General features: G+C 42.3%; 13 protein-coding genes, 4 long non-coding RNA genes and 3 pseudogenes across 51 annotated transcripts; 10 read left to right on the top strand and 10 right to left on the bottom strand.

The window, feature by feature from the left end:
• The first annotated feature begins 8,264 nt into the window (after positions 1-8,264).
• LAMP2 (lysosomal associated membrane protein 2) lies at positions 8,265-51,068 on the top strand. Of its 3 annotated transcripts, none has more exon segments than NM_001260808.1 (9): positions 8,265-8,498; positions 21,330-21,448; positions 22,534-22,747; positions 28,430-28,588; positions 29,550-29,734; positions 30,834-30,956; positions 34,585-34,648; positions 35,386-35,550; positions 38,037-38,527. In NM_001260808.1, coding segments are annotated over 9 exon segments (1,233 nt in total). In that variant the 5' UTR covers positions 8,265-8,434; the 3' UTR covers positions 38,177-38,527.
• On the bottom strand, positions 12,700-15,330 carry LOC144338814 (uncharacterized). The gene is made up of 2 exons (XR_013413206.1): positions 13,562-15,330; positions 12,700-13,227 (listed from the first exon to the last, which is right to left on the bottom strand). It is a non-coding gene; the product is annotated as an uncharacterized LOC144338814 (long non-coding RNA).
• Positions 51,069-58,514: 7,446 nt separating the features above from the next.
• Positions 58,515-64,145, bottom strand: LOC144338813 (uncharacterized). The gene is made up of 2 exons (XR_013413205.1): positions 64,091-64,145; positions 58,515-60,419 (listed from the first exon to the last, which is right to left on the bottom strand). It is a non-coding gene; the product is annotated as an uncharacterized LOC144338813 (long non-coding RNA).
• Positions 64,146-94,395: 30,250 nt separating this feature from the next.
• On the bottom strand, positions 94,396-115,711 carry ATP1B4 (ATPase Na+/K+ transporting family member beta 4). 6 transcript variants are annotated; one of them, XR_013413201.1, is made up of 9 exons: positions 115,289-115,711; positions 110,747-111,011; positions 106,680-106,808; positions 106,312-106,416; positions 102,070-102,266; positions 101,201-101,257; positions 98,872-98,967; positions 97,477-98,174; positions 94,396-96,146 (listed from the first exon to the last, which is right to left on the bottom strand). XR_013413201.1 is itself a non-coding variant. In XM_015128109.3 (8 exons), the coding sequence occupies exons 1-8, from the start codon at positions 115,349-115,351 to the stop codon at positions 98,013-98,015; spliced, it is 1,074 nt and encodes a 357-aa protein (XP_014983595.1). In that variant the 5' UTR covers positions 115,352-115,711; the 3' UTR covers positions 94,396-98,012. The 6 variants fall into 6 exon arrangements, 2 of the variants coding, with proteins under 2 accessions (XP_014983595.1, XP_077845656.1); XR_013413202.1 differs by having other exon boundaries at positions 94,396-96,139; XR_013413203.1 differs by having other exon boundaries at positions 110,759-111,011; positions 115,289-115,524.
• Positions 115,712-160,251: 44,540 nt separating this feature from the next.
• Positions 160,252-212,406, top strand: TMEM255A (transmembrane protein 255A). 6 transcript variants are annotated; one of them, XM_001085757.3, is made up of 10 exons: positions 160,347-160,556; positions 167,274-167,416; positions 176,967-177,029; positions 179,677-179,766; positions 183,827-183,895; positions 185,389-185,460; positions 185,871-185,959; positions 194,008-194,170; positions 202,622-202,765; positions 210,026-212,406. In XM_001085757.3, exons 1-10 carry the CDS (start codon positions 160,499-160,501, stop codon positions 210,182-210,184), a joined length of 1,050 nt encoding a protein of 349 aa, XP_001085757.1. In that variant the 5' UTR covers positions 160,347-160,498; the 3' UTR covers positions 210,185-212,406.
• Positions 197,492-200,978, bottom strand: LOC106995308 (prefoldin subunit 4-like). The gene is made up of 3 exons (XM_077989494.1): positions 200,973-200,978; positions 198,649-198,783; positions 197,492-197,872 (listed from the first exon to the last, which is right to left on the bottom strand). Exons 1-3 carry the CDS (start codon positions 200,976-200,978, stop codon positions 197,492-197,494), a joined length of 522 nt encoding a protein of 173 aa, XP_077845620.1.
• Positions 212,407-212,654: 248 nt separating the features above from the next.
• Positions 212,655-220,380, bottom strand: ZBTB33 (zinc finger and BTB domain containing 33). Of its 2 annotated transcripts, XM_028841668.2 has the most exons (3): positions 220,060-220,380; positions 218,265-218,366; positions 212,655-217,629 (listed from the first exon to the last, which is right to left on the bottom strand). In XM_028841668.2, the coding sequence occupies exon 3, from the start codon at positions 217,625-217,627 to the stop codon at positions 215,609-215,611; it is 2,019 nt and encodes a 672-aa protein (XP_028697501.1). In that variant the 5' UTR covers positions 217,628-217,629; positions 218,265-218,366; positions 220,060-220,380; the 3' UTR covers positions 212,655-215,608.
• Positions 220,381-225,782: 5,402 nt separating this feature from the next.
• On the top strand, positions 225,783-335,614 carry LOC114669783 (putative uncharacterized protein CXorf42). Of its 2 annotated transcripts, XR_013413195.1 has the most exons (4): positions 225,783-226,249; positions 308,674-308,721; positions 334,230-334,371; positions 334,558-335,614. XR_013413195.1 is itself a non-coding variant. In XM_028842451.2 (3 exons), the coding sequence occupies exons 1-3, from the start codon at positions 225,891-225,893 to the stop codon at positions 333,980-333,982; spliced, it is 429 nt and encodes a 142-aa protein (XP_028698284.2). In that variant the 5' UTR covers positions 225,783-225,890; the 3' UTR covers positions 333,983-334,120. The 2 variants fall into 2 exon arrangements, 1 of the variants encoding a protein (XP_028698284.2); XM_028842451.2 differs by lacking the exons at positions 334,230-334,371; positions 334,558-335,614 and adding an exon at positions 333,961-334,120.
• LOC114675073 (elongation factor 1-alpha 1-like) lies at positions 244,974-249,724 on the top strand (annotated as a pseudogene). Its single transcript, XR_013413191.1, has 4 exons — positions 244,974-245,415; positions 245,737-246,353; positions 246,827-247,168; positions 247,281-249,724. The product of XR_013413191.1 is annotated as an elongation factor 1-alpha 1-like (transcript).
• LOC695154 (swi5-dependent recombination DNA repair protein 1 homolog) lies at positions 254,870-256,038 on the top strand (annotated as a pseudogene).
• RHOXF2 (Rhox homeobox family member 2) lies at positions 287,994-447,284 on the bottom strand. 9 transcript variants are annotated; one of them, XM_077989523.1, is made up of 13 exons: positions 446,696-447,165; positions 354,371-354,503; positions 353,334-353,407; positions 332,506-332,793; positions 326,440-326,593; positions 317,682-317,916; positions 315,157-315,752; positions 314,297-314,459; positions 307,745-308,036; positions 302,423-302,733; positions 301,843-302,239; positions 300,870-300,915; positions 297,230-297,811 (listed from the first exon to the last, which is right to left on the bottom strand). In XM_077989523.1, exons 10-13 carry the CDS (start codon positions 302,499-302,501, stop codon positions 297,482-297,484), a joined length of 852 nt encoding a protein of 283 aa, XP_077845649.1. In that variant the 5' UTR covers positions 302,502-302,733; positions 307,745-308,036; positions 314,297-314,459; positions 315,157-315,752; positions 317,682-317,916; positions 326,440-326,593; positions 332,506-332,793; positions 353,334-353,407; positions 354,371-354,503; positions 446,696-447,165; the 3' UTR covers positions 297,230-297,481. The 9 variants fall into 9 exon arrangements, 7 of the variants coding, with proteins under 7 accessions (XP_077845647.1, XP_077845648.1, XP_077845649.1 ...); XM_077989525.1 differs by lacking the exons at positions 307,745-308,036; positions 446,696-447,165 and adding an exon at positions 446,507-446,585; XR_013413193.1 differs by lacking the exons at positions 297,230-297,811; positions 300,870-300,915; positions 301,843-302,239; positions 302,423-302,733 and adding exons at positions 314,757-314,846; positions 419,626-419,750 and having other exon boundaries at positions 307,167-308,036; positions 446,696-447,284.
• RHOXF1 (Rhox homeobox family member 1) lies at positions 335,594-345,577 on the top strand. Of its 3 annotated transcripts, XM_077989529.1 has the most exons (6): positions 335,594-335,798; positions 335,946-336,097; positions 337,879-337,977; positions 338,077-338,318; positions 341,237-341,282; positions 345,325-345,577. In XM_077989529.1, exons 3-6 carry the CDS (start codon positions 337,924-337,926, stop codon positions 345,439-345,441), a joined length of 459 nt encoding a protein of 152 aa, XP_077845655.1. In that variant the 5' UTR covers positions 335,594-335,798; positions 335,946-336,097; positions 337,879-337,923; the 3' UTR covers positions 345,442-345,577. The 3 variants fall into 3 exon arrangements, with proteins under 3 accessions (XP_077845655.1, XP_028698280.1, XP_077845654.1); XM_028842447.2 differs by lacking the exon at positions 335,594-335,798 and having other exon boundaries at positions 335,961-336,097; positions 337,879-338,318; XM_077989528.1 differs by lacking the exon at positions 335,594-335,798 and having other exon boundaries at positions 335,992-336,097; positions 337,885-338,318.
• Positions 446,688-465,072, top strand: NKAP (NFKB activating protein). Of its 2 annotated transcripts, none has more exons than XM_077987485.1 (9): positions 446,688-447,218; positions 451,485-451,565; positions 453,632-453,702; positions 453,891-454,028; positions 455,770-455,833; positions 458,006-458,115; positions 458,213-458,288; positions 460,053-460,202; positions 464,733-465,072. In XM_077987485.1, the coding sequence occupies exons 1-9, from the start codon at positions 446,833-446,835 to the stop codon at positions 464,905-464,907; spliced, it is 1,251 nt and encodes a 416-aa protein (XP_077843611.1). In that variant the 5' UTR covers positions 446,688-446,832; the 3' UTR covers positions 464,908-465,072.
• A 4,333-nt stretch (positions 465,073-469,405) lies between these two features.
• On the bottom strand, positions 469,406-497,146 carry AKAP14 (A-kinase anchoring protein 14). Of its 5 annotated transcripts, none has more exons than XM_077987483.1 (7): positions 497,006-497,146; positions 491,905-492,017; positions 486,269-486,447; positions 486,072-486,163; positions 475,279-475,458; positions 470,155-470,207; positions 469,407-469,614 (listed from the first exon to the last, which is right to left on the bottom strand). In XM_077987483.1, exons 3-7 carry the CDS (start codon positions 486,435-486,437, stop codon positions 469,515-469,517), a joined length of 594 nt encoding a protein of 197 aa, XP_077843609.1. In that variant the 5' UTR covers positions 486,438-486,447; positions 491,905-492,017; positions 497,006-497,146; the 3' UTR covers positions 469,407-469,514. The 5 variants fall into 5 exon arrangements, with proteins under 5 accessions (NP_001180654.1, XP_077843609.1, XP_077843610.1 ...); XM_077987484.1 differs by lacking the exon at positions 497,006-497,146 and adding an exon at positions 494,946-495,593; XM_015128098.3 differs by lacking the exon at positions 497,006-497,146 and adding an exon at positions 492,185-492,279.
• Positions 497,147-499,739: 2,593 nt separating this feature from the next.
• Positions 499,740-502,656, bottom strand: LOC144338812 (uncharacterized). The gene is made up of 2 exons (XR_013413200.1): positions 500,382-502,656; positions 499,740-499,861 (listed from the first exon to the last, which is right to left on the bottom strand). It is a non-coding gene; the product is annotated as an uncharacterized LOC144338812 (long non-coding RNA).
• Positions 502,657-506,020: 3,364 nt separating this feature from the next.
• NDUFA1 (NADH:ubiquinone oxidoreductase subunit A1) lies at positions 506,021-511,155 on the bottom strand. Its single transcript, NM_001257292.1, is given in 3 exon segments — positions 506,021-506,171; positions 509,612-509,701; positions 510,993-511,155. Coding segments are annotated over 3 exon segments (213 nt in total). The 5' UTR covers positions 511,095-511,155; the 3' UTR covers positions 506,021-506,150.
• Positions 509,699-511,163, top strand: LOC144338809 (uncharacterized). Its single transcript, XR_013413197.1, has 2 exons — positions 509,699-510,201; positions 510,666-511,163. It is a non-coding gene; the product is annotated as an uncharacterized LOC144338809 (long non-coding RNA).
• A 14-nt stretch (positions 511,164-511,177) lies between these two features.
• On the top strand, positions 511,178-512,534 carry RNF113A (ring finger protein 113A). Its single transcript, NM_001198701.1, is given in 1 exon segment — positions 511,178-512,534. A coding segment is annotated over 1 exon segment (1,035 nt). The 5' UTR covers positions 511,178-511,392; the 3' UTR covers positions 512,428-512,534.
• Positions 512,535-519,743: 7,209 nt separating this feature from the next.
• On the bottom strand, positions 519,744-522,528 carry LOC694405 (cyclin-I-like; annotated as a pseudogene). Its single transcript, XR_013413192.1, has 2 exons — positions 521,672-522,528; positions 519,744-521,548 (listed from the first exon to the last, which is right to left on the bottom strand). The product of XR_013413192.1 is annotated as a cyclin-I-like (transcript).
• Positions 522,529-538,434: 15,906 nt separating this feature from the next.
• UPF3B (UPF3B regulator of nonsense mediated mRNA decay) lies at positions 538,435-557,202 on the top strand. 4 transcript variants are annotated; one of them, XM_015128096.3, is made up of 11 exons: positions 538,438-538,670; positions 539,576-539,682; positions 539,853-539,959; positions 546,792-546,890; positions 548,795-548,905; positions 550,206-550,249; positions 550,726-550,908; positions 551,311-551,349; positions 553,451-553,611; positions 553,927-554,221; positions 556,203-557,202. In XM_015128096.3, exons 1-11 carry the CDS (start codon positions 538,515-538,517, stop codon positions 556,350-556,352), a joined length of 1,452 nt encoding a protein of 483 aa, XP_014983582.1. In that variant the 5' UTR covers positions 538,438-538,514; the 3' UTR covers positions 556,353-557,202.
• The last annotated feature ends 19,514 nt before the right edge of the window (positions 557,203-576,716 follow it).

The following is a 576,716-nucleotide window of genomic DNA, read 5'->3' as shown; positions in this document are numbered from 1 at the left end:
TCAACAGAAGTTGATGTGTGGCTAGTTTGGAGTATTGAGGAGCTGGATTAAAAGTAATGTCAAGATTTCTAAACTGGGTGACTGGGAGAATGGTGGGAACAAAAAAATTGGGAGGGACGCCTGGCTTGGAGAAAAAGAGAAATGCTGAGTTTGGTTTAGGATATATTAAATTGGAGGTGTCAGTGAGCAATCTGAGTCGATGTGTTCAATGGGCAGATAGGCTTTTCAGGGATTAGAAATAGCACTTGGTGCTAGAGACCTTTGCACAATAGCGTCATGGTTAGGAGCAGGGATGCTGGGGCTGGACTGCCAGAATTTGAAATCTGGCTTGGCTGCACCATTTACTAGACATGTGACCATGGGCAAGTTACTTAATTTTTCTTTTCTATTTTTGGAGACAGAGTCTCACTCTGTCGCCCAGGCTGGAGTGCAGTGGTACGATCTCGGCTCACTACAGCCTCCACCTCCTGGGTTCAAGTCATTCTCCTGCTTCAGCCTCCCAAGTAGCTGGAATTACAGGCATGCGCTACCCTGCCTGGCTAATTTTTGTACTTTTAGTGGGGATGGGGTTTCACCATGTCGGCCAGACTGGTCTTGAACTCCTGACCTCAGGTGATCCACCCGCCTCAGCCTCCCAAAGTGCTGGGATTACAGGTGTGAGCCACCGTACCTGGCCCCAACTAGTGTTTTAATTTCTAAGAAGCAACTTCCTGCAGTTGTCTATGTCCCTATTTCCTCCAAATTGGGGGGAGGGGGACAGATGTGTGTCTTAATTTGTATGTGGAGAGGGAGATCAGATGCAGGAAGGGGATGAAGTGACTTTCCTAATGTCACATAATAATCTGATGGCTGACTGGGCGCTGTCCCTGCCTATAATCCCAGCACTTGGGGAGGCTGAGACAGACGGATCAACTGAGCTCAGGAGTTCAAGACCAGCCTGGCCAACACAGGGAAACCCCATCTCTACTAAAAATACAGAAAAAATTAGCCAGGCATAGTGGTGCACACCTGTAATCCCAGCTACTCGATAGGCTGAGGCAGAAGAATCGCTTGAACCTGGGAGGCAGAGGTTGCAGTAAGCTGAGATCGCGTCGCTGCACTCCAGCCTGGGTGACAAGAGCAAAATTCCATCTCGAAAAATAAAAAATAAATAATAAATAATAATCTGATGGCTGAGTGAGTTCCAAAAATCTAGTTCAGCATCACAACTGCTGGCCAGATGAGCAATGCTTATCTTGTGGCACGTTTCCAATTTTCAAAACAGTGACATAAGTCTAAATGGTTTATTAAAATTCTCTATAAAATAAAGTGGTGTTGTTCTATGATGCAATCCCTATACTAACCACATGGTGATGCTGCAGACAGATGTACAGATTTGGTGTTTAAGAATATTTTTTATGTTTGTAAATTATGGTACAGTTACACAAAGATTATGCAGGCTTTTAAAAGAATGAGGTAAAGCTACAGATTTGTAAGAACAATCTTCAAAAGATACCACTAAGTGAGAAAAGTAAGTCACTGAACAATATAAAGAACACGCTCATATTTGTCTATTTTTTTTTTAAAGAATGTAAATATATATGCTGGTACATATATGATTTTTCTCCGCAGAATAAAAAAAAAAAAGACCAATTACAGTTGTTACCTTGGGCAATGGGACTGGGGTCCAAAAGAGGGGAGAGGGTGACTTTTTGGATAACTTTTTTTTTGGCGGGGGGGCAGTTCAACAATTCTTCTACCTCAGCCTCCCGAGTAGCTGGGATTACAGACAGGCACGCGCCATCATGCCTGGCTAATTTTTGTATTATTAGTAGAGACGGGGTTGCACCATGTTGGTCAGGCTGGTCTCGAACTCCTGACCTCAGGTGATCCGCCAGACTCAGCCTCCGAAAGTGCTGGGATTACAGGCATAAGCCACTGCGCCCGGCTCATAACATTTTAAATGATTTGATTTTTAATAATTTACATTAATTTAAAACTCATTATTACAAAAAAATCCATTCGTTGTACAACTTTACTGCAGAAGTTAATAAAAATCTCTTCTCCTTCATCTCTCTCTCTCTCTCTTTTTTTTTTTTTTTTGAGACAGAGTCTTGCTCTGTCTCCCAGACTGGAGTGCAATGGCACAATCTCGGATCACCTGCCTCAGCCTCCTGAGTAGCTGGGATTACAGGCACCTGCCACCATGCCCGGCTAATTTTTGTTTTTTGTTTGTTTGTTTGTTTTGTTTTGTTTTTTTAGTAGAGACAGAGTTTCGCCATGTTGGCCAGCCTGGTCTCGAACTCCTGACCTCAGGTGATCCACCCTCCTTGGCCTCCCAGAGTGCTGGGATTACAGGCGTGAGCCACCATGCCCAGCCCTCCTTCATCTCTTAATCCGACTCCCCAGAAGACAGAGAGCCCCTGCTGAGAGTTTGAGATCTCATCACTCAGAATGTGGTCTCCAGACCAGCAGCATCAGATCACTAGGGAAGTTGCTAGAAATGCAGATTCTTGTGTCCTACCCCAGACCTGTTGAACTTCACAGTGGGGCCCAGTAATCTGTGTTTTAATAAGCCCTCCAGTGGTTGTAATGCATAAATCATTTTGTTTTAGCAGATTGGATCAGATCTTTTGGCAGGGGAGGTTGAGAATACTACTGGCCGTGAGAACAAACAACTCAAAATGACACGTTTCCATTTCTCCAGAGAACTCTGGCTGAAGAGTTGGCAGCCCCTTGAGCCCGCTGTGACCTCACTGTGGGGTTGAGCGACGACTATACTGTCATCCAGACAGTGGATATTATAGGTATTATCCAGAAAAAAAGGGAAATGCCAGAAGGAGAAAGGAAAAAGAGAGAGGGTAGGAGAAACTTAAAAAAGGATGAGTAGGGAAAGGAAAAATGGGGCAGAGAAAAAGATAATGCAAATTAAAAAAGTAAAGATTCTATGGTGGCAAATAGATGACACCAATACCTCAGGGCCACTCATTTATTTATTTTTATTATTTATTATTATTATTATTATTTTGAGACAGGGTCTCACTTTGTCACCGAGGCTGGAGGGCAGTGGCGCGATCTTGGCTCACTGCAACCTTTGCCTCCCCTGTTCAAGCAATTCTTGAACCTCAGCCTCCTGAGTAGCTGGGTTTACGGGCATGTGCCACCACACCCAGCTAATTTTTGTATTTTTGGTAGAGATGGGGTTTCACCGTCTTGGCCAGGCTGGTCTTGAACTCCTGATCTCAAGTGATCCACCCCTTTCGGCCTCCCAAAGTGCTGGCATTACAGGCGTGAGCCACCGCGCCCAGCCCATTTATTTAATAACTGTTTATTATTCTTCCATTCTAAACCTCTGCACCTTTAAGTTCATTTCCTCGGCTTATCCCCACATTTCATTGTCTATCATTTACCAAATATGATAGGGTCACCATTTCTTACATAATTCAGTATGTTGACATATAGGGAAATGTTTGCCAGTGATTCCCTGCTCTTTGGCCAAAAAGTAATGCACTCTCAAAGGTGCTGAAAAGAATCTTAATCTCCCTATGATGGTAGGGGACAGTGTGGGGGGACTGCTGAGGAGTTTGTGCACTGGGGTGGTATGAGGTATATTCAGGAGAGCAAATAAAAGCACCCTAGGTACAAGCAGTATCAACAATCAAGTCAACCTATGTGAAGCTAGATCGGAGGGGATCTCACAGATTTCCTCAAACACTAACCCCAGTCTCACGTATACATCTGCATCTAGCACCGAAAGCCAAGGAAAAGCTCCTTCAATCTGGGGCAGGGTAATGGGAGACTGTATACAAAAAGGGATCTTTCTCACAGTGTTTTTTGGGGAAAACGTTAAACAATTCTGAGTATGGGAGTTCAGCGCAAACAAAGATTTGAGAATTTTTAGCCTATTTATTCTGACAAAATACCCAGCATGTATCTACAACTTTTTTTTTCAAACTTTTTTTATTATCACAGTTGAAATAATTTCTACATTGTAATTTAGAATGCATGCACACATGCATGTGCACACACACACACACATATACATACACACACACTTCTATAAGTAAACCAAAAGTGGTCAAACATCAACTTTCAAAACATTGTTGTGTCTCACGACGATGCCTGTCCCAGTCAAGGAGCCAACATTTGTATTTGCCTGAGGAAAAGGTTGTGATGGGGGCGAGGGTGGATTTCGCTTGTAAGGCTGCTTGTATTTCACTGTGTTTCTTTGTTTTTTTAATTTGATGACACCTTCAAGAGATAAATGGCGACAATTTGTTACAACAGATATTTGACAAATTGGGACAGTATTTTATTTTAATTGTTAGAGACAGGGTCTCACTCAATTGCACAGGCTGGAGTGCAGTGGTGCCATGATAGAGCACTGCAGCCTCAACCTCCTGGGCTCAAGCAATCCTCTCATCTCAGCCTCCCTGGTATCTGGGACTACAGGTGTGCACCACCATGGCTGGCTGTCCTTATATATAAATATAAATATAGTATATGTGTATATATGTATATGTATACATACATATATGTATGTATATATAAATATCTATATATGTATATATAAATATATGTACATATATAAAAATATATATACATATATACACATATAAATATATTTATATATAAATATATACACATAAATATATATTTATATATGTATATATAAATATATGTACATATATAAATATATATTATATATAAATATATGTACACATATAAATACATATTTATATATACATATATAAATATATGTACATATATAAATACATATTTATATATAAATATACGTACATATATAAATACATATTTATATATAAATATATGTACATATATAAATACATATTTATATATAAATATATGTACATATATAAATACATATTTATATATACATATTTACACATATAAATATATAATTTATATATTTATATAGTTATATGTGTATTTATATATATATACACACACGCACATATATATGTATTTTCAGAGACAGGGTCTTGCTCTGTCACCCAGGTTGGAGTGCAGTGGTGCAAACATGGCTCACTGCAGCCTCCACTTCCTGGACTTGAACAATCCTCTTGCCTCAGTCCCCAAGTAGCTGGGACTACAGGTGCACACCACCAAGCCCAGCTAGTTATTCATTTTTTGTAGAGAAGATGGGGTTTCACCATGTTGGCCAGGCTAGTCTCAAACTCCTGAGCTCAGGCAATCTGCCTGCCTTGGCTTCCCAAAGTGTTGGGATTACAGGTGTGAGCCACTGCGCCTGGCCAATTTTAAATAAATGAGCATTTACTCACATAGAACCCTTGAATTACAAAGCTGGTGCCACCTTAGAGATCATCTGAGGCCCACCAATATTGTTTTGGAGAGTTTTGAGAAAAACACCATGCCCAGGCCTGACTCCAGACAAACTGAACCAGAAGCTCAAGGGATGGGACCAAGGGGCATTTCCACTTTTAAAGCTCCACAGGTGATTCCAACATGCAGCCAGGATCAAGAAACAGCTCCAGTCTCACTATTTCATTTTACCAATAAAGATCTAGAAGTTCAGAAAGATGAAGTGACCTGCCTAAGGTCACACTGCCAGTAAGTGGTGTCTCACAACCAGCTCCTCTGACTGCCAACCCATTGTTCTTTCCACTATGTTCTTTTTTTGTTTCTTCTTATAGAAAGAACTTAGGGTTTTACTGAACATTAAAGTTATACAATTTACAATTGAGAGAGAAGAGCTAGGGTCCAGTAAGTATTGGTGGGGCATCTCCAGAGGGCTCAACGCAATTGTGGGTTCTCTGAAGACTACTATGCCCAGGACATAGCTCCTGCCAAGTCTCATTGATGGCAGTCGAATGACATTTTGCTAAAGGCAATGACTAACACTGTATGCAGTGTTCATTAGTCTTGTGTTCGGTCACTTGTTCACAAATTAGTTTCACCAATGATAGTGAACATTCACTGACAAATGTTCTCACTTTCAGGAATTAATTACATTAAAGCAAACAATAGTGGGACAGATCAGTGGTTCTTAATGTTTGAATTAGGGTGGTTTATTAACCTTAATATTGGTTAGGGCAGGGAGTCACAGGTCCCATTGGAGAACTAGTGAAAACTACAAACTTCCCCACAAAAATACACATACATAAATGTTGCATGTAATTTCTGAGGATTCACTGACACCCCTCCCATCCTGCCTAAACTCATACATAGACTCCAGATTAAAATCTCCTGGACTAGATGATTTTGAAGCTCTCTTTTAGTGTTTCTCAAAGTGTGGTCCATGGACCACAGAATCAGAATCACTTGGGGTGTTTGTTAAAGAAGAGATTCATAAGACTGCCACAGACCTACTGTTTCAGAATCTCTGGGGAATGAGGTACAGGAATCCGTATGTTAAAACAAACAAACAAACAAACAAAAAAACCAGATGGTTCTTTTGGAAACTAACACTTGAGAATCAGTGCTTTATTCCAACTCGACATTTTTAAATGCTTTCATCTGTTGAATATTTTAGGTTTTGTCTGTTCATCTATCAAGTATAGCAAACAGTATGCTTAGTATTAACTCATTACAGAATATTTGTGTGTATGTACATAGGAAAAACACCTGGAAGTGTAGATGTGGGTGTGTGTATATATATGTGTAAATATATATAATAGTGTTAATACTGGGAATACAGATCTCTATTTTTCCCCCTTTATTCTTCTGTTTTATTTCTCTCATTTTTTTTCTTCCTGTGTTTTAAAAAATATGCTTCTTGTTTCTGAGCTCAATTCCCCCATCTGAGAACAGGGTGCTGTAACTAGGTGAACTTCAAGATCATGTCTTGTTCCAATGGTCCGTGACTCCATACTATCCTCTAGGTTCCCTCCTCCATCTCACAGCATGAACTGCATAGGTAACAACAGTGTTTGGAGAATAAGCATGTATTATTTTTGTATGTATTACGTTTGAGATGCCTAGCAACCGTTTTTGTGCCCGCAAAATTTTTCTCTTCTTTGTCAAGGAGCCAAAACGGAAATAGTCTACTATCTACGGCCCTCAAAAGTTCCTCCTCTCTCCTTAGCCTTAGAAAATACCGTCCGCCATAGGCATGGGCAAAGACTTCATGACTAAAACACCAAGAGCAATTGCAACAAAAGTCAAAATTGACAAATGGGATCGAATTAAAAGAGCTTCTGCACATCAAAAGAAACTAGCATTAGAGTGAACAGGCAACCTGCAGAATGGGAGAAAATTTTTGCAATCTACCCATCTAACAAAGGTCTAATATCCAGAATCTACAAGGAACTTAAACAAATTTACAAGAAAAAACAACCCCATCAAAAAAGTGGGTAAAGGATATGAACAGACACTTCCCAAAAAAGACATTTATGTAGCCAACAACATGAAAAAAAGCTCATCATCACTGGTCATTAGAGAAATGCAAATCAAAACCACAATGAGATACCATTTCACGCCAGTCAGAATGGCGATTATTAAAAAGTCAGGAAACAATAGATGCTGGCGAGGCTGAGGAAAAATAGGAATGCTTTTACGCTGTTGGTGGGAATGTAAATTAGTTCAGCTGTTGTGGAAGACAGTGGGGCGATTCCTCAAAAATCTAGAACCAGAAATACCGTTTGACGTGTGCACACGTATGTTTATTGCAGCACTATTTACAACAGCAAAGACTTGGAACCAACCCAAATGCCCATCAGTGATAGACTGGATAAAGAAAACGTGGCACATATATACCATGGAATACTATGCTGCCATAAAAAAAAAATGAGATCGTGTCCTTTGCAGGGACATGGATGAAGCTGGAAGCCATCATCCTCAGCAAACTAACACAGGAACAGAAAACCAAACACTGCATGTTCTTACTCATAAGTGGGAGTTGAACAATGAGAACACATGGACACAGGGAGGGCAACAACACACACGGGGGCATGTCAGGGGGTGGGGGCCAAGGGGAGGGAGAGCATTAGGAGAAATACCTAATGCATGTGGGGCTTAAAACCTAGATGAAGGGTTGATAGGTGCAGCAAACCACCATGGCACATGTATACCTATGTAACAAAGCTGCACATTCTGCACATGTATCCCAGAACTTAAAGTAAAATTTAAAAAAAAAAAAAAGACAGAAAAAGAAAAAGAAAATGCCGTCCGCGCATATCTCTTAGGCGCATAGGAAGGGTTGTGAACCAAAAAGCCAGGGCGTGGTTGCCCCGCCCACCGGCCTCTACATCACCACCCCTCTCGCCGCTTTCAAGCGCGGAGATTGGCTGTAAGCAAGAAAGAGCCCCGCCCCTAGTCTTATGACTCGCGCTGAAGCGCCGATTCCTGGCTTTTGCAAGGCTGTGGTCGGTGGTCACCCGTGCTCCTGACGCAGGTCCAGCGAGCCTTTTCCCTGGTGTTGCAGCTGTTGTTGTACCACCGCCGTCGCTGCCGCCGTCGCCTGCTCTGCGGGGTCATGGTGTGCTTCCGCCTCTTCCCGGTTCCGGGCTCAGGGCTAGTTCTGGTCTGCCTCGTCCTGGGTGAGTTGTCGGGCCCTCCCGATTAGTCTGTCCGCCTGGGCCCGGGGCGCCAGTTCAAAGCTACAACCTGAAAGACTGGTCCGAGGGGGCGGGGGGTGAGAGGCTCAGCAACTGACACTGGGCGGCGGCGATTGGCCCGAGGAGGCGAGCGGTGACCTAGAGAAGGCCTGACAGGGATGGCGGGGAAGAAGGGCCCAGGAGAGTAAGAAGGGGCCGGTAACGGGGGGTGGACGCCGAGGGAGTAGGCTGGGAGGAGTGAAGCGTGGAGAGGGTCAGGGTGGAAAGAGTAACTTGGGGAAAACACTGAGGAGTGAGCGTAGGAGGGTGGTACATGCAGATTTTGGGCGCCAGAGACAATTAGGAGAGTCCTGGTTTGCTGAGATCAGGGAAGAGTTTTGAAGATGGTGGAAAAACTATGGGGTGAGATAGGAAATTAAGAGAGGAGACCATGCCTGCCTGGAGTAGCTTGGGGGAAGAGTGTGGGTGGGGGACAGATGGAACAGATAGGACAGTAGAGCCTGAGGGGCAGGGGCAGGGACAGGGTTGGGCATTTTGAAGGTTGGAATTTGAGGCTGTGAAGAAGGGGTGATTCAAGAGATTAGGAGTGATGCTGGGTTTGAGTTTGGTAGTCATAGTTTTAAGGGCGAAGGAGCCTAAGGTAGCTGGGGCAATTTCCAGGAAAGAAAACTTGGACCCAGCCTCTGGAGACTAAGGGGTTCGGTGGGAACTTTGATGGGGAGTGCACATCTGACTTGGAGGTATTAAGGATGTCGATTTTCTCCCAGTTTTGCTACTTCCTCCCAGCCAGACGCTGACAAAAAAATCCCCAGACGTTTCAGTTAGGAGGGCCTCCCAGATGAGAGGTTTTGATAGACTGAGTTTGGTAGACTACCTCTTTGCCTTCAGAGTCTCTTGTTTTCTTTCTTCCCCATCACACTAGCCTATTACCTCATTTTTTTGGGGGGTGCAGGGAGCAGGTAGACAACTTGCTAAGGATTGGGTTGTTACCAGGGCCTCATTAGAATGGCTGGATGGGGCCGGGCCCGGTGGCTCACGTCTGTAATCCCAGCACTTTAGGAGGCCGAGGCGGGTGGCCTCACCTGAGGTCAGGAATTCGAGACCGGCCTGGCCAACATGGTGAAACCCCGTCTCTACTAAAAATACAAAAATTAGCCAGGCGTCGTGGCACATGCCTGTACTCCCAGCTACTTGGGAGGCTGAGGCAGGAGAATCGCTTGAACCCAGGAGGCGGAGGTTGCAGTGAGCCGAGATCGTGCCATTACACTCCAGCCTGGGTGACAAGAGTGAAACTGTGTCTCTAAATAAATAAATAAATAAATAAATGGCTGGGTGAATGTTCGCTGATTGTGTTGTGCCCTAATAGGCAGTGGGTCCCTAACAGCTTTAATGCCTGAAGATGAACTTTGACTAGTGTCTCTTCCTGACTTGATTCACGCTGTGCTTGTTGCTACCCACCTGCTCTTGCTATTTGTGACTTAATAAAATAACATAAAGAACAGACCCAGATGGAAGTGGGGAAGAAATAGACTTATTAGGGGTCTGAGAAAGCAGTGAGAGGTATACATTTTGTAATTCACATTTCAGTAGAATAAAATCAACACCCTGGAATAGTCATTCTCCACCAGGGGACATTTGGCAACTTTTGGAGACATTTTTGGTTGTCACAACTGGGGGATTGCTTTTAGCATCTAGTGGGTAGAGGCCAAGGATGCTGCTAAACATCCTAACTAAGCACAGGGCAGCCCCTCACAACAAACAATTATCTTCCTGAAAATGTCATTGATAAACCCTGCTCAAAAACCATAGTATTGGAAGGGTTCTTGATTATCTAATTCAGTGACTCTCAAGGACCTTTTCATGGGTCTATGAAATCAAACCTTTGGAATAATGTTAAGAAGGTTTTTGTCCTTTTCGGCTGGGCACAGTGGCTCACGCCTGCAATCCCAGCATGCTGGGAGGCTGAGGCGGGTGGATCACCTGAGATCAGGAGTTCAAGACCAGTCTGACCAACGTGGTGAAACCCAGTCTCTACTAAAAATACAAAAATTAGCCGAGTGTCGTGGCACATGTCTGTAATCCCAGCTACCTGGGAGGTCAAGGCAGGAAAATCGCTTGAACCCGGGAGGTGGAGGTTGTGGTGAGCCAAAATTGCGCCACTGCACTCCAGCCTGGGCAACAAGAGTGAAACTCCATCTCAAAAAAAAAGAAAGTATTTGTTCTTTGTCCTTTTCGCTCATCCTCTCACCAGTGTACAGCGGAGTTTACCAGTGGCTACATAACATGTGATGACCTCACCACTCTGATGTTCTTATATTTTATTCATTTCTCAGTTTTAATTTCTAATACTCTAAATACCAATACATATGACTCACATAAACCTCTGTGAAGTCCTCAGTGGATAAGAAAGTAAAGGGGTCCTGACACCAAAACGTTTGGTAGTCCAACTGTTCATAGGGTGCAGGAAACTCTTCTGTAGCACTTCTGAAAGGTGGCCTTGAGGCAGGCTTTGCTTGAATACTTAATTCGAAGCCTTAACTGTCCCTTGGAGCACTTACTGAGGGTCAACTGACCCTAAGAAAGGATTGTTTACAATGGAAAGTACCTTATCAGTGACTAGAACACATCTGACCAAGGCATCTGTTAATCAGTAGTTCCCTGCCAGTTGAATCTGTGCACAAATACAACACTGCTATTGTTTGGGGAAAGTGAAAAAAATAATAGTTGTCCTACTTGTTGGCTTTCATGTCATTAAATTTTTTTTGTTTTTTAATGAAAGCTTTTTTGTTTTGTTTTTACAAAAGCAGTGCTTACTCATTGCAGAAAATAAACATGCAAAAAGAAGCACATAAAAGAACCCATCAGCTCATCTGCTAGTTTGCCATTTATTGATCGGGACTAACTAGATTCATCCTCTTGGAAAATTTCCAAGATTGATCCCCTCCACCTCCAAGTTCAGAGCAGGATTTGGAAAAGTAAATATTAATAATGTACCTAGATCGGATTTTTAAGAGGTTCCAGGATGAAATAGAAACCATTCTTCTATACAGCTGCATTTTCTGATGGCTACTGGTTCAGTGTGGAGCCCAAAGTCCTCCCATATGGCTTTTTCTCTCAAGAATTTAGCAGTTGCTTGGTGGGTTTTGCGCAAGTTACTTTTCTGTATCAAAATGGATACCAAGAATAGGTTTTTGAAAACTCAGTAAATATTTGTAAAGTACCTACTATGTAGCTAGATCAATAAATATTTGTGAAGTATCTACTATGTAGCTAGAACTGTGCCTGGGTACTGTACAGGGTGCCAATGAAGAAGGACCTGTCCTAAATTTATAGTCTTATTAGCATTAGTGCTCTAGCTGTGCCAGTTTGACTTTGTAACTTTATAACTCTATCCCAGCTTCACCCGTAACCTTTTAAAAACAGCAGCTTTAGAGTAAGTACAGAAAAGGATTCTTAGAGGCTATATATTGGTCTTTTTCATAGAGATTAAATTATGCTGGTGTTTATTTGGATGAATTGTAACTGGCCAGATAACTTTCCGAAGAGAAGCTATATGATTTAGAGGTGTTATAAAGTGGATAGTGAAAATCCTTTCTTTATATAATTGCCTAATTATGGTCCTTTTGTGACATCATAGATTTCAGGATTCTTCTGTGGTTATTGATTCTTATAACTAGCTTGACTTCTGTTTTTTGGTTTCTTTGTGTTGTTGTTGTTTTTTGGTTTTGGGTTCAGATTTTTCTTTTTTAGATTTGAGTCTTTTCTGGGTGGGAAAAACCTCACAGAAATATTCTTAGTGTCCGTCACTGGTAGGAGCCTCTCCCTTCCACACATGTTTACAGAATGCCTATTGTGTCCCAGCCACTATATTAGGTGAAAGTGACAGAGGAATGGATAAGACAGATGAGTTTCCTGCTCTCATGGAGCTTACATTTTAGTGGGAGAAGAAAGCTCAACAGATAAATAACATAATGTCAGATAGTGATAAACACTATGAAGAGGTTGGGTGTGGTGGCTCACACCTGTAATCCCAGCATTTTGGGAGGTGAAGGCAGGCAAATCACCTGAGGTTAGGAATTTGAGACAAGCCTAGCCAACATGGTGAAACCCCATCTCTACTAAAAATACAAAAATTAGCTGGGCATGTTGGCCGGCACCTGTAGTCCCAGCTACTCGGGAGGCTGAGGCAGGAGAATTGCTTGAATCCAGGAGACAGAAGTTGCAGTGAGCCGAGATCATGCCACTGCATTCCAGCCTGGGGAGCAAAAGCAAAACTCTGTCTCAAAACAAAACAAAACCCTATGAAGAAGATTACACAGGTAATGAGAAAGGAGAATGAGTAGATGATAGGAATGGGTGATGGTGGATGTTCCTTCTTTATATTATGTGGTCAGAGGGCCTTCCATTATTGGGTGACATTTGGGCAGAGACCTGGGTGTTGGCAGGAGGCCAGCCATTTGACCATCTGGGGAAATAGGAATAAACCTTATCATTTGCAAAATCTTAGGTTACTAGCCTATTTTCCACTCTCTTTTGTTTCCTCCTAGTTTTAATCAAGTCTCTCCTATGGTAGCAGTCTCTAAGAGCAGAGACTACTTTATGTACTGTTATCTCCCATTTCCTACTTAGCATAGGGTCTGGTACATGGTTAACCCTTAGTAAATTTTTGTTGAAGATATTCATTGGTGGGCACTAGGGATATGATGGTAAACTAGACTCATTTTTTTTTTTTTTTTTTTTTTTTTTTTTTTTTTTTTTGAGATGGAGTCTCGCTCTGTCACCCAGGCTGGAGTGCAGTGGCCGGATCTCAGCTCACTGCAAGCTCCGCCTCCCGGGTTCACGCCATTCTCCGGCCTCAGCCTCCCGAGTAGCTGGGACTACAGGCGCCCGCCACCTCGCCCGGCTAGTTTTTTTTGTATTTCTTAATAGAGACGGGGTTTCACCGTGTTAGCCAGGATGGTCTCGATCTCCTGACCTCGTGATCCGCCCGTCTCGGCCTCCCAAAGTGCTGGGATTACAGGCTTGAGCCACCGCGCCCGGCCAACTAGACTCATTTAATCTCCTTTTTCTTCCATGAATTTTAAATGATGTTTTGCAAGAAGTACTTTTGGGTTGAAAACTTCAAGATCAGTGCTAAGCAGTACAGATAATTATACAGTAATTTACTAAAGTATAATCCCATATAATAATGCTTACCTGTACTCCTTCAGATATACCTCCATAGTCTTGAAGGGGATGATATGGAGAATTAGGAAGTCCTTGGTGAGGAGAGTTAGGTTTTCACAAAGTTAGGTTTTCTCTGAGAGAAAACAAGCACTAAGATTTTTCTGTAGACTTAAAACATTTCATTTAACTGATAACTTTGATTTTGAGGTTCTACCAAATTATTCTAGTTATAGAGATATTGGAAAGGACAGGCTTGCATTGGTTTGTTAGTCATTGATTATCACATCTGATAGAGTTATAGATATTCAAATATGTCCCAAATACCAGATTAGTTTGTTAGTCATTGATTATCATATCTGATAGGGTTATAGATATTCAAATATATTGCAAATATCAGATTATCACATCTGATAGGGTTATAGATACTCAAATATGTCCCAAAAGGACAGCTTTGTTCCCCTATATCTTTGGGTAGATTTTGTCTATAACCAAGGATTATTTCGTAGCACTGGAGCTGATTTAAATGACCCTTGATGCAGGAAGGCTGCTCTTCTTTCTGTAGTGCAAAAGCATTCTGATCATAATTTTTTATTAAAGTGATCAGAGATCCCCTCAGACCCAAAAGTATACTTTGTAAGTACTTGTTGGTATCCTGCTATGCATTGTGAAAGAATTCTGGAGGTGTGCCAAACACTGCTCAACAATAAGCACTTTCCATTAGTTGAGTAGTATTGAATCTTGTTTCCTACCCACTCTCTGACCTTAAAAAATTAAGTCATTTTATAGCTTAAAAACATATTTTTATTAACTTCTAATGCTCTTTTTCATGTGTTCAACATTCTTACTTTAAAATCATATTACTTTTCTCTTTTAAGAAACTTACCAAAAAGCAAGGGTATAAGGTAACTGAATGCAATGAGTGTACCTATTATTAGGAATTATAAAGGAGAAGCGGTTAATCTGACTTAAACCTGTAGGAAAACCATCACTCTGAATAGAAAACAAAGACAAATAGGTACTGTATGCCTCTGTGTCCTGTATTTTAAGAAGACCTTTTGCTCAACATCATTCTAAATTCATGAGTTTGAGGATGAGTCCAGAATTTAATATGATGAAAGTAAACATAAAGCTAAAACTTGGGAAGGTTCCCTTTAGGTGCTGTGTTTACTAAAAAGGAGACTTGTGAATTGGTATCTAACTTGTTTGGCAAATTTCTTTTAGCTCTGAAGGGTTTATATGCTTTCAAAGAACCTATTGGAGAAATATGCACTATAATTCTAAACAAGGGTAACCTGCCCAAAGTCTCACAGCTAGGAAGTTGGACTGCCAGATTTGAATTCTAGCTCTTCAACTCCAGGAATGGGGACTCTTAATCACTTCATTTTATGATCAATCCATTATATCTTAGATCATTGTTCCATTTCTTTTTATTGGTCTTGTTTTATTGCTAGCATTATGTTCTTCCCCCACCCCTAATTTTGTGTGTTTATATTTTTTCAGCTACGTTTTGGGTGAGATAGACTTGCAAAAACCTAGCCACTTTTTGCAGTGTCATACGCTTGGGGAAGTAAGGTCTGTGTTCTCTGTGAGAGGTATTTTTTTGTTTGTTTTGTTTTTGTTTTTTGTTTTTTGACCAAGTCTTGTTCCATTCCCCCAGGCTGGAGTGCAGTGGAGTGATCTTGGCTCATGGCAGCCTCTGCCTCCTGGGCTCAAGCAATGCTCCCACGTCAGCCTCCCGAGTAGCTGAGACCACAGGCATGCACCATCACGCCCGGCTATTTTTGTGTATTTTTAGTACAGATGGGGTCTCACCATGTTGCCCAGGCTGGTCTTGAACTCTTGAGCTCAAGTGATCTGCCCCCCTCCCCTTGGCCTCCCAAAGTACTAGGATTACAGGTATGAGCCACTGCCCAACCAAGGTCTGGGTTCTAAAAGAATTTACAAATGACCTTTTTGGAAAACAGTATTGAGAGGATATTTGACTTTGAGAACGTTGATTTTGAGGCATACCTTTTTCGTTTGTTTAGAGTACAAACTCTCAGCTCTAAAATTATACACTCTAGAATATATTCATCCATGGTTTTTTAATGTCATAAAGCCTTTTAACAATTGGGTATTGTAAAATCAAACACAGCAATAAGGATGGAAATTGCTTGCTAGAGACTTTTTAACAAAGTGTAAATATTTCAACTGTAAACTTACTTTGTGGGAAAAGCTCTGTTCCTAGCTTGAAATCCATGCCAAAATTTATTGAGGTAAAACCCAACATGGGGCTTGAGGGAATATCAGAAGACTTATAGGTTCAAGACTTGGAAGAGCTAAAGGACTGGCCTCTCTGTAATTAGATTAAGCTACATTTTGGATCCCTATTGCAGTGTGTTTTCACCTTGATATAATCAATCAGTATTTATTGAAAATCTAATATGCATTCAACACTACTTGAAATGATAGGAGATAGAGGAAAAGTAATACACATGGTGTCACCTACCATGACACACATGATAGGTGGCATTCATATAAAAGACACACTGCTAGGGGTTGTGGCATAAATCAGATCATCTGGTCAAGGGAGCATACTGGAATTCAAATAAGTGACAGAAGTGTTATCTAAAGGGAATCTTGAATCTATCCATATATATCATTCATTCACAGACTTGGTACTTTTTTTATTAGTAACAAATTACTTGCTGTATATTATAATTTACCATGGCACACCAGTCTGTTATGAAGTGACAGTTGAAAACTGCTGTGTTGGAGCTTATAACAGTAGGAGGGACAGGATTTACTGCTATAAAATAACTGAATAATTCAGGATAATATAAAATATACTGAAATGGGATATGCATTATTACTGCTCCTTGAGGGCTTTTATAGTCAAGGAAAGCTTTGTGGAGAAAATGGCTACTGAAAAAACAGATAGCGCATCAGCCCAGGTTCTTAATTGTAAGGAAGAGAAATACAATCTGATTGATTTTAAGCAGAAAAGAATTTATTAAAAAGATACTGGGATGTAATTCATATCCTTTGGCGCCACAGTTTCATTCCTAGATATACAGCCAACACACACACATACATGTGTTTACCAATATATGCAAGAATGTTTGCAACAGTGTTTGTAATAGAATCAAACCAGAACTATCTAAATGTCCATTAAAGGTAGCATAGATAAGTAGTTTCTTTTTCTTTTTCTTTTTTTTCTTTTTTTGAGACAGAATTTCATTCTTATTGCCCAAGCTGGTGGAGTGCATTGGTGCAATCTTGGCTCACTGCAACCTCTGCCTCTCAGGTTCAAGTGATTCTCCTGTGTCAGCCTCCTGAGTAGCTGAGATTACAGGCATGCACCACCATGCCCAGCTAATTTTTACATTTTCAGTAGAGGCGGGATTTGGCCATGGTGGCCAGGCTGGTCTCAAACTCCTGACCTCAAGTGATCCGTGCTCCTCGGCCTCCCAAAGTGCTGGGATTACAGGCCGGAGCCACCACACCTGGCCTGTATTCACCTGATCATAGAAGGTTATACAGCAGTGAGCACAGACTGCAATTATGCACAGCATGGGTGAATCTCACAAAACCTAAAATTGAGTGAAAGAAACCAGACACAAAAGAGAGCATAGTGAATGATTTTATTTATATCAAGTTGAAAAATGGATAAAATTAATCTATAGTGTTAGAAATGAGGATAATGGTTACCCTTGTGAAGGGAATAGTAACTGGAAGGGGAAATAAGGAGGGCTTTGGAGGTGTAGTTGACCCTTGAACAACACAAGTTTGAACTGTGTGGATCTACTTATACATGGGTATAAGGCTCAAGCGATTCTCCTGCCTCAGCCTCCTGAGTAGCTGGGATTACAGGTGCCCACCACCAAGCCCAGCAAATTTTTAGTGGAGATGGGGTTTCACCATGTTGGCCAGGCTGGTCTCGAACTCCTGACCTCAAGTGATCCGCCCACCTTGGCCTCCCAAAGTGGTGGGATTACAGGTGTGAGCCACTGTGCCCAGCCCTCCTTATGATTTTCTTTTTTTATTTTATTTTTTTTTTTTTGAGACGGAGTCTCGCGCTGTGTCACCCAGGCTGGAGTGCAGTGGCGCGATCTCGGCTCACTGCAAGCTCCGCCTCCCAGGTTCACGCCATTCTCCTGCCTCAGCCTCCGAGTAGCTGGGACTACAGGCACCCGCCACCACGCCCGGCTAGTTTTTTTTTTTGTATTTTTAGTAGAGACGGGGTTTCACCATGTTAGCCAGGATGGTCTCGATCTCCTGACCTCGTGATCCACCCTCCTCGGCCTCCCAAAGTGCTGGGATTACAGGCTTGAGCCACCGCGCCCGGCCATGATTTTCTTAACATTTTCTTTTCTCTAGCTTTATTTTCAAAACACAGTATATAATACATATATAACATACAAAATATGTGTTAATTAACTGTTTATGTTGTTGGTAATGCTTCCAGTTAACAGTAGGATATTAGTAGTTAAGTTTTGGGGGAGTCAAAAATAATATGCAGATTTTCAACTGTGCAGTGGGTCAGCACCTGTTCTGGTAATGTTCTGTTTCTTGATACAAGTGGGTTTGGTTTGTGAAAATTATTTGAGCTGTAGACTTAATATTATGTGCACTTTTCCCTTACATCTGTTATACTGTGCCTGTTTCTGTACATATGTTACATATGAAATGTTTATTAAAGGGGTATATTGGGTAACTCAGAATTTCTGGTGCTCCTGGCTATATATACCAAATCCCAATTCAGGATTCAACAACCCAGATCATGCCACTGAACTGCAGTACCACTGCCAAGTGTGAAATTGCAGCTTGCTCTGCTGGCCTTGTTGCCTGGGAGCTTGATCCTGCTTCTGCTACTCCACACCTGCCTCCCAACCTGTTCCATTCCTGGCTCCATTTGCAGCCCTCCTTTCAACGTGTGGGGTGGATACCTTTGTTAGGCAGAGCCTAGCACAAGTGGTCCTCCTTACTGCAAGGGAGTCTGTGAAAGCAAGTATCCAGTGTTTTCAGCTTTTATAGTGGGTGGTGATTTCTGCCAGAAATTGTAACAAGGGGACAAGGGGTATTTCAGATTTGGGACAGCCAAAAAGAGAGGAAAATCCATCTTTGAGGTGAGCATTTAGGCCAGTAGAAGAAAATAGACTTCAGGTGTTAGGAACAATAGAAGCCCAGGGTAGAGGTTGAATAGAGTATGGCATTTGAGCCCGGTGGAAACAAGTTTAACTGGATTACAGGGTGTGCTCTGGGAAAATAGTTTGAGAGAAGTTGAAGCAATAGGATGGGACAAGATTAAAGATTACTTTGAAAGTCAGGCAGAGGAATTTAAATTTCATATGGGAATTTTGGAACCAGTAAAAGTTTTTGAACAAGAAAGTGTCGTAAAAGGAAATGGTGCTTAAGGATTGTTAATCTGGCAGCACTTCTAGGGGTATCTAGGCATTGTTTGTCATAATTTAGGTATGGGGTGATAGATTGGGAGTAGAAATAAAAGGCAAAGATTGGATTTAAGAGAAGATTTGAAGGAAAAAAAATCAACAAGACTTCTTGAAGAGAAAGAAGTAGAGGCTATTTCTGAAACTGAGCTTGAGTGACTGATCCCACTCTTCATTTAGAGCTAGCGAGGCTGAGGAGGGACCCAGTTTGGGGGAAGTAGAAGAATGAACTTTAGTTTGAGAATTGCTGAGTTTGAGGTGAGAGATATTGAGTAAAAGTGGTCCCTGTGTAGTTAGAGTTGGGGACCAAGAAGTGGAAAGAATTGTACTCCCAGGTATAAAGGCTGTGAAGGGAATGGAACAGAGTGTGCCAGAACCCTCGGGGTGTTTCTGAGCTCTTGTTTACAGGCCACCAGGTATACTATCTTGAATTTGATTTCAAGTGATACATTTGAACCACAACCTCTACCTTCTGTTTCATAAAACGTCAGTTCTCACACCCCAAGACACATTGATGCTATCCCTATTATACATGGTCTTCTTCCTGTTATTCTAATATCTTTGGAAAGAAAACGATTAATACATTTGAGGCTTTTCTTGGTTATTTTCAATACTTTTGAATGCTTTGAATACAAGGAGAATAATATACTAAAGCTAGAGACCTTAAACAAGACCAAGAAAGACTGAATATAAAAAGCAAACCTCCAGTTCATTAAAATTGTAAGTTGGAGCTCTTGGCTCCACGGCAGGGAGCCTTGGATCAGTAAGTGTGACAGCTCCCTTCCGTATTGTACTTAGAAAAGAATGATCATAAAACCTACTTAGGCCTCACAAGGTCTTTTTGAGCCTTAGCCAATGCATTTAGTCACTGTCAGTAACCACAAGCTTTAGTATAATATTCTGGCTTGCAAAGCAGCCAGGTCTCCAGAGCATGACGATAGGCTCTTGTATACGACTTGAATGCTGTTGCCGAGGCATACCTTCTTGATATTCATCTTAGCACTTTTCTCGAGTCTATAGCATGTCCGTACCTGTAGATGACAGTGGATTGCTCAGATATTATTAAAGAGTATGCAAGTATCTTAACAGGAAACAGCTTACTCTTTGGGTAATGTGTGATACAGTGAAGAAAATCCCTTAAATGGTTGCTCAATATTTATGCTGCTGGCATGTGTGCTGGAATATTTTTTCACCTCTGAATTCGTATTTTGAGTCCTTGGGCTCTTCAGTTTAATAGGTAATGTTTCTGTGTTTAAGTGTAGAAGATCAATCATGTTAGCTGAAAAGTCCCAAGGCTTTTCTGTCTCTGTAATATTTCTCTGCCTAAAGAGGTAGCAGGTTGAAAATTTAGGAAGTAACTCTGTGTCAAAAAATTCATCAGCCTTTCTAATCAATTAGATTTTAAAGTGAAACAAAGTGATAAACTTTGCATTTATAAGAATTCATGTTTTTCTTACGGATTTAACAGCCCTTTGCAACTCTGCTTCCTTGGTTACATGATACTCGGAAAGAATATCTGATCACATCAGAATAAAATCGTTTGAGAAGACATCCATGTGTCATAGGTTATGTAGCTTGCAGCAGGATTTAAAGCAACAAGATGATAGAATCTATCATTATTTTTGCAGACAATGTTTCACCAGCTGGTTTGAGAGGAGTTTTACACCCCTACCAGGCTTTCTCTTACCTCATTTACCTCAAAAATCACAAGTCCTAACAGGCAAACTGTAATAGCCTAAAACAAAACTAGTAAGGTATAAATGCATGTGGAAATGATTATTTGAAGGCAAAAGGCAAATAAATGTCACCAGTCTGAGCCATTACCTAAGCATCCTAGGTCTAGTAACCATTCTTTTGGTAAGGGATAATGCCAACTTTTTATCAATAGGATTCTGTTAAAAATACAAAGAAAAACAGTCAGCAGGATACTCTCTATATATATACACATACATATATATACATATGTATGCGTATACATATATATGTATGGGTATATATATAGTATCCTGCTGACTGCATGTATATATATGTGTGTATATATGTATGTGTATATATATAGTATCCTGCTGACTGCTGACATATATGTATGTGTATACAGAGATATACTTTTGTTTCATTTTAGAGCTGGTTGAACTTCAGTGGTGGATAGAGCTTGTTTTTAATTTATATGTATTTTTGTAGTACAATTTTAAAATCTTATTTTTTAAAATAAATCCAGGAGCTGTGCAGTCTTACGCATTGGAACTTAATTTGACAGATTCAGGAAAAGCCACTTGCCTTTATGCAAAATGGCAGATGAATTTCACAGTACGCTATGAAACTACAAATAAAACTTATGTAAGTATATATTTTAATTTTTCTTTGAGTTTTATAGTAGGAATTTAATTGACTTTTTTAATCCTTTAGATACATGTATACAAATGAAATTCCACATTGACTGACTTAATGCTTAAACTCTGGGAGTTTTTTTAAGCATATACACTCGGAAGTTATTCTGTTTAGTGTTAGAATGAATATTTCTTCTGATTCATTGGTTCTTGGGAGTTTTTGCAGGACTTGATTAAGGGCAAATGATCTGAAGATGACTATATGGTGTTCAGGTCTAACTATTTCTGTAAAGTGTTTAAAATGTACTAGCACCAAAGCTTGCCCTTTTAAAAAATAGCTTCCCTTCTGGGCGTGGTGTCTCATGCCTGTGATCCCAGCATTTTGGAAGGCCAAAGCAGGAGGATTGCTTGAGCCCAGCCTTGGCAACATAGTGAGACCTCATCTCTACCTAGAAAAAAATTTAAAAATTAGCCAGGCATGGTGGCATATACATGTAGCTCCAGCCACTTGCCAGGTCGAGGGGGGAAGATCGCTTGAGCCCAGGAAGTTGAGTCTGCAGTGAGCGATGGTTGTGCTACTGCACTCCAGCCTGGGCAACAGAGCGAGACTCTAGCTCAAAAAAAAAAAAAAATGCTTACTTAGGTTGGTACAAAAGTAATTGCCATTAAAGGAACAAACCACAATTACTTTTGCACCAACCTAAGTAAGCGATTCTTTTTGGCACAAACTGCAATTACTTTTGCACCAACCTAACACTAAAATCTCCCCCTTTTTGGTGTCTCCTCTTAATCCCTTTGCCTTCTTATTTTCTTTTTGTTAAGGTCATGACTAGTTACAACCTAATTTTTTTAAAAAATCAGTTTAAGAACAGCAGCTCAAGCCAGTTTTCCTTTTCTTTTTAGACATACATGAATTTATCCAGAGGAGTGGTATGTAGCTGAAGAATCAGGGACTGGTTTACACAGCAAACCAGGCAAAGGGCAACCTGGCCACGGAGAATGTATGATTTAGGCTGAAGTGGCATGCCCTGCATAAATGGTTGGTGCTACTTGCTCCCTGTTTGTTTCTCACCCCCAAATTTCTATTTCTTTTAGAAAACTGTAACCATTTCAGACCGTGGCACTGTGACATATAATGGAAGCATTTGTGGGGATGATCAGAATGGTCCCAAAATAGCAGTGCAGTTTGGACCTGGCTTTTCCTGGATTGCGAATTTTAGCAAGGCGGCATCTACTTATTCAATTGACAGCATCTCATTTTCCTACAACACTGGTGATAACACAACATTTCCTGATGCTGAAGATAAAGGTAACCTTAAGAATGGATGTGTGTTATGTTCTCTTGCTTTTTATTAATGATAATGTAAACAATTTAAAAATTGTTATGAATGTCTGTCTTCCTAACTAGCATGGAAACTTCATGTCTTTATACCCCTCCCACCGACCCCATGCGTAGCACATATGCCGCCATCCAACACACTGATGATATTTGCTGTCATTGCTTGAGTGACTTACTGTATACCAGGTATTACCCTAAGTGTGTCACCTGCAGCATCTCACTTAATTCTTAACAGCAACCTTGGCAAGTAGATGTTGTTTCATTTTTACAGGTAAAGGAAATGAGACTTGATAAGATTAAATGACTTCCAAACATCTCACAATCTAGTAAGTGGGTGAGCTGGTGCTTGAAGCAGTCTGTTGACCTGCAGAAGTTGTATACTTAACTCTTATTGATTTCATTCAGTAGTGGGCACGAAACAAAGGTTTGATGAATGAGAAAATGCTTTACTAATAGCTACTTTATTTTCAAGATGGGGAGTCTCACTATGTTGCCTAGGCTGGTTTCGAACTCCTGGGTTCAAACGATCCTCATGCCTCACAGCCTCCTGAATAGCTGGGACTACAGGCATGCACCACTGCACCTGGCTACTAATAGCTATTTTAAATGTGTACAAGTTAAGTAACTTGAGATGAGGAGAAATGCCTCTTGTTCAAATCTTTTTATCCTTTAGGTTGGATTTTGATTGAAAAGCAAATGATGATTAGTAAAAGGTATAGTAGTCCCTCATTACACTCAGGGGGTATCATTCTAAGACCTCCAGTAGATTCCTAAAACTGCAGTTAGTACGGAACCCTATACAGGAAATGCTATGTTTTTTTGATCTGATAACCAAGATGGCTACTAAGTGACTAAATGGATGGATAGTGTAGACAATGTTGATATACTGGATAAAGGCATGATTCATGTTCCTGGTTGGGCAGAGTGGGACAGCAAGAGATTTCATCATGCTACTCAGAACGGCGTACATTTTAAAACATGAATTGATTACTTTTGGAATTCTCCACTGAATATTTTCAGAGCTCAATTGACCATGGGTAACTGAAACCAGGGAAAGCAAAAACTGGATAAGGGGAGACTAAAGTCAACATTTGCTGTTATTTTAAGACAATTTCAGGTCAAAATGAACTTGGGAAGGCATCGGCAATTAGGCCATTCTAGTAATTCCCAGAACTGAAATGCATGTTAAAATATTTTGAAGATATAGAGTGTAGAGGTTTTATTTTATTTTTTTGAGCTGGAATCTCACTCTGTCACCCAGGCTGGAGTGCAGTGGTCTGATCTCAGCCCACTGCAACCTCTGCCTCAAGCAATTTTCCTGCCTCAGCCTCCTGAGTAACTGGGATTACAGGTGTGTGCCACCACACCCGGCTAATCTTTTTTAGTAGAAAGGGGGTTTTGCCATATTGGCCAGGATGGTCTCGAAATCCTGACCTCATGATCCACCCACCTCAGCCTCCCAAAGTGCTGGATTACAGGCGTGAGCCACTGTACCTGGTCGAGATTTTAATTTTGTTAGGGATGTAATTCTCTTCTTTCTCCCCCTGCCCGTTGAGACTGAGTTAATGTGGTATTTGTAGTAGCTTAGCTCTTCACACAGATAGTGTTTCATTTTGACCCCAGAAACACAGGTAGATGGGCTTTAGTTGCCTAGACCTGGGGATTAATAACTCATTTGGACTTATGGATATCAAAAGATCATATTTGAAAGAACCAAAGTAAATAAGCTCATGTAAAACTTGGGAGGTATTGCAGAATGAGACTTGGAGATCAAATCCTAGTGTTCTTTTCACTAATCTCTTAGTTTGAGAGTATAACTAAAGCAAATGGTTATTGCCTATCTTATTAGTTTATCTTTGTACCCTGTTTTACCTTTCAGAGCTAGTATAAGATTTGCCCCTCACTTTCAAGTAGCCTAAGAATGAGCTGGGGAGACAAAGCTAAATGCTATTCCTGAGTGACATGGAAAAATTGGAAAACATTGAGCTCAGTCTGATTTTGTTGTTGTTGTTGTTTGCGTTTTTGTTTGAGGGAGTAGAGGGTTCATAAATCTCTTCTGACAGTGTGAGGAAAACTTTAGACTCCCTCTGAAAAAAGAAAAAGTACACAGTAAACTTTGCATATGGAACATAGTCCCTGAACCCATATGTAGATCCCTGTGGTTAAGAGTGCCTGATTTAGGTCGAGCATGGTGGCTCATGCCTGTAATCCCACTACTTTGGGAGGCCGAGGCAGACTGTTCACTTGAGCCAGGGAGTTCAAGACCAGCCTGGGCAACATAGTAAGACTTCGTCTCTACAAAAAAAAAAAAAAAAAAAAAAAAAGACTGGCTGATTTAAAAGTGTTCCCACAAGTGGTCCTGATTAGGAGGAGTGATAAAGGAAGGCTTAGTGTGTGTTAGAGTAGTGAGAAAGCTTGGTAGAGAAGTAGGACCTGAGCTGAAACTCAGCTGATGGTAGAATTTGAATAAGTGGAGGATTTTGAGCAGGATGTTTCCAGCAGGGGGAAGCATAGCATATGCGGCAGTAATTGGAGAGCTGCCTGATTAAATCAGAGGCTGTGTGTAGCAGAAGGAAAATAAAGTTGGTTAAATGCAGTGGGCCTAAATTATAGGGACCTTGGAAGCCAAGGAAAGACATTTAGCTTCAGGGGGTAGGCACTGGGGAATCATTTTAGGTTTTTAAAGCAGGAAAATGATATAACAAAAGCAGAGACAGTAGCTTATAAAGAATATTCTGCAGGATTGGTTGAGAAGTGAGGAGACTGCAGGCAGATATTCCGGCTTAAGAAGCTGTTATAGTAATCAAGGGCTGATGTAATAAATGCCTGGACTATGGGGGCAGCAGTTGTTAGCAGTTATTAGGAGGAGGTGTTTAATCTGACATATTTGGATAGAAAAACTATGGACCCTGAAATGTTAACACTTCTCTCTTTCCCCCTTTATTTAAAACAAAGGGAGGATTACTTTTTAAATTACTACCTTCTGTGTAATAATATTTGAAACTATTGGGAATGCTAAATGGCTTCCTGAAATGGACTATTGATAATTGTTTTTGATATAGTTCAGTGTTTCAAGAATACTAATTTATGGCCGGGCGTGGTGGCTCACACCTATAATCCTAGCACTTTAGGAGGCTGAGGCTTATGGGTCATTTGAGGTCAGGAGATCGAGACCAGCCTGGCCAATATGGTGAAACCCTGTCTCTACTAAAAATACAAAAATTAGCCAGGTGGTAGTGGCGCGTGCCTGTCCCAGCTACTTGGGAAGCTAAGGCAGGAGAATTGCTCGAACCCAGGAGGCGGAGGTTGTGGTGAGCCAAGATTGTGCTACTGCACTCCAGCCTAGGCGACAGAGGGAGACCCTGTCCCCTACTCCTCCCCCCAAAAATACTAATTTAGGCCAGGTGCAGTGACTCATGCCTGTAATCCCAACACTTAGGAAGGCCAGGCAGATCGCTTGAGCTCAGGAGTGTGAGACCAGCCTGGGCAACATAGTGACACTCTGTCTCAAAAAATAACAATAAAAAACCACTAATTTATTTTTAGGCATCTGATAATTGAAGTAACATTGAAGTTGCTTTATTCTTTTTAAAAATTTTTTCATGATTAAAATATAGAAATGTACTTGCCAGGTGTGTTGCTGGCTCATGCCTGTAATCCCAGCACTTTGGGAGGCCGAGGCAGGCAGATCACCTGAGGTCAGAAGTTCGAGACCAACATGGCGAAACCACATCTCTACTAAAAATACGAAAATTAGCTGGGCGTGGTGGCGTGTGCCTGTAATTCCAGCTACTTGGGAGGTTGAGGCATCGGTTGAACCTAGGAGGTGGAGGTTGCAGTGAGCTCAGATCATGCCACTGCACTCCGGCCTGGGCAACAGAGCAAGACTCCATCTCAAAAAAAAAATTATATATATAAGTTACATATATAATAAGGGTTTCTTAAAAGGCCCTACATATATATACACAAATACTCTATATATATAAAGATTATATATGTATACAGAGAATAATATAGCAGACCCATATGTACCCATTATCCAGAATTCATAAATGCTGTTTTTTTAATGTCTGTGTCACTGTTTGATTAAAAAGATAAAACGTTGACGATACAGTTTATATTTCCTTTGTCTTCACTCCCCAGACCCATTTTCCTCCTTGCCTGCTAAGAGGCAAACACTTTCACGAATTTGGGGTATAACCTTCCTGTCTTTATGTTTGTTTTTCACTACATAAGTACATGTTCATAAACAATACATAATTTAAAAAAGCTATTCATAGTATAACTCCAATATGTCTGCAAGTTGTCTTTTCACTCATTTGTTTTTGAAGTCGGTCTATATACAGCCAGTTCACGTATCTATTCATTTTTGTTAATGGTGAGAAGCAATTCTGGGAAAAATGTTCTAGTTCATTGTTTTTTGTTTGTTTGTTTGTTGTTGTTTTTGTTTTTTTTTTAATTCCTATGGCCGTTAGGGGGTGCCAAGGCAGCATTATATGGCTGCTTGATACATGATGGAGAGGCACAGAAGGTGGCATATATTAAGGACCTTGGATACTTTTCCTTTCTTGCTACTTCTCCAAAAGAAGCCAAACCACTTAGGTGACCATCATCTTTTGAAGTTTCACTATATGCAGGCTAATAAAAACTATACGAAATGGCTGTAACTTACTGCTTTCATATTCTGAAGATTCCCTGAAATTGAATCATCTTTAAATTTAATCCAGGAAGAGGTTCTATAAGCTCATTGGAGTTAATATAACTTACTTGGGACTAGTAAAACGAAAATAAGGATTTACTATACAAATCCATGATTAATCCATCTCTCTTGCTTCCTTAGTTACAGTCACTAAGTCCTGTTGATTCTACCATAGATAAGTGTTTTCAGTTTGGCTTCTTTGCTCTCTTTCTGCTGCCCCACACCATCTTAGTTTAGGCAACCCTCCCTTACCCTTCACCTTAACCAGACCATCACCCTCTGGTTTCCCTCTTAAGTGGCTTCCCTGAAAAGTTTTCCCCCATGCCTATCCCCTACAAATTTGCTATCTTCCTTAAAATAAATTATGTATGTGTCATTTCCTGCTTTAAAAACGGAAGCTAGCCCTCCACTGCTAAAAAGAAAAGCCCAAACTGGCCTTAGGTCATAGAAGATGCTTCAAAGTATCATTACTTGCAACTTGTCTTTCCTTCTCAACCCCCATTTATTTTTCTTTTTTTTCTTTTTTCTTTTTTTTTTTTTTTTCTTTTTTGTCTTGAGACAGAGTTCTGCTCTTGTCATCCAGGCTGTAGTGCAATGGGCGATCTCGGCTCACTGCAACCTCCACCTCCTGGGTTCAAGTGATTCTCCTGCCTTAGCCTCCCAAGTAACTGGGATTACAGGTGCCTGCCACCACGCCCAGCTAATTATTGTCTTTTTAGTAGAGACAAGGTTTCACCATGCCCACCGTGCCCAGCCCCTAACCCCCATTTCTTCTTCCCCCTTACTCCTTATCCACAGTGAACTGGTCATGCCCTTGAGCATGCTATACCCTTTGTCACTTTAGGCCTGGGGTAGGGCAGGCAGAGAGAAGAAGAAAGCCTATACAAATATATTTACATTATCATTTTTCTCCTACCTTCTTGGAAATAGCCATTGTTAATCTTGTTTTATAGGAATTATTACTGTCGATGAACTTTTGGCCATCAAAATTCCATTGAATGACCTTTTTAGATGCAATAGTTTATCAACTTTGGAAAAGAATGATGTTGTCCAGAACTATTGGGATGTTCTTGTACAAGCTTTTGTCCAAAATGGCACAGTGAGCACAAATGGTGAGTACTTAAAGTATATATTTCTCTACTTGGATCCTAATTTAAGAGTAGAGTATACCAGGTAGCCTTCATTGAAGTCATTATCTGAAAGCATTTATGTATTAAGGTTTATTCATAGCTTCTACTAGGCTATAAAGTTTTTGTAAATAATAGCAATTCGTATTATTGTGGAACTTACAATTTAAAGTTTTTGATGTACAAGTTGTGGAATAGTCTTTAAAAAGACACTAGCTATACTGTTCTCAGCTGATAAAACCTAATCATTTTTTGAACAGCTCCTCGGATAGCTTGATTATCAGCTTTTTTTTTTTTTTTTTAGCAGTTCCAAGACCAAAGCTTAGAAATCAGATGCATGTTCTAATCTTGAATTTTTAAAGTTGATTTTGTAATTTTTATATAGCTTTATGGAAAGGTAATAATTTCTCATTCACCAGTGCTGGAAAACTACTGACACTTCCTAAGAAGAGGTTGAAATGCCTATGATTTACCATAGGGCTAATGCAAATAAATGGTTCATTTGTATTTAAGTCCTTTGATGATTTCTAAGCTTTTTTCTGGTAAACAGTATCCTTCCTTATGGTGGTTGTATGTGGGAATAAAGAACCAAAAAATTTAAGACTTAAATCTCTGAATTTCATATCAGGCAGGCAAAGTTCTTTGGGAATAAAAAGATTTAAGGGTCTGAAAAAGATGAGTATGTGGCCATGTGTGAGCTGATAAAGCATATGGATGTGTCCTGAGTTTGTCTGCTGTGTCATAACTCATATAGATAGTCTGTATATGAAGCAGCAGTTTAAGAACCTCTGCCTAATTTAGTTTCACATATACTAACAAGATATTCTCTTCCCCTAATATAACCCTTTTGGACTTCTATTATGAGAAATTTTTTTGGTTTTCCCTGGCCTTATGAATTAAGAAAATGTCCACTTTGGTTTCTTTTGTCCCTTTTTGCTTGTTTTAGAGTTCCTGTGTGATGAAGACAAAACTTCAACAGTGGCACCCACCATACACACCACTGTGCCATCTCCTACTACAACACCTACTCCAAAGGAAAAGCCAGAAGCTGGAACCTATTCCGTTAATAATGGCAATGAAACTTGTCTGCTGGCTACCATGGGGCTGCAGCTGAACATCACTCAGGATAAGGTATAGGTGTCTATTTTTATTAATACATCCTTTTTGTATTTCATTTCAAATATTCCATATCCTACCTTCAGCCCAAAGGTAGTAGAATGGTTCAGTTTTTTGTTTTGTTTTGTTTTGTTTTTTTGAGACAGAGTCTCGCCCTGTCGCCCAGGCTGGAGTGCAGTGGCATGATCTTGGCTCACTGCAACCTCCACCTCCAGGGTTTAAGCGATTCTCCTGTCTCAGCCTCCTGAGTAGCTGGGATTACAGGCGTGCAGTGCCACGCAAAACTAATTTTTTTGTATTTTTAGTAGAGATGGGGTTTTACCATGCTGGCCAGGCTGGTCTTGAACTCTTGACCTTAAGTGATCCACCCGCCTCGGCCTCCCAAAGTGCTGGAATTACAGGCATGAGCTACCACACCTGGCCTGATTAAGTTTTAAATGGAGATTTTATGTTGGCTTGTTGAACTTTGATTAGTTAGGATTTACTATAGCCATGAAGTGTTAATGTCACTTTCAGGTGTTGTGTTGGCCGGCAGAAAACCTAGCAGTTTAAAGTACTCTTTGGGGTTTAGATTCTATTTGCCATCAGTGGATCAGAGTACAAACAATTGGCCTTTATTTCGGTCAGTTTAAAATATAACTTCTTCACACTTTGATCTGAAATGCAGTGTAGGTTGGCGTACAGGAATGGCACAGCTATCCGTCTCTCCAGCTATTTGATGACTCGGATAGTGTAGATGTGCTCAAGTACATGATGGCACTTCTAGTTGCAATGTTCCACTGAGGCTATAGAGGGAGGGAGTGCCAAGGAACAAATCCGATTTCCAGGATCCTGTGACTTAAACAAGCGAGACAGATGGCTCTTGTGCTCCATAAAAATGTGTGTTTTCATTTGGCTCATTACTGTAGAAGCTTTCCTCTTGTTTTTTTAAGTCATCTGAGTCATAGCTTGAGGACCCACGCCAACTTTGTTTGAAAGTTAAGACACCATGAATTTAAGTATCCAGACAAAAGATTTTTTGTTCTACGCTGCAGTTGGTTTTGGTAGCATATAAGGCTTTGCTGGCCACTTTTATAGCTAACCTGTACCTTTTCCCTTTTTTCTTCTCTTGAAGGTTGCTTCAGTTATTAACATCAACCCCAATACAACTCACTCCACAGGCAGCTGCCGTTCTCACACTGCTCTACTTAGGCTGAATAGCAGCACCATTAAGTATCTTGACTTTGTCTTTGCTGTGGTGAGTAACAGATTTTTCTAAAGTTAGGTTCATTCTCTTAGAAACACATCTGAAAGTCTAAATAATTGCATGAGCAGAGGGGGATATTTAGCTTTATTTTCCAGTTCTACAGTACTCAATTATAAAGTGTAGTCCATTCATCCCTCAGAGTCTGTGCAATGATCTGTGGACTGGACTCTTGCATTAATGTTCACCAAGAGTGGCCATTTTGCCATTATACAGACTCTAGGGTAGGAGCAAGAATTAACCCACATCAAAAAAACACAATTGTCTAATCTATCCATATATAAGTAATTTCCATGATAATTTTTTCTCTGTTATTAGTTAGGTGATGCTCATGTTTTTCTATGATACTATTTTAAGCCATTTGGAGGCTATATTATTTGTAATAGTGTCAGTAATAAAAATAGGTAACATCTATTGAGTACTATGTACAAAGCTCTTTGTAAGTGTGTATATGAATTCATTAAATCAGGACAATTTATAATGGCAGCATTCAGGTTTTTGTTGTTGATCAAGAGCTGAAACCTAAACAGAAGGTTTTGGGTTAAACATACCTGTTCTACTTCTTGCTAGCATAAATTAATCATTGGGGACCTTTATTTCCACCTTCTCAGAAGCAATTATTATTCCCATAATTTCTTTGAGGGGATGTATGTGTGAACATGTTGTGGCAAATGAGACTGGTGGAATAGAAGATAGCTATAAGTGAGGGAAAATGTTGAACCACCAACTATTCTCAAACTAAAAATATTGTATAATTAGATAAAAACCAATTCTGCTTTTAAATCAGATTACTGTGTTTGGGGATGGGGAAATAATCTCAACATCTGATATATAGAAAGTAGGTATGTTGTTATTTCATATGTGAACTTGGTATTTTGAATCTAAAGCACATTTTTCTCTTTAGAATATATGCCGAGTAATTGAGGATTACATTAAATGCTTACATTTTGGAAAGGTTTACGAAAATCTTCCTTTTTCCAGCATTCAAATAATTCCTCTGTTAAGTACCATGTGACCGGTGAATTACTATTGAAAATGTCTAATTAAACTTGTCCTCTCCATTATGGTAAAAGCAAGCCTCAGGCACATTCTCTTTTAAAGTTACCTCATAGGGGCTGTGGTCAATAAGAACGAGGAAAGTAGTATTTTGGGTTTATTCCCTTTCAAGTGATTGAGTTTGATCTTTCTAGCTGTGGTAGACTCCTAAAAGGAACGTGATTTCTCTTGACTCTTATATGGCAATGTTTAGTATTTAAGAACTACAATATTTAAGTTACCCAGCAGGCTATTTTAAAATGTAATCCAAAATAGTGACATTTTAATCATGCTACAGGCACTCTGAAAAATCAGAGATACATGCAATGTCCCCAGAGTTCAGTGGGACCCATTATTGCCTTCAACCCTGTCATGATAGATGCTCCTTAGGAGAATTTATAGAACTTGAGTGCGTTATGTGCAGGCTGCTTTGGTGGGTTATGAGGAAGAAAGCCAGTATTCTTAAAGTGCCCACAGTTTAGTCGTAATGGGAGAAATCTACAAATAATTACCATTTTTGTGAAAGGCCTACATGCCATGACAAGGCTTTTGAACTCGATTCTGTGGGCAGTAGAGTACTGTGGAAGGTGTATATGAAATGGGATGAGTGCCAGACCAGAGAATAGTACAAAGTGCTGCAGGAGAATGGAGGAGGGAGAGGTTAATTCTGGATAGAGGAGAGTCAGGAAGGTTTAATGGCAGAGATGGCATTTGAGCTGGGCCTTTGAGGATGGGTCAGATTTGTATATAGGGAGATAAGGAGAGTAAGTGGGAAAGTACAGGTTATCCCTGGATAAAGGGCATAATCAAGACCAGCTGGGAGAATGAGGAGTGTTATATGTTTAGTGAAAGTATGGAAAAGTCGTTGGGACAAATTGTGGAGTCTTGAATGCCAAGCCAAGATGTAGCCTAAGTTGAGGAGGGATGTGATGAAGGTGTGAAGTCCTCCTGTATGCTTCCTCCTGAAATTTCTCTCAAGTCTGTCCCCTAGCTTTTAATCCCCATTGCCTTTGCTCTGGGTCCAGTCCACATTACCTCTTGCCTGGACCATTCAAACAGCTCCTGCCTGATTGCTCCTCTTCCTCACCTTCTCTAATGTTCTACATCAACGTAACCTTCCTAAAGTACATCTCTCCATCAATGTTTCTCTCTTTCTTCCCCTCCCCATCCCTCCCCTCCCCGGACTCTCGCTCTGTTGCCCAGGCTGGAATGCAGTGGCAAGATCTTGGCTCACTGCAACCTCCGCCTCCTGGATTCAAGTGATTGTCCTGCCTCAGCTTCCCGAATAGCTGGGACTACAGGCACCTGCCACCACGCCTGGCTGATTTTTTTGTATTTTTAATAGAGATGGGGTTTCACCATGTTAGCCAGGATGGTCTCAATCTCCTGACCTTGTGATCTGCCCACCTCACAGTGTTTCTCTTTTGCCAACAAAGTAACATCTAAAGTCCATGGCTGGGTAGTTCAAGCCCTCTTTTCTCCCATGCAATGCAGCCTGCATTTTCAGCCTTCACTCCCTCTTTATGAACCTTATGTTTCCTTCAGTTCCTTCAGGGTGCTTCCCTCACCCTGTCCTCTATGCACTTCTTGTGAGGTAAGAGAACATAGTAATAATAATTACATAGACTCTGCAGCCATACTTTTTGAATTTAAATCCCAACTCACTGACTACTAACCATGTAGGTTTGGCGGAAGTTACCTAACATGTCTGTGCTTCGATTATTCCCAAAATGGGGATGATAACAGCACCTATTGCATAGGAGTGTTGTAATTACTCAGGGAAGCATCATATGTAAAGTTTTAAGAACAGTGCTGGGCACTTAGTAAGTGCTCAAATGCTAGCATAAAAATTTGAGATTATGCTTATTTTCTAACTACTGTTATTTATGCTGTTGCTCTCTCGAATACCCCTTTTCCTGCTTGTTTCCTAAGAGAATCCTGCCCGGTTCAAAATGCCCCATCACTAAGCTGGCATTACTTTTTCTCCTCCCTTAGTTGGAAGTGATTTCTCTCCTATTTTCATGACTTCTTACTTTCTTTTTTGTAATATGGTTATTTATGTGTTTACCTTGCCTTCCCTGGCATATTGCTAACAGGGTGAAGACGGGATCGAAGTGTGGTTCATTTTGGTAGCTCCTGCCGTACTCACACTCTGAAATTATTAGAATGACTGGCTGATCAGATGAGTACTTCAGAAAGATAATAACAGTAAAAAGGAAAGATTAGGGCTGGAGGGGCTGAAAGGCAGGGAGCCCACTTAAGAGGCTGCTATGATCCAGGCTGGAGGTGGTGAGGTCTCAGCAAGTGACGGGAGGAATAAAATTGAGGCCATAAATCTTCAAGTGTCTGAAGACTACAAGTGTCACATGACTACACCTGTGCTCCAAAAGTTAGAAAGAATATACAGAGGAAAGGGGTTTCTGTCAGATTATGAGTTCTCTTTTACTTACTTACAGTTTGTTCTACAGCATGGTTTCTTCTTCTGTGTAATAGTGTTAGATTGCTTTTCTTCTGTGGATATTAGCTGTATCTGTTATCTGTAGACAGCTGTGATATGTTGATTAACTGGAAGCTCTTTTTCAAACAGAAAAATGAAAACCGATTTTATCTGAAGGAAGTGAACGTCAGCATGTATTTGGTTAATGGCTCCGGTAAGCGAAGCATTGGCCTGGGGAAAAAGACTGTGGGTTACCCTGAAGGATTAGAAATTACAGTGGTCTTATTACCAAATTGCGCCTTATTTAATGAAACAGAAGATGCTATGTAAAAAGTGTGCCTTGATCATACCTTAAAATCAGTAACTTAGAACTATGATGTTCTGTCTTTTTCTGTATCCCATCTTTTCAAAGTATGGTAGATAATAATTAAGGATGTAACTGATTTTTAGACTATAGAAACATCTATAGAAAGGTAAGGGAACCTAGTGATTGTAAGAATTGCTTTTTGTGGGTTGATCTTGTCCCCCAGGCTCCCATGCTTCACTGAAAAACCCTGAGGACTGTTCCTTTTTTTTTTTTTTTTTTTCTTTTTTTTGAGACAGGGTCTCACTCTGTGCCCAGGCTAGACTGCAGGGGCGTGACCACAGCTCAATCCCAGGTTCAAGCCAACCACCCACCTTAGCCTCCCAAGTAGCTGGGACTACAGCTGTGCACCATCATGCCCAGTTAATTTTTTTTCTTTTTTTTTTTTTTGGTTTTTTGTATTTTTTGTAGAGACAGGGTTTCGCCATGTTTCCCAGGCTGGTCTTGATCTCCTGGACTCACGTGATCTGCCACCTTGGCTTCCCAAAGTGCTGGAATTACAGGCGTGAGCCACTGTGCCTGGCCAACTTTCCCATTTTTGATGTTGATAGGATAAGAAGTTACTAACCTGTTTCTTTTCTTTGAAGTTTTCAGCATTGCAAATAACAATCTCAGCTACTGGGATGCCCCCCTGGGAAGTTCTTATATGTGCAACAAAGAGCAGACTGTTTCAGTGTCTGGAGCATTTCAGATAAATACCTTTGATCTAAGGGTTCAGCCTTTCAATGTGACACAAGGAAAGTATTCTACAGGTAAGAATCAAGCAAACTTCATTAATAATTTATGTTCTTATGTTGACTGATAGGTGGCTTTTCCTTTGAATCACAGACATTTAAACGTTGAAATAGAGGAATATGAATTCATCAGAGGTCTCATAGCCTTGAGCAAATTGTACGCCTCTATATTTGGCTCATCATTTTGCTCAACCGAGATGTTTTTGTGAACTTAAAATCATTGGCAAAAAAGTTCTTAAAGCTAAAAACTGATAGAAGCTTTAAGTGAGCTTTATTTGAGGTATGGGTTTTAGTTTGTAGAGAAGATGGCACTTGGGAGCGGCAGCTTTGAGCATGTTGCATCTGCTTCCTGAGGCCGTCTTCTCACTGGAAACATTTTCATACCTGAATGAAAGCAGTTTGGTCTGATTTTGTTAAGACAAAAGATAAAAGAGTGGTAGCAAAACCTCAAATATCATGAACTATGTTTTTACAAGCCAAAACGATCTGGAGAGTTTTCAAAGCATGTGCCAGTGTGAATGAGGCTTTTTGAAGATCACTCAGGGCTAATGGTAGTATTTATTAGATTTTTAATGAAACCCTTGTTTGATGGGTTCATTATAATGTGTTCATACGAATATGAAAGACATATTTGGCATTATAAGATTAAAATTTGCATGAAGAAAAAAAGCACGTAAAATTCCTTAATTGACTTGTCCTTTTAAGCCCATTACCTAAAATTGGGGGTTTGTGGATCACAACTCTGTTGAGCAGAGCTATTCCAGTCATCCACATACTTTTCAACCATTAATTCTATGGTTTGGAAGGAAATGTGGAAGCTGTGTTTAGAAGCGAATATACTGTGAGCCAGTCGACTGCTTTTGCAGTGGTGTTGAATACCTAGTCTGACTTGGTTAGGCCACAATAAATTGGGCTCTCCACCCTACCATTCTTGTGGTTAAAGACGTTAGTTACACTTTAAAAATATTTTCAAGTATTCATTTTCCCTTTTGCCTGTTTTGCTTATGCACTTCAATTATTTTGATCCTTTACTAGCTTTATTTTTGGACTTTTTATTTGGCTCCCCTTCATTACTCCCCTAATTTTAAGATCAGATTTGTGTTTACAGTTTAAAATCATTTGCAGTATTAGTATCATCACTTCAAGACGGTTTATCTAGTCAACTGTAATAGAGATGAGCTATGCTCTTTCTCTCACTTTGAAACTTTGGTTTTTATGTATGTAGAATTAAAAATATCACCCAAAGAGATATACAACATTTAATACTGATATTGAATGTATAATCTATTCGTGGAACTAGGTTCTTGGCTGTGGGTACCTATAAATACAACACATAGGTAATATTTGACTGTAAGGGAAAGAAATAGAATTGCAATAAGGCAGAAGAGTGTTGATTGGATTTTACTGGATCAGACCACTTTCTAGAAATAGAAAAAAATAGCCCCTTTAGGCTGCCAACCCTGACCAGATAAGAAATGCAGTAAGCACACTCAAATTAGTAAGAGGTCCCAGTTTCTTGACTTTGCAGCCACTAAAATTGTATGTTCTAAGTCATGATCTGCAAACTTTAAAGTTCCAAACAGTAAGTGTTTTAGGCTTTGGGGCCATATGGTCTCTGTCACAACTATTCAACTCTGCTATTGTAGTACGAAAACAGCAACACATAAACAGATGATGGGCTGGGTTCCAATAAAACCTTATTTATGGACACTGGAATTTGAATTTTATATGTTCTCATGAGTCACAAAATATTTTTTTCAACCATTTAAAAATGTAAAAGCCCTTTTTAGCTCTTGGACCAGATTTGGCCCATGGGCTACAGCTTGCTGACCCCTGACTCTAAAGGGACTCCAGAGCCAGCCTGGCTATTCTCATCACATGATACCTTCCTGATCCTGTTTCTACTTTCCCAAAAGACATTCATGCTACCACTGAGCGGCTAATCTGGCTATGTAAAAGTGGGCTAGATTAGCTCCCTTAATTTGTGATAAAGTAATACTCCTATTTTGGAAAGGACTTGGAATATAAACAAACATATACGTGTGTATATATGTATATGCAAACATATATATCATATATATAATGTGTGCATTATATATCATGTATATAATTGCATTATATATCATGTATATAATGTGTGCATTATATATATCATGTATATAATGTGTTCATTATATATCATGTGTAATGTGTGCATTATATATTATCATGATATATATATTATGATATGAGCTGTGTTTATAGATGTAAATGAATATGCATGTATTCATATATATGAATATCTACATATATACACGTAAACAAATGAAAGAACAAAGTCTTAGAATTTTAATTCTAGAACAGTTCTCCATTTTCTATAGCTTTATCATAAAAATATACCTGTCTTAGTTACTTGAAGTTGATCTTGTAAGAACATTTCTGACTTTTAAATCAACATCTTTTACTTTAGGACATTCTTTTGTGATTATACTCATTATTTGTTACACACTTTTTCTCACCTACAGCCCAAGAGTGTTCGCTGGATGATGACACCATTCTAATCCCAATTATAGTTGGTGCTGGTCTTTCAGGCTTGATTATCGTTATAGTGATTGCTTACGTAATTGGCAGAAGAAAAAGTTATGCTGGATATCAGACTCTGTAACACTAATCAATACGTGATCTCTGTTACAAAAGAAAAAAGCAAGTACAAGTTCCAACATGCAATACTGGTCAATTTAAGGTATATTTAGTTGCAGTCCGGCTCTTTAGAATGGGTGGTGTGGGGGATTTCAAACTTAAACAAAAAACTATCAACTACAAATTAGTTGCCTGACTTTGGTTTCTCCAACCAAGCAATTTAAAACTTATTTTTACAGCAAAAGATGTGCAAAATCACTGAATTATAGGTTCTGTTTTACTGTCTTGAATTAGTATTTCAGTGTTTTCATTTTAGACATTTAGACTAAAAATACACAGTTTAGAAAAAACAATTTTTGAAAAAGATTTTTTTTTTCCCTGCATGTAGTTGAGTTGGAACAACATGTTCTACAGTGGATTTGTACTTGCTCCTTTTGCTCTTTTTTTTGTGATTTTTGTTTGCAGGTTAACTTAGCTACTTTGGCATTGCTGCATATTTGACCTATGAGAGATATACTGGTAGATTTGAACAGGGGCTGGTATTATGATGTTCTTAGCAATAAATGCTTTTCTAATGCTTTTTGAATATATTTGTATTTATGTGGCTGCAATGACAAAAGATACAAAAGCTTTTTAAAATTTAGAGTAGGTATTAATCTTATTGTTTAATCCTTTTTTTAAAAAACTGGATATTTCAATCTTTTAAATTGCAAGATACAAGACTATTCCAACAGGGCATTTCAATCCATTTTTTAGGTGCTTTAGAGATAATTGCTTGCCAGTGCCAATTGAGGGCATTAGTACTTTGTGCTCATAAATTGGCCTCTGTATGCAATACTAAAATTAATGCAGATTTCTCTTTAGCCTTCCAATATTTCTTGTTGGTAGTGATGTATTTTATTATTTTCTTTTTCTTAAGAAATGCCAGTGTGTCCTAGAACCTAGATAACGAAGTGCACTTACACTTATAAAATAACTTGCATCTAGGCTGGGCGTGGCAGCTCATGCCTGTAATCCCAGCACTTTGGGAGGCCGAGGCGGGTGGATCACTTGAGGCTAGGAGTTTGAGACCAGCCTGGCCAACATGGTGAAACCTCGTCTCTGTTAAAAATACAAAAAATAGCTGGGCGTTGTGGCAGGTGCCTGTAATCCCAGCTACTCGGAAGGCTGAGGCAGGAGAATTGCTTGAACCCGGGAGGCAGAGGTTGAGGTGAGCTGAGATCGCACCATTGCGCTTCAGCCTGGGCAACAAAAGCAAAACTCCGTCTCAAAAAAAAAGGCGAAAAAACAAAAACAAACAAACAAAAAAAACCTTGCATCTAACCCAAAAGTCTTGGTCTTCTCTTAATCCATTAAAAAGTTGTTCTTTGTTTCCAGCTTGCATTGATTGCTACAACAGTACTAATTTGGCTTTCACATTTAAATGGTTCTGTGCTAATCAAAACTTTCATTGTTATTATTCGTTATGGTAGAATCATTATTAATTCATGTGCTTTGTGTTCAGTTTTGTGCTCTGAGAGATGCACCAATTGTCAAATTACCGTGCACCACCTAATGTTTATAGGAGAAAGCAAAATACATCAGCTTGATAATTAACACATCAAATATTTCTTGCTGCTTCTGGGAGAACTTCTTTGGTGTGTGTTGGAATGGCAGAGCAAATATTAAAATTGTTAATATGCAGCCATATATGGAAGGTTCTTTTGGTTTTTTGTTTTTTGTTTTTTTTTGGTGGGGAAATTATGTGCCTCCCATTCACTAGAAAATGAGAAAATGTTTGGGTTCCAAAGTATTGATATTGAATGGATCAATACACACACACAGACATATATATATATATATATATATATATATATATATATATATGCACACATATATAGGCAGTTGCATGCTAGCATGTGTATTTTTATAACAATATAACTGAGTTATATTGGAATTACAAATATTTTCTGTCACTTAAATTTGCCCTTTATTTAGCCTGAAAACCTCTGTGGCTCAAGATCAGATTCCTGACTAACCCCTGTCTTAGAGCTACAGCGAGCTGCATTACCAGCTTAAAACACTTCTTAAAGATTAAATATAGATGTGATTTTTCAAAATCATATTTTATTTAAACTGCGTTTTAGTGTAAAATTGTTAATCTCATAAGATGGATAATGCGTATAAGAATGTAGGCCTTAACTATTTCACATGAGTCAAAACAAAGCAGCTTTAAAAAAATAGTTGGAAGCACAAGTGTGTGGCACTGACTGAATGCTGTTAATATTTCTAAAAGTTTCTACATTCAGATTATATGCCTGATTCATAGTAAAATACCTCTAATAAACACTGTTTTATAGAAAACCTGACTTCAGTGAATATTTTTGTATTTTACACGGGCCAGTTTATACACTGCTATTTACACTATTATTTCCTATAGCTACGTGTTCTTTGTACCTTTTGTAGTTTTATTTGTATTACTGGATTCATACCTTGATGGTAACCCTCTATTTGGTTTTGGGTGTTTTTCATGTTTTAGCATTTGTGTAAAGAAACTGGTCCATGTAAATACTTTCCATGTTTTCTTCCTCAAATGTTTAAACCACTAGTTGATGTATGGTATCTTTAGATATTTGCCTGTCTGTTTACTCAAAGTTGCTTCTAAAACAATAAAGATTCTTTTATTTCTTAAGGCAATTTGCTCACATTTTTTCCCGTTGGTTAAAGTCAAGATTTTGTATGCTACATAATGGCAATTTCTTTCAAATGGAAAAACTTTGGAAATGTTTAGAAGTAGAACTAAATTATTTGCAAAATGTTCTGATGTTCTGTCTGTATATTACTATCTGGATGAATGGTCCCATACATAAGCCTCAACTGATGGTAGGCAGGCTACAGAATAAAATTCACTTGGGAAGCGTTTTATAAAATATAAAAATAGATTCCAGGCTCCATCCCTAGAGGATTTAACGTAGTAGGTCTAATGAGGAGAGAGAGAGAGAGAGTGTGTGTGTGTGTGTGCGTGCGTGTGCGTGTGTGTGTGTAAGCTCCCCTGCTGAACCTGATGCATAGTCAGTTAGGGAACCAGTGATCTAGAATAGTTATTTCATCATAAAAGCTTCAGAGTATCTCTCTGTACATTTTTCTCAATTCCTAAGTTGAGGTTGATATTTAATATCTCTACATAGTAGCTTTACATTGCAGCCATACATATTGAGCTATTGATCTGAACCAACGTAGGATTGTGTCCAGTCTCTCTCTTACTTAGATCACCCTAAAATACTTGAGCCTTCCAGTTTCCATATACGAATAGTTTCCTAGTCACCTTACTATATCACATAAGAAAACTTAGCAATATAGGTGGTAACTTTTCTCTGAATTACCCAGTTAAGCCATGTGAACGCCAGTTAGTCATCACGGCTGCAAACTCTGCAGTTAACTACCATTGTCTTTGGCCAAGTTGTTTAACTTCTAGTGTCTCAATTTCTTCATCCAGTGGGTGGGGACTTTAAAATCCTGCTACTCATTTCTTTGAATGATAATTTGAATTTCAGAGGAATGCATCTTAGTATTTCATACATCTTAGTATTTTAGAAGGAATCTGATAGGAAGCTACTTGTTACGTATCAAGAACATACTATAAGTTCCGTGTAAAATGTACCGCTTAAGTTTCCTGCAGTCTTTCAGTAGGAATTCTTATAAGACTCGGACATTTTTAAGATTATAGTATTTCATCTGTTTATTTAGATAGATAATGTTAACTTGTCTTGGGCTCATCTTCCACCCGTCTCCTTTTCTTTTACCCTGGTAGCTAACTTTCTGCGTTAATAATTACCATTTCTTGTCCTTGAAACTGGTATACATTTTCATGAATGATACTGAGTAGCTTCACGAATCTTTTCAGATGCATGTGATTTACTTAACACAGTTTGATTATAGATATAAAATGTACATAACAAATAAGATGTCACCTAAGAATGTGCTTCTTAATGTTGATTCTTCCAAAAAGAAGTTTTGATTCAATTGTTTTTTTGTTTGTTTTGTTTTGTTTTGTTTGAGATGGAGTCTCGCTCTATTGCCCTGGCTGGAGTGTGTGTAGTGGTGCGATCTTAGCTCACTGCAACCTCCGCCTCCCAGGTTCAAGCAATTCTTGTGCCTCAGCCTCCCAAATAGCTGGGATTACAGACAAGTGCCACCATACCTGGCTACCTTTTGTATTTTTTTTAGTAGAGATGGGGTTTTGCCATGTTGGCTAGGCTGGTCTCGAATTCCTGACCTCAAGTGATCCGCCTGCCTCGGCCTCCTGAAGTGCTGGGATTATAGGCGTGAGCCACTGTGCCTGGCCTCAATTGGTTTTTAAGAGAAATTGTATTAGTTTTTGTTGTATACCTCAGCTTTCCAGTTCTTGTGTTGAAAATTGTATTTGAAAAATGTCTGAACTGGTAGAAAATTGAAGATTAACAGCATTTTTAATCTACATGAAACTTCTTATTGAAATTTTAGTGGCCATGGAACTTTTTAAACTTTAAAAATCTGTATTGCTTCTGTGGCTATTAAATTCTTCTGCAAATACACTTTTCTTTTCCCCAGAAGCATTTTCAATATAGTGTTAAGTATACATTAGGCAAGTAGATCAGGTCAAAATGACTTATAGGATGAGATTTTCTTTTCTTCAGAATGTGATCCCATTAAAGTTACTGTTTTACCAAAATTTTTTCCATTAACTAAAGAATTTTTAAAGGTTGAATTCATACAATCAATAGTTATTATAAATTAATATTTCACATACTAATTGAGAGCATTTTAAGTAAGTGACAGTATCTAGAAAGATCTTTGTATTAGCGGAATTGCCTTTTTGAGCTACTCTGGGAATATTTGTCTTACATGAAAGCCTTATTGGCAGTATTTATGAAAGTCGTTTCAGTACTAGGTCAAATACCCAATTTGGGAAAGAGAACTATGAGTCTGTTGCCAGAATAAGAAATTAATCTACTAATGAATCTTTTAAAAACCAAGTTATATTAAACCCACGGCATAATACTTTATGGTACATGTCACCTAATAGTTTATGGGCTGGGTGGTAATTTGGGAAATTGTAGGGGAGGTGCTAACTGGGGACTCTTAACACCATCTATTCACAGGTCACATCTAGCAACCTCAGCTATCTGGATTCTTAACAGAACCAAGAAGCAAGTAAAAAAAATAATTGAACTGGCAGCCAAAGTCAATGTCAGAAAAGTTCATAAACTCCAGGGTTGCATTTTGTTCCTAGTTATTGCCCCAGAGGCTAGTAGGGGGTGGATGGAAAGCTTGGCACATTTCTTGAATGCAAGCACAATCAGAATTGCCATGCAGCCTATTTGTCCTATCTTTGATACAATTCTAATAAGCTTAGTTATCTGATTTATCAGTCCCTAATAGACTACAAGCTAGGCAGAGAACTAGGGCAACAAGACACAGGAAATGGGAAATAGAAGTAGCAGTTAACATCCTTCCTGCAAGTGTATCCATCTGTATCATTCCTTCCTCCTCTCCAGTCTCAGAGTAGGTTTTCTTTTCCTGGTTAAACTGAGGCAAACAGTTATGTCATCAAGGCCCATTTATATCTCTTTTCACATTACTGAGTGACCCCAGATTGTTATGTATTGAGTTCTTATGTCTTATGCTTTTAGAATCTCATTTCTCTTGCCTTGTAGGAGAACTTGTACCAAAGCATCTTCTGTCGATTGCTAGTGGCTCTTTCCCTCATCCTATTTAAGTTCTTCTAACCTGAAGCTATCCTTTCTTATCCCTATGTCCCCCTTCTAATTACCTCCCTTTTGTCCTGTCTTAATCATTCTAAACTTCTCAAAATGAGTATTGTATTCGTTACCCTGCCCAAGTTCTTGATGTCCTAACCAATCCCTTCCCATTCCCTCTTAAACCTGCAGCAATTCTACTCATATCTCCCACCCTTCATATTGCTAGAGGCAATGGACATGTTTCAAAGCTCTCTAATATTATTTGCTGTCTTTCCACCCTAATTGAAACTTTCCATCCTTGGCTTCTCTGGTGCCATTTTCTACCTGCCCTTTTACATCTTTTTCCTACCCCATTGTCTATTCCACAGGTATTGGTGTTCCCAAGGGTTTTTGTCTCTGGTCCTCTTTTTATTCTACTTCCCCTTACTGAGAAATGTTCTTGCCCCGTGTTTTAACTACCACTTAGGTTCATATAGCCACTTGGTTACGACATAGTCTTTTTTTTTTTTTTTTTTTTTTTTTTTTTTTGAGATGGGTTCTCGATATGTTGCCCAGGCTGGTCTTAAACTCCTGGGCTCAAACAATTCTCCCATCTCAGCTTCCCAAGTAGCTAGGACTGTAGGTGTAAGCCACCGTGCTCAGCTAAGGACACGGGTATCTTAAACTCACATATCCAAAACTGAGCATCTCTCTCTTCCACGTATCCTTTTCGCCCCCTGTTCCATATAACTACAAAAAACTGAAATGCATATATTCTTCCTCTTTTATAGACTAGCACCAGCATCTACATAATCAGTCAAGTGTGGAATTGGAAACCATTCTATTATCTCCTCCTCCTACATCCCCTACATCCATTTGGCCAATTTTGCCTTCTAATTTGATCTCCAGTCTGTACCTTCTGCTTTTCTTCTGCACTTCATTAATCCAGCTCAGGACAATATTATTGGTTACCTGGACTCTAGTGATAGACATGCCCCCTACCTTACTACCTCCATCTGCCATAACTTCTGAAATGAAATCCTGCTTAATATCCTGCTGCTGAAATTTTTTTTTTTCATCAGGATAAGGCCAAACTACCTAAGAGCATATAGGACCTTTGTGACCTGGGTCCCTGTACACTTTTTCTGCCTTCTGTCCAGCCAAAATACCTTTGATCCATTGTTCTAGCTATGCCAACCTGGCTTGCGTTTCCCTTGAAGTGCTGTGTCTTTTTACTCTCCATATTTTTGTCTGTGCTATTTCTTATACCTGGAATGCCCTTCCCCCATTACTTGCATCGTTAATTCCTATTCATCCTTAAAATCTCAGCTGAAGTGTCACCTTTTCAAAGTGTCTTATGTAATAAGGCTGAGCTTGAGTGTGCCTCTGAAATTTTTCCATGGCACTTTGTGTTGCCTGCTCCTACCACAACACATTTTGAAATTACAACCACTGATTTTTCTTGTCTGATTCTCACACTAGGACTGAGCATCTTGAGGCAAACAGTTATGTCATCAGGGCCCGCTTATATCTCTTTTCCCATTAGTAAATGACCCCAGATTGTAATGTATTGAGTTCTTATGTCTGCTTTGTATAGTTGTTCATTCAGTGAGTTAATATTTAACAATCTGCAATATTTGAAGCACTGTGCTTCTTCGACATCATAACAGTTTGCCTCTGAAAGCTCACGGCCTGATCATCAAGGCAAGGCTAATTATATTTGTTCATTATGTTCTGTTTAAGAAATCTGGGAAGTATGTGACCATGTTGTACATTTTTCATCCAAAATGAGTGCATTTTTACTTGGTACTTAAAAGTGTATTATTTGGTTATTTGGGAAATCAGTTTTGTGGAACATCTCATTTGCTGATAATGAATGCCAATGACTTGTTACCTTGGTATAAAAAAAAACAAAATATGTGTGTTAGGAAGTACTGTCATTTTACCCAAAATACACAGATTTGAAAGTTTGTCACTGTTTCTGTTCTCAATTGTCCTTTCTCCACATCTAGCTCAAGACTGCAGTGCAGATGACGACAACTTCCTTGTGCCCATAGCAGTGGGAGCAGCCTTGGCAGGAGTACTTATTCTAGTGTTGCTGGCTTATTTTATTGGTCTCAAGCGCCATCATGCTGGATATGAGCAATTTTAGAATCTGCAACCTGATTGATTATATAAAAATACATGCAAATAACAAGGTTTTCTTACCTCTCAGTTGTTGAAACACTTTACTTCTTAAAATTGATATGTTGAAACTTTAATTATTTTATCAATCCCAGCATTTTGATATTAGTCTTTATTAATAAAACCTGTTCTCTTTAATCAGCTTACAATCCAAAGTGTCATATTTACTGGTCCTGGAGACAAACTTGTTCAAAGGAACATCGATGTGCAATGTTTTAAAGTCTATCTTAAGAAGCCTTGGCCAAATTTTGATCCTAACTTTGAAGTATGCATTGAACTTATTAACATGGCCATTATAAGAATAAAATATATAGTTGTGTCTTAATGGAATTAATAAATATCATTTCACGACTGGTATTCTGTTTCAGTGTATAAGGACTATAGTGATTTAAACTCATCAATGTGCCTTTGTGTAAAGTTCATTAAATAAATGTTGATGTGGTATAAATGCCCATCAGATGTGCTTAAACTTGGTTTTCAGTTGAATAAAGTAGAGAATGTCCTCAGGACCATCAGCATTTTAAAGGTTATGTGACTTCTGCTGATTTCTCTGAGTTTAAGTTAAGCATGAAGTTAGTACCTCAGGCTTGTGATTTTTTCCCTAGGGATGATACAGACCCAAGAGGCTACAACAGAACTTAAACTGGCTTCATAATTAGAGTTTTTAAGAGAATTGTTTGTTTTTCAGCAATATAGACTGAAAAGATTCAAGCATATTTAACCACTTGCTTTTTTGTTTCTTGTTTTGTTCTTCTTTGGATGCCTGATTCGTATTGAAAGATAGAAATATTCTATGAACTAATTAGGACAGATTGTGTTGTGTTTCTCTACCTCATCTTGTTGATCTCTGGAGCATTAAAATCTATTTAGTGTTGTCATCAGAGTGGTACTTATGAAATGTAAGCTAACAGCAATCTCAGAAGGGAGGCAGTGAAGCAATAGCAACTAGGCTCTTGTTTCTTCAAGATGGCCCCTGTGGGACAGTGCATAGATAGGGTTGTAAAGAGAAGCTGTTGGCATTAAAATGAACTAGATAATCAGCCCTTGTTGAAGCATATTCCGTGGTATAAGAGTAGCACAGATATGAAACATAGATAAAGAAGGAAGATTAATAGACTAGAAGACTTTCGCGTTGAAGTATTATTAACCCATTGTATGTATATATGGGCATGATCAGAGTTTCTATAACTTCTATACAGTGTATCTTGTTACCCAGCTCTCAGTCTTTGAGAGCTTTCAGTAAAATATAGTAAGTTCTTTCAACATAGGCTAATGTGTGGTTACTGAAATGAGTGTTATGTACTCAGAACCGTAGCAACATTTTTATGAATGGCAAAAGTACAAGAGGAGGAAAAGTTAAAATTAGAAGAAAAGTACAAGTCATTGCTTAATCATAAATCACATCAGATAACACATTTTGTTAATTTCATTAGCTATTACTGGAAATGACCTTAACGATTATTTACAGAAAGGGGAGTGAAATTCATTGAGGTTCCATATCATGTGGGCAACAAAACTATTGTTAGCATTTTGATAAAAATTGACCCTAATGAAATCTAGTCACTCAACAGTAAAACAACAGCTGGTTTACACTTGAAATTATGAGATCAGAATTGGGCACTTTGGGCTTCCATACTATGTTTTGCTTAATTTTTTTTTATACTAATATGGACTTTTTCAATAGTAATATACCAAAACACTCCTATTTTAATCTCTGTTTGCTACTTCAAAACCTAATCCTTCTCAGATGGGACCATGAGCATAAGAGGAAAAGAGACGAGAAGGAACACTTGTTGACCTCCTGATGTGTATCAGGTGCTTTAGAAATAAAATTGTATTTAATCCTCAATTTCCTTATGGGTATTATCCCCCTCTTACAGATGAGGAAAGTGAGGCCCAGTTTGAATAACTTGCCCAAGGTCCTTTGGCTAGTACTGGAAGGAGTCAAGATTTAAACTCAGTTCTGTCTGAATCCAGAACTCAAAATCTACATTGCACATGTGGCTTTCCTGGTGGTTCGGTGGAATGGACTGCAATGAATTAAATACTGCTGTTATTCTTCCAGGCCACTGCTCAGCTAAAAGTAATTGTGTATAACCTAATAGCTACCTAATGCCTATGCAAAAAAAAAAGTATATACTGCATTCTTGATCCTAAGTCTTTTTTAACTTATATTTTATTACTTATACAGAATTCTTATTTATACTTTAGTTATAGGTATAACAAAGGAGAAAGAGAGTAGGGAAATACACAGGCAGTGGTTTTAAGTGAAGATGATGGCTCCTTAACCCAGTGTCATTAGATAATCAAACCTAAAGTCTTCCCATATTAGGCAAGCACAATTCTCTATTTTGGGCCCTTCCTATTCTTCCCTTACCTTCTGCTTTTTGTACTGAGGAATTTCGTGTGCTTTTAAATAAAGCGATAATGAGATATTGAGCAAATAAAATAGAGGTAATGCTATAAAAGACTAAGCTATGTACACTTTAAAAATGCTTGTTTCTCGCATGCTTTTTACTGCTTAATTGCATTCTTTACTAATTTCCTTGCTGTCTGTTCTTTTCTAACAGCTGAAGAATGTTCTGCTGACTCTGACCTCAACTTTCTTATTCCTGTTGCAGTGGGTGTGGCCTTGGGCTTCCTTATAATTGTTGTCTTTATCTCTTATATGATTGGAAGAAGGAAAAGTCGTACTGGTTATCAGTCTGTGTAATCAATTAAATCTAGTGGGGTTTTGTTTTGTTTTGTTTTGTTTTCAGTTAGAAGTTACGTTTCCATTGGCTAAAAGCCAGGACATGCTGTGCAATAGATTGTTTAAGATATGCAGACAAACTTAAGTGAGTTGCTAGCTAACTTGGGCATGAGTACACTTATTTAAGACAAAATATATTAGGACCAATTTTTTTGGTTTTTTTCTTCCTTTGTTAAAGTATAATTAAAAGAAAAATTGTGGCTTAGAATTTTTTAAGTAATGATTTTAAGCCCCTGGATCCAATTATGAAAGCATTTTTACTGATGTGTAATTTTATATGTTACAGTTACTTATATTTTACTACTTTGGTGTTATTTGCAAAATCAAAGGTGTTAAAGAATTTAACTTGCTTCAGGAAATAAATTCAAGAACATAATGGATTCATTTTCATTAGTGGCAGAAACGAAATTTGGTTCATGATAAGACTTCCTTTCCCCACCTCCTGATCAGCATTATTTAAATCTGTATTTTTTTGGTTAAGAAAGAAATGGCTTCATGATATCGTATTTAATAGCAAAAGTTTGGCTGTTTTCTTCATCATTGTTAATAGCTACTATATTTTAACAAGGAAATTTCTTTTTTTTTCTGGAGTTTGGAATATACTGATTATCTCAGACTTGACATTTATACTGAAGGATGAAGTAAGACCTTCAGCTTTTTTTAAAAGGTGTTGATTTGGAACACCTGTATGGGTTATGGTTTATTAAGGTTGTGGTTTAGAAAGTTTTTTCCCTCAGAGCCTTAACTTGTTAAGAAGGTTCATTTATCCTGCACTGAAAACAAAAACTCTATATACTTTGTTTGTGTGCCTCCTGCACTCTCCCATTCCCTACATGAATATGCTCTAGTTGATATTTTTAATATATTGATTTCTTTTTTCTCACAGCAACAAGTGCTTACTCTAGAGGTTAGTGGGCCCTGATATGTCATCAGTCAGATGCCTGCCTAGCCAAAGCTGGACCAAGATTATTCTGTACATTTGTTGATCTTGATGTAGACTTATATCCCTGTAGGGACCGCTAATGGCTCTGGCTTCTGGAGTAAGGTACTAGAGACCACTCATCCCCGTGTCTGCTTGATTGGTTCAGCTGTTCAATTGCCCTTTTTTTTGGAAGCACAGTGTTGAAGTTGTCTGGGGTTCAAATGGCTGCTTTGTACACCTGTCATTAGTGTAAGGCAGACGTTTATTTTATCAAGCTATTTTATCTCTATATTTAACTAAAAACAAAAGTTCCCAAAGATCTGCCTTCACTTCAGAAAATATTTTTTGGATTAAAAAAATTAAGCCTAAACCTTAAATAAAGTGAGTTGGTTATTCAATCCAAGGATTAAGTCCCAATCTACCTCTCAGCACAATGCAGAAGCTCACCACTGTATTGCTGCCATTAACTCATGCCAGAACCCTTTGCCAATAACTGGAATTACAAAATTTTGTTAAAGAAAATTTATCAAGATCTTTCTTTACTGCCTTCTCTATATGTACATCTCAAAAACATGTACATCTCAAAAACTGGAGTAGAAAGTTAGATTGCTCAATTGCAACTCCTCTAGAACTCTATAGCTCTGATCACACTCTCCTGTATTTGCTAAGTATGTAAAGAATGTTTTCTTTTAAAGTGTTCTCTTTTGAGAACAACTGCTCATTTGTTGTAAAAGCATTTGGTTAAATTGATGGCATCATAAAAAACAGTGACTTCATTTCAATACATATTTTTGAGATGATTGTCTAGAAGCCAGATTAATTAAATCCAGCTTGTGACCTTGCTAAGCATATAAATTGGAAATTCAGATACATTCAAACTTATGGGTTCATTTAAAAGTGTTCTACCTTTTGGGTATGAGACTAATATCACTAATTCCTCAATAGTTATCGTGGCTCTATCTTAATTAATTAGAAAATATGTGTGTTTAATTCTTTGAGAATTAAAATACAGAATATGAACAGAGGGTTAAAAACTGCTTCAACTCCAATAAGATAAAGGAAGCTGAAAATCTATGAGCTGAGTGTTTAATTAGCTTTGCCTACTGGGTTCATTTTTATGTCAATACAACAGTGGATCAGACAGTACGACTTTGAACTGGTGAATGTAAAGAATTGTTTTTCACCTAAGCTGCTTTGGAAGAACTGATGCTTGCTGCTAACTAAAGTTTTGGATGTATCAATTTAGAGAACCAATTACTACCTGCAAAATAAAGCATACTGTGGTACTTCTGTTTGATCTAGTATGTGTGATTTTAGATTGATGGATTAAAAATTAATAAAGATCATGCATTTCATGCCACTATGGATAACCTCATTTTTATTCTATATGCTCAGCCTTAAGAGCTTAGAGTTAATTGTATAACCTAAGTTCCTTAAATTCTAGTCTCTTGGATTGTCAACAGGAATCATAGGATCTCATGGATCTGCAACTTAACCAAGTCCTGTCATTAGGAAGGCACTAGTACAGAACCTTTAGTACAGACACCTCAAATAGGGGGACCTACATAGTCATGGAAATTGCAAGAAAACATCAAAAACAAAATACGGAAATCTAACAAATGTAAGAACATCTTAACAAATGTACTTTCAGCATATGTCTGTCTGCATTGATGAACTGTACTCATTGTTGAAGTTCATTTCATTCTGAGTGAGATATACCTCAGGGATGTGGCGGGGCAAGGGGAGGAGCTATCCATTTTCTGAATTTCCTTTAAATTCCTTACAATCCAATCTAATGCTCAATTTTTATATAATTGGATAAAACGACAACACATACATAAACATACTCATTTTTACATAAGAGGTATTTTTGGTGGGAGAAGGAATTAGACATTGGCTCCCTCCATAGTTCCAGAATAATAGGGTTTCATTTTCTGAAAGACGTTTAATAGCTTGTAATTAAGTCAAAGAAATGGCTTTCATAACTGCCACCTCACGAGGCCTCTGAAAGAAGCACTTTAAGTTGACTGATCATCAGGAAGAGTGGTTCCATATATGTTGCTGTGAGGGTTACAATGTATCTAGAAAGTCAGTTTGGAGGGTCATCTTTTTAGGTTCAATGCGTTTACTTTTTGAATGCCAGAACTGCCTTTAGAATTCTGATGAAATGTGTTTCCTTTGTTTTTGCTGTCTGCATGTATTCTGATAGCAGTGTAAGTTTGGGTCCCTTTAATTTCAAGAGGTATGCATAATGAATGTGAGAAATCTTGACATACAATGCATCTTTAGTAGGAAAAAGCCATAATTTTATTGAGCAGTTACAGTGCTGTGCACTTTAAACACGTTGTTTCATTTAATATACCAACTGTCTGAGGTTGGGGGTATCATTTCCAGTTTACAGATGAGATAACTGAGGCTCGAGTTGGTTGCTTAACCAAAGTCACACAGGATTAAGTGGCAAAATGGATATTTGAGCCCAGTTCTGTTTGCCCCCCAAAGAACATGCAGTTAACCACTATACATCCTGCCTTTTGCAGAAACAATAGATTTTTTAAAGCACATGCCTTACATTAAATGATTACAGAAATCTGACTTCTGTACTCTTCTATCTTGTATGTAGTTGCCTTATAAATATTCTTCAATATTCTTAAAATAACTTGAATTTTATCCAGCCCACTTGTGGGGCAGATGGATGTTGTGGCAGCATGCCTTTTGGAAGATCAAAACCAAGCCCAGTTTGCACTGTACCTCATCAGTAATATTAAGCCCTGAATGTCACTTTTTTTCAGGGTAGCCTCATCTAGTTATTCTGATCACATATCATTGTCATTCTGCCCTCAAACTCTTGTGCATCATGAATCATTTTGACTGTGCGTTAGTGTCTTTAAGAAACTAAATGGAACTGTCTCTCTCTTCTCACTTTCCTTAATAGCATTCATACCCCTTCCCCTCGTCCCTCAGCTTTAAGTGCAGTGTAGCCATGACACTCAACTGTCTTTGCCAGGTGGTTCTGAACCCTATTAATACACAGTTCCTATTCCCAAATCTAAGGCCTTTTGGGAAGGGTTTCAACAATTTTTATTTTATTTTATTATTTTTTTTTTTTTGAGACAGTCTCACTCTGTTGAACAGGCTGGAGTGCAGGGGCACGATCTCGGCTCACTGCAACCTCTGCCTCCTGGGTTCAAGCGACTGTCATACCTCAGCCCCCCGAGTAGCTCCCAAGTAGCTGGGATAGCCACCACGCCCAGCTAATTTTTGTATTTTTAGTAGAGACGGTTTCACCGTGTTGGCCAGGCTGGCCTCGAACTCCCGACCTCAGGTGATCCACCTGCCTTGGCCTCCCAAAGTGCTGGGATTACAGGCGTGAGCCACTATTTGCACAGCTGATTTCAAGAAACCTTTACCTGCAGTTTCCAGCCATAATCTGGGGCAGCCCCATGCCCCTCCCTCCTCATCTACTACTTTCCTGTATTCAGGTCAGCCATATTGACCCCCTTGCTACACCTGGCTAATTTTTGTTTATTTTTGTATCTTTAGTAGAGACAAGATTTCACCATGTTGGCCAGGCTGCTCTTGAACTCCTGACCTCAAGTGATCTGCCCGCCTCAGCCTCCCAAAGTGCTGGGATTATAGGCGTGAGCCACCATACCTGGCCAATGTTAGCTTTTTATTTATATCAATCTGGACTTCTTCCTAAAGATGACAGATGTCAGCTGTTTAGATGAGATCATAGAAAGAGGAAGTGGAGAGAGAAAATAAGGCTGAGGTAAAACCTTAAGGAACAGAAATCTACTTAGACTGGGTTAAAAAGAAAAAAAGAGGCCGGGCGCAGTGGCTCACTCCTGTAATCCCAGCACTTTGGGAGGCCGAGGCGGGCGGATCATGAGGTCAGGAGAGCGAGACCATCCTGGCTAACACAGTGAAACCCTGTCTCTATTAAAAATACAAAAAATTAGCCGGGCGTGGTGGCGGGCGCCTGTAGTCCCAGCTACTCGGGAGGCTGAGGCAGGAGAATGGCGTGAACCCGGGAGGCGGAGCTTACAGTGAGCTAGCGCCACTGCACTCCAGTCAGGGCGACAGAGCGAGATCCGCCTCAAAAAAAAAAAAGAAAAAAAAAAGAGAAAAAAAGAAAAGATCGAATTGTGAAGCTATGGGGTAAGTCTCACAGAATCCAATTGAAAGAAGTACATCTTGGACTCAAAGGAATACAGAATTAGATTTTAAAGCTTCAACTGAGAGAATACAGGGGTGATGACTACCAAGAAAGGTTAGGACAAAATGAATGAGTAATAACTTTCACTGCATTTGTTAAAATGTATTAGAAAGCTAGAATCAGATGTTAGGTGGGTATAAGAATAGACCAACAGTTCAAAGGACAAGACACAGTATACACACAAATATATACAGCAGTATGTATTTATGTGTATGTGTATATACATTATGTATGTATATACAGTATGCGTGTGTATGTGTGTGTGTGTGTGTGTGTATATATATATATTTGGTATTTGATAAGGATATTGTTTTCAGATGAGTGGGGAAAGAATGGAACGTTTACAAATGATGCTGAGGGCCAGGCATGGTGGCTCATGCCTGTAATCCCAGCACTTTGGGAGGCCAACGCAGGTGGATCACTTGAGGCCAGGAGTTTGAGACCACCCTGGGCAAAATAGCAAGACCCTGTCTCCACAAAAAATAAAAATTAGATGGATGTGGTGGCACATGCCTATATTCCCAGATACCCAGGAGGCTGAGGTGGCAGGATTGTTTGAGTCCAGGAGTTTGAGGTTGCAGTGAGCCATGATTATACCACCGCACTCTAGCCTGGGCAACAGAGGGAGACCCTGTCTCAAAAAAATAAACTAAAAGAAATATGATGCTGAGATACTAAGATACTAGGTTAGCTATTTGGGGGAAAATACACTTAGTCACCTACTCACAATACCAAAAAAATTCAAGGATAGAGTTAAGTTTTTTTAAAAAAAAAAAAAAACTATGAAAGGTATAGAATCAAATATAATGGCTGTTTATTTTATCTCAAAATAAAGACCTTCCTAAGAATAGAAGAAAAAGAAGAAATGGCAGTGGAAAAAAAGATTTCCGTATAAAAACATTTAATATATCTGACCACTAAAATGCTACCAGACACAAATTTACAGGTAAACTACAAACAAAGGAAAGTATTTGCAATCTTAAGTATAACAAAGAGTTAAGGTGATATTTTTACAATCAAATAAATACAAACAAGATAAGATGAATATTCCCTGAATAAGCTGGAATAAGGACATGAATAGCAAAGTCATGCTAGAATTGCTGATGGATAAGCAACTTGAAAAAAATGTTCCATCTCCCTAGTAAACAAAGAAATACAGGTCGAGTATCCCATATCTGAAATGCTTGGGACCAGAAGTGTTTTGGATTTTAGATTTTTTTTTTTTAGATTTTGGAATATTTACCTTATGTTTGCCAGTTGAACATCCCTAATCTGAAAATCTGAACTGCTCCGATGAGCATTTCCTTTGAGCGTCATGGTGGTACTCGAAAAGTTTTGGGTTTTGGAGCATTTCAGGTTCTGGATTTTTGGATTACAGATGTTCAGCCTGTATAAATTAAAACAATGTATCTTTCAAACTGGCTAAGATATTTTTAGTGATAATATTCACTCTTGGCCATGATACAGAAGACTGCACACTAACAATGTTGGGAGTGAAAATAAAAATTTGGAAACAATCTAAGTACCCAGTAAGATAGAACTAAGTAAGCATATTGTGAAATGTTGACATGGCAAAATGTTACAAAGCCATTTAATATCACAATATCAAAAGTTAAGAATATGAGACTGTGCTTGTGTCTTACTGTTAAGTGAGAAATGAACATCAGAAAGAAATATGTACCATTCTGTTTTGGTAAATAAATCTCTCTAGCTCTATCTCTCTTTCTCTCTACATATCTACATCTAACTACTGGTCTACTACCCAAAAAGTGTTTCTGCCTGTCCTTATACCTTACCACGTGATTGGTACAGAGTCCACTACAGGAGGCTCCAGATTGGAGCCATTACTTCTACAGTTGAGGCCACAACAGAATGTGTACTGTGTCCTGTCTTGGTATATATGTACGTATATCTGTAAATATGTGTGTGTATATAAAGTAAATACATCAAAGTATAAACAGCAGTCACCTTCAGGTTTTGGGATTATGGGTGGTGTGAATTGTTTTTCATAGTTCTTTTTTGATAAATGCAGTCTATTTTGATAATCAGAAGGGTCTCGGGAAAATGACTTCCCAAGAGAGTGGATTTAAATCTCCTTGATTCTTTCCTGTGTGTCTTGGTTTCTAGTGTTGGTGCTCGAAAAGAAGTTAGCGGAAGGAGAGGATTGGGGACATGGCTCCTAGGGGTGTTGGCCTGGTTCTTTCTTGCGTTCTGCATGTAAGTGAGAGCTGGTCCCATGAGAGGACAAAGCCTCCACTTCTACCAGATATCAGGGCACTCTCCTCATTTGAAACATGTTTTTATCAAGAAAAATTCCTTTATTTTACATTGTTCATCAGTCCAGTCACTTAGCCTTGATCACGCGCCGCTCTCCTGCCCCCACAGGAATACAGAAGCACACTTATCCATCAGTCTATTGTTCTCTCCTGTGACGCCTGACAGGTGCTTCCCTCTAGCCCTGCATGTTATCTGCAGAGGTTTCCATAGTAAGGGTCTGAGTTGGAGCCACTACTTGCAGCTGAATGAGAGTGGAAGTTTTGATGGCAAGAGCCTTGGTGGGAGTGGGGATGGGGGACATGCCAAACATCACATGCTGTCCGTCTCCTGCATCTCTGTCTCTGCAGGTTTTGCCAGGCCAACACTCCTAGGAGCCATGTCCCCAACCCTCTCCTGCCATTTCCTTTCCTAGCACCAATACTATCCATAGCAACGAAGCCTGACTCTTTTGGCACGTCAACCCACTTCCCTTTCTACCATACTGTCTCTATGACTCAAATTTCCTTCATTATCATCAATTCTATGGGTCAATGTATTGGCATACCCTATTAACTGCTATTAATTGGTAAGGGTAAAAAGTTAAGGCACTGTGTTATAGTAGAAAAAGCATGGAGTTTGGTGCCAGGCAAATTGGAGTTTGAACCCAGGCTTTACCAACTCCCAGCTGAATGACTTTGGGTAGGTGATTGAGTTGCTCCATCTGTAAAATAGGGTAGAATATCCTCCTTGAAGAACAGTTAAAGGGGGGGGGTAGCTATTATACCTATAACTTTACAGAGATGTGATGGTTACTAATAGGATAATGGCCATAAAGTCTCACATAGAAGGCACTCAATGGTATGAGTAGGCAATCAAGAGGCATCCCTTATACTCATTACCCCAGCATCACAAAGCAGAACCACGAGGGTAGGGGAAGGGAATCAACACTTTTTGCGGACTGAAGAAATTCAGAAACTTGTTCAAGGTTGCACACCTAGTGAATAGCAGAGCAGGTATTTGAACCCAGTTCTCTCTGGTGCCAAAGCTCAGGCTTTTCCCACAAACACCTCACTTACTGCTTTTACCTGCATGTCCAACTCCCAGAACAAAGGGAGAATTGACAGCCAACTTCAGTGATTCTGGCCAACCTTCACAGATTCAGGCAGGTTACTGTGAAAAAAGCCCTGATATGTGGGGTAATCACACTGAGCTATATAAAAAGCTATGCACAGAACTTCATACATTCCAGTAGACATCAGAGTACATTGTGACGCCCTAAACGAACCAACTATAATGAGAACTAGGGTTATTCGTTCACATTACACTGTGGATGAAAACAAAAGTTCTCAAACTTCAGTGTGCATCAGAAACACCTACTGGGCCCCACTTCCGGAACTTCTGGGATCAGGAAGTCTGAGTGGGGCCTGATCATTTGAATTTGTAGCAAGTTCCCAGGTGATCCTGATGCTTCTGGTCCAGAAACCACACATTGAGAACCACATTAAAATGTACTATAACACTTCCAAGTCCCATCTGTGTCCTATCTTCCAAAAATTCCAAGGAGCTATCAGCATACGAGTATCACAAAACCTTAGCTGCCAATCCAGAAACCCTAGCTTTGGGTTTGATGTCTCTGATGGACCCTTTCCCCTCCAGCACTCCAAAGTAAGTAACCAAGGCCTTACTGGTAATCGTGACTGTCAGGGAAATGAGAATGCTGGTGGGGCAGGGGCACTTTTGTTCTCTGTCCCCATTCCTGTGCCCATACCAAGCAGGTAGCCGGCCTCCCCTCCCCTTCACCTCAGGGAACATTTGTCTTGTGAGCAGACAGGCTACAGCCTGGCTGTTTTCCAGAATCCTAAACACCTTGATAGGATTATGCATAGGAGAGAGGGGACAGTGACTTGGCAGGCAGAAATACATGAGGGAAGTTTCTGCACATGGGACATCAGGGGACCTCGGGGAGACAGGATCTCAGGGAAATGGCTTAGTGGTATACAGGAGGCTGGATCCCAGGCATCAGAGCGCCAAGCCTAGGTAGAAGAAGCATCTTCCTCACCTGACCTCTCATGCCCCACCAGCCCTGGAGCAGCCTGCCCTAGAGCAGTCCCATCTTCAAGGGACCATGTGGACAGTGAGGGTAGCAGGGAAAATCACGATGTACTGAAGGTCCCACAGAGGTGCCCCTAATCCTTGGGTAACTTGTTGGAAGAGGAAGGGCCCTCCAGTAGTGAATGAGATTGAACGCAGTGGAGATGGAGGGAAGATACAGATTTAAGCTGCCACCTCTGAGCAAACTGCCCTGACATACACATGACACAGAAGACACAGCAGTGAAGTGCACACTCTTTATTACTAGTTAGGATCAGAAAACCCTTGACAAAGATTGATCTTGGTGAGCTGGGCGGGATCTCATGGGGTAACCAGCAGACACCTTTAGCTCAGATTGGAGGTAGATCTGATTAACCATTCCTGGCTCCCTTCCTGCCTTGTAGCAGCTGCCTTGGGGAGCAGACAGCCTGCAGTGAACACACCAAGAGGGAGAGAAGGGGCCCAGAGGCATTCTCAAGAGTACTCGCTCAGTCCAGTTCTATTTTTAACCCACATATTCCTCCCAAGAGAAGCACCATCCAGAGCTTGGTGCCCCTGAGGTCTGTACTTGGAATCCATTTTGTTCTTCATCCACTGTTGACTGGAAAGGGACTTGGGATGGGGGCAGCCCCAGGCTGAGGGCTAGAGTGTGTAGCCAGCACCCCCTGCCCTCAATCACTGTCTTTCTTCAAGATACCCCAGTGGTCTTTCAGTCAGGCTGGTGGGCAACCAAGAAAATGCCTGTCCCAGTGCGGTGGCTCATGCCTGTAATCCCAGCACTTTGGGAGGCCGAGGCGGGCGGATCATCAGGTCAGGAGCTCCAGACCGTCCTGGCTAACACGGTGAAACCCCGTATCTACTAAAAATACAAAAAAATTAGCCGGGCGTGGTGGAGGGCGCCTGTATTCCCGGCTACTCGGGAGGCTGAGGTAGGAGAATAGTGCGAACCCAGGAGGCAGAACTTGCAGAGAGCCGAGATCGCGCCACTGCACTCCAGCCTGGGTGACAGAGCGAGACTCTGTCTCGAAAACAAACAAAAAAAAAAAAAGAAAGAAAGAAAGAAAGAAGGAAAGAAAAAGAAAAGAAAGAAAGAAAAGAAAATGCCTGTCCCTCTCAAGGGAGGAAATCAGTAGGCAATCAGAAAAGCCCTGCCTGCACTTTCCTAATATTTGCCACTGCCCATTCATTTCCACTGGGACTAATGTGATGAGCAGTTCAGTCACTCAAGGCCTTTCATGAAAGTCTGTTTGACACTTCCCCAAGAATTACAAGAATAGATCTTGATGTTATTTCAATTGGGTTTATCCAAAGGGCACACTATGTGCAAGGGTACAGAGACATCCCTGATCTACACTGTATTTCAAATTAGGCTTTCTTGGCTGGGCGTGGTGGCTCATGCCTGTAATCCCAGCACTCTGGGAGGCCGAGGCTGGTGGATCACCTGAGGTCAGGAGCTCGAGACCAGCCTGGCCAACATGGTGAAACCCCGTCTCTACTAAAAATACTCTACTAAAAATACAAAAAATTAGCCAGGCGTTGTGGCAGGCGACTGTAATCCCAGCTACTCGGGAGGCTGTGGCAGGAGAATCGATTGAACCCAGGAGGCCGAGGTTACAGTGAGCTGAAATTGCGCCATTGCACTCCAGCCTGGGCAATAAGAGTGAAACTCCGTCTCAAAACAAACAAACAAACAAAAAACCAAAAACAAACAGAAAAAAACAAATTAGGCTCTCTTATCTAACCAAACTCACCCAATTGGATTATAATGTGTGCACCAGATGACAACATATAATTATAGTTTCTAACACACACTAGGCCATCAATGACTATTTGGTCAATGAATTAATGAATGAAATTAAACAAACTTGCTATAATCTCTAAAATATTATTAATGCTATTTTCCCAACCCCCTTTGAACTCAGCTATATCAATCCCTTTTCTCCAGCAGGATTAAGTTCTAACAAAATCTGTCTGTTCTCCATTGTTCCAAAATACATGCAGAACATCTCCTTCCTGATTCCTTTGCATTATTTTCAGCAGCAGCCAGTTGAGGTCTCACTGAGGTGAAGGATGCTGAGAGCCAGAAGGGTTATTTTGTGAGGTTTCACATGCTGAGAGCTGGATCATTTTCAGTTTCATGCAAGATTCCTGGAGTTTAGAGACACAAAAAACAGGCCCTCATCTATGAATGTTATAGGAATAAATCAAACAAATATGAACACTGCTATAGTTTATAATATGACAATAGCAATCTCAAGGAAAAAGCAATGTTCTAGAAGACTATGTGTCTTATGTTCTAAAAGCATGGCTATTCCCAGCCAAAAGCCTAGTGTTGAGGAGAGAGGAGGTTAAGGAAAATGCAGAAGGAGAAAAACAGAACGCTCCATAACATCAGCTTCAGGGTGTCAACTAATTAGTAGCAGTCACCTAGAGTCCACACCTGTAAACTTAAATGCAATTGGGCAAATTTTCCTTTTAAAGATGGACATATTCAATAGAATCTCATCTTTCTTGAAAACAATACTCGGCTGGGAGCAGTGGCTCACACCTGTAATCCCAGCACTTTGGGAGGTCAAGGTGGGCAGATCACTTGAGTCCAGGACTTCAAGACCAGACTGGGCAACATGGCAAAACCCTGTCTTTAATTGAAAAAAAAAAATGCAAAAACTAGCCAGGCATGGTGGTGTGCACCTGTGGTCCCAGCTACCCAGGGGGCTGAGATGGGAGGATTACCTGAGCCCAAGAGATTGAGTCTATAGTGGGCCATGATAACACCACTGCACTCCAGCCTGGGTGACAGAGTGAGACCCTGTCTCAATAAATAAGTACATAGTAATATGTGCTATCAAGATAATATAAGTTTATATGAGAGACAGGGATTCTACAGGGAGCTGAGATTGTCCCCTGTATAAAAGGTGTTTAGGGAAGGTCTCTTTGAGATGACATTTGAGCTGAGATCTAGAATTCCAATAACAAAAGTCTTGTGTAGAAAAAGCTTCAAATCTCCAAGGAATAGAAAAGATCTTGGCCTGGTGCGGCTGGGATTACAGGTGTAACTTTAGGAGGCCGAGGCAGGCAGATCTCTTGAGCTCAGGAATTCAGGGCCAGCCTGGACAACATGGAGAGAAGCCATCTCTACTAAAAAATACAAAAAAAAAATTTAGCTGGGCGTGGTGGTGCACACCTGCGGTCTCAGCTGCTTGGGAGCCTGGGGTGGGAGGAGGATGGCTTGAGCCCAGGGAGGCGGGGTTGCAGTGAGCTGAGAACATGCCACTGCACTCCAGCCTGAGTGACAGAGTGGGACGGTGTTTCAAAAAAAAGGAAAAAGAAGAAGAAGAAAGAAGGAAAGGGAGGAAGGGAGGAAGGGAGGAAGGAAGGAAGGAAGGAAGGAAGGAAGGAAGGAAGGAAGGAAGGAAGGAAGGAAGGAAGGATGGAGGGAAGGAAGGAAGGAAGGAAGGAAGGAAGGAAGGAAGGAAGGAGGGAAGGAAGGAAGGGAGGGAGGGAGGGAGGGAGGAGGGAGGGAAGGAAGGGGAAAAGAAAGAAGGAAGGAAGGAAGGAAGGAAAGAAGAAAGGAAGAAAGAAAGAAAGAAAGAGAAAGAAAGAAAGAAAGAGAAAGAAAGAAAAAGAAAGAGAAAGAAAGAAAGAAAGAAAGAAAGAAAGAAAGAAAGAAAGAAAGAAAGAAAGAAAGAAAGAAAGAAAGAGAAAGAAAGAAAGAAGGAAGGAAGGAAGGAAAGAAGGAAAGAAAGAAGAGAGAGAGAAAGAAAGATATTAGTGTGACCAGAGCATGATAAGTTTGGAAGAAAGTGGAATGAGATGATGTTGAGAACATACATAAACAAAGATATTATCTTGCATGGCCTCAGAAGCAATAGTAAGAAGATTGAATTTTATTCTAGGTGTGAGTAGGTGACATTGTAGTGTTTTTTTTGTTGTTGTTCTGTTTTTTTATTTTTATTTTTATTTTTTTAGTGATAGCGTCATCAGATCTTAAACGTTTTACTCTGAATGTGGTGTGGAATAGAGATTATATAGAGATTAAGAATATAAATAGGGATAATAGTGTGGAAGTTGTTGCAACTGACAAAGCAAGTAATGATCAAGATTTGGTTTAGTCTAAAGTGTTGTTATTGGAGACGAACACCAACTCCAGTAATATGTGGAATGGGGTTCATCTGGGGAGAGGCTGAGAATATATTTTGAAAGTAAACTTGACAGGCATTATAGATTGTTTGGCTAGGGGGGGTGTAAAGATTACGAGAAAGAAAGGAGATAAGGGTGACCTACAGTTTTTAAGTTTGAGCCAAGTGGCTGAATAGTGGTACCATTTCTGAGATGGAGAAGATTGGGAAAAGAAAGGAAAAAGCAAGAGTACTGTTTATATATATTTTTTAGTTTTAAATTTACTTTTATTTCTATTTTTATTTTTTTGAGACAGGGTCTCACTATGTTGCCCAGGCTGGTCTCAAACTCCTTGGCTTAAGCAGTCCTCCTACCTCGGTCTTCCAAAGTGCTGATATTATGGGCATAAGCCACCGTGCCCAGCCCAGAAGTACTGTTTCAGAGATTTGGTTTGTGATGTCTCTTAGCAACCAGGATAGAGATATCAAGTAGGTCTTCTGGGATTCAAAGGTCTGGAGCACAGGGAAGAAATTGTGTTGGAAATATAAATTTGGAAATCTATTGATGGTATTTAACAACCATGGACCTGAATGAGACCCCCTAGGGAGAAGAGAGTCATATAGAGATGAGTAGAAAACAGTGGACTGAGTCCTGGGGCACTCCAAATGTTAGAATCATAGTTACAGTCAGTCATTGAAAGTGCAAAGATGATTCCATGTTAATTTGGATTTAACCTTTAAATTCAGATAATTATGGTGATGTATGTTATTTCAGCCAATGAAAAATATGAAAAACTCCCCAGATAATTTTGTGTATCTATAATCACACCCAGTGAGAAAAATATATTATCAAAAAGAATGCTATTGGCCTATCTTATTTGTAAGTATAGTTGCAAAGAGATGGCACTGACATGTCTACGTTATTTTTGTTTAATATCCAAGAGCAATTCCTTGTGAGATTCTTGTATTATACATGAAGTAGTACAACTTTTGAAGGTATATTATGATAAGTTAAAGATGTACATTATAAGTTAAAGATGTATATTCCATACCATAGAAAAAGAGGGACAACTTCCAGGCTCATTTTGTGAAGCCAACACAATTTTAACAGTCAATCAGGAAAAATAGTGTATAAAATAATACTGTACAAATTATACTGACACATCTGCAAAAATTATACCTAAAATATCTGTAAAGTTACTGTATCAACATTCCTGTGGCAGATATTGTTGGTTAATAACCAACAACAAAGTCCACTCTTTTGCTAACACAGCCTACACATTGCTCAGTGAGTGGCAAGCCCTGGGTAGCACCTCATGATTGGTTTCAGGCAATGTTATTCTTTGTCAGTGACCGGTTTAGGGGTAGACATGTAACCCTGTGATGGTCAATAAGATATATCAGGAAATTTTCTGGGTGGGTTTCAGGGAAATATTTTTCTTTGCGATTAGATAGAGGACCAATAAAGTGAAATCCACTCACCATGAGTCCCAATCCTTTATGTTTGTGATGCAAGTATATAAGGGCATGTTGTTTGGAGCTGTAGGAGTTACCTTGAGACCATGAGGACAGACATGACAGACATATGTTGTGAGCATCATGCAGTCTTGACCTCTGAACCGTCACCCAAATTTGGTTCAGAGGTCAAGACTGATGGTACCACACATGCACTAAGAGAGTACAAAAATGTTTGTTACTTACCTAATGCAGCTTTCTGGAGAAAGCAGGTAAGCCTCCCAAGTTGATTCAAAAATTGCTTGAGAGAACAAAGAAAAGAGACTGGCTTAGAATTTTAATTATGGTTAGGGATGGGACTCGGGTAAAGGTTTCTGTGTGTGGGCAGGGGCTTGTATGGTTTGAAACACCTGCTGGCACTAAAGGAGGGAGCACTAAAGCTTTCTTATCAACTTGCCCAGATGTAAGGCATAAGGGGAGAGTGAAGGGTGAGGCCTAAAAGCTGTTAGCAGTCAAACATCAAAAAATGGAGTCAGGCTCTTCATTATAATTTACCCCTGATGTTTGAGTGATGACAAAAGTATAACATGCTTCATTTAATTGAATTTGAACTTGTTTAAATAAGCCGTTGTGGGACTCTATGAAGCCTGAAGCCTGTAACCTATAAGGAAGGTGAAATTTTCATTGAATGCCTTGTTTCAGAGCCCAGTGTTGTGTATTCTGAGAAGTGAAATAAGTGCCTTGGTAACTATCAGTAATGTCTGGAACTACAAAGAGGGTAAGGATTGTCCTGATGAAGTTTTGTATTGCTTCAGTATATGTACAGGTATGTGCTACCTGATTTATATTTCGGATATCTATGAGGCAGTAGATTACCACAGTTCTTTACCTCAAAGAGGGAATCCTTGGATAAGAAATTGTTATTACTGTCATTGGCTAGACCAAATAGCGAGACCATTGACAATGGCCTGAAAGTGTGTAAAATGGTGCAGATGGGGCTGATTTTTGGCCATAGAAAACAGCACTAAGATGCCTGACTGAAGTTTGCCAATTGTATTAGCCTTGAGTCTCATCTTTTATCAGGGATGTCCTGCTAAAGGGATGAAAAACAGTAGCTTCAGTTAATACCAATCACATGTAATGTTAACAATGTCATCTGTAAAGTATACAAACTCCCATTGCCATTGATTTAGTTGATCCTAGGGGGCGCCTCAGGTGGCTAAGAGGTCTTGTAGAAGGTTGACCTCCTCTACCACCATGACAGCTGGTAAGGAACTGAGTACAAGGGAGGCCACGCTCTCCTGAAGGTGGGATATGCCACCAGGTTTAGGTTTGGTTCCATCCAGGAATAAGGAGTACTTGGTGGCCATCGCAAGCTTCTGGGGTGCTACTTCCATGACTCAATACATAGTGGACATCTAGGTATGGAGGGCCATGGGCTCAAGGCATGCGGGCCCTCTATTTCTGGAAAAGTCCAGTATGCAGCTAGCAATTGCCCACAGCACAGGGCTGAGGAGGGCAGTTTTTTTGGCCCATAGGTAACATATGGACAGTATGGGTGGTCCAGAGACTCCAGGAGGCACAAAAGGAGGTTACTAACACCTATACCATGAAAAGAATCTGATGGAGGAGCATTAACAGGAGGGGCTGTTGTATTGCAATTTGGACAGAATCTAGAGCCTTTTGTTGGAGGCGTGTCCGTTCAAGGTGGGTTGATTTGCAAATAACCACATAGATGGGCTTAAGTAAAATTCGTAAGGGAAGAATATGTTGCCTTCTGAACTCAAAAAACCTAAAAGATGTTAGGCTTGTGGCTTATTTTAACACTGCAGGGACTGAGAGGGTCTATAGCTATTTCTTGACAGTGTCAGGTACAGAGTAGCCCTTGGTTTGCCAAATAATTTTCAGGAATTTACAGATCTGGTGGAGCCTTGTATTGTGTAAGTCAACGGCCTGTTCATTCTTTTGAACTCCTTTATGAGTAACTGTATGTTCTTAGTGTGTGAAATGAATATTATCAGAAGAGGATATCATGAATATAATGTCATATCTGTGCCCATGAAAAAAGTTGGGTGCAGATAAAATTGTATCTGCAAAGATTGTGTGTAATGGCAAGGCTGTTGAAGTACCCCATGGATATATTGTGTCCCTTAGGAGGTGAGCACAAACTGGAGTTGACAGGTTGTTAAAATAGGCATTGAACAGAATATATTAGCCATATCTATTATAGCAAAATATTTATCAGTTTCTGATTAGATGTAGTCAATAACTTAAATGATTTGGGGTATAGGCCCTTAATGGATGAGGCCACAGCATTGAAGTTGCACTAATCTACTGTGAGGCACCATTCATTTTTTCCAAGTTTAACAGCAGGCTATTGAAGCCCAGTAACTTAAGTAAAAAAAAAAAAAAGAAAGAAAGAAAAAAGAAAAAAAGAAAGAAGAACAAGCTAAATTGGATTGTGATTAGCAGGAGCAGTGGTATCAACCACTCCTTTTCTCAATAAGCCTTGCATAATGTGTTTCAATCCTTGAAGACCCTATTTTAGTTTACATTGGACCTTATTAAATACTTTAGTGGGGGTGGGGAGAGATGGAAAAGTCCATGTGGTCCCATTTTAAAGCCAATTTGTAAGTGCCAAAAACTTAGTTTTAATTTATTACCCACTGGATCAGAGCATCCATGTCCACTATGGGATATTTTAGGGCAATGGGTACAATAATCATGGGGAATTTAGGCAAGGCAATTGTTTTGATAGTTAAAGTGGGGCATAACTGTTTGTCCTCTACTTTTATGTTCAGTAACTCCCTGAACATTATAGGGGGTGTGTTGTTCAAATTTAGAAGGATCCCCAGGTATTAGTGTAATTTGAACCCAAGTATTGATTGAAGCCATGAAGGTTTGCCAATTGGTGCGTTTTAGCAGATACTGAAGTTAATTCATAAGCTATGTTGTAGAGGTGCAAAAGAAATTCAGTGCACATTTATCTTTCTGTTTCATAAATTCTTTAAGTAAATTTTGAACTTCTAGTTGGGTCAAATTGTAGACTTCTGTTTCAGTATTATGTTCCCTCCCTTGTATCCAGATTCCTTCCTTCCTTCCATCTTTCTGCCTGTCTTTCTGTCTTTTCTTTGTGTGTGTGTGTGTGTGTGTGTGTTTGTGTGTGTGTGTGTGTGTATGTGATTACTGAATACACTTTGGGGAGGTTCTCCCAGCAAAGACACTGGCAGCATTTTGCCCCTAACCTAAAGATCTGTGGAACATTGAAATTGAGAGAGATTATCTGAAATTGGAACTTATGTTTAAAAGGGAAGCAGAGCCTAAGTTTGGAAAATTTGCGGCCTGATGATGTGATAGAACAGAAAAACCCATTTTCTAGGGAGAAATTCAAGCTGACTGCAGAAATTTGCATGAGTAAAGAGGAGCCAAATGTTAACCACCAAGAAAATGAGAAAATGTCTCCAGGGCATGACAGAGATCTTTACAGCAGCCCCTCCTATCACAGCCCTGGAGGCCTAGGAGGGAAAAATTGTTTTGTGGGCCAGGTTCAGGCACCCCCTGGTCTGTGCAGCCTCAGGACATGGTGCCCTGCGTCCCAGTCACTTCAGCTCCAGTAGTGGCTAAAAGGGGCCAAGGTACTGCTTAGGCCGTTGCTTTGGAGGGTGCAAGTCCCTATCCTTGATGGCTTCCACTTCGTGTTGGGCCTACGGGTATACAGAAGTCAAGAATTGAGGTTTGGGAACCTCCACCTAGATTTCAGAGGACCTATGGAAATGCCTGGATGTACAAGCAGAAGTTGGCTGCAGGGGTGGATCCCTCATGGAGAACCTCTGTCAGGGCAACGTGGAAGGAAAATGTGGGGTTGGAGTCCCCACACAGAGTCCCCACTGGGGCACTACCTAGTGGAGCTGTGAGAAGAGGGCCACCATCCTCCAGACCCCAGAATGGTAGATCCACTGACAGCTTGCACAGTGTGCCTGGAGAAGCCACAGACACTCAACACCAGCCTGTGAAAGCAGCTGGGAGGGAGGCTGTACCCTGCAAAGCCATAGGGGCAGAGCTACCCAAGACCATGGGAACCCACCTCTTGCATCAGCATGCCCCGGATGTGAGACATGGAGTCAAAGGGATCATTTTGGAGCTTTAAGATTTAATGACTTCCCCACTGGATTTCGGACTTGCATGGGGCCTGTACCCTCTTTGTTTTGGCCAATGTCTCCAATTTGGAATGGGAGCATTTATCCAATGCCTGTACCTCCATTGTATCTCTGAAGTAACTAACTTGCTTTTGTTTTTATAGGCTCCTAGGTGGAAAGGACTTGCCTTGTCCCAGATGAGACTTTGGACTTGGACTTTGCAGTTAACGGTGAAATGAGTTAAGACTTTGGGGGACTGTTGGGAAGGCATGATTGGTTTTGAAATGTGAGGACATGAGATTTAGCAGGGGCCAGGGGTGGAATGATATGGTTAGGGTTTGTGTCCCACCCAAATCTCATCTTGAATTGTAATCCCCATAATCCCCATGTGTCGAGGGAGAGACTTGGAGGGAGGTGATTGGATCACAGGGGCAGTGTCCTTCATGCTGTTCTCATGATAGTGAGTGAGTTCTCATGAGAACTGATGGTTTTATAAGTATCTGACAGTTTCTCTGTCACACACTCGCTGTCTCTCACCTGCTGCCATGTAAGACATGCCTCTTCCCCTTCTGCCATCATTGCAAGTTTCCTGAGGCTTCCCTAGCCATGTGGAACTGTGAGTCAATTAAACCTCTTTTCTTTAAAAATTACCCAGTCTTGGGCAGTTCTTTATAGCAGTGTGAGAACAGAGTAATACAGTTGTGTAGACTCAATAATTAAAATCTTCAAATAGTAACTGCTCTTCAAATAGCGACAGCTCTTCCTCCACACAACCACCCAATGGACCTGTGTACTGCACCAGGTATAATCTTTCCCATGAGCACTCCATAGAATAGTGGCCAATGCTTGGTTGAAACCCATGATCAAACAGTCTTAGGATAAGACTCTTACCCCTAAGCCTAACATCAGTCACAGTTGATGCTGGAATCAAGACAGATGATTTATTCTAAGACACACAGACAGGTCTGGGCCAAGACACACAAGCCAGAGTAACTTTAAGGAGGGCCCCAGTCCCATGCTCCTGTTTCTAAATGTCAGTTGATTATTGAAACTTCTGACTTAGGTCAGTTACATCTATAAGAGAGATTCAGTAGAACTCAGCAAATTCAGCACAAAGCAGCATAACTCACAGTGCAAGCTAGCCAGCAGGCAGTAGCTTGGAGTGCATGTTTATCACCAGGCAGTGGAGTCAGTTAGCAAATCAAAGCAAGAGAAGAAGGATATCTGGTGGTGGTGGTCATTGTCTCAATCTCCTGCTAACAGTACCAATTATTGACAGAAACAGGATGGATTGCCACCAAAAATTTGGTTTTAATGTCAAGACTAATGATGTCATCAACACATCAAGGGATATAAAAGGTTTATTACTTACATAATGAGACTTTCTGGGTCTACCAGAGCAGTCATCACAGGATTATCTGTATGTGGCTTGATAATGCAAGGAAAGGAGACTGGACTGCGATTTCTATGGTGGTGAAGGAGGAGGCTGAAGTGAATATTCCTGTGCATGGGATGGGGCCTGCATAGCTTGAATCTATGACCAGTACAAAAGGAGAGAGACCCAAGGCTTTCTTATCACCTTGCCAAGATGTGAGGCACAAGAAGAAGAGGGGGAAATGAGCTTTAAAAGCTATCAGAATTTAAGCTTTGAAAAATGGAATCAGACTCTTGATTACAACATACTTCTGATGACAGTATGGAAAAGTGATAGAACGAGGGTCCTTAGGGTCCTTGATCATGTTATTCAACCTCTAAAATGACCTTTGAACCACCTACTTCAGACTTCTAGGGCTGCTTAATAATTCAATGTCTTTATGGTTGAGGATACTTTTAGCTAGACTGTCTGTTACTTGCAGTCAAAAGAACTCTGGATGATACAATGTTGAAGATATAATCAATTACTACCATGTTGAATATATTCAGGGAATACAAAGACAATATAATAAATTCATCAATGTAATTCATAACAAAAATAAATTAAAGGAGAATATCATAGGGTCATATTAATAACATACTTAAAAAGCTTTCATAAAATCCAGTAACTATCCTTAATAAAAACACAAAGTAAAGAGAAGCAGAAAGCACCTACCTAAAAACTCCTTACTAAAACTAACAACAAATATCAATCAATCTAAAGAGTGAAACAATAATAATGTTTTTTTTAATTTATTTATTTTCTCTCTTTTTTTATTATACTTTAAGTTCCAGGGTACATGTGCACAACGTGCAGGTTTGTTACATATGTATACATGTGCCATGTTGGTGTGCTGCACCCATTAACTCATCATTTACATTAGGTATATCTCCTAATGCTATCCCTCCCCGCTTCCCCCTCCCCACAATAGGCCCCTGTGTGATGCTCCCCTTCCTGTGACCAAGTGATCTCATTGTTCAATTCCAACCTATGAGTGAGAATGTGCGGTATTTGGTTTTCTGTTCTTGCAATAGTTTGCTGAGAATGATGGCTTCCAGCTGCATCCATGTCCCTACGAAGGACACGAACTCATCCTTTTTTATGGCTGCATAGTATTCCATGGTGTATATGTGCCACATTTTCTTAATCCAGTCTGTCACTGATGGACATTTGGGTTGATTCCAAGTCTTTGCTATTGTGAATGGTGCCGCAATAAGCATATTTGTGCATGTGTCTTTATAGCAGCATGATTTATAATCCTTTGTGTATATACCCAGTAATGGGATGGCTGGGTCAAATGATATTTCTAGTTCTAGATCCTTGAGGAATTGCCACACTGTCTTCCACAATGGTTGAACTAGTTTACAGTCCCACCAACAGTGTAAAAATGTTCCTATTTCTCCACATCCTCTCCAGCACCTGTTGTTTCCTGACTTTTTAATGATTGCCATTCTAACTGGTGTGGGATGGTATCTCATTGTGGTTTCAATTTGCATTTCTCTGATGGCGAGTGATGATGAGCATTTTTTCATGTGTCTTTTGTCTGTATAAATGTCTTCTTTTGAGAAATGTCTGTTCCTATCCTTTGCCCACTTTTTGATGGGGTTGTTTGTTTTTTTCTTGTAAATTTGTTTGAGTTCTTTGTAGGTTCTGGATATTAGCCCTTTGTCAGATAAGTAGATTGCAAAAATTTTCTCCCATTCTGTAGGTTGCTTGTTCGCTCTGATGGTAGTTTCTTTTGCTGTGCAGAAGCTCTTTAGTTTAATTAGATCCCATTTGTCAATTTTGGCTTTTGTTGCCATTGCTTTTGGTGTTTTAGACATGAAGTCCTTGCCCATGCCTATGTCCTGAATGGTACTACCTAGGTTTTCTTCTAGGGTTTTTATGGTATTAGGTCTAACATTTAAGTCTCTAATCCATCTTGAATTAATTTTCGTATAAGGAGTAAGGAAAGGATCCAGTTTCAGCTTTCTACTTATGGCTAGCCAATTTTCCCAGCACCATTTATTAAATAGGGAATCCTTTCCCCATTTCTTGTTTTTCTCAGGTTTGTCAAAGATCAGATGGCTGTAGATGTGTGGTATTATTTCTGAGGACTCTGTTCTGTTCCATTGGTCTATATCTCTGTTTTGGTACCAGTACCATGCTGTTTTGGTTACTGTAGCCTTGTAGTATAGTTTGAAGTCAGGTAGCGTGATGCCTCCAGCTTTGTTCTTTTGGCTTAGGATTGTCTTGGCAATGCGGGGTCTTTTTTGGTTCCATATGAACTTTAAAGTAGTTTTTTCCAATTCTGTGAAGAAAGTCATTGGTAGCTTAATGGGGATGGCATTGAATCTATAAATTACCTTGGGCAGTATGGCCATTTTCAAGATACTGATTCTTCCTTTCCATGAGCATGGTATGTTCTTCCATTTGTTTGTGTCCTCTTTTATTTCACTGAGCAGTGGTTTATAGTTCTCCTTGAAGAGTTCCTTCACATCCCTTGTAAGTTGGATTCCTAGGTATTTTATTATCTTTGAAGCAATTGTGAATGGGAGTTCATTCATGATTTGGCTGTTTGTCTGTTATTGGTGTATAAGAATGCTTGTGATTTTTGCACATTGATTTTGTATCCTGAGACTTTGCTGAAGTTGCTTATCAGCTTAAGGAGATTTTGGGCTGAGACAATAGGGTTTTCTAAATATACAATCATGTCATCTGCAAACAGGGACAATTTAACTTCTTCTCTTCTTAATTGAATTCCCTTTATTTCTTTCTCTTGCCTGATTGCCTTAGCCAGAACTTCCAACACTATGTTGAATAGGAGTGGTGAGAGAGGGCATCCCTGTCTTGTGCCAGTTTTCAAAGGGAATGCTTCCAGTTTTTGCCCATTCAGTATGATATTGGCTGTGGGTTTGTCATAAATAGCTCTTATGATTTTGAGATACGTTCCATCAATACTGAATTTATTGAGAGTTTTCAGCATGAAGGGCTGTTGAATTTTGTCAAAGGCCTTTTCTGCATCTATTGAGATAATCATGTGGTTTTTGTCTTTGGTTCTGTTTATATGCTGGATTATGTTTATTGATTTGCATATGTTGAACCAGCCTTGCATCCCAGGAATGAAGCCCACTTAATCATGGTGGATAAGCTTTTGGATGTGCTGCTGGATTCGGTTTGCCAGTATTTTATTGAGGATTTTTGCATCAATGTTCATCAAGGATATTGGTCTAAAATTCTCTTTTTTTGTTGTGTCTCTGCCAGGCTTTGGTATCAGGATGACGTTGGCCTCATAAAATGAGTTAGGGAGGATTCCCTCTTTTTCTATTGATTGGAATAGTTTCAGAAGGAATGGTACCAGCTCCTCCTTGTACCTCTGGTAGAATTCGGCTGTGAATCCGTCTGGTCCTGGACTTTTTTTGGTTGGTAGGCTACTAATTATTGCCTCAGTTTCAAAGCCTGCTATTGGTCTATTCAGGGTTTTTAAGATAATCAGAAATTACACAGGAATGCTATTACAATTATTTCACATATTCTGTGAGGTTCCAATAAATGCAATAAAGGAAGAGAATGATATCACATAATAACTACTGAAAAAGATATAACTTTTTCTGGTGTGAGTGTATGCCCAGAAAATGCAATAGATATTAATAAATACCAGTTAATACAGTTGTCAAGATTGCTGGACACAGGGTGTACATAAAAAAAATTATCCTAAAGTAGGAATAAGTGGGGATAAATAGAAATGGGGAAATATTTTATTCACCAAAATGGTTTAAATTATAAAATACATTATGTTGTAGGTTTGTAATGGGCAAACTTCTTTAGGTTCAGCTACATTTCTCAGAATTTTCTTTCCTTTAGGTTTGTAATTAGGGTTAGTCAAAAGAGAGATTATTGTGGGAGACTTGGAGGACAGAAGTGATGCAGTAGCCACTTTGGAGCTCGAATACGTTACCTCCTTTCTGCTAGCTCACCACACTGGCACAAGACATTAGCTGGGTTTGGAACTCCTCCACCTTCCTCTGGATTCTCCTTTAGCTTCTCCAATTCCTGGGCCAGGTGTGTGAGTTTGGCTTTGTGACAAAGTGTCTTGGCTTTTACAGGATACCCATACCGTTAAGGTCAGAGGAAACAAGAACTGATACGGGTTTTAGTCCATCCTTGAGGGTGCCAGCTTGTGCTTGTGGATTCCACCTTACAGTAGTTCTGCTACTCTGATTGAAGCCTGACTGACACACTTGGAAATAAAATTTCACAAAAAAGGAAGCGTATTTCCACTACTGGCCAAATTGGTATAATATAGACTGAATTTACTCTCCCACTAGAAATAAAAAACTTTGAAAGTGGACAAAAGATATGAAATGGCGGCTTTTCAGTCACTGAGCATTAAGTAATGAAGGACAGTGATCCCTGAAAAATGGGAAAGAAATGAGGTGAGACCCATGTTTACTCAGCATACTGTCTGGAGAGAGTTTGCAGGCCATGACACAGGGAAGAGGAACTCAGGTGGAGTCTGGAAAACTCCATGAGTTAAAGAGGAAGAGGGGAGAATCGGGGAGACCAGAGTGGCTAGGGATTGTTAGACAGAGTACCAGAGAGGGGAAATATAGATAGAGAGGACTCCAGAAACCTGCAGAGGGTTCTTTTGAGTAGTAATGGTCCCCTGAAGAACCGATGGACTCATGGCTCAAGGATGTCAAATTTAAAAAAAAAGAAGAACTGATGGACACATGTGAGGAAACTACCTAAGGCTAAGGAATTAACCACACAAAAGAACTGGCACACACAGAGCTGGAAATAGTGCCTGTTCTCTTTAGCCAGGCTAGTAAAACCTCATAATTCATGGAACATTGGGTAGAGTACTAAAAAGACTCTTGCATTAATAGTGGAGAATAGTTGGACTCAGAGTGAACAGTGCTCTTGATCTATCTAAAACACCATAAAAGCAAGACCCTAAAGGATCAAACTGTTCCTGTGTATCTAACTGTGTCTGAGAACAAAGCTCAAGAATATTTATAAGAATACAAACACAACAAATATCCCAAAGTTAAAATTCAACAACATTGAGCATTCAATTAAAAATTACCGAGCATGGAAAGAAACAGAAAAACATGACACACAATAAGGCAAAATATCCAACAATCCAAACTAACCCCAAAGTGACATAGACGTTGGAATTAGCAGAAAAGGACATTAAAACAGTTATATCTATATTCCATATGTTCAAAAAATTAAGTAAAGACAGATAATGTAAGAAGGCAAAAATAAAGTTTCTAGAGATGAGATAAACTATACTAGATGGGATTAACTGCAAATTGGACATTGCAGAAAAAAATAGTAAACTTGAAAATATCGCATTAGAAACTCTCCAAAATGGGATATCCAGAAGAAAAGACATCTAAAGCAATGAGCAAAACATCAGTTAACTGAGAGAAAATGATTTGTTTTCTCAAAAAACAAATATATATTCCCAAAAGGGGAGTACAGAAAATATTTGAAGAACGAATAGATAAAAATTTTTCCAAATTTTATGAAAACTATAAACTCACAGATCCAAGAAGCTCAATAAATCTCAAACACACAAAAAACTGAATACTGCACCAGGGCATATCATGATTAAATTACTCACCTGAGTGCCAGAGACGATCTTAAAGCAACCAGAATAAAAAGTATGTTACATAAAAGGGTGACAATAGATTTAATGTCAGATATAATGTGAGATGACAGAGGAGCAAATTTTTAAATTATTTAAAGAAAAATAATTTTTAACCTAGAATTTTATACCCAGTGAAAATATCAAGAAAGAAGGTGAAATAAAAACTTATTCAGACATATAAAAACTGAATGCATTATTAGCAAATCCATACTGCAAGAAATGTTAAAGAAATTCCTTCAGGCAGAAGAGAAATGATAGGTGGAAATACAGACTTACATAAAGGAACAAAGAGCACTGGAAATGTTTGAGACAAGAATATATATTATGTGTGTGTGTGTGTGTGTGTGTGTGTGTGTGTGTATACAAATATCTTCCTTTTAAATAAAGGTTTTCCTATTATTTAAATCTCTGAAATATAATTGAGTACTAAAACAATAATAACAATATAGCATAGGGTTGATAATATACGTAAACGTAAAATGCATGACAATAATAGCTCAAAGGCTAGGAGAGGAGAAATAGAAATTGACTACTATTGTAGTAAATTTCTAAATGGTTTAATATCACATTAAGGTAGACTGTGATAACTTAAAAATGTATACTATAAACTCTAAAGTGACCCTAAAACAACAAAACAGAGAGCTAATGCTAATAAACCAACAAAGGTTAAAAAATGTAAATCATAAACAACATATAATTAATCCAAAATAAGGTAAAAAAAGAAGGAAAGTGAAACAAAGAATAGATGAGACAAAGAGAAAACACATAGCAAGATGATAGATTTAAACTAACTAACCATATGAATAATCACATTTAATATCAATGGTTTTCCCCCAGTTAAGTAAGAGATTATCAGAGAGTAGATGTATGTATGTACGTATTTGTTTATTTTGAGGCAAGGTCTCACTCTATCACTCAGGCTAGAGTGCAATGGTGCGATCTCATATCACTACAACCTCTGTTTCTTGGGCTCAAGCAATCCTCCTATCCCAGCCTCCTAAGTAGCTGGAACTACAGGTGCATATCACCATGCCTGGCTAATTTTTTAATTCTTTATAGAGATGAGGGCTCACCATGTTGCCCAGGCTAGTCTGGAACTCCTGGGCTCAAGTGATCTTCCCTCCTCAGCCTCCCAAAGTGCTGGGATTACAGCTGTGACCCACCTCACCTGGCCCAGAGAGTAGATTTAAAAGCAAGACCTAACTATATGTTGCCTCAAAGAAACACAACTTAAACATAAAGACACAAATAATTTAAAAGTAGAAGGATGGATTTGGCAATGATTTCTTGGATATGAGACCAAAAGCATAGTCAATAAAAGAAAAAATAGATAAATTGGACTACATCAAAATTAAGAACTTCTGTGCACAAACATGATCAGCAGAGTGAAAAGACAAAATATTTTTTCTATTCAGAATAGAATAAAACAAGAGATTATATAGTACAAGGAAAATACTGTAAGTTAGAGATTGTCAGGATAAAAAAAAAAAAAAAAAAGCAAGACCCCTGGTTATTTCAAGAAATCGATGAAATTGATAAATACCTAGCCCAACCCATTAGGAAAAGAAGAGAAAAGACACAGATTACCAATATAAGGAATGAGAGAAAAGACATCACTACAGATTCGTCCTGGCATTATGAGGATTATAGGGGGGATATGATGAACAACTTCATGTCACTAAAAGTGACAGTATAGAGCAGGGATCCCCAACCTCCAGGCCACAGACTGATACCAGTCCATGGCCTGTTAGGAACCGGGCTGCACAGCAGGAGGTGAGTGGTGGGAAAGCAAGCATTACTGTCTGAGCTCCACCTCCTGTCAGGTCAGTGGTGACATTAGATTCTCACAGGAGCACGAACCCTATTGTGAACTGCGCATGTGAGGGATGTAGGTTGCGTGCTTCTTATGACAATATAATGCTTGATGATCTGCGGTGGAACAGTTCCATCCTAAAACCATGCCCCGACCTCATTCCATGGAAAAATTGTCTTTCACAAAACCAGTCCCTGGTGCCAAAAAAGTTAAGGACTGCTGACCTAGAGACATACTAAGATAAACTCTTTTCTCTAAATCTTTGTCTGCTATGACTTGAATGTATGTGTCTCCCCCAAATTCATATGTTGTTACCTAAGACCCAGTGTAATAGTAGTCAGAGGTGGGGCCTTTGGGAGTTGATTAAGTCATGAGGGGTCTACCCTTAAAACAGGGCTTGAGGGAACTAGCTAGGTGCTTTTGCCCTTCTGTCTTCTGCCATGTGAGGATGCAGCAAGCCCTTACCAAACACCGAATGCTGGCACCTTGATCTTGGACTTCCTATCCCTAGCTGTGAGAAATAAATTTCTATTGTTTATAAATTACCCAGTCTGTGGTCTTTTTAAATACCAGCACAAATAGACTAAGACAGGATCTGAACATCATGGTTTGTGTTGCAGTTTGGGTTCTCCAGAAATAGATCCTGAAATGGAGTTGAGGGTACAAAAAGAGGATGAAGAAGGACTGAGCGAATGGAGAAGCTGAAATATGATGTAGGCCAAACGAAACCTTGGCATGCCCAGCAAAGAGCTCTAGAATGAATATTGCTAATCAGAATGATCCCATGTCAAGCTCACTCAGTTACTAATCGTAGGCTGCCCCAGGAAGGGTGTAACTGGAGCAAAGAGATTCTGCAGCTGAGTCACACCCTAAAGAAGCTGACAGCTATATCCTGCCTGCTGACTGCTCTCTCCAGAGCTGAGCAGTAAGTTCTTCCTAAAGAGGGATCTGGGTACTGTGTCTCTGTTTCTGCAACAATATATCACTTTTGCCACTTGGATACATTTCTCTCTATAAAGCTGGGGAGCAGCTTCTATAGTACTGGAGCTGGCCTTTCCTCCTGAGGGAAAACTCAGAAGAGGGAGGTTAGTGTTACAAACTAAAACCAATACTGTAGTAGTTGGTCTCGGGTTCACAAATGATAATTACAATCTTCTTCTTTGACTATCCATTCTAACTTCTTCTCACCCTCAATGTACAGCCTCCATTGCCTCAGTGGCTTAGCTAGTGGTATGACCTTTCCTCCTTGAGGGGCCTGATTCTTCATCATCATGTCCTTCTCAGTTCAGAATTGCCATACCCGTTCATATACAGTATTTCCCCTGTCATAACTGGGAAAGGTAGGTAGTACCTAGAAATATTCAAGTGGATCATCTGGGTTCTACACATATTTCTGTAGGGAAATAGTTCAACCATGGCACTCTGGCAACGTTGAAGATATTCACGTGGGCAACATAGACAATGCTCAATCTGTCTGACCTAAGTCTTGACAGAATATTCTATGATACTTCCAGGAACATGGCAAGAAAATAGTCTTGTAAGGAGCTATTACAAGGTTATTTCTCATCAGCTTCTCTATGTTGTGGGAGGATGCCATGAATCAGGTTCTCATCTACCTCCCTGGTCTCATGAGGTGTGGCACTATCCACCTTTGTCTCCTTAATATAAAGCTGCAGTTTAGAATTGATTCTTCAATGACAGAGTGACCTACCAGTCATGTCATCTGTCACTTGACTCCTATGGTTCAGTGTTGTCCTGTGGGATTAAGGATGTGGGGAGCTGACATTGTGTTGATTTTGCTTATGCTGTCTATGTAAGTAATAAACTATGTGTGTTCACTTGGGCTTGTTACCTTACCAGCCAAATCTGGTAGCAAGAATAGCAGCTAACCAGCAGCTGCTTCTGTTCAGACACTGCTGGACAGTTCCTCCCTGTTCCCACTGTATACCAGTACCCCTACCTCCTCCTGAAAATCAGGTTTGACTGACCAAGTTAAGATGGTGACTTTTCTTGCCTGCTGGTCCAAATGCCTAGGTGGCAGCCACAAGTTGTAGTTCAATATGAATCTTGTCTTCTCCATTGGCTAGAGCAGTGGTTCTCAACTTGGGGCAATTTGGCTCCCCAGGGAACATTTGGCAGTGTTTGGAGATACTTTCATCACAGTTGGGGAAAATGTACTACTGGCTTCTAGTGGGTAGAAGCGAGGGATGCTGTGAAATATTTCATAATGCACAGGACAGCTCCCACTACAAAGAATTATCCAGCCCAAAATGACAATAGTGACAAAATTGAGATAGTTTGAGTTAGAGTGAGCTCTCTTCAGGGCCGGGACCTCTAACCCTAGAAAGTTCTGAATTGCAGGTATGGCAAAAGCAAAGTCCCTGAATGTGTCATTAGAAGTGACGGTAAGTGTGGGTACTCTTGCTTCCACTCCTTTGTTTCTGAACCCATGTATTATTATGTTTTTTAATATTATAGAGATGGGTAACTCACTACGTTGCCCAAGCTGGTCTTGAACTCCTGGCCTCAAGTAATCTTCTTGCCTTGGCTTCCTAAAGTGCCGGGATTATAGCCATGAGCCACTACACCCAGTCTGAACCCATGTATTCTTACTGAAGACATACACCATATAAAATTATTTGATTCAATGAATATACTGCATTCTGGAGAATAGGACCCTAACCTCACAGAATATTGATTTTGAGTTGGCGCTTCAGCTGTTCTTCAGCAGGCAATTCCACTACTCTGTCAAAATATCAGTTTTCTGGGTGGTATCATACAGTAGGGAACTAGTAGATCTCATCTTCACAGGTCCACTTCTGTATCTTTTTTGCTGAAAATGAATCCCCTGGCCTAATGTGATGTTATATGATATCACACAGCAATTGATGAAATACTCTAAGATTTCAGATATCAGTGTTGACTGGGACCCTGTGGTTAAGAAAGGTAAACCCATACCAGGAATATATATTCACTGCTGTGAAAACAAACTGCTGGTACATCCAGGATAGAAGTGATCTACTGTAGTCAAATTGTTACCAAATGGTCAGTTGGATACCTGAAGTGGTGGTGCCATACCAGAGGCTACATGGTGTCAGGTTGCAGATTAGAGGTGGCAGCAGTTAGACCAGTCTTGTTAAGTATGAGTTCATGCTGTTGGTCTCCTGTTTAGTCTCCACCTCCGCCACTAAGGCTACCCTGTCCATGTCCAATATGCCAGCATTGAAGTGGCTGGCTGATGTTAACTGACCAAGTCATTTTGTATACTTGGTTTTTCTGTACTTCTTCCATGGTAGACACTCTCCAGTGAGCATTAACATGTGACACAAAGACCTTCACACTTCGTAACCACTGCCATATGTTGATAGACATTCCAGACTCTGTCTGCAATCTTCTGTTTGTGCTCAGAAGCCAATACCTCAAAATAGGGGAGGTTGACATGGTGAACAAAAGAAGCCTCAAGGTGTCTCTGACCTCTCCCAATCATATCTCCCAAAGAAGTTGAAGTTCCTTTATCTAAGATCCAGACCCACCAAAAGGAACAATTGTTTTTTCTTCCCCTCCTTGGGTCGGGGAGGGGAAATGTAAGACCAAGAATGTAACCATTCCTGAATAGGCCCTTTCACAAGATAATGTACAAATTAGTCACTGTTCCCTGATCCATTCATTCTCCCTAGTAAGCCCCTCAACAAAATTCTACTTCTCCCCTGTCCCACAGTCTGTTTTGCCAGGATGGTATATAAGCTTCTGAACCACACTGGGGGTGGGTAACCACTCAATGATTTTTTTTTTTTCTGTGCACATGTTGCGTACGTGTTAAATAAATTCGTATGCCTTTTCTCCAACTAGTCTGACTTTTGTGAGTTTATGTTTTAGGTGACACTTCAGAGGGCCAAGACCCTTGGCCCCTACACTTCCAGTCTTTTTCTTTTCATTTAGATCCTTTCAGTGAAGTTGTGTACCACTGTCCACAAATCTGTACATTGTCTAACCTTTATACATGTATTTTATGTGCTTGATAAACTAGAGGAGAGATTGAACATTATAAGTAAAGACATGGAAGATATAAAACAAATCCAAATCAAACTTGTAGAAATGAAAGCTTCAATATCTGAGATGAAATATATACTGTATTAGATGAATGACAGAGTAGCAATTGCAGAGAAAATGTTGGTGAACTTGAAGACACAGCAATAGAAAATATTCAAAATGAAACACAGAAAAAGACTAAAAATAATTAGAGTATCAGTGAGTTGTGAGAGAATTTCAAGCGACCCAATAAATGTGTATTTGGAGCCCCTGAAGGAGAGGATGGTGTTGGAGTGGTGGCAGAAAAAAATGTCAAATAATGGCTGAGTTTTTTCCCCAAACTTAATGAAAACCATAAGCCTACAGATCCAAGGAGATCTATAAACTCCCAGCACAAGGAACATAAAAATTATGCCAAGTACATCATATCAAGTTGCTTAGAAATAGTGATAAAGAGAAACTCTTAGAAGCAGCAAGGAGGAAGAAAAGGCACAAGGGTAAGGCTGACATCAGATTTCTTGAAGGAATCAACTAGAAGACAGTGAAACAACATCTTTAAAGAAGTGAAGGAAAACACTCTCAATCTAGAATTCTATACTCCTCAAAATATTGTTCAAAAACAAAGACAAAGTAAACTTTACAGGCATATAAAAGCTGAAAGAAACCACCATCAGCAGTTCTGCACCACAAAAAAATGTTAAAGGACATTCTCCAGGCAGAATGAAAATGACACTAGTTGAAAACCTGGATCTACACAAAAGAATAAATAAAACTGGAAATGGTAACTATGTGATTAGATATATAAGATTTTTACCTTATAATTTAAATCTCTTTAAAAGATAATTGTTTAAACAAAAGTATTAACAATATGTTGTGGGGCTTATAACATATGCATACGTGAAATGTATGATAACATTAGCATAAAGTTACCGAGGAGAGAAATAGAAGTATTCTATTGTAAGGTTTGTATACAATACATGAAATAGTATAAATAACTTGAAGGTAGATTGTGATGTTAAAGACATAAACTATAAACCAGTGGTTGTCAATCGGGGTGATTTTGACTCCTCGGGAACATTCAGCAATGTCTGAAGACCTTTTTGGTTTCCAAAACTGAAGGGATTATGTGATATTGTGAAATATATATTTGGTCTTCATCCCAGTTTCTTAGCATACAACTCCTGAAATCCTTGGGATCTTCAAAATGGTGTGTCTTTTTGTATGTTTTGTTTTCGTTAAAATTTTTTTCTCACACCATTCTCCGTAACACTTGTATGCTAATGGGTAGGCTAATGGCTGGCAGCCCCTAGGATGGAAACACTAAGGTAGAATTAAAGGGTTGGGACTTTTAACCCCACTCCGAGCCTCTAGGGAGGGAACAGCACTGAAGGTTGATCACAAATTGCCAGTTATGTAATCAATCATGCCTACTTAATGAAGCTTCCCTAAAAACCCAAAAGGACTGGGTTCAGAGAGCTTCTGGATAGCTGAACACATAGAGGTCCCTGGAGGGTGCCACGCCTGGAGAGGAAGTGGAAGCTCTGTGCCCTTCCCACACTCCTTGCCTTACGTATCTCTTCATCTATATCCTTTAAAATATCTTTTGTAATAGACCAGTACACATAAGTTAAGTGTTTCCCTGAGTTCTGCGAACTCCTCAAGAAAATTAATAGAACCCAAGGAGGGGGTTGTGATAACTTTGATTTATAGCCAATTGGTCAGAATCACAGATAAAATAATCTGGGTCTTGCAATCAGCATTGTAAGTGGGGCTTAGTCCTGTAGGACTGATTCTTCAACCTGTGTGATCTGATGCTATCTCCAGGTAGATACTGTCAGAATTGAATTAATTAGAGGATGCCCAACTGGTGATGTCTGTTGAAGAACTGATTGCTTGCTTGTTGATGGGGAGAAATCCCCATATATCTGATAGCAGAAGCATGATGTGAGCGTACAGTAGAAATTGAGTTTGTTTCTTCTTTCTTTCTTTTCTTTCTATTTTTTAGAGAAAGTGTCTTGCTCTGTCACCCAGGCTGGAGTGCGGTGGTGTGATCATAACTCACTGTGACCTCAAATTCCTGGGCTCAAACAATCCTCCCTCCTCAGCCTCCCAAGTAGCTAGGACTGCAGACATGCGTCACCATGTCCAGCTAATTTTTAAATTTTCTGTAGAGACAGGATCTCACTATGTTGCTCAGGCTGGTCGAACTCCTGACCTCAAGTGAACCTCCCACCTTGGACTCCCAAAACGTTGTGATTACATGTGTGAGCCACCATGCCTGGCTGAGTTTGGCTTTTGTTTTACACAAGGTACTAGTGGTAGCTATTGGATAGAGGCCAGGGATCCTGTTAACTATTCTAAAATGTACAGGAAAGCCAAAATAAAAAATTATGAGGCCCCAAATGCCAATGAGGGTTGAGAAAACCTACTATAAATCCTAAAGCAACATTGAGATAGAACTTTTCTTACAGAAATTGACAAGCAGATCCAAAAATTCACATGGAAATTCAAGGGATGCAGAAAAGCCATCTGTTGAACAAGTGGTTGTTAAAATAATCTTAAAGACTATTTCCTGATTGCACAACTTACAGAAAAGTACAGTAATTAAGTGTGGTAACTCAAAATAGTTGTAGATCTAAATGTAAGAACTAAAGCTACAAAACACTTAGAAGAAAACATAAGAGTAAATCTATTGTGACCTTGTATTAGGAAATGGTTTCTTAGATATGACACCAAAAGCACAAGCAACAAAAGAAAAAAGATAAATTAGACTTAATCAAAATGTAAGACTTTTGTGCTTCAAAAGATACTGTCAAGAAATTGAAAAGACAACCCACAAAACGGTAGAAAAATTTTGCAAATCTTTTATTTGATAAGGGTCTGGTATCCAAAATATATAAATAATTCTAACAAATTAATAAAAAGACAAATAATCCAATTTTTAAATGAGCAGAGGATTTAAATAATTTCCCCAAAGAAGACATACAAATGGCCAATGTGCACATGAAAAACTGCTCAGTATCATTACTCATTAGGGAAATGGAAATCCAAATCACAATGAGATGTCACTCCACACCCAGTGGGATGGCTATAATAAAAAAATTGGACAATAACAACTGCTGGCAAGTATGTGGAGAAATTGGAACCCTCATATATTGCTAGTGGAAATGTAAAATGATGCAGGTACTTTGGAACACAGTTTGACAGCTCCTCAAAAAGTTAAAACATAAAGCTGCCATATGAGAAATTTCTCCTTCTTCCTTCCCACATTTTGTTCTGTCTTAGTCTATTTGTGCCGCTATAACATGATACCACAGGCTGGGTAATTTATTTAAAAAAATAGAAATTTAGAGGCCAGGCACAGTGGCTCATGCCTGTAATCCCATCACTTTGGGAGGCTGAGGCGGGCGGATCACCTGAGGTCAGGAGTTTGAGACCAGCCTGACCAACATGGAGAAATCCTATCTCTACTAAAAATATAAAATTAGCTGGGCGTGGCGGTGCATGCCTGAAATTCCAGCTACTCAGGAGGCTGAGGCAGAAGAATCTCTTGAACCTGGGAGACAGAGGTTGCGGTGAGCTGAGAGCCTGCCATTGCACTCCAGCCTGGGCAACAAGAGTGAAACTCTGTCTCAAAAATACATAGATAGATAGATAGATAGATAGATAGATAGATAGATAGATAGATAGAAAGAAAGAAATTTATTTCTCACAGTTCTGGAGGCTGAGAAATTCAAGATCAAGGCATCGGCATTTGGTCTGATGAGGATTTTCTTGCTGTGTCCTTACATGGCAGAAGACATGAGAACAAGCTAACCAAATGCTGTGAAGCATCTTTTATAAAGGCCTTAACCCCATTAACAAGGGTGCAGCCCTCATAGCTTAATCACCTCTTAAAGCCCACCTCCATATACATGTATAGTCATCCCCATTAGAAGTCTCTATTCCTCCTCCCTCCAACCTCGGGTAACCACTGGTCTATTTTGCATTTTACGAAAATTATAGCCATCATAGAGGGTGTGAAATGTATCTTTTTCCCCAACTTTACTGAAGTATTATTGACAAATAAAAATTGTATATATTTAGGGTATACAATGTGATGCTTTGATATACATATATACATTGTGAAATGATTAACACAATTAAGCTAATTAATATATCTATCACCTCACATAGTTACCTTTGTCTGTGTGTGCGTGGTGAGAACACTTGAGATCTACTCTCAGCAAATTTCAAGTGTAAAATATATTATAACTAACTATAGTCACCATGCTTTACATTTGGTCTCCAGTATTCACTCATCTTACAACTGAAGGTTGGTACCCTTTGACCAATATCTCTCCTTTCCCCCCATGCCCTAACCCCTGATAACCACCCTTCTATTCTCTGTTACTATGAGTTCAACTTTTGTTTTCAGATTCTGCATATAACTGAGGTCATGCAATATTTGACTTTCTGTGTCTGGTTTAGTTTGCTTAAGATAATGTCCTCAAGGTTCATCTGCATTGTTGTAAATGGCAGGATTTCCTTCTTTTTAAAGGATGAATATATGTGTGTGTGTGTGTGTGTGTGTGTGTGTGTGTATATATATACACACATTGTGTGCATTCATTCATTTGCTAATGGACACTTAGATTGTTTTTCTATCTTGGCTACTTTGAATAATGCTGCAGTGAATATGAAAACGCAGATATGTCTTTGAGACAGTGATTTTATTTCTTTTGGATATATACCCAGAAGTGGGTTGCTAGACCCTGTGGTAATTCTATTTTTAATTTTTTGAGGAACCTCTGTACTGATTTCCATAATGTTTGTACCAATTTACATTCCCTCCCAACAGTGTACAGCAGTCAAAGGGTTTCCTTTTCTCCACATCCTTACCAACATTTGTTATTTTTTTATAGAAAAAAAATTCTAAAATGCATATAAAACCACAACAGAATCCACATAGCTAAAACAATTTTGAGCAGTAAGAACAAAGCTGCAGGCATCATATATCCTGATTTCAAACTATAGTACCAAGCTATAGTAATCAAAATATGGTACTGTCATAAAAGCAGACACATAGACGGATGGAACAGAATGGAGAGCCCAGACATAAACCCACACATACATGATCATCTAATCTTCAACAAGGTGCCAAAAATATATAATGGGGAAACAATAGTCTCTCTAATAAATGGTGTTGGGAAAACTGGATATGCATATTCAAAAAAATAAAATTGGACTCTTATTTTACACCATTCACAAAAATCAGTTCAAAATGGATCAAAGACGTAAACATAAGACCTTATTGTGGTTTTAATTGGCATTTCTCTAAAGAGTAATGGTGTTGAGCATCTTTTCAAGTGTTTATTGACCATTTGCATATCTTCTCTGAAGAAATATCTATTTGGATTCTTTATACATCTTCAGTTGGGTTATTTGCCTTTTTATTGTTTAAGTGTAAGAGTTCTTTACATATCCTGGATACTAGAACCTTAACAGATAGATAATTTGCAAATATTTTCTCTTATTCTGTGGGTGGTATTCTCACTTTCTTGATAGTGTCCTTTAAAGCACAAAGACTTTAATTTTAATAAAGTCCAATTTATCTATATTTTTGTCACTTGTGCTTTTGGTGTTATGTTTAAGAAACCATCATTTAATCAAAGGTCATGAGGGTTTATGTTTTCTTCTAAGAGTTTTATCATTTATAAATTTTATTTTTATTTTTATAGGGACAAGGTCTCACTCTGTTTCCCAGGCTGGAGCGCAGTCCAGGAGTCTTTGAACTCCTGGGCTCAAATGATCCTCCCACCTTGGCCTCCCAAAGCACTGGGATTACAGGCATGAGCCAGTACACCTGGTGTCTACAGTAAAATTTAAAATTGTAAGTCTTTCAGTTTTGTTCTTCTTTTAAAAGATTGTTTTGGCTATTCTGTGTCCCTTCCATTTCCATATGAATTTTTGGATCACCTTGTCAATTTCTGGGAAAAAAAAAAAAAGGTAGTGGGAATTTTGAAAGAATTGAATTTGTAGATCAATTTGGTGAGCAGTGTCATTTTAACAATATTAACCTTCTAATCCATGAGCACAATGTCTTTTCCTTTATTTAGTTCTTTAATTTATTTCAATAATAGTATGCAGATTTCAGAGTATAAGTCTTAGACTTCTTTTGTTAATGTTGTCCTATTTTATTCTTTTCATACTATTTTATTTATTTATTTATTTCATAGAGACAGGATCTCACTGTTTTCCTATTTCTTTTTATGCTATTCTTTTATGCTATAGAGATGGGGTCTTGCTATGTTGCCCAGGCTGGTCTTGACCTCTTGGCCTCAAACAATCCTCCTGTCTTGGCCTCCCAAGGTGTTAGGATTACAGGCATGAGCCACTGTGCCTGGCCACAAACTAGATTTCTAATGAAGAATTTAATTACAGAATTTTCTTTGGCAAAGGCAAAGCACAGTAAGTCAGGGAGGTTTCTTTCTCTTTCTCTCTCTCTTCCTACCACTTCTTTCTTTTGAGCAAATGGGGAAAAATGCTAGGGTGGGATTTAAAAAACTGTTCTTTGAAGATCTTCATGTTAAAATTTTGAAAATATTTTAATCTAAAAGTTCAGGTATAACCATAAGTAGTTGTAGAATTTGATAGGACACTGTTTGACAAAATGTAGTGAACACCTATTCTATCTGCCACTTCATGGTCATTCACTCCTCTTTGGTCACATCGCCTCAATTTTCCTCAGGGGATTACCTTTCCCTAACAGTCAACTCAGGCAGTTTGAGTCATGTTGATATCCCTCTTAGCTCCAAGGGTGGGCATGTGACAGAAGCCTGGCCAATCAGAGGTGTTTCTTCCAGTGACCACAGAGATTGGTTCAGGGATTGGCACAGGATCAAATTCAAGCCAGTGGGAGACTCAGAATTTTTATTTTTTTGTAAAAATATTCTTCTATTGATACTATGTTACATATTTATGGGGTATATGTAAGTGTTACATGCTTAGAGTGTATTATTATCAAGTTGGAGCATCCATCCTCTTGAGTATTTGCATTTCTATGTGTTGGGAACATTTCATATCCTCTCTTCTAGCTACTGTGAAATATGCAATACACTATTGCTAACTGTAGTCACCCTACTCTGCTATCAAATATTAGAATATTTCTTCTATTTAACTGTACACTCATTAACCAACCTCTCTTCTTTCCTCCTCTCCCACTCACACACCCTTCCCAGCTTCTGGTATCTATCATTCTAATCTCTATCTCCATGAGATCAAGTATTTAACTCCCACATGACTGAGAAAATCCAATACTTGCCTTTTTGTGCCCGGCTTATTTCACTTAACATAATGGCCTCCAGTTCCATCCACGTTGCTGCAACACACGTTGTGTGTGTATATATACACACAAACATATTACATTTTCTTGATCCATTAATTCTTTGATAAACATTTAGGTTGATTCCATATCTTTGCTATTATGAATAGTACTGGGATATACATGGGGGTGCAGGTATTCCTTTGATATACTAATTTCTTTTCCTTTGGATGAATACCAAGTAATGGGATTGTTGGATCATATGGTAGTACTATTTTTATTTTTTTATTTTTTTAAAGAAATCCCTATACTGTTTCTATAGTAGTTGTATTAATTTACGTCCCACCAACTGTGTATAAGAGTTCCCTTTTCTCCACATCCTCATTGGCATCTGTTATTTTTTGTCTTTTTAGTAACAGCCATCCTAACTGGGATAAGATGATATCTCATTGTGGTTTTGATTTGCATTTCCCTGTTGATTAGTGATGTTGAGTACATGTGGGCCATTTGTATGTCTTCTTTTGAGAAATGTCTATTTATGTCCTGCACCCACTTTTTTTTTTTTTTTTTTTTTTTGAGGCGGAGTCTGGCTCTCTTGCCCAGGCTGGAGTGCAGTGGCCGGATCTCAGCTCACTGCAAGCTCCGCCTCCCGGGTTCACGCCATTTTCCTGCCTCAGCCTCCTGAGTAGCTGGGACTACAGGCGCCCGCCACTTCGCCCGGCTAGTTTTTTGTATTTTTTAGTAGAGACGGGGTTTCATTGTGTTAGCCAGGATGGTCTTGATCTCCTGACCTCGTGATCCGCCCGTCTCGGCCTCCCAAAGTGCTGGGATTACAGGCTTGAGCCACCGCGCCCGGCCCCTGCACCCACTTTTTAACGGGATTATTTTTTTCATTGTTTAGTTGTTTGAGTTCCTTGTATATTCTTGATATTAGTCCCTTGTCAGATGAATTGGTTGCAAATATATTTTCTCATTCAACAGGTAGTCTTTTCATTCTATTGATTGTTTCTTTTACTGTGCAGAAGCTTTTTATTTTATTTTATTTTTTCTTTTTCAGAGATTCCTGTTATGATTTTTTAAGTTTGATATAGTCCCATTTGTCTATTTTTGTTTTTGTTGTCAGATTTTGAGGTTTTAGTCGTAAAATCTTTTCCTAGACCAATGTCCTATGTTTTCTTCTAGTAGTTTTATATTTTGGGATCTTATGTTTAAGTCTTTAATCCATCCTGAGTTGATTTTTGTATATGGTGAGAGAGAGGGGTCCAGTTTCATTCATCTGCATATGTATATTCAATTTTTCCAGCACCATTTATTGAACAGATTGCCCTTTCCCCAATGTGTGGTCTTGGCATCTTTGTCAATAATCAGTTGGCTGTAAATATGTGGATTAATTTTTGGACTCTCTGTTCTGTTCCATTGGTCTATGTATCTGTTTTTATATGAATGCCATGCTATTCTGGTTTACTATATCCTTGCAATATATTTTGAAGTCAGGTAATGTGATGCCTCCAGGTTTCTTCTTTTTGCTCAGGATTGCTTTGGCTATTGAGGTTCTTTTTTGGTTCCATACAAATATTAGGATTTTTTTAAGTCTGTGAAAAAATGACGTTGATATTTGATAGGAACTACATTGAATCTGTAGGTTACTTTGGGCATATGGCCATTTTAATGATATTAATTCTTCCAATCCATGAGTATGGAATGTCTTTCCATTTGTTTATGTCCTCTTTAATTTCTTTCATTAGCATTTAGTAGTTTTCCTTGTAGAGGTTTTTCATCTCCTTGGTTACGATTATTCCTAGGTATTTTGTTCTTTTTTGTAGCTATTATAAGTGAGATTACCTTCTTGATCTTTCTCAGCTAATTCATTAGGTGTATAGAACTACTACTGATCTTTGTATGTTGATTTTGTATCCTGCAATTTTACTGAATTTATTTACCAGATCTAAGAGTTTTTCAGTAAACGTTCTAGGTTTTTCTAGATATAAAAATTTCAATATCATTTGCAAAGAGGAAAAATTTGACTTCCTCTTTTCCAATTTGGATTCTCGCTTTTTTTTAAACCATTTTGATTTGATTTTTGTATATGGTAAGAAACAGGGGTCCAGTTTCATTCTTCTGCATATGGCTATTCAACTTTCCCATCACTGTTTATTAAATAGAGTGCCCTTTCCCCAGTGTATGTTCTCATTAACTTTGTCAAAGATCAGTTGGCTATAAATATGTGGATTCATTTATGGGTTCTCTATTCTATTCCATTGATCTATGCATCTATTTTTATACCAGTACCATGCTGTTTTGGTTACTATAGCCTTGTAGTATAATTTGAAGTCAGGTAATGTGATGCTTCCAGCTTTGCTCTTTTTGCTTGCAATTGCTTCGGCTATTTGGAATCACCGAGCTTCTCTAAAATCAGTATTTTTAATTCCTTTTCTGGGATTTAATAAATTTCTTTTCAATTGGGATCTGTTCTGAAGAATTATTATGTTCCTTTGGAGGTGTCATATTTCCTTGCTTTTCCATGTTTCCTGTGTCATGGTGTTAATATTTATTTGTGCATCTGGTGTAGCAGTTGCTCCCTCCGATTTTTTAAATTTGTTCTTGTAGAGGAGGACTTTTTCATGATGATGTGTTTATGGTGTTGGTTGGATAGGGCACTTTGGCTCTGATTCTGAGTGCATGCAGTAGCATAGTCTCTGTATGATTTCTTTGTTTACTATTATTATTATTATTATTATCATTATTAGTGGAGACAGAGTCTCAACATGTTGCCCAGGATGGTCTTCAACCACTGGCCTCAAGCAATCCTCCCACCTTGCTCTCCCAAAGTGTTGGGATTACAGATGTGAGCCACCACACCGGGCCTCTGTGTGATTTCTTTGGCTGTAAGCAACATCTGGTATCTGTAATTTCCTGGATGGCTTAAGGTATGTTTATTAATGACATTTTGCTGGGGACTGAGATACCAGGTGGGCCAGTCTTTGGGCCCCAGTGGCAGCAGCTATGGGCTGTGTCTGTCCTTGGGCCCCAGGGCAGTATATACTGGCACTAACGTCAGTGGGTCCAGGGGTACTGATCTTTGGGCCTCCAAGTGGCTTGCTCAGATGCTGGTAGTGGCAGTGGTGGGCTGGGCAGGTGGGCAGGGCCCTTGGGCAGCCAATGTGGTGTGGGCAATGGCAGTAGCAGTGGCAAGAGAACCCTCTAGGTCCTGAGTGGAGCACACTGGCATTGGTGGTGGCTGCGATGGTCTGGGTGGGCCAGTCTCCAGGTCTGCAGGTGGCTTGTTCAGGTAGGTGCCAGCTGGGTGGTATCAGCAAGGCCGGTAGGCCCAATCTCAGCCACCAGGAGGAGTACTTAGGTGTTAAAGGTGGAACTGGGTTGGGCAGTTCCCAGACCCTTTGACTGTGTGCTCTGGCATGGAGTGTGGGGCAATGCCGGGGTGGGCAGTTCCCTCGACAGTGTGTGCAGACACTTGCCATAGTAGGCAAAGGTGAGGCAATCCCTAGGTCCCAGTGGAATGCTCAAGTGGGGTGTGGCAGCAGCCATGCTGCAGCCCTGCCACTGGGGACTGCAAGTTGCCTTCAGTGGCAGCAGCCTATTCCAGCAGGTGGGGAGTGCATGTTCTTGTATCCCAAGTTTGGTTGTGCCAGGCTGCATCGTGCTTGTGCCTCAGCCCTGTGGCAAACTGCAATTGGGTGGCACCTCAGCCAGGGTGCTGCTGGGCCCCAGGACAATGTGCAGTCAATTGTGGGCTGGGCTCTCAAAATGGCCCTTTGTTGTATGTAGCTGCTTAGGAATGGGAGGGAGTGTGGGGCCCAGCACAGACTCTCTCCCTGGAGCAGTGTCATTGTGCAGTTTCCAGGTAGCTCTCTAGGTTAGTTTCAGGGTCTGCAAGAATCTAGGGGCTCTCCCCTGGCTAGAATGGCAGGGATTCGTGGTGGGAATGTGGATCCCATAGGGGCCTCTCATTTACCCTTTCTCAGCACTGGGGAGTCTCTCCAGGCTCCCAGTTGATTCCAGCTGATTAGGCTGCTTTGCTTCCCTCTCCTTCTTTGCTTTAGGTGTTTCTTACCACGTTTCTGTTGAATTCCAGTGTTCTTCCTTGGATGGTCTATTCTAAGCATGATTATCTACTCGCTATTTTAGTTCTTATTAGTAGAGGAGGCAAATATGAAATGCCACTAGTCAGCCACTTGAAGCCTCGCTTAAGAATCTTTTATTTTTTATTTGAATTTTCAGGGAAGAGAAGCTTTCTTTTCAATTGGACATTAACCTTTGAGGATGTAGGCCTGGCAAGGCAGGCAGCCCTCTTGCCTATCTTGATTTAATAGAGAGCAGAATAGAGAGGTGGAGAGAGACTACTTCCTAATCACACCTTTGAGTTCCTGGACCTGGCTATGCCTGAACCCAAACTACAGCTGGACTTTTCAGTTTTTTGATTTGGTAAATTCCCCTTTATCCTTAAGTCAATTTGAATTTTTTTGTTCATTTGCTTGTTTTGTCACATGCAAGCAAAAGAGTTCTAAATAATATACCAAAGGACACCAGATTAGAAAGTATGAATGAGAAAATTTGAAAAGGGAATAAATACTAAAGAATAGAGAAAAAAAGTTCTATAATGGAAAAGCCTAATGCCTTTGACCCCACAGCCATGAAGCAAAGTATGTATGAAAATAAAATTGCCCCAGTCCCTAGGGTTGGTTCAGTAGATGATTCCAACACTATACCAGGCTCCAAGGAGTCTGCTCACAGAACCTCCACTCAGTAACTGTGCTAGATATCGCCAGTTTGCCCCTCCAGATGCACTCTCCACCTTTCTCCACCCTGCTTTCTTTTTTAGGAGTCTGACCTATATGGTCTGCATCAATCGTTTTTTGTTTGTTTGTTTGTTTTGTTGTCCCCCCCCCCTCCACCCCCAGCTTTTGGTTGGGTTTGGCCAATGAGAAAAATTAAGTTGCAGTATTTATTCTCCCTAAAAGATCACCTTGGGTTAGCTCAGTCCTTCAACAAAGTCACCACTCCTCTCAAGGCAGCCAATTGTACACAACTCATTCCTTCTGAGTTCTAGTAACCATTTCCTGCTCCTATACCTTAGGGTCAAGAGATGGTAAGAGTTCAGCTCTCACTAGGCTGGGTTACTGTGTTATTGGTGGTTCCCTATATCTATGCTTCCGTAAGTAATCCCTTTGTAAATAAATCTTCTTCCAATTATCCTTTTTTTTGTCAAGTGTGCTATCTATTTCTTGTTGAGTTATGGTCATATAGGGGTCTGCATGGAAGTACATTCTGCAGAGTAAGCTGTCAGACTGAAAGCCTACTATATTCTGCTTAAAACTTTTGGATCCCAGTATCAACCCTTCTTCCCTTCTAGATTGCAACTAAAGAACTTTGTGAAGTAGTGTTTCCATTTATTTTCCCTTGCCCTTTGCCTCCATACATCGTATCCACTCTCCTTCCTCCCAACATATGCATATAAATACCCAAATCTCCATTTTCTGCCTGTATAAAAGCACAGTGTAAATCACACTTCTGTATGATTTGGTTAAATTACTTTATTATGTATGACTATTTTAAGAGGGAGGCAGTAAAGAAAATGACTCTAATGAAGAATTAGAAATATGTTGGGATCAGGGATCTGTTGCCTAGCAGACTTTAGACTGAGGCAGCTTCCAAGGAAAGAAGGAAAGTTTCCTGCTACAGCCTAGCCCCTGAGTTGAATAAGGGATTGGAAACATTTATGTCTTTAACTGCAATTGCTATTAGAGATTTGCTCTGGGAGACAGTTTGTGGCTACATGTGCCTTAAAGCCATTTAGCCAGACTTTCATCAAACATTTTCAAAGTTTCTCTTTGAATTTTGATTCTGTCCCTCCCTCCCCCTGAAAGTTTCTCTTAGTGTTCCTCCTCTCCTACACAAACAAACATAACAGTTTATACCAGGACTCAACCTTGATTTAAAAAAAAAAAAAAGGCTGCTCTCACAAAGCAGTCTAATGAGAAACCAGAGCACAGAGACTACAAAAGAAAAAATGCCCAGAAATGAAACAACTTTTAGTTTTATCCTCCTATGACTAAACCCCAAGAGTCAAAAAGAGGGGAGAGAGAAGAAAAACAATATTTAACTAACAGGTTGTCAATTGTCAAGTTTTCCACCCACATGGCTGCCCAATATTCCTCTGGGAAAATCAGTGATATGGTCTAGAAAGAGAAAATCGTACATTTCTTTTTTATTTCAATTTATTGTTGTTGACAACTCCTCAAGACAATATAAATGTTTTTTTACATGTTGATCCCCAGAAAATAGGTGCCTAAGAAAGGTTACTTTAGGATAATGATTTCAGGGGCATAGAAGGTGAAAAATCATAACCAAAGTCCAGCATGGACAAAACCATGAAAACATTTGGAAATAGTATTTCTCATTGACAAGCAAGTAAAACCAAGTGCATTGCAACAGATGGCATACAAATCAAATCCTGATGCAGCACAGTATGGGGAACTATTTAAATTAATCTACTAGAAGTTTATTGAACAGTTAAAATATAACTTTAATGAATATATTATCATATCCAGTTCTGTATAGTAAAGCTATATTTTTCATGTCTTAGCTGACAACACAAACTATCTTAGTGCCCTTCAATATTGCTTTGCAATTGTGGACACAATGGATTCCATTGAAAGAGAAATATTGTTTGACAAATGATTCATAATTCCTTGTCTAATAGTCAATGCATTTAACAGGATCATGTATTATGTATAAAATATAGCACCAGTAGTTGAATTCCTGTGAAATGTTAACTATTTTAACTCAAAATTTACATATGTTTCAAAATGTTTGGGATATCATTCATTGATTTTTAAGAAGATGGTACTTTCTGGTAAGCAGCAGCTCAGAGTAGAAAGAGCACTGGACCTGGAGTCAGATGCAATGCAAGTTGTTTTTTCTAAACACTCTCTAATATCCTTTCCAGATCTAACGTTCTATTATCTTTTACTACTGAATCTTGAGAGTTTGATTGTTTGAGGTAATTTTCAAGTGGTTTAAAAGTTGTTGTCTTTTTCATTTTGTTCCTTTTATTTTTAAAGGTTAGTTTTGAAAATTGAATTTGTTAAGAAAATGGGTTGAGAGGAGGCAGTTTCATTGTATGTTTGTTTGTTTTTGTATTTCCCATTAACCTACTGTAGAAGATCCTATATCTTCTATTACTTATTAGTAGTGGTTGGCCTCCCTCTACTCTGTCAATAAGACTTTGAAGGTGTCTGGGAAGGAGATTCCAAAGAGGAACAGCAATTCTTTCCGCCACAATGCCAAGAGAAAAAACACTGTTAGGGACTAGATTGGTGTGGTATGTTTACATGACTGGCTTCAATTCCCAAGATTAAATAGCTTAAAATTTCTTAAGCAAGTTCCCTTAACCCAATGTTGCTTTCGTTCTCATGTTTCCTTCTCCCCAACCCTACATGTGTTTACATCTCCACACCAATGTCTGACCAATAGAAAATCACATCTAAAATGTTCAAAATTCATCTCCCCAAACCTGCTTCTCTCTTGTATTCCCAGTCTTGATCAACAATGTCACCATCTTACCGGTTCTAGCCAAGCTCAAACCTTTGGAGTCATTCTCCAAACTCCTCCTTCCTTATTCCCCATTCCACAGTCTTGTCCTTCTCCAATCACCCTTCACATAGTGGTTGCCAAGTGCTCTTTCTAAAATACAAGCTGGGTGCGGTGGCTCACGTCTATAATCCCAACACTTTGGGAGATTGAGGCAGGCAGATCACTTGAGGTCAGGAGTTCGAGACCAGCCTGGCCAACATGGTGAAACCCTGTCTCCACCAAAAATATAAAAATTAGCTGGGCATGGTGGTGTGTGCCTATAATCCCAGCTACTTAGGAGGCTGAGGCTGGAGAATCACTTGAACCCGGGAGGTGGAGGTTGCAGTGAGCCGAGATCGCACCACTGCACTCCAGCCTGGGCGACAACAGCGAAACTCCATCTCAAAAATAAATAAATAAATAAATAAAGTAAAATAAAATAAAATCCAAATGTGATCACAGAGCCTCCCTGATTAAAATGCTTTAATTACTCATTTTCACCTATTGGATAAAACTCAAAGTCCTCTTTCCGTCCCTGAATACCTCTCTAGCTCAATCTCTTGCCACTCCCTGCCATTCCTCTGAACCCTTTTCATTCCAGTTACATAAACTGCTCACAGTTACCCAGACACACCATGGTCTCTTCATGACTGTGGCTTTGCATGCGAAATTTCCTCTGCTACTTTCTCAGCTCAAGGTATTTTCCCTCATGTTCCCATAGCTTTCCACATACTAGTTTTTAACTCTCATTAAACTATATTTTATAACTTCTCCACTTGCTTGTCTTCACTACCAGACTGCCGGTTCCCTGTTTTGGGAGAAAGGAAACATCGTAGAGGAGATTCAGACTTTGGATGCTCCTATGTGGCATTTGAACTTGCTTCGGACCCTGATACACTATACTATTCCCTGATGCTTGCTTTTTTTTTTCCTTCTTCTTGTGCCAGCCCTCCCCCTGGTGGAGGTGTTAAGAAGCGGTGGAGTGATCAGGTGACCAAAGATAAGACAAAGTGACCTGGCTGATCCACATCCTGGATACGCATCTGCCTCATGTCATTTTTAAAGTAAATGCTAAACTTGCTAATGGGTCTCGGCTTTTGCCTGGCCTGGCAGGAACGTTCTGTCTTGTCATGTATTCATTGACAGACTCTGATTTCAATTTCCAGAGCTGTAGCAGAAGGTCAATGTAACCACCCCTGATGGTCTCAAAAAACACCATGTTATAGTCAAACAAATAGCCCAAGAAGAACTAGCTGGTGGGAATCTTCTTCCATGTTGTCTCCTCTGCCTGAAGCTGAGAAAAACCTGTTTGCAGGAATATTTGCCTTTAGACGATTACACCAGAGAGCAAGGAATCAAACACCAATCATATCCATATGCTAAGTGTTCTCCCCAGTTGCAGTGAGCCCCACCTCTTTAAAAAGTCACAGGGACAGTCTTCATCTCTATCCCAGGACAATATCCTGTTAGGACTGCTTTTTTCCCAGTTGAAAATAACCTAGTCTTTGAATAAGCATTTAGTTGTCTGTGGGAGGCAGAAGCTTCCTAAGCACCTCTGGATATAGAGGTCTTTAGGTATAATGGTCTAGGTTGTCTAGGTTGGTCTGAGTGGTGATTCCCAGGGAAAGACCTTGGCAGGCAGGTTTTATTTTCTTCAGAGACAGGTTCTCACTCTGTCACCCAGGCTGGAGTGCAATGCAGCTCACTGCAGCCTTGACCTCTTGGGCTCAAGTGATCCTCCTGCCTTAATCTCCCGAATAGGTGGGACTGCAGATGCATGCCACCATACCCGGCTTAGGCAGATTTTTAAAAAATATGTTAGATTATTAGCCTGGTTGGGAGGAATCTGACCTCTAAAACCAACAGAATTTTAGAAAACATGATGAATTTATAATCATAATAGAAATTCTCCTTGATGGCTATTGCACGGCTATTGTAAATTTTATCAGATACTGTGTTTATGCTACAGGGAGACTACCAGCAGCAAGAACAGGTTTTAGTTTTAAGTGGAGGGAAAGGAAATTAATAAACTCTGTTTGTCATCAGGAGAGACTACCTTTAAAAAAATCAAACAGCTTCCACAATGTCATTTTATACACATGTCATAGGCAAGGAAAGATGATCTGCTGTCTTAGATGTCCATCTGGCTGTGTCCTAACTGAAGAAAAAGAATTCAAGTGCTACCAGAGATACCATGAGATAAAACAGAAACAGAACTGGTAAGAATGGTCCCCTGAAGTTCTTAGGTTTCTATGTTCAAGGTAAAGATTACCCTGCCCACAAAACGATCATTGATGACATCATTTATGATGCCTTTGCCCTTCAGTTGGCACTGCACAGGCACTGCTTGGTTCTTCACCACGTCTGTAAAGTGCATTGCCACCAAGGGGGATGTGTAGTTAACCTGTAGGTAGAAGAACAATAAATTCTAAGTGTGGGGAGGTGGTAGGAGGGAAGTGATCAGATAATCACTGCAGGGTGATGCCCCTCACAAAGAGAACTGAGCAAATCCCATGATGCCAATTCTCAAATGGCCAAAGCAACTGACATACTCTCCTTGCGCTGGGAAAGTGTGGGAAAATCATACATTTCTCTGATAAGTCACTGTCAAATATCTGATTGTCCTCTGGGAAAAACCAATTCTGACTCAGCATGATATGATTTTTCTGGAGATCAGACCATGAATTAAACCAAAACTAGTGTCTATTGAGTCCCTTTGTTGGGGACTGACCCCAGCGCTTCAAATGGGAGAAACAGAAGCGTGATTATTAATGCAGGTTTAGGCACATTGGTAGTAATTTATCTTTCCTGACTCTGCCACTATCTAGCTGTATGGTCTTGGGCAAGTCACTTTTTCTCTTTGAACCCCAATTTTCCCATTTGTAAACTTAAAAGGTTAAACTAGGCCATATATGAGATTCTTTCGGATATGGAAAGGAGTGTGGTTGTGATAAGAATTGGTGGAGGGAGCTCCTGGTTATGGCCAGCAGCTATTTACCCCTCTACTATCTCCTGCTCCCTAATTTTCATAGATCCCAGCCAGCTCTTCCTTTGTCACTGAGCCCTTTCTGACAGCAATGACTAAAGGGGATACAGCTTACGTGAGTCAGTTTGCCGTAGTAAGGGTAGTAGCGGAGGTCAAAAGAAGCCGACTCTGGGTAGTAACTGATGGATCGGATGTCATTTTCATCACCTCTCTGTAAGCAAAAGCAGGTATATGTGGGGTGCTGGGTCACAGAGTGGGTTAGAGTCTGAGCTAAAGGGAGTTGTACCTCAGGTGAAATCACTGTGTGACCCATAACCAACTGTTCCAGGAAGACCATGAAAGCAGAATGGGGCAGAGCTCAGCCGTGACCTGTCCCTAGAAGAACATTTTTAGGGAGTGACTATGCCTTGTCTTTTCAGTTCAAAGAATGTTGAATAGAAGGCCTGAACTGAGGAGGCCAAAGGTGCTCAGTATGGCTCTCTGTTGGCTTCTGGGGGACCCAGACAGAAGCAGTCCAAAGGGCTTGCAGTATCTGATGCTGCTCTGGAAAGAGGCCCGACAACTCCAGCCTTTCTCCAAAGAATCACACTGAGCCTGGGACACAGTCTTGGACTTTGGAGCTGAGGGAGATATATGTTAGAACATATTTAGTAAATCCCACTCCATGATTTGCACACTGCAGGCTTGGTTCTATTGGAAGTCAGATCAAGTGCATAGGTACCTGATACACAGGCACACAGCCTACAGTTGGCTCACCTAGACTCATGTCTCTGACCATATTCTCTGTAGTGCTTAATTACAGTAGGTGGGGTCAGAGGGGTAAGCAACAAGAGCTTGGGTATGCAAATGATTAAAGTAAACAGGTCTACCCTTATCACATTATGTCAGGTAGGGGGTTGCCCATTCTGCGATACATTCGGCTTGCCCTAAACAGCAGAGGTCTGGGGGCTAGTAAGGACAAATAGTGCATCACTACTAGTAAATTACTCACTAAGGTCATGTGATTACTTCTGTCAATATACTTTAATTGTTCTTGGTACAAACTAATCTCTCCTTAATTTATTCTAGTCATTACCTTATCCTGCTTGATTTCCACAACTGGGTGTGGATTTGACCAGTATTGTTTATTATAGAATGTATAGAAATTCTTAATATATGTGTTTAAAAGGACATAAAATATGTAAGGAGGTAGCTAAAAATAATAATTAAAACATTAAAACAATTTTAGAAAGGACAGTTCTCAGCAAGGTTTGATGTAAGCTGAAAAACAAACAGCTTCCATTAGGGAACAATAAGTAGAACTCTGTCCAGTTAATACGCTAGCTTAAGACTAAGTTGGTCTTTATGATTTACTTGTAATACATTCTTCTAAAAAGCAACGAAATTTATTTTTCGTGAAGGTCTGGGGAATCAGTTCGCATAGTTTGTAGTCTCACCTCACACTGTGAATATTTACACATATACATGACAACAGAATGTGCTTCCTACCTTGTTCATTTGGCAAGGACTGCCTGACCTTTCAGAGCTCATCTTCACTTTTCATAGCACTTGTAATACTTGATTGTCTTGATTTCAGAGACAGAGCCGTACTCTTACCTCAACACTTCTAACACCTAGCAGAGGATCTGATATATAATAAGTGATCAATAAAAGCTTGCTGAATGTGGGATATTGGCTGAATAAATGCTGCCTTTTGCTGTTTTCTGATCTGCCACCATGAAGACTGAAGTTTTCAACTGTATTTCTCCTACTGAGAATGGGATTACCAGGTCTCACGTATTTGCAAGACAACTATCCAGGTCTGGGGGTGCAGCTGATGTCACAGAACAGGAGAAAGCTACTGCCTGTTTAAGAAGTAAACCCAAGATCTAAGGGCTTTTTCCTACAAGGGAGCTAATTGGTACAGATGAGATAGAAGTTAATGGTCCCTCGAAGGACAGTTAATTAGCGTATTAATCGAGTTCTGTTTATACTTCCCTTATAGTCATTTGTGATTGCAACACCCAGTACCACTGGTCATTGCTGCAAAATGTGAAATTCAGTTTTAAAATCTGGAAACTAATGACTCTAATGAAAGCTGTTTGTTTAGTTCAAAGAAACAAGTAATTAGAGCTAAGCAAAAGTGTACACAGAATCTCAATTAATGACTTGGCACACTGTTGTTCCCCGCTGTGGCCCCTAGCTGAGGTTCATTCTTTGGTTTTCACAAGTATTAACCATGACACACTGACTGACACACACACACATACACTATACACACAAACACACATGAGTTGAATGCTTTCTGGAAAGAGGAAAACCTGAAGGAACTAAAGAGAGGTGTAGTTATGAAAAGATTAACCTTTTCCTTAGCCTACCATCCATGTGTAAGTCCTTGAAAGGGATGGACTACCTTTTGCGTGAAACAGATGTGCTAACAATGCTTACTCAAAAGGCCTCTTTACCTGGACTTTGCAGGAAACCTTCACAGGATCTCCAAGCTCAGGACGAAAGCCTACAACCTATCAAAAGAAAACCAGTGTTTTTTTTTTTTTTTTTAACAAAACATATTTGACAGTAAAAATTGGGGCTTTTCTAACCCTCCTCCCAATCATCCTTCCTCAGGCATATACTTCATCTATTTCGCCTTCTCAGAAATGTTACAAAAAGCAAAAAATGCAAAACATCTTTAGAACTAAGCAGCTCAACTTACTCCGTGTTGTATTTATGCCTGATATTTACACACAAGGGGAAACTTCAGCAAGTCAACTCTAAAGATGTAAAGAACTTTCTAATTTCAAGAGGGGTGTGACTGATAAGGCTCTGCTACACCTAAGTCATGACAGGATGGAAGAAAAATGCATTTTTATGATGTAAGAACTGTCCCCCATGCCACCCTCATGTCAATCCCCTGTTTCAAACAGCTCAGTATTCGATTCCTTATTTAAAATACTTTTTAAAAAATTAAAGATGAGGTCTCACTATGTTGTCCAAGTTAAACTTGAACTCCTAAGCTCAAGCAATCCTCCTTCCTCAGCCTCCCAAGTAGCTTGGATTATAAACTCGAGCCACTGCACTTGACTAGGACCCCATTCTTGACAAAGGCCATCAAGCAGCAGGTTTGGGAGTGAAGGAGAAGAATGGCCACAGGAAGTGCTGGGGGGAGGGGAGAAGAAACTGATAGGCTTATCTGGTTATTTGTATTTCTGATGCTGTCAGTAAAAATGACCAAACCTGTGGTGTGTGAAGACAGAGCCCAAGACAAATGGAGTGGCCAGAGCCCTCCTATCTAGTTCATTCACTTATCACCACCAGATATCAAAAGCCAATATACCCGGTTCATCTTTAGAAGGATGCAGGGCTGTCCAGTAGAGTATCCAAAAGTTGGGTCCTCCAGACCAGAGCAGTTCTTTAGGAAGGAGCGTTTAAATTGGCAGGCCTTCTTGTCCTCATCCTCATTGCCATCTTGGATGAAGTACTGCCCCGGGGGACAGTCTACATTCATTTCCTCTTGAAGACTGTCATTATAACCTAAAGCATGTGTGAGTGGCAACGGGTTATGTTAGACAGGTGCTACAGGGGAAGGCCATGCATTCAGTAGTCCTCCCTCCCAAATTTCCTTTCTCCAGCTTGTTCGTATGCCTCTGAAAGCCCACTCAGTCTCCCTGTGACCTGGCATCAGGTACCCAACAGCCTTCATCGGCAGGCATCCCTCTAGGAAGTCTTCCTGACTAGTCACTTCAGCCCAGTTTGATTGCCTATTCCCTTGCTTTTCATTCCCATGGAACTTCTGGATATCCATCTCTGGGTCCTATGTTAGTCACTTTATAATTTTTCTCTATTTTCCACCATTTCTTTTCAGATATGATAAACTGTAAACTTGGAAGGCTGTCCCTTCTACTTCTGGGAGAGAAATAGGCACATAGTTGGTAGATTTTGGAAGAGGGAATGAAATATTCAGGGTATGGTGTATATATAAGGAAGCTAAGTTGCTGGGTTAAATTTCCTTAACTTCACTTAGGAAACAAGGTGAACCCATTGGGCGGTTACAAATTTGGGTGGTCTTTTGGGATTGCCCTTATGGCTACCTGCTCATGGTTCAGTAGCCCTCCCCCCCACCCCCTCAGCTGGCAATGGATCCAGAGGCCAGCCCAAGCAGCCACCTAGTTCTCTTGGGCTGGGGACCGACTCTGGTACTGTCTTTACTGGCGGGGCACTGCCCACCCAATGTACATGGATTTGATTGCAATAGAGAAATAGTCCTGGGGAGACTGATTTGGGTAATAATAAAACTCCAGTCTCCTGCACAGCAGGCTGAGCATGAATTACTCTTTCTCTATTGCAATACCCCTGTCTTGATAAATCAGCTCCGTCTAGGCAGTGGGCAAGGTGAACCCGCTGGGCAGTTACAATGTCTCCCTTTAAAGTCAGTGAGAGGTACCTGATTGTAAGAGAGTGAGAAGTATGAGTTGTGAGACAGAAGGAAAGTGGAAGAAGAGGAAGAGGAGGAGAAGGAGGTGGAGTAGGAAGGAGAGGCAGAGGAGGAGGCAGGGGAGGGAATAAGCCAGCTCTTCATCCTTTACAGAAGGAAGTTAGCACTGCAAAATAGAAGCATAAGTTAAAAGATAGAAACCAATGACAACCATGGGGTCTCTACGGGGATGGTGAGGGCATGAGATCTTGTCTACTGAGACCTGAGACATTCAGGGTTAATGTCCTTTACATTGGATGGAATGTAACATGTGTCAAAGGATACATACATCAGGGAGCAAGCTTAAAGAGGCTATTTGTGAGGTAACTCTTTTTTTTTTTTTTTTTTTTTTTTTTTTTTTTTTTTTTTTTTGAGACGGAGTCTCGCTCTGTCGCCCAGGCTGGAGTGCAGTGGCCGGATCTCAGCTCACTGCAAGCTCCGCCTCCTGGGTTCACGCCATTCTCCTGCCTCAGCCTCCCGAGTAGCTGGGACTACAGGGGCCCACGACCTCGCCCGGCTAGTTTTTTGTATTTTTTTTAGTAGAGACGGGGTTTCACCGTGTTAGCCAGGATGGTCTCGATCTCCTGACCTTGTGATCTGTCCGTCTTGGCCTCCCAAAGTGCTGGGATTACAGGCTTGAGCCACTGCGCCCGGCCATGAGGTAACTCTTTGGGCTGCCAAATTTCATACATAAAACTGGGCTTTAGAAATTACTGCATTATTTCCAGTTTGATTCTAAATGATGCAGCCCAGTTAGTCCTGTTAGACTCAGTCCCTATGTATTAATGTTCAAAGTAGCTCAGTATTTCAGAGGAGATTTTGCACCTATGATCTACCAGAGGTAAAACTCAAAATGTACTGCTGAATTCTCATCTAATAATATCAAACCCACAGGTTGTGACTTGGGTTTGATATTATTAATTGGCAACTGGGAATTTTAAATCTATCCAATTATGGCTATGCCTTTATTTTTTCTTTGACAAAGCTACATTTAATTCAAGGCTTTGTTTTAATTTTTTAGAACAAGAACTATGCTCAAATAACTTTCTAAATAGAGGCTGCAGTCATGTGCTCATTGTTTCTCTTGAGGTAGTTCCATTAAAAATAATGTGACATGGACATGACCCTTATTGCAAAATCCCAGTCCTCATGGGAGTGAAAGTGATACTCTGGGATGTCTATTTCAGAGATGTGCTTCTTTTTAGCAGGACACATTATCTACTCTTAGAAACTGAAAAACTAGTGCTTTTCCTAACATTTCCTGCTTCCATCATCATCAGGTCAGAATTGGTATTTCTCTGTCTACTAGCTTCTTGGAGGGATTTTCTCAGCAGGGAATCCGGCAATATATTTGCAATCACTTGCAAGCATTCTGAAACAAAAGAAGATACTGTGCTGGCCATGATGCCTAAAACATTTCTGTGGCTAAAAATAGAACTACATGGACTCAGATCCCATCTCCCCTCATTTCACAGGTAAGGAATCTGAAACTCAGACTTACCCAAAATAACACTGAGCCTTACTGATCTAAAGCTGAGTTTCTAACTCTTGGTCATATGACAGCAGTGTAGAATTATGAAAAGCAGCATTTCTCAAACTTTAAATTTCCTGCAAATCACCTGTGAATTTTTTAAAAATGCAGATTTTGATTCAGTAGCTCTAGAATGTGGTCTGAGATTTTGCCTTTCTAACAAACTCCCAGGAGATGCCCATGTTGTTGGTCCCGTTATAACACTTACAGCAGCGAAGGGTGTCAAGAACATGAAATGTGGATTCAAACACTGGTTCTGCTGCCAGAGTCTTTGATCAAGTTACTCCCCCTTTCTGAGTCTCAGTTTCCTCATTTATAAAATGAGGACGATCAACTTTATTATGCAGAGTTAAAGTTAAATGACCAAATTTATGTATTTAAATAACACTTCCTAGCACGTGACAAGAGATTGTTCTCCTAATTCAGTGCACATGTTGTAATAGTAGCTGCCCCTAGAATGGATCAACCCCACTTCAACCAGGCCAGGACAACCAAGCCAGAATGACTGGCGTTTTTTCTCCACAAAGATTAGGTGCAGAAATGCAAACCCCACTGGAGCTCCTCTTTGATAGCTGCATAAAGAACCTGTGTGCTCTGTTAACCTTAACCAAGCTGCTACCTCAGATATTACCTTGTGAAAAGGTCTCCCACAAAGCCATTCATTTGCCCCTGAAAATTTATCTGATGACACTATAGAGATAGGCACCTCGAAAATATTTGGGATCAGAATGTTGGAGCGACTGCCACCCAGAGATTCTTCCTCTAACTCCTTTCTGGAATGCTGTTAAATAAAGACACTTGGCTAGGCGCAGCGAATCATGCCTGTAATCCCAGCACTTTGGGAGGCCAAGGCAGGCGGATCATGAGGTCAGGAGATCGAGACCATCCTGGCTACCACGGTGAAACCCCGTCTCTGCTAAGAATAAAAAAAAATAGCAGGGCGTGATGGCACGCACATGTAGCCCCAGCTACTCAGGAGGCTGAGGCAGGATAATCGCTTGAACCTGGGAGGTGGAGGTTGCAGTGAGCAGAGATCGCACCACTGCACTCCAGCCTGGGTAACAGTGTGAGACTCCGTCTCAAATAAAATAAATAAAATAAAATAAAGACACTTGCCCTCTCCCTTCAAGTTAGCCCATCTCCAAGAAATGACTTCTTTTATCTTGAGAAAGTTTAGAAGACAGAAACCTTCCAGCTCTGGAGAACATTCTTCTTTTCCCACCACTATCTCCCCCCAGAATTATCTTCTATAAATGATCATTATTGAGCCATCTGGATATGTTCAGGACTTAACTGGGTGCTGTATCGTGTTCAAGAAAAGAAAAATGTTCTCTGCCTCAAAGAGCTTATCTTGCTGGAAAATTGACTTGTATGCTTTCAAGACAACATGCAGTCACACACTAGAGCAATTCTGATTGTAGCTACAGGTGCTAAGGGGGATGCAAAGTAAGGACAGACCATGACAAGTTGGGGTTAGTAAGACTGGGATTCCTGGGCCAGGTGAATTTTGAAATTTGGATTCCCACCCACCACCTTTCAAAAGAACTTTCCACTATTCAGAGGAACTTACTTACCCTGGAGAAAGCCATTTAGGCTAATCACATAATGCTGCCAAGTGTCGGGTTCAGAAACGTTGAAGTTGAAGTTAAGGCTATGGGCGAAGGGTCTGATCATAACGCCTGGCAATGAAAACAGGTCTTGGATATATTAACCCATTCTTGGGATAATTTTTTTTTAATTGATTCCCATGAAACCATTTCCCCCCAAGCAATCAAAATAAAAAGAACCATAATTTGCCAAGTACCATTTTACTTTTCCTCCTAATAATTGAATCTCTAAGTCATTACCAGGAAGAGCCAAAGTTAATTGAGGCTGAACATGCTGTGCAAGCATATTTCTGTCCAGCAAGTTCTGACAACACAGGGCATCTGGGCACACTCACCAGGAGGTTTTACCCGCTCCGTGAAGGTTGGTATATAGGGACTGATGGTCAGAAATAGTGTGTACATGCAGAGGGTGATCACAGCAGCCAAGGAGGCATAGAAGAAGAAGTAAACGAGTAAGATCAGGCCTGCAGAGCAATCATAGATGAGAGTGGTCAGTGCTTGCCAACAAGCCCTTCCTCCCTGCTTGGACTCATGAACCAGAACCAACCCAACCACAAAATGGCTCTTTAAAAAAATTCCCCAGATTCAGTATGTCCTTGCTTATTCAGATTTCACCAGTTTGGAGTCAGTGAGGATTGTGTCAGGGGTCTAATTGCAGTTTACCTTTACAACATCTCCGATGGAAGGGCTTGCTGAGCAAATGATGGCCATGAACAAGAATACAATGGAGTGGAGTTTAAAGTACTGCAGAGGGCAAATTGCTTGAGAGTCCTCTGGGCAACCGTTGATGTCCTAAGTACAAATCATTCTTTGCTATTCATTAAAGTGGATGCCCTGAAGAGTCCTAGCAGCTTGGTTCCAATAATTATAGGTATTTGCAAGTGATGAAAACAGCATTTCTTTCCACATAGTCTATAATTCAAACTTTTGATGAATTTCCACTGGACTTGCCTCCAGTCAAGGCAAAGTGAGGTTTTGCCCTGCTTATTTCAAATTTTATTCATCTTTATCAAAGATGAATAAAATGGCTCTGCTTTTCAAAAAGAACACTAACACAGGGTGGGGAAGGGAAAAGGAGGAAACGGTACCTAATCACTGACACTTGCCTGTGAACTTTGGCAAGTTATAGAACTTCCTTGCACCTCCAATTCCTTACAGGTAAGATGGGGATAAAAACAGCACTTACCTCAGATTCTTATCTATATCCCTAACAATATCTGAAATTCAGTCTTTCCTTACATCCTATCCTGACTGTACCACTTTCAAGCTGTTTAATCTTGGGCATGCTGTTCACCTCTCTGGGCCTCAATTTCCTCGTCTGTACAATAATGGTACTTACTTCTTAGCATTGAATAATGCATATAAATAGCATAACACAGAGCCTGGCGAATACTAAATGCACCATAAGTGGCAGTCATCATCGGTTATTATTAACATTATTATTAGTGCTGTAGGACCAGAAGCATAGTTGTGTGAATTTTCCCTCTTTGGGCTGTATTAGGACTAGGTTTGTCCCAGGATTAGGCAACAATGAGTGAGGTGAATGAGCTTGAGATTGCTGCTGAGAAACTGTTTTCAAGCCCTCCTTGGGGCTCTCTCAGGCAACAACGTTTGGCTCTGTTCACAGCAATGACATGATGTTGGACCTACAGATTTGAACTGAATTATGAACCAAAAACTGGAACAAACCACTTAACTTTGCTGTACCCCAAACTGAATCCAAATATTAATTTTTAAATTGAACCATGAACCAAATAAAATTAACCAAAAAAGGTATTGTGGAACGGAGAAAAAACCCATAGTAATCTGACTGGAAATGGAACTGACCCTTTTTATTTTATTAAGATGAACTAAAGCAAAACTGGAACATGAACACATTGATTCAGTTGGAGTCCCTGGAGAATAAACGACAGCACCTGTGTGCCTGTGATACTTGGCTGCTGTCCACTGGCTATCTAATGGGATTTGCCCTGTGTTTCTGCCTCCATTCCTTTACCCCATGCCCATCCTGGGAATGGATCAACAGCTAGAGCCATCCATGGAGATCAAAAGACTCAGTTTCATGGATGAAGGGAAAGCAATGGAACACAGGTACATTCCTTTGGAGATATCTTCCTTTTTTCCCAGGATGTGTGACCAGGAAGTTGTAGATAGGAGAATGACACTAGCAATAAGTCCCCTTAGCCTCACCCAGGAGTTGGTGCCCTAGAGTTTATGATAGGTAATCACAGACTGAGATAGTTAGCTCAGCCACCCCCAGGCGAAACCAAGCACAGTCCCCATCTGAACCCATTGATCCCTCTGACACTTTCTGCCCTGGATGTCCAAGTATTACTTGGGTCTTTCCTCCAGGTACTCTAGGGTTCTTTCCTCAATGCCCCCACCCAGGCTTGGACAGACCACTGAGTAACCATGCTCCCAACTCTTCATTTCTCCCACTAAAACACCCTATCAGGTCCTGAGGCCCTACACATCAGGGCCTTGTTCGTTGTTAGAGTTCATGAAATGGGGCAGTGTTCTGGCAAAAGAATGAACTCTGGTGTTCATCCAACCAGGGTTTGAAATCCCAGCACTGCCACTTAGTAACTATGTGACTATAGGCAAGTTACTTACCCTCTCTAAGCCTCAGTTTCTGCATCTGTAAAATGGGGATAATAATATTACTACCTTGTATGATTCTTGTTGGTATCCAGTAAAATAACATAGAGTTTCCGAGAATAGGGATGTGCAGGTACCAAAGAAAAGGCCCAGATTATATTCATAGGCCTGGTAAATATATTGGGCAGGTTGATGTCCAAGTTGGGACAGCATTAGTAAGTGCACAAGTAGGCACCTTGTTCTCAGGAAAGAAGACAGCAAGGCATGTGCTCTATGGCTGAAGCATTAACATTACCATTTGACCTTTGCCCAGGGTAGCCCAACAGAAGAATTCCTGGGCTCTACTTAGACCTGCTACTCAGAGGTCTGGCTATGGCCTATCACGCAGTGTCGCTATTACCATATCTTCTCTGGGCACTTGAACCTTCCTCCCTCATCCCCACTTATTGGCCTATGTATTGTCTTTCACAGAAGCAATTTGGATCAGCTCATCTGGTGAAGTTCTAATGGCTGGCTGTTTAGGCTCCCCCTCCCAGAATCACACTTGCATTTCACAAGGCTTGTTTTTCCAGTCCTCTTTAGGCAAGGGAGAAACAGCTGTGCACCCTTGGAGCCCCAGTGAGTGTCCAGTATTTGTCTGCAGCTTCCAGAATGTCGGAATGTTCCTTAAATGGTACATTTGTTCCAGTTGAGAGTTTGTGGGATGGTCAGGGGTGGGGCTGGGAATTGGGGAAGGGCGAAGGGAGATGAGAGTCCCACACCTGCTATTCCTAATTCCAGGAAACAGAGCTGACTGTTTCACCTTGACTGAGCTGAATTAGCAACATTAACTATGAGGGAAAGAATTCTTAGCCAAGGGGCCTTTAGAAGACATGGCCATCAACTTCAGCAACCTAGACCCTTGGCACTAGGGGACTGTTACTTCATCCTTGGCATCCTCTATTTTTTTTCTTCTGTGGATTGACTGAGTTCCAAACCAGCAGCTGCTCTTTTTCTGGGCTGTGCAGAGACTGTGGCAAGTGTGAATTTTACCACTGGCTAAATCTCCTGAGGAGAAGGCTCAGCATTAATAGTTTAAGAGGTGGGTAAGACTGTAGGAGGGCAGTGATGGGGAAGTTGTGGAGTAAAAATGATGGCAGCATATGATGCAAAGAGGAAATGCTAAGGAAGATAATTCTGCCATTGATAAAACATGTCTATCATAGCAGAGGAAGACACCCACAAGCTGGGGCCAGGGACACGCCTCCTGGCTCTCCTCTGACATTACCAGGTGATAAGGCCTCATAAAAACACTTGGTCAGGTTAGCAGGCATTTGAGTCTCATATCTTACAAGAAGTCTTCTGCATAGTTCTTTCAACTTTACAGTTTTAACATCTAATTGGAGTCTCACTCTGATCCTGTGAGAGAAGCAAGTCAGGGATTGTTTTCCTCATTTGGCAGGTGAGGAAACTGAGACTCAGAGAGGGAAAATGATGAGTCCAAGGTCACATGGATAGAAAGTGACAGGACTGGGACTTTAAAAAGTCATGTGCTTTTTCAATTCATTCTCACTGTCTCTCTGCATTGCAACTGATGTTGAGCCCAGTGAGTTTCAGTTACACAGTCAAGTTTGTTCAACCATGTGGAGTTTGTTCTGATGGAATCTGTCCACAGTCTAGGCATTTCCCTAGGCATTGATGCCTTTACATGAAGTGCAAAGAGAAGTTCACAGACAAGCCCATCCAGCGTATGGTAAAGGAGCCCTGGACACCACACCAAAAGCAAAGGACACCAGACTTTGGCACTGGAACTATTGGGACTTACTCCAACTCTGACCTGTTCGGGCCAGAAACATCCTTCTCTCTGGATCCCACAGGTATTCGTTCATGATCTGCAATTTCTGCCACCAGGCATTGCCTGTTGGCTGACCCTGACCCTCTTCCTCCTCCTTTTCCTCCTCTTCCTCCTCTTCTTTCTCCTCCTCTTCTTCCTCCTCCTCTGACTTGGGCACCACTGTCACCCGTGCCTCTTCTTCTGCTTCCTCCTCTTCATCTGCTAAGTAGTTCTGGTTCACTTCATCCGGATCATCCTGGAGCAGTGACAAAACATAACACCCTTTTTGAAAAAAAATGTACAATGGTGCATCCCACCAGCCAAAAATAAATTGAAATGACTCAATATTTGGAGATGCTTCAAATTCCCACTTCCCCATAAACATACATGTTGTTACAAGAGGTGGATTTTCTTTCTCTCTGTTCTTTTGGAGGAAATATCCTTTCTATGACCCATTTTGACTCAGTATTCTTTCCATAGAGGTGCAAGTTTTATTCTCAGCTTCAGGCATTTGGGCTCTTCTCCAAGGACTGTTCATATCACTACTGTGTTCTGGGCCTTGACCTCCCACTTAACCTTGGCCTATCAGAGCAGAGGTGAACTCACACAGGAAGAGGGTGGAATAGTCTTAGACATTGTGTCCGTGATGGCAAACTTTCAGTCCAAGTCAGCTTTATTCTAACACCCTGTACACATTCAGCTGCTCAACTTCACCATTTTAAGTTGTGTCTAAAAATAGCCCGGGATGGACATCAGGAGGAGAGGCCAACTACTGTACCCCTCCTCAAAACTTAGCCTTCCTTCCCAACAGAAACAATAGATGGGAAGTTATTAACTGCTTCTCTGATTATTGCCCTAGTTTGAATTTCTTCCTACCTTAAATTGGTTGGAAAGACCATCTGAGAGCTGGAACCCCAGGCTTCCTTAGTCCCCCCTCTATGCCTTAGGCAAAAAGCTGGGCACGTAATACATACTCAGCACATATTTGTTGATTGACTGATTGCAGCCATTACTTGAGATTTGAAACTGTAATCTTCTCTGAGTGATTCTAAGAAAATTAAACTGAAAAAGAGAGAGGGAGAGAGAGAAACCTAGACTTCACCAAAGTGGTGTTTCAAATACCTCCCAGCCACAGGCCGGAGAATTGTATCTTTGCTCTTTGGGGGTTTGCCAAGGCTTATTGCAGCAGCAGAAAATGAGGCTGCCCTCCCTTCTCTGCTGTCCAAGTCAGAAGAGTTGCGGGGCTGTGCACCTGTTGGGGTAGGATGTGTCAAACACTAGAGACCAGGGGCTCTGTGCTGCTCCCTCCCTGCCTGATTCCTCAAAGGCCATTTAGAGGGCACTCGGCTGAAAATGCTGCCTTTGCTGGGGGGAGGAGGGCTCAGCAAATTGGATTGCTCAGAATTAGTAAAAGTGATACAGAATGACAAGGCTCAGCTCTCAGCATTCGGTCTGCACAGCACTATCTAGCTCTTGATTATAAGCCCTCTTGAATTGCTCTCTAATTTGTTCCAATGTACAGCTCTATATAAAATATCACATCAGAACCGACAGGGACCTTCAAGATTTACTTATCCATCTGAGGCCCAGAGATGGGACAGGATCTAGCCAAAGCCATGCAGTAAATTCATGATAGAGTTGACAGTCTTGGAACCTGTGTCTCTTGATATCCTGGACAATGATATTTCTCCTCTATCACATTAAGCACAAGTGCCTAGAGGTAGCTTAGCAGATTAATGAAACACAATGCTTTAGGTTCTGTGTTCCTAAAGGATTTTAGGGCTCACGCCTATAATCCCAACATTTTGGGAGGCCAAGAAAGGAGGATCATTTGAACTCAGGAGTTTAAGGACAGCCTAGGCAACATAGCAAGACCCTGTCTCTACAAAATTTAAAAAATTAGCCAGACATGGTGGCATGCACCTGTAGTCCTAGCTACTCAGGAGGCTGAGGCAGGAGGATTGCTTGAGCCTGGGAGGTCAAGGCTGCAGTGAGCTGTGATCATGCCACTGTACTCCAGCCTGGGTGACAGAGTGAAACATTGTCTCAAAAAAACACACAGAAAAAGATTTTAGGTGCTTATTATAATCAAGGATGGCTGACTGACATAGGCTCACAGTGTAAGGCTTAGGAAAATAAACTTCATCCATCACTCAATGTTGAATGGATTAATGCATGTTCTTAATATCTTTCACTTGTGTGTGAACCTATGTACACATTTAAACTCCCAAACTACATTTTGAGCACCCAGAGGGAGAGTCCATATTTTCTAGCCTCTCGATGGCCCTCCATAGTGTAAAGCTGACCCAGTATGTCCTAACCAAATATCAGTGATACCTGCCTGACTTAAAATTCCTGATGCAGGACTCTGCAGGAATGCTTTCACAGAGATTGTCACCCTAACTGAGCTGTCATGCATATCACAGTGGGTAGCAATCACGGTCCCCAGAGAATCTACTGCACCCGAGAATCTCAGTGAATTTGAAGTATAACACTTCATTGAGGAGAAATATATATTCCCTTTACATTTCCTGAACAATTTTCTTTTCTTTCCTTGTTACGATGCCTGCCTTCAACCTTCTACAGAGGAGGCAGCTGGTCTAGGCCTCAGCCTGATCTTATTTGTAGATATGGGCTCTCATGATAATCCCATTACAGATGGCTTGTCATTAAAGCTTTACCCTCCTGAGAAGAATTAATCTTCTCACGGCTAATTTGCCCTTACAGCTCTCACACCCGAGAGGCTGTGAGAGGTTCCTGAGCTTTGCTTTAGGAACCTCAAATCTTTTCTCCTCTCCTCTGCTTCCAGGTAAAGGAGATGGTCACACTGTGCAAGAGAGACCTTCCCCAAAAGATCCTCATTAATTAAATGTAAAATGTATCTTTGTGAAACTATTTAATGAAATCCAATAGAAAATCCTTTGGTAATGAGAATGCTTATCCCTAAGATTCTGTTTTGTCACTTTCCTAAAGTGGCACTACCCTCATGTGATACTGTGTGTGAGTGTGCTGGGGTATGGTAGTGGGTGTGCGATGGGGTCATCAGGTTTCCCTAAAAAAGAAGAGTCTGAAGAACAGAGGGTGGCTCCATTTTGAGCAATCTAAATATATAAACATATAAACAAATATATAAATGAACAGTATGACCCAAAGGATAAATTTTAAATTTGTGCCCTGCATTGAGCAGTAATACACCATAAACATTTGAATGGCTGGTTAATTTTAAAAGAGAAATTAGCACAGGATTGCATTAATTTCTTTTTAAATTTGATCAAGTATTATAAGGATCAAGATCCCCTGATGCATTTAAAATCCAAGCCACTTGACAAATAACTGAAATTATACACAACATTTTAGCAAGATTACGTAGAAAAGAAGGCAAGTAAGAAATAGTTTTATACCCCTGCAGATTGTAACTGTTCTGAGAGCTGGAAGAAACTTTGGGGGAAATTAAATAATTCTTTGAATTGTGGCTAAAAAGCTAAGAGAAGCCCTCTGTAGGTTGATAGGAACTTAGAATAATGTATGTTTTCTTCTGCGGGCTGTTGACAGTTTTCACTTAACTCCCTGGTTACATAAGTGGCCATACCCAAAGAAAAATGGCTTAGACTTTGTTTCCTCCTGGGGCTCAGATCACAATCCTCTCTGGGGAACATTTCAAAATCCTCTCCCCAAAAAGTACTGCGTGTGGCATACATTAATGTCTTATAGCAAAATAAATGCAAAGAAACTTTTGGATCAAATAATTTGTAATACCCCCTGGAGATAAACGGTGAGACCAAAACAATGTATATGTGTCTGTATGTTGGGCAGTGTGGCGTGGCAATCAGGATGGAAATGGGTAGTGGCAGATCGGGGGTTTGGAAGATGCATACTGCAAATACAATGGAAAGAGCACAAGATTAGAAGTGAGGATATTGCATTTTCACTTTGGCTCCTCCACTAACTTGCAAGTCACTCCTGTGCTCTGAGCCACAGTAGCCTCCTTTACATAATGAGGGGTTCTGGAGATATATTGTCTAGGATTCCTCCCAGCTCCTATTGGGGATTCTATGATTTTAGCTATAGTTTGGAATTTCTACTTTAGAAAGAGAGCAGCTGGACTCTAAGAAGCTACCACCCAAGGGTACTGAGACAGCTGGGTAGGCAGTGCCTTTCATTTCCTCTTCCTCTTTCCTTCCCTCTTGGCTAAATTTCTTGCTATTAGAATTAAATTTTTATACTCCAAAAGGTCTGTGAAAATTCTATACTCCCAAGAAAAGATTTTATAAGCCCGTTATTCTCTGTTATCTTCTCCTTCCCTTATCTTTGTTTCACAGGAAGAGGGGTTTCCTCCTTTTATCCAACAATTTAGGGTACCCGGGGGTGCTGGGAGTCACTGCTCCTTTTTGAAACCCTGGGTTTCCCTAAACTTCGCTGTTTATGCCCATCCCAAAGAGAGGCAGCAGTAAACCAAGGTCTGCACAGCCCCCAACCCACCCCATTAGAAAAAGCGGTGGGGGGCAGCAAAATATTCTGCTCTCCGGCACTCACGAGTCTGTAGCGATAACTGTAAGGAAAGGATGGAGCCCTTCTGGACCGGAGTTGCCTTCTCATGACTGTTCAGTGGGCAAAGACGCAGCAGAGGCAGGCAATCGGGTGAGAGTTCTGGAGCTTCTGCTGGTACAGGAGACACTGGTTGCTGGGGACACTTGGCGCCTGGTAAAAGTGAACCCTCCTGGCATGAGCCCTTCCCCAAAATAATCTAACATGTCCCTCTCTCATTGGTTGGCCCCTTCCCTGAATCAAGGGAAAGCCCTTATGGAAAAGCAAGCTCATCATTACAAGGAGGGGGAGATATTCTGGGTCACGAGGATGAGCAAATCACCCCCCGCCCTGCCCCCCTTTATGTGTCTTTCCACCCCTTGTCTTTCTCCAGTGCTTGAGATATGATGGGCCCAATGGAAATCTTAAGTCATGTTCTTCTCAATTGAGAGTTGGATATCAGTGCATGCAGGGGGTGGGTGTGGGTGGGAGTTGGGGGTGAGGGGAGACGGCCAAGAATAACTTGCCTTTTTCATAAGGCTGATCTCATGCAAAAGGATCTAGGATGTCAGGAAAGATTCCCTTTGCTCTCTCCCCCTACCCCCGCACACACTCTAAGCCACCTACAATATTTCTTATTTGTGTCAATCCATGAGCTTCTTAAAATGTGGATTATTCTTTCTGATTTTAGAAGCCAGGCTCCTACTTCATTCTTCACTGCCCCAAAGAGGGTCTTAGACATAAGGAAGCCTTTTTCTAGCCCACATGTCAGAGTGGCCCCATCAGTCACTGCCCCTCATACACACACCCCTCCAAATCCTGGCCAAATTTCTGTAGTGGTTGAGATCTATATTTATCCCTTAGCATCAGGGCAGGGAACAAGCCAGAACTTTGCAGTGTCAGTTTCCCAGACATATATAACTCCTGAAACCAACATGGGATCCAAAGAAAGGAAAAATTAGAAGAAACAGTTAAGAATATTGTATAGCATTTTTGGTCTGTTTGGAGTCCACCCCACTGGAGCCTGGGTGGTTAAAAGGCCTGGATGGAGTTTGCGATCCTTCCTTCACAAATCAAGCCCCATTATACTCAAGTGGCTGAGAATGTTGCAGATACTGACATTCTGGGCACATTCATTACTGAGAAAAACAGCACAATAGCTTAGATAGATTTAGTCATAACTCCAATTCAAGGCTATTCTGATGAAAATGGTTTCAATTGCAGTTAATTTTAAGTAAGAATTCCTTTCACTGTAATGTTACTAATCAGAACTCTTCCTTAACAGTGTCTCTTCCCATATCCTTCTCTGAAGAGAAAAAGGCCACTTACAAAAAAGAGAAACTTATTCTTCTTTTTGAATTTTATTAAAAGCAAAATATATTCTAGGGGATAATCTGGTCTCTGGTCTCAGTAGATGTTGGTCTCTATCTTCTACACCTTCTCCAGGCCAGTCTTTTGTGTGATTCCTTATATTAAGTATGAGAATCCCCAGGCCCTCGGAAGCCTCAAAACCAAACAACGGCTAGGCTAACTGGTCTAAGGCTGAAAAGAGAGTACAGTCATTTTACAACATTTCAAAAACTGAGAGTAGGGGGACAAAAGGGAGTTAGGAGTGACATGACTTTAGGTAACAAAATACTCCATTCTCTAGAATCTTCCATTCCTAAGCATTCTGGGTAATTGGAGGTTTGATATATACTTAAGACATTTGCCATGTATTTCAGCTATAGCCCAGGCCGTGTTCTGGAATGCCAGCTGTTGGGTGGGGTAAAATAACCAAATCCCATAGGATGTGGAAGACAGAAATCTGTATGAGTTTACACTCAAAACACTAGTTAGAAGGGAAATGATTCCTGCCAAATTTGAAAAAAAAAAAAAAAAAAAAAAAAAAAAAGCAATATGCTTAACAGTCTAGCAGAATGGAGCCACAAGTGGCTAATGGGGATGCAAACGAAGCAGTGGCTACAAAGGGACAAGGGGAGAGAGAAAGGAGAGGCTTTGAATATAACAGCAGATTCAGGGGCACATTATTAAAGTCTAGAAAACCACATGCTCATTTCTTGGACACAGGTTTTAGCAATTGCTTCTATAAGCCCCTTGTCCTGAGTGCCTGCTGTGATGAAACCACAGAGTTGCTGACAATGGTAACTAACTGGGAACAGAAAAAATCTTATGGACTGGGTCCTCCTGTTCCCAAAGGGAGGAAGATATGGTAGCATCCTTCAGTTAATCTCTGCCTTTACCATGAGATGGACTAGTTTATGGCATCTGTTCTTGTGGGCCATTTCCACAATTGTGTAGGTTGTGGGTTGGCCACAATGTGTCCCAGAGCCGTCAAAGAGCAGTTGTGTACTTTCCATATCAAGGACTGGTTAGGTCTTCAGGGACTCTGGGAGGTCATGTGCAGTGGAGCTTAAGAGTTGTTTGCCATTGGAGTCACCCAAGTAATGTTGAATACTCTCTAGAACCCCAGTCCCTTCCAAGATTAGTGACCTGCGGACTCTGAGGTCACTGGGTAAGGAAGCTCCAGGCCAAGCTAGGGCCTTTGGTTGCCCATATATGCTGCTCAGCACAGAATGTCATTTTTGAAGTGCATGGAGGAGGGAGAATTCGCTTAGGGCTACAATAATCAGGGAAGGCTTCCCGGAAAAGGTGGGGTTTGGGCTGGACCTTGAAGGGCAGGACTTCAAGCTGAAACAGTTACTGCCTGACTTTGATGATGCCAGTCTGGTCCCCAGTGCCCAAAATTCCCCCTCCCGAATAGCTAGCCTCTGAGTAGTGGCCAGCAGGCATAGCCAGCAGGCTCACTGGCTAAGGCCAGAGGGTTTCCTTGACCTGAAAGGTCCAGATAATGGCCCCAGATCCCTACTTCACTGGGTTCCAAGAAGAACCCTTAGCGCATCACATTCCTGAGCAGAGTTTCCATCTGTCAAGTACAGTTGTACAGTGAGAGATGCTTTCATTTCAAAGGACTGAGGGCTATGGGTTTGCGACTGTATAAGCCTAGACCCCTAGGGGAAAAATGAAAGCTTGGGAAATTGTTAGGTCATTGTAGAGGTTCAAACCTATTTCTAGTGGCTAAAAGGCACTAATGAGTATAATGCAGGCAAGAGACATTGGTTCAAAGGAACAACTAATTGGAATTAAGAGAAGTGTGCAGAGGCCCCTAATGAATGGATATGCTAATTGGTCTTCTTTGCTAGCCCCTTGGGCTTTGGCTGTGACATAGACTAGCCTATTAGATGCCTGCTCTGTAATAGCTGCTGAAGGCTGGGGCCCTTTATTGCCATGGTAACATTGATATCTAGAGTCTAGCTGAGCCCTGGATCTCTTAATTTACTACTCAGGCGGCTACAATTCTTTGGGTTTTATTATTCTTCGTGCCCCGGGTGCCAGAGTGGCAGTGAATCATGCTTATTCATCCTCTGCACCGCCCACGGTGTCTTTGAATAAGTCAGGGTGTCTCTTACTGTGTGTGATGAGCAGATTATTAAGTTAGAGCCTATTTCTGCGTTAGCTAGACTGGTGCCTCTCAGAAACCCAATGTACCTCTCCAACCACTTACTTACCTGCTGCCTAAAATGGTTTTGGCAAGCAGAGTGATGGCACTGCAGTGGGCCAGCAGAGCCCCAGTATCCCAGAAGCCTTTGCTTGCTTGGTGGTCAGGGAGGAGCAGCACAGTATAGGTGGGGCGGCACCAATTGGGAGAATGAAGCTTGGAAACGCATGACATCAAAATGGAGCAGTTGGAGGGAGAGAAGAGTCATTGCAAAGAGTCCTGGCTGGGAACTGTGTTACTAAAAGTTTTAGTCCCTGCAGGGTAAGGGGGTCGGGACTGTGTGGAAAAAGACATCCCTTGTTCTGAGTGACTCCAAAAAAAGAAGTAGCCCCCAAAGTTTAGAAGGTGCAGGGGAGATGAATTTCACTTTATTTTATAAGACCTTTGTTACAAAAGCTGATCACTGAGACCAGTTGCCCAACTTACCACTGGAGCTGCCCACACTTTGGCATCTCATTATAGAGATGCTCTAAGCATCCACTGCCAGAGTGTGAAAAGTAGAACCCTGCTAGATGACCTCTTACGACTCTTTCAATCTTGCAGTCTTGTGTGTCTATATATGATGTCGTTTAATTTATCAGGACATATGCTGAACTTCAATGATGCTTTGTAAGTACATGTGCTTGACTCAACAGCACATATGCTAAAATTGGAATGATGTTCTATTAGTGTGTGTCTGTGTCTGTCTCCAGCCATAAATGAAATTTTGCAACAGGTGCAGAGATGTTTTCCTGACACCTCTGTCCCTAACAAATGGATAACCTGAAACTAAAGATAAATTGGACAATAAATCCCAAAGTTACAAATGGCTCCTAAAAGCAGGAGTCTTAGGGTTGTTGGATTTTGTGGTTTGTTCTGATATTTTTTTTCAGTTCACTGCAGCATTTGCAGCATTTCACTGGGCATTCTCAGGGGAGAATTGGCAGACTACAGAGAAAACTGAGCTACACAAATTTAAAGCACATTTACAAGGATTTTTTTTCTGTTTATTGGGAGTAGAGGGTGTAGGGTGGGGGTCACAGATCTTCTTGAACTAACTAGATTCAAAGAAGTAGAGATGTTTTGCTGTGACAAGCTAGACAGAGAGCTGTAAACCTAAGGACAATCAATCAAGTGTGCTAAGCACAGAAGGGGCTGTTACGCAACATTGGTTTTTCCTCCCAAACTCTGAAAACCTGCTTATTATCAAGCAGCAGCATTTCCCCACACAGAGGACAGTGATATTAATCCAATCTGAACCCACTCTGGGTTCAGCAAGCACCAGTCAGAAATCACAGTGGCTCTCAGCTGCCTCTTAAATCAAAGTGAGATTCATAAGCAAGAGCTTAAGGTCTCTCCATCAACAGCCTTGTTCTGTTGCTCACTTGCTGTAAGACTACAGGAATGACAATTGATTTCTCTGTTGCAGCATGTTCCCTCCTCGAAAGAAAATCAAGTTCCACGTCCCTGCTTCCTCACTCTGAGGAATGCCATGGGCTTGGAACTCTTCAAAAGGAAATAGTGAGAGGCTCTGAAGTTAGGTAGAATTATTGCTTATTAGAGAGTATCTAATAGTGTCTAAAAGCATGGGCTTTTAATTGGAACTGGGTTTGAATCCAGTTCCCACTCTTTCTTTTTTCTTTTCTTTTCTTTTCTTTTTTTTTTTTTTTTTTTTGAGTTGTAGTCTCACTCTGTTACCCAGGCCGGAGTGCAGTGGCGCAATCTTGGCTCACTGCAAGCTCTGCCTCCCGGGTTCACGTCGTTCTTCTGCCTCAGCGTCCCGAGTAGCTGGGACTACAGGAGTCCGCCACCACGCCCGGCTAATTTTTTTGTGTTTTTAGTAGAGGCAGAGTTTCACCATGTTAGCCAGGATGGTCTCCATCTCCTGACCTCGTGATCCGCCCGCCACGGGCCTCCCAAAGTGCTGGGATTACAGGTGTGAGCCACCGTGCCCAGCCCCAGTTCCCACTCTTAACAGCTGTGTGACATTGGGGAAGTTATTTCAACTCTCTGACCCTCAATTTTCTCATCCATAAAATCACTAGATTTTGTAAGGGTCAAGTGATTTAATTTATATAAAGTACTTGGCCTAGTTCACTCAATAAAGGTGATTGTTATTATTGTCAGTATTATTATCATGTGTCTTACATGGATGTTGTTAGTAAAGTGTCTCCCACACATGACTTCTCAGGGTTCTTCTTTGTCAAGACAGCAATTAAATCGATGGATTCTAAAACAATTTCTGGGGGAACAAGATATTCATGCAGTGTCAAAGTATTACTCCACAGATTATTTATTAATTTCAAAGAAAAAACACACTTTTACAATGAAGAATTCTAGCAGACATCACTTTAGCTTAGTGATCAAATTTAGCATCACTAATAGCAGGGCAATGGGCAATGACATATAGCCCTGCTGATGTGATGCAATGGGATGTCAACAACGTTGCTTCACAGTAGTATTCTTGCCAAAAATGTTTAATCTGAATGTAATCATGAGGAAACAATCAGACAAATCCAGGTTGTATACAAGACAACTGACCTGGACTCTTCAAAAATATCAGTATCATTGAGAAGAAAAAGCCAAAGGTACTGTTCCAGAATCTAGATTAAAGGAAACTAACAAGAAAAAAGCAATCAAATGAAATTCATTATTTTTAATTGAATCCTGTCAACACAAACTGCTAGGATGTTTTGGAGGCAATTAAAACTTGAGAAATTTTAATATGTGTTTGATATTGGATACTATTATTAAAATGTTAAATTTCTTGGATGTGATAATGACATTATGATTATGCAAGACAATTAAAGAATGCTCTTATTCTTAAAATATACATGCTGATGTATTTAGTTGTGAAGTAGCATGGTAGCAATTTAATTTCAAATGCTGTAGCTGAATACATACATATGGGTATTATATTTATGTTTGTGAGAGAGAGCATTGCACAAATGTAAAATATTAACAATTTCTAGGTGAAGGGTATGCTGGCTTTCATCACAATTTACTTTCAATTTTTAACATTTTTCCAAATAAAATAGTTGAGAGTAAAATGTAAATCCTTCCCTCCAGCCCCATTCCAGATGTGCCTTTTCATATCCCCAACAGGTCTCTGCAACCTGGTTCTTATACCTCCAATATCTCCCATCCTGTAGCAACAGAAGCCATTTGGAGTTAAGGAGACAAGAAATAATGGAAAGCTTCAGGAAGGCACTCACATTTGAGTTTGGCCTCCAGGGATGGGGCAGGATTTCATCAAGCAGAACTGAAAGAGAAAGGACTTTCCAGAAAGAGGCAATAACTTAAGTGAAGCTTGAAGAATATAGAGCAGAGGTTCTCAACCTTGTTGTGCATACAGTTATGTGAGGAGCTTGGTAACTGTGCAGATTTCCTGATCCCAGCTTCAACCTGCATGTTGTGCACATGTACCCTAGAACTTAAAGGATAATAAAAAAGAAAAAAAAATCCTCATTCTGCAGGTCTGAAATAGGGCCCCAGAAATTTGAAGGTTTAACAAGCACCAAGGAGAATCTGATGCAGAGGTTCAAGGATTTTGATTTGGGAAACACTGGCATGAACAGTTGCCTACTGCACACACACACACAGTAAACTGGCCCTATGTCTCTTTCTCTCTTTTTCAGCATATTATCTCAAAGGTGAGTTGTTACAAGGCTTACCTAAAACTTCAGAGGGAAGTCCTCTGTACTAGGCCTGTCAGTCATGATGTCTGCCATGTTCAATACTCTACTCATTGCCCCATGTTCAGGAAGGCAAACCCAGCTAGTTGTGGCATGACAGTAACCTTGACTATACTAGGAATGAGCTCCACAATGTGATAGGTAAGGTAGCCTGGCACAAAGAGCTCTTTGCCCAAAAGGATTGATAGTAACAAGCTAAGAGAATCAGGCTAACACCCTGTGAACCTGTTCCTATGGATTATGGAGAGGATTTTCCCATCAGTGGCAAGAGGAGACTAGAAAAAACTTACAGAGGCAACAAGGACATTATGCAAGAAGAAGAGAGCAAGATGCTGTTGATTAGAACTGCTTGGAATCTAGTGGTTTTCTAGGCCATATGTATCTTTGTAATCTTTCTTTTCTTGAGGTATACTAATGGACCTCTGTTATCTATGATAAAAGAATTAAATTTATGCGCCCTTTCTGAGGTTCCCAATTCTTAGAAAACTCCTAATGCTAATGCCCACACTACAAAAAAGTATCTCTAGGGTGTGTTGCTGTCCACCTGAGGAGCTGGCATTCCAGAAATAAGCCAATTGCTTCATTGTCTCTCCAAGCAGACACACAAATCAACAAAAGAAACCCTGAGCCCACTTTCTCAAGACCCTTCCTACTTTATAGATGCCTGCATCCCAAATGCCTCCCTTTCCTATCTCTGGTCTTCCTTGCTTGGTTCAGGCTGGTGGACACTTCAAATTGTGTAGTCCTTTTCTGAACCATTTTCTTTCCACCAGCTCTGACTCCAGCCCATGAAGAGCCCAGGTTAGTATATCTATGCCCAGAAGTGAAGAAGTTAAACAATCATCTTCTGTTTAGATAAGAGCAACAGCTGCAGGAAAGGTTCAAGGAGGGGATACTAGAAGGCTGTGAGGAGGTCCCCAATCCCCATCTTTTTGCAGTACGCCAGCCCCTAAGACACCCAAATAACTATCCTGCCTTTGTGGAGGGAAGTATGGTATGGCATGGCGTGGCATTAACTTTGCCCTGCTCTCTGTCCCCTGCTACCCTATCTTCTGGGCAGCATGACCAGAATCTATAAAAACAAAAGAATCCTTATCTTGATGTTCCTACTCCTCTACCTCCTTGAAACCAGGGCACTATCCTCTGAACTCATTAAGTACCCAGTATAGGGAAACAAATTCTAGCCCCAGAGCTGCTATAAATACACAGTGTGATGTTGGACTAGTTAATCACTTAATTTCTTGGTACTTCAGTTATTTCATAGGACTGTTGTGAGGATGATCACTGGTGAAAGTGCTGGACAAATCATCAGGCCTTCCCATAGAGCAGTCATCTGGGGACATGATAAATGGGAATGGCCTCACTCCTCTGTGGCCTCCTGTTTCTCCTCTACCCAACTCCATGCTGACAGCTGTTTCTCTAGCTTTAGTGAAAAGAGTGATTGATTGTCTAATATCACAACGCTGTTGAAGAGAAAATTAATTTGTAAATAATGAGAACAAAAGATCTATATGAGGATAAGGGATACTTAGGACTCCCAAGATTAGAAATTTCTACTGAAACTGCTTATACAATTAATTTTCAGGTTAGAAATATTTGGAAAATGCGATCTTGGGATCCCACCATTCTACACCCCATGAACTACCACCCAGATGACCCAACAAGGATATAGGAGGACTAGTGTTATCTTTTGATGAAGAGTTTGGCGAGCATCCCCCAAAGAGCTAAAACTAGCTGGCTATTTATGAAGTGTATAAGGTGTTCCAGTTGTGTCCTCTGGGAATTCCTGTCCATCAATATAAATCTGTCTCACAAGGTCCTGACCACTGCAAGAACCATAGCCCTGGGAAAATAGAATGACTAAAAAATGGGATGATAAATTAAGGACTTCTATTAATTTATGTAACAGAGGAGAGAAAATCAGATATTTTAAACCTCTTCTCTTTTCTGTGTAATGGGATACCTAAATCATCCAACTTGAAAAGTAAGGGCAGCTCCAGTGACACATAGGTACAGGGGAAACACAGGGAGGAATGATATCATATAATGTAGCAACTACCCCTGAGCACAGCGCAGGAAGCACCACCATCCTGAGAAAAGAGTGTAGGTTCTGGAGTCAAATAGAGATGGGTGCAATTTCCACTTCTGATACATTTCACCTGTATTAATTGTCAAGCCTTGTGAAGGTTCTGAGATTTTTATCTTGCACGCTAACCTACCACATTTCCATGGATGCTGACAGAAGACATGAGACTCCTGGGTCAGAGATAAGGGACTTTGTTTCTTACAGCAATAGTATTAGCCAGACTACAAGTATTTTCTTGTGTCACTATCTCTTTCTCCTTCATCTCATAAGAGCTACTTGAAAAGGGCCAGGTGACACCTGCACATGCTGTAGATTGCATTACTGGAAAGCAATACTGAACTTAATAAATCTATATATTTTATGATGGGCAGTAAGTGTTCCTGTCTTTTGCTCCAGAAGGAGATACGCTATCTTCCAAAGCTGTTCACTATACACATATCCTTGAAAAGGTAGTCTGGAAGTCTCTACTCACAAGAAGTACAGAAACATGAGACCCAAGGGAAATTGTCTCACAATAATGATTATAAGAAAGTTACCTAACCTCTTTGAGTCTCTATTTTTTTCATCTGTAAAATATGTATCATAATAGTACCTACCTCCGGCATCAGAAAGATTAAATGAGTTCATACCTGTCAAAGCACTAGACAGTTAGAAGATGCTCAACATTAAATGTTAGTTTCATTTCTCCCAGTCCCACTTTCTCACCACTATGACTAGAAGGCCCTACTATTCTATCCTTCCTTTTCTGTTCTTGTAGTCATCCTCTGGCTCCCAATGAAGACCACAGTTTATTTCCCATCACCTTTACTCATACATTTACTAGTTTCCATCTGCATCCTGTCAAGATGGTAGTCCCACTTAATTAATTAATTAATTCATTCATTTAGCAAATAGTTATTGAACACTTATGATGTGTCAGCTTCTGTGCAAGGTTCTAGGAATACAGTAGAGAATGAAAAATACACAGTCACCACCATCATGAAGTTTGCCCTTTAGTTAAGGAGACAAACATTTAAAAAAAAATCACATAGAATTATTGGTCATCAGGAAAGCATAACATATTCCTCATTTTACTCATTTGATCTCTGCTGCCCCACTGAGAATTAGACACTGTCCACATAGGGTTACATCTCTTACCGCTTTTCCTTAATGGAGTCAAACTTCACTCCTGGGCCCTAACTAGGTGAAAGGTCAATCAAAACTTGTGGACCAGCAAGGATGTCGAACACTGTCCAAGGAGTAGAGTCCTATTACTTTCCAAGACAGGCACCAACACTAGTGACAGAAAGGAGGGTCGGGGACATAAGGTTTCTGGAATCTGCTGAAGACTTGAAAGAACAGATCTCAGTTAACATTAGCAGAATCATTCTTTAGGAGAAAACACGGTTGCCAAAGGAGTGTTTGAAAGCAAATCTGTTGGCCTTCACTCCTAAAGAACCTATACATTGTCTTCATTCTTTCATAATTAATTAGTTACACAAGTCTTCTTTCTCTTCCTCAAAGGTTATTCTCTCCTCTAGCATATAAAGGATTATTATGCACTCCAAACTAGTACGATATTTCACTGGATTGCTACCACTCTTCCTCCTACGTGAATATTTTTTCACTCCGAAAGGATTATACGAACCTTGAAGACAAGGCCTGTACCTTACACTTCTCTTATAACTGACTTCCACTCCTTCCATTACTAGCATAGCCTGCATCTGTTCAGTGACACAAACAATCTGTTCTTAAAAAATAACTAGCTAAAAAAAGGAATGATGCTGTGGAATGGCATGGTGTTTACAAGCAGATTCATGGTGATTTTATTTATAAAAATTCCCAGACTTCTTTGGTCAGTCACCCTTATGGTATCAACAGAAACATTTTTTCTCAAGTAATTTGTAAGCCCAAACAGATTGGTTTCCTTAGTTTCACAGATAGAAAGTCAGGTGTTAATTTGAACCAATCACATGCTAGTACAGTACTGCTAGGAATAGAAGCAACGAAACATTATCCCTATCTCTCACTTTAATCATTAGCTTGTCCTCTTTCTTAGTCTAATCCCTTTGATCATGAGTCAGGAACCTTTCCAAGCATGCCAAAGCTTCTGCCACTGTCCCTCTATGAGGCAAGGGACAGAGGGTGATTAACTTCTGGGGAGGGAGTAGGAGAGAATGTTGTTACCTCTCAGTTATTCTAACTGGGGATCAAGAGGAGAAATAAACATTTTGGTGAGAGTGGGATTGGAAGGAACTTTCAATGTGGCAGCAAGGAGACCCTCACAAGTAGGGAAGAAGAAAAGGCTATAACAACTGCAAAAATTAGCCCAGGCTAATTTTTGAATTTGGCTGTTCACTTACCAGGACTCAATTTAGGGTACCTTGGGAAGTCAATAATTCTTAACCTGTTTCAGAGAAGAAGAGTGGTATAATGGGAAAAGCATAGAATTTGGACTTTGAAGTGCTCAATATACTTAAGTCTAAAGTTAACATATTGATGCACCCACTAAAAAATGAGCACTATAACAATAATTACTTCTTTCCAGACATTTTTCCCTTTTTAAAATTGTGAAATATACATACAACAATTTTAATAGAGGTTTTAGAGCAGATTTGACTCACAGCAAAAGTGAGAGAAAGATGCACAGATATACCATATACTATATAATCCCTACCCCCACGTATGCATTGCTTTCTTATTATCAATATTCCCAGCCAGAGTGTTACATTTGCTACAACTGATGAACCTAAATTGAGACATACATGTGGCCAACAAGCATATGATAAAAAGCTCAATATCACTGATCATTAGAGAAATGCAAATCAAAACCACAGTGAGATACCATCTCACACCAATCAGAATAGCTACTATTAAAAAGTCAAAAAATAACATACTGGCAAGGTTGTGGAGAAAATGAAACACTTACACACTGTTGTTGGGAGTGTAAATTAGTTCAACCATTGTGGAAAGCAGTGTTGAGTTCCTCAAAGAGCTAAAAACAGAACTACCATTCAACCCAGTAATCCCATTTCTGGGTATATACCCAGAGGAATATAAATCAGTCTACCATAAAGACACATGCATATGAATGTTCACTGCAACACTATTCACAATAGCAAAGACACTGAACCAACCTAAATGCCTGTCAATGTCAAACTACATAAAGGAAACGTGGTACATACACACCGTGGAATACTACGCAGCCAAAAAAAAAAAAAGAACAAGATCATGTGTTTGGCAGGAACATGGATGGCGCTGGAGGCCATTATCCTTAGCAAACTAATGCAGTCACAGAAAACCAAATACCACATGTTCTCACTTGTAAGAGAGAGCTAAATGATGAGAACACATGGACATATAGAAGGGAACAACAGACAATGGGGCCTGTCAGAGGGTGGAGAGTGGGAGGAGGGAGAGGAGCAGAAAAAGTGACTATTGAGTACTAGTCTTAGTATCTGGGTGACTAAACAATCTGTACAACAAACCCCTGTGACACGAGTTTACCTATATAACAAACCTGCACATGTACCCCTGCACCTAAAATAAAACTTAAAAAGAAAGAAACATTATCACCCAAATATCACCCATAGTTTACATTAGGGTTTACTCCTGGTTTTGCACATTCTAAGGGTTTTGACGAATGCATAATGACATTAATGATGTGTATTTACTATTGTAGTAGCATACAGAATAGTTTCACTGCCCTAAAAATCCTCTGCACTTTATTGATTCCTTCCTCCCTCCTAACCCCTAGCAACAACTGGCCTTTTTATGATCTCTATAGTTTTACTTTTTCCAGAATGTTATATAGCTGAAATCATACAGTATGTAGCCTTCCAAATTGGCTTCTCTCACTTAGTAATACATATTTAAAGTTCCTTCACGTCTTTTCATGGTTTGATAGTTTATTTTTAATACTGATTATATACAGATTTGATGCATAAAATATTACTGTACAGCCTAATGAAAACTTATAAAGATAACGTCACAGGATAACCACTGCCTAAGTCAAGAAGTAAGAGACTGAGAGCATTCAAGAAACAACATGTCTCATGTAGACTTCTAAAAAAAAACTAGTCTGGATTCTAAAATTTCAATAACATGAAAAGAAAAGTTAGGAGGTTTGTTTTAAGTTAAATAAATATAAAAGGACAAGCAACAAAATGTAGTGTGTGAATCTTGTTTGGTTGCTGACTTCCCACCCTACCCACCTAAAAAAATTATAAAAGATTCTTGGAGAAACTTGAACATGGACTATTCATTAAATAATACTATAGAACTATGCTAATTTACTCAAGAATGATAACGCATTGTGGTTATATAGGGAGATGTCTTTAATTTGGGAGGCGCATGCAGAAGTACATAGGGATGAAGTTTCCTAATGTCTGCAACATGTTTTGATATGGTTCAGGAAAAATATATGTATGGGAGTTCCATTTCTGGCATAAGAATGTGAGATCTGTGGACTCATTCTCCCATGAAATGAAAAATTATGAAAAAAATCCCCAAACCATTAAAAGTCTCTGGAAATGAGCATGAAGACATACAGTGAATGAAGGAATACCTAATCAAGAAAGTCTACTAAAATTCGGTAAGAACATTGAGAGTTTGGTACTTGAACCAAGACTCATCTTCTCCCTTCTTTCCCAGCTCTGTGAGGAGAAATTCAATTCCAGATTGGTACAGCCAAAGACACAAGGCTCCACCTTCCTCCAGCTCCCAGTTGGAAGATTATCTTCTCTGGAGGGGCAGGATGTGAGCGTTTTTCATCCTTCCCTCAACTACCTGTTGCTGAGGCTAAGATCCAGTGAATGTACTCAAGAGAGGTGGGTTTCCTTCTTCCAACCACCCTCCACTTGGTGAGATGGAAGCTCTACCTTGGGCATGGCACTGCTAAGAATACTGGGGCCCTGATCATCCTTGCCCTGGCTTGTAAGATAGTGGTTTCATACAGGTAGAGGCAAGCCTAGGAGACATGACGCTACTGCCCCCCTGCCCAAACCAATTCACGGAGCACTAAGTTCCTAGAGTGGGGGTGTCACTCAGAAAAAGTGTGCTGTTTTACCCACCCCCAGCTCCAGGGCCATGGCTCAGAAATTTTGTCTTGTGGGAGAAGCAGGCCATAAACAGAAAGCTCTGAAGGTCTTTCCAAATGAACTGACTTCATTTGCAACAGAGTGCAGAGAAGTTCCAGTTTAAAGGTGTTTTCTGAAACAGTGGAGAGTGTGGTGAAAGGCAGGAGAATGGGAGATTCATTCATTACAGGCTAAACTGTAAGCTGGCTAGTTTGCTGGAGAGAACCTGGAAAAGAGACAGCTAGAAGAAGACTTTCAAGACTTCTAGACAACTAGAAGAAGATTTCAGAACAAATCTCAAATACTTGCCTCAGGAACTGTCCTTTCAAGGGAGTCTGAATGTTTGTTTGTTTGTTTAATTTTTTTATTTCCATAGGTTTTTGGGGAGCAGGTGGTATTTGGTTACATGATAGTGGTGATTCGTGAGATTTTGGTGCACCCATCAGCTGATCAGTATACACTGAACACAATTTGTAGTCTTTTATCCTTCATCCCCTTCCCACACTTTCCCCCTGATTACAAGGGAGTCTGAATTTGATTGGATTAGTCTGTTGAGCAAGTTATGCTCCCAGAGCATTGTTGAAACAATAGGGCAATCAGTGGAAAATTCGTGGAGTTTAACAGCTAGGTTTGGTTAGGGAAAAAGAGACTAAGAGAGCCCTGTGAAAACCACTGTTATCACCGGGTAAGTGTGGGAATACCCAAGGCTGCATCACTAAGAAGCAGTATCACAGCCTTCACATTGTGATGGTAGATAGGAAATAGACTTCACTGAAATAATCCAGACAGCCATTAAACAACAAAACAAAGCAAAATGAAAACAAGCAAATACAAATAACAAGCCTTTAAGCGGGGATCAGTACCCAGAGTTGCTATAATATGTTATCTAAAATATTCTGTTTGCAACAAACATTATGAGACATGCAAAGAAACAGGAAAGCATAATCTATACATGGGGGGAGAAAAGCAGGCAACAGAAACTGTTTGTGACAGTGCTATGGACTAAATGTTTGTGTCCATCCAAAATTCATATGTTGAAGCCCTAACACCAATGTGATGGTATTTGAAAGTGGAGCTGTCTTAGTCCATTTTCTGTTGCTGTAACTGAATACTACAGACTGAGAAATTTAAAAAGAGTAAAAGTTTATTTAACTTATAGTCCTAAAGGCTGGGAAGTCCAATATTTAGTAGCTGCCATCTGATGAGGGCCCTCTTGCTGCATCATAACATGGTAAAAGATATCACATGGTGAGAGAGCAAGAGCAGCTCAAGTCTCTTCTTAAAAAGCCACCGTCCCATCATGGGGGCCCCACCCTTGTGACCTCTCTAATCCTAGTTATCTCCTAAAGGTCCCACAGCCAAATGACATCAACATATCAATTTGAGGATTAAGATTCCAACACATAAAATGTGGAGAACTTGCCGGGTATAGTGGCTCATGTCTGTAATCCCAGCAACTTGGGAGGCCAAGGCAGGAGGATTGTTTTGTCCCAGGAGTTTGAGACCAACCTGGGCAACATAGCAAGACCCCATCACTAAAAACATAAAAAAGAAAAAGAAAATAAAATTGGGGGGACACACTCAAAACATAGCAAGGTCTTTGGGAGGTAACTGGGTTTAGATGAGGGCATGAGGCTAGGGCTCCCATGATAGGATTAGTGTAGTTATAAGAAGAAAAGACTGAAGCTTGCACACATGCTCTCTCCCCCAGTGATGATACAGCAAGAAGGAAGCCATCTGCAAGCCAGGGAGAGGGCTCTGACCAGAACCCAACTATGCTTGCACCTTAATCTTTTACTTCCAGCTTCTATACATGTGAGGAAATACACTTCTGTTGTTTAGGCTACCCAGTCTATGGTATTTGTTATAGCAACTGAGCCAACTAAAGACAGACAGGGACCATGTGATAGATTTAACAAAGACTTCTAAATAGCCATTATGAACATATTAAAGAATGAAAAGAAATTATGATTAAAAAGAAAAAGCATGATGACAGTATCACATCAAATATAAAATATCAATAAAGGGATATAAATTATGAAAAAGAGCCAAATCTAACTTCTGGAGTTGAAAAGCAAAATAACTGAACTAAAAATGTCCCAAGAGAGACTCAGCGGTTGATTTGAACTGGCAAAAGAAAGAATTGGTCAACTTGAAGATAGACCAATAGAGTTTATCCAATCCAAAGAACATGAAAAACAGATCAATAAAAAATGAAGTGACCTTCAGGGAAATTTAGGGCACCATTAAGGACGCTGATATACATGCAATGAGAGTGCCAGAAGAGCATAAGAGAGAGAAAACAAAGCAGAAAAATTATTTGAAGAAATGATGGCTGAAAATTTCACAAATTTATTGTAAAACACTTACCTACACATCTAGGAAGCTCAATAATTTCTAAGCAGAATAAACAAAGATATATGAAACAGATACATCATAGTAAAACTGCTGAAAGTCAAAGACAAGGAGAAAATCTGGAAATTGGCAAGTGAAAAATGACTCATCACCTACAAGGGAACCTGAATGAGATAGCTGACTTCTCATTAGACACAATGGAGAATACTTTCATTTGTATATTGGCCATTTGGATTTTTCACTTTTGTAAAGTAACTGTTTATGGCTTTCACCCATTTTTAAATTTTGTATCATTTTCCAGCAATTCTGTATATGTTCCAGGTCCTAGAATTTTATTTAGGACATATTTATAGCTCTATCTATCTATCTATCTATCTATCTATCTATCTATTGGAAATCATGATTAAAGAAGAAAAGGCATGATGACAATAGACAGATATAGATGTTACTTTATAGCTCACTTTTTAATTCTCTTAATGGCATCTTTTGATGAACTGGACTATTTAATTTTAATGTGGTCCAAGTTATCAGTTCTTTCCTTTATGGTCAATGGTTTTGTGTACTGCTGAAAAGCTTTTTCACTAGACCATTGTTGTGAATATAATCATTTACATTTTAAAAGCATAATTTTACCTTTCAGATTTAGATTTATAATTACTGGTAACTGATTTGAGGGTATTAATTGAAGTAAGGTTCATATATACTCTTACTACCCAATTCTGCTTCTTTCTCATTTATCTTTTAGAGATGATTCTCACACACTACCAATAAACTTCTTGTATTTCTAACTCCATTTAGTACCTGTTTACTGGAGGTTTTAAAACGACACACCATACTCTATTTCTCTGCATTGCCACCTCTGTCACAAAACAAATCTCCATATATATGAATCTGTTTCAGGGCTCTCTTTTCTGTACTATTTGTCTGTTTGTCTACCTCTGCCAATATTATATTGTCTCATTTACTATAGTTTTATAATATGTCTGATATTTGGTAAAGTGAGTCCTCTCACTTTGTTCTGCTTCGTCAAAAGTGTCTACAATATCCCTAATCCATTCCAATGTTTTAAACATTCTGACATCTTCCACATTTTTATCTGTGTACCAGAATGCCCCCTCCCAAGCTTTAGATTTTTATACACAGCTAGTATCTCTACCTAGATATCTTACAGATATCTCAAATTCCAAAAGTTCAAAATTGAATTAGAGTGATGTGAAAAGCAATAGTGTAGTAAGGAAGAAAAATTTTTCCAAAGAAGTTATGAGAAAAGTGGCAAAAAATGGCCAGAATCAACTTTTTTTTTTTATGGAGTCTCACTCTGTTCCCCAGGCTGGAGTGCAGTGGCACAACAGTGGCTCACAGCAACCTCCGCCACCCAGGTTCAAGCCATTCTCTTCCTTCAGCCTCCTGAGTAGCTGGGATTATAGGCACCCGCCACCACACCCAGCTAATTTTTGTATTTTTTGTAGAGACAGGGTTTCACCATGTTGGCCAGGCTGGTCTCAAACTCCTGACCTCAGGTGATCTGCCCTCCTCAGCCTCCCAAAGTGCTGGGATTACAGGCGTGAGCCACTGCACCTGGCCCAGAATCAATTTTTTAGACTCTGGAAATTAACCAAAGTTTCGTAGGAAGCAGGAAATGTTTGTTGAAGAAAAACAACTAAATTATGCTAAAAACAAAAAGCTCTGCAATGTTTTAACTTGTTCTATGCCCATCCCCTTCTCTCCAGCTCTGCAGTAGCCTTTAAAACATATCACAGAATAATGTGGAAAATCAGGAGCCTGTAAGTCACTAGAGGAAGCAGAATGGAGTTAGAGCTCCTTCAAAGCCTTATACTCATATAATTGTCATTACTTGACCCATATGGTAGTTTCCTGGAAGACTCTACTCACAAAGCTTATCTTTATTTTACCTGACTCAGAGCTTGTTCAGTGTGAACAGCCTTTCATTGAAGGTATTTTTTTGAAAATGGTAAGTGGCAATTGTTTAACATCATGGTTGCCTGTTGAAGTGGATAACAGTTAGGGCAAACAATGTAGACTGACAGAAAACCTTAAAATAAAAAGTGGGGAAATTAAAGCTCCATGGGGGCTTTGACAAGCTCTGACAAATTCTCAAGAACATAGGAAGGAATACATATGCACATGACTTCCCATTCCCAGGGCCGTGAACATGTTCAGAAAAGACCTGAGGACATCCAAAGCTCTCATCCCTGACCGACTTTGAGGCCCTACATGAGGAGGAGATGAAAGCCAAGACAAAGTTGCAAATCAACTGGCCGAGTGCCAAATGCCTCCAAATAAACATAGAGCCCTCAATAAAGAGTGGAAGACTTAATGGTTTTAGGCACTTCAGGAGTATCTGTCTCATCATTAGCTGACCACCAAGCTAATGAAGCAGAGACATCAGTGATCACACATGACAAAAATATTAACTTTACAGATTACTTCAGTAAAATTATTAAACAGCAACAGTAATAAAAACAAATGGCAACAAAAACATGCCCTGGAATTAAGAGAGAATCTTATTTCCAGAATTGCCACATTGCATTATTTAAAATATTCAGTTTTCAAAAAAAATTGAGAAATACAAAGAAAAATAAGAAAGTATGGACCATAATGGCGTGTGTTAGGGGAAGGTGGCAGTAGGAAAAGGCAGTCAATAGGAATTATCTCTGAGAAAGCCCAGACGTCACAATTACTACACAAAAAACTTTATGTGAGATGCTTTAAATATGCTCAAATAAAGGAACCCAAATCTACAGAACTAAAGGAAAGTATAATAATGATGTCTCACCAAACAGGGATTATCAATGAAGAAATAGACATCATAAAAATAATGAAATGGAAAGTATGGAGTCAAAAAGTACAATAACACAAATGAAAAACTCACTAGAGGAACATGACAGCAGAATTGAGCAGATCGAAGAAAGAATTAGTGAATTTAAAGTTACGTTCATTGAGAGTATTGAATCTGAAGGGCAAAAAGAAAAAATAAAGAAAAAAGCATAGAGACTCATAGAGCTGTTGAACATGACCAAGCATACCAACATAGACATAACAGGAGACCCAGAAGGAGAGGAGAGAGAGAATAGGAGAAAAAGTATATTTGAAGAAATAATGACAGAAAGCTTTCTGAATTTCACTAAAAACACGAATCTACACATTCAAAAAACAAAAAGAACTCCAAGTAGTATAAACTTAAAAAGACCCACATCTAGCTGGGCATGGTGGCTCATGCCTGTAATCCCAGCACTTTGGGAGGCTGAGGCAGGCAGATCATGAGGTAAGGAGATCGAGACCATCCTGGCTAACACGGTAAAACACCATCTCTACTAAAAAATACAAAAAATTAGCCAGGCATGGTGGCGGGTGCCTGTAGTCCCAGCTACTCAAGAGGCTGAGGCAGGAGAAGGGCTTGAACCCAGGCGCCAGAGCTTGCAGTGAGCCGAGATCACACCACAAAGCTCCAGCCTGGGCAACAAAGCAAGACTTCGTCTCAAAAAAACAAAACAAAACAAAACAAAAAAATCCACAACTAGACACATTATAATCAAACTGTCAAATGACAATCTTGAAAACAGCAAGAGAGAAGTGACTCATTAGATAGAAGTGTTACTCAACAAGATTAACAGCTAATTTCTCATCAGAAACCATGGACACCAGAAGGCAGTAAGATGATATACTAAAAGTGCTGAAATAAAAGTATTTCAACTAAGAATTCTACAGCCAGCAAAACAACTCTTCAAAAATGAAAAAGAAATTAAGACATTCCCAGATAAACAAAAACTGTGAGTGTTGCTGGCAGACCTGCCTACAAGAAATACTAAAGTGGGGGTTTTCTGGCCACAATGAAAAAGTATGTGATAGCAACTCGAATCTACATGAAAAAGCAAATAAACCAGTAAATTTAACTACATAGTAAATATAAAAGACAATATAAGTGTATTTTTTTCTTTGTTACTCTTTGTTTTGATAATCACCTCTTTACCCCATTGGTGAAGGATGGATCTCCAACCTAGGGTTATGGAAATGGTTGAACACACATGACACTGAACAAATGAGATCAACAGCAGTTTTTTAGTCACGTATACTCACGACGTAGGGGAGGAAGACACATGCCATGCAAGACCACAAGGAGCTTGCGTTTGGGATCAGAGTGAACAAGCAGGGTCTATGAGAGGCCAACTTTGTAATATCAAGAAGATGAGGTGATCCTTGGTTCCCACTGAAGAATGTGATTGGCTCATTTGAATAATGGCATGGGCTGGCAGGAACTGAGGTCTGCTACTCAGCAATAAATAACAACTATGTCTGGTCCCCGTGATAAGGAGAGCTTTTTGCTTAGGGTAACTTATCAGTAGGAGCAGAATGGGTAAGGGAACTTGTAGTTAGGCTATTTGAGATCTTCCTGATTTTTCTAGATGTCAAGACAGCACTTACTATTAATTTTAAGATTTATATCACAACTGGCCCCTTGATGTCTTGACATCAGTTTAAACTTGTTGATCACTGCAACTTTGAGGGGAATAGAAGCAGAGCATTCCTAGGAAGCAAAGTAGGCACTTGATCAGGAGAAAGATGGGTACATGGTGAGGTGGTCATCAGAAAAACATTAACATTAGAGGTATCCCCATTTGTGGCCAATAAAGGCATTTGAGGGACCTGTGTGGTATTGGTACAGGGAAAGCATGTCCCCAGGGGGCATGAATTTAGACTAATCAATGTCTGCGGCAACAGTGACACCCAGTGGGGGGTCCATTTGTCACTTTACAACTTAAATAAGAGTTCTCTGAAGAACCCATTATGCTTCCAATTAAACCAGCTGCCTGGGACCTATAGGGGTGGTAGAAGTTCCATTGAATGCTTTCTTCAAGAGCTCAGCATTATGTATTCCAAGAAGTGAAATGAGGGCCTTTGCCAATATGAGAAATGTCTGGAACTCCAAAGGGGATAAAAAGTATCCTGGTAAGGCCATGTATTGTGGCCTTAGTATACATAGAGATGTGTGTGAACTTGATTTACAGATTGGGCATCTATGAGGCAAGAGATTCCCAGAGTTCTTTACCCTAAAGGAGGCAACTTTTAGGCAGTGGGCCAAGAGTTTGCAAAAATGTCCAGATGGAACTATTTTTTGGCCAGGGCATTCAATGTCAAGATGACTGCCTGAAGTGTGGCTAATTGTGCTGACTCTTGGGTCCCATTCTTTTCAGGGACATTCTGGTTAAGGGATGGAAAAGCAGGAACATTCTGCTGAATTCCATCATGTATGATGGCAAGATACCATCCATAAAGTGTATGAATTTCTATTGCCGATCACTCAGCTGATCCTAAGGAGGTTCTTCAGGTAGCCAAGGGCCTGGGAAAGGGTTGACTTCCTCCAGCATTATGGCATCCAGCAAGTGACTGAGACTATGGGAGGCCAGTCCCTCCTGTAAGATTTACTAGAGTGACCAGGTTTGGCTCCATTATGTAGCAAAGAGGCCTCAGTAGCTGTGCTGTGCTTGTGAGGTTCTGCTTCCATAACACAAGGCATAATGAGCAGCTGGGTATAGAAGATTACAGGTACAGGGGCTGCAAGAGCCTTGATTTTCAGAATAGTCCAGTATGTGGCCAGCAATTGCTGCCCTAATGGTATATAGTGCAGGTCTGAGAAGGACAGTGCAGTTTCTTGCACCAGAAGCCTATGGACAGCTTATGTTCGTCATAGGTGGTCCAGAGACCCCAGAAAACATGAGAGGAGGTTGCTAAAGCTTCTATGGTGAATGAGTCTCTGAGGACACTAACAGGAGTGCCTGTTGATTTGAATTTGGACAGATTCTAGAGCTTTTTGTTGGAGAAGGATCCATTCAAGGTGGGCTGATTTGCAAATAACAACATCAGTGAAATTAATTAAATTTGTAACTGAGGAATATGCTGCTTCCAGAACCCCAAAAGTACTAAAAGATGGACATATTAACACTGTGGGTGCTAAAAGGATCAATAGTTTTTTCTTAACAATGTCAGGGATAGAGTAGCCTTCAGTTTACCAAATAATGTTCCGGAATTTAATAGAGGTGGTGGGGCTTTGCTCTATGTGTGGAGCAATGCTCTACCCTCTTTTTGTGAGCTCCTTTGTATTTGTAAGTCCTTAATAAATGCGTCAAATGAATCTCCTTGGAGGAAGACGTCATCAATGTAATGTCATACCTGGTCATACGTGTGCCCCTAGAGAAAGGTTAGTGTGGTTGGGATCTTGCCTGCAAAGATTACATGCCAGGCAATGCCTGGCAAAAGTGTATTGTGTCCTTTAGGTGGTGAAGACAAATGCGATGGAGAGGCTATTGAAATAGGCACTGAACAGAATATATCCAAATCTAAAATAGGGCGATATTTACCAATTGCTGATTGGATGAGTCAGTAATTGCAATAATATTGAGTATTGGGTATGGGGGCCTCCTTGGATGAGACCATAGCACTGAGGTTGTAGCTACCCACTGTGAGGCCCCATTCATTCTTTTCAGGTTTAAGAACAGGACAAACTGAGATGCTAAATAGAGGAGCAGTGGGGATAATCACTCCTTCACTAATTAGGTCTTAATAAATTTTAACCCTTGAAGCCCTATTTTAAGTTACATTGGGCCATAGTAACTATTTTAACTGGGGTGATCCATGGCATCTCATTTAGTTTAGCCAGTTTTTAAGTGTGAAAGACTTAATTTAACTTTATTTATTGTGGGTCAGAGTAACCTCGCCCACCACAGGATATTTTAGGATAATGGGTACTATGACCATAAGGAATTTATAGACAAAATATTAATTCTGATGGTTAAGGTGAGGCATACTTATTTGTCCTCTCTTTCATATTTGGCAACTCCCTTAAGATTTTAGGGGGTACCTTATTTAAATATAATGGGTCCCCATGTATAACTGTAATTCGAGCCTCAGTATTGATTAAGTCCATGAAGGTCTGCCAATTGGTGCATTTCAGCAAATGATTTTTTGTTGTTCTTTTCTTTTTTCTTTTTTGTTCCTTTTTTCTTGTTCTTTCAGCAAATGTTGATGTTAATTCAGAACCTATTTTGTAGAGGCACAAAAGCCAATCAGCGCCTTTTTGTCTTTTTGCTGTGAAAACTATTTTGTCAATAATATCCAATTATGTCAAATTGTGGACCTCTGTTTCAAGTTAATTTTTTTCCTGCAAGCTTGAAATTTGAGCTCTTTATTGCAATAGAGGCATAAGCAGGAGAGTGGCATAGGAGAAGAGCACTATGCCCACAATTCTGCTACAGACCCACCCTTTCTCCCACACAGGCTTCCTTTTTGTCCACACTTTTTCCTCTGTAAAAATCCCCTCATAATAGGTAGGAGCAATGGTTCATGCCTGTAATCCCAGTGCTTTGGGAGGCTGAGAGGGGAGGATCTCTTGAGGCCAGGAGATCAAGACCAGCCTGGATAACATAAAATGACTCCCATCTCTCAAAAAAAAAAAAAAAAAAAAAAAAAAAAAGCCAGGTGTAGTGTAGTGTGCCTGTAGTCCTAGTCACTCAGGAAGCTGAGACAGGAGGGTTGCTTGAGCCTGAGAGTATAAGGTTACAGTGAGCTATGACTGCACCACTATACTCCAGCCTGGATGACAGTGGGAGACCTTGTCTCTAAAAGAAATAAACAAACAAACAAACCAAAATTCCTTTGTAATAATTTAGATTTATAGTCATATAAAGTTGCTGCTTTCAGTTTCTGTCTGCACAATCACCATGATGCAGCCCTTCTTGATGGTTATGGGAACAGGTTTGGGTTCCTGGGGCCCGACTCATAGGTGGTGGCCCCCTCTTCAAGAGAATGCCAGTTGGTCTCTCCGGGGTTGAGTTCCACATCCAGTAAGATAATTTTGTCTGTGGCCTGGATGGAATCTATCAAGTCCTGCTGTCACAAGATTAGCCCTTTGGTGTGCTGGTAAGCAACAGCACTAAACAAATCCCAGGTACATTGGCTAGGGGTTATGTATTGGGAGAGCAATCGAGTACAAAATGCTCCTTCCCATTTTTAAATAAACAGTGTGTGGTCATGGGCCACCATGGATGTGCACCTCAATACCTTTGGAGATCAGGAGAGCACATACAACAGCAGCAATGGAAGCAGTATCACAGGAGAGAAGCAACTCTTGCCTGAACAACAATGACTATTACGCAACCAAAATGCCATGCTTAATTCTCCGCAGGGTGGTGGTCTTCTTCTTTTCCACATACTCTACAAAGGCCATCTTGGGAGTATGCAATCACAAACAGTTTCATGGCTGTCCCAAGCAGCCAGTGATGGTAACTAGGCTATACACAGTGATCAGAGTTCCAGCTCTGCCTTTGGTTAGTGGGACTCAGGTGTCAGCTGATTAGGATGCAGTGTTGTCACCTTCACAGGCAGAAGTCTCAGAGACTATCTCCCCAACACAGGCCAAACCCAGTGGCACATCATGCCAAGGTATAGTCAATAAACAAAAGTTCTTGTCTTGAGGATTATAGCATTTAGAGTGGGAAGAGATGGTGACATCTGGCAAAGAAAACATAGTTCCATGTCAGCCAAAGCAAAGTCCACTAGCAATCAGCAATTCTGTTCCAGGCAGTATTTGCCATATCATTAAACCAGTTAACTAGTCATGAGCAGTTAATTAAAGCTGACCAGGTGTCCTTGGTTATTGTTGGTACATCCCGTTGATGACACCAATTGTTTTGATCACTTCCCCTCCACCCCATTGGTGAGGGAGGGATCCCACCGTAGGGTTATGGGTATAGCTGAAAACACAACACCCAACACTGGACAGATGAGATTGACAGCAGTTTATTAGTCACATATACTTACAGCCTGGGGGAGAAGGACACCACAAAACACACAGGGCCACAAGAGGTTTGCAATCTGGAACAGTGAACAGCCAGGAGCTGTGGGAGGCAGGCTCTATAGTAGCAAGAGGGTGGGTAGCCTTTGATTCCTGAGGGAGGATGTGATTGGTTCATTTAAACAATTCTATGGGCTGGCAGGGAACTAAAGGCCACTACTCTTAAAGAAAAAAATTATTAAATTACATGGGTTGAAGATGGTAAAGAAGATTTTATTCAGGAGCATCGTGATAGGTGTAGGGACCACTGCAATGTGATCTTGTGGTGTGAGAGAGAGATTGGGCTTAATTCCCAATACAACATAAGAAAATGAGAATTTATACCCAGGGCACAGGGTAGGGGTCAGTGGATGGCAAATTACTAAGAGGAAGCATCAGGGGTAAATGAGAATTTTTTTTTTTTTAATAGAGGTAAGGTCTTGCTATGTTGCCCAGGCTGGTCTCAAACTCCTGGGCTCAAGCGATCTTCCCACCTCAGCCTCCTAAAGTGCTGAGATTACAGGCATGAGCCACTACACCAGGCCAAAAGGAATTCTGATTAAACCAACCTAGCAGGATGCTTCTTGAAGGTAGGCCATGGTGATGAAACATCATCACCTGGGGGATGATGGAGGATGAAATGAAGAACCTGATTAGATATGGAAGGATCAGATATCAAGGGTGAGATGTTCTGGTTAAACTAACTTCATGGATTCTTGTTAAAATTGGACAATGCAGAGATGCACATGGAATTCTAAAAGTTAGGCCTAGCTGAGCAAGAGTTCAGAGGTGCCTGAGCCTGAGCAGAATTTGGTCAATGAGAAAATCTTTGTTAATATTCAGGGATAAGCATGAACTGTGCCTGGTCTGCATGATAAGGAGGGTTGCTTGGCTAGAAGACCTTATCTGTGGAAACAGAGTAGGAAGGAGAATTTGCAGTTAGGCCAATTTTACCATGTCAAGGCAGCACATAATATTAATTTTAGGCCTCATAACACATTCCTTTTTATCTTTTTTGATTTAAAAGACAACTGTGGCCAGGTGCAGTGGCTCATGCCTGTAATCTCAGTACTTTGGGAGGCCAAGGTGGGTGGATCACCTGAAGTCAGGAGTTCGAGACCAGCCTGGCCAACATGGTGAAACCCTGTCTCTACTAAAAATACAAAAATTATCTGGGTATGGTGGTGCATACCTGTAGTCCCAGCTACTAGGGAGACTGAGGCAGGAGGATCGCTTGAACCTTGGAGGCTGTAGTGAGCTGAGATCATGCCACTGCACTCCAGCCTGGGTGACAAAGCAAGACCCTGTCTCAAAGATAATAATAATAAATAAAAATAAAAACAAAGACAACTGCATAAAGAAATCATGACAAATATGTGTTGATACGCATACAATGTATAAAGACGGGTTTTGTACAACAATAACAACACATAGGAGTAGTGATGGAATGGAACTATTTTGGAACAACATTCTTGTACAATATTGAAATTAAGTTAGTATTCATTTCAACTAGTTTTTGTAACTTAATATGTTAATTGCAATCCCAAGGGAAGTGACCAAGAAAATGGCAAAAGAAACAACAAAGTAATTAAAATGGTAGGTTAGAAACTATCCATTTAATACAAAATAAGGCAGTAATGAAGGAACTGATAAACAAAAAAAAACCTGCCACATAGAGAACAAATTGAAAAATGCCAGACACAAATCCTACCTTTTGTCAGTTATATTAAATTTAAATAGATAAAGCACTACAACAAAAAAAAAAGCAGAGATTGAAAGAATGAATTAAAAATGATCCAATTATATGCTATGTATAAGGAACATGACTTAGATTCAAAGACACAATTAATTTGAAAATAAAAAGATGAAAAAAAGACATACCTTACAAACAGTAACTGATATGGTTTGACTGTGTCTCCACCCAAATCTCATCTTGAATTGTAGTTCCCATTATCCCCAAATGTTGTGGGAGGGAATTGGTGGGAGGGAACTGGTGGAAGGTAATTGAATCATGGGGGCAGTTACCCCCATGCTGTTCTTGTGATAGTGAGTTCTCACGAGATTTGATGGTTTTATAAGGGGCTTTTCCCCCTTTGCTCAGCACTTCTCTCTCCTGCCGCCCTGTGAAGAGTTGCCTTCCGTCATGATTGAAAGTTTCCTGAGGGCTCCCCAGGCATGTGGAACTGTGAGTAAATCAAACCTCTTTTCCTTGTAAATTACTCAGTCTTGGGTATTCTTTCATAGCAGTGTGAGAATGGACTAATGCAGTAACCAAAAGAGAGTTGGAGAAAATATACTAATACCAGACAAAATAGACTTTAAGACAAGAATTGTTACTAGAGACAAAGAAGAGCATTTTATAATGATAAAATTGTCAATAATTCAGGAAGATATAACAATTATGAACATATACACATCTAAAAACAGACTCCTGATATATATGAAGCAAAAACTGAAAGAACTGCAGGAAGAAATAGACAATTCAGCAATAATGATTAAAGACTTCTATACCTAATTTTATCTAGTGGATAGAACAATTAGACCAGGGGTATCCAATCTTTTGGCTTCCCTAGGCCACATTGGAAAAAGAAGAGTTGTCTTGGGCCACACATAAAATACACTAACACTAACAATAGCTGATGAGCTAAAAAAAATTGCCCAAAAAATCTCATAATGTTTTAAGAAAGTTTACAAATTTGTGTTGGGCTGCATTCAAAGACTTTCTGGGCTTCATGCAGCCCACAGACAGTAGATCAACAAGGCAATAGAAGACTTGACTAACAATATAAACCAATTAGACCTAACAGACATCTTTAGAACACTCCACCCCACAACAGCAAAATATACATTCTTCTCAAGTGCACATGGAATGTTTTTCAAGTTAGACCATGTGCTAAGCCATAAATTGAGTCTCAGTATATTTAAGAAGGTTGAAAGCATACAAAGTATGTTTTTTGAGCACTATGGAATAAAATTAGAAATCAATTACAGAAGGAAATTTGGGATATTCACAAACATGTGGAAATTAAACGACAAACTCCTAAAAAAAAAAAATCAGTCAAGGAAGACATCACAAGGAAAATTAGACAATATTTTGAGATGAATGAAAACAAAAAACACAACATACAAAACTTATGGGATGGAGCTAAAGCATTGCTTATGGGGAAATTTATAGCTATTAATGCCTACATTGAAAAAGAAGAATGATCTCAAATCAATTACCCAAGCTTCTACCTTAAGAAACTAGAAAAAAGAGCAAACTAAATCCAAAGCAAACAAAAAGAAGGAAATAAAATTATTACAAAGGAAAAGATGAAATAGAGGATAAAAATAATAGAGAAAATCAATAAAACTGAAGCTGATATTTTGGAAAGATCAACAAAATTCACAAAACTTTAGCTAGGCTGACCCAGAAATAAAGAGAAAACACTTGAATTAATATAATCAGGAATAGAAGAGGAGACGTTACTATCAACATCACAGAAATTTTAAAAAATATATGAGAATACTATGAACAATTGTATGCCAACAAATTAGATAACCTAGATGAAACAGACAAATTTCTAGAAAGACAAAAGTTGCCAAAACTGACTCAAAAAGAGATAGAAAGTCTGAATAAAACTATACAAATAAAGTGATTGAATCAGTAATCACGTATTCCCACCAAAAACAAAAAGTCCAAGATCAGATAGTTCCACTGGTGAATTCTACCAAGAATTTAAAGAATAAAAGAAGAGCTAATGCCAAGCCTTGTCAAATGCTTTCAAAAAATACAAGAGAAGGGAATACTTCCCAATTCATTCTGTGAGGCCAGTATTACTCTGATACCAAAACCAGAAAAGCCATCAAAACAAAACTACAGACCAATATCCATTCCTTTAAAATCTATTCACTAAAATCCTCAACAAAGTACTAGCAAACAAATCCAACAATGTATCAAAAGGATTATACCTCATCACCACGTGGAATTTATTACAGGAAATGCAAGGTTAATTCAGTATATAAAAATCAACCATTGCAATAACAGCATATTAATAGAAGAAAGGAAAAAATATCATGATTATCTCAACAGATGCAGAATAAGCATTTGATAAAACCCTTCATAATAAAAACACTCAACAAACTAAAAAGAGAAGGGTACCTCCTTAACTTGAGAAAGGGCATCTACAAAAAATCCACAGCTAGCATCATAGTTAATGGGGAAAGACTAAAAACGTTCTCCCCAATATCGGAACAAGACAAGGATGTCCACCCTCACTGCTTCTATTCAAGATTGTACTGGAGGTCCTAGCCAGTGTAACTAGGAAAGAAAAATAAGTAAAAGGCATCCAGATTGAAAAGGAAGAAGGAAAACTCTCTTTGCAAGTGACATAACCTTGTATGTAGAAAATCCTTTAGAAATCACAAAAAAACTATTAAAGCTAATAAATCAATTCAGCAAAGTCCCATGATAAAAGATAGACAAAAATCAACTGTATTCCTATATACTTGTAATGAACAGTCTGAAAAATGAAAAGTGAAAGTAATAAAATAATTGCATTTATAATAGCATTAAAAAAGAGTAGGCTGGGCACAGTGGCTCACGCCTGTAATCCCAACACTTTGGGAGATTGAGGCAGGCAGATCACCTGAGGTCAGGAGTTCGAGACCAGCCTGGCCAATATGGCAAAACCCTATCTCTACCAAAAAAATACAAAAATTAGCCAAGTGTGGTTGTGCACACCTGTAATCCCAACTACTCAGGAGGCTGAGACAGGAGAATCGTTTGAACTCAGGAGGTGGAGGTTGCAGTGAGCCAAGATAGTGCCATTGCACTCCGGCCTGGACAACAGAGTGAAACTTTGTCTCAAAAAAAAAAAAGTAAAGTATTTAGGAATAAATTTAACAAAAGAATTGCAATACTTATACACTTGTCGGTGTACCAGATAACATTATTGAAAGAAAATACAGACCTAACTAAATGGAACATTTTCCCATTTTCACGTATTGGAAAACTTAATATTGTTAAGGTGGCAATACTCTCTAAACTGATATACAAACTCAAGGCAATTTCTGTTAAAATCCTAGCTGCCTTTTTTTTTTTTTTTTTTTTTTTTTGCAGAAATGGACAAAAATTGAAATACAAGGAACCAGAATCTTTTTTTTTTTTTTCAACTGGTCTCACTCTGTCACCCGGGCTGGAGTGCAGTGGTGCGACCTCAGCTCACTGCAACCTCTGCCTCCCAGGCTCAGGCAATCCTCTCACCTCAGCCTCCTGAGTAGCTGGGACTACAGGCTCCTGACACCATGTCCGGCTAATTTTTTTTTTTTTTTTTTTTTGGTATTTTTGGTAGAGGCAGGGTTTCACCATGTTACCCAGGCTGGTCTCAAACTCCTGAGCTCAAGCAGTCTGCCTGCCTCGGCCTCTCAAAGTGCTGGAACTACAGGCGTGAGCCACCACGCCCAGTCAAAAGCAATCTTGAAAAAGAACAAAGGCAGAGGCCTCTGGCTTAACCAATTTCAAAGCTTACTACAAAATAACAGTAATCAAGAGTGCATGGTACCTGCATAAGGATAGACATATAGATCAATAGAATGCAATTGAGAATCCAAAAATAAAAGTCACATTTATGGTTAACTGATTTTTTTTTTTTTTAAGATGGAGTCTCACTCTGTCGCCCAGGCTGGAGTGCAGTGGCGCGATCTCGGCTCACTGCAAGCTCTGCCTCCCGGGTTCACGCCATTCTCCTGCCTCAGCCTCCAGAGTAGCTGGGACTACAGGCGCCCGCCACTACGCTGAGCTAATATTTTGTAATTTTAGTAGAGATAGGGTTTCGCTGTGTTAGCCAGGATGGTCTTGATCTCCTTACCTCGTGATCTGCCCACCTCGGCCTCCCAAAGTGCTGGAATTACAGGTGTGAGCCACCGCGCCCGGCCGGTTAACTGATTTTTGACAAGTATGCCAAGATCATTCAATTGAGAGAAAAAAGAGTGTTTTTCAACAAATGGTGCTGAAACAACTGAATATGCACATCAAAAGAATGAAGTTGGACCCCCTACTTCATACCACATACATACATTAACAAAAAATTGATCAAAGACCTAAGCGTAAGTTAAATCTAGAAAACTTTTAGAAGAAAACGAAAGCACAAATCTTTGTGGTTTTGGATTAAGCAATGGAGTTTTAGACATGACACCAAAAGCACTAGTGACAAAAGAAAAAAATAGATAATTGAACTTTATCAAATTATAAAACTTCCACTTTTTTTATTATTATACTTTAAGTTCTAGGGTACATGTGCACAACATGCAGGTTTGTTACATATGTATACACGTGCCATGTTGGTGTGCTGTACCCGTCTCCCTCTGTCGCCCAGGCTGGAGTGCAGTGGCGTGATCTCGGCTCACTGCAAGCTCTGCCTCCAGAGTAGCTGGGACTACAGGCGCCCACCACCACGCCCAGCTAATATTTTGTATTTTTAGTAGAGACGGGGTTTCACCGTGTTAGCCAGGATGGTCTCGATCTCCTGACCTCATGATCTGTCCGCCTCGGCTAAAACTTCCATACTTAAAAGGACACCACCAAGAAAGTAAAATCTGACAACCCACAGAATGGGAGAAAATTTTTGGAAATCATGTATCTGATGAGAGACTTGTATCTAGAATATATTTTTTAAAAGTTACAACTTAATAACAAAAGGACAAATAACCCAATTAAAAGATGGATAAAGGGTCTGAATATACAGTTCTCCAAAGATACACAAATGACCAATAAGCAAATGAAGGAATGCTCAATGTCATTAGTCACTAGGTGTATTAGTTAAGGTTCTCCAGAGAAACAGAACCAACAGGAGACGTGTGTGTGTGTGTGTGTGTGTGTGTGTGTGTGTGTGTGTGTGTGTGTGTGAATAATGCTGCTATGAACATTCATTTATAAGGTTTTGTGTGGACATATGTTTTCAATTCCCTTGGGCATATACCTAGGAGTGGAATATCTGTGAAATATCTTAACTCCGTAATTAACATCATGAGGAACTGCCAGTTTTACAGAGTGGCTCTAATCATTTTACATTCCACCCAGCAATGTATAAGGGGTCTAATTTCTGCACATCTTCTCCAGCATTTGTTATTATTTGTCTTTATAACATTCATCCTAGTGATGACCTTACACAGAGGCATGAAGGGGGTGCTGCTGTTTGTTGCATTTCCTAACTATACAATCATGAGTGTATCTCATGGTTTTGATTTGCATTTCCCTAGCATGGTTTTTATCTGTCAACTTGAATGGGCTAAGGGATGCCCAGATAGCTGGTAGAACTTTTGGGTGTGTCTGTGAAAGAGTGTTTCTGGAAGAGATTAGCATTTTAATCAGTAACCTGAGTAAAGAAGATCTCCCTCACCCACATAGGGTGATCATTCAATCTGCTGAGGGCCCACATAGAACAAATAGGTAGAGGAAGAGTGAATTCACTCTCTGTTTGATCAGGGACACTCATATTCTCCTGCACTCAACATCCGTGTTTCTGGTCTCTGGCCTTCAGATTCTTACTGAATTGTACCACTAGCTTTTCTGGTTCTCCACTGGGTCTCCAGCTTGCAGATGGCAAATCATGAAACTTCTTAGCCTCCATAATCATATGAGCCAATTCCTATTATAAATTAATCTCTGATTTATTACATATGTATATTACATATGTACATTACATATGTTTATAACATATTATATATATATGTACATGCATGAGAGAGAGTTTCTTATCAGATATATAGATAAATGGTTTTAAGATTTTTTCTCCCATCCTGTGGGTTGTCAGTTTTTACTTTCTTGACGGTGTCCTTAGCCCAGAGGTGGTACCACAGGCAAAGCCTAGGAATCTTGAAGCACTCTCAACTGCCCACAGAGCAGTAGACTACTCTATCCTTTCTTTGAATTTAGAAAGGGTTGTTATGGCCCTATCAGTTTGGTTTCTTTTGGTCCTGAAAGCTACTTTTTCCACTGTAAACTGTGACCTTAATAGTTCCAAGCACTGCCCCCATCCTGAGTCAGATCCCTGTGGTGATCCTAGGGTACACTCTGGAGGGATTTGGTGAAAGTTTTTCAAACTAGGGAAACAAATACCTGCAAGAAATTGTAACTAGCTCATCCAGATTTTCTCTACTACTGGGAAACATCTTATACCACAGATCCTGTAAGCAAAGTTCAGCATACTCAGCTTGGATGAAATGCACCCAATGTCATTTGAGTGGTAGGACACGGCAGTCACATAGGTCTCCACTATATTTCCTAGATGTTAGGGAGTATAATACTGACTACAGAATTTTTGCAAGGCAGTGTAATAACCTCTGTGCTTCTGATGGGAAAAATAGTTCAAAAATTGTTCATTAGAGCAGAAGACTCCAGTTATTTTGTGAGGAGAGGTCATTTTTCATTTCATTTAAGTCTTGAGAACACCCATGGAGATAGGGGAGAAATGTATGCATGCACTTGTGCATGTGTGAGTGTGTTGGGAGGAAGCTGTCAGCGAAGGCCTTGAAGCCAGGGTGGGAGTGATGGATCTGAAGGGACTCAGGGAATGGATAATGATAGGAGGGGGATAAAGGAGCTGACAAAGAAGATCCTGGGGGCAGGAGGGAGGCTGACAGTAAGGGTCCTTGAAGTGGGGAGGAACTGACAATCTGACAGTGATGACCTTACACAGAGCCATGGAGTGGGTGCTGCTGTTTGTTGTATTTCCTTACTAGTTGATCCAGTATCCTAGTGTGGGCCCCCTGGGCTGGACTAATAATGTACGTGTCCCACTACAATGCCAACATATCAAACAAGCCACCGTTAGAACAGGATCATTTTCCTCCAGGCAGCTGCTTGCTGCAATCATTCTGCTGATTAAATTTCATTCTGGAAAGTACTAAACAGACATTAATCAGGTGTCACAGCCACTCCATCCTATAGAGCCAAAGCCTCTCTGACCTTTAAAAATACACCAAACAGTTGCTAGAACACATCTCCCTAGGAAGGACAGGTCCTCAGGCCAGCCCACAGCAATCCATGCTGTCCTCATCCCCCTCCACCCAACCTTTCTCTCCCTGAAGAGAGCAAACTGTACCAGAGACCTTTCTGGTATTTTTACCTGGAGGACTCTGGTCAGCCTTCTGTCTTGGTGATACCATCAGCCCCCTACATATGTGGATTTGAAGGTCTGAAAGAGTTTTCCCGTCTCAAAATAGCTTCCCCACTGGCCTGCTCGCACTGCCTGACATTTTCACTGTAATAAGGACTTCTCTCAGTGAAAACATTGTAGTCTTCAGAAATCTCTTGTTTAATCAAAATAAAATAAAACTGGTTTACCTGGAAGAAAGAATTCATAAGTAATAATGGCATTTTACAATCTCAGAGCACTTTTTCTTGCTCTCAATGTACTTTCCAATATGTCATTTCATTTCATTTTATATCCACTATGTGAAGAAAATATCACTATAATCCCCATTTTACAGATGTCTAAATGGAGCCTCAAAGAGATTAATTGACTTGGTCAAAAACATAGGGCTAGAAAATGGTCTTCTGATGCCACGCCTTAAGTGCTTTCTGTCCTGCTAACACAAATGAATGCTGTCAATTGAGAGCTCTAAAAAGAGATGTGTTTTGATGGGGGGGCGGTGCAGGCAATGGCTAAGGAGGTCATGTCCAAGAAGGATGTCAAAGAAAAGGCCTGCAAACAGCCAGAGGACATGTTGGAGACAATGAACACCTGGGTGAGGGGAGGCAGACAGGATGGGAGAGGGGCTGAAAGCAGCCTGGTCTCCTGCACCAATTCAGATGTTAGTGTAAGTGGTCCCATCTTCCTTTCCCCCAAGCTGGTAGGTGGCAAATAAAGTGCCTTATCTCTAGTTGTGCTTTCCTGCCAGAAGTGGTGAAAAGATGCTGGATGTAATCAGAGGAGGGACAATCACATATTTGTGTTGGGCTGAGTTGGGCCACCCTTGGTGACATGTACCAGCTGCCTCTGACTGCCCACTCTCTTCAGGCGGTGCCCATTCAAGTCTAGGGCATAAGGACTAAGACAGAACATTATAACACTGTATCAATAATGTAAGACAGTGCCCTGTCCTTAAAGCATAATGTAATTTAAAATGCAGTGTGTAGTAGACTGCAACTTAATTGGAAGGGATGCCTCGGATCATTTGGGACACTACAGAACATTTCGCATAGCCATTAAAAACTGTTCTCCAGAGCCCAGGAAACTAATTGCAAATGGTTAGGTAATGCACAGCTGATAGAAAGAAAATTTTCCTTTAAATTGATTCCATGGTATATGTAAAGGGATGTTTATTGCAACATTGCTTGTAACTATGAAAAACTGGAACTAAACTAAATGTCCACCCATGGGGGTTCTTCAAGTAAGTTGAAACATTCGCACAATGGAATGTTAGGCAGCAGCTTAAAAAACATGAGACAAACCTATATATACTGACACAGAAGATGTATTTATGAAATAGTATTGGATTTCTTAAAAAGTAAGTTGCAGATTAATATTTATAGTTTGCTTCCATTTTTCTTCACTATGTGTGTAACTGTATGTGTGTATGCATATACTTATATATACATAGGAAAAGTGGAAAATCTTGGGAAAATATACATCAGAATAGAGGTTACCTCTGAAGAATGACACTGGGGAGGGAAAGAATTTCGCTTTTTATTTTATACAATTTTGTATTGTTTGAAATCTGTGTGCATATTTTACTTTTGTAATGTTGGGTGTTTGTTAAAGGATAATAGCCTTTATTGAACAGCCCCTTTCTCGTTATTGCAGGATTCCAGCCTCCTGAGCAGATTTGAGCAGTGGGCATGAATTTAGGTGCATTTCACCTTCAGTAGAACTTCTTACAGGTCCAATTGAACTGTATTTCTTATAAACAGTAACACACTAAAATATAGCCTTACCAAAGGAATCCTCTCTAATAAGCACAGTTGCTGATTTTTCTTCCTCTCTCTATTCTGTTTTACCTCCCAATTTCCTCCTCTCCTCCCATCTAGGCAGTTTCTTCTATCTTCCTAGACAGTTCAGTTACCCAGAAAGCTGTTCCTTCCAGGCAATCCACAGAGTAGACAGCCCCCTACCGGTGTAATTTTAGGGGCATCGACAAAGCCAGACCAGAAAAAGTACTTGCCCACCTGCCAGCACCAACAAGCCTTAATTATACAATGAAAAAGAAGTAAAAATTCCCTTGAGAGAGGTGACATGTTGCCTGAAACTAGCATTCAGGCAAGAAAGACTGACAGAAGAGCTGTGTGTGTGTGTGTGTGTGTGTGTGTGTGTGTGTGTGTGTGTGTGTGTATGATAGAGAGAGAGAGAGAGAGAGAGAGAGAGAGAGACTGACCAAAGTAGGTGGGTCCTGGGCAGCCCCAGGCTCACACTGCAGGACAGACACAGTGCAATTTATTAAACATTCACCTGTTTAATTCATTTGTAAAACAGAATTTGAAGTAGTTTGTGCTTTTCAATAATACATGCTCATTGAATGTATTTGAAAGATATAGAAAAGTATAAAAAAGAAACCAATCTCCTGTAATTTCACTACTCAGAGATAACTACAGTGAATATTTGAGTTTCCTTCTAGTCATTTTTCTCTGTATATATGTACAATTTTAAACAAAATGGGATCAAACTATACATGCAGTTCTTAGGCTACTTTTGCACTCATTATTTTATATATTTCTGTGTTCTTAAATATTTGAAATACAATTTAAATAGCTATATAACATATGGAATCATTTGGTTATGGTATCATCTAGCTAATCGTTCTCCTAATTTTTGTCATTTCAGGTTTTATTTTTCCATTTTCTTAACTTAAAAATAACATTGCCATGGACATTGTTGCACATAAATCTTAGTCGAGATTTCTCTTTCCTTAGGACAGATTCCCAGAAGTGGAATTACTGGGTCACAGAGTGTAAACATTTTTAAAGGCTCTGTGCAGCAGTTTGAACTGGTAGCAAATTTATTGATTCCTAAGAACTACTGAACACAGAAATCCTCTTCAGTGCAAGCCTGAACCAAGCAGCTGGACACATGCACCCCCGCTTGCAACAATGTCACATCTAATTAGGTGTTTAATGAATGTTTTTTGATGGGGATAAGGGAGAAGGATATACTGAGCTCTGTCATTAATTAAAGGAAGGAAACAGCTTAACTGAATCCTATTCTACTATCCCTACCAACTGTTTTCTCTGGCAGGTAAATCATAGCATCTCAACAGTGAGGTTCCCCAAATGATCCCCAACCCAGTTCCTGTGGGCTTAAGGCTACTCATCTCCTCTCCCTTTCCCTTGATTTAAAAGTAATACATATGGTGAATTTTTCTGTATGGGTGTTTTCCTTCAGTAAATAGTTTGCAGTATAAAATGTTAATTATGCTTCTTATAGACTGATCTCACTCTAACCTTAACATTTGTGGTTATTAACCTCGGTTACATTTATTTTGAAATTCAAAAAAAATTATCTAGCCTTCTTCAACATCACCATGTCCCTAGTGTATTCATTGATTCATGCATTATGGTTCTCTGCTGCTGTTTTATGCCTTCAAATTAGGAATATGTGAAATTCTGTGGAAAACAAAGACTAATCTTAAAAATAAACTACCTCCTTTCTGTAGTAGAAAATGGACTGTTTTCAGAGCTTTCCTATCAAAAATTCAGTAAAAGTATGTATACCTGAATCATTTTTGTTTTTGTTAATGCTTCCAAACAATGTACTTTGAAATCAGAATCATTTCTTTATATTCATTTTTATGTAATTGTCCTGATATTCTTCCTTACACAATAGTGATCAGAAAGGAGATGTAGTTTCCATTCCCTGCCCATGATAGCTAAGTGGGTATCATAATGTAAGTTGGAGGGAATTTTATTTTGCAAGAAGGAACTACTATTGGGTTTGATTGATTGAAGATGGACTTTGATGTGGTGTATTTGAAAGCTATTAAATGCAACTTACAAGGCTTAATAAAAATATTTATTATTTCATTATTTAGCAAGTTTACTTTTAAAATGCTTTTTAGAGTATTTAACTCTCAAAATAAACAAACAAAGGTAAAAGTATGCATGAAGAAAAAATGTGGAAAAATGCATTCAAACCTGTAAAGCGTTGTTACCTGTGGAGAGTAGAATTGTGGAGCAGGAGTACTTTGCTGCATCAAGCACCTCTGCAGTTTTGGGAACTTCTACTGTGTCGTGTCTTATTTAGTAGGTAGAGTGAAGCAACAGATAAAAATAAATAAAGTATTTAAATGCCAACTATGTACCAGACATAATTAAGTGATCATTATAGAAACTGTAAAGGTTAAATATAAGAAAGACTTTGAGTATTTGCACCAGACAATAATAATGAATATGACAATGAAAACACCTGAGCAATTGGAAGTTTCTAAGGTATAGTCAGGCATCGCTTAATGACAGGAACACCTTCTGAGAAATGCGTTGTTAGGTGATTTCGTCCTTGTGCAAACATCATAGAGTGTACTCACACAAATCTAGATAGTATATCCTACTGCACAGCTAGGCTATCAGGCAAAACCTAGATAGTATATCCTACTACGCAGTTAGGCTATCAGGCATAGCCTATCTCACCTAGACTACAAATGTGTACAGCATGTGACTGTAGTGAATACTGTTGTAATACAATGGTCAGTATTTGTGTATCTAAACATAGCTAAACATAGAAAAGGTACGGTACAAATGCAGTATAAAAGATAAAAAATGGTACACCTGTATAGGGCACCTACTGTGAATGGAGTTTGCAGAACTGGAAGTTCCTCTGGGTGAGTCGACTCATGGTAGCATTGTGTCCTATTATGAGGGAATGTGAAGGCCTAGGACATTACTGTACACTACTATATGCTTTATAAACACTGTACACTTAGGGGACACTACATTTATTTTAAAAGATTATTCCTTCTTCAATAAATTAACCGTAGCTTACTGTAACTTGTACATTATAAACTTTTTTAAACTTTTGACTCTTATAATAACACTTTTAAACACACACTGCACAGCTGTACAAAATATTTTATTTCTTTATATCTTTATTCCATACGCTTTTTTCTATTCTTTTTTCTTTACTTTTCAAAATTTTTTTCTTAAAAACAAAGACAAAACACACACACATTAGCCTATGCCTACACAGGGTCAGGATCATCAATATCATTGTCTTCTGCCTCCACATCTTGTTCCACTGGAAGGTCTTCAAGGGCAATAACACGCATGGAGCTGTCATCTCCTATGACAACAATGCTTTCTTCTGCAATACCTCCCAAAGGACCTGTGTGAGGCTGTTTACAGTTAACTTTTTAAAAATATTTAAGTAGAAGGAGTACACTCTATAATAATGATAAAGTGTATAGTATAGGAAATACATAAACCAGTAACTTATTCATTATCATTATCAACTATTATGGATTGTACCTAATTGTATATGCTACACTTTTATGTGATTGTCAGCACAGTGAGCTTATTTACGCCAGCATCACCACAAACTCATGAGTAACACATTGCACTATGATGTCACTAAGTGATAGTTTTTCAGCTCCATTATAATCTTTTTTTTTTTCTTTTCTTTTTTTTCTGGTTTTTTTTTTTTTTGGTTGTTTTTTGTTTTTTGTTTTTTGTTTTTTTTTTTGAGGCAGAGTCTCTCTCTGTCGCCTGGGCTGGAGTGCAGTGGCCGGATCTCAGCTCACTGCAAGCTCTGCCACCCAGGTTTACGCCATTCTCCTGCCTCAGCCTCCCGAGTAGCTGGGACTACAGGCGCCCGCCACCTCGCCCGGCTAGTTTTTTGTATTTTTTAGTAGAGACGGGGTTTCACCGTGTTAGCCAGGATGGTCTCCATCTCCTGACCTCGTGATCCGCGCATCTCGGCCTCCCAAAGTGCTGGGATTACAGGCTTGAGCCACCGCGCCCGGCCTTCAGCTCCATTATAATCTTATAGGAACACCTTCATATCTGCGTTCCATTGTTGACCAAAACATCGTTATGTGGCACATGACTGTACTTGTGGGCTGTGACAGTGTTGTGTACCCTGGTACTACCCTCGGCCTCTGCCTCCTAGATCTGTGGTTCCCACTAGATGCCTTGTGCCCAACTGAACTTCAGCTTCTTGACTGGCCCTTCCTGTAGCTGACTGCAATTAGGTGTGTCATCAGTGTTAAACATCTCCTTTTCAAGGTAAAATCAAGAGGTCGTGGGGACCCAGACACTTTCAGATGCTGATCGTGGGAATGTGCTTTGCTACAAATATTTGGGAGGGCAATTTGGTAATACATTTTTAAAGCCTTAAAAATATTCTGACTTGATTATAAAAATCAGAAGAGTGGTTACCTCTGGGAGAGTTATTGACTGGGGAGGGGGCTCAAGAGAGCCATCTGGGATGTTAGAAAGGTTCAATATCTTAATCTGTGTGGTGGTTTACAAGGGTGTGTGTGTGTGTGTGTGTGTGTGTGTGTGTGTGTGTGTGTGTTAAAATACATCAGTCTGTACATTTTATTACATGTGTGTTGATAAAAAAATGTTTAATTAAAAGTATGTGTTTGGAACTTTTGAACCACTAATTCCATGGTAGTGTTGTATCCTATGGTGAAAAAGATGCAAAGGTTTAGTTCATTGCATTGTTTACAATGTTAAAAAACTGACAATCTCGAAAATATTCAATAACAGTGAAATGGTAAATAAATTATGTTCCATTCATTTTAAATCATATCATCAAAGTTTTGTTTTTCTTTACGGATATTGGAGAACATTTATTATACAGCGTTTGGTAACTAACACAGGTTACAAAATAGAAATAAATCAATAACAAAGTAAAGACAAGTACCAATGCTTTTCTCTGGAGCTATGATTATTTTCCTGGTACCCAAAGAAAAAGACCAGCTGGCAACGAGAATCAGGCAACACCCTTAACTATGGTTTTCCTCAATGAAGATTCACCTGTTTGTGGTGCAGGCACTGAGTACTAGGCATTGACATAAGGTAGTCTGGTGGGCACACCCCAACCTCAGTTAGGGATGTTTGGACTCTTTGAGGCTGTCCATTATTCTGAAGTTTCTCTCTGCCGTTGATCAACCAAAGTCTGGAAAATGAGAGTTGGATGGTGATAACCAGAGCATAGAGACACTAGCTGGGATGTGTACATGTATGTGCACTTGTGAATACCTGTATGGCCACCATTTTAAATATGCATGTTTGCATGTATGTGTGTGTATACGTGTAGACATTTCTCTAGCCCACATTCCCAGATTTGGAATCAGAAAGGTATACTATGTAATTTAAATAGTCAAATTGGTCAGCAAAATAAGGAGATAATTGGATGCTATGGCTCTTCCCAGGGAGAATGTGTTAGACCCAGAGCACCATCTGGCATTTTTCTACTGGTCTGAAGGTTTCCGGGGAGGGTGCTCATCATTGGTTTGAAGAAGATGGAAAGCAGTAAGCTACAGCCCCACTGGCAAACATTTCCTGATGCTATAAAGCAGTTTGCAACCTAGGGCATCACTGTATGCTTGATTAAGCTTGCTATGAAAAGGATTTATTTTAAGGCATTTTAATAATTTCTTTTTTTACCAAAAGCTAACCAAGCAGTTTTACAGTAGCCTTTACTTGCATGAAAGACCTGTTTCTTCATCTAGGTGGCTTGCCTATCAGTAAGTTTTATTACAAACCTATTTATGTATAAACTCCACATGTGTTTTGACATGAAGAAAATCAGAATGGAGCCCAGGAAACATTGCCTCTTGCTTTTTAATCATCCAGTTCAGTCTAAGTTAAAATAAACTTTTTTTTGGAGGAAAAGAGGTGTATGTACTGGGCTTAGTTAAAATGTAGGGGGTTTTCCCCCTAGTTCCCATTCTAGTCCCTCCCCTTTTCCCGATCCTCTCTCCAAACACATACACCATCTCTGGGGAGACTACTCTCAGAGCTGCGAGCTGCTGCAGCTGCTGCTATTGTCACTGCTACTGGTCTCAAAGTCATTTTTAACTTGACTGAGTGTGTGCTGTGCTCCAAGTCCCATAAGGCACCCCAAGAGACGGCACAAAAGAAACATACCATATGTGGTTCTTTTAAATAGCCAGCTCCTCTAGTACTTTATAAAATAATGTTCAATTTCAAGCAGGATTCAGGAATACAAATTGAGAAAGCAAAGCTCATTCCCATTAAAAGTACCTCACTAGTTTGTGTCTTTGGGATTATAAAGGTCAAATTACATATGCCCTCTGCATCATTTGGTGGGTAGTGTGTTTCTCCCTGAATTGAAAAGGCCTCGATCTGTCCATCAAAACCAGCATGGTAACAAGTTTTTATTTGGCTTCTTTAGGGATCTCTCCCTGTGTGATTGCTATAGGGGAGCCAAGGATCTCTAAAGAAGGTATTAAATAGTCTTTAGAGCCTGTGTAAAAACCTCTTTTCTTTCAGGCTACTTTCACAGAAACAAAATATGTTAATTAGCAAGCACTCCTGAGAAATCAGTGCTGGTTGCAGGAGTCCTCCACATTAAGTATGAGATATTTAGAATGAGAGGAGAAAGAGATAAGTAAACAGGACTCAAAGACAATCATTGCAGAAGTACAAATACAGGATTTCTCTCTGCCTTTGTGGAGCTTATGGAGAGCCTGACACAAGGTAAGCAGGCTTAAGACACACACATCTACAATAGTAGGCATCTTGTCTCTATCTAGGACATATATCACAGATTTTTAAACCACATCTATAGTGTAGGGCTGCTAATAATACCTGACACAGCATTCAGTGTGGCCCCTGGGGTGCCCAAGTTCTTTACAAAGGGCTTCCTTTTTAACCTTCAAGAAACATATTTTCTTCCTTCAGAAGATGGGAAAGGGCAAGTGCCTTCAGTCCCATTTCCTGGATAAGAAAAACAAAGCTTTACAGTAGATTAGCAAGGCAGATCTGGAAAGAGCCAAGTACTCTTCTTCATCCGATTGACTCTTAGAATAGTTTTATACTTGATTTGATTTGGGTTTTTATGGGGGACATGGGGAGAGGATTGCAGCAACCATCAGGAGGAGATGGTTGGAAGGAGACCTGGCAAGCAGAGCCTGGGAGCTCCTCAATGGGACAGAATGGGCACCTCCAAACAGGTATATTCCCTTAGCTATGTTAGGCTTCCAGGGCTGTTTCCAGAGGGAGGTGGAGCCCACTGTTACCCGTTTGCTCACCCTCCACCTCCCCTGGCCACCAGACAAATGTCTTGGGGGCACTCCAAGGAGGCTTCATTCTGTTCTGCAGTTGTTTTGAGAACATTCGAACCACCTTCTGGTCCAACCACAAGGTGCTTCAAGCCCAATATCCTAATGGGGTCCAAAAGGATAGGTTCGAGAAGGACTTGGCTGTCTTCCAAGATCAGTGACTTTCCCACCTCATCCCCAGTTTCCCTTAGTAATCCACAGTGGATCTGTCAGCCATGACTTTACTTTCACTCTTTCCAAAGCTACTTGCATTTTCATCTTGTTGCATCTTTTGGAGCTAATGAATTCCTTAGGTTTTCCATTTGCTATAGAGAATAATAGTTCTTTTCAGCCACCATAGCAAGAACATTGACCTTCAGGTCCAACAGATCTAGGTTCTAGCTCTCACTTCTGCCACTTACTAGCTGAGTGGGCACAGGACATTTTCTTCCCTTCTCTGAGATTCAGTTTCCTTCTCTGCATAATAGGGTTATTGATAACTCTTCTTCCTCCCTTGCATGGAGGTTATGATGAGAAAATAAGATCCTTGATATAAAAGCACTTGAACAGTACAAACTGGGGTTCTGGTGCAGAGTCATGCTTTAGCTGAATTTTCTAGCTAAAGATTGGGGGCCGTTGGTTCTAGAATTCTCAGATCTGGTGAATAAGGCTGTGCTCCCTCTCTCCGTCTCTGCATAATTTTATACACTCTGGTCACATCCCTTCCCAGCCTTCATCGTTCTAGACTAAAGAGTCTGCATTTGTTTAATCTATCTTCATATGTCAGCCCCCTCCCCCCCCCCACACACACACCATCCCTTTGATTATAGAGTGGCCCTTCTCTGGATCATCTCCAGCTCCATTATGTCATTCTGGAAGCACTAAGACTAGACCTGCTCAAGTGTGTGTGTGTATGTGTGTGTGTGTGTGTGTGTGTGTGTGTGTGTTCCTCAGCTCTGAACCTCTGACTCTGACCCCCTCCCCAGTTACAAATCCTAGAACAGGATAATTACCCAAGACCTTGTCCAACTACAGAGAAGGTTGGTTGGCTTCAGACTGAAGCTTCCCCCTCTTTCTCTGCGCAGCCCTGGCCCCAAGGGGCTAAAACTGCTCCCTGTCTGGCTTGGGAAGCTGAGAGGTGGATAACTAGGATGGGGAGACTGAGGGGGAGGGGGGGGTCTTGCGCAAGCGCACGCGGCTGCACGGACCGCCAATGCTGCTGCCTCCCGGAGCACAGGGAGGCAGAAGAGGAGGGAGGGAGAAGAGGGGAAGGGAGGGGGAGGCGGCACTTGGGCTGCAGCTCGCAACCAGAGGCAGTCTCTCTCAGCTCTCGGAGGGACCGAGAGAGGCAACCGCGGAGTAGGATGCTCTGCGGGGCGCCCAGAGCCGGGGGCGCTTGAAGCAGCTTCGGGGACTGGGGCAACCGGGCAGTTTTCACCATGCATCAGTCCCTGACTCAGCAGCGGTCCAGCGACATGTCCCTGCCCGATTCCATGGGTAAGTCTAGCGGCCTTTCCTTCGGGCGGCGGCAGCAGGGGGTGAGTGCGCTGGCCTCTGGACTGTGAACGCCCCGGCTGCCCCAAAAGCCAGAGAGCGGGAAACGGGGCATGGGTGGGGTGGTCTTCGCGCCCCAGCGTCTGGGTGATGGACCAGAGTCCCAGGGGAGCGGCCTGGCTGCAGAGGGAGCGACGTGCGGAGATCGGAGCGCCAAGCTTGCGTCGGAGTATCTCTGCCCCGGAGTGCGGGTGTGTGCCTGTTTGTGTGCGTGTGTCTACAGACTCGCAGTCGGGTAGTAAATCCCAGCAATCTGAGGATCAAAACACTTCCCTGCAACCTGCGCCTTAGCTTTCCATTCGACACTCCCTCTTTGCAAAGTCCTGGTCACTTCTAAGAGCTCACAACTAACGACAATTAGAAGAAGCAGGGTCTTCGCCCCCTCCCAACTCTCTTGAAGCTGCCCTGAAATTTAGAGATGCAGTTGGGAAGGGGCCTGATTTGCACCTCGCTGATGCGGGGGGCGGGTGGGTTGCGCAACTCTGGGGGATGGGCGGGGGGGAGAAAAAAGGGGGGATGAGGGGAGGGGAATTCCTGAGGACTCACTCAAGACAGCCCAGCCCTGCCCTCTGCAGCGGCAGGATCAACATTCTTTGAATTTGATTGTTACTCTGCTCCAAATGCACGGAATGTGCATAAGTGTGAAAAGGGAGTAAGGTGCAGGAGTGAGAGCGCGAGAAACATCCAGCACGAGCCCGCGCATCTTCTGAAGTAGCGCTTTTCCTCTCAGGGCGGAATGGAGGGGGAGGGGCATCCTTCGACTCCTTTCCTTACAGAAACTGGGGGACAGCTACCTTCGGCACCAACTTGGCTGCCGCTTGAAGCTGCTTTTTGGTAGTTACAAACAAAAAACAAACCCAGTCCCCCTCAGCTGTTAGGCATCTTCCCAAGCCCTATGATTTCACTGGGCGGAGAAATTAATTTGGAGCCCTGGAGAGCGGGAGGGGATTGTAAAATCATGATCCCACCTAATCTTTTAAAATTCGCCTCGGATACACTTCAATCAAATCGAATTCTCTCTTTCCAACATACTTTACATTCTGCAAAATCCCTTTGTCCCGCAGTTCCTGCCACCAGTCTGCTCAGGTTTTCTCCGATGAATTTGCGGGAACATCTCGAGTGGAGGGGGCAGGGAAAAGATCGAACCCCCTATATAATCTCCCTACTGCCTGCAGAAGCCTCGGTGTCAACAAAACTCGTTCACCGGAGGGGCCCCAGAAAGTGTTATCTCCTGGATGGTGGTGGAAAGATCCGTATCCTCAGTGGTTTTGCATATTCAGTATAAGAATTTTCTTTTTCATTTTTAAGGGCGTAGTTATTTACAACGGGGTACAAATGAGGCCAAGGACTTGGTCCGAATCCAGAGCCCAGCAGTACCAGACTCCCCCTTACTCCCAGCTCGCGCGCGCGCACTCTCTCTCTCCAACACACACACCACACACACACACACACACAGAAGGAGAGGGAGAGAGAGAGAGAAAGAGCGAGCGAGCGAGCGAGCGAGAGAGAGACAGAGAGACAGAGACAGGTGGGAATGCACTCCTTACCTTGGCCAGCTGTGGCGCCAACAACACAGTCCTGGCTCCCCGACGCCAAGCTGTTGCGCTTCGCGAGGGAGGGCTGAGTGGAAGAGCGCTAGGGTTCCGCAGCGTCCATTCCCGCTGTGGACGACAACCACCTAACCACCTGCAAATCAAGCCACAACGCCCCGAGCCCGTCTGCCTTCGGGGAGTGGGCTGGTTGGTGGTCCAGGGCTTAAAGAGTTGCTACCTGGCGCACTGCTCTGTGGGTTGGGGAACAAGATGAAGAGCTTTCTTTCTTGGACTCCCAGGGGCCCTCAGCGATCTTGTGTTTCTCGAAAGGTCTGCGCAACAAACAGCTGAGTGGGCTTCGCCCAGCCCAGTCTCCACACTGCGGGAAAGGAATCATAAATCCCAGACCGAAGCGGAGCCGGCGCCACGCATTCCACTTTTTAAAGTCCGCAGACCGACGGCACTAGCAAATTCCTGAGTCGAGTGGTAACGCTGGGTTTCCACAGTTTGGACAGGGGAGTCATCCCGGAGTTCCCTGGCTCTGGTCCAGCACAACCCGGGCCTGAATCAGCGTCTAGGCTACTTAGGAGCTACTCCCACTTAGCGTCTGGCAACACCACCTTCCCTTGCGTGGGGGGAAGAGGACAGTGGGTGGGTGGGTTAGTGTTTCGGCCTCCAAGGGCAGCATTTCTGAGGGGATTCCTTTATTGTCAAGACACAACCGCAACCAAAACAATAAAATTTAAAACACACAGACACACTGCACCAAGCCTGCAATCTACGCTTGCTGGCTGCCTGGGAATAGAGCAGTTTGTCCAAGGCTCAGAGTGGAGCAGGCACTTGGCAATTAAGAAGACGGTAATTTGACTCCGGCGTCCCCCCATCCCCTCCCAGCAACCCCCTTCTCCCTTTTGGCAACACCGCCCCCAGGCGCAAAGGCACCTCTACTACAGTAGGGCATTCCTTCCTCCCAAATAACACATTTGTAATTCGTCGGCGGCCTTGGATGTTCTCCATTCAGAGAACTGTCTAAAGTGGGGAGAGATGGATTTCAGCGCCTTTAAGGAAATGTTCGGGAGGTTGGCAGGGTCTTGAGGCAGGGTCTTGAGGCAGGGTCTTGAGGTCTTGGGCAGCCACCTGTTTCTAGGGATACTCAAGGCGGGGATATCCGGGGACCCACCCTGTGTGGCAAAGCTGACTCAGGTAAGCAAATCCTAATCAGTTCAAAAGATCAACCCAGAGAACTAGCCAGGCATCAACAACACCGTGTACAGGACTGGATACTGGGTTCCCAACTTTACTGCTCCCAGTAAAGATTATACACCTTATCTAGTCTCTTGAGAGAGGATAATCAAGAAACGTGTGCAAGGTAAAACAAAGTAACAGATACAGCATCCTACCTTCTAGCAACCCACGTCTTGGTTCCCTCAGATACATAATCCTGGGACTGGCAGACATCATATGGGTTGTGGACCAGACCCACGGTTACAACTATAATGGTACCAGTTACAATTAATATACTTATTGAGTAAGGTACCTGGGAATTTAGGGACATGAATAAGTGATTAATTTTGATCAAGAACAACTTCTTGGAGGAGGGGAATTTTGAGCATGCTTCTAAGGGAGGCACCCAGATTCAAAGACCGCAATGCAGATGGGGGCTCTGATGGGGGGAAAACTCGATGAGAGAAAAGCTGGTTGTTTTTGGAAGGGTGGAGACAGCAAACAATTGGGTGCTTCTAGAGCTAAGCATCCTGGTCATCAGGAATCTGGGGTGGAGGTGGGGCACTGCAGAGAGGGAGGGCTGCAGTAGTTCTGCAGGGAGTCTGCTGAGGGGGGGCAAGTAAGGCCAATGACAAGATTTCAGACTCTCACTGCTGTTGGTTGCAGAGGTGGTTGTTGTTTAAGCAGAAATATACTGGGTGCCAAGGAGACAGGGTAGTGAGAGATATTGCAGTTTTCACACTAGTTAGCGAGAAAGTTTTTAATTTGAGGGAACCCTCAGGTGTACCCTACGTTAAAAAATCCATTCTATGAGAATAGCCCGTATTTATTCACACAATTTCTCCCACATCCTTCTTGATTACAAGGGAAACAATTCTGAGATGTTGCCTCTTGTTTATTCAACAAGTACGGACTGTTTATTAGGTATCAAACACTAGGTATAAATTGTAATAGGCATGATTTTCATATACCCACTGCTTTATTTAAGTACCTCATGGTGCCTGAGTTTTTTTATGTGTCACTTTACTGAACAAAATCAGAATAAGATGGTCCTGTGTTTACAGAAACATCTAAGGCAAGCCCCAAATTGTACCCAAATAAGAACAGAGCTGTACTTCTCCCTTCTAAAATAAAACAACCACCAGGAAAATGTCCTAAGCAGACACAATAAACTGCCTTTTAGGAGCCTGGGCCACACCTTCAGAAAATGGGTATGTCTTGCTCTAAGTAGATGTGAATTTTATTGAGTCAAATTGGCACTAAAGATAAATTGAGGGGTGATTCTTCATTTTCAAAACAAGTCATCCTGGGAGGGAGTTCCTTAAAACAGTCAATTTCCCAAGTGCAACTAGAAATAATTTCATGTTACACAATTATAGTCCTTATAATATAAAATAAGTGGGGACAGGGAAGGATGCTCGTGAGAGGACAGAGATTAGATATTTGACCTGGTGATGGGAAGAGTTTTCTTAGGAATTTTACCCAAAGCAAATCCTATCTGGAGGCAAGGCCCCTGTGGGGCTGTGGGATCTTTGCCTGGGTTGCTCAAGTGACTGAATTTTCAATTCAGTTTCTAAAGCAGGAAAAAAGATTTTCAAATGACACTATGTGGTTTGCTGAGTCACTTTTCTGACCTGGCCCTTCCTGCGCTTTTAAAAGTTAGAGTGATTATTTGCAAAGAAGACCCAAGAGCTGTGAATAAGATTAAAGGCCAGCTGGTGGGGAAGGAGCAGGCAAATGAAACAAACAAACAAAAATTAAAAAGACCATGCATGCACACACACTTCTCCAATTTAGTCTCTAAGGTTACATGTTTTCTGGGTAAGGTGTTGAGACACTTCCGTGTGACAAAGATATCCGTGGTGTATCCAAATGTTCCCTCACTCTCTTTTGCCAATCGGGGGCAGGGGAAGGCTAGAGATTGTGTGACTGACAAAAGGGAAGGGAAGATGTAAGAATGGGAGGCCGTGTTGGTAAGTTTATGTTAGAGCCCCTCTGTAGAACCAACTCACAGATTCACTGAGAAGTATCTACCATCAAATAAACTTAGGCACTCTGGTTTAGAGACTCATTTAGGGTCCTTCAAAATCAAAAGGAAGGATAACTACACTTCAGGTAAACAGAAGAAATAACTCCTGGCCTTCCCCAACCCCTCTACTATTCCTTTCCCAGTACCATGCAGTCCAGAGCTCCCAGCTTTGCTCATGTGTTTACCATTAGTCAGCTCCCGTTTGCATCCCTAATAGCTCTGTCATGAAAGGGCCCTGATGTTACAGGTGTCTCTAGTGGGACTTTATGTTTTTGCCCCTTGGAGGCTGGACTCAGGCCTCTTTAAAGAGGAGTCTCATTTGCCAACTCTTCTTACCTCTTCCCCAGGGTGAGACATGGTGCTTTAGCATTGTAGATACCTACAAACGTTCAAACCACTTCTACATTTCAATGAAAAATAGTCTTAGAATAGTCCCATATTAGAAATGACCCTGATGAGTCACATCCCTCATTTTCGAGGCTGACATCAGGGGAGACCGCCAGCCCCTCCCACCTCCCTTGGAGACTTCAGCAGGGACTGTACTGGGGAAGACAAGATGGATGGTGGGGTTAAGCCTGGGTGATACTCCCAATGCTTTTCTTCCATACAGGAGGGGATATCTGCAGGGGGCTGCAAGGCCAGCCACAGCCCCTCTGTCTCACCACCACCTTGCCTCCTGGGTCTCGCTTGGTTGACCTCCTCCCCCTTCCTCCATCCCCTCTCCCCCACTTCCCTGTGGAACAGTCTGCATGGCTTCTCTCAACAACTGCTTCCTGAGGCTGCAGTGAGGTCTCCCAGAATGACAGGGTCTTCATGGACAGACTCAAGTGATCTCTTTAGGGCCATAAATGACAGTCAAGCCACGTGGGTGGGCAACTCCATCAGGGCTCCTCACTGCTTCATCCTCCTCATGCTCCACACCTCCACTAGGGAGCTGGACCCTTCTCATTTGCTTTTTTTTTTTTTAGAACTCCTAGGTGGTAACTCTCCCCTGGTATGTCCTGTTGAAGGCCCTCTCCCTATGCCTGAGAAATCCCTGCAGAGTGTGGGACAGTGCTCGGTTCCTTTAAAAAAAATTAAATTAAAAAGTGAGCTTAGATACCATTTTTCTATCTGACTTAATAATCCTGTTTTCAAAAAAATATTGGTTTGCACTATCATGTCTGATAAGCCCTGAGTGGGAGAATGGCTTTCTCATCATTTGTATTTATGTCACCCTCACATAAGCCTAAATGTGTATAAGTTATAATCCTTCCCACCTACCTCCCCTGATACATGTCTTTGTGGACTAATGGCCTCCAAACACTCACTTTATTACACACATTTGTTATGTGACAAATCTTGCCAATATACCATTTTAAAGTTTATACATGAGGTGGCAAATGTCAGAAATAAATGAAAAAAAAAATCCCAGTAACTTGGCTTGGCTGTGATATTTACACTGAAAATGAAATTTCATATCTCTAGCTTATGAAAAAAATCTCTTTAGTTGGATATTGGCTTTAAAATGTTTTCATTTCATACCCCCCCACACACTTCCCATTTATCATATGCCTTCTAATTTGGTCTAAAAAACCACTCTACTAAGTAGTTATGACACATCTCTTATAGAGTGCCAGGAGCACTCACTGGTGAAATTTCTTCTGTTGTTTATTTTCAAACTGGAAATACATTTTTTATTATAGAAGTGGCACCTGGTGACTGCAAAAACTAATGCTCTATCCCTTCCCCACAACACTCCCCCACCATCACCACCAAAGATAACTTCAGTTACCAGTAGGAATAGGAAAGGAAAACCTTCTCAGTGTTTTTTTCTTTAAGTCAGTCCTTTCCCCAACTGAAATGAGCAATTTTAGTTTCTTTCTGTGCTTTCAGGAGCATTCAATCGGAGGAAACGAAACTCCATCTATGTCACCGTGACTTTGCTTATTGTGTCCGTGTTAATTCTCACAGTGGGCCTTGCTGCAACCACCAGGACTCAGAATGTGACTGTAGGAGGTTATTACCCAGGAGTTATTGTAAGTATAGAAGGCACAGGTAGGTCGCAGTAGCTTGCTGTCTACAGAAATTCTGGCTCTGCTCTGATAGTTTTCGATTCTGTTTGAGTGTCTAGTGTTTGCTCAGATTTCCTCCTTTATATGCCTATATATTTATGTAGAGAGGCAACTCTGGGCCCGCTAAGAAGAGCACTGGACTGAAAATCAGAAGAATCCAGCACCATCCCTATCTAACAGTGTGATCCTGAGCAAGTCATCTCACTCCTTAAGACCTCAGGTTTCCGGTTTAGGAGATGTTACTAACTAGCAGTGTTAACTTTAGGCTAAGGTCCTTTCTCTCCAGGCATCTGCATTCCCATATATAATAGAGGTCATCTGATCTTACCTGAAATCTGAGGATCCTGGCAGCTTGACACTCTGACCAACAGCACTGATCTCCAAAGTGATCTTGCACTCCTATCAGAAAAAGCTGTGGAAGATATATTCTTAAAATATATATATATTTATTCACTTATAAATTATATATATATATACATGTTCATAAAACTTATATAAAAATGAACATTCAAAAATTAGATAAAAAATAAGTATACAATAACTTTCAATATCTTCATGTGAACACAAACTAAAATGTCACCAGATAATATGCACTTAGTGTGAAATTTGTCATTAAAGACAGTGGCTTTAAATCCTTATTTCAAATGGCCCAGTAGATAATTGTGAATATTTTTGGCTGCCTTCTTATCCCATATGATTAGATTGTCATTGGAGTCATGTTTTTAAATGTCAATCTCACAATTTGGCTGACAAAAAAGCTGGGAGTTAGAAGTATCAAACTCTGTCATTTTCTTGTTGCTTACGTTTGCTTACATTATTAGGGTCATCTTCAACTTCTGGTGTCTCAAGAGGAATCTTTTCAAGCCTCGTATCCATTTTGTTGGGACTAGTTTCGTTAAAATTGAATAATACAATCCAGGCATACATAAAATGCCCCACCATCAACCCTTTGCTGCTTGGAACTTGCCCTCCTTCAGAAGGATAGGTCACCTGATCACCTGACATTCACACGGACAGAGGGTGCCAGTGACAGTCTGTTTATTAAATATTAGTAATGTTTGGTTTCTTTCTTATTATTTTAGATAAACAATAAATAGGAAACAGCCGTATTCCAGTGGATTGTTTTATCTACCCTAGGGTGCATGCAGTTCCCTTTGGAGACTGCTAAACTAGTTACATTAGAAAAACCAAAACTTCATTTGAGTCTACGTACACTGCTGTTGAACCCAAAAACCTAACTCTAGAGGTGAGATCATATTTTAAATATCAATTAAATGGCTCCTCAATTGCTAGAGAGCAGAAGGAAGTTTAGGACAGTTCAGTTAATAGGTATTTTAGTACAGCAAAGAGGTCAGATGTATTTTTTGTTGTTGTTTTGTTTCATTTCTCTTTGAAATGAAATGAGAGAGGGGAGGGGGAGAGAGAGAGATGGGGATTGGAGAAAGAAGCAAAGCGAGAGGAAGAGATTAAAGATGATGTCTTGGACAAGCCAGAGCTATGAGTGACCAAGCCTGGAGCCTGTTGCCTAGGTCACTAATTTCATTCCACAGTCAGCCTCCTCAATAGTTCTTGAGAAGCTGGGACCTAACGTGGGCTGTAGGCTATGCCTTCCTGGAGCTGAAGGCTGCTGGGGGAAGTGCCTCTACAGCTCCGGGGCAGGCAGGGCTCCTCCCAGCTGAGGGCAGGTGACCCACAGACACTGTTTGGTGCCCTCTGTTAAACATGTGATGTGAGAACTCACCCAGTCCATTTCCTGTGGTGAGGCAAGAAAACCAGTCGTCAGCAGAATTGAGTTTTATTTTTAAACACAAGTGAAGCCGGCGGGGGCGGGGGGTTGCGCGGGGAGGAACAGAGTGGGTAAGATAGCATTTCGGTGGCTTGGAAAAGCAATTTATAGGGTCTGCGTGACTTTGTGTATTTCAGGTAGCTGCATTAGTAAAATATTTCTGACTGATGAGAAAATGCTGAAGCCAAGATTCAGAGTCTCTGTGGGTGAGGGGAAGGTATTTTCCATGTTATTTAAGAGTACGAACTCCTATTCATGAACAGTGGCTGTGAACCTTCTCTGTGGAATATCTTACCGTGGGCAGCTAGGTTGGAATACGTGAACAAAGGAAAGAGGGTGACTGATTGCTGTTATTCAAGTACCTGATGTTCAGTTAGCACTGGAAGTTGAAGCAGTGGGGGCGTGTGTTTGCATGTGAGTGGTTCACTAAGAGCTGATATGGAAGTGTTAATAGGAAAGCCATCCCTAACGGATACTGTGCCCCCATGATTTAACCTTTAAAAATGTGCTCTCATAGTTCCTGGAGATTGTTTCTTTAAAATGCATTTTAATTACATGGAATAAAGGGGAAAAGATAGCAGATTGAATAGCAGAAAAATCTATGAGTTTATAGGTCAGATCACGTAGTAACAAATACAATTACGACTCATACCTCAGAAACAGTAAACGCCTGAGAATCCAGATTTGTCTGGGAATGGGGTACTTTCACTAATTGAATAGCTTGGTTATTAGGGAGTTACTATAGAAACTCTAAACTGGTGGTTTCCCCACTCTGACGTGAATAAGAATGACCTGGTGAACCTGTGAAAAATGCAGATCTCTACTCCCTAGCCCAAGAGATTCTGATTCAGTTGGTCTGCATGGGCCCCAGCAATCTGAATTTTCTTTTCATGAACTAACCTTTGATTGAGAAAGTAATACATGTTGAATCCACCAGAGGGGAAAGAATCCTGGGGGTGAGGGGGGGGAAGAGTCTAATTCAGGTGGGCTAGCAACCACCTGGAGAATTTACACATAGTAAAATATGCTTAGCAATAAAACCAGGATCATGATGCATCATCTGGAGATTCTGCACTGTCAAATTGGTCACTTTAAATATAAATTACTAATGTATAGAACTGTGGAACAGTTTCAGCTTATTGAAACTGCTGTTTTAGACTTTGAAACAGTCTGCTGTTTTAGACTTTGATTAAATGTGTTAACAATACATGAGAATTTAAATTTTCAAAACAGACAAATTAGGGAGAAGTTATTAGATTAAAAGAAGACTTACCATGCAAATCATTTAAATATTGTGATCTCAGATACTTAAAATATAATTCAATTTGCGTAATTCTAAGTCATGTGAAGCTTTTCGGGAGCATCTTTATTTTGCCAAATGAGATATCTTTGTACAGCGAGGTGCATTCTCATGGCATGTTAGCTATTCTACCTGAGCTAGAATGTGGTATCATCGTTCTAAGAGACATACGCACACATGCCTCTTTAAAGATGTGCTAGTCTGTACAGGCTGAACTGTAAAGTTTTAAAAAACTAAAACCAGGCTGGGCACGGTGGCACATGCTTGTAATCACAGCACTTAGGGAGGCTGAGGTGGGAGGATAGCTTGAAGCCAGGAGTTCAAGACCAGCCTGGGCAACATGGTGAGACACCATCTCTACAAAAAGTATATATATAAAATATTAGCCAAGTATGGTGGTGCACACCTCTGGTCCCAGCTACTGGAGAGGCTGAGGTGAGAGAATCTCTTGAGCCCAGGAGGTTAAGGCTGCAGTGAACCATGATCACCCACCCTACTGGGCTCCAGCCTGGGCAACAGAGCAAGACTCTGTCTCAAATAAATAAATAAATAAAATTTAAAAACTAAAAATGGCCAGGTGCGGTGGCTCACACCTGTAATCCCAGCATTTTGAGAGCCTGAAGCAGACGGATCGCTTGGGTCCAGGAGTTTGAGACCAGCCTAGACAATATGGCAAAACCCCGTCTCTACAAAAAAAAAAAAATTAGCCTGGCCCTGTGGTGTAAGCCTGTAGTCCCAGTTACGTGGGAGGCTAAGGTGGAAAGATCGCTTGAGCCTAGGAGATGGAAGTTGCAGTGAGCTGAGATCGCGCCACTTCACTCCAACCTGGGTGACAGAGTGAGGCCCTGTCTCAAAAAAAAAAAAAAAACCAGAAACAAAAACCGAACACCAACAAAAAAAAAGACAAACTGGATTAAGAATTTTACTGTCCTCAAATATTCAAGGCATTTTATTCCAGGAGGGTTCAGGTGAGCTTTCTACTCTGAAGGCCTAAAAACCCAAGAGTTCCATTTGTTACCTGAAGCTGAAAGAGACAGGGGAGGGTGGTTGCTCCTTCCCGATACACCTCCTCTTACCTTAGATGCAGGAAAAAGAGGCCTCTAAATGTGTTTCCCAAGCAACCCACAAGATGGAGTTGGCCCCCTGGGTAGTGAGACAAGCCTTTCATTCTTGCACCCTCTCCTCAGCTGCTGTATTGATACTATTAGGGCCCATACTAGCCTGAGTCTTTTTTAGGAAAGAGCAAGAATTTCTGCCCGCTTTCCCAGGGAGTGGGTAGGAGAATCAGTTAATTGAAAATAATTTCAGAGTTACTGTGGGATATTAGGAGATGGGGACAACAGGGATCATTCAAAACAATCAATATCCCAGAAACCTTCTTTAGGTCAGTGTGGCCTCAGATTCACATGTAAAGACTCCTCTGAAAAGTCCAAAGAAATTTTAATTAACATGAATGCTCAGGAAACATAAGGAGCTCTGGATAGTGGGATTTTGTAGTAAATTGTGTATTAGGCAGAAAGATTTTCAACAAGAGGTGAAAAAGTTTCTACCTCTTGTTTGAAAATGTTTCTAAAATCTAAGTTCATTCTAAAGTATAAGTCCCTAACTTACTAAGTACATTTTTAAATGACACCTGGGCTCATTTTAATGCCACCTGGGCTCATGAGGAGTGGCTCATGACTGTAATCCCATCACTTTGGGACTGTAATCCCATCACTTTGGGAGGCCAAGGCAGGAAAATCATTTGAGGCCAGGCATTCGAGACCAGTCTGGGCAACATAGTGAGACCCCCATCTCTACAAGAAATTTTAAATTTAGCCAGGTGTGGTGGTAAAATTAGCACACCTGTAGTCCCAGCTACTTAGGAGGCTGAGGCAAGGGGGTTCCTTGAGCCCAGGAGGTCGAGGCTGGCTGCAATGAGCTAGGATCACACCACTGCACTCCAGCCTGGGCAACATAGCAAAACTTTGTCTCTCAAAAAAAAAATTAAGAATTAGCTAGGCACAGTGGCTCAGGTCTGTAGTCCCAGCTACTCAGGAAGCTTAGGCAGGAGGATTGCCTGAGTCTAGGAGTTCGAGGCTAGAGTGAGCCTTGTTTGCACCACTGCACTCCAGACTGGGTGACAGAGTGAGATCCTGTCTCTAAATAAATAAATACATTTGAATCTTGATTTGCTGGGTAAGACTTTTATAATACCACAAGGTTCTCACCTTCATTGGCTCCCTGTTGCTTCCTTGGCATGTCATTCAGAGCTCTCCATAGATGCCCTCAGCCTAGTCTCTCATTACTTCTCTTTTGCCAAAATTGTCAATTCACAGTCCTCTGAACATGACTTGGGCTTTTCTGCCTTGGGGCCATCATAGCATTTTTTCCTTGCGCCTGAAATATCCTCCCTGCTCTCTCTCTCTCTCTCTCTCTCTCTCTCTCTCTCAGTGCTCTGTTCTATCCTGACTTAAGGACACAGCAGAAACATTTCTCAGATACTGGGCTCCACAGTGGTGTCTACCATCTTTGAACTCCCTACCATATATTCCTCCTATTCATGGTTGCTGGAAAATACTTATGTCCTGCTTTGTGGCGTCTGTTGGGGCTATATTCTCATTTAGCTTTGTTTATATAGGTCCTCAATCCCTTCTCTGAACCCTTGGGTCAGATGGGATTCAGAATTTAGACTTTTTATTTTAGAAAAAGTATACAGTACATATACCACATATTATCTAACAATCAAGTAGAGCCTTGAGAAGCATCCCATAATCAAGCACCTCGTGTTTCTATAATAAAAGATGGATTTTTACACTAAGTGAGATAAAGATGATAATATTTTTTAAAAAGATGATAATATAACCTCACATCAGTTCAAGACCAGGTTTTGCCACCAAGTTAGTTACATTCAAGAAAAAAAAAAAAAACACTTTTTGGTTTTAAGAGCTTTGTGGATTTCAATATTATGGAAAGGGGTTGTGGACTGGTTTACCTGATTATAGTATGAGCTCCTTTAGCCTGAGTGGTCTTGATCATACCTTTAGCTTGAGTGGTCTTGATCATACCCCATCCCACCTCCTGGCCTCCAAATCACAGATCTAATACAGTGCCAGCCAGAGTAGATGTCCAATTAATATTTACCTAATGACTAATATTTTTAGCCTTAGTCCTAGATGTCTGGGACAGTGAATGGGAATAGGCATAGGTGACAAGAGTCTAGCCTCAAAAAAGCCCTTGAATCTGTCTTTGATATCTAATCATCTGTCCTTTTTTTTTCCCCACAAGTGGAGGGCAGCCAAAACAAAGCAAACTAGTTATTTGTTCAGGTAATGGGGAATCAAGATGGAGGTCCAAAGGTCTGAACATTACCTGATTCCATGAAGCTCTTGAGGGGAGACCACAGAGCTTACCTTTCTGAGGTCTCAGGGGAGCAAGCAATTGTTTAGAAGCAGCTGTCCATTTTAAGGAAACTGTTGGTTTTCCCTTCTTTATTTTCAACCCCTCAGCTCTTCCACAAATAAGACTTCTCACCCCATCCTTGCAGAGAACTTCTTCTCTAGGGAGCAACAATTAGGTCCTTGTTAATTGGAGGTCACTATTCTACTAACACTGGCCACAAACACAGCAAGGCGTGGCTAAAAGAACGCAAGTTGTTATTCAGGGAACCCGAGGACTAGTCCCAGACCTACCATTAACTTGCCATAAGAGGGCATACATCCTTACAATTCTCTGTGCCTTCATTTTCCTGTCTATCAAATGGGAATGATATCAATTCCACCACACTCCGACATATTCATGTGACCAAACTAGGGGGCAAGTACTTCTTTAACTTAAAATGCTTATGAAATGGAAGATTGCTTTAGCAACACTGGTGAGTTCATTAACCTATCATCCAGGTAAGTGAATTCTTCCAGCCATGACTCAATACATATTAGTTCCCTGCCTGCTGAGCTCTAATCCATATTTTGAACCCATATAAAAATGTCTCCTTCTCTATGAAACCTTAGAACTACCATTTATTTAGCAGCCTACCTTATGCAAATCACACTACATACTTCATCTCATATAATCTTCAAAGCAACCCTGTATGGCAGGCTCTATTATGATTCCCATTTTATAGATGATGAAACCAAAGCACAGAGTGGTTAAGGAATTGGGCCAAGGGCAGAGCCAAGAATATATTATATTCCTGGCTGCACAAATTATTCCCTGCTCCTATAGCACTTTGTTTTTACCTGGTCTGTGGTCCTTAACCCAGTCTGTCTCTCCCTTACTAGACTGTGAGCTCTTGGAGGACAGTAGCCACGTCTTATTCATCTGACATAAAGCTAGTAGTTAACGTCAGAAAACTGAATGCATTGGAGTGGAATAGAATAGAATAGAGGGGAAGGGGAGAGAACTGGATGAAGTAACTGACTGGCCTGGGAGTTTCAGTTCTGGAGTGCCTTGTCTTTCCAGACAATTCCACAAGACTTCCACCCACCTCTTCTGGTCACTGCCATCAGAGAGTTATTTGCCATGAGAGAGTATGAGGAATAGTGGGGTTGGCGAGCGGGGGCGAGTGTTTTTGCTTCCTGTCTTAGGACAAAGACTGCTATCACGATTCAGGAGACATTCTGTGAATACCTTTGGAAGCTGATGAATTGTTAAGTAAAATGACTTATTTATCCTGTAAGAAGCTGCCTCCCAATTTCTCTCAACTCCACAAGTGGCCCAGAGTGCCAAAAGCACAGACTATTCATGGACTTTCTCCTAAAAAATAGAAGCCGTGGAACATATCAGAGGGGGAGACAAGATAGAACAAGGAAACTCTCTTAGCACAAAATAGAGCACATTATAAAAAATTACAGGATTTTCCAGCTCAAATTGGGTTAGAGTGGTTCAAAAGTTAAATGACTTTAAAAATAATAATAATAATAATCACTAGAACAAAGTAATATTTACTGAGTACTTACTGTGTACCAGGCGCTGTGCAAAGTTCTTTGAATGTATCATCCTGGTTAATTCTCACAAAAGCCCTATAAGGTAGTCACTACTGTGGTTCCTATTTTTACAATATAAGGAAATTGAGGTTTAGAGAGCTTAACCAGTTTGTTCAAGGTTACACAGACATAGAAGAGCTGGGGTTGGAAGCCAGGCTAGTGTGATAACTAAGTTTTAATCAGTATATTTTATGACAACATATTTTAATTATATCTGAAATAAGACCAGGTGGGAGACAGGCATAGCTTGACTGTTGAATGAGGATGTTCTCAGTAGTCTTGGTTATTACCCTCATGCACTGTAGTATCTATTTCTCAAGAGACATTGCTGTCTGAGTGGCCCTGCACAAGGAGTCCTGGAGATTTCTATTCATTTCTTCCGTTCATTCTCTCATTCTTGGGGTCTGAGACAACCACCCAGTCCCCCTACACTGCCCTACTAAGCTGCTGCCCAGCCCTTGGGTCTGTTAGATTCTCAAACCTAGGTGGAAGGCCTGGGGGTCTCAAATTGAAATAGATGTCCTGTGAGCCAAAGTAAGGCTGCAGATGGAAACCCAGACCATTAGTGAGGCTAAAGAGGAAAGTAACTACATCACTGAACTTGTGTTAAGATTTATTGGTCCATTCTCACCACTTTTTACTTCTTCCACTTTCATCCCCATCAACAACTATTGGTTAGTGATCATTTTCATCTAAGACTGGCAGACTCAGTCCTCTAATAGCAGAGCTGAGAGGGCAGTGAGATCTGTTATACCAAGCCATAATCCCAGCCACTTAGACAGGAAAATTGTTTTTCAGTGTTTTACACTGCCATTTATGTTCACCCTTTAATGAATGCTTTCTGTCCATAAATGAAGCAGGGATGGAAGAAGAGGTGAATAAGTGCTAACATAAATTGCAGTGGGTCAACCACAAATATAGGCTTTAAAAAAAAAAGATTTAAAAAAATTTTTTTAGTATGGGTTAAGGTGCTTCCTGATTTCTAAAGTACTTCCTGAGTTGGATTGGTATGCCAGAGGCATCAAAATTGCTTTTGCAAACCTTTATTTTGTGATCTATACATCAAAGTGGAAGGTCTTTTTCAAAAAAAGATAAAGATAAAAATATAACATGTGCTTTTCATCATTATATGTCTCTTACTGACTCACCAGTCACACGCTAGGTAATAGATATTGCAATTGAAATAGGCAGGCTCTGAAAAGCTATGGTTGACCTTTACTTTTAGTTTTTGGGCACATGAGTTTCTTCTTAGGTATAATTCATAGCTACAAGGGAAAACTGGCAAATGGTGGGAAAAATACTTTTATTGTACATGTTGTATTTGTGTAAGTAACCGCTGCATGTAGCTTTAGCATCGATACCCCAGTTTTTTCTATTATCCTGAATCATATCCAGGGACTGGAATGATTGTGTGGTCAGCCTGACTGTCATCCCACATACTATGTATGCCATATTGCTTTGCAGCTCGGCTTTGGATCATTCCTTGGAATCATCGGATCAAACCTTATTGAAAACAAAAGGCAGATGGTAAGTTTTCATCCCTTATAGAGTCAAATTCTTCCTCTAAAAAAGCACAACATTTATGTGGATAAGTAACACATTTCTTAAGTTTGCGTGATTTGGTCATAAAAGGAACTGCTACTTTGCCCTTTCTCCTAAACCTCTAGGGAATGTGTTTTACTGTGACCCTGTGATATGGGATTGGTTCTCATCTTGCTTGATGCTCCCTCACTGGCCTAGCTAGATTCCTTATGCCAAAGGGATAGAATATTCTGGATCTTGCCCTTTGCTTTCCTCCTTACTCCCAAAGGAGTGCTCCAGCCTATCCAGTCAGGCTATGATCCTCACCTAGAATGCTTTTGCTCCCATTTCTGTTACTACAGCCCTGAATTACTGGTGGCCCTCACATCTTTCTCTCTGATACATAATCTTTTGGGCAAGTTTTCACAGAGAGTTCCTGCCTTTTAGGAGATTACAATATAGCAGACTTTGATTGCATGAGCAAATGTACTTGTGGCACAAAAAAAAGGTAAAATAAAATTATAAAGCCATCCTAAAGTATCTCCATTACCCATATTTCAAAGCTAAGCATGTTGTAAGATTGAAAGGAAGGACAAGCATTAAACAGAAGGTGAAGCTTCTATGTCTTAACAGGGACCCACAAGGGCAAGCTTTTGTACTTTCCTGGTTCAGTCTGAAAAGGCTTCCTCAAGGGTAAGAGTAGAAGATACAGACTGAATTGAAAGCATATTGCAGTTTTATAGAGTTGTAAATCAAGATGCCTGGTGAGTGGTCAGATTGTGATTGGGCTCTCCCTGTACAGTCTCTGTGGCACTGAAACTTTGATAATGGGGTCTATTTCACAGCAAGTTTAATCAGATAACGTAATAGTTCCAGGGACAGAGAACTCTAACCATATGTTTTCCCCCAGCGATGTGGGAAATCACCCTTAAGGGAGTTCTAATAGTTTTCTTCTTCCATTTCACCTGGACTCCCTCCTTGCCAGTTGTGTTTGCACTTTAGGCTTAAATTATTCAAAATAATGGGGGAATTTTAATTGTAGAGCTGATCATAGCGTAGCTAATAATGCCAATTTCATGACATTGTTCATACATGATTTACCAATTCTCTGTAGCACTGTAAAGTGAGAATTATGAGGAGAGGTTTCTGAACAACTCCCAAAGGAGATAAGTATTTCCTCCTAGCCTGTTGAGGTGGGAGAACCCTAGGGTGGCCTTGATTTTTTTTTTTTCCGAGATGGAGTCTTGCTTTGTCACCAGGCTGGAGTGGAGTGGCACAATCTCAGCTCACTGCAACCTCCGCCTCCCGGATCCAAGCCACTCTTCTGCCTCAGCCTCCCGAGTACCTGGGATTACAGGTGCATGCCACCATGCCTGGCTAATTTTTTAAAATTTTTTATTAGAGATGAGGTTTTACCATGTTGGTCAGGCTGGTCTTGAGCTCTTGACCTCAAGTGATCCACCTGCCCCAGCCTCCCAAAGTACTGGGATTACAGGCATGATCCACTGTGCCCAGGGTGGCCTTGATTTTGATTTTCTCCTTCTCCATAGAGAGTAACTTAATGCCATGTGATCTCCCCTCTTTTCTTCCAAAAACCTCAGGGAAAAAAAGTGCTGATTCCATCTAGTTCTGAGGGTCAACACAGGCAGATGGTGGGCTCAGGTAGCATCTATCCCTGCTCCCTGGAAATGCCTTGAAATTCCTATTTTCCCCCACATTGGGTTGTAGTAGCATCTTTGTAATAGTAGACAAATTATTAGGAAAATTTCTGTTATCTAACACAATCAGAGAATAGGGCAGCCTGGTTCAAGTAAACATTTGTCTTACTTGAAAGTTTTTATATGTACCATACTGGCTGTGCATGGTGGCTCACACTTGTAATTCCAGCACTTTGGGAGGGTGAGGTAGGAGGATTGCCTGTTCCCAGGAGTTTGAGACCACTCTAGGCAACATAGGAGACCTGTCTCTAAAAAAAATTTAAAAATTTAAAAAATATGTACCATACAAAGTTGATCAGAGACTTCAATCCTTTGTAAAATGTCCTTGACATATAAGTCTTAAGTTGAATGTCCTGGTTCTTCAATGTTGCAGAAAGTCATGTAGAGTTTTGCAGGACCTCAGAATCATCATTGCCTTCATCAGTGCCCACTATAGCATCAAATAGCAGTGTGAGGGGGTAAAAAGAACACTGGACTAGGAGTTGGTGGGCACCAGGCTTTTCCACAGACTAGATGGAAACCCTGGGCACACCACTTCCCCTCACTGTGCCTCCATTTCTACATAAATAAAACAGAGGATTGAACTACCTAATGTCAAAAGTCCAACATTATTTCTGAGTCCAAGGATGGAAGGGCCATGCAGTCAAATTCCTTCATGGACAGCACGCTAGATACCAGCAAGCCTCCTCTTCATTTGGTGCTCAAAGAGTGAATTTCTTAGCTTTCCTTGAAAATGTAAAAATTGCTTCAGTTGCCCATTCTCTGCCTCCCCTGCCTACTTCCCTTCCACTCATCCTGCATGACCAAAAAGAGCATTCCCATGGGGTGGTAGGCTAGAGTTCTGTTTTGCTGGAAGTCTCTTGGGGATCACCTGGTCCCCAGAGGCAGCAAGAGTGGAAGGCTAACAGACGCTTTTGTTTTATTCCCCTCTACAGCTGGTGGCTTCTATCGTGTTTATCAGCTTTGGTGTGATTGCAGCTTTTTGTTGTGCCATAGTTGACGGGGTCTTTGCTGCCAGACACATTGTGAGTATTTTTTTGTCCTGAGTTAAAGTAAATATACAATACCACAAGGCTGCACTGAATGTGTGCTGGATATTCAGCCCTTTGCTAAGTGCCATGAGGGTTACATGAGAGGGAGAAGACACAATCCCTTTTCTCAAGGAGTTGGCAGTCAAGGTGAAGACACCAATGGACATGCAGACATCTAGAGAACGGGGTCTAAGCTGGGGGAACAAACTCCCAGTGCCATAGTGGCTTATCTTGGATTCCAGGGGTCAGAGAAGGCATTCAGTGGTGGTAAGGCTAGAGCTAGGCCTTTGACATGTGGGTAAGATTTGGGAAGGCAAAGGGTCAAGGGAATTGCTTAGAACTAGTTTTGGGGGTAACAGGGTAGAGAGAGAGCACCAAGAAGCCACATGACTTATGGTCAATGCTGTCACCCAAACAGTCTGTGCAATGGCATCTGAAGAAACAATTCCTGGGCAAGGGGAAAAATAAGGGATGCCAGAGAAAGGCCCTTTGCCTGATTTTCTTTCGGGACCAGGAATATAAATGTAGGCCCCTCTACCAGATCCATCCCTTCTGATTTTAGCTGAGATCAGCCATCTTTTTCATCATCTTTTTCTTCTTATAAAGTCAAATGACACACCAGTAACTTTAAACATCCATAATTCTACCACCCTAACTTGACAATTTTTATTGTTTTTCCATATTAGCTGCTAAGTATATACCTATTTTTGTAGCATAGTTGCAGTCAATCATAGTATGCATACTATTTTGTATTCAACAGAAGCCATCTTAATAACAATAATTCCTTGGTTTTGTGTAGTGCATTTAGCTTTTCGATGTGCCTTCACATCTATTACCTCATTTGAGACCCACAGTAATCCTGTGATATATATAGGGCAGGCATTATTATCCCCATTTGACAAACAGTATTCACTCTGAGGCAGTCTCCATGGCAACATAGGCCTAGTGGCTAAGAAGCCTGCAGTAGATTTTGATGGCAGCATGAACTAAAATGGCTTCCTTTTTTTCCCCTCTTCCTCTCACTCCTAATGTTTTTTAATAGTTTTATTGAGATATAATTCACATCACATACAATTCACCCATTTAATGTGTATGATTCAGTGATTTTTAATGTATTTAGTATATATCAGTTACTTATGTGCAACCATTACCACAGTCAATTTTAGATTTTCATCATCTTGAAAAGAAACCCCATACCATTTAGGTTTCACCTCCATAATCCCCCATTCTCCCCAGACCCAAGCAACCACTAATACACTTTCTTTGTGTAAGGTATCCCTATTCTAGACATTCTGTATTAATGGAATCATATAACATATATATTCTCTTGTGACTGGCTTCTTTCACTTAGTGTAATATTTTCAAGATTAATTCATGTTGTATCAAGTACTTCATTTTTACGGACTAATAGTATTCCATTGTGTGGGTGTACCACATTTTCTTTGTACATTCACTGGTTGGTGTACATTTGAGTTGTTTCCACTTTTTGGTTATTATGAATAATTCTACCGTAAACATTTATGTACAAATTTATGCATGGATATATGTTTTTGTTTTCATTTTCATTTTCTTTCTACCTAAGAGTATAATTGCTGGATCATATAGTAAGTATGTTTATTTGTTTGAGGAACTGCCAGAGTGTTTTCCAAAGTGTCTACACTATTTTACATTCCCACCAGCAGTGTTTGATGGGTTTGATTTTGCTACATACTCATCAACTCTCATTATTATCTGACTTTTTGATTCCAGCCATCCTAGTGGGTATGAAGCAGTATCTCATTACGGTTTTGATTTGCATTTTCCTGATATTCCAATGTTTTTGATCATTGGCTCCAGTCAAAGGCAATGGACAAAAATTCAAATTATATTTACTGGAAGTTTCCTCTAATGACCACTACTTGCTTCTGAGTCCAGGCCCTCTGTACCTCCTGCTGCTGGTGACCTGCAGTACAGCATTTGACTCAAGTATTTGGGGGTAAGACTGGATGAATATTTAAGAAAATCTTTCTGCTTATACTGTACCTGCCCTAAGACATTGGCTAGTCCTCGTTGACATCCAGAGAGTTTTGAGGAAGGAGGCTTTATTAATCTATGATGATATCTATTGGCCAACTTAAATGAAAGGCACATTTGGACCCTAGCACAGCTTGGATGGGTGAGAGCCAGCTGTACTATTGTTGAGGCCCTTTAACATCATCTTTCCCTGTTCCTTTGGCTTAGGTGAATCTGAACTTCCTCTCAAGACCTACTACCTTCTCACTCACCCCTCTCTATGTGCTTGTGTCATCTCTCTTTTGTCTCATATTTCTTTCCTTTCCCCTCTCCCTAGTATAGCCATTAACTAGCTTGGAAAATCACTTTACCTTCTTGTACTATAGTTTCCTTTTCTTCCAAATGGACATAGTAGTAACTTACCTTTCAGGGTTAGCATGAGGATGAAATTAAATAATGGGTATGGACATGCCCTAAGAGGGCCTGGCATGGAGCAGACACTCAATATAAAACAATTTCCTTTTCTACCCCTTCACGCCATAGTTGGTAGCCCTTCAGATTACAGAGGTTGCCAGACTCTGGCTTAGTGACCTTTTCTTGCCTTCCAGTTGTCTTGTTCTTGTTCCTCTTCTGGACCTCAATGAAGAGTATCAGCCAGAGGCAGCAAATGGGCAACTATCACACATCTGTCTTCATTTAGGGCATTTGGTGGCTGAATGCTTTTTGCAAAACCAGGAGGTGAGAAGGGCTGCAACCAGCACATTAAGCCTCCTCTTCAGCAGGATAATTATGATAATTATTCTGCCACCATCCAAACACCAAACATGGGCAATAAGCCATTCCAGGTGTGAGCATGAACACCCTCATTCCTTTCCAACCAGACTCCAGGCTAAGCTAACAAGGCAAGGTACTTTTAGAACATTGAGCAGGCAGGAGTTTCATGTAGAAGTAGCTAGCTGGTGAAAAGTCCTATATCCTTAATGGGGAGGCCGGCTAGAAGGCAGGAGGCATTTGAGTGCCAAGTACAAGAGATGCTAAATCACATGTGTGGGGAAAAGCAGCCACCGAGATGATCGGAAATGGTGAAAGAAGTAGGGGCAGAAGGGAAGGAGACAATATATAAATTCCCTCTGCCTGGGTACTTCTGCCAAACCCCAAGGTCAATTTGCATAAGTTGTTTGTCCTGTCCTAAGGTGCCTTTGGCAGAAGCCCCCTACCACTCAGGGGATGTTTAGCATCAGTCCAGAAAGTGAACAGCAGCTCCTGCCTGGAAGCTTCCAGGCAGCCCTAGCTTGTGTCTATTGGTTCTACCCCAACCCCCATGCATGATAGCTCTCTCTCATCAGGAAGCTGGCCAACCCAGCAGAGTAAATCGACTGTCCTTGAGCCCCATATTAGTTTTCTGAGGCTTGAATAGTGTTTTTGGAGTTCACCGACTTTATCTAATCTATGTAGTTGGGTGAAAATGGCTCATAGTTCAATTGAGTTAAAATCTACAGCAGCCTCAGGAGCTGCCCCTTCTCCTGAGGCTTGCTTCCCGAGCTCTTCCTTTTGAAAGTGATGTGGAAATGACAGCAAGAGGTACAAGTCAGCCAGCCTTAGTCCTGTCCGCAGGTGATAATGAAACCTCATTGTTGGAGTTCATCTCCCTTAGTTTGAAAGTGTCATTTCATAATAACCTGGAGTTTTGCATCTTGTCCCCTGGGGACTGTTTACAAGAAGACAAAGGCTAGAAGTAAAAGAAAACAGAGGAAATTTCAAGAAGCCCATTTCTCAATCAGTTTCATAATTTCTCATTAACCAAGTAGTCTAATAGAAAGTAATTTTTAAAGTATTTTTGTCTAATCTTCACTCAGTCTCCCTAGACAGGTAACTTTCAGAAATTAACCCAATCTCCTGCCTGCCTGCTTCTATGTGTGTGTGTGTGTGTGTGTGTGTGTGTGTGTGTGTGTGTGTGTATGTGTGTGTGTGTGTGTTTTCAAACCTTTTATTACCAAGTACAACACTTGCTGTTTTATTTTCCAAAGCCAAAACCCCTTTGGTTTGGTGTTTCCCTTTTCAGGATCTGAAACCACTCTATGCTAACCGGTGCCATTATGTTCCCAAGACATCCCAGAAGGAAGCTGAGGAGGTGAGCCAGAATGAGGCTGCATGTCTTTACCTCCTGGGAAAGTCCCCTGTTCTGCCTGAAATACCCTTTCTTTTACTCCTTTTCATGGGCCTAAGGTTTATTTCTAGGTATGTATAGCTGATTTGTTCAGTGGGTCAGAGCACATTGCTAATGAGGCCATGGTCATAGGTTGGAGCCTCATGAGGCCTAATCAGTTTTACTTTGTTCTGTGGCCACAGGCTAACCCTCTGACCCCAGCCGGAAGCCTCCCCGTATGTGGCTTTGATCCTCAGGGGGACAGATGAGCGTACAGAGGCCACGGGACATGCCCCTCCCCCATCTCTGTGGATGATGGTTCAGTTGCCTGAACTCAGTGCTCAGTTGGAATAAAAGTGGGAGCCTGAACTCAGTGCTCAGTTGGAATAAAAGTGGGAGCCCCACCAGGGCACTAGGCCTGAACTACGGAGGCAGAGCCTGAGTTCCACACATAGGATGGGTCTGGAAGCCAAATGAAGGTAACTGAGAAGCCAGATCCACCTCTATGCTCTGGGGAGGCTGGGACTGTCAGCCTGGCCCCTCTCATAACACGTCCAAGAGGCCAGCCTAATAATGCTTGAGCATGCACAGATGAGTCTCTCTTCTGCCCCAAACAGCTCTCCTTATGTTCCGTGTTGCCTCAGGCAGAGCTAGATGCAATGCGTAGTGAGGCAAAGTATGACTCCAGATCATTTTGGGAGAGTTTTCATTTCAGTATGCAATAATCCCTTCCCAACCCAGGGATTTCTCCATATGAAACTGTACCTAGGCTTCCAGGAATCTTGACAATTTTGTACTCTATTAACCTCACATTGAAAGTCAATCATTCCCAAATAGTTAGAAAAATGGTAAACTTTCAGTTGGGAAGAGAAAAGGAAGGCAAGTGGATGTAAAATGGCCACTGCATTGCACAGCTTCAGGGGAAGCCATTTTACATAAAATACAATGTGAATAGGTGCCCTTGGAGTAAGGCAAAGCAGTCCTGCTCCAAAGGCACTATGCCAAATACTTTGATTATGTCTCTGCCGTCCACTTGACTACTTTTTCTTTTAACAACCATAAATTTACTATTTCTCTCACTGTTCTCAAGTTAGATAGGAGGAATAGAAATGTATATCTGATAACAGCTTGTCTGAAAGGCAGTGAGCATTTGGATGAAGGACCCAACATAGAAAAAAATGCCTATTTGCTATGAATATTCTCTATAACAAAGCAAGACAAATTTACCAGCACTTCATTGTATCTGGATGGGGGAGAAAGCTGGAAAATTTCTTGCTAAGAAGAGATGGTAAATGGAATTCTTTTCCATTTTTAAAACCTTTTTACTAACTCAAAATGTGTAAAATGTCATTGCTGTCCTCTAGATTTTGTCGTGATAGCTTTATTGTGTTAATTTGGTGACTGTAAAAATATTAACAATGACTTCCATAGGTTCACTTGTAACCCTGGTCCCCCTAACCCTATTTTTCCTATATAAGGTCATAAGTTCCTCAACCAAAAATTCTCCTTCCACGAGGGTTATGAGGAACCTTACCCAGGCAGCTAGAGAGGTACTATTGTACTTCAGAGTGCATGCGCCAGCCCCTCTGTCTTCCTTCCCACCTTATCTGCTTTCCTCCTGTACCCTGATTTTCCCTGCCCTCATATCCTCATCTCCTCCAGTCCATTCGTTCTTCTGTCTGTCCTTCCATCTGTCCTTCCTCCTCTCTGTCTCCACCATTCAGGCATGGGGCACCGAGGGCTGTGGCTGAGGCTGGACATGAGCCCAGCTACACAGTGACTTGCCTCATGCACAAGTTCGGCCAGCTCACCGCCCAGCCCCATCCCTCCCACACATTGGTGTGTTCATTTCAAAGCCATCCTTACTGTCTCCATCAGTCACTAACTCGCATTTCCAATCCCAGAGGGTCCTGCCTCCTATCCAATGCCGGCTCATCTCCTCACTGTTATATACCCTCAGGTTAACTGCCCTCACCTCAGCCGTGAATTCTGCACACCTCGCATCCGGGGCAACACCTGCTTCTGCTGTGACCTCTACAACTGTGGCAAGTAAGTGTTGAGGCCCAGACACAGGAATAACAGTTTGACCACAATGGACACTAGAAGGGCTGAGAGTAAGGAAGGGTGCATTGTGGGAATTAGGGAAGTGGAAGACATTGATCTGTTAATAGATTTTGGCTAATAGACATTACTTGCCTTCTCTGTGCCAGGCATCATGCTAGGTACTTTCACATACTTTATCTCATTTAATTCTTACTTATGATGTATGCAGAGTAATCCTCATTTTATAGATGAGGAGAGTGAAGTTCAGAGGAAACAGACAACTAGCCCAAGGTTACACAGAACTTGAAAATAATATGTATAGGATTCAAACTCAGCTCTGTCTATACCCACGTTTAACAGTATTACTGAGTACCTTCTCAGTGTCTGGCTCTGTTCTAGACACTGAAGATTCAGCAGCCAACAAAACAGAAGTCCTTTCCCCTGTGGAGCTTATATTATAGTAGGGGAGACAGTCAAGAAATACATAAATACATAATATAATGCCAGGTGGTGATCAGAGCTCTGAAGAAAAATGAAGCAGGAGAGGTAGATAGTGATGAGGTGTGTCTGTGTGTGTGTGTGCATGTGCACCTGCATGCACACTCTGTGTTAGAGTAGCCAGGGAAAGCCTCTTTGAGCAGGTGACATTTGTGCAGACCTGAATGTAGTTGTGGGGGTGGGCAACCCAGGTAGATACCTGGAGAAAGAGAGTTTCAAGCAGAGGGAATAGCAAGTGCAAAGGTTCTGAGGCAGGAGCAGTTTTGGTGCTGGTTCTGCTGCAACCACTCTGGCTCTGTGCACTCCAAATTGCTAAAACATCCTTTATTCTTTCTTTCAAAACATATTTAGGTGCTAGGAATACAGAGATTGCCACTGAGGAGCTCCCAGACTAGTAAAGAGGATGGACATGTGAACAATCGATTGCAATATAATGTGATAAGTGCAGTGGGGATTAGTGGATGTGGTGAGGACTCTGGAGGCCCGATGAATGAAAGTCAGAATTTGCTGGGAGGGAGCAGTGTCAAAGAGTAGGTGATGTGGGAGCTGAAACTTACAGAATAAGTAGAGAATTAGGAGACAAACCAAAAGAAGATAGAGGTGGGAAGGATATTCCTGGTAGTTGTGAAGAGGTAGGAGGTGGAGGTAGTTACAGAAGGTGTGGTAGGAGGTGAGACAGAGGTGTAGCCAGAGATCAGATGATAGAGAACTCATTGACCATAAGAATGACTTCAGACTTGACCCGGTAGGCAATTGGGGGCCATCGAAGGGTACAGCATGGAAGACGGACTTGAGTGGTTGAGGAATGGAGGCAGCTAGGAGGCCACTGCAAGAGTGCAGGCCATAAAGAATGGAGCCTAGATCAAGTTGGAGACAATACAAAGCAGGGAATCATTTTAAGAGCAATCTGGAAGGTGGAATCAATAGGGATGTGTGCGTAGGTGATGTGCACAGTGAGTGAACACCTCTCCATGCAGGGTATGTTGACCAATGTCTGTCATGCACGTATTTCCTTCAGAATCTTAGTGAAGGCGAACTGAGGGTCATGGGAGGGAGAGAGTAAGGGGAGGAACCTGCAGAGTGGGGCTGGATGGAGCTAGATTCAGAGGCAGCAGGTGGATGCAGCCCCCTCCTCACTCACATTCCCTACTGTTGGTATTTTGGGGTCAGTTACTCTGGTTTAAGGATTAAGACTTGCCAGGCTAGAGGCAGGGAGGAGAAGGCAGAGACTATACACCAGCCCTTTACCTTCTTGGCTTGTGCCAGGCTTGTTTCATTGAAAGGTTTGGCAGTGGAGAAAGAGAAATTTACAGATTCAAATGAGGTTTAGGGATTGTCTGGGGAGTTCAATTATTTATGTTGTAATAATAACCATCACTTGTAAAAGACATCCCTCCTTAGCAGCAATGATTGAGAGCTGGCTATAACTGTACTTCCTCAGCCCATCCTTACAGACATGATCAAAGAAATGTAACACAGGTCCTAGGGGAATTGGGGTTATTTTACTATTTTTCCTCTTGCCTCCCCTCATCCTTCTTTCCCCGATCTGTCTTTCCCTTTGTTTTTGTCTCCTCCCTCTTCTCTCCCTCCCCCTGCCATCCTTCTCCGTTTTCCTTGGTGCTCTCCTCTCCTTTCCCATTTCATGGCCTCCTAGGGTGGTGCTGGGAGCTGGCCAGAACTGGGCCTGAGATCTCAAGGAGAGAGGAGGCCCACTGAGAGGGCTGAGAAGTGATTCCTTGCAGACACACCTTTCTCTCTGTGACAGTGTGTTTCTGAAAAAGGTTTGAATACACAAAATCCTACTTTAAATTCCATTTAGCTGAGCCCTCAGGTGAATTGTTTTTGAAAGTGGAGGCTTAAGTCCCTTCTATCTTCCTGTCATTCTGAACTTCATAAAAATCGACTTCCTTACTTTCTTAAAGCAAGTTATACCAGAATAGTCTTCAAGGAATTTTATGAGGATCTGTGCAAAACTATGCACTCCCTAAGGGCAGGGAGCATGACTTAATCTTATCTATACTTCCCTGGCCCCAGCACAGGGCTGGGCATGAATAAAGAGCTGATGAAAAGGGAGTGATGTTTGTTGAAAAAGGAACAAAAAGAAGAACTCCCTTTTCACTGGGGAAAATAAAATATTGGACTAGGCAACTGAGAGGGGTCATGGGAACAGTCCTGCTAAAGATCTTCAAGTCTAGAAATATCTTTCACCTACCTAGTGCCTGGAAGTCAGCCCCAGACATCTCTCAAAGCCCTTTCCCAAGTCTGTAGTGCTAAGATTCCAAGGGCAAAACCACTAGAAAAGGACTTCCTTAGCTTTTCCTGAGGAAACAGTCCCACCAGGCCATAAACCCGGGCTGAGACTGAAGAGGCGAGGGTCCACAATAGAGGAAAACGTTTTTTCTTGACCTGGGGCTTTTTCCACCCAGAGCCAAAGAGATCTAAACTCAAGGCCTAAATATAGCTAGCAATAAGCATTCTGAGGCTTGGAGACTTTAATTTTGCCAAATGTGTATTTGTTTTCCTCACACGAAGCCTATTTTTAATCAATTGCCAGCTCCTCCAGTCCATTTCCTGGAAAGGAGGCCAAGAAAAAAAAAAGTGGGAACAAAAACATCAGGCAGTCATTTGTACAGTACTACAGAAACAGAGTCTCTACTGTCCCCCCGAACCCACAGACCTTCTTTGACGTCAGGGGTGTTGAGGGTTTAATACCAAACATAGATTATTCTATTTAGCCTCATGCAGGAAGGTGGCTTTCTCTAGGACACAGCTCCTCAGCTGTGTCCTTTCAGAGTAAAGTACAGAGAAAGTTGCCTTTCAGAGTACTTCAGGCTTTCACCTACTCACTCATCTTTGGAAAGGTCAAATCAATATCACTGGTTTTCAGCACGTAACCTAAAGGAAATGAAGTGATTTGTGAACAGCATTAGCTGGTAACAAAATGAAGGAAGATAGCCTACTTCCATTCACTCCTTTCTTCGACAAACTTTTCTTGAGCTCCTACTATGTGCTAGGGGCTGTTCTAAAAGAATGGGCATCAATAAGACACAGCTTTGCCCTTAAGGAACTCAATTTGCCAGGGGGATGGCAGGGAGAGGGACTTAAATGTATATGCAGAATGCATACAGCAGGAGAGAGACACACAGAGGCTGGCCGTTGCCACTGCCTGTCCACCAAGAATTGGTGAGTGCTCCAGGCCCTTATGGAAGAGCAGAAGGATACCCTCCTGCCTTATCTAAGATCTTCTGCTGCCTACTTTGTTAAGTAGGAGACTGAAACACAGAGAACTTATCCGTTTCTCTAGGTCCACCCAGAATGTTGAGAGCAAGGGGGTAAAAGCCCACATTGGGTAATCAATCTCATGATCAATACAATAATTAGTCTTTGCACTCAGTTACTCATTCACCGAGTATTTATTGACGACCTTTAATGTTTCTACCACTGTGCTAGGCAGTGAGAGAGACCCAAAGGAATGTTAAGAGACGACCCTTGCCCTCAAAACGTTGCGATTTCAACAGAAACATCATGTCGACCTTGGCCTTGATTGTAACATTAGCACCAGCACAGTATTTAGCACTGATACGCTCCCAGTACGTATTAGATTAAATAAATAACTGAATTATTGATATACACAAAGTGCCAAACTAAGAGGAATAGACTATGGGAGTCTAAGGAAAAAGCTAATGAATGGGTAGTGGCATCTTTGAAGAAGGCACTATTGAAGCTTTGAGCAGTGAGAGAGATTAGGATAGGCAGAGAACAGAAAGCAATACCTTCAATGCAGGGGGAGAAATCTGAGCACAGGTTTGGAATTAGTACCCAGCATAACCAGTGTGGGGCTTCTGTGGACTCCAGCCTGGCTGGAGTGTGTACTCCATTTCGGGACTGGACTTTGGCAGACTGAGGAATTTGAACACTTCCCTGAAGGTACTGGGGAGCCACAGAAGGGTTTTGATTAAGCAAATGACATATTTTTAAAAGTGTTTTAGGAAGAGTAATCAGGCAGCAGTAGAGTCTGGCAGGACAGCCTTACAGTGATGGAGGCATGAGGATGGGAGCAGTGGGAATGTAAAAGGTGCAATTTCAGAGGAAGCTCTGCCCAGAGACTGAAGCAAATGGAATCCTGAATCTCAAGCAGAAAAAAACCACATTAATTTGCTAAACCCGAACCATATCTAAGAATTAGCTTTCTTTTCCTTCATGGTTCAGTGAAAAAAAAAATTAAATAGCTGCTGGAACCACTCAAACTGAAACCAAGTATATATTATCTAAAATTATTGAATATTTTAAGACAAACTACTATCCTATTCCCATATTGTGGTTTGTGCCTACAAAGTCTTAACACTGGCCAGGCACAGTGGCTCACGCCTGTAATCCCAGGACTTTGGGAGCCTGAAATGGGAGGATAGATTGAGCCTAGGAGTTCAAGACCAGCCTGGGCAACATGTCAAAACCGCAGCTCTACAAAAATTAGCTGGGCATGGCGGTGTGAGCCTGCAGTCCCAGTTACTTGGGAGGCTGAGGTTGGAAGATCACTTGAGTCAAGGAGTTTGAGGCTGCAGTGAGCCATGTCTATACCACTGCATTCCAGCCTGGGTGACAGAGCAAGACCCTGTCTCAAAAAAAAAAAAAAAAAAGGAGGAAAAAAAAGAAAAAACCCAACCAACCAACCAAACAAACAAACAAAAAACAAAATAAAGTGTTAATACCTTTAAGAACAGGGTTCAAAGGTTTGAATTGTGTTGCCAGAGGCTGGCTCTTAGAAGGAACAAAATGTAGCTACATATTTTAGTGGGGGATCTTATTATATGTCGGAGTACTGCTTTCATGCCTGCTGGCATTACATCCCCAGGCTCAGAGAAGTTAAGTAAGTAACCTAAGAGTAAGAAAGTAAGTTGCTAGAGTCAGCATCTGGTGACAGAGCATAGATGACAGAGCCAGGATTCAAACACAGTCTAACTTCAGAGTCAGCTATGGCATACTGCCTGCCTATATATACTACTAGTCCACCCTCGGTGTTTTAGGAGGCAGGCAAACATAATTTGGGGGATGTCAGAAGTTGACTCCCAAGCCACAAAGGTGCTCCTACAGTTCCACACTCACCCATACACAGAGGCCTTTGCTGTTCAGAGAATAGTCCTTGTACAGCCGTCCCTTTTGGGGGGCAGTAAGTAATCTGTGCATCCTCCCTACCCTATCCCCAGGGCCTAGTACAATGCCAGCTAATAGGAGACAATGTATGTTTATGCATGGGCTCTTGAGATACGCACCTGAAAATACTGAAATCCAATTCAAACTCTGATTAATTGAAACTCCCTTAAAATTCCACTATGGGCCGAGTGTGGTGGCTCACACCTGGAATCCCAGCACTTTGGGACACTGATGTGGGAGTATCACTTGATGCCAGGAGTACAAGACCAGCCTGGCCAACATATCAAGACCCTGTCTCTACAAAAAATATTTTTAAAAAAAATTCCACTACGGGAGCTTACTATTAAAAACAGTGGGTCTCAAACACTGATGAGCTTGTTAACACAAATTCCTGACCCCATCCCCAGAGATTCTACCAGATTCACTAGGACTGGGGCTGGGCCCAGGAATCTGCATGTTTAACTATCTCTCTTTCTCAAAGATACGTCCACAGATACACGTAGAGACACCCACAGGCACACACAAATAATGCACTGATACAAACAGGCAGACACACATAGACACAAACACAGATGATTCTGAGGCAGTCTGCCCTGTAACCACACTGACTTCACCTCTTTAGAGAAACACTGACTTTAAAGAATCTGAAGATAAATTCATCTGTAAAGTTTAAGTCTTTTCATATGTGAATAATCCCTCTCTGATTCATTTTGGAGATCAATCTTTGATTGTTTTTCTTTTTCCTTTTTTGCATTCTTATAGCAGGGGAGTCACATGTAATAACCATCCTAATGCCAGGGTGTTTCGTTGTGACTTTAAGAACCACAGTGTTTTGGATTCATAATGAACTCCAGTGGCCAAGTTGTAAACTAGTTTGTGACATCCAGGAGGACAGGAACTTTCATTTAATTAATTCCACAGGTATTTATGTAACACCAACTGTGTGTCAAGCACAGCAGTGAGCAAAATGAACTGTTCCTGCCCTCATGGAGCTCATGTTCAAGTTGGGGAGGCAGACAATAACATAGTAGACACATCAGTAAGATATTTTCACATAGGAAAGAATGCTACAGGGAAATTAGAAAAGGGTGATATATTGCTTAGCTTGGGCTGCTATAACAAGATACCATAGACCAGGTGGCTTAAACAACAGAAATGTACTTATTTCTCACAATTCTGGAGGCTGGAAGTCTAAGATCAGAGTGCCAACATGGTCGAGCTCTGGTGAGGGCTCTCTACCTGGCTTATAGCCACTTCTCCTCTGTGCTCACAGTGACATTTCCTTTCATATTCAAGTAGGGAGGGAGAGAAAGAAAGGCTGGTGGGGGGTGGGGTGCGGAGCGGGGAAGTCAGGGGAGAAGGCAGAAAAAGAGGAGGAGGAGGAGGAGAGAGAGCTTCCTTTTCTTATAAAGCCACCAATCCTATCTGATTAGGGCCCCACCCTTATGGCCTTATTTAACTTTAATTATCTTCTAAAAGTCATGTGTAAAAATACAGTCACATTGGGGGATAGGGCTTTAACATATGAATTTGGAGGGACAAAATTCATTCCATAGCAGATAATGTGATAGAGAGCAACAGGGCTGGGAAGGGGTGTCTTTGGACAGAGTGGTCAAGAAAGGCCTCCCCACAGAGGCAACTTTCAGGTTTTGTGCAGCAACTCAGCTTTAGTTCTTTACCAGGACATTGGTTTTTGTTTATTTGTTTGTTTGTTTGTTTCATTTTGAGAGGGCACACACTGAAGTCTTTGAAGCCTGAATTCAGGTCCCAGTTCTACCACTTATGACTTGGGCAAGTTCTTTAACTTCTCTGTGCTTCACTTTCTTCATCTGTAAAAATGGGCATGATGATAGTTCCTATTTGATAGAATACTGTAAGGATTTGCGGAACTTTCTGCAATGATGGAAATGTTCTGTAATCTGCTGTGTCCGGTATAGTAAACACTAACCACATGCGAGTACTGAGCACTTGAAATGTAGCTGGTGAGACTTACCAACTGAATTTTTCTTTTTACTTAATTTTACTTAATTTAAATTTAAATAGCCACGTGTGGCTAGTAGCAACCATATTAAACAGCACAAATTTAATGAATTCACATATGTGAAATGCTTAGCACTGTGTCTGGTACGTAGCAAGTATCGATAAGTGCTATCTAGGATTAGTGTTAGTGATGTTTACAAGTATTTTTCTGGCAGGTAGAAGGATTTTTTTCGGGGAGTGGGGATAAACAATCACACTTTGATTTATTACAGTGCATGGCTATGATGTCTCTTACTATAGCTCCCCACCTGCCCACCTGTCTTTTCACTGAGCTGTATGGTAGCCCAATCCCAGGGTTGGAGAGGGGGTTGGGGAGGACAGCCTGCTCCCTGGGGACTGACTGGAGCGTGCTCCTCCTTGTTCAGCCGGGTGGAGATCACTGGTGGGTACTACGAATACATCGATGTCAGCAGTTGCCAAGATATCATCCACCTCTACCACCTGCTCTGGTCTGCCACCATCCTCAACATTGTTGGCCTGTTCCTGGGCATCATCACTGCCGCTGTCCTTGGAGGCTTTAAGGACATGGTAAGGAAAGAATTGACTTTGCATTTCACAGTGGCCCCTGCTGGGGATAGGGGGAAGGCTAGGCAGTTGGGGGAAATGCAGACACATATTTTGAAGGGAGGAATCAGAAGCAATTGCTTCAAGGATGTAGCTGCCTTCAAATGTGTCAAGTTGAAGGAGCCAGGTAATGTTATCAGTCTGCAAATATTTCTTGTTATACACAAATTACCTTGTTCTGGAGGCACCTTCTGGGGATGGGGTGAGAGGAGGAAGGGGTGTTCTCAGTTCCCCCATTCGCACTGGTTATGTAAACATAGTAGCCCACACTTTTAGTAAAATTTTTTGGGAATAGTTTTCCCCTAACAAACTTTGGGAGAGATGGAAGGAAAGGTTATTCTAGCTATAGGTGGGATTAATGCTAGTCTCCCCCTCCCCAGGTATTTCATCCTGAAGTTTCTTCAGAAAGAGCATCTGGGCTCTTTTCTGTTTGCATTCGCAGAGCCAGCTCTAGGCTAGGCTGCTTGCCAGGTCTTGCCTTCAAGTTGAACCTCAACCTCAGCCTCCCCACTTTCCATTCTTCCCTTCCAAATCTTTTCTATTTGTGTGTGTGTGTCTGCAAAGGCACACCAGGACTCAGCATTCAGTAGGTACTCCATATAGTAGGCTTCTTTTTTTCCTTTCCCTTTAAGGCATTTCTAAGCATTTATTTGCTTATTTGATAAAACTAGATCTCTAATTATGGAGACAATAGCTTTGAGTTATGGTTATCAACCTGGCTTCATATAAGAATCACCTGCCCAGCATGGTGGGTCATGCTTGTAATCTCAGCCCTTTGGGAGGCCAAGACAGGAGGACTGACTAAGCCCAGGGTTTGAGACTATGCTGAGCAACAGCCCCTGTCTCTATTGAGAAAAATCAACTTTTTAAAATTAGCTGGGTGTAGTGGCACATACCTGTAGTCCCAGCTACTCGGGAGGCTGAGGTGGGAGGATCACTTGAGCCCAGGAGGTTGAGGTTGCAGTAAGCCATGACTGCACCACTGCACTCCAGCTTGGGTGACAGAGTGAGATCTTGTCTATAAAAAAAAAAAAAAAAAAAAATGCTTGGGCCCCTTCTCTGATTTAATTGGTCTAAACTGAAGCCCAGGCATCAGGTTTTTGTTTTTGTTTTTGTTTTTGTTTAAGCTCCCAGGTAATTCTGATCTGCAGCCATGATTGAATACCACTGCTTTAAATGAACGTCCCACATCTGTTTATGGAATTATTTTGTGCCTAAGAGGGACTTTCCTTTGACGCCAGAAATTAGCCCCTAGGCCCTTGGCTGTTTCTGTCAGATTTTGGGGTCCCTGAAGAACAGAAACCTGAAAGGCAGTTTGTAATTTGATCCTGGACTGTCAAAAGGATAAATGTCGGAAAATGAAAGGTGGGGTAGGACAAGGGAAAAGAAAAACACTCTATCGTTTTGGACCGCAAGTCTCCAGCAGTACTGGGCTGACTGGAAGTATTAAGTGTTCCTGCTAGTGACTCTAAGTCAAGAGAAATCCTTTCCTGCCCGTCTGCACTCTGTCTTTCTCTCTTCTTTCTCTCCCTCTCTCATCTGCGCATTTCTCATCCCAGCTTCCCTCCCCGGACTCTGGAATGCCCAAGCACTAACAAGTAGGGGAAGCATCAACAAAGGTGGAGCCCCAGGAGGGAAAAGGATTTCCTGTAAATTTGGCCTTGAGAAAGCTTTCAGGTTAGAGAGCTGCAAAAAAGCTGTTTCTGGGTTGGGGCTTCTTTGGAGAAAAGAAAGCCCTTTGTTCTTGGAGACTTTCCCCAGGGGGGCAGATGAAAGTACAGGTATTGTGTGGAATCTCAGCAGCTTTGGCTGGAAGAGAAGCTCCCAGGTTTGGCGAGTTGAAGAGATGGGACCTCAGGATGGGCATTAAGAGTTCTCTAAATTGTCCCTAGAGCTTTCAGCCTTGGATGGCAAAGCTACCTTGATGCACAAATGGAGTAGGTGGTAGCTACTTGGTAGGCTCTGTGGGGTGCCTGTAAGGATTCCTCCCTCTCCAATTTTACCCTACTGTGGGTGCTGAAACTGCCACCATGTTTTATTCCTTACTTTAAGATAAGCATTGTCCTTTTTCTCCTTGTCTGCTTTCAAAATGCATGTATTAAACAAAGGAATAGGCTTGTAGGCCACAGAGGTGTTAATACTTTGAGTTACTAATCTCTCCGCGTGAAGGATTTGATAAGACCCTTTCCATGGTGATGGAAAAAATTGGATTTTGAAGGCAAAGGGCATCTGAGGAAGACAGGGAGAGTGGCTAGATGGACACTTTCAAGAAATTTCTGGAAGTTGGAAAGAAGGGAGGAGTAGGAAGGTGATAAGCTAAGGAATACAACCCTGCCAAGCTTTTAGCCTTAGCTTTAGTCCCCTGTTTTCCCTCACTGTGCCCCTTTTAAAAAATTGAGGTGGAAGTCACAAACATAAAATTGATCACTTCAAAGTGTACAATTCAGTGGCATTTAGTACACTCACAATGTTGTGCAATCATCATTTCTGTCTAGTTCTAGAACTTTTTCATTACCTGAAACCTGTACCCATTAAAGAGTCACTTCTTGTTGCCCCTTCCCTGAGCCCCCAGCAACCCCTAATCTGCTTTCTGTCCCTATGGATTTACCTATCAGGTATTTTCTATAAATGGAATCATGCAATATTTGAACTTCTGGGTCTGGCTCCTTTCACTTATCATAATTTTTATTTTTAAGATTCATCTACCTTGTAGCATATATCAATGCTTCATTTCTTTTTATGGCTGAATAATATTCCATTGTATGGATAGACCATATTTTATTTAGTTTTTTATCCATCGATGTACATTTGGGTTGTTTTCACATTTTAGCTACCGGAAATAGTGCTGCCATGAACAATCATGTACAAGTACTTGTTTGATTGCCTGCTTTAATTCTTTTCCCACCTATGGGTGGAATTGCTGGGTCTTTTGGTAATTCTATGTTTAACTTTTTGAGGAGCTGCCAAACTGTTTTCCATGGCAGCTGTGTCATTTTACGTTCCTACCTGCAGTGTGTGAGGGTTCCAATTTCTCCACATCCTCACCAACATTTTCTTGAAAAAAATTATAAACATTCTAGTGGGCACAAAGTGGTATCTTGTTGTGGTTCTGATTTGCACCTCCCTGCTGACCAGTGATGTTGGGCATCTTTTTATATGTTTGTGTGCAATTTGTATGTATATCTTCTTTGGAGAAATATCTATTCAAGTTCTTTGCCCATTTTTTTCTATTTTCCAAACAATATTATAGTTTGTTAAACAAAATTTTAAAGTATTATAAAATGTTTAATTTTCATCAGCTTCAAGGTTTATGTTACCCCCAAATTTTGTATATAACTGAAGTTTCAAATCTGCTAACACTCTCTGAATTGGTACCACTGTGGATTCTAAGGCATCAGTTTCTTCTTGCCAATTTTTCTTTGCTTCTTCTAACATTTCTTGTGCTTCATCTTGAGAATGGCTAATGAAAACATCACCAATTTGATAAGGTATCATTAAGCAGTCATCATCTGCAAGCATGATGTCATTGCAAACATCTTCTAAATTGTGGAGTTGTTTCCTTTTTACTTCTGTTTCTTCCTTCGGCTCTGTTATCCTACTCATATTCCTTGCAAATTTGTTTACCTTTTGTTGATCTTCAAAAGTAGCATTGAAATTTTCTGCAGCCTATAAACAGCAGTACTAGTAGCACCTACCTGTGGACTTGTGAGGGCTGATGTGATAACCCAGGTAAAGTGCATGTATTAGTCCATTCTCACACTGCTATAAAGAACTGCCCGACCGGGTGCAGTGGCTCACACCTGTAATCCCAGCACTTTAGGAGCCTGAGGTGAGCGGATCACGAGGTCAGGAGTTTGAGACTATCCTGACCAACATGGTGAAGCGCTGTCTCTACTAAAAATACAAAAATTAGCCAGGTGTGGTGGTGCATGCCTGTAATCCCAGCTACTCGGGAGGCTGAGGCAGGAGAATCACTTGAACCTGGGAGGCGGAGGTTGCAGCGAGCCGAGATTGCACCATTGCTCTCCAGCCTGGGCAATAGAGTGAGACTCCGTCAAAAAAAAAAAAAAAAAAACTGCCCAAGACTGGGTAATTGATAAAGAAAAGAGGTTTAACTGACTCAGCTCTGCATGACTGAGGAGGCCTCAAGAAACTTACAACCATAGCAGAAGGGGAAGCAGGCACATCTTACATGGCAACAGGCAAGAGTGCATGTGAAGGAAGCAAAGGAGGAAGAGCCCCTTATAAAACCATCAGATCTCTTGAGAACTCACTCACTATCATGAGAACAGCATCATGGGGAACCACCCCTATGATCCAATCACCTCCCACCAGGTCTCTCCCTCAACACCTGGGGATTACAGGGATTACAATTCAAGAGGAGATTTGGGTGGGGACACAAATCTAAACCATATCAGTGCATCAAGTGCGTAAAAGCCAACCTCAGTCAATGGGACCTTCAGTTTCCCACACCCTAAGGACAAGGCCTGGGCTGCAGGGTCCTCATGCTCCCCAGAGGCACCATCAGTACTGAAAGAGGTGCCCAGAGCCCTCCATGGATTCCGACCTGGGGACCCCTGCCTCAACAAGCCAGATGCCTCAGCAAATGCTCAGGGCCCTGGGTGCAGACAGGGCTCCCCATGGAGCAGCTGTAAGGGCTGGGGGCCCCAGTCTTGGGCCCCACACTGAGCTTCAGAGCTGGGCACCCCCAGCATCCCACACCCTCCACTCCCCTGCTGTAGCTGGGACCTGGCCACTCACCAAGAATCCTGCCCATTTTTAAATGTTTTGTTGTTGTTGAGTTGAAAGAGTTCTTCATAAATAGCGGATACTAGACCATTATCAAATATGTGATTTGCAAGTATTTCCTCCCATTCTGTGAGTTGTCTTTTCACTTTCTTGATAATGGCCTTTGATGCACAAAAGTTTTTAATTTTGATGAAGTGTCATTTATCTATATTTTATTTTGTTGCTTATGCTTTTAGTGTTATATCTAAGAATCTATTGCCAAGCCCAAGGTCATGATTTCCACATTTTTGTCTAAGAATTTTATAGTTTTAGGTGTTACATTTAGGGCTTTGACACATTTTGATTTAACTTTTATATCTAGTATAAGGTAGGGGTCCAATTTCATTCTTTTTCATGTGGATATCCAGTTTTCCCAGCACATCTGTTGAAGAGACTGCTCTTTCCCTACTTTATGGTCCTAGCAACCTTGTCAAAAATCAATTAACTGCAGATATATAGATTTGTTTCTGCATTCTTAATTTCACTGTTATCTTTGATCTCCTGAGGAAAAAACGGGTTTGCTGATGGTCTGTCCTGATAGGGGCAATAATGGCCCCTAACCCTCTACAAAGTGCTTTTGCACAATTAATCTTCACTATTACTACCTCGTGAGGTAGGTCTCTGTTTAACAGGTGAGGAAACAGGCCAAGAGGGGTCAAGTGACTTGCCCAGAGCCGAGTAGCAGAACTGGGACTGGAGCCCAGATTTGTCAAATGCCAGAGACTTTGCTCTTTCTATTCCATCCCAGCTGCCCCTGACTAACATTTGGATAGCCCTTTCTGGTTCTATGAGTGTTTTAACAGATATTATCTCCTTTGTTTAGTTGATTTAATTTAAAAATTAAAAGCAAGTTGTTTTCACCTGTTGGGAGCTTCTTTCACAGTACGGAAGGAGAGCAAGAGAAGTACTGAGCATTATCAAATGTAAATCCTGGGAACTCTATCAAGGACCAGGGCAGAAAAAAAATGAAAGCAAAGATCCCAGGAGAGGATCTTTGATTCAAGAGATTAGAGAACACCAGTGGGGGCATAGATAAGGATACCAAGGAGGAATCATTGCCTAGATCACTCTATTAAAATAAGACCATGGTGTAAAAAGTTCAGGAACATCATTCAGGTGAGCCTAAGTACAATCCTTGGCCTACATCCAAGTGTGGTTGGTGACTTGTGATGTGCCTCTCCCTGAGTAGAGTCCCCCGGGTCTGCAGGGAGGCTCAGGGGTGCTAGCTGATGAAAGCCATTTCCAGAGAGTGAGGACAGGGGCTGTGAGCTGGCAGCCTTCAATGGAATCAGCTAGGAACCACCATTTCCAAAGCTGTGGGATCATGAAAGGAACCCTGACAAGAGGTGCTTGGTGAAAAAGATCTTAAATAAATGTTTGAAGAAGAGTTTGTTGACCAAAGATATGAGGATTTGAGACAAATTTTTAAAAAGTGAATATATCTTTCCATTTTCTCCTAATTGGTATCGCTGGTTTAGAGTAAACTGGAGAGGGAAAAAAAGTAGCATTCTTTCCAAAGTCCACAATCATTGTTTCAGAATAGACTCAGTTTTGTCCAGGCAAGATTGCTTTCACCATTTCCTGTGCTACCTAGTAACCTTTTGTGTTACTGGAGCTCAGAATGCTACTGATCAATAATGGCGGGGGGGGGGGGGGGGGGGGGGCGGGGGGGTTGTCTCACAATGTAAGTCCCAGAATTCTAACAGAAATACACACACACACACACACACAAACACACACTCCTATATGTGCACACAAATAGAAACAGGGCCCACATTTATTGTAAAATCAGATTTATTGATTTAAAATATAACCAGACCACTATTTTGGGCCATCTCTTTTGCCCCATCCCTGACCAAGTTTTCACTCCATTCCCCTCCCTCTTCTTCCTTCTCTTGTTGGCTTGTCCATTTTCTCTATATCCTCTACCCCCGACTCTCTTCTCTTCAGAGACTTTCCTATACCCATTTAATCTTACTCTCATGTTTTTTCCGTGTTGCCTTCTCTATAATAGTCAACTTCCTTTCAAATATTGTCTAGACCCTTGGCCTTGCTGAACACACAAAAACTTTTATATAGTTTACATTGCATGATTGTTTCTCCGCAGTTAGGCTTAATTCATTTAGATAGAAGAGCTGGTTTCATTTTGCAAGAGCTGGAGGGTGTGTTTTTAATGGATAGAATGCCAAGGGAACATGATTTCTGGTACTTCCCGAGGGATAGAATTCCTTTTCAGAATTCTGGTGGAGAGGTAAGGGCATTTCTGAGTGCTCTCCTCTATAAAGCAAGCCAGCCCTTGGAATGATCAAGATCTCAGCCCTCTCCCACACATTAAAGAGGCTAACAAACATTTATCTGGCTGTCTGTGAGCTGCATTATAATGACTGAGGTTTGTAGCTCTTCAAACCTCCTAGAGATGTAAACAGTAACCCACTCCAAGGAAGAGAGCAACAGAACTGTGTTGAAACTTGCTGGAAGGGAGTTTCCCCCTGCCAACACCCTAACATGGTTGCCTTTGTGACTGCCAAAGCCTGCCTACACATTTTCATCACTTGAGAGGAAGCTTCTGCTTCTCTGTTAATGTGCTGTAGATATGTTCCAGAAGGAAGACACACTGATTTTTCAGACATCTGTCAATTATACACATGAATGGAGGAGGTATCAATGACATGGAAGATGGAAAAAACATTTACCCCACACCTTGACCCATGTGGCACAAAGCAGTCCTACTTGGGAACTAATGAGTAGTGGTAACTTCCTTTAGCAGTGCTTTGGCTCTGATGAGAACAGGGCCTCCATTCTGGACAAGATTATTTTTAACCCATAAAGGGCTACACACACCACCATGTTGTGAAAAGGATATAAAATGTCTGCATCATTTTATTTGCCAAAAAAAAAAGGGGGGGATCAATATATTCTTCTTGGTCTTTCATGGCTTCTGTGCACTGCTAGAATTTTGCCTCTACTCTACAGGGCTGATGAGAAATATCTTCAGGAGAGCCCCTTAGCAAGGTTGGGATCTCTAAGAATCCTTACAACTTTTACAAACTCTTTGTGATTGAACACACTCTGTCACAGCAAGAACACTAGCTTGTTCAGCCTTGTCTATTTGATGTTTTGCATTTTGAGTCTTATTTTTTTCTTTTTAATTCTTGTTTTTTAAAATCACACAAATAATTTCAACTTTTCTATAGGTTTAAATGTTTCAAGTTAAAAAGTTTGGGGAAAATGACACAATACAAATTAGTTGTAAACACTTTGACATATATAGCAGAAAGTTAAGAATCCCTATATACCTCCTAATTCTACTACTCTCCCCAGAGATAAATCACAGTTAACAGTTTGCTATGCATCTTTCCAGGTTAATTTCTTTGCACTTACAAACGTACATACATGTATAATTTTGGGGGTCTTTTTTTAAAGCATAAATTGAAATCATGCTATATTAATATAACATAATGGCTTTTAAACCATAAAAATATATCCTGGACAACTTTCTCTAAATAGGTCTACATCATTGTTTATCAATAGCTGCATAGTATTCCATAGTATAGATGTACCAAGTTTATTTAACCTTTCTCCTAGTGACGACTGTTTATGTTGTTTCTAATTTGTGTTTTTCTACAGAACCCAACTCTCCCAGCACTGAACTGCTCTGTTGAAAATACCCATCCAACAGTTTCTTACTATGCTCATCCCCAAGTGACATCCTACAATACCTACTACCATAGCCCTCCTCACCTGCCACCATATTCTGCTTATGACTTTCAGGTATGTTTTGGGAGAAAAAGAACTCTCTATTACCCTTGCTCTCACTCATGCTCTCTTGTTCTCTCCCTAAATTCAATTACGGAACCTTTCCATTGTCTGCATATGTATGAGGTAGCCATGCATCTCCCTAATGGCCAGAAGCCTGTGGATGCTAGCTTAAGGACTATGTAGGCAGGCAATGATGGCAGAGATGGGCGGGTGGAAACTGTCCAAGAGAAGAAACAGAGAGATGGAAGAAAAGGGGAGAGAGGGAGGTAGAATCAAGGTATCCCAAATTGCCTTGAACCACACCAAGGAGAAGATAAGCTAGTTGGGAAATGGCAGCTCATTTGTACGCTACCATGGACTCCTGTGCAACAGTGGCTTTTTCCATTCGTCTGATATGGGGAGAGGCCTAATCCTGCTACTTAATACAAGGGCATTCTGAGCCACACAAGGGTTTGAATCAAACCTGTAATGAGGAAGATGTCCCACTCTTTTTCTCCAGGCTTCCTAACTAGGACTACACAGAGCAATACACAGAGTATTTTTATAACACCCCTCCCCTTTTGCCCTGTTATCACGTAGGTCAGAAACAGTGTTACCAAATTTGCACTTTCCCCTTTTCCTTTTGAACTGTGACTACTAGTTGAAAAACAGAACCAAAAAAAGGCACTTAGTTAAAAGGAATTCATTGTATGCAGAACACTGAACTAGACGCTTTGGGCAAACAAGTGAAATGGTCCTTTAGGTATGTACAATGATTATAAACCCTTGACCACAGAAGAGCAAGGTCACACTAAAATCTAGTTAATTCAAACTTTAGTGACCGAAGGAAATACCTTTTAAGGAAGTGAAACTCATAATAAATTTGCTTCTATTGATCAAGAGACCATGAATGTTCCATGGGGACATAAAATTATGACTATCTGGGGGTACTCCAATTAACCAGCCAGTTTGGCAATACTAAGCCGTTGGGCAACCTAATTGCAACTTCAGTTTGGCAAAATAATTGAAACTTAAAAATCTGATTAAGTTGAATAAAGTGTTGTTGTGTTTGGTTTAGATACCGTTCAGAGAGGTCTGTGGTTCTATAATGCGACAATAATACATATAGTGTGAACATGCACTTTTTCACTTGTATAAAATATAGTACTAGTTCAAAAAGGTATCCATTAACCCATTTATGCCAGAGGTTGCAGATTTTTTTTGTGTGATAAATCAGACTTTGGCGATGACCTTGAGCAGGAGGATATAAATAACTCCCACAAGCTTAGTGTTCCAGTAATGGGACACTAGGCATAAATGGGTTAAAGCTTAGAAATAAAATGATAAAATTCGTTCTAAAGCCTACTGTGTACACAGGTAGACAACCCAGGTAACTTGTTACCCAAATTGGTGGTATAGATTGGAAAACAAAAATATGTCCAAGAAGGGAATAATTTCAATAGTGACTGAGGCAACAAGGAATTCTTTAAAAGAATGCAGGGATGTTGAAGCTAAAACAAGGAGGGTCATCATTCTCTTGGGGTCCCTATAATAAAAAGTCATCCTGAAATAGAGGAGCCACACATGGGTCTAGCCCAAGAGGCCTCCTCTACTTTTATATCAAAGTAAATTACATTGATTTCAGGAATTTGCACTTTATAATGAACCCTTTAAGTAGGGACAATAATACATCTGGTGATGGTTACCACAAATTATAAGATAGGAAACCTCTCTTTTGGGTATGGAGCCATCATTCCTCATTCAAATCCTACCCCAGAAATGAAAGCAAGATTGAGAATGCCAGCAGTGACTTGGATTGTTGGTTTCAGTTCAATGAATGTTTACTCTGTGTTCCATGTGCCACATATTGAGCCAGGAGCTGTGGAAATAGAAATTAAATGAGACAGCCCCTGCATTAGTCTAGGGACTTGGGGGTTGGTGGTCAGGGGACAGCAGTGGGGACAAAAAGTAAAGAAAACATTACCCAGAATGCTATGGAAACCGTATACCTAACCCAAAGAAGGGATCCAGATTTAGCCACTTAGTCCAAACCTAGTAGCAGGGACTTCAGGGATTGTAGAAGCCTCTCCATTTTTTTTTTTTTTTTTTTTTTTTTTTTTTTTTTTTTTTTTTTGAGACAGAGTCTCGCCCTGTCGCCCAGGCTGGAGTGCAATGGCACAGTCTCGGCTCACTGCAACCTCCACCTCCTGGGGTCAAGCAATTCTCCTGCCTCAGCCTCCCGAGTAGCTGGGATTACAGGCATGCGCCACCACACCCGGCTATTTCACTTTTTTGTAGCTTTTGTAGAAACAGGGTTTCACCATGTTGGTCAAGCTGGTCTCGAACTCCTGACCTCGTGATTCACCCACTTCGGCCTCCCAAAGTGCTGGGATTACAGGCATGAGCCACCACGCCTGGCCCACCCTTACTTTTTAATAACAGCTACTATTCACTGAGTACTTACTATGTACTAAGCATTGTGCTAAGTGCTTTACCTATATCATCATTCAGTCATTTACCTCTTTGAGAGAAGTACTCTTGTAATTGCCATTTTTAAGATAAGATGACTGAATCATGGAGAGATTAAGTGACTTCACCAAAGTCACAGAGGTGGTAAGTGAAAGAGCAAGGATTTATATCTAGGACTGTCTGATTCCAGAGATTGGGTTGGGGGATTTTTGAAGTTGTGAATCTAATTGGAGCACAGATCTTTTCCCCAGTTAATTTTGGGATATTTATACTTTCTACTGGTTTAAATCGTGGGCTTCCTACTCATGGTCCTCAGAAAGGGTCTCTTTACTCTTTATTATTAAATTATTAAATTGATCCCCACTGAAAAAGGATGCCCTTCCTTCATGCATTCCTCAGGGGGGAATTCAGGGGCTGCTTGGGCACTTTTTATATGTCTCCCACTTCTTTCCCTAGGCTCAAGATGTCTTTAGTATTTCCTGTTTAAAGACCTTATAATTGTATAGCCTAGGTGTTGAGGGAGTAAGATTTTAAGTGATTTCTCTCTAGGATTTAAATGGTTTCATTTTAGTATTTTAGTTTAGCTTTATTTTGCTCACCAAGTTTCATTCCCTTATAGTTTCATAGGCGAAAATACCATTCTTTACACAAGAAAGTCAGCCAGGCGCAGTGGCTCATGCCTGTAATCCCAGCATTCTGGGAGGCCAAGGCGGGTGGATCACCTGAGGTCGGGAGTTCGAGATCAGCCTGACCGACATAGAGAAACCCCATCTCTACTAAAAATACAAAATTAGATAGGCATGGTGGCGCATGCCTGTAATCACAGCTACTCGGGAGGCTGAGGCAGGAGAATCACTTGAACCCAGGAGGTGGCGGTTGCGGTGAGCCGAGATCACGCCACTGCACTCCAGCCTGGGCAACAAGAGAGAAATTCCGTCTCAAAAAAAAAAAAAAAAAAAAAAGTCAAGAGGCCAAGAAACATCTGCTTATATTCCCAGATAAATAAAAAGCAGTCAGCAAATGCACTCCAGATCTGACAATAAAACCACCTGAAGCACAGACCCACCCCCAAAAGGCCAGAGCTCCCTCATGCGCTTCTCATTGTAAAATGACCTAAGTTACAGTCAGAAAATGGACCTTTCTAGACTTTCTTCTGAACGACTTCCCATTTTGGTTATTTCCAAGTAGGACTATTTCTGTGACTTTGGGTTTGGTGATTTCAACTTCCTTTTGACCCTGAGGCTAATAGAAGGATGAGGAAAAAAGACTTATAATGTTTTGTTTTAACCCCTCAAAGTCATACCCTTATTGGGTAGCTGTCCAGTGAGGCAGCTTGGGAAACACTTCTTGTGGTCAGACATGAGCAAGGATTTGGGTCTGATCAGCTGGCCCTGAGGAAGTTTTGAGTGCTGAGCTTAGAGAAACTGGATTCTTTCAAGCACTGGGCTCCAGGGTGTCCTTGATTCTCAGGAACTCCCCATACTCCAAAGCAGGAAGGATATAAGCTGAGACTATCTTTGCCTCCTTGCTCATCAACCAACACTCATTTCTCTTGTCCTTTACACTATTTACCCACCAGCCCTTCAGCTTTAGCCAAGTAGTCCAAAATCTGTAGGGTACAAAGCATCAGTTTTTACTTCTGCTGGGAAATTAAACCCAGCTATTTATAAACCCTTCAAGGTTCCCAGCAATATTTCCCAGTCTGGCATACTGGGCCAGTACCCCTACTTTAACCATGGAATGGTCCCTTTCCCATCCATTTGGTGACCTGCCAAGTTTAAGCTTAAAACAAAAGTCTCAACCTATGCAATTCAAAAGTGCCTCTGTTTTTCTTTATTAAATCACAAGGGTACACTAGGTTTCACCCTAGCCACTAAAAGTTACTCATTATAAATTGGGCCCATTTAATAAAAGGATTGCTTTGATCCTAGGAGTGTACAGTTTATGGCATAGGTTGCTGAGAGCCTTAGAAAGCTGTTGTTGCTGTCACTCAACTTTTTCTTCCCCCCACCACCCGCCCTACGCCCCACTGTCAAGTCTTTCCTTTCTTCCCCTCCTTTCCCTTGTTCCTGACTCACCCCTTTTTAAAAAATCTTTCTTTTATCCACTCTTCTCTCCATCTGTCCAAGCTTTGCTTCCGGGGGCAGAACAGAGAGGGAATGCACAGTACCAACAGATGCTGGATTTTACCCTTGGGATACAGCGTCTTTAGTAATTATCACCAGCCAGTTCCCGGGCTCTTTGTGAAGTCACTGTCCCACAAGGTTCCTGAAGAGAGAAGCATGCCCTGATGGAAATGCACATTGATCTTGAAGAGTGTGGGCCAGCCATCAGGCAGGCAGGAGGCAGGCTAAGGTGGAAGAGGAAAGCCATCTGTGTCCCTCAAAGGGTGGTGCTCCTCTTTGAGCACCATCAGCCTGTTGGTCACCCCAGCCTCTAAGAAGCAGCTCAGAAAGCTGGAGCTGACTAGGCCCAGCAGTAGGCTGTTTAGATGCTCTTTATGCTTGGTGGTGCACAAGGATTCAAAGCTCTGTTCTCCTGAGCTGTCCACAGCATTATTAAAGTCACACTCTCAGGCAGGAACCAGAATACACCAGGCCAACTCCCCAGTTGCGACAAAGCCAAATCTTTCCCAAGGTGCCTGCCTGTTGCTAGGAAACTATGCAGTGGTACTGTGGGCCTTTTCCCTCACTAAACCCCAACGGTGTGTGGACTGCAGCCAGTAAGCTCCCTAGCTCTGCCAGGAACCCTTCAATTTTATCCTTAAGACTCCCAGCATCCTCAAAGGGAAGTGAGAATCATGCCCCCCTCCCCCCCCATACTTCTCAAACACAAAACTGAGAAGTGAAAACCCAAGGGCCGTTGTACCACCCCCTTTTATTATCAAAGTGTACAACTGCCACCCACAGCAGCTGCTGCCCACAGAAGCCTTTTAATGCCTCTCAGGACAGAACTGCCTTTAGCTTCACTTCAGGAAACTTGCCTCTCCCTTCTGTGGCTGGGAACACCTAAAACTGGCCTGCTGCCTCTCATGTCATCTCTGTAGTGGGATTTAGAGAGGCAGTGAGTGCCACATGCCCAGGCACAGAGATTCTTTGCCCTGGTGGGTTTTTGTTCCCCTCTCTGGTTAAGAAGAGAGAGTTCTTAGTTGAGGAAAGCAATAGAACAGGAGGGAGGGAGAGGAGGAGGAAGGGAGAGTTTGAAGGGTACAAGATGGAAAATCAGGAAATCACTATACTGATGTTTTAACAAAGGGTGTCTTCTTGGAGGGAGGAGAAAAATTGAGTTTTTAGGAAAGAATCTAGATTGTCTTGAGTCCACTGCCTCAGGTTGTTTTGCCTTTAAGGGCTCTCCAGGTTCTATGACCCTGCCATTTCTTCACTCAGAGTGAAATAATGGATGGGATTTGGGAGGCAGGGGATGATGGCAGCTATCATCTCTTCTCAGTCTTAACATTATGTGGTAAGGAAGATATTTCTGTGCCTCAAGCAAGGCTTAGAAATCTGGACATAGGTTTGTTTGTTTATTTATTTGTTGTTTTCGAGATGGAGTCTCACTCTGTCACCCAAACTGGAGTGCAGTGGCATGATCTCCGCTCACTGGAACCTCTGCCTCCCAGGTTCAAGCGATTCTCGTGCCTCAGCCTCCTGAGTAGCTGGGATTGCAGGCACCCACCATCACACCCAGCTAATTTTTGTATTTTTAGTAGAGATGGGGTTTTGCCATGTTGGCCAGGCTGGTCTCGAACTCCTGACCTCAGATGATCCACCTACCTCGGTCTCCCAAAGTGCCGGGATTACAGGCCTAAGCCACCGCGCCCAGCCTAGGTTTTATTTTTTAAAAGCATGCCAAGTTCATCTACTATGCTCCTGAAATTGTATTCACTCATTCAAGATTTATCGAGCACCTATTACATGGCAAGTACTGTTCTGAGCTCTGGAGGATACAGCAACAAACACAACAGGCCAACTCTCCTTCAGCAGGGAACTCACTAGGGTCAAGGATATACATAGGCCAGGGAGAGAAAGGGGAAAATGACTCTTGCCAATTCACTGCATATTTTAAAAACTTCATTTCCATTCCTTTCCCAAAGACTAACAACCTTTCCCAAAGTAAGACAACACAAAGTAAAACTGAATACTCAGTGTCTCTGCAACCTGACACATTGTTCCTCATTCTCACCTCCATGCCTTTGTTACTCTTTGCTCTCCAGCCTACTGTGCACTTGGGGATGAGAGGGCAGCAGTTAAGGTGGAGTAGAAAATGTTGGACTTGGAGTCAGAAGACTCCAGGTCCAAACAAGCTATTTAACCTCTCTGACCTTAGTTTCCTGTCTATGAGAGGGGCTCCTGACTACTGTACTACCTCTCTGTGATATACTCTTTTAGCAAAGACTTTCCCAGGGATCAATGGCTTAACCTCATTAAATGTTCTCAAGGCCAAAAATTACCTTTTTGAAGACTAGTTGGGATGTTGTTGCCATAGCTTAAGGGAAAGATATTGGAGGCTTGAGTTATAAATGTAGAAAAGGTAGTGATGGATTTAAGAGACAACACAGAAGTAGAAGCAACAGGATTTGGTGATTGATTGGATGTGGACTGTGAGGGGTTGCAGAGGAGGATTCCAAGATATTTCTGCAGGTGGCTGTAGTCTGAGTGACTAAGAGAACCACGTGTTTCATGCTTATTAACTCTGTGAGGTTTAGCTCTCTGTTCTTCCAAATAGAAAAAAAGGCTCTGGCCCATATTCATTTTTAAATAGTAATGACTGTTCAGGGAATTGCAAACTCACTGCCTAAACTAACGTTTTCTTTTTATCACACAGCATTCCAGTGTCTTTCCATCCTCCCCTCCCTCTGGACTTTCTGATGAGCCCCAGTCTGCCTCTCCCTCACCCAGCTACATGTGGTCCTCAAGTGCACCGCCCCGTTACTCTCCACCCTACTATCCACCTTTTGAAAAGCCACCACCTTACAGTCCCTAAAGAGGAATGCCTGCTGGCTATTGAGATTATTGTGGCTTTTGTATTTCTGCTTCAGTGGAAGTGTGTAGGGTTCAAAATTTAAAGTGTGACTTTTATGCATAAAGTTTTACAATGGCCTGCCAGGCTAGGGAAAGATAGGGATGAAGCTTATTCATTATTAGTGCAGAGCAGGGGTGGCTAGGCTGAACCCAGCACAGAAGAAGGGCAGCTCACACTCTCTAAGCAAGGCTGGGGAGCCAGCCCAGCAAGAAGCTTGTCGTGTTTGGACCTGCATTACCCTATGCTCCACCTCTGTATTCAGCAGAAGTGTGGTTGCCGTCTCTTTCACTTTATGTAAAGAAGTGTTGTCCTCAGGCCCTTGGCAGATTGCCACCCCAGCACCTAGGTTGAAGCACCCGGCTTATAGGTCCTATCTTTCCCTACCACTAAAGTCAGTCCCTAAGGACAATTTCCCAGCTGATGGGGCTACACAGTAGTTCCAATACAGAGAGTTCTGGCTAAGATTTTGTTTGCTTGTGTCTGGATGTTGAAAAAGGCTGCCCATATCTCTTACTCCTTTCTTCTCTGTATTGTAAAAATGGCTGTTGTGATCACTCAGCTCAGCTTTTGTTATTGGTACCTCCTAAAGGGAAAAGTGCAATATTCTTGCATCTTGAGTAGTGGGGAATAGGATGTATTGTTCCGGAAACACTGAAATACACAGCAACATGTGAGATGCTTTAAGTAGATCACTTAGGAGACAGTGGTTCTACTACATGTTGCATTATTACAAAATACATTTGCTACAGGAGATATAAATCTTATGGTTGTAATTAAGAGTTTAAAAATGTTATAAATTAGGTTCTTGGGTCGTGATATGAATTGTTACTAATCTTTGTGACTATTTAATCTTCAAATATTGTGCTTAACCCCAGCAATCCGCACGTATCCTGCACCCCACCCCAAAAGACTGTATTTTAATACCACTGGTCTTACTGGTCCTTTTTTCTGTTGAGACCAGTCATGACAGCATTCAAGATTATGAAAGTGTTACAATGCCGCTTCAAGTCTGCAAAACCTCAAACATAGCCAACTTGACAAATACTTAAGTGTTATGGTAGATTTAAAATCCATCTGGCACACCGTGGTAGATTATTTGTACAGTTCTTTTAATTACACATAGCTTTAAACCATCAACCTGATAAGTTTAAAACACTTTTGCACCCATGCCTTCACTTCAGAATGAACACCTTCATTGTGATCTTATGTTAACCTGAGAATTGATTTAAAGGAAGATTGATAATCCTAAACTTTATAACATAAAAAATACAGGGGCTACAGGACGGTACCTAATTAGACAGTTCTCCAAACACAGAACACACACTAGAAAAATTTCCAGCCAATATTGCTACCTCCCAACTTAATGGATTAGAGGTAGCAGACAAATGCTGGTGCTCCCATCTACCTTGTAGACACCCAGCCATCAAGAATCAAGGCACAAGAAGTGCACTCTCTCATTATTAACAGTAAATGTTTGCAAGATATCCAGTTTAACTTTCAGCATCATGAATGTTGTCTTATCCAGATTTTGAATCTGAAAAACTACAATCCTTTTGTGTTATACAAAATTACTATGATTTTTTACAGTTCTGAGCATATTAAAATTCTACTGGATTTCAAAGAGACTAATATCCAATTGACTTACTAAACAAATACCAACTTGTAATACTCAATGAAGTTTTTTGCCATTTACACTTGACCATTTGCTTTAGTGAATGTCTATATTTAATTTTTTAAAGGCACCATTACACAGTATATCCTACATTTATCACATTTCTTAAAGTGTTAAGATTCTATGGCTCATTTCTATGTATTTTTCTTACTTTACAAAATAACCTGAAACAGTATAGATTTTGTAACACTTAATTTGAGCAGCTTTTATTACATTGAATTATATAAAGTGCATGTTACCTTGGAAAAATTATTTGCTGCTTTACTCTTTTGCAAAACATTTGCTGTAATGAAGGGATTTGTATTTCCAATATGTATCTTGACTGCATTTTGTAATATTTACTGCTTTATTCCTAATTCTGCTTTAAAGTATTGAACTGGGCATGAAACATTAAAATATTAATCCAGAACCTGTATAAACTGGATGTTGCTTAAAATCTGTATCACTGCCATGTTGAAAACTCAGACTGCTTTTGTGATGTTTCAAATGAATAAAACTATCCTCCGCCTTATCCACTTGTGTCAAGGTAGCTATAAAAGTACAGCAAATGCTCTAAAGCAACTGACAGCAGCTGACTCACTTTTGACTATTAGGGTTCAAGATAAAAGGGGACATGATTAACCAACATATAAAACCTAATGGGAAATTCTGCCATGCTGTCATCAGAAATACAGCTCCAGTCTCCTGCTGCAAAAATTGAAAAATGTAAAAACCCATATAATTTCTGAAAGACAATCTTGTAAAACACGCACTCAAACATCAGAATTAAATCATTTTATTTTTGCCACAAGAAGCTCTAAGAACTAATATCAGGCCATGGTTAATGAAAAGTAGAACTTAAAGTCATGACAGGGAAGATTGTACAAGTGTGAACATTACAGTACTGGGAGGAATGAACAAGGTTTCATATGGTTGACCAGCCAGAAAGCCAGTGCTGTTAAGTTAGCATTTAATTCTTTAGAATATGCATGCCTTGACAATACAAAATACCTTGAGCAATGTTTACCATTTTTTATCTTTTTGGTACAATGGGGAAAAATGTGGCATTATTTCTTCATAGTAGTTGTGTGTGGGGGATCGTTACCACCAAAATCATAATAATCATTTAAAGTATATTTTAAAGTTAGTCTTGCAAGATTGTTATGGCATTTTAAAACTTCTGTAGTTTAAGCATTTTCATTTTGTCGTATCTCTTAACAAATTACTATTTCAAGTAGTTCCTATCCAGAATATTTACAGGTAATTTAGCATAGGAGGAAATCTGAAGCTAACTTCAAAGACGAAAAGGAAGTTCAAGAGCCAGAGAGCTAAGTATAAGATAGAAAAACCACATGATAATTTTAAACAGCATCTTGCTACAGATTTCCAATCCAATAAATACCAGGAATGAAGGACTTTTGCCCCAAAGAAGTATTTCACATGAACTGCGAACTTTGGATATGGAAACTTATAGAAAAACTGAAGACCCTGAGACGCATGCAAGTAAGAGTCTTCTGGCAAAAATACAATTTAATTTTCCAGTTTCTCTCCTCCCAAAAAACTCCAGAAGATACCTTTAGTAGGCACAGTTTAAATGTCATATTCAGAATTTACAGAGCACAGCAGCAGCAAATAATTACATCCCTATTATTCAGAACACATAGTTTTCCATTATAGAATTAGTTCCTGGTTTGTCATAATAGGCTTGTAGAAACTGCCAAGTTTTATTATGACAAACTAATTGACCTAGCAGTTGAGTCTGAAAGATCTGGAAGCTCTGCCGGCACCCGTATCATTCACATTGGTAGAAGTAATTATGTCTAACTGGTGAAATAGCATTAATGAAACTCAAACAAATTTTCACTGAGAACATTTCAGACTGCACACTATAGTCAAAGAGTGATGTTATCAATATCTACACAAAAAAGAAACAGATATGGTGATTCCAGAGATCACAAAGTCTTAAGTTATAAGGTAATTTCAAATTTCCCAGGGGTTAGTTTACAAATGGTTTGAAGGTCTAGACTTACAGAACAGAAAACAGATAAATGCACATCACTCTACCCCTTGGCAAGCAAAGGATTTTTTTTCTTGTATTATTGCATGTACTGATGCCTGATACCCTCAGCTACCAACTTAAGAAACACTGAAACCACTACCTTCAAATCCAGCTTACCATCAGAAGAACGATGTATACATGAGAAATTATGATTAAAGCTTTAAGTTCAAAGTCAAGAAATAGGCTATTTTTTAAAATACATGGTAAGGAGAAAGAAAATATCTATGTTGGACTAAGAAATACTTAAGCAAGGTTACAAATGACTAATAACTATGCACAACAATCTTTTCCAGTATCAATTTTTTCCTTTGCAAAAAAACAAAAAATCATTTACAGACGTTCAACAATTCTGTTATAAATGCTAGGCTATATGTATGTTCCAACCTGCTTCCTTTTAGTACTAGCACAGTTTAGTACTAGCACTTCAGTAAGTGTTAACTTTATTTTCTAAGTGTTTAAATATGTGTCATTTTAAAAAGAAGAAAAGTGGTATTTATTGTTGTCAAGAAAAATGGGAACTGACAAGCCTATATAACATTCCTTATGTAGTTTCTGATTGCTATAATATTGCAGCAATTTGCGGATGGAATAAAACTTATTTTAGAAGGGGTAAAAACCTAACAAATCTTGCTGAAAGGAAAATACTAGATCACTGATTCAACTATTTCAAATAAAGACTTCCTATTGGAGATTCTACATAATATGAACATTTAAAAATATATGCCAGTAGCCTCCCACCCAAAATATGTAAAGTCTCACCCATGGAATCTATCATTTACAAGGATTTATACATAAAGATTCATTTGGTGGCTTTCAGATTCAAAATTTGAAAATTTTCATGGGAATATTTTTAACCATAAGAAGCAAAAAGGAAATCTTCATTCCATTCTCTACAACGTGGTAGCCAGAGAATTAAAAATACATGCAACAGAACTTTTCATGTCCTCCTATCCGCCATTACAGAGATTTTTTTTTTCGTTAGTTTTTTGCCCCCAGAGACCACATTGCAAAGGTATAAAGTGGTCTAGCCACCAAAGTCTTTTACAGACTATGGCAATGAAAGCAAGGATTAATTCTGATTAGCTAAATCTAATTTGTTCTTCAGATGAGAGACTTGTCTGCATGGCTATTTTCATGGAGAGAGGGTAGCAGGAGGTTGCTGTCCGCTTGGACTAGCAGATGACACAACCCAAGCAGAGACTTATTCTGACATTTTCCAGAACAACTCTAAAACTTTACTCTTTATGCCATATACAAGACAAAACACACATTTATTGTCTCAATGTTAAGAAAATTGAGAATTCAGCAGTAAAGTGCTAACATGGAAGGGGAAAGTTGTAAGACGTACTAGGGTATGCTAATAACTCCAGTTATTTTCAAAGAACATTCAGACTGCTTCAAATTCTATTCAGAAAACTATCTCTCCAAGCTTTTAATTTTTGCCTTTTAAATGAGCTGAAAACTAACTATATAAACAGATACTTGGGGAGGGGGTCTCACCTCTAGTCAAAACTTTCAGAAAAATTTGCTTCTAAAAATTATGAACAAAAATCCCACTACACTTCTTTCAGATAATGTGGCAGATCAAATTAACTTATTTGCACCTTGTTTTACAGATCTTCTGAAACCCCTGCCCCATCATCCAAAACACAACTTTCTAGTATTTCAAAGGAGTTTAGTAAGATTCTGGTATTATAAATTCAAACTCAGTACTGCCATCTGTTACATTTTGTTTAAAAATTGAATCATTTTCCTGCTGAATAAAAATATCTTCCCAGGTCATTGGCTTGTTCTGAGTAGATGTAGTGGTCCCTACTGGAGGTTCTTTTCCAGTGTCAACCTTATACCCAATACCATCACCCTTCATTGCAGGCATAGTGCTTGATCTATCGGAAAGATATGCATATTGTCTAATTTGTAAAGACCTGCATGGATGTAAACGATAAAGCTTTGAGTCCCCAGAAGGATCTTGACTATGAACTGACTTTATATGTGAAGACATAAACTGATAGTTGATGAAAGATTTGCCACAGGCCAAACACTGATACCTTCGCTCCCCTGTGTGATGAATTTCATGCTTTGTGCGATATTCTGCAAGAGGAAATACCTTCTCACAGTAACGGCATGGATACTTCTTCTCCCAAGAATGAATGTTAAAATGTCTCCGCAAGCTTGTCAGACAGACATATGACCTTTTGCATACAATACAGATATAATAGACCCTTCCATCTACTATTAACTCATAGTGATCATCATGTTTTACTTTCATACGTTTGTTTGCCATCTCGCTGCCAGACGTTTTTGGTATTTCATTCTCAAGTCTGGCCTCCCCTTCATCAGGGTCATCTTTGACAGGGATCACTATATCATAAGTATCTTCACCGATATTTGCATAAACCTTGCAACCAGTCGATAAGCCTTCAATTTCAGTAGCTGTATCTAAAGTAATGATCTTCTGACCCTCCATTAGATGTTTTGATCCTAAGCCTGGATCATTGGTATTTCTAGTAATTATATCTGAAATTTTTAAGGAATTGGAAAGTGGTTCTTGAAGAAGTGTAGGAATCTGCATCTTCTGTATTAATGATCCATCAAAACTGGTATTTTGGGAGGTATCAGCCTGTGGGACCAAAGATGTATTACTGACGGCCGAGTCAGGACTGGAGCTAATAGTGTCATCATCATCATCTATAATTTCCTCCTCCTCCTCTTCATTGGCCTTGTTTCCTGTTAAAATAGCACTGTTTGGTGTCTGCTGATTCTGCACAAGTAAATTGATTGAAGAAGGTATATGATTTGGAAGTGAAGAACTGACATTTGGTGGTGTAGAAAGTGGTGTCTGATTTAACAAAATAATATTAGGAGTCAGATGTGTTGGAGCTGAAGATACCAACAATTTTTCACTTCCTTGTGTTTGGCTCAGAGTTGCCTGATTCACAGGAGTAGGAAGTTTCTGAGTAGGTGTGATATTTGTTAAAGGGGGAGAGTTATTGCTAGCACTAGGTGCAACATCTGAAATAGCAACAGGGCCTGGGTTAGACTGGACCTGTGCCACTGTGTTATTACTTGGCAAAGTCTCCTTTGTGGGCAGAATCTCGGAGCAAAAAATGACATCATCATCATCATCATCAGAATCGGTAACAATGATCTTTTTCATTTCATAATCTTCGGCAGATAATGAAAAAGACTCTGTTATAATAGGCATTATAGTAGCCCCGTTATCTTGGGCTTCATCTTTTGACTTCTGTATTACAAGGTTCTTGTCACCAGAATCAGGAGGTAAAGGTTCAGTATTACCATCCTGAGCTGTACCTGAGATGCTTTTAACCTGTGACAATGGGACACCAAGCTCTGCTATAAATTTCACTCCTAATAACTGCCCTGATTTAATTAATTCATCAAGCAAATCTGATCTAACACGAACAATTTTAGAACTATAGATATAATTGAGAATTTCTGCAAAGATCTCTGCTCTTATAAAGCTCAGTTCAACAACTTGCCCAGCAACAGAGAAGAGCTGATGGAAGTAGGTACTAGAAGCTGAAAGAATATTCTTGTGGGCCCGGAATTTTCGGTCTTCCACAATAACGGTAACATCACAGAAGAGTCCATGGCCACGTTGCTCATTCAAGGAGTTCAGCAGACTGCCAGAGTACTGAATGTCTGTAGCAGAAATCAGTTTTCTACTCTCCATGCCTTTAAGAGAAAGAGAGGAGGGGATGGGAAAGGATTAGAGAGAAAAAACAAAAGTACTTATCATTTAGAATTTAAGCTGCAGCATCATTAGTTTATTCAAGTTTTAACCAAAGTTTGGCATAATTTTTTGGCTTTTACAGAAATTGTTCATACAGGTAGGCTTTTGGAACAAGTGTCAAATCTCATGGCTTGCTCCTGAGTTGAGTAAGCTTTACACTGTTATAGAGACTTGAACAGTAATCTCCATAGTCACCTTCTTTTGAATATTAGATACATGCATCTCCACTAAGTGATTTTTAAAGATTAGAATTAATTTTCTTAGTCCCAATTTCGGGTTTTCTCTCCAAGAAGAGGTAAGAGTTGATTTTTAACTGTCAAAATTAAGGAAAATCATCATGAACACACAGAAGTTACGTCTCTGTAAATGATTTAAATGTCAGAAAAGCTCAGTGCGTGCAATACTGTGTCTGAAATTCACACTCTTAACTAATCTTTAAGAATATATGCAGAATCTACACCCTGGAGCCAATGACATTTATAAACACTGACAATTATTACCTCCCAACGTCCCATTATTTTTCTGTTATTTAAATTGGGGTGCCTCATCTTGATAAACTATTAAACATCTTTCTTACCCTCTCCTCTTTCTTCATCCCCTTGTCCCTTCCCCTCATCTCTCCATCTTTACAATTTCCAGAGGTGGAATGTTAAACAGTGCCAAGTGAAGTCAACAGACACTATCATGAAAAAATATGACAAAGGAAAAGGAAAGTTTACCATTTCTAAATGCCCACTTCCAAGAAAACACGAAACATTTCATTTTTGTTGGTAAAGAATTATGTGCATTGGTATGAGAACTTTTTCACACCAAATGAGTTAGTGAAAATGAAAACATTAACTTACTGGAATAGATTACGCTAGAAAAAGGGGATGATGTTCAGAATGCATTGTTGTGTAGCACTAGCAAAACATCATTTTTTGCACTTTGCAGAAGATATTTCCAGTAACAAAGAGGCCAAAGTTTAAAAAAATCCATATATTAAATATACATATAATATCCATACATATGATTATATATGGATATATTTTAATACATGGATATTATATATTAACAATTAGTTGACAAGTAATTTTAGTGAAGAAATATTTTTATTAATATTCTCTCCCTTTGAAGTTACCAAAAAGGTATAGATGTCACAATGCTTAAGTTACATACACGTGGAGGGCAATTCTGTCTCAAATACCTTCTAAATTTTTCAAAATGATACCTTAAGAACAAACAGCAGGCAAAAAGTCTAAAAATCAAAGATTTAAAACATTATTAGAAGGTGTTGCATGTTAACAGTACCAAGGAATTTCAGGTTACCATAAAGGTATTCATCATCAGAAAGGGTGACCTTTGGACAGTTTGCCAAAAACCAGGGCTTCCGAAATACGGGCATTTCCACAGAAGTCGATTTTAAGTGGAAAGACAGGTTTTCTGAAAACGGCACGCAATTTTTGTCAGTTACACACGGGTTCTTCCAATATGGGAATGCGTCAAATGTACGTGTCCAGGTGACACTGGGACTCGGTTTCGTTTCGTTTATGTGTCCCCCTCCTCCCCGTCAGGGTGGGCCCAGGGACAGCACAAGTCGGTCTGAACCCACCCCGAAGATCTGCTATTCGACTGTGGAAAAGCCATTCCACATCACTGTGAAACCCTTGACCAAGGGCCGGTTTGGAGGAGCTGGTGACGGTGGAAAAGAGATAAAAGCCATCCGCGAGGGAGTGAAACAAACCGACACGCGGCTCCCTGCGGCAGCTGAACCTCATCTCCCTTCCTCCACCTCCCTCTTCCCCATATGGACCCTGCCAGCTGCAACCGAGGTTTTTAACCCCAATTCACGTGCAAAGCAAGCTTCTTGCAAATACAGATGGAGGTACAAACAGCAGAGTGAAGGCGGGAGGAATATGGGGTACCAGGGAAAGTAGAAGGTGGTGAAAGGCAGGGTGGGGTGTTGGGGGGGATGAAGCGAAGCAGGCGGCATTGTTGTGCCCCGGGAAGGGGACGGAAGGGGAGGATGGGCCCGGCAGAAAAGCTCTAAATCAAAGTAGGGGCTGGGGAAGTAAAAGAGGCACAAAAAAGCAGGGAGAGGGGCGAGGGAAAAGCCAAGTGGGTCTCTGTGATGGGCTCCCCACGCCCCGGGGCCTACCCAGGGCACCGGCAGCCCCTCGGCCCCTAACGGCGAAGGGGACCGCGCCGCCGCCCTCGCTGCTCGTCCCCTCCTTCACTCCCCGGCCCACACAAAGAAAGAGCCGGAGGAGCAGAGCCTCCGACTCTGCCGCTTCCTGGTTCAAGTGAGGCGAATGCAAACGCAGGCGCGGCCCAGGGACGGAGAAGGCAAGCGCGCTCCTTCGCCCCCTCCCGGATTGGGGCCGGGTCCTCACCTGCTTCGCGGCGCCGCCGCTTCTCCACCTCGGGACGCGCGGAAGGCTGGGAGTCCCCCAACAAGAAGAAGCCGCACTCCCCGGCGATTCTGCCCCTTCTTTAAACGTCGCTCCAGTCTGGGTCGACGTCGACGCGGCCGCCGCCTCCTGCCGCCAACGCTGCTACAGCTGCCCCACGCCGCCGACAGAGGGCACAGCGCGGGGGCGAAGCGCTCAAGTCAAAGGCGCCCTCCTCTTCCGAGCGCAGGCCGGGGTGGTCCGGAAGGGCCCGAGCTTGAGGCGGCTCCACCTCGGCGCCGTGCTCTGCCTTCGGCTCTTTCCGCAAGGGGGCGGAGGAAGACTGGGAAGCTCTTGTGTGTTCGGCTATTTCCGGAGGGCGAAAGGGTGGGAAAAAAGGAAAGGGAAAGATCTGTAAGGCAGTCGCAAGCAATTGGATGGAAGGGACGCGAGTCGTTTTCATCGAAATTCAATGTGAACTTCTAGGGCCTACAAACTTTTAGAGACTATACAGGTTTCATTTCTTTTGCAAATTTGAATCTGCTCTATTAGACTGTTTGCTACATGATAAACCATCTTGAAATAGAATACATACAATCAAATATGAATTAACAACTTCTTATGGTAATTCAAGTTCTGGGATAACAAGACAGCAACTACATTACATTAACTACTTTTAAGAAAGAAATTTAGTGTTTGGACAACTGTCTTCTTAATTGAATACTAAATGATGCAGTACTGTGTTAATTCCCTCATTTCACCTAGCATTTACTAACCCCTTGCTTGATCTGTAGCAAAAACCCTATGTTAGGCTCTCGAGAATACAAAAATGAATAACCCAAAGGTCTCTACCTCTTTAGGGAGCTCAGTAGGTAGGTACACAAACATGTACAAAAATATTTGTACAAGGTGTAGAAGCAGAGAAGAGAATAGCAAATCGAGTGCTGTCATTTGACCTGTATCTTGAAAGATTAATAATATTAACACTTGCATTTTTAATTTTTTATTATTACTATTTTAATTTTTTATTATTACTATTTCCATAGCATTTCATCTTCAGAGGGCTTTAGTGTCTGACACATAGTAAGTGTTCAGTGATTAATGACTGAAAAAATACATTGTGAGTTACATAATTTTTTAAAATCCTCTGCTAATACCCTTCCAACTGAGTACCATAATGAATGAAACAACAGGATGGGTGTTTGGAGAGCAAAATATTTCCCTTTTAGGCTGGTTATTGATCATATCTTCAACCAAGGAACCAAATAGTAACTTTTTTCTGCCATAATTAAGGCCATTCACTACCTTCCTTATCTTTTTAAAAAGATATTTATAGGATAATACTGCATTCATTTCCAAAAATCTTAAATTTGTACCTATTAATACCTTGCAGTAGAATTCCTGTGCTTCTTTCCTAAAAAAAAATTTTGCTGAAAATGTCCATCAGGATATTAGACTGAAAACAGATCTAACTATATCTAATTTTCTCTGACAGGAAATCAGACATGGATGTCATCATCTACCCATCCCTAATCTATTCTTCATCCTCCTCAATAAAGTAAAGCCACATGGTATAATAAAACATCAAAGTGGTATAATATAGCTGTATTTCACATGGAAATATGCAATTCCTTAAGCTCTTCTCCAAGATTTTTTATTGTGGGAAAGCAAACTATGTGGGAATTATTGCATTATTGATTTTTTATTAGGACTTAACATTATGAAAGTTTCATTATTTACTATAAAGATATTTCACGGCAAATAGAAGTATGCTGTTGTAAAGTAAACTAAGGCAGATTAGTATTTTTCCTGGCAACTGAGTACTTAATAACCATTTTTTCTGAGTTATCCTCCCCAAAACTTAGTAGTAAAAAAAAAAAAATCTTAGTAATTAGAACCAGGTATTTCTTGAAAGTTTAGGATCTATTTATCTTTCAGGGGCTTCATTGATGTAAACTAAAATAAGACGTATCTTTGAAATACAGATTACAGTGGCAATAGATGCCACTCTAGATGTCATGTTTGTTGGTCACCTGTCAGTAAATTGGAAGGCACAATACAATTTATTTTGCACCAGCATTTACATCACTGAGGCTGGCAACAGAATTACCTTGCCTTTGTCACTTTCCTGAACGTGTTTTAAAAGTTTGGAAGACCAACTGACATATGATGAAACCTGTTCATTCAAAGCACAGCAAACCTTCTCTTCCCTTCTTGCTGTATCTCTCACCCCCTAACCAAGCTAAAACTAAACAAGTTTAAAAGCTACCTATAATGAAAGGGGATCCAATGATCAGGAAAGGAATTTTATTTGTAGGAAAGCAGAACAGACCAAGAAGCCTGAGTGGCCTTAATAATCATCTTTGGGACAGGATCACCGGAAAGTTTAATTAATTTTCTGTTTCTCAACTAGTTATTTTACTTTTACTTTTGTTTTTAATCTGGAGGGCTTAACCCTACTTCAAACAACTCCGTAGTTTGAACCCTACTTCAAACAACAACAACTCATTTTGGGAGGCTTAGGTGGGAGGATCACCCGAGGTCAGAGAACAACCTATATCAAATGGATTTGGAGGTATCAATTGTTTCACATTCTAGAAAGGTTTCATTGGCTGAAAATGGAATGAGTTAGGTTTTATAGCCATATTGTCAGTGTTTGCTTGCCTTTTGAATTTGATTATGAATTCCATGAGGGTAGTAACTGTCCTGTCCTGTGTTAAAATGCCAACAATCTTGTGGGTGCTTAATATATATTAATTGATGACAAAAGATAAAGTGACACTCATTCAGTCTTAGAGCCCTTCCTATATGTTATGCTTATGGATACAGATTTGGTAAGGTCACTCCATGGGATCTGCAGAAACCCTAGTAAGGTAGAGTGGAAGAAACAAAATCTTAAGGAGAAGATGTGAGTGGATTGGAATTCTGATACTGCCACTTACTAGCTCTTTGATCTTGAGCCTGATTCTTCATCTGTAAAATAGGGATAATAATACCTTCCCACAGAGTCACTTTGAGGATTAAATGAATTAACTACGCATAGTGTCAAACTGCTCACAGTTTCCAGAATATGCCATGCAATTTACTGCCTTCAAGTCTGAGCCTGGAGCCCTGAGCTTGGAATAGTCATTTCCTTCATAGCCGCATCTCGCTTAACATGTTGTCTGGTTAATTCCTGGTAAGTGCCTGGTCTTCCATAAAAACCCATCTCAAGTATTAACTTATTTGTGAAGCATCCCTTGGCCCAACAAATTGTAGATGGAGATGGTTGCTTAATGCTGAATGAATGAGTGTCTGGAACCCAATAAGTGCCAAATATATGTTGCTTTTTCACCACTATCCCCTTTTCTGTTTCATCCCAACAACTCTCTCTTTAAGTGACCTGTCTAATACTGCCTATTGCCCTTTTTTCTTAAAACTTTCCAAAGTCAATTGGATAGGGATATATAACTCTCCTACTGGAAAAGGAGGAGTTGATAATTGCTAACAATAATACAATCTACCAAAAAAAGCAACAGACGGCTTATTCCAAACTTGAACAAAATTGAGGGAATATACTACCCATGAGTCATTTGTGAAAAATTACTTGGCAATATATGAAGTCAAATCAAATAAGAAATGAGTCCAGATAAAGAATTAAGAATGGAGATTTTGCAGTAAGCCAATTTATTTAAGTGGAAGACTAAGCCCAAACAACAGATTGATTATGACTATGTGACAATGAAACTTATAAACCCCAACACTGTAAACTTCATTCATTTTTTCAATACATATTAAATATATATCATTTGGTGCTTACTTTGTGCCAGGCAATGTTGTAGGCACTGTGGATATAATTATTATCAAGTTGAAATATTGGTCTTCATGGAACTTACATTATAATGGAAGAGACATACAATCAACATTTGTGTATATATAATCTAAATATATAATACAATATCAGAAAGTAGTAAGTGCTATGAAGAAAAATAGAGTAAAGGGATAGAGGATGATGAGGGTGTTATTGTAAATTGTGTGGTCAGGGACAGCTTCTCTGAAAAGATGATGTATGGGCAAAGAATGGAATGAACTAAGGTAAAGGGCCATATAAATATCTGGGGAAGAACATTTTAGGCAGTGGAATGTGTCAATGCCCTTCAACCACAGACTACCAGAAACATACCCATAGTTGACAAATTGGATTTATTACTCTTAGTCCAGGGAGGGACAACACACACTATAGGTAACTATGATGTGTTTTAGTAAGAAGTTGTTAGAACGAACCTATTATAGAATTTGGACAATTTGGGGGAAGGTCTAGGAAGCAGGAGTTCCATCTCAGATCCATCAGAAAGCAGGGGCAATTGTATGATTGCACATTTCAATAAATCTTATTTATAGGGAGGGCAGACTAGAGGGAGGATAAAGATGTACATTAACTGGCTAAGTAGCAGTGACCTATCTTGGCCAAGAGGGGGTGTTTGGTGTTTTCTGGGTGTCACAGTGAACTTGTTTTTGTCCGTGCTTGCACAAGCTTATGAAGTGGTCTTGTTTTGTCTCACTTGGTCAGGCTCCCAGTGATCTTGTCTTGGGTTGGCGTTTTGTGAGTTTATGTTCAACAAGAGAAGAACATGCCTAATTGTAAGTGCGAGGTCAGTTTGTGGATATCAGGAGCTGCTCCCACTTCCCTTTCTCAAACAGCAAGCAAAAAGCCTTAGAATATAAGGAACAAGGCTGGGGGCAGTGGCTCATGCATGTAATCCCAGCACTTTGGGAGGCTGAGGTGGGAGGATCACCTGAGGTCAGGAGTTCGAGACCAGCTGGGCCAACGTGATGAAACCCCATCTCTACTAAAAATACACAAATTAGCCGAGTTTGGTGGCGGGCACCTGTAATCCCAGCGACTTGGGAGGCTGAGGCAGGAGAATCACTTGAACCCAGGAGGTGGAGGTTGCAGTGAGCTGAGATCGCACCATTGCATTCCAGACTGGGTGACATAGTGAGACTCCGTCTCAAAACAAAACAAAACAAAACAAAACAAGCAAACAAAAAAGAATATAAGAAACAAATTTTAGAAGTAGTGGGAGAGGAAGGAAGAAGTACAACATTGGCTATCACCTCATCTTTAATAGAAAGTAGTCACTTTCTATTGTATTATTGTATGGAACATACTTATACTAAAACATTATTCTTTATTTGAAATTCAAAGATAAGTGGGCCTACTGTATGTTTCTTTTTGCTATTAATAAATCTGACAACACTGAAATAAACACACTTTAAGTTGTGTACGAAATACTTTGAATACTTTGTCCCTTTTCTTCCCATCTCAGATTTTTCTTTTAATTCAAATAGACTGAAAAAATATGTGAATCTGTTTGAGCCAGTCCTATTTATTATATATGTACATATATACACACATAACCAAATGTACATAATTTATACACACGACACAGAGTGCGCCCAATGTTATAGAGCATGTAATACGCACACTCACGGAAAGCACCTATACACGAACAGAATTGACTATGTTGTTGATATGACCATTCTGTGAAATGTCTCCAGTGGCCTGTCGTCCTGCCCTTCAGTTTTTTCAAGTAGGAGCCTAAGGAAGACGTGGTCTCCATGCGGATTTAGACCCTGGCGAGCCTCAACGCGGAACCAAAGAATGAGCGAAATCGGTTGCAGTGGAGGTTTATTTACACCAAGACACACACCTCTTCACTTTGGCCACACAGACCTGGGGAAATGTTTTGCCAACGTACTCGCGATAGTTCCCATGGTTTCCTTTGCTCCCAGCGGTTGCGCGGGCTTGGTTTTTGGAGCAAAGACAACGGATACTGCTGAGGCTCCTGAGAATGTGCCGTTTTCGAAGCTGCAGTAGCTCCAGTGTCCTGTTCTGTAGTGCCAAGAGGGAGGCCTCGGGCTCCGGGGAGGATGTGTTGCAGTTCGTCCAAGAGCCCCAAGGCCAGCAAAGCCTCCCATTCTCCGCTGGGGAGAAGCTCTCGCTGGAACGCTTGCTCTCTGACTGGGGAATGGAATGGGCTCAGTCAAGGCTCCCAAAACCAGCCCTGCTGCTCCCACTTGTGGTCCCATTCTCAAGAGCGGCTCTCTGCGCCGCGGGGCATGACTTTCGCTTCTGCCTCCTCGTGCGCCTATTGCGGCAACTACTCACGCTCCTGCGGGACGAGGACAGGGAGGTGAGCCCGTGGCAGAGGTGAGTGATATCATGGCCGCACCTTCGCTCTAAGAGGCCCGCTTGCCTTCAGCGAGTCCGCTTCATCTTTCAGCCCGCTTCTGACCATTTGCATTTCGCTCCTTCTACTTTCACTGCGCCCATTTTCATCCTTTTCCGCAATCTATCCACGGCAGCTCCTTTTTCGCCCTTCTCTTTTACATTCTTACTCATCCTTGGGCCTCTTTGTAGGGTGTCCCGGTCTCCCTCCACCCTCTTTCGCCTCTCATCTCGGGGCAGACACGGCTAAGGGTCACAGACCTACGTATAGCATTTGTTTTGTGTTATCATTCGTGAACATATTTTTATTCTCCACTAGACTGAGCTCGTGGAAAACCAGGACCCCTATTTTATTCATTACAGAATTTGCAATGCCTGGCACTTAGTAGGGGCTCAACCTACTGAATGTGTTGTGTGTTGAGTGAATTATCGGTTTGAGATCCTAACAGACTAAGTGGAAATTCCTTGTAGGGAGTTGGAAAGGGTTGAGCTTAAGGGTTTAAATTGGAAAGGAGAATACCTTCCTCTGAGACGAGATAATTGGATGAATGTAGGCAAAGTGATGTGCTAAACTGCAGATTTACCTTGAGGAATATCTTAAGTGGTCTCAATCTTGACCCTGAAGAATGAGAGGAGAGTGAGATGAGTTTTCCTCTAATGAGAGTGAATATTGGAGTGTGAAGTAGATGGTTTGAGAAGGAAAATAGTTATAATTATTGCTGTGTAAGTACTCATATCAAATGTTTATTGAGTGTTTCAGGTACTATACTGAGTGCCTTACATGCACTACAGTTAAAAAATGAGAAATTTAAAAACGTTGCAGGTATTGAGGGATAGATTGAAATTCCAGCAGTTGGGAGATGTCTTGATTAGTCTTTTTCTTCCACTAGTGGGATATAATAAAGCATAGTGATGAGAAGGACTGCTTCTGGATTGAGACTTTCTGAGTTTGTAAGCCTTACTTTGCCACTTAATACCTGTGTGACCTTGGTAACCTCTCCAAGCTTCATTTTTTTTTTTCAGCTGTAAAAGGGGGATACAAATAGTACTGACGTTTTTAGGGTTATTGTAATGATTTAGTGCCTTGAACATAATAAACATTTCACAGGTGTTGGCTATTAGGGTTTCATGCCTGGGAGCAGAAGCAGTAAAAACAGTCCTGAGTTAGGTTGGAGATACACATTTTTTGCCCATGTGGGAGAGGTGAGTGAAACTACTGCACTTTTCCTCTGAGGAACCCTCCTGCCTTTGGGATAGAAAGGTCCTCCCAGTTTGTGTCAATCAAAAAAACTTCTTATTTTAGAATCCTAACCAAAAGATGTAAGAACAACTTGGGTAAAATTTGCATTTGTGCACATAGAAGATAAATAATTTATCTTAAGGCACAGATAAAACCAGGTAGCAGCAGGGACTGTTACAATCATCTGCTCTTCACCAGGTTGATGAGGGAAGGATTCCCACCCTTTGTGTTATGGAGTAGCTGAACACAGGACAGATGAGATCAACAGCGGTTTATTAATCACATATATTCACAGCTGGAATGGGAGAGAACACAGTGTGCCACGAAGGGCCACACCGAGGTTGCTGTTGGTAAGACAGTGAATAATCAGGGGCTGTGGGAGGTAGACTTTGTAGTATCAAGAAATTGAGGTAATACCTGCTTCCCCTTGGAAGGATATAATTGGCTTGTTTGAATAATTCCACAGGCTGACAGTGTACTAAAATCTGCTACCCAGAGATAAGATGGAACTGCGTCTGGTCTCTTTGAGAAGCGGGGTCATTTGGCTAGGGGACCTTATTTGCAGGCGCAGAATGGAGAGGGGAATTCGCGGTTAGGCTATTGGGAGCCCTCCTGGTTTCCCCAATTGCCAAGGTAGTCCACAATATTGGGCCTTAATTTTGTGCCTCACACCACAAAGACTGTGTGTCTTTATAGTCTGACAGGCATCCTTGGTCCCTATACTCATATTCCAAGAACCGTTAGATGTATGTTTACTTTTAGATTGCCTGCTCTTGAAATGGGAAACCCTCTGAGTCTAACACTGTATACTTATAATAGCTTTTCCCTGAATAAAGAAGTAAAAACAATTTATTCAAGCAATGAAATCAAATATATTTCTTTTATAAGGATTTTTATAGATGAAAGCAGCTAAACTTTGGGGAAATTGAACCTCTCTTAGTTTTCTTTTTTTAGTTTATGAGTAACAGCAAAAATTAAAACAATAAATGACAAACGTTATAATACAAAAAAAAATTAATGTCCTCCAAAGAATAGATAGGTAAGGTACTTTTTTTTTAGAAGGAACTAAAGGGAGTCTAACATACCTAAGAATTAAAACATTTTGCTCATGGATTTTAGCATGCTAATTGTTTTCTTTAAATTTTATTCATGGAGTGCTAATTTCCTATTAATAGAAGAGTTCAGTGTTAAAACAGATAATACATTTATATTTTGATTTTTTTCCTCAACCCAGGAGCAGATTGCATTCCAGATAATAGTATTACACAGCGATTTTTAAAAAATGAAGATGCCAGTGTAGTTTGGTTTAGTTAATTTTTCTGTATCCAATACTATGTGAAATATTAATCCTTTTTTTTTTTTTTTTTTTTTTTGCTTATTTCTTTTCTCTTTGGTGTTGCTCATAAGTTTCTTCTTCCCTCTCATCTATTTCTGTGTTTAGGTTGAGTTGAGGCAATGTGCTTCACAGGTAAACCTGTAATTTGTGACAAGGTGATAAAGCATTATTATCTGAAGTGTATTCTTATAGATACCCTTGGGAAATGCTTAAAGGACTGGAACTCATAGAATTAGTGTCAGAAGGAACACTAAAAATAATTTTCTAGGCAATACCTAAATTATTGCAGATGTGATCTTCAAAGGGAAAGATTATACAATATAGAAGGTCCCTTTCTAAAGTATTATAGAACTTTATTTATTGATTTATTTGCTTTCTTTCTCTCTTTCTTTCTTTCTGATGTGGGGTCTCACTCTGTCACCCAGGCTAGAGTGCAGTGGCATGATCATGGCTCACTGCAGCCTTGACCTTCCCGGCTCAAGTGATCCTCCTGCCCCAGCCTCTCGAGTAACTGGGACTACAGGTGCACACCACCACACCTCGCTAATTTTTAAATTTTTTGTATAGAAGGGTCTCACTATGTTGCCCAGACTGGTCTTGAATTCCTGGGCTCAAGCTGTTCTTGTGCTTTGGCCTCCCAAAATGCTGAGATTATAAGTATGAGCCACCATGTCAAGCCTACTGTAAAACTTTAATAATACTTATTTTCAGAATTATCTGCAATAAAACAAATATATATAAATATAATATATAATAATATATAATATATACTTATATGTTATATAAATATAATATATATTATATATTATATATATGTTTATATATATACACACACACACGCACACACACACAATTTTTTACCATGACGTAGCCTCAGGTCCTGAGAACATGTGTCCCCCAAATCTCTTTAGATTGTAGCTTCTTAGGGTCTTCTTGCTCTGAGGAGACAGAACAGTTGCTGCTCTACCACTTCTTTTTCACATGCTTAGAATAAAATTATGATATCTTCCTCAGACTTCTTATATACAGTTTCTTTCATCTTTCCTTCTGATTCTGATTTCTCGATTTTTGCCCTGTGGTTTCTTCTGAAAATATAAATCCTCCATGCTGCTTTTAGTTTGAATAGTGCTTGCAATCTACAAAGCATTGTGCAAATGTAAGTTATTTTATTATTATGAAGGTGGCAGACCCTTGAACTGTGGTTTTTTCTTTTTTTTCTTTTTTTTTTTTTTTTTTTTTTTTTGGCAGTCTTGCTCTGTCACCCAGGCTGGAGTGCAATGGCATGATCATGGCTCACTGCAGCCTTGACATCCCAGGCTCAAGTGATCCTCCCACCTCAGCCTCCTGAGTAACTGGGACTACAGGCAAGCACCACCATACCTGGCTAATGTTTTAAATGTTTTGTATAGATAGGGTCTTGCTATTTTGCGTAGGCTGGTCTTGAACTCTGGGACTCAAGTGATCCTCCCACCTTGGCTTCCCAAAGTGCTGGGATTACAGACATGAACTGTATTCTTATGAAAGCAATCCAATGCTTGTTTTTAATGGTTCTTGGACAATTGTCATTGTTGCTGAAAAGTTTTAAGTTTATGTTTTTATACTCTATGGTCCATATTTCATCACTTTTCTAATTCTTATAACCATTTTCTTTAAATTCAGCTCTGCTGAACATATGCAAGTAGAGAATGAAGAGCCAAAGAAATGTACTACTTCAGTTTCTACATCAGAAGGTATTTTTAAGATACAGACCTTTCTTGAGAAGTTAAAAAATGTTTATAAATAGTTGAACATTAGACTTTACTTTTATTCAGATTGCCTATCATCTATTCCTTTTCAGTATTTCAAATGTAGTAAGATTGATAATCAGAAATACTTTTTTAGAAGTTACTTTTTTATTTGTATTTTTTATAGAAAAAAAGTAGTCTAGTCATTCAAGTGAAAGGTCCAAGAAAGGAAGAAAAAAAAATTTATCGAAAAGAAAACACAAGAAGTATTCTGAAGATAGTGACAGTGACTCTGATTCTGAAACAGACTCTAGTGGTAAGAAAGCCAACAGCGTCCTGCAAGCCTTGCTTCAAAACTAGTTTTATTTCTTAAAACTTATTTTAGAAGAAGGTTCCTGAAAACAATAATAATAATACTGAAGAGTTTTTGAACACTTGCTAACCTTGTGCTAGGCATCCCCATAAGTGCTTTATATTCATTTATTGCCATCTAATCCATAAATAACTGTAGGGTACTTCTTATAGATGAGGAAATGGCGACAGAGCAGGTTATAAGTACTATCCCCAAGGTCACACAGTTGGGATTCAAACCTAAGCAATTTGACTCCAGATTGGTTGTGCATAGTTGTACAAAGCACGTGGCACCAGACCACGTCAGGGGATTGGGCTGTACCAAAGTAAGCCTTACAGGGCTGCATCAGCCCAGTGGAAGGGCTTTTTGGTGTAAATCTCATGCCCAGTGGGCACTGCTGTACAGTTTCCAAAAAGGCACTCCCTTTAGACTGGCTGCCAATTTATGGAAGGCACCCCATCTGGGGTAGTGCATCACAAAAAGCCACCTTTTTTATGCCCTCTCCTGGCTAATAATTGACCAGAGGGTTCTTCTTCTTGGTTGGCATATTCCACAAAGGCTCTGCTTCCTCTGATATTGCCCCAGTTTCCTGGTCCCCAATGTCACTTTACTTCCTTGCTGCTGGAAAACCAAACTTTCTTAAAGCACACATCTAAGCATGTCAGTCTCATACTCAAAATCCTTCAATAGTTCTCCATAGCCCTCAGGGTAAAGTTCAGACCCTGACTGATCCTTCTCTAATCACATATACCCTGTCACTCTTTCTTGCACCATACTCTGTAGCCTGAAAACTAACTTCCTTCCTTCCTTCCTTCCTTCCTTCCTTCCTTCCTTCCTTCCTTCCTTCCTTCCTTCGGCCTCCCTCTGTCACCCAGGCTGAAGGGCAGTGGCTCGATCTCTGTTCACTGCAACCTCCACCTCTAGGGTTCAAGTGATTCTCCTGCCTCAGCCTTCCGAGTAGCTGTGACCACAGGCGGGCGCCACCATGCCCAGCTATTTTTAAAAAAAAAATTGTAGAGGTGGGGTCATGCTGTGTTGCCCAGGCTAGAACTGCTTTCTGTTTCCTCAGTATTCTATGTTCTTTCTATTGACTCTATTACTTGGTAGAGAGGCCCTCTGCCTACAATACCAGTCTCTTTTTCCAACAAGCTTGGCTTACTCATTGCAACAATGGGCATGCAGTACTTTTGTAATCAAATAACTACTCTAAGAGCCACCTTTCCTGGTCAACCATTCCTCAACCACCCTCCTCCAATCAGTCTGATTTTGAGACTCCTCTGTGTGTCCAGAGCAACCCAAGCTTCTGTCACTCTGGATTGTATCAATCTCTTTACCTATTTGTCTCCTCCATTAGACTGAGCTCCTAGAAAGCGTTCTCCTTCCCCACTCCAACACACACGTAGTTTTCTTTCCCTTTTTATCATGAAAATCTTCAAATGTTCAGAAAAGTAAAGGGAATAGTGTAATTAATACTATATACTTTAGTACTCAGGTTTAACATTTGTTAGCATTTTGATATGTTTGCTTCAAATATAGATTTTTCACTAAGGTATTCAAAGTAAATTACAAATGTCATCACACTTCAATACAAAATATTTCTATGCATCTCTTTAAAATGATATTTCTTAACCATAATACCATTAACTTATGAAAAAATTAACATTAATTTCTCATATCATCTAATACCTAATGTGACTTTAATAATGTATATATCCCCAGTGCCTAGCACAGTTCCTGACAATAGTAATAAATGTTTCAATGAATAAATTTCTGTGTAACAACAAATGAGAGACAGCAAAAGCATATATATTTACTCAAAAGTATTGAGGTTTTAAAGGTAACTTTTTCAAAATTATAATGTGTTTTAATTTGCAGATGAAGACACAAAAATGAGAGCGAAGACAGCTAAGAAAAAGGAAAAGAAACAGATGGCCAGATTTTTTTCTTTAATTTTTATTATGGAAAAGGTCAAATGTGTATAAACATACATAGAATGGTATAATGATCCCTCAGGCACCTAGTACCCAGCTTGAACAATTAACAACTTGTGAGAAATTGCCACTGCCCCCTAATTAATTTGAAACCAATCCCAGGTATAATGTCATTTATAAACAATTCAGCATGTTTCTCTAAAAGACAGTGTATTAGTCTGTTTTCACACTGCTATAAAGACATACTTGAGACTGGGTAATTTATAAAGAAAAGAGGTGTAATTGGTTCATAGTTCTGCATGGCATGGGAGGCCTCAGGAAATTTACAATCATGGTGGAAGCCAAAGGGGAAGCAAGGCACATCTGACATGGGAGCAGGAGAGAGAGTGAGATGGGGAAGCACCAGACACTTAACAGACAACCAAATCTCATGAAAACTCACTCAGTATCATGACAACAGCATGGGAGAAACCCATCCATTCAATTACCTCCCAACAGACCCCTCCACTTGTATTGACATGTGGGGATTACAATACAAGATGAGATTTGGGGGGGGACAGAGGCATATCATATCAGATGCACATTCTTTTTCTAAAAACATAACTACAATACCATTATCATGCCTAAAAAAATTAACAATAACTCCTCAACTCTCATCACACTCCATTTTTAAATTTTTGTTGTTTTCTAGCCTAGCAGTTTCACATGAGGAAGACAGCATAAAGAAAGCCAAGGTCTGACTGCTTCTTTTTGATGAGAATATGAATCAGGGAACTACCTCCTCCCTCTTGCTTCTCCTAGCAGTAAACAAAAGGTTCCCTTTTTGTGTTTTTATCATCAGGAACCAGGGTCCTTTCAAGGAGGTTGAATGAGACAAAATACATTTGAATGCATGATTGTCAGCTTCTGAGCTGGAGAATATGCAACAATATGCCTTCTGGGCTGGGGATGGAAGAGAAAAGGGAGAACGGCCTCATTCTGGCTTTGGTGGAGTCTCCTCTTGTGTTCCATTTGATGCAGAGGACCTTTGGGCCAGAATGGTTCCTATTTCCCTATGTCCTCCACAGAAAGGGAGGACAGTGAACAGAATTTGGAATATACTAGATAGATGTTTGGCTACCACCTTCCCATAGAGCCCTATGAGTAGCTTCTTAGGAAGATTCCTTTAGACTACAGGGTTGTGTCTGAGCTCTTCAGCACAAATGGAGACGGGCCCTGTCTTGAAACACTGTTCTTTTACTAGGGACTTTCCCCACCGCCATTTTGCATATGTATGTATGTGAGATGTACAGGGCCTATTGGTGATTGAGGTATGTCAGCTCATAAAATGGGGCTTCCTTGTAATTCTGTTTAAATGACTTTTCCTTTGAAATTCTTATCCATATTTTATTTGGCACACAAAACAGATATACAGTTGACCCTTGAACAATGCAGGTTAGAGCTGCATTTGTCCACTTACATGTGGATTTTTTTCAATAGAGTTGCCCCCGCGTCCCCCCCCCCCCGCCATATCCATAGGTTTCACACCCGCAACCAAATGCAGATCAAAAATACAGTATTCGTGGGATGCAAAACCTGCAGATAGGTAAGGCCAACTTTTTGTATACTTGGATTCTGCAGGGCCAAATGTGGGGCTTGAGTATGCATGGATTTTGGTATCTGCAGGGGTCCTGGGAACCAATGTTTACAAGGAATTCACAGCTTTGTTTTAATATAAAATGTGCCTTATAAAAAATGGTGCACTGACTTTTTTGTTTAGTCAATTCATTTAACAGACATTTGGTGAACTGCACTTGAGGATGTGCCATGCAGAATTTGAATCTGGCAGAAAAATATTTTGGAAAAATTTATAAAAAGCAGGCCTAAGAAAATGGAGACTACAAATGAATGCTGATGACAGGGGCCTATACCAGGCCAAACAAAGTCAGGGCAAAGCAAGGCATAGACAGAGGAGGCAAGGACAGCATGGGAAGCCTGGATATTCTAGGCTACAGTGGCACTACAAGAACCCAACTCCAATTGGGCTCCTGAACAAGGATGGCATTATAGGGCCCATCCAAGATTTCGATGACAGGGAGATCGATGGCAATCGGTGACATATATCTAAAATCTAAAGCCTTCTGCTATCTTCTCTACTTGACCTTCCTAATCTTAAACCAAACCTTCAAGGGGAGAAAGAGAATTGGTTCAGTATATTTAACAGTTCATATCTTAATAGAAAAATATAACATGCAAATCTATGTGCTATTGAAATTTTAAACCACAATGGGAGAGACTATTATGTAATTACTAAAATATCTTAGGAAAGTTAACACTGCAAGCCTTCCCTTCAGCTCACCCTTAGTGAGCATAGACTATTTGCCAAGCTCTGGACTAGGCCTCTGGCTTTGTTTTGTAAACCAAAAAGTATCTGAGACAGGTCTCAATCAATTTAGAAAATTTATCTTGCCAAGGTTAAGTATGCACCTGTGACACAGCCTCAGGAGGTCCTCACGACATATACCCAAGGTAGTCGGGGCACAGCTTGGTTTTATACCTTTTAGGGAGACATGAGACCAATCAATATATGTAAGATACACATTGGTTCAGTCCAAAAAGGCAGGACAACTCGAAGTGGGGAGGGGACTTCCAGGTCATAGGTAGAGACAAATGGTTGCATTCTTTTGAGTTTCTGATTATTCTTTCACTGAATACACAATTTACAGGAATATTCACTTATCCCTTAGTCTGGCTTAGTCAAACAATAGGGCAAAGGAAGCAATCAGATATCCTTTAGTCTCACGTGAGGAGAGGAATAACTTTGAGTTCTGTCTGTTCATAAGGAATTTCCTTGTGAGCAAATTGTGAGGGAGGTACATAGCTTTTAAAGAAATCTTTGTAGTTATCTTATTTAGGAATAGAACAGTAGGCAGGTTTTTCCTGTCCAGCTTGACTTTTCCCAGCTAGACTTTTCCCTTTGGCTTAGTGATTTTGGGGTCCCGAGATATATTTTGTTTTTATATTCCCCCCTGCCTTTTAAAAATCTTTCAGAGAAAGCATTTTAGAAGAAAATGAGTCCTCTGGTCTTAGGTTTGTCTGATCTCTCATGGCTAGGATGCTTTATTCCTAGATGAGTAGGTCCCATGTTATTGGAAAAGCTCATGTTTAGTAGGTTGTGAAGTCTCATGTCCTATGAAAAGAAAACAGGGGGAGGAAGGGAGAAAAGCAACAACAAACAAGCAAGAACAATCCTGGAAAATCTATATAGGCCATATTACTCTGAAGTCCATGCATCAGTAGGCAGGTATGAAAGTGGCTTGTGTATGTAAATAGGTTGCTGTTATTTTCTTCTGAAGTTGTCTAGCTTCAGTTTGCAGGGCTTGAAGAAAGCACAGCTTAATATTTAGTGATTTTAAATGAGGAAAAATGGGGAAGAAGGGAAAGGAAAGAAGGACAATTTGAAAACATCATTTTGGAGACTTGTAGCCAGGAAAAATTTTAGAATTCAGTCTAAACTATAGGAAATAGTAAAAATTGAAAAACACTAGGCAAGACTGGAATCTAACAGGTATACTATAGTTTATTTTGAAACTTTTTTTTTCTCTTTCCAGTCCTGTTTTCACTAAAGACAAATCAAAGGACAAATTCATTTGCAAAATAAGTTTTAGTCTTATGGCTGGAGTATTTGCATAAAGTCAGCAAGAATAATTATTTGTCATATAGTCTTCTCTTTTTTTAAAATTGACTTTGCTGGAACTTTATTCCACAAGGAATCTTAGATTCAACTTTAATGCCTTAAGCCCAACCTGTGCCTGCAAATACTTGTATTAATTGGGTGAATTCCTCACCTCGAGGTCCCAAGAAAACTTAGGTCTCCTGGGCCTGTCAGAAAGTGACATTCTTTACTTACCACACGTTAGGAGACTGTACAGGGACTGTGTAGATAAGGTACGAGGATAGCTTTTACAAGGGGCTTTTATTGGCCCTGTAAGTCAACTTCGATTTCTTAAAGGAATCTGTATCCGAAAGTATGTTATTCCTGTCAATACCTTGGTAAAATAACCAGTTTTTCCAGTTATGTCCTGTTACAAAAGAAAATAGATTCTTATTGCACTTATGCAAATAACTATATTGCTGTAAGTTAAGAATACGCACAACTAGTTTCCAAATTTTGGAGAGATCAGGTAGAGAGAAATATGCTCTAAATTTTGTTTATACAAGTATACTTAAGTGTTAAAAGCTGTAAATAGCTCTAAAGAAAAGTTTTCTTGGCTCTGAAAAACAAAGGATGAGCAACATTTTGAGCAAAAGTCATAATTATTTCAGTTTTCTATTAGTTCAGTCTATGCAAGTAACTAAAAAGTATCTGAGACAAGTCTCAATCAATTGAGAAAATTTATTTTGCCAAGTGTCAGGTCCAGGGGCAGGTTCCAGCCCATGCTGAGGTCGAAAGGAAGTGGGTGGATGGGTGGCAGATAGCTGAAAGAACACTCGGGTCAAGGGAGTGGGGGGCGTAGGCAGGTGAAAGATGGTTTTATTCAGCAGCTCTCTTACACTGTCTCTGTCTTCGCTAATTGCTGCAGCTACTCCCATACACAGCCGCAAGGCCAGCTCTCCCTTCAGGGTCAGCAGCTTAACTCTTTCCCTCTGGGTGCAAGCAAGCCAAACTGTGTCCTGGCTTCCCGCTGTCCATCTGCAAGACAGACAGCTCTGGCTCTCTCTCTTTCTCTGGGTGCACCTGTACAGCGTCAGCAAGGTAGTTGTACCTTTTGCAGACAATAGTGGCTCTGAGCTGAGTGATGAGCCTTCCCATGTTATGGCTACATGGCTGTGATTATATAACAAGTGGAGTTATGTGCCTAAACTTGTTGAGTCATGCAGGATGTTTACCTCAGCCTATGTCTGCCTGGCTTCAGTGCAGCCATGTTCCTTACACCAAGGTTAAGGATGCGCCTGTGACACAGCCTCAGTATGTCCTGACAACATGTGCTCAAGGTGGTTGGGATACAGCTTGGTTTTATATGTTTTAGGGAGACATGAGACATCGATTAATATATGTAAGATGTACATTGGTTCAGTCCAGAAAGGTGGGACAACTCGAAGCAGGGAGGGGGCATCCAGGTCATAGGTAAATAAGAGACAAATGGTTGCATTCTTTTGAGTTTCTGATTAGCCTTTCACTGAATGCACAATTTACAGGAATAGTCACTTATGCCTTAGTCTGGCTTAGTGAAACAATAGGGCAAAGGAAGCAATCAGATATGCATTTGTTGCACAGGAACAGAGGGATGACTTTGAGTTCTGTCTGTCCTTTGTCCATGATTTTCCTTATGGGCAAATTATGAGAGAGGTATGTAGCTTTTGAACAAATCTTTGTAACTATCTTATTTAGGAATAGAATGAGAGGCAAGTTTGTCTGATACAGTTTCCAGCTTGACTTTTCCCTTTGGCTTAGTGATTTGGGGGTTCCGAGATTTATTTTCCTTTCAAAGTTTCTACCCACTTTTAATACCCTTTCATTTTTTCCAAGTCTTGGATGCAAACCTAGCTAATGAATTGCACTGTGTCCTTTCCGTTAATGCTATGCTTGGTAACAGAATAAAGAAATATTAGTGTCCTGACAACTGACTATCAGCTGTCCAGCTGTTCTGCCCCTCCTTACTACAAATAGTGTCACTCTGGTCATGGGAGAAGCTAAGCATCATAAAAACTGAATCTTTTTAAAGTCATATTGAGAGAAATAGTCCTGTGATATTATAATATATTAGGTCTTTGTCCCTGGTTCCCATCACAAAGCTCCTAAAACCCTTGAAATTTCCTGACAAATAGGATTATCTTCTTATTTATAATGTGTCCCTTTGGATTACATCTGAGTTTATGCTAATGATATAACTCAGAGTGTGACTCCTAGGTAGCCCAGGATAGGGCCGGTCACCTGAAAAAACAGGTAATAGAGGATTAGAGGATTGGCAAGTTGGAACTTTCAGCCTCACCCACCAACATCCAGGAAAGACGGGAAAGCAGGGCTAAGGGATGAGTTCTATAAAATCTCTTTAATAATTTTTTTTTCTAGGCATAGTGGCTCATGCCTGTAATTCCAGCACTTTGGAAAGCTGAGGTAGAAGTATTGCTTGAGGGCAGGATTTCAAGTTCAGCCTGGGTAACATAGCAAGACCCCATCTCTACAAAAAAAAAATTTTTTTTTAATTATCGATGCATGATGATGCATACCTGTAGTCCTAGCTACTCGGGAGGCTGAGGTGGGAGGATCGCTTGACCCCAGGAGTTCACAGCTGCAGTGAACTATGATCAGGTCACTGCACTGAAGCCTGGGTCACAGAGTGATACCCTGTCTCTAAAAATAATAATAAAAACATAAAATGAAGTATTTTTCATTGACATGATTTTGTACACATTTATGGGGTGTAATGTGGTGTGTGTGTGTTTGGGAGATAGGGTCTCCACTCTGTTGCCCTCACTGGAGTACAGTACAGTCGCTTGATTATAACTCACAGCAGCCTTGGACTCCTGAGCTCAAGGGATTCTCCTGCCCCAGCCTTCTAAGTAGTTAGGACTACAGGTACACACCACCATGCCCAACTAATTTTTAAAAATGTTTTGTAGAGATAGGGTATCACTATGATGCCTAGGCTCGTCGCAAACTCCTGGCCTCAAGCGATCCTCCTGCCTTGATCTCACAAAGTGTCAGGACTACAGGTATGAGCCACTGCGCCCAGCCTAATGTAATTTTGTTTTGATACATGTATATATTGTGTAATGATCAAATGATCAGAGTAATTAGCATATCCATCACCTCAAACATGTATTATTTCTTTGTGATAGGAACATATAAATCCTCTCTTCTAACTATTTTGAGAACTACAACACCTTGTTGTTTACTATAGTCACCCTACTGTGCCATAGGACACCAGAACTATAAAAACTCTTGAACAATGAGATTTGATGAGCTTCCAGATTGCTGAACACACAGAGGTGCCTGGAAGGTTATACACCTGTATTTATGCCAGTATTATGCTGTTTTGGGTTACTATGGCTTTATAGCATATTTTGAAGTCAGGTAGTGTGATGCTTCCAGCTTTGTTCTTTTTTTCTCAGGATTGTTGTGGCTATTTGGGGTCTTTTGTGGTTTCATATGAATTTTAGGATTGTTTTTTCTATTTCCATCAAGAATGTTGTTGGCACTTTGGTAGGGATTGCAATCTGTAGATCACTTTGTATCATATTATATAGGTAGCAAGGCAAACAATAGAGTGAAGAGACCACTGTAGATCACTTTGGGTAGTATGGATATTTTAACAGTATTAATTCTTCCAATCCATGAGCATGAGATGTCTATTTTTTTTGGTATCCTCTTCAATTTATTTCATCAGTGTTTCATAGTTTTCTTTGTAAGAGATCTTTACTTCTGTGGTTAAATTTATTCCTAGGGTTTTTTGTGGGGTTTTTTGTAGCAATTATAAATGGGATCGCTTTTTTGATTTATTTTTCCAATTGTTTGCTGTTGGCATATACAAATGCTACTGAGTTTTGTATGTCGATTATGTATCTTGCAACTTTACTGAATTTGATTATCAGTTCTAATAATTTTTGGTAGAGTCTTTAGGATTTTCCAGATATAAGATCATGTCATCAATGAACAAGGATAATTTAAGTTCATCCTTTCCAAATTGGATGCCCTTTAAGTCTTTCTCTTGCCCAATTACTTTGGCTAGGACTTTCAGGACTATGTTTAATAAAAATAGTAAAATTGGTCATCCTTATCTTCTTTCAGTTCTTAGAGGAAAGACTGCCAATTTTTCCCCAGAAAGACTACCAATTTTTCCCCATTCAGCATGATGTTAGCTGTGGGTTTGTCATATATGGCCTTTATTGTTTTGAGATATGTTCCTTCTATACCCAGTTTGTTGAGTTTTTGTCATGAAAAGATACTGAATTTTACTGAATGCTTTTTTCAGCATCTGTTGAAATCATCATGGACAAAAATGTCCTTAGTTTTGTTAATGTGATATAACACATTTATTGATTTGTGTATGGTGAACCATTTTACATCCTTGCAGCAAATCCCACTTGATCATGGTGAATGATCTCTTTAATGTGATGTTGAACTTGGTTTGCTAGTATTTTATTGGGAATTTTTACATCTATGTTCATCAGGAATATTGGCCTGTAGTTTTGTTGTTGTTGTTGTTGTTGTTGTTGTTGTTGTTGTTGTTGTATCTTTGTCTGGTTTTCCTGTCAGGGTAATGCTGGCCACATATAATGAATTTGGAAGTATTCCCTACTGTTCAATTTTTTTGGAATAATTTGAATAGAATTTATATTTGTTCTTAAAATGTTTGGTAGAATTCATTGTGGAAGCCATCTGCTCCTGGGTTTTTCTTTGATCAGAGACTTTTTATTACTGCTTTGATCTCATTACTTGTTACTGGTCTGTTCAGGCTTTCTATTTCTTATAGGTCATATGTGTCCAAGAATTTAACCATCTTATAGGTTTTCCAGTTTGCTGGTATGTAGTTGGTCATAATGGTCTCTCGTGATCCTTTACATTTCTGTGGTATTTCTGTGGTATTAGTTTTAATGTCTCCTTTTCCTTTCTGATTTTATTTATTTGGGTCTTCTCTCTTTTTTCTTACTTGGTCTACCTAAAGATTTGTCAATTTTGCTTGTTTATCCCTTTGGAAAACTATTTGTTTCATTGATCTTTTGTATTTTTTTATAATCTCAATTTCATTTATTTCGGTGCTGATCTTTATTATTTTCTCCCTTCCTTCCTTCCTTCCTTCCTTCCTTCCTTCCTTCCTTCCTTCCTTCCTTCCTTCCTTCCTTCCTTCCTCTCTTTCTCTCTTTCTTTTTGAGACAGAATCTTGCTCTGCTCCCCAGGCTGGAGTGCAGTGGTGTGATCATGGCTCACTGCAGCCTCAACCTCCTGGGCTTAAACACTCCTCCTGCCTCAGCTGCCTAAGTAGCTGGGACTACAGGCACATGCCATCATTCCTGGCTAATTTTCAAACTTTTTTTGTAGACACAGTCTCACTTTGTTGCCCAGGTGGGTCTCAGACAATCATCCTGCCTCAGTCTCCCAAGGTGCTGTGATTAAAATGTGATTAAAACACCCAACCTTGTTACATTCTTTCTACTAATTTAGGGTTTGATTTGTTCTTGCTTTTCTAGTTCCTGGAGGTGCATCATTAGGTTATTTGAAGTCTTTCTACTTTTAAAAAAAAATTTATTTTTCATTCTTGTGGGTATATAGTAGGTACATATATTTATGGGTACATGAGATGTGTGGATACAGGCATGCAATGTATAATAATCACATCATGGAGAATGGGGTATCCATCCCCTCAAGTGATTATTCTTTGTATTACAAACAATCCAATTATACTCTTTTAGTTATTTTAAAATGTACAATTAAATTATTATTAACTATAGACATCCTGTTGTGCTATCAAATAGTAGGTGTCATTCATTCTAACTATTTTTTGGTACCCATTAATCATCCCTGACTCCCCTACCACCCTTCCCAGCCTCTGGTAATCAACCTTCTACTACGTCCATGAGTTCAACTGTTTTGATCTTTAGATCCCACAAATAAGAAAATACAATGTTTGTCTTTCTGTGCCTAGTGCCCCCCAAAGCACTAGGATTACAGGTGTGGGCCTCTATGCCCAGCCCAAATGACTTTATTATTGCACGTTCATATCCTTTTCTTTCAGATTGAATAACTCTCTAGCATTTTCTTGCAAGACAGGTCTGGTGATGATGAATTCATTCACCTTTTGTTTGTCTTAGAAAGTCTTTATCTCTCCTACATGTTTGAAGGATAGCTTTGTTGGGTGTATTATTCTCAGTTTTTGCCTTCAGCACTTTGAATATATCATCTCACTCTCTCCTGTCCTGTACCATTTCTGCTGACAGTCTGTTGCCAGACAAATCAAAGTCCTTTATATGTTATTTGCTTTTATTTCTCTTGCTGCTTTTAGGATCTTGTCTTTGTCCTTGACCTCTGAGAGCTTAATATATATTTTGGTGTAGTCCTATTTGGGTTTAATCTGCTTGGTAATCTTTGACTTTCCTGTATCTGGATATTTATATGTTTCTCTAGGTTTGGGAAGTTTTCTGTTATTTCTTTGAATAAGCTATCGACCCCCTTTTCTTTCTCAACTTCCTCTTGAGGGCCAATGACTCAGATTTGCTCTTTTGAAGTTATTTTCTAGTTCTTGTAGGTATTCTTCATTCCTTTCCCTTCTTTTTTCTTTTTTTCTTCTCTATGTATTTTCAAATAGACTATCTTTGAGCTCACTCTTTCTTCTGCTTGATCAGTTCTGCTGTTGATACCTCTGTGATGAGTTTTTCAGTTCAGCCAATGTATTTCTCAGTTCCAGGTATCTGTTTGATTTTTTCTCATCATTTCCATTTCTTCATTAAATTTCTCTGATACATTTCTAAATTGCGTTTCTGTATTAACTTGGAGATTGCGAGTATCTTCAAAACTGCTATTTTGAATTCTTTTTTTTTTTTTTTTTTTTTTTTTTTCTTTGAGATGGAGTCTCGCTCTGTCACCCAGGCTGGAGTGCAGTGGCCGGATCTCAGCTCACTGCAAGCTCCGCCTCCCGGGTTTACGCCATTCTCCTGCCTCAGCCTCCCAAGTAACTGGGACTACAGGCGCCCGCCACATCGCCCGGCTAGTTTTTTTGTATTTTTTTAGTAGAGACGGGGTTTCACCGTGTTAGCCAGGATGGTCTCGATCTCCTGACCTCGTGATCCACCCGTCTCGGCCTCCCAAAGTGCTGGGATTACAGGCTTGAGCCACCGCGCCCGGCCTATTTTGAATTCTTGATCTGACTCCTGTCACTTTGCTATCTGAGAGCTCACATGTTGCTCTCTCATTGGGGTTGATCACTGGTTCCTTGCTTTGTCCATTTGGAGAGGTCATCGTTCACTGTTTGCTGTTATTTCTTATGTATGTAGATCTATGTCTTCGCGTTAAAGAATTGGTTATTTTTTCAAGTCTTTCCTGTCTGAGTTGGTTTGTGTGTTTAGAGGTTCTGTGCGATTTGCCCGTTGATTCCCTTAGCCCTAGATTGCTGCCTTCTCTTGAGCACTAGATGGCGCCCTAAGCACAGCTTTTCTGTAGCTCTCCAAGTGCTGCCCATTGCAGGTAAGGGGAGATTCCAAAGGGGACTCCTCAGCTGTGTGGGGAAGCTGGCTATGGCTTCGTGCTCAGAGGTTCCCTGCAGGGTGCCTCCTACAGTGTGGTGCTGCTAAACCACCTCTCTAATTTGGTGTCCCCTTTTTCTATAGTGGAGAGCAGACCCCGAGTTTCTAGTGCTGGGCCATGTGGCCCCACCTCCAAGGTTTGTCTCCACCTGTCCTTAGGTGGAGGCACTTGTGATGCTTCCTGTGAGTTGAGACAGGAACAACTTTCTTGCATAGGAACCCAAGATGATGGGGAAGCTGGCTGTCCACTTTGATCTCACTTTTTCCAATGTAGAAACCATGAGTCTTGGAGGATTTTTCCATGTGGTGTCTAGTAGTTTGGGGGAGGGGCATTGTGGATAGAGAAGTCCATTTCTCTCACTTTCAGCTCATAGTTTTTCACTTCTCTGTGGCCTCAGGGATTGTCACAGCTTTGGCTTTGAGTTCTTGTGATAAATGTGGCACTGGATAGTTGTTTTTGGTTTTCAGTGGGCAGGGGGAGTGAATCCAGATTGCTTCTACTCTGTCTTTCGTGACATTACTCCCCAACTCTGAAGTTTTGAGAATAAGTGACTGAAGAATTGTAATGCCATTATCCAAGCTAGGGGACATGGAACATGTCATGGTAAATAAATAGGTCAGGTTGCGCTTGTTGAATTTGAGAGTCATCTGCAACTAAATGGACTATAAGAATCTTGACCTTGGCATTCAGGAGAGAGAGCTGAGATAAAAGCATAGATCTATAAATCATGAGTGTGAAGGGATGGTGGTTGAATCCCTTAGAGTGGAGGGGATCATAAAGGTAGAGAGGGTAGAGTGAGAATTCAAAAGTGCCAAGAACTGGACTTTGAGCAACCAACTCCTACACCTTGAGGAATGGGTAGAAGAGAAGTGAGCATACTAAGACAGGGAGCAGCAGTTGGAGAGATAGGAGAAAATTCCAAAAAGTGCTGGTCATAGAAACCAAGGGAAGAGAGACATTCAGAAAAGAGAAAGTAGCTTTTTTGCAATGGGTTTGCCACTAGAACATAGGTTGTCTTGAAAACCACCCCTAAAAACCAAAATGGGAAAGGAAAAGACTCATATCAATATTGTCATCATGGACATGTAGATTCAGGCAAGTCCACTACTACTGGCCATCTAATCTACAAATGCAGTGGCATCAACAAAAGAACCACTGAAAAATTCAGAAGAAGGTTGCTAAGATAGGAAAGGGCTCCTTCAAGTATGCCTGGGTCTTGGATAAACTGAAAGCTGAATGGTATCACCACTGATATTTCCCTGTGGAAATTTGAGACCAGTAAGTACTACATGATTATCATTGATGCCCCAGGATACAGAGTCTTCATCAAAAACACAATTACGGGCCGAGCACAGTGGCTCACGCCTGTAATCTGGGCACTTTGGGAGGCCGAGGTGGGCAGATCACTTGAGGTCAAGAGTTCGAGATCAGCCTGGCCAACATGGTGAAACCCCATCTTTACTGAAAATACAAAAATTAGCTGGGTGTGGTGGCATGCATCTGTAATCCCAGCTACTCGGGAGGTTGAGGCAGGAGAATCACTGGAACCCGGGAGGTGGAGATTGTAGTGAGCCAAGATCATACCACTGCACTCTGGACTGGGGAACAGAGCATGACCTTGCCTCAAAAACAAACAAAACAAAACAAAACAAAAAACGACTACAGGCACATCTCAAGCTGACTGTGCTCTCTTGATAATTGCTGCTGGTGTTGGTGAATTTGAAGTTGGTATCTCCAAGAATGGGCAGACCCATGAGCATGCCCTTCTGGCTTACATGCTGGCTGTGAAACAACTACTTGTTAGTGTTAACAAAATGGATTCCACTTAGTCACCCTACCACCAGACGAGATACAAGGAAATCAGCACTTACATTAAGAAAATTGGCTACAACCCTGACACAGTAGCATTTGTGCCAATTTCTGGTTGGCATGGTGACAGCATGCTGGAGCCAAGTGCTAATATGCCTTGGTTCTAGGAATGGAAAGTCACCTGTAAAGATAGCAATGCCAGTGGAACCATGCTGCTTGAAGCTCTGGACTTTATTCTACCATCAGGTCATCCAACTTACGAGCCCTTGTGTCTGTGTCTCCAGGATGTCTACAAGATTGTTGGTATTGGTACTGTACCTGTGGGCCGAGCAGAGACTGGTGTTCTCAAACCTGGCATGGTGGTCAACTTTGCTCCAGTCAATGTTAGAACTGAAGTAAAGTCTATTGAAATGCACCATGAAGCTTTGAGTGAATCTCTTCCTGGGGACAATGTGGGCCTCAATGTGAACAAGGTGTTTGCCCACTTAATAAAATCGGATATAAAGAACAAGAAGGCTAAGTTGTTATAAACGTCAGTTAGCATGCCTTACAGTTCTTGGTGGCTTAGATCACCACTTTATATTTCAAAGTATCTGAATAAAGACAGCTTCACAGTTGCTCCCAAGTCTTCATATCTGAAAGAATCCTTTTACAAATCTGAAATGGAACAATTTGATATTTATTACAGAATCATCGTGGTCTTGAAAGAAATCAGTGATTTACATTTGTAACCATATTTCCAAAGAGAATGTCTTTTGTATGAAATGGGGGAATGTAAGAGGTACATAGATTATTTACAACTGTCTCTGTCAAGCATTTGCCCTTTATTTGTGTCCATTGCTGGATTCAACACTCTATTGGCATATCCATACTTAATTTTTTTGTTGTTGCTGCTGTTGTTCTGATTAAAAACATGCATTACATTCTTTCTAAGAAAAAAAAAAAGAATGTGTCTGCCAAAGATGTTCATCATGGCAGTGTTGCTGGTGACAGCAAAAATGACCCACCAATGGAAGCATCTGAGTTCATTGCTCAGGTGATTATCCTGAACCATCTAGGCCAAATCAGTGCTGGCTATGCCCTGTACTAGATTGTCACACATCTCACATTCCTTGCAAGTGTTCTGAGCTGAAAGAAAAGATGACCATTCTGGTAAAAAGCTAGAATATGGCCCTAAATTCTTGAAATCTGATGATGCTGCCATGATTGTAGTTCCTAGCAAGACCATGTGTGTTAAGAGCTTCTCTGAATATTCTGACTATCTGACTATTCTTCTCTGGGTCATTTTGTGGGGAAATATACCTTTATACCAAGTATAGAGCCAAGTATGAACTTACACAACAGGTTATATAGGTTATATAACAAGTGGAGGTGTGCACCTGCATGCCAAACTCGCTGAGACAGACAGTTGCCATGGGTGCAGAGGACAAGAAGGTGGCTAGAGCTGGCAAGGTCACCAAGTCTGTCCAGAAAGCTCAGAAGTCTAAATGAATATTATCCCTAAAACATGCCACCCCCGTCTTTTTTGTTGTTGTTGTTGTTTGTTGTTTGTTTTTTTTTTTTTGGTTTGTTTGTTTGTTTTGAGACAGGTTCTCACTCTGTTGCCCTGGCTGGAGCACGGTGGCACGATCTCTGCTCACTACAACCTCTGCCTCCTGGGTTCAAGCAGTCCTCCTGCCTTAGACTCCCAAGTAGCTGGGACTACAGGCATGTGCCACCATGCCTGACTAGGTCTCATTATATTGCCCGGACTGGTCTCAAACTCCTGGGCTCAAGTGATCTACCCATCTCAGCCTTCCAAAATGTTGGGAGTACAGGCATGAGCTACGGTGCCTGGCCTGAGTCTTAATCAGTGATGGAAGGGTCTCAGAACTGTTTGTTTCAATTGGCCACTTAAATTTAGTCGTAAAAGATTGGTTAATGATAACAATGCATTGTAAAACCTTCGGAAGAAAGGAGAATGTTTTGTGAACTTTTTTTTTTTTTTTTTTTTTGGCATCTGGTAGTTTTAAGTTATTTAGTTTTTAAAATCAGCACTTTTTAGCGGAAACAACTTGACCAAATACCTGTCACAGAAATTTGAGACCCATTAAAACCAAATTTAATGAGGAAAAAAGAGAGAGTAGTCAACAGTGTTAAGAGTACAAAGAAATAAAGTAGACTAAGATCTGGATGTGATGTTTTATAAGTTTCTGACGAATTAAAATAGTGTTTTAAAAGCCAGAGTCATATTCAAAGAACTACAGAGAAAATGGGAGGAAGAAAAATGCTTTTGCAATAAACTTAGGGTGCCATTTAAAGAAGTTTGACATCAAAAAGAAAGCAAGGGTAATAGATGGGTTACTTAAGTGTCATGTACAAATCTCTTCCTTTTTTTTTCAAAATTGAATTTTTTTTTGTAATGTCTATAATCCTGTGTCTGATTTGCAAATTTGGATGTAAAATAAGAATCACTTGAGCACAGTTGCAGAGTTTGATCAGAGAAGCAGAGTGAAAAGCAATAAGGGATGATTACAGTAATTAGACCATATGCAATTGTGGAAGCAGGGTGTCAGGTCCTGGGGTCTGGGTCCAACACATGCTGAAGTCCAGAAGGAGTGGGTGGATGAGCAGAAAGAACATTCAGGGGGCTGTAGGCAGGTGAATATGGTTTTATTCAGCAGCAGCTTTTATTAACAGCTTTCTCACACTAGCTCTCTCACACTGGCCACCCTGTCTTGGCTGCTTGAGCCGCGGCTCCCACACACAGCTGTGCAGCCAGCTCTCCTTTGCCTTCAGGGTCAGCAGTTTAACTCTTTTTCTCTCTGGGGGCATGAGCAAGCCAAGCTGTGTCCTGACTCTCTCCCGTCCATCTGCAAGACTGACAGTTTTCGCTCTCTCTCTTTCTCTGAGCACCAGCGCACCCACCACCATGTTGAGCCAAGCTGAGCCCCAACAGCCCTGTACAGCATTAGCAGGGCAAATATACCTTTATACCAAGTATAGAGCCAAGTATGAACTTACACAAACAGGTTATGTAACAAGTGGAGGTGTGCGCCTGCATGCCAAACTTGCTGAGTCATGCAGGCCTGGATATCCACTTCGGCTTATTCCTTGACCAAAGCACATCCGTGTACCTTACACTCCACCCCTTAGGCTGAGGGAGACTTAGGTCTTGGGCACACAGGTTTGATACTCAGGTTTTGCACACAGGCCTGACATATAAACTTTGGGCATGCAGGCCTGATACATACACAGGCTTGACACATAAGCCTGACACACAAGCTTTGGGCATGCAGGCCCAATACATACATAAGCTTTTGGGCACTCAAGCCCATTATATACATAAGCTTTGATGAACTGCCCAGCTATTGGCGCAGATCACCATAGGTTGTCACATCCTTGGTGATTACCAGTCACACTGCCCTGAGTTTAGTTTATTAGCCGCCTTGCCCACACCTGGTTTCAAAACACATGGTGTTAGTACTAGGCTGGACTGCACCCAAGCTAGATCTAGCTGTGTGCCATGCCCTATCAGGAATGAGGGGATACCCTTCCTAATGGTGAAGTCTCAGGGATTAGGAGTGCCTCAGGCCCCATGGCCTTATCTTGCATTAGGACTACAGGTCCCAAGACCTCTTGCAACTTAGCTGCTAAGGTTTTTGTACTTAGCATACTTCACCATTTCAAGTAGGCACCCCACTTCGCTAAAGTGGATGTCTGTGCTGTCTCTGTCCAGGGGGTCATTACCCATGAATGCACCCATCCCACTATTAATAACTGCTTCTCTATTAGTAAGCACCAGAGCTCAGGTCCCGTCCACAGTTGGTACTAACAGCCCACTGGTGCTTCCAAGTGCTCCATGCACTGCTATAGGCCCTAGCCAAAATTATCTGTGGTTACATGCACATTCAGTGTAAATGAGCACCCTAGTTTACTACCCAGAAAGGCTGTCTCAGCCTCATCACCCCAATCCCAGGCAAGAGGGACACTGCCACTTTTAAACCTGCAAGAGAATCAGAGGTTAACAAAACATTATTAACAAAACCACAACATATGGTGGGGCCTATACAGTAGCGCTGCAGCAACACTGTGAAAGTCCATTGTCACTGTCCCATGAAGGCAAATTGTTACTTGCTCTCTGGAGCATTGTCAGTTGACAAGAATGCATTAGCCAAGTCCACCACACAATGGCACTGCCAAGTTCCGTTGTCAAGTAGTCTATTAAGTCTGTGATAGATGACACAGCTGCCAAGCCATGCAAAACATCCACCCAGAATGTCTTCAGGTATGGATGCGAGAGACATACATAGCGCATAAGCGGAAAGCCAAGCAGCTGATGCCAAGATGCAGAGATACAGGTTTCACTTTCACTTACCAGTCTTCATAGTTGTCAATAAATGCAGCTCTGCCCAGAAACTTATCCGGGTGTCAGGGACCAGTGGATTGCCAAGTCCAAATGTGGCTCCTGTTGTCCGGTGCCCTCCAAGCTGGGCATCTCGGCCAGTTCTCTTATCAAACAGAAAAGGCTTTACACTTCCACCAACTGTAGCAGGTACTCTTTGAAAACTGGAATGCTTGAGCGGGACTGGGTTGCGCAGCAAGGTCCTTCTCCCAAATGACTTGCACTAAGTCTGTGCACGACTACCGACATTATTTGCTTAACTCCCTCAACTCAGCAGGGGCACAGGCACCAAAGGAAGGGTGCTCCACCACAGCAGGGGGTCTCTGGGCCTACTCGTGTGGCCCAGTAGCTGCTCATGATCTATTTTGTGGTGGATCATTGGGCAAGCCTGCCATGGAGGTTCTTCCTCCTCCCTGCACTGAGTCCCACAAGAACTGGGCATGAACTTCCCACAGCACAATTACAAACACTCATCTGACTCTGCCAGCAAAGGCATGCTTCTTCTCAGTGCTGTGCACTTCCAGGTGCTTCAGTGCCTTCTCCATACTCACAGGAGACCCACCCACTGCCTCCCATGTTTCCACTGGAGCCCATCTTCACAGCACAGCCACCACCGGGTATCACAGCCCATGCTGCGGCCACAAAGCCAACCTGGGAGCCCTCAGGGACTGGGGCCCACTCACCTCATCCCATTCTCATCACCAGTTGTCAGGTCCCGGGATCCAGGTCCAGCCCATGCTGAAGTCCAGAGGGAGTTGGTGGATGAGCAGAAAGAACACTTGGGGGGCCGTAGGCAGGTGAATATGGTTTTATTCAGCAGCAGCTTTTATTAACAGCTTTCTCACACTAGCTCTCACACTGTTCGCCCTGTCTCAGCTGCGTGAGCCAGTGGCTCCCAAAGACAGTTGTGTATCTGGCTCTCCCTTGCCTTCAGGGTCAGCAGCTTAACTCTTTCTCTCTGGGCATGAGCAAGCCAAGCTGTGTGCTGGCTCCCTCCTGTCCATCTGCAAGACGGACAGCTTTGGCTCTCTCTCTGGGCACCAGCGTGCCCGCCATGGTAAGCCATGTTGAGCCGAGTGGAGTCCCAAGAGCCCCTGTAGAACGTTAGCAGGGCAGTTATACCTTTTACAGACAATAGTGGCTTAGAGTGAAGTATAAACTTACATAAACAGGTTATATAACAAGTGGAGGTATGCGCCTGCATGCCAAACTCACTGAGTCATGCAGGCCTGGATATTCACCTTGGCCTATTTCTTGACCAAAGAACATCCATGTACCTTACACAGGGGAAGAAATCTATGGAAGGCTATTGTCTCTGCACTTATGGCAGTCTGAAATCACTGTAGATATTCAGGGCCCACAGTTGGGAAGAAGAGGTGTATGTGGTGTGGGGGAAAGCAAGGACAAACTGGAACCTGCAAGGATTAACTTGAATATCTAGGACAAAGTAAATCCCGTGAAGACTTACTGGAACCTGCGTCTGTCTCTTATTGCCTCCAACCTAGAGAAAGAGCTGACATCCATAGTGATGGAAATGCACACATAACTGACCTAGGACTTGGAGAAGTTGAAGAAGGAGATCTTGTCAGAGTTGGAGTTGCTGCAGGTCCTGCTGCTGCCCCACACCAACAAGGTGTGCCAGTGGATCAGTGCCAGTGTACGCCAGTGGCAACAGTGCCTGGTCCTACCAAACTTCAGAATATAGTATCTGTTGCTTCACTCCCACTTCCCAAGCCCTGCCCAAATTTTCCTCCTGGTCCAGTCTCAGAACCATATTGGGAAGGCAATTCCAGGAAACTATGTTTCTAGCTTAGCTAAGTTGGCAAAGCCACTTCAACAACTGTGAGACAAATACAGACCAGTAGAATGTGACTGGTCACTATTAGAGAAAAGGATAACACACAGTAGAGAAAAAAGAATCCCAAACCAAAAAACGTATGGGTCATTCTGCGCATCAGTTATGGACAAGGACTTCTCAGTGTTTGGTGCTCACATTCAACAAAAGCTGTGTCCAAGAAGGACTCATTTAACCAGTATCATCTACCCCAACAATCCTGAGTGTCTATGTCCACAATGTTCAGCAGAGCAGAAGAGGAAGAAACAGTAAGCATGGAGTTACTGGCAGCATTTTGGAATGCTTCTGGTCACCATGAATTTTGGTCACTGACCTCTGACTTCTGAAATAAGCCATCCAACACTGAACCTTTCACCCAGCTTTTCAAAGAGGGTGAGTGTTCCCTTATTTTTAAAGCAACCATTGGTGAAATAAAGGTGACACATAAATTAGATTCACTGTATAGGCTTTGGTAAAAGTTGTGATTTGTTTCCAAAGCTTCAGATAGAAATGAATCCCAGTGTGACACATGGATATCTTTTCAGTTTAAAAGCAAAGTTTCAGAGGTGAAAACTTCGGCTTCTGTGCTCTCACCCACCCCTCTGAGGAATACGAAATAGCTGGGGGCCCATGGATAAAACAGAAAAGCGGTGGAGAATAGCTTGAAGGCACCAGGAGGCTAGACAGATGGCTGTAAAGATATTCTGCTTATTTTATGGGGTAAGCCGTGCTTTGAGCATTTTCTAAAGGGGAAAGAAAGGTGAGCAACTTTATTTATCACAAAACAGTTGATTTTTTACTTACTTTACTTACAAATGACTATGGTTTGAATATTTGTCCCCTCCAAAACTCATGTTGAAATTTAATCCCCAGTGTGGCAGTATCGAGAGGTGGAGTCTTGGGGCTTTTAAGAGGTGATGGGTCATAAGGGCTCTGCCCTCATGAATGGACTAATCCATCCATGGATTAATGGGTCAATAGATTTAATGAGTTATCATGGTAGTGGCTTCATAAGAAGAGGAAGAGAGACCCAAGCTAGGATACTCAGCCCCCTCACCTTGTGATGCTCTGTGCTGTCTAGGAAGTTAACAGAGAATCCCCACCAGCTAGAGGGTCCTCACCAGATGCAGTCACTTGACCTTGGGCTTTTCAGCCTCCATAACCATATGAAATAAATTCCTTTTCTTTATAAATTACACAGTTTTAGATATTCTATTATAAGCAACAGAAAACAGACTAAGACAAGAACGTTTGATGAAAAGCTATGCCTTTTAAATTTTGACTGGCATTAAGTTATATAGATAGAACATAGTAACCTAGCTCAACAGACCACACATAATTTAAATTTATTACTTTTCTTCTCCATAGATTAAGTTAGAAAAAAGGAAATATTAATTTAGCTACTGAAGTTTTGCATCTAAAACCTTCTCTGTGAAATTCTGGCTAGTCTCTTTTAAAGAGTAATAGAAAATCATGGGCTTTATTTTGAAGAGCCAGTTTTCTTCAGCATTGTGGTAATAATAATAACTAATATTATTTAGGATTTGCTACATGCTAGGTATTAACCAACTATTTTACATGTATTATTGAATCCTTTTAACACTTCTAGGCTATCAGTATGATTATTCCCACTTAAAGATGAAGAAGGCCGGGCGCGGTGGCTCAAGCCTGTAATCCCAGCACTTTGGGAGGCCGAGACGGGCGGATCACGAGGTCAGGAGATCGAGACCATCCTGGCTAACACGGTGAAACCCCGTCTCTACTAAAAATACAAGAAAATTAGCCGGGCGAGGTGGCGGGCGCCTGTAGTCCCAGCTACTCGGGAGGCTGAGGCAGGAGAATGGCGTGAACCCGGGAGGCGGAGCTTGCAGTGAGCCGAGATCGCGCCACTGCACTCCAGCCTGGGGCACAGAGCAAGACTCCGTCTCAAAAAAAAAAAAAAAAAAAAAAAGATGAAGAAACTGGAGCACAGAAAGGTTATGACTTGTGTAAAGACACACAGTAAGTTCCAGAGCCACAGTTCAAACCCAGTCTATATCACTGCATTCTTACAAAGTTCACACTGATCAGTAGGTAGAAATCACTTCAGCAAAAGATGTCTGAACAGGAATAGTTAGTGCAGCATCTTTTATAAGGGTTTAACATTTGAAAAAGCTTATCTGTCTACCTATCAATAAGGGACTGGTTAAACTGATGAAGTTAATCTATTCAGTGGACTAGTTTTGCATCTGTTAGGAGTTATATTACAGAGATGTACAGACAGTGTGATCCAGTTTTAGTAAACATATTTACCAGTATTCATATACATTAAAAAGTCTGGAAAATTATACAGCAAAAATACTAACAATGATCATTGTGAAGTGGTAGGATTCTAGGTAATTTAAAATTTGTCCCAATTTTTCCTACAATAATCATGTAATAAAGAATAGAATAAAATCTTTAAAACTCACACCACTGTTCTTTTACTGAGAAACACTGCTTCTCTTTTGAGTTGCAGACTGGAAATCAGCCCTGACTGCACTCAAGTGCTCTGTGACCTTGGACAAGTCACTTACCCTCTCTGGGTCTCCTGTTTCACATATATAACAAGAACGTGATTTAATTTTGCAGGTTCCTTTGTGTTCTAACATTCTTTGACTTAATGGAGCTGATTCTTAGCAAAGTTCTTTTTTAAAAAGAACAAATAGTGTGTGGAGATTTAAATGTTGATAAATGGTTTCTTCACACTTTATCTGTTTTCTTCAGCATGCGAAGTTATTATTTCCATTATTCCCTTCCCATGAGTCCTTTAAGAAGGGAAAGCTGGCTTTTTGCTCTCGCTGGGGATGGCGGAGGGAGGTACCCTGCTGAGGGGAAGGGGGATGCCTGAGACCTGGACTTCCTTGGGAGTCTGCTATGGAGTCGAAGGAAAACCAAGATTTCATTTTCAAGATGGAAAGTCCATCAGACTCAGCTGTGGTTTTACCTAGCACTCCTCAGACCTCTGCAAATCCATCATCTCCCTATACAAATAGTTCACGAAAACAACCTATGAGTGCAACACTTAGAGAAAGATTAAGGAAAGCAAGGTCTTCATTTAATTCCTGTTATAATGTGGTGAAACTTCTTAAAGTAGAGAATGAAGAAAACGATCAGACCTTTTCAGAGAAACCAGCATCTTCCACAGAGGAAAACTGTTTGGAATTTCAAGAAAGTTTTAAACACATAGACAGTGAATTTGAAGAAAATACAAATTTGAAAAATACTTTAAAGAATTTCAATGTCTGTGAATCTCAGTCACGTGACTCGGGGTCATGCAGTGCTCTCCAAAATGAGTTTGTGGATGAGAATCTTTCTACACAAAGATTAAACGATGAAAAAGGCAAATTGGTGAAGCAGGTTCAGGAGAAAGAAGACCTTCTTCAGAGGCTAAAACTATTCAAACTGTATGACAAAGAATGATCTATCTCCATTACAATTGTTAATAAAGAAGTGGAGAAGCGGGCCGGGCGCGGTGGCTCAAGCCTGTAATCCCAGCACTTTGGGAGGCCGAGATGGGCGGATCACGAGGTCAGGAGATCGAGACCATCCTGGCTAACACAGTGAAACCCCGTCTCTACTAAAAATACAAAAACTTAGCCGGGCGAAGTGGCAGGCGCCTGTAGTCCCAGCTACTCGGGAGGCTGAGGCAGGAGAATGGCGTAAACCCGGGAGGCGGAGCTTGCAGTGAGCTGAGATCCGGCCACTGCACTCCAGCCTGGGTGACAGAGCGAGACTCCGTCTCAAAAAAAAAAAAAAAAAAAGAAGTGGAGAAGCAGTAGCCAGCTGTTGCTTTGAGTTGCAGTCACCTGTGTCTGAAGAGAACAAGAAACTAAGGCTTACTCAATTTATAGAGTACTACGAGTTAGAAGATAAATTGCTACACTATAACAGAAGTGAAGAATAATTTATAGATGTTTAATTCCTGATTTTTGCTCCAGAATATCTTTGAGAATGATAACTTAATTAAAAGATACTTACTCATTTTAAAGGGAAGATAGAAACCATTAGGGCTCAGAGGAAGGTATCCCAGTGAACATCAATTAAGGGCACTCTAATATATAAATTATAAACTAAGTTCTAAAAGGAAAATTAGTATTTTGGATAGATTTGACAAAGAAAACTTGACATTTAAATCATGTTTAAAAAGTCATTTGGGCAGTTCTGGAAACTAGTTTTAATACAATCGTTTTATTGTGGCCAAAAGTTTTATTTTAAATGTTAAAAAAAAAAATTGTCCAATCTAGTGAATGTCTAAACCTAAAGTTTAAAAATTTCTGCCTCCTAAGTTTATGCACCTTGTTTACATCCATCTACCACATATTTCCATCTGATAATCTAGCAGGTAATTAAACCCATATGTCCAAAACTAAAAAAAAAAAAAAAAAAAAAAAAGGAACGTTAATGTTAACGCATTTCACCAGAAATGTGTCAAATCACTCTGGGAAAATAAGTGCCTTTTCCCAGAAAGACACTTTGTGACCAATACATTAACAGAGTGTGTTTGTTTGTTTGTTTTTGCCATATGTTGAAACAACACACGTCACAACCCAAGCAAAATAAGAAACAAAAGCAAACTATTCAAACACAATCCCCATTAGCTGTCCTTACTCCAGATTCTTGGCTTTGTTCCTAGGATCGCCTTTTACCTATATATCTGATTAATGATAATAATAATGATAACTACTAGCCTTTGTTTTACAGATATCCATAGGGCCATTTAAAATATTCGAGGCATAGTGAACGATGCTGAGCAGAGGAGGGCAACGAGAAAGAGTAGATTTTTTTTTAGAAAGTGGGTGGCTGGCTCGGTTGGCTCACTACCTGTCTAGGAATTAACCCAGGCATGGAGGCTGTACTTACAGGAGCGCGTGTCCTTGCATGGCCTTTGCCAAGAGGCTCTCAGGCGCCTTCTGTCGAGTTGGCCCTCACGCCGTCTCTGCCTGAGGGTTCTGGCTTTGCACCCAGCTCTCCTGACCAGCACCTTCCAAATTCACTTTTCACAAATGGCTGTTTCTCACCATTTGTGGGGTGATGTGATTCTAGGAGGTAATGTGAAGTCTGAGGGGTGATGTGGGGTAAAGTGGAGCTTGGAGAGGGGGACTGGCGTGGGGCATGTGTAGAGCCTGAGAGGTAATATACAGATTAGGGAATTGTGAAGGGGAGTCTGTGGGATAGGGGTGGAATGATGTGCAGTTTGCTGGGGTGAGGGGTGGGTGGGAATGTGCAGCCTGTGAGTTGCTGTGTCCCCAAGACCTACTCTCCACTATATGAGCATAGTCCCGGCACGACCCAAACCTTGGTGTCTCCTGCACCCCAGGAGACCTTAGCTCCAGTCAGGGGAATGGCAGAAAGCTTTCGTGCAGTTTCCTAGTCACGTTTTTAACTTGCCTCCTCTAATAAACTGAAAAAATCTGCCCTCAGCGAAGAAATGCTGTATTTTCTGTTATCCTTATCAACCGGAATAGTCTTTCAGCAATATATATTTATTATGAAATCAGAAGCTATTTTTCAACAAATGTGAATATTGAATATGTACTCCGCCCGCCAAAACACACCCCAGAGAAAGATCTCCCTAGAATCAATGGTCTGGAATCTTTTCACCTGTCTCACACTCCATGCCCTCTTCCATTTTTCACCCCCTAGCAGCCTCTTAGATTATGTATTCACCTTGGAACTATGATTCTGGGATCTTGCCCATTTATGTCTGCTTGCTAGCTGTGTGGCAGCAAGTAAATCACCAAACTACTCTGAACTAAAAACATCAACCTCATAGAGTCTATTCATTTATTCACTCACTCAACGCATGTTTACTGAGTCCCTACTCCTGTTGAACCCTCGGCTGGGTGCTGGTAATAACGTCAGTGAACAAGGCAGATGCTTCCCTTCCTCTAATGAAATTGGTCACCCAACTGGGGAGCCAGACAATATACCAATAAATACAAAACTGGTGGTATGTATGTCAATGTAAAGAACATGGTAAAACTAGAAAGAATACAAAGTCTTCTAATTTAGGATGTAGGTCATGGGAGGCCACTCCAAGGAAGGGACATGAAAGCTGAACCTGAAGGATAAATAAGAATGAGCCAGGTGAAAGATGATGGGCAGTGATTCCAAGCTGGGATATTTTCATATATTCCAAAAGAGGCCATGTGACTAGATGGTGAGGAGTGAGAAGAGAGGCTCCAGTAGTTTGAAGAGTTAAAGCAGGAGATAGATTAGGCAAAGCTTTGAAAGCCATGCTTAGAATTTTAAATCAAGTCCTAGGGTACAGTGGAAAGCCACTGTATTATTTTTTATCACTAACATGATCTGATGTAGGTTTGGGGAAGACTAATTTGGCTAATATGAAGATAACAGATGGGAGGGAATCAGGCATGAGTGCAGGAGCCTAGTAAGGAGCTATTGCAGGTGTTTAGGGAAAAGCTGATGATAGCAGTTTGGTTATGGGTGGCAACAGTGGAAGTGGTAAGTAACCAGATTCAGAGCATATTTTGAAGGAAGGGCACACAGGATATGCTGACATATTATATGTGGGGCTGAGAAAGAAGAAGGTATCAAGAATGGCGTCTTAGTCTGTTTGGGCTGCTACAACAAAATATCATAGACTGGCTGGCTTAAACAACACAGATTTATTTTCTTACAGCTCTAGAGGCTGGAAGTCTAAGGTCAGGATGCCAGTGTGCTCAGGTTCTGGTGAGAGTCGTCTTCCTTGCTTGCAGTTGGCTGCCTTCTCTCTGTGTACTCACTGGCCTTTCCTTTCACATTCCAGTGGAAAGAAAGAGTGGGGAGGGAGAGAAGGAAGGGGAGAGAGAGAGAAAATCTTCAGTTTTTTTTTTTGTTTTTTTTTTTTTTTTTGAGATGGAATCTTGCTGTCTCCCAGGCTGGAGTGCAGTGGCATGATCTCGGCTTACTAATGCAACCTCCGCCTCCCAGATTCAAGTGATTCTCCTACCTCAGCCTGCTGAGTAGCTGAGAAGATTACAGGGGTGTGCCAACATGCCCAGCTAATTTTTGTATTTTTAGTAGAGACAGGGTTTCACCATGTTGGTTGGCCAGGCTGGCCTCAAACTGCTGACCTCAGGTGATCCACCCGCCTCAGCCTCCAAAAGTGCTAGGATTACAGGCATGAGCCACCATGCCTGGTCAATCTTCCTCTTCTTATAAGGTTATAAGGCAACCAATTCTATTGGATTAGGACCCTACCCTGTGACCTCTTTTAACCTTAATTATCGCCTAAAAGCTGAATCTACAAATGCAGTCACATTGAGGATTACAACTTCAACATAGGAATTTGAGGCAGGGCACAATTAAGTCCATTGCAGATGGCAACTAGGTCTCTGGCTGTGAGAGTGAGGATTCAGGGAGGAGCAGTTTTAAGAAATTGCTCTGTATTAGTTTGTTCTTGCACTACTATAAAGAAATACCTGAAACTGGGTAATTTATAAAGAAAAGAGGTTTAATTGACTCAGCTACACAGGCTGTAGAGGAAGCATGACTTGGAGGTTTCAGGAAACTTACAATTATGGTAGAAGGGGAAGCAGGTACATCTTCACACAGCCAGAGCAGGAGGAAGACAGGAGAGGTGCTACACTTTTTTTTTTTTTTTTTTTTTTTTTTTTTGAGACGGAATCTCACTCTGTCGCCCAGGCTGGAGTGCAGTGGCACCATCTTGGCTCACTGCAACCTCCGCCTTCCAGATTCAAGCAATTCTCCTGCCTCAGCCTCCTGAGTAGCTGGGATTACAGGCACACACCACCATGCCCAGCTAATTTTTGTATTTGTAGTAGAGATAGGGTTTCACCATGTTGGTCAGGCTGTTCTCGAACTCCTGACCTCGTGATCTGCCTGCTTTGGCCTCCCAAAGTGCTGGGATTACAGGCGTAAGCCACCATGCCCAGCCAATGCTACACTTTTAAACAGCCAGATCTCATGATTACTCACTATCATTAGAACAAAACCAAAAGGGAAATCTGCCCCTATGATCTAATCACCTCCCACCAGGCCCCATCTCCAACACTAGGGACTACAATTTGATATGCGTTTGCAATATCAATTGCTGCATACCAAGTTCTCTCTGTTTTGGGCCTTTGTAATAGTCACAATGTCAGGTACTACTGGTGCTAAATGTGGTATTATGCACTGAGCTGCCTACAATCAATGGTAAGTCTCCAAGAAATCAAGGTCTTGTGCACAGGCCAGATGGGGTTATTGAATGGAGAAATAGCCTCATGAAACACTTTGGCTTCCTTAAGCTCAGCAATGATGGCAATTTTTTTTTTTGTCCCCTAGGCAGCTGATATTGTTTTTTGGGAAACAACAGTATTAGGTGTTGGTCATCAGGTGGTCCATGGTCTTCTATATTTCCCACTAAGATGGCCGTAACAATTGCAATTCCTGTCAGGGCTTGGGGGCAAAGGCAAGTGGGGGTACACATGGAAAACACATCAGTACCAATATTTCATTCAGTAGTGGGGCCATGACAATGGAGGTTAGTAGGAGCCCAAAATCGGAGAATATGATCTGTTTTCTCCTCATCTTGATGCAAGGGTTTGTGGGGATCACAGTCACCTGTGTACTGGTATCTAAAAGGGCTAAGAAGTGCAATTCCTCTCCACTTTTCAATTGAACTCTAACCTTGGCATAGGGCCTCTGGGTCCCCTGGGTACAGAAGGGTCTTGTTTATAACCCCTAATCTTTGGATCTTTGTTTGTAACCCCTAATCTTATTTATATTTGAAAGCTGAGTGTCAGAGCAAAAGTTGCTCAGGATCTCTGATTTGTCTCCAAATCCACCAGGAGAGGTGGAAGGCCATCACTGTGCAGACCCTAGCGGGACCACTTATCAAATTCCCATGGTCTGGTACTTGGCCTTGAGTTTCTTAGTGGGGAGCCCATCAATCTGCTTTCGTGGTTCCATTATTGAGTAATCAGACTCAGAGATCTCTTTGGGAAGGCCCTTGCCCAGATAGTCCAGAAGAGGGCACTCAAGTACTACTTTTATGCTCCTTTTTTGGAGGGGAGGGGTCAAATTTTGCTATTTTATCAGAAGCCACTTTTTCTGTGCCTGAGAATTTCTGTTAAGATCTGGATCACATAGCAGATTGATGGACTTGACCTCAGGAGGTGGCTTAATTGGGCTTGACAACAAGCAGGAGCAGCACAAACAAACCTATAAATCTAAGTCTGGTTAATCTTCTCATCTACTGTTCCCACTCCCTCATACTAGACCCAAGAAACCACCAGGAGGGCTGCAGGACCTCCATAGCCTCTGCGAAGGTGGTTGAGACACGTATTTCAGTAACTAGGTACTCATGATGTGTGGACCAAATCTGTCAGAGACCAAACAGTACCCAGCTGAGGAATGAGATGGTCGTTGGTATACATACAGTCTCATCTCCCCACCTTGCTCCTCCTCCTCAGAGAAAGTGGCCACTATCAAGGCACTATGGAGGAGGGGGTCTGTAGTGATGTACCCCTCAAGGAGCCACTTTCCTTTATGAAGTTTATTTAACAAGATTATCTTTTTCGTAATGGAAGCAAACTAGCCAAGTCTCTATGGTTTCTTCCTCTGAGCAAGTCTTCCTTCTGGCTTGGCTGCTGGGCACTGACCCTATCTAGTGAGATCACTGGACAAAGTGATTCTAAAGAGCTCTACATTATTTTTATTAGAAGCATGAGTCTCAGTAACATGCTGCATGGCATGTTGTCCATCAGCCCCAGGGAATTGCTTAGATCTAGGAATAGTTTTGGGGTACAAGTCAGTTTGCAGGGTCTCCAATGACTTCTGGACCCATCATCAGAGAACAGTGTCCAGGGAATTGTTTCTGTGGCTTCTTAGAGCCCCTCTGCTGGATCTCTAATTTGATCCCCTAGTTTATCTCAGCCGAGGTGATGGGGATAAACAGGAGGACCGATGGTTACCTTGGAACCAAAAGCTTTTATGAACCATTTTCTATCATCCTCCAAGTATACCCTGTGACTTACAATAGCAATTCCTGAGACCCATTGGCATGGCTGGTAAAGTGCTACGTGAGGTCTGCTAGCACTTCCCAGGACTCACTGGCAGAGTGCCCGGTCAGACCCTCTGACTCTAGCAAATGATCCATTAGCATCCTCCAGGAGTGCCCTGCAAGGTCTGCTTACACCCATCATTGGTGAATTGCCCCACGAAATTTTCAGGCTCTTTGCTCTTCAAAAATGGCATTATTCATAATCAACTACCCAGCTTGCCATTCCAATTTTTCAATAGCTCCGCTGAACTAGAGAGAGCTGAGCTGCTGGGTGTCAGAGTAGTCGATTAAGACAAGTCAAAATAAAAGTTACAGTCAGGCTTTAATCACTTCCTTTGATAGTATAAGGAAGGGACTGAACCAGAAAAAGTACCAACTCCTCCATTATTCCATTTTTCCACATGGAGTGGCTCCAACAGGGGTCTGATGGATTAGCACAGATGCAGGGCATCATCATCTCACTGTTAAGGGAGCCCTGAACAAAAGGCTTCTGCCATTTTATGAACCCAGGGGCAGGAGGAGGTGACGGGGAAGGGCTAGGAGTAGAAAAGTACTGAGTACTGAGTCAGCGTGGAGAAAAAAATATTTTTAGGCACCCCCCAACTCCCACCATGGCAAAAAGAGGTATTAGCCCAGGTGCTTGAGAAAGGCCTCTGCCAAAGGCTCCTGATAAGGTAGACTCCAAATGGAGGCATCTGGTCTAGGAATGCAGACATGTGTGAGAGCATGATCAATTAGGGATGTCTGAGTCCTTGACTGCAACTCCATTCACAGCCTGCAATGCACTGGCTGTGCATCAAGTCTGATGTGGGGAGGGCACATCCCCCCATGACCCCTGCCAGGTAAAGCTTTCGTAATTGCCTATAGCGAGGCCTGAAAGATCACCCATAGGTTTTTGGCCAAGAGTTGAATTCACTCTCTCCAGTGGTCCTAGCACTTCCTATGAGAGGTCTTGCTGTCATTGTCTCTAAAAGCATGAAACAAAGGAAGTCGGAGCTCTGCCCCTTTGGAATGCAGCTACTGTGGGGCTGGGTATTTCTAGTTTCCATTACAGAAATACTGAATCCACCCTTGCCCCCACCACACCCACACAGGGCACTCAGGAGAAGGGGAGGCAGGGCTGTGGTTTCTGGCCTGCTGTGGCACTAGAAGGTTCGTAGCAGTGAGTCTGATGGGCTTTCTGGGTGTCAGACCAGACAGAAGAACCAAAGCCAGTAACCATCATCAGTAGTATTCTAGCTCTGGAGCTTACGTGTTCACCAGTGACAGTGTCTGCCCAAATCTTCCTTCTGGCTCAGCTGCTGGGCATTGACCCTACCTAGTGAAAGCTTAGGACACACCTATCCCTGGAATACTGGTCAAATTCTCCCAGCTCAGAAGGGTGGTGGGCTCTTTTTGGTTCCTCTGCTTTTTCAATTCTATCTGTTATGGTTAGTGTCAGGCCTCTGAGCCCAAGCTAAGCCATCGTGTCCCCTGTGATCTGTACGTATATATATGTCCAGATGGCCTGAAGCAAATGAAGAATCACAAAAGAAGTGAAAATGGCCAGTTCCTGCCTTAACTGATGACATTCCACCATTGTGATTTGTTCCTGCCCCACCTTAACTGAGTGATTAACCTTGTGAAATTCTTTCTCCTGGCTCAAAACCTCCTCCACTGAGCACCTTGTGACTCCTGCCCCTGTCCATAAGAGAAAAACCCCCTTGGATTGTAATTTTCCACTACCTACCCAAATCCTATAAAACAGTCCCACCCCTGTCTCCCTTCGCTGACTCTCTTTTTGGACTCAGCCTGCCTGCACCCAGGTGGAATAAACAACAAAGCCTGTTTAATGGTCTCTTCACACGAACGCGTGTGACATTTGGTGCCAAAGACCCGAGTCAGAGGGACTCCTTCGGGAGACCACTCCCTTGTCCTCACCCTCACTCTGTGAAGAGATCCACCTCTGACCTCAGGTCCTCAGACCAACCAGCATAAGGAACATCTCACCAATTTCAAATTGGGTAAGCGGTCTTTTCACTTTCTTCTCCAGCCTCTCTCACTACCCTTCAATCTCCCTGTCCTTCCAATTCCAGTTCTTTTTCCTCTCTAGTAGAGACAAAGGAGACACATTTTATCCATGGACCCAAAACTCTGGCGCTGGTCACGGACTCGGGAAGATAGTCTTCCCTTGGTGTTTAATCACTGCAGGGGCACCTGCCTGATTATTCACCCACATTCCATTGGTGTCTGATCACTGCAGGGATGCCTGCCTTGGTCATTCACCCACATTCCCTTGGTGGCAAGTCAGTTGTGGGGACACCTGCTTTGGCTGCTTACTCACATTGCAGCCCAGGGCTGCCCCCCACCCCCTTCTCCGTATCTCTACCCTTCTCTTTAAAGTTGCCTCCTTCACTATGGGCAACCTTCCACCCTCCATTCCTCCTTCTTCTCCCTTAGCCTGCGTTCTCAAGAACTTAAAACCTCTTCAACTCTTGCCTTACCTAAAATCTAAGCGTCTTATTTTTTTCTGCAATACCGTTTGGCCCCAATACAAACTCAACCATGGTTCTAAATGGCCAGAAAACGGCACTTTTGATTTCTCCATCCTACACGATTTAGATAATTTTTGTCAAAAAATGGGTAAATGGTCTGAGGTGCCTTATGTCTAGGCATTTTTCATACTTCGTTCCCTCTCTAGTCTCTGTTCCCAATGTGACTTGTCCCAAATCCTCCTTCTTTCCCTACCTTCTGTCCCTTCAGTCCCAACCCCAAGCGTCGCTAAGTCTTGTGAATCTTCCTTTTCTATTGACCCATCTGACCTCTCACCTCCTCCCCAGACTGCTCCTCCTCAGGTCGCTCCCCGCCAGGCTGAATCCGGCTCCAACTCTTCTTCAGCCTCTGCTCCCCCACCCTATAACCCTTCTATTACCTCCCCTCCCCACACCTGATCGGGTTTACAGTTTCATTCTGTGACTGCCTCTCCCACCTGCCCAACAATTTCCTCTTAGAGAGGTGGCTGGAGCTGAAAGCATGGTCAGGTTACATGTGCCTTTTTCTCTCTCAGACCTTTCCCAAATCAGCCAGCATTTAGGCTCTTTCTCATCAGACCCCACTAAATATATACAGGAATTCCAATACCTAACTCTGTCCTACAATTTAACCTGGAGTGACTTAAATGTCATCCTAACTTCTACCCTCTCCCCAGATGAATGGGAAAGAATTTTCTCTAGCCCAATCTCATGCTGACAACCGCTGGCTCCATGAGCCAGACCTCCAGGAAGGCATTAGAGCAGTTCCCCGAGAGGATCCCCAATGGAACTATCAGGCAGATTCCCCAGGTATAGCTAGGTGAGATTACATGGTTTCCTGCCTAGTTGAAGGGCTTTAAAAGGCAGCTTACAAAGCTGTTAATTATGACAAGCTTAAAAAAACTACCTAAGGTAAAGATGAAAACCCAGCCCAGTTCATGGCCCGCTTAGCAGCAACCCTTAGATGCTTTACCACCCTAGACCCAGAGGGGCCAGAGGCCACCTTATTCTTAATATGCATTTTATCACCCAATCTGCTCCTGACATTAGGAAAAAACTCCAAAAGTTAGATTTCAGCCCTCAAACCCCACAACAGGACTTAATTAACCTCGCCTTCAAGGTGTACAATAATAGAGAAGAGGCAGCCAAGCGACAATGCATCTCTGAGTTACAGCTACTTGCCTCTGCTGTAAGACAGCCCACAACCACATCTCCAGCATACAAAAACTTCAGAACATCCAAGCCACAGCTCCCAGGGGCTCCTTCAAAACATCCCCATGGACCTTGCTTCAAATACCTAAAGCCTGGCCACTGGGCCTCAGAATGCCCGCAGCCCGGGATTCCTCCTAAGCCATGCCCTGTCTGTGCGGGTCCCCACTGGAGGTCCAACTCACATCGCCACCGCTCCTAAAGCCCCTGGAGCCCAAACCCAGCGTTCCTTGGCCGGCTCCTTCCCAGATCTCCTCAGCTTAGCAGTTGAAGACTGACGCTGCCCGATCGCCTCAGAAGCCCCCTGGACTATCACGGACGCTGAGCTTTGGGTAACTCTTACAGTGGAGGGTAAGTCTGTCCCCTGTTTAATCAACATGGGGACTACCCACACCACATTACCTTCTTTTCAAGGGCCTGTTTCCCTTGCCCCCATAACTGTTGTGGGTATTGACGGCCAAGCTTCAAAACCCCTTAAAACTCCCCCACTCTGGTGCCAACTTGGACAACATCCTTTTATGCACTCCTTTTTAGTTATCCCCACCTGCCCAGTTCCCTTATTAGGCTGAGACATTTTAACCAAAGTATCTGCTTCCCAGATTATTCCTGCACTACAGCCACATCTCATTGCCACCCTTCTTCCCAAACCAAAGCCTCCTTCACATCTTCCTCTCGTATCCCCCCACCTTAACCCACAAGTATGGGACACCTCCACTCCCTCCCTGGCAGCTGATCAAATGCCCATTACTATCCCATTAAAACCTAATAACCCTTGCCCCACTCAATGCCAGTATCCCATCCCACAACAGGCTTTAAGGGGATTAAAGCCTGTTATCACTTGCCTGTTACAGCATGAGCTTCTAAAACCTATAAACTCTCCTTACAATTCTCCCATTTTATCTGTTCAAAAACCGGACAAGTCTTACAGGTTAGTTCAGGACCTGCGCCTTATCAACCAAAATGTTTTGCCAATCCACCCTGTGGTGCCCAACCCATACACTCTTTTGTCCTCAATACCTTCCTCCACAACTCACTATTCCATTCTTGATCTTAAAGATGCTTTTTTCACTATTCCCCTACACCCCTCGTCCCAGCCTCTCTGTGCTTTTACCTGGACTGACCCTGACACCCATCAGTCCCAGCAACTTACCTGGGCTGTATTGCTGCAAGGCTTCAGGGACAGCCCTCATTACTTCAGCCAAGCTCTTTCTCATGATTTACTTTCTTTCCACCCCTCCACTTCTCACCTTATTCAATATATTGATGACTTTCTACTTTGTAGCACTTCCTTTGAATCTTCTCAACAAGACACCCTCCTACTCCTTCAACATTTATTCTCCAAGGGTTATCAGGTATCCCCCTCCAAAGCTCAAATTTCTTCTCCATCTGTTACCTACCTCAGTATAATTCTTCATAAAAACATACATGCTCTCCCTGCCAACCATGTCCGACTGATCTCTCAAACCCCAACCCCTTCTACAAAACAACAACTCCTTTCCTTCCTGGGCATGGTTGGATACTTTTGCCTTTGGATACCTGGTTTTGCCATCCTAACAAAACCATTATATAAACTCACAAAAGAAAACCTAGCTGACCCCATAGATCCTAAATCCTTTCCCCACTCCTCTTTCCAATCCTTGAAGACAGCTTTAGAGACTGTTCCCATGCTAGCTCTCCCTGATTCATCCCAACCCTTTTCATTACACACAGCCAAAGTGCAGGGCTGTGCAGTCAGAATTCTTACACAAGGACTGGGACCGCGCCCCCCTGTAGCCATTTTGTCCAAACAACTTGACCTTACTGTTTTAGGTTGGCCATCATGTCTCTGTGCAGTGGCTTGCTGCTGCCCTAATACTTTTAGAGGCCCTAAAAATCACAAACTATGCTCAACTCACTCTACAGTTCTCATAACTTGTAAAATCTATTTTCTTCCTCCCACCTGACACATACACTTTCTGCTCCCCAGCTCCTTCAGCTATACTCGCTCTTTGTTGAGTCTCCCACAATTACCATTGTTCCTGGACCAGACTTCCATCTGGCCTCCCACATTATTCCGGATACCACACCTGACCCCCATGACTGTATCTCTCTGATCCACCTGACATTCACTCCATTTCCCCATATTACTTTCTTTCCTGTTCCTCATCCTGATCACACTTGGTTTATTGATGGCAGTTCCACCAGGCCTAATCGCCCCTCACCAGCAAAGGCAGGCTATGCTATAGTATCTTCCACATCTATAATTGAGGCTACTGCTCTGCCCCCCTCCGCTACCTCTCAGCAAGCTGAACTCATTGCCTTAACTTGAGCCCTCACTCTTACAAAAGCACTACGCATCAATATTTATACTGATGCTAAATATGCCTTCCGTATCCTGCACCACCATGCTGTTATATGGGCAGAAAGAGGTTTCCTCACTACGCAAGGGTCCTCCATCATTAATGCCTCCTTAATAAAAACTCTTCTCAAGGCCACTTTACTTCCCAAGGAAGCTGGAGTCATTCACAGCAAGGGCCATCAAAAGGCATCAGATCCCATTGCTCAGGGCAACACTTATGCTGATGAGGTAGCTAAAGAAGCAGCTAGCATTCCAACTTCTGTCCCTCACAGCCAGTTTTTCTCCTTTTCATCGGTCACTCCTACCTACTCCCCTACTGAAACTTCCACCTATCAATCTCTTCCCACACAAGGCAAATGGTTCTTAGACCAGGGAAAATATCTCCTTCCAGCCTCACAGGCCCATTCTATTCTGTTGTCATTTCATAACCTCTTCCATGTAGGTTACAAGCCGCTAGCTCGCCTCTTAGAACCTCTCATTTCCTTTCCATCGTGGAAATCTATCCTCAAGGAAATCACTTCTCAGTATTCCATCTGCTATTCTACTACTCAGGGATTGTTCAGGCCTCCTCCCTTCCCTACACATCAAGCTTGGGGATTCGCCCCTGCCCAGGACTGGCAAATTGATTTTACTCACATGCCCTGAGTCAGGAAACTAAAATACCTCTTAGTCTGGGTAGACACTTTCACTGGATGGGTAGAGGCCTTTCCCACAGGGTCTGAAAAGGCCACCGTGGTTATTTCTTCCCTTCTGTAAAATGTAATTCCTCAGTTTGGCTTTCCCACCTCTATACAGTCCAATAACGGACCAGCCTTTACTAGTCAAATCACCCAAGCAGTTTCTCAGGCTCTTGGTATTCAGTGAAACCTTCATACCCCTTACCATCCTCAATCTTCAGGAAAGGTAGAACGGACTAATAGTCTTTTAAACACACCTCACAAAGCTCAGCCTCCAACTTAAAAAGGAGGACTCTGTCAAGGATAGAGCCCCAACACTCACCAACCAAGCAAGTAATTATGCTGAACCCCCTTGAGCACTCTCTAATTGGATGTCCTGGGTCCTCCCAATTCTTAGTCATTTAATACCTGTTTTTCTCCTTCTCTTAATTCAGACCTTGTGTCTTCCATTTAGTTTCTCAATTCATACAAAACCGCATCCAGGCCATCACCAATCGTTCTATATGACAAATACTCCTTTTAACAGCCCCACAATATCGCCCCTTACCACAAAATCTTCCTTCAGCTTAATCTCTCCCACTCTAGGTTCACACGCCACCCCTAATCCCGCTCAAAGCAGCCCTGAGAAACATTGCCCATTATCTCTCCACGCCACCCCGCCAAACATTTTCACTGCCCCAACACTTCAATATTATTTTATGTTATTTTTCTTATTAACATAAGAAGGCAGGAATGTCAGGCTTCTGAGCCCAGGCTAAGCCATCATATCCCCTGTGACCTGCATGTATATGTCCAGATGGCCTGAAGCAAGTGAAGAATCACAAAAGAAGTGAAAATGGCTTGTTCCTGCCTTAACTGATGACATTCCACCATTGTGATTTGTTCCTGCCCTGCCTTAACTGAGCCGTTAACCTTGTGAAATTCCTTCTCCTGGCTCAGAAGCTTCCCCACCGAACACCTTGTGACCCCCGCCCCTGCCCACAAGAGAACAACCACCTTTGACTGTAATTTTCCACTACCTACCCAAATCCTATAAAACAGCCCCACCCCTATCTCCCTTTGCTGACTCTCTTTCAGACTCAGCCCACCTACATCAGGTGAAATAAACAGCCTTGCTGCTCACACAAAGCCTGTTTGGTGGTCTCTTCACATGGACATGCATGAAATTTAGTCCCTTAATCATCATCATTGTGGAAGATAATGTTTATTAAACACCTACAGCATGGCAGGCCTTGTTCTGAGTGTTCTACTTGAATCTTTTCATTTCATCTTCTTTTCAGCCCTATGAACTAACTACCATGAAAATTCCATTGTACAGATGAGGCTCAGAAAGCTAAAACAACCTGCCTAAAGTCACAAATCCAGTAAGTGGCAGATCTGTGATTTGAAACCCTCTGTCTGCATTGAGAGTCTCTGTTCCTCCTATTAAGCCACACTGCCTCCTATACTTCTGAAACCGCCTTTGCAAAATTATGACTAAGACAGTGAAAGAGATTTAACTTAACCAACTCCATTTTGCTTCTAACCTCCAAACTGTCCTTGTTCATTCCTGGGCGTAGGCCCAACTAACCTTGGAAAAAACTTAGTTTATAGTTTAAACAAAGATGGTAATAGCCTTTCCCAAAGCAGACTTCCTTCTTGCCTGGGGACTAGATTGCCTTTGTAGGACTAACATTGGCCACAAGATTCGACATTATAGTTTAGGAGTCATGCAGCTGGAGGCTACACGATTCTAACCCTTCCTAAACTGCTCCTAAGATCAGTGCTTGAGATATTTTGCAAACCCTGCACTTGATGGATCAGCTGGCACCACCCAAATGGATAAACTGGCTCATCTGATCTTGTGGCCCCCACTTAGGAACTGACTCAGCGCAAGAAGACAGCTTCAACTTGCTATGATTTCATCTCTGACCAATCAGCACTCCTGGCTCACTGGCTTCCCCCCAACCACCAAGTTATCCTTAAAAACTCTGCTCCCTGAATGCTCAGGAAGACTGATTTAAGCAATAATAAAACTCCAGTCTCCTGCACAGTCGGCTCTACATGAATTACTCTTTCTCTATTGCAATTCCCCTGTCTTTATAAATCAGCTCTGCCTAGACAATGGGCAAGGTAAACCCCTTGGGCAGTTATACTTCTTCCTCCCACCCCAGTGCCCTTACCCCTCCATGCCATCTCAGCAGCATCATCTTTACATATGGGTCCTAGATTTGTGTAGTGTTTTCCAGGCAGCAAGCTTAGTATTTCTTCCTGGATAGAGAGGACATTTAATGAAGCACTTCCCTTTCTGTGTTGCAATTGAGACCAATTGTCTTAAGGTGGGAAACTACTCCATATACAACGTATAGTGGTTAAAGGCAGGGCTTCTGATACTTGGAGATGTCAGGGACTAATAAAGTTAATAAAATTGGGTCCTGACATAGGTTATTATCTTTTTTATTTCACTAATTAAGGACATTTAAAACAACACCATTTCTACTACTATTAAAATAATAGTAGACTGAACATGGTGGCTCACACCTGTAATCCCAGCACTTTGGGAGGCCAAGGCAGGAGGATTACTTGAGGTCAGGAGTTCAAGACCAGCCTGGACAACATAGGAAGAACCAGTATCTATAAATAATAAAAAAATTAGCTGGGTGTGGTGGTGTGTGCCTGTGGTCCCAGCTACTTGGGAGGCTAAGGCAGGAGGAGTACTTGAGCCCAGGAGGTTGAGGCTGCAGTGAGCTGTGATTGCACCACTGCACTCCAGCCTGGGTGACAGTGTTACCAGGGAGCCCTTGCTCCCAGAGCTCCCAAGATGGTGGTGGGCTGCTTCCAAAATGGCGGCAGGCCACTTCCAAGATGGTGGCAAGCCTCGTGTTCTCTGACCTGGGGTCCTTGGCCTCACAGATTCCAAAGAATGTAATCTTGGGCCATGCAGTGAGTGTTATAGCTCTATTAGAAGCCATGGGTTATGAAAGGGAACCATGGAATCCAGTGACTAGTGTTCAGCTCGATTAGGATGAACCCAGGCACTTAGCCATGCAGGAACAATGGCAAGCCTTTAGCCCAATCGGGAGTGGCAATGGGTGCCTTGCTAGATCAGGAGCACAGCAGACACCCTGCTGGATCCAGAGGGATGGAAGTCAGTGGTGGGTCTGCGATGGCGGCAAACAGCAGTGGTGGACTGCGAGCAAAAGCTCAGCTCCAGCAGTAACAAAACACAGACCAGAAGAGTGCAGTTGCAAGATTTAATAGAGTGAAATAGAGTGAAAACAGAGCTCCCATATAAGGGGAGGGGACCCAAAGGGTGTTGCCGTTGCTGGCTCGAATGCCTGGGTTTATATCCTGATCCTTGTCCCTCCCACTGTGCTCTCAGGCAACAGATGATTGGTTATTTCTTTACCTCCTGTTGTTGCCTAATTAGCATTTTAGTGAGCTCTCCTTACTATCTGATTGGCCATTTGTGAGCTAAGTTGCAAGTCCCGTGTTTAAAGGTGGAAGCGGTCACCTTCCCAGCTAGCTTAGGGATTCTTAGTCCACCTAGGAAATCCAGCTAGTCCTCTCTCTCAACAGAGTGAGGCTGAAACGGCCTTTGCAAAAATTATAACAGTGAGAAAATTACAGCAGTGAAAGAGATCTGATCATGCCAAAGTCCCATCTTGCCTTTGGCCTTCAAGCTGCCCCTAATTACTCCTGGGTTAGGCCAAGCTAACCTTGAGAGACATTTAGTTTATACTTTAAATGATAATAGCCCTTTCCCAAATTCAACTGCCATTTAAAGCTAATGAGAGACCAGCAGGCTAGGAGGATAAATTCTGCTAAGGTATACACATAAACGATTGCCAGCTATTGTTCTGGAGATCACAGGACTTCCCCAATTACTCCTCCAGATAACATTACTATTGTAGAACCTAAGACTGGCCTTTTGAGATATCTTTTCAGATTTTTTTTTGCCTGTCTGACACCAATGGCTTTACCTGGACCTGCCAGCCACTCCTGTGGCCCCACCCAGAAGATATTCAGTGGGCAGAAGGACCATTCCTGCACCCTTATGATTGCACCCCCAGCCAATCAGCAGCAAGCACCCACTGCTTAGCCACCCTGACCCCCTCCCTAAAACTGCCTGTGAAAAACCCTAGCCCCCAAATGCTCAAGAAGATTGATTTGAGTAACAATTCTATCTCCCACGTGGCGTGGCCAGCCTTGCATCAATTAAATTCTTTTCTTTACTACCATGCCATGATCTTTTTTTTTTTTTTTTTTTTTTTTTTTTTTTTTTTTGAGACGGAGTCTCGCTCTATCACCCAGGCTGGAGTGCAGTGGCGCGATCTCGGCTCACTGCAAACTCCACCTCCTGGATTCACGCCATTCTCCTGCCTCAGCCTCCTGAGTAGCTTGGACTACAGGTGCCCACCACCAAGCCCGGCTAATTTTTTGTATTTTTAGTAGAGACGGAGTTTCACCGTGTTAGCCAGGATGGTCTTGATCTCCTGACCTCGTGATCCGCCTGCCTCGGCCTCCCAAAGTGCTGGGATTACAGGCGTGAGCTACCATGCCATGATCTTTATTTGTGCATCAGGCAGGAAGAACCCATCAGGTGGTTACAATCCTGTCTCAAAATATTTAATAACGGAAATATCTAAACCTTGTAAACAGAGATTACAATGTGGCAGATTCTGTTCTCAGTCTTTCAGTGAAATATCTGATTCAATCCTCATAAAAATCCTGTTCAGTAAGCTTGTTATCCCCATTTTATAGGCAAGGAAATTGAAGAAAAAGAAACAATATGTAAATTGCTCCTGACTCTGCTGATAACCATTATAGTTAGTATACTATAATATACTGTCTCTCTCTTTCATAAAAGACATTAAGAGAAACCTTCAGGCCCATAGGGAGGCCCTGATCTCAGAATTTAGGAATAACCAAGTAAAACACAGACATCTCTGAGTTTGAGTCTTGGGCAAATGAGCATTGTGTCTGTTTCCTGAAATTTAATATGAAAACACTAATATCTGTTGTGAGGAGTAAATAACAACATATACTGAGCATTTACACAGTAACTGGCACATAATAAGAACCTCTGGGCCGGGCGCGATGGCTCAAGCCTATAATCCCAGCACTTTGGGAGGCCGAGACGGGCGGATCGCGAGATCAGAAGATCGAGACCATCCTGGCTAACACGGTGAAACCCTGTCTCTACTAAAAAAATACAAAAAACTAGCCGGGCAAGGTGGCGGGCGCCTGTAGTCCAGCTACTTGGGAGGCTGAGGCAGGAGAATGGCGTAAACCCGGGAGGTGGAGCTTGCAGTGAGCTGAGATCCGGCCACTGCACTCCAGCCTGGGCGACAGAGCAAGACTCCCTCTCAAAAACAAACAACAACAACAACAACAACTTACACATAAAGCACCACCCCTAGCTTCCATTAAGGAAACAAGAAGAGTAGGAGACCCAGTCTGAAAATACAAGTGCTTACCATGCAGGTAGGGAACATAAGAATTACACCCACAAAACAGTTATGTTTCAGTGAAAGGCCGTAAGTCATGACTGTTGCCTCTTAATTAGTGATTGATACTTCAGCTCTACAGGGGTTCTGGAAGGGGAGACAATTGGGCAGGTGAGGTTGAGAAACAGAAGGAAAAAGAAGATGGGTGAAAGGAGGCAGAAAATGTGAGAGGAAAACAGACATGAATGATTTGGCTAGATGAGGAAAGGAGAATAAGAACAGCACAAGCAAAGATAGTCAGAAATGAGCATGGTATATTCCAGAGATTCACTGCGAGTTTGTAGTCTCTAATATGGTTTGGCTGTGTCCCCATCCAAAATCTTATCTTGAATTGTAATCCCCATAATCCCCATGTGTCAAGGACAGGACCAGGTGGAGGTAATTGGATCATGGGGGTGGTTTCCCCCATTCTGTCCTCATGATCGTGAATGAGTCTCACAAGATCTGATGGTTTTATAAACACCTGGCATTTCCCCTGCTTGCACTCCCTCCCTCCTGCTGCCCTGTGAAGAAACTGCCTGCTTCTCCTTTGCCGTCTGCCATTATTGTAAGTTTCCTGAGGCCTCCCCGGTCATGCAGAACAGTGAGTCAATTAAATCTCTTTCCTTATAAATTACCTGGGCTTGGGCATTTCTTCATAGCAGTGTGCGAACAGACTGATACAGTGTCTAAGAGCCATCACTCCAGAGAGCAAACTTTATTGCCATGGCATTAGCTGAAAAACACTTAGGCTATTAGATTGAATGTGTGCTGATCCCTGAGACTTTCTCTAAATGGTTATATAAAGCAACGCATATGGAAACAGCTAAACAAAGAAAAAGATTCGGCAGAGGAAAAGTGGCTTTCTTGGTTATTTATCTTTTCCTGCAATAAGTATGCAATCACGATTAATTAAAGTTCCCTCCTAGTGTTATTCTATTTAACTGAGATATTGATGTACAATATTAGAATGCTACCAGTTGTGAGAGAGAACAAGCCAGTTTGTGCATGGTGCCTAAATATCAGGAGGGTGTTAAAAGAGTTATTCAAAGTATCATTTTTATTTTGCCGGTGGATTGAGTCTTTCCTATGGCTCATAGGGGAAAGAATGGTGAGAAGGAGCAGAGTGAGATGAATGAAATTTGATCTCTGTCATTAGCTGTGGTTGCTACTCTTGGACAGTAACTCAACGACCATGAAGACTTCCTCATTTCATCACATCCTGCATGTTGACTAGGATTACAGCTGGCACCTAGTCCCCTTCCTTTCAGTTCAGAATGAATGGACTAAACATTTACTTAGTGGAGAGTTATGCAAAACTTTGATACTATAGAATGTGTTCACCTAACGGGCTGAGCCAAGAAGAGGCTCCTAAATCTAAGTCTCTATGTTAAATAAATAGAAGAGCCAATTTAGCATCTTACAATATTTCTGTCGCACTCAATTTTGGAGTTGACCTTTTTGATGTGGTGGGTAGGCCTGTGGAATTTGTGAGAAATCCTTGGAAATTCCTTGTGCTTAAAATGAATAGAATCATATTTTGTGCTTGAGGTGCTGGGGTTGGGGACCTGGGCCAGGGAAAATGAGATTGTGAAACCTCTACTCAGTCTTGACTTTCCTGTCTTCCTTGTAAATAATTTCAATCCCATTGAAACCCCTTAAGGTGACCAGATGAGTTAAAGGGAGGATAGGGATCAGAGGGAAAGAGAAATTGCAGTCTTATTGCTTGGCCTCGTGATGAGGGCTATGGAAGGACATGTTAGGGACTGATTTATATAGGAACCCGAGTTCTATTTTTCCTTTATTTTTTTTTTTATGGTAAAGCCCAGCTGGCTAGAGCTACCTCCTTGTGCCCCACTGGCTACCTTCCAGAGGCAGTACCCAGCTGCTAGCCGCTGTTTATCATCAAGCTCCCCACACCTCAACAACAGCTCCAGGCTCAGCCATTGCCATGGATTTCCTTCCTCCTATGTTTCCAAGGACTCTTTCACCTTTTGATTTTAAAACATCCTTTGTTTAATTTTTTTGTCTCTCTTGTTCAAAGGGAATGGACAGAGACTCTTCCTTGTTCTCTGCCTTCCCTCCATTATTTTGCCTAAACCAAGATTCTTTGGCTTGAAATAAAAAATCATAATCCAACTCTGCAGTTCTCATAGAGGTCCTAGTTTTGTTTGTGGCCTGTGCTTTGGAGGGGTCCAAATGTATCAGTTATGACGCTCACACCTGAATGCTACCTCTGAAATCACCTTTGTCTCCCTGCTTGTGTAACACAACAGAATGTGCTTTTAGAAGGGGTCTTTTGTATTACTAGATTCTAAAATATTGACAGGACAATTTCCAACCTATTAGCCTGCTTTCTTAAAAAAGTTAATTCAACACCAAGCATCAAGCTAGTTATTGTTCATGTGTTGTGCTTCCAGCTTCAGGCACAGATTTGCAAGAAGATTGGGAGAAATGAGAGTTGTGAGGAGAGTACAAGTTATATCACTCCCTCAAGGGCCTGTAAGAATGGACACCAAGATACTGAATGCCTTTAGGGGAAGTTGTTTACTATTCCTAGAGGTAAAATGTCCCAGTGCCATGATTGGGGAAGGGACTTGAATCTTCAACCCTTTAAGTGAAATAGTTCTGGGCTAGATAATGTGTGCTGAAGAGCTGAACTTGGGCTGGTGTGTGTTTCTCTTAATTGAATGATCCCTGGCCCAGGGGAGGGCATGGCCATCCATAGGCTGGCCTCCTCTAAGCTGAGCTCTGTGTGTTCTCTTATGCAGACTACTCCATTGCTCTGGGCCTGCAGAAAGCCCTCTACAGTGCTGCATAAAGGACATAGTCAAAAGTAGGTCAGTGTAACAGAGCTCATTTTAGGGCTCATTTAGAAACTATTTTCATAAAATAGTTTTAGTATATTTGCAAAAGGGAGGAGAGCATCTGCTAAAAGTTTCTTGGAGAAATTCATGCTACAGAGTTTGGAAATAAATAAAAACATACTTTGTTTTTACTTAAAAGAAAATCTTCGGCTGGGTGCAGTAACACACATCTGTAATCCCAGCACTTTGGGAGGCAAAGGCAAGAGGATCACTTGAGCCCAGGAGTTTGAGACCAGCCTGGGCAACATGGTAAAATCCTACCTCTACAAAAAATACAGAAACTAGCTGAGTGTAGTGCTGCATGCCTGTAGTCTGAGCTACTCAGGAGGCTGAGGTGGAAGGATCACCTGAGCCCGTGAGGTCAAGGCTACAGTGAGCCAAGATTGTGCCACTGCACTCCAGCGTAAGAGATAGAGTGAGACCCTGTCTCAAAAAAAAAAAATTTGTCTGGTTCATTTTCCCTCCAGAACTCCATAGAGAACTATATAAATTCACATAAGGGGGAAAAAGCAACTCACCAGACCTCAAGATGGTTTCTCAAAATTCCCAGACCCTGGTATACACACATATTCTCCCACACCAGGATATTGAATGCCTTTGGAGGAGGTTGATTACTTTTCTTTAGAGGTAAAAAGGCTCAGGCTTAGGACAGAGCCTTGAGCCTGCAGGCCTTTGAAGAAAAGCATTCTGGGCAGGATGGAGTTGGTAAGTGCTGAGGAGCTGAATCTGATATACTGAATCTGAGCACTTCCTGTATCCAGGTGACTGGGGAGCTAAGGAAGGGCATGGCCACTTAGAGGCTGGCCTTCTCCAGGGTGCAGTCTTATATATTCTCTTTTGCAGACCATTCCCTTGCTGTGGGCCTGTGTTCCTTTATCTGTAAAGTAAAAAGAGTAGGCTGGATGTTCCCTAAATATTCTCCATTGCTTAGGCAGCACATCTTCCAGGAAGGACTCTCTAGCCAACACAGGTAGGACTGGGGACGAAGTGTGGGCTTGTCCCTTCAGATATCCCACCCTCAACAGACAGATAGTACCATAAGGGCAGAAAACATGCCTGGTTCATCTTTGAGACCCCATAGTCTAGCCAGGAGTTGGGAACAGAGCAGGTATCTCCAACAGTCTGTGTAATATATAAATGAGAAATAGTTCAGGTAAGTAATCTTGACAACCCCTCTAGCAAAGTTCTGCTGTTCTTTTCAAACCTCTCCATTCACCAAATCAAGTGGTGGCTAAGACATGGTCATCAGATAACACTGAGCTCAAATCCTGGTCCTTCCAGGATTTTTGGCAGGTCATCTGTAACAGATGTTGTCTGTGTCCTACTAGATCTCAGCCATATGTACTTGGCCCAATTTCCAACAGCTTGATGCTTCCTCTTGGGTCTGAAGTCCCTCTGCCTGAACAGGGAAGGCTGGGGAATAAATGCCCCCAGGAACTCTCAACCAATGATTATTGGGAGTTGATAGATAAATGCCCAAGCCTCCTTGCCCCTTAGACAGGATAATTATGAAGTGATTGTTCTACACTGTGAGGAGGTGATAAGTAGTCTGTACTAGTCTGTTCTCACACTGTAAAGAACCACCTAAGACTGGGTAATTTATGAAGAAAAAAAGGTTTAATTCACTCACAGTTCCACAGGCTTAACAGGAAGCATGACTGGGAGGCTTCAGGAAACTTACAATCATGGCAAAAGGTGAAGGGGAAACAAGGCATATCTTTTCATGGTGACAGGAAAGCAAGAGAGTGAGGGGGGAAAAGTGCCACACACTTTTAAACCATCAGATATCATGAGAACTCACTATCATGAGAACAGCAATGGGGAAATCCTCCTCCATGATATAATTACCCCCCACCAGGCTCCGCCTCCAATTCGACATCAGATTTGGATAGGGACACAAATCCAAACCATATCACAGTCCCTGACAGTCAGCACTGGCCTGGTACTCACAACTAGGTCTTGATGTTTTCCTGTTGAACATAAATGGTCTCACAGAGTACTACTGTCAGACAAAGTCACTGTGATCTTGATGAAGTGAGAAAAAACAATACCACTTCATAACCTTGTCTAGGCATAGAAAAAATATCACTGTGCAAATGAAAAAAGTACCAAACATGGAGTTCAACTTCCAGCATGACAGCTTGAGGAACTCTGCTGATGCACTCACAAGTGAAAGTGGTAAATATTATTTTTTAAAACCACCACTGAAAGCCCCTAGAAATGGTCCTAAGGGAAAACAGTAAATGAAGAAACATCTATCTAAGAGAACCTACAAAAATTCAGTAAGAAAAGCAAGTCTGTGGTATTTGAACCACTACAGCTTCTTCCTTTCCCCCTCCCAGATCAGTAAGGCAGAGATTCTACTTATTCTACTTCAGACTGCTGAGGCAAGAGCATAGGGCTCCCTCTCCCCTCTGGCTCCCAGCCAGAGGACTTTCTTCCCAGGAGGAGCAGCACTTCAGCATCATTCATACTGACACCAGCTACTTGTTTCTGAGGTTAAGTATCAGGTGAGTACAGCTGAGTGATGGTGGCTCATTTAATCTGCCTACTCTGTCCTCCAGTTATTTAATGGAGCCTCTATCTTAGATGCAACACACTGAGGAAACTGGGGCTCAAGATTTCCTTGCCTCGCTCATGAAGTGGTGGTTACATGCTGAAGAGGCAAGCCAAGAGCACTTTAGGCTGCTGCACCCCACTCTGCCAAGGCCTCAGCCCATAGAAAGGGGTTGCCACTCAAACAGAAGCTTGCCACTGTCCCCACCCTGTCTCTAGAGCTCTTGCTCAAAGATTTTGCCTTGGAGGAGAAACAGGCTACACAACAGGTAGCTCCTAATCTCTTTCCAAAGGAATCGACTTCATTTGCAACAGAGTGTAAAGTTCAAACCTAAGAGTGCTCTCAAGAAGAGTGGAGGTTGTCATACAAGGCAGTTGAGATTTGTGGATCTAATGAAGATAAAGCGTGGCCTGTAAGCTGGATAGCTTTCAGGAGAAAACCAGGAAATAAGATGGCTGGTAAGAGCACTCCTGGTATCAGAACAAATATCAGACATGGACCTCAAAAACCATTCCTTGAAAGAAACCACAATTTAATTGGATTCGTTTGTAGAACAATTTATGTCCTAGGGCATTGCTGAAAACAATTGAATGATCAGCAGGCAATTAGTACAGTTTAATAGTTGTGCATGGTAAGGAAAAGAGAGAGAGCCCTACTAACACCACTGCCATCCTAGAGTGACAGTGTACACACCCAAAGTCATATCTTCCTGAAGACCAACATCAGAGGTTTAAGACTATGAGGAGAAGGAATAAGCTTCATTACAATAATCCAGCCAATCACTAAAAAATATACCAGCAAATAACAAGTCCCAGAGGCCAGGGTTGGGGGCAGTTGCTACAACATATTATCAAAAATTTTCTGGCCAGGCATAATGCCTCACACCTGTAATCCCAGCACTTTCAGAGGCCAAGGTGGAAGGATCACTTGAGCCCAGGAGATCAAGACCAGCCTGGGCAATATAGAGAGACCCCTGTCTCTACAAAAATAATAAAAAACAATTAGCCAGGTGTGATGGTGCACACTGATAGTCTCAGCTACTCAGGAGGCTGAAGTGGAAGGATCACTTGAACCTGGGAGGTCAAGGCTGCAGTGAGTCATGACTGCACCACTGCACTCCAGCCTGGGTGACAGAGTGGGACCCTGTCTCAAAAAATATTTCAATTCCAGCAAAAAATGTATGAGGCATGTGATATGGTTTGGCTGTGTCTCCACCCAAAATCTCATCTTGAATTGTAATCCCCTTAATCCCCATAATCCCCATGTGTCAAGGGTGGGACCCGGTGGAGGTAACTGGATCATGGGGGCAGTTTCCCCCGTGCTGTCCTCATGATAGTGAGTGAGTCCCACATGATCTGATGGTTTTATAAGCGTCTAGCATTTCTCCTTCTTGCACTTCTCCTTCCTGCTGCCTTGTGAAGAGGGTGCCTTGCTTCCCCTTCACCTTCTGCCATGATTGTATGTTCCCTGAGGCCTCCCCAGCCATGCTGAACTGTGAGTCAATTAAACCTCTTTCCTTTATAAATTACCCACTCTCGGGTATTTCCTCACAACAATGTGAGAACAGACAAATACAGACCTGCAAAGAAACAGGAAAGTATACCCCATACACCAGAAATAAAGCAGACAACATCAACTGCCTGTGAGAGCAACCACATGATGGATTTAACAGAAAAAGACTTCAAAATACCCATTATAAATATGTTTGCAGGCCAGGCGTGGTGGCTCATACCTGTAATCCCAGCACTTTGGAAAGCTGAAGCAGGAGGATTGCCTGAGGCCAGGAGTTTGAGACCAGCCTGGTCAGCATAGCAAGACCTCCATCTCTACAGAGGAAAAAAAAAAATTGTTTTAAAAGAGAAAGAAAAAATATGTTTACTGAACTAAAAGAAAGCATGATTCAGAAAATAAAGGTATGATAACAATGTTGCATCCAGTAGAAAATATCATTAAAGATAGAAATTATTTTAAAAGAACCAAATGGAAATTCTGAATCTGAAAAGTACAATAACTGATGTGAAAAATTCACTAGCAGAGTTCAATAGCACATTTAAACGGGCAGAAGAATTAGCAGATTTGAAACAGGATCGATAGAGATTATGCAAGATGAAGACTAGAGAGAAGAAAGAATGAAGAAAAATAAATACAGCTTCAGACAAATGTAGGACATCATCAGCCACACAAACCTTAGTGGGATCTACCAGAAGAAAGGAAGAGATAGAGAGGAGCAGACAAAATAGTCCAAGAAATAATGGCAGAAAATTTCCCAAATTTATTTTAAAAACAATAACCTACACACTCAGGAAGCTCCGTGAATTATAAGAAGGATATATGTAAAGAATCCACCAACAGATTATATCATAGTAAAACCAGCTAAGATCAAGGAGAAAATCTTGAAAGTGGCAAGAGAAAAATGTCTCATCACTTACCAGGGAACCCCAGTAAGATTGGTAGTTGACTTCTCAGCAGAAACAATGAAGGCCAGGTGGCAGTAACATTAAATATTCAAACTGCTTAAAGAAAAAAACTCAACCAAGAATCCTACATCCAGCAAAGCTACCTTTCAGAAATGAAGTCAAAGACATTCCCAGTTAAATAAAAATGGGAGGATTTGTTGTTAGATCCACCTCACAAGAAATAATAAAGGAAGTTCTTCAGGTTGAAAGCAAGTGCTTCAGATGTTAATTCCAACCTATGAGAACAAGCAAAGGCCCACTTTATCCACTGCCTCTGCCCCATCCAGCCTCACAAGTGTCAGAATGTCGCAGCTGCAAGTCTGACATACCAGGGTACAAACCCCACTTTATCAATTACTGAATATTTTTGGGAAGTAACAGCCACTCTGGGTGTGACAGTTAATACTGAGTGTCAACTTGATTAGATGGAAGGATACAAAGTATTGATCCTAGGTGTGTCTCTAAGGGTGTTGCCAAAAGAAATTTACATTTGAGTCAGTGGGCTGCGAAAGGCGAATCCACCCTTAATCTGGTGGGCACAGTCTAATCAGCTGCCAGTGAATATAAAGCAGGCAGAAAAACGTGAAAAGGAGAGACTGGCCTAGCCTCCCAGCCTGCATCTTTCTCCCATGCTGGACACTTCCTGCCCTTGAACATCAGACTCCAAGTTCTTCAGTTTTGAGACTCAGACCGGCTCTCTTTGCTCCTCAAGCTTGCAGACAACCTATTGTAGGACCTTGTGATCGTGTAAGTTAATACTGAATTAACTCCATATATATATATATGTGGAGGATATATATAGAGAGGATATATATATATGGAGGATATATATATGGAGAAGATATATATATGGAGGAGATATATATATATGGACGAGATATATATACACACACACATATATACACACACACACACACATATATATATATATCCTATTAGTTCTGTCCCTCTAGGGAACACTGAGTCTCAAAGTTTCTACAGTGAGACCAAATGTTTAAAGATGTCTGATGTCCCCAAGACCAGGAGAACAAGGGAGTAAGGAAAGAGAGTGCTGGAACTTGATGACTTGAGGCGGGTCACTGTCTCTCTCTGGGCCTCAATTTCTGCTTTGAAAAATGAGAATGTTTGCCCTAAGAATACCAGATCCAAAGTGCTCAGGAGCATTTCTCAAGATTATTGGAAGTGTCAAAATTAGAATCAGATCAAGTTAGGAAACATTTTAAAGTTTACTGTTACATAGTAAGAGAAAGTACAGCTCATGATCCAGGAGACTTCAAACAAAGTGGTAGAAAGCTCACTTTATGGCAGTCATAGCACACTTTATAAAGCATAAAGGAGAATATTTTGATTTTTTTTTGTGGTTGGCTGTTTTACATTAACATTCTTTTTAAGGTAAACAGAGTTGTTTAAACTGATTTGCCTATAGCTGATTGGTTTAATTTCACTGAATCATGCTGACAAAGATGTAAAGGTTATGTTTGGTATTTATGATTAGAGATGGTGTTTGGGGAAATCGGGATGAATTAAATTTTGGTTGCATGGTTATGAGTGGTTGGCCTTCGGGTATACCTAAACTGTGGCTTCATTTTTATCTTTAACAGAAGATGACTGAGCTCTCATTATGTGTCAGGGCACTGTTTAAATTCTGAATCCTGCCCTCTTGTAGGAAGACAGAGATTAAACAAGAGAGCCAATAACCAAACAAAAAAGTAGAGGCACTGTGGGGTTGGGGATCTTAGCTCAGGTGCTTAGGGAGGGCATTTGAGCAGAATCATGAATGCAATAAAGGAGGCAGCCATGCAAAAACCTGTAGGAAGAGCATTCCAGGCAGAGAGAACAGCCAGTGCAAAGGCCCCAAGGTGGGAATGAGCTTGGTGTGTTCTGAAGACTCATGTGCTCAGCACCCAGGGGCGGAGCGGGAAGCAGGGGAAAATGTGGCTAGGAAAGGAGGCAGAGCAAGATGGCAGAATAGAAAGCTCCACTGATCGTCCTCCTGTGACTCTGTGCAAGGACACCAAGTTAACAACTACCTACACAGAAAAAAACACCTTCATCAAATCCAAAAATCAGGTGAGCACTTACAGTACCTGGTTTTAATTTCGTATCACTGAAAGAGGCACTGAAGAGATAGAAAAAACAATCCTGAATCACCAACGGTACCCCTCCCTGACCCTCGCAGCCAATGACGTGCTGTGGAGAGTGTCTCTGGACACTGGGGAAGGGAGAACACAGTTCTTTTGCTTCACAGTTCAATTGTGAAGCATTGATCTCAGCAATGTCCTGTTACAGCAGAAAGGAAAACCAGACCAAACTCAGTTGATGCCCACTCACAGAAGGAGCATTTAAACCAGCCCTAGCCAGAGGGGAATTACTGATCCCAGCAGTCTGAACTTGAGTACCTGCAAACCTCACCGTGAAGGGCCAAAGTGCTCTCAGTCTCTAACTAAACTTGAAAGGCAGCCTAGGTCATAAGGACTTCAACTCTTAGGTGAGTCCTAGGGCTGAACTAGGTCCAGACACAGTGGACTTGGCAGGGGTGGGGGTAGGGCAGGACACAACGTGCTGAGACACTAGCTGGGACAGCCAAGGGAGCACTGGCATCACTTTTCCCCTAACCCCAGGATGCACAGCATGTGGCTCTAAAAGAGACCCTTCCTTCTGCTTGAGGAGAGGAGAGGGAAGAGTTGAGAGGACTTTGTCTTGCATCTTGGATACCAACTCAGTCACAGCAAGATAGGGCTCCAGTCAGAGTCATCAGGCCCCTGTTACAGCCCTAGCTCCCAGATGACATTTCTAGACAAACCCTGGGCCAGAAGGGAACCCACTACCTTGAAGGAAAGGACCCCATCCTGCCAGAATTCATCACCTGCTAACTGAAGAGCCCTTGAACCCTGAATACCTAGCAGCAATAGACAGGCACCATGTTGAGGGCCATCATGAGCCTCTGAGACTTGCTGGCTTCAGGTACCAACACCGCCACAGGGGCTAGAGCACCAAGCAGGTTCTTAGGGTTCTAGATTCCAGGACTTGACAGCATTTCTGGACCTGTCCCAGGCCAGAGGGGAGCCCAATGCCCTGAAGGGTGAGTCCCAGGCCACACAGCTTTCACCACAAGCTAACTTAAGAGATCTTGGGCCTTAACGGAACATTGGTGGTAGTCTTTCAGTACTCCTTGTGGTCAGGGGTGGCAGTGGCTATGGAGTGAGGCGCCTCTGCTTTTGGAAAGGGGAGGGAAAAGCAGGAAGGACTAGGTCTTGTGGTTTGAGTGCCAGGTCAGCTGCAATACAATAGAACACCAGGTAGACTTATATTTCTTTGACTCTAGTCCCTGACTCCTGGATGATACTTCTAGACCCACCTGGGGCCTAGGGGAACTCACTGACCTGGAGGGAAGGACACAGGCCTGGCTGGCTTTGCCACCTGCTCATTGTAGTGCCCAGGGCCTTAAGCAAACAGGCAGTAGCCAGGGAGTGGTTACAGCAGGCCTTGGGTGACACCCAGTGCTGGGTGGCTTCAGGACTGACCCAGCACAGTCATATTGGTAGCGGCCACAGGGGTATTAATACCTATGTCACTCCACCCCCAGCTTTAGTTGGCTCAGAACAGAGAGAGTTTCCATATGTTTGGAAGAAAATAAGAGAACAAGAGGCTGGGTGCGGTGGCTCACACCTGTAATCCCAGCACTTTGGGAGGTCGAGGCAGGTGAATCACAAGGTCAGGAGATCGAGACCATCTGGCTAAACACAGTGAAACCCCATCACTACTAAAAATACAAAAAATTAGCTGGGTGTGGTGGCACGCACCTGTAGTCCCAGCTACTCGGGAAGCTGAGGCAGGAGAATCACTTGAACTTACAGTGGAACGTTCCAAATGACCAACAACACATTGAAATACATTGAAAAATGAGGGCTCTTGGTAAAATCCCTTTTGGCTAAGGACGGGTTTGGCACTATGGAATGTTAAGTGCTATTCTCTTTGGATTAATCTGTCTTACACTTTTTGCTGACGGCTACGGGTGACAGGATTAGGCATGTGCAGGACCATGGGAGATGGGAGCTTTTTCCTCCCCCAAAGGGGAATCTTGACAGCTGATAGAACTGCTGGAAAAGATCCCTTCACTACTGACAAGTGGTCACCTGAACTTTTCATTTTCAGTGTCACTGCAGTGAATGGGTGATTCCTTCTCTGGCCTCCTTGAGCTCTTCACCTTCCCCACCCTGCCACAGGCAATGCTTTTCTCTCTCTCCTTTCCCTTTCTTATCTTTTCTGTTACTTGGGGTGATAATCTTGCCCAGGGACCACGTGTTATGAATCTGATAACCACGGGGAGGGATAATGGAAGTATGATTTCAATCTCCCCTCCTCCCCTTTTACCTTTCTTTGCCTATTTCTGAGTACCTCTAGGCTACCAAATGTTTCAGTCTGAATGTAGAAAAAACAAAATAATGAGCAGGAATAGACAGACTGGAACAAAATGTACCAAATGGAAACTATTTCCCGACTGAATGTACACTGACATGTGGGACTTACAGTAAATAATTATACAAAGCACAATACAATGAGAATAATAGCAAAAAAAAAAAGAAAGAAAGAAAGGGAGAATCTCAATCGGAGAAGAAAAAAGAATCCACTTGGCCCAAGGGCATGCATAAATGCATAGTGAATTCATGGACTTTCCCTATTCCCACCAAGGCTTGTGACTTCAGGGGTACGAAGAAACCTCCTTCTCCTTGCAAAACCCTCACATCAAATGCAATTGTGTGGCTGAAGCTTGACACCCACAATTGTAAAGAGAGAAGTGGGGAATGAATAGCAGCAGAAAGCCTGACAGAAAGTTCATGCTCACCCAAGAAAATGGAATTTTCCGTCAGGCTGAAAACATAAGCATTGTGAAAGTGGCCATCAAATAATTTGCAGAGAAAACATTGTTGTAACCGTGACTCCTTATCGGCAGGCATTGCAATCACTTCACCGGATCACCATAATGTTCATAATCACTTTTTAAAAACTTTTTGGTATATTTTTTCTTTTCTTTTGTTCTGGTAAACCATATAAAAATTTGCCATTGTAGCCATTAAATCAGTGTATAATTTCATGGCATTATTTACATTTACTTTTTTTCTTTTTCTTTTTTTTTTTTTTTGAGACGGAGTTTCGCTCTGTCACCCAGGCTGGAGTGCAGTGGCCTGATCTCAGCTCACTGCAAGCTCCGCCTCTTGGGTTTATGCCATTCTCCTGCCTCAGCCTCCCAAGTAGCTGGGACTACAGGCGCCCGCCACCTCGCCTGGCTAGTGTTTTGTATTTTTTAGTAGAGACGGGGTTTCATCGTGTTAGCCAGGATGGTCTTGATCTCCTGACCTCGTGATCCGCCTGTCTCGGCATCCCAAAGTGCTGGGATTACAGGCTTGAGCCACCGCGCCCAGCCATTTACATTTTTAAAAGAAAATTACTTTAAAGAAGTCTTCCATAGCAAGAAAAAACTTAATGAATTTTTAGGAGTGGGCTGGCTTCCTTCCCGATACCATTTTGGTTTTGCTGTTTTCCACCCTGGCAGTGCCTTAAAACACACTATTCTCTCATTAGGGACTCACACCACCCCATCTTGCACACGTATCTGGTATCAATGGGGCAGAGAGGAGATGAGTATGGGATGTTGGGGGTAGGGGTGGAAAAGAATGTGTGGGTCAGTGTAAGCCTGCCATAGGCACATGGGAAACTTCTGTGACATGCACAACCCCCAGATGGTGACTCAAGATTACTGCATGAGAGGAGAGTCCGTGACATTCGGTTTGAACGGCATTTCTTAACAATTTTTATTCAGAACTTACTGACCCCATGTGACACACAAAACAAATGTACATACCCTCCACATATTTATAGAAACATTTTTTAAAGTGCCCTAAAAATGGGTCAATAATCTACTTTTCTTTAAAACATTTAATAGACATTTGATGAACTACTCTTGATGGGGTGCTACGCAAACTACGAATCTGGCTCAAACACACTCTGGCAAAAAGTGGCACAGAGGGTATCCCTTACACATTGGGGAATGTGAAAGAATGCCCGATAACAAAAGGGAACCGGCCAAATTGGGCCCGGCCAGGGGGAGGCATAGGTGGAAATAACACAGTTGGAAGGGGCAAGGACGGAGGAGGAAAGGGTGACATGGAGAAACACAGGGTGCTGGGATGGCTGTAGCCCCAGAAGTAACCATCTCTCATCCTGCTGATGGACAAGGGTGCCATTATGGCCTCAACTGCAGTTACCATGACAGGCTGGCCCACGACCATGAGGGGCGGCATGTTTCTCGCCATTAATGCCCTCTGATGTCTCCTCCACTTGGCTCTTCTATTCTCAAACCAAATCTTCAATCAGAGGAAAAAAGAAACAGGTTTAGTATATTGAGCATTTAATTTCATCACGGGAAAACACACAACAAGCAACTCTCTCTGCCCTTAACCTTTTCCGGTGCATCAAGGCAAGCTACTTCCTGACTACTAAAATATCTTAGAAAGGTGAACACCACACCTTTCCATAGTGAGCTCCAAGTATGTGCTACATATGCTCTGGCTTGGCTTATTTCTTTGTCTCTGTCCTTTCATCTGTAATATTACATTTTCCACTCTTGGGTGCAGGTGTAGCTGATGAGTGGAACTCGATCCCTCCTGGTATTGCTGTGTGTGGCATATCTGCTTGCAGATACCAGACCATCAGCTATCCAGCTGCCCACCAACTACTACTTACTAGGCCACTGTCACCCTGGTCGTGGGGGAAGCTGAGCTTGGAAAAAATGGGGAGGGTGCCTTTTAAAGTCATACCAAGAGGATGAGGCCCCCATTTTGAAAAGCCCATCCTCAGTGTAAAGTAAAAAATCAGTAAGAGTACACTGTATTTTAAAACAAGTTTTCTTTCCTTCAAGAACCTCTAATGGGTCATTCATTTTCCGAAACTCCTTGAGAATTAAAAAGATGGTATATTGCAAGGCAAGTCTCGTTACAGGGGGCTCAGGGAGTTTATGGATTGTCTTGCTGGGAAATGAGGGTATCTGAAGCCCTAGACACTGTCTTCACACTTCAGCTTGAAGTTTTGTGAAAGGAGGACACAAATGTTGTCCAAATTCACAAAAATTCTCAAAAAGCTTTGCCCAGTTGAGAGTTCGAGAGAAAGGAAGCATTGCTAATTCTGCATGCTCCAACTTATCCCTCCCTCCAACTCTTCCCAGGCTAAGGACAAGGTCAGCTCACTTGGTTCTCCCCAGTCCCAGGATGTGGGAAAGACTTGGTTGCCCAGCTCCATGGGACACCATCAGCCATCTAGCCTCACTACTCAAACAGAAGATCCCAATCTCATCAGCATCCCCAAAGCGGGAGTGTCCAAATAGGCATCTCTGAACATGTTCAGTAGTAATGTGGAAGAGGTATCAACAAACACTATTCCCTAAACACCTGCCTACTGTTAAAAGACCAAAAAATAAAACCTGTCCATTAAACAACACTATCCCCCAAGCTTCTAGTTAATGACATTTCCATTGTATTTTGATCCTTCTAGAAGTTCCCAAACTGCAAATTTTACGGGACAAAGGGACTCCTCTCCCTGTTTGATGCCCCATTTCTTTCTCCCATCTTACTGTTCGGAGACCTTCTCCCTCATGAATACATAGTCTAAATTTTAAGCCTACTGTAATAGTGCTTGTTTAGAGGCAATTGCAATGTGGCTGTGGTCAAAGGTTCATAAACATAAGTAATGCCAAAAGTGGGCTAAATGTGCTATGGGCCAACATTAGGTCCCCATTCTCAGTGTTGGTTTCATAAAACAGCCCTTATTATCGTTACAATACAGAGGGAGGAAACGTCTATTAAAATTTTTTGGAGATATTCATGCTGAAATGTTTGGCAATAAATGAGAACATCATGCCTTTTCCCTTGTTTGCTGAGTGAGAGTGGTCCTTTTGCCTTCAGAACTGCATTGAGTGAATGCTATGTAAACCCAGGGAAGGGAAAGGCAATTCACCCAAACGTCAATATTTCATCTCCCCCAAATTGGCATTGCCTGCCTTTGAAAATGGTGGGCAACAGGATGTCAACACTCAGTGCCCCATTTTGTCAGGCTGCTTTTCTACATGCCACCATTGACAGAATCGCAGCATAGTTCCCTCACTGCACTCACAAACATGAGCTCTGCAGAAAGGCTATTAGGGTCATCCCGCTTTTTCTTTCTTCTTTTCCATTTTTGCAAATACTCCTTTGGATCCATTGACCTACAAATTTATTATCACTGCCTGAGCAAATAAAAAGGTATTTCAAATTGCCACAGGTAAGAGTCTAGCCTGACCTGAGAGCCATCCCCCACTATCAACATATAACACAAAACACATCTCTTCCTATTAGTACAACAAACTGGAAAAAACAAAAAATCTCTTAAATGCTAGAAGTTGCTCAAGAAAATATTCACTGATGCATTTGGTAGTTTCAAAAGTTGAATGGGGGCAGTTTCCCCAAGCCATGAGTGTGACAATTCTTGCCTAACATTTCCATCGTTCGTTGAGGGCCATCATGAGCCTCTGAGACTTGCCTCTTCAGGTACCAACACTGCCACAGGGGCTAGAGCACCAAGAAGGTTCTTGAAGTTCCAGATTCCAGGCCTTGACAGCATTTCTGGACCTGTCCCAGGCCAGAAGGGAGCCCAGTGCCCTGAAGGGTGAGTCGCAGGCCACGCAGCATTTGCCACAAGCTAACTTAAGAGATCTTGGGCCTTAACGGAACATTGGTGGTAGTCTTTCAGTACTCCTTGTGGCCAGGGGTGGCAGTGGCTATGGAGTGAGGCGCCTCTGCCTTTGGAAAGGGGAGGGAAAAGCAGGAAGGACTAGGTCTTGTGGTTTGAGTGCCAGTTCAGCCGTAATACAATAGAACACCAGGTAGACTTACAAGGTTTTTGACTGTAGTCCCTGACTCCTGGATGATACTTCTAGACCCACCTGGGGCCTGGGGGAACTCACTGACCTGAAGGGGAGGACACAGGCCTGGCTGGCTTTGCCACCTGCTCATTGTAGCGCCCAGGGCCTTAAGCAAACAGGCAGTAGCCAGGGAGTGGTTACAACAGGCCTTGGGTGACACCCAGTGCTGGGTGGCTTCAGGTCTGACCCAGCACAGTCATTGTGGTGGCGGCCACAGGGGTATTAATACCTATGTCACTCCACCCCCAGCTTTAGTTGGCTCAGAACAGAGAGTTTCTGTATGTTTGGGAGAAAATAAGAGAACAAGAGGCTGGATGCGGTGGCTCACGCCTGTAATCCCAGCACTTTGGGAGGTCAAGGCAGGTGAATCATGAGGTCAGGAGATCGAGACCATTTGGCTAAACACAGTGAAACCCCATCACTACTAAAAATAAAAAAAAAAATTAGCTGGGTGTGGTGGCACGCACCTGTAGTCCCAGCTACTCGGGAAGCTGAGGCAGGAGAATCACTTGAACTTACGGTGGAACGTTCCAGATGAACAACACATTAAAATACATTGAAAAATGAGGGCTCTTGGTAAAATCCCTTTTGGCTAAGGACGGGTTTGGCACTATGGAATGTTAAGTGCTATTCTCTTTGGATTAATCTGTCTTACACTTTTTGCTGACAGCTGTGGGTGACAGGATTAGGCATGTGCGGGACCATGGGAGATGGGAGCTTTTTCCTCCCCCAAAGGGGAATCTTGACAGCTGATGGAACTGCTGGAAAAGATCCCTTCACTACTGACAAGTGGTCACCTGAACTTTTCATTTTCAGTGTCACTGCAGTGAATGGGTGAGTCTTTCTCTGGTCTCCTTGAGCTCTTCACCTTCCCCACCCTGCCACAGGCAATGCTTTTCTCTCTCTCCTTTCCCTTTATTATCTTTTCTGTTACTTGGGGTGACCATCTTGCCCAGGGACCACGTGTTGAAATTCCTAGTCAGAAGTTGGATTAAAGATGACAGGACCCATCTAAGGACAAATTTAAGCCATCCAGTTTAATACTGGGTGCTAAGCAGAGTAGCTAATGTCTAAGTTTTGTCACACATATTTTACTCTGGCCAAAACAGAAAAAGATAATTTTCCGGAAGCCGGGCGCGGTGGCTCAAGCCTGTAATCCCAGCACTTTGGGAGGCTGAGACGGGCGGATCACAAGGTCAGGAGATCGAGACCATCCTGGCTAACACGGTGAAACCCCGTCTCTACTAAAAAAAAAAAAATACAAAAAGCTAGCCGGGTGAGGTGGCGGGCGCCTGTAGTCCCAGCTACTCAGGAGGCTGAGGCAGGAGAATGGCGTGAACCCGGGAGGCGGAGCTTGCAGTGAGCTGAGATCCGGCCACTGCACTCCAGCCCGGGTGACAGAGCGAGACTCCGTCTCAAAAAAAAAAAAAAAAAAGATAATTTTCCTTTGTGTTGTGGCTTGGCCCCCAGGGCTGTGATGCAGCAAGCTGGGTCACTAGGGCCACTCAGGGAAAGGGAACACAGAAGCCTGGCATGCTGGCAAACAGGTAAGAATTTCTTACCAGTCAGACTTCTGGCCTCACTCTCTCTCTGTGCAAACCGGTTGAATGGATGGTAAAAATCACTAATTGTCTCCTGTAAAGTTTAAATTAATCGGAAAAAAGGACTTGTAAGGCTAGTCTTAAGCTGTAGCAAATTTGGTATGCTTTGTGTGTCTTTCCGTACTTTCTGTCATTAATGAGGGGCACCTTAAGATAGAACATAGGCTTAAGACACCCGTAAGCCCGCTGTTCAAGACAGCCAAGCAAACTGATCAGTTATAAGCTTTGCTGCAGGTCCCTGAAAAAAAAAAATGGATAAGGTTTCCCTCTTTTCTTCTATATCCTTGGGAACTTGACCTTGTAACCACATGGCCATGCTCTCTCTTCACAATGGCAGCCTGGGTTCAGGGTTCAATTCCTGGCTTGGAAAATGTGTCCTTTAACTTCTGTCTGTGTATTTATATGTATTATGTGTGTGATGTTTATATACAAAAGAGCTTTAACTAATTGGTTTAAAAACAAAAAAGCTTAAATAACATATTTTGTCAGAAAAGTAAAAAGTATAATGCCTTTTAGTTCATGTGCCTTAAGTAATCTTTGGGAAATAAAGACAGTTTTTAAAATTATTGGTAAAATGAAAATGTCAAATAAGGCAAACGTCGAGCTGTAACCAATCCAGCCATTCTCTATCTCACTCCCGATTTCTGTATGTAGTTTCCCTTTTTTGTCTATACATCTTCCACCACATGGCTGCACTGGAGTCTCTGTGAATCTGCTGTCATTCTGGGGGCTGCCCGATTTGCGAATCGTCCATTGCTCAATTAAACTCCTTTAAATTTAATTTGGCTGAAATTTTTCTTTTATCACATGAGAACAGTACTTATAATGAGAAATAAATAAGGTGGAATGATGGCATCCTACGATTGCTGGCTTTAGAGGTGCTTTCAATCATATTCTATTGCCTCAGGGTTTTGAATTTGCCTAAAGTTACCTTCTCAAGCATAGGTTGCAAAGTGTAAGCTGCATCCTCTATCTGGTCTGCAGATCTGTTTTGGATGACCAGTGTACTTTGAAATAAAACATATTTGAATTGATTGCTCAGATTTAAAGACTAGAAGGTTTCATGTAAACACTTATTTATGGACAATCTTTACAAACTGGAAAATCTGCCAGATCTGGACCCCAAAGTCCTGACCAGAAATATTAGGCTGAAGCAGAGTAGTGGCCATTCCCTTTGGGGAGACATATCCTTTCCCAGTTTATCAGTCCCCACTCTGCTTGTTTTCCTCATTTATGTTACCTTCCTGGCCCTGTTAGCATCCAGGTTTTCCACCCTTACTATTTAAAAAAAAAAAAATTATAGGAAATGTCAAAAATATATAAAAAGAAACATAAGATGAACACTCATATAGCCACCACCCACATTCAACAATTATGAATATCCAGTCTTGTTTCATCAATAGCCTTGCTGATTTCTCCAACATCCCTGCACCCAACCTGGGATTATTTGGAAGCACATCGAGACATCACAAAATTTCATCATTAACTATTTCAGGGCATGTTTAAATGATACACCCTTTTTATATAGACAGCCACATAAATCATTATCATAGCCAAAACATGGAAAAGCCTTTATAGATATCCACTCTGCTCACTTTACAAAATTCCACTCTGTATTATTCACTTCATTTGATTCCTTTTCTCTGTTAAGAAAGGACAAACAGGAATCGTTGATCTGGGAAAATGGGGTTGAGCACGCATATAAACATGAATGGTACTCTCTACACTCTAGAAAACAATGTGTGAAATGATTTTTTTCATAAGGCATTCATTCCTATTTTTTCTGATTTTTTGAACTATGCCTGATAAACTTTTACCACTAAACCTGCTCCAAATACATGAGTCAGACTATTACTCTCATGATTCTATAGGTGAGATGATAAAGTTGGGATATTTGTCTCTGCCCAAATCTCATGTTGAAATGTAATCCTTATTTTCCCCAGTGTTGGAGGTGAGACCTGTTGGGAGGTGTTTGGGTCCTGGGGGTGGAACCCTCATGGCTTGATGCTGTCCTTGCAATAGTGAGCGAGTTACCACAAGATCTGGTTGTTTAAAAGTGTGTGGCACTTCCCACACCCACTCTCTTGCTCCTGTTCTCATGACGTGAGATGCCTGCTCCCAGTCTGTCTTCCACCATGACTGTAAGCTTCCTGAGGTCCTCACCAGAAGCAGATGCCAGCACCACACTTCCTGTTAAGCCTGCAGAACTGTGAGGCAACTAAACCTCTTTTCTTTATAAATTACTCAGCCTCAGGCATTTCTTTATAGCAAAACAAGAATGACCTAACACATGAGACAGCAGAGATATAGTAGGTTAAGCAACTCATTCAAGGAAACAAAGACAGGGTAGAGCTGCAGCAAGAACCCAGACCACCTTATTTTTAATCAGGTCTCTTTCTGTTATACCACATAGGAAAGGTGGGACAACAGGTTATAATAATGTGATGATAGAAGATAATATAGAATAATAGTAGAAAACATTTCTGTGTGCTTACTCTGTGACTGGGCGTTGTGGAAGGCCACTTACATATGTTATTTATTACTCTCATCAATTCTGATATATTATCATCTTGTAAAGAATAATAATGAAACTATAGAGCTTAAGTAAAATGCCCAGGGGGAAACAGCTGGGAAGTGGCACATCTGGGATTGAAAGCCAGATTGCCCTAACTGTGGCATCCCAGTGCACCACTGCTGAATTAAACTTGACAAAGCATGGGCTCTGGAGCCAGACAAACTTGGTTTCACATCCTGTTCCTCTGATTAGCTTTGGACCATGGACAAGTTTCCTCTTCTTTAGAACCTCACTATTAGGATTCATTTGAGCATCAAACAAAATCATCCAAGGAAATTATTTTATTGCCTGTCACATAGTAAAGGCATATAAGATGTTAGCTGCTAATAAAAAGGGAATGAAAGTTTTAAGGGTACTGTCTCCAGTAATATTCCCCATCAAAAAAAAAAACTGTTAACTTGTTTTCTACCCAGCCCCTTGAACTAGTCCCAGTGTATGCTACCTAGACAATGTGTTGTTCAAGGTCAGTTTCTATTCATTTTATGTGATTTTAAGTGAAACGGCATCCTACCTATAATTCTATGAATTTGAATTTCATAAGGTACAAGAACTCTGCTTTGAAATTCAGAATCTAGGTTACCAGAGCCAGACAATGTCTTGACCTATAATTCTACGAGGTACTTATCAGATACATGAAAACAAATGCCAACTGAGTACAGGAGATCTCATTTTCTATATAAAGGAAACATATATGGCTAAAAATGTCTTTTGATGGTGTAAAAATGTTATGAATATGATAACCACGAGGAGGGATAATGGAAGTATGACTTCAATCTCCCCTCCTCCTCTTTTACCTTTCTTTGCCTATTTCTGAGTACCTCTAGGCTACCAAATATTTTAGACTGAATGTAGAAAAAATAATGAGCAGGAATAGACAGACTGGAACAAAATGTACCAAATGGAAACAATTTCCCGACTGAATGTACACTGACATGCGGGACTTACTGTAAATAATTATACAAAGCACAATACAATGAGAACAATAGCAAAAAAAAAAAAAAAAGAAAGAAAGAAAGAAAGGGAAAATCTCAATTGGAGAAGAAAAAAGAATCCACTTGGCCCAAGGGCATGCATAAATGCATAGTGAATTCATGGACTTTCCCTATTCCCACCAAGGCTTGTGACTTCAGGGGTACAAAGAAACCTCCTTCTCCTTGCAAAACCCTCACATCAAATGCAATTGTGTGGCTGAAGCTTGACACCCACAATTGTAAAGAGAGAAGTGGGGAATGAATAGCAGCAGACAGCTTGACAGAAAGTTCATGCTCACCCAAGAAAATGGAATTTTCCGTCAGGCTGAAAACCTAAGCATTGTGAAAGTGGCCATCAAATAATTTGCAGAGAAAACATTGTTGTAACCATGACTCCTTATCTGCGGGCATTGCAATCACTTCACAGGATCACCACAATGTTCATAATCACTTTTTTAAAACTTTTTGGTATATTTTTCCTTTTCTCTTGTTGTGGTAAACCATATAAAAATTTGCCATTGTAGCCGTTAAATCAGTGTATAATTTCATGGCATTATTTACATTTACATTTTTAAAAGAAAATTACTTTAAAGAAGTCTTCCATAGCAAGAAAAAACTTAATGAATTTTTAAGAGTGGGCTAGCTTCCTTCCCGATACCATTTTGGTTTTGCTGTTTTCCACCCTGGCAGTGCCTTGAAATACACTATTCTCTCATTAGGGACTCACACCACCCCATCTTGCACACGTATCTGGTATCAATGGGGCAGAGAGGAGATGAGTATGGGATGTTGGGGGTGGGGGTGGAAGAGAATGTGTGGGTCAGTGTAAGCCTGCCATGGGCACATGGGAAACTTCTGTGGCATGCACAACCCCCAGATGGTGACTCAAGATTACTGCATGAGAGGAGAGTCCGTGACATTCGGTTTGAACGGCATTTCTTAACAATTTTTATTCAGAACTTACTGACCCCATGTGACACACAAAACAAATGTACATACCCTCCACATATTTATAGAAACATTTTTAAAAGTGCCCTAAAAATGGGTCAATAATCTACTTTTCTTTAAAACATTTAATAGACATTTGATGAACTACTCTTGATGGGGTGCTACGCAAACTACGAATCTGGCTCAAACACACTCTGGCAAAAAGTAGCACAGAGGGTATCCCTTACACATTGGGGAATGTGAAAGAATGCCCGATAACAAAAGGGAACCGGCCAAATTGGGCCTCGTCAGAGGGAGGCATAGGTGGAAGAAACACAGTTGGAAGGGGCAAGGACGGAGGAGGAAAGGGTGACATGGAGAAACACAGGGTGCTGGGATGGCTGTAGCCCCAGAAGTAACCATCTCTCATCCTGCTGATGGACAAGGGTGCCATTATGGCCTCAACTGCAGTTACCATGACAGGCTGGCCCACGACCATGAGGGGCGGCATGTTTCTCGCCATTAATGCCCTCTGATGTCTCCTCCACTTGGCTCTTCTATTCTCAAACCAAATCTTCAATCAGAGGAAAAAAGAAACAGGTTTAGTATATTGAGCATTTAATTTCATCACGGGAAAACACACAACAAGCAACTCTCTCTGCCCTTAACCTTTTCCGGTGCATCAAGGCAAGCTACTTCCTGACTACTAAAATATCTTAGAAAGGTGAACACCACACCTTTCCATAGTGAGCTCCAAGTATGTGCTACATATGCTCTGGCTTGGCTTATTTCTTTGTCTCTGTCCTTTCATCTGTAATATTACATTTTCCACTCTTGGGTGCAGGTGTAGCTGATGAGTGGAACTCGATCCCTCCTGGTATTGCTGTGTGTGGCATATCTGCTTGCAGATACCAGACCATCAGCTATCCAGCTGCCCACCAACTACTACTTACTAGGCCACTGTCACCCTGGTCGTGGGGGAAGCTGAGCTTGGAAAAAATGGGGAGGGTGCCTTTTAAAGTCATACCAAGAGGATGAGGCCCCCATTTTGAAAAGCCCATCCTCAGTGTAAAGTAAAAAATCAGTAAGAGTACACTGTATTTTAAAACAAGTTTTCTTTCCTTCAAGAACCTCTAATGGGTCATTCATTTTCCGAAACTCCTTGAGAATTAAAAAGATGGTATATTGCAAGGCAAGTCTCATTACAGGGGGCTCAGGGAGTTTATGGATTGTCTTGCTGGGAAATGAGGGTATCTGAAGCCCTAGACACTGTCTTCACACTTCAGCTTGAAGTTTTGTGAAAGGAGGACACAAATGTTGTCCAAATTCACAAAAATTCTCAAAAAGCTTTGCCCAGTTGAGAGTTCGAGAGAAAGGAAGCATTGCTAATTCTGCATGCTCCAACTTATCCCTCCCTCCAACTCTTCCCAGGCTAAGGACAAGGTCAGCTCACTTGGTTCTCCCCAGTCCCAGGATGTGGGAAAGACTTGGTTGCCCAGCTCCATGGGACACCATCAGCCATCTAGCCTCACTACTCAAACAGAAGATCCCAATCTCATCAGCATCCCCAAAGCGGGAGTGTCCAAATAGGCATCTCTGAACATGTTCAGTAGTAATGTGGAAGAGGTATCAACAAACACTATTCCCTAAACACCTGCCTACTGTTAAAAGACCAAAAAATAAAACCTGTCCATTAAACAACACTATCCCCCAAGCTTCTAGTTAATGACATTTCCATTGTATTTTGATCCTTCTAGAAGTTCCCAAACTGCAAATTTTACGGGACAAAGGGACTCCTCTCCCTGTTTGATGCCCCATTTCTTTCTCCCATCTTACTGTTCGGAGACCTTCTCCCTCATGAATACATAGTCTAAATTTTAAGCCTACTGTAATAGTGCTTGTTTAGAGGCAATTGCAATGTGGCTGTGGTCAAAGGTTCATAAACATAAGTAATGCCAAAAGTGGGCTAAATGTGCTATGGGCCAACATTAGGTCCCCATTCTCAGTGTTGGTTTCATAAAACAGCCCTTATTATCGTTACAATACAGAGGGAGGAAACGTCTATTAAAATTTTTTGGAGATATTCATGCTGAAATGTTTGGCAATAAATGAGAACATCATGCCTTTTCCCTTGTTTGCTGAGTGAGAGTGGTCCTTTTGCCTTCAGAACTGCATTGAGTGAATGCTATGTAAACCCAGGGAAGGGAAAGGCAATTCACCCAAACGTCAATATTTCATCTCCCCCAAATTGGCATTGCCTGCCTTTGAAAATGGTGGGCAACAGGATGTCAACACTCAGTGCCCCATTTTGTCAGGCTGCTTTTCTACATGCCACCATTGACAGAATCGCAGCATAGTTCCCTCACTGCACTCACAAACATGAGCTCTGCAGAAAGGCTATTAGGGTCATCCCGCTTTTTCTTTCTTCTTTTCCATTTTTGCAAATACTCCTTTGGATCCATTGACCTACAAATTTATTATCACTGCCTGAGCAAATAAAAAGGTATTTCAAATTGCCACAGGTAAGAGTCTAGCCTGACCTGAGAGCCATCCCCCACTATCAACATATAACACAAAACACATCTCTTCCTATTAGTACAACAAACTGGAAAAAACAAAAAATCTCTTAAATGCTAGAAGTTGCTCAAGAAAATATTCACTGATGCATTTGGTAGTTTCAAAAGTTGAATGGGGGCAGTTTCCCCAAGCCATGAGTGTTACTGTATACAATTCTTGCCTAACACTTCTATCTTTCTTAGGTTGGTGGAAATTTATGCAAAATTGATCTTGAAATTTGTTTTGATTTGTAGATAAACTTGCAAAGGTTGCAAACCTTTTTGCTATCTGTACCATAATGCAAAACTAACTAGGTCAGCAATGTTTTCAGGCTGCCAAATCAAAGTATTCCAGAAAATTAAAATTTAGAGCTGCCACTCTCTACAAGGCTTTACCAAATACTTAAAAACAATAGTAGGAGGACCAGGCACTTGAACTTTATGCTATCACCTCCCCATCAGTCTCAGCTTCAGGAAACATACATTCTGGTTGTGAATTATTCCTTTACCCCAATGCCTAAACATTTATAAATTCTTAACCAAAGAGTTTATGCTTGGTTTCAAATATATTAAATAATTTAGTTTAATGGAGCTCTTTGGAGCATTAATTTGAATAATCCCCAGGTCAGAAAACCCCAGGATGCCTCCACATGGAAGTGCTACCTAAAGGATACCAGTGCTAGGAGTTTAATCTTATATATTATGCTATATTTAATTTACACTCATATATTTTATATATATATATATTTGTAATTTGGAATACATATATTTATATATTTATAATTTATTCAAGTGCATAATATATTTTATACACAAGGAATAAAGGAAACCGTTCAGTACTAATTTTTTTTCCCGTGGATAGTCATGTTCCCTCTGGTAACGGGAAATTTCCACAAGCTGAGCTTTCCTTGCTGCATTTTCCAGCCACAAAGATCCCAAAATTCAGACCTCATTGCCTATACATGAAAAAAAACACAAAAACACCAAGATGACAATGTCTGGGTCAAAGTTGTGTCGAAGCCCTGAAGCAGGTTTTAGAATGGCTCCCCTGCCCGACTGCTTTTTCGGTTTACTGACCTGCACTGCGAGTTCAGTCACATTCATGCTTCTTGCCAGCCTCCTCCTATGGGAAGAAACCACACGTGTTTAGCATTTGGAGTTGTGGGTGTCGTTTCATTCTTGTGTTTAATTTTTTATTCTACCAACTCCCCACACGCAGTAGGCTGTTCTGTAACATCCAGCTGAGCCTCACGTTAGGAACTTTTCTCTCAGGTCACAAATAAAGGAGATGCCAAAAAAAAAAAAAAAATCAAGGCGGTGGCTCACGCCTGTAATGCCAGCACTTTGAGAGGCCAAGGCAGGAGGATCACTTGAGCTCAGGAGTTCGAGACCAGCCTGGCCAATATGGTGAAACCCCATCTCTACTAAAAATACAAAAATTAGCCGGGAGTGGTGGCTGGCGCCTGTAGTCTCAGCTACTTTGGAGGCTGAGGCAGGAGAATCTCTTGAACCTGGGAGGCAGAGGTTGCAGTGAGCCGAGATCGCACCATTGCACTCCAGCCTGGGTGTCCCAGCGAGACTGTTTCTCAAACAAATAAAAAATAACCCCCCATAACAAAAAAAAATCGTCAATCAAGATAAATATGTTCTTACTATTTGAAACTTAGAACAATTAACACCAAAGGAAACCCAGCCGAACGACAGACTTCTCAGAATTTTAAATAAGGTCAAGATGCGACCCTGCACTTGCTGTACCAAACCTTTATTTCTGCCTCGGCTGCGATAGGAGTTACTTATCATAACCGACCTCAGCCCAAAGTTGCCCAACTTGGTTCATTTAAATTATACATGATGCCTAATAGGCACAGCCCCACTACAGAACCCACCAGGTGCCAGGGGTCTGCGGGGAGGGGACGGCAGCGACACCAGGCCCCAGGTGGGTTTTGGTTCAGGAGGGGAGAGGGCAGGAGAGGGCTGGGGGAAAGCCAAACGCCACCCTGGAGCAGCACATGCTCCCTGCAAACCGCGCGCCAACCAGCAATGGGCTTACCGCAGGAACTCGCTGGGGTACTTCTTGCGTTGGAAAATGCGCTCCAGCTCCTGCAGCTGCAAGGGGGTGAAGGCGTGGACGCTGGGCTCCTGCGCGTTGCCAGGCTCCAGCCCCCCGACAGCGCCCGGTGGGGGCGAATCCTGCTGTCTGGGTTCCTTCTCGCTCTGGTCGCTGTCCTCATCGTCGCCATCGCTGCCGCTGCTGCCCTCGCGGTTTTCTTTCCATAGGAGGCCAGGAGCTCCTGCGCCGCCGCCGCCATCTTTTTCTTCTCCACCTTGGGCTCCTGCCAACTTTGACTCTTCTCCTGCTGCTGCTGTGCCTTGCTCAGGCTCAGACTGTGCATCCTCTTCCTCCTCTTTGAACTCTTCAGTAGGCGACAGCACCGCAGCATTCATATCTGGAAAAGCAGAAACCCCAAGAGAAAGATCAAGGCCTTGGTCCTGAGGGTGTTGGAAGGAGGCGGTGAGGGGCTGCACTCAGAGCAGTGGTAGTGCGGGGACATCATCCAGTCGACTCGCCTCTCCCAGGGAACCTCGGTTTCCTGAGTTCGCAAAAGCATGAGTCCTATTCAGGTACTGACCCTGTAGTTCCTTCTCGTAGTCGACTCCAAGGCTGAGCAAGCTGGTGATATCCTGGCTAGACTGGTCCAGAGGCTCCATACCCTGAGTGGTATGGATGGAGCTGTGTGCTTCTGCAGATTCTAAGCTGGGGCCACCACGATCTCCTAGGCAGTGCTAGAACTGTGAGTCGCAGCCTGGAAGGTTCTTCTGGCGTCTAGACTCAGCAACAGTGTATCCACTTAGAGACCTCCTCTCTTGCCTTTCTGCTTCCCGCTCTTTGCTCTGGGTTGGGCCTGCTGAGGTGCGCATGCGTCAGGGGCTTGGCCTTGCCCTGGGTGGGGGAGAGCACGTGTTGGCGGCGGGGGTAGGGGGAGGGGATGGGGGAGGAGTAAGGAGGGGAGTAGGGTGCGGGGGAGGGGGGAGTAGGGCGTGGGCGGGGGAGTAGGGCGTGGGCGGGTGCTTGCATGCGTTGTGCTGTAGACTGGCATGCATTAGTGTGGAACTTGGGGAAGCTGCTGTGCGGAATTGTGCAAGCCCATTTTATGGCGATAAGAGATTTCACACTAGCTCCATGATTCCTAGGTCTCCAGGAACAGGAGCTTGGGCCTGGATTTGCAAAGCTTGTGGGCTGCGCAAATGCACTATGTAAAAATGGAGCACCCTCCTTGAGAAAGTTCACTATTAATTTTTAGTAATGAATCCACATCAAAGTGCAAGGGTAGAAACACACACAATGCTTAGAGCATCTGAGATTGCTTTTCTTTGTTTTTTGTTTTTGTTTTTGTTTTTAAGACAGTCTCGATCTGTCTCTGAAATGCAGTGGCACGATCTGGGCTCACTACAACCTCCATCTTCTGGGCGCCTAGATTCAGTAACAGTGTATCCACTTAGAGACCTCCTTTCTTGCCTTTCCTCTTCCCGCTATTTGCTGTGGGTTGGGCCTAATGAGGTGCGCATGCCTTAGGGGCTTGGCCTTGCCCTGGGTGCATAAGAGCACGTGTTGGGGTGGGGCAGTAGGGCGAGGGGAGGGAGTAAGGTAGGGGGGAGTAGGGCAGAGGGGAGGAGAAGCGGGGGAGGAGGGGGGAGGAGAAGCGGGGGAGGAGGGGGGAGGAGAAGCGGGGGAGGAGGGGGGAGGAGAAGCGGGGGAGGAGAAGCAGGGGAGGAGGGGGGAGGAGAAGAGGAGGAGAAGGGGGAAGGGGGAGGAGGGCGGGGGGCAGGGAGTAGGATGGAGTGGATGCTTGCATGTGTTGTGCAGGTACTCAGGAGTGCCTCAGCCTCCTGAGTACCTGGAACTACAGGCATGCACCAGCACACCTGGGTAATTATTGTATTTTTAGTAGAGACAGGGTTTCACCATGTTGGCCGGGCTGGTCTGGAACTTCTGGCCCCAAGTAATCCACCCACCTCGGCCTCCCAAAGTGCTGGGATTACAGGCGTGAGCCACCGTTCCCAGCTGCAGCCAAGATTTCTAAAATTGCAGGGCATCCTTCCTTTGCCTCTGGTTGTGACTGTGGATAGTGCAGCTTCTGCTATGTCTCCGGCTACAGACCCATTACAAATGCGCACTTAACCTTCTGCGCTGAACTGGTGCTGTGGACCTGCAGTGATTTCCGTTCTTTCCTGCTGCTGCATAGCCCTCTTTTCCTCTACTCCTGCCCTTTTCTACAGATACCTTTCTGAGCTCTTAAGAATAAATACATTTTATTTATTGTCAAATAAACACAGCCAGGACAGATTGAGTGCTCTAAGATTCTTCCTTTAATAAGTATTTTGTAGATACTGCAGGACTTGTTAATGTCCTGAATATAGAGAGTAGGTTTCAACTATAGGACCTATCCTCCATCATTTGGGTGACTCATTCTATTTTTGCTTGCACAACGACCCTTTTCATCAACCTCATTTTATATAAGAAATTTAACTGTTTTGTGGGCCCCTACATGTACTGTGGGTTCCAGTCACCTCAACGACTGATCATAATGGATGAGTGCACCCATTATACCTCATGTTCCCAGAGGATGGGTAAGAAAACAGCTAGAAAATATTTGACCAATTCACTTTCGAAGAGATGGGAAGGGATGACAATCTGACAGCCTCTTTCTGATTTTAACTAAGATGTCTCCTCCTCAGGCTGGCTCCTCCTGGAGCTAAACTGCTGGAATCTGAAATTTTGCTTTGCTTACCTGTTGGTAGCTGGCTAATCTCACTTGATCACTCTCCGTTTGTGTTAGTTTTCTAATCTGTAAAATGGGAATGACAATGATAACTATCTCATGGGGTTTTTGAATAGATGGAGATGATTAAACATGCTGCCTCATATTTCCTGCTTCTGCCAGTTTGTTTGTGTTTATTCACAAGGGTCCTTGAAAGAAGAAAGATGATGGTTATTCTCTGGCAGTGGGCAACAGGGGCAGGATGTTTTATTGTGAAAATAATGGTTCTATAAGTCTTTTTGTACCTATATTTACTTCACTCAGTAACCTTTGTTGGCTGCTGTGTTTACAGGGCCCTGTGCCAGGAAATATGAGGATTGCCACAATGTCTGATCAATGCCTGACCATTGTGCTGTAGGTTCTCAAAGTGTAGCGGGATTGATAAGGAATCAGAGAGATTGATGGGGTTCAGGAGGATATTTATTATTTAGGTGCACCAGCCCAGTCAGATTAACATCCAAACGACTGAGCCCTGAACAAAGAGTTAAGTTACTTTTTAAGCATATCGTGGGGCAGGGGGAAGCATATTACAGAAGTGAGAAACAGAGACAGTTATTCAATTAATTGAGACATGCATTACATCATTTCTTAATTTTCAAGGAAAAACAGGTTTTACAACTTGAGTTTATCTGTCTAGTGACCTTGCAGCTGCACAGCTCGGGAAACAGGGTCTTTACAATGCCTGGGAAAGGAGGAGAGATAAGGCTCACTGGCCACAGAAAAACAGGCAGTTAATTTTTAAAGGACTCCAGCTCTTTCTTTTTCTCAGGGGGAATTGGGTTTTCTTACATACAACCGAGTTTCTGCTTACACATCCTTTAATTTCTTTTAATTCCTGTTCCATTCCCCCCTTTGGTGCTTTTTATAACAAAGGTGTTAATAAAAAGCACCACTTTTGCCACCTCTTCACAGAGCTGAGCTTCTTCTACTGGCAGCGGCTGATATTTGATTAATGCCATCAACTGCATGGTAGTGTGTCGGGTTACTACTGCCTCTATAGTTGACTGAATACGCCTAATAAACAGAGGTAAAAGGCAAGGGAGGATGAGGCAGATGCCAAGAATAAGCAAGAACCTACCAATGAGGGTTTTGAATCTTCCAAAGGTTGAGAACCATTTTCCAAACAAGGAATCCGGGGACCACCCGGACCAAGTCTGAACTAGAACATGGGCCAGCTCGCACATTCTAGCTGTGATTTCCATAATAGCTTGGCCATTATCAACAATTTCTAGGCAACAGTTGGTTAAATTAAATTTTCTACCTACTCCTCCTTCTGAGGCTAAGAGGTAATCTAAAGCTAATCTATTTTGATATACAGCATTTCTTATTTGTGTTGCTTGTATTGCCAATAAACCTAGTGCCCTTGATGTTTCATTGGTTATAATTTCAAGGACTACCTACAACTTTATGATGCAGTTGAGCATACAGATTGGAGTGCAATATCCCCATGACCCGTCTTGCGCCCAGGTAGCTGGCTTATAATATTTAATGATTCTTTCAGGAGACAATTATCTTTTTAGTCTCCTATGTCCACATCTTTTTGACATTTGTGTCTATTTTTGTGATTATGCTTCTTCTAGTTCTTTTATTTTCATCATAAACTGGATATCCTAAGAGTTCCCTTTGCTTTAGAGGAATTAGAAAGGATGGCTTGATTGTTCCTAACATACATGCCCCTGTCCATTTAGCTGGCAGTTGCTGATATGCCCATGCTCCACAGATCCATTATAGGACAGAGGGTACCTTCCAAGCATTTGGAGCCTCTACCTGATACCAAGTGTGGCTTAGAGTAGAGAATCGAGAGAAAGGGTTTGGACCTGGTAAGTAGGAGTCATTCTGGGCGTTTCTCCATAGAGTTTTGTTTTTAGTCTCATCATAATGCTGTTGCCCTAGGCAGGTTGTTTCTCCTACTGCCTCTGTGAAAGCCTTTCCCCATCGGGTGATACAGTACTTTTTAATTATGGGGGTTTTTACCAACCAAACACTGACTGAGGCTGTTGGTTCACTGGCAGGGTTAGGTGAAGTGAAGTGATCTTTTGGCATTAATTCCTTTGCCTCCCATGGCCACTGGTCCCCCATATTAGTTCCTCCACATCCACAGCATGAGGAAATTCCTAAGCTGCCAGTTATGTTTTCAGCTAGTTGAGCAAATAAGTTTTTGGGTGATGGGGAAGCTCAGGCACTGGCTGTTCAAAATGCTTATAGAATGACTTATGGACCCAGAATTGCAGGATTGGACACTTTTGAGTCCTTCTAGTCTTTTTGACAATCAGTAGTGGAACTCCAAGGCCTGCTTCTTGTCTATCAACTCATAATAGTGCTGTCTGTCCTGTAGGCCAAAAAGGTAGCTCTGGCTTTAAGATAGTAAAATTTAAAGGATTGCATGTCCTTGTCTTACAATTTGGTTTGGTTGACATACTATTTAGCAGAGCAGTCCTTCCTGAATATAAGTGTTGGAGCTGTGTTAGCATAGACCACTGAATGTTACAGTCCGGGCATCCGATTTGTGGTTCTCCATACAGATGTTTAGGACTGTTGTTGTTAAGCCTCTCTTGTGTTAAACCATTGCAGACTGCTTTTTTTTTTTTTTTTTTTTTAAAGATTATGAACATATGTGGCATGGCAGGCATCAAAGTACAAGGAAATGTGCCTTTTATAGGAGGGAGGGGCTGCTTTTGTTCAAGCTATAAGCTCTCCTTCTTTTTCTCCCTCTGATTTAATATGTACCTCAAATCAGAATTCATAAAGTAAGAGTTTTGGGTAATAACATACATATAGCTGATTATTTCCTGGGTCACAGACTGAATAGGTGGTCTGGTTGTATGCGCAGGTTCCTAACTTGGTTCCTGTACATTCATAGTAGGTTTGGTACAGTAGAGTTTTAACTATGGTATTTCTTACCCAGGTAGGGTATACACAGTGTGGGCATCTTTCTAGAGATTTCTCCTTTTTCAGTATAGGCAAAAATGGTAAGAACATTAGCGTATGTAATAGAAACATGCTTATACTACACATGGGCATGGCAAACCTTCCTCTGGGCATAGACATTTGCAGCATTTGCAGTAATAACATAATAGAACAATCAGTATTGACAGAATTATAGCTAGGCTTATAAATTGTATCCACATTTACTTATCCGGAGATGGTCCTCTTAGCTTCAGCTGTGCATAGACTAGTCAGCTTCTGGGATGTGACTAGAGCAGAGCTTGCAGGATCCTCAAGCTTCAGCCATGTGTAGACTGACCAGCCTCCGGTGTGGTCAGAGCAGGGCAATTGTCCTTCTTACCGGTAGTTGGGTGTTACCATAGGACTGTTCGGGTGGGGCGATCTGGGTCTTGTTGGCTAGTCCACTGGTCGTCTTCGGGAGTCACTGCTGCCGCTGGTTTTAGCTGGCTATGGTGAATCCAAGGTTTGACACCTGCAACTTTAACAGCAGTGGGAGTAGACATGATCACAACATGGGGCCCATCCCGTAAGGGCCCCAGGGTTGTTGGATTCTACCTTTTTTTTTTTTTTTTTTTTTTTTTTTGAGACGGAGTCTCGCTCTGTCGCCTCTGCTGGAGTGCAGTGGCGCAATCTCAGCTCACTGCAAGCTCTGCCTCCCAGGTTCACGCCATTCTCCTACCTCAGCCTCCCAAGTAGCTGGGACTATAGGTACCCACCACCATGCCTGGCTAATTTTTTGTTTTCGTATTTTTAGTAGAGAAGGGGTTTCACCATGTTAGCCAGGATGGTCTCGATCTCCTGACCTCATGATCCACCCGCCTCGGCCTCCCAGAATGCTGGGATTACAGGCGTGAGCCACCACGTCCAGCCTGGATACCACCTTTTAACCCAGACAGAATCCCCCAGTTTATGTGGATGCACTGGGTCTGTTAGACTTACAGGTATCCTTTCCCTTGCCCAGCCTTGCACCTCCTGCATTATTACCCCTTACGCATGCATCTGTCTTCTAAGGGTTAGCTCTCCTAACTCCTTTAAATCCCCTCTAATTTGATTAATTATTGGGGGTGGCCTTCTGAAAAATATTTCATAGGGCTAATACCCAATTTGTTTTGTAGGTATACACCTGACCTGGAGGAGGACCATGGGCAAGACCTTATCCCATTGTAAGTGAGTTTCCTGGCAAAAGTTTTTTAGTAGCTGTTTGAGTGTCTGGTTCATCCGTTCCACCTTCCCTGAACTCTCTGGTTGGTAGGCTGTGTGCAGTTTTCATCTGATCTTTAAAAGCTGAGTGAGCTGTTGTGCTACTTCTGCCACAAATACAGGACCATTGTCTGATCCTAGGGTTAAAGGCAATTCAAACCTTGGTATGATGCCTTTTAGTAGCACCTTTGTCGCCTCTCGTGCCTTTTCAGTCCTGGTGGGCAAGGCCTCAACCCACCCCAAGAAGGTGCAAAGAAACACTAGCATATACCAGTAACCTCCTGCTCAAGGCAAATCGGTAAAGTCTAGAAGCAGGTTCTCAAAAGGCACAGCTCCCATTTCCTGAATTCCTGGGGGTCGAGTAGGTCCTTGTTTTGGCTTATTCCAGGCACAGGATAGACACTGTTCGCAAACAGCACGGGTGATGGCAGAGAGCCGTGGCACATAGAAGTGTTGAGCTATCAAAGTCTCTAGGGCCGTCTTTCCCATGTGTGTTCCTTGATGGATCTGCTTCACAAATCTTGGGGCTATTGTCTCTGGGACGGCTAACCTCCTGTCAGAGAACAGTCACCATCCACCTTTAATGTACTTCCCTGTTTCCAGAACAAACCAAGCTTTTTCACTTGAAGAGTTAATGGGGTACCTCCAGCAAAGGGGGCTCTATAAGGAGAGGCATTGTTAGAGTTCTTTCTTCAGGTAAAGCCTTGCTCATTGCTGCCCGCCGAGCCTCTCGGTCTGCCTTTCTGTTGCCCTGTGCCTCATAGCTTTTCCCAATTTGGTGTTCTTTGCAATGAATGACAGCCACCTTCTCTGAAGCCCATATGGCTTCTAATAATTGCAAAATTTCCTCTCTGTTTTTTATTTCTTTTCCTTCGGTAGTCAAAAGTCCTCTCTCTTTGTATATCGCTCCATGGGTATGCAGAGTTGCAAAAGCATATTTAGAGTCAGTCTATATGTTTACTTTCTTCCCCTTGGCCAATAACAGTGCTCTGGTTAATGCTATTAATTCAGCCTTCTGAGTGGAGGTCCAAGAAGGTAAGGCTTGAGCCTCGACCACCGAGTGTTGGGTCACTACTGCATACCCTGCATATTGCACCCCATGTGTTATGAAACTGCTGCCATCAGTGAAGTATTTAACATCTGGGCTCTCCAAGGGAGTATCTCTGAGGTCTTCCTGGCTCAAGAACACTTCATCCACAATCTTTATGCAACAGTGGGAAAAGTCCTGCCAGCAGTGATGCAACCCACCATCCTTCCAATCAGGCTCCTCCAGAGGCAGCAGGGTAGCTGGGTTCAAGGTATTTATATTCTCTAGTGTTATCTGGGGATTTTCACATAGAAGCCCTTGATACTTAAGCATTCTAGAGTTGGACAGCCAACCATGTCCTCTTTGCTCCATTAAGGTGACTACAGCGTGTGTCACCCGAACTATTAACTTCTGACCTAAGCCTAGCTCGTTGGCATCTTCTATAAGGATTGCAGTAGCTGCCAATGCCCTGAGGCAGCTGGGCCAACCTAAAGCCACCAAGTCCAGTCTTTTGGATAAGTATGCTACCAGCTGATGCCAAGAGCCCAACAACTGAGTTAAGACTCTGACTGCCATTCCGTTTCATTCATCCACATACAGAAAGAAGGGCTTTTTTACATCTGGCAACCCTAGTGCCAGGGCCTGGATGAGAGCTCCCTTTATATCCTTGAAGGCCTTTTCCTGTTCCTTTTCCCATAGGAGGAGCTCTCTTTCCTTTCCTTTTATAGCCTCATACAAGGGCCTTGCTATAAATCTGGAACCCAGATTTGGCAGAATCCCGCCATGCCTAGAAATTCCCTGACCTGCTGCCTTGTAACTGGGGTGGTCAGTGCACACACAGCCTCCTTGCGTGCACTTCCAAGCCTGTGCTGGCCTTGGGATATCATGAATCCTAGACATCCAACCTCCTGAAAACAGACTTTTGCCTTGTCGTTGGACACTTTATAACCAGCTTCACACAGCAGGTGAAGAAGCCTCTCTGTTCCGTGAAGTGATTCCTCCCTCATGGGGGCAGAAAATAGCAAATCATCAATGTGTTGTAATAGCCCACAGTTGTCACTAGGTGGCGCAAAAGCCTCAAGATGGGTAGCCAAAGCCTCCTTGAAGATAGTGGGAGAATTATTAACCCCCTGAGGCAGCCTTGTCCAGGTATACTGCGATTGCCCCCACTGGAAGGCAAATGTAGGCTGACTTTAGGGAGCAAGCCTCAAGCAAAAGAAAGCACCCTTTAAGTCCAGACACGTGAACCACGTGGCCTCAGCAGGAATCTGTCGCAACCTTGTGTATGGGTTGGGTACTATGGCATGCATAGTGACAGTGGCCTTGTTTACCGCCCGGAGTTTCTGCACTGGCCTTTATTCACCATTTGGTTTGCGCACAGGCAGCAGAGGAGTAGTCCAGGAGGACTTGCATTTCACTATAACCCCATGTTCATAGAGCCGATTGAGATGTTTTGTTATGCCTTCAATTGCTTCTCTGGGTAGTGGGTACTGACGGACTCGTACCAAGGCAGCATGAGGGTTAAGCTCTACTACCACTGGGGATCTGTTTGCAGCAAGTCCAGGGGTGTTGTCCTTAGCCTATACACCTGATACCTTGAAAAGCATTCCCCACATATTGTGTAGGTCCGGCTCTGGCAGCCGCCTGGTATACAGTGCATAGAGCCGCCATTCCTCAGTTCTTGGGACAAAGGCAATGCCATTGCCTTTGGCTTCCCTATCTCCAAGGTCATACTCCTTTTAGGTGTAAAGGAAATTTGTGCCTGCAGTTTCTGGAGTAAGTCTCTCCCCATCAAGGGCACTGGACAATTTGGCATATATGGAAACACATGCTGCACTTCTTGTCCCCCAATAACGCATCTCCTGGATTTCGAAAGGTCTCTTTTCTTTGGCCCCAGTAGCACCTACGATAGTAGCACAGTTCTTTGTGGGGGGCTAATTGGGTGAGTTACCACAGAGAAATCAGCAGCAGTATCGACCAAAAAAATCCACTAATTGGCCCCCTACTTCCATAGAGACCATAGGCTCCCCGGGGGCCTAAAATGATGGAGCCTGGTCTGTCTCAGTCCTCAAAATTCTCGGCCCCTGCTAGGCCGATCAGATCAGGATCTGCCTTTGAAGCACCACAACTAGCAACCGAATGCCGCACTCGGGTGTTAGGCCATTGACCGTCATCTCCATCCTCTTCCTTTTCAGGGCACTCATTTTCCAATGGCCCATTTGCCTGCACCTTGCACATTGGTTCCTGTCCAACTGGAACCGGCTTTCATCTCCCAGTCTTGTTTGCCCCCTTCCTCAGTCTCTGCCTCAGCCTCGCCCTCTAGCAAATCCAGGGTTACTTTCTGCTAGTGCAGCAGCTATAAATTGAGCTGTCTCTTTGTTTCTATTTCTGGTTTTTCTTTCTTCCTTTCTCTCCACCTTTTCTTCCTGGTTTATGTATATTTTGTTTGCTATTTCCAGGGGTTCACTAATATTTTTCCCTGCAAAGCCTTCCAGCCTCTGAAGTTTTTGTCTTATGTCTCCCTGAGCTTGCCTGACAAATGCCATATTTATCATATTTCAGTTTTTAGGAGCCTCTGGAATAATTGGAGTGTACAGCCTATAGGCCTCACAAAGCCTTTCATTAAATGCATTTGGGCTTTTGTCAGGCTTTTGGCATACTTCTGATATTTTGCTCATATTCATTGCCTTCCTTCCTCCCTCCTGCTTTTATCTCATTCAGGAGTGCCTTTCTACATAGCTGCAGCCCTTCCATGTCCCTTGCCTCATTTGGGTCCCAGTTAGGGTCCTCATCTGGTTATCGCTCCATGGTGAACTGGCACGGGTTAGGGGTGGTCTCTGGGGCTTCCCCTTGTAACCAGCTGAGAGCTGCCTGATTAACTCTCTTATGCTCCTCTGTATTAAATAATGTTAGCAAAAGTTTCTGACAGTCTGGCCAGGTTGGGTTATGTGTCATAATAATAGAATTCACCAAATCAGTGAGAGCCTGAGGTTTTTCTGTGTAGGAGGGGGTGTGCTGTTTCCAATGTAAGCAATCAGTAGTGGAGAAAGGCTGATAAACATAAAGCCTAGGGCCAGCTTGTATCTGCCTCTGGGCATCATAAACTTGTGTCCTGGTCTCTCGAAGTGGCATCTGCAAAGCCCGTGGTCGGCCTGAGCAGAGGCACCCAGCTGCCTCGCCCTGTCCATCTTCCTTGTTTTTTTCTAATGGGGGCTTCTGATCCTCTGTGGGGGGAGATTGAGCCTCACTTTACTCTGAGCCCAACTCTACAGACACTCCTGACTCTGCCTCCTGCCTTATTCTGGTCAAAGACGGGTAGACTGGCACATATGGGGGTAGACATTCCCTTTCCTCAGGTAGAGCCTGAAGAACTGGTTTCGGCTGAGGCTTCAGGGATTCCTTTTCCTGGGAGACGCTAGGGGCTTTCGGTTCCTCTGCTTCCTTTGGTTGGGCTGCACGAGCCACTAATGCCTTGCAATATCCCTCTAGGCAGGGCTGTAGCCACTTGAGGCGACTTTGTGCCACATGGAGCCAAGAGTCTATATAGGGAAACTGGTCTGGGTATCCTGGTTGTCCTCGAACTCCAGTGACCACCTTAAACACATGGCCAGTTAATTCCCTGTCTATTATACCTTCAGAGGTGCCACCCCACATTGAAAGCAGGCCAATCTATTTCACAGTATGTCCTTAGCTTTAGAGCATCCAGTTTCATCCCATAATCACCTCTAAATCCTTTTTTAAAACTCTATATCATGCACTCCAAAGGAGTTAGTTTCAATGCCTTCCCTCCCATTTCCACCCTTGCAGTGCACTTTCACTCTCACTTTCACCCTTGGGTCCACCAGACCGGGTCCTATTATGGGAGTTTCATACACTGCTTAGCCAGGAACGTGCATTCCCCTGTCACAGCCTGCTGTGGCTGTGAAGCTGGTCTTATCAGCTATATACAGTGTTGTAGGTCTGATTTCCCCCACACTCGCCTCGGAGCACACAGCCCATGCTAAGGGATCTGTGCCTCCCCACATCACTCCCCACATTGGCCTCTCCCGAGACTATCTCTTTCTCATACTTTCACACACCTCCCCTGCACCAGGACTCCTCATCGGATGAAACAAGCGCCTCTCGTGTCCCGGGTGAGCCTAGTTAGGCTCCCACATTCACACATATACACACACCACTCCTATCCCAGGACTCCTCATCGGACAAAACGACCCTCTCTCATGTCCCAGGTAGGTTCACATGCACCCACACACTCCCAGTTGGGGTGGCAAGCCACTCTTGCCACCCTGCCAGCAAGCTCTACCTTGCTACACTTGCCGCTGTATTGGCCCATTTTCTCCCTTTTCCCAGTTCCATTGTTAGTGGGGACATGAGGTTCATCCAAATTGGCAAGCCACTCTTGCTGCCCCCAGCCACTCTGGGTTAGATTAATGGTCGGTCCCTGAGAGGTAACCAAGCTCTCTTTCATCCTTATGGGACGGGCTTTCCTGTCTTGGGCCCTTGCTCCTTACCACAGTTCCTGAAGTGCTGGTATCGTCCTGCAGCCCCGTCCCCGAATCCGTTGCACTGCCAGGCAGGCCAGTGGGATGCAAGGAGAGCCAGTCTCTGTCCGGGTGAAGCTCCCCTGTGGCAAGTCTTAGATGACAGGTCTCCCCTGGTCCCAGGGCTCTAGTTCTGAAGGCAAAGGGAACAGTAAATCTGTCGTCTCCAATCCCAGGCGAGTCCCCAGAAATGTTACGGGATGTTTTAAGGAATCAGAGACCAATGGGGTTCAGGAAGATATTTATTATTTAAGTGCACTGGCCCAGTCGGATTAACAGCCAAAGGACTGAGCCCTGAACAAACAGTTAAGTTACCTTTTAAGCATTTTGTGGGGTGGGTGGAGATCTGTGAAGGGGGAAGCATATTACAGGAGTGAGAAACAAGGACAGTTATTTAATTAACTGAGACGTGCATTACAGCATTTCTTACTTTTCAAGGAAAACCATGTTTTACGACTTGAGTTTATCTGTCTAGTGAACCTGCAGCTGCACAGCTAGAGAAACAGGGTCTTCACAATGCCTGGGAAAGGAAGAGAGATAAGGCTCCCTAGCCACAGAGAAACAGGCAGTTAATTTTTAAAGGACTCCAGCTCTTTCTCTTTCTCAGGGGCAATTGGGTTGTCTTACATACAACTGAGTTTCTGCTTACACATTCTTTAATTTCCTTTAATTCCTATTCCAATACCATAGAAGCAATTAAGGGCAGGTCTAGAGTTAGTTAAGGTGGAGGTGGTGATAGAGAGAAGGACAGGGTTACATTGATAAGGCTGACAATTAGAAGGGGCAGTTCTTTTAATGAAATAGATGAGGGGTTTTAGATCTGCACAAACCTTTTTCATGGAAGTCCAACTTTGCTTCTGAGTAGTTTAAAGGACATAGTCCCATTTACTACAAGGTTGCCAGGCTATAGGAGCAGAAAATCAGCATCTTGGCTGCAGGTGATCACAACAATGAGTGCTAGGGGTAACTGTGTAAATTAGAGGGCTGGGGCATAAATAATTGTGTGAAAAGGTTAGCAGTCATTGATCTTTTACATTTCCACAAAGTATGATAGAGCAAGCATTAAAGGCAATGGTCTGAGGTGAGTCAGACTTAGTTACAAAGGAGCTAGTAACAGAACAAGGAAAGGAAAGGAAGCAATATAGAAGGTATATGAAAATTAAGCTTTCTTTAACTTTAACTTAGTAGGGCTTAATCCTAGTACAGTAACGCATGATTCTGACGAAGAAGATGTTTTCTTGACTTGAGTATGGTGGGTCCATCCTTTCTTGGCTGTGCGGACGGCAGTCTCAGTGGTTAACAGCAAAAAATAGGGTCCTTCCCAGGCTGGCGCGAGTTTTTTTCTTTCTGTCTTTTGATAAGGATGTGGTTTCCAGGCTTGTGCTGGTGTACTGGAAATTCTAGGGGTAGTGCCTGTGCTAAAAGACTTTTAGCACAGGGAAGGGAAAGTGGAAGATAAATTAAGTACATAATTTTTGCTGCATATCCTGGGGCTTGAGGCCCCATGGTGATGCCTCCCACTCCATTCCTGCTCAGCACCACTCATGCGATGCTGTGGCCCTGCCCCCTCTTAAGATCTTGGCCTTCTAGTGGCCTTCACCTCCCCTGCGCATTGTGGCCTTTGGGATGAGGGGCTTGTGACTTACCCAGCCGCCCTTGGGCCTTAAGAAAGCTAAACACCATTTTATATTTGACAATGTTTTTTGTATGATTTTGTACCATATAAGATAAAATTTACCTTTATATTAATGTGCTATTAATGTTAAACTTAATTTTAATAAAATCTTGTAGACATCCCATTTTAATGTCTGACTATAAGGTAAGATTTTTATAGCCTCTTTTTAACATGTTAAAATTTTTGTGAAAGAGCATGTTAGTGATTTAAGAAAAATCTATTGTGCTTTTATTTTAATGTCCAGTTCACAGAAAAACTGGATGATAAACCCTTTAGCTTTAGCGAAAATGTTTACACACAGAATTTCCTTCATAATTAACATGTTAAAACTTGCTTACAGCTTTAAAACAAAATTTTTTTAACCTTTTAATGTAGGTAAAAATCCATATTCTTATGCCTCCTTATAATCCTTTTATTAAGAGCATATTTTATTTTTCTTACATACTTTGTACATAAACTGTTGTTTTAATAGTTTTACATTCACTAGGCCTAATTACATTTAAATTATACAATATTTCTTGCATAAATTCCCTTTTATAACTTTTCTTATGACTTTCACAATTTCAACATGTCTTAACTTTCTGCCTTCCTTTTACACTATTTCTTTTCCTAGTTTCACCCTCTGTATCTTTGATTTCTGTCTCTTCCAGTTTCCCTCTTACTTATTCTTTCCCCCCATTTCTCTCTCTCTCATTTGCACTTTCTTTTTCTCTCTCTCTCCCCATCATCCCTTGTTTCCTTTTTCCCTCCTGAGTTCTCCTGGTCCTGCGGCAGGTGGAGCCGGGCAATGGCATGAGCCCCGCCCCCACACACGCACTGCTGTCTGTTTCATCTGTTTCATCTGGTTTTTTTTTCTTTTCCCAATTTCCCTTTTTACTTTTCTCCTTTGTTCCTACACTCAGTTTCTTGGCTAGGTGAGATTTGTGGGGCTGCAGTCCAGGCCCCAGGCCATCACTGGCCCAGAGGCTTGGCAGATGCCTGCTGCAAATTGCAAGAATTATGCCCTTTCACCTCCTCTGCTCTCCTTCCAGCTCCGTTCCCCACCCTCTTTTTCACATAGAGCTGGGCTGGGGAGAGGAACTTAACCCTTTGTGCACCTGTCTGGCTCCCTGCTTGCTGTTTTTGTTCTCTTTCTCTCTGACTTCCTTTCCTGGTTTCTTTTTACTCCCTGTTGGTCTTTCCTTTGCCTCTGCCAGCCACCTATGCTGCTGTTTTCCCCTCTCTCCTTCCCCTTCACCTAGGGGAGCAACCAGTGGGAATGGAGCTTAGCCTTTTTCTTTCCCCAAGAAGAGAGGAAAGGGGAGTTTTGAATATATATATATATTTACTACCAGAGATTTGTGTGAGGTTCAACCCCCACAATGGGGATTTCTCACCTCTTTTTGAGGTTCAACCCCCCAATGGAGATTTCTCACCTCTTTTTGAGGTTCAACCCCCCGCCATGGGGATTTCTTACCTCTTTTTAAGGTTTAACCCCCTCAATGGGGATTTCTCACCTCTTTTTAACCTCCAAGATATCCTGACTAAGGAATACTTTACCTCTCCCCATGGCTTTCTTTCCCTAGTCCTGACTAAGGAATGCTTTACCACCCCTGCGATTTCTCTCCTTGGTATGTCTTAACCAAGGAATACTTTACCACCCTGCCACTTTTTCCTTAGTCCCCACCACCAAGGAAATACTTTATCAGCTCTCCCAGTATTTTTTTTTTTTTCCTCAGTCTGTGCACAGAGTTTCCTGGTTCACGTGATATGTGAGGATGCTTTACTCCAGATTGCCAGCCAGTGTTTTTTTCCTGCGTTGCTGAGAGTCTGGGTTTATTCATCACACCAGGTGGGCCTTAATTCCATATCCCTGAGGCCACTGCAATAAGGCAGAGGAGTATGCTCCCTCATGAGAAAGGACTGGAGACCGCCCCTGGAAGAGAATGTATCTGTGTATGGATTTCCACCAAAATTGTTAGAAATGCTTGTTCCCCAGTGCCATAAAGAAATTTACTTGAATGTAAATATAATTTCCTCAGCAAGGGCATTTTTACTCTCTGCAGAAAGGGTACACTCACCAGCAGTTCTGCCACTAGAGTACACTGAACAAGGGAGACAGGGTCGTTTATAACCTGACATGTCCACCCTACTGACAGGTGACGACGTGCTAGCAGCCCTCACTCTCAGCGCCTCCTCGGCCTCGGCATCTGCTCTGGCCACACTTGAGGAGCCCTTCAGCCCACCACTGCACTGTGGGAGCCCCTCTCTGGGCCGGCTGAGGCTGGAGCTGGCTCCCTCTGCTTGCTGGGAGGCATGGAGGGAGAGGCACGGATGGGAACCAGGTTGCGCTCAGCGCTCGAAGGCCAGTGTGAGTTCTGGGTGGGCGCGGGCTCAGCCAGCCCTGCACTCAGAGTGGCCTGCCAGTGCCACCAGCCCCAGGCAGTGAGGGGCTTAGCACCCAGGCCAGCAGCTGCAGAGGGTGCTCCGGGTCCCCCAGCAGTGCTGGCCTGCCCACACCATGCTCAAATTCTCGCCAGGCCTCAGCTGCCTTCCCACGGGGCAGGGCTTGAGACCTGCAGCCCGCCATGCCTGAGTCTCCCCTATGGGTGCCTCACCTTGCTCTGCGGCGCCTGGTCCCATCAACCGCCCAAGGGCTCAGGAGTGCAGGCGTGCAGCATGGGACTAGTGGGCAGCTCCACCCGCGGCCCTGGCATGGGATCCATTAGGCGAAGCAAGCTGGGCTCCTGAGTCAGGTGAGGTCTTGGAGAATTTTTATGTCTAGCTGGAGGATTGTATAGGCACCAGTAAGCACTCTTTGTCTAGCTCAGGGTTTGTGGATGCACCAATCAGCACTCTGTATCTAGCTAATCTGGTGGGGACTTGGAGAACTTTTATGTCTAGCTCAAGGTTTGTAAATGCACCAATCAGCACCCTGTGTCTAGCTAATCTAGTGGGGACCTGGAGAACTTTTGTGTCTAGCTAAAGGATTGTAAATGCACCAATCAGCACTCTGTGTCTAGCTCACAGATTGTAAATGCACCAATCAGCTCTCTGTAAAATGGATCAATCAGCTCTCTGTAAAATGGACCAATCAGCAGGATGTGGGTGGGGCTAGATAAGGGAATAAAAGCAGGTTGCCCGAGTCAGCCAGGGGCAAGCCACTCAGGTCCCTTTCCACACTGTGGAAGCTTTGTTCTTTTGCTCTTTACAGTAAACCTTGCTGCTGCTCTCTCTTTGGGTCCACGCTGCCTTCATGAGCTGTAACACTCACTGCAAAAGTCTGCAGCTTCACTCATGAAGCCAGAGAGACCATGAACCCACCGGGAAGAATGAACAACTCCAGACACGCCACCTATAAGAGCTGTAACACTCACCACGATGGTCCACGGCTTCATTCTTGAAGTCAGCAAGACCAAGAACCCACCAATTGTGGACACACTACTGCTGTGTCCAGTTTCCATTGACTGGAATGGAACCTCACATTCTGTATTAGTCCCGACTGGCTAGCAACTTAGAATTTTTTATGAGAGGCAAAGGCAGAGGAGAACAAAGGAAGGAGGAAGTAATTTATGGAATGCCGAGAAAGGTAAAAACACCTTCAAATAAGGAAAGGGAACAGGCTATGGCCTAATGCTTGCTTGGACCAGTATAAGCATGCCAGGGCAAATATTTAGGCTAAATTGTGGGAGCTAAGAACATAAAGCACATTGATTTCTTTATTACGGCTCACAGATATTTAAGAATGTTTGCCCAGGTCTTTGAATAAATTTTGCTTCCAAGAATAAACAAAATAGAGAATAGGAAAGCAGTATAAACAATCAGCAGAACCAAAATGTGGTTCTCAGAAAGATCAACAAAGTTGACAAACTTTTAACCAGACTAAGAAAAAGAGAGAATATCAAAAACTAAAATAAGAAATGAAAGAGGGGATAATACTGGTATAAAAACAGACACATAGACCAATGGAACAGAATAGAGAGCCCAGAAATAAAGCTGCACACCTATGGCCATTTGATCTCCTACAAAAATGAACAATGGGGAAAGGACTCCCTATTCAATAAATGGTGCTGAGATAGCTAGCTAGCTATATGCAGAAGAATGAAACTGGACCCCTACCTTTTATCATATACAAAAATTAACTGAAGATGGGTTAAAGATTTAAATGTAAGACATCAAACTATAAGAACCCTAGAAAATCTAGGAAACACCATTCTGGACATCAGCCTTGAGAAAGAGTTTGTAAATCCTCAAAAGCAATTGCAACAAAAACAAAAATTTACAATTGGGACCCAAGTAAACTAAAGCGCTTTTGCATAGCAAAAGAAGCTATAAACAGAGTAAATAGACAACCCACAGAATGGGAGAAAATATTCACAAACTATGCATCCAACAAAGGCCTAGTATCCAGAATCTATAAGGAAATAATTCAAGAAATAAAAAACAAGTAACTCCATTAAAAAGTGGGCAAACAACACATGAACAGATATTTTTCAAAATAAGACATACAAGTGGCCAACAAACATTTGAAAAAATGTTCAATATCACTAATCATCACACTAATCATCAGAGAAATGCAAATCAAAACCACAATGAGATACCATCTCACACCCATCAGAATGGCTATTATTAATAAGTCAAAAAACAACAGATGCTGGTGATGCTGCAGAAAAAAAGGACACTTACACACTGTTGGTGGAAATGTGAATTAGTTCAGCCACTTTGGAGAGCAGTTTGGAGAATTCTCAAAGAACTTAAAACAGAACTGTCATTTGACCCAGCAATCCCATTACTGGCATATATCCAAAAGAAAATAAACTGTTCTACCAAAAAGACACATGCACTCATATATTCATCACAGCAATATTCACTATAGTGAAGGCGTAGACTCAACCTAGATGCCTATCAAGGGTGGACTGGATAAAGAAAATGTGGTACATATACACCATGGCATACTGTGCAGACATAAAAAAGAATGAAATCATGTCTTTTGCAGCAACACGGATGCAGCTGGAGGCCATTATCCTAAGTTAATTAACACAGGAACAGAAAACCAAATACTGCATGTACTCACTTACAGTGGTAGCTAAACATTGGGTACTCATGGACAAAAAGATGGCAATAATAGGCACTGGGGACTGATGGGGGAAGGTAGGGAATGGGGCAAGGGTTGAAAAACTAACTGTTGGGTACTATGTTCACTAGTATCCCATCCGAATGACAGGACCATTCATATCTCAAACCTCAACATCATGCAATATACTCATGTAACAAACCTGCACATGTATCCCCTGAATCAAAGATAAAAGTTGAAATTATTTTTTAGAAGAGGGGATGTTACCACTGATATGACAGAAATAAAAAGGATTATAAGGAAATACTATGAACATTGTATTTCAACAAATTAGATGCCCTAATGTATTGAAAAAAATTCCTACAAACATACAAGCTACCAAAACTGACTCAAGAATAAATAGAAAATCTGCATAGACTTATAACAAGTATGATATTTGACAATAGTGCCAAACCATTCAAAGTGAAACGGCTTCGTCTAGGGAAATACCTGTGGTTAGCTGTCTCACGCTGATGATTAACGACATGGACACACACGTGGAGTGGGTTAAGGAGCAAAAAGTTTAACAGACAAAAAGGAAGAGAGACAGAATAAGCTTCCTCATGCTGAGAAAGCAGGTCGCCCGAGAGAGGGTTTCCGGGTTTGGGGCAAAACGTGATCAATTTTGTACGGAGGCTTGAGGAGGCGGTGATTGATTTACATAGGGCCCAGGGGATTGGTTTGACCAGGTGTTCCATTTACATAGCCCATGAAAAGACTGGCCCTCCAACCCTAATATTTTATTATGCAATTGTGGCTTCTATCTGACTGTTGCCATGACACCTGCACATGTGACTTTACCCCGCTGGTGCCATGACACCCACACACGTGGTCACAAAGAAAAGGGAGCGAGAATCGCCATATTGAATGTGCCTGGCTTCCAGGTACAGCTGCTGGTATTCAATATGAAAGCTAGCTTGCATAGCTATGCTTGCAGCTTGACGTTTCAGGCCGCTTTCTGTTAGAAAAGAAATGGTTTGGGGGTCGCTTTTTATCAATGGAAAATTCCACCAAGAACTCTTTACCCTTTCTAATTGCCTAAAATAATTTTTAATAACTGCTGTATTTAAAGGATATGTGTACCGAAACTAAGCCAAAACACAACTTTAATAGGCCTAAGGTCTGTGTGTGTGCTTCTGGACAAAATAAATGGGGTACAGAACAAATAAAAAGGTGTTGATGGGGAGAGAACGGATCATGGTCTTTCACAGAGCATTCTGTGCTTCTGGACTCAGAAAAGCTGTCAGACACCTGGTTATGGCTTATTACAGCTACAGAAAACACATTAAAATCAGTAAAGGAAAAAGGTATCACTTGAAGAGAACAGATATTCACATTTCAAATTAAATACTTCAGGAAATCCAGTTTAAATAATTGAAAGCAAAACTCAAATGCCAAAAGTGGGTAAATATTTAGTCATATTTTCTTTTAAGTTTCTTTAGATTAATTGTTGTTATTATTGTTGCTGCTATTGAATATCCATTGCCTTCCTTTCCTTAACACTACAGGAACACAAATATGTCATCGTAGATATATTAGCGTAAGGCATTCCCTACTCTTCTAACCAATTCTGAACTCTTAACCGTGTGATTTCAAATAAAAAATTTTCCCAGGATATGCTCGGTAGTAAAGATACAAATAGGTTTGTAACAATGACATTTGGGGAAATTTATCAGGGCTTTACATGTATTTACAGAATAGAAACAGGCAGAGAATGCTTAAGGGCACCAATCCTATTTGTGAAGACTCTACCCTCGTGACCTAATAACCTACCAAAGGCTCCACCTTCTAATACAATCACATCAGGATTTCAACATATGAATTTGGGGGGGGACACAAACATTGAGTCCATAGCACTGTCATATACTAGTGTTCTGTAGCAGATTAGTAAATTTATGAACACACAATTTCTAGAGGAATATACTTCCTCATTGTATAATTTTTCATGTTTATTAACAGAACCAGATGTATTTAGCTTCACTATATCATATAAAAATAAAACACCAGGTCAGGCATGGTGGCTCAATCCTGTAATCCCAACACTTTGAGAGGCTAAGGTGGGCGGATCATGAGATCAGGAGATTGAGACCATCCTGGCTAACACAGTGAAACCCTATCTCTACTAAAAATACAAAAAAGTAGCCAGGCATGGTGGCACGCACCTGTAGTCCCAGCTACTCAGAAGGCTGAGGCAGGAGAATCACTTGAAACCGGGAGGTGGAGGTTGCAGTGAGCTGAGATCGCGCCACTGCACTCCAGCCTGGGCGACAGAGGGAGACTCCATCTAAAAAACCAAAATAAAATAAACCCCAAAAGCATATAAACTTAAAACTTAGGTTCAGTAATTAGTGTTTAAGTGGTTTATCTTACTTAGAAAAGATCTAGATTCTTATTTTAGGCAAACATAACATTAAACAAGGCTAGCCATCATTTGAAGTTATTTCCCTATTAACTATTTTTACAGCATGTCCATGTTTGGCATCACAAAAGCAAAAACCTAAAATGTTAAATGCATGAGTTCATTGTTTTACTACTGTGCTTGACACATGTGAGGTAATGGATATCAGACAATTCATTTTTACCTGCATCTTTACTTGTACATTTGTTCTTAGCTTGGATATTATTATTATTATTATTATTATTATTATTATTATTATTTCAGAGACAGTCTCACTCTGTCCCCGGGGCTGGATTGCAGTGGCTCCTTCTCAGGTTACATACATATTTGTTCCATACACATGTGTCAAGACAGCCTTCATAAATATTTATGACCCCTCCTGTATGTCTTAACCAAAAGATGTGGAAAATATAAACTAAAAAAAAAAAAAAAAAAAAAAAAAAAACTTCAATTTGTGTATTGAGTCCACCTGTCATCATATCCCCACAGGAACTCTGGATACAACTGACAGTGGGGACGGGGCATGATAAGTAATTAAGACTGAATGCTACATATTATCCCAGATAATTCAGAAAATGTCTTGTTAGCTCTGCAAAACATGAACCAACAAATCAAAACTATATCTGACCCCACATTATCGCTAGCTCAATAGTTAGCATCCTGGTTCAGGTCAGAACCGTCCTGGCGTCTAAAGCTCCTTATAACTTTGGCCCTGGTTGCAGGGATAGGCATATTTCTTTGCTGTGGATTTTACTGCTGTTGCACCTTCTGTATGGAAATGCAAGACAGGTTTTCCCAAGAGACTTTCCTGGCCTCGCACCATAATGCTCCAGCAAACGTTGTCTGTGAACCCCAGTATTTGTGAATATTTCCAACTCCAATGGATCAGTTCCATTCTGATACCCTATAACTCCTCCCACTTTCAGCAGTAAGTAGCCAGAATAAAAACAATGCCCAAATGCCATGAAAATGGAATAGAATTTGACAGTGGGGCGTCATAACCAAGTACCTCATTTTCTTTAAAAGAATTATTTTTAACCTTTTTTTCTTTTTCCCTCACCTCTTACTTTGCTCTTTAGGAATACAATTATAAACTTTACCTTCTTTCCAACAGGCACTCCCTGTGAAGCAGGAGAATAGGGGCTGGAGGCAGGAAACCTAAAGCTGTTTCACGCTGACTTCCTAGAACTAAATTGAAAGGAAAACCCTAACTTTCCACACCTAAGTAACAAAAGGACCAGAGGCTACTGCCTTTGCAAACCCCCACCCTTCCTTCATGGCAGATGGGAAATTGAAAGTACCTCTGATTGGTTGATTTTGGCAACCAATCAGAATTTTGTATAGGAGTATAACTTTATAACTTTAGTTCAGCTCAATCTGATTGATTGCCAGCCAGGTCTTCGTTTGCATAGAAGTACAACTTCGTGACTTCACTTTAGCCTCTGATTGGTTGCTTTCTGCAACCACCAGATGTTTGCATAGGAATGTGACCTTTGTAAGTTCACTTCAGCCTCTGATTGGTTGCTTTCCACAACCATTCAGACTGATTGCAGGCCACCACTTTATTTACGTGAGGTGAGCACCAAGTGGCCAATGGGAAACCTCTAGGGGGTATTTGGACCCAGGAAGATTCGGTATCTGGGCCCTTGAGCCACTGCTCAGGCCTGCTGCCCCCCTGTGGAGTGTACTTTCGATTTCAGTAAATCTCTGCTTTTGTTGCTTCACTCTTTCCTTGCTTTTCTTTGTGCATTTTGTCCAATTCTTTGTTCAAAACGCCAAGAACCTGGACACCTTCCACCAGTAACACCTAGACTGAAAGCTTATCTAAATATATGTTTGCTTAGAAGTGTCAGGGACCAAATCTCAAAACAAAACAGGCACTCTCTGGAATTCCCCACCAGGAGATTGTCTCAAGACAACAATTAATTCACAATCCAATTGCATCCATGATGGTGCAGACCAGACCATCACATGGCATCACTCAATATAAGTCATCCAAGTGAGTTACGTAGACCCCGCACCTCCTCGCCCCTCCTCCATGCCATTCACACCAACTTTCCCTTTTTAAGCCCTTGCTTTCTGCCCTGAAAGTTAAAGCAGTTCCCTTAAGGCAGGAGCCTGTTGTTTCCCTACTGCTAAGCTCTGGAATAAAAGTCACTTTCTTTTTACCACCCTCATCCTTGTTATTCAATTTTGCAAGCAATGAGCAGCTGAGCTTGCATTTGGTTACAGTAAGAGGAGGAAAGAGGAGAGAAACCAATGGGAAGAGAGAAGTCTTAGAGACACCAGTTTGGGGAGATCATAAGTTTCCCAAAAAGACCAGTGAAGTTCCAAATTATCCTCAGCAAAATCACGTCAACAAGAAGGAGCTGGACAGTGTAGGTGGAGCATATAGTCAGTAGGAATTCAAGAATGGTGTTTCAGTTGACTCAGAAGTTCCCATGGGAAAAACAGGATCAAATAGAACAGAGAGACCTCACAAAATAATAAGGAAAAAAATTTCCAGCTTGGGCAACATAGTGAGACCCTGTCTCTACAAAAAAAAAAAAAAAAAAAAAAAAAATTAAAATTAGCCAGGCATGGTGGCGTGTGCCTGTACTCCTAGCTACTCAGGGGTGCTGAGGTGGGAGGATTGCTTAAGCCTGGGAGGTTAAGGCTGCAGTGAGCCATGATCACACCACTGCACTCCAGCCTGGACAACAGAGGAAGACCCTGTCTCAAAAAAAAAAAAAAAATTTCCAGCCCAAAGAATCAATGAATAATTCCCACTCAAAATAGAAAGCCAGAAAGAAAAACTTACAGCCCAGGGAGCCAGAGTAATCCCCACTCAAGACAGAGATCCAGGAAGGAGACCGTCCAGCCTAGGAGACACCTTTCAAAAGAAGCCTAGTACTCTAACCTGCTTCAGAGAGTATACTCAGAATCTTAAGAATCAAATCAGTCCTTACCAGCTTTAACAGAAGTTTGCCTGGAACAATGGTTCAAAAGTCTGACTTAGCAGTGGATCCCAAATCCATCAGTCAGGAGTGAAGGAAAGGGCTTAAAAGGTGCACGTTTGAGGTCCGCAGTGATAGGTCCAGGAGTCCAGTGATGAATCTGATCCTATAAAAGTCACAGCATCATTACTGTTCAACTTTTTTTTTAAACGACACGTGTTAAAGATGGTGAGAAAGACTGTGTTCAAGGGGGAAATATCAAGATAAGTATAGGGACCACTGCAATGGCATCTTACAATGGGGGAGATAGATTTAGATCAGCTAAAATAGTGTAAGCAAGTGGGAATTTAGAGCCAAGGAACAAGGTGGGAGTCAATGGACGGAAATTTACTAAGAGGAAACATCAGGCATAATGGAAGATTTGGGCTAAACCGACCTAACAGAATTTTTACTGAAGGCAGCCCAGGGTGATCAAACATCACCTGGGACATGATGGAGGATGAGGAACCAGATAAGATATTGAGAGTGGTTGGATACGGGGAATGGCTAAATAGACTTAGCAGGACTTAGCAATTTCCTTGCTGAAACTGGACAGTGCAGAGACAAACTCAGAAATCCAAAAATCCAGGCCTAGTTGAAAAACAGCTCAAGGGAACCTGAGTAGAATTTGGTCAATAAGAGAATCTTTGTCAGCACTAGAATTCTGGGATGAAAAAAACAGAGGTCCTTCCTTCCAGGAGCTCAGTGTAGTGGGGAATAAAAACATGCTCTCTAATCCCAGCTGCTTGGGAGGCTGAGGTGAGAAGATCGCTTGAGGCCAGGAGTTCCAGACCAGCTTGGGCAAGGTAGCGAGACCTCATCACTAAAAAATATACATTTTTATTACATAATATATATACTATATATTAATATATTAACATATATAATATATAACATATATATTACATATATTTCTCTCTAATGATAACATAAGACAAGGAAATTCCAGTGAGTATGAGGTGTTTGGCCATGTGTGCTCCAGCAGGAGGCGAAAGGTAGAGGAAGGAGACCAGGGCACCTTGTGAAGGGACGTGATGAAGAGTAAGAATGTAAGGGGGTAGGTAGGATATATAAGGGATCCATCAGCTAGCTGGATTGAACGGGTGAAAACGCAAGGCAGGCAGAGAGGAAATGTGAATAGTCAGAAGATATCAGGGACTCTGCAGGCAGGTGAGCTCACTCACTTCTCCTCCCTCTCTTTGTTGAGAAGGCCAGGCCACAGCTTGTCACACCCATAGGGGTGTGGGTAGCTGTTATTGGCAGACCAGAAGGCAGAAACTAATGGGATGCCATGTGGGGCAGAGGGCCACCCTAGAAAGCAAGACCACTAGTGTGAGCAGTAGGACTGGTTTCAAGAGCCTTGGTAGAGGCCATCCAGCTGGTGGCTGAGGCCATTCCAGTCCCTGGGCCATGGGCAAGATTGAAAGTGAAAGCAGCAGTCCTGCAGGGAGTGGGCAGATTTGCTGGGCTCAGGGCTCTTCCACCAACTTTGACATTTCCTCCAGAGCCCAAGGCCTCCCAGATACCTCACTGCTGCTGTGGGATAAGGGGATAAATAAAAAAGCCAGTAGGGCAACTGGGTCCCTGCCTCCTTCCAGTTCCACATGACATTCAAGTCTAAGCTAAACAGGAGACCTTGTCCTTTCTCTGCCTCATTCCGAAATGACCCAAGGGAAGTCTTACCAAAACACCAAGGCTACAGTCAGTTCTGCTGCTCACTGCACAGAAAGCCAATCACTGAGACAGTCAGTACTGCCAAGGAAGAAGGCTATAATCAGATGCTGCAGCTGAGATGGAAGCTCAGTCTCAAATCCATCCCCCGGACCAACTAAAACTAGGGGTTTAATAGCAGGGAAGAAATTTAACAATGTGTAAGAAAACAGGAACTAGGGAGGGGCAAGGAAGCAATCAAGATGAAAGAGGGGTCTAGCATTTCACTGTCTGGATGTGATGATCTGGTGAGTTTCAGTTCTTTGATCCCTTTTTTTTTTTTTTTGAAAGGCCTGAAGATTGCTTCCTGAGGGAGGAACTCAGATAAAACAAATGTAAGGTTCAAACTTTAAGACCAGAAGGGTTCATTTCTATTTTTATCAAAAGAACAGTCCATGGCAGGGCTCCCCAACCCCTGGGCCACAGAGCAGTACTGGTCTGTGGCCTGTTAGTAAATGGGCTGAGCAGCAGCAGGTGAATAGCAGGCGAACAAACATTACTGCCTGAGCTCTGCCTCCTGTCGGATCAGTGGTGGCATTTTATTGTCATAGGAGTGCGAACCCTACTGTAAACCACACATGTGAGGGATCTAGGTTGCACGCTCCTTATGAGAATCTAACTAATGCCTGACGATCTGAGGTGGAACAGTTTCATCTCGAAACCATTGCCCCGCCCACCAAGTCCATGGAAAAATTGTCTTCCACGAAACCAGTCCCTGGTGCCAATAAGGCTGGGGACCACTGGTCTATAGAACTGTCGGGTCAGTTTCAGAAGGACCACCGGCCACAAGACATATTTCACTGAACAGCTGTTTCAACAATACAGTCAGTTCAGTCTGTGTTTCATGTGTGTTTATATCAGGTATTATATAGAGCACACTGTCATACATATCTGTATATAGATAATATATATATGAGTGTATATAATATATGCATCTGTATAATTATAGAGATGGCTCAAATCAAAGTACCTAATGTTTTCCTTAATCTCTCCTAAGTGGAAAGAAAAATATAAACGGGATGAATGGATGGGGAAAAAAGGACAAAGTATTCAAAGCATTTCCTACGAAAATGACAATATGTTTATATGAGAGTTGCAATAAAAATACGGAGCGCTGAGTCAAACCACTGATAAACAACAAATATTTTTGGATAACTGTGTCTCATGCAATATTTGGGACATGCTCTATACAAAAATATTTGTTGTTTATTTGAAACTCAAATACGAGTGTCCTGCAGTTTACCTGACAATGCAAGATTATTTCCTATACTTCAACATCAACAAGATTTGATTGCATTTAAATGTTTCTGTCCATTTGTTCTTCTATGTAATCCTTTTAAAGTAATTGGCATAAAAATTCAATCAATTCATAGAAGTCCAAAGCAAAAAAAAAAAAAAAAAAAAAAAAACAAATCTACTGACATCTCATGAGGAAGAAAGGATCAGGATTGACATTAATGAACCCTCTCACAGAGACCACTCCACACACAAAAACAAAGAAGGCTGGGTGAATGGATGCAGAGAGAATTTAATAAGACTGAAATGATGCCATACATGCTTTTAAAAAATAAAAGTATTAAATTTTAAATTTTACTTCAATATAAGAGAAGAAAAAGAACAACACGGAGATTGAAAGAACTGCTGAACTTCAGGAAGTTTTACTTGATCACAAATAGATACTAGTTTTATAAAATTCCCTTTTTCTTCTCAAGGGTGCCCTGCCCTTCCAGCCTGGTACCTTGCCCCTTGAGGCATAATATTTCTGAAAACTGTCCAAAGGACCTACATATTGTTAAGAAGAGCTGCAAAATGTACCAGAGAGAAAGATCAGGTGAGCTGGTGCCTGATTCATTACTGTGAGGTCTCCTCTCTCGGACACTTGTGAAGTCTTAGTCATCAGTGCTCTGAACCTTAAGATCAGAACCAAATAAAGAGAATAAAAGATAAAGTTAGAGGCCGGGCGCGGTGGCTCAAGCCTGTAATCCTAGCACTTTGGGAGGCCGAGACGGGCGGATCACGAGGTCAGGAGATCGAGACCATCCTGGCTAACACGGTGAAACCCCGTCTCTACTAAAAATACAAGAAAATTAGCCGGGCGAGGTGGCGGGCGCCTGTAGTCCCAGCTACTCGGGAGGCTGAGGCAGGAGAATGGCGGGAACCCAGGGGGGTGGAGTTTGCAGTGAGCCGAGATCGTGCTACTGCACTCCAGCCTGGGGCACAGAGCAAGACTCCGTCTCAAAAAAAAAAAAAAAAAAAAAGATAGAGAAACTTCAGGCAGGGATGGAAGGCAGAGAGCAAAGCATATATGGGCACGGGACTTATAATAAGGAACAGCAGGACAGCACAATGGCATTCTTGGATTGTCGGCTTTAGAAATGCTGTCAATTATATTCTACTGCTCCAGAGAATGAAAATTGCTTAAAATTGGCTTCTTAGGCAGAGTTTACAAACTAGCAGCTCCAGCCTGAGTCTGTTCTGCAGACCTGATTTAGATGGCCCCCATACTTTTCAATAAAACATATTTCAGTTAGTTACCAACATTTAAAGAACTGAAGGTTTCATATCAACATTTTAATTTGGGGCCAATCTTGAAAAACTGAAAAATCTGGCAGTCCTGGCCCAACATTGCCAGCCAGCAACACTAAGCTGGAGCTGAATACTGGCTGCCCCTTTGGAAGACACATGTTCTTTCCCAGTTTGCCACAGTCCCTACTCTGCTTGCTTCTTTCTTTTATGTTACCTGTCTGGCCTTGTCAACATTTGAATTTACAACTCTGATTATTACAATTTTTCTATTATGCAAACTGTCAGACATATATAAAAGCAGAGAGAATGGTAAAGATGAACCCTATTTGTACCCATTACCCAGTTTCAACAATTATTCATAGACAACCTTGTTTCATGAATACCCTAACCAATTCTCAAACACACTTGGATCTCCCCCTGGATTTTTGTGATGCACATCTAGACATCACATCATTTCACCAGTAAATATTTCAGTGTGTATCTCCAAAAGAACCAAATGTATGACTCCTAACCAGGCTTCTTCTGTTGTGTCACATATGCCATGAGTTATACTGTAGTGAGAGGATATATTACAGAGTAATAGTAATAAATATTTCTGAGGTCTTACTCTGTGACTAGGTATTGTGCTAGGTATTTACATATATTGTCATTTATTCCTCTCAATTCTATGGCATAGACAATGCTTTTATTCCCATCTTATAGATAATCTTCACATAGATGTCCTCTCTAACATATATACACATGTGTGTGTGTATATATATACACACACACATATATGCAAATACACTGCATATTGTTTATATTTATATACAATATAACATATTGTATATACTTCATACTGATACTATTCACATATATATTTAATTGTATTAATATATAAACTAGAAAAGTAGTCTGGTTCTATTTTCTTTGGTCTTTTTTGAAATCATGTCAACTCTGATAATGGGAAATTTCCATAAGCTGAGGTTTACTTATCCCATTTTCTATTCACAAAAACTCAAAGTATGAACTTATTTCCCAAACCTGGAAAAGGCAACAAAATCACACAAACTTCAGAATATCTGGGGCAATGGTATCTACGTCTTGAAGCAGGTTTTAGAATGGCTGCCCTGCCAAATAAGTTTTTTCAGGTATAGTGACCTGCACACTGGTTTCAGTCATGCTCATGCATCTTACAAGTTCCTTTCTGGAAGGAGAAAACCACAAATGTTCAGTATTTAGAGTTGTGGATGAAACAAAATTTATGTTGTTCATTTCAAGCTTGCTTTTAAATACTTATCCCCCAACACCTCTCCCCGAGTACACTATTTTGTAATATCCAGATTAAGGCTGTCTTTAGGAATGATTTTCCCCCATACTGAATGTAAGGGGGCACAAAAAAGTTCAGGATTCCAGAAAAATAACACTTTTTGCACTACTCTGAAAAATCAAAAATATTATGAGCAAATTATCAAATATTTAAATAAAAGCAGAATTTGCCCATCCACTTGCACGACCATGCCTTACTCTCCTCACCCTGATCATGGTTCTGGTTCCAATAAAATTCTACTTATACAAACCTAGTTATCAAGCCAAAGTTTCCCCACTTGATTCATTTAAATGTTGTTTGAAAATATTTACCTTGATGTCCAGGAGGCATTGCCTCCACCCTGAAGTCCAAGGGTAAACAGGCCCCAGCAGCCTTGAAACCCCTAGGTAGCCTTTGGCTCAGAAAGGTTTGGAAGGGGCCTGGGGAAAGAGAATAAGCCCTAAGCCCAGCCCCTGCTCCGTGAAAAGTGGGTGCCGCCTGAGCTTGCCACTTACCTAACACGTCCGGGTATGGAACGAGTTGGAAAATGTTCTTCAGCTCCTGTAGTTGCACCAATGTGAAAGTGATGAGCCAGAGGAGCTGCTGAATGTCCTCAGGCTTTCTGAGTTCGTGGCCACTGCCACTGTGGAGTTTCTCTTTGTCCTTGGGGCCAGGGCCTGCCGAACTACCGCGGCATTCTGCTGCTGCTGCTGGTGTGGCTGCTCCTTGTTTACATTTGGACGGTATTTTGCCCTTCTCGTTTTCGCCTGATACAGCCACTGAGATCACGGAAGGAATCCCATCTGGAAAGGCGGAAAGGCAAAGAGAAAGATCAGAACACTGGAGGCCTGGGTTTGCGGGCTGGAGGAGGTTAGGGGCCGCAAACGGAAAGCTGCACAAAGATAATCGGCTGTCGCAGGAAAAGGTAGTTTGCCCGAGTACACTGGAGCACCTGGCACCATCCAGGCACTAACCATTAAGTTCTTCCCGGTCCTCGATTCCCCGGGTGCGATATCGGTGCCATCTTGGCTTCTCCTGGGCTGAAGGTTCAGTCCCTGCTGTCGATGAAACGGCGCGCCTCCGCAGACTCTGAGCTGCGACCTGCGGTAATCCCCGGTAGGGACAAGAAGTGCAACGCCTCTTGAGAAAAGTCCAAGTACTCCAAAATTTTAGCAATGACTCCACCACCTCAGAGTGCAAGTGTAGACCGCAGCCCAGTGCTTAGTGCATCCAAGAATGTTAATGTTTACACTGCATGGGCTCTGGCCGCGACAGTGGCTCTGCTGTGCTCCACCTCGGGGCTTCTGGTTACAAGTACTCTACACAAGCTTAAGTGTTCCCTGTGTTGGGCTCCTGCTGTGGGCCTGGGCAAGTTTCCACCTTTTCCCTGCCTCCTCCTTCTTCCACATTTTCTCCCATTTTCTAGAAATAAAATCGTAATCTTGTGCTCAGAAATAAATAAAACTTTATTGTTAAATAAAAGAGGCAGGCCAGAATGAGGACTTTATGGTTCTCCCTTCAAGATGTGTTTTGCAGACGCTCCAGAAGATGTTAATATCCTGAGCATTGGAAATAGCTTCCAATAATAGGCCCTATGCTTGGTATCGTACTATGATATTGGTCTATCCTATTTTTCCCTTTGCAACTATCATTATCTTCAGCACCATTTTATGAAAGAAATTTTCATGGGCCGCTAAGGGTGTCTGTCATGGGGCTTAGGTACCTTACCTACTGTATCTAATGGATAAGTGCCCCTGCCTCATATTTCTGCAAGATGGCTAAGAAATCAGCTAAAAAAAAAAAAAAAAAAAAAGGTGATTAAACAATTCACTTTCAAAAAGATGTCAAGGGATGGCAATCTCACAGCCGCTCTCTGACTTCAACCAAAATGTTGCCTCCTCCATCTGACTTTTGTTGGAGTCTGCACCCCTCTCCTTCTCTTGCCTAATCAGTTCATGATCAATTTTCAGCCTTGGATCAAATGCTGCATGAGAGACATGTAAGAGTTTTAATCATGGGGTGCAGTAGACTAGCTGAGACATCTGTGACAGCTCGATGTTCTTCCACATCTCAGATTTCTACAGTGTACCCCAGTGTTTTCTCACCTTCAGTCACTCATAGGCACCTTAGGTGAGTGTTGTTGCCCTATGTGGGCACCAGAAAAGCTAGTGTTTACTTAAATGTTTTATTTTAAATATAATTTAGTTTTTAATTTTTGATTCACTCTTGAAAACCTTAGGTACCCAATGGAACCCTCGTCCTAAGCAAAAATAGCCACAAATCACGGCCTGATGTAACAGATTTATGTGAGCAGCGACCCTAGAACCAGACTGGATATCTGAATCATGGCTTCACTCACCACCTGCTAGCTGGCTAATCTGGTGAGCAGTTTATTCTCATTTTGCCTTGGTTTAATAATTTTTTAAATGGAGATAACAGTCATCCTTAAATCATAGAGGTGTTTTGAGGATTAATTGAGGTGCTTAATTATACAATTTCACAAATGACCAGACCATGTAGCCTCACATTTCCTACTTGACTCACTTTCATATTTTTTTATTCACAAGGGAAAGAGAGAGAGTGATTGTTATCCTCCGGGAGCATGTAATGAAGATAGAGCATCTTCTTGTGAAAACAATACATGTACCACGTTTCTATGTACGTATATGTGCTTCCGTCAGTAAGCCTATGTTGGCTGCTGCATGTATGAGCCCTGGGCCAGGAAATGTGCCAGAAGACTGTGTCTTTCACTCAGCAGATCGATTTTCTTTCTTGGCCTAATATATTTTATTCTTAGATACCAGATAATGTAATAAACATTACCATGTATTAAGTACCTACTCTGGACCCAACCCAAGAACAAGCCTTATGAAAGTGATATAAGCAGGGGCACGATGGTGTAATTCACATTTTCATCATCAGATCACTCTGGCTGCTGGGTGGAGAATGTTTATAGGAGAAAAAAGGTGAAAGCAGGGAGACAGGACATTAATGCATTATCCCAGGTTTAAGATGACAGTGATTATCTTAGGCATGTCAGAGAAAAAAATTAAAGGTTTGGGAATGGGTTTCTGAGGTGGGGTCAACAGGATTTGCTGATAAATTGACTATTTGGAGTTGAAGAAAAAGAATAAAACAGTCTATATGTAACCAAGTACCTCTTTTTTAAAGACTCAAATGAATTATTTTTTCCTTTTTCCTTTCCTCACACCTCCTACTTAGCTCTTTGGGAATGCCATTATAACCTTTACCTTCTCTCCACCAGACACTCCCTACACAGCAAGCTTATCTAACTACGTGTTTACTTAGAAGTTACAGAGACCGAACCTTAAAGCAAACCAGGAACCTCCAGAACTCTCTCCTACCAGGAGGCAAATTGAGATTGCCTCAATTTACAACCTAGCTCTGCCCATGACGGTGCCAGCCAGACCACCTGATAGATAAGACATCCGAAGCAAGTCACACAGACTCCGCACTCCATCGCCCTCTCCCCTGCATGTCGTTCATGCCAAGCCCCCCTTTCAAAGCTCCTGCCTTCTGCCCCAAAGGCTGTAGTGGCTTCCTTAAGGCAGCCTGTACTAATCCCCTCAGCTAGCTCTGGAATAAAGCCACTTTCTTTTACCAGATGTCATTCTTGTTCATTGGACTTTGCAAGTGGCGAGCAGTTAGAGCTGTGTTCAGTTACACGTATGCTTTGCCTCATTGAACTCTCATGAAAACCCAATGATCGAGACACTGTTGTTATCTCCATTTTATAGGTGAAGAAGCTAAGAACCAGATAGATTCATCCAGTGTCCCAGGACACACAGTGAGTCATGCTTCGGATCTGTGCTCCTAGCTGATGCCTCCCATTACTAGTAGTCCTTTCCTGCTCCCTACAATGTACATTTCTTCATTTCTTTTTCAATTTTCTTATTATCTATTTTTCTTCTTCTTCCTCTCTCTTTTTCACTAGGGATAGAATGCAAGGATCTCACTTAGCCCAGTGGATGGCAGTCAATTAATGGGGCGAGTGGCTTAGTCCTGCCATACTGGTTCCCTGCATGCTGCCAAGTGCAAGGGCTTTTCCATGCTCAGAATCACCATGAAGACCAGAGCTCTCTCTCGGTAGGCTACAGACTCAACGGGTCTGAATCTTTATATATGCTGCCAAAAAACCCTCAAATAACCAATATTTGTAAATAGATACAGAAAGTTTTTAAGAGAACATTTAAAAATAATAAAAATTTTAAAAAATATTTTTAAAAAACAAAATAAAGTATATACCATCACTTAACAGCACACACACAATCTCTAGAAAAATTAAGGATTCATGAGTTGTCCACCCTCAGAAAACGTCTCCATGCCCTTCCTCGTGACAGACTCTCTAGCATTTTCCTTTCTTTCATTTTCATTTTATTTCTTATTTTATTATTTATTTTAGAGAAAAGGGGCCTCTATCTGTTGCCCAGACTGGAGTGCTGCCACATGATTCTAGCTCACCGCAGCCTCAAACTCCTGGGCTCAAGTGATCCTCCCATCTCAGCCTCCTGAGTAGCTGGGACTAGTGCAGGAGCCACTGCACCAGGCTCTTCAGGGTTTTTCTTCGTGATTGGGCTTATTGGGGTGGGGTGGCCAAAACACAGGGGCAGTAGTAGGGAGGCTGTGTAGTTATGAGGCTCTGCGGAGCAGAAGTGGCTCCACATCCAGTAAGCTGCACATCCATAGATCCCAAATCTCCATCCCAAGAGTGGAGATTTTTGGCAGGTATGCCCTTACTAGGATTCTTCCTATACCATCCCCGATTTTTATGTATTTATTTATTTATTTATTGCTTGTCCTAATAGCACTCCATTTTGCCATGAGTACAGGTTTCTCTTGCACAGCCAAAGATATTCAGTCTCAGGCTAACAGATTCAGCCTCGTGTTTATTCTGTGTTGACTTTCTCAAAGGGTGCATGGGATTTCTTACAGAGCACATCTTACCACCCAGAATGCTCTGCATGCCTATCTCCCAGATCCCAATCCCAGCACTGAAGAGAGCATGGCAGCTCTGCTTTCAGTGCCTTTGCTGGAACTCTGAACAAGCAGCCCCCTAGCCAATCGTTTCAGCTTAATTACTAGCCTGTGCCCCATGTAGGCTGCCAAATATGGAGGGTCAGGCCATGAGATATTCTCCAAACTTGCTCAAGCAGTCCTATGGTCACTGTGAGATCTCACCTCCCCCTTAAGCACCCAAATCAGCTTTCCTCGGGGTAATAACTAGGCCCGAGTAGGGTGTAGTCAGCTAAGCTGCAAGCTGGGGCCCCATGTTGCATACATATATGCCTCCTGTTGGCCCTTCTCCACACTGCCCCTATGTTTTGGCTACCCCATTCCACCCTCAACCGCCACCCCCACCCACGACCCATACCACACTCCTCACCCCACCCACAACCCCTACCCCCACCACGCACCCCCCACTCACAGCCCCCACCCTCCACCCACACCCCCAGCACGTACCCCCACCCCCAACCCACAACCCCCACCCTCACTGTGCACCCCCCACCCTCCACCCATACCCCATCCCCACCTGCAACCCCCACCCTCATTGTGCACCCCCACCCAGCTTCCTACCCCCCAACCACACCCCACCCCCACTTGCAACCCCCACCCTCACCGTGCACACCCCCACCCCCCACTTGCACCCCCTCTCCCCCACCCACACCCCACCCCCACACTTACACCTCCCACTACCACCTGCAACCCCCCACTCCTCACCCCCACCCGCACCCCCACCTTCCCATCCCCCCACTCCTCTCCATTCCCTCTCTTGCTTGTGCGTATAAGCAAGTCCCCCTGATTGCAACTGTAACCAATACCAAGCATGAGAACAGGAACTAGCTCCACCCTCTGACCCCCCGCTCCAGCTGCAGACGCCACGGGGTTTGTGTAAGGGGCGCAGCACTCCAGCCATGGCACGTTCGCTCGTCCATGACACCAAGTTCTACTGCCTGAATGTATACCAGGTAAAAATAAGCTCCACACCTGAGCTGGGGGCAGCATCAAGGGTAGAAGGCCATGTTGGCCAAGGAGCTCCAGGCCTCATGGGTAATATGAACCCTGAGGGCGGCGTGAACCACGAGAATTACATGAACCGCTATGGCGGCATGATCCACGAGGGCGGCGGTGGAAACCAGGGGCCTAGGCAGCTGCAGCAGCCCCTGGAGGAGCCGGCCCAGGCGGCCATGGAGGATCCGCAGCCCGAGAACATGCAGCCACGAATTCGGCGCAAGAAGTTCACGCCGTTGCAGGTGCAGGAGCTGGAAAGTGTTTTCCAACGCACTCAATACCCTGATGTGCCCACAAGGTAAGTGTCCTGCTCCAGGAGCCGCGAGATCCAAGTTCGTTTCGAGGCATCTTTTTCTCTCCCTTGCCCCACCCAGTCATGAGGAAAAAGCCACTGGGGGTCCTTGCCTGCCTTTGTGCTGGTGTGGAGGGGAATGTTCACCTCCTGGGCATCAAGGTAAATATTTTATTGCAAGGTTTATGTGAATGAAACCTGGAAACTAGTTCGTGCCTCCCTTTTTTAAAGATGTGGTAAAATACACAGACGTGAAATTTACCGTCTAAACCACTTTTTAAGTATAGAGTTCAGTTGTGTTAAGTATGTTCACACTGTTGTGCAATAGAGCTCTAGAATTCTTCTCATGTTGCCAAGCTAAATCTCTATACCAGTTAAGCAACTCCCCTTTTCCGCCTTTCCCCAACCCCTGGCAACCACCATTCTACTGTTTTATTTTATGTCTCTATTATTTTGACTACTCTAGGTACCTCATGTAAGTAGAATCATACAGTATTTGCATTTTTGTCACTGACTTATTTCACTTAGCATAAGGTCTTCAAGGTTCATCCATATTGCAGCATATATTACAATTTCTTTCCTTTTTAAGGCTAAATAATATTCAATTTTATAGATATAGGTGCATACACACCAACAGTACATGGGGGTTCCAGTTTCTCCACATCCTCACCAACACTTGTTATTTTCTGGGGTTTTTTACATAGCCATCCTAATGGGTGTGAGGTGATACTTCATTATAGTTTCGATTTGCATTTCCCTAATGATTGGTGATGTTGTGCATCCTTTCATGTGCTTAGTGGCCATTTGTATACCTTCTTTGGAGAAATGTCTCTTTAAGTCCTTTACCCATTTTAAAATCTGAGTGGCTTTTTCTTTTTTTCTTTCTTTCTTTTCTTTTTTTTTTCTTTTTTTGGTTATTGGGTTATAGGAGCTCTTTATATATTCTGGATATTAACCCCTTATCAGATGTGATTTGCAAATATTTCGTTCCATTCTATGAGTTGTGTTTTTACTCGGTTCATTGTACCTTTTGATATACAGAAGTTTTAAATTTGATATAGTCCAGTTTATCTATTTTTTCTTTTATTACCCGTGATGATGGCCTGTTTTTGTTTTTGTTGTTGTTGTTGTTTTTGAGTGGGGGATCTGTCACCCAAGCTGAACTCCTGGCCTCAAGCAATCCTCCCACCTCAGCCTCCTAAGTTGCTGGGATTACAGGAGTGAGCCGCCATACCCAACTCTGGTCTGTTTTTATAAATAAAATTTTGTTGAAATTGGGGGGCCGGGCGCGGTGGCTCAAGCCTGTAATCCCAGCACTTTGGGAGGCCGAGACGGGCGGATCACGAGGTCAGGAGATCGAGACCATCCTGGATAACCCAGTGAAACCCCGTCTCTACTAAAAAATACAAAAAATTAGCCGGGCGAGGTGGCGGGCGCCTGTAGTCCCAGCTACTCGGGAGGCTGAGGCAGGAGAATGGCATGAACCCGGGAGGCGGAGCTTGCAGTGAGCTGAGATCCGGCCACTGTACTCCAGCCTGGGCAACAGAGCCAGACTCCGTCTCAAAAAAAAAAAAAAAGAAATTGGGGTAAGGAGAATGAGGTACTGTCATGCAACTACAGTGCTAGATCCTTCCTTTATTTAAAATTTTGATAATTTGTTCATCATAGTTTTTTTGTTGTTGTTGTTTGGTTGGTTGTTTTTTTCTGTTTTTTTTGTTTTGTTTTGTTTTGAGACAGAGTCTCTCTCTGTGGCCCAGGTTGGAGTGCAGCGGTGCCATTTCAGCTCTCTGCAGCCTTCGCTTCCTGGGTTCAAGCCATCCTCCTGTGTCAGCCTCCTGAGTAGCTGGGACTGCAGGCACAGGCCACCACACCTGGCTAATTTTTGTATTTTTTTGTGTAGAGATAGTTTCACCATGTTGCCCAGGCTGGTCTCAAACTTCTGGGCCCAAGCAGTCTGCCCACCTCGGCCTCCCAAACTGCTGGGATTACAGGCCTGAGCCACAGCGCCTGGCCCTCATCACAGATTTTTGCATTAATTGTTATTTGTTAAAATAGTGCATTAGGGCCAGGCACGGTGGCTCAGGCCTGTAATCCCAGCACTTTTGGGAGGCCGAGGTGGGAAGATTGCTTGAATCTAGGAGTTCAAGAACAGCCTGGGCAACATGGTGAAACCCCGTCTCTAAATAAAACTTTAAAAATTAGCCGGGTGGGTGTGGTGATGCGTGCCTGTACTCCCAGATACTTGGAAGACTGAGGCAGGAGGATCGTTCGAGCCCAGGACATGGAGGCTGTAGTGAACAGTGATCCTGCCACTGCACTCCAGCCTAGACGACAGTGAGACCCTGTCTCAAATAATAATAATAATAATAATGCATTAAAATTATTCATCTTGGCGGGGTGCCGTGGTTCATGCCCCAAATCCCAGGACTTTGGGAGGCTGAGATAGGCGGATCACCTGAGGTCACGAGTTCGAGACCAGCCTGGTCAACATGACAAAACCCCATCTCTACTAAAAATACAAAAATCAACTGGGCGTGGTGGTATGTGCCTGTAATCGCAGCTACTCGAGAGGCCCAGGCATGAGAATCGCTTGAACCCTGGAGGCGGAGGTTGCAGTGAGCTGAAATCACGCCACAGAACTCCAGCCTAGGAGACAGAGTTGAGACCTTGTCTCAATTTAAAAAAGAACAAAAAAAAAATTTCTCTTGATTACTGAGTTGTTAACATCACCTTAAATTTTGTGATGAGGGTGAACCATTTCTAAAGCAACCATGGACCTGGAAATTAGAGAAAAGTATGTGCTTGGGGGAGGTGTGAAGGGAGATTATAAATTGTAAAACAAGCATGAAGTATATAGTACATACTATATATTTCGTTCCATCCACAACCTTGAATACTAACCATGTGTGATTTTCTCTCCACAGAAGGGAACTTGCCGAAAACTTAGGTGTGACTGAAGACAAAGTGCGGGTCAGTACACTTGAAAAAGCAATTTGAGAGGGCAGCCATTCTAAAACCTGCTTCAGGGCATTCAAGGCTTTGTCCTGAACATTCTAAAGTTGTTGTTTTTATTATTGTCTTTTTTATGTTGGCAAATAAGTTTTGAAGTTTGGGTTCTTTGTCGGTAGAAAAGGGAGTAAGCTCCAGCTTATGGTTCTTTCCTCTTTCCTGTTCCCATTAGGGAACATAATTTGACTAAAGGAAAAACAAAACAAAAAACTGCTTCTCCTAATCTGTGTACAAAATTAAACAAATACATAAGAAACACATATATGTGTTTTATATATACATATATATAATACATGTATACATATATGTATGTATCCAATAAATAAAATTCAACTCCTTCTAACACTGGTATCTTTTAGGAGCAATTTCTGTGTAGAGTCATGGTGGGGCTCAGTCTTACCTTAGAAGTATTCAAGGCCGGGCGCGGTGGCTCAAGCCTGTAATCCCAGCACTTTGGGAGGCCGAGATGGGCGGATCACGAGGTCGGGAGATCGAGACCATCCTGGTTAACACGGTGAAACCCCGTCTCTACTAAAAAATACAAAAAACTAGCCGGGCGAGGTGGCGGGCGCCTGTAGTCCCAGCTACTCGGGAGGCTGAGGCAGGAGAATGGCGTGAACCCGGGAGGCGGAGCTTGCAGTGAGCTGAGATCCGGCCACTGCACTCCAGCCTGGGTGACAGAGCGAGACTCCGTCTCAAAAAAAAAAAAAAAAAAGAAGTATTCAAGTTAATGCAGGGAGGAGCAGGGTTATAAGAGGGTTCGAGTGTACTAAATTATTTAAAGCCAGGCATAAACACTTAGCTAAATGAGTGAATTTATAAATATTGGGATGAGGGACTAATTCACCCATAGAACACGTTACATGACTAAATAATGTATATTTAGTTAAGCTGAGACTGATGGGAAGATAGCTTAAATGTCCAAGCCCCTGGTCCTCCTTTTGTTTTTAAGTTATTGGTAAAGCAGTATAGACAGTGGCAGTGCTAAGTTTTAATTTTCTAAAATACTTTGATGTGTCAACCTGAAAATATTGCTAAAATAGTCACATTATTTTGGAATTGAAGAAGGTTTGTAAGGTTTCTATGCTTTGGAAAATTGTCTAAAGAATGAAACAAAATGAGTAATTGAGTAATATTGAACTCATTTCAATTGACCAAGAAGGGTGAAAAGGTTAGAGAAAAATATGGGCAAAATAGGCTTTGCACATACCATACAAATTCAACATTATCAAACTACTAAATGTGTAAGTGACTATTCTCTTGAGGAATTTCTATCCATCCAAGGATTTATATTTCTTTTTGGTGGTACTTTTTTGAAGGCGTGGGTTTTCTGGAATTTGTTTGGAGAGGTGGCCCTCATTTTAGAGTAGATTCACACCCATGTTAATTTCAAATACTTTTCATTCCTTTAAGCAGTGTTAACTAATTTGTAGGTCATAGGATTCAAATGATGACCACTTAAGACTAAAGAAAACCATACATAGTATCAAAGTGATCTTTTCAAAAAAAAGAAAAGAAAACAAAAATCAGGATGACCTTATAGCTTTTATGCAGAGTTCATGTGTGAGTGTAGTGAGGGAAATGCACTGCAGATCTGGTGGTGGGTTGTTCAAAAAAGCAGCCTAACAAAGCAGGTCACTGAGTGCTGACATCCTAATGGCAAAGGGTGGGCTCACAGTCACACCTGGTTAGGGTTGGAGAAGTTGAAAAGAGGTTGGGACCGCTGTTCTTGGGCTGGTAAGGCAAACTCAGAGGAAAAGAAAAACAAGGTTTTGGTGAGTTGTTTTTCCCCTCCCTGGGTTTACATAATGTTCTCTCCATAGTTCTCTGAAAAGAATATGAGCCACAAGATGCAAATAAGGGAAGAGACAGAATGTTCTCAAGTATCTCCAAACTATACAGCATAAATTTCCCCCAAGAAAGTAATACATAGTGTCCCCATAGCTTTTGCGGATATAATGCAACTGGTTTATGAAACCAGTATTGGGAATGTAGACCTAATATCAGAACATACCAGTTAACCCACTGTACACTTGGGTTATGTTTATAGATTTGACCAGTGGTGCACTTGAAACCTCCCAAAATGAGCTCTTTTAGACTTTTAGAGACTGGCCTCATGCAGCAGAAAGACTGCAAATCCTTAAATGGGAAAGTGAAAGAGACATGTCAGGCAGAAAAAGAAGGCCCTTTGTGCCACTTACAATTTGCAGTTTGAAGGCTGGGCACGGTGGCTCAAGCCTGTAATCCCAGCACTTTGGGAGGCCGAGACGGGCGGATCACGAGGTCAGGAGATCGAGACCATCCTGGCTAACACGGTAAAACCCCGTCTCTACTAAAAAAAATACAAAAAACTAGCCGGGCGAGGTGGCGGGTGCCTGTAGTCCCAGCTACTTGGGAGGCTGAGGCAGGAGAATGGCCTAAACCCAGGAGGCGGAGCTTGCAGCGAGCTGAGATCCGGCCACTGCACTCCAGCCTGGGCAACAGAGAGAGACTCCGTCTCAAAAAAAAAACAACAACAACAAAAACAACAACAACAAAAACAACTTGCAGTTTGAGAACTTTTGAAAGTAATAAATACAATATAAACTCCATTAACGAGGACGCTGAGAGGATAGTGACATGTAACTGACAGGTTCTCTTTGTCTGTTTGCTTTTTAATTGTTGGCAGATATTTAGGGAGGAGCCATATTTGTGACTCTTCCCCCACATTGATGTTAGCCATCTTCCTAAAATGCTGGTTCCACCTTTTTGCCTTAGGATTAGGGGTGGGATTCAGATCTCCTGGTTGAGTAGCAGGGCCTAGGGTGCCCTGCCACACTGGGCTACAGCACCTCCAGTCCAGGATCCTGGAGCTGTAGCTAAAACAGAGTGAGCTGACCTTGTCCTGAGCCCAGGAAGGTTTGGAGGGTGCAGCAGGTTGGAGAACGAAGATTTGGCATTGGTGACAATGGTATGCCTCTTTCCCCTAAACTGTTGGGCGGGTAAAGATTTTTGAGCGTTTCAGTTAATTTGGGTCGAGTTGGTTTCAACTTTCCTTAATGCTACAGGCTAAAATTATCAAGACAGTGTCCAGGCCTCTCTTGCCAGGGGACAAATGATCCCTTAGACATCCTGGAAGGAAACCTGTCTAAAATTCCAGTGTGCTCTTTCCTATTATTTACTACATACCAAGATGGATTTTTTAAACAGTCCCCTGAAAACGATTTGAAATTAGGCCCACTTTTTACCATGCCGAACTTCTCCCACGAACAAGGTGAAACTCCTAGTGAGGAGGGAGCAGGCGGCAGCTGGATAGCTGATGGTCACTTGTCAGATGCACACCTTTTGTTACCCTGTTGCCAGGCATTGAATTAACAGCAAGGACCTGGAACAACTCATAAGCCAGAACTGCATCCAATACCTGGAAGTAACCATTAAAGAGTATTAAAACTGGGGCTGGGCACAGTGGCTCACGCTTGTAATCCCAACACTTTGGGAGACCAAGGTGGGAAGATCGCTTGAGGCCAGGAGCTCAAGACCAGCCTGGGCAACATAGCGAGACCCTATCTCTACAGAAAAATTAAAACAGCTGGGCATAGTGTCATGTACCTCTAGTACCAGCTACTTGGGAGGATGAGGTGGGAGGATCTCTTGAGCCCAGGGGTTCAATGTCACAGTGAGCTATGATTGCACCACTGGACCACAGCCCAGGCAAAACAGCAAGACCTTGTCTAAATAAATAAATAAATAAATAAATAAATAAATAAATAATAAAATGGAGAAGAGAGATACAAAGTAATAAGCTTATTCCAGGACTTGGCACAAAGCTGGTGCTCACTAAGGGTGAGCTGAAGGGCCAGGGGCTGTGTTGCTAACTTTCCTAAGGTATTTTAGCAATGAGGAAATAGCTTCTCCTGATGCAGTCTAAAATCACAATAGCATATAAAGCTGCATACTGTGTTTTTCTATTATAACATTAACTGTTCAATATACTGAACCAATCCCCTTTTCCCTCTGATTGTAGGTTTGGTTTAAGAATAAAAGGGCCAGATGTAGGCGATATCAGAGGGAATTAATGCTCGCCAATGAACTACTTGCTGACCCAGACAACTGTGTCTACATCATCTTGGACGAGCCCTAGAATGCCATCCTTCTTCAGGAGCTAGTTTGGAGATGGGTTTTTCTGGTGCCACTGACACCTGGGCTGCCCATGCCGCTCAGGCTACCCTTATTCTCCTCTGAACTTATGTTATCAATAAAGAGGCAAATTCGCAATATATTTGTTTTTGTGTGCCAATTGTGGTTAGTATGGTATAGGTGCAAATTGTTTTTAAAAAGCCATTTAAGGCTGGGCACAGTGGCTCACTCCTGTAATCCTAACACTTTGGGAGGCTGAGGCGGGTGAATCACGAGGTCAGGAGTTCAAGACCAGCCTGGCCAAGATGGTGAAACCCCATCTCTATCAAAAATACAAAAAAAAAAAAAAGCTGGGGGTGGTGGCAGGCACCTGTAATCCTAGCTACACAGGAGGCTTGAACCTAGGAGGCAGAGGTTGCAGTGACCCAAGATCGCACCACTGCACTTCAGCCTGGGCAACAGAGCGAGATTCCACATCAAAAAAAAAGGCCATTTAAACAAAATGACAAGGAGATCTCCTTTCATGAAATGACATCCCTGAGTTGCCATCAACAATAGGCCCTGCACATCACAGAAGTTTATCAAGTGTCATTGTGAGTTTGCACTGACCCATACGTCCTTCTCCACTCCCCCTCCCTACCCCTGCCATTATGCCATCCTCCTTACCACCTTGCCCCTTTAGGGAACACAAATATGTGCAAGAAGGGGTGAAGCAGATTCCTGGTGAGACTACAGTGTATTCCCACATAAAGCTGAGTTCCATTTATGCTGACTAGTTCCGTCCAAATTCTGAACTCTAAAGAGAAACTTCCTAGGTGGCTACTCATAGGATTTATGGGAAGGTAGCAGCTGAATATTGATCTACTATGCCCCAAATTCTGTCCTCCCTTCTTGTGGGGGACACAGGGGAATAGGAGCCATTCTGCCCCAAAGATCCTGCTGCTTCAAAAGAAACACAAGCAAAAAATTCATTAAGCCCAAAAAGAGGCTCTTCTGCCTTTTCTCCCCTACCCCCAGCCTAGGAAGCATATTGTTACACCTTCCCTAGCTCAAAAGCAGATGAACAATCCTTCAAGTTTATTTTGTCATCATCAGCATCTTCAAGATAATCCCACTTCCTGCTGATTACAAGGTGAAAGGGGACCTTTTCATTTAGTGCTGCTCAAACAAGAGTAAGAAGATGGTGCCCTGAGCAATGTTCCAGAATAACCACTCAGTGGAACGAAGCAGTCAGACCTCTGCTTCGTTCATGCTATTGTAAATCAGAAATAAAATTCGAAGCCCCCCAACTATCTGAATGGATCTCTCCTCTCAGCCAAGGGCATTCCAAAGTTAACCTGAAAAACTTGTTCAGGTCATGATGGGACGTAGGGGTCAGACATGCCTTATTATTCCCTGCTCCCTTTTGGAATTCATGTACAGCTGACCAGTATTAACATTAGAACAGAACTGAAGACTAACAGATCTGTAGCAATAAGACACCAATTTCCAGCCTAACTCTAGTATAGCATCACATGACAGATAGCAGGCCCTGAAAGAAATCAAAAGTATTTTACCCTATGTGTTTCTTTGCTGTATTTTGAAATAGTCCTGCAAAGCTGTCTCTTGTGGGGGAAAATGTACATTCTCAAGAGAATCCCCTTTCTTGTGCAGGCCTTTTCCTTGATCCAGGAGAGAATCAACTCAAGTAAGAAACATTTACAATCTATTCTCTCTGAAGCCGGCTACCTGGGGGCGTCCTCTGCATAATGGGAACCTTGGTCTCCACAACCCCTTATCTTAATGCAGACATTCTCTTGTATTGATTCTTGGTCTTTAGACAATAACGTAACTCAACCAATTGTCAATCAGAAAATCTTTGAATCTACATATGACCTAGAAGCTCCCACTTTGAGTTAACCCACCTTTCTGGACAGAACCAATGTTGTACATCTTACATATATTGATTGATGTCTTGTGTCTCCTTAAAATGTATAAAACCAAGCTGTAGCCCGACCACCTGGGGTACACATTCTCAGGATCTCTTGAGAGTTTTCATGGGTCATCGGTCACTCATATGCGACTCAGAATAAATCTTTTCAAATATTTTAAAGAGCTTTACTCTTTTCATCAACATGATCTTCTTGTTTTTTTTTTTTTTTTTTTTTTTTTTTTTTGAGACGGAGTCTGGCTCTGTCACCCAGGCTGGAGTGCAGTGGCCGGATCTCAGCTCACTGCAAGCTCCGCCTCCCGGGTTCACGCCATTCTCCGGCCTCAGCCTCCCGAGTAGCTGGGACTACAGGCACCCGCCACTTCGCCCAGCTAGTTTTTTGTATTGTTTAGTAGAGACGGGGTTTCACCGTATTAGCCAGGATGGTCTCGACTCCTGACCTCATGATCCGCCCGTCTCGGCCTCCCAAAGTGCTGGGATTACAGGCTTGAGCCACCGCGCCCGGCCAACATGATCTTCTTTGTACAAAACTTCCAGGATAGAAAGAAAACAAAAGCAAAAATAAATTAGGAAGATGAAGAGGCCCAGCCCATTTTTTGAGACAGAGGCTTGCTCTTTCGCACAGGCTGGAGTGCAGTGGCACGGTCTCAGCTCACTGCAAGCTCTGCCTCCTGGGTTCATGCCATTCTCCTGCCTCAACCTCCCAAGTAGCTGGGACTACAGGCGCCCGCCACTACACCCAGCTAATTTTTTCTTATATTTTTAGTAGAGATGGGGTTTCAGACCTGTGTTAGCCAGGATGGTCTCGATCTCCTGACCTCGTGATCCACCCTCCTCGGCCTCCCAAAGTGCTGGGATTACAGGCGTGAGCCACCGTGCCCGGCCCCCATTTTCAAAGCATAAAGTTCTTCTCAGTTTAACCTTTGTTTTTGAGTAACCTTTAGCAATATGAGTCTCCTTCAACGGAGTTTTATGTTAAAAGTGATTGTGAACCCCACAGTCATATTATAAAGTGATTGCAATGACTACAGATAAGGTACCAGTTACCCCACAATTTCCTCTCATGGGTCTTAATCAAAGACCAGTTTAATAGTGCTCGTATGTTCCCAGTGTAAAGGAAGGCTCTGTTTCCTTGGAAAAGCATGCCATGGTGCCTGCTAATTTTAATTCCTTACTTCTTCCTTTTTTCCACCTATGATTGTCAAATGTCAGCAAAGTAGTATGCATAATATGTGGCTTCCACAGAGATAAGGTTGTTATTGCTACACAGAAGCCCCAGGCCCTGTTGGGAGTGTGGAAAATCCAAGAAGAATGTACCTCACCACTCTCACAGGATGATTTTCAAACCAGGTTTGTTACATGGGTGAACTTGTGTCATGGGGGTTTGTTGTACAGATTATTTCATCACCCAGGTATTAAGCCTAGTACCCATTAGTTATTTTTCATTATCCTCTCCCTCCTCCTACCCTTCAGTAGGCCCTGGTGAGTGTTATTCCCCTCCATGTGTCCATGTGTTCTCATCATTTAGCTCCCATTTATAAGTGAGAACATGCAGTATTTAGTTTTCTGTTCCTGCATTAGTTTGCTCAGGATAATGTTCCTTTATATGGCTGCATAGTATTCCATGGTGTATATGTACCACATTTTCTTTATCCAGACTATCATTGATGGGCATTTGGGTTGATTCCATGTCTTTGCTATTATGAATAGTGCTGCAATGAAATACATGTGCATGTATCTTTATGATAAAATGATTTATATTCCTCTGGGTATATACCCAGTAATGGAATTGCTGGGTCAAATGTTATTTCTGGTTCTAGGTCTTAGAGGAATCACCACATTGTCTTTCACAATGGTTAAACTAATTTACATTCCCACCAACAGTGGAAAAGCGTTCCTATTTCTCTGCAGCCTTGACAGCATCTGTTGTTTTTTTAAATAATTGTTCTTCTGACCGGCGTGAGATGGCATCTCAGTGTGGTTTTGATTTGTATTTGTCTAATGATCAGTGATGTTGAGCTTTTTAAAATATGTTTGTTGGCTGCATAAATGTCTTCTTTTGAGAAATGTCTGTTCATTTCATTTGCCCACTTTTTTATTATACTTTAAGTTCTGGGATACATGTGCAGAACGTGCAGGTTTGTTACATAGGAACACACGTGCCATGGTGGTGTAGTGCACCCATCAACCCATCATCTACATTAGGTATTTCTCCTAATGCTATCCCTCCCCTAGCCCTCCACCCCCAACAGGCCCTGGTGGGTGATGTTCCCCTCCCTGTGTCCGTGTGTTTTCAATGTTCAATTCCCATTTATAAGTGAGAACATGCAGTGTGTGGTTTTCTGTTCCTGTGTTAGTTTTCTGAGAATGATGGTTTCCAGCTTCATCCATGTCCCCGCAAAGGACATGAACTCATTTTTTATGGCTGCACAGTATTCCATAGTGTATATGTGCCACATTTTCTTTATCCAGTCTATCATTGATGGGTATTTGGGTTGATTCTAAGTCTTTGCTATTGTGAATAGTGCTGAAATAAACACTGTGCATGTGTCTTTATAGTAGAATGATTTATAATTCTTTGGGTATATACTCAGTATTGGGATTGCTAGGTCAAATGGTATTTCTGGTTCTAGATCCTTGAGGAATCGCCACACTGTCTTCCACAATGGTTGAACTAATATACACTCCCACGAACAGTGTAAAAACGTTCCTATTTCTCCACATCCTCTCCAGCACCTGTTGTTTCCTGACTTTTTAATGATTGCCATTCTAACTGGCATGAGATGGTATCTCATGGTGGCTTTGATTTGCATTTCTCTAATGGTCAGTGATGATGAGCTTTTTTTCATATGTTTGTTGGCTGCATAAATGTCTTTTGAGAAATGTCTGTTCATATCCTTCAACCACTTTTTGATGGGGTTGTTTTTTTCTTCTAAATTTATTTAAGTTCCTTGTAGATTCTGGATATTAGCCCTTTGTCAGATGGGTAGATTGCAAAAATTTTCTCCCATTCTGTAGGTTGCCTGTTCACTCCGATGATAGTTTCTTTTGCTGTGCAGAAGTTCTTTAGTTTAATTAGATCCCATTTGTCAATTGTGGCTTTCGTTGCCATTGCTTTTGGTGTTTTAGACATGAAGTCTTTGCCCATGCCTATGTCTTGAATGGTATTTCCTAGGTTTTCTTCTAGGGTTTTTATGGTTTTAGGTCTTACATTTAAGTCTTTAATCTATCTTGAGTTAATTTTTGTATAAAGTGTAAGGAAGCGGTTTCAGTTTTTTGCATATGGCTAGCCAGTTTTCCCAACAAAATACCTAGGAATACAACTAACAAGGGATGTGAAGGACCTCTTCAAGGAGAACCACAAACCACTGCTCAAGGAAATAAGGGGAGAAGACACAAACAAATGGAAAAAACATTCCATGCTCATGGATAGGAAGAATCAATATTGTGAAAATGGCCATACTGCCCAAAGTAAAGAGAAAAAGAGTGTAGTGTTCTAGAGGGAGATTAAAAACAGATGCCAAATCAAACATAAAATTATAAAAATCTATCATAGGATTGTATAAGGGGACCAATTTTACTGATATAGGTAGTCTTAAATTTAGTCTCTTACTATTTAACTGGATCTCTGAGGTCTAGGCAGAGCCCACACTGAATTCTGAATCTCCAAAAGAGAATTTTCTTGAGCCTAGAACATGTGATGCTTTGACAATGCACTTTTTTAATGAAGACATTTCTCTAAGTGTCTAAACTATACTCTTTCTTATTTTAAACACCCAAGAATAGCCACTGTTGTAATAACTACTTTAGTCAAAACAAAAGCAGGTAACAATACGAAAGCAAGCTATTTAAGATCTGAGAGGAACTTGTCTATTTATACTCTTAAGGTTCCATAAGGAAAAACAGAGGTTTCTCCCCAAAATGGAGTCTGATACCTTGTCTGTTTTCTTTAAGAAATCTCAGGCTGTTAAAAATCATTTTAGGTCCCTCATGCAGCAGAGGGGGCCAAAAGGAAGGAGAGACAGGAAGAAAAATGGAGAAAACAGAATTCAGTCAACTGAGAAAAACAAAACTTTTTCTCCAAAAATCAAACGAAGTTCTAGGAAAGAAAAAAGCATAAAGGCCTTTTAAGTGGACACACACACACACACATACACACACATACACACACCCCCAAAATCTTCAATATTAGCTTTTTAATTAAGCAGATTTATAGCCATTGAGCTCTTTAAAAAAAATCCTTTTAGGCCGGGTGTGGTCCCTTACACCTGTAATCCCAGCACTCTGGGAAGCCGAGGTGGGTGGGTCACTTGAGGTCAGGAGTTTGAGAACAGCCTGGCCAACATAGTGAAACCCTGTCTCTACTAAAAATACAAAAATTAGCCTGGTGTGGTGGCATATGCCTGTAATCCCAGCTATTCGGGAGGCTAAGGCAGGAGAATTGCATGAACCCAGCAGGCAGATTGCAGTGAGCTGAGAATGTGCCACTACTCCAGCCTGGGCAACAGAGCAAGACTCCGTCTCAAAAAAAAAAAAATCCTTTTAAATCTCATTGCCATATTTTAGCTGAGACAAATTGCTCATACTTCAACAGTAACATAAATATGAACCCTGAAAGGATTTGATTTAGGAACCAAACCCAGGGTGTTTTGGTGGGAAAAAAAGGGCAGAACCTTAGCTACCGAACTGCACCATGGGACAACAGCTGTTGCTCTTTCAGTTTGGCTTGGCTAGCCAAAAGTGGCCTCGTTATGTAAATAAAATCCCTCAGGTAGTTAAAATCTTTCCTTTTTTTCCCCTTTGCTGGTCATTTTTTCTTTTTCCTTCCCCCCTCCCCCAGCTGTGGGAATTTAGCCAATTCAGAGGCGTTGTTCCCCATAATTTGGAAATTTCCTTCAAATTTGATCAAGTCTGATAGAGTTTATCAAATCCAATGGAAAAAAGACCAAAAGAAGAACAAAAATAGAAACATACAAAAATAGTTAAGCAAAACAAACAAAAAAAATTGCACAATTTATACAATTACTGAGCACTCTAAAGGTAAGGAGAAATTAAGAGCAGCTGGTTGTTAATTTGAACTTCAGTCATTAAGGAGAATTTCCAAGATAAAATCCCAATTCAGTTACTTACCTAGGAATGAAGCCCAGTCTGAAGATGGCTCTCTACCATCCTAGAAGCAGGAAACAACTTCAACTCACCTTCCCTGTTGGAAGTGAGCTCACACTCCAGAAAGGAGTTGCCTGCTTTCCATCGTCATGAAGCAGGACAATTCACCTTCCTTGTTGGAAGTGTGTAAAACTCCAGAAAAGGAGTTGTACAACAAAATAAACCTCAGATCTCAGCCAAATTTGAGGAGATCATGGATTCTCTGAAGGGGGAGTTCCCAGGCCTTCACAACTTGTCCTATTGGTTTGAACAGTAAAGATAGCTCAAACTGGTATCAAGCACCAACAGGAGATTTGTCAAGGGTTAGGGGAACCTACGCTCAGAAGCCATTCCTGGTTACCAACTTGTGAACCAAAAGTATCTGAGACAGGTTCCAATCAATTTAGAAAGTTTATTTTACCAAGGTTAAGGATACACCCATGACACAGTCTCAGGAGGTCCTAATGACATGTGCTCAAGGTGGTTGGATGCAGCTTAGTTTTATACATTTTAGGGAGACATGAGACATTAATCAATATATGTAAGATGTACATTGGTTTTGTGCGGAAAGGCAGGGACAACTCAAAATGGGGAGGGGGCCTCCAGGTCATAGGTAGACAAGAGACAAATGGTTCGATTCTTTTGAGTCTTTGACCTTCCACTCAATACACAAATTATATGTGAGAGGGGGGTAGAGGAACAGTCTCTTATGCCTTAATCTGGCTCAGTGAATCTGCATTTTTACATAAACAATAGGGCAGAAGAAGCAATCAGGCACACATTTGTCTCACGTTGTTAGCAGTGGAAGACATCCCAGTTACCTGTGTTAACGGTGGTGAATCTGTACCAGTCCACAGCAACTTCAGTCCTTGCCTTTTCAGAAAAAAGAATTCGACTGAGGGGCATAAAGCAAAAAAAGAGACCCAGGTAAGTTTCAGAACAGAAGTGGAAGTTTATTTAAAACGCTTTAGAACAGAAAGGAAAGGAAAATTTGCTTGAAAGAGACCCAAGCAGGCACCTGAAGGTACAAGAGAGAAAAGAGAGCAAAAGAAGACAGCAGAAAGGCCCTTTAATCTTGATCCTCGGACTTTATAGGCTTGCCTTTTTCCCATGATTCTTCCCTTAGGGTGGGCTTTCCGCATGCCCAGTGCTTTCCTTACCCTTTGGAATTGAGCATGCTCAGTGTGTTTAGGGAGTTACACATGCTCCTCTGAGGCTTTCTTTCCCAGTGGAGTATGCCAGTGGAAGATCATACTTCACCATTTTTGTCTCTTAACATGCATGCCCAGGAAGTTGCTTCTCCCTGGGGCCTGCATTCAATTAACAATTTGATGTTAACAGGTGTGGACCATCAGGAAACCTCTCCCTGGTGCTGCTGAATTTTCATTTTTAGAGAGGCAATGAGGTAATTGCTAAACCATCACCTGACATTTCTAGTGGGTGGGAGAAAGCCCTCTCCTGCCCTGCTCATGCCTAACTACCTGTAACAAGGTGAGCAGAGGGATGACTTTGACTTCTGACCTTTGTCCAGCACCTGTGAATATAAGCTATCAATTTACATTGCCAGGGTGAAATTTAACAGAATTGTTTTAGGGTAAAGATCGTGAGGCCCACAAGGAATTTCCCAAATTGTGAGGGAGGCATGCAGCCTTTTTAAAATCTTTGTAGCTATGTTATTTAGGAATAAAAGGAGAGGCAGGTTTGCCTGATGCAGTTCCCAGCTTGTCTCTTCCCTTTGGCTTAGTGATTTTGGTAGTTGTGCAATTTATTTTGCCTTCACAAGCCCTTCACTGGATTTCCTGATTAGTAAGTTCAATTTTGTCTCATTTGATGTGGGCATGGACTGGGATTCTCATACCTTAAGTGGACACCCTGTGGAGTTGGTTGCTATGATGATATAATGCTCATCACATATCCCTCATCCTAAGAATGCTGCATGACATCACTTTTACTTTAGAATTCATTTATGGGGACAAGGAGGCTGTGGACACCTGGAGGAGAAAGAAAGTCCATTTATTTCATATGTAAAGCAAAATAAAAAACAAAAGGCGAAGGTTCCATATTTAAAATGTGCACTTTGCCCTTAAAGAAACAGCAAATGAGTAGCCCATTTGTCTTTTAATATCAGCACAACATTGTTGCACCCTAAATGCTCCATATAAAGAATATCAGTAAATTGGACCTAAATAATGGAAGGGCAGAGAACTATGTCTTACTTATCTTTATATCCACTGCTCCTTCCCTTTTCTTGCCTTTCATACGTGGATGTGAATTGACAGTTCAATTGCATTTAAAATCTGGCACAATGAGCCATTGGCTGTGCTGAGAGATCTGGGTTGTTGACCAAATTATGAGGCTTCCTGGTTCACAATCCCTGTCACATCCTGTTTCCCTAGGAACTTGGTGGTCAGCAGAGGATTCGAATTCTCCTTCCAAACCATGAGCTTGTATTTGTGGCTGTTCCTTCTCTCTTTTGCAGACACACGTGCATGTAGGCATGCGTGCACACACACAGGATCTTTAGCTAGAAAACACCTTTAACTACCAGGCCTGGAATGCAGCACCTGCAATGGTCACATCACTCCATTTCACCCTGTGGTTTTTTGGTCATCAGAATACCCCCCACCCCCACAAGCTGCAACCACATTTCTACCTGTTACAAGACACAACTGTCAAGTTGCTCCCAGTGAGATAAAACAAGAAACAATTGTCTATTTATGAGAGGATTTTCCAATTTAAAATTCCAATTGACTAATCCAGGAGTTTGGGAAATTTTCCATACATACAGTGGCCTAATATCAAACTCCTTCCTATAAAAACAGGAACAATACATCATCATAGAATAAAGCTTGTCAAGCCAGTTGTTAGTGGGACCTACAAAGCAACTCCTCAGTTGGGTGTCAAATTCGTACAAATCTGTATTAACTAAAAATAATACCTAAATAGTTTATTCAGGAGAAAAATTAATTTTAAAAGTACCTAATTCAGATTCTTTCAAAAACACATTAGTGATTAAAAGCTTTTTTTAGTCTCGAAATCTCTTAAAAAGTTGTTGATATAATTGGGAAGGGCCTTCATGCAGAATTGAATGAACACAGACTATAATACATTCCTACACAACCCCTGCTCCCTGTTGGCTCCCCGCCTGGAGTCCTGCATGGGTGCTGTAAGTGGCAGTCATGTGCCAGTCCATACTGCAGGGTCACAGATTGGGAAGAAGGGTAACGAATGGAAACTGGATGTCCCTGAAGCTATAACATAGGCCAAGTGCAGTAGCTCACACCTGTAATCCCAGCATTTTGGGAGGCCGAGGTGTGCAGATCACCTGAGATCAGGAGTTGGAGACCAGCCTGGCCAACATGGTGAAACCCTGTCTCCACTAAATATATGCCTGTAATCCCAGCTACTGGGAAGTCTGAGGCACGAGAATCACTAGAACCCGGGAGGCAGAGGTTGTAGTGAGCCGAGATCACACCACTACACTCCAGCCTGGGTGACAGAGTGAGACGCCATCTCAAAAAAAAAAAAAAAAAACAAAAACAAAAACAAAAAACAAGCTGTAACATAAAAACAACTTAATTATTGCAAAGAAGAGATCAGTATAGTGACATGTGACTCCGATCCCACTGCAGTGTCTACGGTGGGCATGTGTTACGGTTGTGCTCTTTCAGTTTAGCCATCCATAGGCAGCTTGTGTTTATCAACTCAATTAGACTCTCTGCCTTATCGCAAGGACAGAGGGCTTTCTGTTTCCCAGATTCTTGCCTTTATGTACCAGAAAAATCATCACATGTGGGCTTGGAGGATGGGTGCAAGGTTTTTTATTGAGTTGTGGTAGCTCTCAGTGAGGTGGATGGAGAGGCCAGAAGGGGGACGGAGTGGGAAGGTGGTTTTCCCCTGGAGTCAGGTCGCCCAGCAGCCAGGCTCTCCTCTGACCACCACAACCAAACTCAGTGTTGTTCAGCTGGTCGGCCTGCTGGCGTCTGCTGCTGTCTGCCAGTGTGCTCTTCCGCCAGTGTGTTCCTCTGGAGGGCCAGCCACTTCTGTCTGCCCATGGCCATTTGTGTGTCTGCCCGATATGGTCTCGGGGTTTTTATAGGCACAGGATGGGGGCGTGGCGGGCCAGGGTGGTCTTGGGAAATGCAACATTTGGGCATGAAAACAGAAATGCCTGTCCTCACTTCGGTCCACGGGCACAGGACCGGGGGTGGAGCCCTTGCTAGGGACTCCGCTTCTCCTCCCAGCACTTCCCTGCCTCCCTCCCCTATCACTGGTGTGCTCTGGCCTCCCCTCACTTCCCATTCAAGAAACACAGGCTGCTCTCCGGAAATGGCAAGAACATCATGCACCACCTGGAGGTGGGAGAGTTGGGAATAGGAGAGGTGGGGCTGTTCTCTCAGGACCTAAAGTCCCACCAATCAGGAGTCTGGCAAAAGAACCACAATTGCAAAATTGGCTTTTATGCGAAAGTATACATTCTGGTGCCACAAAAGTAGGGCAATTAAGATTTCCACTGAAAAGTTTCTTACTAGAAATTTCCCCAAATCACGTAACTTCTCTGACTCAGTTCAGCTCTTGGACCTAACTCAAGTGAATGATTACTTTCAGTATCCAATAGTGTGGTCCAGTTTTTCCATTTAACACTATTTCAGAAATGCTTTTCAACATTTTATCATTTTCTTCGTAGTTTTCATTTTAATGTCTGCATTCATATCTTGTAATTTGCTTAAGGTTGTTTGCTGGCACATAATGAGTGATCAACAGATATCAATTGAATGAATGCACATCTTTGTACATACGGCTACTTTTCTTTTAAACTTTCTTTTGCTTCCTTTTTTGTTTTTTGTTTGTTTGTTTGAGACAGAGTCACTCTGTCACCCAGGCTGGAGTGCAGTAGTGCAATCTAGGCTCACTGCACCCACTGCCTCCCTGGTTCAAGCAATTCTCCTGTCTCAGCCTCCCAAGTAGCTGGGATTACAGACGTGTGCCACCATGCCTGGCTAATTTTTTTGTATTTTTTAGTAGAGACGGGGTTTCACCATGTTGGCCAGGCTGGTCTCAAACTTCTGACCTCAAGTGATCTGCCTACCTCGGCCTCCCAAAATGCTGAGATTACAAGTGTGAGCTACCGTGCCTGGCCTTGTTTTGTTTTTGAGGCAGTGTTTCACTCTGTCACCCAGTCTGAAGTGCAGTGGCTCAATCATGGCTCACTGCAGCCTCGACCTCCTGGGCTCAAGTGATCCTCCCACCTCAGCCTGCTGCATAACTTGGGCTATAGGCATGTATCACCATGCCCAGCGAATTTTCAAATATTTTGTAGAGCCAGGGTTTTGCCATATTGCCCAGGCTGGTCTTGAACTCCTGGACTCAAACAGTCCTCTTGCCTCAGCTTCCCAAATTGTTTGGATTACAGGCGTGAGCTACCACACTCAGCCTAAGTTAGTACTTTTGGGCTAACATGCCAGGACTGAAATACTTAAGTAAAAGAGTTTGAATCTTTTCTTTTTTTCTTGCATATTGCCACGGGAAGCAGTATCCAGTTTTGGTTTAAAACATGGTTTTTAGGCCAGGTGTGGTGACACACACCTGTAGTCCTAGCTACTCAGGAGGCTGAGGCAGGAGGATCCCTTGAGCCCAGGAGTTTGAGGCTGTAGTAAGCTATAGTTGTGCCACTGTGCTCCAGCCTGGGCCACAGAGCAAGACCCTGCCTCTAAAAAATAATCAGCAAGGCACAGTGGCTTACACCTGTAATCCCAGAGATTTGGGAGGTGAGGTAGGAGGATCACTTCAGGCCAGGAATTTGAGAACATCCTGGGCAACATAGTGAGACATCATCTCTATTTAAAAAAAAAAAAATGCTTCCAAATGGTTTTATGTAAAATTTTAAAAAAGGAACATAGCATTTTTAGCTTCAACAAAGCTCTATTAGGCTGGTTCTGCCCATATGTTATAGTTTGGATATTTGTCCCCAGCAAATCTCATGTCAAAATTTAATCCCCAGTGTTGGAGGTGGGACTTGGTGGGAAATGTTTAGATCATGGGGTCGAGTCCCTCATGAATGGCATGGTGCTGACCTGGTATAATGAGTGAGTTCCCACTCTATTATTTCTCCTGAGATCTGCTTGTTTAAAAAGCCTGAAACCTCCTCCCCTATCTTTCCTTCCTTCCTGTCACCATGTGATTGACATACGCTTGCTCCCCTTCTACCATGAGTAGAAGCTTCCTGAAGCCCTCACCAGAAGCAGATGTCGGTGTCATGCTTCTTGTACAGCCTACAGAACCATGAGCCAAATAAACCTCTTTTCTTTATAAACTACCCAGCCTCAGATGTTCCTTTATAGCAACACAAAAATGGACTAAAACACCATACTAACTGTGTGATGGGGGACTACTTATCCCTCCCTTCTGAGTCACAGTCATCTGATCTACAAAATGGGGTAAACAGTGGTTCCTCTGCACAGAAATGTGGGCAGAAGAGGAAAGTGGGCACAATATTGGTTACTGTTATTATCATTGCCATTTGCAATACATTTATTTCCCCACAGCCACACGAATACAATTTCATTGTATTTTATCATTTTCAGCTTGTTTTTATTTATTAATTAGGTATGAAATGACACTGTTATATTTATACTAACTAGGCCAGGCTTGGTGGCTCATGCCTGTAATCCCAGCACTTTAGGACACTGAGGTGGGCAGATCACCTGAGGTCAGGGGTTTGAGACCAGCCTGGCCAACATGGTAAAACCCCATCTCTACTAAAAATACAAAAATTAGCTGGGCGTGGTGACAGGTGCCTGTAGTCCCAGCTCCTCTGGAGGCCGAGGCACAAGAATTGAACCCAGGAGACAGAGGTTGCGGCAAGCTGAGATTGCACCACTGCACTCCAGCCTGGGTGACAGAGTGAGATTCTGTCTCAAAAATATAATAAAATATAAATTTAATTTAATTTAAAAATATATTTTTATTTCCTTATGAGTTACTTGTGAGTTACTTCCTTGTTGCATAATGAAGTTAACACCTCTTTAAAGGCTCTTCTATGTGCTTTTCGTTCTGTGATTTGTTTTCTCTTCACTGAATGTTTGGACATTTGGTGGTATTCTTCCAAAGTTTAATAACTTTAAAAATACATTTAAAATAACTAATGCTTATGTTTTTCACGACAAACATTTCCCCATTCTGTTGTTTTCCTCTTCTTCTTAGTTTTGTGGTGCATATTTTTCTTTCTGATTTTTGTATTGCTTCGTAACTTTAAACGTTATCCTTCTTCCAAAGTTGACATTATGCTTTATCAAATAATTGCACTGATGATTTTTAAATTCTATACTTCTACTTGATTTGATGTTACCTAAATTTAACTCCTTAAATCAGCTGAGATATATTGTGCTGCCTTAGTAGGAGATAGGCAGAAAGGTGAGAACAGGAATAACATCTACCTTACACCATTGCTGAGACAAGTGAAAGATGCAATGCATGCATGTCTAACACTGCGCCTGGCAGGTAAAGAGCAGGGACTAAGTAAGTGACCAAAGCTGTTAATTTAATTCTTATTATCAGTATCTAAAGTTGGCTATCCGTAGAAGGAACACTGAGAGGTTTGTCACATACCAATTCTAGGAGTAATATAGAAGTGTAAAAATTTTATAAATTAATTGAAAATGACAACTCTAAATTCATATGTACAACTGCACATGAAATACATACAATCATAGACATAAACATACACAGTAATACATTTACTTCTTTTTGATACTGTGAGTGATGTCAAGGGAACAGACATTCATATTTCAAAGGTTAGTTTTATGAAATTAAATATTTCAAGAATATCAGTTAAAAAAAAAACAAAAGCATAACTCAGAAGCTAAAAATGGGTAAAACCTTTGGCCAGGTTTTCATTTAAGTTTCTTTAGATTTGTGAGTTTTGTTATTGCTTATTTTTAAATTTTATTAAGTTTAATTTTTTTATTTCCATAGGTATTTGGGGAACAGGTGGTATTTGATTACATGAGTAAGTTGTTTAGTGGTGATCTGTGGGATTTTAGGAGACCCATCACCCAAGCAGTATACGCTGAACCCAGTTTGTAGTCTTTTCTCCCCCACCCCACTCCCACCCTTTCCTCCGAGTCCCCAAAGTCCAATGTATCATTCTTATGCCTTTGCATCCTCATAGCTTAGCTCCCACTTATGAGTAAGAACATACAATGTTGGTTTTTTGTTCTTGTTTAAGCAGTGAGTTTCAAAAGTGTTTCACTTTATAAACATATACTCATAAATATGAATGTCTATTGCCTTCTTATTCCTCACACTACCACAGGAAAGCAAATATGTCATTGCAAATATATTAATGTAAGTTATGCTCTCCCCTTCTAACCAATGACATAATTCTTAATTCTGTGATTTGAAATAAAAAATTGTCTCAGCACACGCTCTCAAGAAAAGCCTTGCATAGGCTTTAGGGAAATTGATCAGGGCTTTACATATAATTACAGAATAGCAACTAAGCTAGGGAACCTTTTGTGGCCCCTTACAGCTGCACACTTTGAAAATTCAAGTGAATAAAATTAGAGTTGAAGTTACGAATAACAAGTAGTTGGTGGCATTTGGTTACAAGGTGGTATTTGGTTACATGAGTAAGTTGTTTAGTGGTGATTTGTGGGACTTTAGGGCACCCATCACCCAAGCAGTATACACTGAACTCTGTTTGTAGTCTTTTGTCCCCCACCCAGCTCCCACCCTTTCCTCCGAATCCCCAGAGTCCATTGTATCATTCTTATGTTCACTTTTTGCTACAAAAGTGAAGCATCACATTTAAAACAAGACACTTTATGCCCTTTGCCCTATCTAGCTTCAGAAATAAACTCACTTTTCTTGTACAAGGCCTTGCTCTTGTTAATTGGATTCTAAGTCCAGTTAACCTGCTTTTTGGTTACAAGAGGAGGTGGTTATAACCCAGGATGTTACCAAGCTGAGGTCCATCCTCCAACACTGAAGTCCATGGACCCTGAGTACTGTGCTGGCCAGTCCCATGTGGGCAGATCCTTGAGAGTCATGATGTCTTTTTTTTTTTTTTTTTTGAGACGGAGTCTCGCTCTGTCGCCCAGGCTGGAGTGCAGTGGCGTGATCTCGGCTCACTGCAAGCTCCGCCTCCCGGGTTTACGCCATTCTCCTGCCTCAGCCTCCCGAGTAGCTGGGACTACAGGCGCCCGCCACCTCACCCGGCTAGTTTTTTGTATTTTTTAGTAGAGACGGGGTTTCAGTGTGTTAGCCAGGATGGTCTCGATCTCCTGACCTCGTGATCCGCCCGTCTCGGCCTCCCAAAGTGCTGGGATTACAGGCTTGAGCCACCGCGCCCGGCCGAGAGTCATGATGTCTTAAGACCTCTCAGAACATTCCAGCCTCACTTGAACAGGTGTGTTTGCCACACAGTGGACTGCCTCATTGAATAGTGCCTTGTGCAGAACTAAAATACTGTGGCAAAGCTGTTCCTCTAATGGCTGAATATCTGATGGTGATATTGGTGGTGTTCTCTTTTCCAGTCAGGTCCAAGGTCATATCTACAGTGAACCACTCTTACAGGCTTAGCCTGAAAACTCTATGATTACCCTATAGACCTGATTAAGCCCACCCCAAACACCAAGGTCTATAAGGTAGAGAAAAGAGTGGGCTTCCTGGACCTGCACTGTTTTTTGGCCTCTAAAAACAAAATATATTAGCACTAGAAGGAAAATGTATATGCTAAACAAAATACTCCTTCATGTAACCATGTGGTAAGTGGTACAAAAGAAGATGCACATAATGTATCAATGAAACACTTAAATACATGGGAAATCATATTGTTTTCTTGTATAAGTAATACTGGATATTCTTATTGTTTTCCCTACCTTTTATCGACTGCCTTTGGGAATGTAATTCTTTGGGGTCATGGTAGAAATCACACACTTACTTTATCATATTATCTGAGCACTCTGTAGATCAAGTTTAATAACTGATCTCTCTGTGTTTTCTCAAAGTAAAGATAGTATCTGCCAACATACAAAACAACTGATAAAATGTCTTCAAACTAGAAAAGCAACAGGTACATGGGTTTCCACAGCTGAATATACAAGTAATATTGCCTGGCCATTTTCTCAGTATTTCCCTAAAAATAATTTGGCGTTTAACCTTGATTCAAGATTTGTAGACGTCCCAATAGCAGTCATTTGGCTTTTCCATGGAAAAGAGCCTTTGATGATAGGCAAACTATATTATAGCCAATGACATAAGACACAAGAATGCCAAAGCAACCCTTAACAATCAAAGGTTATGAAAACATAGCTTTGGGTTTATTCTACACAGAACTTTTCTTTTGCCCTTTGCCAAAAGTGCACTAAAATATGAAACTAATAACAAAGTTCTCAACCAGCTCAGTTCAGTTCAGTAATTCTCAGCAGGACAGCTGGCTATAGGCCACAAATATCTATTCCTGTATCCTTTAGAAAGAAAAGGAAGAACACGTTCCAAAAGAATATTCCAGTGTATGTATGGAACAGGAATTAAAGGAAATTAAAGAGTGTGTAAGCAGAAACTCAGTTGTATGTAAGAAAACCCAATTCCCTCTGAGAAAGAGAAAGAGCTGGAGTCCTTTAAAAATTAACTGCCTGTGGCCGGGCGCGGTGGCTCAAGCCTGTAATCCCAGTACTTTGGGAGGCCGAGACGGGCGGATCACGAGGTCAGGAGATCGAGACCATCCTGGCTAACACGGTGAAACCCTGTCTTTACTAAAAAAATATATATAAAAAAAAAAAAACTAGCCGGGCGAGGTGGCAGGCGCCTATAGTCCCAGCTACTCGGGAGGCTGAGGCAGGAGAATGGCGTGAACCCGGGAGGCGGAGCTTGCAGTGAGCTGAGATCCGGCCACTGCACTCCAGCCTGGGCGACAGAGCGAGACTCCGTCTCAAAAAAAAAAAAAAAAAATTAACTGCCTATTTTTCTGTGGCTAGTGAGCCTTATCAAGGCATTAGTGGCTCAGGCAGTCCAACCAAAGGAAGAAAGAAAAACCAGATATAGGAACAAAGAGAGCTCAATGTATAGCTGCTGCACTAGCAGAAAGTAACCCTGAATTTGCTAGAGGGTGTGGCTGAGGCAGAGGCTGAGGAAGGGGGCAAACAAGACCAGGAGAGGAAAGCCAGTCCCAGTTGGACAGGAACCAATGTGCAACTTACAGGCAAATGGGCCACTGGAAAGATGAGTGACCCGAAAAGGAAAAGGATGGAAATGATGGTCAATGGTCTAACACCCAAGTGCAGTATTCGGATGCTAGTCATGGCGCCTCAAGGGCAGATCCTGATGTGATCGGCTTAGCAGGGGCCGAGAATTTTGAGGACTGAGACAGAGCAGGCTCCATCTTTTTAGGCCCCGGGTAGCCTATGATCTCTATGAAAGTAGGGGGCCAGTTAATTGATTTTTTTGGTCGATACTGGTGCTGATTTCTCTGTGGTAACTCACCCAATTAGCCCCCCAACAAAGAACTGTGCTACTATTGTAGGGGTTGCTGGGGCCAAAGAAAAGAGACCTTTTCCAAATCCAGGAGATGTATTACTGGGGGACAAGAAGTGCAGCATGAGTTTCTATATATGCCAAATTATCCAGTGCCCTTATTCAGGACAGAGTTACTCCAGAAACTGCAGGCACAAATTTCCTTTACACCTAAAGGGAAGATGACACTGGAGTTTGGAAAGTCCAAGGCAATGGTATGGACCCAAACTGTCCCAAGGGCTGAGGAATGGCAGCTCTATGAACTGTGTGCCATAAAGCCAACAGAGCCAGACCTACAGAATATGTGGGGGATGCTTTTCAAGGTACCAGGTGTATGGCCCGAGGATAACCCCCATGGACTTGCTGCAAACAGACAGCCAGTGGTGGTAGAGGTTAACCCTCATGCTGCCCCGGTACAAGTCCATCAGTACCCGCTACCCAGGGAGGAAATTGATAGAATAACAAAAGCATCTAAATCGGCTTTATATGCATGGGATTATAGTAAAATGCAACTCCTCATGGAATACTCCTCTGCTACCCATTCACAAACCCAATGGGAAATACAGGACAGTGCAGGATCTCCGGGCAGTAAACAAAGCCACTGTCACTATCCATGCCATAGTATCCAACCCATACACAATGCTGGGAGAGATTCCTGCTGATGCTGCTTGGTTCACGTGTCTGGACTTAAAGGATGTCTTCTTTTGTTTGAGGCTTGCTCCCCAAAGTCAGCCTATATTTGCCTTCCAGTGGGGGCAATCGCAATATACCTGGACAAGGCTGCCATAAGGGTGTAAGAATTCTCCCACCATTTTTGAGGAGGCCTTGGCTGCAGATCTTGAGGCTTTGGTGCCACCTAGTGACAATTGTGGCTATTGCAACACGTTGATGATTTGCTATTTGCTGCCCCCAGGAGGGAGGAATGACTCTGAGGAACAGAGAGGCTTCTTCACCTGCTGTGTGAAGCTGGTTACAAAGTGTCCAAGGACAAGGCAAAAAGCTGTTTTCAGGAGGTTGGATATCTAGGATTCATGGTATACCAAGGCCAGTGCAGGCTTGGAAGTGCAAGCAAGGAGGCTGTATGTGCATTGCCCACCCCAGTTACAAGGCAGCAGGTCAGGGAATTTCTAGGCGTGGCGGGATTCTGCCAAATCTGGATTCCAAACTTCTCCCTTATAGCAAGGACCTTATATGAGGCTGCCAAAGGAAAGGAAAGAGAGCTCCTCCTATGAGAAAAGGAACAGGTCAAGGCTCAAGCCTTACCTTCTGAGACTTCCGCTCAGAAGGCTGAATTAATAGCATTAACCAGAGCACTGTTATTGGTCAAGGGGAAGAAAGTAAACAAAGGTACTGACTCTGAATATGCTTTTGCAACTCTGCACGCCCATGGGGCAATATACAAAGAGAGAGAATTTTGACTACCGAAGGAAAAGAAATAAAAAATAAAGAGGAAATTTTGCAATTATTAGAAGCCATATGGGCTCCAGAGAAGGTGGCTGTCATTCATTCCAAGGGACACCAAATCAGGAAAGGCTATGAGGTGCAGGGCAACAGAAAGCAGACCAAGAGGCTAGGCGGGCAGCAATGAACAAGGCTTTACCTGAAGAAAGAACTCTAGCAATGCCTCTCCTTATAGAGCCCCCTTTGCTAGAGGTACCCAATTACTCTTCAAGTGAAAAGGCTTGGTTTGGTCAGGAAACAAGGAAATATACTAAAGGTGCATGGTGACTGTTCTCTGACAGGAGGCTAGCTGTCCCAGGACAATAGCCCCAAAGTTTGTGAAGCAGATTCATCAAGGAACACACATTGGAAGGACTGCCCTGGAGAATTTGATAGGTCGACACTTCTGTGTGCCACGGCTCTCTGCCATCACCCATGCTGTTTGTGAACAATGTCTATCCTGTGCCCGGAATAAGCCAAAACAAGGACCTACTCGATCCCCAGGAGTTCAGGAAATGAGAGCTGTGCCTTGTGAGAACCTGCTTCTAGACTTTACCGAGTTGCCTTGAGCAGGAGGTTACTGGTATATGCTAGTGTTTCTTTGCACCTTCTCGGGGTGGGTTGAGGCCTTGCCCACCAGGACTGAAAAGGCACGAGAGGCGACAAAGATGCTACTAAAAGGCATCATACCAAGGTTTGAATTGCCTTTAACCCTAGGATCAGACAATGGTCCTGCATTGGTGGCAGAAGTAGTACAACAGCTGACTCAGTTTTTAAAGATCAAATGGAAACTGCACACAGCCTACCAACCAGAGAGTTCAGGGAAGGTGGAACGGATGAACCAGACACTTAAAGAGCTAATAAAAAAGTTTTGCCAGGAAACTCACTTACAATCAGATCTTGCCCATGGTCCTACTCCAAGTCAGGTGTACACCTACAAAACAAACTGGGTATTCGTGCAATAAAATATTGTTCAGAAGGCCAACCCCAATCATTAATCAAATTAGAGGGGATTTAAAGGAGTTAGGAGAGCTAACCCATATAAGACAGATGCAGGCTTTAGGAGGGGCAATGCAGAAGGTGCAAGGCTGGGTAAGGGAAAGGATACATTTAAGTCTAACAGACCCAGTGCATCCACAAAAGCCAGGGGACGCTGTCTAGGTTAAAAGGTGAAATCCAACAGCCCTGGGGCCCTTATAGGATGGGCCCCATATTGTGATCATGTCTACTCCCACTGCTGTTGAAGTTGCAGGTGTCACACCTTGGATTCATCATACCTGGCTGAAACCAGCGGCAGCAGTGACTCCCGAAGACAACCAATGGACTAGCCAATAAGACCCAGATCGCCCCACCTGAACAGTCCTATGGCAAAACCCAACTACCGGTAAGAAAGACAACTGCCCTGCTCTGACCACACCAGAGGCTGGTCAGTCTACACATGGCTGGAGCTTGAGGATCCTGCAAGCTCTGCTCTAGTCACATCCCGGAAGCTGACTAGTCTATGCACAGCTGAAGCTCAGAGGACCATCTCTGGATAAGTAAATGTGAATACAATTTATAAGCCTAGCTATAATTCTGTCAATACTGATTGTTCTGTTATGTTATTACTGCAAATGCTGCAAATATCTATGCCCAGAGGAAGGTTTGCCGTGCCCATGTGTTGTGTGAGCACGTTTCTATTACATATACTGATGTGGTTACCATTTCTGCCTATACTAAAAGGGGAGAAATCTCTAGAAGGATGCCCACACTGTGTACACACTACCTGGGTAAGGAATACCATAGTTAAAACTCTACTGTACCATACCTACTATGAATGTACAGGAACCAAGTTAGAAGCCTGCACAGACAAGCAGACCACCTACTCAGTCTGTGACCCAGGAAATAATCAGCTATATATATGTTATGACCCTAAGCTGTTACCCTATGAATTCTGGTTTGACATACATATTACATCAAAGGGAGAAAAAGAAGGGGAGCTTATAGCTCGAACCAAAGAAGCCCCTCCCTCCTATAAAGGGCCTATTTCCTTGTACTTTGCCATGCCACGTATGTTCATAATCTTTAAAAACCAGAAGCAGCCTGCAATGGTTTGACACAAGAGAGGCTTAGCAGCAGCAGTCCTAAACATCTGTACGGAGAACCACAAATTGGATGCCCAGACTGTAACATTCAGTTGTCTATGCTAACACAGCTTCAATACCTATATTCAGGAAGGACTGCTCTGCTAAGTAGTTTGTCAGCCAAACCAAATTGTAAGACAAGGACATGCAATCCTTTAAATTTTACTATCTTAAAGCCAGAGCTACCTTTTTGGTCTACAGGACAGACAGCACTATTATGAGTTGATAGATAAGAAGCAGGCCTTGGAGTTCCACTACTAATTGTCAAAAAGACTAGAAGGACTCAAATGCATCCAACCCCACAACCCCGGGTCCGTAAGTCATTCTATAAGCATTTTGCAGTACCTGATCTTCCCCAATCACCCAAAAACTTATTTGCTCAACTAGCTGAAAACATAGCTGGCAGCTTAAGAATTTCCTCATGCTATGTATGTGGAGGAACTAATATGGGGGACCAGTGGCCATGGGAGGCAAAGGAATTAATGCCACAAGATAACTTCACTTTGCTTAACCCTGCCAATGAACCAACAGCCTCAGCCAGTGTTTGGTTGTTAAAAACCTCCATAATTGGAAAGTACTGTATCACCCGATGGGGAAAGGCTTTCACAGAGGTAGTAGGAGAAACAACTTGCCTAGTGCAACAGTACTATGATGATACTAAAAACAAAACTCCATGGAGAAATGCCCAGAACGACTCCTACTTACCAGATCCAAACCCTTTCTCTCGATTCTCTACTCTAAGCCATTCTTGGCATCAGCTAGAGTCTCCAAATGCTTGGAAGGCACCCTTTGGCCTTTACTGGATCTGTGGAGCATGGGCCTATCAGAAACTGCTGGCTAAATGGACAGGGGCATGTGTGTTAGGAACAATCAAGCCATCCTTCTTTCTAATTCCTCTAAAGCAAGGGGAACTCTTAAGATATCCAGTTTATGATGAAAATAAAAGAAGAACTAGAAGAAGCATAATCACAGAAATAGACACAAATATCAAAAAGGATGTGAACATAGGAAACTGTAAAGATAATGAATGGCCTCCTGAAAGAATCATTACTTTGGGCTAGCTACCTGGGTGCAAGACAGGTCATGGGGTTGCCGCACTCCAATCTGTATGCTCAACCACATCATAAGATTGCAGGCAGTCTTTGAAATCATAACCAATGAAACATCAAAGTCACTAGATTTATTGGTAATACAAGCAACACAAATGAGAAATGCTATATATCAAAATAGATTGGCTTTAGATTACCTCTTAACCTCAGAAGGAGGAGTATGTGGAAAATTTAACCCACTGTTGCCTAGAAATCAATGATAATGGCTGAGCTGTCATGGAAATAACAGCTAGAATGTGCAAGTTTGCCCATGTTCCAGTTCAGAGATGGTCCAGGTGGTCCCTGGATTCCTTGTTTGCAGGATGGTTCTCAACCTTTGGAGGATTCACAACCCTCATTAGTGGGTTCTTGCTTATTCTTGGCATCTGCCTCATCCTCCCTTGCCTTTTACCTCTGTTTATTAGGAGTATTCAGTCAACTATAGAGGCAATAGTAACCTGACACACTACCGCACAGTTGATGGAATTAACCAAATATCAGCCGCTGCCAGTAGAAACAACTCAGTTCCCCGAAGAGGTGGCAAATAGTGGTGCTTTCTATTAACACCTTTTTTATAAAAAGCACCAAAAGGGGGAATGGAATAGGAATTAAAAGAAATTAAAGAGTGTGTAGGCAGAAACTCAGTTGTATGTAAGAAAACCCAATTCCCCCTGAGAAAGAGAAAGAGCTGGAGTCCTTTAAAAGTTAACTGCCTGTTTTTCTGTGGCTAGTGAGCCTTATCTCTCCTCCTTTCCCAGGCATTGTGAAGACCCAGTTTCCCTAGCTGTGCAGCTGCAAGGTCACTAGACAGATAAACTCAAGTTGTAAAACATGTTTTTCCTTGAAAAGTAAGAAATGATGTAATGCATGTCTCAACTGAATAACTGCCTTTGTTTCTCACTTCTGTAGTATACTTTCCCCTGCACAGATCTCCCCCCACCCACGAAATGCTTAAAAGGTAACTTAACTCTCTGTTCAGGGCTGAGTCCTTTGGATGTTAATCTGACGGGGCCGGTGCACCTAAATAATTAATAAATATCCTCCTGTACCCCATCGGTCTCTCTGATTCCTTAAAAATCCCGCAACATGTAATCCTCAGATACTAAATATTTGACAACAGGAATGTGAATGAGGTGTGAGCAAGTTGATGGAGGTTGGGAGAGGTTGCATAAGCACATCCAGACCTAAACCAATAAACTGAAAGCCATTCTTATCGGTTATCTGGAATCCACATCTACACACTTGGGAAAGAAAAACAAAAAACTTGTAATTGTTCCATGGTGGTTTTTCTCACAGTACCACAGTGAAAGTATAACCAAGCTGCTTAGCAGCGTAACAGCTTAGCAGCCTAGCATCAAACTGCATTTTTTTTTTTTGAGACAGAGTTTCACTCTGTCACCCAGGCTGGAGTGCAGTGGCACGATCTCAGCTCACTGCAACCTCCGCCTCCCAGGATCAAGCAATTCTCCTGCATCAGCCTCCCGAGTAACTGGGATTACAGGCACCCTCCACCATGCCTGACTAATATTGTATTTTTAGTAGAGACAGGGTTTCACCATGTTGGCCAGGCTGGTCCTGAACTCCTCACCTCAGGTGACCTACCAGCCTCAGCCTCCCAAAGTGCTGGGATTTACAGGCATGAGCCACGGTGCCTGGCCTCAAACTGCATTTGCAAACTTTTTTTTCTTCTTTCTCCTTTCCTCTTCTCCACCTCCCAGTCTCAAGTTGCAATTTTGTGTCAAACTGCATATGTGTTACCTTTCATCTTGAAATACAGCCTCAGAACATGTTGTGAACTTCCATTTCTTTTCTTTTCCCATAATATGCTCCCACGCCTTATGTACATTTATTCACCTAGATGCTTTTTAAGCACACACCATGCTCACTAACTGAGTTTGTCAAATATAAAAACTTTAAAACCCTTGATATCATAAAATAGGATCACAGGTCATTGTAAAATAAGTCTTTCATTTAGCCAAAGTGATAACTCAAAGATATCAAAAATGAAAAGCAAAAACCTTTATTCTTTAAGAGAGATTTAATTTATCAAACAATAAGCCCTAATAAAGACAGTATGAGGCCAATTAAATCTATCTCTCAAAATCTTATAAACAAATCTATTAAATTTTAACCATCTTGACCATGAGATATAATTTCTGTAAACTTTTTTTAACATTTTGGAATTTTTTATTTAACAGTGGGCTAATTATGTCATCCATGTAAAAATAAAATTAATTAATTAATCAAGAGTGGGTTAAAATCTTGTTAATCTAACACAAGGGCCCAAATGCTAGTCTTAAATCAGTGTGCCTTCAATATTTATGTTTAATTTATAGAGAAACTGAACTAATTTTATCTCAAAATTGGCCCTTATAATCTCATGTGCTGACCTCTTCTATCATAAACGGTCCCTGGGCCTAGAAGAGTTGATAATTTTAATTTTTGCCCTGTGTCTCACAAATGCAGTTTATTTTGGTTGTCATCGTCTACCAAGTCTGAAGATGAAGCTGCTGTCAGTGTTTAAGATTTAGCAGGATTAAGGCCAGGCATGGTGGCTTACACCTGTAATCCTACACTTTGAGAGGGTGAGGTGGGCAGATAGTTAAGGCCAGGAGTTTGAGACCATCCTGGCCAACATGTTGAAACCCCATCTCTATGAAAAATACAAAAAAAAAATAGCTGGGTGTGGTGGTGTGTGTGACTGTTATCCCAGCTACTTGGGAGGCTGAGGCATGAGTCTCTTGAAACCAAGAGGTGGAGGTTGCAGTGAGCCAAGGTCATGCCACTGCACTCCAGTCTGGGTGACAGATCAAGAGTCTATCTCAAAAAAAAAAAAAAAAAGGGATTTAGCAGGACTTGCTGTCCTTTTAAAACCCAGGAGTCAAAGTCCTGAAACTTAATGTCACAAGGTCTTTAAAAGCAATACAGAAAGTTACATAGATGCAATAGCCTCAATTTTTTAATTTTTCAAGCTCAGTTTTTCTAAGGAAATCAAAACTTAATAACAATGATATAAGTATTATTTCAATAAAATGTAGAATCTGTTTAGGCCAGTTACCAAAAGGCAAAAGAAAAGACCTTCTGCAGTGTGCTTTGTTTTTCCCTACGGGAAGTCAATTTAGATAACTTGAAAGTCAAAACTAATGAAAAGGGTACCTGAATTAGTTAGACATAGGAAGAGTGTTTCCTGGGTCATAAGTGAAAATGTTTGGATTCTTAGAACAATTTAAAGCCAAGAGCACAGAACATTATATTGGAAGAAAACATATCCTTTACACCATTAAGATAAAACATTTTTAGCATCAGGCCACAACAATACAACCTGAGGAAAAAAGTTACAGAAGCTGAAGAATTTGAAGAAGGATATTATCTCAGGCTTTCTCAAAGGGGAGAAAAAGCTGAAAACAGCAAAACACAATAAAAGTTGAAGTTTTTGGATAAAAAATTAAAATCTCTTATAATTTTACTAAGAGTAGGCTGGGCACGGTGGCTCAAGCCTGTAATCCCAGCACTTTGGGAGGCCGAGACGGGCGGATCACGAGGTCAGGAGATCGAGACCATCCTGGCTAACACGGTGAAACCCCGTCTCTACTAAAAAATACAAAAAACTAGCCGGGCGAGGTGGCGGGCGCCTGTAGTCCCAGCTACTTGGGAGACTGAGGCAGGAGAATGGCGTAAACCTGGGAGGCGGAGCTTGCAGTGAGCTGAGATCCGGCCACTGCACTCCAGCCTGGGTGACAGAGCGAGACTCCATCTCAAAAAAATAAATAAATAAAAATAAAAAAAAATTTTACTAAGAGTAAATCAATACCTTAAAACATTTTGTTGTTCTAACCAATTATTTACTGTATTAATGTTTTTTATATCAAAACTCAATCTCTAAAAAGATTATACATAATTTCCTTTTAATTATTGCCAACTTGATCACATAAAGTATTTTTCCTTCACAAATCCTCTTTTTTATAAACTTTATTATAGTTTTTCTCCTCATAAGTTCTCTTTTTACAAACCTTATTTTTTTTGCTTTGAGATGGAGTCTCGCCCTGTCACCCAGGCTGGAGTGCAGTGGTGCAATCTCAGCTCACTGCAACCTCCGCCCCCTGGGCTCAAGCAATTCTTCTGCCTCAGCCTCCTGAGTAGCTGGGATTACAGGTGTGCACCACCATGCCCAGCTAAGTTTTTTTGTGTTTTTAGTAGAGATGGGGTTTCATCATTTTGGCCTGGCTGGTCTCAAACTCCTAACCTCAGGTGATCCGCCCATCTCAGCCTCCCAAAGTGCTGGGATTACAGGCGTGAGCCACTGCACCCAGCCACAAACCTTATTATGACTTATACACATCATTTACATGTTTGGACTTCCTATTTTATCCTAGACTTTCATTTTTCTTAAATAACCAGTCATATTATTTTAGGACAAAAATTTACCATGCAAGATTCTTTCTCATATAAAATTATTTTCCTTTTAACCTTTCTTACCAAAAATACCTATTTATATTTATAACTTTATTTACATCACCCTTATTTACTGGTTCCTTTTACCTTGTTTCATAAATAGCCTTTAAATAATCTTTGAATTAGATACAAATTATTTTCCTTTAAATAAGAACACATTTTAGATAAATGTTTTCCTATAACTTTTTAAAAATTGGAAATGACCCAGACATTTAATGAGTATCTATTATTTAACTATATAACTTTAGATTATAAATTATATGACAAGGGGTTTTTTTGTTTTTGTTTGTGAGACAGAGTCTCACTCTGTCACCCAGGCTAAAGTGTAGCGGTGTGATCTTGGCTCATTGCAACCTCTGCCTCCTAAGCAATTCTTGTGCCTCAGCCTCCCAACTAGCTGGAACTACAGGCATGTACCACCATGTCCAGCTAATTTTTGTATTTTTAGTAGAGATGTGGTTTTGCCATGTTGGGCAGGGTGGTCTCAAACTCCTGGCCTCAACTGATCCACCTGCCTCAGTCACCCAAAGTGCTGGGATTATAGGCGTGAGCCACCATGCCTGGCCAACAATTTTATTTATAAGCATTTATTCCATTACATTTACCTAATTAATTAACTTTTAAAAATAGTTTGCCTAGGTTACTTATGCAAACTGTGATAGTTATCATTTAATGTTATTTCCCTAATAAACATTTTTATAGCCTGTGAATTTCAGATTTTCTATGTAAGAACCTTAAGGTTAGATAAATGGGAGTTTTCTTGACTAATAACTCAGGATTTAGCTGTTTTCATTAAATGAAAAATATGAAATGTTTTGTTTATCAAAAAATTACATAAATGAAGATAATTATCTTTTGGGCTGTATCCATAGCTTTATAACTCTCATGCCAAATTTTGACACATTCTAACATCTAGCAGAGATAAATATAAAACCACTTGACCAATAAATCTACACAATAATGTATGTTGACAATTCTGAAGCCATTTCCAATTCTATTTTACCAATAATTTTAAAACCAGCTTATTTCTTAAAGATTTACTTAAGTCACACAAACTTAAAAAAGCATTTGTCTGATACAGTATTTGACTTAAGTGCTTTTTCCCTTTAAGCCAATTAATTAGATCTCTTTTATTATATTTTTAGTAGTGAAACATTACATAAAAATGACACATAAATATACACATGTATTAGTCACACAAATCAAAGTAGACCTTTTAGATTCGTAAGACCTCTTTTTTCCTATCTTAGACTCCTGATTTCTTGATAACCTGTTTCATCAGCTTTTAACTGGATCTCAAGCAGTTGTCAGATAGATAGCCCTACATTTTCATATTACAGGAACAACTTTCAGATGAAAAATCAGATAGAGAAATTAACATCTAAAAGTACAAAGAGAGTCTGGTGTGCTAGATAGAGATTAAAATTGGATGCCAAATCAAACCTAAAATTATAGAAATCTATCATAGGATTGTATAAGAATGCCAATTTTATTTATATAGATAGTTCTCAATTTAGTCTCTAGCTTTTTTTTTTTTTTTTTAGATGGAATCTTGCTTTGTAGCCCAGGCTGGAGGGCAGTGGCACAATCTCATCTCACTGCAACCTCTGCCTCCCAGGTCCCAGTTCAAGCAATTCTCCTGCCTCAGCCTCCCAAGTGGCTGGGATTACAAGCCACCATGCCCAGCTAATTTTTGTATTTTTAGTAGAAATGGGGTTTTACCATGTTGGCCAAGTTGGTCTTGAACTCCTGACCTCGTGATCTGCCCACCTTGGCCTCCCAAAGTGCTGGGATGACAGGCATGAGCCACTGCGCCCGGCCTAGTCTCTAGCTTTTAACTGGACCTCAGCTCTGGGCAGAGCCCACGCTGAGTCCCGGATCTCCAAAAGATAGAATTATCATGATTCTACACCATGTGATGCTTTTGCAGTGCACTTTGTTACAAAGACTTTTCTCTAAGTGTCTAAAGTACACCTTTTCTTATCTTAAACACCCAAAGAGTAGCCTCTGTTGTAATAACTTAGTCCAAAAATCAGGTAACAGTACAAAAGCAAGCAGTTTAAGATCCAAGAGGAACTTGTCTGTTTAGACTCTTGGGGTTCCATAAGGAAAAACAGATGTTTCTCCTGAAAAAGGAGTCTAGTGCCTTCTCTGTTTGCTTTAAGGAATTACAGGCTGTTAGAAACTATTTTAGGTCCCTCATGCAGCAGATGGGAACAAAAGAGAGATAGGCAGAAGTAAATGGAGAAAACAGAATTCATTTGACTGAGAAGGGAAAAACCTTTTTCTCAAAAAAACAAGGCACTAGGAAAGAAAAAAAAAAAAAAAACAGGCCAGGCGCAGTGGCTCACGCCTGAAATCCCAGCATATTGGGAGGCCGAAGTGAGCGGATTACCTGAGGTTGTCCGGAGTTTGAGACCAGCCTGACCAACATGGAGAAATCCCATCTCTACTAAAAGTACAAAATTAACTGGGCGTGATGTTGCATGCCTGTAATCCCAGCTATTTGGGAGGCTGAGGCAGGAGAATTGCTTGAACCCTGGAGGCGGAGGTTGCAGTGAGCCAAGACCGCACCATTGCACTCCAGCCTGGGCAACAAGAGTGAAACTCCTTCTCAAACAAACAAAACAAAACAAAACACCATAAAGGCATTTTAAATACACACACAGACACACACACGCACGCAGACATACACGCACACATCGTGGATATTGGCTTTTAATTAAGCTGACTTTTACCCATTGAGCTCTTAAAAAATTCTTTTAAATCTCTCTACCCTATTTTAGCTGGAACAAACTGCTGATATTTCAAAAATAACACAAATATCAAACCAGAAAGAACTTGATTTAGGAACCAAACCCAGGCTGTTGTGGTGAAAAAAAAGGGCAAAACCTTAGCTACAGAACTGCAGCGTGGGGCACAGTTTGGCTTGGCTAGCAAAATGTGGCCTTATTACGTAAATAAAGCCCCTCAGGTACTCAAAATCTTTCTTTTTTCCTGTTGATGGCTGTTTATCCTTTTCTCTTTTTCCCCACAGCTGCAGGAATTTAGCCAATGCAGAGGCGTTGTTCTTCACAATTTGTAACTTTCCTTCACATTTGATATAGTTGGGTAGAGTTAGTCAAATCCAATGGGAAAAAGACCAAAACAACAAAAACAACAACAAACAAATAAATGAAAAAGTTTAGCCTGGAAAACAAACAAATGATCATACTATGTATACAATTCCTGAGCACTCTAATGGTAAGGAGAAATTAAGAGCAGCTGGTTGTTAATCTTCACTTTAGGTCATTAGGGAGAATTTTCAAGATAAAACCCCAATTCAGCTACTTACCTAGGAATGGAGTCCAGGCTCAACACTGCTCTCTACCAGTCTATAAGCAGGAAAAAAACTCCAACTTGCCTTCCCTGTTGGAAGTGAGCTGAAACTCCAGAAAGGAGTTGCCTGCCCTCCATCATCATCGAAACAGGAAAACTCGCCTACCTTTTTGAAAGTGAGTAAAACTCCAGAAAAGGAGTTGTACAGCAAAAAAAGCCTTAGATATCAACCAAAATTGTGCAGATCAGGCATTGTCTGGAGGGGAGAAGTTCCCAGGCCTCAGCAAATCCGCCTGTTGGTTTGAGCAATAAAGATATCTCAAGCTAGGCCGGGCGCGGTGGCTCAAGCCTGTAATCCCAGCACTTTGGGAGGCCGAGGCGGGTGGATCACGAGGTCAGGAGATCGAGACTATCCTGGCTAACATGGTGAAACCCCGTCTCTACTAAAAATACAAAAAACTAGCCGGGCGTGGTGGCGGGCGCCTGTAGTTCCAGCTACTTGGGAGGCTGAGGCGGGAGAATGGCGTGAACCCGGGAGGCGGAGCTTGCAGTGAGCCGAGATCACGCCACTGCACTCCAGCCTGGGAGACACAGCGAGACTCCGTCTCAAAAAAAAAAAAAAAAAAAAAAAGAAAAAAAAAAAAAAAGATATCTCAAGCTGTTACCAAGCAGTAATAGAAGATTTGTCAAAGGTCAGGGGCACCTCCACTCAGAATCCCTTTGTTGTTACCAATTTGTAAACTAAAAAGTATCTGAGCTAGGTCTCAATTAACTTGGAAATTTTATTTTACGAAAGTTAAGAACAAGCACCTGGAAGGCAGGTGTATGCCTTTTTCCAAAGATTTTGGTGGACTTCAATATTTAAAGGCAAAAGGGCAGATGTTGGGGGAAAAGGAAAAAAAAATAAAGGTGTGGATAGATAACAGACAAATGGTTGCATTCTTTTGAGTGTTTGATAAACATTTCACTGAATACACAATTTACATGTGAGAGAAGGGTAGAGGAATAGTCACTTATGCTTTTGTCAGCTCGGTAAATCTGTATTTTTACATTAGGAAAGCAATCAGATATGCATCTGTCTCAGATGAACAGAAGGATGACTTTGAGTTATGTTCTTTGTCTAGAACCTGTGAAGATAAGCTATCAACTTATATTGTCAGGGTAAAATTCAACAGAACCATTTTAAGGTAAACATCTTGGAGCTCAAAAGGAATGTCCCAGTGGACAAATTGTGAGGGATGTATGTAGCTTTTTTTTGTTTGTAACTATCTTATTTAAGAATAAAATGGGAGACAGGTTTGCCTGATGCAGTTCCCAGCTTGACTTTTCCCTTTGGCTTAATGATTTTGGAGTCCTGAGATTTATTTCCTTTTACAAGACATTACCATTCCAAAAGAATGAACATGGGAGGCATAAAGTGGTTTCTTGTCCCAAGTAATTTCAAAATTTAGCATGGCACGGCCAGGTGTGATGGCTCACACCTGTAATCCCAGCACTTTGCGAGGCTGAGGTGGGTGGATCACTTGAGGTCAGGGGTTACCTCAGGAAGCTGAGGCAGGAGAATTGCTTGAACCTGGCAGGTGGAGGTTGCAGTGAGCTGAGATTGTACCACGGCACTCCAGCCTGCGTGACAGAATGAGATTCCATCTCAATAAATAAATAAATAGCATGGCTACTTCCATTAGATTTCAAGGCCTAGGAATAATCCTCTTTAGCTCAATGCTCTGCCATCTGGTCTTGCAGTGCTCCACCAGCTTCTGTGCCACCCTCATAATTCATTCTTCCTTTTTCTTGAAGGCTAATGTGTATTTGCAGTCTAGTAGCCCTGTCAGCTCATATCCTGCCTATAGAATTCCAGAAGTCCAACAGTCTTCCTTCATTTCATCCCATATCTATCTCCTTTACTCCAAGATGCCAGTGTTTCTGTTGATATAACATTCTCAAAATCCTTATCAGTCTCATGTGTGTGTTATGGGAGTCCATGCCATTAGACAAGATCCTTCATGGATAAACCCATATTTATTCCTGCCTTCAGCTGATATGGTTGATTGGATCCATGAATCACATATATAATCTCTTTAGCAAGATTGTCCAGCCATACTATTGGCCTTCTCTTCAGAGCATGCTTTTGCAACAATAAATTTTCTAATTTTGTCATCCTTCAGAATCATGATAGGCTGAGAACCTCCAAAATCAAGTGTTGGTTACTTTTTGCCTAATAGTTCTTTCCTCAATTTATCTCTTTCACATTGAAATGGGAGAGTTCACCGACCCCCCTTGCAGGGCCTGCAACAGGGGTGTGGCTCGTCTGTTTGGCCACTGCACACTCAAACCCCTTATGGGAGGGGGAGCATGCATTTGAGCCAGGGCAAGCACTATCGGGCTCCGGCCCTACAGCGGTATCCAGGGGTGTCATGATGCCCCTTTTGCCCTGCCATCCAGGGACAGCTTAAGTGTTAAACAGCTCAGTGCCCTCTTGGTACTGGGTTCTTGTCCAGCGTCCAGGAAGAATCAGGTCACACAGACAAATTGAAGGATGGTAAATATGGGGTATTTTATTGCTGGCTCTCAGCAGGATGGATGGGGAGCTGGAAAGGGAATGGACTGGGAAGATGATCTTCCCCTGGAGTTCAGTCGTCCCTTGGCCGATCTCCTCTCCTACCGTCCCCAACTGAACTCCTCTTGACATTCAGAACCTCCTTCTCTTCTCTCCTTCTCTGCCACACCACTCTTCTGTTCCTCTTCTCTTCTGCTTGTCTGCTCATCTGCTTGTGGATCCTGGGGTTTGTAGTTTATACAGGTACAGGATAGGGGGGCGCGTGGCAGGCCAAAAGGCAACATTTGGGCATGAAAATAGGAACACTTGTTCCCATTTAGGGCCACGGGTTTCCAGACTTGAGGGTGAGGCCTTTGCTGGGAAACCACCCTCTTCTACCCAGTATTTCCATCTCCTGTCCATATCAATATTACATTTTACTATAAGCAGCAAGGAGAAACCAGGTTATGAAGATAAGCTATCAATTTGCATTGTCAGGGTAAAATTCAACAGAAACATTTTAGGGTAAAGATCTTGGGGTTCACAGAGAAAAACCTTAAGGACTTTGCCTGTACATTTCTGCCAAATATCCAAGTTCATCACTTTCAAGTTCTGCTTTCCATATGACTGAAGAACACAGTTCAGCCAAATTTTCTGTCACTGTGTAACAAGCATTGCCTTTCCTCCCATTTTCAGTAACATTTTCTTCATTTCTTTCTAAGACCTCTCTACAATCAATTTTAATATTCCTATTTCTAACAACAATCTCTTCCGGGCAATTTAGGTTTTTTCTATCATGCTTCTCAAAAATTTTTCTAGTCTCTACCCATGGCCTAATTCCAAAGCCAATTCCACATTTTAGGTCTTCAGTACAGCAACATCCCACTTCTAGTTTCAAAATCTGTATTAGTCAGGGTTCTTTCAGAAAAAAAAAAAAAAATCCAACAGGGTATATATGTATATGATTTGTTTCAAGGAATTGCCTTAGATGATTGTGGGGTCTAGCTAGGTAAGTCCAAAATCTGTAGGGAACTTGGGAAGCCTAGAAACTCTCAGGTGGACACTGAGGCTGTAGTCAGCAGGCAGAATTTCTTCTGCCTCTGGGAATATCAGTTTTGCTCTTAAGGCATTTCAGCTGATTGGATGAGGCCCACCAAGATTATCCAGGACAGTCTCCTTTACTTAAAGCAACTGATTATAGATGTTAACCACATCTATATAATACCCTCACAGCAGCATCTGGATTAGTGTTTGATTGAATAACCGGGTACCATCACTTAGCCAAGTTAACATATTAAACTAACCATATCTATTCAAATAATTAAATATAGTAATAAAACCAAATAAATGACATTTTTTTCCATGCAGTATTTCAAAATACTTAAGAGTAGGCAACATATTGGCCCAAGGCCAGTGGCTCTAAGGGTGGCTGGACCACATCAGTCAGAGCTACTGTAAAAAATAAAATAAAATAAAAAATTTTTAAAAACCCTTCTGGCTAACTGCATTTGCAAAAAATCAAGAGAAATCCAAGATACACAGCACCACTACAATCTTCTAGCTTCAAATAGTTGTAATATGATTCACTCCCAGCAGTAGAGTAAAAAGGTAAAGCTCAAGTTACAAGTTAATTGATGTTTTCCATAGTATATACCATGAAGAAAGGTGAAAAATTCAGACCCTAATGCTGATTCTGACCAACTCTCATTTTCACCGGTCATTTTGTAGTCCCTCACTATTCGGCTGTGAAATTCATCTAAGAACATAAACTTAGTGTGTAATTTCTCCTCTGCAGGCAAAGTGGAAAGATATCAGAACTACACATTAACAGATTTAGTAATAGACTTAGTAATGTTGTTAATAGTCTTCTATATCCCTGACTATCTGTAATGGAAATACAACTACTTGTTCTCTTTCTTCCTTTCCAGAGAAATGAGATCTGTGAAGCACAAAATAAAGACTAGAGGCTGTATTACATGAAGTTTGTCATGTAAAAAAGTCATTGCCTAATTAACATGGAGTGGTACAATAAAAGAGTATCACTCTCAGCGTGAAAGCCACCTCCCTCCTTCTGTAAATCTTGCCTTGTATGATGAGGACAACATAAATCACACAGTGCAGGTGTGTTTAAAGTCATCATCAGAACAAATATTAAATTGGATAAAATATCAATATCAAAAACAATGTTTTCTTACTAGACCCTGATGTCATCTGTGGAAGTGCTGTATACACATGGAATATCACTATCTTTACAGTAGTTATACATTTTTGGATCTTCATATTATCTGGTTACCTTTAGCATTGAACATGCAACTCTTTATTCCAAGTGACAACTATGGTCTTTTAATAAATAAATAATGGTAACTGTTTCCGCTCTGTTGACTTACAGATTGACAAAATGACCAGAAAGAATGAGAGTTGGTCAGAATAAGCATTAGGCTCCAAATTTACCAATCAGGGAGGCCAATACTTTCCCCAGGTGGGCTTTCTTATGTGCAATGAGCTGCAGTGTTTTAGATAAAGACTATCACAAGAAAAGGGGCACTGTAGGTTGGGTGCAGTGGCTCACACCTGTAATCCCAGCACTTTGGGAGGCTGAGGCAGATGGATCATCTGAGATCAGGAGTTCAAGACCAGCCTGACCAACATGGAGAAACCCCATCTCTACTAAAAATACAAAATTAGCCAGGCTTGGTGGTGCATGCCTGTAATCCCAGCTACTCGGTAGGCTGAGACAGGAGAATCGCTTGAACCTAGGAGGCGGAGGTTGTGGTGAGCCAAAATCGTGCCATTGCACTCCAGCCTGGGCAACAAGAGCAAAACTCCATCTCAAAAAAAAAAAAAAAAAAAGGAAAAGAAAAAGAAATGAATAGGGACAGTGTATTTTAATAAAGTTGAAATTAGAAGTCAAAAAATAAGTAAGTCCAGACATAGGTTAAACACTGGAGCTGGTTAATTCAGAGGCTCGGTCATGGGGTTAAGGGAGCATCCTTCTGTTCTGCTTTGCCACCATTCAGTCATCAGCAGGATGTACTCCATCCTGCCTCCCAGGCTTCAAAATATACAGGGGAATATCCAGAGGGAGCAGAGACACTACATTCCTAAGTGTCTCTCTTAGGATTGAGGGAAATTTGACAGGGCCCTCTTCTCTTCTCCCACTCTCTTACCTCCAGTGCTCCCCTTGCCCCCTCCCCTGACACCACACCATCCCATCCTATACCATAGGCAAGAACTGCATCATTCACCCACGGGTAAACCTGTCTCTGGCATCTAGCATAGGAACACCTTGCTTGTTTGAGTTTGATCATGACTTCCCTTGTGAGGACAGACATTGTAACTGACATTCTAGAGTCAATATAGTTGTCTTTTTAGCCCAGCAACTAGGCATTGAAAGGAACGCTGGACCACACAACAGCAGACCATTTATCATGTCAGGAAGTCATGATTTTGTCACTTTCTCCAAGCCACACACTGAGAGGATCATTAGCTTCTTTCTAAGGACAAGGGTCTTAGAATGATTCCAGGGCCCTCATTAAGCACATTCACCTCAGAGATAATTCTGAAAGACACAAAGAACATTACATATCCTTTACTCATTTTTTCGTTTTTGAGACAGAGTCTCACTCTGTCACCCAGGCTGGAGTGCAGGTTTCATGGGCTTGACCACACTACGATGGTGGGTGTGGCTGCCTGAGAGACACGTGCAATACTTGAGGCTCAAGGATCCTGGGGGAAGCCAGACATGATGGTATTCACCTGCAGTCCCAGCTACTGGGGAGGCTGAAGCGGGAGGCTCGCTTAGGCCAGGAGTTGGAGACCAGCCTGAGCCACACAGCAAAACCCTGTCTTTAAGAAAATAAAATAAAATAAAATGTCAATCACCAGGCGTGGTGGTGCATGCCTGTAGTCCCAGCTACTCTGAAGGCTGAGACGGGAGGATAGCTTGAGCCCAGGAGGTGGAGGTTGCAGTGTGTCATGATCAGGCCACTGCACTGCAGCCTGGACAACAGAGTGAGATCTTGTCTCTAAAAAAATAAAAATAAAGGATCCTGAGGAAGATGTTGAGGAGTGGTGGAGAGAGAAGTGAAGGTGCACTGATTGTCCCCAGTTGTAGTGTCAGAAGACTGCTCTGTGGCATACTTGTCTTAAGTCTAAGAATTTCAGTGTGTTCGGCTGGGAGCTATTGTTGTGAGCCATTTGGAATGCCGGCATGCAAGGACGGAGGTGAGGAAATCACTAGAAGTGAACAAAATCAGCCTTGGGTAGTGTTTGCAGTACTTTTAGAAATCCCAAGGCAATTAGGTTTAGGATAATCTTTACATGGAGTTCTTTGGTCTTTCAGTGCCTTGCTTTGACACTTTCGCCATATAACCCCAAATGTCTTTTTAGAGCAGACGTTTTAAGGCAATGCTCATAATGTGGCAATACTTAAGTGTACTTAGTGAAATAAAAACCAAGGGTCTTTATTGTTCATCGTAGAAGTCAAACTTGGTTGCTATTTGAGCTTTAGATGTTAAGTGTAAGGCTTTTGGGTTTACATACTTTGTTTAAACCTTCCATTTATTTTTTTTAAATTGTTAATGAAAATTTTCAAACATACGGAAAACTTTAAAGAATGAACAGTAATACCGGTATACTCACCAAGTAGGTTCAAACCTTGTTAACATTTTGCTATACTTTCTTTCTATATCTATGTGTGCATGTGCTTTTGCTTGTTTGCTTTTTGCTGAAACATTCACAGGTAAATTTCAGACTTTGTGACACTTCACCACCAATTCCATTATTCTCCAAAGAAAAAAAGCATGATTTCAATATAAAATAAAAAAAGTATACTTTTTGGTGAATAATTACAAATGCAAGCTGGTCAAATAATTTAGTAGTTTACTTAAAGTAATTTATTAAGTATCTAAATGAAATGATTCGCTACTGTAGTCTTTTCCTCTTGCCTCCTCCCCACCTCCCCACAGGATATTAGATCAGAGGAGACTACACACATTTGCAAGAATGTTCTTTGCATACACCTGGATGGTTGTTGCTACAATCTGCTGGGAATAATAACTCTCATCTCTCTGAGAGCCTGAAGCGAAGGCAGAGACCCTTGCCTGCTGTGTTTTTTGATATATCTTAATACTCTACAAATACTAAAGAGTTAGGAGTATATATAAGAGGGGCAGGTGTAACTGCATTTTGTGGAAGGCAGCCTTGACCATTACTAGGGACCAGCAAATGGCCCTTACCCGCATGGCAAGTCTCAGACTATCTGAAGACAGAATTGTGGAGCTGCAGATTAAGATTGAGCATGTACTTGTACATTTCACTCAGACCAATAAAACATAATTTAGAATTTAAATGTAGAGAGGTTCCTAATAACATTTTCTATATATAGTATAAAAATATACTATTTTTTTCTGCACATGTTGGGATTTCCATAGTAAATATGCTAAAGTTCTCCCATTTCAGCTTCTGGTCCAGCTTTGATAATTTCAGTTCCACTGACTGCATAATAAATAAAATTATCCAGGAAGTTCAAACTTTCTCGACTGAATTCCAGAGTGCAGTGTTAATATCCTTTTGTAGTTACAATTACAGCGTTATAATCTACAAGTTCTAAATTCCTAGACATTGAACACATCACCCAAGTTCAGACAGGGATTCAGCTTAAGCAAAATCATTATCATGTGATTGGAGAAATAACTTGTAAATTGGTTTTGCTATTGAACACAGTGTGAAATGGTGCCCTCCAGAGCTGGGCAGCCAGGTATTACTCCCCACTTCCTATTAAATAACTTTTTTTTCCCCCATTTGAAATTTCTTAAGCACTATCCCAACTTTTTTTCTCACTTGGAATTTCTTATCATCTCAACTTTGATTAAAAACACAATTTATATATGCATGAAATAAAAGCAGGAAGAAGCAAAAACATTAATAGGCAAATCTCTGCTCTTGATACTTTTACTCATTTTTCCATTTTTTAAAAAAAAACTTTAATGTATTTTTTTAATGGAGATGGGGTCTTCCTATGTTGCCCAGGCTGGTCTCAAACAGCTCCTGGACTCAAGCAGTCTTCCTGCCTCGACCTCCCAAAGTGCTGGGATTGTAGGTGTAAGCCACTGCACCCGGCCCAATTTTCCAAATTTTCAACAATGGGCATGTAATATATAATCAGGAAAAAGCAGGAAATTTTGTTTCAGTCCATTCTGAAAATTCCATCTTCTCCAGAAAGCAATGAATGATTTTTGTTTGTTTGTTTGAAACATTCTCACTCTGTCCCCTAGGCTGCAGTGCAGTGGCGCAATCTCGGCTCACTGCAACCTCTGCCTCCCGGGTTCAAGGGATTCTCCCGCCTCAGCTTCTCTAGTAACTGGGATTACAGGTGTGCAGCACCACACCTGGCTAATTTTTGTAGAGAATTCACTAAATTCACCAGGTATTTTACTCTAGAAAAGCACTCATCTAGGTATTATTGGCTATCTATAGTACTAAAATTTTATTTCAACATGAAAATGAACTTAATTAGATATTTAGTTAAATGTTTCCTAGCTTGGTGACTTCAACTCATTTTTCTGGTTTTCTTTAATTAACAAATGACCTAGATCCCCTTAGATAGCTGCACCACTAAGTTGTCATTCCAAAAAGTATATAAGAATATAGACATAGCCAGGTTTAGTGGCTCGCACCTGTAATCCAACACTTTGGGAGGCCGAGGTGGGCAGATTGCTTGAGCTCAAGAGTTTGAGACCAGCCTAGGTAACAAGGCAAAACCCTGTCTACACAAAAAATAAAAAATTAGCTGGGTATGGTGGTGCGTTCCTGTAGTCCCAGCTACTCGTGAGACTGAGGTGGGAGGATCACTTGAGCCCGGGAGGCAGAGGTTGCAGTGAGCTGAGGCTGGACCACTGCACTCCAGCCTGGGTGATAGAACTAGACTTTGTCTCAAAAATAAAAATAAAAATATAGATATAAGATGATCATGATTTTCAGCTCTTGGCTTTGATTGGTTATTCTAGTTATTAATTATCTATAGTCAACTAGCTATTTAGGTATCATTCTCTATAGATGATACTAATTTATTATTTCAACAAGAAGGAAGAATTTAGATTTGAGAAGAATGTCTTTTTCAGCTTTCTGACTTCCACCAGTGTTTCTGGTTCTCTCTAGATAATCTTCTGTAAATTACTTACTTAGCTGTAATTAGTTACCTCTAGGATTTATGAGCTATTTCAACATGTAACAAGTTATAGTGAGAGGATGTGTTTTCTAATTCATGACTGCAACTACTTATTCTAATTTATTAACCAAAGTTATTAACTTATCCTAATTAATTAAAGTTAATTAATTACCTAAGTACTGTTTATTCATCCAGCAGAAAAAAAGAATATAGAGTCCAGAAAAACCTTCATTTCAAATCCTAATTTCAACAACTTATTGTCTAAGTAACTAGACATCTCACCTAACTGCCTTCATTTATCTATACCACCAACTTGTTATTTCCACAAAAATTAAGACATTTGAGAATAGGTTTTTAGCCTTCTGCCTTTGACTATTTATTCTGCTTTTATCCTATTATCTCTACTTAAATCTTACCCAAACAAATCTAGTTATCTACATTACAAACTAACACCATATTCAAAAAATAGGAATTGGGAATGTAGAAGAGTGTTTTCCAGCTTCTAAGGTGCAAACTGTTTTTGTAGATGTCTGGTAAGCTAGTTATCTGGTTACCACGAATTAATTCTCCATGCTGCTAATCCAGGACTTAAATGAGAATTAAGAATTCCCAGTTGTAAGGATGGTGGTTTCAAACTTCTGGCTCCAACTAGTTCTCTGTAGTTAACTAGTAATCTTGTTACCAGTAGTGAGCCATAGTACTAACCATTTATTCCCATATGAGTCAAGAATTAGGGGTGTGACAGATGGTTCTTCACCTTCTGAATTCAAATACATTTCCTGGTTATCTCTAGCTATCCCTACTAAACTAGTTACCTACTTTGTGGTGGTTAATTTTATGTGTCAACTTGACTGGGTTAAATCTGGTTACCTTTAAATAAATAAATAGTCACCACTACTTATCAATAACACTAACACTATCACAAAAAATAAATGTCAGATTTGAGAACATTTGTATTCTTGTTTGTTAGTCTTAATTCTTGTTTGTATTGCTCATTATTATTTACTAATTTTTATTAATAATATTAATTTTTATAAATAATCTTTTTATTCTTTGTAAAATTCCTGCTGTCAACTGTTTATTCTGGTTATGTCTAATGACCTAGCTACCACTACATAACCATACTATTCACTCGTTATTCCACAAGTAAAAGGAATTTACATTTGAAAAAAATGTGTTTCCAGGGTCTGGGCTTCTACAAGCTTTTCTGCTTCTCTCTACTTATTTCTAATTTTCCAGCTCCCCAGGGACACCTAGTTATTTGTAATATTCACCCATCATTCCAACAAGAAATAAGGTAATTTCCTGAATTCTACTAATTATTCTAGATATCACAAGTGATCTGCAGTTTACTCATTCCCTAGGTACCACCAATTATTAATGGCATTAACACATCATGCCAACATGAAATAACATTTTAGAGTTAAGAAGAAAATATTTCATCTTCCTGGCTTACACTAGTTATTTTAGTTACCTCCAGATGTCTCTATATATCTAGTTTTTCAGGAGCCAATACTTAGCTATAGTTCTAAGACAAAATTCCAACAAGAAACAGGAAAGAACATAGACTGTATGACTTTGTTTTGCCCCTTCCAGGATTCCAAAACTTATTGTAATTATCTCCAGTTACTTCGAGTTAAGTTGTAGCAGGACAAGCCGCAGACAAAACCCCTCAGACACTGGGTTAAAGAAGGAAGAGGCTTTATTCGCCTAGGAGCATCGGCAGACTTGTGTCTCAAGAACTGAGCTCCCGAGCAGAAGAGTTCCTGGCCCTTTGAAGGGCTTACAACTCTAAGAGGTTCCACATGAAAGGGTCGTGATAGATTGAGGTCTATAGATAGCACATGTGGTTAGAGTGGGGGCGTTAATCTTTAACCTCAGGCCTCTCCTCATTACCCTGTTTGAGAACCTCACTCACTAGTGGGAGTTCTCACTCTCATCTTCACTACCCAGGTCTTCCTGAGAGACAGATCGATAATACACTTGTGCTGAGGTCTTTTGATGAACTAAGGTGGTAGTGAAGCCCCTTAGTCCTATTATAAGAGTTTTAAATCCTCCTAGAGCTGGAAACTATTTTCCAGACAGGGATCCAGGATCAAACCTATGCCAAACCTGCATGGGCACATGTGCCAGCTTTGTCATGTCTCTAACTATCCTCATGCTTTGGCCGTGCATGGACCAGTCAGCTTCTGAGTGTGACTGAAGCAGGGCTTGTCGTCTTCTTCAGAGTCACTTTGCAGGGGTTGTCCAGGCTTGGTCTCGCCTCCCAGGTTTCAGGTGCTGCAGAGTTTATGAGGCTGTGGTGGATCCAGGTTGGGATTCCCTCTACCTTTACGGCTGTGGGAGTGGTCAAGACGATGGTCTGGGGTCCTTTCCACCATGGCTGCAAGGGGGCTACGTTCCAATCCTTGATCTACACCCAATCACCTGGGGAGAAAGGGTGAACTGGGGAGAATAAGCTGATGGGGCACCTCTGATTTACCCAGACTGAAATTGTTCATGTAATTTTCCCTAAAGCCTGTAGCTGTCACTGTAATTCAATTTCACCTAGCTCTTGAGGCGTGCCTGGGAGTCCCCACAGTATGAGAGGGGGCCTATGATATAATATTTCATAAGGGGAATATCCTGTTCTTTTAGAAGGGGTACATGTAATCTTAAACAATACCACAGGGAGAGCTTATACCCACTTTAATCCTATTTCTTGACACATTTTCCCTAAACTATTTTTGATAGTCCAATTCATCTGCTCCACATTTCCAGAACTCTGTGGTCGGTAAGTGGTATGTAGTTTCCATGTGATCCCCAATACCTTTGCTGTCTTCTGTACCAAGTCAGCCACAAACGCTGCCCATTGTCCGAGCTGATTCATAAGGGCAGTCCAAACCTAGGGATGAGATCTCGGAGAAGCACATGGGTTACTTCACAAGCTTTCTCAGTTCATGTTGGATAGGCTTCCACCCACCCGGAGTATGTACACACTAGAACTAGCAAATACTTGTTACCTCCACATTTGGGCATCCTGGTGAAGTCGACTTGGAGATCTTTAAAGGGGGCTGCTCCATAAGCTTGTATGCTGGGTGGGACTGTTGGACCTTGCCTAGCATTGTGCTGCCGGCAGGTGACACAGTCTTACTGGCTGTGCCACTGTTTTGGCAAGGGCTGACAGATGCAAGATGCAGAAGTACCGGCCTAACAACTTTTCAAGTGACTCTTGGCCTAGGTGGGTGGTCTCATGCACAGCCAGTAAGACTGTGGCTCCTAGCAGTTGTGGCACAGCTATCCTTCCATCCAATAGCCAGATCCATCCCTCTTCCATCACCTGCTCTCCCTCCACCTGAAGAAAGTCCTTCTCTTCTTTAGAATAAGTAGGTACAACATCGGGTGCCTGAGGGAGCAGAGGGGCTGTGACTGATGCCCTGTAGGGGGTGGATCCTGCTTTTTGAGCCTCTGAGTCAACTCAGGAGTTCCCCAAGGCAATCAAGGTGGAAGCTCACTGGTGTCCTCTGCAATACATGACTGCCACCTTTTGGGGCTTCCATACTTCCTCTAATAATTGCAAGATCTCTTGCTGATACTTTATGTCTTTTTCCCCAGAGTTCAACAGGCCTTTTTCTTTATATAACGCCCCATGCACTTGGAGGGTTAAGAAGGCATATCGAGAGTCAGTGTAAATGTTTACAGTCTTACCTTCACTTAGCTCTAAGGCCTAAATTAAAGTAATGAGTTTGGCCTTCTGGGCTGAAGTATTCTGGGGCAATGATTTGGCTTCAGTGACAGCGTCCAGGGTTACCACTGCATATCCCGCACACCTCTCTCCTTGTGGGTTGACGAAGCTGCTCCTGTCCACGTATAGTTCCCAGTCTACTGAAGTCCAGGGATGGTCTCAGAGGTCGGGCCTGCTAGAATAAACTGAGTCCAACACCTCTACACAGTTATGCTCAACTGGGCTCTCTGATACCGGGAGTAAGGTGGTGAGGTTCAAGGTGTTGCAAACTTCAATGGTTATGCAGGGATTTTCACAGAGCAAGTTTTGGTACCTAGTTAGTCTAGCATTCATTAGCCAATGATGTCCTTTGGTATTCATTAAAGTCACCACAGCATGGGAGGCCTTTATGTTCAGGTTTTGCCCAAGAGTTAACTTATCTGCTTCTTGTGCTAGCAGGGCAGTTGCTGCCAAGGCCCTCAAACATGGGGGCCAACCTGTAGAAACTCATCTAGTTGTTTAGAGAGGTAGGCCACCAGTCTTGGCCAGGGCCCCATGGTCTGGGTCAAAACTCTAACCACCATCTTTTCTCTCTCTGACACATACAGTGTAAATGGCTTTGTCAGGTCAGACAGCCCCAAGACTGGGGGTGACATGAGTTTCTCTTTTAACTCATGAAAAGCTCGTTGCTGTTGGGACCCCCATTCTAAAGATTCCTTGTCACCTCCCCTTTGTGACTCTGTACAAGGGCTTGGCCAGTACTGTAAAATTTGGAATCCATAACCTGCAGAACCCCACAGCTCCTAAGAATTCTCTCACCTGCTTTCTGGTCTTAGGCTCCAGTAGGTTGCAAATGACCTGCTTTCTTTCTGATCCCAGGCTGCGCGCCCCCTGTCAGATAGTAAATCCCAGGTAAGGTACCTGCTGCCTGCAGATCTGAGCTTTCTTCTTGGACATCTTATACCCACAGTCCTCCAGGTGCTGGAGCAGGATATCAGTTCCTTTGGTGCACCCAACTGCCATGGGGTGTCCCAGCAGGAGGTCGTCAACATACTGGAGCAACATGCAGCCTAGGTCTCCGGTGGGAAACTTCTGGAGGTCTCGAGCCAGCACCTCCCTAAAGATGGCGGGGGAGTTGTTGAAACCTTGGGGAAGCCGGGTCCAAGTGTACTGAGTGGTGACAACTGACCCCAGATCCTCCCACTGAAAGGCAAACAGTTTCTGGCTCTCAGGAGCTAGTCTGATGCCTTTAGGTCCAGGCAGGTGAACCAGCTGTCCTCAGCTGGCAAAAACCTCAACAACGTGTATGGGTTAGGTACCACTGGGTGCAAAGTCACTGTACCTTGGTTGACCAAGTGCAAATCCTGTACCGGCCTGTAGTCCTTGGTCCCTGGCTTGGGAACAGGCAGGAGGGGAATGTTCCATGTAGACTGACAAGGGACTATAATTCCAAAGGCCCTCAGGTGCTTGAGATGGACCTGGATACCTTCAAGAGCTTCTCTGGGGTCCAGGTACTGTTTTTGTCTGACTGGCTGGGCCCCAGGCTTAACTTCTATGAGTACGCAGGGCTGGTTGATTGCCAACCCTGGATGGTTGTCTTCTGCCCACACCTTTGGCCACCACTTAGCTAGAGCTGGTCCTATCTCTTGGCCTTGCTCAGTTAGGAAGAGTCTCCATTCCTCCTTCTGAGGAACCGTAAGGGCCATGATGACTCCCGTTCCAAGTAGCTTTAGCTGTAAAGAGTCATACTTTGTAAAAGAGATGGTGGCTCTCAGCTTGCTAAGTAGGTTCCTTCCTAGCAAAGGCAAGGGGCGGTCAGGTATGTACAGAAACTGGTGAATCACTCATACCCCCCACACAGTGCAAGTCCAGGGCAAACAGAAAGCTTGCTTTGCCGAAAGCGCTGTGGCTCTGATTATATCAATAGTCTTTTTGGATAAGGGGGTGACCAGGATGGTTACTACTGAATGTTCAGCACCAGTATCAACAAGAAACTCAATGCCCCGACTGTCCCTGCCCCGACTGTCATCCTGACCATGGGCTCTTTGGGGGCACACGAGCCCGGTCCCCCTCAGTCCAGTAACCCTTCTGCCAGATTGAACAAGGCCTCTTCATCATTGTCTGAGGCCTCCTGCTCAGAGTCACTTTGTTTCCCTTTCAACTGGGGGTACTTGTCCTTCCAATGTCCTATTTCCTTACAGTAAGCACACCGGTTATGCTGCAAGTGTGGACAGCCAGACTGGGTATTTTTCCTGGGGCCCCCCTTCTCTCACCCCTTCGGGGGGACCCTTCTAATAGCTGCGGCTAGCAGGTCGGCGTTTCACCGGGCTTGGTGTTCACTCTCTCTGCAGTTCTCTCTGTGGCTTACCGCATCTCTATTCACAAACACTGGTTGGCTATCTCCAATAACTGTGAAGTACTCATGCCTGCAAACCCAGCCTGTTTCTGCAATTTTCTTCTAATGTCTTCTGCACTTTGACTAACTAGAGCCGTGTTAATCATGCACTGATTCTCAGGGCTATCGGGATCAAAGGGAGTATACATAAAATAGGCCTCACATAGTCTCTTGTAGAATTGTGCCGGGCTCTCATCTTTTCCTTGAATGACCTCAGAGACTTTGTTAACATTTCTGGCCTTCTGAGCTCCCTTATTTAACCCTTCCAGAAGGGCTTCCCTGTACCAGTTTAGCCTTTGCATACCCTGTCTTTCGTTTGGGTCCCACTGGGGGTCTGTTCCTGGTAGTTCGATTCTTACATACTCTTGGGGGTTTTGGTAATCAGCTGGAATACGTTCTTCCAACCACTTAATTGCTGCTTGGAGCACTCTCCTCCTTTCATCTGTGTTAAAGAGGTACATGAGCAACTGGTGGCAATCAGCCCAGGTGGGGTTATGGGTCTGGATAATAGTTGGAGCAAATCAATCTAACTTGAGGCTTTTCGATATAGGATGGGGTATTGCTTTTCCAATTGAGGAGATCAGCAGAGGTCAAGGGTTGGTACACAAAGGCATGCCTTTCCACCATATGCCAATCCTCGTCTACCCCAGTATACCATTGCTCTTTCAGGGGCATTTTATCCGAGTTCTAGGCCTCAAATGGGCTACCAAGGGAGGGGTTTTTCCCAAGGTTTCACATCCTTTCTTTTCTACACTGGGTGGCCTGGGGTATGTAGGCCTTGTGGAAGCTCAGGCGCAGTGGACTCAGGAGTGGGAGACCTTCCTTCTTGGTGAAAGTGGGGGGGGGGGCCACTGGCACCATTTCTTGCCATGAATCTTCTGATGTTGGGTTGGATAGGACTTTAGGAGCCGACTTCCCTCGGCAGGTAGAGCGGTCTCTCTGTCCCTTTGCCACTAGTACTACTGCTGCCTGTCCTCTTAACCACTGTGGGGGGTCTAAAACCAGCTATAACCAAGTGTCTATGTACGGAAACTGGTCTGGGTGTCCTGGATTACCAGTTACCTTGTGCCATATCTTTGAAACAAGGGACCTGTCTAGGCTTCCTTCTGATGGCCAACCCACTTCTAATGCTGGCCAGTCTACCTCACACAAAGTTCTAAGTTTTCCTGGTGTCATAGTAACTCCATAGTCTCCATTAAATCCTTTCTTGAAATTCAACATAGTTCCTAGTGGAGTGGGCTTACTTTGCATTCCACCCATCTTCCTCCTGAGACAAAACAACATTCACACCACATGTCTCAAACTCAAGTACTCACTTTCACTTTCCTTTTTGCAAACAAGTCAAGCCAAATCAAAATCAATACTGAGACCAAAGTGCCCACAAGGGCACACAGTGGGTGATCAGGCCATGCTTCCACTCAAATGGAGTGGGCAAGTTCCCAGGAGCGGTCCTACCATATTCCAGATGTCCAGAGTCCAAGTGCCAGTTCCTTCCCAGTGTTCAGCCACTGCATTGATCCTCCATGGGGGCCTGCCATGCACCACTCTGACGAGGCGTTCCACTGGGGCAAGTGCCTCTCAGGATCTGTGTTGCTCAAGCTGGCTGGAGTCCCCCACAGGGATGCTCCACAGGGTAGGCCTAAGTCACCTAAGGGGCTGCCTTGACCGTCCATTAATCACCTCACTTCCCAGTCAGGGAACCAAGATATGTAGCAGGACAAGCCACAGACAAAACCCTTCAGACACTGGGTTAAAGAAGGAAGAGGCTTTATTTGGCTGGGAGTATCAGCAGACTTGCGTCTCAAGAACTGAGCTCACTGAAGAAAGAGTTCCTGGCCCTTTTAAGGGCTTACAATTCTAAGTGGTTCCACATGAAAGGGTCATGATAGATTGAGGTCTATAGATAGCACATGTGGTTAGAATGGCCATGTTAATATTTAACCTCAGGCCTCTCTCCTCAAAGTAATGAAATAGACATCACCAGATATCTATAATACTAACTCATTATAATAATAGGAAGTAAGAAGTTGGAGTGGTAAATCATGATTTTTTAACTTCACAAATTCAAATTTTTTCTGGTTATTTCTAGTTAAATCACCAGATATCTGTAGTACAAACTCATTATTTCACACAAAAAAGAATTTGAATTTGTGAATACTGTGCTTTCAAACATCACTGCACTCCAACCTAAGCAACACAGTGAGACTATCTCTCAAAAAAGAAAGAAAAAGAAAGGAAGAAGAGAAAAAAAAGGAAACAAAGGAAACAAAAGAAAAGAAGGAAGAAAGAAAAAAGGAGGAAAGAAAAAAGAAGAAAGAAAGAAAGAAAGTTAGTTACAAGGGATGTGACAGACCTCTTCAAGGAGAACTACAAACCACTGCTCAAGGAAATAAGAGAGGACACAAACAAATGGAAAAATATTCCATGCTTATGGATAGGAAGAATCGATATTGTGAAAATGGCCAAACTGCCCAAAGTAATTTATAGATTCAGTGCCTATACCCATCAAACTACCAGTGACTTTGTTTGCAGAATTAGAATAAACTACCTTAAACTTCATATGGAACCAAAAAAAGAGCCCATATAGCGAAGACAATCCTAAGCAAAACGAACAAAGCTGGAGGGATCATGCTACCTGACTTCAAACTATACTACAAGGCTACAGTAGCTACAATAACCAAAACAGCATGGTACTGGTACCAAAACAGATATATAGACTAATGGAACTGAACGGAGGCCTCAGAAATAACACTGCACATCTATAACCATCCGATCTTCGACAAACTTGACAAAAACGAGCAATGGGGAAAGTATTCCCTATTTAATAAATGGTGATGGGAAAACTGGCTAGCCATATGCAGAAAACAGAAACTAGACCCCTTCCTTACACCTTATACAAAAATTAACTCAAGATGAAGTAAAGACTTAAATGTCAAACCCAAAACCATTAAAAACCCTAGAAGAAAGCCTAGGCAATACCATTCAGGACATAGGCATGGGCAAAGACTTCATGGCTAAAACACCAAAAGCAATGGCAACAAAAGCCAAAATTGACAAATGGGACCTAATCAAACGAAAGAGCTTCTGCACAGCAAAAGAAACTACCATCAGAGTGAACAGGCAACCTACAGAATGGGAGAACATTTTTGCAAGCTACCCATCTGACAAAGTTCTAATATACAGAATCTACGAAGAACTTAAATTTACAAGAAAAAACAACCCCATCAAAAAGTGAGCAAAGGATATGAACAGACACTTCTCAAAAGAAGACATTTATGTGGCCAACAAACATATGAAAAAAAGCTCATCGTCACTGGTCATTAGAGAAATGAAAATCAAAACCACAATGAGATACCATCTCATGCCAGTTAGAATGGCAATTATTAAAAAGTCAGGAAAACAATGGATGCTGGTGAGGCTGTGGAGAAATAGGAACGATTTTACACTGTTGGTGGGAGTGTAAATTAGTTCAACCATTGTGGAAGACAGTATGGCGATTCCTCAAGGATCTAGAACCAGAAATGCCATTTGACTAGCAATCCCAATACTGGGTATATACCCAAGGGATTATAAATCATTCTACTATAAAGATACATGCACACATACGTTAATTGCAGCACTATTTACAATAGCAAAGACTTGGAACCAACCCAAATGCGCATCAATGATAGAGTAGATAAAGAAAATGTGGCACATATACACCATGGAATACTATGCAGCCATAAAAAAAGAATGAGTTCATGTCCTTTGCGGGGACATGGATGAAGCTGGAAGCCATCATTCTCAGCAAATTAACACAGGAACAGATAAGCAAACACCACATGTTTTCACTTGCAAGTGGGAGTTTAACAATGAAAACACATGGACATAGGGAGGGGACCATCACACACTGGGGCCTGTTCAGGGGTGGGGGCCAAGGGGAGGGAGATCATGAGGACAAGTACCTAATGCATGTGTTGATAGGTGCAGCAAACCACCATGGCACATGTATACCTATGTAATAAACCTGCACATTCTGCACATGTATTCCAGAACTTAAAGTAAAATTTAAAATAAGTAAAAAGAAAGAAGGAAAGGAGAAAGAAAGAAAGAAAGAAAAAGAAAGGCAAGAGAAAGAAAGAGAGAAAGAAAGAAAGAAAGGAAAGAAAGAAAGAGAGAGAGAGAGAGAGAGAGAGAGAGAAAGAGAGAAAGAAAGTTATTTATGAGAATATTTTCTCAACTCCCTGTCTTTGATGAAGGACAGGCAAGCCCCAAAACTGGGATTTAGCCTGGGTGGAGGGTGAGCAAGTGGTGAGACAGAGCAACTTTTATTAAACTGGTACTGCTCCTTGCAGAACAGCACTAACCCATACGCAGTGCACCCAGAGATAGCAGCCAATGGGCTGTTGGCAGCTGTATTTATACCCACTTTTAATTATGTGCTAATCAAGAAGCAGGTTATTCAGAACCTTCTGTAAAAGGAGAGAGGAGTTTCCAGAAAATAAAAGGTAACTTCCTGGCTATTGCCATGGCCCGTTGCCATGGCAGTTGTAAATTGTCTTTACACTGGCAGTGTCTTGATGCTAATGGACAGTGAAGACAACTAAAGGTAGCTTTGGTCGCCATCTGCTGGATGAGGCTGGCTCCTTCACTGCATCTTGGTTTTTGTTTTGTTTTGCTTTGTTTCACTTTGTTTTGTTTTGAGAGGAAGTCTGCCTCTGTCACCCAGACTGTAGTGCAGTGGTGTGATCTCGGCTCACTACAACCTATGCCTTCTGGGTTCAAGTAATTCTCCTGCCTCAACCTCCCAAGTACCTGGGATTACAGGGGCATGCCACCAAGCCCAGATAATTTTTGAATTTTTAGTAGATATGGGGTTTCACCATGTTGGCCAGGCTGGTCTCAAACTCCTGACCTCAAGTGATCCTCCCACCTTGGCCTCCCAAAGTGCTGGGATTACAGGTGTGAGCCACCGCACCAGACCCACTGCATCTTCTTTTGACCTGATCCTGCTTAGATCAGTGGGGTCATGACCTTGTCACTCGAAAACAAGTTCTGCTGGCCTCCTACCTCATCTTCATTTCCATATTAGTAGTTATATCCAATTAGCTAGTGTCCTGGGTAAAAATAGTTATCTATAGTCCTAACTTCTTATATCCACAACAGATAAGACAATAGTGGTGAGAAGAACATTTCTTCAACTTCCTGGATTGATTAACTTTTCTTCAGCAGAGAATTTAGAGTTGAAAAGATCGTGATTGGCAACTTCTTGCCTCCAACTATGTATTCTTGTTATTTCTGGTTATTTCTAAGTAAACAATTACAAAAGTACCAATTGAACATTTATAGTAGTAACTAATTATTCCAATGATAAAGAGAATTTACAATTGACATGTTTGTGTTGTGTTTTTTAGCTCTCCAGCTTTAACTACTTATTCTACTCACGTTTAGTTATCCATAGTAAAACAAATGCCTATTGATTACTAATTATTTGTAGTAATAGCATTCAAAAAATTTTATAAAACTACAGGTTTTTTTGTTCTTTTTTAAACAGCAAGTAGTTTTCCAGTTATTTCTAGGTATATCTATGTACCACTAGTTAATCTACCCTTCCAGTACCTTACGTCAAGAAGAAATGAGAAGTTGCACTTGAGAAAAGTGTTTTTAAACATCCTGACTTCAATTAATTTTCTTTTTTTTTTTTTTTTTTTTTTTTTTTTGAGACGGAGTCTCGCTCTGTCACCCAGGCTGGAGTGCAGTGGCCGGATCTCAGCTCACTGCAAGCTCCACCTCCCGGGTTTGCGCCATTCTCCTGCCTCAGCCTCCCGAGTAGCTGGGACTACAGGCGCCCGCCACCTTGCCCGGCTAGTTTTTTGTATTTTTTTTAGTAGAGACGGGGTTTCACTGTGTTAGCCAGGATGGTCTTGATCTCCTGACCTCGTGATCCGCCCGTCTCGGCCTCCCAAAGTGCTGGGATTACAGGCTTAAGCCACCGCGCCTGGCCGACTTCAATTAATTTTCTAGTTATTTCCAGTTATTTCTCTTTTTTTTTTTTTTTTTTTTTTTTTTGACTGAATCTCGCTGTTACCCAGGCTGGAGGACAATGGCACAATCTTGGCTAACTTCAACCTCTGCCCCCTAGGTTCAACCGAGTCTCCTGCCTCAGCCTCCTGAGTAGCTGAGATTACAGGTGCACTATCCACACCTGGCTAAGTTTTCTATTTTTAGTAGATACGGGGTTTCACCATGTTGGCCAGTCTGATCTCAAGCCCCTGACCTCAAATGATCTGCCCGCCTCGGCCTCACAAAGTTCTGGGATTACAGGCATGAGCCACCACACCTGGCCCAGATATTTCTATGTAAATAGTTATATAGGTAAAACTACTCATCTATGTTACTAACATATTACTTCAATGATAAATAAGAAGTCAGAATGAGAGGGAAAAAAAATGTGTTCTTTTGCCCTCTGCCTTCAACTAGTCATCCAGGTTCTATCCATTTTTTATTATTTATTTATTTTTGAGATGGTTTCACTCTGTCGCCCAGGCTGGAGTGCAGTGACCCCATCATAGCTCACAGCAGCCTCAAGCTCCCAGGTTCAACTGATCATCCCACCTCAATCTCCTGAGTAGCTGGAACTACAGGCTCATACCACCACACCTGGCTAATTTTTAATTTTTTTGTAGAGATAGATAGAGTCTCACTATATTGCCCAGGCTGGGTTATATCTAGTTATCTTTATATAAAGCTTACCTTAGAGGCTGGGTGTGATGGCTCACATCCCAGTGCTTTGGGAGACCAAGGTGGGAGGATGGCTTGAGGCCAGGAGATCCAGATCAGCCTGAGCAACATAGTGAGAACTTACTGTACAAAAATTTTAAAAATTAAAAAAAAAAAATAGCCAAGCCTGGTGGCAAATGTCTGTAGTCCCAGCGACTTAGGAGGCTGAAGCAGGAGGATGCTTGAGCCAGGGAGTTTGAGGTTATAGTAGCCATGATCATGCCATTGCACTCCAGCCTGGGCAACAGAGTGAGAGCCCGTCTCCAAATAAATAAATAAATAAATAAATAAAATAAATAAATATAAAGCTTACCTTAATATTCTAGCTATTTAGAGTACTACTTCCATATTTCAAAAAGAAATTTAAATGATATTTTAGAGATGAAAACCATGTATTTTTCATTTTGGGGGCTTTAAGTAGCTTTCTAGCTAATCCTAGTTAACTCTAATTAAATATTTATATAGCTATCACTAGTTATCTATATTTCTAATACCTTATGTCAAAAAGAAATTAAATTCAGATGTAAAAAGAATGTGGTTTTCAACATCCTAGCTTCAGGTATTTTTCTAGCTATTTCCAATATTTCTGAATAAGTACTTACCTAGATACCACATATTATCTATATTAAAACAAGGTTTTTTTTACATGAGAATTTTGAAGTTGAATTTGAGAAAAATGTGTTTGACAGCATCCTACCTTCACATACTCATTTTGATAATATCTAGTTACGTTTACATAAGTCTTACATAGATAACTCTGTTTATAACACTACTTCCATATTACAATAGACATAAATATTTATATGTAAGAAGGATGGCTTTTTCAAAATTTTTTTTTTTTTTTTTTTTTTTTTTTTTGAGACGGAGTTTCGCTCTGTCGCCCGGAGTGCAGTGGCCGGATCTCAGCTCACTGCAAGCTCCGCCTCCCAGGTTTACGCCATTCTCCTGCCTCAGCCTCCCGAGTAGCTGGGACTACAGGCGCCTGCCACCTCGCCCGGCTAGTTTTTTGTATTTTTTTTTAGTAGAGACGGGGTTTCACGGTGTTAGCCAGGATGGTCTCGATCTCCTGACCTCGTGATCCGCCCGTCTCGGCCTCCCAAAGTGCTGGGATTACAGGCTTGAGCCACCGCACCCGGCCGTTTTTCAAAATTCTAAGCTTAACCAGCTTATCTAGTTACTAAGGTGTAGCTAGTTACCTATTGAGCTAACTTATTCGTTCAACAAGGTACAAGAATTCAGATGTGAGAAAAGATTGGTTTTGCATTCTCTGGTTTCAAGCCATGATTGCTTTATGCCTCCATTTAAGTAGTTACCAAGTTATCAGTAGTTATCTCTAGTATTAACTCACTTTTTCAATAAGCAATAAGAAGTTATTGTGAGAAAAATGTGTCTAAGTCTCCCTAGATTTTTTAGTCACTTTTAGTTAACTCTAATAAAGCCGTTACTTAGGTATTACTATTATCGACAGTATTAACATTTCATTCCAAGATGAAATATTAATTTAGGATTGAGAGGAAGTTTTTCTTAACTTGGTGAGTTCAACTTGTTTTTCTGGTTTTCTCTGGTTACCTCTAGTTTACAAATTACCTAGATCCCACTGGATAGCTCTTCAATTAATTCATTATTCCAACAAGGAAATAAGAATATATACATGAGACTGTCATGATTTTCAGCTTCTTGACTGACTAGTTATTCTAGTTATCACTAGTTACCTATGTTTAATTCATTATACAGATGCCACTATGTATCTATGGTACTCTTTATTTCAACAGGAAATAGCAATTTAAATCTGTGAAAAATGTCCTTTTCTGTTTCCTGACCTCAACCAATATTCCTGGTAATCTCTAGATATCACCTACAGACTAGTTATCTAGGTCCCAGTGGTGATCTCTAGGTCTTGTGAATTATTTCATCATGAAATAAAAAGTTAGACAGAAAAGATGTGTTTTCCAATTCATGGTTTCCACTAGGTATTCTAACATTCTTTTTTTTTTTTCTTTTTGCGATGGTGTCTCGCTCTCTTTCCCAGTCTGGAGTGCAGTGGCATGATCTCGGCTCACTGCAACCTCCACCTCCCAGGTTTAAGTGATTCTCCTGCCTCAGCCTCCTGAGCATCTGGGACTGCAGGTGCACGCCACCACACCCGGTTAATTTTTGTATTTTAAGTAGAGACAGGGGTTTGCCATGTTGGCCAGGCTGGTCTCAAACTCCTGGGCTCAAGTGATCCACCAGACTCGGCCTTGCAAAGTGCTGGGATTACAGGCATGAGCCACCTGCGAGCGGCTTTGTAATATTTTTTAGTTACCTAAGTATCATTATTCATCTATAGTACTAACTTAATAATCAACAGGCAAAATCAATGTAGAATCTGGAAAAAAAAAAAAACACCTTATTTCAGCTCCTAACCTCAACTGCTTATTCTAATTGGTATCTCTAGCTATTTCTATGTAAGTAACGTCTAAGTGCCAAAATTTACCTTTAGTGCCAACATCCTATTTGAACAAGAATTCAGACTAACATTTGAGGAGAATGTTAAGAGCCTTGTGACTTCAACTATGTGTTCTGCTTTTATCTGGTTATCTCTATTTAACTTCTACCCAAGTTCATCTAGTAATCTACATTCCTAAATCCACATTCCAAAACACTAAGAATTGAGAATTAGAAAGAGTGTGTTTTTCATCTTCCTGAAGTCAAAATTTCTCTAGACAGCTAATAAAGAGTTACCTCTGATTAACCATACTACTGATAAATTCTTTCAACCAGAGTTAAGAATTTCATGCTAAGTAGATTATGGTTCCACCTACTAGCTTCAACCAGTTCTCTGTAGTTAACTAGCTAAGACTAGGATTTAGGGTGGTAATCCTAGCACTTAGTGAGGCCGAGGTGGGTGGATTGCCTAAGCCCAAGAGTAGGAGACCAGCCTAGGGAAATAGTGAGACCTTTCTACAAAAAAAAAAAAAAAAAAACTAGGCCGGGCACAGTGGCTCATGCCTGTAATCCCAGCACTTTGGGAGGCCGAGGCGGGCAGATCGCGAGGTCAGGAGATCGAGACCATTCTGACTAACATGGTGAAATCCCGTCTCTACTAAAAATACAAAAAATTAGCCGGGTGTGGCGGCGGGCGCCTGTAGTCCCAGCTACTCGGGAGGCTGAGGCAGGAGAATGGCGTGAACCTGGGAGGCGGAGCTTGCAGTGAGCTGAGATCGCGCCACTGCACTCCAGCCCGGGCGACAGAGCGAGACTCCGTCTCAAAAAAAAAAAAAAAAAAAAAATTAAAAAAAAAAAAAAAAGTTACCCTGATGTAGTGGTTCGTGCCTGTGGTCCCAGCTACTCAGGAAGCTGAGGTGGGATGATGGCTTGAGCCCAGGAGGTGGAGGTGGCAGTGAGCAAAGATTGCACCAGGGCACTCTAGCCTGGGTGACAGAGCCAGATCATGTTTCAAAACAAAGAAACAAACCAAGATTTAGGGTAGTGGGAAACAGTTTTTCAACTTCTGGATGCAAACAGATTTTCTGGTTATTTCTAGCTATCCCTAATAAAGTAGTTAACTTGGTACCAGTTTTTTGTCTACAGCACTAATACGTGTGGGAACAATTAAATTTAGTGTTGAGAGCAGTGGTTTTTTAGCTTCCTGGCTTCCAATTATTATTCTAGGTATATCTAATTCCCTCTAATTAAATAAATAAACAGATGTCACTATTTATCAATATTACCTCATTATTATTTTTTTTTAAATAAAAGAATTGAAAACAAAGTATTAACTTCCTGGTGTCATATATTCATACTGGTTATTTCTATTCACGTTTATTTAACTGATTACCTATGTAACACTAAATAACTGTACTACTCACTCATCATTCCACTATAGTAAGAATTTAGATTTGAGAAAAATGTGCTTTTTAGATTATGGGCTACTATGTATTTCTCTATTTAACTTTACTTGTGTCTAGTTAACTAGTTATCTAGATACTCCCAGATATCCGTAGTATTAACTCCTTATCCAACACGAAATTAGAAGGTAAAGTTGAGAATAGGTTTCTCATCTGCCTGGATTCAACTAATTATTCCGCTTATCATAAGCTATCTATAGTTTACTTTTTCCTTAGGTACCATGACTTATGTATAGTATTAACACATTATGCCAACAAGAAATATGATGTCAAAGTTGGGAAGAATACTTTTTGGCTTCCTGGCTTACGCTAGTCATTCTAGTCACCTCCAGTTATCCCTAGATACCTAGGTTTTTTTTCTTTTAGGTACCATTACTTTTCTATAGTTCTAAGGCAACATTCCATCAAGGAATAACGAGATAGTGTATAAGACTGTGCATTTCAGGCAAACAAAAATAGACAAATGAGACTTAATTAAACTAAAAATCTTCTGCACAGTAAAAGAAACAATCAACGGAGTGAAGAGACAACCTGTTGAATGGGAGAAAATATGTGCAAACTATTCATCTGACAGGGGACTAATATCCAGAGTATACAAGGAACTCAAACAACTCAGGTGGAAAAAATGCAAATAATCCCATTAAAAAGTGGGCAAAAAACACGAATACACATTTCTCAAAAGAAGACATACAAATGGTATATGAAAAATTGCTCAACATCACTCACCAGAGAAATGCAAATCAAACCACAATGAGATATTATCTTATCCTAGTCATAATGGCTATTATTAAAAAGACAAAAACAACAGATGTTACTGAAGATGCAGAGAAAAGGAATCTCTTATATATTGTTGGTGGGAATGAAAATTAGTATAGCCACTATGAATGACAGTGTAGTGATTTCTCAAAAAACTAAAATAGAATTATCATTCCATCCAGCAATCCCACCACTGGGTCTACTCAAAGGGAAAGAAATCGATATATCAAAGGGATACCTGCATTCGCATGTTGATTGCAGCACTGTTTACAATAGCAAAGACACGGAAGTAACCTGTGTCAATCAACAGATGAGTGGATAAAGAAAATGTGGTACATATACACAGTGAAATAGTATTCAACCATAAAAAAGTATGAAATCATGCCATTTGCAGCAACTTGGCAGGTCATTACCTTAAGTGTAATAAGCCAGACACAAAAAGACAAGTATCACATCATCTCACTTATATGTAGGAGCTAAAAAATGTGAACACATGGAGGTAGAGAGTGGAAAAATAGATAACAAAGAATGGAAAGAGTGGAGGTGGGGGGGATGATGAAGAGAAGTGGGTGGAAGGGTGCAAACATATAGTAAGAAGGAATAAATTCAATGTTTGATAGCAGAGTAGAGTGACTATACTTAGCAAAAATGCACTGGGTGATGGATACCCTAATACCCTGACCTGACACTATGCATTAAATACATGTAACAAAATTTCTTTTCTACCCCATAAATTTATACAAATAAATTGGTCCAAATACAAATGTCTCACACCTGTAATCCTAGTTATTCATGAGGCTGAGGCAGGAGGATTGCTTGGGCCCAAGAGTTCAAGACCAGATCGGGCAACATACTGAAACCCCATTTCCAAAAAAGAAAAAAATTATTAAGACTGTGCATTTCAATTTTGACTTCAAATGAATGTTCTAATTATCTTTAGTTACCTGTAGTAACCTAGTTAAATAGGTATCAACAGCTATCTATAGTATTATCTCATTATTATAACAAAGAATCAGAAGTTCAAGTGGTAAATCATGATTTTTCAGAATCATGCCTTCAAATCTTTTTTCTAATTACTTTTACATAATCCAAATTTACTCGAGACCTGTGTACCACTAGATATGTAAACTACAAACTCATTTTAACAAGGAAAGATAAGAATTCGACTTGTTGAGGATTGCTTCCCAGGTTTCAGGCTTCTCTGAGTTATTCTAGTTATCTCTAGTTATCTCCAGTTCAGTAGTTACCTATGCACCCCTGGTTATATAGAACTAACTCATTGTGCTAACAAGAAATAAGAAGTTGGTTATAAGAAGAAGGTGTTCACTCTCTGACTATATTTATTATTGACTTTTTACAAGTGTGTGTTATTGAGCCACAGAGACGTTAAGTGACCTGCTCAATGTCACCCACTTGGAAAATGTCCAGAGCTGGGATTTTAACCTATCCTGAGTACTATCCATGACACAGAGGATGTTTGCTATCGTGCTATATGCTATAATATTATTTTGAAATTAGCAGCTGTAGTTATTGCTATTTAACTAGTACCTATGTTTTTGGTTTTTTTTTTTTTTTTTTTTTTTTTTTTGAGACAGAGTCTCGCTCTGTCGCCCGGGCTGGAGTGCAGTGGCCGGATCTCAGCTCACTGCAAGCTCCGCCTCCCGGGTTCACGCCATTCTCCTGCCTCAGCCTCCCGAGTAGCTGGGACTACAGGCGCCCACCACCGCGCCCGGCTAATTTTTTTTTGTATTTTTTAGTAGAGACGGGGTTTCACCGTGTTAACCAGGATGGTCTCGATCTCCTGACCTCGTGATCTGCCCGTCTCGGCCTCCCAAAGTGCTGGGATTACAGGCTTGAGCCACCGCGCCCGGCCTAGTACCTATGTTAAAGCAGTTAACTATAGGACTGGTTAACTTCCAGAATTCAACCACTTTTTTTTAGCATCCTCGTTTAAACTTGCTATTCTAGATATCATTATTTATCCCTTGGTTACTAATGATGGAGGTACCACTAGATATCTATGGCACTAATTCGATATTCAAACAAGTGAAGGAAATTTTGAGATGAATGATACTTTTATTTCTGTTTATCTCTAGTTAACTAATTACAAAAGACTCTAATTATAGCATAATAGCAAAGGTTATTGAGCAAAGGTTATTCTGTGTCAGGGACAGTACTCGGAGAATGGGTTCAAATCCCAGCACCGGACATTTCCCAAGTGAGTGACTTTGAGCAGGGTACTTAACATCTCCGTTACTCAATAACACCACATGTAAAATGACAATAATAACACATCCTTGTCTACAGGGTTGTTAAGAGGATTAAATGTTACTATAAACAAATCACTTAGATCATTGCCTAGAACACAGTAAGAACCACATAAGTTTGAGCTACCATTAGTACCATCTCAATCTCCACAACAGGCTCCATAAGGTAGGTATTATTATTACTCCATTTTATAGATGAGAAAATTAAAGCACAGGAAATAAAACAACTCACCAGGTTAGCTAGCTAGCAAATGACAAGCAATGCCATAATGCAGATGCCAGCAGTCTGGCCCCAGGGTCTCTTCCTTCATAAATCTAGGACATCAAACCCGTCATTTGTGCCTATTTTTACCTGGCTGATGCTCAATTATGTATGTAACATTTGCAAGAAATGAATCAGCGTAACTAAAATTTTAAAGTAAATACCATCTTGATTGGTGCCCCGTGAGGTAACACTCACCAAAGGAGCACAGAAATGACTACTGAAGCTGAGAAAGCACTGAAGCAAGTCATGGAAATCTCAGATGTGAGACACCACACGACTCCAATTCTGACAGCTGTCCTAGCTGGGCTGAGGCACACCATGATTAAAATCATTGTAGTTCTCTCACATAATAACGGATCCCAGGCCGAAATTCATTACAGGCTGTCTGGCCACGTGAAGGGTGAGGTTTGCAGAACCCTACAAGCAGCAGCCTGGGGAGGGGACATCTTGCTTAATGTCAGGGAGAGTCTGTGGGGGTGAAATTCCTTGACAGCTTTTTCAGAGTGAATTGGTCAACAAACCATCTTGTAGCTGGTTTCCTATCTACCCTCTCAGGAACAGGAGACAGGAGAGACTTACCCGTTGGGCACAGCAGGCAAAGTGAGTGGGGTCCAGGGTGCTTTTACAGCTTATGAAAATAGTTTAATTTATTGAATGGGTCTGATGACAATGGAGGTTATGAAGGTAAAAACTGGATAAATAATCACTCTTCAGGAAACCAACTCATTCAAAGGCACAATTCTTATTTTTTTATTTTATATTTTACAGCTAGGGTCTCAGTCTGTAGTTCAGGCTGGAGTGCAGTGGTGTGATCATAGTGAGGCAGGAGAATAGAGTCTAGAGGCAGGGAATCTAAGGCCGTTTCATGCTGACTTCCTAGAACTAAATTGAAAGGAAAACCCTAACTTTCCAAGCCTAAGTAACAAAAGGACCAACGGCTACACCCTTTGCAAACTCCCACCCTTTCCGTGGGGGCAGAAGGGAAATTGAAAGACTGATTGCAGGCCAAGTCTTCCTTTGCGTAGAAGTACAACTTTGTAACTGCACTTTAGCCTCTGAGTGGTTGCTTTCAGCAACCAGTGAGATGTTTGCATAGGAGCGTGACCATTGTAACTTCACTTCAGCCTCTGATTGCGGGCCACCACTTCATTTACATAAGGCGAACAGCAAATCGCCAATGGAAAACATCTAGGGGGTATTAGGACCTGAGAAGATTCTGTATCAGGGCCCTTGAACGGTTGCTACAGCGGCTCCCACCCTGTGAAGTGTACTTTAGTTTTCACTAAATCTCTGGTTTTGTTGCTTCATTCTTTCCTTGATTTGTTTGTGCGTTTTGTCCAATTTTTGTTCCAAACGCCAAGAACCTGGACTTCCTCACCAGTAACAATAGCTCACTGCAGCCTGGAACGCCTGGGCTCAGGGGATCCTCCCACTTAAGCCTCCTGAGTAGCTTGGACTACAGGCGCGTACCACGAGGTCCGGCTACTTTTATTTTTTATTTTTTTAGTGATGGGTGTCTTGCTAGGTTGCTTAGGCTGGTCTCAAACTCCTGGGCTCAAGCGATCCTCCCGCCTCAGCCTCCCAGAGTAGCTAGGATTACAGGGGACATCACCTGGCCCAACGGCTCCAGGGCTAGATTGGGTCTCGCTCCTCCGCCCTTCCCCCTGCCCCAGATCAGCAGTAACAGTGCCTTCCTCCTGGCAGTCACACTGCTGGGAGTGGGAGTGGTCAAGGAAGCCGCAAAATGGAGCAATGGAGCAAGGGTTTCCGACACAGGCCTGCCCGGAAGCCGCACCCTGACCAGGAGCGCGCCCCTGACTTTAGGGCCATGCCCTGGCCGCGAGGGCATGCCAGCAAGGCCTTCCATCACACACACACACACACACACCGCGACCGGAGGCGACCAGAGCAGCAGCCGGCTCCCCATCGCGTGCAGGCGTCGGACCCAAAGTCCACCCGCCCGAACTCAGACCAGGAGCCAGAGGACCCCAGCGCAGATTCCGCGGAGGCATCTGGCTTCATCGACCGCGCTCCCAGCCAAGATCCTGCCACGAAGACACCACCGACCTCCGCCTGGGCTTCCTGTTCCATGAGCTCCAGGAAAGCGAAGGTCAGTGCCTGGCTCGGGACCCCGACCTGTGCATTGGTGAATTCTTGGAAAGTAACTTTCCTGGAGAGAGGCGCGTGGACCGGCGCCTCTCTTAGGCGCTCTGTGCCCGGTCGAACACACACACACGCTCTCTCTCTCTCTCTCTCTCTCTCTCTCTCATGTCTATGTCTATGTCTATGTCTATGTCTATGTCTATCTCTATCTCTATGTCTATGTCTATGTCTATCTCTATCTCTATCTCTATCTCTATCTCTGTCTCTCCTCTCTCTCTCCCCCTCCCTTTCCCTCTCCTCCTTTCCAGATGCAAAGGCTATAGGGACTTCGGTGATTGAAGTGGGAGGAGAGGATAAGAAGAAAATAGGGTCTGAACCCGAGCAGGGAGCAGAAGCAGAAGAAAGTCACGTCTGTGCGGGAGCTCCGCGGACCCCATGTTCGGCGAGAACCAGAAGGGCGGCGGTGGAGACCAGGAGCCCTGGCAGCAGCAGCCTGAGGAGTCCGCCCAGGACTCTTCCTCCTCGGAGCTGCATCCCCAAGATCAGCAGCACCTCTTCTCCCCCAGCGCATTCAGTGGGTTGCGCCTGAAGGAGCTAGACAGCATTTTCCAACGCTCTCAATATCCCGACGTGTTTGCTAGGTAAGCGGCTTGCTCTGGAGGTGCGCAATTCTCCAGGACGCTAGGGCTCTTCCTGGGACGCCTTTGGCTCTGCCCCAGTCTCGCTCCCTCCCCTCCAGAGTCAAAAGCTACATATGGAGCTCAAGGCCACAGGAGTAGGCCACTCTTGAGCTGTGGGGTGGGGGCGATGCCTACTGGGCATTAAGGTATTTTTTCACGCATTATAGAAACAAATCAAGCCAGGCAACTTTGGCCAGACTCCTGTTTTGGAAATGTTTTATTGGAATTGCGATTGACATCAGGGTGAGGAGAGCGAGTCCTACAGGGTTGGATCTTGCCTTTACTGAACATTTTAACAATTTGGTTACTGTGGATTTTTTTCATTGGTCTTGATTTTTAAAATAATGCCTTAACATTTGTTAATCTTCAGGCTGGTTCGGTGGCTCACGCCTGTAATCCTAACACTCTGGGAGGCCGAGGCGAGAGGATCACTTGAGTCCAGGCCTTCAAGACCAGCCTGAGTAATATAATGATACTCTGTCGCTACATAAAAATTAAAAAAATTAGACAGGCATGGTGGCACACACATGTAGTCACAGCTACTCCGTAGGATTGCTTGAGCCTACGTGGGTTCGTGGGTTCAGTGAACCATGATTGTGTCACCCCTCCTCCAGCCTGGACAACAGAGCTAGACCCTATCTCTAAAATTAAATAGATAGATGGACCGTTAGATAGATAGAGATATCTTGAATCCTGAGTGTTTTAGTGCTCTCTTAAATTCTGCACACCAAGGACAGCCATCCCTAATGCAATCATGGGGTGAGGTATCACAGAAAAATATGCTGGAGCGGTTGAGAGGATAGACATTTCTAAACCGGTATGAAGCGTTCATCAGTGTATTTCATTTCATTCACAATTCTGAAAAAGTTTAAATACTGAACGTTTGTGGTTTTCTGCCCAAGAAAGGAGCTTACAATATTCATGGATGTGAGTGAAGCCAAAGTGGAAGCCAGTAAGCCTGATAAAAGCAATTGGTCAGAGTAGCCACTCTGAAACATGCTTCAGTCCTTGGATAACTTTGTCCTACACATTCTCAAGTTGGCCTATTTTTGTTGCCTTTTCTATGTTTGTGAAGTGAGTTCTGAACTTTAGAGGGTGAAAAATGGGATAAGGAAACCCCAGCTTATAGAAATTACCCATTACCAGAGGGAATATGCTTTCTAATGGAAAAAGAAAACTATACATACCAAACTGCTACTTCTATTTCCTGTACAAAATTAAGAATAAATAAAGATCAATTCCTTCCAACAATGGTATCCTTTAGAGAATACTTCTGTGTGGAGGTATCTTGGGACTGAGTCTGACTTCAAAGTTTCAAAGTTTGCAAATTAATGCACCAAAGAGCTAGGATGTGAGAAGTTTCAACTATATTTAAAATATTTAAACCAAGCTATGTTCTTGGCTCAGTGAGTGAGTTTATAAATATTTGGGCATTGGGTTAAGGGAATAAGTCACACACACAGACAACACACTATATGAGTAATTAATGTATGTTTAGTTTCACTGAGACTGATAGGGAGGAGATAGCTTAAAAGTCCAAGTGCCTGGTGGTCCTAATGTTTTTTCGAAGTGTCTGATGAAGACATGTAGAAAGTGGCTGCCTGAAATTTTAATTTTCTGGAATACTTCGATGTGTCAGCCTGAAAACACTGCTAATATACACACATTACAGTGGGGGTTGGGGGGAGACAGGTTTGCAAACTGGAAATTTGTCTGAAAATTGGAACAAACAAGAACAATTTTGAATAAGGTTCCAGTCACCTAAGAAGGATGAAAAGGTTAAAGAAGAATGGCATACACTTACATATATACCTTGAAGAAATGGCACAAAGTGAACTTTATGAGTGAATATTCTCTTGAGGAATTTCTAACAACTAAGGAATTATTTTGGTGGGACTATCTAAAGAGGTGGGTTTTATGAAATTTGTTTGGTGATGGGGGGCACACTCAATTTAAACCAGATTCTTACCTGTGCTAATTTAAAATACTTTTTCATTTTCACAGGCAGTGATGATTAATTTGTAGGTCATGGGATCAAAAGATTACTAAGATTACTTAAGTTTTATTAAGAGAGAATTTTGCAAAATGAAAACAAAATCCAGGATAAGGTTATGAGCCCCGCTCTGCAGTTTGTGTGAGTGCAGTGATGGAAAGGAGCTGCAGAGCTAGTGTGGGTGACTTTTAGTGAATTTTGAACTAGTTTTGCCCAATTTTTCAGACAGAATAGAGACCCATCCATGCTAACAGGAACATGCATGCCCAACTCCGGACTCTAGGGGAAGCTTCCTAAGTGGCTACTCAGTATTTATGGGAAGGCAACAGCTAAGCATTGATTCAACATGCTCCAGATTCTGTCCACTGCCCTCCCTTTTTGTGGGGGACACAGGGGAATAGGAGTCATTCTGGCCCAAAGGTCCTGCTGCTTCAGAAGAATCATGAGAGGAGACTCCACCAAAGCCAGAAGGAGGCTGTTCTCCCTTTTCTTCCCCATCCCCAGACCAGAAGGCATATTATTACACCTTCCCTAACTCAAAATGGACAATCACAACGTCCAATGTATTTTATTGCTCTCTTCATCCTTAAGAGATCTAGAATTCCTGCTAATTAAAAATAGAAAGGGCATATTTGGGGTTATTGGCACTCAGATCAAGGAGATGGTCCCCTGAGCAGTGATCCAGACTCATCATTCACTGGACTAGGCAGTCATTTGTTCATGGTGTCTTCTTACTGTGCAACCACCACAGTAGAAAACAACAAAAAGAAAAATGGGAGGGTGAAGGAAGCCAGGCCCATTTTTCAAGAAACATTAAGTTCTTCTCAATACAGCCTTTGCTTTTGAGCAATCTCTAGCAATGCAAGGCTTCTCGTTCGCTATTAAAAGTGCTTAATTGTGACCATCAAGGCTGTACTATGAAGTGATTGCTAAGATAAGTGCCATGGTTCAATCAGAATTTCCTCTCGCAGGGGTTACATCAAAGTCCAGTTTCACAGCACTTATGTGTTCCCAGTGTAAAGCAAGGCTCTGTTTTCTTAGCAAAGCATGCTTGCTTTTTTTTTTTTTTCCTGTATTGTCCACTATTTCACTCTGCGACCTTCACAGTTGTGGATATGAAATGTCAGGAAAGCAGTTGCACGTAATGTGGGACTTCTGCACAGAGAGGAGGTTATTGCTACCCAGTGGCCCCAGCACCTGGCTGAATTGGGAAACATCTAGGAATGCACCTGTGTATGCCCACTGCCATCCTCAACAGATAAGTTTGAAACCAACATTTATTTCCCGATGTGGCACCTGTTCTTTTTAAACATCAGCTTCCTCAATGCTATAGGTACCCTCTAAACAGAACTACAGAATCTATAGAAATGAAAGCCACAGAACACCATCAGACCGAGTTCTGACCTCTTCTGTGTCCCAGTTGAGCACATGGTTTTGCCATATTGCGATTGAAAGCCAAGAAATACTCCACACAAATCCTGCAGTAAACACTAACATTCAATTTGACACACACTAACAGAACATTTTTTTCATGCTCAGGAAAAGAATAGTGAATACCATTTCCCATAACTGATGGAGTCTTCAAGAGACATGTATGTATTTGTTTGTTTTGTTTTTGTTTTTGTTTTTGACTCAGGGTCTCACTCTCTCGTCCAGGCTGGAGTGCAGTGGCCCGATCTCACCTCACTGCGACTTCCACCTCCCAGGCTCAAGGGATCCTCCCACCTCAGCCTCCTCTGTAGCTGGGACTACAGGCATGCACCACCATGCCCAGATGATTTTTGTACATTTAGTGGAGCTGGGGTTTCACCATGTTGCCCAGGCTTGTCTCAAACTCCTGGGCTCAGGCGATCCACCCCCTGGGATCGCTTGAATGGAGCCACGGCACCCTGTCGACATATATATTATTTTTAATGCCTCTCTAGTTCTTCCAAGTTCCAGAAGAATTAAGGCATGGGGCAGAGGAAATAGTCAAAAAGAATGCTTTAGATAATAGTTTCCACTCAGTCTAAGTTTCAAAACAAAGAGTTATTTTAAAAGTAATCCCACAAAACCCATGTATGTTAAAATGTACTTCAAATATTTCAACGGCAACAATCAGGCCAGGTGTGATCACCCAGGCCTGTAATCCCGGCACTTTTGGAAACTGAGGTGAGAGGATTGCTTGAGCTCAGGAGTTCAAAACCAGCCCGGACAACATATTGAGATCTCATTTCTCAAAAGGGATTAAAAAATAAACATATGAAAAGGAAAAAAGGCAAAGATGAGAAATTAATTGTTCTAATACAAGTTTAAAATTTTTATTTATTAAAAAAATTTAACACTGGTTACTAGAAAATAGGTTCACCCAAAATAGATGGTCTTCGTAAATGTTAGTTTCAGCTGAAAAGTTATGAACACAATCTTGGGAGGAGTCCAGGCACTTCTGCATTCTACAGTAATCAAAAACATTGGGGGTTTTGCTTTCTAAAGTTTCTTTTTTGTTGTTGTTTTTGAGACGGAGTCTCACTCTGTCACCCAGGCTGGAGTGCAATGGCTGGATATCCGCACACTGCAGCCCCATTTGAAAAGCTCATCTTCAGTCTGAAGTAACTACATCAATAGGAGCAGGTTGGATTTTTAATCAGGTTTCCTCAAGGATGCCTAAGGGGCCATTCATCCTCTGAAAACTCTCTTTTTTTTTTTTTTTTTTTTTTGGTCTTTTTTTTTTTGAGACAAGGGTCTTGCTCTGTCACCCAGATTGGAGTGCAGTGGCACAATCTTGGCTCACTGCAACCTCTGCCTCTCAGGTTCAAGCGATCCACCTGTCTCATGCTACCTAGTAGCTGGGACTACCCTGGTGCGCTACCAAGTCCAGGTAATTTTTTTATTTTCACCATGGAGTTTCACCATGTTGGCCAGGCTGGTCTCGAACTCCTGACAGCACGTTATCTGCCCGCCTTGGCCTCCCAAATTGCTGGGATTACAGGCGTGAGCCACTGGGCTGGCCTTCATCCTCTGAAAACTCTTGGGAGTGAAAAAGATGGTCTGAAAAAAGAAGGCTTCGTCATGGCGGGGTGGGGGCATCACTGCATTCACGCGAACTGCACAGCACAGCTCATAACCTCATCCTGGATTTTCTTTTTGTTTTGAAAATATACTCGGTCAAGGCCGGGCGCGGTGGCTCAAGCCTGTAATCCCAGCACTTTGGGAGGCCGAGACGGGCGGATCACAAGGTCAGGAGATCGAGACCATCCTGGCTAACATGGTGAAACCCCGTCTCTACTAAAAATACAAAAAAACTAGCCGGGCGAGGTGGCAGGCGCCTGTAGTCCCAGCTACTCGGGAGGCTGAGGCAGGAGAATGGCGTAAACCCGGGAGGCGGAGCTTGCAGTGAGCTGAGATCCGGCCACTGCACTCCAGCCTGGGTGACAGAGCGAGACTCCGTCTCAAAAAAAAAAAAAAAAAAAAAAAAGAAAATATACTCGGTCAATAATACTTAAGTAATCTTAGCAATTTCTTCATCTCATGACCTACAAATTAATCATCACTGCCTGGGAAATTGAAAAAGCATTTCAAATTAGCACAGGTAAGAACCTGGTCTAAATTGAGCGTACCCCACCCCACCACCAAACAAATTACATGAAACCCACCAGTTTAAAACAGTAACATAAAAAAAAAAATCCTTAGTTGTCAGAAATTCCTAAAGAGAATATTCCCTCATAGAGCTCCATTTGTGCCATATCTTCAAGGTATATATTTGAGTGTATGCAATTTTTCTTTAACCTTTTCACCCTTCTTAGGTGAGTGAAAACTTATTCAATAATTGTTATTTTTTATTCCAATTTTTAAACAAATATCCAGTTTGCAAACCTGCCTCCTCCCCACACCCCCACTGTAATGCCAGTATATTAGCAGTGTATTCAGGCTTACAAATCAAAGTATTTGAGAAAATCAAAATTTCGGGCTGCCACTTTCTACATGGCTTCATCAGACCCTTAAAAACAACAGCAGGACCACCAGGCACTTGGACTTTTAAGCTATGTCCTCCCCATCAGTCTCAGTGAAACTAAACATATATTAATTACTCATATAATGTGTTCTTTCTGTGTGTAACTTATTCCCTCACTCCAATGCCTGAATATTTATAAATTTGGTCATTTAGCTAAGAACATAGCCTGGTTTAAATATTTTAAATACAGTTGAACCTTCTCACAATATAGCTCCTTGGTGCATTAATTTGCCAACTCCTCAAGTCAGACTCAGTCCCAACATAACTATACACAGAAGTGTTCTCTAAAGGATACCATTGTTAGAAGGAATGGAACTTTATTTATACTTAATCTTGTACAGGAAACAGAAGTAACAGTTTAGTTCTGTTTCGTTTTCTTTTTCCATTAGAAAGCATATTCCCTCTGGTAATGGGAAATTTCCATAGGCTAAGGTTTATGTATCCCATTACTCCCCCGCTAAAGTTCAAAAGTCACTTGGCAAACATAGAAAAGGCAACAAAAACAGGCCAATTTAAGAATGTGTAGGACAAAGGTATCCAAGGACTGAGGCAGGTTTCAGAGTGGCTACTCTGACCAATTGCTTTCATCAGGCTTACTGGCTTCTACTTTGGTTTCACTCATATCCATGCATATTGCAAGCTGCTTTCTGGGGAAGAAAACAACAAAAATTCAGTATTTGGGATTGTGGATGAAATGAAATACACCTATGAGCATTTCATACCAGTTTGAAAATGTCTATCCTCCCAACTGCTCCTGCACATTTTTCTGTGATACCTAGCCCCAGGCTTGCGTTAGGTAGGGATGGTTGTTCTTTGTGTGCAGAATTTAAGAGAGGGCTAAAACACTCAGGATTCAAGATTTCTCTCTCTCTATCTACCTATCTATCTATCTATCAATCATCTATTTATGTAATTTATCTATGTATCTAATTTTAGAGACAGGGTCTAGCTCTGTAGCACAGGCTGGAGGGCAGTGGCCGGATCATGGTTCACTGAAGCCTTGAACTTCAAGCTCAAGTTCGGAGTTCGGGTGTATGCTGCTAACATGCCCAGATAATTTTACAAAATTTTTTGTAGAGATGAAGTCTCACTATATTGGTCAGCCTGGTCCTGAACTCCTGGACTCAAGCGATCCTCCTGACTTGCCCTCCCAGAGTGCTGGGATTACAGCCATAAGCCACCACACCAGCCCGAAGATTAATAATTTTTAATGCAAATATTTAACTTGATTCATTTGTATACTGCGTGAAAAATACCTTGATACCCAGTTGCTATCGCCGGCATCCCACAGCTCAAGAGCGGCCCTGAGCCAGTGGCCTTGAGCCCCCTAAATAGCTCTTGGCACTGAAGGGTAGTAACAAGACATGGGTAGAGCCAAAGGCGTCCAGGGAAGTGCCCCAGCATCCTGGGAACTGGGTAGCTCCAGAGCAAGCCGCTTACCGGCGATCACGTCGGGATATTCAGAGCGTGGGAAAATGCGGTCTAGCTCCTTCAGGTGCAACCTGCTGAATGCACTGGTGCTGAAGAGACGCTGCTAATATTGAGGTTGTGGCTCCTCCTGGGCTGGAAGCCTCAGGCTGCTACTGTGAGGGCTCCTGGTCGCCACCGTCGCCCTTCTGGTTCTACTTGACCGTGGGATCGGCAGCTCCCGCGCAGACATGACTTTCTACTTCTGCTCCGGCGCCCTGCTCGGGTTCGGACCGTATTTTCTTCTCACTGTCTCCCCTCCCCCGCTTCAATCACCGAAGTCCCTACAGCCTTCGCATCTGGAAAGGAGGAAAGGCAAAGAGAGATTGAGTGAGGAGAGAGATGAGAGAGAGAGATATCAGGGCGTTTGGCGAGGGCATAGGGCAGCACAGAACCGCAGCCTGAGAGAGGAGGCGCAGCAGCGTCCGGTCCACGCGTCCCTCTCCAGGAAAGTTCCCTTCCCAGAGTTCCCCAAAGCACTGGTCCGAGTCCCCAGACAGGCACTGACTGTCGCCTTCCTGGAGCTCATGGAACAGGAAACCCAGGCCGGGGTCACCTGTGTCTTCGTGGCCGGATCTGGGCTGGGACCCCATCTGGGAGCGCCGTGGATGAAGCGTTGCGCCTCCGCGCTTAGGTGTGTGTGTGGCGGAAGGCCCTACTGGCAGGCGCTCACAGCGCAAGCGTGGCCGTTAAATCAGGGACGCATTTGTGGTCAGGGCACGAGGAGGAGTGGAGGGGTCGGGCGTGTGTGGGGACCTTCGATCCATTTTGCGGCTTCGTTGACCAGTCCCACTGCGGGCAGGGTGACTGCGGGAGGAAGGGGTTGAGCTGTTTGGTGCGAGTCGAAATTGAGGCAGGATCACCTTCCAGGATTACAATACTTATTTTAATTATCTCCAGTTATTTTGAGGTAAGTAATGAAGTAGACGTCACCAGATATCTATAATACTAACTCGTTATAATAAGAAGAAATAAGAAGTTGGGGTGGTAAATCATTTTTTCAACTTCATGACATCATATTTTTTTCTGGTTATTTCTAGTTAAATCTATTTCACTACTGACATAGTTACCACCAGATATCTGTAGTATAAACTCATTATTTCACACAAAAAATAAGAATTTGAGTTTGTGAAGACTGTGCTTTCAAACATCACTGCACTCCAGCGTAGGCAACACAGCGAGGTGCTGTCTCAAAAAAAGAAAGAAAGAGAAAGAAGGAAAGGAAGGAAAGAAAGGACAGAAAAGAAGGAAGAAGGAAAGAAAAGGGAAGGAAAAGGAAAAGAAGAGAAAAAAGGAAAGAAAAAAGAAAGAAAAGAAAGTATTTATGAGAATATTTTCTCACCTCCTTGTCTCTAGCGTAGGACAGGCAAGCCGCCAAATTGGGATTTTGCCCGGATGGAGGGTGAGCGGGTGGTGAGACAGAGCAACTTTTATTGAACCAATATTGCTCCTTGCAGAACAGCGCTAACCCATAGGCAGTGCACCCGGAGCCAGCAGCAGATGGGCTGTTGGCAGCTGTATTTATACCCACTTTTAATTATGTGCTAATCAATAGGTAGGTTATTGAGAACTTTCAAGAAAACGAGTGAGGAGTATCCAGAAAATACAAGGTAACTTCCTGGCTATTGCCATGGCCCCTGGCTATGGCAGTTGTGAATTGTCTTTACACTGCGACTGTCTTGCTGCTAATGGGCAGTGAAGACAACTAGAGGTAGCTTTAGTTGCCATCTGCTGGATTTGGATGGCTTCTTCCCTGCATCCTGGTTTTTCGGGTTTTTGTTGTTGTTTTTCTTTTCTTTTCTTTTCTTTTTTTTTTTTTTAAGGGAGTCTCACTGTGTCCCCTGGAGTGCAATGGTGTGATCTCGGCTCACTGCAACTTCTACCTCCCGGGTTCAAGCGATTCTTCTGCCTCAGCCTCCCGAGTAGCTGGGATTACAGGCACCCATCCCCACGCCCAACTCATTTTTGTATTTTCAGTAGAGACGGGTTTTCACCATGTTGGCCAGGCTGGTCTCGAACTCCTGGCCTCAAGTGATCCGCCCACCTCGGCCTCCTAAAGTGCAGGAATTACAGGCTCGAGCCAACAGCCTGGGCCAACTGCATCCTGTTTTGACCCGATCCTGTTTCCATCAGTGGGGTCATGACCCTGTGACTGGAAAATAAGTTCTGCGGGCCTCCTACCTCATCTTCATTTCCATATTAATAGTTATATCCAATTAGTTAGTGTCCTGGGTACAAATACTTATCTACAGCACTAACTCATTATATCCACAGTAGAAACGACTGTAGTGTTGAGAAGAATATTGTTTCAACTTCCTGGATTGATCAACTTTTCTTCAGCAGAGAATTTAGAGTTGAAAAGAACATGACTGGCAACTTCCTGCCTTCAACTAGGTATTCTTGTTATTTCTGGTTATTTCTAGGTAAATAATTACAAAGGTACCAACTGAACATTTACAGTATTAACTATTCCAATGATAAGGAGAATTTACAACGGACAAGTTTGTGTTGTGTTTTTTAGTTCTCCAGCTTTAACTACTTATTCTGCTCATGTTTAGTTATCCAGAGTAAACCAAATGCCTCTTGATTACTACTTATTTATAGTAGTAGCATTCAAAAAATATAGAACAGAGAAGTGTAGTTTTTTTGTTGTTGTTTTTTGGACAGCTAGTAGTTTTCCAGTTATTTCTAGATATATCTATGTATCACTAGTTGTCTACCTTTCCAGTACTTAACTTCAAGAAGAAATAATAAGTTTCACTTGAGAAAAATGTTTTCCAGCATCCTGGCTTCAATTAATTTTCTAGTTATTTCCAGTTATTTCTCTATAAGTAGTTATATAAGTAACACTAGTCATCTATATTACTAACATATTCCTTCAATGATAAGAAGTTACATTGAGAAAAATGCGTTATTTAGCTTTCTGCTTTCAACTAGTCATTCAGGTTGTATCTATTTTTTATTATTTATTTACCTTTGAGATGGCCTCACTCTATTGCCCAGGCTGGAGTACAATAAGCCCATCAAGCTCACTGCAGCCTCTAACTCCCAGGCTCTATTGACCCTCCCACCTCAGCCTCCTGAGTAGCTGGGACTACAGGCTCACACCACCACACATGGCTAATTTTTAAATATGTGGTAGAGATAGGTTCTCCCTATGTTGCCCAGACTAGGTTATATCTAGTTATCTTTATATAAAGCTTACCTTAGAGGCTGGGTGCAGTGGCTCACGCCTGTCAACCCAGTGCTTTGGGAGGCCAAGGTGGGAGGATGGCTTGAGACCAGGAGTTCCAGATCAGCCTGAGCAACATAGTGAGACCTCATCCCTACCTAAAAAAAAATAAAAAATAAAAAATAATTAACCAGGCGTGGTGGCGTATGCCTGTAGTCCTAGCTGCTTGGGAGCCTGAAGCAGAAGGATCACTTGAGCCAGGGAGTTTGATGTTACAGTGAACCATGATAGTGCCATTTCACTCCATCCTGGGTAACAGAGTGAGAACCTGTCTCAAAAAAATAAAAATAAAGCTTACCTTAGTATGCTAGGAATTTTGAGTACTAAATGCACATTCCAAAAAGAAATATTAAAAACAAATATTTTAGAGATGAAAAGCATGTATTTTTCAGCTTTATGGCTTTAAGTAGCTTTCTAGCTAATTTTAGGTATCTCTAATTTTAAAATTACATAGCTACCACTAGTTATCTATATTTCCAGTACCTTATGTCAAAAGAAATTAAATTCGGATGTAAAAAGAATGTGTTTTTCAACATCCTAGATTCAGGTATTTTTCTAGTTATTTCCAATATGTCTAAGTAAGTACTTAACTAGGAACCACATATTATCTATATTATAGCAAGTTTTTTAAAATAAGAATTATGAAGTTGAATTTGAGGAAAACGTGTTTGACAGCATCCTGCCTTCACATACTCAGTCTAGTTCTAGTAATATCTAGTTATCTTTACATACATCTTACAAAGATAACTGTGTTTATAGCACTACTTCGATATTACAAAAGATGTAAATATTTAAATGTGAGAAGGGTGGGTTGATTAAAATTCTAAATTAAATCAGTATATCTAGTTATATCTAGTTAACAAGGTATGACTAATTACATATTGGGCTAACTCATTAATTAAACAAGATACAGGAATTCAGATGTGAGAAAAGATTGGTTTTGCATTCTCTGGCTTCAAGCCATGATTGCTTTATGCCTGCATTTAAGTAGTTACCAAGTTATCAGTAGGTATCTCTAGTATTGACTCATTTTTCCAATAAGCAGTAAGAAGTTATTGTGAGAAAAATGTGAGAAAATTATCTTCCCAAATGGAGGGATCATTCTCCTCCATATAACTGCAACTGGGGCCCACCTTATACCTTGCTCAACTATCCCCACAACCAGGGTGACACTATGAAGTGAAGGCAACAGAGGCAGCTGCTCAAGGACACCCCAATGGTCCACTGTCAGGATACTGAAATTTCTTCATTCTGTTACCAAGCATAGCATTAACAGCAGGTACTGACTGCAATGTGTCCACTAGACTCACATCTGGGAGCTGGGTAAAAACCCTTAAAGAATATTAACAATGGGAGGAGAGAGACAAAGCAATAAGCATAGTCCAAAACAGAACTGAAGGGAAGTGGGTACAGCATTAACTTTCCTAAAATATTTTTCCAATAAGGAAATAGCTTCTCCCAGTGTAGTTTAAAATGTCAATGGCATAGAGTTATATGTTGTGGGGTTTTTTTTTATGATATTAATTGTTCAATATACTAAACTAATACCTTTATAAAATCTCTGATTGAAGGTTTGCTTTAAAAATAGGTGGGTCAACTCTTCAAGGAGAACTATAAACCACTGCTCAACGAAATAAAAGAGGACACAAACAAATGGAGGTACATTCCATGCTCATGGATAGGAGGATCAATATCATGAAAATGGCCATACTGCCAAGGTAATTTATAGATTCAATGCCATCCCCATCAAGCTACCAAGGACTCTCTTCACAGAATTGGAAAAAACTACTTTAAAGTTCATATGGAACCAAAAAAGAGCCTGCATTGCCAAGACAATCCTAAGCCAAAAGAATAAAGCTGGAGGCATCATGCTACCTGACTTCAAACTATACTACAAGGCTACAGTAACCAAAACAGCATGGTCCTGGTACCAAAACAAATATACAGACCAATGGAACAGAACAGAGCTATCAGAAATAATACCACACATCTACAACCATCTGATCTTTGACAAATCTGACAAAAACAAGAAATGGGGAAAGGATACCCCATTTAATAAATGGTGCTGAGAAAACTGGCTAGCCATAAGTAGAAAGCTGAAACTGGATCCCTTCCTAACACCTTATACAAAAATTAATTCAAGATGGATTAAAGACTTAAATGCTAGACCTAAAACCACAAAAACCCTAGAAGAAAACCTAGGTAGTACCATTCAGGACATAGGCATGGGCAAGGACTTCATGACTAAAACACAAAAAGCAATGGCAACAAAAGCCAACATTGACAAGTGGGATCTAATTAAACTAAAGAGCTTCTGCACAGCAAAAGAAACTATCATCAGAGTGAACAGGCAACCTACAGAATGGGAGAAAATTTTTGCAATCTACCCATGTGACAAAGGGCTAATATCCAGAATCTACAAAGAACTTAAACAAATTTACAAGAAAAAATCAACCCCATCAAAAAGCGGGCAAAGGATATGAACAGACACTTCTCAAAAGAAGAGATTTATGCAGCCAACATACACATGAATAAATGCTCATCATCACTGGCCATCAGAGAAATGCAAATCAAAACCATAATGAGATACCATCTCACACCAGTTAGAATGGCGATCATTAAAAAGTCAGGAAACAACAGGTGTTGGAGAGGATGTGGAGAAACAGGAACACTTTTACACTGTTGGTGGGACTGTCAACCATTGTAGAAGACAGTGTGGCGATCCCTCAAGTTTCTAGAACGAGAAATACCACTTGACCCAGCCATCCCATTGCTGGGTATATACCCAAAGGATTTTTGTATAAGGTGTAAGGAAGGGATCCAGTTTCAGCTTTCTACATACAGCTAGCCAGTTTTCCCAGCACCATTTATTAAATGGGGTATCCTTTCCCCATTTCTTGTTTTTGTCAAGTTTGTCAAAGATCAGATGGTTGTAGATGTGTGGTATTGTTTCTGATGGCTCTGTTCTGTTCCATTGGTCTGTGTCTCTGTTTTGGTACCAGGACCATGCTGTTTTGGTTACTGTAGCCTTGTAGTATAGTTTGAAGTCAGGTAGCATGATGCCTCCAGCTTTGTTCTTTTGGCTTAGGATTGTCTTGGCAATGCGGGCTCTTTTTTGGTTCCATATGAACTTTAAAGTAGTTTTTTCCAATTCTGTGAAGAGAGTCCTTGGTAGCTTGATGGGGATGGCATTGAATCTATAAATTAACTTGGGCAGTATGACCATTTTCACAATAATGATTCTTCCTATCCATGAGCATGGAATGTTCCTCCATTTGTTTGTGTCCTCTTTTATTTCACTGAGCAGTGGTTTGTAGTTCTACTTGAAGAGGTCCTTCACATCCCTTGTAAGTTGGATTCCTAGGTATTTTATTCTCTTTAAAGCAATTGTGAATGGGAGTTCATTCATGATTTGGCTCTCTGTTTGTCTGTTATTGGTGTATAGGAATGCTTGTGATTTTTGCACACTGATTTTGTATCCTGAGACTTTGCTGAAGTTGCTTATCAGCTTAAGGAGATTTTGGGCTGAGACGATGGGGTTTTCTAAATATACAATCATGTCATCTGCAAATAGGGACTGCAGGGGCCCTTGAAAACAGTATGCTGAGAATAGATAGGGCTCAAGGACAGTATCTCCAATTGAACTTTTAATGAACTCCCGTAGGCGCCAAGAAGGCGGACAAATAAAGAAGAGCAGAGAGACAAGGAACTAAGCAGAAGGTTACATCTGGGTAAAGAAAGTTTGTTTTGCATTGTGTTCTTTCTGCTGACGTGGGGTTTATGGAGTATAAATAAAGTGAGGCAGAGGCTCTGGGTGCGGCCGCCATGTTCTCTGTTTGTCTTTGTCTTTTGTGTCTGTTCATTCTCCACCACCCCCGGCACGGTCCCCAATAAGGGACAATTTGACTTCTTCTTTTCCTAACTGAATACCCTTGATTTCTTTCTCTTGCCTGATTGCCCTAGTCAAAACTGCCAACACTATGTTGAATAGGAGTGGTGAGAGTGGGCATCCCTGTCTTGTGCCAGTTTTCAAAGGGAATGCTTCCAGTTTTTGCCCATTGAGTATGATATTGGCTGTGGGTTTGTCATAAATAGCTCTTATTATTTTGAGATACGTCCCATCAATACCTAGTTTATTGAGAGTTTTTAGCATGAAGGGCTGTTGAATTTTGTCGAAGGCCTTTTCAGCATCTATTGAGATAATCATGTGGTTTTTGTCTTTGGTTCTGTTTATATGATGGATTACATTTATTGATTTGCATATGTTGAACCAACCTTGCATCCCAGGGATGAAGCCAACTTGATCGTGGTGGATAAGCTTTTTGATGTGCTGCTGGATTTGGTTTGCCAGTATTTTATTGAGGATTTTTGCGTCAATGTTCATCAGGGATATTGGTCTAAAAGTCTCTTTTTTTCTTGTGTTTCTGTCAGGCTTTGGTATCAGGATGATGCTAGCCTCATAAAATGAGTTAGGGAGGATTCTCTCTTTTTCTATTGATTGGAATAGTTTCAGAAGGAATGGTACCAGCTCCTCTTTGTACCTCTGGTAGAATTCGACTGTGAATCCGTCTGGTCCTGGACATTTTTTGGTTGGTAGGCTATTAATTATTGCCTCAATTTCAGAGCCTGTTATTGGTCTATTCAGGGATTCAACTTCTTCCTGGTTTAGTCTTTGGAGGGTGTATTGTGTCCAGGAATTTATCCACTTATTCTAGATTTTCTAGTTTATTTGCATAGAGGTGTTTATAGTATTCTCTGATGGTAGTTGTATTTCTGTGGGATAGGTGGTGATATCCCCCTTTATCATTTTTTATTGCGTCTATTTGATTCTTCTCTATTAGTCTTGCTAGCAGTCTATCAAGTTTGTCAATCTTTTCAAAAAACCAGCTTCTGGATTCATTGATTTTTTGAAGGATTTTTTTATGTCTCTATCTCCTTCAATTCTGCTCTGATCTTAGTTATTTCTTGCCTTCTGCTAGATTTTGAATGTGTTTGCTCTTGCTTCTCTAGTTCTTTTAATTGTGATGTTAGGGTGTCAAATTTAGATTTCTCCTGCTTTCTCTTGTGGGCATTTAGTGCTATAAATTTCCCTCTACACAATGCTTTAAATGTGTCCCAGAGATTCTGGTATGCTGTGTCTTTGTTCTCATTGGTTTCAAAGAACATGTTTATTTCTGCCTTCATTTCGTTATGTAACCAGTAGTCATTCAGGAGCAGGTTGTTCAGTTTCCATGTAGCTGAGCGGTTTTGAGTGAGTTTCTTAATCCTGAGTTCTAGTTTGATTGCACTGTGGTCTGAGAGACAGTTTGTTATCATTTCTGTTCTTTTACATTTGCTGAGGAGTGCTTTACTTCCAACTATGTGGTCAATTTTGGAATAAGTGCGATGTGGTGCTGAGAAGAATGTATATTCTGTTGATTTGGGGTGGAGAGTTCTGTAGATGTCTATTAGGTCCACTTGGTGCAGAGCTGAGTTCAATTCCTGATATCCTTGTTAACTCTGTCTCATTGATCTGTCTAATGTTGACAATGGGGTGTTAAAGTCTCCCATTATTATTGTGTGGGGGTCTAAGTCTCTTTGTAGGTCTCTAAGGACTTGCTTTATGAACCTGGGTGCTCCTGTATTGAGTGCATATATATTCAGGATAGTTAGCTCTTCTTGTTGAATTGATCACTTTATCATTATGTAATAGCCTTGTCTCTTTTGATCTTTGTTGGTTTAAAGTCTGTTTTATCAGAGACTAGGATTGCAACCCCTACCTTTTTTCATTTTTCATTTGCTTGGTAGTTTTCCTCTATCCCTTTATTTTGAGCCTATGTGTGTCTCTGCACATGAGATGGGTCTCCTGAATATAGCACACTGATGGGTCTTGACTCTTTATCCAATTTGCCAGTCTGTGTCTTTTAATTGGGGCATTTAGCCCATTTACATTTAAGGTTAATATTGTTATGTGTGAATTTGATCCTGTCATTATGATGTTAGCTGGTTATTTTGCTTGTTAGTTGATGCAGTTTCTTCCCAGCATCGATGGTCTTTACAATTTGGCATGTTTTTGCAGTGGCTGGTTCCGGTTATTCCTTTCCATGTTTAGTGCTTCCTTCAGGAGCTCTTGTAAGGCAGGCCTGGTGGTGACAAGATCTCTCAGCATTTGCTTGTCTGTAAAGGATTTTATTTCTCCTTCACTTATGAAGCTTAGTTTGGCTGGATATGAAATTCTGGGTTGAAAATTCTTTTCTTTAAGAATGTTGAATATTAGCCCCCACCCACTTCTGGCTTGTAGAGTTTCTGCTGAGAGATCTGCTGTTAGTCTTATGGGCTTCCCTTTGTGGGTAACCCAACCTTTCTCTCTGGCTGCCCTTAACATTTTTTCCTTCATTTCAACTTTGGTGAAACTGATAATTATGTGTCTTGGAGTTGCTCTTCTCGAGGAGTATCTTTGTGGCATTCTCTGTATTTCCTGAATTTGAATGTTGGCCTGCCTTGCTAGGTTGGAGAAGTTCTCCTGGATAATATCCTGAAGAGTGTTTTCCAACTTGGTTTCATTCTCCCCGTCACTTTCAGGTACACCAATCAGACGTAGATTCGGTCTTTTCACAAAGTCCCATATTTCTTGGATGCTTTGTTTGCTTCTTTTTACTCTTTTTTCTCTAAACTTCTCTTCTCACTTCATTTCATTCATTTGACCTTCAATCGCTGATATCCTTTCTTCCACTTGATCGAATCTGCTACTGAAGCTTGTGCGTGCGTCACATAGTTCTCGTGCCATGGTTTTCAGCTCCATCAGGTCACTTAATGTCTTCTCTATGCTGTTTATTCTAGTTAGCCATTCATCTAATCTTTTTTCAAGGTTTTTAGCTTCTTTGCAATGGGTTCGAACATCTTCCTTTAGCTCAGAGAAGTTTGTTATTACTGATCATCTGAAGCCTTCTTCTCTCAACTTGCCAAAGTCATTCTCCATCCAGCTTTGTTCTGTTGCTGGTGAGGAGCTGTGTTCCTTTGAAGGAGAAGAGGTGCTCTGATCTTTAGAATTTTCAGCTTTTCTGCTCTGGTTTCTCCCCATCTTTGTGGTTTTATATGCCTTTGGTCTTTGATGATAGTGACGTACAAATGGGGTTTTGGTGTGGATGTCCTTTCTGTTTGTTAGTTTTCCTTCTAACAGTCAGGACCCTCAGCTGCAGGTCTGTTGGAGTTTGCTGGAGGTCCACTCCAGACCCTGTTTACCTGGGTATCACCAGCAGAGGCTACAGAACAGTGAATATTGCAGAACAGTAAATGTTGCTGCCTGATCCTTCCTCTGGAAGCTTTGTCTCAGAGGGGCACCTAGCCATATAAGGTGTCAGTTGGCCCCTACTGGGAGGTGTCTCCCAGTTAGGCTACTCGGGGGTTAGGGACCCACTTGAGGAGGCAGTCTGTCCATTCTCAGATCTCAAACTCCATACTGGGAGATCCACTACTCTCTTCAAAGCTGTCAGACAGGGACATTTAAGTCTGCAGAAGTTTCTGCTGCCTTTTGTTCAGCTATGCCCTGTCCTCGGAGGTGGAGTCTACAGAGGTAGGCAGGCCTCCTTGAGCTGTGGTGGGCTCCACTCAGCTCAAGCTTCCCAGCCACTCTGTTTACCTACTCAAGCCTCAGCAATGGTGGACACCCCTCCCCAAGCCTCGCTGCCACCTTGCAGTTCGATCTCAGACTGCTGTGCTAGCAGTGAGCAAGGCTCCGTGGGCATGGGACCCTCCGAGCCAGGCACGGGATATAATCTTCTGGTGTGCTGCTTGCTAAGACCGTTGGAAAAGCACAGTATTAGGGTAGGAGTGTCCCGATTTTCCAGGTACCTTCTGTCATGGTTTCCCTTGGCTAGGAAAGGGAATTTCCCAACCCCTTGTGCTTCCTCAGTGAGGCGATGCCCTGCCCTGCTTTGGCTCATGCTCCATGGGCTGCACCCACTATCCGACAAGCCCCAGTGAGATGAACCCGGTATCTCAGTTGGAAATGCAGAAATCACCTGTCTTCTGCGTCACTCACACTGGGAGCTGTAGACTGGAGCTGTTTCTCTTCAGCCATCTTGGAAACCTCAAATTCTCACACTTTAAACAGCAAGACAAGGACTTGCGCGTTTGCAGTCCAACATGTAAAGAGCTTGGAAATCATCATTCCTGTCCTCACAACAAGAAAAATGCTGAACAAACTAAAAACAATTCTTCTTAGATATATCAGAGTATCACAGTGGAAGGCATGAAAACTAGAAATGCAGATAGGCAGATACAGAGAATTACTGTTTACCAAGAGTAGAAGGCCACCAGCAGAAACCCATAGTTGGAGCCAGCATGAGTAGGAACACTCTGTAGGAACAACTGTTACTGATGAACTTCTAGAAGCTCAGTATGGCCTATCTAGAGAGTTAAAACTTCAAGGGTGGGGGCAGCCTTAAGGGGATTTCATGAGTTTTATCTCCAGAAGCCACACCAAGTTGTCACTGTGAAGGGAGGGGGTGGGAATCCCTCCCTGCTTCCAGCAGGTGGACAAGAAAAGCAATCATTTTGAAATATGCCCAGAGTTCTCTGTTTTCCATAGCCAAGGACTACCCTGGGAGGAAACCATTTTACCAGAGCCTAACAAAGTTGGGTTTCCCCAAAGCCTGACCAACCACGGGGAAAGGAAGTACTCAACTCCAGCCCTGTCTAGCCTTCCATCTAAGCTAAAGGGATGGGTGGGGACGCTGAGAAGCACTTGCAAAGGTCACAGCCCAGGGACACAGGCTTAGTGAAAGACTGAGATCTAATCGTGGGATGATAAAATGCTTGCCCTCCTCCCAACCTTACCACCACATCAGTAAGAATCCTGCATAATAACCGCAGATTATAGGTGAATTACAGCTGAAAAGACTGCAAGCCTCAGATCCTATTTAAGAAGGAGCCTTTGGAAAAACTCAAAGACAACAAAGGAAACAAAGACAAGGGCCCTACAAGAAATTTTAGCTTCTGACACCTAAAGCTACGGCCAAAAGTAAACAGCCTAATTCCTAGCCAGATAACCATAAAACCTCACACAAAAGAACTACCTACCTCAGTGCTTTTTTGTTTTTCCTTTTTTTTTTTTTGTAGTGACAGGGTCTCACTGTATTATTGTCCAGGCTGGTCTCGAATTCCTGGCCTCAAGTGAGCCTCCTGACTTGGCCTCGTGAAGTGCTGGGAATAGAGAGGCACAGCCACCATGCCCAGCCTACCTCAGTTCTTTCTACCCAGTACATCACGTATGGTTTTCAACAAAAATGTAAAAGACTGCTAAAAGTCAAAAAACATATTCTAGAACCAGGTGCAGTGGCCTACACCTTTAATATCAGCACTTTAGGAGGTCAAGGCAAGTGAAACACTTGAGCCCAGAAGTTCTAGACCAGCCTGGGCAACATAGTGAGACCTTGTCTCTACAAAAAATAAGAAAAATTAGCCAGGCATGGTGGAATATGCCTGTAGACCCTAGCTACTTGGGAAACTGAGGTGGGAAGATCGCTTGAGCCCAGGAGGTTACAATGAGCCATGATCATGCCACTGCAGTTCACCCTGGGCAACAGAGTGAGACCCTCTCAAAAAAGTCATGTTCTGAAGAGACAAAGCAAGCATCAGAACCCAACTAAAATACAGCAGATATTTTAGAATGATAAGATTGGGAATTTTAAATAACTACGATTATTATGCTAAGGGCTCTATAAACATGCAAGAACAGATGAGTAATGTATAGAGAGATAAAACCTCTAAGAAAAAATTAAAAAAGAAATGCTACAAATCACAAACATAGTAACAGAAATGAAGAATGTTCTTGATGGGCTCATGGGCTCATCGTTAGACTAGAGAAGGCAGGAAAGAAACAGTACACTAGAAGATATGACAATAGACTTCCATGTATGGGTTGGACATGGTGGCTCACACCTGTAAGCCCAGCACTTCATGGGGCTGAAGTGGGAGGATTGCTTCAGGCAAGTTTGAGACCAGCGGGGACAACATAGCAAGACCTCATCTCTTAAAAAAATTATCCAGGTGTGGTGGCTGAGGCGGGAGGACTGCATGAGCCCTGGTGTTGGGGGCTGCAGTGAGCTATGATCAATCTACTGTGCTCCAGCCTAGATGACAGACTGAGACCCTCTCTCAAAAATAAAGTAAAATAAGAAAAAGAAAGGAAAAGTTCCCAATATGACAATAGAAATTTCCCAAACTGAAAAGCAAACAGAAAAAATAATGAAACAAAAAACAAACAGAGGCCGGGCGCGGTGGCTCAAGCCTATAATCCCAGCACTTTGGGAGGCCGAGACGGGCGAATCACGAGGTCAGGAGACCGAGACCATCATGGCTAACCCGGTGAAACCCCGTCTCTACTAAAAAATACAAAAAACTAGCCGGGCGAGGTGGCGGGCGCCTGTAGTCCCAGCTACTCGCGAGGCTGAGGCAGGAGAATGGCGTAAACCTGGGAGGCGGAGCTTGCAGTGAGCTGAGATCCAGCCACTGCACTCCAGCCTGGGCGAGACTCCGTCTCAAAAAAAAAAAAAAAACAGAATATCAAAGAACTGTGGACAATTACAAAGGTGTAACATATGCATAATGAGAGAAGACAGAAAGGAATGGAAAAAATAATTAACGTAATAATGGCAGAGAATTTTTCAAAGTTAATACAGAGAGCAAACCACAGATCCAATAAAGTCAAAGAACATCTAGCAGAATCAATACCAAAATAATCTATATTTAAGCATATATTCAAACTACAGAAAATCAAACACAAAGAGAAACTCTTAAAAGAAGATGGATGAAAACAATACCTTACCTATAGAGGAGCAAGAAGAGGTATTCAAAGAAAAACACCAACAACCTAGAATTCTGTACCCAGTGATATTACCCTTCAAGAGAAGGAGAAATAAAGACTTTCTCAGACAAACAAAACTGGGAGAAATGGTCACCAGTATCACTGCTTTGCAATAGATGTTAAAAGTTTTGGGGTTGTTTGTTTGTTTTAGACAGAGTATCGCTCTGTCACCCAGACTGGAGTGCAGTGACGCGATCTCAGCTCACTGCAACCTCCACCTCCCAGGTTCAAGCGATTCTACTGCCTCAGCCTCCCGAGTAGTTGGTATTACAGGCACCTTCCCACCACACCCAGCTAATTTTCATATTTTTAGTAGAGATGGGTTTTTGCCCCGTTGGCCAGGCTGGTCTCGAACTCCTGACCTCGTGATCCACCCACCTTGCCTCCCAAAGTGCTGGGATTATAGGCGTGAGCCACTGTGCCTAGCCAAAAGTTTTTCAAAGAATAGAAAAATGATCGGCCGGGTGCAGTGGCCCTGGCCTGTAATTCCAGCACTTTGGGAGGCCAAGGCAGGCAGATCACCTGGGGTCAGGAGTTCGAGACCAGCCTGGCTGACATGGTGAAACCCCATCTCTACTAAAAATACAAAAATTAGCTGGGCATGGTGGCGGGTGCCTGTAGTTCCAGCTACTCAGGAGGCTGAGGCAGGCGAATCACTTGAAGCCGGGAGGTGAAGCTTGCAGTGAGCCAAGATCACGCCATTGCACTCCAGCCTGGGAGACGAGAGTGAGACTCCATCTCAAAATGAAAAAAAAAAAAAAAAGAGGCAAAAAATTCCAATTTACATAAAGAAAGGAACATCATTAGAGAAATCATCAATGATGATAAAATAAAATAAATATCTAATTTTTCTTATTCTTATTTGATCTAATTGATAACAGTTTTCAAATTAATTATAGAAAAAAATGGGTTTAGTGATTATAGTTTACAGATAAGTGAAATGAATGACAGCAATGTTATAAAGGACAGCAATGTTATAAGGAAGGAATTGGGAATACTGTGTTATAAAATAGTTGTACTACCCATGCAATGATATAGTGTTATTTGAACTTAGATTAGTAGTAAATGCATATTGCAAACACTAGGGCAACACTAAAAATATTTTTTAAGAAGTATAATTAGCCATGCGTGGTGGCGTGTACCTGTACTCATAGCTACTCAGGAGGCAGAGGCAAGATGACTGCTTAAGCTCAGCAGGTCAAGGCTGCAGTGAGCTATGATCATGCCACTGTACTCCAGCCTGAGCAACAGAATAAGACCTTACCCTAAAAAAAAAGAAAAGAAAAGAAAAAGAAAACACACATACAAACCATCAAATAAAGTTTTTAGAAAGAAGTATAACTGATATACTAAGAGAGGAGAGAAAATGGAATCATAATTAAAAGCTCAATTACAACCAAAGAAGGCAGAAAAAGAGTAAAAGACAAAATGGAAACCAAGAACAAAGGCAACAAATTGAAAATAGTTACAAATATGGTAGACACTAATCCAAATATATCAATAATCACTTTAAATGTGAATGATCTAAATATACAAATTAAAAGACAGACAAATTTCATGATATGAGCATGAAGAGAAAAAAAAAGAAACACTCAGAGTTGATAAAAATACAAGACCCAAGTCTATGTTGTCTACAAAAAACCCACTTTAAATACAAAAACAGGCCAGGTGTGGTAGTTAACACCTGTAATTTCAGCACTTTGGGAGACTGAGGCAGGAAGATTACCTGAACTCAAGAGTTCAAGACCAGCCTGAGCAACATGGCAAAACCCCTGGCTAATATAAAAATTAGCCAAGCAGGATGGCTTGTGCCTGTAGTCCCAGCTACTCAGAAGGCTGAGGTGGGAGGATCACCTGAGCCCAGGGAGTTTGAGGTTGTAATGAGCCATAATCACGCCACTGCACTCCTGCCTGGGCAACAGAGTAAGACCCTGTCTCATAAATAAATAAACAAATAAAATATAAAGACATGGATCAAAAGTAAAAGAATGGTTTTTGGAGACAGGAGTTTTTTCTGAAAAGGGATGGAGAAAAATTATGCTATAGTAGCACTAATCAAAAGAAAGCTGGGCCAGGCGCCATGGATCACACCTGTAACCCCAGTGAGAGGTGAAGCCAGCTGGACTTCTGGGTCAGGTAGGGACTTGGAAAACTTTTCTGTCTAGCTAAAGGATTGTAAACGCACCAATCAGCACTCTGTAAAATGGACCAATCAGCGCTCTGTAAAATGGACCAATCAGCACTCCATAAAATGGACCAATCAGCAGGATGTGGGTGGGGCCAAATAAGAGAATAAAAGCTGGCCACCCAAGTCAGCAGTGGCAACTTGCTCAGGTGCCCTTCCACACTATGGGAGCTTTGTTTTTTTGCTCTTCACAATAAATCTTGCTGCTGCTCACTCTTTGGGTCTGCGCTACCTTTATGAGCTGTAACACTCACCGTGAAGGTCTGTGGCTTCACTCCTGAAGTCAGCAAGACCACGAACCCACCAGGAGAAACAAACAACTCTGGATATATGCCACCTTTAAGAGCTATAACACTCACCACAAGGGTCTGCGGCTTCACTACTGAAGTCAGCAAGACCACGAACCCACCAGAAGGAAGAAACTCCGGACACATCTGAACATATGAAGGAACAAACTCCGGACACACTATCTTTAAGAACTGTGACACTCACCGCGAGGGTCCGCGGCTTCATTCTTGAAGTCAGTGAGACCAAGAAGCCACTGGAAGGAACAAATTCCAGACACACCAGCACTTTGGGAGGCCAAGGCGGCTAGATCACTTGAGGCCAGGAGTTTGAGACCAGCCTGGCCAACATAGTGAAACCTCCCGTCTCTACTAAAAATACAAAAATTAGCCAGGCATGGTCGCGCGCACCTGTAGTCCCAGATACTTGGGAGGCTAAGGCATGAGAATCACTTAAACCTGGAATGCTGAGATTGCAGTGAGCTGAGGTCATGCCACTGCACTCCAGTCTGGGTGACAGAGTAAGACTCTGTCTCAAAAATCAAAAAAGAAAAAGTCAGAGTAGCTATATTAATTTCAGACAAAGCAAACCTTAGAGTAAGGAAAATTATCAGGGATAAAGAGGGGCCCTTCATAAGGATAAAGGAGTTAATTCTCCAGAAAACAGAACAATCCTTAATGTGTATGTGTCTAATGAGAGAGTATCCAAATATGTGAGGCAAAAACTGACATAACTGCAAGGAGAATGAGCTAAACCCACTATTATACTTGGAGATATCAACACGTCAACATCAGTAATTGACAAATCCAGCAGGCAGAAAATCAGTAGTAAGGATATGGTTGAACTAACAGCACCATCAATAAACTGGATCTAGTTGACATTTATAGAACATTTTAAACTACAATAGTAGAATACACATTCTTCTCAAACTCACATGGAACATTCAACAAGATAGACCACTTCTGTGCCGTAAGACGCACTTGTAAAGAACACATGGATCAAAGAAGACATTTCAGGGGAATTTGAAAAATATTTTGAATTACATGAAAATGAAAATACAACTTGTCAAAATGTGTGGTAATCAATGAAAGAAATGCATAGAGGAAAATTCATAGCATTTAGTGCATGTATTAGAAAAACAGGGCCGGGGGAACGCCTGTAATCCCAGCACTTTGGAGGCTGAGGCAGGTGGATCACGAGGTCAGGAGATCAAGACCATCCTGGCTAACACGGTGAAACTCCGTCTCTGCTAAAAATACAAAAAATTAGCCGGGCATAGTGGCATGCGCCTGTAGTCCCAGGTACTCAGGAGGCTGAGGCTGGAGAATCGCTTGAACCCAGGAGGCAGAGGTTGCAGTAAGCTGAGATTGTGCCACTGCACTCCAGCCTGGGAAACAGAGTGAGACTCCGTCAAAACAGAAAAGAGGAACTAAAATTCATAATCTAAACTTTGACCTTAAGAAACTAGAGAAAGAAGAGTAAATTGAATCAAAAGAAAGCAGAAGAAAAGATAGAATAAAAAATCAGGCAAAAATCAAGGAAATTTCAAACAGAAAAACAATAGAGAAAAGCAATAAAACCAAAAGCTGGCTCTTTAAAAAGATCACAAAATCTGTAAATATCTCGTCACGGTAACCAAGGGAGAAAAGAGACAAAACACAAATTTTTTCCTCTTTTGGCAGGAGACAAAGTCTTGCTCTGTCACCCAGGCTAGAGTGCAGTGGTGCAATCATAGGCTTACTGTAACATTGTACTCCTGTGCTCAAGGGATCTTCTGCCTCAGCCTCCCAAAGTGCTGGGATTACAGACATGAGCCACCATGCCCAGACACAAATTTCTAATATCAGAAATGAAAGAGAGGTCATTACTATTTATCTCATGGACATTAAAATGATGAGAAAGGAATATTTTGAAAAACTTTATGGCCACAAATTTAGTAACTTAGATGCAATGGACCAATTCCTTGAAAGATATTGTTGGGGTGATCAGACCCAACACCAGGTCATGGGGAAATGAAGTCCAGCGGAGTCAAAGGATTGAGGAAAAGACCATTTGAGAGAAAGTGGGAGGGGGGGGGGGCGTTGCAAGTGTGGAGGCTGCAAAGGCCCTGAGCTCTGGGAGCCCATGCTGTTTATTAGTGCTCAAAGAAACAAGTGGGGGTTGAAAGGAAACAGTGTATCAAGTGAATGAAAAACATAGGGCTACTTGGGATAATGGGAGTTCTAGAAGCAAGGAACCAGCAAGTCTAGCAGACATGCAGCCCTGCTTCAGCTTCTCTTCCAACACTCAGCTTTTCTGAGTGTTTTCAACAGATACAATCTACTAAAACTTACACAAGGAGAAACAGACAATCTGAACATCTATATGTATTTTTAATTGAATCAATAATCAATAATCTTCCAGAATAGAAAGCACCTGGCCCAGATAGTTTCACTGGGGAATTCTACTAAACATTTAAGGAAGAAATTATACTGATGAGAGGTGACAACATGCTAGCAGCCCTCGCTCACTCTCGGCATCTCCTCAGCCTCGGCATCCACTCTGGCCGCACTTAAGGAGCCCTTCAACCCGCCCTTGAGATATGAGAGCTCCTCTCTGGAGCGGAAGGCTGAAGCCGGCTCCCTCTGCTCCTGGGGAAGTGTGAAGAGAGGTGCTCGCAGGCTGGCGCAGGTTCCGGGTGGGCGTGGGCTCGGAGGGCCTGCACTCGGCACAGCCGGCCGGCACCTGCTGGGCTTGATGGAGGGACAGGCTCCCTCTGGGCTGCCGGAGTGCCCAGGCTAGGTGCCGCAAAGTGCCGCAGCAAGTGCCAGTGAGAGGTGAAGCCGGATGGGCTTCTGGGGCAGGTGGGGTCTTCCAGAACTTTTCTGTCTAGCTAAAGGATTGTAAATGCACCAATCAGCACTCTGTGTCTAGCTAAAGGTTTGTAAATGCACCAATCAGCGCTCCATGTCTAGCTAATCAGGTGGGGACTTGGAGAACTTTTCTGACTAGCTAAAGGATTGTAAACGTACCAATCAGCACTCTGTCTAGCTAAAGGTTTGTAAACGCACCAATCAGCACTCTGTGTCTAGCTAAAGGTTTGTAAATGCACCAATCAGCACTCTGTCAAAACGGGCCAATCAGCTCTCTGTAAAACAGACCAATCAGCTCTCTGTAAAATGGACCAATCAGCTCTCTGTAAAATGAACCAATCAGCAGGATGTGGAGGGGGCAGATAAGGGAATAAAAGCAGCCACCTGAGCCGGCAGCCTCAACTGGCTCGGGTCCCTTTCCACGCTGTGGAAGGTTTGTTCTTTCACTCTTTGCAATAACTCTTGCTGCTGCTCACTCTTTGGGTCTGCACCACCTTTATGAGCTATAACACTCACTGCAAAGGTCTGTAGCTTCACTCCTGAAGTCAGCAAGACCATGAACATCTGAAGGAACAAACTCCAGACACACCATCTTTAAGAACTATAACACTCACCGCGTGGGTCCACGGCTTCATTCTTGAAGTCAGTGAGACCAAGAACCCACCAATTCTGGACACACTAATTTCTCTACAATCTGTTCTAAAAAATAGAAGCATAGGAAATACGTCCTAACTCATCCTATGAGGTCAGCACTACCCAAATACCAAAATCAGACAAATGCATTACAAGCAAGGAAAACCACAAATGAACATCTCTCATGAATATAGATGTAAAATCTTCAACAAAATGTTAGCAGATCAAATTCAGCAATGTATACCAAAAAATTATATACCACAACTAAGTGGAATTTATTCCATGCATGCAAAGGTGGTTCAACATTTGAAAACCAAATAACGTAACCCATCACATTAACAAGCTAAAGAAGAAAAATAACATCATATCAACAGGTGCAGAAAAAAGCATTTGACAAAATCCAACACCCATTCATGTTAAGAACTCTCAGAAAACTAGGAAGAGAGAGTAAGTTCCTCACCATGATAAGGACATCTAAAAATACCTACATCACACTTAATGGTGAGAAACCAGATGCTCTCCCCTTAAGATCAGGAACAAGGCAAAGGCATCACCTCTCACCACTCCAGTTCACAATTGTACTGGAAGTCCTGCCTAATGCAATAAGAAAATAAACAGTATATGAACTGAGAAGAAAAAAATAAAATTGTCCTTAATCACAGATGACATCATTATCTGTGTAGAAAATCCCAAGGAATTAACAACAATAAAAAAAACACTCCTGAAACTAATGGGCAATTATAGCAAGATTGTAGGACACAAGGTTAATATACAAAAGTCAATCACTTTCCTATATGTCAGCAATGAGCAATTAGAATTTGAAATTAAAAACAATACCATTTATATTAGCATCAAAAAATTAAACACTTAGGTATAACATAACAAAATACGTGTCATATCTCAATATCTGTATGTAGAAAACTATGAAACTCTGATGAAATAAATCAAAGATCTAAATAAATGGAGATCCTTTGAGCTGCAAGGTAAAAAATTTAATAAAAATAAATACATGAAGAGAGATTCTGTGTTCACGAATAGGAAGACTCAGTATTGTTTAGATGTCACTTCTTCCCAGCTTGACCTATAGATTGGATGCAATTCCAATCAAAATCCCTGCAAATCGTTTTGTGGAAATCAACTAAATGATTTTAAAGTTTATATAAAAAATTAAATGACCCAGAAATGGCCAAATTAATTCTCAAGAATAAGAATAAAGTGAGAGGGCTGACATTTCCCAACATCAAGATATTACTATTATAAGGCTACAGTACTCTAGACAGTGGGATATTGGTGAAAGAACAGATTGATGAGACATAACAGACAGCTCAGAAATAGGCCCACACAAATATAGTTAACTGATCTTTCATAAAGGAACAAAGGCAATCTAATGGAGAAAGGATAGTCTTCTCAACAAATGGTGCTGGAAACACTGGATACTACATGCAAAAAAAATGAATCCTACACCTTTCACAAAAATTAACTCAAAATGGATCACAGATTTAAATATAAAATGTAAAACTAGGCCAGGTGCGGTGTCTCACACCTACATTCCCAGCAATTTCAGAGGCTGAGGCAGCCGGATCTCATGAATTCAGGAGTTTGAGACCAGCCTAGGTAACATGGCGAAATCCCGTCCCTACCAAAAGAAAAAAAAATTAGCCAGACATGGTGGCGCCTGCCTGTAGTCCCAGCTACACAGGAGGCTGAGGTGGAGGACTGCTTGAGCCCAGGTGCAGTGAGCCCTGATCTCGCCACTGCACTCCAGCCTTGGCAACAGAGCGAGACTTCGTCTCAAACAAACAAAAAATTAATGTAAAGATATAAAACTTCAAGAAGGTAACATACGAAAATATCTGGGTGACTTGGGGTTTGTCAATAAGTTTTTAGGTAAAAAGCAAACACAATAGTCCATGAAAAAAAAATTGATAACTTGGACTTCATTAGGATTAAAAACTTCTGCCCTACAAAAAACATCATTAAGAGAATGGGGCTGGGCGCAGTGGCTCATGCCTGCAATCCCAGCACTTTGGGTGGCCGGGGCAGGCGGATCACAAAGTCAGGAGTTTGAGACCAGCCTGGCTAATATGATGAAACCCTGTCTCTGCTAAAAATACAAAAATTAGCCCAGGCCTGGTGGCAGGCACCTGAAGTCCCTGTTACTCAGGAGGCTGAGGTAGGAGAATCGCTTGAACCCGGGAGGCAGAGGTTGCAGTGAGCCAAGATGGTGCCACTGCACTCCAGCCTGGGCGACAGAGCAAGACTCCGTCTTTAAAAAAAAAAAAAAAAAAGAGAGAATGAAAATACAAGCCACTGACTGAAAGGAAATATTTTCAAAACACATATAAAAGGCTTGTATCCACAATACACAAGGAACTCTTCAACTCAACAATAAGAAAATAACCCAATTAAAAAGATGTGACCCAAAAGAAGGCATACACATGGCAAACAAGCACATGAAAAGATGTTCAACATCCTATGTACTTTGCAAATTGAAAATTAAAATGAGATACCACTACACAGCTATTAGAATGGCCAAAATCCACAACACTGACAGCACAAAATGCTGACAAGAATGTAGACCAACAGGAATTTTCATTCATTGCTGGTGGGAATGCCAAATGGTTCAGCCACATTCAAAGACAGTTTGGTAGTTTCTTACAAGGCTAAAGATAGTCTTAACATATGATCCAGTAATCACACCTCTAGGTATGTACCCAAGTAAGGTTAAAACATAATCTGCACAAAAACCTGCACATGAATGTTTATAGCAGATTTATTCATAATTGCCACAACTTGGAAACAATCATGATGTCCTGTAATAGGTGAACAGATATACAAACTGTGGTGTATCCATACAATAGAATATTATTCAGCACTAAAAAGAAATGAACTGTCAAGTCACAAAAAGACATGAAGGAATGTGAAATGCACATTGCTAAGTGGAAGAAGCCAGTCTGATTGCAAATATATGGCTGTGATGGTTAATACTGAGTGTCAAATTGATCACACTAAAGAATGTTCCTAAGTATTGTTCCTAGGAGTGTCCATGAGGGTGTCGCCAAAGGATATTAACATTTGAGTCAGTGGACTGAGAGAGGCAGACCCACCCTCAATCAGGGTGGGCTCCATCTAATCAGCTGCCAGGGGGGCCAGAATAACAGCAGGCAGAAGAACAGACTAGACTGGTTTAGTCCTCTGGCTTACATCTTTCTCCCACGCTGGATCCTTCCTACCCTTTAACATCAGACTCCAAGTTCTTCAGCTTTGGGACTTGGAGTAGGTTCCTTGCTTGTCAGCTTACAGACAGCCTACTGTGGGACCTCACCTTGTGATCATGTGAGTCAGTACTCCTTAATAAACCATATACCTGTGTGTGTGTGTGTGTGTATAAACCATATATATGTATACCTACCATTAGTTCTACTGTTAATATATATATATAATTAGTTCTGTCCCTCTAGAGAACCCTAATACTATGGCATTCTAGAAAAAGTACAACTGTAGAGACAGTAAAAAGATAAGCAGTTTCCAGAAGCTTGGCAGGGAAGAAGGGAGAGGGTAGGGAAGGAAGGATGAATAGGTAGAGCACAGAGAGATTTTAAAGGTAGTGAAACTGCTCTGTATGATACTGTAATGGTAGGTACATGACATTATGCATCTGGCAAAATCCATAGAAAGTAGACAAAGAATGAACCCTAATGTAAACTACAGACTTTAGTTAATTATCATATATTGAAATTGGTTCATCAATTAACAAATGTGCCACACCACCAGGCATGGTGGCTCACGCCTGTAATCCCAGCACTTTGGGAGGCCAAGGCAGGTATAATCCCAGCACTTTGGGAGGCCTGAGGTCAGGAGTTCGAGACCAGCCTGGCTAACATGGTAAAACCCCGTCCCTATTAATAGTACAAAAATTAGCTGGACGTGGTGCCACATGCCTGTGGTCCCAGCTACTTGGGAGGCTGAGGCAGGACAATCACTTGAACCCAGGAGGCAGAGGTTACAGTGAGCCAAGATCGCGCCATTGCACTCCAGCCTGGGCGACAAGAGCAAAACTCCGCCAAAAAAAAAAAAAAAAAAAAAATGTGCCACACCAAAACAAAATGTTCATAATAGAGGAAACTGGAGGTGGAGTGGGGCAGGGAAGGGAGAGTATATGGGAACTCTGTACTTTCTGCTCAATTTTTCTGTAAACCTAAAACTGCTCTTAAAAATAAACTCTATTAATTAAAAAAAAAAAAACGGGCAAGATCAAAACATGACTATGGCTAGCACCTCTGCTCACTGAATCCAATGTTTTCATAGTGTGCCTATTTTCAGGTTTTCAGTTTATTGGCATGGCTCATCCGATAATAGATAAGAGTACTTCATGTAGTGTTTAGTTAAATTTTGCAAAACTGCATTCTAAGGAAGTCCTGTTCTTTCATTTTTAAAGCTAGAGGAAGAGAGGGGGAAGGGACAGAAGAGAAGGAGGAGGAAAAGAAGCAGGGAGCATGAGGGAATCAAATGCCACAGTCCCATATTTAACATTTGCCCTTACAAGAATAGCGAATGTGCGGCACGTTGATTTTTCACTATCAGCACCAAAGTTTTGTACTCTAGATACTGCAAATAAGGAATGTCAGTTAATTGGAGTTAAGCAACACAGGAACAGAGGGTTATATCTTACTTCTCTCTTAATCAACCCTCTTTCCCTTTTTTGCCCCTTCTCACATAGATGCAAACTGGAAGCTGTTCAATTGTATTTGGAATCTGTGACACAAATATTGTGTCTAGTTTGTCATTATTGGCTGCACTTTAGGATATCAGTTGTTTGGCCAAGTTTTGGGGTGGCCTTGCCCCCTGGCTAACATCCTAGTCCCCTAGGGACCCAGTGGGCAGTAGAGCACTCAAATTCTCCATCCATGTCTAGCACTGAGCTCTGCTTCATTCAGTGTTTCCTCTATCTTTTGTGTGCACATGAGCACACATGATCTTTAGCTTGAATATATCCTAGAATGGTCACATCACTTATTTAACCTGTGCTTTTGGTCCTCAGAACACACCTGTAAGTTCCAGCCATATTTCTACCTGTTGGTAGACACAGCTCCTCCTAGTGGAGTCAAATTAGAAACAATTCTCCATTTATGACAGTCTTTCCAATGTGAGATTCAAATAGGCTGACCCAAGAGTGTGAAATTTTCCATATTTAGAGGCCTAATATCATCAAATTTCTTCCTGTAGAAGTAGCAGCAATTTATTATCAGAGAAGAAATGCTGATAAGTGAGGTGTTAGAGGAACTGGCAAAGCCAGCACCCCAGTAAAGTTATCAGGGATCACAGGTCTGTATTGACTAAGAAGTATTCTAAAAGAAAATTCTTTTTAGAAATTGTGTGGTTCGGGTTTTGATCCTGTAAATTCTTTCAAAAGGGGTTAGTGTTTAAAAACTTTGTTTTAATCTCACAGTCTCTAAAACAATTGTTGGCATAATTGGAAAGCATCCTCAAATTCAAATGGACACAAACTACAAGAGTCCCCCTAACACCCACTCCTTAAATTCCATTTCCACAACCCAGATATCTGCCTCAGTCCTCTGGGTGTCAGCGATGCACCTGCCCAGACAGTTCCAGAGTCTCAGAATTTGAAGAGGAATAGTGAATGGAAGCTGAATACCTCCATATCCCGTAACACACAAATGGTTTAATTCCTGTAAAGAATGGATCAGGTCGGGTGTGGTGGCTCACACCTGTGATCCCAGCACTTTGGGAGGCCGAGGTGGGTGGATCACTTGAGCTCAGGGGTTCCAGACCCCCTGGGCAACCTGGCGAAACCTTGTCTCTACCAAAAATATCAAAACTTAGCCAGGCATAGTGGCATGTGCCTGTTGTCCCCGCTACTTGGGAGGCTGAGGTGGGAAGATCACTTGAACCCGGGAGGCGGAGGTTGCAGTGAGCCAAGATTGTGCCACTGCACTTTAGCCAAGGTGACAGAGTGAGACCCCATCTCAAAAGCAAAAAAAAAAAAAATTTAAAAGAAGAATAGGCCAGGAGCGGTGGCTCATGCCTGTAATCCCAGGACTTTGGGAGGCTGAGGCAGGCAGATCATGAGGTCAGGAGTTCAAAACCAGCCTGGCCAACATAGTGAAACCCCATCTCTACTAAAAATACAAAAATTAGCCAAGCATGGTGGCGCATGCCTGTAGTCCCAGCTACTTGGGAGGCTGAGGCAGGAGAATCACTTGAACCTGGGAGGCGGAGGTTGCCCAGGCTGGAGTGCAATGGCAGGACCCAAATTCTGCAAGCCTGACCCCACTGGCTGTCTGCACCTGCCTGTGTGCTCTAGCTCCCCCTCACTGCCAACTCATGAAACACAGGCTGCTCCCAGGATACCTGGCAAGAAGAGCACCATGCTGTTCAGAGGTGCTGGGGTAGGGGTTTTCTCTTCCCAACTAAAGTACATGTCCACCAGTCATGGGGCAGGTAAATTAATCACTGTTGCAGAGTTGGTTTTATAGGCAACTGAGGTGAAGGTGTACAGCCCGTTGTCACAAAAGTTAGGCAGTAGGTTTTCCACTGAAAACTTTCTTATTAGAAATTCTCCCCAATCTCCATCCCAAATCACAGAATTTCTCTTATTCAATTAAGTTTTTGGACCTGGTCCCATGACAAATTAGTTATACATAGAAGATATCCAATACTGTGGTCCACTCTTTCCATTTAACATTATTTCATACGTCTTCCCCTTAAATTCCAAAAAAAGGAGATTTCTGATCATCAATTTGCATTAATTTTCATGATCTGATAAATTACTACTTAGGAAAATTCCAGAGGCCATCATGCTACTGGCAGACTAGACTTGGAATTTCTTCAGCAAACTTATGTACCTTCAAAAATCCAAATTGAGGGCTGTGCATGGAGGCTCATGCCTGTGATCCCAGCACTTTAGGAGGCAGAGGTTGGCAGATCACTTGAGGTCAGGAGTTTGAGACCAGCCTGGCTTACAGGATGAAACCCAGACTCTACCAAAAATACAAAAATTACCTGGGTGTGGTGGTGGGCACCTGTAATCCCAGCTACTTGGAAGACTGAGGCACGAGGATTGCTTGAACCCAGGAGGCAGAGGTTGCAGTGAGCCAAGATCCTGCCACTGCACTCCAGCCTGGGCAATAGAGCAAGACTCTGTCTCAAAAAAAAAAAAAAAAACCAAATCAGTAGAATTAATGTTGGAATGCCCTTTGATTTAAAAACAGTAGAGGCCTAGGTGCAGTGGCTCAAGCCTGTAATGACAGCACATTGAGATGCCAAGGTGGAAGGATCACTTGAGTCCATGAGTTCAAGACCAGCTTGGGCAACATGGCGAAACCTCATGTCTACAAAAAAATTTAAATATTAGCCAAGCTTTGGGAGGCCGAGACGGGCGGATCACGAGGTCAGGAGATCGAGACCATCCTGGCTAACACAATGAAACCCCGTCTCCACTAAAAATACAAAAAAATTAGCCGGGCGTGGTGGCGGCGCCTGTAGTCCCAGCTACTCGGGAGGCTGAGGCAGGAGAATGGCGGGAACCCGGGAGGCGGAGCTTGCAGTGAGCCGAGATCGCGCCACTGCACTCCAGCCTGGGCGACAGAGCGAGACTCCGCCTCAAAAAAAAAAAAAAAAAATATTAGCCAAGCTAATGGCACATGCCAGTTACTCAGGAGGCTGAGGTGGGAGGATCCCTGGAACTAGGGAGGCGGAGGTTGCAGTGAGCCGAGATCGCACCACTGCACTCCAGTCTGGGTGAGGGAGCTAGACCCTGTTTCACAAAAGAAAAAAGAAAAGAAAAACAGTATAAAATGAATAGAAATGCTGGGCATGGTGGCTCACGCCTGTAATCCCAGCACTTTGAGAGGCTAAGGCAGGCAGATCACAAGGTCAAGAGATCAAGACCACCCTAGCCAACATGGTGAAACCCTGTCTCTACTAAAACTACAAAAATTAGCTGGGCATGGTGGCACGTGCCTGTAATCCCAGCTACTTAGGAGGCTCAGGCAGGAGAATAGCTTGAACCCAAGAGGCAGAGGTTGCAGTGAGCCAAGGTCGCGCCACTGCACTCCGGCCTGGTTACAGATCGAGACTCCATCTAAAAAAAAGAAAAGAAAAGAAAAAGAATAGAAATATTGATCCTTAACTCTACATTGCTGGGCTGGCATACAATGAGACTAGTTTAAGGAGCTGGACAAAGAAGGGATTACAAATTCCTTTTGCTGGATAGATAACAGAGGCTGGGTAGGGTATGTGGGAGGAAGCAGAAGGATGAAGAGAAATTGGTTAAAGGGTACAAACATACAGTAAGATAGAAGAAATAAATTCAATGGTTTTTGTTGTTGTTTTAAGACCGTGTCTCGCTCTATCGCCCATGGAGTGCAGTGGATCAATCACAGCTCTCTGCAACCTCGATTTTCCAGGCTCAAGTAAGTGTTCCTCCCACCTCAGTCTCCTGAGTAGCTCACATGCACCACCACACTCAGCAAATTTTTAAATTTTTTGTAGAGACAGGGTATCCCTATATTTCCCAGGCTGGTCTCCAACTCCTGGGCTCAAGGGATCTGCCCACCTCGGCCTCCCAAAGTTCTGGAGTTACAGGCGTAAGTCACCATGCCCAGTCCCAAATTCAGTGTCTGATATTGATAGCAGGGTAGAGTGAGAGTACATTTTTTTTTTTTTTGAAACAGTCTCACTCTGTTGCCCAGACTGGAGTGCAGTGGTGCAGTCTCAGCTCTCAACTCACTGCAACCTCAGCCTCCTGGGTTCAAGCGATTCTGGTGCCTCAGCCACCCTAGTAGCTGGGATTACAGGCACGTGCCACCAGGCCCAGCTAAATTTTGTATTTTTAGTAGAGACGGGGTTTCACCATGTTGGCCAGGCTGGTCTCGAACTCCTGACCTCAAGTGATCCACCCGCCTCTGCCTCCCAAAGTGCTGGGATTACAGACGTGAGCCACCACACCAGGCCAAGAGTACACATAACAAAAATGTATTGTGCTCAGATAATGGACACCTTAAATACCCTGACATCATCACTACACATTATATACATGTAACAAAATTTCACATGTATCCTATAGATTTGTACACTTTTAAAAATAATAAAAAGTTAGCTGCACATGATGGCACATGTCTGTAATCCCAGGTACTCAGGAGACTGAGACAGGAGAATCACTTGAACCTGGGAGGCACAGGTTGCAGTGAGCCGAGATATGCCACTGCACTCCAGCCTGGGTGACAGAGTGAGCCCGTCTCAAAAATAAAAAATAAAAATAAAAAACAAAATGACACTTTTTGGAGAAAAAAAAATACAGGCCAGACGCGGTGGCTCACGCCTATAATCCCAGCACTTTGGGAGGCCGAGGCTGGCGGATCACTTGAGCCCAAGAGTTCGAGACCAGCCTGGGCAACAAGATGAAACCCTGTCTCTCCCCAATCCCCCTCAAAAAAAAAAAAAAAAAAAAAATTAGCCAGACTTGGTGTCGTAGGCGCCTGTAGTCCCAGCGACTCAGGAGGCGGAGGTGGGAGGATCGCTTGAGCCCGGGAGGCAGAGGTTTCAGGGAGCCGAGATCTTGCCACTGTACTCCATCCTGGGCGACAGAGTGAGCAGAGTGAGTTCCAGTCTCAAGAAAAAAAAAAAAAAAAAAAAAAAAAAACTCCTTTTGCTGGGGCACGTTGGTGAAGACGGGTGGCTAGGGGATAAGTATACAGTTTTTCTCTAGGCGGGAAACTTAATTGGAGTTTATCAGGCGCGAGCCATTAACAAAATTTGCGCCCTCTAAGCTAACACGGCAATATGGGGCTTAGACATCATAGCTCATCCCCAGTCGCAAAAAACCCTCCTTATTTGCTTGGGATTGGAAAGAAGAAGAAAATATACATTCATACTTTCATACATGACATACACACACACACACATTTACATACGAATGCATACAGAAAGCACATGAAACACAAGCAGAATTAACTGTGTTGTTCATACGGCCACTCAGTGAAATGTATACGGTATATTGTGTTTGAAATATATATTCAGTGAAATATATACTTCCCTTCAAGTGTTTCAAATTCAAGGCTGAGAAAGGACTTGGTCTCTTGCTTAGACTTGAGGAACCTCACTCGGAACTGGAAAGATGTATGCAATCTAGTTGCCCCACCGGCTTATTTATATTGATACACACATCGCTTCCTGTCGGCGACGACCGCCTAGATCCGGGGAAGGGTTTTGCAAACGTACCCAGAACTGTTTCCAAGGTTTCCTCAGATTTGGGCTGTTCCGCAGCGGCAGGTCCCGGGAACCAAGGCAACAGATTATCTTCCTAGGCTCGCGAGAGCGCCACCTTCTCCCACTGCTGCTGGGGCCCCCCAGTAGCAATGGCTCCGGTGTCCGGCTCGCGCACCCCGGATAGGGAGGCCTCGGGCTCGGGGGGAAGACGTCGCAGTTCGTCCAAGAGTCCGAAGCCCAGCAAATCTGCCCGCTCTCCGCGGGGCCGCCGCTCTCGCTCGCGCTCTTGCTCTCGGTCCGGGGACCGGAATGGACTCAGCCATCAGTTGGGTGGCCTCAGCCAAGGCTCCCGAAACCAGTCCTACCGCTCACGCTCCCGGTCGCGTTCTCGAGAGCGGCCCTCTGCACCCCGGGGCATCCCCTTCGCTTCTGCCTCCTCGTCAGTCTATTATGGCAGCTACTCGCGCCCCTACGGGAGCGACAAGCCTTGGCCTAGCCTCCTCGACAAGGAGAGGGAGGAGAGCCTGCGGCAGAAGTGAGTGAGACGGCCGCACTTTCTCTTGTACGAGCCTACGTGCCTTTAGAGTCCGATCTATCATTCATTCCGCTTCTGACCATTCGCATTTCGCTCACTCTGCTTGCCTTGCGCCCATTTTCATCCCTTTCTTTAATCCACCCACGACAACCCTTTATTCGTCCTTTTCATTTTCCCTTACCCTCAGGCCCCTTCATATAGTGCCCTGGTCTCCCGCTACCCCCTTCTACCTCCTGTCTTGTTAGCGAATATTGCCGAGAGCCTCATACCTACCAGAATTGTAGCATTTACCTGGTGGTGTCATTATCATTCGTGAATATATTTGTATTCACCACTAGACTGAGCTCATGGAAAGGAGGAGCCAGTGAACGGAGGAGAATTCTGATCACAGAATTCTAAGTGCCTAATACTTTATAGGCGCTCAACCATTGCTTGTTGAATGAAGAAACTCACAGGTCTGAGATAACAGGATATGTATGTAGAAATGTTTTGTGGGGAATTAGGAAGGGATGAAATCAAGGGTTTAAGTTGGAGAGGAAATAAACCTTCCCCTCAGACAAGACAATTAGATGCATGTAGGAAAAGTGATCTGATAAGCTATAGATGACCCCAATTTGAGGAAGGTCTTGTTAAATGGTCTCAGTCTTGACGTCGAAAAATGACGCCAGAATGAGACGATCTCTAATGAAAGTGAGTATTGGAGTAGAAAAATGCATAGCTTGGGGATTGTTTTGTTTTGTTTTAGAGGCAGGGTCTAGCCCTGTCGCCCAGGCTGGAGTGCAGTGGTGCAGTCTTGGCTCACTGCAGCCTCCACTTTCTTGGGCTCAAGTGATCCTCCCACCTCTGCCTTCCTCATAGCTGGCACTATAGGTGCGCACCACCACACCCGGCTTATTTTTATATTTTTTGGTAGAGACGGTTTCACCATGTTGCCCAGGCTGGTATCGAACTCCTGGTCTCAAGTGATCCTCCCACTTTGGCCTCCCAAAGTGCTGGGATTACAGGTATGCCCCACATGCCCCGCTGAACCTGTCCTTTTCATCACTATAGTTTATTACCTCCCACTGCCGAAAGAAAAAGAATCAAGACATCTCCCAGCTGTTGGAACTTTAACTTACCTCTCAATTCCTGTAATATTTCTAAGTTTCTCATCTTTTAAACATATAAGTGCACGTAAATAACTTAGTACAGTGCCTGACACATAATTTAACAATAAACGTAAGATATTAAGACTTACACAACAATAATTATGAGCCTTTTCCTTTCTCCTTAAAACTATGCATTTTTGGCCGGGCACAGAGGCTCATGCCTGTAATCCCAACACTTTAGGAGGCCAAGGCATGAGGATCACTTGAATCCAGGAGTTCAAGACCAGCCTGGGCAATAAAGGGTACCCTGTCTCTACAAAAAGTGTTTTAAAAATTAACTGGGCAAGGTGGCATGTGCTTGTAATGTCAGGTACTGGGGATGCTGAAGTGGGAGGATCACTTTAGCTGGAGAGGTCAAGGCTTCAGTGAGCCATGATCTCACCACTGCACTCCAGCTTCGGTGACAGAGGGAGATCCTGTCTCAAAAACAAAAAAAAAAAAAACAAGCAAAAAAAACAAAAAACAAAAAAAAAACCAAAGAGAAGAAAAGGAAGAAAGGAAAAGGACAAACTCAGACTGAGTATGAAGCCCTTATTTGCCACTTAATAGCTGTGTGACCTTGGTCAAGTTACTTAACCTCTCTGGGTTCCATTTCTTCATCATTAAAAAGGGGATAAAATAAATACTACGGATTTTGGGATTTTAATAATTAAGTGCCTGGAACATAGTAACTATTCCATAAGTGTTATTAATGTTTCTTGCATAGGAGTAAAAACAGTCCTGAGTTAGGTTAGAGACCCATCTCTCCAAGTTAAATTTTTCAGAAACATACCCACAGGCTATGTCAGTCAAAAAGTAAATGGTTTCTTCTTGGAGAATCCTCACCAAAAGATGTCAGAACTGCCTGGATGAAACTTGCATATGTACATTTAGAAAATAATTTATCTTTTTTTTTTTTTTTTTGAGATGGAGTCTTGCTCTGTCTCCCAGGCTGGAATGCAGTGGCGTAATCTCGGCTCACTGCAGCCTCTGCCTCCTGGGTTCAAGTGATTCTTCTGCCTCAATCTCCTGAATAGCTGGGATTATAGGCATGCACCACCACACCCAGCTAATTTTTGTGTTTTTAGTAGAGACGGGGTTTCGCCATGTTGGCCAGGCTGGTCTCGAACTCCTGACCTCAGGTGATCTACCCACCTCAGCCTCCCAAAGTGCTGGGCCCAGCCAATAATTTATCTTAACATTACAGATGAAACCAGGTGACAACAGGACTTCCTACTGTTTACAGTTTGATAGGCATTCTACCCCCATAATTCATAAATTCCAAGTACGGCTATAAGTATGTTACCTTCTAAATTGTCTGTTACTTCAGGTGAGAAACACTCTCAGTCTGACTCTGCATAGTTATAATACCTTTTCCCCTGGTTAAGGAAGCAAAAACAATTTATTCAAACACTCATTCCAATTATATTTATTTTGTAAGGATTTTTAAAAACAAATGGAGTCACAAGCAGCTAAACTTTGAGAGAATGAGCCTTAGTCTTTGTTTTGTTTTGTTTTTTTAGTTTATGAGGAATAACAAAAATTAGAACAAGAAACCACAGGCATAAAACAAAGGAAGAAACAAATTTTAGAAATAAATTATCCTTCAAAGAATAGATACAAAATGCAGTCCTTTTCCAAAAAGGAACTAAAAGGAAAACAGAGAGGGAACAAACCTTGTATCTCATTGAGTATAGTTTTTTTGTGTGTTTTTTTGGATTTTTATTTCAAGATAAGAGTCTCGCTGTATCACCCAGGCTATCACGTGCAGTGGCGTGACCTTGGCTCACTGCAACCTCCACCTCCGGCGTTCAAGGGATTCTCCAGCCTCAGCCTTCTGAATAGCTGGAACTACAGGCGCACGCCACCGCATCCAGCTAATTTTTGTATTTTTAGTAGAGACAGGGTTTTACCATGTTGGCCAGGCTGGTCTTGAACTCCTGACCTCAAGTGATCCACCTGCCTCGGCCTCCCAAAGTGTTGGGTTTACAGGCATGAGCCACCACGCCCAGCCCCCAGTACATTTTTTGTTAAATGAAACTTTTTGACTAGGTGCAGTGGCTCATGCCTCTGATCCCAACACTTTGGGAGGCTGAGGCAAGAGGATTGCTTGAGGCCAGGAGTTCAAGATCAACCTGGGCAACAAAGCAAGACCTCTTTTTCTTTTTTTTTTTTGAGACAGAGTCTCGCTCTGTCTTCCAGGTTAGAGTGCAGTGGCGCAATCTTGGCTCACTGAAACTTCCGCCTCCTGGGTTTAAGCGATTCTCCTGCCTCAGTCTCCCTAGTAGCAGGGATTATAGGCATGCGCCACCACAACTGGCTAATTTTTCTATTTTTAGTAGAGACGGGGTTTCACCATGTTGGCCAGGCTGGTCTTGAACTCCTAATCTCAAGCGATCCGCCCACCTCAGCCTCCCAAAGTGCTGGGATTACAGGCATGTGCCACTGTGCTGGGCCACAAGACCTCATCTCTACAAAAAATAAAACACTTTTCTTTCAGGCTGGGTGTGGTGGCTCACACCTGTAATCCCAGCACCTGAGGTGGATCACCTGATTGAATTGAACCCTGGAGGTGGAGGTTGCAGTGAGCCAAGATCGTGCCACTGCACTCCAGCCTGGGCAACAGAGCAAGACTCCATCTAAAAAAATAAATAAATAATAAAATAAAATAAAAACTTTTCTTTCATTTTCAGAACTTCAGTTGTTTTCTACGTCTAATGCATCATTTTTATTTTCTTCATTAATTCCTCGGTTTCTGAAAACTGAAGGTTGGACCAAATCAAAAGAGACTTCTCTTCACCTTTCATAAATCTGTAAACAAATGAAGTTACTTACAAATGTGAAACTGTTTCTGTCACATATTACAGATGATGAAATGAGCAATTAAGAGCTGTGTCATGCATTCAGCAGAATGGATGCACTTGACAGTCTCCCAGGCCATCATTTCTATAGTCTGTACCATTTGATAGTATCATCAGAACATCAGACTTAAGTGATGAGTTTACATTTAAACCAAGTTTTTATTCATGTTTAAAATACAAGGGGAAAAAAGGCTTAACTAGACTCCTATTGAATTTGATTATATATTTAGGAAACAACTCAGCCATTGAGTTATAATTTACATATCTTTATCTGCTAGGAGATTAAGTGAGAGAGAGAGAATTGGAGAACTGGGAGCTCCTGAAGTATGGGGACTTTCTCCAAAGAATCCTGAACCAGAGTAAGTGGTTAAAAAATATATTTTTAAATGTTATAATATGTGTTTAAATCCTGAATCTATTATCAAAATGTTTAAGTGAAGAACTTTAAATATATCTCACATTTTTCTTTCTTGTGATTTATATTCATCTACCCCTTACGTTTTAAAAACATAGAACATATCTAAAGATTAAAACATGTTGCTAGTAGATTTTAGCATAATCTAAAATAATTCGTGAAGTATAAATTTTCTATTAATAGAAGGGTTCATTGTTAAATAATACACATTATTTTGAATTATTTTTTCTTAACTAACTCAGTGGCAGATTGCATGCCAGATATTAGCATTACAAAGAGTTTTTTGTTTTTGTTTTTGTTTTTGTGTTTTTGAAAGGGAGTCTTGCTCTGTCACCCAGACTGGAGTGAAATGGTGCAGTCTCAGCTCACTGCAACCTCTGCCTCCTGGGTTCAAGTGATTCTCCTGCCTCAGCCTCCTGAATAGCTGGGATTACAGGCGCCTGCCACCACACCCGGCTAATTTTTGTATTTTTAGTAGAGACGGTGGTTTCGCCATGTTGGCCAGGCTGGTCTCAAACTCCTGACCTCGTGATCCGCTTGCCTCGGCCTCCCAAAGTGCGTGAGCCACTGCACCTGGCCTGCAAAGAGATTTTTTAAAATGAATATACCAGTATGGTTTTGTTTGGTTAATATTCCTATATCCAATACTGTCTGCAGGCTTAATGCTTTTTCTTTTTGCTTATTTCTTTTCTCTTTGATGCTACTCATATGTTTCTTCTTCCCTCTCTCTTTCTGTGCCAACTTTAGGATGAGTTGAGACAATGTGTGTTTGACAGGTAAACCTGTAATTTGTGACTGAATAATAAAGCATTATTATCTGAAACTTTTTCTTACAGATACCTTTAGAAAATGCTTGAAGAGGCCAGGTGCAGTGGCTCACATCTGTAATCACGGCACTTTGGGAGGCCAAGGCAGGTGGATTCCTTGAGCCCAGGAGTTTAAGACCAGCCTGGGCAAATAACGAGACCCCATCTCTATTTAAGAGGGAAAAAAAAAAGAAAATGCTTGAACCTGAATGCATTGAATTACAGTTGGAAGGAACCCTAAAAATAGTTTTCTTTCTTTCTTTTTTTTTTTTTGAGACACAGTCTCACTCTGTCACCCAGGCTGGAGTGCAGTGGTGCGATCTCGGCTCGGCTCACCACAACCTCCGCCTCCCAGGTTCAAGTGATCCTCCTGCCTCAGCTTCCCGAGTACCTGGGATTACAGGTGCGCGCCACCATGCCCGGCTGATTTTTGTATTTTTAGTAGAGATGGGGTTTCACCATGTTGGTCAGGCTGGTCTTGAACTCCAGACCTCATGATCCGCCCACCTCGGCTTCCCAAAGTGCTGGGATTACAGGCGGGGGCCACCACGCCTAGCCAAAATAATTTTCTAGACGATATTTAAATTACTCCAAGTGTAATCTTCAGAGGAAAATATTATATGATGTGGAAACTCCTTTTCTAAACTATTGTAGAATTTAAATAATACTCATTTTCAGAATTCTCTGCAACAGAACAAAATCTCTTTAGACTGTAGTTTGTTAGGTTTTTGTTCTGAGGAGACAGAACAGTTACTGCTTTACCATTTGTCTTTTACATGATTAAAATAAAATTATAAAGTCTTTCTTCAGCCTTCTTATATCCTGTTTCTTTAATCTTTCCTATGGTTCCTGTTTCTCTACTTTTTCCCTGTAGTTTCTTATGAAAATATAAATCCTCCATGCTGCTTTGTTTAAATAGCACTCTGTAAACTCTAAAGTGTTATGCAGATGATAAGTTATTTTATTTTTACAAAGATGGTAGACCCTTGAACTGCACGTTTATGAAAGTAATTCAGTGCTTGCTTTGTTGTTGTTTTGTTTTTTTTTGATTCCCAAGTTCTGCCTTAGGATCTCCAACGCTTGCTTTTAATGGTTCTTGGACAATCAATGCTGTTATTGAAAAATTTGGAGTTCATATTTTTATGCTCCATGGTCTATATCTCGTCACTTTCCTAATTCTTATAACCATTTTATTTAAATTCAGTTCTGATGAACATACACCAGTGGAGGATGAAGAGCCAAAGAAAAGCACTACTTCAGCTTCCACTTCAGAAGGTATTAAAAAAAAAAAAAAAGGTATTTTTTAAATACAGAGCTATTTTATTGAGAAATTTTAAAAAATCAGTTTGTAAATAGTTGAACATTAGACTTTGCTTTTACTCAAATTGCCCATCGTCTGTTTCTTTTGATGTTCAGAAATACTTTTTTAGAATATAACTTTTTTATTTGTATTTTCTTAGAAGAAAAAAAGAAGAAGAAGAAGTCTAGCCATTCAAAAGAAAGGTCCAAGAAAAGGAGAAAGAAAAAATCATCGAAAAGAAAACATAAGAAGTATTCTGAAGATAGCGACAGTGACTCTGATTCTGAAACAGACTCCAGTGGTAAGAAAGCCAAGAGCATTCTGTAAGCCTTGCTTCAAAACTAGTTTTACTTCTTAAAACTTATTTTAGAAGAAGGTTCCTAGAAACAATAATAATACTGAAGATTTTTTGAACACTTGCTAACCTTGTGCCAGGTACCCCAATAAGCACTTTATATTCATTATTGCCATTTAATCCATACAATAACTGTAGGGTACATCTTATAGATGAAGAAAAGGAGACAGAGCAGGTTACAAGTACTATCCCTAAGGTCACACAGTTTGGATTCAAACCTAAGCAATCTGACTCCATATTGGGATTGGTTGTGCAAAGTTTTACAAGGCACATGGCACCAGACCAAGTCAGGGGGTTAGGCTGTACCAAAGTAAGCCTTACAGGGCTGCATCAGCCCAGTGGAAGGGCTCTTTTGTTTAATTCTCGTGCCCAGTGAGCACCTCTGTACAGTTTTCAAAAAGGTATGCCATAAAGTGCCTACTTCATGCTGGCTGCCTATTTGTGGAAGGCACCCTATCTGCGGTAGTGCATCACAAAAAGTCTCTTTTTTGTACTCTCTCCTGTCTGATGATTGACCAGAAGGTGATTCCTCTGAGGTTAACACATTACACAAAGATTCACCGTCCTCTGATATCGCCCAAGTTTCCTGGCCCTCCCTGTCACTTCTCTTCCTCAATGCTGGCAGACAGAACTTTCAAATATTTCTGTATGCATCCCTTAAAAAGAGGCATTTTTTTACACCTAACTACAACACTATCTCATACAATAAAATTAATAATAATACCCTATATCACGAAATACCTACTTAAAATCCTTCAATAGCACTCCATAGCCTTCAGGGTGAAGTTCAGACCCTGACTCACTTCTCTCTAATCACACATACCCTGTTACACTCTCTTGCAGCATCCTCTGTAATCTGAAAACTACTTTCTGTCTCCTCAGTATTCCGTGTTCTTTCTCTTAATTGTTACTTGGTAGAGAGGCCCTCTGCCTACAATGCCAGTCTCTCCCTCCATCCAGCTTGGTTTACTCATTGCACCAATGGGCATGCGTTACTTTTGTAATCAAAGAACTACTTTAAGAGTCACCTTTCCTTATCAACCATTCCTCAGCCACCCTCCCCAAATCAGTCTGATTTTGAGACTCCTCTGTGTGTCCAGGTTCCCCAAGCTTCCTTCTATCACTCCAGATTGTATTGATCTCTTTACCTGTCTCCTCCATTAGACTGAGCTCCGGGAAAGTATTCTCTCTCCCCTCCTCCAACACACACATAGTTTTCTTTCCCTTTTTATTATGAAAATATTTAAATATTCAGAAAAGCGAAGAGAATAGTATAATTAATACCATATACTTATCACCTAGATTTGGCAGTTGTTAGTATTTTTACATATTTGCTTCAAATACGGGCTTTTCACTGAGATAGTCAAAGTTAATTACAAATATTCTCACACTTTCACCCTAAATATTTCTGTATGTGTCCCGTACAAAGAGGCATTTTCCTACTTAGCCACCACACTATCTCACACAATAAAATTAATAATAATACCCTATATCACCAAATACCTAGTGACTTTAATTTCTATGTTCACAGTACCTCCTACAGTTCCTGACAAATAGCAATAAATGTTTCAATGAGGTAATTTCTTTGTAACAATAAATGCGACAGCAGTAGGGTAGTTACCTACTCAAAAGTACTACAATTTTAGAGTTAAATTTTTTCTTAATTGTAATGTGCTTTAATTTGCAGATGAAGATAACAAAAGGAGAGCAAAGAAAGCCAAGAAAAAGGAAAAGAAGAAGAAACACAGATCGTCAGTTTTTTAAGTTTTATTATGGAAAATTTCTTTTCTTTTTTTTTTTTTGGAGACAGAGTCTCACTCTGTTGCTCAGGCTGGAGTGCAGTGGTTCGATCTCGGCTCACTGCAACCTCTGCCTCCCAGGTTCAAGCGATTCTCATGTCTCAATCTCCCGAGTAGCTGGGATTGTAGGCACCCACCACCATGCCCGGCTAATTTTTGTGTTTTTCAGTAGAGATGGGATTTCACCATGTTGGCCAGGCTGGTTTCAAACTCCTGACCTCAAGTGATCCTCCCACTTTGGCCTCCCAAAGTGCTGGGATTACAGGTGTGAGCCACCACACCCGGCCAGAAAATTTCAAATGTATATAAAATTACATAAAATAGTATAATGATGCCTCCTGCACCTGTCATGCAGTCTAAATAATTATCAACTCATGGTCAGTATCTGCCATCCATCATTTATTTTGGAACCAATCTCAGATATCATTCCATCCATAAGCAATTCAGTACCTTTCTCTAAAAGATAGGCATTCTTTAAAACAAAACAAAACAAAACAAAACAAAGCAAAAAACTGGCCAGACACAGTGGCACATATCTGTAATCCCTGCACTTTGGGAGGCCAGGCAGGAGGATCGCTTGAGCCCAGGAATTCAAGACCAGCCTGGGCAACATAGCTAGACCCTGTCTCTATATTTAAAAAAAAAAAAAAAGCAACCCATAACCAGAATGCTACTATTGTGCCTAAAACATTTAATAATAATTCCTCAATTCTCAGCCGTTTTTTCTGTAGTTTATTCCAATCAGGATCCAAATAATGTCCCTAAATTGCAATGACTGTATTCTTACGGTTTTTTTGGCATGTTCTGTCCTCTGTATTTCTAATAGATTGATAGGTCTAGAGGCCTGACAAGGTTCAGATTTGAGTTTGGGGCAAGAATACTTCATAGGTGGTGCTGTGTACTGTCAATAGGCAAATAATGTCTGGTTGTCTCTTTTTATCATATTAACAACCATTGATGGTCATTATCTCGATCAATTATTTCATTAGGGGTTGTAAAATGATGATAGTAATCCTAGCTTTATCCTTCGTTTATTAGGCAAATAATTCTTTAAGAGAAACTTACCCTCATCAACTATTTAGATACCCTGAAATATAGTTATATAGTAAGAGCAGGATAATTGCTTGATTGTTTTTGTTTTATTACTTTTCAAATAATGAATTGAATTTTTTAAAAGTTTTATGAACCCAAGGATTTAAACATATTTGACATTTTAATCCATTACACATAAAATTGTTCATAATGTTCAAATTGTTGGAACTTTTTAGGCTGTTTTATTTCTGTTGTCTTTCTACAACATCAGAACTGTATTTCATTATTCCCTTTAGTGAATTTTTTTTTTTTTTTTTTTTTGAGACCGTGTCTCACCCTGTCACCCAGGCTGGAATGCAGTGGCACGATCACAGCTCACTATAACCTCAACCTTCCAGGATCAAGCCATCCTCCCACCTCTGACCCCACCTTCCCCATACCTGGGACTACAGACGTGTGCCACCACACCTGGCTAATTTTTATATTTTTTGTAGGGACACAGTTTTGTCATGTTGCCCAGGGCTAGTTTCTAACCCCTGGGCTCAAGTGACCTACCCGCCTCAGCCTCCCAATGTGCTGGGATTACAGGGGTGAAACACTACACCCAGCCTCCTTTAGTGATAATTTTTATAGCAAAAGATGATTTGGTTAAATAAGAATAGTTTTTTTAAAAATTGTTTAGAGACAATGTCTCGCTCTGTTGCCCAGGCTGGAATGCAGTGGCTAATCATAGCTCATTGCAGCCTTGAACTCCTGGGCTCAAGTGATCCTCCCTCCTCAGCCTCCTGAATAGCTTAGACTACAGGTGTGTGTGCCATCACACCCAGCTACTTTTTTTTTTTTTTTTTTTTTAATAGAGACGAGGTCTTGCTATGTTTCCAAGGATAAGTTAGAAGCAGATTTTTTTAAGTAAAATTATCTTGCAAATTTGAATACTCTGGGAACTCAGATCATTTTATTGTCACCTTTCTTTGCCTTGAAAAATTAAGATATATAGTTACCAGTTCAAAATTTAGAAAGAAAAAGAAAAATTAAGATGCCCTCTAACATAGGAAGATTAAGTGAATTTGCATCAAATTATAATCCCTATAGGAAGAAATATAAGAAAAAGAAGTCTAAGAAGAGCAGAAAAGAGTCCAGTGATTCAAGCTCTAAAGAATCCCAAGAAGAGTTTCTGGAAAATCCCTGGAAGGATCGAACAAGTAGGTTCTTCTGATAGACTTTAACTCAGAACAGATGAAACATTAAAGTAACCAATTAGTCAGAATGTGAATGTGTTTCTTAATATCTTTCATGCAGAGGCTGAAGAACCCTCAGATTTAATTGGCCCAGAGGCTCCAAAAACACTTACCTCTCAAGATGATAAACCTTTGAAGTAAGTAGCAGTGTGTTTATAATATCTAAAGTACCTTCCAAAAAGTCTGGGCCTAACTCACCTTGCCAAGCTTATCTGACTCTGTTCCCTTATATCTACTTCGGGTTCTGGCTGAGCTTGACATACTAAATATTCCCTATGCTTAATGTGTACTTTGCAACTTTTATGCAGTGTTCAGCTTATTTCTTCATCCAGTATGCCTTCCCTTCTTTTCCCTGCCCTTTGTTCTCTTCCTTATCCCCAGTTTCTTCCTGTTAAAATCCTTACTATCCTTCGAAGCACTTTTCAAAAGGAGATGCATATGCTGATTCCCAATACTTCCCCTCCACAAGTAGGTGTGATTTCTATTTCTCTTTGATCCTCACAGAATTTTTTATTCCTTTTTTTCTCTTATTTTTTTTTTTACCAGCAGAATTTTTTTTTTCTTTTTTTGAGACGGAGTCTCGCTCTGTCGCCCAGGCTGGAGTTTAGTGGCGTGATCTTGTCTCGCTGTAACCCCTGCCTCCCAGGTTCAAGCGATTCTCCTGCCTCAGCCTCCTGAGCAACTGGGATTACAGGCATGCGCCACCACACCCGGCTAATTTTTTTGTATTTTCAGTAGAGACGAGGTTTTACCATGTTGGTCAGGCTGGTTTCAAATTCCTGACCTCATGATCCACCTGCCTCAGCCTCCCAAAGTGCTGGGATTACAGGCGTGAGCCACCACACCTGGCCTAGAATTTTTTGTTTGTTTGTTTTGTTTTGTTTTTTTGAGATGGTGTCTCACTCTGTCTCCCAGGCTGAAGCACAGTGGCGTGATTGAGTTTCACTCTGTTGCCCAGACTGGAGTGCAGTGGCATGATCTTCGCTCACTGCAACCTCCGCCTCCCAGGTTCAAGTGATTCTCCTGCCTCAGCCTCCCAAGTAGCCAGGGTTACAGGCGCCTGCCACCACGCCCAGGCTAATTTTTGTATTTTTAGTAGAGATGGGGTTTCACCATGTTGGCCAGGATAGTCTCGAACTCCTGACCTCAAGTGATCTGCCTGCTTCAGCCTCCCAAAATGCTGAGATTACAGGCATCAGTCACTATACTCAGCCTACTTTGGATTTTTTTTTTTTTTTTTTTTTTTTTTTGAGACAAAGTCTCGCTCTGTCACCCAGGCTGGAGTGCAGTGACACGATCTCGGCTCACTGCAACCTCCACCTCCTGGGTTCAAGTGATTCTCCTGCCTCAGCCTCCTGAGTAGCTGGGACTACAAGCATGCACCACCATGCCCGGCTAATTTTGTATTTTTAGTAGAGACGGGGTTTCGCCATGTTGGCCAGGCTGGTCTCGAGCTCCTGACCTCAGGTGATCCGCCGGCCTCGGCCTCCCAAAGTGCTCGGATTATAGGCATGAGACACTGTGCCTGGCATACTTTGGATTTTTTAAGGGAAAAAGGGAAAGGGAATCAGCTGGAGCCAGAACCAGTAATGACAATACCTGTAGGGATAAATTAATCCATAATTGTAAACTGTGAATCTATACTCACATCAGTTCTTTTTTTCAAAATATTTCTGCATTTCTGGGTTAGTTGTATAGGTCATAGTGCAATGCAATATTTAATACACTAATTAGGATAAAGCAATTCACATTGAGCTTCCTAGCGCACTACTGCTGAGCATTGTTACTCCTACTCTTGTCTGAGAGAAAATGTGGGGTTTTTTGGTGCTCTCTTTAGATTATGAGTTTTTAATATTAAGATGATTTAATGGACGTTTTCTGAATTCTGAATTACTTTGTAGCTATGGCCATGCTCTGTTACCTGGTGAAGGCGCAGCTATGGCTGAATATGTAAAAGCTGGAAAACGTATCCCACGAAGAGGTGAAATTGGCTTGACAAGTGAAGAAATTGCATCATTTGAATGCTCAGGTTATGTAATGAGTGGTAGCAGGTATGTTATTGGCATTAAGCTCAGTTTCCATGACTAGATCTTCTTTTTTACTACTAGAATTATATTTTCGTAATTGATTCTCATTAAGTGACTGTTTCTTATTAAAAGTAGAGTATAAATATTGGTTTGATATTAGTTTTGTTAGTATAACATGGTTTTCTGCAATTCCAAGTATATATGCAACTCAGCCTCAAACTCAGCTATATCTCTGACTTCAAAGAATCAGTCTTTCTAATGTCCTTTCCTAGTTGGTATTTGGGTACAGATATTTTATCCACTGGAGGATATAGTTAAATTCAGCTATTTATCACTGTCCCGTGAGGAATGTGGCAATTAGGGAAATATTTTCGCAAGACAGTGTTTCCTGGTTACAAGTTTGTCTCCAGTTCTTTATGGGCCCAGATTTCTGAGACTGAATAACAGAAAAAGATGATAAAAGACATTGGTCAGCTGAGAACATGTCCTGGCTAATAAATAAATGAATAAATATATAAATTTTAAAAAGACACTGGATTCAGCATGGGGAAACAAATATAAAATTAGGAAAGGGAAAAGTTCCAGGAAGAACCAGGAGAATGAGCTAATAGGGCAGGAGTATTTAGATCAAATTGAATTTTGGATTCTTTAAAACTTGATAAACTTTTTAAAGTAGATAACTATTTTTAAATGATATTGAAGGCAAATATTTGCAGAAACCCTGAAGCACCTCCAGAATCTTGTAATTCTGAGGACCAATATTTGAAGTATTACATTGGAGGACCCATGCAGTAAGGCAAGAAAAAGAAATTAGAGACACAAGGATTGGAAAGGAAGGCCGGGCACAGTGGCTCATGCCTGTAATCCCAGCACTTTGGGAGGCCAAGGCAGGCAGATCACTTGAGCCCAGGAGTTCAAGACTAGCCTGGGCAACATGGTGAAACCCATCTCTACTAAAAACACAAAAATTAGCCAGACGTGGTGGTACGCAGCTGTAATCCCAGCTGCTCAGGAGGCTGAAGCAGGAGAATCGCTTGAACCCAGAAGGCAATGAACCAAGATCACACCACTGCATGCCAGCCTGGAGAGCAAGACTCAGCCTGAAAAAACAATAATAATAATAATAATATAATAAGGATTGGAAAGGACAATATAACAATATCATTTTTTATCCAGGTGCGGTGGCTCACGCCTGTAATCCCAGCACTTTGGGAGGCATAGTTGGGTGGATCACCTGAGGTCAGGAATTCAAGACCAGCCTGGCCAACATGGTGAAACCCCGTCTTTACCAAAAATACAAAAATTAGCTGGGCATGGTGGCGGACGCCTGTAGTCCCAGCTACTCAGGAGGCTGAGGCAGGAGAATCACTTGAATCCAGGAGGCAGTTGCAGTGAGCCAAGATCATGCCATTGCACTCCAGCCTGGGTGACAAGAGTGAAACTCCACCTCAAAAAATAAAATGTCATTTTTTTGTGAATGACATTGTGAATGATTTGATTGTTTACATAGAAAATCCCAAAGAATCTCCAGATAAATTATAAATAAGAGGAGTGTTTAACAAATGGTTGGATATAAGGTTAATACACAAAAATCCATTGCATTTCTATTTACCAGCAACAGACAACTAGAAAATGTAACTAAATAAGAAGAAAACAACATTTGTAATAGTATCAGAGAATATGAAGGACTTCAGAATAAATCTTAACAAAAGATGCCCAACACTCTGTGAGGAAAACTATAAAACATTATTAAGAGATTGTATATTCAATACAGTTCCAATAAAAATGAATTTCATTTCTATTTACCAACAGCAGAAACCTAGAAAGTTTATAACAGTGTCAGAATATGAAGGACTTAAGAATAAATCTTAACAAAAGATGCCCCAGGTTCTATGGAGAAAAATGTAAGACTTTAAGAATCTGTCTATTCAACAGTTCCAATCAAAATCACAACATAGTTTTTCATGAGACTTATTCAGCTGGTTCTAAAATGTATATATTACACTAAAAGGACAAGAATAGCCAGGTCACTTCTGAAGAAGAAGAGCAAGAAGGTAAGATTAAAGAAAACTTAAATAACTGGAGAGATACCAGGTTCATGGATAGGAAATCAATATTGTAAAGTTGTCAGTTCTTCCCAAATTGATCTTTATATTGAATACAGTCCCAATCAAAATCACAACACAGTTTTTCATGAAACTTAATAAGCCAGTTCTAAAATTTATATGTTAGACTAAAAGGACAAGAATAGCCAAGTCACTCCTGAAAAAGAAGAGCAGGAAGGTAAGATTTCCCCTACAAGATAGGAGGATTTATTATGAAGCTCACAGCACTTTAGAAAGCATGGGAGAACAACTGAATTGTTCAATGGAATAAAATTCAGGCTGGGCGCAGTGGCTCACGCCTGTAATCCCAGCACTTTGGGAAGCTGCGGCGGGTGGATCACCTGAGGTCAGGATTTCAAGACCAGCCTGGCCAACGTGGTGAAACCTCGTCTCTACTAAAAATACAAAAATTAGCTGGGTGTGGTGGTGGGTGCCTGTAGTCCCAGCTACTTGGGAGGCTGAGGCAGGAGAATCACTTGAACCCATGAGGCAGAGGTTGTAGTGAGCTGACACCTCGCCATTGTACTCCAGCCTGGGCAACAAGAGCAAAACACTATCTCAAAAAATAAAAATAAAAATAAAATTCAGAGCCCAAAGATACATGTTTGGAACTTCAGTGTATGAAAGAGATAGCATGTCGGATCAATGGGGAAAGAAAGAACCATTCAGTACATGAAATAGGAAAGAAATGGTTTTTCATATGAAAAAAGATGAAAGTAGGACCCTGTATTACCAAATATAAAAAACAGTGCAGCAGCCAGGCACGGTGGCTCACACCTGTAATCCCAGCACTTTGGGAGGCCGAGGCAGACGATTCACTTGAGGCCAGGAGTTCAAGACCAGCCTGGCCAACATGGTGAAACCCTGTCTCTACTAAAAATATAAAAAGGAGCTGGACGTGGTAGCGGGTGCCTGTAATCCCAGCTACTCAGGAGGCTGAGGCAGGAGAATCGGTTGAACCTGGGAGGCAGAGGTTGCAATAAGCCGAGATGATGCCACTGCACTCCAGCCTGAGTGACAGAGGGAGACTCAGAAGTTAAATCCACTGACAAAAACTGCTCTTCAATTATAGATTTAGACTTGGTTTTTTCTTTTTTTTTTTTTTCTTTTTTGACCTAGTTTCACTCTTGTCCCCCAGGCTGGAGTGCAGTGGCGCGATCTCAGCTCACTGCAACTTCCGCCTCCTGGGTTCAAACGATTCTCCTGCCTCAGCCTCCCGAGTAGCTGGGATTACAGGCACCCGCCACCACAGCCAACTAATTTTTGTATTTTTAGTAGAAACGAGGTTTCACCACGTTGGCCAGGCTGGTCTTGAACTCCTGACCTCAAGTGATCTGCCCGCCTCAGCCTCCCAAAGTGCTGGGATTACAGGCGTGAGCCACCGTGCCCAGCCTAGACCTGGTTCTTTTGGTTGTATGGTAAAGTAGAACCTTGAAGGAAGTTCCATCTGATTAATGACTAGTTAAATGTTTTATCTGTCCTGCTATCAATTCCACAAAGGCAAATGGATATATCACCTAGGAAGTTTAATAATTTGCCCATTTCTGGTTGTTTTACTGGAAACAAATTAGACGTATACCCTTACTATTTGAAATTAATGATAGTGGCCGGGCACGGTGGCTCACATCTGTAATCCCAGCACTTTGGGAGCCAAGGCAAGTGGATCACCCGAGGTCAGGAGTTCGAAACCAGCCTGGCCAACATGGCGAAACCCCATCTCTACTAAAAATAGAAAAATTAGTCAGGCGTGGTGGCACACACCTGTAGTCCTGGCTACTCGGGAGGCTGAGGCAGGGGAATCACTTGAGCCTGGGAGGCAGAGGTCGCAGTGAACCAAGATTGCGCCACTGCACTCCAGCCTGGGTGACAGAGCCAGACTACATCTCAAAAAAAAGAAAAAAAAAAGGATAACATGTACTATGTTGACAGGATATCAGAGATCATTATTTGAATAGTGGAAATGAATCAAAGACATATCAGGGCCAGGCACGATGGCTCACGCCTGTAATCTCAGCACTTTGGGAGGCTGACACAGGTGGATTACTTGAGTTCAGGAGTTCGAGATCATCCTAGCCAACATGGTGAAACCCCGTCTCTACTAAAAATACAAAAATTAGCCGGACCTGTAATCCCAGCTACTCAGGAGGCTGAGATAGGGGAATTGCTTGAGCCAGGGAGGTGGAAGTTGCAGTGAGCCGAGATTGCACCACTGCACTCCAGCCTGGGCGACAGAGCAGGACTCCGTCTCAAAACAAAACAAAACAAAACAAAAAGGACGTGTCAGGCAGCTAAAATATTAATAAATTATCTTTTGGAAACTTAACCCATTTCAAAAACAGTTTTTATTTGTCAGCTGTTAAATAGACCACTCTGGGTAAGAAAAGATTAATGAGGATGTACTATGAAAATAATTACTGAGAAATTAAGCCAAAAATAAAATTCTCTCCAGGCATCGCCGAATGGAGGCTGTGCGACTGCGAAAAGAGAACCAGATCTATAGTGCTGATGAGAAGAGAGCCCTTGCATCCTTTAACCAAGAAGAGAGACGAAAGAGAGAGAACAAGATTCTGGCCAGTTTTCGGGAAATGGTTTACAGAAAGACCAAAGGGAAGGATGACAAATAAGGATTTTCTGATTGTCCAGAAGACATTTTTAACAACAAAAAAGAAAGTCTGGGTTCCACACATACATAGAAAAAGATTATTATGTTCTGAGAAAGCTTTACAGTGCTACTGTGCCTTCTATTTAATTCTTTCAGTCCTTCAATAAAAAGCTACTTATTGATATAACTTCAGCAAGTTCTTTGGGTTATTTTGGATTGACCATAATAACTTTCTGGTTTAAAAATTCAAATTATGGGCTGGGCATGGTGGCTCACGCCTGTAATCCCAGCACTTTGGGAGGCCAAGGCAGGGGGATCACTTGAGGACAGGAGTTCGAGACCAGCCTGGCCAACATGGTGAAACCCTGTCCCTACTAAAAATACAAAATCAGCCAGGAGTAGTGGCGCACACCTGTAGTCCCAGCTACTCAAGAGGATGAGGCAGGAGAATCACTTGAACCTAGGAGGTGGAGGTTGCAGTGAGCCGAGATTGTGCCACTACACTGCAGCCTGGGCAACAGAGCAAGACTCTGTCTCAAAAAAAAAAAAAAAAAATGCCGGGCACGGTGGCTCACACCTGTAACCCCAGCACTTTGGGAGGCCAAAGTGGGTGGATCACCTGAGGTCAGGAGTCGAGACCAGCCTGGCCAACATGGTGAAACCCTGTCCCTACCAAAAAATACAAAATTTAGTCGGGCATGGTGGTGGGCGCCTGTAATCCCAGCTACTTGGGAGGCTGAGGCAGGAGAATTGCTTGAATCCAGGAGGCGGAGGTTGCAGTGAGCCAAGATTGTGCCATTGCACTCCAGCCTGAGCAAGAAGGGTGAAACTCTGTCTCAAAAAAAAAAAAAAAAATCCAAATTATGATTAAAATCCTACTGTATTGGAAGAGGTGGCATGAAAAAAAGTGTTAGTGAGATGAGAAACTTCAATCTCACACCATGAGACAGTGCTACTATTAGCTCTTATGTGGTGCCTGCCCCACCCCCACCTCTACCCAACTGAACTTTTAGGAAATTATCACTCCTCTGTGTTGAATGTGTTACAAATGGACTTGATAGAAACATATAGGAGGCCACTTTTGTTAACAAAATGAAGGCATTGCTGCGAAAAGCAAATCTAGAATTTGAAAACTGATTTGTGTACTATAATATATGATCTGCCCTGGAAATAATGGGTTTTGATTTAAGTCCCTGCCTCCACTCTAAAACCAACAAACAAACCAAAAAGCAAACTAACCCACAGATTTGTTGAATTGAAAATACGAACATTAGATATTTTAAATTGTTTCTTTTTTGAGATGGAGTTTCGCTCTTGTTGCCCAGGCTGGAGTGCAATGGGGCGATTTCGGCTCACCACAACCTCCACCTCCTGGGTGCGAACAATTCTCCTGCCTCAGCCTCCTGAGTAGCTGGGATTACAGGTATGCGCCACCATGCCCAGCTAATTTCGTATTTTTAGTAGAGATGGGGTTTCTCCATGTTGGTCAGGCTGGTCTAGAACTCCCAACCTCAGGTGATCTGCCCGCCTCGGCCTCCCAAAGTGTTGGGATTACAGGCGTGAGCCGCCGCGTCTGGCCTAAATTCTTAATAAGTTACTTAAAAATGGTTCTTTCAAATATAAAGTCTTAAGAAGTCTACTCTTTATGCCCATGTAAGTACTTTATTTCAATCTGAGCTGATATGAGCTTGAGGATAGGATGACATCCAAAAGAATAGGAGTTCTGATAAGGAAAAATATAATGAGTCAGTATTTTAGTTTAATTGTTTCATAAGAGAAACTAAAATGATATTAAATATTTTTAACTGTCTTTCATATACTAAGTAGATTTCATTTTATACACTGTTAAACCTTTCTGTTTATTTTTAAGTTGGGGAGAAATGGAAAATTGTGGGACTCTGATATCATGATATTGTTCCTTCGTTTATTTTGTTCAATTTTGTTTAGGTCAGAAGAGTGAATGGGGGAGGGAACCCTGAAAGTTTTGGCTGTTTTCGTTAAAGTTGGTTTTGTTTTCTGTTTTTTGTTTTTTGAGATAGAGTCTCACTCTGTCACTCAGGCTGGAGCCCAGTGGTGCGATCTTGGTTCACTGTAACCTCAGCCTCCTGGGTTCAAGTGATCCTCCCACCTCAGCCTCCCGAGTAGCTGGGATTACAGGCACTCACCACCCCACCTAGCTTATTTTTGTATTTTCAATAGAGATGGGGTTTCGCCATCTTGGCCAGGCTGGTCTCGAACTCCTGACCTCAAGTCATCTGCCCGCCTCAGCCTCCCGAAATGCTAGGATTACAGGTGTGAGCAACCGTGCCTGGCTGTTTTTGTTAAGGTTGTTTGATCTGCATTATTATTACATGCCTGTGATAAATTTAAATTACCTGGGTGATAAGGACATTCTGATTATACTATTGTAAAATGCCCTCTTGCCTTATATTTTTAAGTGGTTGTTTTTCAAGTGTTTAAATAAGGCAGTCATATTTCAAAGTATAGAGCAAAAGTTTTTTTATTATTATTTTTGAGACAGGGTCTCCCTCTGTCACCCAGGCTAGAGTTCAGTGGTGCAATCTCAGCTCACTGCAACCTCTGCCTCCTGGGCTCAAGCAATCTTCCACCTCAGCCTCCTGAGCAGCTGGCACTACCAGTGTGCACCACCACGCCTAGCTAATTTTTGTATATTTAGTAGAGACGGGGTTTCACCTTGTTGCCCAGGCTGGTCTCGAACTCCTGACCTCAAACAGTCCACCGCCTCGGCCTCCCAAAGTGCTGGGCATGAGCCACCACACCCAGCCAAAAGTTTTATTATTAAATAGTATTAACAGTCATAAATACTATTAAATATATGTTCCAGGAAATGTCTACTTTTAACCCGCAACTACTGAAATAAAGAGCATGTAGCAACATTAATGACCCCTGAATTTTTGTTTATTTATACCTAATCATAGTTGCTGCCTAGCCTAATAAATCTGTAGTTTTCAAAAGTTAAAAAGAAACTAGTTCCCAAAGTTTTGAATCTCAATCCATCTACTTCCCTGAATAATAAAACCTGAATTTTATAATACCCACTTAAAAATTTTATTCTCAGCCGGGCGTGGTGGCTCACGCCTGTAATCCCAGCACTTTGGGAGGCCAAGGTGGGTGGGTCATGAGGTCAGGAGATCAAGACCATCCTGGCTAACACGGTGAAACCCCATCTCTACTAAAAATACAAAGAATTTAGCTGGGCGTGGTGGCACGTGCCTGTAGTCCCAGCTACTCAGGGGGCTGAGGCAGGAGAATCACTTGAACCTGGGAGGTGGAGGTTGCAGTGAGCTGAGATCACGCCACTGTACTCCGGCTTGGGAGACAGAGCGAGACTACGTCTCTAAATAAATAAATAAATAAATAAATAATCTCTAAGGACTTTTTTTTTTTTTTTTTTTGGTTACTGGTTCCTAGAGATGAAATGATTATGTTCTCCTATTTTCAGTAGGCAAGGTAGTTTAAATGCAGAAATTTTGTTATATATGAATATTGTGACATCAAGAACAGCTTCATTGGCATATTCTTTGGGAAAGAGGCAGGAAGAATAAAACAGCTAAAAGTATTTTATTTTCAGCTCATGAGTGTTGTTACTGCTTCAAATTGTGTTTAGTCACCTGAGCCATAAATCAGTTATAGTAGGGCTATTGTATTTTAAATATATTTTTTATTCTCCAAGGAGACTTACCTAGTTTGCCACCTCCTTGCCTGTTGCTCTGATATGGTTTTCCCTCCTTTTTTATTTATTGCACAAATTTCTTACAGTTAAAAAAAAAAGAAAAATTTCAGTACCGTATCAATTGTCTTTCATATTTTGTGTTCTTCCTTTCCAGTGCTTTTCTATGTAAATAAGTATTCTGATGTACTTGTAAGTAATCACTCAGAGCATAATGTAATTTTGTCTTTGGTGTCTTAAAATTTTGCAGCCAGGCAAGAGAGGTTCACAGGGAAGGTAGGAACAAGTGATTATTCAGTGTGAGGATGGGAAGAAGATCAAAGATAAGTAAGGGCAATGACTGAATCCTTCCCGTGTCATTGCCCCTAGTCCCCAAGCCACCCTCCTGCCATCATGAGTATAGTGGTGTATTGTGGAAGGCAGCATGCCCGGTTTTCCAGTTTCAAAATAAATTATTTAGCAGTGAGGCTTAACTCCCAGTAAATGAAGGAGTCTGTGAGTAGGGGAACCCTTCAGACTGGTTATATTATGAGCTGTAGAACTGTTGCCATTTTGTTGTTCCCCAGTTGTGTCCATAAAGAGATGTGTCTGAGCTCAAGACTTAGGCTCAGATGGGGAACAAACAGCCAAGGACCAACCTTAGTTTGGTCCAATAGGTGAATTTTAGCAACTCTCTAAACTCAGCTCTATACCTGTAAGACTCAGAAGTGATGCATATAGTGATGGAAAAAAATATTTTAGAAAATAGAAAACAACTTACTGGTTATTCTGCTAATGTGATAGAGGTTGCAGAATGGAAAATGAATGAATGCAAAAAAATACAGCTGGATTGTGTGCCACAAGTTTATTACTTAATAAATATTCTGTGGTTTGATGTGCTGTATTGTATTTTTAATATATCCTGATGAGAAAAACAATCCTAAGACATCCTGTAAGAATCAGACACGATTGAATAAGAAGGAGAACGACTCCATGAAACTGTATTTGGCATCAGTAAGATTCTTCTGCCAGTTTTCTCGAAAGCGAACCATTCCTGGTCTACAGAGGAAGAAAAACAAACACTTTTAAAGTATTTTTAAATCAAAAGCTTTTAAAATCAAACAAAGGGGATTTCCTGTTTACTCTTTTATATTCTTAGTAAGCAAGAAGCCTCTTTTATTGGCGGGGGAGGGGAGGTAGCTAGGGTTCTCTATATCCTTTACTGTTTCTTAAGCCCAGTCAATGAAAGGATTAATGAGCTTATATGTAAAGATACTTTAAGAGAGCTGCTATAAAAGGAATTATTATACATAAGTTAATTTTATGTGATATTGAAATTTTCCATAGAAACAATAGACATGACCCAGTTTGTCCCCACCCCACTGCAGCAACTAATCCTCAAGCTTATAATGAATGAAAAACCAGACACTAAGAAAAATAATTTTCCAGAACAATTTCAGCCCATTCTAATGGGGTTGGTGGTCCAAAGAAGAAAAGTGACCATTACATGAACTATCTGTTGTTGTGCAACTGATGGATTCCTGGAGTGTAATGACCTTTCTCCCATCCTTTTAAAACAAACCTCCAAATGTTCATTACCTGTGAACTAATGCTTGGTGGTCACCTACATAAAAAACACCAATGGGTGCATCCTAAAAAAGAGAAGGACAACTGTTAGCGCAGACCAGTCATACCAACTCTTTTTGCTTTTTTCGAGACGGAGTCTTGCTCTGTCTCCAAGGCGTAAGTGCAGTGGCATGATCTCAGCTCATTGCAACCTCCGCCTCCTAGGTTCAAGTGATTCTCCTGCCTCAGCCTCCCGAGTAGCTGGGTTCGTAGATGCCCACCACCATGCCCAGTTAATTTTTTTATTTTTAGTAGAGCCAGAGTTTTACCTTGTTACCCAGGCTGGTCTCGAATTCCTGACCTCAGGTGATGCGCCTGCCTCAGCCTCCCAAACTGCTGGGATTACAGGCATAAGCCACCACGCCCAGCCCAATCATACCAACTCTTAATTCCTTCCGTACACTTGCCCATATGCATACTCTTGAATTTCTAGAATTCATCTTGCTTATGAATTGGGATTCTATAGGTGATAGTTTTTTGTCACTTTAAACCTCTGTTCCCCAAAATATCTTTTTGACAACAAATACCTTAAGAATCTTTACATAAATTGGAAATAAGTTGGGACAGGCTTGTGCTCCTCATTAATAGGAGTGTAAGTCATTAACCTTCTTTACATGCTCCACTTTACTCAACTGACAATCTCTACCTCTTAGGAATGGCGTGAGAATGAATTAATATAGATGAAAAGGTTTGAAACATTTTTAAAGCAGCATAATCATGTAGGTTGTACTATTATCTCAGTAGTCCCTCCCATCCTTGCCTCCAAAATTATACTTGGAATTTTGAGCAAGAGCCATTCTCCCAAGACTTCTCTCTGTGTGGTCTCTGGTGTAGTCTTGTTCCCCTCCACCAATCTCACTTCCTGACCTCTGACCTGGCCAGTTAGCAAGACAGCTGGTAGAGGGATATATGACCAGAAGTAAGATCTCCACATACCGCACCTCTTTAGGTTACCGCAGGATCCAAACGCTCTGAATAGGCGTTTCTACTAGGATAGGATGCATATAGGACATAGATGGCTCACTGACTGTGGTCATATACAAAGCCTTAACATCAGGCCAAGGTGCAAATAACTTTTGGGAAAGGATGGGAAGGCAAAGAGGAAATAAAATGTTTATGTCTGTTGTGTTTCAGGCATGCTTGGTACCAGCCCTGCTCCTCTGATGACCATTCCCCTAGATTCATGGATGTTATTTTGGCTCTTTTCACACCAGCTATCAAGTTAACATATTTCTTATTCATGGTCTACCTAGTGGATACCAGCAATCATTCTCTCAAGTATTTATTGAGTGCCTACTATTTGCCAGGCCTTGTTTTACAGGAAGACAAAAATCCCAGCCTTCATGGAGCTTACATTCTGGTGGAGGGAATAGACAATAATCAAACAATTATAGGGCTGGGTGTGGTGGCTCATGCCTATAATCCCAGCACTTTGGGAGGCCGAGGCAGGCAAATCACCTGAGGTCAGGAGTTCGAGACCAGCCTGGCCAACATGGCGATACCCCATCTCTACTAAAAATACACAAATTAGCTGGTTTTGGTGGCATATGCCTGTAGTCCCAGCTACCCAGGAGGCTGAGGCAGGAGAATCACTCGAACGCAGGAAGCAGAAGTTGCAGTGAGCCAAGATCACGCCACTACACTCCAGCCTAGGAGACAGAACGAGACTCCATCTAAAAACAAAAACAAAAGCAAAAAACAATTATATAGAATATGAAAAGGTGGTAAGTGCTATGGAGAAAAAGCATAGGAAAGTGAGTGAAAGAGGAGGTGAGGGAGCAGGCAATTCACATGCCTGGGGAGAGTGTTCTCGTCAAAAGAAACACCAAGTGCAAAGGCCCTGAGGCAGGACTATACCTGACTTATTTGAGGAGAAGCAAGATCAGAATGGCCAGAGCACAGTGAGAGGGAAGGAGTAGTGGGAAAGCATAAGTAACAAGGGACCAGATCACACAAGGCCTTGTAGGCCCTTACTACTGAAAGCTGGTCTCTAGGCCTGCAGCCTCAGCATGGCCTGCCAGCTTGTTAGTTCTGCACTCCAGCCTAGGAGACGGAACGAGACTCCATCTAAAAACAAAAACAAAAGCAAAAAACAATCTCAAGCCCTACCCCAGACCTGCTGAATCAGAATCTTCATTTTAACAAGATCCCTAAGTAATTTGTACAAACTTTGAATTAATTTCCTTCTTTCTTTCTTTTTTTTTTTTTTTTTTTTGAGACAGAGTCTCACTCTGTCACCCACGTTGGAGTGCAATGGCACCAGCTCAGTCACTGCAACCTCCACCTCCTGGGTTCAAGCCATTCTCCTGCCTCAGCCTCCCAAGTAGCTGGGACTACAGGCATGAGCCACCAGGCCCGGCTATATTTTTGTGTTTTTCTTTTCTTTTTTTTTTGAAATGGTGTTTCACTCTTGGTGCACAGGCTGGAGGGCAATGGTGCGATCTCGGCTCACCACAACCTCCGCCTCCTGGGTTCAAGCGATTCTCCTGCCTTAGCCTCCCAAGTTGTTGGGATTACAGGTGTGAGCCACCATGCCTGGCTAAGTTTGTACTTTTAGTAGTGATGGGGTTTCTCCGTGTTGGTCAGGCTGGTCTGGAACTCCCGACCTCAGGTGATCCACCCGCCTCAGCCTCCCAAAGTGCTGGGATTACAGGTGTGAGCCACTGCACCCGGCCTAATTTTTGTATTTTTAGTAGAGACGAGGTTTCACCATGTTGGCCCGGCTGGTCTTGAACTCCTGACCTCAAGTTGATCTGTCCACCTTGGCCTCCCAGAGTGCTGGGATTACACACATGAGCTACCATGCCCTGCCAGCACTTTAAATTTTGAGAAGCACTTTTGGAAAGTTTTTTTTTTTTTTTTTTTTTTTTTTTTTTTTTTTTTTTCCCCTTGGAGACGGAGTCTCGCTCTCTCGCCCAGGCTGGAGTGCAGTGGTGCAATCTCAGCTCACTGCGACCTCTGCCTTTTGGGTTCAAGCAATTCTGCTGCCTCAGCCTCCTGAGTAGCTGGGATTACAGGCATGCACCACCATGCCTGGCTAATTTTTGTATTTTTAGTAGAGATGGGGTTTCCCCATGTTGGTCAGGCTGGTCTCGAACTCCTGACCTCGTGATCCGCCCGCGTCAGCCTCCCCAAGTGCTGGGATTACAAGCATGAGCCACCGCGCCTGCACTTGGAAAGTTTTAAACAGAGGAATGGGCCAGGTGTGGTGGCTCACACCTGTAATCCCAACACTTTGGGAGGCTGAGCCAGGTGGATCACTTGAGCTCAGGAGTTCAAGACCAGCCTGTGCAACACAGCAAGACCTTGTCTCTACGAAAACTAAAAAAAAAAAGCCAGGCGTGGTGGTGCATGCCTGTAGTCCCAGCTACTTGAGGGGCTGAGGCAGGAGGATCGCTTGAGCCCAGGAAGTAGAGGCTGCAGTGAACCCTGATCATGCCACTGCCCACCAGCCAGGGTGAGAAAGTGAGACCCTGTCTCAATAAGTAGATAGATAGATAGATAGATAGATAGATAGATAGATAGATAGATAGACAGACAGACAGATGTAGATAAAACAGGAATGACAGAAATTTGTTTTACAGCCAGGTGTGGTGTCTCATGCCTGTAATCCCAGCACAAAGTTTGCTGGGCATGGTGGTGTGCACCTGTAGTCCCAGCTACAAGGAAGGCTGATGTGGGAGGATCACTTGAGCCTGGGATGTCAAGGCTTCAGTGAGCTCTGATTGTACCACTCTACAACCTGGATGACAGAGCGACTCTGTCTTAAAAAAAAAAAAAAAAGAGAGAGAGAGAGAGAGAAGTTTGAGAAGCACTTTTGGAAAATTTTAAACACAAAAGTGACAAATTTGTTTTACAGCTGGGCCGGTGGTTCACACCTGTAAGTCCAGCACTTTGAGAGGCTGAGGCAGGATAGCCTGAGGCCAGGAATTCAAGACCAGCCTGGGTAACAAAGCAAGATACCATCTCTTAAAAAGAAAAAGGAAAAAGAAAAAAATTTGCTTTACAAGACTCACTCAGGCTGGCTGCAACATTGAAAAGAGACATGATGAGGGCAAGGGTGGAAGCAGAGAGACTGATTAGGAGGCTACTGACATAATCTTGGTGAGAGAGGATGGTGTCTTGGACCAGAATGATAGGAGTGGAGTAGTAAGAAATAGTTAGGGGGCCAGGCGCGGTGGCTCACGCCTGTAATCCCAGCACTTTGGGAGGCCGAGGTGGGTGGATCACTTGAGATCAGGAGTTCGAGACCAGCCTGGCCAACATGGTGAAAACCCATCTCTACTAAAAATACAGAAATTAGCCAGGCATTGTGGTGCACGACTGTCATCCCAGCTACTTGGGAGGTTGAGACAGGAGAATCACTTGAACCCAGGAGGTGGAGGTTGCAGTGAGCCAAGATTGCACCACTGCACTCCAGCCTGGGCAATAAGAGTGAAACTCTATCTCAAAAAAAAAAAAAAAAATTGTTGGATTCTGGATATATTTTTGAAAGTAGAGCCAATAGGATTTCCTAATAGATTAGATGAGGGATATGAGAGAAGAGTCAAGGATGACATCAAGGATTTTGGCCATTAACTAAGATGAAGACTGCAACTAGATAGGCTTGGAAGGGAAAATCAGAAGTTCAGTTTTACATGCAATACATTAGATGTTTATTAAACATTCACGTGGGACGGGTCTGTGCTAGAGATACAAATTTGGGGATCATAAGCTCTAGGTGGCATTTAAAGCTATGAGACTGGATGAGATAACCACAGAACAGAGTATAGAGAAGAGGTCCAAGGTCTGAGTTTCAGGACATTCCAACATGAAGAGGTTGGTATGAGGCAGGGAAACTACCAGTAGAGGCAGACTGTGAAGGAATGGTCAGTGAGGCAGGAGGAAAATCAGGAAAGTATGTTGTTCTAGAAGCCAAATGGAAAGTTTCATGGAGCGGGGAGTGATCAGCTATGGCAAGTGCTGTGCATAGGCCAGTGAGATAAGGACAGAAGTATGACTATTAAATTTTGCAAAAATGGGGTTGTTGATGACCTTGACAAGAGAAGTTTCCATTCTCACTGAAGCCTCACTGAAGGGAGAAAAAGAAGAACTTACCGGCGGTTTGGTTTTGGAGACCTTCATGGTGAAGTAGGTACCAGCAGAGATTCGTGCTACAGGTAGCCCAGCAGTTGAGATACTCCAGTGTACATAGTAGATGTATAGGAAGCTGTGAATTAAGTCTTTCCTCTCTATAAACTCTACGCCGTGTGCCCAGCATTTTTTAGAAACACACTTCTGTTTCATAGAAAAAAGAAAAAGCACACAGAAAAAGAAAAGCCTTCTGTTCAAGTCCTGTAGATAAATGCAGCATGGCTGGGTGCAGTGGCTCATGCCTGTAATCCCAGCACTTTGGGAGGCCGAGGCAGGAGGATTACTTGAGGCCAGGAGTTCCAGACCAGCCCGGGCAATGTAGCAAGACCCTATCTCTACAAAACAAATTTAAAAATTAGCCAGGCATGGTGGTACGCAACCTTAATCCCAGCTACTGGGGAGGCTGAGGCAATAGGATTACCCGAGTCCAGGAGTTTGAGGCTGCAGTGAGCTGTGATTGCACCACTACACTCCAGTCTGGGTGACAGAGCAAGACCCTATCCCTAAAAAAACGAATAAATAAAAATAAAGGATAAGTGTGGCATATAACAATTGGGGTTACAGCTCTGTTCTGGAGTCTGCTCCTTTTTTTTTTTTTAGGAGATGGAGTCTCTGTTGCCCAGGCTAGAGGGCAGTGGCATGATCTCGGCTCATTGCAACCTCTGCCTCCTGGGTTCAAGCGATTCTCCTGCCTCAGCCTCCCGAGTAACTGGGATGACAGGCATGCGCCACCATGCCCAGCTAATTTTTGTATTTTTGATAGAGATGGGGTTTCGCCATGTTGCCCAGGCTGGTCTCAAACTCCTGAGTTCAAGTCTTCCACCTGCCTTGGCCTCCCAAAATGCTGGGATTACAGGCATGAGCCACCACGCCAGCAAGGACACACACTTCGATGTCTAAGTGTACATACACACAGATGTTGCTTCAGACCCCCTTACAGGAGGCAGGTTCAATTAATTGGAAAATAATTAGAAAGTGATTAGAACACTTGTTCTGCTCACCCCAGGAGACCTAAATGTGTGACTGGAAAGTAACGAGGCTGACTTTAGCCATTTGTGAAAATCCAACTCACTTAATTGTAGCCATAGGTGGTATATAAAGTAAGTTCAGGGAGGCAATAGAATAATCCACATCCTACAGAAAGGAGGGATTCCTTGTTTGCACCCTTAGAGAAGCTTCCCCCTTTTCTTTTTAAAATTTTATTTTATGTATTTATTTATTTTAGAGACCAGGTCTTGCTATGTTGTCCAGGCTGGCCTTGAACTCCTGGGCTCGAGCAATCTGCCTGCCTCAGCCTACCAGAGTGCTGGGATTACAGACATGAGCCACCACTGCTGGGCGCTTCCCCATTTCAAGGCACAAATCTTCGCAGTGATGAGAGTTGAGAAACAAAGTATTCCTTGGGATGTCTCCTTTGGGCCTATTCTTGGAGTTGAGATGGGAATACAGTCCCACCGCTGCGGATTCTAATACATAGGGCCAAACTTTTCGATCCACAGTTGGTTAAATCCATGGGTGGGGGACCGACTAAGGGACTTGAGCACACGTGGATTTTGATATGCATGGGGGGATCCAAAAACGTATTCCCCTGCAGATATGGAGAGCCAACTGTACACAACTAAAGTTAACTACATTATTGAATGTAGCATTTAGGCTGGGCACAGTGACTCATGCCTGTAATGCCAGCACTTTGGGAGGCCGAGGTGAGCGGATCACTTGAGGTCAGGAGGTTGCAGTGAGCCAAGATCATGCCATTGCACTCCAGCCTGGGCAACAAGAGTGAAATTCCGTCTCAAAAAAAAAAAAAAAAAAAAAAAGTAGCATTCATTCAGTTCTTCATTCCTTCCTTCCTTAATTAATTCATCTATTTTTTATTAACCTTCAATCATATCTATACTACCTGAAATGTGTCTCAAATCTATCCATTCTTCTCCAGTCCCACTGCCACTGCTCTACTTCAGCTCTCAGTGTTTCTCACCTGGACTTAGGCAATAACCTATCTAGACTCTGTTGTCCTCAACCTCACTTCTCCAATCCCCCACCCACAATGAAGCCAGAGTTACTTTCCTTAAGCACAGCTTCAGTCATATCTGCTCGGCTCAAAAACCTCCCTGGGCTGGGCACAAGCTTGGTGGCTCATGCCTGTAATCCCAGCACTTTGGGAGGCTGAGGCAGGCAGATCACCTAAGGTTAGGAGTTCGAGACCAGCCTGGCCAACACGGTGAAACCCTGTCTCTACTGACAATGCAAAAATGAGCCAGGCGTGGTGGTGGGGGCCTGTAGTCCCAGCTACTTCTCTACATTCTCAGAGGCTGAGGCATGAGAATCCCTTGAACCCAGGAGGCAGAGGTTGCAGCGAGCTGAGATCACACCATTGCACTTTGGCCTGGGCGACAAGAGCAAAACTCCAACTCAGAAAAAAAAAAAAAAAAAAAGCAACCTCCCGCAGCTCCCCATTGCCTGCCAAACAAAATGAAAATGTTTCACTGTGTCATTTAAGACCTCCCACAATGGCCAGGCATAATGTAATCCCAGCACTTTGGGAGGCTGAGGCAGGAAGATCGCTTGAGCCCAGGAATTTGAGACTGCAGTGAGCTATGATTGTGCCACTGCACTCCAGGCTGGGCAACTCCTTGTCTCAAAAAAAAAAACAACAAAAAACAGTTTCATGTCACACTTTTCTCAACAAAATGCTCATATTCCCATCAAACTATAACTAGCACTATTCCCCATGTTTACACCATGCTTTTGATCCGGCTGTTGTAATTTCCTGAGAAGCTTCTCTCTATCACCTACTTGATAAATTCTGTTTTCAAAACTACCACCTCCAAGAAGTCTTTCTGATCCCTCTTCCAACCAGATGTGACTTCACACCCTTTCCCTTTGAACGCTGGTGGAACTTGTTTTCTGCCTCTCTTATGGCACTTGAGACTTCCCCCCCATAGTACAGCCATAAGGAACTGTCTGCGTTGTAGTCTCCATATTAAAAATTTTCTTTTCTTTTGTTTTGAGACGGAGTCTCACTCTGTCACCCAGGCTGGACTGCAATGGCACCATCTCGGCTCACTGCAACCTTTGCCTTCCAAGTTCAAGCAATTCTCCTGCCTCAGCCTCCCTGAGTAGCTGGGATTACAGGCACCCACCAGCACACCCAGCTAATTTTTGTATTTTTAGTAGAGACAGGGTTTCACCATGTTGGTCAGGCTGGTCTTGAACTCCTGACCTCAAGTGATCTGCCCACCTCGGCCTCCCAAAGTGCTGGCATTACAGGCGTGAGCCACCGTTCCCGGCCAATATTAAAACATTTCTAACAGGGCTGACTTATCTGTAAGGCATAGTAGGCTCAATACCTAGGGCCCACAAAAAAATGTGTTCATTTCTTTTAAAATTAGAAGAAAAAGGCCGGGCACAGTGGCTCATGCCTGTAATCCCAGCACTTTGGGAGGCCGAGGAGGGCGAATCACCTGAGGTCGGGAGTTCGAGACCAGCCTGACCAACGTGGAGAAACCCAGTCTCTACTAAAAATACAAAATTAGCCCAGCGTGGTGGCACATGCCTGTAATCCCAGCTACTCGGGAGGCTGAGGCAGGAGAATCGTTTGAACCCGGGAGGTGGAGATTGTGGTGAACCGAGATCGCACCATTGCACACCAGCCTGGGCAACAAGAGCAAAACTCTGTCTCAAAAAAAAGAAGCAGAAAATATGAATTTTAGGGTCATGATTATATTCATCTTTATACCAGTGCTGTCTTGAGTTTTTCCATATTTTGAGGGAGAAAGGGGCCTACAAAGGGAAGAGTGCCTAGGGCCCACAGAAGTCAAAATGCATCCCTGATTCCTGGCACAGGGCCTTGGATTTCACAGGTATTCAACAAATTCAATTCAACTGAACCTCCTTGGGCTGGCTCTCGGGGCACCAGAAGCTTCTGAATCAAAGAATAGCCTGAATTAAGATGAAGGCTTACAGAAGGAAGGAATTGGGAGAGTCTAACAAATCCCAATAATGTGGAGAGGGAGTACAGGAGGAGACATCAAAAAGATTTCAGGCCCTCCTTTAAAAAAAATGTAGGCTGGCCTTTTGCCTCAGCTTATTTCAAACTTGTACCCAATTGGCTGTTTCTGTCCAGAGAGGAGCACTGAACTCGAGATTCCTTGAGATCAGGAGCTGTGTATTCTTTCATGCATCATTATTCCTTTTTTCTGAGACAGGGTCTTACCCTGTCACCTAGACTGGAGTGCAGTGGCACGATCATGGCTCATTGCAACCTCCCCAGGTTTAAGTGATCCTCCCACCTCAGCCTCCCAAGTAACTGAGACTACATACAGGCATGCACCACCACACCTGGCTAATTTTTGTATTTTTTGTAGAGATGGGGGTCTCCCTATATTGCCCAGGCTGGTCTCGAACTCCTGGGCTCAAGTGATCCACTGGCCTCGGCCTCCCAAAGTCATTATTCCTTCCTTTTTTTTTTTTTTTTTTTTTTTTTTGAGACAGAGTCTGTCTGTCTTCCAGGCTGGAGTGCAATGATGTGATCTCAGCACACTGCAACCTCCGCCTCCTGGGTTCAAGCGATTCTCCTTCCTCAGCCTCCCGAGTAGCTGGGATTACAGTTGCTCACCACCACGCCCAGCTAATTTTTGTATTTTTACTAGAGATTCAGGCTGGTCTCGAACTCCTGACCTCAGTTAATCCGCATGCCTCGGCCTCCCAAAGTGCTGGGATTATAGGCATGAGCCACCACGCCTAGCCCTTCATTATTCCTTTTAATGAAGGGGCCCAACAGTCAACCTCTTATGGCTCATTGGAGCACGCCCCCCTTTTTTTTTTTTTCTAGATGAAGTCTCGCTCTGTCATCCAGGCTGGAGTACAGTGGCGTGATCTCAGCTCACTGCAACCTCCACCTCCTGGGTTCAAGTGATTCTTCTGCCTCAGCCTCTTGAGTAGCTGGGATTACAAGTGTGTACCACCACATTTGGCTAATTTTTGTATTTTTAGTAGAGGTGGGGTTTCACCATGTTGGCCAGGCTGGTCATGAACTCCAGACCACAGGTGATCCACCTGCATCAGCCTTCCAAAGTTATGGGATTACAGGCATGAGCCACTGCACCCAGCCAGAGCATGCCTTTTTTTTTTTTTTTTCAGCTGTTCTATATTACTCAATATACTTTTCTAGCCCTAATGTTTAATCTGTCACACAATCACAGACTTTATAACATTGAATTGGTCCCTAGAGATAATCTAATGCAGCCCTTCACTTTGCGGATGAGGATACCAGGGCCTAGAAGTGGGTAGGGACAGTCTAACACAATAAACTGGGACTGGTACCCAGGACTCCTGAGCAGCGTGCTCAGTGCTTTCTCTACCCCACCAGAAGCCTCAGTTCTAAGAGTCTCTTCTTCTCAGCTTGGCTCTTAATGGATTTTCCCCCCCTTTTGTGAATGAAGGCAGTCTTACACATGACATTAAATTTAACTATTTTCATCAGGCGAATCTCCTCCCATTTTTATCCGTGTGCAGGCAGCAGACTTTTATGTAGCAGCAGTGAGTGTGTTTTGTGATTTTTACATAATACTGCTTCATATACTCACTTCTAGGAAACAGTATCTCACTGTACTACTCGATCATGGATGGCTTAGCCAGCTACATACTACTGGACACTCAAAATCAATAGACACATGGAAGTACATGCACAAGGCAAAAAACAATGAAAAAAAAAAGTCTGCACAAAACTGTTATCCATGGTAAGTCACCTTTGGGGTAATAGAAATGGGTATTATGGGTAATTTCATTTTCTAATTTGTATCTTTTTGATCACTGGGCATTTTTTTCCACTGGGCATTTTTTATAGTGATTTTTTTTATTATAAAAGTAATTTTAATTGTGTGAGGTGATGGGCATTCTCTGATTTTTCTTTTATAAGGAACCCATTTGTATATTCCTGTTGCCAGACTGTGTTCCTGAAGAGAATGAACCAACTTGGCCATTGGCAATGTGTAAGTGTTCCCTCCCCACAACTATACCATCCTTCTTCTTTTTTTTTTTTTTTTTCTCCGATGGAGTCTTACTCTGTTACCCAGGCTGGAGTGCAGAGGCGCGATCTCAGCTCACTGCAACATCCGCCTCCCAGGTTCAAGTGATTCTCCTGCCTCAGCCTCCCAAGCATCTGGGATTACAGGTGCATACCACCACACCCAGTTAATTTTTTTGTATTTTTGTAGAGACAGGGTTTCACCATGTTGACCAGGCTGGTCTCAAACTCCAGACCTCAAGTGATCCGCCTGCCTCGGCCTCCCAAAGTGCTGGGATTACAGGCGTGAGCTACCGCGCCCAGCCTGTACCAGCCTTCTGATACCAGGTTTAATTATTCATATTCACATTGTAGTATCTTAAAATCATTTGAATTTGTATTTTTAAATAATAATAAAAGTCTGCATTATTTTTGTCATCCAAAGTACTTTTCCTGGGTCAGTAGAAGCTGATGAGAAAAAACAAATAAGAAAAAAAAAGTACTTTTCCTACTATGGTGGAAAGAATATATCAGATAGAACTGGCTGGGTGCAGTGGCTCACACCGGGTGCAGTGGCCACTGCCAGTGACTGGCAGTAATCTCAGCACTTTAGGAGGCCGAGGCAGGAGGACCACTTGAGGCCAGGAGTTCAAGACCAGTCTGAGCAACAAAGTGAAACCTCATCTCTACAAAAAACTAAAAAATTTACTCAGCCATGGTGCTATGTACCCATAGTCCTAGCTACTCAGGAGGCTGAGGCAGGAGGATCACTTGATCCCAGGGGTTTGAGGCTGCAGTGAGCCGAGATTGTGCCACTGCACTCCAGCTTGGGCGACAGAGCAAGACTCTGTCTCAATAAATAAATAAATAAATATTTTTTTAAAAGAATATATCAGGCCGGGCACGGTGGCTCATGCTTGTAATCCCAGTACTTTGGGAGGCCGAGGTGTGCGGATCACTTGAGGTCAGGAGTTCAAGACCAGATTGGCCAACATGGTGAAACCCCATCTCTACTAAAAATGCAGAAATTAGCCAGGCATGGTGGCAGGCACCTGTAGTCCCAGCTACTCGGGAGCCTGAGGCAGGAGAATCCCTTGAACCCAGGAGGCAGAGGTTGCAGTGAGCCAAGATGGAGCCACTGCACTGCAGCCCTGGGTGACAGAGAAACGCTCTGTCTCACAAAAAAAAAAAAAAAGTATATCAGACAGACATGTGATCATAACTTCATTTTGCTGCTCAATCAGAGAGAGGTTGGGCAATTTGTGCAAAGTTCTCATCTTTTAAATGGGTACACTGATATACCCACACACAGTTTTGTTGTGAGGATTAAATGAGATAATGCATGATGATGTGCACTGCAGTGCTTAACATATAGCAGTACTCAGTAAATGGCAACTCTTAATTTACCATCCCCTGATGTGTAGTGGACCCTGGGAAGTTGGCAATAAGCTTGAGAAAGCTCTCCATCAGAAATGCCTCACACTTTGGCCGGGTGCGGTGGCTCACGCCTGTAATCCCAACACTTTGGGAGGCTGAGGTGGGTGGATCACCTGAGGTCAGGAGTTCAAGACCAGCCTGGCCAACATGGTGAAGCCCTGTCTCTACTAAAAATAAAAAATAAATTAGCCTGGCATGGTGGCAGGTGCCTGTAATTCCGGCTACTCGGGAGGCTGAGGCAGGAGAATCACCTGAACCCAGGAGGTGGAGGTTGTAGTAGGCCGAGATCGCACCATTACACTCCAGCCTGGGTGACAAGAGTGAAACTCCGTCTCAAAAAAAAAAAGGGCTGGGTGCGGTGGCTTATGCCTGTAATTCTAGCACTTTGGAAGGCTGAGGCAGGTGGATCACGAGGTCAGGAGATCGAGACCATCCTGGCTAACACGGTGAAACCCCGTCTCTACTAAAAATACAAAATATTGCCCAGCGTGGTGGCACGCGCCTGTAGTCCCAGCTACCCGGGAGGCCGAGATAGGAGAATCACTTGAACCTAGGAGGCAGAGAGTGCAGTGAGCCAAGATCGCGCCACTGCACTCCAGTCTGGGTGACAGAGTGCGACTCCATCTCAAAAAAAAAAAAGAAAAGAAAGAAAGAAATGCCAGGCATGCTGCATTAGTGGGGCTGGGAACAGGGCGATTTTACATCATGAGCTAATATAACATATTTAGCTTTTCAGTCATTTACTTTTTAATTGTCTCTATCCTCACAACAGCCCTACAAAATAGGTAAGACAAATCCTTTGACCTGGCTCTTCATCTGTGAAGAAATATGGTAATGCGATAATAAATCCCTTCATGTATTCAACACAGAGTTATTGAGCATCTGTGTACCTGACATTGCTAGGGGCTGGGAACAGAGCAGTGAACAGAAACCTGCCCTCATAGACCATATGGTCTGGTGGTGGAAGACAGGCAGTAGTACAAGTAAATAGACTCTAGTATCTTAGGCAGAAAGAAGTGCGGAGGGAAAATGAGTCAGAGAAGTGGAGAGGGTTGTGATTTTAGATGAAGTGGCCAAGAAAAGCCTCAATGAGCAGGTGATATTTTTTAACAAAGATCTGAAGGGAGGTAAAGCAGTGAGCCATGGGTATATATCTTAGGGGAGAGGGTTCCAGGCAGAAGGAACAGCAAGAGCAAGGGTCCTGACAGGGGAACATGCCTGGCAGTCGAGGAACAGCAAGGAGGCAAGTGTGGCCGAGGGAAGAAGGTGAGAGTGGGGAAGGAGTGATGGGAGCTGAACCATAAGTTGGAAGGGGAAAGGGAACTCAGATCATATTGGGCCTGATAGACCATTGTCACGACTTAATTTTGCCTTTTACTCAGAATGACCAATGGGATTTGCAAGGGAAATTTTTCCTACTTGCTATGTGTTCCATTCTAGTTTGATTCAGGAACCCTGAGTGCAGTAGGCGGGGGCCTTTGCCCAACCCCAAATGGAGATGTGCTCCACAGCAGGAAGGCTCAAGAATAACTTGCACCATTCATCTTCACTATGCTCAAGATACCCCTCCTAATGAGAACGGTGAGTGGTGTCCGCTGGAGCATAGAGGGAGTGGAGCCAGAAATCCCTGACTTTTCCTCCTTCACACCTGACCAGGCCTTCCTAAGGCCTGGGAAACTGCCCTGAGGGCTGTAGGCTTTGAGGGGCTGGCCTGGGGAACAGAGACAGCTGGAACTTTTCCCAGGGGTAGAGGAGTTCGCCTCCACCAATTTCAACTGGTCTCTGTTCCATAGAAGCACAATGAGAAGGATTTCAAGCCATTCTTTCTTTCTTTTTTTTTTTTTTTCTGAGACAGGGTCTTACTCTGTCACTCAGGCTGACTGCAGTGGCGCAACACAGCTTACTGCAGCCTCGACCTCCTGGGCTCAAGTGATCCTCCCACCTCAGCCTCCTGAGTAGCTAGAACTATAGGTGCATACTACCACGCCTGGCTAATTTTTTTTTTTTTTTTTTTTGAGACGGAGTCTTGCTCTGTTGCCCAGGATGGAGAGTGCAGTGGTGTAATCTCGGCTCACTGCAACCTCTGCCTCCTGGGTTCAAACGATTCTCCTGCCTCAGCCTCCCAAATAGCTGGGATTACAGGCACCCACCACCATGCCCAGCTAATTTTTGTATTTTTAATAGAGACGGGGTTTCACCATATTGGCCAGGCTGGACTTGAACTCCTGACCTTGTGATCTGCCTGCCTCAGCCTCCCAAAGTGTCAGGCTTACAGGCATGAGTCACTACGCCCGGCCTAATTTTTTAGTTTTATAGAGATGGAGTCCCACTATGTTGCCCAGGCTGTCTCAAACTCTTAGCCTCAAGTGATTGATTCTCCCGTCTTGGTCTTCCAAAGTGCTGGGATTACAGATGTGAACCACTGCACCTGGCCTAAGCCATTCTCCTTTATTCACTCACCAGTTACGCAAAGTAATCCAGGGCCTTCTCAGCAAAGCTGCCAGGATGAGCCACACAAAGAAGTCAGAGTCAGACACAGGCAGAAAAACAAAGGAATTCATGGGATTGTACATCTTACTATGCAGGCAATATATTCCAAAGCCAAATTAAAAAGTCTTTTGATCCATCTGCATGCCCTCTGTTAACAGGAGCATTCTAAAGTTGGTGGTGGAGGCCAGGTGCAATGGCTCACACCTGTAATCTCAGCACTTTGGGAAGCCAAGGCAGGAGGATCCCTTGAGGCCAGGAGTTTGAGGCCAGCCTGGGCAACATAGCGAGACCCTGTCTCTACAAAAAATTAAAAATTAGCCAGGTGTGGTGACACACGCCTATCTACTCGGAAGGCTGAGTTGGGAAGATTGCTTGAGCCCAGGAGTTCAAAGCTGCAGTGAGCTAGGATCGAGCCCCTGCACTACAGCCTCGGTGACAGAGTGAGACCCTGTCTCTAAAAAAAAATAAAATAATGGTGGTGGAGAACTCCTATTTTGGATGAGCATCTCCCTTAGGCCACTAGGCCCCCATTTAATGCACTAGCATGGACAAATTACTTAAGTAGGAAGAGCAGATTTTCCCAGGGAAATGTAAGGTTAGAATGATACAGACACAGGGAAAATGATTGTGATTGTGCATTTCACCTTCAAAGGCTATCCCACCTTGATTTTGGAACTGAGATAGAGACGATGTTTACTTATTCTAGTCACCCCCTTTGATACCATCTCCTAGATTTTCCAGACTTCAAACTTTTGATCTGCTGAGAGTCTCTTTATTGTTCTTCACACTGGTGTACCATGCTGGAGTGGTCGGCCTAACTTACCGAAAAATATTCGTCAATTTGTTTACGACCCTTTTCCACAGTGAATTCACCGTGAGTCATCCACTTGATGTTTTTCAAAGGGTTTTGCTCCTCTGCAAAAAAAAAAAAAAAAAAAAAGGTGTGAATTTGTTAGTTGCCCCGTAGTATGGTGCTATATGAGACAGTTATTTAGGCATCCAAACAAACAGGATTTCTACCTTCCACAATCTTAACAGCATAATTGATGACATCCTCAACCAAAGCTAGAGCTACTTGAGTCAATTTATCCTCGTAGTCCTTATCTTGTGTATTCGGCATTGTTTGGCTTGCGGCTTTGTTATCCTCATCCATTGCTTTCTGACTTGTTGAATTTTGAGTCTCACTCATTTGCTTTTTCCTGGGGAAGAAAAGAAGTTACTCACTGCGTGCATGTGTGTGTACACACATGTGAATGCACTCATATAAGTACAGACCATCTCTTGAAGAATCACAAGAGACAGTAAGCAGTAATTGCCTCTAGGGAGGGGATTGGGGGTTTAAGGGTAGGAGTCAGACCTGTGCCTGGCTGCTGAGATCTACTTTTCCTGAAAACCAAGGATTCTCACATTCTCAAAACCATAATGAGGCCCGACATGGTGGCTCACGCCTATAACCCCAGCACTTTGGGAGCCCAAGGCGGGTGGATCACCTGAGGTTGGGAGTTCAAGACCAGTCTGACCAACATAGTGAAACCTGGTCTCTACTAAAAATACAAAATTAACCGGGCGTGGTGGCGGGTGCCTGTAATCCCAGCTACTCGGGAGGCTGAGGCAGGAGAATGGCGTAAACCCGGGAGGCGGAGCTTGCAGTGAGCTACTGCACTCCAGCCTGGGCGACAGAGCGAAACTCCGTCTCAAAAAAAAAAAAAAAACAAAGAAAGTTGAAATAATGAGCATCCTCCTATTGTATCTGACTTTAATGGCCTTGCTTTCTGTTGTTCCACCATTAGTATGATGCTGGTTTATGGTTTGAGATGTATCACATCAAGAAAACATTCGTCTGTTCCTGTTCTAGTAAGATTTTTATCATAAATGATAGCTATAATCTTCCAGATGCCTTTAACGTGTATTGACAATGTGAAATTTTGTGTTCCTAGGGCTGTAAACATGGGTCCATCACAGAGCTAAAAGTCTTTGCTCATTTTCAATTTTTTTTACATCTTTTCCCTTGAGTCTTAAATCCTTTCTTTTCTTGCTACTGTTTAAGTCTTTTTCCTTATTAAAAAATTGCTTATTTCCAGCACAGCTTTAAATTCCTTACAGGTGGCCGGGTACAGTGGCTCAAGCCTGTAATCCCAACACTTTGGGAGGCCAAAGTGGGAGGATTGTTTAAGTGCAGGAGATTGAGATCAGCCTGGACAACATACCAAGGCCCCATCTCTACAAAAGTTTAAAAAATTAGCCAGGCATGGTGATGTGTGCCTGTAGTCCCAGCTTTCTACTCACAAGGCTGATGTGGGAGAATCACTTGAGCCTGGGAGGTTGAGGCTGCAGGGAGCTGTGATCTCACCACTGAACTCCAGTCTGGGTGACAGAGCGAGACCCTGTCTCAGAAAAAATTAAAAATATGGCCAGGCACGGTGGCACATGCCTGTAATCCCAGCAATTTGGGAGGCCGAGGCAGGCGGATCACCTGAGGTCAGGAGTTCAAGACCCACCTGGCCAACATGGCAAAACCCCATCTCTACTAAAAATACAAAAATTGGCCTGGGCCAGGTGTAGTGGCTCATGCCTGTAATCCCAGCACTTTGGGAGGCCGAGGCAGGCGGATCACCTGAGGTCAGGAGTTCAAGACCCACCTGGCCAACATGGTGAAACCCCATCTCTACTAAAAATACAAAAATTAGCCAGGCATGGTGGTGGACACCTGTAATCCCAGCTACTCAGGAGGCTGAGGCAGGAGAATCACTTGAACCCAGGAGGCAGAGGTTGTGGTGAGCCGAGATCGTGCCACTGCACTCCAGCCTGGGTGACAGAGCGAGACTCTGTCTCAAAAAATAAAAAATAAGTATGTTGCAAGCAGTCCTTCCATTGGGTGGAAGGGCTACATGAAAGTGGATATCTCTCTCCAAAGGGAGCTATTTTTCTATAAATAACAGCTCCCAATTTGGGGGTGTTTAATGTGCTATGTTTCATTTAACTGTCATCACAGCCCTATGAAAGAGTGCGCTGGGCATCTTCCATTTGCCCTTCCAAATCCACTGTCCTTGCATCTCCCCCTGTTTCCTGCCCTGGAAAACTAACCTGACTGCACCCATAAATGGTGCCCTCTGGCTTCTAGGGGGTTCCACACAATAAGGAGATCAGGAAGTCAAAATATATGTTCCTGGTGGTTTTCCCCCTGCAAGTTGGCTGATGGCTGGCTGCATGAAGTCCCCAGTGTCTTTCAGGGCAGCGCTCTCCCAGCTTCTAAGTGTGGTAAGGGTAAGCATTCTCTCCCCTCAACCTTTTAGGCCCACTGTTACTAGCCCCAGCGAGCTGCACCTTCCTCTGTTGCCCTGCACTCTGGCCACACTTTTGTAAATATTCCCTTACTTAACCCTTCTGCAGCTGTCTTCATTTTAATACACCAACAGTTTCCTACAGGAACCCTGAGTCACAGATAGAGGGCCTATTGCTGCCATGTAAAAATGAGGAAACTGAGCTGTACACCCACACTGTCTGGCTCCACAGCCCATGCTCTCAACTGTGCTGCTCTTCTCCCTCCAAGATTCAGAAAGAGTAGTAGGGCCCTATTTGCATATTTTCTTTCTTTCTTTCTTTCTCTTTCTTTCTTTCTTTCTTTCTTTTTTTCTTTTTTTCTTTTTTTTTTTTTTTTTGACAGAGTCTTGCTCTGTCGCCCAGGCTGGAGGGCAGTGGCAACCTCTTCCTCCCGGGTTCAAGCGATTCTGCTGCCTCAGCCTCCCGAGTAGCTGGGATTACAGGCGCCCGCCACCATGCCCAGCTGATTTTTGTATTTTTAGTAGAGATGGGGTTTCACCATCTTGGCCAGGCTGGTCTTGAACTCCTGACCTCCTGATCCACCCGCCTCAGTCTCCCAAAGTGCTGTGATTACAGGCGTGAGCCACCACGCCCGACCTTATTCTCACATTTTCATCTAGAGTCCAGTGACCCACTCTCTCTCTCTGGGAGCCTCTTTCACAAAAGGCAACTTTTTCTTTGTTGTTTTTTTTTTTTTGAGACAGAGTTTTCACTCTTGTTGCCCAGGCCGGAGTGCAATGGCGAAATCTCGGCTCACTGCAACCTCTGCCTCCCAGGTTCAAGCAATTCTCCTGCCTCAGCCTCCCGAGTAGCTGGGATTATAGGTGTCCGCCACCATGCCCGGCTAATTTTTGTATTTTTAGTAGAGACGGGGTTTCACCATGTTGGCCAGGCTGGTCTTGAACTCCTGACTTCAGGTGATCCACCTGCCTCAGCCTCCCAAAGTGCTGGGATTACAGGTGTGAGCTACTGTGCCCGGACAAAGGGCAACTCTGTTTCCTTTATTGACATCATCACTGGTCCCAGGGGGTAGTAGATACCACAAAAGGCAACCTGGCTCCCACAGCCATCAGTTCAAGAACCATGGGGACAGCCTTTGAACATCCCTGAAATAATGTTGGCCATTGTTCATTTAAGCTTTTTTTTTTTTTTTTTTCTTTTTTTTTTTTCCTGTTTTTTCTCTTGAGATAGGGTCTTGCTCTGTCACCTGGGCTGGAGTGCAGTGGTGCAATCACAGGTAGCTGCAGCCTCAACTTCCTAGGCTCAAGTGATCCTCCCACCTCAGCCTCCTGAGTAGTTGGGACTAAAGGCCTATACCACCACACCTGGCTATTTTTTTTTTCTTTTGAGACAGAGTCTTACTCTGTCACCCAGACTGGAGTGCGGTGACACAATCTCGGCTCACTGCAACCTCTGCCTCCTGGGTTCAAGAGATTCTCCTGCCTCAGCCTCCTGAGTAGCTGGGATTATAGGTGGGTAAATACAAAATACACGTGTTGTAAATACAAAAATATGCCCAGCTAATTTCTGTATTTTTAGTAGAGATGGGGTTTCACCATATTGGCCAGGCTGGTCTTGAACCCCTGACCTTGGGTGATTTGCCCACCTCAGCCTCCCACCGTGTCCTGCCTACACCAGGCTATTTATTTTATAGTTCTCAGTATGTTGCCCAGATTGATATTAGCATTTTTAAGCTCAGTTTGCCTCTGCCCCAGTTCCCTGTTGCTGCAGCTGGAGGTAGACAGGATCATCTGCTGGAGGACACAGAGCATTTCCAGGCTGCCCACTCCAGAGCAGCCAGAGGCTAAAGGGTGGGCAGTGAGGAGCCTAAAGACCCTTAACACTAGAGAACTGACTCTCCCTAGCCCTTACTTAGGCCATGCCAATTTGGCCAGAGCAACCTGCTATAAACTCTGTAAAGACAACTGCACAAAGGTTTTTGGGTAAATTGGTAATTTCAATAGACTTTGGTAAGGTAGCCATATATTAACTTGATCCTTTAGAAAATTGTCCATTTGCGCCGGCTGCAGTGGCTCACACCTGTAATCCCAGCACTTTGGGAGGCCAAGGTGGGTGGATGACCTGAGGTCGGGAGTTCAAGACCAGCCTGATCAACATGGAGAAGCTCCGTCTCTACTAAAAATACAAAAAATTAGCCGGGTATGGCCAGGTGCGGTGGGTCACACCTGTAATCCCAGCACTTTGGGAGGCCAAGGTGGGCGGATCACGAGATCAGGAGCTCGAGACCATCCTGGCTAACATGGTGAAACCCCGTCTCTACTAAAAATACAAAAAATTAGCTGGGCGTGGTGGTGAGCACCTGTAGTCCCAGCTACTTGGGAGGCTGAGGCAGGAGAATGGCATGAACCCGGGAGGCAGAGTTTGCTGTGAGCCGAGATCTCGCCACTGCACTCCAGCCTGGGCAACAGAACGAGACTCCACCTCAAGAAAGAAAGAAAAAGAAAGAAAGAAGGAAAGAAAATTGTCCATTTGGGGCCGGGCGCGGTGGCTCACACCTGTAATCCCAGCACTTTGGGAGGCCAATGTGGGAGGATTACCTGAGGTCAGGAGTTTGAAACCAGCCTGGCCAACATGGCAAAACCCCGTCTCTACTAAAAATACAAAAATTAGCCGGGCATGGTGGTGCATGCCTGTAGTCCCTGCTACTCGGGAGGCTGAGGCAGCAGAATGGCGTGAACCCAGGAGGTGGAGCTTGCAGTGAGCTGAGATCGCGCCACTGTACTCCAGCCTGGGCGACAGAGCGAGACACTGTCTCAAAAAAAAAAAAAAAAAAAAAAAAGGAAAGGAAAGAAAATTGGTAACTTGGACATTCAGTAACTTTGCTTTCAGCAAATTGCCTATTGATAAATTGATGAGAAGTCAAATCTGTGACCTCCAACACGAAGCACATGGGGTGTGTGCTTTATGCATGGAAGGACCTCCTTAAGACTTTCCCTGGGGAGCCCGTGCTCCAACAGGAGAGGGAAGATGGGGAGCAGTGCCCAGGAAGAAGCTCAATTTTTACCCTCACACATCTGTGGGCACACACCATTCTTAAGCCACCCTCCCACTGGCCTCTCTTAGTTATTTTTCTTCCCTTCCCTCCCCTCCTCTCCCCTCCCCTCCCCCTCCCCTCTCCTCCCCTCTCCTCCCCTGCCCTCCCCCTCCCTCTCCCCTCTCCTCCCCTGCCCTCCCCTCCCCTTCTCAGAGGCCAAATAGGCAGGGTGGGTGGAAAGAGAAGGGGGAATGGTAATGTTTGGGATCTGGGTGATGAATAGGGAGAACCACTGCAAGTCCTTTCTGTGGACTCCCCCATCCCGGAGAAACCCCAGTACCGGAGTGAGCAGATCTTCTTTGCTTGGAACAGGAGCAGTGGTAGGTAGCTGGGGATGTCTCAGGATTCTCTCAGTAGCTTCTCTCAGATTGCCAGATGGAATGTTTGCAAGTGCTGCCAAGGAAACAACAATTTCAACCAATGGGAAGCATAGCCTACATGTTTCTGACTGCTTATGTTAATAACGGAGGGTAAGATGGGAGGGGGTGAGGGAAGGAGGGGAGAGCCAATCACAGCAACTGTCTGACCGCAATAATAGGACCAAACTGTGGTAGCTATACCTAGCTTCTCTTCAGCTGAAGATGAGCTTGCAGGGCCATGCCAGGAAGAACAGTGATGATAAGCCTCACAGCTGGTATGTATTGGGCATCCCTATGATATGCCAGTCACTGTGTTAAACCTTCAGTGTCTGAAGTCATTTACTCCTCACAATAGCATTATGAGGTAAGTATTAGTATTTGCATATTACAGTTGAACAGACTGAGGCACAGCAAGTACTGTCCCAAACTCAAACTCCAAGCTGTCTGACTTCATTGGCTGAGCTTTTACTTTTTCATTTCCAAATTCTGAGGTTAGGACTTCCCATGTGTACTTCATTGCTTTGCAAACCAAAAAGTTGTCTGAAACAGGTCTCAATTTACCAGTTTATTTTGCCAAGGTTAAGGATGTGTCTGGGAGACAGGTCTGTGCCTTTCTCCAAAGATGACTTTGAGGGCTTCAGTATTTATTTATTTATTTGTTTGTTTGTTTATTTAAAGACAGGATCTCACTGTCACCCAGGCTGAAATGCAGTGGCACAGTCATGGCTCACCCCAGCCTCGACTGCCTGGGCTCAAGTGATTCTCCCACCTCAGCCTCCCAGGTAACTGGGACTATAGGTGTGCCACCACCACACCTGGCCAATTTTTAAATTATTTATAGAGACAAGGTCTCACTCTGTTGCCCAGACTGGTCTCGAACTCCTGGGTTCAAGCTATTCTCCTGCTCCAGCCTCCCAAAGTACTGGGATTACAGCCATGAGCCACCTCACCCGACCAGGCTTCAGGTTTTGTTTGTTTGTTTTGAGACGGAGTCTCGCTCTTGTTGCCCAGGTTGGAGTGCAGTGGCGCGATCTCGGCTCACTGCAACCTCTGCCTCCCGGGTTCAAGCGATTCTCCTGCCTCAGCCTCCCAAGTAGCTGGGATTACAGGCACCCACCACCATGCCCAGCTAGTTTTTGTATTTTTAATAGAGACAGGGTTTCACCATGTTGGTCAGGCTGGTCTTGAACTCCTGACCTTAGGCGATCCATGTGCCTCGGCCTCCCAAAGTGCTGGGATTACAGGTCTGAGCCACCACGCCCAGCCCAGGCTTCAGTATTTAAAGGAGAAATGCAAGGGCAGGTGCAGTGGCTCACGCTTATAATCCCAGCACTTTGGGAGACCAAGGCAGATCACTTGAGATCAGGAGTTGGAGACCAGCCTGGCCAATATGGTGAAACCCCGTCTCTACTAAAAATACAAAAATTAGCTGGGCATGGTGGCGGGCACCTGTAATCCCAGCTACTCGGGAGGCTGAGGCAGGAGAATCGCTTGAACACGGGAGGCAGAGGTTGCAGTGAGCCGAGATCGCGCCACTGCACTCCAACCTGGGCAACTAGAGCGAGACTCCGTCTCAAAAAATAATAATAATAAATAATAATAAAGGGGAAATGCAAGCTTGAGGGAAGAGAGGGAAGGTATGGTCACATTATTGAATCCACATGTTGCAAGAGAAAAAGAGCAGGTAGGGGAATCAATTACATATCCCTCTCCTGCTCATTAAATCAGCACTTTACATAAGATATAGTAAACATAGAGTAGCTACAGGTGAAGATATTTAACCTGTTATTTGTAGCTGTCTGCTCAGGAACAAAAGGAAAGGCAGCTTCTTGCATGACTCAGCTTTCAGTTTAATTTTTTTTCCTTTTGGCAGAGTGAATTGGGGTCCCAAGTTTTTATTTTCCTTTCACAGCTTTCAAAGATGTCTTTTATGAATCAAAGATGAAAGAGATATAGTGCTTATCAGCTTATACTCAGGAACAATTTAACATTTTTCTTTCTCAGTTCCCTTGCCTATAAAATGGGGTTAATAACAACGCCTACAGAATAGGGGTTTTCTGGGGATCAAACCAGATAATTCACGTGAAGACCAAGAACAATGCCTGCTACATCATAATCTCGCTCTATAATGATTAGATAGCCTTTCTTTTCTTTTTTTTTTTTTTTTTTTGAGATGGAGTTTTGCTCTTGTTGCCCAGGCTGGAGTGCAGTGGCACTATCTCGGCTCACTGCAACCTCTGCCTCCCAGGTTCAAGTGATTCTCCTGCCTCAGCCTCCTGAGTAGCTGGGATTATAGGTGCCCGCCACCACGCCCAGCTAATTTTTGTATTTTTTTGTGGGGACGGGTTTTTGCTATGTTTCCCAGGCTGGTCTTGAACTCCTGAGTTCAAGGGATCCGCCAGCCCCAGCCTCCCAAAGTGCCGGGATTACAGGTGCGAGCTACCACACCGGGCCAGGATTTTTTTTTCCCCCTTGTTTTGTTTTCATTTTTCTTTTGGTTGGGGGAGGGGAGAGATGGGGTCTCACTGTCACCCAGGCTGGAGTGCAGTGGTGCGATTACGGCTCACTGCAGCCTCCACCTCCTGGACTCAAGTGATCCTCCCGCCTCAGCCTCCCAAGTAGCAGAGACCACAGGCACACACCACCACGGTCAGCTAATTTTTTGTAGAGGCTAGGTCTCACTATGTTACCCAGGTTGGTCTCGAACTCCTGACCTCAAGCGATCCTCCTGCCTCAGCCTCCCAAAGTGCTAGGATTACAGGGGTAAGCCACCCCAACGGGCTGGGAGTAGGATTCCTTATTGCCCAGAGGAGGCAAAATGCTTTCATGGAGGGAACCTGGAGAGATTTCCCAGCAGATTAGAAAGGCTCCTTCTTTGAAGCAGAAGCTTAACTTCTGTGTCCAGAACTTTACCTCTTTTTTTTTTTTTTTTTTTTTTTTTTTTTTTGAGACAGAACTTTACCTCTTACCCGCAGCCAAGCCCCTTACTGAAATGCACAAATTTTGGTTTCCAGGGCTCTATAGGTCGAGAGGTCTTTTGAATCCTCACGCAGCGCGGAGGACAGGTTCTTCCACACTACTCCCTGCTCAGATGCTAGTGCAGGTATGAGTGGAGAAAATGGCTTGCAAGCCGCGATGGAGGGGAGAGCTGGGAGGAGCAGGTGGGGCAGAGCAGGAGAAGCTGGCTAGAGGCTTGCCAAGCTCAGCCCCTCCCTCCTCGGGAAGAAAACAGACTTGGCTGCTTGGGAAGCCGTAACTCCCACCCGACTCCCCACACCCCGCGCCACACCCCCCGCCACACCCCCGCCACGGGCCTCTGGAAGCATCCGGACTACGGGGGGGCAGGGAGGCGGCGCCGGCTGCCGGCTGGCGCGTGGTCCAGCGATGCGCCCGCGTTGTTCTGAAAGAACGTGTAGACTGCACCAAGACGCGCCGCCCCAATAACAAAAATGAGCCTAGCGTGGCGGCGCACTTCTGTGGTCTCAGGTACTTGCGAGGCTGAGATGGACGATCACTTGAGCCCGGGAGGTCGAGGCTACAGTGAGCCATGATCGTACCACCGCATTACAGCCTGGGCGACAGAGCCAGAGCCTGATGCAGGCCTGGCCACGTGGAGTGCGTCCTCTCCGTTCCCCAGGAGCCGATGGGCGGGGCGGGTCGCAAGTACACTGACCTACTGTCCTGGGCTTTCCGAGGCTGCCGGGAGCTAGACAGACCGCCAGGGGGCGAGAGGGCCAGCGCCTCCCTAGTCCTGCCTGTGGGGAGTGGAGGGGAGGGGGGAATTTGTATCAAGGATGTCGTGCTCATTAGAGAGAACTGCTTTGGAGAGCCTTGCAGATCCACACACTCTACTCTTTTTTTTTTTTTTTTTTTTTTTTAGTTGGAGTCTCACTGTGTCGCCCGGGCTGGGGTGCAGTGGCGTGATCTCGGCTCACTGCAACCTCCGCCTCCCGGGTTCAAGCGATTCTCTTGTCTCAGCCTCCCAACCGCACTCAGCTAATTTTTGTATTTTCAGTAGAGACGGGATTTCACTATGTTTGTCAAATTGGTCTCGAACTCCTGACTACAAGTGATCCGCCCGCCTCAGCCTCCCAAAGTGCTGGGATTACAGGCATGAGCCATCGCACCTGGCCCACACTCTCTTAGCTTCTTCTTTTTTCTTCTTCTTTCTTCTTTCTCCTTCCCCTTCTTTTTTTTTTTTTTTTTTTTTTTTTTTTTTTTTTTTTTTTGAGACAGAGTCTTATTCTTGTCGCCCAGGCTGGAGTGCAATGACACGATCCTGGCTCACTGCAACCTCCTCCTCCCGGGTCCAAGCGATTTTCCTACTTCAGCCTCCCGAGTAGCTGGGATTACAGGCACGCACCACCACACCCTGCTAATTTTTGTATTTTTAGTAGAGACAGGGTTTCGCCATGTTGGCCAGGCTGATCTCGAACTCCCGTCCTCAACTGATCTGCCCACCTTAGCCTCCCAAAGTGCTGGGATTACAGGTGTGAGCCACCGCACCTGGCCTAGTTTCTTCTTGAACTGAAGAAAATCCAGGGAGATGCCCTAGGCAGGGGTAGTCTACATCACAGGACAAGGAAGAGAGGACAGAGCCCTCTCTTGGGACTCCACACCCTGGGCCTTGAATTATACTCTTTTCCACCTATGCCTCATTTTCATTCCCTCTCAGTTTCTTTCCTCTCCTCCCGTTATACTCTCATGCTCACCCTTTCACCCCTTCCCTTATTTTTTCCCCTTCTTTCTCTTCTACCAATCTCTAGCAAGGCTGATGCCACTTAGCCACAAACCTAAGCTAAACGCTGACATTCTCTGCTTGTCAGATGAACCCAGTTGGCCACCATGTATCTTTTAAGGGACTGTAAAGTGCGCAGGTGGCAGGAATTGTGAGAAGTAAAACTGACTTAAGACGAGGTTCCCACCCTCGATGCACTTACAATGTAGTTGGGAAGACAAAGTGTGTTCACATGAAAAAATAGCAAGTAAGTCAAAGCAGGGGACAATGAAATGCTTTCTTACCCAAAACATGAGGCATGTTGGATTTGGGCAGGTTCTGTTACCAGTAGAGGGTCTTTACTGCAAATTGTCCAGGTTCTTGGCGTTTTGAACAAAGAATTGGACGAAACGCACAGCAAAGCCAGGAAAGAAAGAAGCAAGGAAAGCAGAGATTTATTGAAAGTGAAAGTATACTCCACAGTGTGAGAACGGGCGGAGCAGTGGCTGAAGGGCCCTGATACACAATCTTCTGGGGTCCAAATACCCGCTAGAGGTTTACCATTGGTCACTTGGTGTTCACCCCTATGTTCATGAAGTTGCAGCCCACAATCAGAGCCTGAAGTGAAGTTACAAAGGTCACACTCCTATGCAAACATCTTATTGGTTGTGAAAAGCAGCCAATCAGAGGCTAGAGTGAAGTTACAAAGTTGCCCTTCTATACAAGCGAAGACTTGGCCCCCAATCCGTCTGATTGGTTAGGATAGCAACCAATCAGAGGTTGAAGTGAAGTTACAAAGTTACACTCCTATGCAAACGTCTGATTGGTTGCAAAAAGCAACCAATCAGAGGTACTTTCAATTTCCCGTCTGCTTTTTTCAACCAATCAGAGGTAGTTCCCATCTGCCACACAGAAAGGTGGGGGTTTGCAAGGGGAGCAACCTCTGGTTCTTTTGTTACTTAGGCGTGGAAAGTTAGGGCTTTCCTTTCAATTTAGTCATAGGAAGTCAGCGTGAAATGGCCTTAGGTTCCCTGCCTCCAGACCCTATTCACCTGCCTCAGTTCTAAGCAAGTGACTTTGCTTCACGTCTCAAAGGCCACCAGACTGCCCTAGTGGGAGTGAAGAAAGAGGGAGGAGGTGGTAGGAAACCAGGGCCTTTCCCAAGCAGAGGGCCATCCTCTAACAGTAAAGGCCACAGACCTGAGTACTGTGGTAGTCAGGCCTAGGTGGGTGGGTCCTTGAGAGTCATGATGTCACAAAAACCTCTCAGAATATCCTGGCCATCCTTGAGCATGAGTACCTCATTGAATAGTGCCTCCCTCAGAACAAAAGTACTATGGCAAAACTGTTCCTGATGGCTGGATTAAAAAACATTTTTTTATTATACTTTAAGTTCTAGGGTACATGTGCACAACAAGCAGGTTTGTTACATATGTGTACATGTGCCATGTTGGTGTGCTGCACCCATTAACTCGTCATACATTAGGTATATCTCCTAATGCTATTCCTCCCCCTCTCCCCCCACCCCACGACAGGCCCCCGTGTGTGATGTTCCCCACCCTGTGTCCAAGTGTTCTCATTGTTCAATTCCCACCTTTGAGTGAGAACATGCGGTGTTCGGTTTTCTGTCCTTGTGGTAGTTTGCTCAGAATGATGGTTTCCAGCTTCATCCATGTCCCTACAAAGGACATGAAGTCATCTTCTTTTATGGCCGCATAGTATTCCATGGTGTATATGTGCCACATTTTCTTAATCCAGTCTATCATTGATGGACATTTGGGTTGGTTCCAAGTCTTTGCTATTGTGAATAGTGCCGCAATAAACATTCGTGTGCATGTGTCTTTATAGCAGCATGATTTATAATCTGATGGCTGGATTTTTGATAGTGATGTCTTGAGGTTGAGATCCACGGTCATAACTAGAGTGGGCTGCTCTTATAGGCACTGTATGAAAACTCCAGGGTTTCCCTAGAGACCAGACCAACCCCACCCCAAATACTAAGTTCTTAGATGTAAGAGAGAAGAGGAAGCTTCTGGTAGCCGGGGTGACTTCTGGCCTCTAAAAACGAAGTTTATTAGGCTTAGAGGGAAAAATCTATCTGCTGAATGAAACACTCCCCAGCAACATGGCAGGTGGTACAGAGTGGATAGGCACAGTATACCAGAGAAACTCTGTTTTTTTGTTTGGTTGGGTTTTTTTGTTTTGTCTTGTTTGTTTTGTTTTTTGAGATAGAGTCTCACTCTTGTTGCCCAGGCTGGAGTGCAATGGCATGATCTCAGCTCACCACAATCTCCGCCTCCCAAGTTCAAGCGATTCTCCTGCCTCAGCCTACCGAGTAGCTGGGATTACAGGCATGCACCACCATGCCTGGGCTAATTGTGTATTTTTAGTAGAGACAGGGTTTCTCCATGTTGGTCAGGCTGGTCTCGAACTCCTGACCTCAGGTGATCCGCCTGCCTCGGCCTCTCAAAGTGCTGGGATTACAGGCGTGAGCTGCCGCGCCTGGCCACCAAAGAAACTCTTAACCACATGGAAAATATCTTTGTTTTCTTGGGGCAGTAATGCTCAGTGTTCCCAGTGTTCTCCCTACCTTTTTTCTGTTGCCTTTGGGATTATAGTTATTTGGGGTCATAATTCAAATTGCATGGTTGTTTATAAATTTTATTGCCTGACCACTCTCCAGCCCAAATATAATAATTGGTCTCTCCATGTTTGCTAGAACTGAGGAAGGCACCTAGCAAGAACCAAAACAACAGATGATACCAAATGTGTTCAAACTAATAAAGCAAGAGTTACTTGAGTTTATACAAGTAATATATGCTGGGCCATTTTCTCAGTGGTGCCCTGTAAAGAACAATTATGTGTCTAATGGTGAATCAAGATTTGTGGAAATCCTAAAAGCAATTATTTGGATTTTTGTTGCAGAAGAGTCTTTGGGGTTGGACGAAGGAGTATTACAGACAACAGCATAAGACATATAGGGTACAGAAATATGCCAAAAAACTTAACAATTAAAGATTATGTAAACATAACATAGGATTTATTCTTTTTTTTTTTTTTTTTTTGAGACGGAGTCTCACGCTGTTGCCTAGGCTGGAGTGCAGTGGCGCGATCTCGGCTCACTGCAAGCTCCGCCTCCTGGGTTCACGCCATTCTCCTGCCTCAGCCTCCTGAGTAGCTAGGACTACAGGCGCCCGCCACCGCGCCCGGCTAATTTTTTGTATTTTTAGTAGAGACGGGGTTTCACTGTGGTCTCGATCTCCTGACCTTGTGATCCGCCCGCCTCGGAGGATTTATTCTTTATAGGAATTTTTTTCTCTGCCTTTTATCAAAACTGCATCAAAATGTGACAATTGGCCATATGCGGTGGCTCACATTAGTAACCCTAGCACTTTGGGAGGCCGAGACGGGTTGATCACTTGAGGTCAGGAGTTCAAGACCAGCTTGGCCAACATGGTGAAACCCCGTCTCTACTAAAAATACAAAATTAGCCAGGCGTGGTTGGGTGCCTGTAATCCCAGCTACTTGGAGGCTGAGGCAGGAGAATCACTTGAACCCAGGAGGCGGAGGTTGCAGTGAGCCAAGCACTCCACCACTCATGCCATTGCACTCCAGCCTGGGTGACAGAGTGAGATTCCATCTCAAAAAAAAAAAAAAAGGAACATTCTAGAGTATTCAAACCTCAGAGATAAAATATTTGGTCCGGAGGGTATGGATGAGGTGACAGAGGGAGCATTACACAAGCACACATAGACCCAAACCAATAAGCTGAATGACAGTCTTTCGATATCTAAAATCCACATCTATACACTTGGTATAGAAAAAAAAAAAAAAAAAAAAAAAAACCCTAAAATTGTACCATGAGCCTTGTTTCCCACAGAAGTACAGGAGAATAATTTCTCAGTTCACAGAAGTATCAGAGTGATATGGAATCTTGAAAACCAGCTGATGTTTAACTCTCATCCTCCATCCCTTACCCTCAACCAGAAGCTTCTTGGTAAGAATGGTCAGCTTCAGTCCTAAGTCCATTCAGCACCTTCCCTTAGAGCAGAGCAAGTAGCAAGAGTTTAGAGGGGTAACTAGGCACTCAGTTCTCACAGTGGCATGAAACTGCGTTTTTAGCTCTGCTTTCAGAAAACACCTTCAGCCTGCCTCGACCTCTCAAAGTGCTGGGATTACAAGTGTGAGCCACCACGCCTAGCCTAATTTTTGTATTTTTAGTAGAGATGAGGTTTCACCATGTTGGCCAGGCTGGTCTCAAACTCCTGGCCTCAAGTGGTCCACCCACTTTGGCCTCCCAAAGTGCTGGGATTACAGGTTTGAACCACTGTGCCTGGACTCTTTAATACTTTTTTCAAAACAGATAAGGAGTTTTGCTGTTGCCCAGGCTGGTCTTGAACTCTTGGGCTCAAGCAGTTCTCCTGTCTCAACCACCCAAAGTGCTGGGATTACAAGTGTGAGCCACTGTGCCCAGGCAGAATTTTTTAAAAAATACTTCCTACTGTGTTCCTTAATGGAGACCCTGCTACTGTTTTCAGAGTTTCTCAACCTTGGCACTATTGACACTTAAGGCTACCGGAAACTGTCACGTGGGACTGTCCTGTACAACTTAGGATGTTTAGAAGCATCTCTGGCTTCTACCCACTAGATGTCAGCAACACCTCCCGACCCATACCTCCTGTTGCCTCAAGGAATAATGTCTGCAAACGTTGCAATACGCCCTGGGAGGCAAACTCACCCAGCTGAGAACCACTGCTTTAAACCCACCCTGTGCAGAGCAGCCAGGCAGATGTGCACAAGTCGCATCACACTCCTGCTTCCTGCCAGACTCCCCAGTCGCCCTCAGGAGGAATTCCAACACCCAGTGGTAGACATTCACGTTCTGGCCCCTGCCAACCTCTCTAGTCCCTCTCTTCTGCCTCGCACTCTTTGCTCTACAGAACTGCTTGTAGAGTTTCCCACATAGCCATGCTATTTGTGTCCCCACCCTCATGCTGTTCTCTCTGCTTGGAATGTCCTCCCCTCAGTTGTTTGTCTCATAAATCCTATCCAGCCTTCCAGACAGCTTAGTGTAGACATCCTCTGGAAACGTATCCCTAAGCTCTTTCCTTTCCCCTCAACCCAAGGCTGGGTTGCCCCACCTCTGCGCTCCCACAGCACCTTCTGCAAACTTCTGTCACAGCACTTATCCTTCACATAATTGTCTGTCACTCCCACTGACTAAGTTCCCGCAGAGCAGTTCTGTGTCACATTCATTTATTTTAAGTCGTTTTATTATTTGGTAGAGATGGAGTTTCACTATGTTGGCCAGGCTGGTCTCGAACTCCTGGCCTCGTGATCTGTCCACCTCAGCCTCCCAAAGTGTTGGGATTACAGGTGTGAACCACCGCACCCGGCCTGTGGTGTCATATTCAAATCTGAGGTACAGCACCTGGCATGTAGCATTTAGTCAATCAGTGTTTAGTGAAGTAAGCCACAAAGAACAATACACTAGGTTGGGAGTCAAAACATCAGGATTCTAGTCCCAGCTCTGCCACTGGCTAAATGATCATTTGGTTCCCAAACAAAAGGTAGCGCCATTCTCTTCCTCTTCCTTCTGAATATGTATGGCTTCCTCTATCTTTTTTCAGTCCTTTCCTATTGACTACTTTATTTGACCCTACAAGTAACAACCTGGTAGATGTAATTTCAAACAAGAACCATTCTTCCAAACTTCCAAAGAAGTTAATAGTATGTGTCAGACACTACCATTGCATACAAGACAGAAGAGCCCGTCTGTATTTGTATGTGCACAAAGAAACCCTATTGGCCAGGTGTGGTCGGCTCATACCTGGCCGAGGCTGGCGGATCTCTCGAGCCCAGGAGTTCGAAACCAGCCTGGGCAATATGGCAAAACCATGTCTCTACGAAAAATACAATTAGCCAGCTGTGGAGTAAGCGCTTGTGGTCCCAGCTACTCAGGAGGCTGAAGTGGGAGGATCACTTGAGCCCAGGAAGCAGTGGTTGCAGTGACCTAAGATCTCGCCACTGCACTCTAGCCTGGGTGACAGAGTGAGACCCTGTCTCAAAAAAAGAGAAAAAGAAAGAAAAAGAAACACTATTGAGCATTTTTGGTTTGGGTTTAATAAAAAAGGATTTTTTTTTTTTTTTTTGAGCCACCACACCTGGTCAAAAAGGATTATTTTTAAAGTAAAAAGAAACCCACGCCAGACACAGTGGCTCACACCTGTAATCCTAGCACTTTGGGAGGCCAAGGCAGGTGGATCACCTGAGGTCTGGAGTTCGAGTTCATGGCCAACATGGTGAAACCCCGTATCTATTAAAAATACAAAAACTAGCTGGGCGTGGTGACAGGCACCTGTAATCCCAGCTACTCAGGAGGCTGACGCAGGAGAATCGCTTGAACCCAGGAGGCAGAGGTTGCCAGTGAGCCGAGATCACGCCACTGCACTCCAGCCTGGGTGACAAGAGTGAAAACACCATCTCAAAAAAAATAAAGTAAAAAGAAACCCTTTGGGGTGGTGTGACAATTGGCAGGTGCTGGGCAGGTGCTGGGCAGGGGATTAGAGCAACTATTTTCACTGCATACCTCATATTGTTGGATTTAGAGCTAGATGAATATAACATCTATTTTTAAAAAACTTAATGATAGTAAATAAAACTGAGCAAATGGGATTGTTTCCTAAGCAGCATTTTAACAGGCCTTAAAAACTGGTGACAGATGGATCTGAGATCAGCAGCTGTACCACATCAGTTAGAGCTGCTGTAAGAAAACCCTTCTAAATTGCACTTGCAAAAAAAAAAAGAAAGAAAAGAAATCTAGACTACACACCACCGTTAAATCTTCTATCTTCAAAGTGCTTTAATCTGGCTCACCCCCTAGCAGTAGAGTACAAAAATAAAGCTCAATTTCACAGCAGACGCTAAAAAAAGGGCAGTGAAGAATACGGACTCTAACCGTGAACCTGACCAACTCCACCTGTTATTTTGTAGCCCCTCACTATACAGCTGTGCAATTGTGACAGACATCTAAGGACATAAAAATTTAGGAGATGATCCCTGCCCACAGGCAAAATGGAAAAATAGCAGACCTAAAAATCAATAAAAGTAATAATAAATCAGTCATGTTTTCAACACATCTGTATCCACAACTCCCTATGTGTACTACCTGTCCTCTTTCGTACTTTCGAGGGATAGCTTTTTTTTTTTTTTTTTTTGATACAGAGTTTCGCTCTGTCGCCCAGGCTGGAGTGCGGTGGCGCAATCTTGGCTCACTGCAACCTCTGCCTCCTAGGTTCAAGCAGTTCTCCTGCCTCAGCCTCCAGAGTAGCTGGGATTACAGGCATGTGCCACCACGCCCAGCTAATTTTGTATTTTTAGTAGGGACGGGGTTTCTCTATGTTGATCCCTCACGTCTTGAACTCCCGATGTCAGGTGATCCACCCGCCTCGGCCTCCCAAAGTGCTGGGATTACAGGTGTGAGCCACCGCCTGGCCAGGGATAGTTCTTCTAACAGTCAATTACCCAAGGCCTGTGAAGCACTAAATGATAATACAGGTTGTATTAAATTTGTAATCATGACCAGGCTTTCCTTATACAGTAAAAAGTAAAGGTCATTGCCGATCAAGGGATGGCACAATCTAGCCACCACTGTAAGTTTAACCGCCACTTCCTTCTATAAGCTCCGCCCTATAAAATGAGATCAATGGCAATCACACAGCGCAGATGTGTTCAGATCAAATGTTTAACTGGATAAGCGATGAAAAGCAACTTAGTATTCTCACCTGGAAGTGTCATCTGTGGTATTGCTTTATACACCTGGAGTTATCACCATCTTTAGTTCTATCTTTTCAGATCTTCATCTTTGGTTACCTTTAACGTTGAACATGCATCTCTATTTCAAGTGCTCAGTACACTCTCATTTTAATAAACCAAATGATTGCTGTTGCTGTATACTAAAATGAAAATTAACTTAAGCATATACTATTTGTTAGATACTATACATAATGCATGAAGATTGAAGGTGCAATCTGTTTTAAACATGTCCCAGCTGGGGTTTTTTTTTTTTTTTTTTTGGAGACAGTGTCTCACTCTGTCACCCAGGCTGGGGTGCAGTGGCACAATCTCAGCTCACGGTAACCTCTGCCTCCCAGGTTCAAACCATTCTCCTGTCTCACACCGTGACTGTGCCCAACCTGGAATTATTTTCTTACACCCCTCTCAGCTCAAACCTAACCAACTGGAATTTTAAACATTGTAGGATCCACTCAGAAAAGGAACTAGAAAAAAAACACTTTTTCTTTTTTTTTTTTTTTTTTTTGAGACGGAGTCTCGCTCTGTAGCCCAGGCTGGAGTGCAGTGGCCGGATCTCAGCTCACTGCAAGCTCCGCCTCCCGGGTTCACGCCATTCTCCGGCCTCAGCCTCCCGAGTAGCTGGGACTACAGGCGCCCGCCACCTCGCCCGGCTAGTTTTTTGTATTTCTTAGTAGAGACGGGGTTTCACCGTGTTATCCAGGATGGTCTCGATCTCCTGACCTCGTGATCCACCCGTCTCGGCCTCCCAAAGTGCTGGGATTACAGGCTTGAGCCACCGCGCCCAGCCAAAAAAACACTTTTTCTGTATTCCCCTAGTCATCTCTGAAGAAACTATGTTTGTAAAATTTACTAGTGTCAGCCGGGCGCAATGGCTCACACCTGTAATCTAAGCACTTTGGGATGCCAAGGCGGGTGGATCACTTGAGGTCAGGAATTCGAGACCAGCCTGGCCAACGTGGTGAAACCCCATCTCTACTAAAAACATAAAAGCTGGCCAGGCACGGTGGCTCACACCTGTAATCCCAGCACTTTGAGAGGCTGAGGCAGGTGGATCATAGGGTCAGGAGTTCAAGACCAGCCTGACCAACATGGTGAAACCCCGTCTCTACTAAAAATACAAAAATTAGCCAGATGCAGTGGCAGGTGCCTGTAATCCCAGCTACTCAGGAGGCTGAGGCAGGAGAATCACTTGAACTTGGGAGGCGGAGATTGCAATGAGCCAAGATTGAGCCACTGCACTCCAGCCTGGGCAAGAGAGCAAGAGTCTGTCTAAAAAATAAATAAATAAAGTTAAATAAAATATACTAGTGTCTACTACAGTAGTAGCAACTACAATTTATGAAGTATTAGGTGCTAGGCACAGAGACAGATGCTTGATGTACATTATGGATGTACATTACGTCTATACAAGCCTCACAATTGCCTTCCAGTTTTTTTCAGTGATAAAGATTACATTGGGTAGATTGCTTGATTTTGTGTAACATATTTAAAAAAAAAGAAATGCATTTTTTTCATTTTATTTTTATTAAGCACTACATAACACATTGCATGTTACATAATACACTGTATAACCTTCTAGCAGGGGTAGATGGCCATAACTGAGTTACTTTTTTCATCAATCAGGAAAATGCTTCCTTAATCAATGTTCTCCAAACCCTGAAAAACAGTTTAAAAAGGAGAATGTGACAAGTCTGTTCCCATCAAAGACATGCCATGTACTTTTATTTCCAGTGTCACTAAATGGCATTCTGTTATTAAAAAGAATGCTTCCACATCCCACATTTCTCTAACTGCAATAATACATTGGATTAAATTTTATAATCACTAAAGAATAACCTGTAATGAATTCTAGTTTTCATTTGCTGACAGCAGCATATTGCTTTATATGAAACAAACCTTCCCCCACCCCCAATCAGAACTACAGTCAAGCAACTCTTTACCACCTGGATCCTTTTTTTTTTTTTTTTTGAGATGGAGTCTCGCTCCCGTCACACAGGCTGGAGTGCAGTGACGCGATCTCGCCTCACTGCAACCTCCACCTCCCGGGTTCAAGTGATTCTCCTTCCTCAGCCTCCCAAGTAGCTGGGATTAAAGGCGTGCGCCACCACGCCCAGATGATTTTTGTATTTTTAGTAGAGAAGGGGTTTCGCCATGTTGGCCAGGCTGATCTCGAACTCCTGACCTCAGGTGATCCACCTGCCTCGGCCTCCCAAAATGCTAGGATTACAGGTGTGAGTCACTGTGCCCAGCCTCCACCTGGATCCTTTTACAAAGCACCTCAGTGAGTCAGAGGACAAGCTAAAATCTGTTTTAAAAAATAACAGCCAACATGAGGTAGATACTATTATTCTCATTCCATTTTTTTTTTTTACAAACGAGGAAATGGAGGCTCAGAGAGGTTAAAAGTCACCTGCTTAAGTCCATAAGGAATTAGCAGAGCCAGAATTCAAGTCCAGGGACCCCAACTCCAGAACCCTTCTCCAACAAGCACTACACTATCTATTCAAAATACCTACTGGATCTCACTAAGTTGACAACCAAATACTTCAGAAGCTATAAATTAAAAGATGAGGCTGGGCACGGTGGCTCACGCCTGTAACCCTAGCACTCTGGCAGGCCGAGGCAGGTGGATCACGAGGTCAGGAGTTCAAGACCAGCTTGGCCAAGATGGTGAAACCCCGTCTCTACTAAAAGTACAAAAATTACAGCGTGCCTGTAATCCCAGCTACTCGGGAGGCTGAGGCAGGAGAATCGCTTGAACCTGGCGAGTGGAGCTTGCAGTGTGCCGAGCTCGTGCCACTGCACTCCAGCCTGGGCAACAGAGCAAGACTTCATCTCAAAAAAAAAAAAAAAAAAAAAAAGACTAATCAGTGATGACACTTCTTCTAGGTATTAAAAGGTATTAAATAACATAGTCCAGGTATTTGGTTTACTATTACAGGAAGAACTGCCTTAAGAGAAGTTAAAATTGCATCTTCTTGGAGCCATCTCTTAGAAATCCTAATTCTGCCTCACATGCCAGGTGATTCTGATGGTTATTCTTGGACCATACTTTGAGAAATATGGCTCCAGATAAGTAGATATCTATTACCATGTGCATTAGATTAGATTCTCAACTACCCCTCCACTGAGAGGCGTATCACCCAGGTTGAGTCCCTATAATATTATTTAATCACTCTGACCCTTGTCTATAAAATGGAAATACTATTTACTTAGGTTTGCTGTGAGGAATAAATGAGCAAGGAGAAAATATTAAAAAGTAAACATTTTGGCTGGGCACGGTGGCTCACGCCTGTAATCCCAGCACTTTGGGAGGCCGAGGCGGGCGGATCACGAGGTCAGGAGATTGAGATCATCCTGGCTAACACGGTAAACCCCGTCTCTACCAAAAATACAAAAAATTAGCCGGGCGTGGTGCTGCGCGCCTGTAGTCCCAGCTACTCGGAGGCTGAGGCAGGAGAATGGCGTGAACCTGGGAGGCAGAGCTTGCAGTGAGCCGAGATCGCACCACTGCACTCCAGCGTGGGTGACAAAGCAAGACTCCGTCTCAAAAAAAAAAAAAGTAAACATTTTAAAAGAATTATGAGAATGAACTACTCCTACAAAATATAAAAACATACTATTAGGGCCAGGAATAGGGGCTCACACCTGTAATCCTAACACTTTGAGAGGCTGAGGTGGGTGGATCACTTGAGGTCAGGAGTTAGGAAACCAGCCTGACCAATATGGTGAAACTCTGTCTCTACCAAAAAATACAAAAAAAATAAAATAAAATAAGCTGGGCATGGTGGCGGGTGCCTGTAATCCCAGCTACTCAGGAGGCTGAGGCACAAGAATCGCTTGAACCTGGCAGGTGGGGGTTGCAGTGAGCCAAGATTGCACCACTGCACTCCAGACTGGGTGACAGAGTGAGACCTTGTCTCAAAAAAAAAAAAAGAAAAAAAAAACATACGATTAGGTCGAACCTTATGAAAATGCTACTGCTTGATCGTTTTTGACCTACAAAAATGGCAATGCCATAACTGAATCAAATATAAAAGTATAGTAATTCTTTAAATGAGGTATTGTTGCAGGAATAGGCAGACCTAGAGTACAGAAAAGCACATCTGTGAAACAGGCCCATGTGTATATGGAAATTTAGTATACCAGAGTGGTATTACAAATAAAAATGAACTGGGTGTTTGGTGGGGGGTTTTTTTTTTTTTGAAACAGGCTCTCATTCTCTCACCCAGGCTGGAGTGCAGTGGTACGATCCTACCACACTGCAGCCTCGAACCCCTGGGCTCAGGCTATCCTCCTGCCTCAGCCTTCTGAGTAGCTAGGACTACTAAATTGTTCTATAAATGGGTAATTGCGATAACTAGCTACCTCTTGAAAAAAAGTAAAGTTAATCCTCCCTTCACATTATACTCCAAAATGACCTGTAGATGGGACCAAATAACTAATTTTTTTTAAAGAAACAATATTAGGAGAAATTATTTTTTAAAACTATTTTTATGAGCCAGGTATAGTGGCACACCTGTAGTCCCAGCTCCTCTGAAGGCTGAGGCAAGATCACTTGAGCCTATGAGTTTGAGGCCAGCCAGGGCAACACAGCAAGACTGTCTCTATTTTATTTTTTGAACGTATTTTTATAACCTTAGGTAGAAAAGGCCTTTGTATGGGAGACATAAAAACTCAGAATGCAGAGCAACAAAACATGATAAATTGAATATCAAAATTTAAAACTACCTGATGAAAAACATCATAAAGTGAAAAAGACAAACAGCAGACTGGGAAAAATGTTTGTCATATATAAAACAGACAAAAAATTAAAAGTCTAGAATATATAAAGAACTATAGATTGAAAAGAAAAAAGACAAAACAATAGAACAGGCAAAGGATATAGGCAACAATCCACAGAATAAGAAATATATGACAGTAAGAAAAACTAAAAAAAATAAGAAACATAAAAGATTAAATATGTAAAAAGATGCCAACCTCACTAGTAGACAAGAAAATGCTAGTTATATATTAGCATTGTATGACCCTTGGCAAGGCATTACCAGAACCCACCTCAACCCTGGCAGAAGGCTGGCATCAGAGTGGCTTCTTACCTTTGACACATAGTGACGATTAACTCCAGAGATGCGCCTATCTCTTTCCATCAGATTCCAGTGATACCCAAAATGAGCAATCCTTTTTTCCTTCAAATAAGAGACAATTATTGTTGCAGTTTATAAAAGTGAGTGACCCAGTTGATGGATATTACAATTTTTAGAAGGGACATTCTAGAGAAATGGAATCATCATTCAAATAAAAATGCAAATTAGTAGTACAAGAACAGAATCTCCTAAATAAAATCAGACCACTACACTTTAGGATTAAGTTGGTGACCGTGACTTCTTACACTATTTTAACCAACATGAATTTCTTTTCCTTTTTAAAAAAAAGAAAAAAAAAAGAAATATCTAGTTGTTGCCTTTTGGGACACTAAGAAACAACAGCTGTAGATCACACGTGGACAATCACAAATTCAAAAAGTAAATAAATTTATACTCTGTACTCTAGAGATGATGTGAAGGGCTAAGAGGGGAAAATGAATCCTGATGTAAAACACAAGACCTTGCAGTAAATTCCTAAACGCTTGCAAGAGAAAGTGGGGAATAAAAAAGTCAAGGGTGGCCGGGAGCGGCGGCTCACGCCTGTAATCCCAGCACTTTGGGAGGTCAAGGCGGGTGGATCACCTGAGGTCAGAAGTTCGGGACCAGCCTCGCCAACATGATGAAACCCCGTCTCTACCAAAATAAATAAATAAATAGCCGGGCGTGGTCCCGGCTACTCAGGAGGGTGAGGCAGGAAAATCTTTTTTTTTTTTTTTTTTTTTTTTTGAGACGGAGTTTCGCCCTTGTTGCCCAGGCTGGAGTGCAGTGTCGCGATCTCGGCTCACTGCAACCTCCGCCTCCTGGGTTCAAGCGATTCTCCTGCCTCAGCCTCCCGAGTAGCTGGGATCACAGGCATGCGCCACCACGCTCCACTAATTTTGTATTTTTAGTAGAGATGGGGTTTCCCCATGTTGGTCAGGCTGGTATCGAACTCCCGACCTCAGGTGATCCGCCCGCCTCGGTCTCCCAAAGTGCTGGGATTACAGGCGTGAGCCACCGCGCCCAGCCAGGAGAATCTCTTGAACCCGGAAGGCGGAGGTTGCAGTGAGGGATTCTCAGGCTTGAGCCACCTCTTCTAATCTACCTTTCCGGCCCCCGCGTCGCTACTCTGCCCTAAGGCCCACTTTGATACACCCAGAAACGCTGTTTTTCACCAGAGCAGGATGTGGTTTCTACCGCGCTTCGTTTCGCAAGCCTCGGCTTCTAGGCAACCGGAAGAAAATAGAGGGCCGGCCTCGGAGAGAGGGTCCGCAGGCTGACGGACTCTCTGCCCACCATCCTTTTCAGAAATCAGCCAGTGGAGTCAGCCCCCGGGCCCAGGAAGCCGCCTTACCTTGCCCCCGTTAGTGAACCTCTGGATGTACGCAGTAGCCAGTCCTGGAATAAACAAGCACACGCCCATGGCGGCGAGTCCGGGGAGAATCTCGAACCACATCTCTGCCCCGTTATCTAGGCCAAAACCCTACTTCTGGGTCCTTGAAAGGTGACCGGGCTTCGGCTCCCTTCCCAGTAAGCCCCGCGGCCGCCCGCGAGCGGGGCGGTGCCACGTACGGCTCCGGAGGAAGCGACGGGATCTGCCAGGGCTCAAGAGAGGCTGGCGCTCGCGCTCTCGCAGTTCTCTTCCGTCAGTGTCTTTTGCTTCGACTCCCGGCGGAGCGCGCGACGTGGAGTAACGCGCAGAGGCCAAGTGCAACCCAGGCAGCGACGGCCGTTTCGGAGCTCGGGACTCTAAAATGGCAGAGCAGTTTTCTCCAGGGAAGACGGCGGATCAGGTGTGCACCTTCCTTTTCAAAAAGCCTGGGCGGAAAGGGGCTGCTGGACGCAGAAAGCGCCCGGCCTGCGACCCAGAGCCCGGAGACAGCGGCAGCAGTAGCGACGAAGGCTGCACTGTGGTTCGACCGGAAAAGAAGCGGGCGACTCACAATCCAATGATACAGAAGACTCGTGACAGTGGTAAACAGAAGGCAGCTTACGGCGACTTGAGCAGCGAGGAGGAGGAGGAAAATGAGCCCGAGAGTCTCGGCGTGGTTTATAAATCCACCCGCTCGGCGAAACCCGTGGGACCAGAGGATATGGGGGCGACAGCTGTCTATGAGCTGGACACAGAGAAAGAGCGCGATGCACAAGCCATCTTTGAGCGCAGCCAGAAGATCCAGGAGGAGCTGAGGGGCAAGGAGGATGACAAGATCTATCGGGGAATCAACAATTATCAGAAATACATGAAGCCCAAGGATACGTCTATGGGCAATGCCTCTTCCGGGATGGTGAGGAAGGGCCCCATCCGAGCGCCCGAGCATCTACGTGCCACGGTGCGCTGGGATTACCAGCCCGACATCTGTAAGGACTACAAAGAGACTGGCTTCTGCGGCTTCGGAGACAGCTGCAAATTCCTCCATGACCGTTCAGATTACAAGCATGGGTGGCAGATCGAACGTGAGCTTGATGAGGGTCGCTATGGTGTCTATGAGGATGAAAACTATGAAGTGGGAAGCGATGATGAGGAAATACCATTCAAGTGTTTCATCTGTCGCCAGAGCTTCCAAAACCCAGTTGTCACCAAGTGCAGGCATTATTTCTGCGAGAGCTGTGCACTGCAGCATTTCCGCACCACCCCGCGCTGCTATGTCTGTGACCAGCAGACCAATGGCGTCTTCAATCCAGCGAAAGAATTGATTGCTAAACTAGAGAAGCATCGAGCTACAGGAGAGGGTGGTGGTGCTTCCGACTTGCCAGAAGACCCCGATGAGGATCCAATTCCCGTTACTTAGCTGTCTGATAATTCTTAAATTTAAAAAATAAATATTTTGTTCTTTTGGAAGTCTTAATTCGTGTCCTTCCTTTGTAGAGACAGTGACAGAGAAGGCGGGTGGTGAAGTAGGGTCCTGGATTAAAAACCTCAAGGTAGGTATAATCAGGATTTTTAGCCCTAGGATAACCATTTTGCCTGTGTTTCTTTTCAGAACATTTTGGCATCAATTATAGGGGTGGGAGTAGTTTGAGAAAAGAGCTATAATTTGCTTGAAGTAGCCAAAGCTATGACGAAAGTAAGAACTCTGAGCCTGTTTATCATATCACATTTCTGTATCACTTAATGGTTTACAAAGTACTTTCATGCATTCTTTCTCTTGGGAGCCTGTACTACAAAATATACCGGAGCCAAGGTGTTGGGGAGAGGGGTTGCGTTTGGGGAATTGGTAGCTAGTACCACAGGCTTCACATATGGGAAATGTTCCTTGCTGTCTGGGTTATTTATTTATTTATTTATTTATTTATTTATTTTTGAGACGGAGTCTCGCTCTGTTGTCCAGGCTGGAGTGCAATGGCGCTATCTCAGCTCACTGCAACCTCCGCCTCCCGGGTTCAAGCGATTCCCCTGCCTCAGCCTCCCGCGTAGCTGAGACTACAGGCGCTTGCCACCACGCCCAGCTAATTTTTTGTATTTTTAGTAGAGACGGGGTTTCACCATATTAGCCAGGATGGTCTCCATCGCCTGAACTCGTGATCCGCCCACCTCGGCATCCGCCCACCTAGGCCTCCCAAAGTGCTGGGATCACAGGCGTGAGCCACCGTACCCGGCTCCCTTGCTGTCTTGGAAGCAGCTATAGTTAACCCCCTCTTCCATGGATGATAAAAGTATCTGTGCTTAGCTATCCAAGTGTGATAGACACTAGCCTCATGTGACTGTTGAGTACTTGAAATGTGGCTGACCACTGTATTGGACATTGCTATTGTAGACTGAACTTGTGAACCTGCAAAGGGCAAAAACATAGTATTTTATCATCCATTACCTGAAACTATCTGTGTTCTCACAGTCTCTGTAATAGTGTTGATCACACCTTATTAAAATTAGTGGATGTACCTGTCTTTCCAACTGGTTTATGAACTCGGTGACTAGCCTAGTGCTTGGCATATAATAAGCACTTAATAAATAAGCCTGGAGAGGTTTAAAAAGGGAGATTGGGGCCAAAGCCTTGAATCCAAGCTGAGGAGCACTGACTGTATTCTGTAGGCAGTGGGGGAGATAGCAGAGGTTTGGGAAGAGAACACAATCAGACGGGGTTTTTTGTTTGTTTTAGTGTTACTGTGGTTGCGGCTATAGGATGGATCACAAGGGAGATGGAAGACAAGAGGCAGGGAGGCCAGTTAGGCCAAATGATTAGTAAATTTTTATTGATATGGCTAGAATTTGGGCTAATCCCAAGAAACAGATGCAAGAATAAATTCTGGGTTAGTGGTTTTTATTCACATTCATTAATCCGTTTAAAGACATCCTTTTTTTTTTTTTTTAAGACAGAGTCTTGCTCTGTCATCCAGGCTGGAGTGCAGTGGTGCAATCTCGGCTCATTGCAACCTCTGCCTCCCAGGTTCAAGCGATTCTCCTGCCTCAGCCTCCTGAGTAGCTGGGACTACAGAAGTGCATCACCACACCCAGATAATTTTTGTATTTTTAGTAGAGACAGGGTTTCACCATATTGGTCAGGCTGGTCTTGAACTCCTGACCTCGTGATCCGCCCGCCTCGGCCTCCCAAAGTGCTGGGATTACATGCATGAGCCACCACACCCAGCTTAAAGATATTATTTGAGTAGCTACTCTATCAGGCACTGTGCTTGGCATGGGGGATATTAGCAGTGAACAAGACAGACACAGCCCCTGCCCTCATGGAGCTGGACATTAAATAATGACTTTGTTTGTTTTTGAGACAGTCTCGCTGTGCCACCCAGGCTGGAGTGCAGTGGCATGATCTCAGCTCACTGTAACCTCCGCCTCCCAGGTTCAAGCAATTCTGCCTCAGCCTCCCGAGCTGATCTCGAACTCCTGACCTCATGTGATCCGCCTGCCTGGGCCTCCCAAAGTGCTGGGATTACAGGGGTGAGCGACCGCACCCTGCCTGTTTTGTTTCTTTTAATTTCAAATAGAATCTCCCTATGTTGCCCAAGCCCATCTCAAACTCCTGGCTTCAAGCAATCCTCCCACCTCAGCTTCCCAGCATGCTGGGATTACAGGTGTGACCCACCATACCTGGCCTAGGAAAGCATTTTGAAAAGTGTCATGTCCTACACAAAACTTCAGATGAAAATGAAATAAATGAAGTGTCGTGGAGGCAAGGCACAGTGGCTCACGCCTGTAATCCCAGCACATTTAAAAGCTGAGATGGGAGGATCACTTGAGGCCAGGAGTTGGAGACCAGCCTGAGCAACATAGGGAAACCCCCGTCTCTATAAAAAAAAAAGCAAAAATTTTAGCTAGGTGTGGTGATGTGCACCTGTAGTCCCAGCTACTCAGGAGGCTGACGTGGGAGGATCCCTCGAGCCCAGATCAAGGCTGCAGTGAGCCATGATTGCACTACTACACTCCAACCTGGGTGACAGGAGTGAGACCCTGTCTCAAAAAAAAGAAAAGAAAAAAGAAATATGGCAGTGAGTAGCAAAAGAACCAGAAAAATTGTTCTTTTTTCTTTTTTTTTTTTTTTTACTATTTCTGATAATTTATACTAAAAAAAGTTATTCAGGGTTGGACACAGTGGCTCATGCCTGTAATCCCAGGGCTTCATGAGGCCAAGATTAGAGGATCACTTGAGCTCAGGAGTTTGACAATAGCCTGGGCAACATAGCGAGACTCCCATCTCTAAAAAATAAAAATAGTTATTCAAAAGTAGAATAAAGCATTATGGAAAAAGATATACTTTGAGTTGTTATCTATTATATAAGCTCAGAGAAAAGGTCCAGGAGAAAACACAGATGATAAAAGATGAAAGAATGCTGCTGATGACTAAATTCTAGGAGGTAGAACAGAGAAGCGACAGAATTAAGAGCATAAATCAGTCTTAAAGAGTTGAGAGGGCAAGAGAAAGATGACATTTGTACACTACTCTCCACATGACATTTTTGAATACTTGAATACTTGTCTGTGAATTTTTTTTCTTTTTTTTTTTTTTTTTTTTTGGTTTTGAGACAGGGTCTCACTCTGTCGCCCAGGCTGGAGTGCAGTGGCGCGATCTTGGCTCACTGCAACCTCTGCCTCCCAGGTTCAAGCGATCCTCCTGCCTTAGCCTCCCAAGTAGCTGGAATTACAGGCATGCACCACCACGTCCAGCTAATTTTTTGTATTTTTTAGAAGGGATGGGGTTTCACTATGTTGGCCAGGCTGGTCTGGAACTCCTGGCCCCAAGTGATCTGCCTGCATTGGCCTCCCAACATGCTGGGATTACAGATGTGAGCCACCGCACCCGGCCTTGTCTGTGAATTTTGAAAAAGTATACAAAGTATTTGCAAATGAGCATTATTCGGGAGTCTGTAGCATTCAGCAGATTCTTAAAAGGGGCCATAACTCCATAAAAGCACCTAAATCAATAGTGTACTCAAAGTACTTTTCATGTTTACAAGCTTACGATTACATTTTCTACAGGTCAGGAATATTTTCATCACCTTTAATTAAATGGTACAACTTCATTTCATAGGTGGGAACTAAACAGTTATTCTTACAATTTAAGGGAAACTAAATACGTAGAGGGAAACAAGCGCTCCAGCAGAGAGGAGGTTGCAGCTGGACCCTAAAGGAGCTTACCTAGTTTGAGAGGTCAGGGCACCTACGTCTCCCCTAGGAAATGAGCCTCAAACTGAGACCCGAGAGGTGAGTTGGAGAAAGAGTATCTCAGGTAGAGGGACAAGTATATACTAAGGCCCTAATATGAGAGACTGCCGCCATCTAAAAACTCAAGGCAGTCTAAGGTGGCTGGAGAAAAGAGACAAAGTAGTCAGGGCCAAAGAGCAGACACCTTGCAAGTCATGTTAAGGACTTTGGACTTTATCCGAAGGGCAAAAATGCTCCATCAAAGCATTTTAAGGGCCGGACGCAGTGGCTCACACCTGTAATCCCAGCACTTTGAGAGTCTGAGGCAGGCAGATCATAAGGTCAGGAATTCAAGACCAGCCTGACCAACATGATGAAACCCCGTCTATACTAAAGATACAAAAATTAGCCAGGCGTGGTGGTGCGCGCCTGTAATTCCAGCTACTCAGAAGGCTGAGGCAGAAGAATTGCTTGAACCTGGGGCAGGGGGTGGGGCGGAGGTTGCAGTGAGCCAAGATCGCGCCACTGCACTCCAGCCTGGGTGACAGAGCGAGACTTCGTCCCAAAACAAAATTTTTTAATGGTTTTAAGAAGGAAAATGAAATGATCAGATCTGAATTTCAAAAAGATAATTCTGAAGAGTGGGGAATGGATTGAAGGCAGCCAGACATGAAACAGGGAGATCAGTTATGGGGGTGGTGCACTGGTCCAAGTGAGATGATGGTAGGCTGGACTAGACTGGTAGCTGTGAACATTAATTTAATAAATTTGTATTGATCACCCACTACATGACAGGCATTAAGCACCGGGGATACAGCCATGACAAAAGCACACAGGTCCCTGCTCTCATAGAACTTACATGAAGTGAGCACAGTGGCTCACACTTGTAATCCCAGCACTTTAGGAGGCTGAGGCAGGAGGATCACTTGAGGCCAGGAGTTGGAGACCAGCCTGGACAACAAAGTGAGACCCCATCTCTACAAAAAATAAAAAATAAAAAACTTAGCAAGGGATGGTGGCATTTGCCTGTAGTCCCAGATAATCAGGAGGCTTAGACAGAAAGATCCCTTCAGCCTGAGAGTTTGAGGTTGCAGTGAGATGTGATCATGCCATTGCACTCTAGCCTGGGTGACAGATAACCCATCTCAAAAAAAAAAAAAATTTACATGAGAGACAGTGACACAAATATATATCAGATTGCGATGAGCGCTATGGAAAACAATAAAGCAAGGTAAAGGGCTAAGAGTGCAGGGGTGTAGCGGAATGCTATTTAATATATGGTAGTCAGGGAGGGGCCTCTTCTGATAAGGTGACATTTGGGCAAAGACCTACATGAAACAGATATGGGGAGAAGAGCATTCCAGACAGAGAACACCTAGTACAAAGGCCTAAGGCAGGAAAGTGCGTAAAACACAACTTTGTAATAGAACCAATAATTATAGAAGAACACTTGCATAACCACTACCTGGGTCAAGAACTACAAAACTGAAAACACTGAAGAAGCCCCTCAAGGATCCCCTTCAGATCACACCCTCAGGTAATCACTGTATTGACTTTTTTTTTTTTTTTTTTTTTGGAGATGCAGTCTCACTCTGTCACCCAGGCTGGAGTGCAGTGGTGCGATCTCAGCTCGCTGCAACCTCCGCCTCCCAGATTCAAGCGATCCTCCCACCTCAGCCTCCTGAGTAGCTGGAACTACAGGTGTGGGCCATCACACCTGGCTTTTTTTTTTTTTTTGGTAGAGATGGGGGTCTCCCTACGTTGCCTAGGCTGCTCTGGAACTCCTGGGCTCAAGCAATCCTCATCCCTCAGCCTCCCAAAGTGCTGGGATTACAGATGTGAGCTACCACGCCTGGCTGTTGAACCTTTCTGTAAACACTTTTTTATTTGCTAAGGTGAAATTTACATAACATAAAATTAACCAGTTTAAAGCAAACAATTTGGTGGTATTTAACACATTTCCAGTGTTGTGCAACTACCACCTCTGTATAGTTCCAAAACATTGTTTTCATCACCCTAAAAGAAAACCCCATGCCCATTAAGCAACTGTTCCTCATTCCCTCCTCCCCTCTGCCAACCCCCCCAATCCCTGGCAACCACCAATCTGCATTCTCTGTGGATTTAATTATGTTATATATTTCTTTTTTTTTTTTTTTTTTCCTGAGACAGAGTCTTGCTCTGTCACCTAGGCTGGAGTACAGTGGAGTGTTCTCAGCTCATTGCAAACTCCGCCCCCCAGGTTCAAGCAATTCTCCTGCCTCAGCCTCCCAAGTAGCTGGGATTACAGGCACGCGCCACCACGCCCTGCTAATTTTTGTATTTTTAGTAGAGACAGGTTTTCACCATGTTGACCAGGCTAGTCTCGAACTCCTGACGTTATGATCTGCCCGTCTCGGCCTCTCAAAGTGCTGGGATTACAGGCGTAAGTCACCGCGCCCAGCCTATGTTAGATATTTAATATAAATTGAATCGCAATATGTAATCTTTTGTGTCTGGATTCTTTCATTTCGTTTTCAAGGTTCATCCACATTGTAGTATGTATCAGTACTTCATTTCTATAGCTAAACAGTATTTCATTGTATGCATAGAACACAGTTTGCACAATCATCTGTTGATGGATATTTGTGCATTTACCTTTTAGCTGTGACTATGGGTGTACATATATTTGTTTGAATGTCTGTTTTCAATTCCTTTGGGTATATACTTAGGAGTGTAGTTGCTGGGTCATATGGTAAGTCTATGCTTAACTTTATATATATATATATAGAGAGAGAGAGAGAGAGAGAAAGAGAGAGAGAGAGAGAGAGAGAGGGTCTTGCTCTGTCACTCAGGCTAGAGTGCAGTGGCCAGATCATAGTTCACTGAAGCCTCACACTCTTGGACTCAAATGATCCTCCTACCTCAGCCTCCCGAGGAGCTAGAACTACAGGTGCACAATGCCGTGCCTGGCTAATTATTATTTTTTTTTCTTTTTTTTTTTTTTTTTGTTGAGATGGAGTCTGGCTCTGTCACCCAGGCTGGAGTGCAGTGGTATGATCTCGGCTCACTGCAACCTCTGCCTCCCCGGTTCAAGGGATTCTCCTGCCTCAGCCTCCTAAGTAGCTGGGATTACAAGCACCTGCCACCACGCCTGGCTAGTTTTTGTATTTTTAGTAGAGACGGGGTTTCATCTTGTTGGCCAGTCTGGTCTTGAACTCCTGGCCTCAAGTGATCCGCCCACCTCAGCTTCCCAAAGTGCTGGGATTACAGGCATGAGCCACTGTGCCCAGCTAAATCTTTTACTTCTTTTGACAATGTTTTATAGTATTTACAGAATAAGTATTGCGCTTCCTTTGTTAAATGTTCTTGATGCTATTGCAAATAGAATAATTTTCTTAATTCCATTTTTAGATTATTCATCAACAGTATATAGAAATAAAACTGATTTTTTCCCAATATTGATCTTATATACTGGAACCATGCTGAACTCATTTATTGGTCCTAGCAGGTTGTTTTTTACCGGATTCCTTAGGGTTTTCTTTTTTTTTTTTTTTTTTTTTAGGACAACTTTTTATTGCTACCAGAGGCTTTTATCATCAGTACACGGTTCTGACTGCAATACCTTTTTCAGACTGCAAAGGGAGCTCAGGATCCAGAAGTCATTAAGAGAACTATATGTAGGCTGGGGAGGCAGCAGGGGAGTAAGTTCTATTAGAAAATCCTAATAGCTTAACAAAACTAGGGTACTAAATTCAGTTATACCATGTTACAGACTCAAATCACAGAGCTGCCCCAACATCTAGACAGTCTCTCCTACTGATTATAAATGAGTGAAAACTATCAGTTAGAAAAATCTAATTTCAGTTGTTACATACATGTTTCTTTGGTGAGCACCTGGATATATTAACTTTATCACAAATTCTTTTTTACAAATGTCAAAAATGCTTTCAACAAATCTAAGTGTCCTAATTACATACCACTTTTAAGCATCACTGTAAGGTAAACAAAAATGAAAACCATAATTTTAAATTAAAATTTGAAATGAGACACAAAATCAACCTGGTAATATGAGAACTTTTTCTGTTGCTGTCTCTGATTAATATGGGACAATTCCAAAGTACTTTCATACTAATTGGAACTTGCATCATGGCTGTCACACTGAAATAATTTGTTCGACTGCTAAAAAATAATTTTGGGGTTTCCTATTCAGTGAGAATCAATACAGATCAGCATGCATAAAGTTCAGTAACTTAAATGGAGAAGCAAGCAAAAGCAACAGGAAAATTAAATCAGGATGCTGAGGGGGAACAGGTTTGCTGGCTATGAATTTTAACTGAATTTTTGATGGGGCAAGCTATGTTACATTATGGCAGAAAAAAAGTGCAACTGGCATACTACAAAGAGATTTTTTAAGTTTAAAAAAAGTTTGGATCTTTTGGATTTTTTTTTTTTTTTTTTTGGTCCTTATGTGTTTAAATAACACTGAATTATAATTAGCCACACAAATAATGAGAGTAGTTTTTTTTTTTTTTTTTTTTTTTCCTGGCTCACTCCAAATCAGCCTGTTAAGGTATATATCCTTCTACAGCCTTTCCTGATTTTGCGTGTTCTCATTCCCAGAGTAGTCTACCTTAGTTTACACTCAAAGGTAACACTTGTTGAAACTACATGACAGAAACAGGCTGCAAAGGTGGACAAGGGGAAGCATGTCCCTCTTGTCTTGATAAGTCAGTGCCACACACAGAACCCACATTTTCTGAGACATTATCTTCATTATAGAGCCGTTTGATTCCATCATAGAAGTCATCCCCTTCCATTTCCTCTACTTTGCGTTTAGCAGAGGTCTGCTTGCACCCACTGGCAGCTGGGAGATGATGGTAAAAGGCTGCTGTACCTCTGACTGGCACTTCTGGCTTGCTGTTGTCCTTGGAGAAGTCTGGGCCTGGGACAGAGGAGGGATGTAATCTGAACACTCCTTTGTCACAGGTCACCAGGGTGTGCTTGAGGGGACGGTAGACATAAACGGAATTTAGAGGCAGGGAAGACTACAGAGTAGAAAGGTGATGTGCCACAAGCTCCTGACAGTGGATCAACTGGGAGCTATCCATCTGTGCTTTCCGAAGCAGTTCAATTGTAAGAGAAAGCCAATCAGGAATAAGTTTCTCCATTTCCAGACTAACCATGGCCAGAGCAAGCATGGATCCTCTGAATTGCAGAAGTTGGTTGCAGGCCATACAGTGAAGTAGTTGCCTGGTAAGGACTGCCAAATGTTGAGATGGGCTCAATTTGGGCAAACTGAAAAGTAACTGAGGCCTAGTTGACACCGCAATAGCATGGAAAATAAGAAGACAATCCAATGGTGTGGCTGTGTGAAGATCCCAATTCAACTTATCCAGAATAATTCTCTCCATTCTCAAAATTTCAGATGAGGAACATCCACAGAAACTGTCTCTTGCCAATACCTTTAGTACTGGAATTCTCTCATCTTCCTCAACAGTCTTGGCAGCTAGGAAAAAACAGCTGATTGCAATACAACTCAAGTATATCGGATGAGCCTTTACGGTAGCTAAAAACCTGTCCAAAAGACTGCCAGCCAGAGCAAATGTTTCTGGGTAAAGGTTGAATTGGTACTTGAGTTTGGCCAGCCATTGAATTACTTCATCTCTCTGGGATGGAGAAATACTCTGATTTGAAGGCATTTTCCGCACATTCACTTTCCACATCTGCGCTTCCCTAGTGATTGCCTTTTCCAACAGGAAAGACAATCTCTGGTTTTCCAAAGGCCCTGGAAACTTCATGATATCCTTTGGATCTGCCTGCTAGCCAGCTTGATGTAGCTACTTCTCCTCCTCTTCCTCCTCCTCCTCCTCCCCGGCTGAGCTGTAGGCCTCACAGTGGTGACGCGAGGTCATCCGGGGGCCCGTTACCACCTCATTCTCATCCGCGCGCGGCGGCGGTGCGCGCAGGACTACGGGGCCCATTGAGGAGGAAGAAGAGGGGGAAGCGGGTCGGGGGGCGCGGTCGGTCAGCGAATTAGTTCCATGATGACCCCCGGCCTGAGGCCGCCGCCGATCGAACCCGGGTGGGGAGGGGGCTCCCTCTCGCCATAGGGCGGCAGGGGCCGGGGAGAGGCGGGGGGGTGAGACCGGCTCTGTCCCTGCCCGGGGAAAGCGCCTCCGAGAGGAAATGGTGAAAGGGGAGGAGGGGGGAAAAGAAAAGAAAAAAAAAAAAGAAGAAGAAGAAGAAGAAAGGGGAAAAGGGGTAAAAAATAAGAAAAAGCGAGACAGAGGCGCTGCCGCGTCCGCTCGCGGGGAAGGCTGAGGAGGGAGGGCTGGATTCCTTAGGGTTTTCTATGTACATGACCATAATATTCTATGTACACGAAATCCATGACTATGTCATCTGCCAATAAAGTTTTAGTTCTTCCTTTCCAATCTGAATACATTTTATTTCATTGTCTTGCCATCGATGGAGCTTCCAGGACAATGTTGAATAGAGGTGGTGAGATTAGACATTCTTTCTCTAGTTCCTGATCTTAGGAGGAAAACATCCAGTCTATCACCACTAAGTATGTTATTAGCTGAGAGTTTTTGTAGATGCTCTTTTTTGAGTTGAGAAAAGTTCCCTGTATTCCTAGTTTGTTGAGTGTTGTTATCATGAAAAGGAGTTGGATTTGGGGCAAATGCTTTTTCTGCATCTATTAAGATGATTATGTGGTTTTTGCTTTTTATTCTACTGACATGGTCTATTACAGTAACTGATTTTTGGATGTTTTAAAGACAAAACAAAACAAAGTGTTTTTCCTACTCTCACACTCAAGGAAACACAGAACACTTCACCTGTGGTCACCAAAATGTGTGGGGAAATACACACATACACCAACCAAGCAATTCTCCAGCTGACGTCAGCTGGATCGCCTCCAAATCAATTCAATTCCACCACCGACCTGCAGATAGCATCAGATCCCATAGATCCTATACAGAGATTTGGGGCTCAGTCCTACGAGGCTGCCCCACACCTCAAATGCCAATAGTAAGTAGTAGGTTGTCATCTATACTTCTGACCCACCAGCTATAAATCAGGAGTTCCCACTACCCTCTCCTCAGGTTCCATTTATTTGCTGGAGTAGCTCACAGAATTCAGGGAAACACTTTACTTAAATTTACTGATTTATTATAAAGGATATTACTAAGCATATAGATGAATAGTCAGAAGAGCTGCACAGGGCAAGGCATGTGAGAAGGGGCCCAGAGCTTCCATGCTCTCTCTCTCAGAGAACCACCCTCAAGGTAACTCATGTCCAGCTAGCCAGAAGCTCTCAGAACCCAGTCCTTCTGGACTTTTATGGAGGCTTCATTACACAGGCATGATTGATGACATCACTGGCCATTGGTGATCAACTCAACCTTCAGCCCTTCTCCCCTCCCCAGAGGTCTAGGTTTGTGGGGCGATGTGGGATTGAAAGTTCCAACCCTCTAATTACATGATTGGTTCCCCTGGCAATCAGCCCCCATCCTGAGGCTATCCAGGATCCCACCAAGAGTCACCTCATTAAAACAAAAGATGCTACCATGACCCAGGAAATTCTGAGGGATTTAAGAGCTCTATATATCAGAGCTTTCTTTAATCTAATTCGTTTCTTTTGTTTTAATTTTTTTTTTTTAAGACGAAGTCTCACTCTGTCACCCAGGCTGAAGTGCAATGGCAAGACCTCGGCTCACTGCAACCTATGCCTCCCGGGTTCAAGCAATTCTCCTGTCTCAGCCTCCCTCGTAGCTGGGATTCCAGGCGTGCACCACGACACCTGGCTTTTTTTTTTTTTTTTTTTTTTTTTAGATGGAGTCTTGCTCCGTTGCCCAGGCTAGAATGCAGTGGCATGATCTCAGCTCACTGCAACCTCCACCTCCCGGGTTCGAGTGATTCTCCGGCCTCAGCCTCCCGAGTAGTTGGGACTACAGGTGTGCGCCACCATGCCCAGCTAATTTTTTTTGTATTTTTAGTAGAGACGGGGTTTCACTATGTTGGCCAGGCTGGTCTTGAATTCCTGACCTTGTGATCCACCCACCTCGGCCTCCCAAAGTGCTGGGATTACAGGCGTGAGCCACTGCACCTGGCCAGTTTTTTGTATTTTTAGTAGAGATGGGGTTTCACCATGTTGGCCAGGCTGGTCTTGAACTCCTGACCTCAAGTGATTCACCTGCCTCGGCCTCCCAAAGTGCTGGGATTACAGGCATGAGCCACCGTGCCTGGCATTATTTTTATTTATTTAATTAATTTTTTGAGACCGAGTCTCACTCTGTCACCCAGGCTGGAGTGCAGTGGTGCGATCTGCACTCACTGCAACCTCCACCTCCTGGGTCCAAGTCATTCTCCTGCCTCAGCCTCCCAAGTAGCTGGGACTACAAGTATGCACCACCACACCCGGCTAATTTTTTTGTACTTTTAGTAGAGACGGGGTTTCACCATGTTGGTCAGGCTGGTCTCAAACTCCTGATCTCAAATGATCCGCCCGCCTTAGTCTCCCAAAGTGCTGGGATTACAGGCGTCATCCACCGTGCCTGGCCACAACTGATTTTTCTGTGCTGATTTTGTATTCTACATCTTTACTGAATTAGGGTGCCAAGAATAAACAATGGGGAAAGGATAGTCTCGTCAATAAGTGGTTTTGGGCTGGACAAGGTGGCTCATGCCTATAATCCCAGCACTTCGAGAGGCTGAGGCCGGAGGATTGCTCAAGCCCAGGAGTTCAAGACCAGACCGGGCAACACGGTGAGATCTCGTCTCTATTAAAAATAAAAAAATTAACTAGGTGTGGTGGTGTGCATTTGTGATCCCAGCTACTTAGGAGGCTGAGGCAGGAAGATTGCTCGAGCTCAGGAAGTCAAGGCTGCTGTGAGTTGTGATGGCACCACTGCACTCCAGCCTGGGTGACAGAGCAAGACATTGTCTCAAAAAAAAAGTAAAAAAAATTTAGCTGGGTATGTTGGCACACACCTGTGCACTAGTGCACACCTGTGGTCCCAGCTACTCCAGAGGCTGAGGTGGGAAGATCACTTGAGCTCAGGCATTCAAGGCTGCAGTGAGCTGTGTTCATGCCTCTTAAAAAAAAAAAAAAAATCAGGAGTATATATAATTTATTTATTTTATTTATTTATTTATTTATTTTGAGATGGAGTCTTGCTCTGTTGCCCAGGCTGGAGTGTAGTGGCGTGATCTCTGCTCACTGCAAGCTCCGCCTCCCAGGTTCACACCATTCTCCTGCCTCAGCCTCCCGAGTAGCTGGGACTACAGGCACCCGCCACTATGCCCGCCTAATTTTTTGTATTTTCAGTAGAGACGAGGTTTCACCGTGTTAGCCAGGATGGTCTCGATCTCCTGACCTCATGATTCGACCGCCTCAGCCTCCCAAAGTGCTGGGATTACAGGTGTGAGCCACCGCGCCCAGCCAAAAATATTTTTAAAGGAGACATAGCTACAGATTCAATTTTAATTTTTTTTTTGAGAGATAGGGTTTCACTCTGTTACCCAGGCTGGAGTGCGGTGGTGTGATCACGGTTCACTGCAGCTTCAACCTCCTGGGCTCAAGCAATCCTCCTGAGTTAGCCTCCCAAGTAGCTGGGACTACAGGCACGTGCCACCACACCTGGCTAATTTTCTTGATTTTCTTTTTCTTTTTTTTTTTTTGAAGTAGAGTCTCACTCTGTTGCCTGGGCTGGAGTGCAGTGGCATGATCTCGGCTCACTGCAACCTCCACCTCCCAGGTTCAAGGGATTCTCCTGTCTCAGCCTCCTGAGTAGCTGGGATCACAGGCGCATGCCACCACGCTCGGCTAATTTTTTGTATTTTTAGTAGAGACCGGGTTTCACCATATTGGCCAGCCTAGTCTAGAACTCCTGACCTTAGGTGATCTGCGCACCTTGGCCTCCCAAAGTGCTGAGGTTACATGCGTGAGCCACTGCGCCCGGCCGAACATAATTTCATCTCCACAACACCCTGAAATCCCATTAAAGTGATAATACAGAATTATAAAAGATATGGACCCAGAAAGATGTAAAGCTTGGTTAGCTGAATGGAGAAACTGTGAAACCTAAACACATGCACAAGGGGAAGCCAACAGGACACAAGCCAATTTGTGCTGCAGAAACCCAGAAAAGCTCAGGAACTGAAGGCATCAACATTACCAGTATTTCACATTATCTGCAACAACCGTAATGTGCTAAGAAAATATCTATTATTTCCATCAGTCAAAATCACAAGTACTGATAATACTGGTATGGTGTGTTGCCTACATTCGTTATAGAAGGAAATGCTAAATTTCAGTTAATGGTTAGTAAAAATAGAAATGTAGTTTTTTCCATCCAAGTTCACATGTTAAACATATGCTCAACTTCTTTCCTTTTTTGAGAGAGAGAGAGAGTCTTGCTCTGTTGTCCAGGCTGGAGTGCAGTGGTGCAACCTTGGCTCACTGCAACCTCTGCCTCCCAAGCTCAAAGTGCTGGGATTACAGGCATGAGCCACCATGCCCAGCCCATATGCACAACTTCTGACCCAGCAATTCTACCTTTAGGTATATATCCAACAGAAATGCACACATGGAGAAGCATGCACAAGAATGTACATAGCAATATTATATATTAGTCCAAAATTAGAAACAACCAAAATGGTCAAAAATGGTAGAATGACATCCAGTAAACAGGGGAATCCAAGAAAGGCAAAGTGAATTCCCAGGACAACACCTGTGTAGCAGGCCGATCAAGGAAGCAGTTGAGGAGTAGGAGGGGAGGTGGCAGGAGGAAAAAGATGCCTCCAAACAGAACAATAAATTAATAAATTACCTGATACATCTGACCTTATAGAGTAGGGTTTTACATCTCTGGAGGAGTATTTATTTATTTATGTATTTATGTATGTATGTATTTATTTATTTATTGAAATGGGGTCTTCCTATGCTGCCCAGGCTGGATTCAAACTCCTGGGCTCACGGGAAACTCCCACCTCAGCCTCTCAAGTAGTTGGGACTACAGGTGCACATCACCACCACGTCCACTTCTTTGGAGGAGTTTGATGGAGTAAATCGTAATAGGTAAAAGGAAACAAATCAATAAAACAAATAAAATAACCAAAGTAATTATTAACTCCAGGAGAAAAAAAAAAATGTCATATAAGAAGAAAGCATAAAGGCCGGGTGCAGTGGCTCATGCCTGTAATCCCAGCACTTTGGGAGGCCAAGGTGGGTGGATCTCTTGAGCCAAGGAGTTCAAGACCAGCCAGGGCAACATGGCTAGACCTCATCTCCACAAAAAATATTTTTAAAAATTAGCCAGGCGGGGTGTCACACACTTGTAGTCCCAGCTACTCAGGAGGCTAAGGTGGGAGAATCTCTTGAGCCCAGAAAATCAAGGCTGCAGTGAGCCATGATTGCACCACTGCACTCCATCCTGGGCAACAAAGCAAGACACTGTGTCAAAAAAAAAAAAAAAAGGCCGGGCGCGGTGGCTCAAGCCTGTAATCCCAGCACTTTGGGAGGCCGAGATGGGCGGATCACGAGGTCAGGAGATCGAGACCATCCTGGCTAACACGGTGAAACCCCGTCTCTACTAAAAAATACAAAAAACTAGCCGGGCGAGGTGGTAGGCGCCTGTAGTCCCAGCTACTCGGGAGGCTGAGGCAGGAGAATGGCGTAAATCCGGGAGGCAGAGCTTGCAGTGAGCTGAGATCTGGCCACTGCACTCTAGCCTGGGCAACAGAGCAAGACTCCGTCTCAAAAAAAAAAAAAAAAAAAGGAAGGAAGCATAATAACGGTATAAATGTATGTGTTTCAGCTATGAACAATATGTAAGTCATAATGTTAACACTGAATTATGATTTAATTTAAAAATATAACTAGGCCAGGCACGGTGGCTCATGCCTATAATCCCAGCACTTTGGAAGGCCAAGGCAGGCAGATTACCTGAGGTCGGGAGTTTGAGACCAGCCTAGCCAACATGGAGAAACCCCATCTCTACTAAAAACAAAACAAAACAAAACAAAAAATTACAAAATTAGCCGAGAGTGGTGGCGCATGCCTGTAATCCCAGCTACTCTGGAGGCTGAGGCAGGAGAATCACTTGAACCCAGGGGGTAGAGGTTGCGGTGAGCCGAGATTGCACCACTGTACTCCAGCCTGGGCAACAAGAGCAAAACTCCATTTCAAAAAAATAACAACCAAAAAAAACCCTAAATAATAAAGTTGGAGTAAGGGAAACTATATGGGAGAGCAAGAGTTTGCACTGCAAATAAATCCTGTTAGAAGCACAATTTTTATTTACTTGTGGTTTGCCAGCCCGTTGCAACTTAAGTAATTAAAAACAGACACAATTTCCGAGCTAGCACTATTTTTTTAAATCAGCATTTATTGTTTATCATTATTATTATTATTTTGAGACAGGGTCTCCCTCTGTCGCCCAGGGTGGAGTGCAGTAGTGCGATCTCGGCTCACTGCAGCCTCTGTCTTCTGGGTTCAAGCGATTCTCCTGTCTCAGCCTCCCAAGTAGCTGGGATTACAGGCGCCTGCCACCAGGCCCGGCTAATTTTTGTATTTTTTATTTTTAGTAGAGACAGGTTTTCACCATGTTGGCCAGGCTAGTCTCAAACTCCTGAGCTCGAGCCATCAGCCTGCCTAGGCCTCCCAAAGTGTTGGGGTTACAGGCGTGAGCCACCATGCCCAGCCGCTAGCACTATTTTCTATAGTAGACCTGTTGTTGATGTCTCGAAATTCTACAAAACATGTTTTACAAGCTATTGGAGTTAATACAAGGCTTAACACTGGATAGGTAAAGACAGGTTCTTTGGTAAAAACATTATGGTAGGAGTCCTTGGCTCCTTATACTGAAAACTGGGAAAGCATAATAGAGAGGACCGCTGTAGCTAATGATAAAGAATAAAGCATAGTCCAATTTAATCCTCCTCAGAAACATGTAAAAAAAGTTTCTTACATAGCTAACTGGGTCTTAAATATTCTCTAACTTCAGGGTTTTTTTGTTTGTTTGTTTGTTTGTTTTTTGAGACAGAGTCTGGCTCTGTCGCCCAGGCTGGAGTGCAATGGTACAATCTCGGCTTACTGCAACCTCCACCTCCTGGGTTCAAGTGATTCTCGTGGCTCAACCTCCCAAGTAGCTGGGACTACAGGCATGCGCCACCACACCCGGCTAATTTTTGTATTTTTAGTAGAGATGGGGTTTCGCCATGTTGGCCAGGCTGGTCTTGAACTCCTGACCTCAAGTGATCTACCCACCTTGGCCTCCCAAAGTGCTGGGATTACAGGCATGAGCCACTGCGCCGGACCAAAAGTATTCATTTTGCACCATTTTTTCCCTTTAGCCTTATAAGTTGCTGTTTCGTTGTTTACCAGCTGGGTGCAGCAGCATGAGGCTGAGGCAGAAGGAGTTCAAGGATGCAGTGAGCTATGATCACATCCAGCCTGGTCCACAGAGCAAGACCCTGTCTCAAAAAAAAAAAAAAGAAAATTATTTGCCATACATAAAGGAGAAATGTTTCTGATTTCAATCTCTTTTCTTATATATTCTTCTTTGATGTGTTTTCTTTTTTTGTTGTTGTTTGATTGTTTGAGATGGAGTCTTCCTCTCATCTGGAGTGCAGTGGCGCAATCTCGGCTCACTGCAACCTCTGCCTCACGGGTTCAAGTGATTCTCATGCCTCAGCCTCCCGAGTAGCTGGGACCACCACACCTGACTAAGTTTTGTATTTTTAGTACAGATGAGGTTTCGCCATGTTGGTCAGGCTGGTCTTGAACTCCTGACCTCAGGTAATCCACCTGCCTTGGCCTCCCAAAGTGCTGGGATTACAGGTGTGAGCCAGCACACCCGGTCTGATGTGCTTTTTCTTTGGAGGCTTTTTATAGCCCGAAATTTCTCAAACTTGAATGTCTAAAAGTTCCATTATTTCTCTAATTATCTTCCATTACTTTCTTTTTTCTTTTTTCTTTTTTTTTCTTTTTTTTTTTCTTTTGAGATGGAATCTCAATCTGTCACCCAGGCTGGAGTGCAATGGCATGGTCTTGGCTCACTGCAACCTCCGCCTCCTAGGTTTAAGCAATTCTCCTGCCTCAGCCTACCGAGTAGCTGGGATTACACGTGCATGCCACCACATCTGGCTAATTTTTGTATTTTTAGTAGAGATGGGGTTTCACTCTGTTGGCCAGGCTGGTCCTGAACTCCTGACCTCAAGTGATCCACCCGCCTCATCCTCCCAAAGTGCTGGGATTACAGGCATGAGCCACCACGCCCGGCCTCCTTACTTTCATATCCGTATAATGTGTTACTGCATTTAACATTTGACATAAATAATCTCTTCATATTTTTGTAATGTAACAAACATTTTATTAATTTTATTAACATTACTTTTACATCTGAGAATTTACCAATATTTTTAAGATAACTCTATAATTTTTTCTAGTTTTTTTTTTTTTTAATAGCCCCTACACAAACTCACAGGATTTAGCGTTTTTGTTTTGTTTTGTTTTGTTTTTTTAACTACCAGCCTTGGAGATGTAATTTAGGTTTAGGAATCAGCTGTATTACTTTCTAGCCATGTAATTTTGGGTTGAGCCACCAAATGTCTTCATTTCACTCACTGCGAAATAGGGAAAACAACAGTACCCAATTCATAGGGCTGGTGTGAGGACCAACCAAGTTAACGCACACAAAGTGCCCGGCACAGGGCAAAAATAAGCTTTGATCATGATTATTTCGTTGTTGTGAAAGTCTGTAAGTCTCCTTTTGTCCAAATTTCATCTCACTCTCAGTACGTAGGATTTTTCTAAGTCTACATTACAGAAATAGAATTAACTGATAATTTTCTACTCTGATACCTGTAAAATTATTCCCAAGAAAATTATACATCTTCAGGATTTTTAAAGCTTACTGGATTTACTTACAAGTTTACATGGGTGCGGCTGGGTGCAGTGGCTCGTGCCTGTAATCCCAGCACTTTGGGAGGCCAAAGCGGGAGAATCACTTGAGCTTAGGAGTCTGAGAACAGCCTGACCAACATGGTGAAATCCCATCTCTACTAAAAATACAAAAATTAGCCCCATGCCCGGCGCCTGTAATCCCAGCTACTTGGGAGGCTGAGGCAGGAGAATAGCTTGAACCTGGGAGTTGGAGGCTGCAGTGAGCCGAGATCATGCCACTGCACTCCAGCCTGGGTAACAGAGCGAGACTCTATCTCAAAAATAAATAAGTAAATAAATAAAGTTTACATGTGTGGTACAGTTTGAGCATCTGAAACCTGAAATGCTCCAAAATCTGAAACTTTTTGAGCATTGATATGATATCACAAGTGGAAAATTCCACACCTGACCTTGTGTGACAGGCCACAGTCAAAACACAGGCACACGACACGCAGTTTATTCAGTGTCTCCAAGGAAAAAAATAAAATTACCTTCAGGCTCTGTGTATAAGGGGCATATGAAACATAAATGAATTTCATGTTGAGACTTGGGTACCATCCCCAAGTTATCTCATTACATATATGCAAATGTTCCAAAATTCGAAACACTTCTGAAATCCAAAACACTTCTGGCCTGAAGCATTTCAGATAAGGCATACTCAACTTGTATTCTCCCTCAGAATCTAATGTCACTCCTCCAAGGCTCAGCTACCGATTTTAAACTAAAAACTTTTCTTAATTGAGAAATTCATCTGTTTCCCATGTGACTGAATTTCTTATATTGTTCATTACCTCCTCCTGTTTTGAGACGGAGTCTCACTCTGTCACCCAGGCTGGAGTGCAGTGGCGCAGTCTTGCTCACTACAACCTCCGCCTCCTGGGTTCAGGTGATTCTCCTGCCTCAGCCTCCCAAGTAGCTGGGATAACAGGCACTCGCCACCACTTCCAGCTAATTTTTGTATTTTTAGTAGAGACAGGGTTTCACCATGTTGGCCAGGCTGGTCTCAAACTCCTGACCTCAAGTGATCTGCCCGCCTTGGACTCCCAAAGTGCTGGGATTACTAAGCCACTGTGCCCGGCCAACTCCTCCTGTTTTATGTCATCAGTAGACATTGGGAATAGTTGGTTAACATCTTTCGTTATAATCCTTAAACTGTGGGAAGGTACTTCAAATGATTATACTATGTAAGCCTCCTTTATGCACTGACTGGGAAGGAGTCCAACGTTCTCATACATATTTTTCACTTGGCTAATTCATAAAATATTACCCTTTCTTTCATAGGTAATATTAGGATCAGCAGGCGCTCATGTGAAATAATTTTTTGTACTGTACAAATTATCCAACTCCTTTCCTAATTGTCTGTTTAGAATTTGGATAATTTCAGAGCTGATCTGGGTCAAGAATTAATTAAAAACAACAATGAATACAACATTTAAATAAAAGTCAATTTGATCTTGAAATTGGATGTTAAACCACCTTTAAGCGAGGTGGAGCTGAACACCAGCCAGTTCCACAAGATTTCCACAAGGAGTTTTATTTGTGAAAGGAATGAATAAAAAAGGGGCAAGACAATTTATTAAAAGTAGCCTGTTCAATGCAGGGCAGGGAAGATGTTTTAAAGTAAGGTTCTTCCATTTGTGTATAGATATTTTCTTTCTGGGTTTTTGTTTTTGTTTTGTTTTGCGACAGGGTATTGTTCTGTCGCCCAGGTTGGAGTGCAGTGGCGCGATCACAGCTCACTGCAGCCTAACCCCCGGGCTCAAGCTATCCTCCCGCCTCAGCCTCCTGAGTAGCTGAGACCACAGGTGTGTGCCACCACACTCGGCTCATTTTTTGTGGAGATGGGTTTTGCCATGTTACCCAGGCTGATTTCGAACTCCTGGGCTCAAGTAATCCTCCCACCTCAGTCTCTCAAAGTGTTGGGATTACAGGCAGAGCCTCCTTCTGTTTTTCTAAAGTGGGGTCCCAAACATGATACTGCTCATCATCGGAAGTGGGAAGAGGAAACTTGGAGCCCCTAAGAGAATCAGTGGTGCGAGGAACTTTAGGGACAGCTCTCTTTCTCCCTCTCTCTCACACACGTACGCACACACTCTTGCTCTGCCCCTTACTTGGTGGAAAGGAGCCATATCACCATCCCTGTTTTGTTTTGTTTCTTTTGCTCTGGAATAAATAATACAATAACATGGTGCAATTACCAAAAGAATAGAAAGGCACACAGTGAAAAAATGTATGAAAAGGTGCTCAACTTAATCAGAGAAATGCAAAGTGAAACTACAATAAGCTACCCCTACACACCTACCAGACAATACCAGATGTTGGGAAGAGTATGAAGCAATCTCACACACTGCTGATAAGTGTAAATTGGTACAACCCTGTTGGAAAACTCTATGGTAGTATCTACTAAAGTTGAGCATATGCTTACTCTGTGATCCAGCAATTCCACTCCTAGGTATGTATCTGACATGAATCACCAAACAATATGTTCTAAAATGTTCCCAGTAGCACTATGAGTATTAGCCCCTAAGAGTGGAATAAATTGTAGTAGACTCATACAATGGAATAATATGTAACAGTGAAAAGGAATAATCCACAGCTACATATAACATAAATGAGTTGGGCGTGGTGGCTCACGCCTGTAATCCCAGCACTTCGGGAGGCCGAGGCAGGTGGATCACAAGGTCAGGAGTTCAAGACCAGCTTGGCCAATGTTAGAAACAAAATGCTTGTTCCTCGGTGCCACAAAGAAATAGCACTTTTTTTAAAATTTAAATTAAACATAAATTTAATTTTCTCAGCAAGACAATTTTTACTTCTATAGAAGGGTGCAACTCGTGAATGGAGTAACGGCAAGAGCTCACCTGAACAAGGGAGGGGAAGGGGTTCTTATTCCTGACACAGGTAGCCCCTACTGCTGTGTCGTTCCCCTATTGGCTAGGGTTGGACTGCACAATCTAAGCTAATTCCAATTGGCTACTTTAAAGAGAGCAGGGGTATGAGACAGAGTGGCGGGGTAAGTAGTTTGGCGGGAAGGACGGTTAGGAACAGGTAACTAAAGGTGGCTTAGGTCAGAGCAAGTGACCAGGGGTGACTCAGGTCAAAGCAGATGACCAGGGTGAGTCAGGACCGAGCAGGTGATCAGGGGAACAGATGTGAACTACTGATTAAAACTGGTGGAAAAGGTTGTTTACTGAAACTACGAGGAAGTTAAACTTTACAATGGAAGACAAAGAACTGAACATACTGACATACCGATTCTTTGAAGAGAAATCTAGAACTCCCTGTATCCAACAGTCAATATGGTGAAACCCCGTCTCTACTGAAAATACAAAAATTAGCCAGGTGTGGTGGCACATGCCTGTAGTCCCAGCTACTGGGGAGGCTGAGGCAGAAGAATTGCTTGAACCCGGGAGGTGGAGGTTGCAGTGAGTCAAGATGTAAGCCAAGATGGTGCCACTGCACTTCAGCCTGGGTGATAGAGCAAGATTCCATCTCTAAATAAATAAATACATAAATCTCAGTCATAAATGTTGAGAGAAAGGAGACTAACATAAAAGAATACATGCTGTATGATTCAGTTTACGTAAAGTTCAAAGCAGACAAACTCAATAGTATTAGAAGTCATTCATAGAAGGATGTAGCTGCTAAAAAAGAAAAAGCAAAATGGATAGTGATATTCTTGGTGGTGAAAATGACTGGGAACAAGCAGGAAGAGAGCATCTGGAGTGCTGGCAATGTTTTGTTTCTTGATCTGCATGCTGGTTACATAAGTGTGTTCACTTTGTGAAAATTCAGCAAGCTGGATACTTACCTTTAGTGCACTTGTCTGTACACGTGTTATACTGCAATTAAGTTTCATTAAAAAGGAAGTCTACAGTATGTGTTAGGCAGAATAATATCTCCTCCAAAGTTGTACACATCCTAATCCCCAGAACCCAAGACTATGTTAGGTTATACAGCAAAAGGAAATTAAGGTTGCTAATCAGCTGTCCTTAAAATAGGGAGATTATCCTGGATTTTACAGGTGGACACAATGTAAACACAGGAGTCCTTAAAAGTGAAAGGGGAAAGTGGGGAGGCCAGGAGTTGGAGACCAGCCTGGGCAACACAGTGAGACCCTTTCTCTACAAAAATAAAAATAAATTAGCTGGGCATGATGGCATGCACCTGTAGTCCCAGCTATTTGGGAGGCTAAGGCAGGAGGATCACTTCAGCTCAGGAGTTTAAGGCTTCAGTGAGCTGTGACCCTGAAAAAACAAAACAAAACTTGGAATGGCAAGGCAGAGAGTAAAAGAGATACAGACAATAGACAGAAGTAGGGGCAGGGTCAGAGAGAGACGCTATGCTGCTGGCTTTGAAGACAAAGGGTTCACAAGCCAAGAAATACGGGCTGCCTCAAGAGTCTGAAAAAGACAAGGAAATCAATTATCTCCTAGAGCCTCCAGGAAGGAACTCAGTCCTGCCAACACTTTGATTTTAGCCTAGTGAGACCCATATTGGACTGCTTATTTATTTATTTATTTATTTTTACTTTTTTTTTTTTTTTGAGATGGAGTTTTGCTCTGTCACCCAGGTTGGAGTGCAGTGGTGCAATCTCACTGCAAGCTCCACTTCCTGGATTCACGCCATTCTCCTGCCTCAGCCTCCCGAGTAGCTGGGACTACAGGTGCCCACCACCACGCCTGGCTAATTTTTTGTATTTCTCGTAGAGACGGGGTTTCACTGTGTTAGCCAGGATGGTCTTGATCTCCTGACCTCGTGATCCCCCACCTCGGCCTCCCAAAGTGCTGGGATTACAGGTGTGAGCCACCGCGCTCAGCCTTACTATATTTTTTGCCCCCTCACAGGACAAACTTAAAACCTTGTTGGACTTTTAACCTACAGAACTGTAAGATAATACACTTGCGTTATTTAAACCCACTAAATTTGTGGTAATGTTACAGCAGGAATAGGAAGCTAATACAGTTGGTGTGGGGGAAGATCAAGTGTTCGGTTTTGGATGCATTCAGTGGCTGAACACGTTAGACGTCTTAAGTGGAGATGTTAAATAGGCAGTTGGATACATGACTCTGATGATTTCCAAGGCTCATAAGAATGGCCAGGTACTGAAAGAAAGAGTAACAGATCCCAAATACAGGGAAACAGTTTTGGCCACAGGAATAGGAATCCAAAAATAGGCTGGACAATTAGAGTGAAAAAATTTAAGTGCAGAGTCAGGGGAATATATTCTAGAGGTCAGCAAAAATGGGAGTTGGCCCTGAGGCAGCTTTCTGCCTTGGGCTCCTATTGCATCTTTACTTTGGTTTTTGTCCTCTATGGGTGTCTGTCTGTCTCTCTCTCTCTCTCTTTTTTTTTTTGAGATGGAGTCTCACTCTGTCACCCAGGTTGGAGTCCAGTGGTTCTACCTCGGCTCACTGCAATCTCCGCCTCCCAGGTTCAAGTGACTCTCCTGCTTCAGCCTCCCAAATAGCTGGGACTACAGGCGCCCGCCACCATGCCCAGCTAATTTTTGTATTTTAGTAGAGACAGGGTTTCACCAAGTTGGTCAGGCTGGTCTTGAACTCCTGATCTCAGGTGATCTGCCTGCCTCGGCCTCCCAAAGTGCTGGGATTACAGGCATGAGCCACCACGCCCAGCTAATTTTTTGTGTTTTTAGTAGAGACGGGGTTTCGCCAAGTTAGCCAGGCTGGTCTCGAACTCCTGACTTCAGGTGATCCATCCGCCTTGGCCTCCTAAATTGCTGGGATTATAGGCGTGAGCCACCACGTCCGGCCGACTGAAGTGCTTTCTATCATTGTGGTTTTACCTTTTCTAAAATTTCATATAAATGGAATTGTACAACATGTACTCTCTTGGTGTCTGGATTCTGTCACTCAACATAATCACTGTGAGATTCACTTATGTTGATGCGTATATCAATAGTTAATTTTTATTGCTGAGTGGCATTGCATTCTATGGCTGTACCATATTTTGTTTTATCCCTTTGCCTGTTGAGAACATTTGGATTGTTTCCAGTTTGGAGTTATTATAAATAATGTAAAATTGGCCCTTTTTAAGTGAAGAGGGTGATCACAACTAAATCAAATTGGGTTTTATTTTTATTCCCTTCCCTGTGGGACATCAGTACCTGGGGAGAATGATCCTTTTGTAAAATAAGGTGATGAAAACAAATCTCGTATATTTTGGTCATATTACTCCTTTTTTTTTTTTTTTTTTGAGACGGAGTCTCGCTCTGTCACCCGAGCTGGAGTGCAGTGGCCGGATCTCAGCTCACTGCAAGCTCCGCCTCCCGGGTTTACGCCATTCTCCTGCCTCAGCCTCCCAAGTAGCTGGGACTACAGGTGCCCGCCACCTCGCCCGGCTAGTTTTTTGTATTTTTTAGTAGAGACGGGGTTTCACCGTGTTAGCCAGGATGGTCTCGATCTCCTGACCTCGTGATCCGCCCGTCTCGGCCTCCCAAAGTGCTGGGATTACAGGCTTGAGCCACCGCGCCCGGCCCATATTACTCCTTTAAATATCAGTATCTTGTGTTTATTTATTATTATCCTTCTTTTTTAGATACAGGGTCTCGCTCTGTCGCCCAAGCTGGAGTGCAGTGGCGCGATCATGGCTCACTGCAGCCTCGAATTCCTGGGCTCAAGATCCTCCCTTCTCAGCCTTCCCTAGCAGCTGGGAATACAGGCGCGCGCCACTGAACTCGGCTAATATTGTAGTGTTTACTAAGTATCTGTAAATCCTAATCAATATAAGGAAAATAAATTTTTTTAAATGTTAGGCTCTTTCTTTGAGTTGTAGGAAAATAAATTCTAAAGCCTCTGAATTCAAAGACAAAATATACAAGTCGCTCCCCTAGTGAGGCAAAATTTGGACGGCATTGAGTTTATCCGATGGAAACTAAGCGTGCAGAACGTATCTTTCGACCTGAAAAACTCTGAAGATGAAAGGATTCGATTTACTTACAAACAGGGACCCTGAGATACCTCTGGCTCCTGAACGCCCAACAAAAGCGGGCAGCTGCTTTGCATGCCGGGACTTGTAGTCCCCGACAGAGTCACTTCAAGATGGCGGAGTTGCTAATGACGCGCGAAGGGGCGGGCCCAGAGGGAGTCTGCGCCGCGAGGGGATTGGGTGACACAGGAACTTGGCGGGCGGGAAGTAAAAACCAGGTGTTAAAACCTTTGCACTGGGAAAGGCCCAAGTCTCGCGAGAGCTTGGCAGGCCCCAGTGGAACGTGGGGCCCGACTTATCATAAGGGGCATTTGTTGGGGGCGGAGCTTTGACGGGAGCTTCCCTGGAGCCGTTGGTGCCCGGGGTAGCCCCGTTCCGGCCGAGCCGCTTCAGCGGGGGACGTAGCCATGAAGGAAGAGAAGGAGCACAGGCCTAAGGAGAAGCGAGTAACCTTGTTAACCCCCGCCGGGGCCACAGGCAGCGGTGGTGGGACCTCGGGGGACAGCTCCAAGGGGGAAGATAAGCAGGATCGCAACAAGGAGAAGAAAGAAGCGCTGAGCAAGGTGCCCGGTCGGCCGCTGGCCCGGGAGAGGGCGGGACGGGTCCGCAGCGCGGGGAGGATGGCTGGGAATGGGGCCGGCCCCTTTCTCTCTCAGGTTCCCCTTCTTCTCTTCGCCTGAATGGAAGTCGCACCATCCTGGTTTATCCTTTCTCCCGAAATGGGGAGAGCCCCTCCCGGCCAAATCCTGGGTAGGGGTGAGGAAAAGGGGGGACTCCCCAAACGGGAAGGGTTTAGGTCAGAGCTGTGAGGTGATAATGGGAAGAGAGAGCGACGGTATAAAGAATGAGGAACTAAAGGTGTAATTGGGGAGAAATATTAAATACTGAAGGAGACATGAGGGATGGCAATATTATTCATGGAGGCGAGTTGGGGGAGAGTTCAGGGTGATTAATGGTACGGGAGGGTAGATCGAGAGCATACTATTTTGAGAGCAATGGGTGGATTTTTTGTATTCGTTAGAGTTTTGAATTCTTAAGTTCAATGGGCAAGGATTTTGTTTTAAGATGTGTTGGACGTGGGAGAAACTTGTTACTAAATCAAGATTTCGTGGCACCCACAAAGACCAGGGTTGGCTTACTAATTTCTTGCCACTAGATCTGTTAAAAAATGGGTGATCGAAAATGATGCACAAACCTGGTAAACTGCAGGGCTGCTGTAAAGAGCAAAACCTGAGATTTTTCCCTGCTCCAGGTGGTTCTCATTTCCAAGCGTTTTTTTTTTTTTTTTAACCGCGTTACTATTATCTTTGACTACTTCTGAGCATTGGGCTGCAGAATATTTTCTCCTGGGTTTTTACAAGTGATCTCATATTTTAAAAAGCCCAGTCTTCTTCAGGAACTGTGATTCTTTCAGGTATGAGAGAAAATTGATTTTTACTAATTTTATTTTCCTTATGCATTTCTTAAGGTGGTAATTCGAAGATTACCTCCCACTTTGACCAAGGAGCAGCTTCAGGAACATCTTCAACCTATGCCTGAGCATGATTATTTTGAGTTTTTTTCTAATGATACGAGGTAAAAAAAAAAAAAAAAAAAAAGGAAAGGGGTAAATGAAAAAGGTTTCTTTCACTCTTTTTATCCTACTGTTTTCCATTTAATTTTTGAGCTTGTCTTTAATATATGCATACTTGTAATTGGGCCAGACACCTGCAAATACATTTACATAATTGCTTTCCTCTCTGCAGTTTGTATCCTCATATGTATGCCAGAGCATACATCAACTTTAAAAACCAAGAGGACATTATTTTGTTCAGGGATCGCTTTGATGGTTATGTATTCCTTGACAATAAAGGTGAGTTCTGGTAACTGAAATAAAAAGGGAATTTCTTTGTCATTCTTTGTCATTTGTATGTTTAAGACAGTGTGTGCATTGCGTTGCTTCCTGGGTGATAAAATGTGCAACATTTAAGTAAAGAGTTTTACACATTTGATAAGCTTGTTGCAGTCTTATAAATAGACATGTGACTTTTCACAGTCCTTGGTTACTTTTATTAACTTACTATTTTTTTAATTTGATCAACTGAGTGAAATTGCAACTGTTTTCTCCTCGTGTGACAAATTTTTTGCCCTGGCTTAAACCTGCTGTTTTGACTATAGAGTTTCAGCTGCAGTACTGATAAGTGACTCTTAAACTTGTTTGATAAATTTTAAATATTTACTTCTTATTTTGCTTCAAAGACAAACATTTATTTAATTCAAATCCATTAAGCCAACAGTTCCCAGTTGGGATACTGTTGAACATTCTCACAAAGTTGTATATAATTAAAACATGAAACTTGATACATTGGCCGAGCACGGTGGCTCACACCTGTAATCCCAGCACTTTGGGAGGCCGAGGCGGGCAGATCACGAGGTCAGGAAATCGAGACCATCCTGGCTAACACAGTGAAACCCCGTCTCTACTAAAAATACAAGAAATTAGCCGGGCATGGTGGCGGGTGCCTGTAGTCCCAGCTACTCGGGAGGCTGAGGCAGGAGAATGGCGTGAACCCAGGAGGCGGAGCTTGCAGTGAGCGGAGATCGCGCCACTGCACTCCAGCCTGGGCGACAGAGCAAGACTCCGTTCCAAAAAAAAAAAAAAAAAAACTTGATACATCTCGGCCCGGTGCGTGGCTCTCGCCTGTAATCCTGTAATCCCAGCACTTTGGGATGCCGAGGCAAGTGGATCACGAGGTCAGGAGATCGAGACCAGCCTGGCCAACATGGTGAAACCCCGTCTCTACTAAAAATACTAAAAAAAATTAGCCGAACGCGGCGCCTGTAATCCCAGCTACTCAGGAGGCTGAGGCAGAAGAATCGCTTGAACCCGGGAGGCAGAGATTGCAGTGAGCCAAGATCACGCCACTGCACTCCAGCCTGGCGACAGAGCCAGACTCTGTCTCAAAAAAAAAAAAAAAAAAAAAAAAAACCTTGATACTTCTCTTACTTTATATCTAGAAAGGTCCAGTCTATAGGCAAGACACATTTCTGCTTTAACACTCTATTATATGCTACCTACAACATTTAGCCAGAGAATGTCTAAGCTGCCATTTGCCACTTTTCTTTTTGGTTTGCAATTATAGGTAAATAGTGTGTCTTCTTGTTTAGTTTTGTTTTTTTCAATATTCCTTCAAAGTTGGTAAAAATTAAATTTTTGTCAGGGACTATGCCAGTAAAAATTGAAGGATTGCCAGTGTTTGTCCAACTTTTATTAATCTCCCCAAGCCAGCTATTTTTCCACTCCAACTATTTTATTCCAGTAGATATTTAACTAGATTCTAGTTACTTAGCCTGGAAATCTGAGTTGTGTTTAATTTTTTCCTTTTTTAAAATCTCTTACATGTAAGTTATGAATCTTGTCAATTTATTGTTTATCTTTTGAGACAGGGTCTCCACCCAGGTTGGAGTGCTGTGCCGCAATCATAGCCCACTGCAGCCTGGAATTCCTGGACTCAAGCAACCCTCCCACCTCAGCCTCCTGAGTAGCTGGGACTACAGACGCGTGTCACCATGCCTGGCTAATTTTCTTTAAATTTTTTTATAGAGCTGGGGTCTTGCTATGTTACCCAGGCTGGTCTTGAACTCCTGGGTTCAAGTGATCCCCCCACCTCAGCCTCCCAAAGTGCTGGGATTACAGGTGCAGGCCACCGTACCGAGCCCAACACCACTTATTAAAGAGACTATCCTTTCCCCATTGTGGTTTTTGTTTGTTCATTTGTTTTGTTTTGTTTTTAAATCTTAAAGACAAGGTCTACTTATATTGCCCAGGCTGGATTTTATTGTTTTTTTTAATATCTTGTTCACCTAGACTTTCAGTCACACTTTATGTTCTCATCATTTAATGTCTAGACAACCACTGTCTCTAAACTTACAGGATTTTCCATTTTTCCCATTCTTGTATAATTCAGTCTATTATATTGCCATGAAATTAATCTTTTTGAAAATAATGATTTAAACTAACGGTTGGGGGAAAAAAGTCCAAACTCCTTAGCCTGGTAGTCAGGGTCCTCCATATTCTGGCCTCACTTCTGTTTCTTCAGCCTGTCTTCCACAATTTCCCTCTGTTTCAGTCTGGTTTATCTATTCCTTCTCAAATATATTTTGGTTTTTGGTTTGTATTTTTGTTTTTTTCATTTTCTTTCCTTTTTTCTTTTCTTTTTTTCTTTTTTTTTTTTTTTTTTTTTTGAGACAGACCCTTACTCTGTCACCCAGGCTAGAGTACAGTGGCACAATCTTGGCTCATTACAACCTCCACCTCCTGGGTTCAAGCAATTCTCGTTCCTCAACCTGTCGACTTAGCTGGGATTACAGGTACGTGCCACCACACCCAGCTAATTTTTGTAATTTTAGTAGGGATGGGGTTTTACCATGTTGACCAGGCTGGTCTCGAACTCCTGGCCTCAAGCAATCCACTCGCCTCAGCCTCCCAAAGTGCTGGAATTACAGGCATGAGCCACCATGCCTGGCCTAATATATCACAGTTTTGAAGCTAATCTGATTCTGTACTCACTGGGATTCCCAACATAATTTTTCCTTTATGACTGCTTTGCAGTGCCTTCTGGTCAATTCTATTTATTTTTATTTTTTTTCTTATGTCTATATGCCAGTGATTTAAGGATAGGATACCTTGTTTTTGACATTCTGTGACAGGGTGCTTGTGAATTTTTTTCCCATTAGTCACTTGAGGGTTTTGTATTGAAATATAACTCACCTATAGTAAAATTTATCCTCTTAAAGCGTACAATTCAGTGGTTTCTGGTATATTCACAAAGTAGTACAACCATCAGTACTAATTCCAGAATGTTTTCATCCCTCCAAAAAGAAACCCATATCTATTAGTAGTTACCTCCCATTCTCTCCCTCCAGCCCCTGGCAACCACTAATCTACTTTATGTATCTATGATTTCCCTCCATTTCATATAAATGTAATCATACAATATGTGGTCTTTTCTGACTGGCTTTTTTTTACCTAGCACGATGTTTTCAAGGTCCATCCATGTTGTAACATATAACATGTCATTATCTCATTCCTTCTGCTTTTTTTTTTTTTAACGGAGTCTCGCTCTGTAGCCCAGGCTGGAGTGCAGTGGCACGATCTCGGCTCCCTGCAAGCTCCGCCCCCCGGGTTCACGCCATTCTCCTGCCTCAGCCTCCCGTGTAGCTGGGACTACAGGCACTCGCCACCACGCCCGGCTAATTTTCTTTTTTTTTTTTTTTTTTGTATTTTTAGTAGAGACGGGGTTTCACCGTGTTAGCCAGGATGGTCTCGATCTCCTGACCTCGTGATCCGCCCGCCTCGGCCTCCCAAAGTGCTGGGATTACAGGCGTCAGCCACCGCGCCCAGCCTTCCTTCTGCGTTTTTAAAAATTGTAAAATACACATAACATAAAATTTACCATCTTAACCATTTTAAGTGTACAGTTCAGTAGCATTAAGGTATATTCACACTGTTGTGCAACAATCTTGGGAACTTTTTCATCTTGCAAAACTGAAACTCTTTACCCATTAAACAACTTATTTCCTTTCCTGCAGCCCCTGGCAACCACCATTATACTTTGTGTCTCTATGAGTTTGACTACTCTAGGTACCACATATAGGTGGAAACATACAGTGTCTGCCTGGCTTATTTCATTTAGCATAATATTCTCAAGGTGTATCCATGTTGTAGCATGTGTCAGAATTTTCTTTCTTTCTTTTTTGTTTTTTTTTTTTTTTGAGATGGAGTCTTGCTCTGTTGCCCAGGCTGGAGTGCAGTGGCGCGATCTCAGTTCACTGCAACCTCCGCCTCCTGGGTTCAAGCAATTCTCCAGCCTCAGCCTCCCAAGTAGCTGGGATTACTGGTGCCCACCACCACGCCTGGCTAATTTTTTTTGTATTTTTGGTAAAGACGGGGTTTCACTGTGTTGGGCAGGCTTGTTTCAAACTCCTGACCTCAAGTGATCTACCTGCCTCAGCCTCCCAAAATGCTAGGAATTACAGGCATGAGCCACTGCCCCCAGCCTCATTTTTAAGACTAATATTCCATTATATGTATATACCACATTTTGTGTATCCATTCGTCTGTCAAGGGGTATTCGAGTTGCTTCCACTCTTGGCTATTGTGAACAATATTGTTATGAACACAGATGTGCAAATATTCGAGTCCCTGCTCTCACTTCTTTTGGATATATACCAAGAAGTGGAATTTCTGGGGTCATTTGATAATTCTATTTTTATTTTATTATTTATTGTTTATTTTGAGACGGAGTCTATCTGTGTCACACAAGCTGGAATACAGTGGCATGATCTTGGCTCACTGCAACCTCCGCCTCCCAGGTTCAAGCAATTCTCCTGCCTCAGCCTTCTGAGTATCTGGGATTACAGGCACGGGCCACCACACCCTGCTAATTTTTTATATTTGTGGTAGAGATGGAGTTTCACCATGTTGGCCAGGCCGGTCTCAAACTCCTGACCTCAGGTGATCTGCCCACCTCGGCCTCCCAAAGTGCTGGGATTACAGGTGTGAGCCTCTGCGCCCTGCCGGTAATTTTTTTTTGTTTTTGGTTTTGTTTTTTGTTTTTTTGAGATGGAGTTTCACCCTTGTTGCCCAGGCTGGAGTAAGTACAATGGTGCGATCTTCCCTCATTGCAACCTCCACCTCCTGGGTTCAAGCGATTGTCCTGCCTCAGCCTCCTGAGTAGCTGGAATTACAGGTGCCCACCACCACACCCAGCTCATTTTTATACTTTTAGTAGAGATGGGGTTTTACCATGTTGGTCAGGCTGGCCCGGTAATTCTATTTTTAATGTTTTATGGAACTGCCATACTGTTTTCCATGGCAGCTGCATCATTATACATTCCCACCAATACATGAGTGTTCCAGTTTCTGCACATCTTTGCCAACACTTGTTATTTCGTGCTTTTTTGATAGTAGTCCTCCTAATAGGCGTGAGATGATACCTCATTGTGGTTTTGATTCGTATTTCCCTAATGACTAGTAATGTTGAACGTATTTCCATATGCTTGTTAGCCATCTGTATACTGTCTTTGAAGAAATGTCATTCAAGTGTCTTGACCATTTTTTAAATTGGGTTATTTGGTTTTTTGTTGTTGAGTTATAGGAGTTCTTTATATATTCTAGATATTACCCCTTATCAGATAATATGGTTTACAAATATTTCTCCCATTCCATGAGTAGTGAAAAGGCAACCCATGGAAGACATGGAAACAATCTGTTGATTGTGTCTTTTGATGCACAGAAGTTTCTAATTTTGACATAGTCCAATTTATCTATTTTTTACTTTTTTTAAATAAGAGATATACTTTATCTTTTTGTTTTATTGTGGTAAGAACACTTAATATGAGATTTGCCCTCTGGATTTTTACTTTTGTTGCCTGTGCTTTTGGTGACCTGGTGTATTTTTTTTTAAGTGTTAATAGATTTTTTTCCCCAGCTTTATTGAGCTATAATTGACAAATAAAATAATATATATTTAAATTTTACTGTGTGATAATTGGTTTGTTTTTTTGGTTTTTTTTTTTGTTTTTTTTTCTACCAGGCTGGAGTACAGTGGCACAATCTCAGCTTACTGCAACGTCCGCCTCCCAGGTTCAAACGATTCTCCTGCTTCAGCCTCCCAAGTAGCTGGGATTACAGGCATGCACTACCACGCCTGGCTAATTTTTGTATTTTTATTTACTTATTTTTTTGAGACGGAATCTCACTCTGTCGCCCAGGCTGGAGTGCAGTGGCGTGATCTTGGCTCACTGCAATCTTTGCCTCCCGAGTTCAAGCAGTTGTCATGCCTCAGCCTCCGGAGTAGCTGGGATTACAGATGCATGCCACCACGCCCAGCTAATTTTTGTGTTTTTAGTAGAGACAGTGTTTCACCATGTTGGCCAGGCTGGTCTCAAACTCCTGACCTCAAGTGATCATCCTGTCACCTCGGCCTCCCAAAATGCTGGGATTGTAGGCGTGAGCCACCGTGCCTGGCCCAACGTGATTATTTTATATATGTATACATTGTGAAATGATTACCACAATCAAGTTAACACATTCATCACCTCACATAACACATCACCTCACATAGTTACACTTTTTAAAAATAACAGCTTTATTGAGATATAATTCACATGCCTGAAATATTCACCCTTTAAAGTATACAGTTCAGTGAATTTTAGTATATCCATAGACTTGTGAGCCTATTACCACAATCTAGATTTAGAACATGTTCATCACCCCTCAGAGAAACCCTACCCATTAGTTGTCACTCCTCATTCTTCTCACCACTTCTACCCCAAACTCCAGGCAGTTACTAATCTACGTTCCATCTCTATAGATTTGCCTATTTTGGAGATTTCTAACATTTTTAAATGAAAATTAGTTTGTAGGGTCTTTTTCACATTAAAATATCACATTTTATAAGTTGAATTTAAATGAATATTTTACTTCCATGCCGTATTGTTTCATTATGTTATCAGTGTGAATTTGTGGCTCCTTTTTTACTGTGTTGATTATGGTTGTGCCAGTGTGCTTTATGCCTTTGGGAGACCCTCTTCAGAAGACTGCCATCAAAAAAGTCCTAGAAAGCAATGGATTGATTCCCTTATATCCACTTTTGACATTTTCTTTGTTATAGCAAGTGTGGTATTTTTTTCCTAAACAGGTCAGGAATATCCTGCTATAGTAGAATTTGCACCTTTTCAAAAAGCTGCAAAAAAGAAGACTAAGAAAAGAGATACCAAAGTCGGGACTATCGATGATGGTATAGTATAGCTCTAATTATGTAATGCTATTGCTGTGGGGTTTTTAAAAATAATATCTTTGCAAGAGTTAATTCGACCCCAAAATTTTAAATTAGAAAATATACAAAATAAAGTAAGTGAGAAATGTTATTTGCCAATGGAAGCTTTGCTTAATTGTTAGAATAGAGAGGGTTTCTTGCAAAGAATTTCTGCTCTCTTTGGCTAGGGCATTTCATTCTTCAACCATTGAACAATATAATGTTGACTATTGAGTAACAAATCACCATAGGTTTATTGATTAGAAAATAGTGGAAAGGCCAGACGTGGTGGCTCACGCCTGTAATCCCAGTACTTTGGGAGGCCAAGGCAGACGGATCACCTGAGGTCAGGAGTTCAAGATCAGCCTGACCAACATGGAGAAACCCTGTCTCTACTAAAAATATAAAATTAGCCGGGTATGGTGGCACATGCCTGTAATCCCAGCTATTCAGGAGGCTGAGGCAGGAAAATTGCTTGAACCCGGGAGGCAGAGGTTGCAGTGAGCCGAGATCGTGCCTTTGCACTCCAGCCCGGGCAACAAGAGCGAAACTCCATCTCAAAAAAAAAAAAAGAAAAAGAAAATAGTGGACAAAAAACCAGGTTTCAAAGTTTAACAGGTGCTTCTTGAGGCCTCACCATTTTTATGATTATTTATTTGACTTTTGGTTTCCATTTATAAAGAAGAAGGTTTGAAGTGTCGTAGGAAAATTTCCATACCCAGGTAACTTTATATAAAGTAGCTGAAGTTGCCCTCCTATTTTCTGGTCTTTGAATATACGGTTAGCTACACACATAGTATTAGGCTGAACAGGAATAGAAGAACTGAGACCAGGTGCGGTTGCTCACACCTGTAATCCCAGCACTTTGGGAGGCCAAAGCGGGCAGATTAGCTGAGGTCAGGAGTTTGAGACCAGCCTGGCCAACATGGTGACACACCCCATCTCTACTAAAAACACAAAAATTATCTAGGCATGGTGGCAGGCACCTGTAATCCCAGCAACTTGGGAGGCTGCTGAGGAAGAAGAATTGCTTGAACCCAGGAGGCGGAGGTTGCAGTGAGCCAAGACCACGCCATTGCACTCCAGTCTGGGCAACAAGAGCAAAACTCCGTCTCAAAAAAAAAAAAAAAGAAAGAAATACAATAACTGAAAAACCAAAATAATTGCCATTTAAGGTATACTGGCTCCAGGTTTTGAGACCTTTGTAATGTTATGTTAGATAGCTGTTACACAACTCTTTATGTTGGATAAGGACTTAGGCCCATATTTTATATCAGATTGATGTTTTAGAATCATCTAGTTTAATTTCCATCATTTGTTACTATTACAGGTATTTTATAAAAAAAAAAACACAGTAAAGACTCAATAACACATAGCTGTGATATTGGTTTTATTACAGATTTAGATCTGGAAGACTTGATCAAGTGACATATAGAAACAAGCAATATAGTGCCTTAGATGTGTCACCCTTTCTGATGTCAGAGGTCAGAGGTCTAGGAGAGAACTCCAGGAATTACAGTCACCTCAAGTGCCACACCTAGGACTTCTCTCTAATTTATCTTTTTGGAACACCTAACTTAGTTTAGTAGGACAGTGACTTTTAAAAGCAAACTATGTAATACCCCTAGTGGTTCTGTTATAATGCATGGTGTCTCATTTTTCCTGACCTCCGTGTTATACCAGATTCCTATAGTGAGTATCAGTTATAGGAGTTCTGAGAGCAAATGACCAATTAAGCTCTAAATAGTCTACCTTGTGGGTATGGTTTGGTTTTTTTTTAATCTTCCATGAAGTAAAAAATTATTTGATAAATCAGTATCCTAGATAATGTCTTCTTTTTTGCTTAAAGTCTATTATGTTTTCTGTTTCCTTAAATGATTATTTAGATCCAGAATATAGAAAGTTTTTGGAAAGTTATGCCACAGATAACGAGAAAATGACATCTACTCCGGAGACACTGCTAGAGGAAATAGAAGCAAAAAATAGAGAATTAATAGGTAAGTGGGCAAAAGGAATTAGGGCAACAGCCTTTTCATCACAGTACCTAAGTCTGTCTCCTACCTCTCTCAGTTGCTAGCTGTGTGACTTCGGGGAAGTTACTAGCTTCTCTGAGACTGTTACTGTAAAATGCAGATGGTAATTACCTGCCTCACAGCATTATGAGAATCCATTAATAAGGTGGGAAAAATTCTTCGACCTATTTAGTGTCACACAAATGTAATATCAATACAAAAAGTTTGATGGCTGATAAGGAATGTTTAGACAGTGGTAAGCCTTTGAAGGTCAATTGGTATTTCCTAGGAATAAGTTCATATTCCTGAAAAAATTTTGATTTATCCTAAGGAATATGTGGGGTTTTTTTGTGTTTTGTTGTTGTTGTTGTTGTTGTTGTTGTTGTTGTTTGCTTTCTCTCTCTTTTTCTCTTTCCCTCTCTCTCTCTGTCTCTCTCTCTCTTTGTGTGTGTGTGTGTGTGTGTGTGTGTGTGTGTGTGTGTGTGATGAGTCTTGCTCTGTCGCCCAGGCTGGAGTGCAGTGGCGCAATCTCGGCTCACTGCAACTTCCGCCTCCCGGGTTCAGGCGATTCTGCTGCAGTATCTGGATTCTCCCAAGTAGCTGGAAGTACAGGCACCCACCACTACGCCCGGCCAATTTTGTGTTTTTAGTAGAGCCGGGGTTTTCACCATGTTGGCCAGGCTGATCTCGAACTCCTGACCTCAAGTGATCTGCCTACCTTGGCCTCCAAAAGTGCTGGGATTACAGGCATGAGCCACTGTGCCCGGCCAGGAATACGTGTTTTAAAAAATGGCTGTAAGGCTAATAGCTTATTCAGAATGTTGAAAATGAAAAATATTCTTCCAAAACTTGACTTTTATTAATAGGTGCATAGTATAAGCACATTTCTGGTAAATTTCTTAGAATAAATTCCCAGAAGTGAAATTATGGGGTCAAAAGGATTAGATATTTTTAGCCCCTTCCCCCCAACTTCTTCCAGTTGAACAAGTTTACACTCAGTAAAACAAGAGAATGTCCTAAGTACTTAATTCTCATCAATTGGGAATAACTCTTTTAAGAAATTATTTTGTTGTTTTAATTTGAATTTCTTCACTTTTTAAAAGGTATTTTAATCCCATATTGTTGAAATCGAATGCTGTAAAACTTTCTGATATTACAATTGTGATCTTTCCACATAAGGGGTGTACACATTTTCCCACCTTGGGTGGTTGGCAGGGAATGTCAGAAATGGAATCCTTTCTAGGGATTGATAAGTATTATTAATAATCTGTTTACATTTATGTAGCTAAAAAGACAACCCCACTTTTGAGCTTCCTGAAAAACAAGCAGGTAAATCTTTTGTCTTTATAGTTCTCTCAATACTTTAATTTCATTGCTTTGCATTCTATAGACATTTTAAGAGCATTGGGTTTCTAGAGGATAAATAGCTTCTTTTTCCACCATTACTCTTTAAGGATTTGTCTTGTTGGTCTCACTTTCTGGCCCTCTCTTTCACTCTGGTTGTTGGACCAGGAGTTCACTCTACAAACCTGGAATGTTCTTAGGTTGTCCCAGAGACACTCTTTTGATATTCTGAAAGCCTCTGGAGAGATAGTAAGGCAGCAGTGGAAGACTAATATTAGCAGGTCCTGGTCTTCATTGCCTTTCGTTTTCTGGGTGGAGTGGGGGTAACGGTGGTAGAATGCCACTTTGTAGAAAGTAGGAAGGAAAGATTATTTAGTCGGGGTCTACCATGCCTTCGGGATTGATTAGGGTTTTGGTGATGATTATTTTATTTGAAGACTTGTGTTGATGTTTCTTTCTAGAGAATGAGAGAAGAAAAGAGAGAAGAAAGAAGGAGGAGAGAAATAGAAAGAAAAAGACAAAGAGAAGAAGAGAGGAGGAAATGGAAAGAAGAAGAGAAACGAAAAAGGAAAGATATAGAAAAGTTAAAGAAGATAGACAGAATTCCAGAAAGGGACAAATTAAAGGATGAACCAAAGATTAAGGTATGAGAGTACTGAAGCTGACTGCATGTTGCTAAAAATTGCATGTATCTACTTCTTTAAATATGCATGTGTCTTGTGTTGGTAATTGAATTTTTTGAATTTTTTGTTTTGTTTTTGCTCTTTTGGGGGGAAGTGATCCAATAAAAATCTTTCCTGTAATGCTAATAGTATTAGTTTTTAAATTTAAGGTCATTTAAAAGGATTTAGTAGTATGTTATTTCTTTGGTGCAGATCTGTGCCATTTTTGTCATTGAAAATGTTTGATTTGTAGACTACTGTCCTCTAAATTCATAGTAAATGAGGGCTTAGGGCTGGCTGGCATGATTTATGGGTTTTATTCAGCTTTTCCTTCATAATTGATACATGAAGTTACCTCATTTGTTTGTTTTCCACTGTCTTCAGGTACACAGGTTTCTGTTACAAGCTGTGAATCAGAAAAATGTAAGGACCAAGTACATGATACAGAGCATCTAGTATCATGTCACACACACAGGTCTTAGCTAATAAGTCCTTTTGGTGGTGGTGGTGGTAGTGTTACTTGTTGAAAACCCCTTCAGATTGACTTGAGTCTTCTTAAAAGATGAACTATTTTATTATAAATTTCTACTTTAAAAGGAAGCCCAGGTGACTTCCTGATGCTCTGCTGTGTTCCCAGAAGCTTCATTGACATACAGCCGGAGGACAACCATGCCTCATCTTCTTATACACTTCTCATAACTGGCTGCCTTGTGAGAGGACTAGGGATAAATACCCTGCAGTATGTGCCTTTCCCTCTCACATGACTCCCATAGTATCTTCCTGCATATAGCTGGGAATCTATGAGCAGCAGATTCGGATTCATGCATTGCATTTGGGAAGAAGAAAATCTGCAGAAAGATCCCAACCTTGCCACTTCCCTTCTGAGGGCATGGCTTGGGTAGCCCTTGTTTCAACATATTTCCTGGGGAAGTACTAGTACCTAGTACTTCAGATAAAGTCAAAGAAAATCTCACAGAGAGGGTGGCAGGGTCTCCTTATTTTACTTCCTGAAAACTCAGCAGTTTATGTAGTAAGGGTTCCCTAAGTCTCTACGGGGCTCATTACTGGTGATGAGGGGCTTGGGGGAGGATGGAGTTTCTCATCTTAATTCTTTCCAGCAATCTCTCTGTCTGCTATGCCACAAGTGACTTGACTTGCTATTCCTAACAATCAGCAAGGCAGAAGGTAGAGCCAGCCATGCTAGAGACATTCATTAATGTTCTTATTAGAGTAATGAACACCTTGGTTTCTAATAAGGATGTTCATTGGAGAAATAAGAGCACTTCCAATGAAACCTGTACATGGTATCCTCACTTCACACTGGTGCTTCTCAGTGTGCATTTTGGACTCACCATTTGCAGTGGCTGTCTGCGTGCCAAAGTGCTTCGTGCTTATGTCTTGTGGTGCTTTGCCTTTTGCTTAGTAATTTACATGATGCCTTCACCCTGAGATGAACCTTGTGTGATGCCTTTACTCTGAGACTTGAAATTCTTCTATTTTGCCTAAGAATCTCTCTGATTATCCAACACTTGGAGGTATTCTCGAGAGATTTATAGCAGGGATGTGAGAAACAATGGCATTTTTGAACATGTGTCAGTATCTATGGCATTGAATACAGAGTTCCTACTCAGTAGAGATGGAACTTCACTATTTGGTTGTATAAGGCATTTAGATTTTTAAATCAAATGCCAAATAATAATTGTTATTCATCTCTAATGGCAAGATAATTGTACCATCATAAGTATGTTATTCTCAGGCTCAAGGCAAAATTATTCCTGCAATGGATCTCTCCTTTGGTGACCAAGATATTTGTCATTCCAAGCACTACATAAAAACAGTCCCAACAGAAATGATCTGCCTAGCACTTAAAATTTGTGGGCTGTTTCCCATCAAGTTATATCAAAATGCTGGTTTGCTACAGAAGCATACTTCGAAGTATGCATTGGTTCACTTAAAGGTTGACCCACTTAAAGCCAAAGGAGGCCGGGCACAGTGGCTCACACCTGTAATCCCAGCACTGTGGGAGGCGGAGACAGAAGGATGGTGTGAGCCCAGGAGTTTGAGACCAACCTGGGCAACATGGTGAGACCCTGTCTCTACAAAAAAATTTAAAAATTAGCCAGATGTAGTGGCGTGCACCTGTTGTCCCAGCTACTCAAGAGGCTGAGGCAGGAGGATCACTTGAGCCCAGGAGGTCAAGGTTGTGGTGAGCCATGTTCACGCCACTGCACTCCAGCATGGGCAACAGAGCGAGACCCTGCCTCACAATAAAAGCCAAAGGAGTCTTGATCCTATTGCCACAAAGTGATTAAACCACTTCGTTCAAGTGGATAACACTTTAATAGCATCCTTTTAGTAAATTACTGCTCTCGTGCACTAGTTCACCTGAAAGGTTAAGCGCACCTGCAGAGATAGGGGGCCTTGTCTAGTCTAAATTTTAAATATTTGGTATACTGGGTTTTTAATAGAATCAGAAGATAGTGTCCCAGCCTTCAAAATAAAAATAAACATTTTCTTTTTAAAGCTGCTCAAGAAGCCAGAAAAAGGAGATGAAAAAGAATTGGACAAAAGAGAAAAAGCCAAGAACTTGGACAAAGAGAATCTCAGTGATGAAAGAGCCAGTGGGCAAAGTTGTACATTGCCCAAGCGTTCTGATAGTGAACCTAAAGATGAAAAACCAAAGAGGTCAGTAGTCAAGGACTCTTTGTTATGTTTGATTTATACATGCTAGTTTTGCTGCTATGTCCTAGACATATACCTGAATTAAGATAAGCTGTTTTATGCAGGGCAGGGGGATGAGGAGGAACGGTTTCAGATATATCCTTGTATTTTAATCTGGGTGAATGGTTTTGGGATTTTGTTCCTTTTTAAAACGCTAGTATTTTTCACTCTGCTCTAAAAGTGCAACCTCATTGCAGGGGCCAAATCAGAATCACAGTGTTCTGCATTTGTGATTACAAGATCTTTCAGGGTTCTGTCTCAGAGTTGTTTTTCATGCAGACCTGAAGATGAGAGTGGCAGAGACTACAGGGAGAGAGAACGGGAATATGAACGAGATCAGGAGCGCATTCTTCGAGAAAGAGAGAGGCTGAAGCGGCAAGAAGAAGAGCGCCGTAGGCAGAAGGAGCGCTATGAGAAAGAGAAGACTTTTAAGAGAAAAGAAGAAGAAATGAAAAAAGAGAAAGACACACTTCGGGATAAAGGAAAGAAGGCTGAAAGTACAGAATCAATAGGCAGCTCAGAAAAAACTGAAAAGAAAGAAGAAGTGGTCAAGAGAGATCGAATAAGAAACAAGGTACTGATTGTCATTAAACTTGTTTATGAGGGTTTTTTTTTTCCCCTTTCCTGCAAGTGTAAAGAAAGGGCTAGTTCACTGTTATTATAGAATTTTTTAAAGGGGAACTTTAATAATCTGCAAGTTTTTGTTTTTCTTTTTTTTTTTTTGAGACGGAGTCTTGCTGTGTCGCCCAAGGTGGACTGCAGTGGCGCAATCTCGCTCACTGCAAGCTCCGCCTCCTGGGTTCACACCATTCTCCTGCTTCAGCCTCCCGAGTAGCTGGGACTACAGGCACCTACCACCATGCCTGGCTAATTTTTTTGTGTTTGTAGTAGAGTCGGGGTTTCACCGTGTTAGCCAGGATGGTCTTGATCTCCTGACCTCGTGATCTGCCTGCCTCAGCCTCCCAAAGTGCTGGAATTACAGCATGAGCCACCATGCCCGGCCAACTTTTTTTCAGTCTTGGCTGGGCTTTTATTAACTTACTATAGAAATTGTAAACATACACAAAAGTAGAATAGAGAATAGTATGATGGGCCAGGCACAGTGGCTTACACTTGTAATCCCAGCACTTTGGGAGGCTGAGGTGGGTGGATTGCTAGAGCCTAGGAGTTCTAGACCAGACTGGCCAACATGGTGAAACCCCGTCTCTACTAAAAATACAAACATCAGCTGGTTGTGGTGGTGCACAACTGTAATCTCAGCTCATCCAGGCTGGAGTACAGTGGCATGATCTTGGCTCACCACAACCTCCACCTCCCGGGTTCAGGTGATTCTCCTGCCTCAGCCTCCCAAATAGCTGGGACTACAGGTGCGAGCCACCATGCCTGGCTAATTTTTGTATTTTTAGTAGAGACCGGGTTTCACCATGTTGGCCAGGCTGGTCTCGAACTCCTGACCTCAGGTCATCCTCCTGTCTTAGCCTTCCAAAGTGCTGGGATTATAGGCGTGAGCCACCGTGCCCAGCCTAATGTCTTTTTTTAATAGGAGCTAAACAAATTCCACAAATTATACTTGCTTGAAATGTCTCCTTCAGTTCTTTTTTGTTTTTAATGTATTTTTTGAGACAGTCTTGCTGTGTCACCCAGGCTGGAGTGCAGTGGCATAATCTCAGCTCGCTGTAGCCTCAACCTCCTGGGCTTAAGCGATCCCCCCCATCTCAGCTTCCAGAGTACCTGGGACTACAGGCATGCATCACCACGCCCAGCTAATTTTTAATTTTTTTTGTAGAGATGAAGTCTCCCTATGTTGCTCAGGCTGGTGTTAAACTTTTGAGCTCAACCGATCCTCCCAAAGTATTGGGAATACAGGTGTGAGCCCTGCACCCAGCCAAGTTTTCTTTTAATTTAAACAATTTCCCCTTCTCTTGTTTTCCTACCATTTGTTGCAGAAACCAATTTGTCTTGTAGGGCTTTTCCTGTTCTGAATTGGCAGATTACATCCCCGTGGTGTTAACATGTTCCTCTATCTTCTGTGCTTCCTTTAAAACTGGCACTTAGGGCCAGGCATGATGGCTTATGCCTATAATCCCAACAGTTTGGGAGGCCAAGTCAGGAGGATCACTTGAGCCCAAGAGTTGGAAACCAGCCAGGGCAACATAGGGAGAACCCGTTTGTACTAACAATGTAAGAACAGCCCAGCGTGGTAGCGCGTGCCTATAATCCCAACTACTAGGGACCTGAGGTGGGAGGATCATTTGAGTGTGGAATGTCGAGGCTGCAATAAGCCATGATCGTCCCACTTGCTCTTCAGCCCGGGTGACAGGGTAAGGCCCTATCTCCAAAAAATAATTTACCCAAGCATATAAAATAGTAGTTACAAAATGGTTGCTTTTCTTTGGAGATGGAGAGAGGAAGTAGGCAAGTTGTCATTTACCATGCCCTCACATTTTTGGTCTTAAATGACTTCACTTGAGTATTACATAACTATGACTCTTAAAAATCCCATATAAAAGCTTAATAGCATTGTTGTAACAGTAACATATTTTATTGTACTTCAGGATCGTCCAGCGATGCAGCTTTATCAACCAGGAGCTCGAAGCCGAAATCGACTCTGTCCCCCTGATGACAGCACCAAGTCTGGAGATTCAGCAGCAGAAAGGAAGCAGGAAAGTGGTATTAGCCATAGAAAAGAAGGAGGAGAGGAGTGATAAGTCCAGATGGCCTTAGGTGTCCTGACTGTCTAGGCAGCCAAAGAGCACACGTTAAGCAATCCAGAAGTGCCTTCAGGGCAAAGGAATAGAGAGAAAGGGAGTCGCTGTGCTGGTGGGGTACACTGCAGAGGAGTAAGTCTTGTGTCAAAGCAGGAATCTGATCTGAGGTTCAGAATTGGAAGAACAATTTGATTGCTTTTGCAATTTCTACAGTTAATTTTAAAGTGTCAGAAAAAGGTGACGGCGAGGACATGCATTGCAATTTGCAGGGGGAATTGTCAAGGAAGACTTCATCACATATGACACGAGAGAAAAGTAAGAGCTGGTTCTAAAATCAAAAGCTGTTGTTCATCCTGAATTGAATTTTCTGAGTTTGGGTAGAGCAGAGTCGCTTTGAAGCCTTGTTCCGATCTAGTTCTATTGCATTGTTTATGATAAGTGTTGACTTTGGGTAGTGTAGAAGCAACAAGCATGTCCTTGTAGTACAAGTACAGTGAAGGATAGATCACACTTTCATTGATGCAAAAATTTAAATAGTTATGTTACTTATGTATCCAGTGTCCTAAAGTTTTAGGATTAGTTTTAGTTTTTTGTTTGCTTATATGAGCTTAGCATAAAGAATATTTTTAAACATCATGTTTTGTCTTCAGCATTTTTTCTATTAAGAGGTAAAATGTAGTCCTTGTTTGATTCTTGACAATCCAGTGTGTGTTTGATCTTAGGTCTCATGATCTGAGTGCATACCCTCTCCAGGAAGGAAACTGCACCAATGTCTATTCCTGTTAAATAGCAACTTTTAGTCTCAGCTTGTTTTGTTTTGATGTCAATAAATAGTAACAGCATTCAAGTGTGAAGCTAAGTGTGTTTATTAACTTTACTAAATAGCTATGAGTTTTAAGAAATTAAATTTTTGACATCTGACATCACTCACCTTCTGGCGAGGCTGAAGGGAGCTTTAACTCATGGCAGAAGGTGAAGCAGGAGCAGTCATCTCACCCAAAACTTCTCTACAAATAAAAGTCTATTAATTTAAACAAAATAGGCTGGACGCAGTGGCTCACGCCTATAATCACAGCATTTTGGGAGGCCTAGGTGGGCGGATCACTTGAGGTCAGGAGTTCGAGACCACCCTGGCCAACATGGTGAAACCCCATCTCTACTAAAAGTATAAAATTATCTGGGCGTGGTGGCGGGCACCTGTAATCCCAGCTACTCGGGAGGCTGAGGCACAAGAATTGCTTGAGCCTGGGAGGTGGAGGTTGCAGTGAGTCAAGATCGTGCCTCTGCACTCCAGCCAGGGCAACAGAGCAAGACCCCATCTCTAATTTTTAAAAATTAACTGGGCATGGTGGTGTGCACCTGTAGCCCCAGCTACTCAGGAGGCTGAAACTGGAGGATCACTTCAGTCTGGGAAGTCAAGGTTGCAGTGAGCCATGATCACACCAGTGCACTCCGGCCTTGGTTACAGAGTGAGACCCTGCCTCAAAAAATTTTTAAAAATAATAATTTAAAAATAAATATAAACTGTTAGAAACAATAGGAAAGCAAGTGTTTGTTCATTTTCTGCCTCCTTTTCTTCAGATACATGTTTGATTTCTTTGGAAATAAAGGTAGGATGGAGACAACTCAAACCCTGGCTATCTAAACAATAATTGAGCACCTCAGTATGTGTTGGCATTGACACTATGGTAGTGAACACAACGTGGTTGCTTTCTCACAATGCTTATAGCCATGGGGAGTTAGCTGCTCTGGTGGAGAGAAGTGATGCTAAGGGAAGGAGGCAGGAAAAATTGAAAGAGTGAGGGCAGTGGGGGTAAGTAGTTCCAGGGCAGTGAAAAAGGGTGACTTGGGCATTCATGAAGCTTTAATGCCTTCAAAATCTGGAGGAACTGGAACTGGACCACCCTCCACAGCATGCATGCATAAGTCCGGAGATAGTAATTAAGCTTTGATTATAAAATTAAGATGTAACTTTCTATGCTATTCACAGATGTTATCATTAATTCCATAGGGGAAAGGTTAATTAAGGAGGTTTTGTAACTTTTTGTTGGTATAAAGAGTCCTGTATGTTACATGTTTTTGATGGCAGGGTAGAGGCAGGCTGCCTAGATTTTTCTTTACTGCCTCTGGGCTGTCCTTTATACAACAAAAATTTATTATACCAATTGTATCATTATTCAAGGTAGCCAAGATTACACTTGGTGAATTCTTGGAAAGTATATGCTGACAGCTATATACATGGGATTAGTCGTCCTTAGAAATCTCACAAAAGGCCGGGCATGGTGGCTCACGCATGTAATCCCAGCACTTAGGAAAGCCATGGTGGGTGGATCACATGGGGTCAGGAGTTTGAGGCCAGTCTGGCCAACATGGCAAAACCCCATCTCTACTAAAAATACAAAAATCCAGGTGTGGTGGTGGGCACCTGTTATCCCAGCTACTCGGGAGGCTGAGGCATGAGAATCGCTTGAACCTGGGAGGCAGAGATTGCAGTGAGCCAAGATCGTGCCACTGCAATCCAGCCTGGGCATCAGAGCGAGACTCCCTCTCAAAAAAAGGAATGAAATGGGCCAGGTGTGATGGCTCATACAGGTAATCCTAGCATTTAGGAGGCCAAGGCAAGAGGATCACTTAACTTCAGGAATTTGAGACCAGGCTGGGCAACATAGGGAGACCCCATCTCTACTAAAAAATTTTAAAACTTAGCCCAGTGTGGGAGAGTGTGCCTGCAATCCCAGCTATTAGGGAGCTGAGGTGGGAGGATCACCAGTATCTGGAATGTCGAGGCTGCAGTGAGCCGCAATTGTGCTACTTGCACTTCAACCTGGGTGACACAGTGAGACCCTGTAAAAGAAATCTACCTAGGCTTATAAAATAGTAATTACAAAATGGTTGCTTTTCGTTGGAGATGGAAAGAAGAAGTAGAGAAGTTGTCATTTACCATGCCCTCATATTTATGGTCTTAAATAACTGGGCTTTAGGATATATTAATATATAACTTATGATTCAGAAAATCCCATGTAAAAGCTTAGTAGCATTGTTGTAACAGTAACATATTTCATTGTACTTCAGGATCGTCCAGGGATGCAGTCTTACCATCCAGGAGCTCAAAGCCACTATCAACACTATTTTCCTGATGACAGCACCAACTATAGATACTCACCAGTAGAAGAAAAGCAGGAAAGTAGTATTAGCCATAGAAAAGAAGGAGGAGGCCAGGTGCGATGGCTCACACCTGTAATCCCAGCACTTTGGGAGGCGGAGGCGGGCAGATCGCTTGAGGTCAGGACTTTGAGACCAGCCTGGCCAACATGGTGAAACCCAGTCTCTACTAAAAATACAAAAATCTGTCAGGTGTTGGGGCAGGTGCCTGTAGTCCCAGCTACTGGGGAGGCTGCGGCAGAATTGCTTGAACCCAGGAGGTGGAGGTTGCAGTGAGCCAAGATTGCGCCATTGCACTCCAGCCTAAGCAACAAAGTAAGACTCCATCTCAAACAAACAAACCAAAAAAAAAAGGAGGAGGAGAGGTGTGTGATAAGTCCTGATGACATAGGTGTCCTGACTGTCTAGGCAGCCAAAGGACACATGGTAAGCCATCCAAAAGTGCCTTCAGGGCAAAAGAATAGAGAGAAAAGGGGTCACTGTGCTGGTGGGGTACACTGCAGAGGAGTAAATTTTATGTCAAAGCAGGAATCTGGTCAGAGGTTCCGAATTGGGAGTACAATTTCATTGTTTTTACAATTTCTACAAATTAACTTTATTGTCAGAAAAAGCTGATGGTGAGGACATGCATTGCAGTTTGCAGGAGGGAAATGTCAAATGAGGACTTTATCACATATGACATGAGAGAAAAGTAAAAGCTATTTCTAAAATCAAAAGCTGTTGTTCATCCTGAATTGAATTTTCTTTTTTTTTTTTTTTTTTTTTGAGACGGAGTCTCGCTCTGTCACCCAGGCTGGAGTGCAGTGGCCGGATCTCAGCTCACTGCAAGCTCCGCCTCCCGGGTTCACGCCATTCTCCTGCCTCAGCCTCCCGAGTAGCTGGGACTACAGGCGCCTGCCACCTCGCCCGGCTAAGTTTTTGTATTTTTAGTAGAGACGGGGTTTCACTGTGTTAGCCAGGATGGTCTCGATCTCCTGACCTCGTGATCCGCCCGTCTCGGCCTCCCAAAGTGCTGGGATTACAGGCTTGAGCCACCTCGCCTGGCCTTGAATTTTCTTAATTTGGGTGGTATAGAGTCTCTTTGAAGTCTTGTTCCAATCTCCTTCTGTTGCATTGTTGATGGTAACTGTTGACTTTGTGTAGTGTAGAAGCAAGAAGCATGTCCTCATAGTACAAGTGCAGGGAAGGATAGAACAAACTTTCGTTGATGCAAACATTTATTTATTATTTATTTATTTATTTATTTATTTTTGAGACAGAGTACTGAATTCACCTCTTGGAACTATTGAAAGGAGATGAACAATATTAGTTTCTGCCTTCACTAGCTTACCTTGGTTTTTTTCCACCAGGGAAAAATCAATTCATGGTTCACTACTGTATTAGGCCATTCTTGCATTGCTATAAAGAAATGTCTAAGACTTGTTAGTTTATAAGAAAAGAGATTTAATTGGTTCACAGTTCTGCAGGCTGTACAAGCATGGCATCTGACATCTCTCAGCTTCTAGGAGGCCTCAGGGAGCTTTTACTCATGGCGGAAGGTGAAGCAGGAGCAGGCATCTCACGTCACAGAGTGAGCAAGAGAGTGAGTGCGGGAGGAGATGCCACACTTTACAACAACCATCTCTGTAAGCACTCACTATGGAGAGGACAGCACCAAGCCATGAGGGATCTGCCCCATAACCCAAACACCCCACCAGGCCCCACCTGCAACACTGGGGATTATATTTCCATGAGATTTAGGTGGGAACAAATATTCAAACCACATCAACTATTCTGGTCCCATAAGAACAAAATGTTTAGACAACATCCTTGAGCTTTTGCCTGATTTTCATTCATTCTGCCAGCCCTTCCTAACATGGCATCAGTTTGCCTTTACTTTCTAAATCACCACTTTATGTTTCCTCAGCTTTTAGAAACAAGTAGCCCAAGAGGCATGTAGAAGAGCCCCCAATAATGATTGAAAGTGAATGACTCAACTGGGAGAGAGGATTAAGGGAAGGGAAAATTTCAAGGAGATTGGCTGACAGTGTCCCATGCCACAGAGAGGTTAAGGAAGACGAGAAATGGAAGTGTTCATTGGATTTGGCAGTCGTGATTTCATTAGTGAACTAATGAAACTGATGACCTAAAAGAGACAGAAACCATGTTTACAGTGAGGGGTGAATGGCAGGTGGGAAATGGATGTATAGATTTGAAATTCATCTATTTTTATTTAGGTGATCATTGAAGTCTTGGCTATGGATTCTGTCACTTTAGGGGGAGAGAGAAAAGAACAGAAGCAGACCTAGGCCCCAGTCTTGAATAATGCTAACGTTACATAGAGGTAAGAAAATATATCTACAAAGACAGAGAAGGACTAGCCAGAGAATAGGAAAAAAAACCAGAAGACTCTGGGTTACTTAATCCAAAGTAACCCAGAGAAAAGTTTCAAGGAAGAGGACTGGCCAGCAGGGTTGGATGCTGCTGAATGGTCAAATACGATGCCTGACAAAGGCCATGGCATTCAGTGACTTGCAAATCATTGATGACCTACAATTATGGGACAGGGAAGCCAGACTGGGTTGAGAAAGGAAACAATATATACAACTTTTTAGAGAAGTACAAGGGAACTTCAAAAGTCTGTGGACCCTTAGTTCTACTCTGAGGCCTCCTTCACATTCTTCTGAACATATCAAAGTATAATTATAAGAAAGAATTGCCAGGCAGGGCGGCTGACGCCTGTAATCCCAGCACTTTGGGAGGCCAAGGCGGGCAGATCACAAGGTCAGGAGTTCAAGGCCAGCCTGGCCAATATGGTGAAACCCTGTCTCTACTAAAAATACAAAAATTAGCCAAGCATGGTGGCGCACGCCTGTAGTCCCAGCTACTTGGGAGCTGAGGCAGAAAAATCACTTGAACCGGGGAGGCGGAAGTTGCAGTAAACTGAGATTACGCCACTGCACTCCAGCCTGGGAGACAGAGCGAGACTCCATCTCAGAAAAAAAAGAATTGGCTAGGCATGGTGGCTCACGCCTGTAATCCCAGCACTTTGGGAGGCAGAGGCAGATGTATCACCTGAAGTCAGGAGTTCAAGACCAGAATGGCCAACATGGTGAAACCCTGTCTCTACTAAAAATACAAAAATTAGCTAGGTGTGGTGGTGGGCACCTGTAATTCCAGCTACTCGGGAGGCTGAGGCAGGAAAATTGCTTAAACCCAGGAGGCAGAGGTTGCAGTGAGCCGAGATTGCACCACTGAACTCCAGCCCAGGTGACAAGAGCAAAACTCCGTCTCAAAAAAAGGGGGAAAGAATCATGATATGCAGTAAGTTCCTATGAGGATTTTTTTTTTTTAAAGTAAGGACTCCCTCTGTTACCCAAGCTGGAGTGCAATGGCACAATCGCGGCTCACTGCAGCCTTGACATTCAGGGCTCAGATGATTCTCCCACCTCAGCCTCTTGAGTAGCTGAGATTACAGGCATGTGACAGCACACTCAGCTACTTTTTGTATTTTTTGTAGAGAGAGGGTTTTCCCATGTTGCCCAGGCTGGTCTGAAACTCCTGGGATCAAGCAATCTGCCCACCTTAGCCTCCCAAAGTGCTGGGATTACAGGCATGAGCCACTGTGCCTGGCTTCATATGGATTTTCAAAAGAACAGAGGCCAGGCGCGATGGCTCATGCCTGTAATCATAGTCCTTTGGGAGGCCAAGGCAGGTGGATCACCTGAGGTCAGGAGTTCGAGACCAGCCTGGCCAACATGGTGAAACCTGGTCTCTACTAAAAACTACAAAAAAAAATTTAGTGAGGCATGGTGGCGTGTGCCTTTCCTTCCAACTCCAACTATTTGGAAGGCTGAATCAGGAGAATCACTTGAACCTGGGAGGCAGAAGTTGCAGTGAGCCAATATTGAGCCACTGCACTCTAGCCTGGGCAACAGAGCAAGACTCTGTCTCGAAAAAAGAAGAAGACAAAATGTGAAAAAAGAAAGAAAAGGTTGGGCACGGTGTCACGCCTGTAATCCCAGAACTTTGGGAGGCTGAGGCAGGCGAATCATCTGAGGTCAGGAGTTCCAGACCAACCTGGCCAACATGGTGAAACCTCGTCTCTACTAAAATACAAAAAAAAAAAAAAAAAGTAGCCGAGCATGATGGTGGGTGCCTGTAATCCCAGCTACTTGGGAGGCTGAGATGGGAGAATCGCTTGAACACAGGAGGTGAAGTTTGCAGTGAACTGAGATCGCACTGCTGCACTCCAGCCTGGGTGATACTATGAGACTCCGTCTCAAAAAAAAAAAAAAAAAAGAAAAGAAAAACCCAAGAGTGTGTGGAAAATAGAACTAAAAGGCTGAGAGCGGTGGTTTGTGCCTATAATCCCAGCACTTTGGGAGGCCGAGGCATACGGATCACGAGGTCGAAAGATCGAGACTATCCTGGCCAACGTGGTGAAACCCCGTCTCTATTAAAAATACAGAAATTAGCTGGGCGTGGTGGCACACCTGTAGTCCCAGCTACTCAGGAGGCTGAGGCAGGAGAGTCGCTTGAACCCAGCCACTGCACTCCAGCCTGGGTGACAGAGTGAGAGTCCGTCTCGAAAATATATATATGTGTGTGTGTGTGTGTGTGTATGTATATATGTGTATATATATGTGTGTGTGTGTATATATATATATACACACACATATATTTGTGTGTGTGTGTGTGTGTGTGTATATATATATATATATATTTCTCATCATAAGCTCCACCAAGGTCAAGACACTTTGTAAGCAATGATACTAGCCATTTATCTATTTATTTATTTTTGTCTCTTGCTTGCAGCACCTAGATACTAGCCATTTCATCCATCCCCAAGGAATTGGAGATCGTGGTAATTTAACCACATCAATGCAATCTTTTTTTGCATTATTTACTGAAGAGAAATGGGTGCCCTTTACAGATTTTTTAAGATTAGGAAACAAAAAGAAGTCAGAGGGTACTAAATCCTGACTGTAAGGTGGATGCCTAATGGGTTTCCATGGAAACTCTCAAAATTGCTCTTGTTTGGTGAGAGGCACAAGCAGGAGCATTGCCGTGGTAGAAAAGGACTCTCTGGTGAAACTTTCCTGGGCATTTTTCTGCTAAAGAGTTAGCTAACTTTCTCAAGACACTCTCATAATAAGCAGATATTATTATTATCTGGCCCTCCAGAAAGTCAACAAGCAAAATTTCTTAAGCAGTTCAAAAAGCTATTGCCATGACCTTTGCTCTTGGCCAGTCCATTTCACTTTGACTGGATCACTTTAACCTTTTTGGAGTCATTGCCTTGATTGTGCTTTGTTTTCAGAGTCATACTGGGAAAGCCACGTATCACTTCTCATTACACTTTCCCAATAGATGGCTTCATGATCTATCGGTTGGAGCAAAAGTCATTGCTGTTTTTGACATTCCTTTCGATGGCAAATATAATAATTAATTTTGCAGCAACCTGATAGATCCCACTTGTTTACAATTTCCATTGAAATCTCTGTTCTTTCCAGCTGATCTGGTTTCAGCACGCATCAAGTGGAAAGTTTGCTCAGCTTTTACTTTTTCAGTCAGAATTGTGTAAGCTGAACCCATTGAGATGTCTGTGGTGTTGGCTGTTGTTTCTGCTGCTTTTTTTTTTTTTTTTTTTTTTGAGACAAGGTCGCGCCCTGTTGCCCAGGCTGGAGTGCAGTGGGTAAATCTCTACTCACTGCTACCTCTGCCTCCCGGGTTCAAGCTATTCTCCTGCCTCAGCATCCCCTAGTACCTGGGATTACAGGGACGCACCACCACGCCTGGCTAGTTTTTGTATTTTCAGTAGAGACGGGGTTTCGCCATGTTGGCGAGGCTGGTCTCGAACTCCTGACCTCAGTTGTTCCACCCTCCTCGGCCTCCCAAAGTGCTGGGATTACAGGCGTGAGCCACCGCACCTGGCCGTGTTTCTGCTGTTAATCATTGGTCCTTTTCTTTTTTTGAGACAGTCTCACTCTGTTATCCAAGCTGGAGTGCAGTGGCACGATTTCGGCTCACTGCAAGCTCCGCCTCCCGGACACAAACAGATTCTCCTGCCTCAGCCTCCCGAGTAGCTGGGACTATAGGTGCGCACCACCATGCGTGGCTAATTTTTGTATTTTTTCAGTAGAAAAGGGATTTCACCAGCTTGGCCGGGCTGGTCTCAAACTCTGGACCTCAAGCGATCCACTTGCCTTGACCTCCCAAAGTGTGGTTATTACAGGCATGAGCTACCACACCTGGCTGATTCTTTTTAGTTAGGGCACAAAGAGGATTAATTTTTTTCCTTGCAAATTGATGTCCTGCTGCTGCAGCCTTCATCTTTAATGTCATCTTTTCCCTTGTTACAATTATCCATTTGTAAACTGCTGATTTTTTAAGGTGCATTGTCCCCATAAACTTTTGGTAAAGCATCAGTGATTTTACCATTCTTCCACCCAAGCTTCACCCTAAATTTGATGTTTGTTCTTGCTTCAATTTTAGCAGAATTCATGTTGCTCTGATAGGGGCTCTTTTCAAACTGATGACTTCTCCTTTTTTAGTGCCTCAAACTAGATCCTGTCAAGATGTTTTATAATGAGTTAGTACCAGTTTATTTTGGTGCAAAAAGATCTTGAAATCCATGCATAGTTTTTCATAATACACAATTTCCATGGATTTTTAAAGACTTCTGATATGGCTGTTGATACAGTTTGGCTCTGTATACCCACCCAAATCTCATCTTGAATTGTAATCTTCATGTGTCTAGGGAGGAATCTGGATTATGGGGATAGTCTCCTACATGCTGATCTCATGATAGTAAGTCTCACAAGATCTGATGGTTTCATATGAGGCAGTTTTTCCTATGCTCGCACTTCACCTCTAGTCTGCTGCCATGTAAGACATGCCCGCTTCCCCTTTTGCCATGATTATATGTTTCCTGAGGATCCCCCAGCCATGTGGAACTGTGAGTCAGTTAAACCTCTTTTCTTTATAAATTACCCACGCTCAGGTATCTCTTTCTACCAGTGTGAAAACGGACTAATACAGCTGTGAAAGAAATGGCGATACGGCTGGGCGCAGTGACTCACACCTGTAATCCTAGCACTTTGGGAAGCCAAGGCTGGTGGGTCACCTGAGGTCAGGAGTTTGAGACCAGAACGGCCAACATGGTGAAACTCCATCTCCACCAAAAATAGAAAAATTAGCTGGGCGTGGTGGTGCACACCTGTAGTCCCAGCTACTCAAGGGGCTGACGCAGGAGAACCGCTGGAACCCAGGAGGCGGAGGTTGCAGTGAGCGGAGATCACGCTATTGCACTTCAGCCTGGGTGACAGAGCAAGACTCTTTCAAAAAAAAAAGAAAAAATAAATAAATGGAGATACATAGGTTAATGGTGCTAATGAAGCTTTATTTTAAATATGAGAAAGTATGTTTAGAAGCCAAAAGGAAAGCTCTAGAAGGATGAACACACAAGAGAAAGAGACAACGAATACTGTAGGCTTCTTGCAAAGGCAGGTGTAAATGGAAGCCAAGGTAGAGGTTAGAGGAGTTGGCCCTAGGAGAAGCAACGCTCCTGAACCACTAGGCATGAGTTGACATCCCTTGCCTCTTTGTCTAGCCTGTTGCCAGCCATCTCAAGGCAGTTTTCATATCAGCACCTCCCTCTTTTGTTCTACTTGCCTTGCCTGTCCAACTCTGGATAAACCATCCATCCCCACCCCACCCTCTTAAATTTCTTCCATTTGCTCATTCATTTAGTAAACATGTACCAATCACTGACTGTGTGCCAGGCCCTGGGGTCAAGGATTCAAATAAGTCCTTGTCTGTGTCGAACTCATGGTTCAGTATTGGCAAGAGACAAATAGCCATAATCAGATCATGATGCACAATGTCAGAAGGGCTGTAGTAGCACAGGGTGGTATGGGAGCCTCCTGTCCCCAAGCTGCAAGTGTTGCTGGAGAAAATCCCTCAGCCAGATCAACTGGTGAAACCACAGGAGGGCCCTCCCTCCTGCTAAGCAATTTTTTAAATCCATCTTTAATTGGTATCCTTTCCCCCAATACCACATTTCTTCTTCTAGTTTGCCCCCTTCCTCTCCTTTCTTGTGTTGTAGGCAGCGAGGGTGAGGACCAGTTCATCATAAAGTGTAATTTCATGTCCTTAATAACTATAGGCCCGGCACCGTTACTCATGCTTGTAATCCTAGCACTTTGGGAAGCCAAGACGAGAGGATCACTTTGAGGCCAGGAATTCAAGACAAGCCTGGGGCCAGTGTTGGTGGCTCATGCCTATAATCCCAGCACTTTGGGAGGTCAATGCGAGCAGATCACTTGAGGTCAGGAGTGTGAGATCAGCCTGAAAAACATGGTAAAACCCTGTCTCAACTAAAAATACAAAAATTAGCCAGGTATGGTGGTGCATGCCTGTAGTCCCAGCTACTTGGGAGGCTGAGGCTGGAGAATCACTTGAACTGGGGAGGCAGAAGTTGCAGCAAGCTGAGATCACACCACTGTACTCCAGTCTGGTCGACAAAGCAAGACTCTATCTCAGACAAGAAAAAATAAAAAGGAAAAAAAAAAGAAAAGAAGTGGGCCAAGCGTGATGGCTCCTGCAGGTAACCCAGCATTTGGGAGGCCAAGGTAGGAGGATCACTTAACTTCAGGAGTTCAAGAACAGCCTGGGCAACATAGGGCAACCCCGTCTCAGCTAAAATTTAAAAACTTAACCCAATGTGGCAGCACAGGCCTGCAATCCCAGCTACTAGGGAGCTGAGGTGGTAGGATTCCTTGAGTCTGGAATGTCGAGGCTGGATCATGCCACTTGCACTGCAGCCTGGCTGACACAGTGAGACCCTATCTCCAAAGAAACCATATAAAATAATAATTATGAAATGGTTGCTTTTCTTTGGAGATGGGGAGAAGTGGTGGGCAAGTTGTCATTTACCATGCCCTCATATATTTGGTCTTAAATGACTGGGCTTTAGTATATATTAATATATAAGGTATAACCTGAAAATCTCATGTAAAAGCTTAGTAGCATTGTTGTAACAGTAACATATTTCATTGTACTTCAGGATTGTCCATGGATGCAGCGTTACCATCAAGGAGCTCGAGGCCGAGGTCGACTCTGGCACCCTGTTGACAAGTCTAGAGATTCAGCAGTAGAAAGAAACCAGGAAAGTGGTATTAATCTTAGAAAAGAAGGAGGAGAGGAGTGATAAGTCCAGATGGCCTTAGGTGTCCTGACTGTCTAGGCAGCCAAAGAGCATGTTAGGCAATCCAGAGGGCAAAGGAATAGAGATAAAGGGGGTTGCTGTGCTGGTGGGGTACACTGCAGAGAAGTTTTGTGTCAAAGCGGGAATCTGATCAGAGGTTCAGAATTGGAAGTACTATTTCATTGTTTTTGCAATTTTACAATTTAATATTTATTTATTTATTTATGTTGAGGCAGTTTCGCTCTTGTTGCCCAGGCTGGAGTGCAATGGCATGATCTCAGCTCACCGCAATCTCTGCCTCCTGGGTTCAAGCGATTCTCCTGCCTCAGCCTTCTGAGTAGCTGGGATTACAGGCATGCACCACCACGCCCGGCTAATTTTATATTTTTTAGTAAAGATGAGGTTTCTCCATGTTGGTCAGGCTGGTCTCGGACTCCCAACCTCAGATGATCCGCCCGCCTCAGCCTCCCAAAGTGCTGGGATTACAGGCATGAGCCACTGATCCCGGCCGGTCTACAATTTAAAGTGTCAGAAAAAGCTGATGGCGAGGACATGCATTGCAATTTGCAAGGGGAAATGTCAAGTGAGGACTTCATCACATATGACCGAGAGAACAGTAAGAGCTGGTTCTAAAATCAAAAGCTCTTGTTCATCCTGAATTGAATTTTCTAAATTTGGGTGGAGTAGAGTCGCTTTGAAGCCTTGTTCCAATCTTGTTATATTGCATTGTTGATGATAACTGTTGACTTTGTTTAGTGTAGAAGCAACAAGTATGTCATTGTAGTACCAGTACGGTGAAGGATAGAACAAATTTTTGTTAATGCAAACATTCATTTATTCATTCATTTATATATTGAGATGGAGTTTCACTCTTGTCACCCAGGCTGGAGTGCAGTGGCGCAATCTCGGCTCACTGCAACCTCTGCCTCCCGGGTTCAAGCAATTCTCCTGTCTCAGTCTCCCAAGTAACTGGGATTACAGGCACCTGCCACCATACCCAGATAATTTTTGTATTTTTAGTAGAGTTGGGGTTTCACCATGTTGGCCAGGCTGGTCTCAAACTCCTGACCTTGGGTGATCCGCCCGCCTAGGCCTCCCAAAATGCTGAGATTACAGGCGTGAGCCACCACGCCCGCCTGATACAAACATTTAAATAGTCATGGTACTTCTGTGTCCAATGTCCTAAAGTTTCTGGATTAGTTTTAGTTTTTTGTTTACTTACATGAGTTTAGGATAAAAATATTGTGAAATATCTCATTTTATCTTCAGGATTTTTTCTGTTAAGAGGTAAAATGTAGTCCTTGTTTGACTGTTGACAATCCAGTTTGTTTTATCTCAGGGCTCATGATCTGAATGCCTACCCTCTCCAGGAAGGAAACTGCACCCATGTCTGTTGCTGTTAAATAGCAACTTTTAGTCTCAGTTTGTTTTGTTTTGATGTCAATAAATAGTAACAGCATTCGGCCATGCGCAGTGGCTCACGCCTGTTATCCCAACACTTTGGGAGGCCAAGGCGGGCAGGTCACAAGGCCAGGAGTTCAAAACCAACCTGGCCAATATGGTGAAACCCCATCTCTACTAAAAATATTAAAAAAAAAAAAACAAAAAACAAAAAAAAAACCACCAGGCATGTTGGTGCGTGCCTGTAGTCCCAGCTACTCGGGAGGCTTAGGCAGGAGAATTGCTTGAACCCAGGAGGCAGAGGTTGCAGTGAGCCGAAATTATGCCACTGCACTCTATCCTGGGCAACAGAGGAAGATGCCACCTCAAAAAAAAAAAAATAGTAACAGCATTCAAGTATGAGGCTAAGTGTAACGAATACTAAATAGCTGTGAGTTTTGAGAAATGTTTGTTACTGAATTAACCTCTTTGGAGTTTGGATAGCAGATAAATGATATTAGTTTCTGCCTTCACTAGCATGCCTTTGTTTTGTCTACCAGGGAATGACCAGTTCATGGTTCACTCCTATATTAGGTCGTTCTTGCATTGCTATTATGAAATACCCGAGACTGGGTAATATATAAGAAAAGAGGTTTAATTGGTTCACAGTTCTGCAGGCTATACAAGCAAGACATCTGACATTGTTCATCTTTTGAGAGACCTCAAGGAGCTTTTACTCATGGCAGAAGGTGAAGCAGGAGCAGGCATCCCACATCACAGAGTGAGCAAGGGAGTGAGTGCGGGGAGGAGATGCCACACTTTACAACAACCAGCTCTGTAAGAACTCACTGTGGAGAGGACAGCACCAAGCCATGAGGGATCTGCCCCATAACCCAAACACCCCACCAGGCCCCACCTGCAACACTGGGGATTATATTTCCATGAGATTTGGGTGGGGACAAATATCCAAACCACATCAACTATTCTGGTCCCATAAGAACAAAATGTTTAGACAACATCCTTGAGCTTTTGCCTGATTTTCATGCATCCTGCCAGCCCTTCCTGAGCCACCGTGTCCAGCCTTATATGGATTTTTAAAAGAACAGAGGCCAGGCACGGTGGCTTCCACCTGTAATCCCAACACTTTGGGAGGCCGAGGCAGATGGATCACCTGAGGTCAGGAATGTGAGACCAGCCTGGCCAATATGGCAAAACCCCATCTCAACCAAAAAATACAAAAAAAAATTTAGCCAGGCATGGTGGCGCACACCTGTAGTCCAAATTTCTCAGGAGGCTCAGGCAGCAGAATGGCATGAACCCAGGAGGCAGAGGTTGCAGTGAGCAGAGATCACACCATTGCACTCCTGCCTAGGCGACAGAGCAAGACTCAGCACCCCCCAACGCCCCCACCCCCGGCAAAAAAAAAAAAAAAGTCCGATCATGATGGCACACAACTGTAGTCACAGCACTTTGGGAGGCCAAGGTGGGCACTTCACTTGAGGTCAGGGGTTTGAGACCAGCCTCTCCAACATGGCAAAACCCCGTCTCTACTAAAAATGCAAAAATTAGTCGGGCACAGTGGCAAGGGCTGTAATCTGAGCTACTCGGGAGGCTGAGGCAGAAGAATTACTTGAACCCGGCAGGCGGAGGTTGAGTGAGCCAAGATTATGCCACTGCACTCCTGCCTGGGTGACAGAGCCAGACTCCATCTCAAAAAAAAAAAAAAAGAAAGAAAAAAGAAAAGTTCCTGGAAAATAGAAATCAAAGAAACAAATATAAACTTCTCATTGTAACATGTAACATCCACCAAGGTCAAGACACTTTCGTAAGCAATGATACTTTCTATCTATTTATTTATTTATTTTTGTCTCTTGCTCACAATAATTACATTCTAACCATTTCATCCATCCCCTAAGAAGTGGAGGTCCTGGGAATTTAACCACATCAATGAAATATTTTTTACATTTATTAGCTGAAGAGAAATGGGTGCCCTTTACAGACTTTTTAAGATTAGGAAACAAAAAGGAGTCAGAAGGAGCTAAATCCCGACTGTAAGGTGGATGCCTAATGGTTTCCCATTGAAACTCTCAAAATTGCCCTGTTTGATGAGAGGCATGAGCAGAAGCATTGCCGTGGTAGAAAAGGGCTCTCTGGTGAAGCTTTCCTGGGCATTTTGCTGCTAAAGCTTTGGCTTTCTCAAAACACTCTCATAATAAGCAGACATTATTTTTCTTCGGCCCTCCAGAAAGTCAACAAGGAAAGTTCCTCAAGCAGCTCCAAAAACTATTGCCATGACCTTTGCTCTTGGCCAGTCCAGTTTTGCTTTGACTGGACCACTTCCACCTCTTCGGAGCCATTATTTTGATTGTGCTTTGTCTTCGGAGTCATACTGAGAAAGCCATGTTTAACCTCCTATTACACTTTCCAAATAGATGCTTCATGATCTATTGGTTGGTGCAAACATAATTGCAGCTTTTGACATTCCATACCATAAACTGCAATTAATATGCAGCAACCTAATATATCTCACTTGTTTAAAATTTCCATTGAAATCTCTGTTCTTGTCTGCAGCTGATCTGGTTTCGGCACCCATCAAGTAGAAAGTTTGCTCAACTTTTAATTGTGTAAGCTGAACCTATTGAAATGTGTATGGTGTTGTTGGCTGTTGTTTCTGCTGTTAATTGTTGGTCCTTTTCTTTTGTTGTTGTTTTTTTGTTTGTTTTTTTTTTTGAGACAGAGTCTCGCTCTGTCACCCAGGCTGGAGTGCAGTGGCGCGATCTCGGCTCACTGCAAGCTCCGCCTCCTGGGTTCACGCCATTCTCCTGCCTCAGCCTCCGGAGTGGCTGGGACTACAGGCGCCCGCCACCACACCCGGCTAATTTTTTGTTTTTTTTTTTTTTTTTTTTTTGAGACGGAGTCTCGCTCTGCCGCCCGGGCTGGAGTGCAGTGGCCGGATCTCAGCTCACTGCAAGCTCCGCCTCCCGGGTTCCCGCCATTCTTCTGCCTCAGCCTCCCGAGTAGCTGGGACTACAGGCGCCGCCACCTCGCCCGGCTAGTTTTTTGTATTTTTAGTAGAGACGGGGTTTCACCGTGTTAGCCAGGATGGTCTCGATCTCCTGACCTCGTGATCCGCCCGTCTCGGCCTCCCAAAGTGCTGGGATTACAGGCTTGAGCCACCGCACCCGGCCAATTTTTTGTATTTTTAGTAGAGATGGGGTTTCACCGTGCTAGCAAGGATGGTCTCGATCTCCTGACCTCGTGATCCGCCCATCTCAGCCTCCCAAAGTGCTGGGATTACAGGTGTGAGCCACCGCGCCCGGCCTTTTTTTTTTTTTTTTTTTTTTTTTTGAGACAGAACCTGACTCTGTCACCCAAGCTGGAGGCCAGTGGCACGATCTTGGCTCACTGCAACCCCTACCTCCAGGTCCAATGATTCTTCTGCCTCAGCTTCCCAAGTAGCTGGGATTATAGGCACCCTCCACTGCGCCCAACTAATTTCTATATTTTTCTTAGATATGGAGTTTCACCATGTTGGCCAGGCTGGTCTCGAACTCCTGACCACAAGTGATCTGCCCACCTTGGCCTCCCAGAGTGCTGGGATTACAGGGGTGCCATGCGTCTGGCTGAAGCTTTCCAGTTAGAGCACAAACAGGATTAATTTTTTTCCTTGCAGATTGATGTGGATGACCTGCTGCTGCAGGCTTCATATTCAACATCATCTTGTCCCTTCTTACAAGTTATCCATTTGTAAACTGCTGATCTCTTTAGGGGCACTGTCCTCATAAACTTTGGGTAAAGCATCAGTGATTTTACCGTTCTTCCACCCAAGCTTCATCTTAAATTTTGTGTTTGTTCTTCCTTCAATTTTAGCAGAATCTATTTTGCTCTGATAGGGGCTCTTTTCAAACTGATGACTTCTCCTTTTTAATGCCACAAGGTAGATCCTGTCGAGATATTTTTTAACGAGTTAGTAGCAGTTTATTTTGGTGCCAAAAGATTTTGCAATCCATGCATAGTTTCTTGATAATACACATTTTCCGTGGACTTTTTGAAGACTTCTCATATGGCTGTTGATAAGATTGGGCTCTGCGCCCACACCCAAATCTCATCTTAAATTGTAATTCTCTTTTTTTTTTTTTTTTTTTTTTTTTTGAGACGGAGTCTCGCTCTGTCGCCCAGGCTGGAGTGCAGTGGCGCGATCTCGGCTCACTGCAAGCTCCGCCTCCCGGGTTCACGCCATTCTCCTGCCTCAGCCTCCCGAGTAGCTGGGACTACAGGCGCCCACAACCGCGCCCGGCTAATTTTTTGTATTTTTTTAGTAGAGACGGGGTTTCACCGTGGTCTCGATCTCCTGACCTTGTGATCCGCCCGCCTCGGCCTCCCAAAGTGCTGGGATTACAGGCGTGAGCCACCGCGCCCGGCCTTTTTTTTTTTTTTTTTTTTTTTTTTTTTTTTTTTTGAGGAGGAGTCTCGCTCTGTCGCCCGGGCTGGAGTGCAGTGGCCGGATCTCAGCTCACTGCAAGCTCCGCCTCCCGGGTTTACGCCATTCTCCTGCCTCAGCCTCCCGAATAGCTGGGACTACAGGCGCCCGCCACCTCGCCCGGCTAGTTTTTTGTATTTTTTTTTTAGTAGAGACGGGGTTTCACCGTGTTAGCCAGGATGGTCTCGATCTCCTGACCTCGTGATCCGCCCGCCTCGGCCTCCCAGAGTGCTGGGATTACAGGCTTGAGCCACCGCGCCCGGCCTTAAATTGTAATTCTCATGTGTCAAGGGAGGAGCTTGGTGGGAGGTGATTGGATTCAGGGTCGGGGGGCAGTTTCCCACATGCTTATTTCGTGATAGTGAGTAAGTCTCACAAGGTCTGATGGTTTTAAACAAGGCAGTTTTTCCTATGCTCGCACTTCACCTCTAGTCTGCTGCCATATAAGACGTGCCCACTTCCCCTTCTACCATGATTGTAAATTTCCTGAGGCTCCCCCAGCCATGGGAAACAGTGAGTTAATTAAACCTTTTCTCTTTATATATTACCCATTTTCAGGCATTTCTTTCTACCAGTGGGGAAAACAACTAATACAGCTATGAAAGAAATGGAGATACATAGGTTAATGGTTTTACTGAAGCATCATTTTAAGTATGAGAAAGTAAGTTTAGAAGCCAAAAGGAAAGCTCTAGAAGGATGAAGAGCCAAGAGAAAGAGGCAGTGAATACTGTAGACTTCCTCCAAAGGCAGGTGAAAATGGTAGCCAAGGTAGAGGTTAGAGGAGAAACAGTGCTCCTGAACCATGAGGTGTGAGCTGACATTGCCTGTTTGTCTAGCCTGTTGCTAGCCATCTCAAGGCCATTTTCATGTCAGCAACTCCCTCTTTTGTTCTACTTGCCTTGCCTGTCCAGCTCTGGGTAAACCACCCATCCCCACCCCACCCTCTTAAATTTCTTCCACCCTCTGATTCATTTAGCAAACATGTACCAATCACTGACTATGTGCCAGGCCCTGGAGGTCAAGGATTCAAATAAATCTTGTGCATATGGAACTCATGTTTCAGTGTTGGCAAGAGACAAATAGCAATAATCAGATCATGATGCACAATGTCAGAAGGGTTGTAGTAATACAGGGTGGTGTGGGAGCCTCCTGCCCCTAAGCTGCAAGTGATCCTGGAGAAAACCCTTCAAGGAGATCAACTGGTGAAACCACAGGAGGGCCCTCCCTCCTGCTAAGCAATTTTTAAAATCCATCTTGAATTAATATCCTTTCCTCAGCGCCACTTTTCTTCTTCTAATTTGCTGCCTTGTTCTCCTTTCTTGTGTTGCAGGCAAGAGGGGTGAGGACCACTTCCTCATAAAGCATAATTTCATGTCCTTAATAACTATAGACTAGGCACAGTGGCTCATGCCTATAATCCCAGCACTTTGGGAGGCCGAGGCGGGTGGATCACTTGAGGTCAGCAGTTGGAGACGAACCTGGCCTAAATGGTGAAACCCTGTCTCTACTAAAAATATAAAAATTAGCCCAGCATGGTGGCATGCACCTGTAGTCCTAGCTGCTTGGGAGACTAAGGCAGGAGAATTGCTTGAACCCAGGAGGCAGGGGTTGCAATGAGCCAAGATGGCACCACTGCACTCTAGCCTGGGCAGCAAGAGTGAAACTTACCTCAAAAAAAAAAAAAAGAAAAGAAAAGAAAGAAATAGGCCAGACTGGGCGCGGTGGCTCAAGCCTGTAATCCCAGCACTTTGGGAGGCCGAGACGGGTGGATCACGAGGTCAGGAGATCGAGACCATCCTGGCGAACACCGTGAAACCCCGTCTCTACTAAAAAAAATACAAAAAACTAGCCGGGCGAGGTGGCGGGCGCCTGTAGTCCCAGCTACTCGGGAGGCTGAGCCAGGAGAATGGCGTAAACCTGGGAGGCGGAGCTTGCAGTGAGCTGAGATCCGGCCACTGCACTCCAGCCCGGGCTACAGAGCGAGACTCCGTCTCAAAAAAAAAAAAAAAGAAAGAAAGAAATAGGCCAGGGATGAGGGCTCATGCAGGTAATCCTAACTTTTGGGAGGCCAAGGCAGATCATTTAACTTCAGGAGTTCGAGACCAGCCTGGATAACATAGGGAGACCCCATTTCTATTAAAAAATTTAA

The sequence above is a fragment of the Macaca mulatta genome, chromosome X, assembly GCF_049350105.2.
Source record: "Macaca mulatta isolate MMU2019108-1 chromosome X, T2T-MMU8v2.0, whole genome shotgun sequence".
In the NCBI taxonomy this organism is placed as follows: domain Eukaryota; kingdom Metazoa; phylum Chordata; class Mammalia; order Primates; family Cercopithecidae; genus Macaca; species Macaca mulatta.
This window is presented reverse-complemented; position numbering and strand designations above follow the sequence as displayed.

Coding starts and splice junctions, on each gene's coding strand:
- LAMP2 (XM_015128101.3), top strand. CDS start 8,435: ATGGTGTGCTTCCGCCTCTTCCCGGTTCCGGGCTCAGGGCTAGTTCTG. Junction 30,957..34,584: donor TTGACTTTGTCTTTGCTGTG/GTGAGTAACAGA, acceptor TTTTTCAAACAG/AAAAATGAAAACCGATTTTA. Junction 34,649..35,385: donor GTATTTGGTTAATGGCTCCG/GTAAGCGAAGCA, acceptor TTTTCTTTGAAG/TTTTCAGCATTGCAAATAAC.
- ATP1B4 (XM_015128109.3), bottom strand. CDS start 115,351: ATGAGAAGGCAACTCCGGTCCAGAAGGGCTCCATCCTTTCCTTACAGT. Junction 106,417..106,679: donor GGAGCGGGTAAAACCTCCTG/GTGAGTGTGCCC, acceptor TTTCATTGCCAG/GCGTTATGATCAGACCCTTC. Junction 98,175..98,871: donor ACTACGGCAAACTGACTCAC/GTAAGCTGTATC, acceptor TTCTACCTACAG/GTTAACTACACATCCCCCTT.
- TMEM255A (XM_001085757.3), top strand. CDS start 160,499: ATGCATCAGTCCCTGACTCAGCAGCGGTCCAGCGACATGTCCCTGCCC. Junction 160,557..167,273: donor GTCCCTGCCCGATTCCATGG/GTAAGTCTAGCG, acceptor CTGTGCTTTCAG/GAGCATTCAATCGGAGGAAA. Junction 183,896..185,388: donor CCCAGAAGGAAGCTGAGGAG/GTGAGCCAGAAT, acceptor TTCCTATATAAG/GTCATAAGTTCCTCAACCAA.
- LOC106995308 (XM_077989494.1), bottom strand. Junction 197,873..198,648: donor TGAAGGTCCCATTGACTGAG/GTTGGCTTTTAC, acceptor TGCTGTTTATAG/GCTGCAGAAAATTTCAATGC.
- ZBTB33 (XM_028841668.2), bottom strand. CDS start 217,627: ATGGAGAGTAGAAAACTGATTTCTGCTACAGACATTCAGTACTCTGGC.
- LOC114669783 (XM_028842451.2), top strand. CDS start 225,891: ATGTGCCGTTTTCGAAGCTGCAGTAGCTCCAGTGTCCTGTTCTGTAGT. Junction 226,250..308,673: donor GAGGTGAGCCCGTGGCAGAG/GTGAGTGATATC, acceptor TTTGTTTTGTAG/GTATACACCTGACCTGGAGG. Junction 308,722..333,960: donor GGGCAAGACCTTATCCCATT/GTAAGTGAGTTT, acceptor ATCAATTTTCAG/CCTTGGATCAAATGCTGCAT.
- RHOXF2 (XM_077989521.1), bottom strand. CDS start 302,501: ATGGAGCCTCTGGACCAGTCTAGCCAGGATATCACCAGCTTGCTCAGC. Junction 297,812..300,869: donor TGACTGAACTCGCAGTGCAG/GTCAGTAAACCG, acceptor CTCTGATTGAAG/ATTTGGTTTGAGAATAGAAG. Junction 288,576..297,712: donor TCGTGGGCCAGCCTGTCATG/GTAACTGCAGTT, acceptor CTCTGATTGAAG/ATTTGGTTTGAGAATAGAAG.
- RHOXF1 (XM_028842447.2), top strand. CDS start 337,924: ATGGCACGTTCGCTCGTCCATGACACCAAGTTCTACTGCCTGAATGTA. Junction 338,319..341,236: donor TACCCTGATGTGCCCACAAG/GTAAGTGTCCTG, acceptor TTCTCTCCACAG/AAGGGAACTTGCCGAAAACT. Junction 341,283..345,324: donor TGACTGAAGACAAAGTGCGG/GTCAGTACACTT, acceptor CTCTGATTGTAG/GTTTGGTTTAAGAATAAAAG.
- NKAP (XM_077987485.1), top strand. CDS start 446,833: ATGGCTCCGGTGTCCGGCTCGCGCACCCCGGATAGGGAGGCCTCGGGC. Junction 447,219..451,484: donor GAGGAGAGCCTGCGGCAGAA/GTGAGTGAGACG, acceptor TTTATCTGCTAG/GAGATTAAGTGAGAGAGAGA. Junction 453,703..453,890: donor TTCAGCTTCCACTTCAGAAG/GTATTAAAAAAA, acceptor TTTTCTTAGAAG/AAAAAAAGAAGAAGAAGAAG.
- AKAP14 (XM_077987483.1), bottom strand. CDS start 486,437: ATGAGTGAGACTCAAAATTCAACAAGTCAGAAAGCAATGGATGAGGAT. Junction 486,164..486,268: donor TGCTGTTAAGATTGTGGAAG/GTAGAAATCCTG, acceptor TTTTTTTTGCAG/AGGAGCAAAACCCTTTGAAA. Junction 475,459..486,071: donor AAATTGACGAATATTTTTCG/GTAAGTTAGGCC, acceptor TCTATGAAACAG/AAGTGTGTTTCTAAAAAATG.
- UPF3B (XM_015128096.3), top strand. CDS start 538,515: ATGAAGGAAGAGAAGGAGCACAGGCCTAAGGAGAAGCGAGTAACCTTG. Junction 538,671..539,575: donor AGAAAGAAGCGCTGAGCAAG/GTGCCCGGTCGG, acceptor GCATTTCTTAAG/GTGGTAATTCGAAGATTACC. Junction 553,612..553,926: donor AAAGATGAAAAACCAAAGAG/GTCAGTAGTCAA, acceptor TTTTTCATGCAG/ACCTGAAGATGAGAGTGGCA.